Source organism: Uloborus diversus, chromosome 6 (assembly GCF_026930045.1).
Source record: "Uloborus diversus isolate 005 chromosome 6, Udiv.v.3.1, whole genome shotgun sequence".
Lineage (NCBI taxonomy): Eukaryota > Metazoa > Arthropoda > Arachnida > Araneae > Uloboridae > Uloborus > Uloborus diversus.
Window position 1 is genome coordinate 92,362,263 of NC_072736.1, and position 539,795 is coordinate 92,902,057.

The following is a 539,795-nucleotide window of genomic DNA, read 5'->3' on the forward strand; positions in this document are numbered from 1 at the left end:
GGTGACAAAAAGTAACATAACGCAGTTATAACAATACGTTTATAAAAAATATGACGTGACGAGAGGAGGAGTAAGATGAAGTGTGACACTTTGTGACAGAGGGGGAAGGTTGTCAGAAATCTTGAAAATAAAGTGCGACATCATTGAAGGACAGCCGGATAGTACTCCTTCAAAATCTCATTTTACTCCTTCAAAACTCCTTCATTTTATTTCTGAAATTGAGTACAAACCCTCTAACCCAAAAACTTACAAAATTGATATTTAAACAAAATCAAAATAAACCAAGTGAATAATTTTTGCCAAGGCCAGTACTCGGATAAAATATCGCAAATGAGGAAATTTTTGGACACAGTGACTTTCCATCGGGGTGCCTATGTCGTTACTTGAAGATGCTACCTCGCACTTGTTTTGAAAATAATTTTGTCAATTGAATCTCAATCTGATTGAAATTTTAATATACCGCGCAGAAAAAATTCACAAAATAAATAAATAAATAAATAGCTTAAAAAAAGAATGCATAAAAACAGTTTTGGGTGTATTGCATTAATTTAATATTTTCCCCCATGTCTATTTGGATTGAAATTTTCCGAAACTCGAATTCCGACTGCACTGTATTTTTTTGAGTTTGTTTTCCAGCGATCTTTAATCAACAGTAGAACTGGGAGACAGAAAACATTTTTCCTCATATTACTAGTGAAAAACCATTCAAGTCTTGTGAGTTGTGTAGCTCAAGAAAAACTTTATGTACAAGGATTACATTTTATAGCAATTTCATCCATTAAAAAACTGACTGGAAGAGGGGCTTTGATGAAAAGTGAAAATGCTTCCTGAGTTTTTCTTTCCAGTCAATCGGTAGCAGTTTTTTTTTTTTTTGTGTGTGTTCTACAAGTTTGTTTTTTAGCCTACTTTCCCAGTAAAAATCAGAAAAAGAAGAAAAAAGCATGAAAGAAGGCTTAATGCATCTTAAAAATATCCCGAAAAACAAAAAAAACTCAAAAATAAATAAATAAATATCGAAAAATTAAAAATTGGAAAGTAGGGTATTGAGATGGGGAAAAATGTCTGTCGGTCTGTCTGTCTGTCCCCCCCTAATAACTTTTGAATGAATAGTCCGATTCGAACAAACTTTTTTTTGTTCGAAAGATCTCGGCGAGGACACCTCATTCCCATATTTCACTTTTTGATTTGAACTATTTTTTGTTCAATTTTGAACAGTTCAAAAAAACTTAACATTAGCGCCTACGGGGAAATTCAAGGCAATTCCGAACTGTGAGGCGAATTTGCTTCAAACAAACTTTGTAGGAAAAAGCTTTTGATGAAAATCTTGTATATAAAATATCTTTTTGATTTGAACAATTTTCCGTTCAATTTTGAACTGTTCAAATCCCTTAACATTAGCGCCTACGGGGAAACTGAAAGTCAATGTAGATTCCGTACTTGAAGGCGGATTTACTACTTCAAACAAATTTTGTTAGAAATAGCTCTTGACGCCAAATTCCAGACTCCGACTCCGAGAATTTAGAGGCACCTGACTCCGACTCCGATTCCTGTGCCCGACAATTAATTGGACTCCGACTCCCCGACTTCAACTCTGACTTCGTAGCTTTGACAAAAATTTATGGACAAATGACTAACTCCGATTCTTGGATATTCGACTCCGACTCCTTTATCTCAAAATGAAATTGACTCCGACTCCGCAGCTATGGTTTTAACTGTGAAATACTTATTGTTGATATGACTTGTTTTTATTTTCACGCTAAAGTTTAAACTTAGGTATTCAGTTACCGGCGAATAAACTCAAAGTCATTTACGTTTCTACATAAGATATGCGCAGACGATTTTTTTTTTGACAAAGAAAATTATTTCTTTAAGTTGACATTTTATTGTTTTTTTTTGTTTTTTTTTTTGTTTTGTTTTAGTAATTGCATTAATTCATTTTAAAAAATGTTTTTGGCAACAGGGCAAAAAGAAACGATTTTTTTTTTTGATATGATGTATTTATTTTAATGAGCTTATTAATTTTACTTATTAGTTTTTCATTTTGAAAGCTATTAAAGATTTTTTTTAATCTAAAAAAGTGTATTAGCTGCTTTGTTTAAAAGTTGCTGCTATTTTATTTGCTCGTTTTTTTTTTTTTTTTTTTTGATGAGTGAGGAATATTTTATTCCTAGAAATCAGCTTAAAGTATTTTTAAAGTATGTTTGAAAAAATTTGCAATTTTAGCTATTTTTGAGAATATTGATCAGGTACTAGAAAGTAGTATGGGTATACGGGAAAGTAGGCTCGTCTAGTTCTAGACAGAACTTCTTGTTAAATATTTAAATTGTTTCGATTAAAGAAAAAGTAAATCACAATGTTTTGGATTAAAATATTTAGAAGATAATTTTTATCCTTTATGTATTAACTTGCTAATCAATACAATCATTAAAATTCGTAAAACGAGTCATTAAAACGTATCATATTGTAAAATGTTGAACAATATCATTGCAAAAGAATATATTAACTCTTCGACTTTTTTCCAATTGCTTATTTTATAACTTTTATCAATACCTCTGCATCTTGAATTTTTCTTCTGTCTCATGAAGTTTGAGCCAGACAGGTTTGACTGTACTTTGTTTTTAATAAATTGTTTTTCACTGTTAATCAAGTAGTTAAAAAAATATTAAAAAAACATTCTTTTTTAGAAAACTTAATCGTTTACCTCCCGATGTGTCCGTAAATTTCACATATGATTGGAAGATGTAAAATCCAATTAATGCAAGCTAACCAGCAAAGCTTTAAAGATAAATTACTGTGTAATAAATTTGCAAACTTTTTTTAAAAAATGTTACGCAAATTTTCTAGATGTTTTTTCTTTTTTTCTTAAATCAATGCAACTTTTCTTATTAGGTACATAAATATAAGGCAGACCAACTATGTTTTTCTAAAATTAGAAAGAGAAAAATCCCAGTAGTTTGTCGTCTTAATCTATTTATTTTTCTTTCTCTGTTTTATATTTCGCTTATTTACTCTCACTCTTTTACATTTCAAAATAGCTATAAAAGCATATTTCAGCCAAAACATCATTTTACTACTTAATTTGCTTAATTACTTAAGATTTATACAGATAAATCAAATATCATTGAAGCAATCTCTCTGTAGAATATTTAAATATTAAGGGGGGGGGGGTGGACTGCACACACTTTTTGGCATCTACAATAGACGATGCAGTCAGAGCAAGAAAAAAAAAAGATGTTAAAAAAAAAAAAAAAACAGAAAATTTCCATGTAACTCTGTGCTTTTATAACAAAATTAATATCAAATTTTCACCATTTTAAAGAACTATTTTAATCCCAATATGATAAAAAAGAAATATGTAGGAATGGTAGATAAATGAATGAACATTAATTTTTAACAGTACAATATCTTTATTATTGAGATGTGTTAAAAGAATAGTTTTATTATTTGGATTTGTGTTGTAAAAAATAAGGAATACACTAGGATTGGAAGAAAAAAAACCCCTTCAGAACTTGTCTTTTTATTTGTGGCTTTTAATTAAAATGGTGTTTTTAAAAAGAAATTGTGCTCCTTAAATGCATTAAACCAGGAGAAATAATGTCTACAATGAAGAACAAAATGATTTTCTTAAAGCCTATTTGTCCTATTTGTATAAGTCTTCTCGATGGTACATAACATAAATTATTACATGATCTGTAACTTTTTTTTATTTTTAAATGAAACATATGTTGCTCTTTTGATTTTTAAAATTGTGTAATGTAGATCAGACTTATGATTCATTTGTAGGTACTGCAAAATACTTTCCATGCTTAGATTTTAATTTCATTTTTATGTATATTTTTAAAAGTAGAAAGCTCTGTAATTATTAGGAAATTGACTTATAAGATTTTATTCTTGGTTACTTATAATTATGTCTTAGCTCTCACAGTAAATTATTTCTTTGATTATTCATTTCTGCTAAAATCTATTTATAAAATTTATAATACGTTTTTAGTAGTTAAGGATTTTCAAACAATATTTCCCCTCTACTAGGAAATGAAATTACGAGATTTTACTTTTAATTATTTAATTAATCATCAAGTAATTACGTAAAAATGTGAACATCAAACATTTAATAACAATTAATTCATTAAATATTCATGGCTTTCCAAAAATAAAACGGTTCTTCTTAGAAATAGTGTTTAAACCAAATAAACCTGGTTTAAACCAAAAAAAAAACAGGTTTTTTACCAACCATATTTGCCCATCTATACTAGAAGAGCTTTTTCCCATGTATTAGTTTCTTGTGTATCTAGTTAGTACTACATCTATGATTTAGACCGGTCCAACATACCCCAACAAGAGCTGCTATATATACAAGCTGATGCATCAGCTTAAGTTTAGCCATTTTGAATCAGATTTTTCATTGTTGGGGAGCTAGGGTTACCAGAACAACGTTTGGGGTTTTGACAAATTGGCCAAAAAATAATATTTTATTTAATAAACATTCATGTGCCATTAATATTTCTTGCAGTGAAAAATTACCTAACGCGATAACTTGCCAGAAAAGACAACCACTCAAACATGCGTTCGAATTCAAAATGGCTGATCTTAAAGTGATGCATCTGCTCATATAAGGGCCTTAACCCCAAACCCCTACCCTATGTATTGCATCATTATTAACCTTTTTCCCTCTGATGAATCAAGGCTGAACTCGACTCACAAAGGAAGCAGAAGTTACAAGATCTAGTTTAGCCTTTGATAAAATGTAGGGTATCTGCACTATAAAATTAAATTTAAATCAAACATTTAAAAATTCTTGATAGAAATCAATGTTTTATTTTTTGGAAATACCTACCAACCTACCTTCCATTGAGCAGCTATATCTCTTACCAACTGCAATGTACAAATGTGATAAAACATTTTGTGCTCTAAATAGAGGTCTGTTTTAAAAGGGTTTAAAAAGTTAAATAGATTTTAAAGATTTTGAGCTGGTTCTATACTGATTTGACATGAGACCTGAATACCACCAAGTGCTGTTTCATTCTTGTCATTACAATTTAAGGTTTTTTAAGCTTTCATAAAATATTAATTTGTCTTATTGCTTGAACTTGTTCATAATGCAATTACTGGTACAATTGCATTGCATCAATTTATTTAAATGATTTAAAATCTTCTGAAAAATTACATCACGTATAAAATTTGCCTTTTTCTCAGTATAAGATAAGATTTTTACAGTATTAACTTGGATTTTTAACAGTTTAAACCAGTTTTGGACCATTTATACCAATTTTTGATGCTTATCATGTCAAAAGCCAATTTTTTGGCATAAAAATGCCGTACCTGGGGCTAACTTCTTGTTTAACTTGTATTTTACCTTGTAATTTCTTCAAACAATGTAAAAATATTGAGATGACTTGTTTTCTAACAGAAAAAAGGCAGCTGAAATCTGTACAAGCAGCAAAATATGAGAAGCCACCCAGAAAAGGAACGTTGAAGCACAGAAGATGGAAATTAAACAAATTACAAACAGATGCAAGTTATGAAGATGATCTTTTCGACTCTGCACAGTTGAATAATAGCATTGAACTGTGGGAGGTAATAAAATACTATGTATTATTCATTGAAGTTTGTAATATAAAACGTTTAAAGAAAGAAAAAAAATCATTTTCTGATTTTTTAGTATTAAGAAAGGATCTTTTTTAAGAATCGCAATAGATTTTTCCATCTTCAACACTTTTTTCATGAATACTTTTACCCATCAGGGTTTAATTGATTTAAAAATGTTTGCTTCATTTATATTATGTTCTCAGTTTCTTAGTTTTTCTATTGAATTGCCTTAGATCTATCATGTATTGATGGAGAAGCTTGGTTTTGCCTTAGCTGATAGTAATTTTTATTGTGGAATAAAATTGTCTCAGGATCTAAATTTTAATTTAAAAATACAAAAAATCCCAAAATTTTGGGTTGCCGTTTCCAAAAACTTTGTACTGACAACACATTCTTAAGTTTAAAAAAAAAAAGTTTTTAAAGTTTTTTTTTCAATTATTTTTGTGCGCATATTTGAAGAGTTTTTACACGGGGGGGGGGGAGCTTTCTTAAGAGTTTCCAAAAATTTAACCGTCTTTAGAACCCCTGAAATTCATATATTGTTTCAAATTTTAAATATAGTTATTTTTGTATGCTTAATTTGATGTAACCTTTTTGAATTTGACCTTTATTCCATTATTAACTCAAAATTACCCTAGTTCTTAAACTATACATGTTAATTTTCCCCTGCTATGCACCATTTAACATTGTGCCAAGAGTATTGGTGAATAATTTAAGAACTATCCCCAAGTAGCCATCATTTTTGGCGAATTAATTTTGACCAAATATTCGTTATGTCATCAAGCTTTGTGAGACATTGAATCTAACCAGTAGTTTTAGTATTTCAGCAGACAACAGAGAGATAAAGCCTATGGATTAAGTACAAAAACCTTGAATGTAGTAGAATATTTACAAATAGAAAATATGCTAGAATGGTTATGAAACTTCTACCAAGATTATATAAAGAACTGCCCCTAAGTCAGCCTCGTTTGTTTCTCCTCTTTAAGTGTACTAAGCTCTGGTGCTTATTAGAGCTGTAAATATATGTTTATCGTTTTGTTTATGGTGGTCTATGATATTTGCTTTGCCATGATTTTTTGCTACGCCAAAGGAAAAAAAACAGCAAGCATCATGTTCTCATGTTTCCAATCTCCCATCCTTCTTGGAGTAGAAACTGAGCCCAGCATCTCTTGCTAAGATAACTATAAAAAAAAAACCAGTCCATTATCCACTAGTCCAATTTTAAGAGATTAGCGAGTGAAAAACATCTAATAAAATTTGAAGTGAAGTTCAAAAAATCATAGCCAGTCTGGACCAAATCATTTGTTCAACATCTTAAATGGTTGATTTGGCCCTGGTTTTGTTACAAACTGTCAACTTTTGACCATTTTCTTTAGCCATGTACTGTACTTTTGCATTATTGATCAATAGTTGAATTGTTACTTAGCAATTTGCATTCAGGTCATCTACAAATGATGTCATGCTAAAAGGGGGAGGGGAATTGGCGAATTTGTGTGACAAGAGAGAGTAATTAAAGCAGTGGTTTCCAAACTTTTAAAATCTAAGGGAAACAATACCTTAATATGTATGAAATAGTTTTTATACAGCAAAGCATATTTATTTTTTATTATATTTAACATAAGTATTGATAATATTGCTTGCTTTTGAGTGCAAAGTTTTCTCAAACGAGGTGTCATTGAAAAGATATCCATGTTTTTAGTGTGAGTACTCAAACATGATGACCACAGCAATGACACTTTACCTCCTCTTATTTCCCAACACCTCTTTTTCTTCTTGTGAAAAAATGTTATGTTGACAATAGGTGTGTGCCTCGTCCCCACCCCCTTACAATTATTGTATACCACCTTAAAGAGGCACACCCTACAGATTTGAAACCACTGGGTTAACAAGAAGTGTGACATCACACATTTTGATTGGACTAAAAGCACTTTATAATAATATGTTTATGTAATACAGCTTCACATGTGACAGGTGGGGGAGATAATGTGAAGTGTAACACTTTGTGATTAAAAAAAAGGGAAGAGGGTCAAATATTTTTTTTTTTTAATGACAGGGTTAGTACACTCCTTCAAAACTCCTTCATTTTGGTTTTAACTCCTTCAAAACTCCTTTTTTAGTTCAGGACTACATTATTTTCCTCTATAACAGAAACTTAAAATACTTCGATTGAATACTAACTTCGTAGGTAAGGCGATTTTAATGTAGTAATTTCGTGCATTTATTTTATTTTATTTTTTTAATTTACAAATTGATTATGGTTAATTCATAAAAGTTGAAGGTGAAAATTTTATTAGAAGACTAAGACATTTCATAAGTGAAGTAAAACATGCTTAAATGGTGCTTGGCTATTTTTTCAAGTTTTATGATTATTGTTTTTTCCTCCATTACACTCTCAGCAGCAAAAGTCAAGTTGTCTAAGTATTATTTAAATATTTAAAACTACATAAGTAAATGTACTACATTAAGTGATTGCGTTAAAAAAAAACAATTGTTTAGTTGATTGCAGTTATGATATTGTAAAAAGGGTCATCCACAAATGATGTCATGCTTTGAGGAGGAGATGGGCTCATGAAATTGTCACAAGGGGACGAAAGAGGGTGACAAAAAGCGACACACAGTTATATTAACTATATGTTTGTAAAAAATATGACGTGACAAGAGGAGAAATTTGGGGTGAAGTGTGACACTTCGATAAAGGGTGCTGATGGTCAAATATATTGAAAAAAAAGTGGGACATCATTTAATGACACTCCATTAGTACTCCTTCAAAATCTCATTTTACTGCTTCAAAACTCCTTCATTTTATTTCTGAAACTGGGTACGAACTTTGAATGACATCATTTATGGGCAGCCCCTGAAAGCATTCCATGAGTGAGGTGATTTTTGGGTATTAGAGTCGGGAGTCCAGGGTTTAAAATTTCAAAAGTTGAAGTCAGTCATTTTCTCTCAAAGTCTGCAACTCTGCCAGGGCTTGCAAAGTCAGAGTCAGACTGATTTTGGGGTGAAGGAGTCGAAGGCTTTAAAATTCCCGTAGTCAGTCATTTTTCCTCCAACTCCGCAGTCTTGGATAAAATCATTAAAAATTGCAAACATGTTTCTCAATATGTGTAATCCTGTAGTCATTTTTTATTTAAAAAATAATTTATCTTCCAGAGCGATTCTGACAGCTGTGATAAATACAAAAACGCACCCACCCCAAAGATGAACTTCAGTTTATCTCCTAGAGAGAGTGCTGAATCATCTGAGATAGAAGACTGCTTCAGCCCAGAAGATTTTCAAAGGAACCGGTAGGAATATCATTTCTTAACTTTTAATGTGTTGCATCTAAATATTATGAAATATTGGGCTAAGTTTTGCTTTTATATTCAGGAAAGTTGCTGAAGAATATCAGTTCCGATTAAAACAAAAAAGAAAAAAGCCTCTAAAGGTAAGCCAGTTGATCTGCATTTTTTAAAAATCATTTTATTTACTTTGTTAGTTAACACTTGAGATAGTTTCTTCTGTTAGGAACTTTTCTTCTTTCCAGTTGCATTTCGTTATTTTATGTAAACTCTGCTTTTCTTAAAAGTTCTCTTTGCTACTCTTTTTATGAATGCAGTTAAATTTTGAAAAAACTTCATGGATCAGTAAAAACAAAGAGATTTGTTGAAGAAACTTTATAATTTGAGATAAATATTCCTTCCAAAGGACCACCAGGCAAAAAAATTTGGATGTAATTTATAGCTTTGATTTTCCGAAGTACGGAAAATAATACGTCCAGCTTTTTTTAAGCTGAAAAAATCTGCCCTTTTGTCATACTTTCCCCTTTATATTGAAAATAGGGACCATCTGTGTAGCTGACCTGCAGTAACTCCTCAACCCTCACACAGAATTCTGTGCATTTCTTTCGGTATTTTAAGGTTGCATAACTTTCGGAAATGTATGTCAGTCATTTATACCAATAGCACAGCAACCTTGTCAGGTCTCTGCCCGTTACTTTCTTTCAGCGTACACTGTAAATATTGTTCTTCATTGCATACGTTTGCATAGTAAATGGTGTCAATTCTATTAGCTGAAGCAAATGCTGAATGAAATCATTCAAAATTCTTTTTCGTCTCGCGGATCGCTAGGGCAGGGAAAAGATGCGACTGCACCCAGGTTAATGTTGGAAGGTTCCGTTCTGCTAACTTTTTCAAGAGTCTGGCCAGAGGAAATTTGGGTCTGTTAACGTATCCTCCACAAAAATCTGATCAGCCAAAACGGACCTTTCACAAAATCACGATCAACCAAAACGGACCCTTCACAAAATTCTGATAAACAAAAACGGATCTTTCACAAATTGTTTATTGAAAGAGCAAAGCTCAAATCAAAATAACGCAGCATAGCAGCATATTTCCGGGTATAAAAAGGATAATGTTTCGAACCTTTTTTAAAGTTAAATTAGAGGGATCAACTTATACAACATCTTCTAATTTTTGCAAAAGAAAAAAAAATCTGCACTCTTGTGATGCTCCTGCAAGCAATAAATAACTACTACCTACTACCACCAAATAAATATAATGCTTGTTGTTGGTTTCTGTGAAGGGAAATTAACAGCTGAAAGCCAGTTCGGTTTGTAATTTTGCTCATGATTTAATAAACAATAATTTACAGCGAAATGAAATTAGAACTGCGAAGGATAGTAGGGGTGAGGGGGGGGGATGTGATCGCTTCAGATAGGGTTACCAACTTCAAACTTATTGCCACTTAGCGTCTGGCCGTGCGATGTTTAACTTATTTTGGGAGAAAGTTATATGGGTTAGATTTTTTGATTCTAAAAAGGCTTATTAACTTTAAGTAAAATCTTTTATATACCGTTTTTTTTTCTTTAGATGCCTAAATTTTGAGAAACGCAATCTTTTTCCATTCGATATGAGAATCACATTTTATTCTTTTTTCAAGCTAACTTCGCTTTATTAGGATGCAAATAAATGGAAAGTTTCTTTATTTTTGTAACAACGTGAATTTCAATTTTTCAAAGCGAAATTCCATTTTCTTTTATGAGTCAAAAACTAAAAGCTAAATCGAAAGTTTATTTTTTATTATTATTTTTTTTTTGCTTCAACTGTGTCCAGATATTAATGATATGTTTATCATAGACTCTAAAATGCAGTTCTAAAATAATTTAATCAAAAATATTTATTTTACAAGCCGTTTTTATACTTTTGATTCCTTCACTTTGAGGATTGCGACCTCTTTGCATCCGCTATGGGAATGTTTTTTTCAAATTTTCAATGTTTAGTACACTTTGGTAAGAGGCAAACAAATAAAATATTTTTTTATTTTTGTAAAAATCACTAAGTTTATAAGTTTTAAACAAAATTCCATGCTCTTTAACAGTGTCTCGCTCTTAGTTCAAAAAGCTAAATGCTGAACCCCTGCCTGAATTTCTTTGTTACAATTATTTTAAATACAATGTATACAACATTACTAGTATAATTTAACATAATGTAGAATGGTAAATAAATATTGATACTTGAAGGGTGCCCATCTCCCAGAGAGCAATGCCGCCCCCCTCCCTCTGAATACTCGAAAAACGCTCAAGAATGATCTTCTCACCTGAAAAGAGAGAAAACACTTTAAGTGTCGATGCAGTTTGCCCTATCTTAAAATTCTAAAATTTCGTTTTTACAATTTTTTTTTTTTTGCAAAATTATTTGATTTTTTGCAAAATTAATTGACTTTTCACAAAAAAAAAATTTCCCGTGTGAAAAATCCCCTGTGAAAAATCCTAGACAGACCTCTGTATACATACCTGCCAACTATACTGTTTTTTTTTCTGGGAGAGTTCTCCATTTTGAGCATTTTCCCCCAATCGTGTACATGATGAAGGGAACTTACATTTGATTATGCTCTAAAAGATAGTAAAAACAATCCGATTCTCCCCTAAATAACAACGAAAAAAGTTATATTGCTGTGTGTCGCAATCATCAACTGGAATTTTTCAAGTAGATGCTGACATGTATGCTGTTTCTTCTTATTTCATTCCTTGTTTCAATATTTTTTTTTTTTTGAATCTATATTATAAAAAAAAATGCAAAAGTCAATCAAAAAGAAAGAAAAAAAATGTGATCATTCTCCCTTGAGCTTGCATTTTAATAAAATTTGGCATAGTTACTTTTTTTATGTGTTCAAGAAATGATGTAAAATATTTATGGTGATGCGCAAGTAGTTTAGGCTTTACAGCCTGTTAAAACTTTTTGGAAAACAGGATTAAATGAGGCAACTGCAAGTTGTTCTTTTGATCCTGAAATAACATTATGAAGTTTTTTAAATCAAATTTTGAGTTCTAATACAAGGAACCATTGATTTATATATTTATTTATTTATTTATTTTCAGTTCTTGCTAGAAAAATATGTTCTACCACATAAGAAAAACTCTGTTCTTTACTCGGTTGTAATTTTTTATTTTACTAACCAACTTAATTTTACAATTTCCATTCTTGATTTCAACACCATAAATTCCACAAAGGTATTTTTCTGTAAAAAATATGAAAAATTGACTTTATTGAGTGATGCAGCTAAAATTGAACTCTGACGCCCTCAACTCTTTGTTGGAGTACTCAGGGATTAGAAATTGCTGCCTCTCTTTCAAAATTTGAATTTGTTTTGAAAGAAAAAAAAATTGCAAGAAATAGTGCAATGCTGCAAATTTATACAAAACTAGAGGACCCGACAGACGTTGTTCTGTTCAAACTTTGTAAATTGAAAAGTTTTTAAATTTCAATAAACTATCAAGTGTTTGAACTGTTTTTTTGAAAAAAAAAATAAGTAAAAAGAAAATGATTTAAGCTGCTTGGTGTCATAATGCGTATATTTATTACAACTTGATTTATCTAATGCCCACTGAGCTGTTGTTTTATTAACTATTTTACCCCCGTACTTAATAGTTTGTTCCTTCAGCCATACTCAAATGATAAAAAGCATCCACAAATATTAAGTGTAAAAAACTACCCATCTAGAGCAAACGGGAAATCCCGCTGTAACATCCCCCATATGAAAAAGAATAAAACAATCGAAAAGATATCGTTTAAAAGATTTATAAAGGTAAAAACAGTTCACTGAATAAGCGAAAATCACTCATCCCCTCCCCCCCTCCCGTTGTAAAATAAACACATTCTTCAACTAAAATGACTAAAAACCCTTTAAAAATGAAAAGCAATTCTTTGCAATTTGAAATATTTTGCCAAATAAACAAAAAATACAATAAATGACATTAACAATAGCTTTAAAATGTAAACAAATGATCATGCAACTCTATTGTTCATAGCCAAAGTCGCCAAGCCACCACGTTACTGTAATCCAGCCGATCAGTGAGGGAAGCCAACTCTTACAGATTAGCAGTCTGATCTTTTGAATGAAAACTTTTAAATCTTCATATATTGCCTAATTTGTTCTTTCCACCAAAGATAAAGATCTTTCGGGGATATTTCTATAATTGGGAATCTGGCGATCTTTTTTCATTGGCGTCAATTTTTGTCTCCAGCGCCTGCGCGAGAGGTATTTTTCGTTGCAAAGCTAAACAAAGAGAACAGAAACATCTATTTACACAGGGCTACTATAAATCAGCAGGGTTACCAAAATAAAGTTATTAACGCCAAAAATGAGACGACCGCACCAGATTCCCAATTATCGAAATATCCCCGATCTTCCACTGCACTGATCTTTTGTGTCCAGAACTACCCCGTTGTAATTTATCTGGACAAAAATAAAATTTGTTTAGTCTTTAAATTCCATCATCTTTTCCTTTAATAATGTACTGATTAGTTTGATAATCCTTAAAGTAATCTTGACATCGGTGTCAAAACTCAGATGGATTTGAGCCGAGAAACAAATGTTGCTAGGTATGGTACTTTCTGATCATTTGGTTAGGAAAACCTGAAGCACTGATCCGGTCACATGGTTCAACCTTGACGACAGAACACACGTTTTGCGTGAACCTTCCAGTACTTGACTTTAAAATATATCTCGGGACCTAAAATCGTTGCTTTTACGAAATGTAGGCTTCACTCTCTCTACGTTTTATCTGTTATCAATTGACATATCACAGCAGGAAATTTCATTGCAAAAAGCAGAGCTGGCTTTCGTACTGTCCTTTGGCAATAGGTTAAATATTTATTTTAATTCTTGCTCAACAATAGGTTAAAATAAATATTTAATCATTTGGGAGATATAACCATCCAATGTTTAAATCAATTGATCAATTAACTAAAACGTTTCCGATTCGATCCATCGCACTTCAAAACCATGCTTGCCACAACTTAATTACACACAAAAAATTTCATCAAAATCGGTTCAGCGGTTAAAAAACCTTATGGTGACAAACGTCCGCACAGAAGATTTTTATATATTAAGCTGGGATTTTGGTGACAAATGAAAAGCAATTAACATAACCATAGTTAATTATCTTGATGAAAAGATATTTAGATTTTTTCCTTCACTTTGCCTCCTACTCCAATAATGTATGCTAAAAAGTTTATAACTGAATGCTTCAATCTACAACTAATTTTCTAACCACAGCTATCTCCATTTTTCCTGATCTGTTTCAAGATCCCTGATCACTATATCAAAAAGTGATAAAGAATGTTGACGGTGCATCCTTAGGAATATCAATATTTATATTAATGCTACACTTTATAAGCATATGTGAGTTAAATAATACTGGAAGGTTCTTTACTGAAGATCTGCGATGCGACTTGAACATTGCAAAATGCTGATGCTTCCAATATTTTTCTTCTTATTTTTTTTTACAACGTGAAAATCTTTTTGGGCTTAGGGGTTCATAGGAGTGATCCTATACTCTGGTGTTATGCAGAAAAATAAGTAAAAAAATTAAAAAAAGAAACTCTAGGAAAAAAAAGATCAGTCTTGGTGATTTTTTGAACATTTAAGGAGAGGATACTCCCATGACTCTCCCAAATTGCTCCAAATGCTCATGCATTTGAGCCTCTCTAGCCCCCAGAAGAATGTTAATGGCTATGTCGAAAACTGGAAGAAAAAGGGGAGGATACATTTTCAAACAGTGAGAAAGAGGAGAAAACAGTGGCACTATTTGGATTCAGAGGATCATTTTACATAAGAATCAGCAAAAATTATGTCAGAAGCTTTTTTTTTTTTTTTTGCCGCACAGAGTAATTTTATCTAATTATTGGATTTGAACCACAACTAAAATCACTGGTTTAAACCTTTGGCACCCTGCTTTTAAAAAAAGGTTCTTCGATTATTTTGTGTGTTTTTACAATCTCTTTTGCTTTTTTTTGCCAACAACATTTGATAAAATGTTTTGCTCTTATTCTAGGCTGAAAGACATTCACCTTATTCATGTGCTTCAAAACTAGATCCTGCTAGAACATTACAAAATGCTGCCAGAGTGCTTAAGGAATGGGAATCTCTTCAAGAAGACAGTGATGAAGAAAGCAGCCAATCTTCAGATGTTTCTGATCTTTGTTAAAACCATCAAATTCTGTCAGGCTGCATACAGACTGTTCAGAAACTCCTTAGAATTAAAAGTATGATTCCCTACAGGATTAAATCTTAAATTCCAAAATTACTCACATTTCAATTGAAAAATATTTTTCAGTTTTCTAGCAGAAAGAGAAGAAAAGACAGGGTTCGTACGGGTCATGGAAATCCTGGAAAGTCATGGAAAAAAACTAAACAAATTTCAGACCTGGAAAAGTCATGGAAAATTAATATTTTCATTATAAGTCATGGAAATTTATTTTAAGTCATGGAAAAATGTCTTGTGCAGTAAACAAGTAACAATAGCTAAAAGAGCGCTAGAAATATTGAGTGATTTAGTAATATTGCATACAAATTGAACGATCTCTAAAACAAATCCGAGTTTTGGAATCCAATTTCATCTGCTTCTGTAACAGCCGCTCACCTTTTCTTGTAATGTGATATTACTTCTGGGGCGTCACTAATTGTGAATTCACCATTATTTTAAGCACTTCTTATATTTTGTATTCTGTAGTAGTGGACTTGCACATTCTTGATTTTGCCACGCCCCCTCAAAAAATGTATTTCAATTGCATCCGAGTTCGTTTCAACTACTTGTAAAAAATTCATTATTAAATTTACCAAAGTTTATCTTAATGTGTTGAAGGCTTTAGAAAATGAAGACTTTAGTCAGCAATAAAAAATTGAAATAGGGGAATTCTAATACTCTAAAACAGTATTGCCTTACATACAGCTCGCAAAACTGATCCTTGTGGCCAACTGAAATATCTGGTTTAGAAAAAGGAATTACTGAAAAACGTAGCTTTATTTTAATGAACGCGTATACTGTCAAGTTACGTGGATGATTAGATGCACTATTGACACCAAAGGACAATGTTATTATGAATTAAATTTATTATTGGAAACTTAGCAATGACTCATTCAATTTTTGTCCCATGCATTCGGTTCTATTTATTAAATATTTGTTAGACATTTAAACATCAGTGTATTGCATTCACTGTATTTTTATTTTGTTTGAATTTGTATGTTAAAGACAAATAAGAATAATTTTTATTAGTTTCTGCAGTGTGCACTGTTTTTGTTTCAGTCATAAGTAAGTGCTCCAACGAGGTAGTGGCACTCACATAACAATTTTTCTAATGCCCATTTCCGGAAATTGTCAAGTTTTACATTAAACAGTATAATTATCTTCGTATAACAAGGTCATGAAAAATTTTATTGAAGTCCTGAAAAAGTCTTGGAAAAGTCATGGAAATTTTTTATCCAAATTAAGTATGAACCCTGAAAAGAAAAATTAAGAATATTAAAAAAAAAAAAAATGTCCAAAGGACAAACACACAACTTTCTAAGATTTATTTTTTGCTCTACCTTCTGATTTATTATATTTATTCTGATAAAAGAATGGAAAAGAGTTGAGTCTATAAATATGTAGGGGACTGACATTTACCTTTCTCAGAAGTATTTCTTCTGACATGCTGCAAATAAAAATAATGATTTCGAAAAAGCAAATAATGAACTTAAATTGCTGCAAATTTTTTTTGTGAATGTTACATAGTTCCATCCAGTCCCATAATGTGTATAGTCTGGCTCTTATAAGTTAAGGTATGACCTTGAAAATATTTACTACTTTTTGGGGAGTTCAAATAAAAACTTGTTTTTGGAGTGGATTTGAGCTGGGTTACTGTCGTAGTAATTTGGTGAAAGTAACTCAACTCAGTGCCAATTGCCCTCATCTATTACCCCCAATAGAAGTAAACATTATCATGGCTGCCATTGAGTTCTACTACTAAAAATTGTAGCTTTAGTAGCTGTTTAGTTTCCGAGCTGAAAATTTTGCAAATTTTATCTGAACAGAAACAAAAGTTAAAAGAAAAAATTCATAAGGCTTAAATTTTAACGATTAGGACGGGCTGTCAAAACTAAGTGCTTTTACAGTAATCGCCCTTTTTATTTTTATGATCGATTTCAAAATAGTCATTTTTCGCTACAATAGTCTTCCTAGTTGCTTTTGCATGAAAATAGTAGCAATAAGCGTTTTAGTTGCTAGTGGCAGCTCTGTCAAGGTCATGAACATAGCTAATACATAGATAATGTAGATGTGCACGCTGTGCACAGATACATTTGCTGCAGGTATGTACATGGCCCAATAATTTTAATACTTTATTTTACTATAGTCATGGGTTAACTAATCAGAGCCAGACTATACTTTGAAATTGATACTAAGAATGTTTCACAAGCATTATTTAAAACTGATGGGAAGTTACAGACCTTTTTATATGAGATTCTGCATAAAATTAGTCACTGGCTATCTTTTAATTTGATTTATAAACAATGTTTAATCACACAATGTAGAGATCCACCAAATATTGAGTTGGTATTCGGTATACTGCTTATTGGGCGGATAAACCAAATATTTGGTTTAGCCGCATGCTTTTAATATTCAGCAATCGAATAGCAAACAAATTGAAATGTAATTGGTAAATAAAAATATTTTTTTATACGTTTGATGAAACTTACAATATTGTACCACAGTACAAAATCAACTCAAACTAAATACTTTAGACAAAATAATGTATTCATCTTAATTTTGAAGTTTGGGCATAAAATTCTCAACGGCATTAAATTATAAGGTATCATGCCTGTCCAGGTTATTTCTTGTCACCCTGTATTGCTACTTAACATTAACTGCTTATCTTTTACATTAAATATGCAGCTAAAAAAATGGCAATGGAATTTTGCACTGCTTTAATTTCTAAAAATTTTAATTTCTAAAGTTTTTAATTTCTAAAGTTTTACACCATATGAAATATTGATTATTGTTTAAAAACAACTTGATTAAAATTAATCATTGTTATTAAAGTTTAATAATCCTTGCACTTAAAGAGAAAAAATAAAAATGTCTGACAATGTTTGATAATACAATTGTTTATCAGTTACCAAAAAGATTAACATATCAGAAAATCATTTGAATAAATTGTAATTTCTAATGATATTTTAAGCAACTTAGGTTTGTATTTGTGTATAAGGTAAATGCATGGATTCTTTACTTGTGACAAAAAAATGTTACCATGATTATCAGTTATCAAATCATATCTGAAATGAAATTATTTATCGATTTATGAAACACCATATTCAGATAAAAATGTACCAACTTAGCTGTTTGCTACATTAATTTGGTTTTGCCTTTAGAATGATTTATTTTAAATTAATAATTATACTTAATGTGGGTAAATTTATGATGTGAAATGAAAATGTATTTTCCTTTTCCAAAATAGATTAATATTATCTATTTTAAATTGGCATAAAATTTAAACTTTTCAGATAAAATTTTTTGAACAAATATTCGGCAAAATATGGTATTCGGTGTATCTCTAACACAATGTGCAGTCAAACTCACTTATGAGCCCTGATTTAACGAGAACCCAGGCTTAACAAGGAAATCAGAATTACTTTAAATCAGAATTAATTACCTTTAGGTTGGTACAATGTTAAGTCTACGAGAGCATAACTTGCTTTTAACAAGCAAACCCTGCTTAATGTGAGCAATATTTTGTGATGCATAAAATTTCTACTGTAAACTCCCGATTATCTGCAAATTAGGCCGGCACGGTAACCGTGGATAAGCGAAACCGCGAATAATCCAAGTTATAGTTAAAAAACGATGCTGGTGTTTACAATAGCTAAAAATAGCAATAGAACTCACACATGCATTTAAGTTATAGCTAAAAAGAATAACTTTGATTGTAAAAAATATATATAAAAGCTAAAATTAAACAATAATATAGTCATAAATCACCACCATTGAAGAAAACTGTTGGGAAAAGACCCACGGATAATCCGACCACCGATAATCGAGAGTTTACCTTATTGACTTCCAGTTCAGTTTATCCGTTCTTGCAAAAATTCCTTGAACTTTCCAATTGTTAGGGATGAGTTAGAAATCTTGGAACAAGTGATTATTGCACTTTTCTTTAAATAATGGAGAAGAGATGCAGTTGAAAAATATTTGTCGAGTAATTGCTGCCAATGTTATCACTTCCAAGGTTATTGTAGCTCTAATTCACATAAAGCAGATGAAAACAGTTATGAAAGCAACAATGATAATGACAAATGTGAAAAATTTCAAGCTGAACCTTGTGCAACATAGTCGATGGCTTTTGATGTGCAGAAAAGCTTCAAACTATTTTGAAAGTCAGGTGCAAATGACGATGATTTCCAAGCCATAAACATTTCTCTAAAAACAGTAAAACAACAGAGAGACTGTAAAAGCAGATCAAAGCTTGTTAACTAACTTCTGCACAGAAATAAGAATTAATATTCTTTTTTCTGTGCAGAATAAGAATAGTAATCTACGCATAAATAATAGAAACATCAAATAAAGCAAATGTGTTTGAATTCCTATGATTTTTTTCACAGAGCCATTTTTTAAACACTCAGTTATAGCGAGTAAATATCGCGGTCCCTTCTCGCTCTTTACAAGTGTGTTTGACTGTATTGTGCAATTTAAAGAATTATAATGAATTTTTGTGTTATCTATTTTTATTTCAAATGAAGTTATAAAACATTTGTTTTCGTATGTAATGCAAGGTGATGGCCTATGTGACAGCATTTTTTTTTTACTATTTTGTAAATTGTCAACGCTTGATTGAATGAGATACCCTTAACTACCATTCTATAATTCTGTTAAGATAAATGGATTCATATCTTACAAAAAGTTACTGTTGAGTTGTTGGTGTACAATTTTCTCCTGCACGCTCTATGTGCTTATTTGTTTTATTTACAATAGATTTTTCTGTAATTCTTGGATTTTTCCTATCCCAGTCTGTATGAACCCTGACTTATGTAAATATTCAAGTTTTTATATCATATTTTATGCATTTTTTATCATTTGTATATAGTTGCAAATCACAAGAAATTTTTTTAAAGGTATTTTTCAGATTATGAAACATTTTCTGTGTAACTTTCATCTTTACATAATATTTATTATGTACAGTAGAACCTTGATTATCCAAGCTAATTGGGACCGCAAGGGCCTCGAAATTCATAAATCTCAGTTGTAATAGAAAGTTAGTAGAAAAATTTGCCAGGATCAAAAATTTTTAAAATGTATAAATTAAAAATACAATGGAAGATTTTTATAAGATAAAAATGGACATGTAAAATTGATATTTTACAGTTAAACAAGTAACTAAAATTAAAAATTTAACAAAACCCCGACTGAGTCACAAATGTAGAATCAAGAGCAAAATATGAAAATCCTTTTAAAAGCCTTACACTTTTAACCCCTTGAGGACCAGCGCTCGGAAAACGAAGCGCAGCTACCGGACCGAACGTTCTAAAATGGAACGCCGCCATCGGCTCGAGCATTTACAGCAATTAAGCCTAACTGAACAAAAATATTCATATAAAATCAGCATCTCTAAATAATGGCTTGAAATTTTAATTTTGCTTAAACAATGTACTGCTGATTACTAATTATTAATATAAAGACTATTACATTATTAGAAGGAAGTGAAATAAGTAGAATACTAAAACTTTAACCATGTGCATAAAATTAAATGATATGTGCACAAAAACAAAGTTAGAGTTTGACATCAAGAGTGTAGAATCAAAGAAAAAGAAATGCAGCAAAAAAATATGTTCCTTATGTAATTTTGATTCAAACAACTTAGGTCAACGAATTTAAACTAGTTATATTTCCCACGCGACAAGTCTCAAAACTGCTTCATAATTCACTCGAAAACATTCCCTTTCACTCACTTCGCTAACCATTTTTATTGCAGTTTTCCATTCTCCAAATGAAAAAGAATAAATACAGAAGAACAATATCAGAAAGGATTCAAAAATAATCATAAACTTCAGGCCTCTTGAAATCATTCCTGTACTCTCGTTGAACGGGGAATCCCAAAAGTCTGGAACACATACGCAAAAATATTTTAATCTTCCTTCCCTCCCCCATAATTTATTCAGCTAGATGTATATCTCTTTCAATTACTCGTAAAAAGAAAAAAGAGAAGCAAAGATATAAACAAGAGCAAATGAGACCTCATAAATCATATGCGCACTGTTGTTTAGATAAAAAAAAAAAAAATCTATCCCATTGAGAGGCCCAAATAAGAAACTAAAGCGTGTACATGAAGGTCAAATACCATGTGACTCGAATATGATCAAAGTTATAGCCATTTAGCGCCATCTATTATCGTTTAAATATTCAATTCAATTGTTCCATTTCGAGAACGCATATACATGACGCTGGGACGTAAGCGTCGATCAGAGCGCGTAGCGGAGAAGTGACGCTGGGCTGATATTAGAGGAATCGTTGCGTAGCGTCCGCGTGACGCTGGGTGCGAACGGGTTAAAAATCAATTTCAAGTACTTTATTTGTTAAGTTAGCAAAACTAACAACAGATTAACATTTTAAATCGTTGCATTTTTTTCTCCTTTTTGGCCAACAATGAATTCGGTTACCAATCACGTGAATACAGGCTTTGCTGTATTTAAAATCAACTTAAAAAATGTTATAATTAGAATTCTAAATAACATGGAAGTTCCAAACATATTCTATCTGATGTCGAAAAAATTACTCTTTATTTTGGCACTAAATTTTTAGTTTTTAAATATGTTTTCATTGCAAAAATGGCTAAAGACCTTTAAGAGATTTTTAATTAATATCTTCGTTGATTAATGTCATCCGAAGATGCAACCTAGCTAAGATCACTCTTGATAAAATCTTTTTTTCCAAAATTGGTCTTCCCGTTTAGGCGCTAGAGTGCCATAGACAGATGCACAGACATGTGAAACTTATAACCCTTTTTTTTCTGCAACGTGAGTTAAAAACTAAAAAGGAAAATAACTTGTAGTAAAATTTAAAAAGTCAGTTTAATTTTTTTTAGAATGCCAAGTTAAAATAAAAAGACACATTTCAAAAACAAATTTCCAGAAATATTTTTATTTCCAAATTGAAAATTCATTATTTCATTAAATTTACTTAATTTTTTTAAAAGTAGACTTCATTATTAGCTTGGTTAACAGAAACCTTGATTATTCAAGGTTCTACTGTAGTTATTTAATTATGAGCCACATTTCCATAAGTGTCCTTTCATTTATTCAAAAATATGGTGCAAAGTATTTTATTTATAATCAATATTTTATCTTTGTAATGCACCTCATAGATTATTTACCTCATGGTTTTACTCTAGATGTAATTAAAAATTGGAAACATTTATCGGAGAAAATGTAACTAAAATGGAATCTCCAAGTTAAAAGTGATGAAAGTCTATGCAAAAAAATTTGATTTATCTTGATGCAATATTGTAAAATGTTATTAATTTTCAAGAATTTTGTATAATTTTGTAGTTCTGAATATCATAATAAAAGTAAGTTTTTCATATTTATATATCTTTTGCTCTATTGTTGAGAATAGTTTGGACTTTATATTTTACTTTTAGAACCTTGAAGTTAGAATTAATATCAGCAAAAAAAGATATTTTGGGTTTTATAGCACATATTTTGTTTGTGCATGAGTCGGCTACAGCAACTACATGGTTCCCCAATTTTTAACCCCCAACACACACAAAGGAAGGGGGTTATAAGTTTAACGCGTCTGTGTGTCTGTCTGTGGCACTCTAGCGCCTAAACGGATGGCCCGATTTTGAAAAAAAATAATAATTTGTCCGAAAAGAGAGTTGATCAAGAGTGTTCTTGGCTATAGGTTGCATCTTTGGATGACATTCATTAAGAAGTTATGAATTAAAAACCTCTAAAAGGTTTTTTGCCATTTTTGCAGTAAAAACATAGTTAAAATGTTTAAAATTTAATACCAAAATGAAGAGTATTTTTCCCCGCGTCTGTTGGAATGTGTTTGGAATTTCCATGTTTCATAGAATTTGAATTGTAACATTTTTTAAAGCTGATTTGATTAAGGCTAAGCTTTCATTCACGTGATTGATAAACAAGTTCATTTTGGTCAAGTAGGAAATAAAATGCAATGATTTAAAATTTTTATCTGTTGCCAGTTTCTATTTAATAACAAATAAAATAGTTTGATTTATTTTTAATAAAATAGGCCTTTTAAAAGGATTTTCAATTTTACTGTTGTGTACTAAAAGCAATGTACTATGACTAAAAATGTCAACAATTCGACTAACCTGACAGCTGTAGTTCAATAGAAACTGATTTTGAATGACAAAAATTAAATGTAAATAGTGATACAGTCAAACTCTGCAATAAAACTCAATTGACTGGGTTAGGAGATTGCTGTAACCAAGGGTTCGCAACATCCAAATTTTTTAAAAATAAGTCCTAACTTTCTGAGATACTGCTACAGGTCGAGGAGTCGGTCACCTTTCTCACCTTTAGTCACCTTTTGAAAATTTGTTACTTTTAGTCACCTTTTGCAACTTTTGTCACCTTTCTCGAAATGCATCTTAGGATTTTTTAAAAATAATTAAATCTTTGAAAAGTATCTGAATGATAGCTTTAACAGTGAAATTTATTAAAAAATAGCCTTAAATATGCCCCCCCCCCCCACCTCCGCCTCTGTCGTAAAGTGAGTTGATTTTTTAAACGTAGACACGGATGAACTGTTTGCAGTTGGTAACAGCCTACCTCTTGAAGATCTCGTTGTTAGTGGAGAGGTGACAGATGAACTGTCAAAACTGAAAGAAAATGAAAAGGTTATGTTTTTAAAAGCTGTTAAAAAGCATTGTGTGACTGCATGCAAGTATGTAATAGAAAAAAGTTGCACATCAAACGGGTTACTGAAAAGTTTTAAATTTTTGGATCCAAAAGAGAGAAGTAAATCTAGAAGCTGTAAGGATTTGATAAAGGTTGCCAAAATCATGCTTTTAAATGTTCCACTCGATAAGTTGCAAGATGAATGGAAACTTTTGCAGCTGGAAAAAGATGATGAAGCATCCGAAAACAAAACCATTGATATCTACTGGCAGCAGCACATTTCAAAGAACGACTCAACTTCCAATAATCTAATGTTTCTAAGGTGATAAAAACTTCACTTCAGGGTTGGGTTTTGGACTGTCCAAAACTGGTTTAGGACAGGACAGGTGTTTTTACCTGTCTATTTACTTAAAAAAAATTGCCAATAACTTTTTCACAAAAACTTATTTAACAGTTGTTAGAGTTTTGAAAGGAAATTCACAACACTACCAAGACAACTAATCTCAGTTCCATTCATAACGCAAAGGAATATTATTAAATGTACAATATTTAGGTGCAAGAAAAGAGCTAAATTTTTTAAATGGTTTTTGCAAATAAGTTTTACATGATTTTTTAACAAAAATCATTCTTAAATCTTAGATTAAAGAACAAGAAATTGATGATTAAACATTTATATTATAAAACTTGGGCTATTCTTTTTTTAGTTTACGTTTTCAATATACATTCTGTAACAAGAAAAAATCGTAATTTATTGCATTTAAGTCAATTATTGCACTATATTTTGAACACTTTCTTTTGCACACATGCATAAATGTCAAAAAATTTAGTTTATGCAAAAAAAAACTCCTGCATACAAATTGAAATTTTTAATGAAGAATTTAATAATTTCTACTTAACTAGATTAAAATTAGCTGCATAAATAAGTTACATATATATTTATACCTGAATGTTCACATTGAATAAATATATTAAATAGTCAATAAAATAATTTTGACACTTTTTTGTTCTGTTTTTGATATTTTCTCACAAAATAGTTTTGGACATTTTCGGACACAAGGGTTTTGAACAGGATGGTAAAAACCTTGCCAACCCTGCCTTCATTTGCACACATGCATAAACATAGGGAAATTTTGTTCCTATTATCAAAAATAAATAAACTTATGCTAACAATTGAAATTTTTATCAAGAATTCAACTCCTATGCGACTAGATTAAAATCAGCTGCATAAGTAAGTTGAATGTTCTCATTGAATAAATGTTCAATATAAAACATTACTTTGATACATTTTATTCTGTTTTTTGATGTTTTCTCACACAATACTACTTTTCATAAAATACAGTTTTGGACACTAGGGTTTTGGACAGGATGGTAAAAACCATGGTTTTTACCATAGTGTCCAAAACCTTGCCAACCCTGCTTCACTTGCATTATCACACGGTAATGCTGACATTGAAAGACTATTTTCTATTTCAAAGCACCTTTTTGGTGAAAATAAGACAGCAAGGACTGAAAGATTTTTAAACAGCATACTTATAGTTAAAGACGCTGTAAAAAGAATATCCTCATTTGCTTTCTTTACCAATTGGTCCAGAAATAATTAAATGTGCACAACAAGCACACGTAAATTACGCAACATACATGGATGAATGTGAAAGGAAAAAGGATTTGGAATTGAAACAGAAGCAAAAAGAAGAGCAAAAAAGAAAGGATTGTGAAGAAGAAACTAAGAAAATAGAAAAAATTAAAACATATATTGAAAGAGAAACTGTAGAAATCTTTACAAAAAGCATATAGGGCTATTTTGGTAAAAGTCAGTAAAAAGGGATAATCCTTTTCTGTTTTTTGAGTTCTTAACAAATTGCTTTTGGTCACCTTTTAGTTACCTTTTAGTCACCTTTGTTTTCAAATTTGTCACCTTTCTCACTTTTTTCAAAGGTCATCAGCAGTCCTTGGCCTGTGCTACAATGAACATCGTTATTATACGATATTTCAATTATCAATTAGAGTAAAATATTATTCTTAATTAGCCTTAACATTTTTAACACAGTCGCCCAGACCCTCTTTAAGAGTTAACTTACCCTGCCATCTATTAGGAATTCATAGAACTAAACTTACCCCGCCATCTATTAAGAATTCATGGAACTAAATTGGAATTTAATTTGCAATTACAAATATTTCGGTCAATCCGATTTAAAAGAAAAAAAGGAGCCTATAGCCTTCCTTAATAAATGGACTCTTTAACACAAAAATAATTTTTCAATTCGAACCTTTTGTTCCTTAGATTAGCATGTTCAAACAAACTCTTTAGCTTTATATAATTAGTATAGATGAAGAAAGTCAATACTAGTTTATTATTTATTTTGAAGAATGAACTTTTTTGCCATGTAAAAACAAAATCACAATGTCTTTAAAACTTTTAAGCTCATTGGGGGAAAGAATCAAACATTAAAAACTATAAATAAATTTGCAAGTGTGCAATAATTTTTACTAGTTATGGCATATGTTGTACAATGCCATGGCTAACAAAAATGAAAAAAAATCTTGTAAACAATGACATGAAAATAATTTAAACTATCACTTTGAAAGTTTTTGAATGTTTTTATCCCAAAGGTTTTCCAATTTGCTTTACACCATAAATAAAACCTTTTTTCTAAAAAAGTGAAATTTTCCTTTGTTTTCTTGAGTTTTACTTCTTTCCTCAAAACAAAAATAATTTAGACTTTATTTAAAACATCTTGAATTACGTTTATACTCTGAAGTTTTTGTTTATTGATGATAAAAAAGGATAAAAAACCTTGAACACATATACATCACAAAATATAATTGCATGTCTAAATTCATTTCAACTTTTTTCAAATTAGATGTTTCACAATGGAATAAGGTCACAAAAGTTGGGAATTAAAAGAGATTAGATCTAGAATCTTTTTGATTTTTTTTAAAACTTAATCTTAAAAAAATGAAATCATGTGATATTACCTTTGTAATCATGTGTAAATAGTAGGACAATTTTTATTGCTGTTGAAGATGTTAAGTTGATGCAAAGAAATAAAAATGTAAGTGATGCAGAATCTGATATTATAGCAAAACAAATTGTCACCTGAGAGCAACAGTAAGATATACTTTATATATATATATATATATATATATATATATATATATATATATATATACACACATATATATCAATTCAAGTATTATTTTGTATCTCTATGATGCATAATTTTCATAGCGTCAGCAACCAAATATTTAGAAATGGCATTCATGCATTTTATTAATACTTTTAATGTATTGATGTAAGTTTCACAATAGATCTTGAGTTTACTTTGAAAACGGATTATTTCCAGTTTTATATATTTTTTTCACATAACGAAAAAAACGTTTTACTCACCAACACTGTTAGAATTTCGAATTTCTCACAATATTTTGGTAGAATAACAAATAACTATTGGCATAGGTCTAGGAAATTTTCCTCAATTTTACTGGACTTAAACTCCCAATTTTATTTTGGATATAGGTATTCCCTTTTGGTATAGAACAGTGGATATCCTCCTTTTTGCAAAAAAAAAAAAAAAAAAACATGCATTTTCTTCAGAAATAAACTTCATTAGATTGAAAAAAATATTTAACTTTTTTTTACTCTACTTTATTCCTTCCTCCTTAATTTATTCCTTTCATTGAACGTTTTTTAAAAAAAAAGGACCTTATATCCAATTAAGTATGAACAAGGAAACCACCCAAGCTGATCATAACCACATTTTATATATATATATAGGTACCAATAGAACACAATTTTTATCACAACTAATCACAATTTAATAGTACTAATATTAGTTATTTAATATTAAATTAGTAATCAATTTGAGGTCAAGCTTGCCTAACTGATAACAGACTTGCACAAGGCGTAAGGTGCTGCGATCTCTTTATTTGGACGGGTATCATGCTTGATTGGAAATGCTCAGCCAGTGCTTCGCTCCGCTATTTTATTTGTAAACTACTTTTGAGTTAGAAGTGACAAATTCAAATTCGGATGTGTGCCGTTTTGATATGAAAGTAAACGAGTGGGTACCAGCAAATAAGGGATAAGTTCCACTTTGCTGTAAAAGACCTGGAGAGAAATAAGAGGAAAGGGGATGGATGTACTAGGGCTTGAATGATGCATCGGCGCTGATGGCTCAAAAATTTAGCCATTGGCAACGGTTGCCGATGCTAACTTGGAGAAAACATCGGCCCAGAAAAACATCTAAATGCCAATGTTCTTCGGAAAGAAATCTGAATCATATTTATCTTTTTTCTGCTGCGTGATTAAAAGTAAGAATAGCATAGGGCCCAAAATCGGGCAACAACATGACCAATACCAGTTTTGGACTTCAGAAATATGTCAAGTTTTGAATCACTACCCATATTTTCATAATGTGATAGACACTAACCAAACACTCACTTTGATGAGAGTTTTGAGAATTTTATGCTCTAAAATTGAAATAATTAGTATTTTTGCATGTTAATCGAGCAATTCAGTTCGAAAAAGAGGCTCAAATTTGGGGGATCAACTAATGTCGTGGAACAAAACCTCAGAATTTTTTTTTTCTTAAACAGAAAACGATAGCCTCAATAGCTTCCTGATTTTAGCAACACTAAACAAATAAACACTCACATATTCTGACATTTTATTTGGGTCCTTAATTGCAGTAAAAGCTCAATCATTAGAATAGTGCGGGAAACGTCGAATTCAGTGTTTACATGGTGATTAAAATCCCTAAAAGTCATTTTCTTTCTTGCTTTTAAGACCTAAAAAGAAGGCTAGTTTTTTTCTCTGAAATACTTATTTATAATTTTATAACTCGTTGCCTGAAAAAAATGGTTGCATGTTGAAATTTTACTTTTTGGGTAGTTTATTTATTTTTGAAGTTTTTTCTTTAGGAATGAAAACTGAAGAAAAAAAATTACATTTCCTAAAATTGTATACTCAACTTTCCCTCTGATTATAATGATATGAACTAAGAAAATCATTTCTGAACAGCCATTAAAATGAGCGTTTAAAGAAAAGGAAATTTTATTATAGAAAATTCTAATATTATTGAATGTTGAAATTTTTTTAAAACAATTATCTAAATACTTTTATTTTTTCAAGTCCATTATATCTCTAAGATAACTCTAATTCATTTAACCAAAATTTAACTATCGGCTATTAATGATGTTTAACAATATATAGTGTACCCAATAAGTATATTCACATTCAGTATACTTACTGCTTAAAAAAGCTCTGTGTTTGGTGTAGAAGCTGTTGTGTTATAGTGTGTATATAGAACTGGTTTTTGTGCTGTGATGAATTTTAGTTATAGAATTATTCATATATGAAAGTTTTATTTGTACTTTTGATTTATTACTGTTATTATCATTATTTAATTTCCAGTTTGTCTTTCAAACACAATTGCAAACCATCTTTGGAAACGTTAGGGAGGGATAGGTTTTCACTTTTCTGTTGCGATTTTTCGATAATATTTCAATGCAATTTCAGGCGATATTTGATGAGAAATTAAGGGAACCTTCAACAGTCCTGAAAATAATTTTAAGAAGACCTTCAGTGATGTTGGTGGAAAAAGAGGCTCAGGGGATGCCCCTTCCCCGCAAAGCCTTCAAAATTGAAGTCTTATAAAAATGCAATTGTAGGCCCCAGCTTTGGTAGTGAAAGCAGAGGGAGAGGGTGAGGCTCAGGGACTTGTGCAGAGCAATTTTCGGAAACTGAAGTAATAAAAACGCAGTGTTCAAAGATCTTCGATGATGTTAGTAGGGCTCGCTCTACATAGGAAGTCTTTCAAAATAGAAGTTTTAAAAACGCAATTGCAAGTTTTTTTAGCAATGTTAAAGGAAAGGTTTGGATGCATTGTCGGGAACACGAGACATTAAAAAAGAGTTATTGAAAATGACTTAAAATGTACAACATAAATATGTTTATTGTCGATAAAAATAAGGCAAGTGCAATGGGAAGGGCCTGTAACCCCTGGACCCTCCATTTTGTGTGCGCCACTGACTATGCAGTTAGCAGAACATCGAATTATCTTTTTTTCTGCATCAAATATACTAACAAAAACCCATTCAGGTGTCTTATTCTTACAAAAATCTCATGGGTTCGCAAAATGTTTACAAATTTATAGCAGTTGGTGTGTCAAAGAAGGTTGACAAAAGTTGTTCCTTCCAAATTGTAAGCTTATAGCCTCAAAACCAAAAAGAAAGGAGGGAAATAAGGGTTAGCTTAGAATCTAAACAAACCTTACATGGTAGGATTTTTTTTTCTTTTTTTTTTTTGTTTATTTCCCACCATTTTGTGCATTTAGATTAGGGTAAATTCATCTTAGACGCAAGATCAGTTTGTTTCAATTGAAAAATTGAAGTTATTAGTCGAAGGTAGGTAATAAGGGTTTCAAGCTTTTAATGTTAAATTTTGAGTGATCCAAAGGACCAATCAGTAACTTTTTTTTTTGAGATTTTTAATGCTGATAATAAATGCAGGAACATTTTAAGCAAATTTAGGTTGTAAATAAATCAAGAGAGACATTGAGTAGGTAAAAAAAATATTTTATTGTTTATATCAGAACAAAATTCAAGAAGTGCTGCTAACTGTACTAAAATATACAAATATAATTAAGTACATTGCTGCATTTTAATCTCATTGGTTTTGCCAACAATGACAGTATCAAACATCTATAAATTCCATTTTTTCAGGAACAATACAACCAGATTGTTTAATAACTTGCGTTGCTGCATATATACCACATAATACACATGAATGTGCTGATTTCTTTTGTATATACTGAGCAAGGAAACCTGAAATAGAATTAATTGAAAATAAGTATTGCCATAAAGTAATTTTATGGGACATTGAGTTGGGGGAAAATAAACATATAAATATAATTTGAAAATTAAAAAAAAATATTTTGAACTAAAGCATTTTTTGAAATTTTTTTTAAAGCTGTCATTTAACAAGCATTATGCAGAGTCAACTAGTCGGACCTCCATATATGGAAGTAGTAAAATACCGGAAAAAATCTGATACATAGAAGAAATCAGTTTATCATTAATTGCTACTAAAACATTAAAATGAGCTAATTTTCGTACATGAAACTCAGTTTCTAAATAATATAAGAATCGAATTAAATGTAAGACAACAGTTAAAAAGTAAATTTATATTTCAGCACTTTCTGAGCGTTAAATAGCTTTTAAAAAACCTACTGTACTGCAGTTGCATGTTTTTCAGTAAAAGTTTTCTGTAAGTTTCAACACTGCTTTTCAATTTCTTACAATAGTAGATACTCTGTTTGCGGAAATAAAAAATTTACCAGAAACGACATTTTTAGACCTTCAAATATGTCATTCTTTGGCAATTCAACTTCATCTGCAACATTAAGGGACTTTTGTTTTGACAATGTAATTAAGAGAAGAGTAAAAAATCAAAAAGAATACACACAACACTACGTAATTTGAATTATTTTCACTGAAGCTAAAGAGACTAGGATTGATAATAAACAGACAAAAGAGATAGCTTGAAACTGATTTCACTGTATTGCTGGTTACAACAAAAATTTTAAATAAATTTGAAGGAATTTAAGAACTCCAGAACGGAATATCAACCTATCTGCACACCCCTCAACCCTAACTTCCTCCAGAGTTTCGCAGCAACTTTTACAGAACATTTTCCCCTCTACCCTTCATTTTTTCTGAAGCAAACAGTCTAAAGTGGAAATAAATCTCTGAATTGTCTGCGGAAAAAAAATCAATACTCAGTAAACTCCCGATTATCCGCGGAATAGGGTTGCACAGTAGCCACGCGCACAGTAAATTCGTGGATAATCTGCAAACTATGAAAACGATACTAGTTTTGTGCAATAACCTAAAAATATCAAAAACAATTGCATACATTAAAACTAGCTAAAATGATAACAGCCATGCCTAAAAAATGAAGCTAAAAAATGAAAGTAATTAACAATGTTTAAATTATCACAATAGTTCAAAAAAATATGCCCATGTCCTCCTCCCCCCACACACAGATTTTTTTTTAGCCTTGTCATCAAACAATGCAAAAACATATACATGTGAACAAAAAAGATAAAGAAAGCCTTAATTCATTTCAAACATGGCCAGAATTACCTCCAACAAAAGCATCTCCAGCTCCATTTGTGTCCACTATTTCTTCCGGTTTGACTATATCTACAGGATACTTAATTATCATAGTGTCTAAAATATTTTTTAAATGAAATAAATTAGATTTGTGTACTTCGACTGAGGTGACATATAAACATATAGAATAAACAATCATAGATAATAAAAAAAAGTCATTACAAAAACTGCAAGCAAAATATAAATTTTCCTTCCATATTTGACTGTGATGAAAAAAAAAAATGAAAAAAAAAAAAACATACTTTTCTATGAGTTGCAAGCTGCAAAGAAGTTATACAATGAAATTCTTTCAATACCAAATGAAAAAGAATTGAGCCCCTTTAAATAATTGATAAAATTGAGTAAAAAATACAACCACGAGTATACATGCTCAAATAAAAGCAATCAAATATAGTTAAAAAACTCTTTAATTGCTTTTATTTCTACATGTATACATGTTGTCATATTTTTACTCATTTTATTGCACAAAGTTTTCAACTGCTTCTTTTACATAATTAATGAAAATAGTAGATTTATTGCTTCTAGGCTTTCTAGTTCAAAACTTTCGATGTACCAGTCCATGGGCGTCCATATGCAAAATTTTAAGGGGGGGGGGGGGGGGCTCAGAGATTTTCTTTATGGTTTAGCAAGATATTTTCCCATAGACACCGATTTCGGTACAGATTAGAGTAATTAAAGTTCGTTATTTTAAATAAATTATTCATAAATAGCTGGAGAAGAAATGTTTTTACATTTTTGCAAAGAAAAAAGTACTAAAACAGGGTGGTGACAGGAACTGTGAAAAAAAGTTCCCTGACTTTTCCCTGATATCCCTGATTAAGTTCAAATTTCCCTGATTTACATTACCAATGATAATGGTTTGCTTTCTTTGTTCCACTTGAAATCCATTGTATGTTAGTAAAAAATGCAGTATTTTAAACGTTTTAAGTTGTGTAAAGTGTTGAACTAAAGATATATTTTAAAAAGATGCTACATTTTTAATAAAATGTTTTTTTTAAAAAAAAGCAGACCAAGTCAATTTTTTTGGAGGGGGGAAAAACCTACAAAACTGTATATTAAATTTTTCTACAAAAGGAAAGATTACAGGAAATTAAAAAAAAAAAAAGAAAAAAAAACTTTACTTCCAGGCAGAAACCGCGTAGCATAAGAACTTTCAGAAACTATTAAAATCCCTCTTAAAAACATGTGTATTTCTGATAGAACTAAAAAGTAATTGAAATTATTTAACTAAATTTTCAAACAGTATAATAATTGTTGCAAGAATAACAAGTAGTAGTGAAAGAATAGAAGTAATGTAGTTATTCTTATGTAACGAATTGACATATTTATGCAAAACAGATGAAATCATTTGACATCCATTCATAGGGAGCTTTTTGGAGGGAGGGAAATAGGTTTCAATGAGTGAATACAGCATTTTAACAATAACAAAATAAAGATATTTACTTAAGTACACAAGTTCTCTATTTCAAATGATTTCAGTATGTAACGAGAAAAAATCTTGATTGCTTTTGCAACAAACAACTTTGAAATTCAAGGAAAAAAAAAGCAATCAGTTAATTTCAAATACAATACAAATACAAATGTGACGACCAGCAACAGGCTCTGGGCCCAGCTAGACTGGTCCTAGTCAATTTATAATCCCCAGTGAAGATCAATGGCCCTCTTAAAACTATCTACTCCCTTGCTCATTACCACCTCTTCCGGTAAACTGTTCCAAGGTTCCACTACCCTGCTATAATAATAATTTTTCCTAATATCCATGTTATCCTGGGATTTAAATAGCTTAAAACAATGACCCCTTGTCCTGTTTTCAGTGCTAAACTTCAGCCTCGTAACATCTTTCATTTTAATAAATTTAAACAACTGAATCATGTCCCCTCGGTCTCTTCTTTGCTCAAGACTGTACATTTTTAACCTTCTAAGCCTGGAATCATAGTCTAAGTGAGAAAGTCCATTTATTAGCCTTGTAGCTCGCCTTTGAACTCTTTCCAATACATTAATGTCTTTCTTAAGATAAGGAGACCAAAACTGAACAGCATACTCCAAATGAGGTCTTACCAAACTTCTATATAAGGGCAGAAGAACTTCTTTAGATTTGTTTGAAATAGATCTATTGATAAACCCAAGCATCTTATTGGCCTTGTTACTAGCAATGCAGCACTGTTGGCTAAACTTTAAATCCTGACTTATTAAGACCTCCAGATCAGTAACTTTGTCTGCCTGACTAATGACTGAAACTTGCAAATAATAACTTGCACATTTATTTCCATGCCCTAAATGTAGCACTTGACATTTCGCAACATTAACAGCCATACCCCATTTATCAGCCCACTCCGTAAAGTTCAATTTTAGCAATTAAATTAAAAACGCGAAGAATTAGTAACTTTTAAGCTTTTATAAGTATTAATTCAAAAACCAAAGATTTCTTCTTGAAATCGTGATTACAGTACGCTAATTACTTCGAGACAATGGAATAAAGGCAAAGGAGCTAAGGCATTAATGTATTCTTCCTCTTTGCCTGTATGTTTGTTTATTTTACGTAGCATTGATAGCGTGAAAGGAAATTTCAAGCTAGGTAAAATAAACAACCTAACAGACACAGAAGCAATCTTAGGAAGTTCATCCTGTGTTTAATAAGCAAGATTTAATGTTTTGACATTGAGGAAAAAGGATGCCCAAATATGTGACAGTGTATAATCGCACCTCATTAATTTTCCTTTTTTCTTTTTTGAACAGATAATTGGCGGAAAATGCGTAGGGAATTAGTACTAAATTTTGTAAAGCAAAAAAAAAAAAAAAAAATAAATAAATAAATAAATAAATAAAATAAATAAATAAATAAATAATAAGAAATAAAAAAAAAATTGATTAAAATCAATTTTCCCTGATTTTTTGTTATTTTTTCAAAATTCCCTGATATTTCCCTGACTTTTCCCTGATTAATAAAGTTCCCTGACTTTTCCCTGATCTGTCGCCACCCTGTAAAAGCAAGAAAGTTCTAATTTCTAAGGGGGGGGATTTGAGCCCTCCTTACCAGGGGCGGCAAATAGGGGGAGCGAGAAGGGGCAGTTGCACCCTCAAATTTTTGGCTCAGAATGATAAGAAACGGGCAAATGTAATTCATGTAAATCGCAAATCACTGATCATATGCAAAAGGAAATTACAACCAAAAAAGAAAAAACGCCAGCTGATTCTCCATAATAGTTGATCAATCTTGAAACATTTCCGGACACAAGCAAGTATTATTCACTATTTGAATGATGACTTGGAAAATTTTGAATCATTTGTAGTCTTTTTCGAAAAACTGGTGGAGGATCCAAGTTTTTTTCAACTAAAGAGGTACTCTCCTCATGCAGGCAGAATATTTCATACTTGTGTGCCCAGTGCTATGATAACGCATTCAGAGAGGGCTGCACGATTTTACTGGAATTTTGCATAAGTTGTTACGTTCATATTTCGAATGTATGTCAAGTTAGTGAGTGAACACCAATTTCTTCTATTAGAAACACATTTCACCAACTCAATACATTGTATACTTTCATAGAAAACTCTTTCAAAAGACATGCTTTTTTTTGAAAAAAGTCGCACATCAATAAATTCATTTTCTGGGTGCTCTTTAACTTGGTCATCTCTGAGTGACACAAGATGGTCTCTAGAGTTAAAGCTGTAAAAGCCCTCCTTGTTATATCTGAACATTTGAAAGCGGTTCTTTCAATGGTGGTAAACTTGATGCCCTTTTATATGTATATGTATGACTTTGTTTGAGTTTTTATTCGCTTTGTTTGTACTGTGAAGATTTTTTGAAAAATGCTTTACTCTATCAAAACATCTTTAACCCTCTAGCCTGAATTTTCGGACTGTCCAAGCAATTTGGAATTTTTGCGCTGATGTATATTTTAACCAAGAGTGAAATGAAAAAAAAAAATCTTACTGCGGCCCAATCTTTAAAAAATATCCAAATGAATTTAGAAGAGGTGTCAAAAATCTACATGATGATATAAAGTCATAAAAGTGAATTAATATTTTGTATAAGATAATAGATTCAGTTTCTGACGAAATTAAAACAAGATCTTATGATAAATTTTATATCTGTGTTGCTGTCCAATAAGTTCAATATTTATATTGATATTTTATTGAAAAAGAGAAATAAAATATTACAATTATAAGTAAAAGTTATAGCACAAAAGCGAGAGGAATTGTTTTGCAAATAGCGACTATACTATTCAATGATGAAAAACGAAGACTAGCATAATTTTCAAAGTGGCTGGCGTTGTTTTAAGGAGAAAAATCTTGGCGATGTGTTTTCTATCATAACTTTGTTGCTTGAACTGTGCTTGAACTTGTTTTTTGTGTGTTATGAGGTTAGAAAATTACCTTCCGAGCACAATGGAATAAAAAAACTTTCATCTTCAATTGTATTGGCAAAAAAGTACCTCACTGCACATTAATGGAATCAAGTAACAAGATTTCCGGATTCTGAAAACCATACATTAAAACTTTCTAAAAGGTAAAAACTCTAGTATTAAAATATTTTGTGATATAATTTATTACAAAATAAGTTAAAACTGTAGTAATTTAAATTTGAATTCTTTGAATAACCTTCTATTTTATCCTGTACATCAATATGCATTTTATTTCATTCTCAAGGGAACTCAGATTCAAAAAAACTCGAACTCCCAAATGAAATGTTGAAATGCCGCCTCTGCTCCTTACCCCCCTTACAAGGGTGCTCTTGTACCAGTCAGAGCAGGCCCATACAGCTCCAGGGCCTTGTTGGGAACAATTTTTGTGGGCACACAATTCTGACTAAATGGAATTTTGTTTCCTTCCTCGATATTCCACAACATGTCATCAAAATCTGTACAGGGAGGGTATCCCCGCACCTGGAAATTGGGGGAAAATCATGGAAAGTCATGGTTTGGGAACATGACCAAAAATAGTCATGGAAAGTCATGAATTTCAGCAAAAGAAGCTCAAAAAAATCATGGAAATTGTCAATTGATCATGGATTTTGAGATTCGGAATAAATAAGAGCTTTGTATGTTTTTTTTAATGGTAAATTGTTGTTGAATAATTTATCAGATTTTTTTTGAAACTATAGTCTTTTTTCTAATGTATAATTATTTTGTTTTTGCCAAAGGTTGGAAAAACAAATCAAAGGATTTTTAAAGAGTAAGAGAAATATTTTTAAACAACAGTTTCAGGAAGGAATATATGAAACACTCTTTCTCCTGTAACCAGATTAATTACTAAGATTTTTTTTATTATCACTAGAGGAAATGTCTACAAATTAAACAATATGATTCTGATCAGTTTTATATCTCCTTCTTAGGAAAAGATGTTATTCTCTCGTCATTGCTTCCAGGATGAGATACAGACAGAGTAACACCTTCCTTTTGAAAAGCAGTCGCGATTTCTGAGAACTCTTCTCTTTTACACAAAGTTTGCTCTTTTTTTCCCCTTGGGTACATTTAGAGCCGAAGTCCATCCTCTTTCTTTTTTTTTTCAAGAGAATGAATTAAATTAAATTTGTTTTAACGAGCAGTTAAGTTCATGATATTGACATGACATTTCAGCACATGTTAAATGGTAATAATGATTATTTCTGAGTAATCCCCCATTAAATGACCACTTCTCTTAATCATAGATTTTTGCCTGAACAAGAGATCCTCTCATATGAGAGGTTTCACTTATGCATAATTAAATAAATATATTGAATTATCATTTCTTACAAAACTGAAAAGTTTGTAAAAGACTTTAAAAAAAACATAAAAAGGCGGCCTTGCATTGAGTTAGTTCATGCTTGCCAACATACTACAGTGGACGCCGGTTAATTGAATCAGAGCTTAATTGAATCAATGGCTTTAATGAATCAAAGTGTCAAAAACAGAACAAAATCCAGCTTTATTGAATTAGCCACTTCATTAAATCAGCCGCTTTATGGAATCTAAACTGTTTAGATCACATGTGATTCATATAAGTGGCGGCCACTATATCAGCAGTGATTTTTTTTCTTTTGATTTTAATTCATTACTATATATGAAAAATCACTTTTGAAAAGGTATCATGAAATTAATAACAAAATATTCTCAATGTGAAACTAAAATAACTGATGTCTTAAAAGCTTTGGATTATTTACATAAAGCTATATCTATCTGAATGTTCTTCAACATCACAAAACTATGCTTGAAAGGTATGTGTTCCTGCATGCCTTATTAAGAGTAGACTTATCTGAATTTTCATGGTGCATGCCATAACTATATTCTCCAACATTGGCCACCCAATCATCCATATCACTCACTGCAGTAGCAGATTTTAGGAGGGGCACAGGGGGCCTGTGCCCCCCCCCCCCCATAAATAAATTAATTTAATTACTTTTTAAATTATTTTTAATTGACTTCTCTATAGAATTTTTTTGTATAGGTAGTTATTTGAAAAGAACACAAAACACACACAGGATATTTTGAATAAAAGTAGTTTTGTTTGCTAAAGCAGTAACACTGGAGTCAAAGGCCAGAGTGGCAGAATACATTTAACTCGCTGGTTTCAAATTCAAGGCAACGTAATATCACGTTTCGTCCATTAAATCTATGATGGAACAAATAATTAACATTTTTATTAAAAATGTTAATTATTGGTTAACTAGGATTTTCTTTATCACATAATATTAAAATGTAAATTAAATAAAAAAACTCAAATAACGCCTGGGTTTATTTAATAACCTAGCCCTCGTGCTATAATCATAATGACAATGTTTCTAATAAAAACCACTCATTGTATAGCATCTTGGTAACATTATACAGGGTTTAGTTTTTTGTTAGCTTGTAACGTTTAAAATGTTTTACGTCCACATTCAAAGTATATTAGGGCATAATATTTATGTACTTAGAAGAGTATATTCATTGGCCTGAATTGATCAAAAAAAAAATTCGAAAAATAAAGTCATGCAAACTTTCTTATGAAACATTGTACATGGGGGGGGGGGGGACTGCTCATTTTCCTGTGCCCCTTCCAAAACATTTTTCTGTATCCACCCCTGACTCATTGTACTCTGACCAACATAACATAAACACAACCGAAATTTAAAAAAAAAAAAAAAACTAATAAATTAATTTGAATTCTGACATTTTGAATTTAAATTATGTATTTCGCAATCACAAGTTGCGACAGGGCCCTACTCATTAGAGTTATTGTTTCTAGAAACGGTTCCTGTCACCCCCAAATCTTGCCTCTCCTCCAGGGCGGTTACGTGTGTACAGTTGTGTGTGTAGGCTTGTGTGTGTGCGGAGACCAGTGTGTATGCACGTAGGCGTGTGTGTATATGTGAGTGTGTATGTGTGTGAGCATGTGTGTGTACAGGACATGGACGCCTCCGACCAGGAAAAGCGGATTCCAATGTGCCTGCAGAGGTCGGTGGGCGGTGGTGCTGCAGAGGACCCTGGTCGAAGCTGAAAAAGGAACCACAATGCCAAGGACGGTCAAGTGAGAACAATAAGCAATCGTGATTGCTCAAAAAACTTTTACAAAAAGTGCTAATAAGCACGAAACTGCAGTCCTCAGTTGGAAATGACTGAGCTGGCGGTGTATTTCACGTATTTCTGCTTTAGCCCTGGCTAATTGGGTGGTAATTTACTAAATATACCTTGCCTCGCGTTCAGCCTTCGAGTTGAACCGAACCATTGCTTCGGTCACTCGTCTGGTCTGCTAATTCTATATAAGCTACCAGTTTGTTTCGCACTCTTGGCTTCCTTAAGAGGTTTTCCATCTCCAGCTCAGTCACTTTCCTATGTCGGGCTGATGAGTGCTAATAAGCACGAAACTGCAGTCCTCGGCTGGAAATGACTGAGCTGGCGGTGTATTTCACGTATTTCTGCTTTAGCCCTGGCTAATTGGGCGGTAATTTACTGAATCTACTTTTGACGTGTTAAAGATGTATGAGAAAGGGCATTAATGTAGACATAGCTTTAGATTTATTTTCAGGGCAGCAGCAGTGTTGGAGAGAAAATGAGACCCTGACTTCAACTCCTCTAATTTTAGGATCTTTGACTGACTCGTTTACCCAGGGCCGCCAAGAAGGACTCCATGTCAGTTTGCTCTCTGGGCCCCCCTATCCCCATAAAACTTATACTACTTTTCTCCCGTACCAGGCTCCAGCTAGTTTCAGACTAGGTTGTCATGGCCTCTCGGCGGCCCTGCTTTTACTCCGAAATCAATCCGACTCCGTAACTGCAGCCCAGTTTATAATACGTACACAGTACACACATTTCACTCAACATATAATGTGTAATTTATAAATTTACCCGCAGCATAAAGAACATCATCATTTCCTTGTGTAACGATGACTCTTCTTTTCCTTTCTTCATTTTTTTTCGGTAAATTTGCTATATGCAATATTATTTTCTCCATATCATCAGACTGAAACAACATTTTTTTTTTTAAATTATGATTCATGTCAAACATACTTAATAACATGAATGATAAACTTAGAAAGATGTTTTCAAAACTAATAAAAACACTTTCAAATTTTCATATTAAAAATAGAACATAAGAAAGCCAATCTTTTAATTTTGAATTAAAATTTATACTGAAAACCAATGCTGAAATTTAATTGATGCAGTGAAATCCTCTTACATCCGACTTCAAGGAATTGCAAAGTTTGTTGTAATGGATTTCAAGCAAGTTAATGAAAATTTAAAAGGGAACTGAACATTTAACTGGGAACTTCATTGAAAGAGATATTTCATCATACTTGCATTTGCCGTAATGAGATTTCAGTGCATTACATGCAAAGTACAATTATCAAGGTGATTATAAGTATTGGTGATTCCGCAAGCAAATTCCAATTGAAATCATACATCATGCAGCAGCTTCTGGGGGGGGGGGGGGGGGGGGGATACCTACCATATAGAGCAAAAAAAAATTAAATAAAAAATGCACAATGCACACACATTATATATATAAAAAAAGATTATATTATGACGGAAAACAAAAAATAAATACTCTAAGAAAAAAAATAAATAAAAGCACCTGAAAATTGAGTGATGGATAGAATTTACATTGTGTGTGTGGAATGCACAAACAAACACATAAAAATCTAGACAAAATTTGTAATGAGAACATAGCTGAAAATAGTAAGACATAAAACCACGAAAATTTTGGCTTTTTCAAGTACAGCGCAACATCTGATGCACATTTTGGAGGTAACAACTATTTTAATTTCCTAACGTTGTGTTGTGTACATAAACATTTTGGAGGCATTATGGTCACCTACTTTAGCTACAAGATGCCATATACAGGAGAAATTCACACAAAAGCACCTTGTAGATGAGGAAAAAAGCATTAACTTTTAAATGCTAAACAATAAAAAATTGTATGCAAGAGTTGCTTGAAAAAAATATAGACAAAATAATGGTTTATGTTAGATTTTTTCGATCAGCACTACAAGTACATATAAAAACTCTTATGTTTTAGCCATTAAGAAACTTCCTTTTATGTTTTTCTAAGGAATTCTTAGCTCATAACATGTAATTACTGCAGAAAAATTCTGCTTTCTGCAAAAGCTAAATCAAGAACAAAAATTAAAAATAATTTCCAAGGCCTCGCTTGATTTAATTACAAGTATTTTATTTATTTACAAATAGAAGATGGCAACAGATAAATGCTAACAATATGTATTACAAGCTTTTAATTTAGCAATTGTTTCTTACTTTTTTTCCAAAAAAGTGAACTAGGGTAACGGCACCAGAAACAGACATGCTTAAGACATTGCTCTCAGGTTAACTCAATTTTCTGAGCCTTTTAATGTATTTAGACTTTTTTTTAAACTATGTTTCTCTCATGCAACTACATCTCATCTAATGTTTGGTTGCTTTTTGATCCTATGAATTAGTTAATTCTATTTTTATTTGCACAATTTTGAAAAAAGGTTCGACCCCCAGTAAAGGACACCGAAAAATCTGATGATATCCAGTAACAGATAGGATGAGGAAATTATAAGTAATGGGCGAAATTCTTCTTTTCTCTTCAAAATGTCCAAAAGATCTTTATTTTTAGATCTAAAACCTTTTTAAATTTAAATGAACTGTTCATGTTCAGAACATGAAACACCAGCTGACATTGTGGCGGCTGTTCATAACCTTCCACCAAAGCCTTGTAAATACCAACTGTTTCATAAATTCATTCTGATAACACAAGTTGGTTGCACCATATTCATGGCCCACAGCAACATCAGTTTTACTTCCTAAAATTCTTATTATTTAAATCTAAACTTATAGCTGTCTGTTACTGGACCCTTGTCTGTTACTGGTGGCGTTACCCTAATCAATTCAGGCTGCTAAACATGTTGATCATAAAAAAATATAATTTTAGAAAATGCATTGATGAAGAGGGGCTGTAATTGTTTTGACAACATTAACAATAATTACTGAAAGTGAAGGCTACTGTAATTAGCTAATAAAATACAAAAACCTACCTTAAAACCTAGTTCAGCAGCTAAAGTGGTAATTTCCTACGAGAAAAAGGGAAAAATTTCAATTGTTTTACTAAAAAATCAGAAGACAAATAGATTTAAAATTATGTTAAATATCAAACATATTTGTGGAAACTAAATTTAGGGAAAAATATTATTTTGCTTTAAAAGGTTTTTTTTTTTTTTTTTTTTAAATTCAGAGTCCATCAGAAAAATGTATAATACACTATACACACTTTATCACGAGAAAGACGGAAGGGACCTGTGTAGCCCCTTGTATAGTTTGTTGTTCAATAAATCAAATAATAACTACTTGAAAGTAATGAAACTTTTTAAATTTTCATAATTTGACCCTATTTGATTGCTTATTTAATCAAAAGTTTCATAGAAGTGTAGTTATTGAACCTTACACCTAGAAAGAGAAGTCGCAGCGGCTCCTAAGGTATTTTGCACTACAAATTAGGGCTTGACCGATGGCATGTTTTGGCCGATGGGCCGATGCCGATTGTTGGCCGATTGTTCAAAGATGGCCGATGGCCGATTGTTTTCCTCCAAATGGCCGATTGCCGATGGCCGATGGCAAAAAAAAAAAAAAAAAAAAAAAATCAAACAGAAATAAATTGATAAAATTGTCAGAGATTTAAAGGGTGATTGATTCATTTCACTTTACTTCCTTTCTACGAATAAGGAATTGCAATCACAAAAAATAAGAAAAAAAATCAGATTTTCACCTAAATTTTTATTTTACGATCACCCAATTTAAACATCACAAGTTTTTTCGGCACATCTGTACATGCATATGTACCTAAGAACATGTAGATGACCGAAATATCCATTTTGAACGCTTCCTCAGTTAATTATCGCAAATTCTCTTGTGATGTCTTCATGCGCGTAAACTTACGTCACTCAAAAACGTTATGAAATAGTAAGTTGAAAACTCATACGTACATAGTATGATCTAAAGGTTAGAGGACAAGTTGTATAAAACCTTACCCTGAATAGTTCACATTACCGAAGCAAATCTATCTACAAAATAGTCACCTTGAACGACTATGCACTTCTGCCAATGTTCGTACAGCTTTTAGAAGCGCTCCTGGAAGACATTTTCGCAACCTCCTGTAAGGTCTCTTGCGCTGCTGCTTTAACTTCATCGTAGGGAAGAAGGCGACTTTCATGTTGAGGATGCACGGTTCGATTGGTCAATACTCTGATATGACAAACAAATAACATAACGTTTCGTCGGACTTAGCTCCGTGTGACTTTTACCTGTTCCCAGCAAAAAAACATTTGCATGGACGATGCTTTCCTCCGTCAGGAGAAGATAAAGCTGCATCATAGAAGGTAGCGAAAAATGGCTTTCAGAAGTGTTTCCAAAAGTTATATGAACACTGGCAAAAGTACATAGTCCCTCAAGGTAACCTTTTGAAGGTGGATGTGCTTCTGTAATGTGAACTATTCTGGGTAAGGTTTTATACAGCTTGTCTCGAACTTTTGGATCGTACTACGTACAATCTATATAGGGTGTAGTTATGCTTCTCCTTTTTTGACTGCTGTACAATGAAAGATAAAGAACAACAGCCAAAAAAAAAAAAAAAAAAAGAAAGAAAGAAAGAAAAAAGGAAGAAAAACAAAAAGACTGTTTAATAAACAATTGATTTTTTTTTTTTTAATTGAACATATAACTAAGATTTCAGTAATATTGTAATGATGTATGGATTTAAGTTCACTAAACATAGTTAAAAAACATTAAATTATGTTGTTAAATCATTCAAAAAAAAATAAGAATAAAACTATGAAACCGTCAACAAATTACGCAATTAAATTGGAAAGATTGCACGTAGACATTTTTTAGTCATCAAATTAAAAAAAAAGATAACAGATAAATTACAATACTAAATCATAAAAGAAAATTTTTTTTCTTATTTAAAACTTATGAATAGAAAATTTTGCATTTTTCAAAAAACTAAAACAGTGACATAAATTTTGCTGGAAAAAAAATTGCCATGAAAAGAGCGAGGTTCTTAAAACGCAGCTATAAACAAAATCAATATTTACACAAAGTTAATAACTGAATACATATGACTACTTGATCTGATGTTTGCATACATTATATTGAACAATTAGATTGTTTAATCTTTTATGAAGCTTTACAAACAAGTTCAAATTAAATTGTTCATTTTAACAGTAATTTTCTGAAATTTAAAAAATTGCATAATAGAAAATCCTTGAAACTTTTCTATAAAAAACGAAAATAACTTAATCATTGATTTTATATAAATACATAAAAATAGTTACTTACAACAGAAAAAAAAATCGATCGCTATTAATGATACAAAAAAGATGGCGCATTACGAAATGGAGGGGTGGGTCACCCTCTGATTTTGCAGTAACTCACACTTCGGCCCCAACCTCGGTCTAATATTTGTAGTACAGAACCGCTAAAACCAACACCTCGGAAGAGTTTCTGAATCTATTTCAGCACTTCCGAAGAAAAAATTCAAAAGTCCCTTCGATTTCCGAATTGTGTCACCATTCAAAACGTCTTTCTTTAATCAATTTCTTAAATTAATGCTCTAAATTCTTTCTAAACAATAGATAAAGTTTGAAAAAAAAAATCTCTAATTTTATGAATGGTGTTAGTTTTAAACAACTCAGGAGTATAACTAGAGTTTAATTTCAGAAATTGAGGGAGTGGGAGGAGGGTCACACAAGTGTTCTCGGAAATTCAAAATAGTCGTAAAAAATACAGTTCAAAATAATCATAAACATTGAGCAAAAAACCCTTCCGAAACTTGCACCCGAGTTTGTATTGACTTGCAGTGGCGGATTTAAAATACAGAGTGTTTTAAAATGAATAGCGGGGTTTTGCCATCTCATATTTGTTCCCATGGTCTCCAATTCGGCAATATATCACCAAATGACCGTCAGTCTGAGACGCTATCTTAGTTTTGCATTGAAATAAGTAATTAATAGCCACAAAAAATGAGTAAACAGGCTTTTCAGAACACCCGATCGAAAACAAAAAGGGAAGTGCACAACTGGAATGTACGCACACCCCACACGCGAAAACTTATCCTTCTACAGTTTACCATTTTGGAGTTATGACTTATGAGAGATACTACGTACATCCAGCAGCAAGAAACAACGCAATAATTAACTTGTTTGGTACCTGAATGCAGTATTAAAAACTCTTTCAGGGGTGACTCAAATAAAAATTCATACTGAAATTTAGTAAACAATTTTATATGAAAACAACTTTTACTTTGTATTAAAAGGTAAAACATCAAAGTTCTTTTTTTTTTTCAAAAACATCGGCCAATTCCATCGGCTTTTCGAAGTTTTTAAGGCCGATGGGCCGATGTTTCTTGCAATTTAGCATCGGCCGCCGATGCCGATGGCTAAATTGTTGAACCATCGGCGCCGATGCATCGGTCGAGTCCTACTACAAATGGGAAAAAATTTTCATTCTCCTACTTACTTATAGCATGAAAAGTACTGTTCAACCTAGTTTCACCTTGATCTTCCAATTTTTGCAAACAGATGGAATTTCAAATGTAAAATACTGATGACTGTCCCCCAGCCAAGCCTGAAAGATTTGTTTCAGCCAAAAAAAAAAACAAGCCCCAGCCTTGCAGCGATTGCTCTTCAAAAGAGAAACTAACACGTTACATTTTGTTGTGCAGAGACAACGTCTTAGAAATTAATATGCATTCAGTTAATATTTAGTCATTATAGGAGATGTGTGGGGCAATGGACTCAATTCAGGAAGAAATTTACTAGGAATTTACTCAAAAATGCCCCTTCAGTCTTTCTAGGTATGCAGCAATTTTCAGTCTTTCTAGTATTAAGGAATAAAAAGTATTACTTATGTGTTTAGTTTATTTTTAAATACTGCATTGCAGAAGCTTAAACGAAAATAAATCTAAAATGACAAATGATCTTTTGGCTTAAAATCATGAAAACGTGGCATTAGTGTTGCAAAGAGGAATGTCATCAAAATCAAATGTCTAAAGAATTTCAAGTTTTATGTATTTCTGCTTAAATTAATTATTGAATAAATCAATAAGATGTGGGGAAAAAATAACTTTTTTGTAACAAAAAAAAAAAAAAAAAAAAGAGCCAGCTGCTGGCAAAAGGAGAAAAAAATGTTTAAATGTTCAGAAAAGAAAAAGAGCTAGTTAATGATTCTATTGGGAGAAGCTTTTCAAAGTTAAGCGGAAAGACTTATATTTACATTTCTTCATTTTAGAAGCTCCAAACAAATGAAATCTTGGGCAGAAAAACCTGTTCTTTCGATTGGGATAAAAATTTTAATGTATAAGCCTGTTTACTCCACCAAATCTGTGACAGGATGTTAATGGACATTTTAAATAATTACCACATTATCCATTAATCACAGGTCTATAAAGACAAAATCAGGCTGATTGATTTGGAAATTTTTGAATTTCTTGATATCTGGATTGACTTATAACTCTAGACTGTTCGATGAAATAGCAATGGAGATAACATTCGAATTAGTATTTATTTATTTCTGTACTTCAGAGCCAGAAGGATACAAGTCCAAAAATTGCGATTTTCCATTTATTAGTGCATTGTATATAAAAGTCTATTTCGCATCGAGCCATGTGAACTTAATTCTTTTTAAAAATCCTTTTCAATTTTTTACCAGGGTCAAAAGAGCATGCGTCCCATCCTTTACATGCCCCAGAGAAAAGTTTTTTTTCTCTCCTGTAAAATTATCATGATGTGACTTTCGTCCTTCTGGCTCTGAGATACAGATTTATCAACTATGATTACATGAGTAAAACAAAACCACATCAAAAAAACTATACTTTGTTTTTGTAACCTTTAGAGCATTTTAAAGTAAAAGCATTTTAGGACTCGATAAGCAAAAAAATTTCAGCTGTTTCGAGAATGCTTCAGATATTGTTAAGTAAATATTCCAACATTTGACCGAAATGTGATGAATAACAACACGCATAACATTCTTATGCATATTTACATCTAACACTAACAATTTATAAAAACAACAACACATACTTACTGTCTCATTACCAAAAAGTACATCAATGTAAGGAAATACTTCCATCAATGGTTCCTTGAAGAGCGTACAGAGAAATGGAGCACTCAAATTCATTAAAAGTGTTTTTTTATTTTCATGGGCATGTTTAGCTATATACATTATTGAAGGTGGACTCACAGTTAAGAAATATGCCTGGAAATTAAATAAAATTCATTTTTTAGTTTCTGACAGTTAAAATGTATAAATACCAAATCAACACATAAATACAAATTTTAATGGTTTTCATAAATCTCCCAGTCAAATATTCCCAACAAGAAGGAAAAGAACTGAAGAAGCAATATAAAATTATATTGTCTTCAGGCTCATATCTGCGTACCTGCAAACCTTGCAGTGCGGGGATGGGGGGGGGGGGGGTCCTTAAATGGCCCAAGGGGAAAAAAAAGCACTAACACTGGATAATGTTGTAAATATACGCTGCTGACCTCTGGGGAGGGGGCCGACAGATTTTGTTGCAGGGGGTCCCAAAATTTATAGATCCAGGCCTGATTGTCTTGGCAAATATTTTCCTTAAATTTCCATTAAACTCCTTGAAAGCTAATATTTAAATTTTTTTATTCATTATTTAAAAAAGAAACGTAACTTCGATAACTCTTTTAAATTAAGAAAGGATTATTGTAAAGGTCCTTCTTTTTATTTCTGAATGGAAAGATAAACTACTTCACTTATTGTCTTGTATATTACAAATTACATTAAAAAATGGCTTTGTCTAAGAGACGACTAATACTGCACTTATGTTTTAATTTCTTCACTCATTTATGTAGTGCAGGGGTTATCAACCTTGGGGGAGGGAGGGGCACCCCCTGAAGTAGGGCATTGCAACTCGTTTTAACATAAATCTTTTCGAAATCATATTTTTTGTCGTGTCATAAGCGTTAACAAAACTCTCTAAATTGCATCTTTTTATTTATAAACCTCAATCCCAATTTGTTAAACTTCTTTTCACACGTCTCCAAAATGATCCAGGCTAAGTCAACTTAGCAGTCCTTTGTTTTAGATATTTTAAGAAGGAAGAAATTTTTGAAATACAGTAAAATCCTGTTACAACAAATTATCCATTACAATGAACAAAACATTCGCTCCCATTTTAAAGCCCATTAACATGCATAAAAAATCTCATTTTAAGGAAACAATTTTTTTTCAAAAATTCATTGCAACAAAATGTTTTTTTCAACTTCAGTTAGAATAATTTTTTCAATGCTATTTTTGGAAACTAAAAACTACTTTTACAAGTTGCAACGTGAAAATTACTTTTGTACTTTCAGAACAGAGCCATTCAATTTGGAAATCCGTCCATGCTAAACGTAAGTAACATGCTGTGTGACAACAAAAGCCAGTGTTTAGCCAAGCTGATTTAATTTCTGTGCAATAAAAGTAAAGCACCTTACGAATTCGAAAGGGGGTCAGCAAGTTTTCATCTTTACTTGTGGTGTATGTGCCGTTCGCAAATTAGAATATTTTATAATGTCCTCTGAAACCAAATCTCTCATACAAAATAAAACTTTTTGTGAAGATGGACCAATGAATTAAAAGTTCAGTGCAAAGGCGCCCATATGCAAAATTTTAAGGGGGGGGGGGGGGCTCAAAAATGTCCCCCATGGAAACCGATTTCAGTACAGATTAGAGATATTAAAACTTGGCATTTTTAATAACTTATTCATTAATGGCTGGAAAAGAAATTTTTATACATTTTTGCAACGAAAAAAGCACTAAAAGCAAGGAAATTCTCATTTCTAAAATGGGCGCCCTTGGTTCAGTGCTAAATATTTTTCTCTTTGTTTTTTCAGAATAAATGTTATTCCTTATATTTTAGATCATTAGTAACGGTAAAAGTTGGAGATTTAATTATATTAGAGTGCAGATTTTCAAAATTAACTTTTTTGTAAAAATAAAGAAAGTTTAAAGACTATTCGGTTACAACGAATATTCTGTTACAACAAAAAAATATTTCGGTCTTTTTGAGTTCATTGTAACGGGATTCCACTGTATATACAGAGCCAGAAAACATTTTTTTACATTGTTCCCACACTGGGGGAATAAGAGTATATTCTCGTATTTTCTTGACAGTGACGTTTTTTTAACAATTGAAAACTATTTATAATTAAAGTAAATTGGCTGGGACAAATAATGTCATATTTTAAAACTTAAAATACTTACAGTTATGTAAAAATATTTGGCATTGTTTATGATCGACTGACTTGTTGGAGTATCAAGATGTTCTCTGCTAAAATGGTTGGCAGCAGATAAATTGGCACACAGAGACCTAAGGTAAAAATTAAAAATTTTGTAGAATCTCAAACACTTTTTTCAAAAAATAAGATAACTTCAGCAAAAATTGCTGAGTTTACACTTCAGTTTGTTTGCACTTTTTTCTTCGTTGCATCTGTTATCGGATAAATATGAATTTTGATTTAGAGAAGCATCTTGCATCCAATTCTAATTTTAAAAACACAATTGGGAAGGGTTCAGCATTTTTTGCAAAATATGGAAATACTATATTAATTACAAAAATGAAGTAAGACATATTTGCTTTTTTGCTCAAATAAAAAAAGAAAAAGAAATGATGCAGAAAAGAAGAGTTTGGGAAATTCAACTTAATATTTTTAGAAATTTCAGTTAAGATGATTAAATTACTTACTATAAAATTCAGCAATTCTTAAGTCTTCATGGGCACTAAATCCCTCCAATAAATGCATTAGTGGAGTGGCGGGAGGGCGAACTTGTACCGTTTTAAAAAGGAAAAATGTACTATCTCAGAGGTAAGTAAAATTCTAAATTTTGACTTTCAAATAAAATTTAGAATTTTTAATTTTGTTTTCACACATTGAAGCAATTAGAAAAATGTGTGAACCTATTCATTAACTTTGATCATTTTTGCATTATGCTAAAGCTTCTCTTTTTTTTTACAATTTTAGCTCTTTCACTAAACTTTTGAACTTGGTTTAAAACCTGTCATACAGAAAAAGCAATGAACAGAACAAAAAAAGGGGTAGAGCAGACACTCAGAAATAAATAATTTTCAATATTTCATGACATAATAATTGGTCATTAGTACTTAGTATAGGAAGATTTTCTAAAGATAAATTTTCAATAAAGGTATCATCAAGCAGGAGAAAAAAATTCTTTACTTAGAAATGATTAGAAACCTGTTTTAGGCATGTGCTTGAGACATGTAGGGGAAAGTGGGGCAAAGTGAAATAGTTAAGATAACTTACTTTTTTCAAAATGATCAACTTGGAATTTTGCTTTGAAAATTACGGTACATAAAGAAAGAACAATATATTTTATTATAAAACTTGCATTGAAACATTATTTTTAGCCTATTTTCCCAGTAAAAGTCAGAGAAAGAAGAAAAAAGCATGAAAGAAGGCTTAATGCATCTTAAAAAGATCCTGAAAAACAAAAAAAAAGGTCAAAAATAAATAAAATAGTTAGGTAAATATTGAAAAATTAAAAATTGGAAAATAGGGTATTGAGATGGGGAAAAAGTCTGTCGGTCCGTCAGTCTGTCAGTCCGTCTGTCTGTCGGTCCGTCTGCTGGTCTGCCCCCCTAATAACTTTTGAACAAATAGTTCGATTCAAACAATTTTTTTTTTTGTTAGAAAGATTTCGGCGAAGACATCTCATTCCCATGATTCAGTTTTTGATTTGAACAATTTTTCGTTCAATTTTGAACAGTTCAAAAAACTTAACATTAGCGCCTACGGGGAAACTCAAATCAAAAATAAATCTTGAACTTAGAGGCGAAGTGGCTCCAAACAAACTTTGTAGGGAAAAGCTTTTGATGAAAAACATGTATCGAAAATATCTTTTTGATTTGAACAAATTTTCGTTCAATTTTGAACAGTTCCAATCTCTTAACATTAGCGCCTACGGGGAAACTGAAAGTCAATATTGATTCCTAACTTAAAGGCAGATTTACTTCAAACAATCTTTGAAATGCTCTTGACAACCTATTCTCGACTCCGACAATTTTATCACTCCTGAATCCGACTCCTGTGCCCGAAAATTACTCGGACTCCGATTTCCCGACTTTGATTCTGACTTCGTAGCTTTGGCAAAAATTTATGCACGGAGGAAAAATGGCTGAATCCGACTCTTGGATATTCAACTCTGACTCCGGTATCAAATAATAAGTCCGTCTCTGCAAATATTGGTAGACTTGCGGACTTTTTGGGGAAATGACCAATAGAGAAATTTTCGATTTTTCAATTTTATTTTTATATGATAGAGTAACATGTATGAACATCATAGGTGAAAAAATTTTTGCGATACGATAAGTAGCTTTTTTTAAATTAATTTTTAAAGTTCAAGCGCCTGTGACGTCAGATGGCATAGGAAGTGACGTCCGATAGGAGAGAAACGCTAGCGAACCGGTTCCCATGTCATGGGAGAAATCGAAGAACGTGCATTCGACTTCGAAGATGAAACGTAAAAGGCTTATCTCCTCGCGTTTCTGGAACATTAAACCTCTCATCCTCTCGGAAATATTCGAATATCACCATTGATATTATTTGAGGAAGATTATTTAGATTGTGCTTTAACGAATCCGGCCTCCATAGTGTGTTCAAAAGGATTATTGAACTTCTAAAAAATAAAAATATCAGCGCGCTCAAAATGTCCCTAGCGAAAACAAGGGATCTTCGGCGGAAGGCTGCCTATTCGCGCCCTGTGACGTAGGATAGTGACGTTTCAGAAGAGCGCACTTTTGCGCGTGGATTTTTAAAAATTCATTAAAAATCAACCACAGTGTTTTAAAACTCGGCGATGGTGAATTTTTTAGTTTTGAGGGTCAATTAACAATATGCAATAGCCAAAATATGAACATTTAATAGGTTGCAACTTCCCTATTTCAACTCTGATTTTTTGAATTTAAAACTTTCAGCTCTCGAATCTAACTCTTTTGTCCCAAGATCAGATGGACTCCAACTCTGACTCCACAGCCATGGTTTTTACTGTGAAATAGTTGTTTTAAATATGTTTTGATTTTATTTTCAAGTTAAAGTTTTAATTTATGTATTCAATTTTTTGCGGAGAAATTCGGAGTCATTTATGTTCCTACATAAAGATATGCGCAGACGATTTTTTTTTCCGACAATAAAAATTATTTCTTTAAGTTGACAGTTGATTGTTTTTATTTATTTTTGAAAGAACATTAATTCATTCTTAAATTCTTTTGATAACAGGGGAAAACAAATAATTTGTTTTTTTGATATGATTTTAATGAGATTTTAATTTTAATTTTTTTTTCCTTTTTGAAAGTGGTTGAAGATTTTTTTTTTTTTTTTTTTTTGATAGAAAAAATGTATTTAGCTGCTTTGTTTAAAAGGTGCTGCTATTTTATTTGTTCTTTTATTTATTTTTACGTATCTACCCCTTTAGATGAGCGAGGCATACTTTATTTCTTTACAATTTTAGCTAATTTTGAGAATACTGATCAGATGCTAGAAAGTCGATATTGGTATACGGGAAAGGAGGCTCATTTAGTTCTAGACAGAACTTCTTGTTGGCAGTAAATTTGTAACTCGAAAAAAGGTGGAAATTTTTCACTTTTTTCATAGGGCAAAGTGAAAAATAAAATCTTTTTCTAATTCTCCCTGTTGAATATTTTCTATTCAACAGGGCTCCCAACACATTTTAGCTTTAGAAAAAGAGCAAAAGAGGACCATTTTCAATCAAAAAGGGAACTAAAGATCCCTCCAGTTAGGATTAGAAAGAGGACCTTGGGAGGACCACTCATAGTTAAGCAAAGAGAAGCATCGAAAGGCAAATTAACTGCCTGCTGCTAAATCCGTGAAGATAATTCGTTAATAAACCATCATATAGATAGATATTCTGTACACCTGGTCTTTTTATTCATTGAATAATATTATTTACACAAACATTTGGATGGGGGGGGGGGGGGGGGGCACTTAGTTCAGCACTTAAGGCAGCCTTCTTAGAACTAAATAGGCATAATGATACATTTTGACTTGAACCAGGGATGCTGGTAGTCTCCCTGAAGGATAAATGAAGCTGTGCTTCATCTTTCTTTAGTTTAAATTATTTGTGTCTTTTTTGCCTTGTAATGCATTACATCTTTTATCAACCGATATGAATCTACTAGCTCCGTCGCACGACATTGAATCCCCAACCCGAAAATAAAATTTATGTCTAGTGGCGCATGTTCAACAATCAGGCTTGAACAAAAAGAAAAAAAAATCAGTAAAATTTTGTGGCAGATTGCGGAAAAATAACCAAAAAAAAAAGGCCTCAAAACAAAACCCAGAATTTTATTTGTTCATATTCGAGAAAAAAATGGCAACAGATCTTTCTTCTTAATGATTTTCTTCACGCCACACATTTTTAATTAAAGCACTGTTATGGAAAGTTTAGATGAAGCACTGAATAATAATTTGAATGGAGGAAAGCCTTGGAAAAATAGGGATTTTATGTCGAAATGAAAGTATTCTAATTAATAGAGTTTAATCGATATCTCTGCTAATTATTATTCGCAACTCCAACGAACTATAGGTGGCACTGCAGTCACTGTCTAATGGCGGAATTAAAAACTAAAACAAACGCATGTGGTAATGAAGAAAATGCTAAGTGTTGTGATTTTTGTTGTTATGTATGAGTTTTTCGCTTTATTCATTTGAAAAGATTTTTCAGTCTTTTGGTTATTCTGACCCATATAGAAAGAGATTAGAAACCAAAAAGTATTACGAAAGTAAACAATTAATGCAGAACACACAGTAAGTTGTTCTGAAGCAGCCATTTTCACGATGTTGAATTCGGAATTCATAAATTTTTGGTTTTGCTTCGAACGGCATTTTCATTTTGCACCGTTTTTTCTATACATTAGTACATATTAAGTTCAGTTTCGTGACATTTCCGGCATTTGTTGACATTTTTGTCACATAGTGCACATACGTGGCAGACTGTCAAGAGTAACGTTTAACACTAGATAATTTATTTCTATGACTATATGATTGGATATCTAAAGAAATCATGCATTTAATTCATTCAGGGTTCATACCCTTTTGGTTAAAAAAAATTCCCTGACTTTTCCAGGTTTTCCAGGTTGTTTTTTTAGAAAATTCCAGGTTACTCGCTTTATTCAAAATTTATGTTTAAATAGTAATATTTTCAAAATAATTAAAATTGTTTAAAGTAGCAATGCAGAAGAACTGAAACTTCTCCCCTTAGATTTAAAAAAAAACCTTGGAATTTTTTTTCCCTTTGTTTTTTCTGTCAAAATTTTAAGTTTTAAATATTTTGTTCAAAATTGTTTTAATTTGTTTACTATTTGTTGAAAACAGAATACTTTCAACTTATTTTAGCGTTTCATTGATGTCACGCGTAATATTATAGCGTTTTGCTGTAGTCCTGCAGCAACCTTTTAGCATCCGCTTTTGGTTTACAATACTTCTTTTTATTTTCTTATTAGTAGGTTACACAAAACATATTGAGCAAAATGCAAAGCTAAATTTCAGTATAAATATGATTAACTTGTTACATCGATCGGCATACCATGTAATGCAGAGTAACAAAAATCAACATCCGCCAATCATAGGCCAATGCCAATAATTTTTTTTTTTTTTTTTTTTCACATATTAAAGGACGCTTACATTAAAATTTCAAATTTTCTTTTCCAGAAAGTAATAGTTAATTTTCAAAAATTCATAACTTATTGCACATTTTAATGTTATTTTCAATAGTTCACATTGATATAAACATCCAATTCTGTTTCTGGAAGTTTAAGTCTACTTCCATTGTGCAAACGATCAAATATGACGACAAAGTGAAAAATTTAAAATAAGTAGATTTTTGGATTTGTAGTATAAAAGTAGTAATAAATAATCCTTAAAAAACTACAATAAAAGCAAAATAGTCAGTATTTAGCACATAAGAGTCTAAATCAATTAAAACAAAAAAATGTTATGAAGATTAAATTTTGCACTTATCCAGAAAATAATTACAAATTATCTGGAAAAAAAGGCACAATTTGTGTTGTTTTCAATAGTTTGCACTGCAATTAACATCCAGTGCCGTTTTCGGGAACTTAGGCACTTAAAAAGTCTTGTGAACTTCCATCTTAGGAATGACCAAATATGGCGGCTTTGCCAAAAATAATAAATAACTTTTTTAATTTGTCGTATGAAGACAATTAAAAAAATAATAAATCTTCATGAAACTACAATTCACTGAAAAGTTTTTATCATATTTGCGTCCAAGGCAGTGAGGATATAATCTTACACTTCTGTTTTAAGAACAAAATTTCATTTCTCAAGAAAATTATTTTAAATAATAATAATAATAGAAAAACAATTTGCAGACCATTTTCTGTTATTTTCATCAGTTTTCAATTAAAGAAAACATCCAATTCTGCTTTGTTTTTAGAAACTTAGACATTTTAGGATCGTATCTACTTCCATCTTGTGAATGACCAAAGATGGCGACTACGTTTCACACGTAGCTGAAATGATTTTCCGATCAAAAAAAAAAAAAAAAAAAAGGATTTTCCCCGATCGACCCTCCCATCTACAGGTTGTGCTTCCGAAGCAGTAAATTGTCTTCTCTCCTGCTGAGTTTGTGCATAATTCCTGTTCACCTGATTTTTTTTTCCCTTGGGAACTACTGAGAGCCAAAAATGGCGGCTGATGATGATTTTTCTGGTCGCCACTTTTTTTATTGCCTTAAAATAGTTACAATTTTTTTTAAATACATCGATAAAAATGAAGATTAGACCTCATAAAACAAAATTCCCTGGGAAAAAAATGGGAAAAGAAAAATTTTGGGGACACATTTGGAAAATTCCCTGACATTTTTGACTATGTCATTTTCCCTGATAATTCCAGATTTTCCCGGAGCGTACGAACCCTGAAACGATTAGAATGTTGTGGCAACCCATCTAAAACTTTAGGCAGTAAAAAGAAATGCGTTCCCCTCACTGACTCCATGCAAGAAAATCTTCGCTCTTTTGGAGCATTTTTCGTTGTAAAAAAAAAAACGTTCATTTTTCGATTGCAGTTTTTAAGTGCCAGCGTCGGTTTAGATAAAAACTTACAATTTTTTTCGTGAAATCACAATAAAAACGAAGACTACATCTCATGGTACTTAATTCCTTGGGGGGAAAAAAAATGGAAAAAAAAATTTTGGAGGACAAAATTTGAAAACTCCCTGACTTTTCCCTGACATTTTTGACAGTGTCATTTTCCCTCACAATTCCCGGAATTCCCGGAGCGTACGAACCCTGTTCATTCGTCATGGAAATGATTTACCTGATATGCGAAATCTTGCCAAGATACATTATTCTTTCACACAATTTTAAAACCATAACCTTATAAACAGATTTTTGGCGAACTTTTATTTTTTATTGTTCAAATTCTTAACGTTCTTTCTGGATTTTTCAATCTGTTCTGCGATAAATATTTTCAAGAAAATTTATTTGCATACTTTCTATTTCAGTAGGATACTGTAGTAACAAAGGTTATTTAAATCATTTATGTGGAATTAGGTTAAGGAAAAGTGTCCATAGTCAATGTTGTTAAGTTCGTTTTTTTTTTTCATCGAATTGAAAAACTGATATTTATTCAAATTCACTCAGAACAAAATAAATAAAATGTGTACTCACAGTTTATATATGGTGGTAGTTTTTTTTTTTCAGTTGATTCACCATTATTTCTTTTTACTTATCGAATTCTGTAATCTTACTATCATTTTATTCCACTCATGATAAAAATTAAAAATGGTTTAACTAAAAACGCGAAATCTCGCCAAGGCTACTTTGCTCGCACAATTCCAAAACTATAACCCTAAACAAATTTGGAGAAACCTTTCAGCTGAGAATAAAAGGAATAAAGTAAATTCTTTCTCGGTTAAACATTTTTCATTTTGTTCTACGATAATAAATTCAAGAAAATATTTTGCATACTGTCCATTCCAACTAAATGCTGCTGTAAAATATGATTAGTTAAATTAATTTAAGATTAAAAAAAACTCATATTCTTACAAATTCATACAAAACAATAAAAAATTTTACCTGGTATAACGTTATCCAATTTTGTTAATCCAGAGTTTTCTCGTTTACGCTTCCACCATTTAATACTTTTTTGAAAGAAATAAGGAAAACTAACATTATTTTGAGAAGCTCGAGAATACTACTAAGGGACGAATTAATTTCTGTTGTTGAAGGCGTTCTTAGACATGTTGAATGCGTTACTCAGAACAAACTGACTGCGTTTACGTCAACAGATACACGTGAAGCGCAACGTGGCAATGTTTTAGTTGCATTCGCAGTTTTATAAATCACCGCAAGGTAGCGTATTCGAGCGCTGGAGTTCCGAATTGGAGGATTGTGTTAAATAGTGAAACATAAAGGCAGGAAAATTACGAATCTATCAATATCTGGTTTGAAGGTCAGTTTACTGGTGTTTGGGAAGAGTAACTTGGACATACATACATACATAGCTAGATACATAAGCTCAGTTTTTAATTATATAAGTTCACACACTAAACAGATTACAGTCGAGTCCCGACTTACGCGAGGGATGCGTTCCAAGACCCCTCGCGTAAGTCGAAATTTCGCGTTGTAGAAAAGGGTATGCGTAAAAACTTTTATAAACATATCCAATTATTTTAGACACTTGTAAACATCACCTCAAATTGTTAAAAAGCATTTCTTAACTATACAGTACTTTTTCTTACATAAAAAACTGAATTTTTATTTGTATTTTAAATTTAAAAAGAACGTTTTATTCAACATAAAATGCTGCTACGATGCACAAAATCAATAATCAATGGACAAGAAAGACATACAATAAACCAGTACGGTGCGTACAGTATGTAGTAAGAAAAACAAATGCACTATAGTTTTACTGTACACTTGATCCAGTAATGATGTTTGTATTTTAAAAAAGTGAATATGATGATTTTGCTGCACGATCAAAATGCTATTCTTATATATTTTTAAATACATAATACAGTTGCTGTACTAGTTCTTTTATAACCTTTCCATCTATGGCAAAGCAACACCCCTCTTCCTGGTTTCTTAAATTCACAATACAATAACAGCTTCCATTTTCATAATTTTTACATTTTGCTTAGATACTACTCGATGAACTTCCTTTTTCTTGACTTTTAATTGCCCTTATGGAAGATTCACTCATACCTAATTGTCGTGCTACCTTTGACGCATTTGTTTAAGCACATAATCTAAAGCTTTTGTCAGAAACTTTCGCTTTTTCTTTCTCTATATTCACAAGTTGAAATAGCGCTCTTAGGTGTCATTATATTTCAACAACTTTCACATTTAGAATGAAAAAAAAGGGAAATGAGGAGTAATTCAGGGTTCATACTCCATTTGGATGAAAAAATTCCATGACTTTTCGAAGACTTTTTCATGACTTCAATGAAAATTTTCATGACCTCGTTACACACTATTTAATATCAAATTTGCTAATTTTTGGAAATGAGTATAAGCAAAACTTCTGCATGAATGCCACACCCTCACTGAAGCACTTACTCGTAAAGGACAAAATGTAAGTGTACACTTAAAAAACTAAACTATTCTTATATGTCTTCATCAAATAAATTTAAGTAAAGTAAAAATGCAGTGAAACAAATATGATGATGCTTAAATGTCTGATATTTGTTTTATAAACAGGCAGAATGATATTGAATGGGACAAAGGTTGAATGAATCATCACTACATTTCAATAAATTTGCTTCAAAAGTTGCCTATTTTATGTCAACAGTGCATTTAATCATCCACGTAACTTGACTGTATTTTGGTTGTTTAAAGTAAAGCCACATAGTTTAATTTTTTATGTTTCTAAACCATATATTTTTTGATAGAACCATTCAGTAATGAATCAATCTTCCAATGCAGAAGTAAACTTGTTTTGTTTACTTATTTGCACATTTTCAAATGCATATAAATTGATAGGTTCAGAAATTCCAGAACATGTTTGATTCCTGACAAGGAAGTAGCAGTGGGTCTCATGGATTAGTTTTGCGGGCCGTATGTTGGGCACTACTGTTTGAGAGTATTAGAATTCCTCTTTCTGTATTCTTTCGCGCGTGCGGCTGGCTAAAGATCTTTATTGTCTAAAACCTTCAACAAATTAAGATAAACTCTGATAAATTTAAAATTAAAGTTCTTACGAGTGATGGAATCGAACTCGGACGAAATTGGACTGCTTTTTAAGTGATGTCCAAGCAGTAAAATCTCATCATAAAAAAGGCAAGCGGCTGCAAAAGAAGTAGAAGCAATGAGATTTCTAAATTCGGATTTGATTTTGGGCTCAGCTTTTATGTGCTATACTCTTAAATCACTCAAGATTTCTAATGCTCCTTTAGTTACTGTTACTTTCTCTTTGTCCGGGACATTTTTCCATGACTTGAAAGAAATTTCCATGACTTTCAATGAAAGTTTCAATTTTCCATGACTTTTCCAGGTCTGAACGCTTATTTTTTTTCCGTGACTTTCCAGGATTTACATAACCCGTACGAACCCTGGTAATTATTTGTATACGCGATGTATCAGACTTGTACAGTGTGGGAACTTCTGCTCTCAGGCATGCTAAAGAGATGAAAGTCCATTAACGAAAAAACATTTTTAGTAGTCATTAACAAAGTCAATACGGCCACCGTGATTCCCTTCCGAAAATTTTTGTAATGCTGGCGAGGAACTCGCGTTGTCTAAAATTCTCTACTGGTGAAAAAAACTCGCGTTATAGCCATTTCGCGCAAGTTGGATCTCGTTGTAGCGGGAGTCGACTGTACTATATTGAAAGCTTTCCTAAAAATGTCTGAAATGCTCAATCACAAAGAGAAGCAGATCACACGAGGCTTAGTTTTGCAATTTTCGTATTCAAAGTACATCTTTAAGAATTATGAAGCTTAGATTTAAAAAAAAAACTCCATGATTGTAGGGCCATGAGTGCTTTGAACTTTTATGGGGGAAAAAAACAAATTCTCCCCTTTAGCAGGCATCATGATAATGAAATGATGTACGTAAATTCAACTTTATATTCAACTTTGTTTCAAATAAAGTGAAACCTGTGTAAGTTGACCACTTGCGGTGCTCTTCTTTAGTGGTCAACTTAAACAGGTGGTCAACTTACAGAGGATGATTTTTATGATAAGAACTAATTCCGTGATTAAAAAAAGCGGTCAACTTAGACAGGTGGCCAACTTACAAGGGTGGTCAACTTCAAAGGTTTCTCTGTACAAATGCTACGTTCAAGGTTCATACTCTTCCAGACAAAATGAATTTCAGGAGTTTTTAGGAGTCAAAAGCAAAATTTTCATGAGTAATAACACGAGAGGTTTTAACAAGAAAATTAGTTTCAGTAACATTTAGTCTACTTTGCTGTGAAATTTTTAATCGATTAGTAATTTTTTTTTCACACACTATTCAATCAAAAAAAATAAAAAAATAAAAATTAGATTCAAAATATTTGAAAATAACAGGAATACACAAAATATTAGATACATTGGCATATTATCAGTACTAAATATACTACAAAATAGCAATAGCACTACTAATTAGCAATATAGAAAATATGCTTAATAGCTGTTGCTGTTAACACAAAACTAGCACATGCTCTTGGTTCGTTCTCTAATGGCAATTACAATCAGTAACTGTAATGGGCATGTTTGAACAGAGTAACAGGTCAGTCGGGTTGAACACACCATGTGTTTGCGAAAAGCACTGATTGATCTGTATAATAGGATAATTTTGATTGGTTTCCAGCGATTCAATATGGCTGCCTAAATGGAGATGACATGGAATTAAAATTAGCAATAGTTGTTGAAAATTATTTTCAGGAGGAGAGGAGAAAAATCAGAAAGTCAAAACAAAAATTTAGGAGTTGTAAGGGCCCTAAGAAAAAAAATTTAATTTCAGGAGTTTTTCAGGATTTTCAGGAGGCGTACGAACCCTGTACGTTAAAATGTTATGTGCTCAATTGTTTTCAATTTAAAATCCCCCTCCCCTCAAAAAAACCAGTAATAGAGAATTTAATAATAATTAAAATTAAGTTTGCAAAACTAAAAAAACTTGAATTAAACACGAGAATTATTAATTTTTTAGCTATTTAAATAAAAATTAAAACAAGTTAGTCTAATGTAGCAAGTCAAAATAACTTCTAATTGCCACAAATATAAAAATATTTATAAGATGCAAACCGATGGAAATCTCAGAGAAGCAAAGTTTCACGAACCAAGTTCAATCTTGGCATGTTTCCCATAAAATAAATTTATTTATTTTCTACTTAATTAAATGTAAAACATGCTAATCTAAGGTAGCATATGGGAAAATAACATTCTATTGGGAAAAATATTTTAACATTTACATGATGTAAAAAGATTGAAATTTCAGGCACTAAAAGCAATTTTCCGCAATGTCCGAGAAAGTTCAATGTTGTTATGGTTTCCAAAATAATTCCTTCGTTAATTATTGAAATTAAACGAAAAATAAGCTAAACTAAGGTAGCATATGTCAAAATAACTTCTAATTGTGGGAAACATCAAAACATTAACAAGTTGCAAAAGGATTGAAACCTTAAACACGAAAGCAATTTTTCGCGATACTGCATATCAAATATATATGTTTTGAAAATTGCACTGATGAAATATATTTAAAAGAATTACAACACAATCCAATGATTTTTTAAAGAATTCAAGCAATAAAGAAACTTTTCACTTTTTCAAAGCTTTCAAGCACTTAAAAATGACCTCTTTTCTTTTTTCAAGGTTTTTCAAGGGCGTAGGAACCTTGTTTAACTTGGGTGTACAAATCTTGTTTAACACACGCCGTGGCCGCATGTTTGGGTGTACAGTATCCAGGACCGGCTCTAGTAGTTCTGCCACCCTAGACGATATTGACAAGTACCCCCCCCCCCCCCCATTGAATAATAATAATATAAAATAATAAGCTTTATCTTTACTAATAATAAAGCTGAAAGTCTCTATGTCTGGATCTCTGTGACCCTCATAGCGCCTAGACCATTCGGCCTATTTTTATGAAATTTGGTACAAAATTAGTTTGTAGCATGGGGGTGTGCACCTTGAAGCGATTTTTCAAAAATTTGATTTTGTTCTTTTTACATTTCAATTTCAAGAAAATTTTACTGATTAAATTATCACAACGTGGACAAATAAATTACGAAAGTATCATAATGTGGAACTGTAACATGGGCAAGCAAATAAATATATAGCAAATTGGCGAGAAATTCATTGTCCATTATTTGTAAACATACAGGTGAACCAAATGACCTTTTAATTTTCTACTATGGGCAAAGCTGTGTGGGTACCACTAGTATATTAATAAAATAGAAATGCTAGTAAAGTGCTTAAAATTTTACGAGTTTCTAGTTAAATTCCAAACTGGATTTTTCATATCCAAGCGCTGGTACACACTTTAAATTATCTTTTTTGACATTAAAGTAGTGCATCTTATGGCACTGAAACAAATAGTAATATTTTAAAAAGACTTTTGAATCCTGCTATTTTCCGCCTCTAAAATTAAATTAAATTTCTAGTTAAATTCCGACTTATGCTTTGCATGTCCAAGCACACTCTATAAGCCAAAATAATTTAAAAAAAATTTCCATCAAAGCAGTGAACTTTGTGGTGCTGAAAGAGATATTCATACTAAAAAAAAAGAAAAAAAAAAACCTCAACTGCAAAATTTGCTGCCCTAAAATATGCCACCCTAGGCAGCTGCCTAGGTCGCCTACCCCCGGAGCCGGGCCTGACAGTATCTTTTAACAAAATGAAAACTTTTAAAATCTGATTGTTAAGTAAAAACAATATAAAAGCAGACTAATTGGACCAAAATGTTAAAAAGCGGTCTAAAGTGAACTTTACCATTAAAAACAGGGAATTGGGCGGGGAAAGCGGACCATTTGGGAGCCCTGATTCAATTACCAAAGACATTTTTGATGAAATAAATGAATAAATAAAAGAAAGAATGAAAAAATGAAAAGGAAATAAAACGGCAAACGAATAAATAAGTTAATAAATGAGAAAAAATAAATTATTTCATAAAATAGCGAATGGATAAGAAAATAGGTTAATGAAAAAAATGTAAATGAAATAATTAATAACTGAATGTGTAAGTGATTTGACAGGATTGAATAAGAAAATAAAATGATTTATTTCACTTTGCCCTGCATGCACTTGACTAACTGTACAAAGCATTTAAAAAACAAATGAGCTTAAATATAAAAGAAATAAATACTACACTGAATATTAGTAGCTTTCAATTAATACTTAAAATGTTAATAACAAGAACTTCATCATTTGATAACAAAGTAAATAAATAAATAAATAAACAATTTTTGACACAGAACAAAATATTACAATATGAGTAACAATTTTTGAAAATTTCTTGCATTATTATATTCTTGATTTTCAGAGATAATTTTTCTTGATTGCAGTAGACTATATGTGTTACTACATAGTTAAAATATTACTAGATAGGTGGCGTCAAGAGCAGAATAAATATTTCGCCATTTCATTTTGCCTCACACATTCCCCTACATGATCATATTATTTTTCAAAATGAAATTCAATCATAAAATGAAACTCATGAGAGCAATTTTACCTGTTAGCACCATTATCAGTTATAACAACAGCACAAGTACCAGTTGGAGCAGTATCATGGAGTTGATAATTAACAAGCACCCCTGCCTCCTTAGCTTTGGTCTCTAAAATCTTTCCAAATTCATCTTTACCAATACAACCCATAAATGCAAATACATTAGGCTTCTTAGCTACCCACTGAAAAGACAAGAACAAAAAACACTTAGCATTTGTCTTATTTTTTTTTTTTTTTATTCTGTATAACATAAGTAGATTATAAAATAGTTAACTTTTATTTGTTTTCTTTTTCATTCATTTATTTTCCAATGTCTGTGTGGGAATACAGGGCATAACAGGATACCTAACATTTAGAGAAGTTTATTCAATGCAAATTAATAGCAAACTGAACACTTTTATTATACAGAGCTCAAATGGCTTTTAAAATATATTAGAGAATTATTTTAGAGTTCTCACTCAAATCTTTCAGAGAAGTTCAAAAAAAAAATGCTAATGTTTTTTTACAACAATATCCAAAGCATGATGAGTAAATTCCCAATTTTTTATCCATGCAACACTTTGTAAAATCGAAACAAGTCTAACAAAAAAATAACAATAACAAAAGAGCAGTAACAATAAGTTTAGAATTTATAGCATGCACCTGGTTAAAAAATAAATTTAGAATAAAAGAATAAAATTTCACTATCATATAAGCAATTGTAGAAAAAAAAATTGCTTCAGAAATTTTAAGTGAAACATGAAATCAGATTTTCTAAATGAGTTTGACACACAAAAATCAGATCCTTTTGTAAATCACACTTCACACACAAGAATCTTCTTGAAAAAACTCTAAAAATCATTAAATTTTTTTACTTTAATGGGAACCCTCTGTTCATCTATGCCAGTGTGTCCAGAGTTCATTTTGGCAGAGTTAGACTGTATAATGTTTAAAGAAATTGCAAGCTTAAACAATCATTGATTACCTGAGCAACCCTCATGGTGTTTTGACAGGAGCCCCCAGCAATATATTCCGCATTGTATTTTTCTACCATCTCGGAATAGCTAAAAAAAAAATCATCTGCTCATTACAGAAAGGATAAGTTCATAGATTTCAATTTGTGTAATATCAATAACAAATTCCAACTGTAAAGTAAGATTTGTTGTACTATTTTCACGAAATGTCGGGAACATTACAAACAATATTCAAGAAACGAAAAAAGATTGTGACAGTGGAAGTTGAAGATCAAATGATGACTCACTTTTTTTTAAAACATTGTAATTTAATTTTCATGTAAAGTCTCCATACAGTTGCTAATTTATCCATATATTAAGCCAATCACACTAAACACTATAAATATATGTTTACTTCCAAAATATGATAAAATACTGACAAAATCACAGCATAATTCACAGCTGACTGATTACTACTTTAAAGGTCTGAGCAACTCTTTTTTTATACTCTTGGAAGGGAAACACTAAGAAATTCTAGAAAATTTTACAAATATTTAAACTGAGATCATAAAATCATCAAACTTGACCATATTTGGCACCAAAAATTATGCGAACACAGCAATATCTCGTGAAATCCAGACTTCATGTCTACTGTTGCAAAATGAAGAGAAAGCAAGTTGCAATTCAAGCTTCAATAAGTATCAGAATTTTGAATAAAAATTAGTGAATAAATGAAAATTTTTTGTAAGATTACAACAAATTAAGGGCGATTCTCAAAAAAATGTCCCATGCTTAACGTTAAGTTTAATTTTTTCCAGCTAACCAAAGCCTTTAAAAAATAATGCTGTTGGGGAATAATACATGCTTTAATATACTATCAAAGCATAACAGTTAATCCCATATTTAACTGATAGTTACTTCAATAAAATAAAAAAATAGCGTCACGCACGGGACATTTCTTTAAGAATCGCCCTTAAGCACATTACATAAAATTCACATCTATTTACAAAATTTGTAACAATGTATTGTTTAAAAAATATCAGCACGTAAGTACATTGTAGAATCTAGTAAAGAATTAAGCATTATACACCATACGATTTACAATATAAGATCACGACTTTTTCCAATATCTGAATTTCCCGGATGTTAAAGTGGTTACAACTCTTTTTTGGGGCAAGATTTGCCAAATTTTTCCAAATTTTGTTTTAACATTCGCGTCAAATTTTTTTTTAAATCAATCAATCTTGATGAAAGCATAATTTGATATGCTGAAAAAATAAAAAAAATGGAGACAATTGTCATTGGTGTAGAATCCAGGGATGTTGTTTTTTGTTATGCATTGCAATCTATGTCGATCGTTACAATAAATAAATCATGTTAAAACTAAAATACCGCTTTGTATTTTTGCCCAATACACTCCATTTTATATGCTAATGGTACAATAATAAGAAATATCGCAAACCGAAAGCGGATGCTAAAAGATTGCAGCACAATTACAGCCAAACGTTAATACAGTCGAACCTGTCTATCTCGAATTTCACGGGATGGAAAAAAATTTCGAGATAAAGAGGTTTCGAGATACAAAAGTTTTCAGAAACTTATTGAAATTTAGAATCTGATGATGAAAATTTTTGAATTTTTTACCAAAGACTAAACATGCGAAATATTAAAATTTTTCCGTAATAGTTTTGATAGGTATTTATTCTACTATTTTATACTAAGCACTTTATTGCAAGTTTAAGGAATCATTTTGGCAGTAATGAATTTTTAAGCATACCTTTTGCAAGCAAAATATGTAGTCTTTCATTATTTTTCTGTGCCTGATTTTTTTTAGATTCAAATATCCTCTCTTGAGGTTAGCAATGGCTGAAAACCCATCTTGCCCTATTGTACATACTTAACTTGGCGGCAATTTCATTTTTCTTCATTAATGGATTGCAGTCCAAAAATTCTAGAAATTTCACTTTTTCATCATTTGAAAAAATCTTTAGCATTCTTTTCAGGCCTATCATTTCGGTTTTCTACGCAATCACAACTTCAAGCAAGAGATCACTCACGAATCAGTACCTAAACCAGATAACAGATAATGAAACGAGTTTTAATTTGAATGACCTTAAACCATGAACTTGAAAAAGTCACCAAACATGTCAAATCTGTCAAGCCCAGGCCTCTCCTCATTGTCCCATTCTCTGCCCTCTGCTCTGCTTCCGAGAAAGTGCTTGAAATGACTGTCCCTTTCGTTAGTCTTCCTGACAAAAATAATACCTAGGTGCATTTCTCCTTTTCTTCCCCTGCCCTTAAGAATAGTGCTACTGTTTCTGTGTTTAAGGAAAGTTGTTTGCTGTTTTGAAGGTTGCTGGGCTTCGAATTCGAAAATGTCAGCATTGCTGGAATTCGAGATATAGAGGTATTCGGGATTTTTTTTCGAGATGAACATAGAAAATACATTAAATTTTTACTGAAAATGTAGGGAAATTAAAAAATTTCGAGATAGACAGGTTTTCGAGATAAGCAGGTTCGAGATAGACAGGTTCGACTGTATTACGCATGACACATGGCATCGAGGAAACTGAAAAATAAGTTGCAAGTACAATGTTATCAACAAGTAATTAACAAATGATAAAATTTTAAACATTTGAAATGAAAAAAAAAATTTTAAAGTTTCAAATAAATATTTTTTTTCAAATTTACAAAAAAATGTTGCGCGTTTCGGGATTTCGAAATTGGGTCGCCTATTGTATTTCATCTCTTATTATAGGGTAGCTGTGATATAAAGAGTTATCTTTTTGTTCCTATAGTTTCAGTTCAATGTATTATATCTTCACAAGATTATTTTAGCAACAAATAGAGCTGTAGTTAAAATATGTTTCTCTGATGTAAAATAATTAAAATGAACATACTTCTCAACAGTAATATAAACTTACATCGGTAGATGTCGCTCTTCGGCAAGGATTGCATCGTTGTGTTTCAAACCATATCTAAGAAAAAAGCAGATCATTAATGTCGGTATTTTTGTGAGAATTCATAAAAACTTCGAAGAAAAAATAATTCATGATACATTATTCATTTTATACTCCAGGGGTTACTGCAGATTCATTTTGAAGCAAGGGAGCAGCATTGAAATTTCTGTTTTGGAATAAGAACAAATTCGTTAGTTTGGAGCAGAAACTCATGGTTTTGGAAGAGAAAACCTAAAGTTGGAAAAGTAAAAAAGAGCCCCCCCCCCCCCCTCATGCTTCAACGTGCTTTTCATAAATAAAAAAACTGAAATTTCATTGCTAAAAAATATTTTAATAAAAGTTTAATATTACGCGTGTTTTAATGAAAACTTCTGAAAAAAGCACATGATGAGCACTTACCCGAACATATGCATCCAGTATTATCATTACAATACGAGAGTACGAGAAATTTACGATTTTTTTTCTTTTTCATGAAACATTTGCTTAAACTGGTTTCATTCCAAGCATAACTCCGAAAACTTCATTTTCATTTCAATAACTGCATAATTTTCAAAATGAACCTTATCTGCACGAATACAAACTATCCACAAAATATTTACTAAGCAAGCACCTAAATATTGCTGGCAATCACGAAAACACTGAATTCTTTTTCGACGATAAGAGTGAAAAAACAGCACTTATTAAACGCTCCCTTCCTTCGTGATAAGTTGAAATCAATGGGATTGTTTCCTTCAGTGAAAAGTAGTACTTTTTGTCACTGAATAGGGAAGTTTTCGATTTTTCAATTTTATTTTTATATGATAGAGTAACATGTATGAACATCATAGCTGAAAAAATTTTTGCGATACGATAAGTAGTTTTTTTTCAAATTATTTTTTAAAGTTCAAGCGCTTGTGACGTCAAATGGCACAGGAAGTGACGTAATGCACTCTTCCGCCGCGGAAGAAGTTGAAGGACACACAGTTGGCTTCGAAGACGAAACGTAAGTCTTACCTCCTCGCGTTTCTGGAACATTAAACCTCTCATCCTCTCGGAAATATTCAAATACCATCATTGATGTTACTTGAGGAAGATTATTAGATTGTGCTTTAATGAATCCAGCCTCGATAGTGTGTTCAAAAGGATTATTGAATTTCTAAAAAATAAAAATATCAGCGCGCTCAAAATGTCCGTAGTGAAAACAAGGGATCTTCGGCGGAAGGCTGCCCATTAGTGCCCCGTGACGTAAGCTCGTGACGTTTCAGAAGAGCTCACTTTTGCGCGTGGATTTTTAAAAATTCATTAAAAATCAACGACGGTGTTTTAAAATTCGGCGATTGTGATTTTTTTAGTTTTGAGGGTCAATTAACAATATCCAATAGTCAAAATATGAACATTTAACAGGTTGCAACTTCCCTATTGATAGAATAAGCAAAAAAAAAAAAATAATAATAATAACATGGACCCAGAAAATACTTTCATTTTCCCAACAGTTATTTTTTAATTAATTTTTTTAAATGTCCAATTTTAAAAACAAGGCAAGGTCTTGATGACGTAACAACTGATGCTCTTTGGCGCATCTTTCTACAGCGTTTCCACGTTATGATAATCAAGAAGCGAATTAAAATTTCACTTGACTCTTGCTATCAACCATATCGTTGCCAATACACGTGAGTAAAGATGCGAATTAAATACTTTGCTCTGTGAATGGCAACACCGAATGGCATTCCATCACTTGTGATGTCATCGAAAGCAGCCCAACAATAAAAGCGCACCAATTTAAGTAATTTTTTAAAAATATGAAACTTTATCAAATTATTTAAAAAATGGTCATATCCTATGCTTTTCAGCATGCTCTTTCAGAAAAAAATACTTTTAAAATTTTGGAAACGACCCCATTTGGTAAAAGCTCATCTATTTCTCTTTCCGCAATTCTTTCTGATAGCAGAAGCGTCGCTACGAGGGGGGGGGGTCCCGGGAGTCATCTGTCTGTGGGGATACACCCAAAGTGGAATAGCAAGTTTTTGAAAATCAGACTACAGATTTGAAAATTTTCCCTGGGGGGGGAGCCAATGGACCCCCCTCCCCACATCATGGAGAGAGTATTTTACTCATGAGAAGGGTCCCATTGTCAAAACCTAGTAGTGACTTCCTCTTAAACCAAAAACCTGAATCCCATTAAATTTCCTTGTGCTTGAGATGCTTTTGAAATAATTAAGAGGCCATTAATTTATTACACCCCTTACTTTTGAGACCTCACAATAGCTCTGAACATAACGTGGCTAGAGCAAGTTCTTAAAAAGGGTTCATAGTTTTTATTAGTTCATTGACCTACTGAAAATTTTGTAACAATTCAATTGTAGTTGTTTTTGAAAATTATGAATTTCGTGTTTTCAAAGAACATTAAAACCTTTTTTTTTTGCGTTTGTGTGGGAGGGAGGGGGGGACACCACAAAATATCACCCCAGGTGTCAATCATGTTAGGTACACCCAGAGTCAGATAAAAATATAAAGTATCTGCGCATACAACTCAAAAGTATCTGCAAGCCAAGTGTAAAGTATTTGCAAGCTTCCGTGATAGACAATTATTTATTGTCCGTGATAGACAATAAATAATTGTCTATCATGGGAAAAAAACAACGGGGGGGGGGGGGTCAGATAAAAAAAAAAAAACATGTTTAACCATAAGAAATAAATACATTTGGTAAATGTTCGTTGCCTAAAACAACGTTATAAAGCACAAAATTACAAATATTTACAGGTATATATGCTTTGAGGTTACAAGGAACTAATTTTCATGCCAATTATGTGAGCCTATGGATGCGAAGATCTAAGTTAAATTTCAAAATTTTAAAACTAAGCTTCTTTTAGCCAATATCTTTGCATTCGTGGGCTCACATATTTTTGGAAATCATATCTCCACTGCAGATCATACATTGGTGGGTGGGACCTTTCTCTTCTTAAGCTGTCAAGTCAAGAAATCATTAGGATACCCAAATTTCTGAGAACAAAGGAAAAACTAGCAATTTTCTGCTTCTTGGAAATTCTCTGTTGAGGGAGGGGGAGGGGGACAAAAACAAGTGCAATAAATCTAGTAGCAAGAGTGGAATTTATGAAGATGAGAGATACCACAAGAAGCAAGTCCCTCATCTGCATTTGGTCCCTTAATAGGCTAAGGCACACAAGGATTCCAAAACTATACCGTATTTTCGGGCCTAAGCGCGGCGGCGCTTACGAGAAAAAAAAAGTTTATAAATTGCCGATGTGGCGGATATAGCAGTTGCGGCGCATACTTTTTTTTTTTTGCAGTTTACAATATTTTACAGGAAATAAACTATTTTGAAAAGAAGGAAAATAAAATGTTTGGAACCAACTTTCTACGAAATGATTGGAATTTTGTTCAAAATGTGTTTTGAATAAAAAATAACAAATTTCCTTTTTGAGTTTCTGGTAGCATTTTTAACACGCTTTTTTCCCCCAAACGATTAACTATGTAAAAATTGATGAATTCACAATCGGCGTGTCCCACCTTCTTCGCCCAGTTTAGCTTCTACTGTAATTTGAGCCTGTAATTAACGGGAAGATAATATTAAATAATGCCAGAATGTGTTTTACTGCTTTAGCTTTTAGTTAAAAGGGTTGAGCTTAAATCGGAAAAAATGTCCAAATTTCGAGTATAGATCGGGAAAATTTGCCGATTTTTTATTTAACGGTAAAGTTCGAATCTTGCTTTAAGCATCGTTGTTTGGATTAAAGTGCTGAAATTTAAGCGAGTTTATCCAGTAATTATTTCAAAGTAAGTTCATAACTTTTTTAAACATCCGTAAAGGTGATGGTTCAAAGTTTCTTTTCATGCGCTCAGAAGAAAGACATGAAAAGAATTGCTCAGTTGTCACCATTTGATGAATAGGAGAAAAGAAGGGAGGGTTGACGTTTTAGTAATTTTGAATAGAAGGAAAAAAGGAGAGGTGGGAAACTAGAACATTACTCGCGATTATGGCGAGATGCGCATGTCCGCAATGAATGTATCCGCACAGCACCAAATATTTTCTTTAAGCAGCGAATGCTGTATCTTCGTCCTCTATGTTATCTAGCTATGATTACTGCGTTTTACATTAGCAATATTAATTTTAAACAAATTAGAAGTAAAGAAGGAGAACTTGAACGATTATCGCGACATGCGCGTGCCCGCAACGAATGTATCCATCTTACGCGCTTACGTATATACTATCCATTTATAACTTTCACAAATGAATGAAATAATATCAGTTTATAACAAATTAGAAGTAAGAATTTGAACGATTATCGCGAGATGCGCGTGCCCGCAGCGAATACATCCACTGAACGCGCGGGTGTATATACCATCTGGTAATAATTTTTACAATCTAAATAAACAATATCAATGTCAATTTAAGACGAATTAGAAGTAAAGAGTACGAACTTTTACGATTATCGGACGACGTGCAACTCCGCGGCAATGTATCCGCACGTCAGCGGATGTATCCGCGCACTACGTACGTCAACATTATCTAGCTTTGGGTATGCCACTGCTGATAGTCATTGCCTTTTACATTCTTCTCTTCAATAACATATTATTGCATTAGTGGCTATACATAAATGATGTCACGCTTTTTTCATCATTTTTGACCCTCTCCCCCCTTTTGTGTTGTGTCACACTTCACCTAACTGTGGCGCAGGGTGCGCCATAAAACCAAATAGAATGAACCAACCTAACCTCCACCCTCCACTTTTATTTTCACACGTCATGCTTTTTATATAATTTTTTCATAACCGTATTCCTATAAAAAAAAATGCGTAACGTCAAACTTGTTATTCCTTTCCCCTTTGACAAAGTGTCAATTTCACGAAACCCCCTTTCCTCCTCTCCTCAAAGCGACGTCATTTACGGACAGTTCCTTGTATCATATGTTCCCAAACTTCAGACCTCCACGGTCCCACTCCGGAAAAATTACCGAACTTCGCGGACCCCCCCCCCCCCCCCCTCCAAACAGGCGCGAGCAAAAAAATAATAATAATAATAACTTGACATTTAAATCTATTTTTAACCGACTTCAAAAAGGAGGCGGTTATCAATTCATACCGTATGTATGTTTTTTTTTTTGTTTGTCCACTCATAGCGTCTCACCTAGTGAACCGATTTTGATGATTCTTTTTTTAATGTATAGGGGATGGCTCAACTTAGGTCCCATTACTTTGTTTGACCATATTTGTTCTTTAGAAAAAAGTTATGGGCAAAAAACAGTAAATTTTATGCAATTTCCCTATTAAATGATTTTGTAGCGAAGTTCGCAATTGTCATCTGTGGATAACGGTGGCTCAGTGGTAGAATTCTCGCCTCCCACACGAGCGACCCGGGTTCAAATCCCGACTAGGACAAAGTTAATGTTATTAAAATTTCGTTTCTACTGTTTCCCGTATTTTCTCGAATCTTCTATTAATTTCTGTATCTTTCCAAGTCTGGAAAGTTCCAGCAATTTATCAAGTTGTATATAAGGAGATGTAACGTTCATTTGTGGTTCTGAATAAAGATCTCTAGTTGAGACTAACGAGTATTCGCTTCATTTGACTTTCACATTGTCTTCGCTATCTTCATCTACGTGACAATAGGAAACTCATTGTTATAAAAGTTTGGTGCCATATAACAGTAACATTAATAGTAATTGTAATGATAATTTTGAATGAAGGCTTCGCTGAAGCAAGCATCAAATTTCTTCAAGGGATATTTCGATAATGGGGAATCTGGCGCTGTCGTCTCATTTTTGGCGTAAATAATTTTATTTTAGTAATACTGCTGATTTATAGTAACCCTATGTGAATTATCAAAATCTTCCTTTCTTCAGTGCTATTGCTGCATAGTAAGGGTAAACCTAACCTGGAAGCGAGGTGATACAGTGATTAGGATCTGTTTAGCCTTCACAAGCTACCATTAGGTTTGACTCAACTACTCTGTAGTATTTTTATCGTTATCATCTATGCCGATAACAGATGATCGAGGCTAAGTAAGAAAATACAGGATTGCATCATGAGCAACTTAGATGCTGTGGAATGTAAATTAGTTAGGGAAAACGTAATACTTAAATCGTTATAATTAAATTAACTACGCATGATTTCCAGAGAGGAACAAAGATAAGTTTTTAGTGCCAATCGCTTAAAGTTTAACGCGTGACAATAGTTTTTTTTATAGTATGGAGCATTTTTAAGAAAAAAATGTGAAGTTTCGTGATGGTAACTTCTTATTATTTCTGAAATACGTACATTTACACTAAAAAGAATGAAATAAAAAAATTTTGAAAAAAAAATAGAACCGACTTCAAAATTGCTCTAAAAAGTGAAAAATAATTTTATTCTTTAAACACCATCGATAATGCTTTTAAACATAATTTTTGAAGTTGGCGCAAAAACGATAGATAAAATCATTCACTGCCATAACTCAAATACAAACATAAATTTAACCAGGACCAGTTTTTTCACTATCACATACATTATGCATTGATGACAGCATATTTGAATAGCGATATAAATGTTTCTTTCGTAACTTTGGATGCTTTTCTGAAAAAAAATATGAACGAAGCATGGTTACACTGGATTTTACGTTTTGTTTTTGCGCCAACTTCAAAAATTATGTTTAAAAGCATTATCGATGGTGTTTAAAGAATAAAATTATTTTTCACTTTTTAGAGCAATTTTGAAGTCGGTTCTATTTTTTTTCAAAATTTTTTTATTTCTGATATATTTTTACTCTTTTTTTCCTTTAAATTTATTTATTCATTGTTCTGCATATTTTTCAGAGATTATCATGGAAGTAAAATTCTATTTGAAATTCAATTGGGAATAAAAATGTTTTATCTGAAGCATAATATATCAACTGTTTTTAAATCTAGTAGCTGTAACTGTAAAAATGTGCCTCAACGTTAGCATTTTACCATAGACTAATAATAAGAGTAGACCGAGCTTTCTCATTCTTGCTGATAAAGAAAATTGGTTCATAGATGTATCATGTGACTAGTGGAAGGGCTTGGCGAAGACTTTGGCAGCATGGTTGCTAGATGGCAGCATTATCTATAGTTTGGCACTCGACATGTATTTTAAGACAATGTGTTTTCATTAAAAAAAACTTCCAGGTGCAGAGATTGAACTGTTTTTCTTTTAGTTATGCATTATTTTGACATTAGTAATAGTTTTTTATCAGTTTTCGGTAACTTTTATTTCATTTGGAGCTGTCAGCGTTGGCGTGAACGAAATGGCGTAAACGTTTTGCATTAACGCAAAAATGTACTAATCGGTATCTTAAATTGAAACTGTAGGTAAAAATCTTACCGTTTGCTGATTCCTCTTGGTCGCTTGCATCTTTTATTGCTTAGAGAGTTATTGAAATTGACTAAAGAAAATGCACAATATTATCTAAACGAAAAACTCACTATATTAGCAAAATATTTACAACTTAAAATAACAAATTTACAAATCGGACTCCATAAAAGATCATTCTTCCGTGTTCCATCAATTATATTTATTTTATTTCGCGCTGGCGTTGATCGTCTGCTACGATTAACGCCTGCTGTTGCTAGGATATCCACCAGTCACATGGTTTGGTTTATGAGCAGCAAAAGGGTTGCCATAGCTCGGTCTACTCTTATTATTAGTCTATGCATTTTACTTATTATAGTTTTGTAACAATAAGAACTTCGTCATGTACACATAATTAATGTGTAGTGTGTTTACTTCCGATAGTTACGGAGAGAGGGCTGCTGCGTACTGCATGTACTTAAGCAAGAACTTTTTTATTCCTCATTAATTTATTTTGAAGCTTTCTTTTTGAATTAAAATATCGTTACTCGTCCTTCAATCTCACTTATATTTAACGTTTTAGGTGGATAGTACCGCGGACACCTGCCGGTGGATAGCACCGCGGCAAGGACTCGCGGACCACAGTTTGTTAAACTCGCATATGGCGACCAGGCGAGCCCCCCCCCCCCCCCATAGAACGCTAGTCTCAGCAGAAAGGAAAGACGAAAGAGAGAGAACTTTTATTTTTGAAACAATATTTATAATTTCAAACAAAAAAATTTTTTTTCAAATTATTGCTTTTTTTTTCGCTCAAGATGATTTATGAATTTTGCATGTCTGAATCGAAGTGGCATTAGAGTTTCGAACAAAAATAATGCAATAGATAGTTGGGTTCGCCGAACCGCATATGAGAGGAAGTCAAGAGAATCGATAAAATTCAAAATGGGTCGTTTCCAAAATTTTAAAAATATTTTTTTCTGAAAGAGCATGTTTAAAAACATAGGATCTGACTATTTTTTTTAAATTATTTGTTTAAGTTTAATATTTTTTAAAAATTACTTAAATCGGAGCGTTTTCAATGTTTGTGCTTCTGTCATCTGACATCACAAATGATGAAATGCTATTCTATGTTGCCATTCACAGAGCAAAATATTTAATTCGCATATTTACTCACGTGTATTGGCAACGATATGGTTGATAGCAAGCACAAAGCGCAATTTTAATTCGCTTCTCGATTATCATAACGTGGAATCACGGTAGAAAGATACGGCAAAGTGCATCATTTGTGACGTCATCAAGACCACGCCTTGTTTCAAAAATCGGACATTTAAAAAAAATTGATTAAAAAATAACTGTTGGGAAAATGACAGTATTTGTTAGGTACATGTTTTTTTTTTTGCTTATTCTATCAATTTCAGTGACAAAAAGTACTAATTTTGACTGAAGGAAACAACACCATTGGGGCGGGTATGGCGCAAAATTTTCAGAAAGGTGCCTAAGAAATGCGGTTCCAGGGCCGCAGAGAGCCAAGGCGGGTCCCTTGTCAGTTATGTCGCCGGGTCCCCTCCCACCCCCTAAAAAACAGGGAAAAGAAGAAAAATAAAAGAAAAGGGCAGTGTTCGCGCTCAACTATCCGTAACTTGGGTCCCAAGGACCCATTAATGAAATAGATTTGGGTCCTTTGGCGGAAAAAATGAGTCCCTTAAATTTTAAACAGAAATTCTTAGCACATAATTGAATAATACAACTATTTATACTTAGGGAAAAGAAACTATCCACATAGTTATTTGAAAAAGGTATGAAATAAACTAAATTGGTTAATTTTGCCCTTTTTTTCTGTGATTATCGTATGTTCAAATAATACACTTGCAAGATTTAGTTATTTGAGAAACTATTTAGTCAGTTACAATGAGGTAAACTCAAAATTTACTTTAAAGTTAGATTTTACCATGAAATAAAAAATAAATGCCTTTGATTGATCAAGTAGAAAGCACTCCCTTAACCTTTGCTTTCATGAACATTTTTCTAGGTGAAAAAAAGCAAACAGCCTCCCCCCCCCCCTCCATCAATTATCAATGGCAATTTCATAGAAATAGAAAAAAAATCGCAAGCGAATTAACCCAACGCAAAAATCGCGGTCGCAAAAACGAAACATTTTCTCACATGAGTATGAAAATTGCTCATTTGCAATCTAAAATTAGAAAATTTGACTTCATTTTGATTCTTTTAAAATATCTGTGTTGGCTTTGGTGTTACTTTAAAAATTTCGCCATTTTCAAAATGGCGCGATCGATTAATACGTGACTTTTACAAGTCCAAATAAAAATAGCCCCTCAGAAATAGGTGAATTACTAGAAAATGAACAAGGTTAAAGTGCTTTTGTATAAAATTCATATTCATAAGTAATTTAACAAGAAAAATGTTAAGTTCAGAACTTTGTGTTTTGCGCGATCGGGAAAATGTTCGCCATTTTTTTTTTTCACCCATCCTTTTATTGAGGATGCAAGATAATAATTTTCAAAAGTAATTCTGGTTAGGTGAATGCAAAATAGATAAGCTTTTACTATTCAGTTGTCCTGTATCAATCCTGAAGATTGCATTGAAACCACTCTTACTTTTGATCTTTATTGTTGTTTTCAGGAATTTCCCCAAGATAAAAGTTGAGGGAGAACTTATTCTTAGAATACAGTACAATGGGCTAGTTATGAACTTGCAATATTTTGCTCCTTGAGCTCTGCCCAGGAGGTCACTGTAAGCTCCAGTCTTATCACTAAAATTCCATTGACTGGTCAACAGTAGAGGTGTGTTTGAATAGCTGATAAAGAGATAGGGTCATTTTAATCCTTTTCTGTTGATTCTCCTGGTCATTGAAGCTTAAAAGCATTCACTAGATAGATCTTCAGCATTTTCCACAATTTTTTTTCTGGATTTTATCTTTTGGGTGTTCTGGGTCCCTAGGACCCGAATTTTCGCGGAAGTTGCGTCCCTTTTCCGCGAATTTGCGTAAAAAACCCGCTATAGCGCGTAAACGCGAACCCTGAAAGGGGGAAAAGAAGAAAAAAGGGGAAAAGAAAAGGGATAAAAGAAAAAACGGGGGGGGGGGGGCTGCTTGCAAGAACACAATTAACTTTTTAGTGCCACTACAGCAAATGTACTCTTTGTACATTTTACTTAATCTTAACTTTTTCTCTTATTCGGAGTTTTTCTTTTTTTTTTTTAACTTTCTTTCTCTTTTTTTATTCACGTCAGTGTCACCCCCCCCCCCCCCCAAAGCCCGGGTCCCTAGTTTCCGACTAGACTGACATGGCCTCTCGTCGGGCCTGTGAGTTTCAGTTGCTGCACTCCTGAATTATGTCAGAAGTTACACACAAAAAGCTAACTTTAATGTACCAAAATTTGATGAACAAATACATTTCCAGATATTATTCTTTCTTTTAATTCAGATTACTCAGACAAAAAACTGATAGGAGATAAGTTTTATTTCGGAAAAAAATAATAACAACAAAATAAATAAAAATCCACTTTTTACACGAAATTCCCCCAACATTTTAATTTTAGTTGTTGATGAGAAACTTTCTCTACGACGTAAAACCTTGATTTCTTTTAAAATAAGATGGCATGTACGTCACATTTCCTTAAAAAATATTTTTTAAGCAAAAAAAAAAACTACTACGCTGCATTTCTTCGCACATAATTTAGCAGAAATATTTTCGTAGAACGTCATTTTCACTTTCCCCCACTATTTATGACGCGAAGAATTTTCCCAAAGATCATTCCAAACAACAGCATCAAGGACACCGAAATAGGCATGAAAGATCAATTTGTTCTGTCGTTTAGCACAGCTTACACAAGAATTCCGAAAATTGATCCCTCAGATAAGTGAAGGAAAAATAAGTCATATTTAAACAAAGAAAATAAAAACTTTCACAAAGAGTCACAAGTAAGGAACTAAACATTTTTGAAATTAAGAACTAAATATCAAATTTAAATGACCCCCCCCCCCTATCCCCCCCCCCCCATCACTCAAATTATCAAAGATAAGCACAGTCGTCTTTCCCCCAACCGTTTTTACCTGAGGGCCGCAACTCATTAAAACGAATCGTGGGGTAAAATACACAAAATTTAAATTTAAGTTTTTTTCTGACTTGTCACAATGAATCAGCTTTGAGTGTCCCATATGGGCTGGATGTTGGGTCCAACTGGCCGAGAACATTTTTTATCAAGTCACCTTTAAAAAATAAAATCAAAATTGGTTCAATCGTTTAGGACAGTGGTGCATAACCTTTTTTTACATGAAAGGCATTTCCGCATATACTATTAACAGGGCCGCTTCAGCTAATACCGAAAATACCGGTATTTTACCTCAGCAAATACCGGTATTACGAAATTGAAAAATTGCTCGAAATACCGGTTATTCGGTGTACCGGTATTGCAATCACTACAAGTGCTGGTTCACACTTTCAGCCGTTGTTCAAATTACATGAAACTCTTTCTACAATTCCTTTGACGTAAAAGAAAAAATATAAGAGAGTGTGCAACTTGAAAAATCAACTTTCGTTTTGGGACACCCTAATAACCCAATACACACACAGTGTTTCTTTCGGACTTTTTGCTCTTGTGGGGGGGGGGGCACTTTGAAAGTTGAGGGGGGAACTGCGTAATGGGGGGGGGGCAGAAAGCTGTCAAGCTAAGAAAACTTGGAGAATGACTTCTTGACACATTTGAAAATTAAATATTGGAGTTCATTCTTTTTTCATACAATTTTTAGTCACATTCATCAATTTTTAGTCATACAATTTTTAGTTATTGAAACCAATTTTATCAATATGAATACAATATTATCACGAGTGGTTATTGTAAATAAAATTTTGAACTAAAGAAAAAAATATATTTAAAAACATTTCCCTCAAAATATTTTGTTTTTGACTCTGATTGCAAAGATGATCGCTAAAGACAGTTAAGACTTCTGTAGGGATAACAAGTTCATGCGTTAGAGGGCTTCAAGTTCTAGAATAATTACAAAATAAATCTGTTCTTCAAAAAAAAAAAAAAAAAAAATCCGCGTAAATTTTAAAAAGTTTTCTAATTGGCTAAAAGTCTTGTCGGCATAAAAACTGTGGAATGACATGGGGGGGGGGGGGGGTAAAATATACCAAATTTTCAGACATTTCTTTCGAAAAGAAGAAAGAAGACGTTAATGACACCATGTTATTAGTTATTTAAAAGAGGAACGAACATAGCCATTATAGGCATTTCCATTACATCCCACCAAAGATAACTCGCAGCCCAATATTCCTATCCCTCCATAAAATGATCCTTATCCAGGAAGCTTTTAATTTCCAACGAGATATACCATGACTCCAGACTCCACGAGTGCCCACAGAGTGACAGAGTACATGTCCTAAGGTTCCGATACGAACCTCACCAATGTATTGCGTGAGTTAACAACTTGATAGATAATCGATAGCATAGCTCCAACCACCTCATACCTACAACAACAGACATGAGCGGCCAACAAACGAAAGAGGGTAAGTAATAAAAAGGGGGAAACATATCTTGTTCGTTAATTAATTGCAAGTATATTTCCAGGGGGAAAAAATATGCTTTTGGCAGTTTTTTGATAGCAAGGGACTTTTCATCGATAGTGACAAAACGGAGGCCACCTGAGGCCGATACTCCCCCCCCCCCCCCCCCCCCCCCCGACGAATGATAAAGTTCCGAATTTTCTAAAATTTCCTTTTTTTATTTTTTTAAATCTTTACATAGTAATACGAGTGTAATCGGATTTTTTTTTTCCCGGAGGGAGGGGGGGCAGTTGGTCTCCTCCGGGGCGGGTGCCCATCCCCCCAGAGAGATGCCTGAAAGAAACACTGCACACATCTTTTGAGGATTGATATAAAAAGGTTTAGATTGATAAATTAGCTCATCTGAACATGAAACATTACTAAGAATTATCTATTTCTTTTTTTTCCCAAAAATTTCTCTTATGATACTCTTATGTAACACACTGTAGCACTCGTATTTATTGTAAGCCGGTCTGGGCCAGGGCAGTTCAACATGATTCTCTTCTATAACTTTTACAGTAGCTACTTTGTTTGGTGAATGTTGTAAAAGCACTTATGTACAGTAAAACCTCACAATAAGGGACACTAAGGGGACCAGACATTTTGTCCCTTAAATAGAGGAGTCCCTTCTTTGGTAACTATTAACACTTAAGATTAAATGCTGAAAATGTCTCATTATGTTAAATAAAATTCAAAATTATTCAAATTTCTATGTTTATATTATTTTATTAATTAAAATTTAATAAAAAAATTTGTAATGGCCAAGTTTTGTAGCATACAGAAATAATTTTGAAGTAATTCATGACATGTATTTGCTTTATGTTATGTAATTTACAATGTAATACTATGTGAATTACAATTAATATTCAAATTTTTTAAGTTTTATATACAAAGCTAATTAGTTGCTGTGTATTATTCGTCGGCCCTGAACCTACATGAATTAATTGTTGAAAGGAAAAATTATGCATGTTAATTTCAGCAAGGTTTTTTTTTTTTTTTTTTTTTTTTTTTTTTTTTTTTTAAACGATCACGATTGCTTATTGCTTTCATTTCACCGTCCTTGATGTTGTGGTTCCTTTTTTAGCTTGGACCAAGGACACCAGCACCACCCGCCCACCGGCCTCTGCAGGCGCGGCTCCGAGTACTACCTCCTGGAATCCGTTTCTCCAGGTCGATGGCGGCCATGTCCTACACACACACACAAACACACACACACACACGCTCATACATACAAATTTTTACACACATACACACATGCCTACGTGCATACACACAGGTCTACGCACACACACACGCCTGCACACACACACACAACTATACACACTAACCGCCCAGGAGGAGGGGCAGGCTTGGAAGGACAGGAGCTGTTTCTATGATATCTATGCCCCCAATGAGTAGGGTCCTGTCGCAACTCGTGATTGCGAAAAACATAATTTGAATTCAAAATTTCAGAATTCAAATTAATTATGTTTTTTTTTACAGTACATTACTTGTTTCCTTCACATATGTTTGTTTAAACAACTTACCTCAATTATTTTTTAGAGGAAAAGGGAAACTTGAATTTCAGTAAATTCCCCATTTTTTATGTGCTTATACATTATTTCTTGCTTTTTTTTTGTTTTGTGACTGTCCCTTAAACAGAGTGTCCCCTTATTAGAGATAAATACATGGAAGTCCCTATTCATAGGGATTGGGACCAGAAAGAATGTCCCTTAAATAGAGGTGTCCCTTAATGGAAGTTTTACTGTATTTTCGCTTGCCTGTCGTTATCACGAAAATTTAAGCTTCACGATTTCTTTTTTTTTTTTTTTTCAATTTTCGGTCTGTTCAGATAAAATTCACAAAATTTTCAACTCTCGAAATCACTCATATCTTCCTTTTTCGCGAAAATAAGTGCTTTTACAGTATTGAAACACTAATACGTTCTAAAACGTTCATCCACGGGACATTCTCAGTAGCCAGAAAAAAAAAAAAATGTTACTGAATTGGTGGTTATTGCCAATTTATGTACTTTTTAAACGTAGGGCGCTACACTACAAACTAATAAAAAATGAAGCTACTATAGTAGTGTAGCGTCGTTACATGTAGCGCGCTACTTCCAACCACTGATCTAAAGATATTGAACCCTGCGTTTAAAATAAAAAAACCGCAATGCGCATACAAACAAAGAATCGTAAAAGAAACAATAACACCGAGAAGCAATTCACAAAATGTGCTGAACCAATACTCTCGAATGAATAAATACACTAAAGGAAATTTTCTACTTTTGACGATAAATAATTGCTAAAAAAACTAAATCACACAAACTTAAAAAGAACTGTAAAATGTCCCTATCTCTTTCAAATGAATAATTTATCATGTTGTTCTAAGCTAAAATTAATATTTTTCATATAATTACACCTTCCTTGACGTAAGAACGCAAAATAGCTTATAATTTAATGATCTCTTTAACTATGCATCTAAGTAATATTTAAATATATTTCTTAAGCAAATACGTGAAATAAAATGTAAATGAGTAATTAAATACGAAAATAACCTGTTTTTACAATGAGTATTTTTAAAACTTTATGGTTGTAATACAACGGCACTGAGTTTATGTGTCATATGACCTTTATTTTTTCTTTTTGAGTTATACTATTTTTGAAAAGCTTTCCTTCTTTAAACTGTTCGTTCTGTTCACCTTTTTTCTTAATGTCTGAAATGGAAACTATTTCTAAAATTTTCTTCGAAGTACATATTTCTTTTTTCTGCTCGTGAAATTTTTGTTTGTTGTTTTCGCGTCCCATAACCTCAGTTCTAGCTAGTGGCGAATACTAGTGTGGGGGGGGGGAGTCATGCCCCCCCCCCCCAACCCGCAACAGTATTTGAATGTTCGCTCGAAAAAATAAAAAACTTGGATACAAAGTTTGGATACAAAAGTGGATACAAAGAGGGGGGATCATGGGGGTCATGAGCCTCATGATCCCCCCTCCCCCATCAAAATCTGCAACAATACTTTGTAAGGGGCCATTCATTAATTACGTAAGGGTTCCGAGGGGGAGGGGGTTGAAAAACTCTCTACATACACTTACTTTAGGGGGGGGTACTAACACCCATTCTTACGTAATATTTTCCAAGTCGATAGTTTACATTAGAAATCGCGCAGTCAAGTGGATTGGCAGGGATCCTATTTTATTTGCGTCAGGAAGGTAAAAAACGCATTAGGACGAGCTGTTTTTTATTTGTTTTACAAATAACGATATTGTAAAATATAATAGAAGAATCGCACTATGTATGGCATGTTTTATTTTTAATTAGTATCACAACCCGAAGAAAAAAATTCGAAAAAGCATTCAGTCTAGGTTCCAACTTTTTAGTAAATAGGGTCTGGTGGGGTAAAGTGGTATTAAAATCGTAGGTTTTCAACTTAGATGGATAATAAATGCAACAAATTCTTTAAAAACTTCAACTTTTTTTGTTGTTATTTTACATTACATTATTAAAGAACACGGTACATTAAATTTGAGGAAGAAAAATATTGATTTTAGTAGTTTTATAGAACTTTCTTTTCCCTATGTTTTTATGACCACTTTACCCCATGGGGCGGGGGAAAGTGGTCATAGCATGGGGTAAAGTGGTCATAGTTAAAAATAGTAGCAAAATCATTATAAAGAACCCTAATACTTGTATATTTCAGTTGTTTTTATAATTACAAGTATATTCACGAGTACATGCGTGTGTACACGAATATATACGTGTCGTGTTATACACGAGTAAACACGTTCCTATATGAGTAGATACATGTATACATCAGATACATGCATGCACGTGCCTACTCAAGTATATACGTGTATATACCAGTATATAAGCATGTATACTTGATTACCTAAAAGAGTTTATGGGTCTACATGAGTACATACGTGTCACGTGTATATACGAGTATATACGCGTATAAACGAACATCATATGCGCGCATGCACTTGTATCTCGAGAAAATACGTGCATACATGATTATATATGTGTATAGTAGACGTATATACGCATATATAAGTGTACATGCATACATATACGGGTATACACGAGTTAATTAGTGGATACATCCAGTGCGTCTTTGTACGTGTCTACTCACGTATATATAATATGGAAGCACGAGTATATACACAGGTACACGTGTACACATGATTATATACCAGTATAGACGTATATACGTACATTAACGTGTACACGAGAATATACGCTTATATGCATGTCGGCCTACAGAGTGAATCTAAGCTCTTGGGCAAAAATCAAAGGGGTGTGAGAGGGAGGATAGAAAGATAAGAAGCAAAGAATCATAAGGAAGTTATAATCACTGACGGACTACATGCACACAAAGCCAGGAGGCAAAGCAGGGCACAAATTTGTTGCACACAGATGATTTTACCTAACATTTCAGTTTTTAAGAAATATTTAGAGCAGTTGTTGAAAGTTACGGTCCGTAGTAGCTCTAATACACGCATCGCAACAAAGGCGCAGCGGCTGATGAAAAATTTTCAAAAGTCTCGTTTTTGCAACAGAGAGGGATCTGTAAATGCGACGCATGATGTTTTTCAGCTAAAGGCCGCAAATTTCATCAATCGGTTTTAAAACTAACACGAGTATATATGCGTATATATACGCATATACTCGTATATTTGACCCCGTTTATTGTAAAAACAATACATATTGAGTAAAATTAATATTTAATTTGTATCTGCCTTATACCTAAAGATTAAGTGACATTAGAAGAACACTATTCGTTAAGCCTAATATTATGACCACTTTATCCCATTTTACTTAAATTGTTCTAAAAAATTATCTAAAATAGATTCAGCTAACTGCTAATGAGTAAGAGTTCTTGAGAAATGTAGGAAGCTTCCTGTACATTCAATCTGTTCCTAATTCTAACAAACAAAATTTCCCAAGGATGTTAAAATAGGTGTTTAGATTTTAAAATTTTTCATGTTCACGCAAAATATTTTTTTTACCAAATAAAATTTTTCCAGTTGTAAAATTTTGTATTCAAAATGTAGTTTCTAACTGCTTTACTCTAAAATAAAAGTTCCACATTCATTCGAACGTTTATTTCCAAGCTATAGCCATTTATTTGACGTATGACCACTTTACAACATTGACCACTTTCCCCCACCAGACCCTACTATTTCTTTACAGAAAAAGGTTTAATTTAATATTAGTGAGTTTAATAATGATTCCAGAGATGCACCGATTCGTTATTTTATTATTTTGAAAAACGAATTGGAATATTACGTAAGATTGGGTGGGGGGGGAGAGTCAAAAACAGCTAAAATCATCCTTACGTAATTAATGAAAGGCCCTTAATCTGTTTTAAGGTTCATTGCATTTGAGTAGTGAAATGATTGCTTGAAGAAAAAAAAAAAAGAAAGAAAAGCCGGACCGAAACCTTAATATGATACAGTAAATAATTTTCGATTTTTTTTTTTGGGGGGGGGGTATTAACTGCCACTTTTCTATTTATAATCTAGGTATTTAAAATATGTAGACAGTAAAATAGCTTTTCTTGAGACAGATTACAGCGCTGTGTTCAAAAGCCAGTATTATGAACAGTAACAAAGAAGTGTCTGACGCCCGGTCGCATTTTATGCAACTAATTTCATCAACGATAGTTGTTGTAAAACTATATCCAAAGCTGCAGGCATCGCTTATACCATTTAAGTGTGTAAATGTTTTTTTTTTTCGTTTTTAGTCGTGCTGCGTTTATTTTTAAATGTGCTGTAAATAGTTAATTAGTTTAAATCAGTGTTTTGGATTTAGAATCGTGCAAGAAATGTATAATTTGAGTGTTGTGTTACCGCAAAACCTCATTATACAAAGGCTCTCGTAAAATAGCCCAACGTATTAGACGGAAACCCTGTTGAAAAAAGCCGCGTTTGTTAGAAAAGAACTACATATAACAGGGTTCCCAATTTTTTCCAACTCACGGCACCCTTTGACGAATTACAATTTTTTCACGGCTCCCTAATTTTAATTATACATGCATATTGAAAATATGGACAGCTCGCGGCATCCCTCGCCCCTCCATGCGGCAACCCAGGGTGTCGCGGCACCCACTTTGGGAACCCCTGACCTATAACAAAAACAATGAAGCGTTCGGATGATAAAGCAGTGTAGTCTCATTTTTTGGACTGTTGAATAAACTGATGAACTCCCCCCCCCCCCTCCGATGGAAACATTTCTGGAGTTCCTGTATCAGACTCTGAGACTACGACGTCTTTGTCAACCTCCGATTTTCTTACAACTGGAATTAATAAGTCGGTGAGTAATTTGTCAAGTCCGAATCATATTTGGGCAGTTCTCAAAAGGTGGGAGCAAACACAGACCTCAACTTTGAAGCTTCAACACCAAATAACTTTCATTTTAATTAACTCAAAAATTTGAGTTAAATTATAATACTGTATAGAGACAAGAATTGACATAAATTATGGAAAAATTGCTCTTCAAATGCCGTTAAAAAATACTTTCTTTGCTAAAAGGCACAATTTTGGACATATCAAAACGTTAACTGAGCAAATGTACCATTAAAAAAAAAATTTTTTTTTTAAATTATTTCCATACATTTCAAAAAAATAAAAAATAAATAAAAGTATGAATCTTACACTGAATAATCTTTTGTTAATATTTTACACAAATAACAAAAGTAAAGACAGATTATTTACTTCGTAAACGATTTTAGAAAAATGTAAGTTTGAAATTTGATGCATGTCCAAAAGTTACGATCTTTACAATGCTATTATTTGAGAACTAAGTATATAATGTTTTCGTTTTAAAGGTATTTATCGATCCTGAAAATCAATTTTTAATTGTTGAAAAGTGTTATGCAGTATCTTAGAAGATAAATAATTTTTCTTAAACATACATGTGAGATGTCCAAATGGCGTTACGATCTTGACGCCGATAATTCTGTCCGTTTATTCATAATTTTTGATCATCCACTGTCTTCTAACCTCAATAAAAAAGGTTATTATAATGTTATCTTCTTCAATCCATTGGTATTTTGCATAATTAATACGTTACACATTGAACAATACATAAATTTACAGTAGAAACATGGCTGGTTATGATCGAACGAAAGCCATTTTGCGCTAAAATCGCCAAGCAAACTCCGTTGGCGACAACACAGTGTACGATAAGCTAAAGGTTACCAGAGGGGAATTCCAGTTTGACAAATGTAGTTTTTCGTCAGCTGCACCAGTTTTGGCGACTTTATCACCTGCGCTAGCAATTTTTTTCCCCCGCTTTTATTATTTTAGAATTTTTTTTTCTCTTTCTTTTCGAAACATAATTTAACGATCTCCAAATAGAAATACGAATTTCTTTTTTCAATAATTATTTTTAGACATCGTTTTAATTTTTATGACATTAAAAAAAATATTCATTTATAAAACTGATGTCACTTTTTACATTTGTATTATTTTTAATTTGAAGCTTTTTTTTTACCTTTCATCAACTTTTTCAAAATCATTCCAAAACTTATATTTAACTTTATTTATCATTATATGTAAAGAGCAGTATGTATAGCCATTCAAGTACTTGATTAATATCCTCTTTATTATTAAATTGCAAAATTCAAAAAGTAGTAAATAAAATTTTCATTGGAAAAGTTAAAAATCAGATTAACAATTGTCAAAAATGGTGAAACTTACATTAAGATGATGTCCAAAATCCGTTACCTACAGGACAACAATGTCCAAAATCTGTTACCTACAGACTGCTGATTTAATTTGCTAATTAACAATTTTTAAATACCTGCTGTCTTTTCATGTTCATATTATTGTGTTCTAGGTATGCATACTATAGAATAAAAGCAAAATTGATGTCAAATTTGAAAATTTTTGAAATTGCTCAAAGTTAACTTTTTTGTTCCTACCTTTTGAGAACTGCCCATTTATAGAATATTTAATTTTTAATTAGGTTTTCGCCGCATTTTTTAAATATTATTTTAAGTGATGGTATTTTTCTGCATACAAGATGGATGTGTCGAGTATCATGCAAATTTATAATCTAAGATGGATATCTGTGGAGTATTATGCAAATATTTAACCAACAAGAGGTTTTGTAATTCGAAATTTTCGAAAACTGAGTTATCGTTTCCAAAAATCTTTGGCTCACATTCTAAAACTGAAAAATTATTTTCGAAGACAACTTTTAAAACGATTTTCATCAATGATTTCGATGATCTTTATAAGCATATATGAAAAGGTTTTATGGTGGGGGGGGGGGGAGTTTGTTCGTAGAAAAAAAATTTTGAACGAAAGACTACGTTCTTGAGCATGACCCCCCCCCCCTAAAATTAAAATAAAATCCTGTATCCGCCCCTGGTTCTAGTTGAATCAGATTTAGTTGAAAGGGCGTAAGTCTACTTACGAACAACGCTGATTTTAGCCTTTTTAACAAAAAGTGATTAAGTTGCATGAAACAACGAGAATTCGATACTTAATTTCTCATCGGTACAGCTAAAGCATTTAAAATAATGCAAGCTTTGCTTTTCACGCTTGGAACTAAACACTAAATTATTGCTTCCAAGGGCGGATCCGAACTTCTGGGTTTTGAGGGATTGATTATCAAGGGGGGGGGGGCGAATCACAATTTCCGGGGGGGGGCACATTTTTCGAAACCAGAGCCCCCAAAATGTAGCTTTTTCTGCAAAGAGCGGGAATCAGAAAATGGAGGGAGCTAGTCCAATCAACGGCTTAGAAAAAGCTTAGGCAAAGAACTCAAGTCACGTAACTTAACAACGACAAATGGTTGATACGTTTTGCGTGAAACTGGAGAAAGAAACCTGTTCTCTTCCAATGCTTCGCTTTAAAATCTGTCACGTGACTTGGTGTCTTCGGTTTAAGAATGAAAGTCTTCATTCCCTCCATTTTATCCCTTCTCGATGTTTATACGCTGTAATTGGTCGCTAAAGAGAGGGCGGCGGTCCATGAACCCATGAACCTCCTCCTCTAGAACCACGTTTGATTGCTGCGATGAAAGTACATAAAGAAATACTGTTGAGATAAAGAGTACATAAATATAAAACAAAATCTGTGTGTATCAAAAATAAAAAATAAAACTGAGGAGATAATGAAAGAAAGTAAAGTGAGCACTTAACGATAAGATATTGCAACAGATAAAATGACAGAATTTTAAAGATAGGAGGGAAAGAGACGTTGCGTCAAGATCTGAAGAAAAACTTTTAGTCCAGTAAAATGAGCATTTTACTTGGGAAAAAATTAAAACCTAAGGTTTTTCTTTACAAAAAGCTTTGTTAAGTCTTTTTCAAGGACATCTCAAAAGTCCCCGACTTTTTGCTGTACGCTCCGCCGGGGGGGGGGATTTCAACTTTGCTATCTATGGCACTGGGGTATCACTTCTAACGTATTTTTTTCAATACTGAGTCAAATAAAACCATAACATAACCGATATCACAAATATTTAAAGAGATTTTTCGCATAAAAACCAATTTTAAAAACAAATCAGGAAATACTTGTTTTATTGGAATTTTAGATTTTTTTTTTTAAATTCATAACTTAGATTTCTAATCACACAAAAGTTTGTTCTGTCTTCTTAGATAATAGCCGAAAAGCAACCAGTTTTTTTGCACGCATCTCTTTCTTGGGGGGGGGGGGGATTTGAACGGAAATCAATAGCCATGTGGCGTATTGTTTTATACATATTTGTTGCTCTGAATCGAATAAAACTATAACCTAATACTTATTTCAAACAATTTAACACCTTCTTGCTCAAAACGTTCAGAATTTGAAACATATTATGAACATAGTTATATTGTAAATGTAAAATATTATTGAAAATAATAGTAGAAAAATTCTACATTACGAAATAATCCTCATGGCTTTATAAAAACATCACGATGGGTTAACATTTACGGTAAAACAACCAATTAAGAGAAATAAAATTATTATTCGACTCGGCGTACAAAAATACGCTAGAAATGATAGCTGCTTTTCCTGGATAGCAAAGTTGAAACTTCCCCTCTCCTCTCCCTCAAAAAAAGGGAGAAGCCTACAGCAGGTAGTCGGGGACTTACGAGATGTCGTTGAGGCAGTGGCGGCTCGTGCCTTGAAAAAGTGTGGGGACCAGATCATGAGTGCCATGGGCGAACCCAGGGAGGGCCATGGCCCCCTCCCAGAAAATTTCAAGAATAATTAAAATCCCCTTTTTTGAGCAAAAATGCAAGAAAAATCCCTAATAATACATACTAAGTCTAACAATAAGGAAAACAATGAGAAGCATGGCCACCCTGATAAAGTTTTAAAAAATGTTAAAAACCTTTTTTAGAACTAAATATAAAAAAAAATCCTTTTATTCCTCGAAGTCCCTTAACAAGAATATAAAAACAACGCCGGGGAGCAATAAAACCACACTGAGGAAGTTTCAAGTACAGTTTTTTAAACCCTCTTTAATTGCTTAAATTGAAAAAAAAAAAAATTGTAATTCATGTGAAGTCTAACAAGAATGGAAACAATGCCAAAAGTAGGGCATGGCCATGCCACGGAAATTTCAAAAATCAAGTATATACCAAATATTTGGGTTCATTTAGCATAATCGGCTCGTCTTGTTAGATGTGTTTACTTCCCCCATGGAAGAAAGAAAAGGGATACGTGTTAGTAAGTGTCCGATAAAAAGTTATACATTTAATGATCGTGCATTAAGCTAAAGTTAGATTTAAGTTTTAACCAGACTTTATTGTAGTGCTATGTAATTATTCTTCATTCCCTTTTCAATATGGGACCCCCCAAACCACTCCTCTTATTAATATTACCAAAGATCGTCTACAAACCACGTTTTAAAAAATAACTTGTAAAAGTTTCCAGGGGAGTATCTCCCACCTCTCATTTTCGTCAACATCGTTCAAGATCGGCCTACATTTTGTTTTAGCGTTTAAGTGTCAAAATGTTTCCGGGGGAGAACTCCTCTCTCCCTAACATCATTGAAAGTCTTCAAGAATTACGTTTCGGGAGCTTCAACTTCTGGTCCTCAAAAAGTTACCCATGAATCATGGATTGCCTACATTTGCAATTTAAAGAGTTCAATTTTGAAAAAATTTTGGGAGTGGACCTCAGAATCTCTTCAACCCCTAACCTTTCTTAAGATAGTCTAGAATGCGTTTTTAAGTCTAGAAATTAGTAAAATATCCTGGGATAAGTCTTTTGATCTCTCCTTTCCTTAACACCACCAAAAATCGTCTAAAACAGCCTTTTCAGAGCTACAATTTTGGGGGGAACGCTTCAAACCTCTTTTCCCCTTACCATTACCAAAGATAATTAGAATGCATCTTTAAGACAGCAAATTAGAAAAATTTCTTGGTGTGGGTTCTCGAATTCCTCCTCCACATATCATCACGAGAAGATTGTATTAAACTGCGTTTTTGTCTCTATAATGGCAAAAAAAATCCGCCGGAGAAACCCGAAACCCTGAACCTCCCTCTTCTTAATTGGAGATAATGTTTGCGTTTTTAAGATTTCAATCTCGAATAATGGGCGGGGGGGGGGGTCGCACCCGAGCACTTAATATTGCGAAAGACAGTTAAAATGCAGATTACAAATCAGGGCCCTCAAATCTCTCCTCGCTCTAACGGCATCAAAGATCGTTTAAAACTGCATTTTTACAGCTACTATTTCGAAAATTAAACAGGGGAGCGCCACCGATACTCTTCTCCCCTAACATTATCAAAGATCGTCTAAAATGCGTTTTAAAGACTACAAATTCAAAAACTTTCCGGGGGAGAAACCCCCGGGTCCCCTTTATTCGTAGTTAATATTATACTTACGATTGGTTCATATATCGGCTACCTCTAAAATCAGAAGTCCTATACAATCGCCTCAGGACACAGTACTGATTACAGGAATACCACTTTGAGGCGACGATATATGCACATATTGATATTTGTAAAATTCAAAATTTTTTCAACGCATCGTATTTTTCCAAATGGCCCCCTCCGAGAATTCTGTCTGGATCCGCCCCTGATAAGTGCACTCTCACTCCTCATTTTTGAAAAAAAAAAAAAAGGGGGGGGGGAGGCACTTTCATCCCCTGGCTTTTCAAAATAAACAAAAAAATTTTAAAAAGCAGTATCAATCTAATATTTTTAATAGTAATGCTATTTTTAATCTTTTAATGATTAATTATTTTGAATGAGTAAAATTTATTTCATTTTAAACAAGACCAAATTACAAAAGTGCAAAAATCTTGTGATCAGAGAAATATATAAAAATAATAAATTAACTTTAACAAAGATGAAAATGCATCTCAGTTTTCACTTTAAAATAAATAAAATAAAAATTGATAAGCTAAATTTAAAAAAAATAATAAAAATAAATAAATTAAAAAACATAGTAGAAAAAAAAATCTTAGAGCGATTTACATGCGAGTGTACCCTTCTGCATTTGCATCCATGAGAGAGAGTCAAAATTTTTATGCAGACAAAGAAAAAAAAAACTCTTTATTTTCTTCAAATTATTGATAACTTGTCACATTTTCTTTGAAACTACATAAGCAGTAATTTAAAACAAGTAATAATTTCTGTTTAACAATGGGGAGACATATTTTGAATAAAAAAAATAATCTTGTAACGATATATGCAAACACGTACGTACAACACATCAAAAAACAGTGGCGCAACTAGAAAATAATTTTTAACGGGGAGGGGGGAGGGGTGTATAGTAGGAAAAAAATCTCATCAATTTGATTGATTTGATTTGCTCGTCATCATAACTCTCAATTTTGAAACTTTTAATTTTGAAAACGAAATTTTAAATAATCTTTGTAGTCCAGTCAATAGATACATTTTACCTTGCAAAAAATGGGGTCAAAGGTTTTATTTTTTTAATTTGTACACATTGGTGCCGACATGGAAAAACCAAGTTATCCAACACGAAAGACCCCGGGAAAACTTTTGGGGGCCGAAAAACCACAAAAATTTATGACTTTTTTTGTTTTTTCCAAAATATCTCCGAAATGGTTCAACTTAGAAAAAAGTTTTAAATGTAAAGTTTAAAGAACATAAAATTTCCTACAACTTTTGTATTTACAACTTTTTTGTAGCACAAATAACAAGCTTGCTACAGCTCTTTGAAAAGAGGCAGTTTTCCTCCACTCCGAAAAAAAAAAGCTTTCACACGGAAAGCAAGGCGTCATAATTATTAGAACTTGAATAGAAACTTTAGTTTCAGAGAGTTTATCGACAGTTACAGTAGTTTGAGTTTCTTGCTCACCTCCCCCCCCCCCCGCTGGACACAGAGTAGCAATTCTGGCTGACAGATTAGTTCCCACTAGACTTCAAAAACAAACGATGTATTATGAAACTGAAATACATATATACACATTCATTTAAAGCACATACGACGATGCAATAATTAAAAAAAAAACCTTCCCCACTGCTCACGAACTAACTTTTCTGATCTGACAGAGGTAGTCTTCATCAGACTCCAATAATAGATAATATATTGCTGTTTGTAACTGGATTACGCAATATATACATTCATTTGAGGGATATAATTCGTGCATTCTAGTCTAATTATTGCAAATAAAGATACGATTTTTAAATATTAATGTGAAGGAATGAATATTAGGCAGCTAATAAGCAAACAATTAACACAAACTTGCATCCTATGCTCTGATACAATAATAATGATAAACCCTCCCCCACCTTTCACGAACTAATATTTCTAGTCTGACAGAGATAATCTTCAGTCAGTCTCCAATAACATATGATTTATATTGCAGTTTGTAATTGAATTACATAATCTTCTCATTCATTTAAAGCACTTAATTCGTACCATCAATTCTATTACAAGCGAAAATGCAATATTCGAATATAAATATGAATGAATAAACATTAGGGTGATAATAAGCAAACAATAGACATAATAATGCATAAATAAAGGTACAATAGTAATACGTAATGAACACTTTGAAAAAATTCTGCAGAAACTGACTTTCTGAGGCATGAAAAACCCAAGAGAATTACCTTTCAAAATGAAAATCCAACTGTAGAAGCTTAATACATACATTTAAATTACAGAGAGATTCATTCAACCTTAAAGCAAATAGAGAAAGGACAACAAAATACGTTGTTTATAAGCAGTTTTGAAGGTCCAGGTTCTCCCGGTTCAGAATCTGTAGGGGTAGAAAGAAGCTTTGGTCCTTTAATTGTTCATCTCCTTGTTGCGGTAATTCCAAAAGCTCCTGGAACAAATCATCTTCTTCAGCAGTCTCATCCAAAGATTAAATTTCTGCAATATTTTCACAATTTGTGCCACAGCAGTGTTTGCACGTGCTGGAGCATTTTAAACCTGCCTTGTGACAAGAACAGGCTCCAGTACAATTTTTCTTGCAGTTACAAGGTACAATCTTCAAAAGATTCTGAGTGACTGAATCTCTTTTCGTGTCAACATGCATCAGACCTTGTGTTCTGCGTTCCCAACCCCATTTCTCTGGATCAATTATGTTGCCCAACCAACTTTGAATTTGGTGGTAGAACCGATATGAGTGATAACGTCCAGCATCCCCCCTCCCCGCACGTTGGAGGTAGCCCTTCAAGATTTATCTTAGCCCTGTATACTAGTTTTATAAAAAGATTAAATTGCAAAGTATCCAAAGATAGGTTCAAATACTTTACGTCACCTGTGTATAATATTTGCAAAATGTTTTCTCCAGCTGCAGCTAAGGCATCATGATGACAGATTGGGTCCATAAATACTTCAATAGCTTCCTCAATTTCAGGAGTTTTTTTTTTTTTTTTTTTTTTGACTATTTTGTAGAACTTAATTTTGCCTTGACCAAAGATTGTCGAAGTCGTATCACACCTACTAAACGCATGGATGAAAAGAATATTGCTGGGGTCAAACTTAAAAGATTTAGTGAGGAAAAGAACAAATCACAAGCATTCCCTCTTCCAGGTTTTAAAAAGAACAAGTTGCTGAAAGGCTGTCCTAAAGTTGTCATCAGCACCAACAGATCTATGTCCTCTCGCCCACTATAACAACCTTTTCAATTTCTTTTGCCTTTGAAAGAGCAGTAAGTAAGTCGGCATCTACTTGAGTCTGCCTGACTTCAATGCCACACTCTTCGAAATATGTCTCAAGAAGTTGAATAAGACAATTCTTGTTGTTATAATTTGCCAGAAATCTTTCTTGAGGAATTTAGTTAACATGTTAGGTTCAACCATTACTTCAAGGGAAGAGATTGATTGCTCATTGATATAGCATTTGTGACAGGCAGTGTGAATTGTCACTTCTTTTATGAACTTCAAAAAATGCTGATGTTCTTCATTTTGCCGTTTTGCGCTGCATCTTTGAAGATTTTCTATTCCCTTCTCCTTCACAATCGGTATTTCGCATTCATGCAAACTGATTTCGCAAATAATAATAATAATAATAAAAAAACACCTTGGTCAGGCGTAATCATTTCTAGGGAAAAAAAATTGTAATACAGAACACACAAATTGATAAAACATACTCTAGCTCAAATCCTGAAATGACCAACATGAGTAGCTATTGAGTCGATTCATCTCATTTGGAGAAAAAAAAAGGGGGGATGGAATGGGGGTGTTTTGTTTAAGTTAAAGGGAACGGAGACATTTACCCTCTGCTGTGAAAGACAAATGATTTCCCAGGTCAAACTGCCGGCGTTTCTCCTTTTTTCCTCCGTTATCCGATGCGCTTTCACGCACTTCGCTGAGGGGGTTCAGAAAAAGTGTGACTTTCAAGAAGCTGTAACTCGCTTTCTTTTCATACTACAAAAATGTTGTAATGACAAAAGTTGAAGAAAATTTAATCCTCTTTAACATTTGCATTGGAAGTTTTTTGGTAATTTTAACCATTTTTGAGATATTTTGAAAATACTACAAAAAGTCACAAATTTTTGGGGGTTTTCGGCGCCCAAAACTTCTCCCGAGGTCTTTCGTGTTGGATAACTTGGTTTTTTCATATTGGCACTAGTATACACAAATTTAAAAAATAAAATCTTTGACCCCATTTTTTGTAAGGCAAGCCCGTTTTTTTCTACCTATTGACTGGACTATTGGTGAGGTTTGTGGTAAGAACAGTACAACCGACTCCGCGAAGATTTGTAGAAATTGAAGCATTAAAATGCGGTTATTGGCCATATGTATTGACACTAGGGTAAGAGATAGAGCTCCGTGACGATAAATAGAAATCAATTCCCACCCCCCCTCTCGAATTTTTCGAAATTGGCAGTTCCAAAAACGCAATTGTAGATAAACTTTGAAGAGTTTCCCGAGAAGGGGTTCTGGAGCTCTCCCCTGGATTTTTTTTTCAAAATTGAAGTCTTAAAAGCTTAAGCACAATATTCTATGATATTATGAGGAGGTAGGTGTTCAGAGACTATTCCATTACTTCAATTTTTCATAAGTGGCTGTTTAAAAAATCTATTTTTTGATGATATTAAAGGAAGATGGTTCGGGGGCCCTAGCCCGAATATTTTCTGAAAATGAAGTCTTAAAAACGCGATTGTAGGAACATGTTTGGTAACATTAGGGACAGCAATCTTTCGAAACTGAAGCTGCGAAAACGCAATTATAAGCGATTTTCGAACGCAATTTTAAGCAAAATTGAAAGGTATTTGGAGACTTTCCTGAAAATCTTGCGAAATTGAAGGTCTGGAAAAGAAAGTTGAGACGTTCCATAATGTTTTTAGACGGGGGGGGGGGGCAACTAGCTGACTAATTAGCTGTAACTATTAAAATTTTAGCAACTAAATTAAAATCGTAAAGAAGTAATAATTTTTAAGGTATATTCAAAACTAAAAATAATAATAATAATATAAAGAACTAGCAAAAATACCCGGCGTTGCCTTGGTCAGTAATAATTATGAGAAAAAATCGTTACTTGCTTTTGTTTTCTGGTTTAAGTGAAAGAATTTAAAACACATCTTTTTGACGTGATTAAAAATCGAGTTTCTTCCTTACCCATAAAAATAAAATAGCAATAAGTATAAAGAACAAAATAGTATTGATTTAGAAACGAAAGCACTATATTTAAGCATATACAAATTTCCAAAACATGAAATTATTCTTCTCATGTTTAAACAGATTAATCTGTTGATACTTTTTTTTTAACATGGAGTAAAACCTTCTTCTGTATTGCTATTGAAGTTGCTCGTAATCCGCTTATACTTGCTTTAGTTATTTTGGGAAATTTCAATCATTGTGGGCTCTTGGTGCGATTTTACCGAATTTGCGAAAATCGTTTTGGGACACCTTCGATGATGCTTCCTCCTTCTTTCCTTACTTTGTAAAACGATATGATATTAATTTTCGTTACAAAGATATTATCGTCAGGTGCTGAGATACTTTTGGTCACCATAAAATGGCGCTAAAGAGTTTCATACGAAATGTTTCCAAAATAAGTAGTAAAATTTGGCGATTGTTTAAAATTGTGCAAAAAGGAAAATTAATGGAAGTTTTTGTGCTGTTTATGGATTTGCCTAATTTAGTTGCTGGATTATTTAACACAGTAAAAAAAGTTTTTTAAAAGATTCTTTGATTGGCGATATTTTGTTTACATGGTGAAAGCTGAGAAACATTATGACGTAGTCTTCGGCTTCAAAAACAGCGACGTTGAAAAAAACTGCCAAACGCATCATCTACGGAAATCTTTCTGCAAAAATCTGGCGATCTGCTGGTTGATTGCATAATGAGTAAGTGTTCAATCAGCATAAATAATAAAAACCATTAATTACATTAAAGTTCCGTTTAAATGGAAAAAGATCATCCAAATCATGTATTATTTGCCAATCTTGTGCAAAAATCTTACTTCAAGATTTGACTTGAGAAAAGCCTTGAACAATCACGAAAAGCAAAGAAAGTCAACAATAGAACAATTGTCGCTATCGACAGGGAGTTGAGATGATACACTAAATACTGTATTGAGTTTAGGAAAGCCTTCGAAGATGGAACTAAAAAGCTCATAACTCGTTTTTTATTCTACTTAGAAATTTCGAATAGGTGCCATCTTCAGCAGAAAAATCAGAGCTCTCGATGGACATATAATGTAAATATGTGCAAGTATTTTTTCATCCCTATATTAGAGAACTTATACGAAAATTGTATTTTATTGCTCCCCTAAGGGGTTTTGCCCCCCATAACGGGACGAAAACTACCCTATGTGTTATTCTGATGCATAAGCTATATTATTGTAAAGTTTCATCAAAATCCGTTCAGTAGTTTTTGCGTGAAAGAGTAACAAACCTCCATACAAACTTTCGCATATATAGTAGTAGTAAGATTTATGATTTCATCTCGAAATTGTCACTGTAGTACGCTAATTAGTTGAAGACAAAGAGTCAAGAAAAGAGCAAACGGTCAGATGTGCAAATGAAGACTTCTTTTTTTACTGTATGTTGTTTATTTTAGAAAACCTGAATTGCGTAAGAACATTCAAGCTATGAAAATAAACAACACACAGATTGAGGTTCAATACGTTAGTGTTGGGGGGGGGGGAGGGTCCCAATTTTACTAAACTACAATAATTTTTATATTTGTATATGAAAGTGTCTTTCTATTCTAACTTCTTCTTCCATCACTATACTATACTGCTATGATAAGACGATGCTATGATTTAGATTGTAATGTGGGAATTCCGGGTTAAAACTAGTAAGATCCAAATTTGTCCAACCCAAAAGTTGAAGTAAGTTAATTAAGAAGGAATCCAATGTCATTGAAGATGATCAAAACTTTTGAATTATTGGAGCTTTAATTTCGAAAAAATGGCCAGAATCGAAAACTTTTTCGAAAATGTCGTTAATGACGGTCTTTAATTACGTTTTTAGAACTTCAATTCCAAAAAAATTCCGGGGGAGAGCCTTCGATCTCGAATCCTTCCCCTAACGTCAACGAAGACCCACTAACATTACGTTTTTAAAGTTTCAATATTGAAAAGTTGAGGGATGATAACTCCTGACTGCATCCCTTCCCTTAACACTACCAATGATGGCTAACCATCACCTTTCAAAGCTCCAATTTCCAACAGTTTCTGATGGGGAGTTCCAAACCCCGTTCCTTCCTCTTACGTCATAAAAGATGGCATACAACTGTGTTTTTGAGACTTCAATTTCGAAAAATTGCCGGGGAGGAGATCCTATGTCCTTCTTTCCTCATTTTTCAACATCATTTAAAAATCGTCTAAAACAGCGTTTTTGGAACTCTTACATTGAAAAGTTTCTGGAAAAAGTTCTGAACCCCATGTCTTCTGCTACGTCATCAAAGATGGACTACAATTGCGTTTTTAGGACTTCAATTCCAAAAAATTCTCCGGGGAAAACCCCCAAACCTCCTGGTTTTTAGCATTACTTAAGCTATATAAAATTGCTTTTTTGAAGTAATATCATAAAACGACTGGGAAGAATTCCTGAATCTCATCCTTTCCCTTTAAAAACACAAAGATAGTAACCAGAGTCAGATAAAAACATAAAGTATCTGCAAGCTAATCATTGTCTATCACGTAAAAAAAAATAATAATCTATACATATAATAAAATAAGATGTTTGTGTGTGTGTGTGTGTGTGTGGCGCGCTTCCCGGGAAAACTGTAAGGCCTAGAAAGATGAAATTTGGTATACTGGTGCAGTTTTTGCTGAAGATGTGCACCTCGGGCTTCAATTTTTGATATTTTTAATAGAAAAAAGTTATTTAATGTTTTATGCGTTTTTTTTGCACTTTTCAGTACTTTTTACCTCACAGACCCCAAACCAATCGCACCACACAAATATTTTTTGTACTATAGTGTAGGAAATTTAATTTTAAATATGATGAATGAAAAAATTTTGAAGATAGAGCAATTTTTGTATTTTTTTTAAATTTTTGAAAAAACCTTTATTTCGCATTTTTTTCTGGGTTTAGTTTTCTTCGAAACCCATCCTGCAAAAAGTATTGAGCCCTCAATTCCAAAATTTTAGTTGGTAATAGTAAAAACATTCCGCCCCCTTCAGAAGAAAAAAGTTTTTAAAAATACGCAAAAGTTTTTTTTTTTTTTACAATTTTTTAAATGCAGAGCACGACGCGACCTGTAAGCATTGCCGGCTGAGTTCCGCACTTCCTCATCACGTGACCATCAGACATTTCATTTCTTTATTTTTCCAACTTTTTTTTTTCTTTTCTGGACTGTTTTCTATATTTATTATTGGTCAAATATTTTTGCGCATTTTAATTCAATAAAAGCGGTGATTTTTTTTTAATTTTTTGCAAGCGCTGCTTTTTGCACACTACAGGGAACATAGAGCCTTTTTTTTTTGCGTGTAATTTTAAGTAAATAAATAAAGCCCGCGGTTTTTTGCATGATTTTTGTAGGGATTGATGGTTATGTTTGATAGATAGAGAGATGATATTAAGTGGGCAAAAAATGTTTTTTGTTTACATAGAACGGATTGTTGATTACTATCAGAGGTAGATATGCATGGATCGTATAGATAGATAGTTAGAGAGAACGAAAGGTGGACAAATATAGAGGTGGATACAGTAGATGGACAGTAAGAAATAGAGAAACTTCAACGGGGGATCAATAGCCCCCCACCCACACACAAACACACACCATGACTTTGAAAAAACAATTCTTTCACATAAAAGTGGAAATGCTTTTTGTTTCTTTCCGACAAAATTTGCATGAAGAGTACGCCCTTTGTGCCTCCCCTCCCCCCCTTAAATTTTAAATAAATAAATAAAGCCCGCGGTTTTTTGCATGATTTTTGTAGGGATTAGTGGTTATGTTTGATAGATAGAGAGATGATATTAAGTGGGCAAAAAATGTTTTTTTTTTACATAGAAAAGATTGTTAATTACTATCAGAGGTAGATATGCATGGATCGTATAGATAGATAGTTAGAGAACGAAAGGTAGACAAATATAGAGGTGGATACAGTAGATGGACACAGTAAGAAATAGAGGAACTTCAACCCCCGGGGGATCAATCCCCCACCCCACCTCCCCCCACCCACACACAAACACACACCATGACTTTGAAAAAACAATGCTTTCACATAAAATAGGAAATGCTTTTTGTTATTTTCCGACAAAACTTGCATGACGAGTATGCTCTTTGTGCCTCCCCTCCCCCTTAAAAATATGCCAAAGGACATAACGGTAGATTGATCTAGAAAATACTTTATTCAACACAAAATTTATTTAAGCAGCCGCCGATGGCGGCAACCTTGGCGTAAAAAGGCGAATGATAATATTGATGTATAGAGAAAAAGATTGATTAATACCATCGACAATTTTTTTTAAGCAACCACCGAAAAAGTCAACATTGGCGTAAAAAGGTGAATGATAATATTGATATATAGAGAAAATCATTGATTAATACCGTCGCTAAATTGTGTAAGCAGCCGCCGAAGGCGGCAATTCTGGCGCAAAAGGCGAATTGCGTAAAAAGGCGGACCAGCTGGTCGCCGAAGGCGGCTAGTGATAATAATAAAAAATAAATAAATAAAAAACGGGGGTGGGAGGGAGGAATTGTCTGGATTAAAAAAATAATAATAACAATTTGAAGTTTGACATTTTGAATTCAAATTATGTTTTTCGCAATCATTAGTGTGTGTGTGTATGTAGGCGTGTGTGGGGGATATGTGTATGTGTGTAGGCATGTGTGTTTGTGTCTGCGTGCAGGTATGAGTGTGTGGGTAGTTGTGTGTATGAGTGTTTGTTTGGGAGGGGGGTCGGGAATGTGTATGTGTGTGTAGGCTTATGTATTTGTGTCTGTGTGCAGGCATGAGTCTGTGGGTAGTTGTGTGTATGTGTTTGAGTGTATGTATGTGTTTGTGTAGGTGCGTGTGTGTGTACGTGCATGTATGTATGCGTGCAAGTGTAGGATATTGCTGCAGAGGATGCTGGTGGGAAAATAAAATCATAGCACATCAAAACAGTCAAATAAAAGCAATAAGCAATCGTGATTGCTCAAAAAAAAAAAAAAAAAATTTAATCATAAGAAATAAATACTTGCAGGTATATGCTTTGAGGTTATGAGGAACTAATTTTCATGCCAATTATGTGAGCCTATGGATGCAAAGACCTAAGCTAAATTTCAAAAATTTAAAACTAAGCTTCTTTTAGCAGATATCTTTGCATTCGTAGGCACACATATTTTTGGGAATTATATCTCCACTGCAGATCATACATTGCTAAGACCTTTCTTTTCTTAAGCTGTCAAGTCAAGGAATCAATAGGATACCCAAATTTCTGAGAATGAAGGAAAAACTAGCAATTCGCTGTTTCTTGGAAATGCTCTGTTGAGAGAGTGAACAAAACCAAGTGCAATAAATCTAGTAACAAAAGTGTTATTTATGAAGATGAGAGATACTACTAGGAGCAAGTCCCCATCTGCCTTTGATCCCTTAATAGCCAGATGCGCACAAGGATTCCAAAACTATACCGTATTTTCGGACGTAAGCGCCGCGGTACTTACGAGAAAAAAAGTTAAAAATTGCCGATGCGGCGGATACAGCAGGTGTGGCGCATATTGTGTTTTTTTTTTTTTTTTTAAGTTTACAACATTTTACAGAAAATAAACTACTTTGAAAAGAAGGAAAATGAAATGTTTAGAACTTTCTTCGAAATGATCGGAAATGTGTTCAAAATTTTGAATAAAAAATAACAAAATTTTGCTTTGGAATTTCTGGTAGCATTATTAAATACTTTTTTCCCCAAGCGATCAACTATGCAAAATATTGATGAATTAATAATCGACGTGTCCCGCCTTTTTCGCAAGGTTTAGCTTCTACTGTAAGTTAAGTCTTTTTTGATTAACGAGAAGATAGTATAAAATATTGGCAGAATGTGTTTTATGTCTTTAGTTTTTAGTTAAAAGAATTGAGCTAAAATAGGAAAAATGTCCAATTTTTCCAGTAAAGATCGGGAAAATTTGCGAAAATCGTATTTCGCGGTAAAGTGCGAATTTCCTGCTTTAAGCATCGTTTTTTGAACTAAGGTGCTGAAATTTAAAGAGTTTATCCCGTAATTATTTCAAAGTAAGTTCATAACGTTTTTCAACACCATAAAGGCAAGCGTCCAAAGTTTTTTTCTTGCTCAATGTAAAAATTTTCAGCAGCGATTCGAAATTCGGCAAAGTCCGTGGTTGTCGGATTTAGGATAATTAACTATCGGTAAGTAATTAAGATTTTTTTTTTTTAAACATTTAATCTATTGAAATTGTGTTCAGATATCTTCAAAAAAAAAAAAAAAAGAAAAGAAAAGAAAAGAAAACAGAAACGACTTTTCTTTCACATTGTTTGTTAAACTTAAAGCGCTGCGCTTACGCCGGGTGCGGTGCAAACTTCCAAAAATACGGCAAGTGCGATCTTGCTGGCTCCATACGATAAGATTTAAAGCCACAGAGGTGCTTTTATGACTTCATATGGGCACAAAAAAAAAGAGAGAGAAAACAAGGAAATACAAAGCCACATGAAAAGAATTGCTCAGTTGTCACCACTTGTGTTGCATAGGAGAAAAGGGAGGATTAACATCTTAGTATAGCAGAAGGGAAAAAAGGACAGGTGGAAAACGAGAACATAACTCGCGATTATAGCGAGATGCAATTGTCCGCAATGAATATATCCGCAAACATTTTCTTACAGCAGCGAATGTATCTGCGTCTATTTATATTATCTAGTTATGATTACTACGTTTTACATTAGGAATATTAATTTTAAACAAATTAGAAGTAAAGACGGAGAAACTGAATGATTGCCGCGAGATGCGCTTGCTCGCAACGAATGTATCCGCAGAGGCGGAAATACATTCGCCTTACGCCCTTGCGCATATACTATCGATTAATAATTTTTACAAATTAATTACATAATATCAGTTTAAAACAAATTAAAAGTGAAAAGTAAGAACTTGAACCATTATAGCGAGATGTGTGTGCCCATAGCGAATGTATCCGCACAGCGGCGAATGTATCCATCTTACGCACTTGCGTATATGTACTATCTAATTATATTTAATAATATCAGTTTAAAAGAAATTAGAAATAAGCAGTAAGAATTTGAACGATTATCGCGAGATTCGCGTTCCCGCAGGGAATGTATCCGCACAGCAGCGAATAAGTCCACCGAACGCGCGGATGTATATACTATCTTGTAATAATTTTTACAATCTAAATAATTAATATCAATATCAATTTAAAACTAATTATAAGTAAAGATATTATCTTTACTTCTTATTCGTTTCAAATTGATCTAATCTTTATCTTTTATTTAAGAACTTTTACGATTGTCGAACGACGTGCAATTCCGCGGCGAATGTATCCGCACGTCAGCGGATGTATCCGCGCTCGGCGTGCGTCTACATTATCTAGCTTTGATAGTAACCAGTTGTGTTTTCGAAAATATACCCTTAAATTTCAAAATTCCGAAAAGGGAACCACCAAATTTCCCTTCCTCTTATTAACCACCAAATAGTCTAAAAATGGCATTTCTAACAAACATTTTCGGGAGAGAGCCTGCAAACAGTCCCACTTATGCCGGAATAGGAAACAACTGAACAACAAACAAATCCATAACTATATTCAAATTTTATTTACAAAAGCAATTTTAGTACTTCATTATGTTTGGTACGAAAACTGGTAAAAAGAGATGCAATTTTAATACTGCAACCTTTCTTTTATAAGGAAAAAAGTACAATTGAGGACATGAATAGCTTCACGAAAAACTTCACGAGTCCTCAAACGAATCAAAGGTTAAAAGGTTTTAGATTAGATAATAAATCCAGAATACTAGTATAGAAACTCTTTTTTTTTTCCAATTTTTCATTTTTGTGTGTGTGTGGTACTCGATACACTTATAACTTTCATTCAAACTCTTTGAAAGATACACATTATTCCAAAAAATATTAAAAAACATGCTTCAGTTCTTAAACATTTTTCTAAATTTTATTTTCATTAGCCCCCTCTCCCGCCCCCCCCCCCCCCCACTCCCCTTGATGCATTACTCAATCGTCTGGGTTTACTCCCAACAGGATCGTCTGGATCCGCCACTGTCTGTGGATAAGGTGCACAAAGTAATATGGGTAAAAAGGCGGAAACAAGATTACGCATTGAAAAAAATAGGAATAAATAGGAAAAAACAGGAAAATTTCTGAAAATTTTATAAAAGTAGGAAAACAGGAAAAAATAGGAGGTCTGCGAACCCTGTCAAACTTCACGACAATTTCAAAATCTGTCAGTGGCAATGCTCTAACATGGATCGCAGACTTTCTACAACGCAGATCTGTCAAGGTGAAGGTTAACAAGTCTCTCTCAGGACTATTTAGGCTTAGCCAAGGTGTTCCTCAGGGTTCAGTGCTTTGCCCTGCTCTTTTCTCAAAGTTTATATCTGTTATTGAAAAACTGAACTCTGCCACAGTTAAGGTGTGGGACTATTTGCAGATGATATTGTACTCTGAAGCTCAGGTAACGATATTAAAGATATTGATTCGAGAATTAATAATTCTCTTGTTGCTGTGTCCAGTTTTGTCAAGAATCACAAAATCACATTTTAATCCTCGTAAATTAATTGCCACCTTCTTTCTCTTCAACCAATAAGTGTTTATATAGTTACCAACCACAACTAAAGCTGTATAGGCGGATTTAGGCCGAAAATTTTGGGGGGCAACAATAACAGGGATCTGAGGGGGTCCCCCCCCCCCCCAATAAGGCAGTGGCGAAATCAGAAAATAATTTTGGGGCGGGGCGTACTTTTAAGTCTAAAAAACGCGATGTAAACCATATTTAGTAACATTAAGGGTTTGGCAATTCTTAACATTTCAAACTGCAGAAAAAGTCTTAAACAAAAGTTGATGTTGTTAGAAGCAATGGGTGAATCCGGCTTCTGGTTTGGAAGGGGATTCACGTAGCAGAAAAAATTTGCAATAGTAGTTTTGAAAACGCTGTTTTAAAGTTCTTGGTGATATTTTAGAGGCAAGAAAGGCATGTGGGGCTCCAAGCCTATTTTTAGAAATTTAAGTCTCATAAATGTGATTATAGTCCATATTTATAGTTTGGGTTAGGAATGAGACTCATGAACTGTCTCCAATCGATTTTTTGAAAAGAAGATAAAAATACGTACCCCCCTTACCTCTTTAATTTTTCATAATTGAAGTTTAAAAAACGCTATGGTGGACAATTTTTGATGCTGTTACCAGACGGGGTGTTCTGGAACTCTAAAATTTTCGAAATTGAAGCCCTAAAAATGAAGTTCTTATGCAATACTCTATGCTGTTAAAAAAAAGGATTCTCCCACTAAATATTACGAAACAGCAGTTTTCAAAACCAAAATATTAACAATCTTTGATGATATTAGAGAAAGGGGGTCGGAGGCCCTTGTTCGAATATTTTCCAAAATTAATTTCTTAAACACATGAGTGTAAGACCATATTTGGTAACGTTAGGGATACTGCAGTTTTTCATAACTGAAGCTCTAAAAAGGCAATTTTAAACCATTTTTGATGTTTCTAGGTGATTAGAGGATCTTCCTAGGTAATTTTGCAAAAGTGAAGCCCAAGAAACGAAATTTGAGATATTCTGTAATAACTTTGGCTAGAGAGAAGGCTTTGGAGAAGAAAAATTGAGAATTAGAAAAAATGAAGACGAAATAGAAAAAAAAGGAGGGGGGGAGCTATGAAAGAAAGAGGATTGTGAGATGAGGGGGGGGGGGAGTCACACAATTCGTCACCAATAGTCTGAAGCTGTTGAAAAACTTAAATGTCAATATTTCTTTTTAGAAGAAATAAAGATTTTTTCCCAACATTCTTTTTTTTTTCCTTAAAATAAATGCGTTTTCTCAAAGTGAGATCTTTTCTTCCTTTCAATAATGAAGAATATTTTTTTAAAAACATCAACTCAGCATTTTGTGAGGAGGGTCACCAGTCTTGTGCACCCTCCCCCCTGGATGCACCACTGCAGCAAAATGTGCAGGCGTCCTCCTTCAAAAATTTTTGAAAATTTACCTTAAAAATGTTGGTTTTTAGTTGATTTCGGAGTAGATTTTATTGATAAAAGTTTGTTGCAATAGTCATGTTTTTATTATTATTATTATTATTGACCTTATTAGCCTTAGTTGTTTTATAATGGAAGAATTGGTATTGATATACGAATAAATACCCAATCACAGAACATGCAATTATTCTAAACAATGACACAGCACTGAACACAATAAATTGTTTGAGAAATTTCTTTATTTGCATGAAATTATTTATTAGGTTTTTTGTTTTTTCAAATGGATAAAATTACTTTAATTCTTAATATGAGCGCAGTTTTGTTTTTCTTGCACTAGCGACATATGTTAGTGCGTTTTTGTTATTTTATTATTTGTGCGTTTTTGTGGTCATACACTGGATTCAATAAATTTATCAGTATAGCAGCTATGAATTTTTTCCCCCCAACTGCATTCCTGGGTGAAATATACTAAAATATTTTTTTTCAAAACCCAACAAAAAATTTTGGGGGTGCAGCGCACCCCCTGGCACCCTTTCCTTCCAAATCCACCGATGTGAAGCTGGAAGGACAGAATCTCACTTACGAGAAGCACCCCAAATATCTGGGATTTATTCTTGATCAAGAGTACATCAGTAACAAACATATTGAATACATTGTTTCGAAAAGTAGAAAACGATGTAACATTTTTAAATACAGGGTGTCTATAAATGATGGGCCCGATTTTAAAAAATCATATTTTCAAAAGTTCTCGACGGAATAAAATAATTAATGCGTAAAATTAAGGAGAAAAGTGTCAAGTCTTTTTTGTTACCAACAGATGTTAATCGTCACAATGTAAGAGTGTGGGGAAGTCAAAATCCTCATGAATTTCAACAGTTTATGAGAGATTCACAAAAGTGAACGTTTTCTGTGCAATGTCACATGAAAAAAATTATGGACCTGTTTTTCTTCGCAGAACAAACTGTAAAAGGTGACAATTATCTCGACATGCTGGAAATTTGGTTATTTCCGCAACTGCTTGATAACAGTCCTGATCTTATCTTCCAACAAGATGGAGTATCTAATCATTGGTCTTTGTCAGTTCGTAGTTACTTAAACAATGTGCTTCCACACAGATGGATAGGCCGTGCGGGAGACGATGATTTAACGTTATTCACATGGCCACCAAGATCTCTAGACTTAACTCCATGCGATTTCTTTCTATGGGGTTACGTGAAAGACCGTGTTTTTGTACAGCCAATGCTGAAAATGCTCCCAGAATTGAAACAACGCATTTAATTTCTGCAGCATTACAAACCATTAACAAAGACATATTAGAAAATGTGTGGAATGAACTAGATTATCGAATGGACATATGCCGTGTGACAGGAGGGTCCCATATCGAACATTTATAAGATAAAAAAAAACTTGGTACTTTTCTCCTTAATTTTTCGCATTAATTATTTTATTCCGTCGAGAACTTTTGAAAATGCGATTTTTAAAAATCGGGTTCATCATTTATAGACACATAAGTTTGAAAATAATAACTATATAGATTTTTCCTATTCCAGTAATATTTTAATTGAAAAAAATAACATACATAAATATGTACATAAACAATTGATGAAAAAATATTTTAAAGTGAAAATGAAAAAAATTAAGAAGTTCAGTTGAAGTTAATGTAAGTGTGTACATAAACCAAATGAGTAGAAATAAGTTATAATGCATGTAATAGCATTTATAAAAATAAACACGTTAGCTGTACATTTTAAGATGTTTATCTGTAATGTGGAGGTTTATTGCCCATAATGAATCTTTACTAATAATAAAGCTGAAAGTCTGTCTGGATCTCTGGATGTCTGTTACGCACATAAGCGCTTAGACAGTTCGGCTTATTTTCATGAAATGTGGCATAAAATTAGTTCGTAGCATAGGGGTGAGCACCTCAAAGCGATTTTTCGGCAATTCTATTTTGTTCTTTTTATCTTGCAGATTTAAGAACATTTTACCGAGGAAATTATCATAATGTGGACGAGCAATAGCAAATTGGCGAAATCCGATTTTTTGCACAAAATTGAAATATTTTTCTCGCAAATGAGGCGATAACTTTTTAAGCATGGCATCCCTGGCGAAATTAAAACGTGTTTCGCAACCCGAAGGCAATCTTGTTCAAACTTATTTACTCGGTTGTTAGCAGGAGAGATAGGTGTTGTTTCGTGCAATATACCTTACAGGAAAGCTTATTTTGTTGTTAGTTTAAATTCAGTAGTTGTGTTTTGAAGTAAAAACATTAGAAAATGCCAGTTTCTTTGAAGAAGAAAAATAACATTAAATTAACGTTTAATTAACGTTCAAGTTTGAACTTGAACGTTAATTAATAGTTATTTCCAACGTGGTGTATCTGTAACGTGCCACTGTCATATAATGTATTGTTTTAGACTGAGTGTGAGGATTTATACCATACAAAGGTAAGTTCTTAATTTCAGAATTCAAAAAAAAACTCTCACTTTCGAAATTCTTTGTTTTTACAAATCCTTGAGGGGTTCTTGTAGTTTTTAATTTTATTTTTACTGTATGTAAATTAATTTTACAAAAATAGTACGGTTATTTTGTTCTAAAAGTTAATTCTTATCGATGCCACGAATTATTTAGACATTCTATGAACATGCCTCCTTTAGGTGCTGAATTTCTGAAAATAAGTTGACAGCATTTTATAATAATATAAAGGTATTATTTTATGTAAAATATAATAGGTATTTTGAAAGCATGTCTGGATAGCAATAAATGTATGGTATTTTTGTATTGTTTATGTTTAGGATGGTTCTGTTGAGACATTTTTACTTTTCATACATCATACATTTGAGTAGCTAAGCGATTTTTTGGCTGAAATAGTTATCGATTTTTGGGATGTTTTCCGCTTTAAACATCGCAATTTGAATCACTTTGCTCTTTTTTAGCAGAGTATGAGAAAAGTTTTTGTTCGATGAAATGCATGTTGGAAAATAGCTTTTATTCATTGGTGAGCTGTTATAGTTATTTGTCAATTTAAGCATTTTAAATACTTTCTAGTAATTGTTCTTTGTGTACAAAAACTTTCTGGTTTCTGGTATTTTTGAAGCGTATATTCGTGATGTTTTTTGTTGTTTTTATATATATTGTGTTCTGAAGTGCTTTGATCATGTTTTTTTATCTGATTTCTTCCTGTTGGCGCTAAAAAGGCATCGCTAAGAACGATGTATGACATATGTCGTCATACATCGTTTTCTTGGCGATGCTTTCTTGGCGCCAACAGGAAAAAGTCGCCAAGGGTGGGGTATATCACATCAGTTCCAAACCGTGCAGGTACCACTAGTGCATTTATAAAATAAGTAGAAATAAAACGTTTTTAAAAGTTGGAGTCTCAAAACATTAAAAATCATGTTTAAAAAAAAGAGAGAGAGAAACTACTTGATATAAAGGAAATGTTCCATGAAGTAAAATCTGTTCTTGTAATACAAACATGATGATCAGCAACAGGCTCTGTACCCAACTAGGCTGTTCCTAGTCAATTTATTAGTCCCTAGTGAAAATTAATGACCATTTTTAAGCTCTCTACCCCCTTGCTCATTATAGTCTCTTCCGGTACACTGTTCTGAGTACCCACCAGCCACAACTCTACTGAAGTAGTAATTTATATGACATTAACATATCCATAAAAACATGTTTTCACACAAACCTTCGTTTGTATGTATATTTCCAAGCATTTCATTTGACTTTTCTATTGAGTTTTAATTTCTACTATTGTAATATATAATAGTGCAATCACGCCCACCAGCTTATTTAAATTGTGAAATTTTATTACTTTTAAGTAAATTATGATCAAAAATTAGTTGCACCAATGTGAAATTAAAATTTTTTTGGATTTATTAAACTCTAAAGTTAACAATCATTCTATTTAAATTAAATGATTAATTCATAATAGATAATGTATTAGAATTATATACTAATTTTATTACACCATAACAATAAATTTATGTATGGATATTCAGTTGATTTTTCATTTTATCCAATGTTGTCCAATTTCTTCCGGCGTCCAAGACTTTTTACAAAAGAGTGGACAAAATAACAACCCTGAAGGTAAGAGGATTCATAATTTTGTTTCCTTGAGAAGGGATGTGAAAATCTTATCTGAAATATATTTTAATAATTCTAAAAGTAAATTGATACAGAGTATGATTCAATTATAAAGTAAAGAAATTTTTATTAAGTTATTTATTAATGATTTACGTTGAAAAGTTTTGATATTGATACTAAAATTTATTCAAGAAATTAGTAGTACTAATGTCTAAACGTTAGAGGGGGCTTAAGCCAACCTCTGCCCCATCATAAGCACCCATGACAGCAGCCGTATAATTTTCAATGCAAATTTCAACATGGTCAAGTTTTTTTTTTTTTAAATTAACTTCAAACTAGGCAGAATGGCAATCATTTAAAACTAATTATGTTCTTAAACACTTACTTTTCAAGAAAGTCATTACCAGTATTTGCCGAGATATCAAGCAATGGATTACCAAGGCCAAGGACTGTGCCTTCCCTAGAAATAAAGGAGAGAATAAGAATAGCAAATTAGTGCATTCAAAGTTCCAAAATAAAAAAAGTGCAGTATGATTAATTTAGGTAAAGCTTGACAGTTATAGAGCATCAAGTTGTCTAAATTTTAGTTCAAACATTTAGTTCGGAGGAGAAAGGGTTCCAAACACAGAGGCATAACTTTGAGTAAGACAGATTGACTTTATCTGCTTGAGCAAAAATAAATTCTCCAAAATTAACTCCATTGATTGGGAACAAAGGTTTTCTCTTTATGTCTGCAAAAGGTCTTAAAAATAAGTCAAAGTGAAATGAAGTATGTGAAACGTTACATATGCTTTTTGTGCATGTAATTTAGTGGTCAAATTGCGTTCTAGATTCTTGTAACTTTTGGAGGTAGATGAATTTATGCATGCTGAGTATTTAAATCAGCAAATTCTATAATAAATGTAAACTAATAAAATGTAAGATTAAGTATTGAAAATATTTTGTATATACACTGAAATTCAGAACCATTCAAATTGTAAAAAATAATAAAATAAATAAATAATTAAAATTTTATCAAAACTTTTGCAACTGAATTTCACTAATTACAAACCTGAAGTAACGAGTTACATGGATTTGTATATGGTTCATGTAATTTACAATACAATACAAAGCAAAAAAGTGATCACATTTCAAATTGTCTATACAAAGCATGTCATGGGTGGCGGACTTTCAGTCTGGGCCAAGTTTTTATGAAGAACTTAATAAAAGGGAAAAGCATTGAATGTAGGTTTCAGCAAGTATTGGAGTTTGTTTTTTTTTCCGCATGTTAATATCAAGACAAATTTTTACCAGTTATTTTTTTGACAAAAAGTGACACTTGAATAACAATAAAGTCATTATCAATGCATTTATGCATTAATTTCTGTAACTTTTCTCTGTAACTGTCCATTAATGAGAGGTAAATATATATTTTATAACAAAAAAAAACGAAGCGCCAAGATCGGAAAACTTCTTGGTGCGTCGTTTTTTTTTTTTTTTTTTGTTATCGAGCGAAAATGGGGGTCCCTATTCAAAGGGGCTGGGACCAGAAAAAATGTCCCTTAAAAGAGGTACTACTGTACTTACAAGCACTCAAGACTGTTTGAGAAAAGCAACACTGCACCTGCAAGCTTAGATGACCCCTAACCCCTGTTTCAAAGGATAAATTCCTCCTCCATTTCTCATTGGCTTCAATCCCCAGCATGGTGTAACAACTAACGCAACTTTCCTGGGAAAACCAAAAACGCACGACATAAACTATCCTACGATTGAATCCTACGACAGAAACTATATCATGACGTGCAGAATCACGATAGTTTTAACCAAACTTTAATAGATAGAAGTCACTGAATATGAACACTTCCGAAATACGCAAAATTCTAACAAAAATTAATGTGACATGCAATCAGTTTTGTTTAAAAGATCCCAAGGAAATGCGAAGTTTAATACTTAGCAAATATTTTGACTTTAATGTGTTCATCAGAGTTTTTTTTTAAAAAAAAAGTAGATAATTCACCTAAAACAAGAATCTGAATCTCCCATGTTCCTTTCGCACGTGCCGTCCTGTTGCGAGAAATTTTCAACTGGAGGGGAAAAATTACTAGACAACAACTTTTGTTTACTTTCTCATTCATTTCTGTTGCCAAGTTTTATGTACTTTTATAATTTTTAGAAAATGAAATGGAAAAATAAGATGGAAAATAATATTAAAACCAAACAAAAAAAATATTTAAGGAATATTTATTCAATGAGTGGGGGGAAAATAATTTCATTTTTAGGTTCTAATAAAATTAATTTTATTTCTGAAACTGGCAATAGTTGTCAGATGAGCTACGAGCGAACTTGCCTGATTGGATGATTCTGGAAACAGCTGTAAATAATACTGCATTTCAATTGGCCCGTTTACATCGCAAGTTCGTCTGGGAGCATTGGAAGGTTGGAAGAAATGCTTGAGTGGCGTGTTTATGGTGTGAGTTTTGACAACTGGGTTAGATATAGCTGGCTACCTGAACTCACTTGTGTGAAAAACATTAATTCTTTAATGTTCAGCTTCTTTATGTAATCCTGCAGATTATCTGATCCTCACCTGTAATTTTGATTCACCTATCAACTCGTAAGCTACAATTATTAATTTTTTTAAAATCTGTGTTACCAAAATTTTTCGGCATGTTATGTATTGTTTCTGTACACTTCGAGATGCATAAAATGCTTCAGTTCAGATACTAGAAATTTAAGTTGTTTTTTTTCTTTTATTTATGCTAAGTTTTAATCTTTTGTTCACATAAAATTGATTTTGATTGACCATACTTGTCATTAGTCTTTTTTTTTTTCTTCTATAGCAGGGTTTAAGCTGGGTTCAAAAGTTCTTTAGCATAAAAGCTAAAATTGATGGAAAAATGTTAGCAAATTGCTAAAATGTTACACATTCACATATATTTATATATGCCTCAGTGTTTCATCTCCAGTTGAAAAAAAAATTCATATTTCATTTGTGACATCCTTGAAGAAATAAGTACAACAGCAGTTCTTTTAAAACATAAAATAAAAAAAGAAAACATGATTGGTGTTTAGAACGTTGCAGTTACCTCCTCCTAATAAAGCAGTTTTTGAGGGGACATAATGCTGGATAAGACTAATAGTTATTGAACTTAATTGTAGTTTAAACATCTTAGCTAAGATTTAAAAAAGATTAAGTTGATTATCGCCATGCACGCTTCCTCTCTAGGATCATACATTTCTTCTTTATTTAAAAAAACTAATTTATTTTTTATTTGAGCAAAAAAGCGAAAATGCATTGCTGTATTTTCGCAATTCAGATAGTGTTTTCGCATTATGCGAAAAATGCGACCGTAGCGGAAACCCTGTTCTATAGTAGTAAGTGGCATGGCTGAAATAGAGAAGAGTGGTAATGAATAGACCAATTTTTGGTTTTAAATTTTTGTATTTTTTTTTCTAATACTTTTTTTAGTACACATTTTAGCCACGTAAATGAATTCAATGAAGACGCGCGGAATTAATCTTTTCGAAAATTCTCATGGATAAATAAAAGCACGACAAAAAAAGTTTATTTATTTCACTTCGCACTTTTAATTTTTATTTATTTTTTTAATAATTAAAACTTTAATTGCTTCTAAAATTCAATATTAGTACTTTAAAATTCAATGGTAAAATTCAGTATTATGATTTACGATGTGTTAATAATAAATAAGAATTATTACCTAGATTTAAATATTTTTTTAATGTTTGATTTAAAAATACACCAGTCTACAAAAGCAAACAATACGACATTTTAAAAAAAACATATGAAATCAACAAATCAAAAGCACACTATTCTACTCCAACCTATTTATTAAATACTGGATGGAATCACTCATATCAAATTCAAATGGTGAAATACTGGCAGGTGGGATCAATAACTGGACAGTTCATCTTAATCATTTATAGAATTTAATAGCTAATCTTTCCTAGGGTTAAAATGTGTAAATTTTAGAAATTACTATAAACCTATTCTAACAAAACAGTAATCGAAATCTATGACAGCCAGTTATGTTTTATATTAAAGAAAAAATCAGAAAAAAAAGAAAGAAAAACCCTTTTTTTAGTGGCCAATCCATAACCATAATATAGTGGCCCATTCAGCCCCACCTATACTTCTGGAATTATATTCAGGTATTTTTAATACATAAAATTCAAATAGCATCAAAATACATCTTAAAATTAGTTTACAGACATGGAAAGACTTGCTTATACCTGCAGTGAAATAATATATTTTTTAGCTAGTATTTATTTTACTGGACAGGGAAAAAAAAACTTTTTAATCAGATTCTTGACCATCATACTCTAGTGGAAAAATGACTTTTCTCAAACAATGGAAAATTGCATGAATTTAGTAGAACAAATAGCTCTATCTATTAGTGGCATCTAAATTAATTTTATGCGAATACTTTTTCATATTTTGTTACTGGCCCATTCATTACCACTCGCCCCTACTTTTTTTAAAGAATATTTCTTTCAAAGGAATTCCTTCTCCTTTCATGATTAGTTTTCTTCTTTTCAGGAAAAACATGGGGAATTTAGCACAATTATTTTGCAGAGGAGTGATTTTATTTCTTACGGGAGCTTTATTTACTGTTGTACTAAGCTTACTTCAAGCCCAAAGAAATCATACTCATCTACATCCTAAAAATACTACTTGGAATATACTATGCTCAAAGTGGTGGTTACCTGTTGTTTGTGGAGTAGGGTCTGGTATGTTTTTTCCTATTTTCATTAATTTTATGAAACTGTTGAGTCATTATCGTTGAAATTTAAGAATTAATGATTAATTTTTCAACAAAAACAATTAAGGAGGATTAAAACTTTCATTAAATCAGGCCAAATCATTAAATAATCATCCAAATATTAGAAAACAAGCAGGCCCAATCTATAAATTTTGGGTCCCCTGCAACAAAAATCTGTAGGGCTCCCGAAGCCAGAAGTGTATATTTGCGACATTAATAAGTCTTAGTGCTAGTTGTTTTCAATTTCTTAGGCCATTGGCCCCTTAGGGACGTAGTTTGAACTAATTTTGGAGTAAAAGCAATATTGCTAGCGTATGAAAATCTGTTGCACACACAGAAAATGGAATCTATGTAGTTTTCCCTGTTGAAATGAAGATTGTGTAATGCAGTGTAGTAGTGTAGTTAAATTTAAAGCAACACAATCTAAGACTTATTTATAAATAAAATGATTTTAATCAATGATTTTGTTTAAAATAATCACTTGATTTAAATCAATGATTTTTTTTTTAATCACTTGATTTAAATCAAACTGACTTAAATCAATGAACCCTAAATATTATTATTTCGCAAATTATAGGCCTCATATGGTAATGCTTTTATTGCCAACAGTCATAAATTTAATAACAGGAGCTAGAAGCATCTTGCTTACCACGAAAACGTGTCATAGCATCAAGTCTAATTCATGTCATAGTGTTTCTTCACAGCGGAAGTTATTGTGTACAGAATTTATCGAAATCTTGAAAAACGTGAGTAATAAGCTGTTAGATTTGCATCAATTGCGACTCATAAGCTCTCAAAACAAGCCTTAGCAAAATTTTGTACTTTTGTTTCTCTTTTTTTTTATCGTTAATTTTTTTTTGCTGCTGCTAAACAACCTATGGCTTTTAGTTTTTTTTTTTTTTTTTTTTTGCCCCTCCCCCTTACTTATCTGTCCCAATCCCCGCCTCTGTTTTATAGAATGTATTTTTTACCCGAACATGAAAGTTTTATTCAAAGAAAATATTTATTGATAAAAAAATTTTTTAGATTTTAATTTGCTTATTAACTGCAGTCAATTAGAACTAAAAACTGTCTTTTAGAAATGTTTAGTGTGCTTTATACAAAATGAAGTATTGCTGTAATACTGTATATATAACGTAACATGATTATATTAATTTTTTAGTTGTGGTTGGCTTGATCTACCCATTTCTAAAAGAGAAGGAAAGTACTACAAGGCAGATATCTCAAGAATGGTCTCATGTCTTACGATGTATAGCAATGTTTGTCGGCATCAATGAAGCTTGCACTGTATCCTTAAAAAACTAACTGCAAAATAACTAGATTTCAAATAACATTCCTTTGAAGTTTCTTTAACAGCATAGCGTTAAGAGACGATAGAAACCCAAAAGTTGTGCTCGTCTGGAGATAGCAAAAAGCAGAATACAGTCAATTCGCAATAACTTGATTTTGAAAGGACCGATGAAAAACTTCGACTTATTGGAAGTTCGACTTACTGCTAGTTTTGGTTTTTGCCTTTTTAATATGAAAAACCGTCAAATGTTTTAATTAATGTGTACATATAACAGACAAAATTACAGAACTTTAAAATTTTAAAGCACAATAAGCACAGTTTAATCGAAAATATTGAGAGAAATAAATCAAAAGCGTGATTTTGATTTCCATACTGCTGGAACCATTTAATTAGAGCTGATTCTGCTTCAGGAAAGGTGCACATCTTCATTCGTTTCAAATTCAGTTTCATGGATTCTACCGCTTTAGAAATTTCACTTTTTCTTTTAATGTCATTGATAGATTACTTCCTTAAGACATCTTTAATAGTAAAGAAAGCTCACTCTTTCTCTCAGGAACTTATCAGCAAATGATCGAATTAAAGAATGAAGGGGAATGCATCTTAACTTTGGTCAGCCTTTGAATAAAGGTACAATCAGTTGACTTGACAGCTTAGAAGCAAATTCATAGTCCAACAACATGGCAAAGTGTAAACAGTACAGTACAACAAAAGAAAACAAGCTAACTCATTTCCGCACGTGAAACTCCTTTATCACACAATGGCTCAACCGGTGCTCTTCTTGCTTTAGAGGTCTACTGCACAGGAATTGCAAGTGAAGGTGAATAAATTTTTCTCTCATAGTCTTTCGTTTCTTCCTTTTTTTATCGTTCTTTCGAAATAAATTTCGAGTCGTCTTTGAAAAAACTTCGAGTTAAAAGAAGTTAACTTCAAGATATTAAGAATAATTAGCATGGAATTAAAGACAAGGGAATCAGGACTTGATAAAAATTTCGAGTTATTGGACTTTGCAGGGCTGGATTTAGAAGTGTGGAGGCCCCGGGGCAACAAAGGAGTGGAGGCCCCTAATCAGGGTTCAAAAAGATCATCATTTTTTCGATCAGCACTTTAATAGTAAATACATCCTCAAATTACTGCTATTTATTTTTTATATTATTATTATTATAATTTATAGGGGAGAGAAAAATTGAAATTTGCTGAGCCGTGAAAGTTAGGATATTTTGTAAAAATTTTATTGTGGAGGCCCTGGGGCAATAGCCCTGCCTGCCCTCCTCAAAATCCAGCCCTGGGACTTTGAGTTATTGTGAATTGACTGTATATTCAACAGTGATCTCGCCAATGTCATCAAAAATAACTTTTTTTATATAATGTAGAAGCAGATAATCATGTGCACCTATAACAAGCTTACAAAATGTATAGCATAAATGCTATCACTTAAAGCAAAAGTAAGAACCTGATTCAGAAATTTAAGTATACTCTAATCTGAATTTGGAATGTTTTGAACATTTAATGTAAGAATATTTTATGCACATTAAAAAAAAATTACCGAATTTCTTGCTTGATTTATGCACGCAATATTTTTCCCTTGATTTCATTTAAGTACTTTTTATTTAGAAACTAAAGTTAAAAAATCTGCCTCTGGATCCTCCCCCCCCCCCTACCCTCACAACTTGAAAAGTTGAAATGCTGGACTAATCATAGGGAAAATGGCAAGAACACCCTGTTCTACAGCATTAAAAAAAACTAGAAATAATCTAGATAAAACAGAGAATATATGTGTGTACAAGGTATGATTCAGAAGTTTCAAGACTGATTTTTTTCCGAGAAAGGGATCCTGCGTGGACGGGCTTTAGAAGTAGTGGGGTGTGTTTGAACAAACTGAAGCTGCAGCAGTTGGTTTTTTAATCCTGGATAGTGCTCATCGCTTGCTGTGTGAGTGCGTGTCATTCACCTTGGTTGAAAAGTGGGAGATGCGAAAATAAGGCAGTTTGCTGAAGTGCTCCGCAACTTAAGGGATCGAGTCCTCCGTGTTCACCCAGAGATTAAGGGCGATTAGATTCTGCACCACGAGAACGAGCTTGCTCACACGTCGCGCCCCGCCGATAAATTTTTGGTCAAGTTCAATTTCACAACACTTCTGCATCCACCTTACAACCCCGACTTGGCTCCAAGCGACTTTTTTTTTCGCCGAATCAAGATAGGCCTAAAAGGGAAGCAATTCGACTCCATCAACGCCATCCAGCTGGCTTGGACGAGAATGCTTGACAGCATGTCGCCTGAGGACTTCCCGAAGAGCTACGAAGAATGGAAGACATGCTGTGTTGATGCTGAAGGATCATATTTTAGTCCGCTGTACTTAAATGTCCAATAAATTTCTAGTTCTGAGATCAGTCTTGAAACTTTTGAATCTCACCCTGTATGTTCCCTATACAAATCCAGTTTATATTGGACCTTGACCAAATTTGGCAAAGAGGTACTTGGGCACCCAAGAAGGAACAAAGAGGGGTTTTCAAATGCCATAAAAGAACCAAACCATTCGAATTTTAATTTTAGGACCCAAAAATGGCGTTTTTCTGTAATATGATGCGAAAAATACTTGCAAAAATATCCATAGAATCCCTTGATTTTTCTGCATCATATAAAATTTGTCCCAATGTTCCAAGGTAATTAGAATGTGAATTTTAACTGATTTTATCTAATTTCATGCTAAGACTTAAATTAGAAATTCATTGTTGATCACGGTCATTGGGTAACAATGCTTTTATTAAATTTGAAGTGTGAAGAAAATCATTGAGAAAAAAGATCTTGTGCCATTTTTTTTTCTCGAATAAGAACAAATAAAAATCTGGCTTTTGTTTTGAGGCTTCCAGTAATCGGGTGATTTAAAAGTTTTCTTTTTTGGTTATTTTTCTGCAATTAGTCAGAAAATTTTACAGGTTTTTCGTTCAAGCCTGAAGTCCGGTAGCAGAAACTGGAAGACGCGAGACGTGCGTTGCAGGTTTTTCAGCGGCCTGCAGATAATTTTACCAAAAAAAAGAAAAAGAAAGAGAAAAATTAATAAATAAAAGACAAAAAAAGAAATACAACTTGGCAAAAAGATCGTTCGGAGTTCGTTTTTTCACCGGAAAAGCAATGGATGCTTCAGCATTTCAGCTAGAAACCTAGTCGCCATATTTGGTCATTCATAAGATCGAAGTAGATAAGATGCTTAAGTGCCTACATTTTCCAAAACACAGGAGAATTGGGTGTTTCATTTAACTGCAAACTATAAAAAATGACTTAAAATGTGCAGCAAATCTTTTTTTTTTTTTTTTTTTGAGCAATCACGATTGCTTATTGCTTTCATTTGACTGTTTTTGGCGTCCTATCTTTTTATTTTCCCACCGCCACCCTCCGCACCATCACCCGTCGACCGGCTCCTCACGATGCTGCTCCTATAGCGAAAGCTGTCTCCAGGCTGCATCCATGTCCTACACACACGCGCATACATACACAACTACACACACACACACACATACACAAACACACACATACACAAACACATACACACACAAACACATACACACACGCCTACATACAGACACCTACATGTACACAGACACAAAAAAAAACACACGCACATACACACAACTACCCACACATTCATGCCTGCACACAAACACATGGGCCTACACACACACATACACATTCCCCCCCCCACACACACACAACCACTCATACACACAACTACCCACACACACATGCCAGCAAACAGACACAAACACACATGCCTACACACACATACCCCCTACACACACGCCTACATACACACACTCGTGATTGCGAAAAACATAATTTGAATTCAAAATGTCAAAATTCAAATTAATTTTTTTTAAATATTTTTTGATTTTTTAAAGTAGTTTTCTTGAGAAATGAAAAATTTTATACTTAAAATTTCACCTTATCCTCATTGCTTTGGACGCAAAAGCGCTAAAAACTTTTCAACTTTAGTGTAGTCTCAAGATGATTTTTATTTTTAAATTATTTTTAGCAACAAATTCAGAAATTAAGATCTTAATTTTTGGCGTAGTCGCCATGTTTGGTCATTCCCAAGATGTTGGTACGCAAGACTCTTTAAGTGCCTACGTTTTCATAAACGGAATTGGATGTTCATTGCAATTCATGCTGTTGAAAATTGTGAAAAATGTGCCATTTTTTTCGGGTAATTCTTAATTATTGTCTTGAAAAATGCAAAACTTTATCTTTACAATATTATCCTATATTCATTGTTTTAGAGGCTAATGTCCAAAAAACTGACTATTTCAAGGATTTTGAATCTCTCTCTATTACTACTTTACAAATTAAAAAATCTATTTTTAATCATTGAATTTTTCGCGGAGCCGCCATGTTTGGTCATTCGTAAGATGGAAATAGACAAGACTATTACTTGCCTTAGTTCCCAAAAAAAGAATTGGATCAAGTTTTGATCAGTTTACTTCAATACAAACTATTGAAGGTAACTTAAAATGTACAATAAACCATGTTTTTTTTTTTTTTTTTTAATCATTTTCATGAAAAATGAATTATTATCTGCACAATTGTATTTGATCCTCATTGCTCTGAAGCTCTGCTATAAACTAAAACATTCATCTAAAATGCAGTTTCCTGCCAACTTCTCATTCACTAATTTATTTATTTATTCATTTTTTGAAAAAGAAAATTCAAAAACCTATTTTAACTTGAGTTTTCCACATTTAAATAAATATGAATTGAATATTTGTTTTTCATAGTGTGCAGAGTTCTATTTATTTTTATGAAAGTAGTGACCCTCCCCCCTTTTTATACTTTAAAACTCGGCGACGGTGGGGGCCCAGTGTGGGGGCCACTAAGTTTTTCGGGTCTAGTGGCTACTGGCCTGTTGGAACATATCTGAATCTTGACCTTTCAAAGGACTTGTGTATTTTATGAAAACTTAAAATAAAACTAATAATAATGCCGCAGATTATTTTCAACTGCCCAAAATAGTGTCACAGACTGGCTAGAAAGTTTCTGCTACTGGGGCCTGAAGTTGAATACGCATCTTTTGACATAATTTTTAGTTTCGAGGTAGACCCTGCAAAGCCGGGCGATGCAGCTATTAATAGTAATAAAAGAAATAAATATTAATGCTTATTTTCATGATACTCTGGAATCATATTTTATGCAAGATTGTTCTTTAACACTTTTCTAGAAAGTGGACTTTCCAAGTAACCTGCAGCTGTCTTTATCTTTAGCTGTATTATCTGTTGGATTATGGTGGTATTTTGACAGAACAAGAATTGGTCTGGGAATGGGCATTTTAATTGCTTTGTTAGCAACTGTGATTAGTCAGATGCTTGTTGCTCACAAAATATGCATGTAAGTATGCGAGACATCTGTTCTTTTAATACTTCATTTTCTAAAATAATTATCGTTTTCTTCATAGCTACATTATGTGGTTTATTAGAAAGTAATGATTGAATGATGTTTTCCAAAGCTCTTGCTCATCTTTGTAAAAAATAGAAGTATGACAATTTGACAATGCATGGTCAGTTTTAAAATTTCCCAATATTTTTGGAGTTAATTTTTCTGTATTAAAAATATTTAACAGTTGTAAAAAGTTTAATTTATTTCACAACAAACTTAAATCACATCTGATTTTCATTATGAATTAAATTTTCTTTGCAGTGTTTCCCATGCATGTCAATTTAAAGTATGAGCAATATTTAGTTTGTTTGCTTATTGGTTAGGAAATTATTTTATTTATCACAACGAAAAATAATTTTTATTTTCTATGTTTTATTTTTATTGTTATCTACGTTTTTATTTTCATTGTTTTCTGTTATGCGTTTAAGGCCTTTAACTAAGTTGAGTCTTTACAGTTACAGTGAACGAGAATTTTTATACATGAGATCCTGGTTACCCTGTGTTGTATTTTCTGGTGGTATTACTGTTGGAAATATAGGAAAACAATTGGCCCTGGTAAGTTGTATTAACGTTTTCAGTCCGTGCTTGAATGCATTTTGAAAATATTCTGAAAATTTGTTATTTCCTCTACAAAGTATGAGTGATTAAAATATAAAGGTATTTTAAAATGATATAAAGCAATATCAGAGTAAATTGGTCATTAGTATTGATTTATAATGTTTTACAAGAAAATGTAGATTTACTTCTTCTTTTCCTGCATTAAATACTAAATCAGTATCAAAGATTTAAAACTTGGATTGCAGTGTTTTTTGATATAACAACAGTAACTAATAGAGAAGAAATTCTTTAAATATTGACAACACAAAAATAAATTTTTTTACCTTCCTATGGAATAAACATAGGATAAAGAAGATATCAATCAAAGTGCGGAACTAAAATGGTTGCAATTGTGTTTTGGGTCATCCTTGGGATTTCCTTGCTCTTAGGGGTTGGACACTGCTGCTTCTATCCTTCAATATCACTTTCAACACCACATTCCCCCCCCCCCCCCCAGTGTGGTTCAAAAATACATGTAAAAAAAAGTTTCTCCTAGATACCAGGACACCCCTTCAATTTTTGTGCTTCCTTTTACAAAAAAGGAAGTATTGTATTCGCGGAAAAAATTTCACCCAAAAATCGGCCTTAATTTCACTTTTGCTCACCCCCAAATGAATGTTGAGTTTTTTTTCAACCCGACCACACGTAGATATGTGCCTAGGAATGTACAGACACTCGAAATATCCATTCCGATGATCCCTGATTTAATTACAACGAGTTTTCTCGTGACGTCTGTATGTGCATATGTGTGTATGTATGTCGTATAACTCAAGAACAGAATGTCCTAGAAAGTTTAAATTTGGTACATAGACTTCTAGTGGGGTCTAGTTGGTCACCTTCCATTTTGGTTGCATTCGTATGCTCCAAAGGGGGGTCTTTTGCCCCTTTTTGGGGGTAAACCATTGTTAATTTCGATGTAAACTCGAATGGTGTTATAATTTGGCAGACACTTGGCGATATATCGCCAGTCTTTTGGTCGCCAAGTTTTGTCGCCAACTTGGCGACAAATTTGGGGATTAAAAAAAAAAAAAATTAATCTGGTTTCAATTTGGCCACTGTTTGTGATATTTAGAGAGTAAACTATTGAATCATATTAAAACTGCCAGTAATGAGAAAATGACATTAAATTCGAGTAAAAGGAAGTCATGTGATGCACACATCAGCTCGTTTAGACTTGTGGATAGCTATATACTGTAAGAATTTTAGCTTCCTATTTCAACTGAAAGAGGGTGCTCAACCCCCTCTTCCAAACTTCATCAGTATGGGGAGAGGGGTTGAAAAATACATTGAACTAAATACATTGCTACATATTATAATATATACGAGTAATATGCATATACATTGCAATAAAATAATTATTTACAAAAAACAGCTGGAAATATTTCTAAATTTGTGACATTTTCTATGCTACGACTAATGTTAAATTGAGGGGTCATTGAGCACTGTCTTAAAATTTGAGTAAGAAGCTAAATTTTTTACAGTATAATACTATTAGTAAGTCTAAAAAAATTAGGGGGTGTCTTGGACTCTAGCTGGAAAAAAGTTTTTTTGAACCACCCTAATCCCCCCCCCCCACTCACATAGCGCCCTCTCTAAATACAAGAAGTTGATATGCAGCACCCTGCATTAGTTAATCATTATTATTCTTTGACTTTATAATTGGATTTAGATCTTATGTTATTTGTATCGTATTAATGTGTTCTGAGAGCGGCAACACTAGTTTCAACATTTTCTGTTGCATGTATGAATCAAGTTATATTCATTGTTTTCACTCTGTATTCTAATTTAAGGCTATTCACTTCAGTTGTTTTAAAATTTATGCTTTTCTTTTTCTAGAATGATTTCAAAAATGAAAATAAATCACATGCTGAATGAGCCCAGAAATATTCAAATAAAAGACATTTCTTTCGAACTTCATATTTAAGAATGAAGACTTTCATTATGGAGACTTACAGTTATGGTTCGTTATGTTAAGGAACTTATATTTTCCATCCTGTTAAGCATTTTCATACTTGTTCATTGCATTTACATTAGTAAAAGTGATAGTTTAGTTTATTATATGACTGCTCGTTTTGTTACCTAGATTGCATTAGAAGAGGTATGCAGATGTGAAGTTATTAGTATTATACAGTGGTTCTAATCATTGTTAGGCGATAATCTAATGATTAGGTGTGACCATTTGTTTTTTATGTATGTATAAATGTTATCATTAGAAGTTCAGGAAGCTATTTATTTCATCTTTCTTTCTTTGTCTATAGACATAGTGGGAATAATGGGGTTTGTAAATAGCAATAGTTCAACATAATTTAGCAATAAATAATTAAAAGTTTGTCGCATAGCGCTTCGAATTTTAAGTAACATGAATAAGTGAAGAACCTGGCTAAATACCATGGTACTGATAACAGGGCAATCCTGCAGTTCCGAGAGGTTCTTGAAACTCCTGTATTTAAAAGGATCTCTACACCATTATTTTTAAGAAGTGACCATCATTATTTTAGACACTTTGTGTAAGTTTTCTGCTGAAAAAAATTAAAAATAAAGTACCATAAAATGTAGTTTCTAGTTGCTTTTATTTATATTCTAAAATGTTAGAGCTTACTATTCTTATTCTGCACTCCCCCTTGAAACATTTCTTGGAAGATGTTACGCTAAATTATGTATCGAAATTATTGAACTATTGTTGAAGGTTATTAATGGTTATGAAATGCAAAATACCGTGCAAGGGAAAACGGTACGCATGTAATACTTTATTGTAGACATGTTACTGTGAAAGATCGAAATTGGTGAATGTCAATATTCACTGGTCAATGCAGTGGTTTCTCATCAGTGAAGAACGCCTCCCTAAAGAGGTGTATGGAATAATTGCAAGGAGGACACACAGCTGTTACCAACCTATCATTTTTAATGCACAAAAAAGAATATATATATATACATATATGTATAAATCGCCGTTGGGAAATAAAAATGGAAGAAATGTCAGCGTTATTGCAGTTTGGTTTAAGTGCCCACATTAAAAGCATAGATTTCTTTTCAATGTCAACAGTTTGAAAAAATTTGCTCTGAAAAGCTAACCTTCCAGTATCTTTAATATTGTATTAATATTCCACTAAGGTTCTATTATAATCATCTATTTTTGTGTAATTTTGTTTAAGTTATTAAAGTCGTAAAATTATCAATACTCATTAAAATTTTATAAGAAATGTGGTTTGATGCATTAAAAACGAGATTGTATAAAATATGGTACGATTTCTGTAATCAATTTAATAAACTGTAATGTAAAGGCAAAAATTCATGGAATTGTTTCATTGAGAAATTTGAAGGGGTGCATAGCAATTTCTTTATGATAAAAAAGTGGGGTGGATGAAAAAAATTTGGAAACTGCAGGATTAATGTATGATAATGTAACAAAATATTTGATCTTTCGCCGATGTATTTGCTCTGGGATTGTTGAGATTTTCTGAGCTTCACCAGATTTCGGTCTTTTACGGTCACATATACACATTAAAAATATGAAACATTTCCTCATACTGTGTGTAAATAAAACCTAATTATCAAATCAGATCAACATATATACAGTGGTGTTCCCATAGGGTATACTCCATATACGCCCTATACTCTCAAACATGTTTTAGACACATAGCACATACCCTCAAAGTTCAAAAAATTTCATATTATAACATATTATGTATTGAACGCATACACATATTGTCTGGGAGTATACCCTCAGAAAAATTGATGGGAACATCACTGCATATATAATGTTGTATGCTTTTAGTGTAAAAGTTGTTTTTCTTATACAAAAAACAGTTTCCTAATTAATATTGTTCATTGAATTATTTTGTTTACTTGCACTGTTGATGAGTTTTAATAACAATCTGTTTGATCCTGTACCATGTTTTTGCTATTTAATATTTATCTGTGATAAGTTGTAATGACTTTGTGTATTAAATTTTGGTTGCATTTTCTTATTTATTGATCTTTTATTTGAGACACATTGATAATATTTTTTTAAAAATTTATATTTGCATTTAACTGTTATGGCAATATATGTCAACACAGGGATTACATTTTTTGACAGAATGAGTCTTAATTTTTTCCAGAATGATAATGTAACTTCCCCAGAAGACTTAGGCAAAAAATGTTTTTGAAGTTGGATATGGTTTGCTTTAGACATTTTCTATGGTGAAAAAAGGAAAAATTCTGCTTTTTTTTGGGGGGGGGGGTGGAGGTATCCCCCCCCACACACATACACACTGGGTATGCTATTGCTATGTAGTAATTTAATAGAACTATTTTGGTTTTTCAACATTAAATGTAATAGATATGTTGCCCTCTTTAGCTAGAAGGTGGTACATACATTTCTTTCTCTTTTAAGATAATTTATTGTCTTACAATATTGCTGTAATTTAAAAAAAATAGCAATAGATTGTCGCGTGAGAGCAACAGCAGGTAATCATATTTTTAATCCCGAGTTTCAATGTTTTAACTGTTGCTCTGAGGCAACAGTATCTTAAAGTAAAAGAAATTATTTGAAAATTTTGCATTCGTTGCAAGATTATGACATTCCAGTTGTTAATTAAAAGCATCATTGAATTTTTGTTATTAAACATGCAGATTTATTCTGTGTTGTAAAAAAATACAATATGTAATTTCATAAAATATATAAAAGAATTGTAAAATCTAATTAGAAAATTCAAGTTAAAGGCCCTATCATCTTACTACTATTATATATGCGAAAGTTTGTCTGTATAGATGTATGGATGTTTGTTACTCTTTCACGCAAAAACTACTGAATGGATTTTGATGAAACTTTACAATAATATAGCTTATGCATCAGAATAACACATAGGGTAGTTTTCGTCCCATTATGGGGGGCAAAACCCCCTTAGGGGGGCAATAAAACACAATTTTCGTATAAATTCTTTAATATGGGGATGAAAAAATACTTGCACATATTAACATTATATGTCCATCGAAAGCTCTGATTTTTCTGCTGAAGGTGGTACCTGTTTGAAATTTCTAAGTGGAGTAAAGAACGAGTTATGAGCTTTTTAGTTCCATGTTCAAAGGCATTAACCATTAAATTAAGGCTTAACTCAATACAATATTTAGTGTATCATCTCAACCCCCTGTCGATAGCGACTATTGTTGTATTGTTAACTATCTTTACTTTTCGTGACTGTTCAAGGCTTTTCTCAAATCAAATCTTGAAGTAAGATTTTTGCACTAGATTGGCAAATAATACATGGATTTGGCTGATTTTTTTCCATTTTAATGCAACTTTGAGGCAATTAATAGTTTTTTTTATTTATTTGTATTGACTAGGTATTTAATCGATCAGCTGGAATCAAGCCAAACTTTTTTTGTGGAATCATTTCAATAGCTAAGGCATTTGGCATTTTTTTCATCTGTCACTGTTTTTGAAGCTAAAGACTACGCAATACTGTTTCTCGGTTTTCACCATGTAACCAAATCTCGCAATTTCTTTAATATTTCTTTCTTTAAACTTGTTAACACGTAAAATAATTCGCCAACTAATTCGCAAATTCATAAACAGCGCAAAAACTTCCATTACTTTGTCTTTGCACACAATTTCAAACAATCGCCAAATTTTTACTATTTATTGGAAACATTTCGGGTAGCATCATTGTTGGCCCTACTTTGGGATGATTTCTACGGTAAGAAGTTACACATTACACAATAATTTAGATTGCCGGTGTAGCACTGGATATTATATATTTGATGGAGATCAGGATTATAAGGGAACTGTTTCACTTTATTTAAGAATAGTTGACCTCACTCGAATTGGATTTTTTGGGAATTACCCAAACTGACTTCTTTACAACTCCTGAACGTTTTCGTGATTTATTTTTTGTGATTTTTGGGTTTCTTCTCAGTTTTGCCAACATTTCATTTACTCCCTTTCCCCCTAATTTTCAGTTTTAATCATACCTTTTGATACATTTAAGGGGGCAGGCAATTTGAAATGTCGGCGAAACTAGAGACAAACGATGTTTTGGTAACTATTTGACCTCTGCCTGTAATGGCCATTAACTTGAATCAATTGAAAAAAAACTACATCAACGTGAGCGAAGCTGCAGGGAAAAGCTAGTTAAAAAATATGTATAGACACTTTTAGAGTCAGCAATATTGATAATGCTAAAATTGAACAGTCATTTCTAATGGGTATATACTTTGCCCCAGTTTACTACAAATTCTAAAATTCTATCTTATATGAATTCAAGTACTTCAACATTTTGTGGCTGCACAAATTTTTATAAAGATTCCTGATATGACATTATCAATTAATTTAGTTATTGTTCATGAATATGTATGCTACTTTCTATGCTAAATTTTGAAAAGTTTGAAATTTAATAGTTGCATTCTTATTTATTTTCATATGTTTAAAAGACATAATCTCATTTTAAATTGTTGAATTGGTTATAAAATAACCTGTAGTGTCAAAATGTATGTATTTGTATTTTTTCATGTCAAATGTGATGTTTCATGATAAAATATGTTTTTCTTCAAAATTGTATTGTCATTTTTATAGCAAACACAACACTTAGAAGACTTTGCATTAAAATTTTACAAACATAGTTGATATTATAATTTTACCCATAGTACTCATTCATGTATGAAATTATTTAAAATTCAGTTTTTAGTTTTTTTTTTCTCAAAACTATTTTTTTAATGAATAAACTTGTAAAACCTTATTATTAAAAAGAGTAAAATATAAAATGCATCAATTTTTTTTAAATGAATTAGTAGTAAAATTTATATGCATTTTTTTTTCATGTGCTGTTTAGGATTTTACTGACTGTAAAGTGGATTTCAGTGTATCTGTTCTCTAAAAGTACATAGTGTATCAGAAAATATCTTGTTTTCTTTATTTTCCACTAATATTACATGTATATATATATTTCAAATAAATTAAATGTAAAAAAGATTAAAAGTTAAATGGGATAGCCAAAAACCATTCGATTTACACGTGCCATTTGCACAATGAGCATTAAAGAGTTTGAATTCGTAAAACAAAGCAGTCTTCGGAAAGTTTAAATGCATATCATTCCACTCAATAAATCCGATACACAATTGGTTTTAATGGTAGTGGAACATTGAACTAAAAAAGTAAAATGTTCCAATGGGAGACATAAGTTCCCCACCCATGAACTGCATCGAAATATGGGAGTAGTATCTGATTCATAAATTTGGCAATTGAAAACTTTTTGCCAACTTTTTTGTCGTCTTTTAGCAAACGAAGCTTAATTTGATGTTGCAAAAGGCATCTTTTCACAGAAGTAGTAATGAACTTTTCTTTATGTTGAGAAATTGGGGTGTTTGGGAAAAGAACATCCAGACTGCTTAATTACTTCAGTAGCTGCATAGATACCACATCGTATGCATATGTCCAACCCTTTGCCTTGAATGAACTGAGCCAGAAAACCTAGAAATTGTCAAAAAGATTCATTACAACATAGATATGATTAATTAATTTTATGTAGGGTGAGGGAAAAAAAAGTTTTAATAAACTCCAAAATGCATTTCTTCAGTTGTCTAGAGGCTGATGTTAGAAAATTTATGTTGACGTACGCAAAAGTAAATTTCTCCAGTTCTGGATGAACTGGTTTAAGCCAGTAAATGATCTTCTCTACATAATGCAAAATGAAGTCTTCAGAAAGCGTGTTTGTTTGAACATGCAAAGCTGTAGTACTGCTATACCGGCCTGATTTCGCTGAAAAGGTTTTTTTTTTTTTCTTTTTAACATTTTGGTTTGAAGACCGTTTTTGTTTAAATAAAAAGTTCTTTTTTTATTCCAATTTAATACACATATTTCACTTAAAATTCTAGAATATGGGAATGAAAAATTACTTGTACACACACTAATATTATTTATCATTCGAAACAACGAATTTTTCTGCGTCAGATGAAATTTGTTTTAATTCTTTAACTTTATTGGAATTATTAACTCAGGAGTTATTTGCACTTTTAAGGTGATTTTTTCAAATCTTGCTCAGTTAAAGTTACTAATTTCTTCAACAAAGTTGTAAAAAAAAGTGAACAAATTGTTCTAAAGTTTTTATTTTCATATCATTCGAAAGAGGGACTTGTTAATTATAATCGAATCAACATACCTCCTACAAAAGCATCACCAGCTCCATTGGTATCGACTATTTCTTCCTGCGTTAAATTGACGACAGGATAGTGCATTATTCCGTTTTCTGTAAAAAGTTGGAAATATCCATAAAAATCTATCATTAATATGAAAACAACAATAATAATGACATTTTCAAACGACTGGTCTGATGTTAATAAGTTCTCCCTTAGGATTTCGAATTTGGGCAATCATCTCCTTTCTGCTCTGGCAATCATCTCAAATCCTGGTTTCTTCCAGTTTACCATTCTATTTTACTAGTTGTAATTACCTTTAGTTAGCTTAAATTTTCTGAAATTGCATGATGTTAAATTTCAGAGAATATTTCTAGATAGAAAGTCGCCCATCAACAAGGTATGAGGGATGAAAATTGCTTCTATACATTTGAACGAAGCCATTGCCTGTCTGATGATACTTTGATGGTTGAAATTGTGACCCTAACTCCAGTGAATTAACCCTAAACTCCAGTAGGTAGCGTTCATTGTTGACTATTTTTTCGTTTCTTCATTCCCCTAAATTGACACAGTCTTACCAATGAAACAATTAAGTGACCAGATCGAGTTCAGCCTTGTCACGATAAAGTCTTTCCCTGCATGTTAAACATTACCAATACATATGAAGGGATTGGGGCAGGAACGTGATAAGCCACACTTTTGAAATTGAACATTTTTTGTTATAAATGTTACTTTGATAACTGAAATAAACATGACAATGGATTATGTCACTGTCAGAAAAACCCATCTGGTTTTAATATTGCAGAATATAGAATGTATAACAATCTATAAAAAATACTTGTAGAATATTTCAAAAGTTGGAAATTGGCCTACCAGAAAAAAAACTGATGTGGCATATCACATTCTTGCCCCGAGCCCTTCACATTATCAAATTATCATGTCGTGGAGCAAGTTTCATTGTTGAAACTCTTGGGATACTTGATCATCGGCTATTATTTATATGAGGGTGTTAGATCATGTTTTAAATTTTAAACTTAATTTTTATATGTCTGAAGTTGTTACATAAATTTGTTTACATTTCCAAGCATATGTAGACTTTTTTTTTATGTCAGTCAGTCTAGGATGACTTGCATTGCACTCCCAGATCTATAAATTTTGGGCCCCTTGACACAAAATCTGTAGGGCCTCTCCCCAGAGGCCAGCAATGTAAATTTGCAACGTTAATAAGTCTTAGGTTTTTTTTTCTTTTCAGTTTCATGAACCCTTTAAGGTCGCCCCCCCCCACACACACTGCGGGGTCTGCGGGTATGCAGATTCGAGCCTGATGTCTCGGTTTTTTCAGATTATGTTTTTAGATTAAAGACAACGTTTCTAGGTTTTTTACATTATACTTGCAGCAGTAGGAAGAAGTTTTTGATTTCTAGACTATGTTTAGCTGTTGGAAAATATTTCTGTGTTTCATATTATAGCATTCTAAAACGTTAGATAATGCTTTCTGTTCTTGGAAAAAGTGTCCTGAAGGAAACCCAAGATAAATTACGAATAAATATTGAAAATGTCTGTGTCTAATTAATAAAAACAGAAGAACCGTATTCTGAAATTAATCAGCACAACTAATAAGATAAAATGAAATAAATTAGCGATCCACCTAAACATGTATTAATAAGATAAAGTGTTTGTGTTTGCAACGCTGTGCACAGAAATTTTGGAGTCCGTCACAAATGATTTTTTTGGGGCCTTCTTCTATTCCCTACACACATATTTCACCTCTTTGTCAATTTGAATTATTCGCCCGTCTTTTTTGCTGGAATAGATTAGGCTTCGAATAGTTATATGAAAATTATAGAAACTTGTTCAAACCATGCAAAGTTTTAAAAATTGTTGCTTTTGTGGAAACATGTTAGAGATGTTACCCCAGGAATAGAATTCCAAGTTTTCAATGTCAGCCATTTGGTTTACGAGGTTTTAGTTTCATAATTAGGGGGTAAATCGAAACAAATGCATACATACGCTATTGTGTAAACAAATAAAACGATTCATTAAAAAAATTTTAAGGGTTAGTGTTATGAAAATGAAAGTAATGTGATTTTAAAGTTAATAATTCTAAAAATATGTCAATTTAAACTTAAAAAAAAGAGTAGCAAAAACACAAATTACATTTAAATTAATGCTTCTTCAATTTTCCGAGGCGGGGAAAAATTCGATATTTCCGCCCAACTCTAAATTAATTTTTAATTAAGAAAAAAGGGGGAAAGAAATAGAGTGAATTTATAGCATATTTAGTTTATTTCTCAAAAAAATTCTTTTCGTATAATGTTGCTAGGAAAGACAGATACCAAAGATTATGAGTCCTAAAAATACAATTTCAGACTCTGCCTTTAGTCTCAAGAAAGATCGGCGGATCTACTCTGAAATTTTTTCGAAATTGAAGTCTGTAAACGTAATTTTACTCAATCTCTTTTAGTGTTAAGGAGAAGATAGTAGAGAGAGATGACGTGTATAGGGTGCGGAGGCATGGTTCTAAATTTACTTCAAAAATCGCCATTTTTGGTAACGTGAGGAAGAGTGAGAAAGTTAGTGTTCTGTCTCGAATTTTTTTCCAAAGTCGAAGTATAATTTAGACTATCTCTGAGTACATTGGGGACTGGTTCTCATTAACCACACTTGGTTTTAAAACAAAATCTACCTTCCTGTTTTTCAGCAAAAATCTCGCAACTTCTTTATGGCTGAAAACAAAAAAAGGGAGCTCCCTTGTATCATGGGAAATAAAATTTGATATCCTTACCACCATTTGTTAATGAGAAATGGCATTTTGTGTTTGGGTAACGGAGGTGAAAATTTATTGTGGGACGTTATTCCTTATCCTACTAAAACGAACTAAACACACTATCAAAAAATTAAATATCCTTAAGCAATTAGTATTTGGGGCACTTGTGAAAGAAATAATTAATGAATAAAGAAATATATATTTTTAATTAAACAAGTTATTAAACATCATAAATAGTCACACCAGAGGTGTGTGACATGCCATGCAGATGAGAATTCACCTGTTGTGAACCAAAAATATATTAAAATAAAAATTATTTTTAAAAAATTGTTGGGAGGTTTAAACAGATATATTTTTGATGAAATTAAAAAACATTATTAAATGAATTGTTCCTTAAAGTTTCTTACTGTAAAAAGCGTGTGACAGAAAAGTTACACTTTTTGAAGAATGACCCATATATAAATAGTAATATATTTATACAAGCGGCCCGTCCCGACATTGTTCGGGTTAAACTATCTATTTCAAATAAATATTACGCAGGTAGTTTTTAATTTAAAATTAAATAGTCAGCAGCATTTTTTGTTTCGCTTTTATGAAGTTTGAAGAAGAACCGAGTTATTCACATGCTGCTTAACAGGTTGTCAGGACCTTTGACTGTCGAAAGACTTTGGAAAAATGTTGGACCATAAAAATGTGAATTAATTCTTAAGTAACTAAATTCCAATTGACTCTTGCTTGTATCCATTTTCTTCGGAAAACTTGCTTTTTTCACATGCCCCTACTATTTCTTTTATTTTGGCAATTTCTTTCTGATAGGATATTTGTGAGCTATATTATTTCATTATATTGTTTTTAAATGCTTAAATATGGTCATCATGAAGAATAGTTCTCTAAACAATTTTTTTTTTAAATCTTCTTTGTCAAATTCTTGCCTGTCGAATGTTCTTTGTTATTGTTTTAACTCTTAACTTTGATTGTACGGTAGTTATTTGCAATTACTCTTTGAGTTGAGAATTTTCTTAACCAAATGTACTTAAGTGAATCCTTTAGCAAATGTTTTTTTATTTCGGTTTTAGTATGAATAAAAAGCTTTAAAGGATACCCCAAAATGCATGCAAAATTACAACTTTTAGAAACACTTAATATCGTCAATCTGAACTACTTGAATTCAGAAACTAATTTGCCCAAAGCCAATCTCAGTGACAATTCGTTTGAATAAATTTTGAAGCGTAATGTCCAAGCCTAAAGGAGTGTAATATATCTTAATATCTGCAGCCTCAAATACATGTAAAGAATTTGGCGGTTTTTATGCTGATATCGTGAACTTCATTTCTTCCACGCGTTTCGTCCCTCAGCAAGAGAACTTAGGACCAAGGGAAGCGAAAAATCTTCTATTCCCCCCTTTGGACTATTTTTCGTTGTAGAAGCGGTTGGTTTTTACGTTTATAAGAATAAAACGGTACGAAACATAAAGCATGGTGGCAAAGACAAACTATTATATATGCACCTTTCATATACAGTGAAAGAATTTTTCAAACAGTTGCAATGGTTCCGGAGATTACCTCGAACATACACCCCTGTTTGTGAAAATTGCAACACCACGAAGGACTTACGTGAGTAAGTTGAAAATTTCAGGAAATGTAAAGCAAGGCATGATATGCAAACGATTAGAATTGCAGACCGGTAGCGTATGCGTATGCTGAGCAGCGCCCTCTGAACGGCGGATCGAACGGAATATAAACAGACGGCTGTAGCGATGCGTGTATGATTATCGGTGGTTATATGCTAGAGTAAACGTTAACTGAATCTTTACCTATGCCTCTTCGACTAAAGAAAGCGAAATTTGAGCAAATTTCGGAGTTTGAACGGTGCAGAATCGTCGACCTTCGTGAAGATTGTCTTATCGTGCAGTAGCCGCTCGTTTGCAGCGTAACAGCAGCACAATCATGCGTGTTTGGAAGCGGTGAACGGACGAGGGTCGGACAGCTCGGAAATCCGGGAGTGGACCCCGAAATGTGACGTCAGCTCGCGATGACTGACACCTGGTGCGTATGGTGCTGACGGACCGCACAGCTTCTTCTGGACGATTGGCAGCACAGTGGTCAACAGCTACAGCTGTTTCATTGTGTGCTTTATCAATTCGGAGACGTGTGCTGCAGCGTGGACAACGCGCAAGGATTCCTTTATACAGGATTCCTCTCACGCAAAACCATCGCTGCCTGCGGCTACAATGGGGCAATGTGCATAGGAGCTGGCGTGCTGATTGACAACAGGTCGTCTTTTCTGATGGATCCCGCTTCAATTTGTAGAACCATGATGGCCGAATTCGTGTCAGGCGCTATGCCGGTGAACGGCACATTCCGGAGTGCATTATCTAACTCCACAGTTTACGAACACCTGGAGTTATGGTCTGCGGTGCCATAGCATGTCATGGACGATCCCAATTGCTACAAATTGTGGGCAATTTGAACAGTACCCGATACATAAACGAAGTTTTGCAGCCCCAATCTTTTCCTTTCCTGCAAGCATTGCCAGGGGCTGTATTCCAGCAGGATAATGCCCGTCCACATGTCGCCAGGACTGCCAAATCCTGCCTTGATTCGCAGCAGGTACAGCTTCTTCCTTGGCCTGCATATTCCCCGGATATGTCACCGATTGAACATGTGTGGGATTTCTTTGGGCGGCGTCTCGCTCGTGATCTTCGTCCTGTTGCTTCAACAGACGAACTTTGGTTGCGCATACGAACAATATGGAATACTCCTCCGCAGGCAGATATTCAAACTTTGTTTCACTCCATGCCGAGTCGTGTAGCAGCTCTTATTGCGGCGCGTGGTGGCCACACAAAATACTAATTTCTATCTCTTTTTATTGTTTGTTTGGTTTGAAAACACAATCATTTATTTGTACTATTACCACTCAACTGTGTATTAAATTTTTTTTCAACTATGATGCTTCCTTCATGGTGTTGCAATTTTCACAAACAGGAGTTTATAAACATACAAATATTCACTCTCTCTCTCTTTATAATATTAGTATAGATATAAAGCTTATCTTAAAAAAAAAATGTCCTTACCTGTCGCACAAATCACTGGGCCTCTGCCTTGTGTTACTATTACTATTCTACTCCTCGATTTGTTTTCTTTAGGAAAATTTTTAATGCGTAAGGCTATATCTTCAATGTCATCTGTCTAAAAATAAAAATATGAAAAAATTAAAATACTTTTTTAAAATAAACTAGTTAAATATGTTTAAAAGATACTGAAATAATAGAATTTTTTAAAAAATATGAAGCACTTTTCATAATGCACTCAAAAGGACAAAATAACTTTTCTGGGTCAGAAAGGACAATATTTAAGTATTCCTGTTTTAGAGCAATCACGATTGCTAACTGTTTTCACTTGACCATCCCTGGCATTGTGGTGCCTTTTTCAACGCCACCATCCTCTGCAGGCGCGGGTCCTCCGGCCCTTAGCAATCCGCTTCTCCTGGTCGGTGGCGTCCTACACACACGCACGCTGGCACGCTCATACACGTACACACATCGTACACAGTCACACTCACACATACGTGCCTTCACACACATACATACACCACTGATGCCATCTTTAAGGTTACTAATTTTGTGAAAGAAAGTTTAACTAACAATTTACAGGTTCTTGGTATTGCTTTGGACGTCAAGGGGGCGTTTGATGCTGCTTGGTGGCCCGCTATTTTGAATCAACTTAGAGAGTTTAACTGCCCCAAAAATTTGTATCTTCTTACAGAAAGTTATTTTTCAGATCGTTCAGCTTGCCTTCGCACCTTAACAAGTTGTATAAGAAAAATTGTCACTATGGGCTGCCCTCAAGGCTCTTGTGGTCAGGGCCTGATTAACGCACGGTCCGGCGGGTCCGCGGACCTGGGCACCACAAATTTAGGGGCACTAAAATAGCCTAAATTAACTTCCTTCCTTTTTTTTCTGTTAAAGTGAACGTTCCTTTTCAGCTTTTAAAAGAATCAAAAATTGTTTGAGAAGCTGCGTTTCTCAGGATAATTTACAGGCGTTTTTCTTATTGACCATTGAAAATTCTGTGACATCAAAATTAGATTTCGATGATGTGATCGACACATTTGCCTCTGTTAAAGCCAAAGTCTTTTTAAAGCTTAATATCAGAATTATTATTATTATTATTTTTTTTTTTTTGCTATTTTTGCAGTTTTAAAATGTTTTTTAATACATTTTCACCTTAAGCTAAGGCAATTTTAACTATGATTAGTATGGTGACTATCAAGTGTTTGGTATTCAAATCCCAGGTTTTTTGTAGTAATGTTTAGGTTTCTAGTGTATTAGGTTTCTAGTACAAAACATTGACTTTGAAATTGTGCTGATTTTCTCATGGGGGGGGGGGGGGGGGTACCAATTTTTACTCAGGACCTGGGCACCAATTTGTCTTGATCGGGCCCTGCTTGTGGTGGTCCGGGTTACTGGACAATTTTCTATGATTCGTTGCTTAGATTGGACTTTCCAAAGTGTGCTGAAGTTGTGGCATTTGCAGATGACCTTTTCTTGTTGATTAGTGCCAAGACAGAAACAGAACTGGAGGCCAGGGACGTGGCGAGAGGGGGGTGAGTGGGGTGCGACACCCCCCCCCCAGATTTTTTCGACAGTCGGCATTTTGGACAAATCAGTCGGCAAATGTTGCAATTGTATATGAGCAGATAATATTTTTTTCTGCATATCGACTTTTGAGGGGAAAAATATACCGAGTTATAAAAGGAACATGAAATGTAACACTTGGCATTATATAACGATTTTGCTCGAGTCGGCATTTGTGTAAAATAGGAAGAGCAGCAGAATTTAAAGAGGAAGGTAATGTTTACAGCACGGGGCAGCACTGGACTAACTATTGTCTTTTTTACTGAACTCAGAATGAGACACGAAAAAGGGCCTTGAGGGTAAGCCCTGCTTGAGGGGGTCGGGCATCCGATCATTGTCTAAGAAGACGAAACCGCATAATAAGGTGTGTATTGGCGTAGCCTACTAGGATGCAACGCTGTTTTAGGCAATGGCATTGGGCTTCGAAACAGATGATTCCTCGAATGAATGTGCAGATACAGATCTTTTTACTTGAGGGGTTGAGGGCTTTTATTATGGCCCTTTTTTGAGGCTGACCTTCGTTTCTCCTTTGCAAATAGAAAATGGTGTACATGAGCAAGCATACTTTTTCCTTTTATTTCACTGACCGTGTTTTCTTTCGTTCTCCCCCCCCCCCCCCCCCCCGCCATCTTTCCTTCCAGTTTGTACGTAGTTGTTCCATAACGTTTTCAGCCAATTAGGTAATTTTAGAAAGCTTGTGATTTTTTTTTATCGAGAAAGAACTAACCATATAAAACATTCGATATACTACATCATGTTTTTCTTCCCAACTCTTGAAGTCTTGAGTTCTCGTCTTCAATCAATGAGGAAAACATTATTTGTGAGTATAATATGCTTTTAATGATTATTTATTTGTTAGAATTATTTAGCGTTCATTGTTTCAAATAATACAAGCTTGAAATAGCAATTTTGTACGATTTTTGTGTATTTATTAGTCAAAAGTTAAAATACGTAAGTCAAAAAAATATAGTCCTGAAAAGAGAGAGAGGAAGGTACTCCTTTTCATTCAAGTAATTACAGAGACGGAAAATTTGTTAATTCATTAGAAACTGTCTTTATAAAATTATCCTTCATAAATGCTTGTAACTTTGCTTTTTGATACTAAAATGAATATATTGCTGATGCAATTTTGATGAATCAGTACATAAACTAAAGAAAATTCATTTCATTTTTTTTTACTTTAACATTTGCATATTGTATCTGAACTAGCACTCATACAGCACTAATTGTTTTTATATACGAACTGTCGATTAAATCTAAACCTAATACAGGAGTTTACTAAGGTAATTGACAATATTAAAATCATCAGCTTGAATAACTATTCAAAAAATAAGAATTGTCCCGTAAAGTCATGCTCTTACTTTTAATGAAAGGAAAAAAAAAGGGGGGGGGGATTTTTTTTAAAGAGTTCAGTAAATTTCCGCTTTAAATATTCATTATTGCTGTTGTTGTTGTTATCATGTATATTATTTCTCAAAGGTGTTTTTTGTTAGAACTTAGAACACATTAACTCCCTCAATACTTTATTAACTTCATAAGTAAGGCACCGTTTTAAAGGTTTGTTCACCACTTTCGACGAAAAATAAAGAAGCAATTAACACAGTTTCGTTGTTGGTTTGAAAAACCTGACACATTTTGTCTTTTATTACGCATTGCTTCAATGCATATCATCCTGAAATGGAGAACCAATAGCTCAGTTGGTTAGAGCGTCGTGCGAAAAATGCGAAGATAGTGAATTCGAATCTTTATGGGTGGAAAAATATCGTTTTAAAAACTTATTTTCTTCAGCCGAATTCTATATTCATTTTTATTGATTCTAATCACTAATTGAAAATTTAGGTTTTTTGCAAAGAAATTTCAAATTAGGTACTGATAAAAACTTGCGTTATGCACAAAAAAAAAAAGAAAAAAAAATCCATACAGTAATTCTAACCTTAACTTGGTGATATTTTGTAGAAAATTTAAAGCTTTTTGTCCTGGATATTTTTTTTTTCACGCAACGTTCATGATAGTTGAAAGAAAACTTTGAAATTGAACCACTTTAAGAAATTTTTACTATTTAGGTACAGATAAATTACTCTACATTACAGTAACATCAGAGTCACATACAGATTTTTTCCACTTGAAGTCCACCGTTAAAAAAAATCCTGAAATTTTACGGTAAAAGTTACTGGCATCCATGCTGCCATTAACTTTTACCGTAAAATCCTATTTTACTGTAAAATTTTACGGTAGAATGAACGAGAGTAAAAAATGCAACACGCGAGCAGCAGGTTCGATTTCGGGACCGTCGTATTGGCCGGCGACTTCGATGACCACCATACCAGTTGGGACTCATCGAGTCAGGGAAAATACGGTGTTATGTGCTTCGCACTGTAGGTTACGTGGTGTATCAATTGGCGATGCAGTCGTTAATTTTTTCGGTACAATTTTCTGTAAATTTTCTTCTGTAATGTAAACATCCCATTTTACAGTAATATTTACCACAAAAGTTTCCAGAATTTTAATATTGTACATGGAATGCATGCTCATGGAATTGCACACAAATCCTTTTCTTTATTTTTTAAATTAATTAATTTTTTTTTCGTGGAAAACGGTAGTCATCGTAATCCTGAAAAACTTGTCTGCATTTCTTATTTCTACTTGCGTAAACCGGTAGCAGAAGCAGCGTGACGTTACAACACGCAGTATTGTAACAATCTCGTCGCAGATATATGAGTAGGCCTGCAGACTTTTTCTGAATTAGAAAAAGAAAAAATCCGCTTTTTGCAAAATTTTCTCAAATTTTAAGCAGAAAAATATAATGAAAAAGGCGCCTAAATCTTTGTAGGTATCCTCAGTTGCGTATAAGACGTCAAAAGCACTTGCTTCCTCAACTACCTGTGCCTCAGGTTTCTATATTATTTTGAACCTTTTTGGTCTTCGTTTCGTAATTTTTTAATTTAGCTTTTTATTTCAAGCATTCCTTTTAGCTTATTCAATCATTTTAAGTGTTACGACTAATCTCAGTAGCTGGTCTACGTTGCAGATTACTTATGGGTTTTTTTAATCTCCGTAGCAGACTACTGAAAAAAAATTCTGGTACCGCATTGCGTAATACTAATGCTTTTTTTAAATCTAAATTAATTGTTGTAATTTTGCAAGCTAGTCTTGTTATCCCGAAACAAGTGGAAAGGAATGTATTAAAATTCAAAAACCATTTCTAATACATTACCAAAATGAAAAAAAATTTATCCCTCATCCTTTATTTGCGATCGCCCTTTTGGAAGGTTAAAACAGAACTAGAAAAGTTTAAAACTTTAATCAATCGAAAAATAAGAACATAATCAGAAATAACCCAATATTTTTTAATTTTAGACAAGACAAAAAATTCTTAGGCGGGAAATATAAAAATACTGAACATTTTAAAAGGGTAAAATTAATATTATGGAAATTGGAACAAATTTTGGAATATATATATATATATATATATATATATATATATATATATATATATATATATATATATATATATATATATAAATATATATATATATATATATATATATATTAACAGTGCCGAATTTGCCTATAAGATAAGCAAGGTATAAGCTAAGCTTAGGGTCCCCAAACTACCAAAAAAATTGCATGATGAAAAGAATACTTAAAAAAATGATTTTAATTTCTAGTGCTTTAAAGTCTTAAAAGTAGCAGCAAACCTTGTATTTTAAAGTTTTAACAAATGGGAGGGGGGATGCCAAAATATGCCAAATTCACATCCTTACTGAATCCTGCAGCAAAAATGTACAAATCATGGTTCTCACTTTTCTGAAACATATTGATTGAGACAAATTTTCGTAACTCATATGCATCATATTTTTCTATTTATTTAATTCCGAATTCAGGATTTTGGAAGTTTTTTTTGTTGTTATTTGCTTTTATCGTTATTCTACTGCATTCAGTTTACCAGTTTAGCACGCAAAAAAATATATATATATAAATATATATATACAACGCCGAGGTGGACTGATCGGTGAAGCGCCAGACTCGTAACTGGAGAGTTCCGAGTTCAATGCCAGCCGGTCGGAGATTCTCCGTGTTCACTGATGATATTTGGGGCACGTTAAATATATCGCAGTCATAAAAGTCCTCCACATGAGTCAATACTTAAGAGTCAATACCTCTGGGGATGCTGAACCAGGAATTATTCGTCTTCAGGTTTGGTTCTAAATTTCGAATTGTGTATAGACATTGCTTCCATCTATCGTTTGCTGTCTGAGCTTATTCAGACTTCCACCTAAATGGTTCTCGTTAAAACGGAAGCCGTCCCTCACTGCCTTAAATCGACTAGCACTTGCTACTCGAGCTCGGTGGTCCGAGTGGCATTAGCATTAGTAACAACAAAATTATTGCTCTACCTCTTTTCTTTTTCATTCTCTGCCCTACTTGTAATAGAAAAAAAAATTTTTTTGAAAAGAGAAATCGATACTTTTTAAACTTAAAATGGGTGATTCTTACAAAGTTAAAACAATTCTATAAAGCTATACAATCAAATATTAAAATGTAAGAGACTGAAAGGTACAAATTTAGTGTTTTCAATAATTTTAATTGTTCTCGACTTTTTGAAAATAATTAATTGAGTCTCTAAAACTTCTTGGAAAGTGCTGCAGTTTTGTTTCTTATCAAGTGACTATGAATTGCCCTAATTGCGAATTATCAGGATATTACGTTCTTGTTGCATGTTCTCTAAATCTGTACACCATTTCTTTTAAAGTATTTAACACATTTTTTACTATTGATCTTATTATACTTAATTCAACGTTGTGTTTGTCGGTGGTTTGGTGGGATGCTCAAAAATTAACTATACCGAAAGCCGATCTGAGCATGTTACAGTGCATTATCTTTTCTTCTTCCTCGGTCTTCTTCTCTGTCGATTAATGTCAACGATTTGTAGTATCAAAAACAGTTTTTATTTTGAATTATCTTTCGTTGCTAAATAGTGAAAACTTTTAAAAAGCGTATTTTGCTTATTTTTTTCTGATATTTTTGTAGCCTCAAATACCCCTTATAAGGCCTCAAAATGTAGAATCTCCGGTGGAGGAACCACCGGACCCCCTAAAATTGGGGATATCCCTGCCTCATTCTCCTGATATCCTTCCTCTGACAACATCATTCGGGAAAAGACAGAAGGGGGGAAAAAAAAAAACACATGTACCAGTGGAAAGAAAAGCATTGATTGAGAGAAGAAAAACTTTAAAAATGCCTGCCTTTTCCACCTTTATAAAAAATTTCTAAACTACAAAAAGCACCTCCCATGCCTAAAACAGTTTTGGATGTGGGGTTAAGTCTGAATCCGGCCCTGTATATAAATATATATACACAGTCGACAAATCTCATCATTCGAGTCGGCAATTTCAGAATTCTGCACCCCCCCCCCCAAAGGTGAGGGGCTCGACACGTCCCTGCTGGAGGCGTATGGTAATATATGTGTATCAAAAGTTGTGGACTGGTCAAACAAAAACAAGGTTACATTTAATTCTGAAAAATCAAATATTATTATTTTCTCTAAGAAAAGAAGAATAAATAACATAAATATTTACATGGACGGCAACTTCTTAAAAAGTGTTAGCGAAATGCGTTACCTTGGTGTGATCATCGATAGAAAACTTCGCTGGAAAGCACATATCACTGACTTGTTTAAAAAAGTTAGTGTTGTTATGAATTCGCTATCAAGAATGGCTAGGGTAACCTGGGGTATTGGTTCAAAGGCTCTGAAAATCATATACGAAGGAGCAATAATACCTTTGATGACCTACGCATCGCCGGTTTGGGTCGATGCCTTGTCCTTCGATTACAACAAACGAAGGTTAAAGACGGCACAAAGATTAATTGCCTTGAGAATAATCAAGGGATTTCGTACAATTTCTTATGAGGCTTCTTGCGTGATCGCGGGCATTATACCAATTTGTTTGAGGATTCAGGAGAACACTGAAATTTACTATAGCATTAAACTGAATCCTCAGAAGGCAATTGAACCGGAACTCACCCCTGATCACTGGACTCACCCTGCTAAATTTAATACTCTCAACCAGGTTGTTAATGGGGAGCATTGCATTAATATTTTTACTGATGGTAGCAAAATAAATAACAGCACAGGTTGTGCTTTTGTGATCTACCATTGTAATACCGAAATTAAAAACAAGCAACTTAAATTACATTCTAATTGTTCTAATAATCAAGCTGAGGCTTTTGCTATCCTACAGGCTTTAAATTGGATTTCATCTTTTGATAATTCTTTATATAGGAATTTTAATATTATTACTGACAGTCAAATTCTAATTTTTAACCTCCATAATAAAAAATGCCATTCGGAGATAATTGAAAAAATTCGTCATGTTCTTTTAAGTTTATATGAGAAAAATTTTACTATAGACATTCAGTGGATCAGGGGTCATGCAGGAAATCGTGGAAATGAAAAAGCAGACGAGCTTACCAAGTTAGCGGCTCAATCAGAACTTCCAATTAGTTATAAAAAGGCTCCTAAGAGTTTCGTTTCAAGACAGATACACGAAAAAATTATCGACTTGTGGCAAAAAGACTGGCCTATTACTCAACATGGGAAAATAACTAAAAGATTTTTTCCATCTGTTCATGAGAGATTGGACCAAAATCTTAATCCCTCATTTATACTCACCCAAATTTTATCTGGACATTGCAGAACTAGAGAATATTTATTTAGATTCAATCACGCGACCTCCCCTCTGTGCTCTTGCGACCTGAATGAAGTTCAGACTGTTGATCATGTTTTATTCTTTTGTCCTCAGTATGACTTTCTTCGATATGAACTTTATAAACAAGTGATAACAAGTGGACTAACGTGGCCTCCAAAACTGAAAAATTTGCTTGCACCTGAGTACATTGTGCAATTCCTGGAATTTATTCACAGTATTCCTTTTCTTTGTCTTTGAATTTTGCAATCTGTTATTCATCTTTGTCTGTCGCTGTAAGGACACCTGATTTACGTTTTGTTTTCTATGCATCTTTAGCTGAATGTAATAGATTGTGGATGCATGTGGTATGACTCGCGTCATGGAGCATGCTGTAAATAAATTATTTAATTAAAAAAAAAACACATACATACACGCCAACTTGCATACACACAGGTCTACGCACACATACACAACAATACACACGTCACCGCCCAAGAGGAGGGGCAGGCTTGGGGAGGGGGGACAGGAGCCGTTTCTACAGGGGTACCCATCTAGTGGGAGGGTGGTCATGGCGCAGACTGCGGCATTGAAATTTTTAGGGGGTGTTTTGAGGGGTATTTTTCTTATTGGGGGGGGGTCTCCGCGATATATAGGTGGGTGCCTTAGGGGGCACCCATAGTTTCTAGCAACAATATCTCCAATGAATAGGGTCCTTTCGCAGCTCGTGATTGCGAAAAACATAATTTGAATTCAAAATTTCAGAATTTAAATTAATTTTTTTTATATCTAGCAAATGACTCCACAAACGAGGAAAAGTGCGGCTCAAGTCAGGTAGAAATTTTTTTTTATCATTATCGAACTTTCTGTCATAAATTTGTTTGTTGAAACATGCATATTTTTCTGGAAAAGTTTGGTTTGAAATGACTTGACACCTCTTTTTTTCATATAAATGTTTCATACTAAAAGGAAAGAAAAATCTCCATACGTGTCTGAAACTTTAAGCAGTTGGCACTAAAAGTTAATCTTTGTTCCCCTCTAGAATTTGTTTGCGTCCTAATTAAATTAGAACCATTTAAATGTTAAAGGTTCACGAAACTAATTTATATTCACAACATACAAATTACTCGTGATAAAGATCCTAATACGTGCCTTTACTCAGCTCCTTTTTCGATTATTGGCATAGATGAGGATAAAAATCCTCAATACTATGATACAATCAAAACAATGATAGTGGATAAATTTCATGCTTGCTACAAAGAAGCCTTGATTCAAAATATTTTATTATAATTACTATTAATACTTCTGTTATAAAGCAACAAAATTTGTAACAATGGGTTTTATATTTAAACATTTAATGGGGAAATTACATGAAATTTGCTGTTTTTCTATCCTAACCGAAATAATAATTAATTTTAGAATTGAATTTTTTAATTGAACCTTAAGATTAAGGCAATCATTTAGTGAAATCTCGAAGTTTCTAAGTGATCTAGTAGCTGATATATAAGCAAAAGCGCAGGCCTCAGATTTTTCCGTGACAATCAGGCCAAGTATAACAAAAGTGCTTTAAAAACTTTAATTTTAGCTGATCAAAACTTTGATTGCAAATTGCATAGTAACATGAACTCAAATCTTAATTAATTAAAACCTGAAATTGAAATTTATTAGACATGTTATAGTAATTGACATAATTCTAGTGGGAGCAGCAGAAATAAAAGGAAGCAGAATTTCTAAGCTTCAACTTCAGATCCTTTCCTTTTTTCTGAATAAATTGGGAGATAAAATTTTGGGCATTGCGTCCAAGCTGTGTCTCTGAGTGATTGGATATGAATAGATTCATTTTATGACTGTTGAAGGCTGTAAGTGCTATGGGATCTCATGGACGCAGGCCCACCACAGACACCCCATCACAATTTCTTTGACGTTATTTGTTTAAAATATAGAGACAAAGAAAGGAAAGATTTAAAAGAAAAATCTTCACAAAGAACAAAAAATCGGGCGACCTATTGTTTTCTCTGGGGGTCTTCCAACTTTTTGTGCATAATATTAATGCGCATATTATCGCTAAAAGTACTTAAAAAAATGCAAGTGTAGAAAGCTCGATCGTGTTTGTATTCAGGTGCAAAAACTTTTATTTGAGTGAAAAAAAAAAAAAAAAATCAACGCATATTTTTTGAATATTAAGTGCATATTTTTTAAATTTTTAGTGAATATTTGCATGATTATTTCTTGAATTTTAAGTACACATATTTTGTGTTTGCATGCATATTTTGATGACTTTATTATGCATATAATCCGGGCTCTACTTATAAATATTATAACAGCGAAGCAGGGAGTTGGTTGTTCTTCGATAACACAGTGCTAGCGGCGAAACACGTTTTACAGAGTACATTAGTTGATAAACGTACGATAATACAAGACGGACATGGAATTAATATATTGACGCGGTATACGTATAAGTTGAAAGTTTCTGACTCTATTTTTTGGTTCTGAGTGTCGTCTGAGCTTAGTGCGCTGTCTGAGCCGCTACTAGGTGAATTAGTGAGCGTTATAGAAGACACACAAAAACATGAAAATGATATTAACTTACTCCAAATAAATGTTCATCAGCAAATGCAAGAGCTTCCTAAAATCGAAAGAGGGAAAAAATGTTGTAAATAAACTAAATGTTTCAAAACTATATCAACAAAAGCATTGTTTAATAAATTCATTCGAAGTTTTAAAACTGCGCTGGATCTTTTTAAATGATAGATGTGATTCAAACTGTTGATTCAATAGATAATAGCTTCAATGAAACAACTTTCCCAAAGACTGAAGCCAAAGTCTCTTCACGAAAGAAAAAGAAAGGGGGAAAAAAAACCATCTGGTAAAATTGGGTGAAAAAACCGAACAAAAATTGATATATGTCGTTGATTTCGAGGAATAATTCATTTCGATTTGAACATGACGTAAGGACAAATGCTTCACGTTACTGTCGTTTAGAGGCCAAGACCATCACAGTAGTTGATATCAACTCTTTGTGTGTGTGGGGGGGGGGGAGGGGTCTATCTGATATGGGGTTCGATGTGCATCTAAGCTAACCAATCACTTATTTAATAAAAACATTGCAATTAATACCTGTTTCTGTTGGAACCTGTTTTTAGTTTTGAGTTCCATGATACGAGCAAAACAAATTTTTAATAATTGAACTATGATTGAACTTTGAACGAAAATAAAGATAACAAGATTTTATTACGTTGTATTTATCTTTTTAACTACGTCCCCAAGCTTGCATATGTCTGAATTCGTCTTCAGTCACGTTAATTTTATTTTAAGAAAGCGGAAGAATAAATTGAATGTAGAAAACTGACAAATTTCGAAATTAGTGCAGATCGTGAAAGAGTCGTAAAGCACCGATGTTCTTTTCATGGAATGAAGTAAAAACTTGATTTTGTCCAAAGTAAAAGAAACCTCATAAATAATTAAAAGTTTTTTTCTAACTTTTTTTTTGGGGGGGGGGGGGGGTGCTGATAAGAGAATCAGCAAACATTCGGGGTCAGTCATCAAAACGTTTGACGATCCCTGATTTAGAGAGACGAATGCCATTTAAGATCGGGAGGAGCAATTGTACATTTTCGGGTTTTGTAGTATTTCAGATACCCCCTCCATTCCAAACTAGCCCCCCTCCTGATTTTAAACTTGCCCCCTCCCCCGGATTTTAAGAAAGAATCCTGCGTTTACAGTTTTTTTTTTTTTAGAGCAATATTCCTTAGTAGGTACAACTTAAGTAGGAAGCAGTGTCTGACCACGTCTGCCATGAAATTGGCAAACGGCCAGTGAAGACGAGTCTATCTGAATGAGGGGGAAAGAAAAATTTTGAGCGCATTTTTTTTTTTTTTTAATTTTTTATTTCAATAAAACTCAGCTCAAATTAGAGACTGTAAAGGTGAATTGTCTTCCCTGCAAGCTAACGGATGCGTCCATTTCCGCTTGTGAGCTAGATGTTTGCTTCTCACTGCTTCATTTGGTACATTTTGCCGTATACTTTTTTTTTGATAATCTATTATGTTATAAATAAGATTACCATAGTTGTTTAACTAAAATATAATTTACCGCACAACAAAATTTAATTTACTGTTTTTGAAATTACGAAAGGTCGAAGGATATTAAAAGATTAAAATTGTAAGGTAAAAGGTTAGGAATGCAAATAAAAGACATATAGTATTTTGTTCTGTTTAAAATATCAGTAAAAACACAAGGGGAGGGAAATATGAAGTATCCATACCTGATTATTGCTGAATAATATGTCTACGAAAGGCAATGCTTTCAGCATCGGTTCTTTGTAAAAATGGCAGAGATAAGGCGCGCTCAGATTCATACAGAAATACTTGTCGTTTCTGCAAGCATGTTTTGCTATGTACATAACTGACTCTGGACTTACTGGCAGAAAGAAACCCTAAAATTTATGCAAAAGTGGAATCATGTACTGAATTTAAATACACTTACGAAAAAACAGTTTAAGTTTTTCATATGAAATGACAGAAGAAAAATCATGCTTACAGAAATGTAAAAAAATCTGGCATTGTTAATTAATTTCTGACTTTCGGGTTGAAGAAAAAAATCTACAGTGAAGTGTTTGCTTGCACATAAATGTGCACAAAGTGATCTGAAAGAAAAAAGTTAATTATTTACATAGATGCTCATTTACATATGCATTTTACTTGTTACAGCACAACTAGCAATGACCGAAATGGCATTGAAATTTTGAAATGAAATCAAAATAAAAAGAATTCATATTCCACGAGTAAGACATTGAGTTTAAGTCAATACTGATTACAATGGGCTCCGGTTAATTGAATCGATGGTTAATTGAATTAACCGCTTTATTGAACCAAATCGTCAAAAACAGAGCAAATCGACATTTTTTAACTAGCCGCTATACATTGAATTAGCCACTTTACTGAATTAAAACTGTTCAGAACAAAAGTGATTCATTTTAGCGGCAGCCACTGTATAAATAAACGATAGGCATTTATTTCAGTACTTCAAAAACAAGAGGTAAATAAGTGAATAAATCAAATACACGAACCCTTAAACATTTTAGTACCGTAAATTAAAATGAAACTCTAATAGCGTTGCATTATCCAAAGAAAAAACGAGCTGATGTGTGCATCACATGACTTCCTTTTACTCCAATTTAATGTCATTTCCCCATTATTCGCTATTTTAATGTGATTCAATATTTATTCTCTAAATATCACCAACAATGGCCAAATTGAAACCAAAAAAAAAAAAAAAACTCCGCCAAATTTGTCGCCAAGTTGGCGACAAAACTTGGCGACCAAAAGACTGGCGATATATCGCCAAGTGTCCGACAAATTATAACGCCACTTGAGTTTACATCGAAATTAACAATGATTTCCCCCCAAAAAGGTGCAAAAGACCCCCTTAGGAACATCCGAAAGCAACCAAAAGGGGAGGTGCACAACTAGACCCCACTACGAGTCTATGTACCAAATTTCAACTTTCTAGGACATACCATTTTTGAGTTATGCGAGATACATACGCACATACGCACATACACACATACGCACATACATACAGACGTCACGAGAAAAGTCGTTGTAATTACCTCGGTGATGGTCAAAATGGATATTTCGCGTGTCTATACATTCTTAGGCACTTTTCCGCATGTGGTCGAATCGAAAAAAAAACTCAACATTCATTTGGGGGTGAGCAAAATGGAAATTAAGGGCGATTTTTGAGTGAAAATTTTTTCGCGAATACAATACTTCCTTTTTTGTAAAAGGAAGTAAAAATCCCCCAATATCATGGGATACACATAGGTAGACAGTTACTTTCTTAAAGATGACTGTATCGCCGAATTAGAAATATTGCAGATGGAGACACAATTGTGGCACAATGGAAGGATCATAGATAAAGAAGTAGATGCATCTTAATGAAATTACCTGTTGTGTCCATTATCTGTGATGACCACAGCGCATGTTCCAGTCGGTACCGTGTCATGTATCTGGTACGCCACTAACACCCCAGCTTCTTTTGCTTTATTTTCCAGGATTTTTCCAAATTTGTCTTTTCCGACGCTGCCCATGAAGGCAACTGTATTTTGTCTCTTTACGATCCACTAAAAAAAATTCTACCCATTATATTATATATAAATAAAAAAACATGCAGACAGAATAAATAGATACCGCGAAGGAATAGTCTAAATAATTTTAAACGGAAAGTTTCTAGTTTTTTTATCAGCTGAGTGACGTCTAAATTTAAGTTTTTTGTTGAAAATTTTGAAGTGAGGAAAGTTTCCAGGTTCAAAGCAGGGCCGGCTTTTGGAGTAGGCGACCTAGTCGGCCGCCTACGGAGGCAAATTTTGAAATTCAAGCATTTTTTTTAAAAGTAAGAATATCTGTATCAGCGCCATAAGATTCATTGCTAAGATTCATTGCTTCAATGTTTAAAAACATAATTTAGAGTGTGTAACAGTGCTTGGATATGCAAAACATAGTTCGGGATTTAACTAGAAATTCAATTCAATTTTAGAGGCAGCAAATTGCGTGATTTAAAGGTCTGTTGAAAATATTAATATCTGTTTTAATGAAATAAGATGCACTACCGTAAACGCAGGCTACTTTGGCCCACATTTTGAAACTTTTCCAATCTTTTCTCAATAATTTTGTAACTATTCATATTTTCAAGCTGTAGAAACTTTTTTACACATCTAGAGCTCTCTTAATTTAATTTTTGAATAATGATCATATTATTTCCAAGTATATTGTAATTTGTTTTTTATTTGAGTCAATTTTACCCTTGCGACTGGGTTACATTGGCCCAAAGTAGTTTTCCCTATTTAAAGTCATTGTAGAACTAACTAGAGTCATAGAAAGACGTGTGTTCGCACAAAAAACTGTTTATTTGAAAGAAAAATACATTTTAAAAGAAGTTTAAGTCCACATATTTGATTTAAGGAAAGTTTTTTTTTTTTTTTTTTTTATGTGTGTGTGTGTGTGTGTGCATACCTAGTTATTGTTTCGGAAACTGCCAATAGAGAACAATCATCTTTTCATTGGTTTTGGAGGTTGATTAATTTTATAAACAGAACACATTCGTAAAACAAAGGATCCTCTTTCTAAACTTGCTGGTGCATTCCATGCTCTCCACATTAGCTCCTTCTTCTCTCACATCAACAGCTATCCCTGGAAATTTGAGCCCATTCCATTCTACAACATCGAAATTCCGTCAACTTTCCAACAAATTTCACAAAATTTGTAAGAAGCAGATGCAACTTAGTCAACTTTTTCTAAGTCTGCTACAACTTTCAGTTCCTCTTCATCTTTCGTAATAAACGCCATATGTTCGGATGAATTCTGTCATCGTTTTCTATTTCCGTTGGTGAGAATTCCAGGTTTTTAATTTTTTGTTTTTGTTTTGTTTTTCCTGTTTAGAGGTTTACCTTTAGCTTTTCTTTTCGTTTACAAATCTCTCTGACGGATTTTTTCAAGTTTTTATGGTCGGTTAGGAGATATGTTGTTATTGCGAAGTTTTTAGGTAAAAACCTTAACAGAAATGAGAAGTGCAACTATACTACTACATAAAGTATTAGTGTTCAGATATAAGTTTACAAACTCTTTGCTGATGTAGAATTGCTTCTACATGTAAAATTTTGGACGGTTATGAAGACATAGGTTAGCACAAGAAACGCAGAACCACTAGTATTGCTTCTCGAGCTATCGAACTACTTGGTATACCTAACTGAGTGCCTGGGGGTGCTCTTTAGCGGATTCGATCACAATATTTACAAAATTGCTTCCTGAAGGTGGACAGAGAATGCTGTATCTTTTTTCTAAATTTAGGCCAAAGAAAGACTCTAGGACCAAAGTAGCTCGCGTTTACGGTACTTTAATATTAAAAAAGATAACTTAAAGTGTGCACCAGTGCTTGGATATGCAAAACCCGGTTTGGAACTTAACTAGAAACTCACTTTAATTTAAAGCATTTTACTATTATTTTTATTTTATTTTATATAATTATTATATATCATCATTATTATTATTCAATGAAGGGGGAGGGGGACTTGTCAATATCGAATAGGGTGGCAGAACTACTAGAGTCGGCCCTGGTTCAAAGCAGCACAAATGCACTTTTTTCGCTTTCACTAGTTTTAAATAAAAAAGTTTTTGTTCACTAAAATTTCAGTAAAAAAAAAAAAAAAAAACTCTACTTCGTATGAAAAGATTAGGAAAGTTTCGTTTCTAAAAATGGCTGTAGTGTTGCTCAAAAACAAAAGAGTTGATTCAAGGCAGGACGGGAATTTAAACAAACTCTGAGGTTTCGTTTAAAAAGAAAATGCTATGAGTTGACTTCAGGCAAGTTTTTTTTTTTTTTTTTTTTTTCAGGGAAATTGGATAAAACATGTTTACATTGAAACCTGCAACTGACCAACTTGGACAACTTTTCGACCCTGTAAATCCCCGCTCTGCTGGCTCCACAAAAAAAAAAAAAAAAAAAAAAAAAAAAAAAAAATAAAAATAAAAAAAAAAAATAAAAAAAAATAACGATTGAAAAGTTCCCCATTTTTATGTAAAAGGAGGTTTTTCACTGTACCACAGAAAGCGATTTTTACCCAGCATCCTTAGCGGCTAGTAGACGAACTTGTTTCGCGTAATGCATTTTGAGTAAAATTCCGCTTTACTCCCAGAAGCGAGCAGGAGGGAAAAAAATCCACATATATCCCGCAAAACAACCGGAATGCGATGAAAAGCAGGTTTTTTTCGGGGTCAAAAGTGTCCATGGAAACGGCCCTAGTGAGTAAAAAAATCTCCCCGCAATGATACTCTTTTTCTCCTACCGAAGGGAATTTTCTTAGACGGGCTTATAAATATCTCAAATGAACTGGTTTTTCGGTCAGTGAAAACGTGGTCTGAATGACATGAATGGATTGCTTATTATTTTTCTCCCAATACGACACCTGAGTTTTGTTATAGAGTTTCTTATGAATGACAATATGGCCTTGAATTAAATTTCAAGATTCATATCCAGCTTTTTATTCCAAATTTCATTTAAAGTTTGATGTATGAGACTTGAGGTTTTTTTTTTTTTTTTTATTTATTTTTATTTTTTATTTTTTTTCTCTTTTTTTTTCTTTTCAATAATAAAGCTATAAATACTAATTAATTTTAAAAACAGAAAGTTTGGTTTCTTTCATCAACTACATCTTTATCTTAATAAGTACACTTTTTATTGTTGTTAGGGATTGCAATACCGGTTCAAATATGCGATGCCGGTATTCGGTATTTTAAAAATGTGATACCGGTATTGATACCGGTATTAGGATTTTCTCAAAAAATTAACAAAGAAAAAAAAAGTAAGAAAACGAAAAGGATACTGTTTCTTTGCCATATTTCATAATATTGTGCATAAAGTACATTATTTATGAAAACTTAGTTTGAGCAAATACTAAATGAAGGAACGATTGTAATAATAAGAAGTCAATTATAGGAAGAAACATAATGTATCTATTGAACTTTCACTAAGCCTGTAACTCGTTTTAGAAAACCAATTTTCTGCAGTTGAAAATACTCTTTCTGCATTGACGCTGGTCAGTGGTACTGTTAATAATGAGAGATACACCTCCTTTAAGTGCCTCAAAGTCCTTCATCTTCAATTAACCCGGTCCCTTGCTTACTGGTTTTGAGAGGAATTATTTTGTGTGTGTGTGTTTCTTTGTATTGTGTGTAGATAGTTTCGTTTCCTTTACAAAATTCTTTAAAACTATGTAAATAGCTAAAAATTTGTTTCAGTTTATTATACTTTTCTTCTATGTAAATTTTCAAGGCACTTCATAATTGCTAAGTGTTACTACGTCAAATATACAGAATAGCATTTTTTATAATAACAAGAAAAGGTTTTTTTTTTTTTTTTTTTTTCAAAATTCAGTACAATTGAATCAAACCTTAATGTCATAAAATATTGTCGTAGTTGATGGTTGGAATAAATAATTCATTGCACAAATATATATGCGTAATTACACTTGAAAATAACTTTTACAAAAAGGCAAATGAGTAATCAAGGATGTTTAAAATATAAAAACATGGCAGACATAAATACACGGAAAAGCAAATCATCTAAAGTGGTGTAAGTATCATTTTGTAATCTTTCTGCTACTTGTATTCATTGATATTCCATCAATTCGTGCTTTTGAAGCCACATTTTTACGCTAATAGATAGAATGATTTTGGAACTGTCTCATCGAAAAAGATATTTACCTGTAAAGTAACAGTAGATATCTAATAAGGTAATTGAAAACTTTTTAACTAAAAGATATTTTGAAAAGCGATAGCTTTGTGCAAGGTAAATTAGATAAAAATGGAACAACGTTTAAAGCAGAAAAAGGATAAAAAGTTTTTAAAAACGGAGGCATGTTTCGGAGGCAATAGCCTCCTTCCTCAGTGCGAAATGAACAAATGGATGAATCAAGGTCAAGGGAGAGTTTAAATGCGTAACCGGAAAAACATTGACCAATCAGCTATCAGCGAGTGCTGAGGCAAAATATGACGTATTCTAACATGTAAGATTGAATAAGATTGGAGAAAAATGCGGAACAGCAAAAGACTCATCGCAAAGATTATTTAAGTTTTTATGAATGTAAAAGGATTCTAGAAAATCTAATTCACCTACTGTTGTAGGTCTGCAAATGATCTTGGCCTCCGCAAGGCAAAATTTTGCCCTGTGTCCCAACAATGTTTAGCAATTGAAGATTTGTTCAGTTCCTATTTTTTAACGTGGTTTTCATGTTCTTTCAAACGAAATTTAAGTGAACGCTTTGTCTGTCCCACTTAACCAATATTACTTTGACAAGGAATGTGATATATGCCCCACTGATCAAGTGGTTGGATTGGGTCCTTCAGTTTGGAAAAAGAAAGTTTATTTATGGGTCTGTAAATTACGCGAAAGTCAAATTTACTGAGAATTCTAGAAATACGAAAAGAAATGTGTGGATAAAACGGTAAAACCACAAAATTTGTAGAAAAAAAACTACGTGTGTTGGAGGTTTTATTCCGGGTTGAAAGTAACACAGTTGGTACAAGTATAAAAACAAGTAAGCTTTTTTATAACTGCTTTAATTTAATCCCTTCGGTATCGCACTGTGCTAGATTTTACGATCTGCCTAAAGTCCATAATATCGGAGTACCTTAAGACCTATTGTTTCCAACATAGGCACCGCTTCTTATGGACTGGCCAAATTTCTCACTTCTAGGTTTGCCCCATTGCTGGACTCCAACACACATTCTGTCAAAAATTCTGTTGATTTTGTTAATATTCTTTGCAGGTTCAAACCCAATAATTTACTTATGGTTTCTTTTGATGTTAAATCTCTTTTTACCAATGTACCTGTTATTGGAGCCTTACGGTGTTTTGAAACAAGACTCCGGGAATTCCATCACACCCAACACGAAATTTCCGAACTTGTGAATTTGACTGAAATTTGTCTTAAAAATTCAACCTTTATTTTTGAGAGTACTTTTTGCCAACAAACTGACAGCCTTGCTATGGGCAACCCTTTGAGTCCCATCCTCAGTGAAATCTACATGGACTTTTTTCAACAGAAATTGTTTCAAATAGTTTTAGATATGTTTATGACACTTTCACCCTCTTGGATTGCACTGTTGATTTTGTTCCGACTATCATTAATCTAATTAACTCCGTCGATTTTAATATTCAGTTTACTGCTGCGATTGAAAACAATAATTCTTTGCCCTTTTTGGACGCTTTAATCTCGAAGAACAATAAGTTTTCTACTACTGTTTACCGAAAACCATTTGCTGTCTGTCTTCCCCCACACTCTCGTTCATGCCACCCGAAGAAACAAAAAATGTCTGCTTTTTATACGTTTGTCAACCGAGCCATCTCCATGTGTTCTGATCAGACCCTTCTCAATAATGAACTCAATTTTTTGAAAGGCGTGGCTCTGGACAGGAGTTATCCTCTTCATGTCATCGACAGGGCTTTTTGCAAACTTTCAACCCGGAATAAAACCACCAACACACGTAGTTTTTCTTCTACAAATTTTGTGGTTTTAACGTTTTATCCACACATTTCTTTTCGTATTTCTAGAATTCTCAGTAAATTTGACTTTCTCGTAATTTACAGACCCATAAATAAACTTTCTTTTTCCAAACTGAACGACCCACTCCAACCACTTGATCAGTGGGGCATATATCACATTCCTTGTCAATGTAATATTGGTTACGTGGGACAGACAAGGCGTTCACTTAAATTTCGTTTGAAAGAACATGAAAACCACATTAAAAAACAGGAACTGAACAAATCTTCAATTGCTAAACATTGTTGGGACACAGGGCACAATTTTGTCTTTTCGGAGGCTAAGATCATTTGCAGACCTACAACAGTAGGTGAATTAGATTTTCTAGAATCCTTTTACATTCATAAAAACTTAAATAATCTTTGCAATGAGTCTTTTGCTGTTCCGCATTTTTCTCCACTCTTATTCAATCTTACATGTTAGAATACGTCATATTTTGCCTCAGCACTCGCTGATAGCTGATTGGTCAATGTTTTTCCGGTTACGCATTTAAACTCTCCCTTGACCTTGATTCATCCATTTGTTCATTTCGCACTGAGGAAGGAGGCTATTGCCTCCGAAACATGCCTCCGTTTTTAAAAACTTTTTATCCTTTTTGTGCTTTTAAACGTTGTTCCATTTTTATCTAATTTAAAATATATTTATTATTTTCAGCTAATACCGAAAATACCGGTATTTGACCTCAGCAAATACCGGTATTAAGAAATTGAAAAATAGCTCCAAATACCGGTATTCGGTATACCGGTATGGAAATCCCTAATTGTTGTATTACTGCTTTTTTTTTGTATTGTTGCGTAACGCATTCAGTAACAAAATACAGCATTAAATAAACACTCTCAAAGAAACTCAGTAGTCTTAGTTCGAAAAAATAAAATGAATAAATAATAATAGTAATAATGAAATTGATTTCTAATGCTTACCTGAGCAACTCGCATTGTATTTTGACACGATCCACCAACAATGTAAGTGACATCAGGACTATTTGCCAGTTCCTCATACCTAGCAAAGAATCCAATTAGTGCAAAAGATTATTATTGAGCTGTCCTTCTTTTTGCTCAAAGTGGGGGAAAATTTCAACATCTACAACGAACCCCTCAACCATAGCAGTTAGGTCAAACCGCTTTATCTGGGTTCCTTTCTAGCGCGGATTGTCCTAAATCCAGAATTTCGTCCAGATCTGTGACCCTGAAGGTAGTGCCGTTTGGTAGCTAGGCTTTTAGATATGGGAGAAAGCTTTTTGTATAGATAAGAAAAGAACTCTCGGAGGGAGGTTTCTTATTATTTCGGAAACCTTTCGGTTACAGCAAAAAAGGTTTCTGATTTTTTTTAGTGCTGACAGAGTTGCGGACTGGGAAGAAAAATGAACGACACCGACTCTTGGAATATGAAAGCCTTCGCCTCCCAACATTTCAAATCCAACTCTGTTACCTTAAAAATCATCAGACTCCACAACTCCATATTTTTCAACGGGAAAAATTATTTCTGAAGCTATTCTGGCAGCTCCATATTTGCGTACATAGTTTCTTAGAAAACTTTGAACTTTTCCATTAAGCAGCATTATGAATGTTACAGCATGTATCACTACACACTCCCTTTTCCCCCCTTTTATTTATTTATTTTTTTTTTTTTTAAGTTCAACGACAACAAGGTCAGCGCTGTTCAGGTTTCGAATCAAATATCGTAAACCACATGTGATTAAGTGAATGCTGGGTGACTTGCCCCGCTATTTCAGTAATTTTGGGAAATGAAATGAAATGGGAGACACATCGAAAAAAATTCAATGAAAGTATTTCTTTATTTGAAATATTGGAAAACGAAGCGAAATGTAAAAAAAAGTTCAACATTAAATGTGACAAACAGTTTTGCTTTATTGCAAATGTAATATATATGTATATGTAAATGTTTTACATATATACGTAACTATACGGAATTTCACAATCACCAGAACAGAATTTTAAAAAAGTATACATTGAAAAGTATAGAAAATTAGTAAAGCTAATTAGTAAAACTCATAATTAGTAAAGCTAATTATAAGTTTTCAAGATGAAAAAAAAAGAAAATAAAATAAAAAGAAGTATTAAAGATGGTAGAAAGCTCTCTAGTAGGAAACTTTTTAAATTTATTTAAATACGGATTTGATAAGTGTATATTTTTGTCAAAAGAAGGTGGCCAAAGAAAAGAAAATCAAAATGAAATTCAGTGAATACTTACATTGGTAAGTGCTTTTCTTCAGCTAAAATAGCATCGTTAGCTTTAAGATCATATCTGTTAAAAAACAAACCAATAATTAACAACAATATTTCATCAAAATTTATTCGTCTTCCATTTGCAATGAGTAGACCAATTACTTTTTAGTTACAATCAGCGATAACATACATAAAAACTCAAATGATCAGTTGAGCTAAAAGAAAACATAGGGTAAAGAGAAATAAACTCTATTACCACACTTTGTAGTAACTTTTGAAACTAAACTGTTGGTGAGTGAAGACTGGGGAGCATATTAAGAAGATTCTGACATATAAGCATCAGCATTGTTTGAAGATGACGCTGTGAAAAGAGCTGTTTTTGTTATTTTTTAACTTTAGTACTTTTGTATTTTCCTCTGCAGCACGTTTAAAAATGCGAAATAACCGGCTTCAAGTTTTACGTGTCATTTGGAAGGTTACTAAAAACATTTAAATAGTAAAGAATTTCACATTTTCAGCTATATTTCATGTGAAGTTTAGGTGCTTTCGTTTACCTTGTAAATGCTGCACTCTGCACTTAGGTGCTAAATGGAAACAAATAAGTTTTTTCATTCTTCCTCTTTTATGAGATTAAACTTTTATGCAAATTACCATTTGCGTGTATTTTACATAAATGAAGCTTAAGTTTGAATACGATTATGTGTTTTAAATTATTTCATATTAAATTTGAAGAATTTAGTGGGTCGCATGCAGCCTATGGGCGTGGGCGGCTGATTGAATATTGTTGATGTAAAACTTTACCAACCTCATGGGGAAATGAATATGGTGTGTCCAAGTAACCCATACTATTCGGGATAAAAGGGAACGTACCATTTGCTAATTTACAGCCATAAAGTCAAATCTTTCATCTCCAGTTACTTACAGAGATTGTATTCTTGGACACTATGCACAACATTTTATTTCTCAATCATCGAAGAGAAATGAAAGGATCTAAAGTTGAAGCATTTAAATATTCTTTCCTTTGCCTCAAACTGACCCTTTATAAATTGAAAATCAATTGAAAACGAAAAAATGACTAACTTCAATCTTTTTTTTTTTTTTTTGCAATATTTCTTCAGAAATAGTTATATACGATATTTTTCTTCCTTTTAAAACATCGTTGCAAATTCTAAACTAATTTTCACAAGATACAGAGATATGCCTTAGTGCATTTATCTGGTTGAAACTTTTTTTAAAACGCACACTATCAATGAATTTAAGAAAGTCTTACTTTAGCAAGAAATCTTCATCCATATTCGCAGATAAATCCAAAAGAGGACTACCAATTCCCAAGAGTAGCCCATCTCTGAAACATTCAAAATGCGTTAAGGAACAATAAGTGCCTTTTATATAAATAAAAATCTTACATTAATATTGTTTCGATCCTAAAAGGTAATTTCAGAACGAATATTCTGAATCATGTGTAAATAACAGTGTGGCAGCGGGTCCAGATCTATAAATTTTGGGCACCCTTGCAACAAAATCTCCCCAGAGGCCAGCAGAGTAAATTTGCAACGCAAAAAAGTCTAAGTGCTTTTTTTTTTCTTCAAGTTCTTGGCCCCCTTACAGACGTGCCCCCCCCCTCAGGGTCTGCGGGTACGCAGATCTGGACTTGCTTCGCAGCCATCCCAAAAGTTGACTGGGTTAGGGTAACATGGTCACTTAGTCAATTTGAGGATAAGTAATGAAATTGACGTGTTATTGTATATTTTAGTGGAACTTTTAATGTTATTAAATGACTTGTTTTCTTTATTAAAAAAATTAACTTTCAAATTAGTTATTTTTTATTGTTTTTGACACCAATTAAAAAGCAGAATAGGCAGGTATTATGACAGAGAAATTAATTTAAAAACATTTTTAAAACTAGAAGTTAAAATGAATGTTTATTAAAAATACCAGCAAAATATTATTTTAGAAATACAAATGTGACGACTAGCAACAGGTTCTTGACTCAGCTAAGCTGGTCCTAGTCAATTTATTAGTCCCCAATGAAGATCAATGGCCCTCTTAAAGCTATTCACCCCCTTGCTCATTACCACCTCTTCCGATAAGCTGTTCCAAGTGCCCACAACCCTACTAAAGTAGTAGTTTTTCCTTATTTCCAGGTTAACCTGAGATTTGAATAGCTTAAAACAATGACCCATCGTCCTGTTTTGGATGCAAAAATTTAATCCATTAACATCATCCATTTTGTTAAATTTAAACAACTGAATCATGTTCCCTCTGATCCTCCTTTGCTCAAGGCTATACATATTAAGCCTATTAAGTCTGGTATCAAAATCTAAATTTGAGAGTCCCCTTACTAGTCTAGTTACCTTTCTTTGAACCCTTTCCAATACACAAATATCTTTCCTCAGATATGGCGACCAAACGTGCACAGCATGACTAAACTTGAAGTCCTGATTTATTAAGATACCCAGATCAATAACATTCTGCCTGACTAATGATTGAACCCTGTAAACGAAAACTCGTACTCTTTTTTCTATGACCTAGTGCAGCACTTGACATTTCCTTCCATTAACTGCCATACCCCACTTATCCGCCCACTTAGTAATATAATGTAAATTCTCTTGAAGCTGTTTTACCTGTTCTTCATTTTCTACAATCCCCATAACTTTTTCATCATCAGCAAAACAATTCATGCTTCCGGAAATATTCTCATTCATGTCATTCATAAAAATAATAAACAAGAGAGGCCCTAAAAGTGAACCCTGAGGAGTCTCGCTTAAAACATCACTCCATTTAAAATGATTTCCCCTCATAACTGCTCTTTGTTTCCTTCTAGTTAGTCAATTCCTAACCCAAAGTAAAGTTTTTCCCCTATATCAGCTAATTTGCTAAGAAGAGCAACATGCGGTACCTTATCAAAGCTTTTTAAAAATCAATATAAACAACATCCACACTTTTGTTATCTAAAGCCAAGATAACCTTGTCGTAGAAACGCAATAAATTAGTAGCACACGATTTACCTTTCCTGAACCCATACTGCAAACTAGTCAACAGAATATTAGTCTCTAAGAAATTCGTAATATTACTTTGATCAAAGTTTCGAAAATCTTACAAATCAGTTAAATCAGACTTACAGGTCTATAATTCCCAGCATTACCTTTAAACCCTTTCTTGAAGATCGGCGTTATGTTAGCCAGTTTTCAGTCCTCTGGCACTGCCCCCGAGTTATAAGAAGCATTGAAAATATTTAAAATAACATCCACCAATTCCTCTGCACATTCAACTAAAATTTTTGGATAAATATTATCTGGTCCCGGAGCTTTAGTTGCTTTAATTTTTTTCTAATGAAATAGAACCTCCTCCCTAGAAAACACAATTTTGATGACATGTGATGGTATAATATATCACATGTTAAATGAACATTTCATCAAGCTTTGTAGTATCTCTAAGTGAGTAGTTTCTTATCATAATGTCGTAACGCTTATCTCATTCTCGATTTTCTTGTAAGAAGGACAATTTCAAATGATTTACGCGCTCCTTGAAGGAAAATACGCGAGTTCTGTTTCGTAAGCAAAAAAAGTAAGGATAGGAGAGTGAAATGTAATTTTACTCTCCAAACTTTTTTTTCTTATTTTGAAATTACAACTTTTTTCTTTGGATTCCTCATTTTTCGAGCTTTTAATTGTCTTTTGCGAAAAATGAACTGATTTGTCGAAAACACTAGCTTTTTTTTCTTCTTTTTTTGTGAAAACAATTGATGTTAGGTGATTCATTATGAAATTTTAAAGTGCAAAGAAAACATCATCCTGATAAATAAGGAGTTACATAAGGGGCTATCTGCAAATGATGTTATGCTTTGAGGAGGGTGGGGGCTTGGCAAATATGTGAGTTTGTTACAAGGGGGTGGAAGGGAGTAACAAGAAATTTTAGCATCACGCAATTTTTTTGAGAATATATGCCTATGAAAGCAGTATGACATGTTACAAAAAGAAGGGAAAGATAAAATGAAGGGTGACAAATGACTGGAGGGGGAGGGGAATGTTGAAAGAAAGCGTAACATCATTTATGGACAGTCCCTAGCAAGAAGCTCTTCTCGAACTAAACGAGCTACTTTCCCGAATAACAAAATTGATTTTGTAACAGTTATCACCAGGCTTCGTCTAAATTGTTTCAAATAGGTTTATTCATCGGTAAAAGAATTAGTTTAAAACGTGGAACATCTCACTTTTACGCAAAAAGAATATTAAATATTGTGAAAACAATATCAACTTCGGTCTCTCAAATTGCCGTAAATTATATTTGTCAAATCAACAAAAAAAATCCCCCACTTTTTACTTCAGATTCATGTCAAGTAATTCCACTAAAACTTACAGGTTTGAGTCTGCCCACGGGATGGAAAAAAAAAAAAAAACTTATCTCACGTTTTTTTTTTTAAATCGCTATTTTTTTTTTTTTTTTTAATGTGAGACCTCCCAAAGTACTCGTAAAATGGCAAAAAGTGACATTTTGGTTGTTACAAAAATTGCTTTTTCTAAGCTTCTACTGGAGCTGTAGAGTGTCCTACTAGGTGTCATTTTAAAGCTTTTTTAATAGGCTTCCATATGATATGTTACTTTGCAAGGCTTTATAACATTAATGCTTAAGGGTCATAAAAATCATTATTTGGCCTTGAATACTTTAAAAAGAAAATTTTTTAAAAATTTGATTTTCTTTTTTTTTTTTTTTTTTTGCTTCCTAATGTGTTCTACACGTGGTAAAAAATTTCAAAATGGGACAGCAATGGGATCATACTGAAAATTAATTATGAAATCATTCGATACTGCAGAATAATGTAATTTTTTCCACTGTGCGGTTAATCGATAAGTTATAATGAGAAGTCCATTCCTTTCACTATTAGAAATGTGAGAATAAATTCAGCATGAGACTGCAATTGGTTCATGATGTATAAATGACTTTTTGCCGCCCCAACCTTTAAATTATTGAAATTGAGGTGTTCTCTATAGACAATGATTGCATCTGAAGATAGTTACATAAAAAAATTGCAAACCGGGCCCATCTCTCATAACCTGGCCTGTAAAACAACCAGGCCTGACTTGAGTTGAAAAAGGAAAGAAAAGTCATCAAGTAAACTGTCGAGAGTTTAAATACAACCGGCAATTTACTTATTCTGTTATTTGATATGATTTTGTAGCGAGACTGAAAAAAACGAATGAGATTAAATCAAGGCAAATTAATCCTAGAAATACCTTTTAAAAAAATATTTAGCTCAATTCGTAACAATAAAAAATCTGATCAATTCCGCAGCTAAAATGATTTTTTTAATCAAAAAAATATACAGTGCTGGTCAAATTATTAGACTAAAGAGTTTTTGTTTTTTTGTTTTTTGAACACTATTTGTTCTAAAATACTATTTATTTTACTGTTAAAGTACAGTACATACTGTACACTGATTATTTCGTTATTTTAGCATAATTTAATGTTTGCAGGTGGCAGCACTGTCTGCTTTGTTTATGTTCTTTGTTTATCTACGAACCAGGAACATAACTTCAATCAGCTTAAACAATTCACTAGTTCTTTTTATTAGTGTGTTCTGTTATATTTAAAGTTAGTATCAGGTAATTAGTGAGTATGTGTATTGTGAGTATATCTAATAGTGAGTATAAACAATTTTTTACCTCCTTTTTAAAAAAGTTAAGAAATGGTGTAAACCTTGTGAAAAGTATGCCAAAAAGACTTAAAATGCTCATCAAGAACAAGGAAATGCATACTAAATATTAGATAATTATTTCACTGTTTATTAATGTGTTTATAGTTATGTCATCAATAAAGAATCTGCTTTTAAAAGTCTTAGTCTAATAATTTGGCCAGCACTGTAAATTTGGTAGTTGTACCTTAAAAGAGAAATATGTTGGATTAAAAGATGAAATGCAAATACACCGGGTTAATAGAAATTGTATTTTTTTTCTCAAGTATTAAATAAAAAATTCTCATATTTTTTTCTACATAAATAGAGTTCATATTTTCTATAAACGTAAAGATATTAGTGAAATAAAAGTGAATTTAAAGAGACTATAATATAAAGTTAGTTGGTCCTACCTTAAAAGTGGTTCCCCCATTGTAATTCGAAGATTTTAGTTGCGGTTTTTTACTCTACAAAAAACATTATGATTCTTTTTTCCTTCGTTCTTACTTATCTAAGGTTTTCTGATAAGATATACGTTAAAATATATGGTAACGATCGAAAGAACAGATTTGCTAAACTCCTGTTCATTGAGCTTTCCTAAGCAATACATATTTATCTGTTCATGACTTACAGAGGACTTTATGTTTTCGTGTTTAGGAAAATAAGAACGTTAGAAACCGTAAAAAAGTAAGCAAAATGACTAATAAATAAATGCTTTGAAGTAAATTTTAATAGATAAAAATTCATTGTGTAATTTAAGATTTTGCTCGAGAGGCAAGCTATTCAGATCTTATCAAGAAACAGTTGTAGGACAAGTAGGTAAACAAATTGCACGCTATCTACCGAAATAAATCGCTGATCCTTTAACTTTTTTTTTTCTGGACAGGACTGACGTTAAAAAACTTCAGTTAACTGTTTGTAAATGAGTAATACAACCCAAATTCAAAATAATAGAATATTTCCCACTTTTCGGAAACAAGTTTATTCTAACCAAATATAAGTGCAAATTAGGTATTTAAATGAACATGCCACATTTCTTAGACCTTAAGTGTACATTTCACTTCAAATATACTCAGTTAAAAATAATCTCAGACAGAATAATCCATAAGTTTGTAGTGATGAAGATTTACATTGATTCAAAAAATTAGAATATTCAAATTAAAGGGGAACAAATACTTTAAAAAAAAGCAATATCAATGCTAGAATGCATCATTTTTTACTGGATTCAATGCTTTAATCCTTTCTCACACGGAATCTACCACCTATTTACATAAATCGTTTCTGACACTGTTTCCATACCCTCTTCAATGCGGCAACGAGCTCAATTTTGTTGGCGGGCACCAGGTCTTGAACCGCTTTCTTTAGATTTGACTGTACCACAAATTCTTGATCGTATCTAGATTGGTAGCAGGGGCGTAGCTTCGGGGGGGGGACAAACCCCCCCCGAAAAGTTAGTCTCAAAAAAAAGAGAAAAAGAAGAGAGAAGAGAAAGAAAAAAAAAGAAGAAAAGGGAAAAATTCCAAGCGATTATACATACATACATACATATATATATATATATATATATATATATATATATATATATATATATATATATATATAAAAGAAGTAACCCCCCCCCCCCGAAAGTCGGGTCTAGCTACGCCACTGATTGGTAGAGTTTCTTGAACAGTTTAATACAAAAATTCTTCTTTCTGTTTAAAGTCTATGAGTCTATTTAGAAATGTAACACGGAGTAGAATCTTACTGAAAGATAAAATGTGTCACTAAATGTATAACTGCTGTGCCTCAGATAAAGTATCACGCAGTATTGTTGATAAACAGCGGAAGTCACGCATTGTTTTATTTTAAGATACATATAACTTCCCAATTCCAGCAGCCCTCATGCACCCACAAACCAAGAAGGGTGTGTCAGAGTGGAGAGAACGTCTTACACAAGATTTTACATACGCTTTTCTTTTTAAACGTCAAACCCGAACATCTTTTTTTGTTTACAAATATTTCAAAAAAAGATTCCTCATTAAATATAATGCTTTTCCAAACTTGTTGCCCCTGTTTGAGCTTCTCTTTGCTTCAGGAGATTCGAGCACGTTTCTGCTTCATGTTTATCTTTGTCTTACTTCGTAGATCCGCAATTAAAACTGCACTTTATGCAACCGTCCAAGTGTAGTTGGCGTGGATAAAACAACCATACATTCTGTTCAACACTTTTGGACGTAAGAAGCATTTTTCAACGATTATTTTGGAAAAATTACTTTAATTTGGTTTCATCTCTGCCAGGTGTTACAATTTTTCTACCTTGTTTTACTTTGGTTACTTTATAGTTGGTCAGTTCTTCTACATTCCTTTAAAATCTTACATACCACAGATTGTAAAACGTTCATTTGAATTGAGTTGGATAGTTTTTTTTCTAACTTTAAGAAATGATGCAATATGCAACTTTGTTTTTTTCCCATTTATCACCTTGGCTACCCATTTTGAGCAATAAAAGTAGTTAAAAAGAACATAAAATTATCCGGGCGCAAAGCACCATACTTGTGACAAACTATAGGGTAACAGGTATGCAAATATTTTTGGTACTTTTTATAATTCACATTGAATGAATAGATTATTCTAATTTTTTGACTCATATAAAAAATCTATCTACTTTTCCAATCTGTTAATGATCCATAAATTGTTAAAATAATAGCTGAAAAATTGTTTAAATTGATTTACCCATTCATGAATAACGAGTTTAGTCTTTTTAATTTGTATGCGTTCATTTTTTCCGACTCAGGAACAGGTTTTGTTCAAACAGTTCTGATATTCTATTATTTTGCATTTGTGTAGTAGAAGTCCAAGTGCTACGTCTGTATAATTCAAAATCTACAGTTACTTTGGATTGACACAGTAATGTCCCTTAGTCGATGAATCGGTTTTTGAAATACCAATTCGGAAATTAGAAAGAACTGAAAACGGGTAATTTACTTTCGATGGTTTCTAAAATAACACTGGAAAGCGATCTGCAGCACAATTTCTGTTGAGTTCAATTATTGAGCTGTTTCAGTGTTAAATATTCTTGTACATTTAAAAACTATAATTCGTTTTTCTACTACTACACCATGTTTTTAATCGACTTAGGTTAATATGATCCCTTTCTGCCATGACGCAGACAGGAATTTTTCAAGGGGAGGGTTCAAGGTCGAAAGCCCCCCACCCTCATTCTCATATCCTAGGTCCTACCCCAATACGCCGTCAAATGTATTGACTTAATTTTTTCGGTTCCCGAGAACGAAAAACAGTAAAAAAAAAAAAAAAAAAACCGGTTAAATAAAATATTAGCATTATTTAATACAATACACTTAAACAAAGAACGGAGAGCAAAATAATTTACTCTTTTACATTTATCATAATTAAAAAATTGTTCATAGAATCTCTTTTCACTCAGTAATTACAAAACTAAAAACATGGTTATTACAGTGTATTCATTTATAATCACCATTCTGTTTCTTATAAGGCAATTCGTTATTAGATAGGTGTACAATATTTTTGAAAATCATTTAACATGAGGATTTAAATTTTTTGTCTTATTAGAACTGAAATTATTGTTACTTTTGTTTGAAATTATTCCACGTACAAACATAGAATCGAAATCAATCGGGGGGGGGGGGGAGCAAGACCTATGGGAGGGGTCCGGACCCCTCCGTGGTGTGCCCCACTGCTTTGTGCGTATGTATACCAAGTTCATTTCTAAGTTTGGAAAGGATCAATCCAGAACTGAAGAAAACTTCTCAATTGATGCTGAAATACATGAGTTATATTGGTGTTTAAACCATATACTTACTCAGACATCCTCAGTAGCGTAACTTCAAAATTTCGCCCCCCCCCCCCCACTCAAAAATCTGATTTTGGGCCCCCGTACAAAAAATCGTATTAACCTTTACTATTAGTACAGTTTTTCAAATTTGTCGGCCCTAGAACTTTTTTTTTGAGCATATGTAGGGGTAAGTGGTATACCTCGGACATATGTGTACCTTAGACCTAGGCTGATTATAGCTCTGCTTATTAAAATATTTGAATAGCAACATGTGTAGTTGAAGTATTTGCCACTATAGACGTCTCAGGGCATACCTTTCTGTTTTGTTGAAAGCTCATCTGATTGAAGTATTATTAAATATATATATATATATATATATATATATATATATATATATATATATATATATATACCTTTCAAAAGTAAGTTTTTCCAGATACTTTTATGTATTTTTTATTATGAAACATATATTGTTTATTCTGAAATGAAGGTCATGCATTATACAGTCATGTTCTAGCTATAAAACCATGTGCTTGAAACAAAGTTAGGCTTAACTGTAACATAATGGTCAGCTATTTTGTTTTTTATAACCCAGTAGTGTACCTTGAACCCAATACAAGTGGTGTACCTCGGACTGATCCAAGGTACATACTTTTGCATAGTTATTACAACTCCTAAAATTTCACGTTCTCCAGTTTGTTGGAATAGTTGGATAAGCATTCCCATTTGCCTTCACATTATCAAATATAATCAATTGCTTTAAGGTCACTGGCTTACATATACTGAATGAAAATATTTCTCAAGATTTTGATTTCCCCCTATCAAATGTCACCGATCTCTCACTGCAAAAGCAACAAGAAAACAAGACACAAAATGATTTTACTGATGTGCAACATCTGAAGCTAGTATTTCTTTGCCAAGCCTTGCCACTCCTGAAGAAATAAGGCCATATCCAAAGGCACTACCGAGAAAAAAATTTCATTGGGGGAGATCTAAAAGAAAGTTTTGTATTTTGACCGACACACCCGAAAAAGAGCGTCTTGAAATAGAAAAGGTCAAAATGGCAATGAAAAAAGTAAAGCAAACTAAGACAGTAAAACCCCCTACCAAGCCAGCTGAAAGAAAACTTTATTGTTCCTCAGAGTCTGAACTTGAGAATATTGAAGATTTATATGAGGATACCGATATTTCATATCATCATTTTAATGAGCTAGAAGATCCAGATAACGTCAATATTCAGATTGTTTTTTTTTTTTTTTGTATTGGTGAAATTCGCTGGCAAGAAAACTATCAAATATTTTCTTGCAGAGATTATTTTTATTGCTGATGATGGATATGAAGCTAAATATCTGAAAAAAGATCCAAACTGTCAGTAGTTCACCAGAGAAGATCCTACCCTTTATGAAGTTGACAAAAAGGGTATCATATTCAAGCTACCACACCCAATACTAACTGGTGGATCTGAAAGGCAGCTTGAGAAGTTAACATTTGGAATTGACATATCCGATTACAATCTCAGTTAGAAATACGTGTAACTTAAAAAATAGTCTTTAGTGTGGTTTTCAGAATCTAGAGTGTCTTGTTATTTTATTTAAAAAAATTAACCGTAATAATATAATAAGATCTAAATATTTATTTATTTTTGAAACAAAGTAAAAAATGTATTTCTAAAATTATGTGTGGTTTACTGATTGATAAATAGTGATGTTCTTACTGAAAATCATGTTTTCTTTACCTGTTAATCATTGGTGCAAGGTACACCATCCCAAGACCCAAGGTACATCACCGGTGGTGTACCTCGGTACTAATTGCATTCTTCTGTTTTTTCTTTAAAATGTAATTAAAATAAGTTAAATAAATTTTTAAGATAATTATATGATGTGTAAAAAATCGTAAAGTTTTAACTAAAGGTATTTAGATTTGGCAAATAATTATGAAATTAAAAATAGAAAAGTGAAAATAAGGTCCGAGGTACCCACCTTCCCATATATATATATATATATATATATATATATATATATATATATATATATATATATATATATATATATATATATATATATATATATATATATATATATATATATATATATATATATATATATATATATATATATATATATATATATATATATATATATATATATATATAAGGGTGGTCCTTATTTTTGAAGTTGTAGATATTTTACGCAACGCCCCCTCAATATGTTACATTATACAAATAAATGATCCATGCAAAATTTTAAGCCAATCCATGAATATTAACCCGTGCCCCTAGGGCCCTCGTTTTTGAGTTTCGAAGAAAAAAATGCGGATTTTCTCATTTTTATGTAAAAATATTCTTACGTTTCATATTTAAAGTAATTTTAAACCTCAATAGATGTTGCTACTTCCAAACCAACCACTCTCTCACTTTCATTCTGCAAAATTTTACATATTACAGATGGTACATGTACACCAATGGCCGTGGGACAGGCATACTGCTATTCGCGTTCGTTTCAAACCAAGCGGCAAGGAAGCATTTCTTTCCACCAAGATGGACACAAGAGATTCTAAAGGCCATTAATGAATGATCTTTGACAACAACAAATTGCCTCCTCCAGGCTTTCGGGGTGTTGATTTAGAAAATTTTCTGTGTATGGTGTGTTCTAATAGGTGAGACAAATAGGGTCGCTAGGTTTGAATGCTATAAATATAAGTAATGGCATTTATATTTTAATCTGTTGTTTTTTAGTTATAAATATACTTGAATATTTATGCATTCTTAAAATATAAATTTTGAAAAATCCTCGATTACTCTACCATAAAAATGTACTGTTTTCCATATCTAAAATATAAATTTAAAAAATTACAGATCGGAATAATTTAAAAATCTATACTTTAAATTGTCGCTCTTTTAGTACATAGTCCTTTATTATCATCAAATTCTTCTTGCAATTCACAAGATTTAGAAATGGAAATGGGTATCTATCCTAACCTGTTGAACCTTTTTTCTATATCTAGTCTACCACAACGCAAAAAAGCTTGGCAACTATTAACATCTGCTCACATTTCATCAATGTTAGACAAATGCCATATTAGGGAAAAATATGCTGTTCATTTATTAACAGCCTATGTAGATGCAGTAAATTTAAATCCAAATGACCTTGTGATCAATCGTACATCCCTTAAGAGAGCAAGAGAAAATTTTCGAGAGGTAAAATCAAATTTCATGAATTTAAATTTAGATTTTGTAATTATTCCCTGGGATACAAAGCTACATCCAGATGTAACTGGAAAAAGAACGCCGACAGGATTACCGTGATAGATTCAGGTCCCAATGTTGAACAGCTACTCAGAATTTCTGAGATATTTCTTCAGTTGTATATGCTATCTTAGATGATTGTTTTTTATTGCTAACTGTTCAAGCTGCATTGTTTGATACAACGGCTTATAATATTGACCATATAAATTGTGCATGTAATTTTTTAGAGAAAAAGCTGAACGGTGATATATTACATTTGTATTGCCATCATCATGCTCTTGAAAACGTACTGCAAAGTGTTCTTAAATAAGTTCTTGCCTTTCTTAGTTCTAGACTCGATATTCCATTATTCAATCGCTTCAAAATTGTGCGGAAAGATCTCCATTATTCAAACCTTATAACATTTCAATCAAGTACACATACCACTTAAATTCTAAAAGACGAAGTTGATAAAATATTATTGTTCGTAGAAAGCGGAATTGAGAAGCATTCCAAAGAATTCTCATAACTTGTAATAATACTTCTTGGTGAAGTCCTACCTCTTACAGGGATATGTTTTCAGCTACCTGGAGCTTATGCCTGAGGCAGATGGATGGCAAAAGGAATTTATTGTTTGAATATTTATATATTTAGGAAACAATTCAAATTGATCTTACATGAAGAGAATGCCCGTAAATGCTGTTTTACATATAATGTCGTATGACGATATGGTTTTTCGCAGCAATCCAATCCAAGCCTTTAAATTAATGTGTATGAAAAACTAGCAGTGTACAAAATGATGACAAACATGCAGCAGAAGCAGTGATTGGAAAATTTATAAATCATTTATGATATTTAGTGAATGAACTAGTAGCTTTGTCCGTATTGGATGAAGGAATTAACTTTGAAGATAGGAAAAGACTACTCCAAAACAATGCTTGCTGAAAAGGAAGACGTGACAGATGATTGAATAAAAAATTTCACACAACAGTAGATGATTTGGAATACTTTCTTAGTAAAGATCTCCCTCTTTATAGAATCAATTGCAAGTCAATAAAACTGTCTGATAAGTTACAAATACCAAAAGATGTTTTCCTATTTGATCCTGATTCATGGCAAAATGAAGGAAACTATTAAAAGGGAATAGATATCGTTAAAACGCTGAAAATTGTGAGTGATACAACTGAAAGAGGAGCACAATATTAATCGAAGAATTTCCCACTCAATTTACCAAATATGAGTCACAAAAGCAATTTAGTATTTTACGAACAGTCCAAGGTTATCAGGAACAAAATGCACACGATTGAAATACATTGAGAAAAGCGTACAATTAAGGTAAAGTTTCTAAAGCACTCTTTCATTCTTATTCAATGTAAAATCTTTAGATGATATGAAGTAATTAAAAAGACTGATTTTAGTGCTACATCGTTGTAAAAGTGTTTTCGAAACCTAGGAGAAACGATGTAAGGGGTCTGAAGTAAAAACTCGAAGATTTGTGGGAAAATTATCAAAAGCCTTAAAGTTCAACGTTCTAGGGGCTCGTGTTATTATTGACTGATCGAGCTCAAATTTTGCACCGATTACTTTTTAGTATAGTGTCACAAAACTAGGGGGCGTCACTTGTTGAATTCCGAAAAAAAAAAAAAAATCCCATATAAATAAGGACCACCCTAATACATATACAGGGGCGGATCTAGAGGGGGGCCATGGGGGCCATGGCCCCTCCCAAACCCTTGTTGATTGTAGGAATTTTTTTAAGGGAAAAAAAAGAGAAAAAAAATATTATGAGAAGATAACAAAATTTAACAGATGTATTTTACTGAAAAAAAAGTATAGGCCTTAATTGGGAGATAAATTATATCCCAATCCTCAAAACAAAAGTTTTATTTCCAAATATTTTCTCCATCTTTTACATCATTTCTTGATTCCAACTACAGACACTTGGACGATTTCTAAATGCTGTGGATCTCAGAGTATACTTATTGTTCACAAGACCAAAGAAAGCCTAAATTTTCGTTTTTATGGCTTTAATTTCGAAACTAGGAGAATCCCCTTTTCCCATGCCCTTTCACAAATGCCTTGATATGTAACAAAATATTGCATTTTAAGTCTTTTATTTGGAAAAAATGTCAACGGAAACTTGTTTATCCAGCCCTTATCACTTAACTTGCTTAAAAGCAACTTAAATGAATTTTTTGGGACTTCAATTACAAACGAGTTTTGATAAGACCCCCTTCCTCCCTAGTTTATATCGTGATGATAGCTTTAAAAGGAGGTTTTTTGGAGGAGCTCACGATTCTTCCATCCCTTTTTAAAGTATGTATAAATATAGTTAAAAATCGAATTTTTAGAGCCTCAAAGGCAAAATATTTCCAGGAAGGAAAGATTCTAAGCACCTCCACACTTCCTTTAATGTAAGCAAACATTACCTAAAGGTGCATTTTTAGGCTGGACAGCTGAAGAGCACCCCTCCTCTTCTAACTTCTCAATGTATAATGACAGAATATTTTGTTTTCTAAGCTTTATTTTCAAAAAGTATTTTGGAACCAGCGCCCGAAACCTGAACTTTCTCTGTACATCATCAAAAATAGACAAAATGCGTTTTTAGTTTCCTAATTTTCAAAAATTACTCAGAAATTTAAATTTTGAAACATTCTCGAGGGAGATACCTAAATCCACCCCCTCACCTAATGTCTCGATACCCCGAAAATTGAGTTTTTAAAACTTCATTTTAATAAAATTTCTGGGGAGTTATCAGGGCCCAATTTCCCAATAGGCAGAGTAAGCAGCTGCCTAGGACGGCAAACTTTTCAGGGGCGGCAAATTTGCTATTATAATCCACATTTTTTGAATTAAATCGTAATTCTTGAAAGTAAAATATTAGCATTCTTTCATTTTCCACAGAGACAATTTTTTCTTGTAATTTAATAATGATTACTTTCACACATCTTATGAAAGTCAAATGTTTTTCAACCATGGTATTTGCCGAATCGGCAGCAAAGTTTGCCGAATAAAAAATTTTTTGGGAGATCACTGTGATCATTTCATCGGGGCGCCTCAGAATGTGAAACGCCATCATTTCTTCCTAAGTTTGACAGTATGAATCTGGGGAACACTTTTTTTTTTAGTTAAAGATATTTTGCTTCTTTTAGGGGGGGGGAGGGGCGGAAGATTTCAAATTTGCCTAGGGGCGGCATGGAGCTAAATTCGGCCCTAGGGAGTCTGTTCAAAAATTTCGGATGGCCCCTCCCAAAACAATCAGCTGGATCCGCCACTGTACATATATATATATATATATATATATATATATATATATATATATATATATATATATATATTTCCATTTCTCTAAAATATTGCTAAACTCCAAAACATGGCACGCCTCCTTTCTTCCTCTTCTACCTATTTTAAGGAATGGACTCGTTTTCTTAAATGATTGCCAAGGGTCATTTGTTCGTGGTCGGACTATATTCGCATTAGCTATCATGTCTATGGAAAATATTTTTTTCTTTCATTTTTAAACTCATACATCAGCTAATTGATGGTACTTAGCCTCCTCTTTGACTTATGCTAAAAACTTAAAGCTAAGACGAATTAAAATGTGGATATACATTTGTCATCGAAATATTCTCGATATTTCTTGACATTTTACCAACTTTAAAACATTTTATAGATAATTCATTCCCATTTTCTCTATTTCTTATATGTAATTGTTATAGTAAGATGCAACATGGCTCACTCGACAACAAACCAACAAATGATCTAAAACTTACGTATCATAAACTGATAATTTTCGTTTAAATGTCAGATTAATAAGTACAAAACATTTTTTGTAAATAAAAAAAAAAGAGGAAAAGAAGTAAAAAAAGAAAAGAAAAGCAGGGAAAATAAAGAAATACCTAGAGGTTTTCTTTCTATTCTGTGGGAGCACTTTGAAACATGAGGCATCGTTTTGAAATTTGGCACGCAAATAATTAATGTCTTTAGAACAGATATTTTTCAAATCAATGAATAAATTGAAAACCAATCTATAAGGGAGAGTGTTGTATCTTGGAACACGTTTCATATTTTAATTTTTAACGTCTATTATTTGAATAAAATTAAAAATCCAAAAGTCATATTAAAATACCCCCAACACATTTCTAAGAACTATTTTGTTAAAATTCAGACAGTTTGAAAATATAATATTGCCAGCCATTTAAAGTAAGAGTTCCAAGCTGTCCCAAGGTACAACATCCTATTGTATCTTGGGACATATCTTGTTGTACCATGGGAAAGTCCTCATGATTCAGGAAACAGCCATGTACTTGACCCAATTTTGCACCAAAAAAAAATAAATAAATAAATAAATAAATAAAATAAAATAAAATAAATAATAATAATAATGGTAATGAATAAATTATATGAATAACGAATAATAAATTAGGAATAATGAACTAATGAATTATTATCTGACATTAAATATGTTTAAAAGGCTACATACGATTGGAACGTTGTTCCATCTTCCTAAACATATCTTAATCATTAAGAACCATACGTATGTTGTACCTTAAAACGTGCCCTAAGGTACAATATGTTTGGCTGTCCCGAGGTACGAACACCACGTGGTTTAAGAAAAACCAAAGTAGTGGTCAATCTAGCTGCCCTGTTATTATTTTCTCATAAACAAAATATTTTAAGTACTTCTCTTTTATAACAAAATAAAATTCAACTGATTAGTTTTACAAATACAAAGACAGAAAATGAAATAAAAATGAAGAAAATATTTACTTTGGAGTCATGAAATTTTCCTTCTCTCACAAAATCGTCAATTTTACTCATTTGTCAATTTACTATGGCACCATTTAGTGGTGCAGGTTACTATTAGAGATTTTAAAAACGTGGCTGCTCAAAATAGATTCCTAGAAATTAGCAGTGTCCCAATGTACAAACGTCCTAAGGTACAACACTCTTCCCTACATGAGAAATGTTTTTACTTACAAGTTTTGTTTTAATTTAGGCCACCACGATATGTGTAATTTTGCAGTTTTACGCACTTGCAAATGTAAAACAATTTGACAAACTTCCGTAACCATTTCAGATTTCATACAGTCATTCAATAATAATATTTCTGGACTTAACGTTTAAAAAACAAAGACAGGATTCGATGTACAAAAATTTGTCAGAAGTAATGAATTATTGAATTATTATGCATTTTCATCTGCTAACATTCACAATAAAATGAAAATGAAGCTAAATGAAGTTTCATTTTCCTTCATTTAAGCGAGCTGAACTGTTACGTAATAGTTAGGATATTACCGTTATTACTGTCGTTTGAACGTTTTAGAGAATTTCAAATAAATAGTTATTTAGTTAGAACTTCACAAAACTTCCAAGTTACAGCTAATCCGTAATTTCAAAATTTCTTTAAACTTGCAGAAATGTGCAATAATGCTTTCGTTCCTAACCAAGTTGGAATAGCTCGACTGGAACGTTGAACTGGAAAATGTTGAGGTGCAACGAAAGTTAAAAATAGTAAAATGCTTTCCGAAAGTTTCAATTTAAAAAAATGGCAGTAAAAATTGAACTTATCCATTCTAGTAACCAAATCGGTTGAGAGATTGTTGGTCAACGGTGAAGCTTATGGTTGGCCAATGATAGGAAATGTCCGCTTTGGCAACCTTTACCCAACCAACCATTTGCAAGCGATCTGCTACACTTTTAGTTTATAGAAAAACTGTTCATAGCATTAAGGTGAAAGTTGAAAGAAAACTTGCTTTTAAAGCTCGTACATGAGATCACGCTTTTCTTTTAAAGTATTAAAAACCGATCATTTAATAAACGTAAAAAGAAGTTTTGGGGCAACGCCAAATGTTTTCTTCTTTCTTTTACTTTTATGAGAAAGTAGACTAAAAATTCCACCATGTGCTTTGATACCTTTGTTTATTATGCAAATAAATGACACGACAGCCAACTTACAATCACGATAGAAGATAGAGAACATAATAATTTTATTTATATGCCAGTTGTTATCTTGGAAAATGCACTTAAGAGCAAGATTGTTTTGTCAATTAAACAAAGAAAAACAAAAATATTTACTGGACGGAAGCCTCTCAGCCGCTGTCGATTGAACAATTGACAGCGTTGCCCAGGGAGTACCAAGTGGAGGTGGTACTCCCTGGAGGTGGGCTTCCGCAAGTTTTTTTCTGAACTTGTCACCACTGAGCTACGATGGAACTGGAATCATGAAATGTGATTTGTAGCGAGAAGTTCAAAACCTCAATGTCCTCCAAGTGAAACGATACCTCTGGGGGTGCTAGTACCAGGTAGCTATTAGCTCTTGGACTAGTTCTAAATTCTCACTAACTGCTCGATCCGGTGATGTTGCTGCCATCTATCGGTATATAAAAACAATGGAGGCAAGGCACTTAGTATGCAGTCCTCGACATAAATGCAGTTGAAGTCAGTTGTGACTCTTGAATAGTGAATAGTGAATAGTGAAGTACAAAACGCTGTCATTTTGTATGTGAAGAAGGGTATAAATCAGTATTGTAACTTGTTATTGTGTGACAATCTCGAAAATGTTAAGCAGAATAAAATAGTCTTCTAAAGTCGATTTTCAATCTTTAAAGCTATTGTTTAGAGGGACAAACTGATTCTGTTTTATGATATTTTTTCCGTCTACGGCCTCCTGTGAGTCGGAGGTCGCATCAAATTTCATCATTAATTTCCCTGTAAGAGCTTTACATTTAGGTCAGTCAAAAAGTCACAAACTAATTTTTGAAGTATAAAAGAAAATTTAAACAAAAATCTACATTATGTGTTAAATACATTACTCTTTAAAATGCTATGCAAATAAATGCATTTTTTTCTACAGGATATAGTAATTTAGACAGTAGAGCGTTAAATAAAGAATAAGTAAAATTCAGTGTTACGACTTGTAGGTTTTGTTAATGCGTTTCGCAATTAGTATTAAATTTGTGTATTTTCGATTTGAGGTGGTATTCAGTGCAACTTAATGTTCTGTATGTGAAAATGGTGAATGGCATGAGCACTCCCCCCCCCCCCCCCAATTCCGTTGAGACATCGTTCCAGTTAGCATTGTAGCTCAATGTAAAAATTACTAGTCATTCAAAACTGATACCATTTTACCGTCAGCAGCAAACCAATGAATTAAATTACATTTTACTGGCGATAAAATGATATCTTTTCGCAAACATATTCTTGCAGATCGCGTTCAGAAAAAAGCTATAATCCTGCCGTGCTAATCACAAAAGTCGTGTCCGCACTTTTTTAAGAAATAAAAATTCATTTGAGTTCAGCTGCAGACACCACTTTTGTGCTTAGCGAGGCAGAACTCCCCTTGTGGGGCCGCCCCAGCACCCCCTTTGCGGCGGCGGCCCCCAAGCTGATCATCCTAGATCTTATATGATCATGGGGGGTACATATGATCAGCTCTTCTCAGACGTTCTAAGAATTTAGCCATCATGAGATTATTTTCTACGGGGTAGTCATCTATTTGGATTTTTTAACAGCAGCAACCAATCTGAAATGAAACAAAGACAATTATAAATAATTTCTTTTAAAAGTGATTAAAAGAGCAAAAAATGTCAAGTGCAGTAATGTTTTAAGAGCATAATATTTTTCTGTGTGAATATTTTACGGGTGATTTATGATTAATACGTCTAGTACTTTTCATACCCAATGCTAACTTTTGTTGGAAAGGTTATAATGTACCCGGTTTCTGCTTTCTATTTTACAAAATGATATAATGATATTAATATCATATTTGATATTAATAAATACTATTTATTTAGTGTCAATAGGTACCACGAGAGTACTTGTTTTTGTTGAAATACATTTGGAAACAGATATATCTATAGCGAAGCATTAATTTACACATGAGAAAAGTGTAAGTCAAGGGTTCTCAAAGCGGGTGCCGCAGTGGAAACCAGGTCCGCCCCGATGGGAGGTAGCGGGAGGTCTCCAAAAAAATCTTTATTCGACAATTTCAGTCTAAAGATTGAGAAAAATCATTATCATTCGACAAAATTATCATCTTTCAGCAAAATTTGGAGTTCTATTCGGCAAATTGAGAATTTCCTTCCTCCCAAACATTAAGTTCGGGGCGCCCCTGGTGGGAGCAGAGGAGTATCGCGAAGTATCCACGATATCAATATGTGTAAAACAATAATTATATACTTGGATGCCGTGAGAATATGTTAATTCTTCAAAGGGTGCCGTGAATGGGAAAAGTTTGGGAACCCCTGGTGTTAGTAATATTACTGCATTAGTTCTACCGTCACATCAAAACAATTTTGCAACTGTGATTTAATTTAAAGAAAGAAATCAAACTTACCTTCTAAATGTTGCTGCAACTTTGGACGGTTAGCGTTTTGATTTTTTAGTATTTTCATGGGTTGAGCCGGAATTGTTGATATTTATGGAATTTAATTCATCCATTCTTGTAGCGAATTGGGATTCTAAATCCGCAAATTTAACAAGGTCTTTTAAGATGAGTTGAACGTCATCCATAATGATACTTTTTGTTTTGTTTTCCGTGATTTTGAGTATGAGTTTTGGTTTTTTGGTTTCCCGGCGGAATTCCGTGAGAGCAAAGGCAATATTTAGTTGATTGGGGTTGTTGTAGTTGACTTGTGTAATAACGTCCCCTTCCGCAAGATAGTCTGCAGCAGGAGATCCAGGAATAAGTTTTGTAACTTTTAATGCATTGAAGCTATAAAAAATTGATAGAAAAGAGAAAGGTTTAAACCCAAGTATGAGTTAAAATGCACGATTACATTTTTTTGAAACTTGGAAAATTTATTTGTGTCTCAGAATTTTTATGCTCTTATCACGTAGTGTTCTTAGTTTCCGTAAGTATCACATCGGTTTTCTTTTTGAAAGAGACTACGATTAACATATCTGATGAGTATAAGAACTTGAAGGCGTGATTTCCGCTTTTCGAAATTAATTAGAGTTAATCAACTGAAGGGTACGTTGCAAAAATGGAACAGCACCGTTTACAAAGTTTTTGAAAGGTCCTATTTAGAGCTGTAAAGACCAATCCACTTTTTTCTTTATGAGATCTTAATACACCCACAGGTCAATAAATTAGAAACCCAAGATCAATATTTTATTGGACCGCCTTTTGCACGGATAACTGCTCTGATTCGTTTGGCCATCGAGTCTACAAGCTTCTGGAGTCCATTAATATCCAGAGAACACCATGAATTGACTATGCAGCTTTTTAGATCTTGAAAATTAGGGGGCATTCATTAATTACGTAAGAATGATTTCGGCAATTTTTGAACCCCCCCCCCCCCCATGTAAGCGTAAGCAAGATTTTTCAAACCCCTCCCACTTCCTATCTGACGTAAGATACCATTTCGTTTTTCAAAATATAATAAAACAACGAATCTTAAATCACTGGAATCGTTAGTAAATTCACTGTTTTATTCTTATTTTTTTAAAAACTTTTTTGTGTAAAAAAATATTTACTAAAAAAAATCGAGACTGAATGTTTTTTCGACAAATATTTTTTGTATGTGATTCGATAATAATTAAAAATTAGACATGCCATGCACAGTGCGATTCTTTTATTACATTTTACACTATTCATTCTTTGAAAAACAAGTAAAAAACTACGTTTTTTTTAAACTTTCTATAAACAAATGAAATATGATTCCTATCAAACCACTTGACCGCGCGATTTCTAATATAAAATATCGACTTGGAAAATATTACGTAAGGATGGGTCTGACACCTCCCCCCCCCCCAAGTAAGGGTATGTGGACATTTTTCCAATCCCCCTCCCCCTCGGTACCCTTACGTAATTAATGAATGGCCCCTTAGGTGGAAGAAGAGAGTGCTATCGCGGATGAGTCTTTCCACCATATCCCACACATTTTCTATGGGGTTAAGATCCGGGGTATGCGGTGGCCAGGGAAGTGTTGGAAGTCAGACTGATGCTCAACAAACCAATTTTCAACACTTCTGGCACGATGTATAGTTGCATTATCGTCCATGAGAAGCTATCAGCGTCACTATCAGGATAAAAATGCATCATTGCAGTGTGCACTTGTCCTGCCAGTATATCTATGTAACGCATGGCTGTTTGTTTACCCTCAAGGAACTCCTGGGCACCACTTCCATGGCAGCAGAACATGCTCCATATCATGATACTCCATCCAGACCCTTGCATAGTGCGAGAAAGGCAAGAAGTTCCTCTTAAAGGTTTCTAATTGATTGGCCAGTAAGTGTAGCTCTCCGTATATGCTCCCAAGTACAGGAGAAGTTATGAAAAAAAAAATTGATGAGTTATTTAAACTTTAATTCGGACTTATTTTAAATTAAAAATTGGAGCTACTTTTTTTTTTTTTTTTTTTTTTTTTTTTTTGCAGTAAAGCTTTCTATTGCCAAAATGTAACGATGTTTCTGTTAAATTTTAGTTTCTCTCCCAAATCAGTTTCGGGATTTATTTATTTTTTTTCCCCCATGAAACTAATTTTTCCACCTAAATACAATAAAATTTACGAAACCATAAATATCGAAAAGATTATGTGTTACAACACTTTAAGAATTTAAGTTTTAAAAGTTTTTTTAAGCAACGTTTTTTTTCTGTGCTTTCATATTCATCTGTCTCCAAAATAAAAAGAACAAATTTTTTAAGCATTTATATTATTCCAAACTCGAGTTTGAAACTGGATAGAATACTCGTTGAACGGTATGAAAATGCTTGTTCAAGAATTCTGAGTCATTACAATCAGAAGCCAAACGGAACTACAGTTGCTATAGGCTCTCATAATTTGAACAGAGCTCCGATGAACGCAGAGATTCCATTTTTGTTAAAGTAATTGTGAGTGAAGCCGGTTCGCTTTGCCTACAACAGTTGTTGGGCGTTATGTAATATTGATATTCATCCTGTTTCAAACCTTTCATAAATAAACTCGTCCAAGACTCTTGTTACAGCTTGACCACGAAAAGAAGGCGGATGACCTTGAAGCAAAAACATAATTTCTACCATTTGTAATAGGTTTTTTGGTATTCTTTAGGAATAAATAGGATTAACGAGACCGTACTTCTTACTATTCGGTACTTTCTGGAAGGGGGCGGGGGAAGGGCCGTCGACAGGATTTATGGGCCCCTATGTAATTTTCTTCAGGGCCCCTAACTTTTTACTTGAATCTCCTCTTTCTTCGCTCTGTTTTTACATAAATATCCTAAATATTGTCAATGTGTCTAGGTCTAATAAAAAGGTTTTTTTTTTTAACTGAAAGTTTTTTTTTCTCAATTAAAATTGCTCTGCTGTGCTTCTTCTTAATCCAAACTTTGTAATGTTATTAAAAAGAGATTCTTGTATACAGGGCCAGGTTTCGACTTAATGGGGCCCTAGGCTATTTTAAGTATGGGGTACCTTTTTTGTACCTCGGACAACATTATATTAGGAGCAAAACGGGCTATTTTTTAATTTTTTTTCCCAATTACGTGTCTTTTCCTCTGGCACATACACTGGTGTGCAAAAATTAAGGACGAAGTCGAAAAATTAGCATATCAGCTGAACGAAGAGGCAGAGCGGACAGAAAGAACAATCAGGAGATTAAGTAAGGTGATGTACGGTAGTACATGCGCAGATATGCAGGCAGACCTAATGGGGGAGTGTCTGAGTAGTATAAAGCATGTTGTCGGTGGGTCATTCCATGCGAAATGAGCAAATCAGCTGTGGCTGACATGTCACAGATTTCAATGAAAATTTTTATTTAGGTAAACCATGCATATCTATGAGGAAATGCAAAGTATGAAAGTTTAAAAACTGTTTGTTGCTTTGTTATTAAAGTTAGAAGTTGATGCTTACGCTAAGCCTAAATTTTCAGAGTTCATTGCTGCCAGTTTGTGACTCAATAACTCCATAAGTTATAAACGTACACTTAAAAAATAAATATTTCCGCATTCTATAAACAAATCTCTATTGAGAAAGAGCAAAGTAAAATTTACTCGTATCTTTTTTTGAATCGGAGATGTTAACAAAGATTGAAATTTTGCCAATTTACTTCAGATTTTAAATCACTCTTCTAGCTCTTTTAATGAAAATATAACAGTAAAAATGATTCAGATTGAAAAACTATAAATAACTATCTGCTCTAATTTAGTAACTGTTTATGAATTTCTTGATGACGAAATTTCACTTTAAAAAATTGAAAATTTTCAAAAATTTCATTTTTTCCTCTATTTCAGATGTTTTTTTGAAGATGAAGGAATGCTCTAAATTTACTCAAATTTTTTTTACATAATATATTGAAGTGTCTTTTAGATGCTACTTAATTTTAATCATTGGTATCAGCGTATTTTTGTTATTAGAGTAACTTGAACTAAGGTAAAATTTCATTAGTTACTTCCTTTTATTTTGTAAGTTTTGCAAAACTAACTATTTTTTTCGTGTTTCATTTTCTCAAAAGCATGTTTATGAAGTACAGTCTGAAATGTAAATTTTTTTAAATTGAAATAAATGTTAGTTTTACTAGCTTTTGCATCATTTAGTCGTTTATCTAATTCTTTGAATTCTCGTAATTTCACATAAGGGTCGATCCATAAAAGTTCCATACAGTATAAACTACTCGTTCATTCAGTAAGTTACCGCCCTATAGCCAGGGCTAAAGCAGAAATACATGAAATACACCGCCAGCTCAGTCAATTCCACTCGTTCATGTTCAAATATTTCTGAGTTATCAAATTAAAATAATTATTTTGAAAATTACAATATGTTTTTTCAGTATAATGTATTATATAGGGCACAATATACGCAATTTAAGAAGGTGCCATGACGTTTTCACACTTTTTATTTGTTTTAGTGTATGAATTGACTAGCAAAATTGCTTAATTTCAAAGACCTGTATCTTTTTTACAAACCAAATAGAAAAAACAATATGTATAACATGTATAGTACTTGAACGGAATATTCAATTGGCCAGGAAATTTTATTTTTAATTCCATCCCCTTTTGGTTTATAAGGGTCTAAAAATGTCATTTTCGTCATTTTTCCGATTTTTGAGGGGCTGTAATCTATAAAGGGTGCACAAACACACAGCAACAGTTACATATTCTTTTTAGCATGGTTCCAGTGATTAGTTTTTGTCGTATTTCATTTTGTGTTTCCGTCCCCTACGTGAGTTATCCTCCTTTGAAATGAGTAAAATTTTTCATTTGGCCTTGAACTTTAACCTGTAGCCCTTATTTTAATTATTAACTTACAGCTACGTAACTCAGCATGTAAGACTATCAACTTATGCACTTTAACATCAAAGCGTTAAATTAACTGTCATAAATGTAATTCAAATAGATTTCGGCCAAAATGCAAAAGTCTAAAATCCCATTTTTGACTACGAAAATCACTTTTGATGACCTCTAAAAAATCAAAGGTCTAGTTGAGAGAAAAAATAAAAGTGGTTTTAAACATCTTTCATATGCAGCTTTTAGGAATATGAATTTCAAAAAATAAATAAATAAATAAATAAATAAAAATGGTCGAGCGCACCCATCCGTCGAACCTGTATGAATTGACCCATAAAACAAACAAAAAAAAAAAAAAAGGCTATTTTTCTGAATTTTATTTTACGTTTGGAAATCAAAAACCAATTTCAAGTTTCTTCAAGCAAATAGTAGAAACACAGCTCTATATTCTTGTAAAATTTGAAAGTTGTCTGAATTTTCCCTCATTTGAATTTTTGTGGGTATGTGAAGGGGAAAATCATCATTTTGCAAAATGTCACTAAGTTTAAAACTGATTTTGAAGAGGAGTTAAAATACAACTTCAAAAGTATGGTATTTCTTTTATGATACTTAGCACATTATTGGGTATTAATTTCATCAAAGCTAATGCATTCCTTAAAGATTGAGATTAAAAAATAAAATGCTTAATTATGAGAAAATTGAAATATTTTCAGTTTTTGAAACTCGGTTAAAAGTTAACTATGATAACTTTGAAAATTTTACTGATATCAGATTAATTACCTTACTCCATAGATTGCAACAACATATAACTTTTGTGTTTTCATTAACTAGTTAATAAGATACAAGCCTTCAAAAGTGCAACATTTAGCATTTATGAGAATGCTGTTCAATTTGACCAATTTTCAATCGCATGTAACTACTCAAATAAAAAAATTTAAGCAGAAATATTTTAGATATTTTTATGTAGGCATAAAAGGAACCTCTATACCAAATTTCATAAAAATCTGTTACCATGCGGCCACTATTTTGCGAATTTTGCTCATTTCGCATGGAATGACCCCGGTGTGTAAGATCAGTATTTCTGGCAAAGAGATTGCACGCCGTATAGCAGTTAAAATCACACCGAGTTGCTGCTTCAGCAAGAAATGGCGAATAATCAATCTGTTAGACGACATCTGGATGCTTTTACCCGAGATCGAATCATTGGGAAGTTGGAGGAAGGCCGCAGTGTGACAAGTGTGGCTGCAGAGTTCGGAATTGCTCACAGCATCGTTTCACGACTTTGGAGACAATTTCAAACTACAGGAACAGCTATCCGGGGGTTCAGTAGTGGTCGTCCACGAGGAACCACACCCGCAGATGACCGGTATATTGTCTTACAGGCCAGAAGAACCAGGCCGCAGACAGCGGGAGAAATCGCTAGACACAGGCAACTGGACGACCGATATCGCGTTTTACCGTGGCCAGAAGACTGCACGGTGGTGGTCTGTTTGCACGACGCCCTATACGGTGTGTACCTCTAACGCCTGCCCATAGGAGAAGGCGTTCTCTGTGGTGCCGGGAACACCGGAATTGGAGAGACAATGAATGGGGACGAGTACTCTTTACAGATGAGAGCAGATTCAGTCTGAGTAGCGATTCTCATCGCATACTCATCTGGAGAGAGCGGGGAAGCCGCAATCATCCCTCGAACATCATTGAAAGGGACAGGTATGGAGGTCGCAGTGTTCTCGTTTGGGGAGGCATCATGCTTGGTAGTTGTACAAACCTTCACATCTTCGACGCAGGTTCAGTCAACGGGACCCGTTATTGTAACGAGATTCTTCTTCCATATGTGCGTCTTTTTAAAGGCGCTATGGGTCCGCAGTTCCTTTTCATGGACGACAATGCACCATGCCATCGCACAGTAGCTGCCGAACAGCTCTTAGAGAGTGAGGATATTGAACGTATGGATTGGCCGGCACGATCTCCGGATCTCAATCCCATCGAGCATGTGTGGGATTTTCTAGGCAGACGCTTGGCAGCTCGTACCTTACCACCAGTAACGATTCGGGAGCTTCGATTGGCGCTGCAAGACGAATGAGCAGCAATGCCTTAACAACTCATTGACACCCTCATTCTCAGCATGGGCAGACGCTGTGAAACCTGCCTAGCAGTCGGGGGAGATCATATCCCCTACTAAAGACCGAATGTTTCTTGCTGGACACCCATCACAGGGATGTTTCGGCCTTCAGTCGCATTGCGCTCCATGCTACTTTTCCAATAAAGCTTCTTTTTATCCCTCTGATTTCTCTTTTAGTAAGTGTTGCTTACATTACACATGTCCTTACGTATTGGGGATCTTACGGTCTTCATATTAAATGTGTTGATTTGGAAAACTTTTGTACAAAGTTATATTGAAAAAATCGTCTCGTCCTTAATTTTTGCACACCAGTGTATAGCGACATAGCCATGAAAGTCTTTTTTTAAAAATGTTTTGTTATACTGTCTTTTTCTCTCTTTTTTTTTTTACCTTGAATGATTTATACAGGGACCAGAGTCGCGCCAAGCTTGATCGGCGCCGTCGTGCAAATGTCTTTTGAGCGCCTTCATGCAGTGACGCTCTAGCAAAATATAGTTACTTCCCAGGGTCAGGTTTTGTAGACAAATGCAACATGGAAAAAAATATATTTAGCATTTAATTTATTAAAATAAAAACAATCTGTAAATTTTCAATTTTGGAACACATTGTACGTGTTTACTTCTTATCTCTAAGTTATTTCGAGTATGGGCGGGTGTAACGTACGATTAAAACTGACTTTTGAAATCTGACTTTTTCTCTTGGAAACCTTGCATTGAGCAGCCGTTAAAAAAGAGATGGCCAGTTTCAGTTAATCAAAGCATTTTACCCCAACAATTTTAAAAAATCTTGGAATGTGATCGAAATAATTATTGCTTGCTAGTATGCAGCTTAAATTGCATTGCTAGCATGCAGCTACTGCAAGCTTGCCAGGATGCAACATAATAATCTGGACAGTATATCAAATATTATAATAATTATTATAATATTTGATTACCGTCCAGAAAGCAAGATGTCTATTTCTGGACATTATATTGATCGATATTTAGTTTGTTTCTGAAAAGTAGGTTTCGAAATATAGAAAATTCTGGAAAACTCTTTTACCGAGATAGCGGGTTTTTTTCAGGCTGGGCCCGATTTGACGAATCCGACCGAATCCGATATGCTAATGCGTTTTTGGAAAAAGAAAATATTTCGAACATCAAAGTTAACACCGCTCTAAATATCTCTCTAATTAATAAATTATTATTTAAAGTTTTATGCCGGTCAAAATATGACAACAGAGTACTGAATAAATTTCTAAATTGAAGTAGAGGATATTTCCCCTTAAAATCTGAAACTGAAATCTTTTCCGGTAAAATCAAAAATTTTAAAATACGGACCCGTTACAAAAGGCATTGAATTTAAGATCCAAAACAAATATATAGTCTCTCCAAAGTTTTTTTTTTTTTTTAAATTAAATGCACAAATAGTTAAAAAGATAAAAGGGGGAGGGGAGAGGAGAATCAAGTAATTATGGTCAACACTTTTTGGAACTAAAAATTTAACCTAAATTATTGTCTACAATGTATAAATATTACACACATCTAAGTAATATGCAAATGTGCTTACCGTATTTTTTTTCAATGTATGATAACATGAAGCAGTAGAATTGCAACGAACTAAAAATCACAAAACGACTATGTTTTCACAAATTATAATACAAGATATTGACCAAAATGGGGATAAGCAAATTTCTTGCTCCTCATATGCTCAACCTTGTGTAATAAAGACATAACGAAATAGCATTCATGGCTCCACATTAAGAAGGAAAATGCTAATGTATGCATTAATTAATATCACTTGTTTTCAGTGTAAAAGATAGCGCTTTTGAATCGCATGTTTAGACACAAGTCGATATTTTTTTCCTTTTAGATTCTCAGTGAGACGGATTAATTGTTTCAATGAGCAGTATAATTTCACTGCCTCCATTATATGTCATGAAGAATTCCATTTTATTTTTTGGTTAGAGTTTATTTTCCTTCATTTGAAGCATATTTGATCGGTAGAGTTCGGTGCCCTTTGGGCTCTCTGGCGCCGTCGTGCATCGCACGACCTTGCACATAGGGACTGCGCGGCCCTGACAGGGATCTCTTTTGAGTTGAGGGTAGAATACCTCAAATTTGAGGGAGGCCGGGAGTTTCTCCCCCGTAAATGTTTTTGAAAAATGCATTAAAAAATTCTGCATTTTGAGTTCTTAGAAGAGGTAATTCGAACTACAAAAACATCAGCAAAAATAGGAGAACAAAATACAGAAATTTTTTAAACTTATGCACTTTTTTGCAAATGAAGGCAATACAAAAGAAAAATTGCCCTTGGTTCACGAATCGTTGATATTTATCGACAGACAGGAAGAGCGAAGAGAGAAGAAACGATATGACACACAGTCTATCACTTGCTCACATCGACTTTCGGTTAACATATTTTATTTTCCGACCCGTTAGTTTTGATTATCCCTTCTACCCACCGACAAACACAACGCTAAATCAATTGAAAAATTATCTAGATTAAACAATGCATAAAATTCTTTAAAATAAATAGTGGAAATATTTAAAAAATAGATACTAATGAGAAAGCAGAATTCACACACAGAAAGTTCACCTAAAGCTATAGCTTGTTTAGCTTATAGGTAAATTCAACACTGATTCTAATTAATACAGTGACACAGGGGAACCCATTCCTCTGCCCCCCCCCCCCCCAAGAGAAAAGGCACCTCCTCCCCCAAAAAAAGTTAATGGCCCTGACCCCCCTAGGTGGGCACCCTTGAGTGACATAACAGTGCCCCTTTTAGATATTTGATGAGAAGTGCTTCGTTCAAAATGTTTTCTCAAATTAGGCAACCGTTTTTACTATTGAAACAACGCCAGAATTAGTTTCATTTTGTATCACTAAACTTAAAACTCAGAACAATACATATTTTAAAATATTTCATCAAACTGAGCCGTTTGCCGATGTTTTAAGTTTCAAACGCTAAAAATGCAAGCGCTTTTTTTTTTTTTTTAAATTTTTTACCCTTTGTCTATTTTACTAAAGTTCTGGTAATCTTTCAGAAATAAGCTTTTTTTTTAGCCTTGCAATTTACGCAAAAAAAAAAAAAAAAAAAAAAAAAATCATATTTATTTTTGGTCGATAGAGGGCTCTGAAAATAAGGACAAAAAAAAAAAAAAAAAAAAACTCACTTTGAACTTGCACGATTGAAAACTTGTAATCTCTAGGAGAAAGAGTTTTTTCAAACTAAAAAGCTTTTTTTTTAAAGAAAAAAAAGTGGTGGGAGGGATTTTTTTCTTTTTCTTATGCCCGCTTCGCGGGCCCCCCAATCACTCACGGGCCCCTATGCAATGCATAGGCTTGCCCCCCCCCCCTTCTCGACGGCCCTGGGCTGGGGGGGGGGCTAATCCACAAGTCTAAAAAAATGCCATGAAAATTAAAATATGAAAAGAATACACACATACACCTGATTGTGTGTTGTGGCAAGTTTGGTATGAAGATCGAAGATTAAAACCATTTGATGTTGGTAACAGCCAGTGTCACATCTTCGACTTTTCTAAAGTGTGTCAAAGACTTTGAAACTACACCAATCTACCTTCAAATTTTTCCATCAAGTCTTTTTTAAGTACTAAAGAAAAGCTAGAAACTGAAATAGTCGTACTTTTTGCATTATATCAAGATTAAAATACTTCAAACCATGGCCGCCCATATGCAAAATTTTAAGGGGGGGGGCTCAGATGTTTCCCCCATGGTGTAGCAGGATATTTTCCCCATGGAAACCGATTTCAGTAAAGATTACAGTTATTAAAATTTGACATTTTTAATAACTTATTCATTGATGGCTGGAGACGAAATGTTTTTACATTTTCTCAAAGAAAAAAAGTACAAAAACCAAGAAAGTTTTAATTTCTAGGGGGGGAAGGCACTTATCCCCCCCCCGTATAGGCGCCTATGCTTCAAACCAGCGCATTCAAAAGCATAACTAGTTTTCATTATCACAAAATTTAATACGTGAATTCAATATATAAATGTTTTAATAAATATTAAAATTAAAACTAAAACAGTCTTGCATCGTTGCGTAGAACAAAAAAAAAAAAAAAAAGCTTATACTCACAATTTTTCGCAGATTTTCCACAAAAAGTTGAAATTTTATTCTCGTGAGTAGGAATTCAAACAGCAAGTTATCACATCCACTCAAAAGTGACGAGTTGAAATTTTTTTCACTCTGTTGTAGAAACCATGCATTGTTACAACAAACAAGCAACAGTTACCGATTTTTAGCCTACTTTCCCAGTAAAAGTCAGAAAAAGAAGAGAAAAGCATGAAAGAAGGCTTAATGCATCTTAAAAATATCGCAAAAAACAAAAAAAAGTCAAAAATAAATAAAATAATTTAATAAATATTGAAAAATTAAAAATTTGAAAGTAGGGTATTGAGATGGGGAAAAATGTCTGTCGGTCTGTCTGTCTGTCCCCCCCCTAATAACTTTTGAATGAATAGTCCGATTCGAACAAACTTTTTTTTGTTCGAAAGATCTCGGCGAGGACACCTCATTCCCAGGGATGCCCACAGGGGGGGGGGGGATTATGGCGCAAGTTGCGCCATCAAAATTTTGGGGGGGGGGGGGATTTTTTTCAGAAAGTTTTTTCAATTTAGAACATGAAAGTTTTGAATTTTGGAAAGAAAAAATATTTAAACTCATTCAACAAGAAATATAAGCATTAATTACACTTTTTTCCGCGTACTTTTTAGGTCCGTCACCGTAGCAAGCCCCCTCCCCTCCCCGTTTTTCAGAAGTGTGGCCGCCAATTTCATTTTTGCGATGCAACTAACGAAGAAAAAGGAAAACTCTTCGTTGTTTTAAAAAAATAAAACAAAATAGTAATTATAAATGAACAAGTGAAATAAGAGTGACAAAAAGTTTTTTTTCTGTCAAATTTGAACAGAAAATGTAATCTCAAAATACAATTTAGGAACATCCATGATTCTCTTTTATCAAGAGTAAATAAGGGCCGCGGAAATGTATACTTCAAACATTTTTATTAACACAAAAAAAAGTATTCAGTACAGTACACTCTTCACTAGGCCGCAGAGTGCGTATCTCTGCCAAGTCGGAAACTATGAGCTCAGCTCGAATTAAAAACATTGTGCATAGAGTAAAATTTGAATAATGGGAGGGAGGACAGGCGATCAAACTAACATGTTGCACCTCCTTGTCTCTCGGCCGCCATGGTTATACAAAACCATGCATCATGGTTCTGCAGTTTAAAAAATGAAAATAAAAATACATAAATAAATAGGACAACCCATAGGATAGGGGTCGCCGAAACATTCCCATATGTATATACTTTTTTTTGATGAAAAATGTTGTCCTGAAAATCATTGCTAAGTGGAGAAAACTGTATGGGTCATCGAAATAAATTTGAAATAGATAGAGGGGGGAAAAACCCAGTTAAATACAAAGAGAGATTCAAAGTATTCTATAATGAATACTCACACCAAAAGGTCTAAATATTTGAATGTAAAAATCGTAAGTAAATCAAAGCTTGATCAAGAGATGCAGGTGGCATATTTAAAATAAAATGAAGTGGAATAGAGACCTAAGGTATCGCAGAAAATTACCACATCCGCAGAGAATGCCCCCCCCCCCCTCTCTATTTCTCTCTCGCCGATATCATTGAAAGCTGTCTTAAATCTCGCTTTTAGTGCTTCAATTACGAAACATTTCTGGTCACGAGCCCCTTCAAAACTCCCCCTTCTCTCTTTCATCGAAGGCTGGCTTAAATTACATTTTCGGAGCTTTAATTTCAAGAAACTGGCGGTGCACTAAATTTTAACAAAAAAAGTCTACAATCGCGTTTTTAAGGCTTCAAAATTAAAAATTTTTTTTTGGGGGGGGGGGGGGGCATTTTTCTTCCCCTTAATATCACCATAGATCATCTAAAACTGCATTTTTTTTTCAAACCACAATTTTCCGATTTTTCCCTGGGGGAGAGCCCCCAGACTCCCCTTTACGTGTCAGAATCACAAATAATTCACAATTGGGAATGCGTACTTGAAGTTTGCATTTTGAAAAATTATAGAACGATGACCTCGAGTCTCTTCCTCCCTTAACATCACCGTATAGGTCGTCTAAAACTGTGTTTTTCAAATAACAATCTTGAAAATTCCCGGGGGATGAGTCCCAGAACCCCCTCTTCTGAACATAATTAAATATAACGTACTATTCTGTTGAGAACTTAAATTTGTAAAAATTATCGGAAGAGGCTATCCTGGACCTCTTCTCCCCCTTCCTCTCAAACTTAAAATATAGTCTAAAGCTGCGTTTTTATGTCTTCAATTTCGAAACAATGCAAGAAGGTAGCCCTCCGACACCTCCTAATTCTGATTGAATATTATCCTTACGATTAAACTTATATTACTAGTACTAAGGTCTAGTAATATGACTATCCCTGCTAAACCAGAAACTAAATCTTCTCTCTCTCTGCATCATATTGGAACATGCGTTTGAAACAATTAACGGACCGCCAAAAGCGTACCCCCTCCCCTCCCCAGTTTTTTTTTTTTTTTTTTTTGACCTAGCGACGGCCCTGGTACTCTTTCCAAAATTTAATGACCGTGTAGCTTTTAAGGGAACATCACAGACGGCATGTAGTTAGTGTCCGTTTCAAAGCTGGATCAGACGATTTGATTTCTTTTCAATTTTTTATAAATTTTCTGGAAGTAGCACAATTTTGCATGATGAATGCGTGTGTAAAAATGATGGGAGGGAGAGGGGTTAAAAATGTTTTATTATTTGTGATAATTCTGGCCAATATGCTCTTGTCTTCCATTGATTCATTTGCACCTCGACAATCGTTAAGAACTAGTTTTGAAGTTTGCGAATAACATATTTTTTATCCGTCTAATTGACAATTAATATATTTTCTTCATTAACGAGCTTAAGCTTGAGAAGAATTTCTCTCTCTCTCTCATTTCACTTTACTCCCCTTTTCTCTACCATTTTTAAACTGATTGTTTCAATTTATCATTAGATGATTTTTATTAAAACTTTCAGTGATGTTGGTTTTTGCTGATGGAGGTAGAACAGTTTGTTCTTAAGGTGTTTAAATTATGTTTCGTAAATCATATTTACTTTCTTCTATATCTGATATGTATAGAAGGATATTTGATTCATTAAAATTCTCGAGTTCTGATTTTCGGTGTGTACTGAATAGCTGGATCCATTTTTAGGGATTTCCGAAACATATCTGTCACGGTGTGTCTGATCCATCTTTTTTTGAACATGCAACTTTAATTTTGGAAAATTTCCAGGAGAGCGCCCCCCCCCCCCACTGTAACGCCAGAATAACACCCTCTTTATCATCAAGAGTCATCTAAAACTGCGTTTGTTGAACTGCAATTTTGAAAAATTTATAGGAGAGAGACCCTGATTCCTCCCTCTTTCCTTAACATGATCAAAAACAAGCCTAGAATTGCGTTTTTGCAGTATCAATTTCAAACAATTGCCGGGGGAATAGCACCGAAATTCACGTTCCACTAACATTATCCAGATCTATCAAAACTGCGGTTTTAAAGCTACAAGTTCGAACCGCCCCCCCCCCCCCATCCCATACTCTCGTCAACATTATTAAAAAACCGTGTTAAATTTGGTTTTCAGGGCTTCAATTTCGAGAAAATTCCGGGAGAGCTTCAAAAATCTCGTTTTCTTAACATCACAAAGGACGGCTACAATTGCGATTTTAGAGCTTCAATTTCAGAAAACTGCTTTTCCCCCAACCATGGATAGTGTTTTTAAGACTTTAATTTTTAAACTTTTCCTGGGGCAAGCCCTAGGATCTCTTCTTTCCCTAACTTTACCACATATAGTCTAAAACTGCGTTTTTAGATCTACAATTTTGAAAACAAAGGAAAAGCCCTCTTTCACACAACGTTAGACTATCTACAATTGCGTTTTTAAAGTTTCAATATTGAAAAATTACCGGGAAGGGCACACCAAACCTTTTATTCCCCAAACATCACCAGAGATCGTCTAAAACTGTTGTTTTAAAACTACAATTTGGAAAATTTTCCGGAGGAGAAATCCCAGGAACCCCTATCTAAGTGACAATAAAATAAGATTCATAGTTTATAGATTCATATTGTATACATCTAGTGATGACTCCATCCCAAGCCAGAAAGTTGAATCCACTCTTCCTGTATTTTTTTGGGGGGGGGGGGATTTGCGCCATTGAGCTTGGGGGGATGGGCACCCCTGACTCATTCCCATATTTCACTTTTTGATTTGAACTATTTTTTGTTCAATTTTGAACAGTTCAAAAAAACTTAACATTAGCGCCTACGGGGAAATTCAAGACAATTCCGAACTGTAAGACGAATTTGCTTCAAACAAACTTAGTAGGAAAAAGCTTTGGATGAAAAACTTCTTTATAAAATATCTTTTTGATTTGAACAATTTTCGTTCAATTTTGAACAGTTCAAATCCCTTAACATTAGCGCCTACGGGGAAACTGAAAGTCATTGTAGATTCCGTACTTGAAGACGGATTTTTTTCAAACAATTTTGTTGGAAATAACTCTTGACGCCAAACTAAAGACTTCGACTCCGAGAATTTAGGGGCACTTGACTCCGACTCCTATGCCCGACAATTAATCGGACTCCGACTCCCCGACTTTGACTCAGACTTCGTAGCTTTGGCAAAAATTTATACACGGAGGACAAATGACCGACTCCGATTCTTAGATATTCGACTCCGACTCCTTAACCCCAAAATGAAATTGACTCCGACTCCGACTCTGCAGCTTTGGTTTTGACTGTGAAATAATAATTGTTGATCTGACTTGTTTTTATTTTTACGCTAAAGTTTTAATTTAGGTATTCAGTTTTCGGCGAATAAACTCGAAGTCGGAACTCCAGCGCTCGAATACGCTACCTTGCGGTGATTTACAAAACTGCAAATGAAACTAAAACTTTGCCACGTTGCGTTCCATGTGTGTCTGTTGACGTAAACACAGGCAGTTTGTTCTGAGTATTTATTAACGCAATCGATGTGTCTTAGTTTGCTTTCAGCTACAGAAATTAATTCGTCCCTTAGTAGTATTCTCGAGCTCCTCAAAATAATGTTAGTTTTCATTATTTCCTTAATAATTGGTGAAAGCGAAAATACTGGATTAACAAACTTGGATAACGTTCTACAAGGTAAAATTTTTTATTGTTTTGTATGAATTTGTAAGAATATGGGAGTTTTTTTAATCTTAAATTAATTAAACTTACCATATTTTACAGCAGCATTTAGTTGGAATGGACAGTATGTGCAAAATATTTTCTTGAATATATTATCGTAGAAGAAAATGAATAACCGAGAAAGAATTTACTTTATTCCTTTTATTCTCAGCTGAAAGGTTTCGCCAAATTTGTTTAGGGTTATAGTTTTGGTATTGTGCGAGCAAAGTAGCCTTGGCGAGATTTCGCGTTTTTAGTTAAACCATTTTTAATTTTTATCATGAGTGGAATAAAATGGTAGTAAGATTACAGAATTCGATAAGTGAAAGGAAATAATGGTCAATCAACTGAAAAGAAAATTACCACCATATATCCGTGAGAATTTTGTTGATGATTTGCATAACATGACACAATTAAATCGTAGTTCAGAAATTAGAAAAATCGAAACAGAAAATTTTTAAATGAACCGATTCGGGAATTCGAGAGAAATAACTCGGCTACAAATGGAAAACAATAAGCGCTAGCCAAGCAAGGCAAAAAAGTATCATCTTCTTTCGATAACAATTTGTAATGTCATATTGAATTTTCTAGCATTAATTGTTATTCTTGTCAGGCCACAATTATTATTTAGTTTTATCAAGAATTGATAAATATCGAATTCAACATCGTGGAAATAGCTGCTTAGAACTACGGACTACGTAGTTTGCATTAATCTTTGACGTTTAGTAATGCTTCTTGAATTCTCATTTCTTTCTACGTGGGCCAGAATATCCACAAGACTTTGAAAATTAATTTAAAAAGAATAGAGCGAAAAAATGATACGTACGAACAAAAATCACAACACTTTTAGCATTTTCTTCGTTACCATGTGCGTTTGTTTTAGTTTTCAAGTCCGCCATTAGAGAGTGACTTCAGTGCCCCCTATAGTTCGTTGAAGTTGCGAAGTCATTTATGTTTCTACATAAAGATATGCGCAGACGATTTTTTTTTTTTTTTGACAATGAAAATTATTTCTTTAAGTTGACATTTTATTGTTTTTATTTATTTTGGTAAGCGCATTAATTCATTTAAAAAGTTGTTTTTGGCCACAGGGGAAAAAGAAACGATTTTTTTTTGATATGATGTATTTATTTTAATGAGCTTATTAATTTTAATTATTATTTTTTTCGTTTTGAAAGCTGTTGAAGATTGTTTTAATGGAAAAAGTGTATTAGCTGCTTTGTTTAAAAGTTGCTGCTATTTTTCTTTTTTTTTTTCTACGCATTTATTTTTTTTTAAATGAGTGAGGAATATTTTATTCCTAGAAATCAGCTTAAAGTATTTTTAAAATATGTTTGAAAAAAATTGCGATTTTAGCTATTTTTGAGAATATTGATCAGGTACTAGAAAGTAGTATGGGTATACGGGAAAGTAGGCTCGTCTAGTTCTAGACAGAACTTCTTGTTGAATTGTTGTGGTAAGTGTCAACAATCGTGCATTGTTGGTCTAGTTTCATGTATAACGACGATTGTTGATATCTTTTTGTGATTTTCTGGCTAATTTTTAAAATGAAAGATGCATACATGAACTGATAGGCGGGAGGGTATTCGAATCACTTTCCCAGGGCCCTCCAACTAGAAAGGAGCCCCTAAATTACGTATTACAGTCACTTAGTACAAATGTCTTGTTTCCCCGTAATTTTAATCACGCTTGTTCACAAATCTGTCAGTTTTATTTTAATATTACTTTTCTCTTAGTTTCAGCTAAATTAAATTATAGGGGAAAGTTGGCCAAAACCCAGTGCCGGATCTAAGGGGGGTGCAAGCATTGCCTTGGCCAGAGCGGAAATTTCTGAGGAAAGGGAAAACCACCCTAATTCTGGGTTTTTATCGCTGAAGCTTATTATAAAACTTGAAAAAAGGCTAAGTGAAAGCGGCAGGCATTGGAGCAGCCACGGGAGAGGTTTGGGTTTAAATCCCCTCCCAGAACCCCAGTGCATTAGTTCCCCTACAGATCAAAGAAGGAAAAACAGTATTTAAACTTTTCCAAGCTGATTAGGTTTCAACAAAACACCTTACTGCTTATAGTTTAGGAAGCATTTACAAAATACATTCAAATTCTGAAACATTTAAGTAATATTTCGTGATCGGACCCTTACTTTTAGCCCTAAGAGGGCTAGAATGGACTTTTTTTTTAGTGAAAAGGGGATCACGGTTTAGTCAGCACTTCCAACGCTGCACAAATCTTAGAGAGAAACCTAGAAAGAAAAATTCTGCCTTGGCTCCCTACGAATTCTCATAGAAAGATCGAAACAGTCACTAGCTAGCATTTGACATTCTTAAAGACATTCATGTATGTGAAGAGGATGTATTAAATTATCTCACGAAAAATTAATATAAGATTAAAATAAAGGTTATCATGAATATTTCATGCAGTAACTTTTGCCGTAGAGCGGCCAAAAAAAAAAAAAAAAAAAAACTGGTCACACACATACGTAACACACACACATTTTCCAAAAATGGTCGAAATGGACTCAGCACACCTCAAAACGTTCGAATCCATCAAAATTCGAAAATTTTCACGAATCCAATACTTTTTTCTATATATTAGACTAGTAGTACCCGCACAGCGATGCCCGTGCTAAAAATTTAATGGAAGTCCGTTGAATAAAGAAAAATGACGCTCCCTCCCCCTCTGATGTGAAATGATCATTTTTCTTTGTATAAAATGCGTACACACCTTTTCAGAAAAAAAAAAAAAAAAAAAAAAAACTATTAAAAGTTTCTTTGGAATTTAAAACTTTTCGTCAAATCATTAAATTAGATTTACAGTTGCTTTAAAACTCTATTTAGCGAGTGAAGCGGTTTTTACTACAATTTAAAAGATTTTGCCAAATAAACAAAAAAGACATCAAATAATATCTTTCAAATGTAAAAATAGTTCCGCAACTCTATTGTTTATCGCCAAACTCGTCCAGCAACCACGCTATCATAATCCATCCGTCTAACAAAAAAAAAAACAAAACATTCAGTGGAACATTCGAAAATCATCATCAGAAAAAAAGAAGAAAATATCGTACATTTCACTCGGATTGAAGCAAATCAAAAGTTTCTTTTCTTTCAAAACAAATCGCCAAAACAATGAATTACATTTACGGTTGCTTTAAAACAATAATCCTAGACTGAACTGCTCAGCGCCTAACGAGTCAAGAGACCACGCTACCGAAACCCAGTCCTTTTGCGAGTGAAGCGGATGTTTTTTCTTTGGCAATAATAAATGTTTCTCCAAACAAACAAAAAAGTATAAAATTACATTAACAGTAGCTTTCAAATCTTTACATATTAAGAGCTGCAGGGACGGAATGGCTATCTTTGGTCCAGTCGGCAAAAACATATTCTGACCCACCATTGCAAAATAAGAAATTTAAATTTTGTAGGATCCTCGATTTTTCCTACACAGAGAAAAGACATGGAGCTGCCACTATTGTCTATTTTTTCAAGTTTCTATACCAAGTTTTAATTTCAAAAAAAAAATTGAATTAATAAAGTGTAAGATAAGAAAAATACTGAGAATTTTTAAATGCTATTTATAACTTTGAAGGAAAGATGGACTTCTATAGTTACAACAAAGGAAAGAGGGGAGGAGGACGAAATTGTAAGCTATCTGTGGGGAATGAATTTCAGGAAATGGTGATGTCACGAGGACTCTCTCTGCAAAATTTTCATAGTTTAGTTCTTAAAAAATGCAATTTCAGTCAACCTTTAGTAACATTAATGAATTACGAAGAATTCTTGGGCTCTTTCTTTAAATTTTTCGACATTAAAGCTTGAAAAACAGAACTGCAGACTTGGGGGAAGTAACGCTGCCCCAAAAGTAAACACAAGGCTCAGGATTCTCTCTTTAGAAAATGTTTCAAATTTGAGGTGAGGCTTTCAAAAATGATCAAAAATGGGGCTTTCGGGCTCTCTCCAATGAACTTTTTAAAATTGGAAATGTAACTTTTGGGCTAGCTTTGAGACGCTAACTGAGAGGGAAAGGGAAGGATTTGAGGATATCCCTCGAAGTTTTTTGAAACCAGAATCTTAAAGATGCAATTTCAGGTCATCTTGAGTAGTAACATTGATGGGCAGAGGGTTCGGGGACACGGACACGTTCCTTAAAATAATCGTAACTGAAAGGCAAAAAACGCATCTCAGACTATCCTGAAGGACGTTAGGAGAAAGGTCCGGATTCGGAGGCTGTGCCTAGAAATTTTTTAATATTGCAGTTTTGAAAACGCAAATTTAGGTAACTTTCAAAAATCTATTGTTTAAAAAAATGGAAAGGAAAAAAATATCCCTTGAATAAACGATAACTCAACCCTTGGTGTAAAATAATCATTTTCTTTGACTGAAATGCTTAAATACCATTAAAAAAAAAAACCTGTAAACAATTCTTTGCAATTTAGAATTTTTCGCCAAATAAACAAAAAATACATTGAAGTATGTTAACAGTAGCTTTGAATATAATAATCCCGCAACTCTATTGTTTATCGCCAAACGACTATGTAACCGTAACGCAGTTGAATAGCGAGCGAAACGAACTCCGATCGATTAGCGATTCGATCTTTTGAACGAAAACGTTTAAACGATAATTTCGTTCTCTAGTTAAGCATTGGTTTCATTGACTATTTTTCCACGCGTACCCTTTAATGACCTTTATATACTGCATGATTTGTTCTTTCAGCCAAGGATAACAATCATCCACTGATCTTTGGTGTACATCCTGTTGTGATTTATCTAGACGGAGATAAGATATGTCTTTTACAAATTCGACCATCTTTTCCTTTAATAGTTTACTGATTAGTTTGATAATCCTCAACGTATTCTTGCCAGTGGCGTAAAGACTCAGATGATTTGAGCCGGGATCAAATGTTGTTATGTACGGTACTTTCAGATTCAACTTCGACGAAAGAAAGACACGTTTTACGTGAATTTAGCAAGAAACCAGATTTTTTTCAACACTTCACTTTCAAATATTTCAAGCGAATTGAGATCTTGGCTGCAAGAAATGAAAGCTTTACTCTCTTGCCTTTTATCCCTTCGCAATTAATACATCAAAGCAGGAAATTTTCATCACAGAAAGCAGAGTTGAATTTCATATTGCCCTTGGACATTGGGTTAAATATTTTTTTCAGTTCTCGCTTTAACAGTGGGGTAAAACACTAAATAACTTTTTTGGGCTAAGTTTTTTAGAAATAAATTATAGCCTATATTATTTCCTGATAATGTAGCTTTCTATAGTGAAAAAATGGAGGTCCAGTAGTTTTAGAGCCTATTTTATACAAAAAAAAAAAAAAAAAATCTTTCATCTTTATAACAGTAGTATAGATAACTTGAGAAAAATATAAAATTCACTCTTATTAAATCAATTTTTTGTTCAATAAACATGTGAATCAATCAATTTTATGATTTTTTGATCTATCGTTAATTTTGAACTTAAAAAAGTGGAGGGACAAAGCCCAGTTCATGTAGCATTTCAACACTTCTTCAGCTGGGGTCTCTAATTGTAGATTTCAGTTCATTTCCCCCTTTTGTTTATATGAATTTGGCTGTTTGACGAAAGTTCATAGAGAGCAGGGAGAGAAGCTTTGCTCATTTCAGGGAGTTTTTTGATATTCAAAGGAGTCTCATGTACATGGGCGTGCATAGAAATTTTGGGGCCCGTCACAAATTACTTTTACGGCCCCCCCTCCATATTGTTAACCCCTACGTCCCTACATATATTTCACCCCTCATTTAAAAATCTTGGGCCCCCTTCAGGCTCGAAACCGGGCCAACAAGTGTCCCTCCCCCTCCCCCCTTGTGCATGTCCTTGCTCATGTATAAACACCCCAAAGCATGGTTCGTGAATTTATAGCAGGGCCGGAGCCGCTTTGTCTGATAGTGCAGGCCCATTAAATTTTTGCTAATATGCGTACAAATATAATTTTTTAACGCTCTTTTTTCCCGTACCCTTTTTCAGGCCGCGTCCGACCCCAATTTCTCTGGCCCCTTCCCGTTTCCTCAATGTGGGAGCCATGGCCCCCAGGGCTCTAAAAACTAGGTAGAAAGTTGATAAGAGAGGAAAACATTCGCACGTGTGGACTTCGGTTCTTTACTTTTTCCCTGCTCAGGATGGAAAAAAAGTAAACCTGTTTCCAAACGCTTTTTTACATCGAGTAAGCAAATTGCATGCTTTCTTTAAATCAATTTAACACTTTGAAAAATGTTAGACTTGAATTTAAATGTATTAAGTTCAATAAAAAAAATTGTTTGAAGTGGCCCACTCGGCAGTTGGTCCAGTCGGGGATCCCCGACTAGCCGACCTGGCCAGTTCGCCCCTGAAGAGCTGTGTTGCCCGGTCTACCTTGAGCATAAAAATTGTGTCAAGTGACATATATTCAACAATTAGACTTAAATAAAAGAAAAAAAAACCATGCAAAATTACCCTTCCAAATAATGACGACAGACAAGGGCGCAATGCAAAAATGCGCAAGGGGCATATGCAAAATTTTAAGGGGGGGGGGGGCTCAAAAAATTTTCCCATGCTTTAGCAGAGTATTTTCCCTATTCAGTCCCCCTCTCTATCCCCCCGATTTCAGTACGGATTAGAGATATTAAAATTTGAATATTTTTAATAACTTATTCATTAATGGGTTGTAAAGAAATTTTTATACATTTTTTCAATAAAAAAAGCACTAAATGCAAGGAAGTTCTAATTTCACGGGGGGGGGGGGGGGGGGGCTCGAACCCCCTCTTGCGCCCCTATATGGGCGCCCTTGACGACAGATATTGAAATACTTTTAAGAAATTAGCAAAGTATCAACAGCTTGGCACCCCTGCATTGTAGATTATTTTCCTGATACGGGGTTGACTTTTTCTGTTCAAAAATTTTGTGTGCTTCCCCCTTATAATAATTCTGTGCCTCTATTGCCTCCTGATGAAGAACCACCCCACAAATTGAAAGCCAATGCCTTTAGTGCATTTTTTGAAATTTTAAGAGTATTTTTAAGGTTCTTTTTTAGATTATGAATTTCAAGGCCTGGTAATAATAAATTAAAGAAGAAAATTTTTAAATATACTTAAAGAGTGACTTAAATTTGACGAGAGTTTAAATAAAATATGTATTTACCCTTAAAGGTAAAAGTCAAAAGCATTGAAAACCTAATGACCTGTTAAGAATAAAAACCAAAAAAAATTTCCCTTCTATGCTATTAAAAAACCATATTTATATTTTCAAATTGTCACCAATGTATAAAGAAACTAACCATTTTTATATACACTCAAGAACATTCAAAATAGTGCCCCAAGGAAACATTGGATTGAAGTGAAATTTAATATACAAAATTATATAGGCGAGAGATACACTTGATCCCAAAATCTAGACAATTAAACAAATACAGGGTAAGAAATGAGATAAATACAGTGCTACTTCAGCAGCGCCTTGGACCCCATTTTTCTACAATACAAGCCGCAACACGGTCTGGCATTGAGCTAATTAAACGTCTGACGTTGTCCTGAGGTAGATGGACCCACAAACTTTGATCAGCCATTTCCAAATCTTGCGTTTCAGCTGATCCCATGCATGCTCTATAGGGGACAAGTTGGGCGAGCGGGCTGGCCATGGAAGAGTCTCAAAAGGACCTAAGAAGTCTGGAGCAACTCTAGCTGTATGCGGCTGAGCATTATCTTGCTCAAAAATTGTCTCTGGGAGACCATTTAGGAACGGTCCTACATGCGGTTGCAGAATTTCATTAACATAACGTTGACCCTTGTAAGGTTCCACGTACCACTACCAGAGTGGACCAGCTCTCATAGACTATGGCCCCCTAGAATATTATATTCCTTGTACGGGCAGTACATCGTGCAATTGAATGGGTGGAATGGTACCTTTTTCCAGGGCTCCTCCACACCCGTGCGAGGTTATCATCTGACCCTAAAACAAACCGGGATTCATCACTGAACCACCTTTTGCCGGTCAATGACATCCCACATTGCTCTGGCTTCGCATCATTGTAGACGGAGTTGCCTATGTTTTGGCGTTAAAAGGAGTACACAAAAAGGATGCGTGGACTGCATAGTCACTTCCGCTAGACATCTAGAAATGGTTGAGGGAATAACCGCTACTCCCCTACGCCTGCTTGTAAGGTGGCCTCTTGTCATCTATCCTTTGATCCTCTCTGCTTGTTGTCTTCCTGATCGCTGCAGATTAGGTTTTTTGCACGTAAGTACCATTTCGTGTCCACTGCCTCCAACGGTTTCTAGCGGAACACTATGAATGATCCACCTGGGAGCAACACTGCTCCTGGAACAGCCCACAGTTTTCATGTCGATGACCATCGAACCTCTCTCAAACTCGCTTAACTGTGAGAAAGGTTTTCTAACAGGCCTACCCGACATCCATCACTCATTAAGGTTCTCCAACAATCGGGACGTAATCTTAACATTTATAAATCGTAAATAATGCACTGGTTTATATTGCACCTTTTTCCCGATTGCACCGATACTGTGGGTAAACTGTCATGCGCATTGACACCAAACTTGGATCATTTGCGTAACAGATGTCACTCTTCTTATATGCAAAGTTTCGTGATTGTACCTTTCTTCTTTCTTGGGGCGCTATTTTCAATGTTCCTGAGTGTATGTGATTTGAATAATAATAAGAAATACATTTCATTTTTATTGTACTTTATTCAATTAAGAAAATTCTAGAATGTTATACAAACCATTGCTAATAGCTCTAATTACAAAATACAATATACAAAACTTTCTCAAGCAATTGAGAGGCACTACACAGTAGTAGAGCAACAAAACTGAACAACTTTCGCAAAAAACATCGAATCACATATGGCAAATAAGAAAATTAACTTGGCACAGTGGGGGTAAAGTATAAAAATTTACAATTTTCACAAAAGGAAGCAAATTTACAGCTTTTACAAAGAAACTAGCATTTTGTCCACAATTTTTTACACTTGATCTTAGATGCAATGTTTGAGAAATATCCTGAATTAAAAATAAAAAATTAAAATTTTATATTAAAACATTAGAGCTAAAAAAATAATGAAATGAGTAGCAATGAAATGTTATTTCTGTGATTGTGATTGAAGGGGATAAAATATCTTCAAAAAAGTGAAAATGTTTAGATCATAAATTTTAAATTAGAACAAATCAAAACTTCAGATACATACCCCTGAACTCCTATGGAATTCTGTAGTTGCTAAAGAAGCAAGTCACATTCAAATATATTTCTTTTAATAACTGTGAGCACTGACACTAAAATGATTTGAAATTTTATGACATCTGCACTTGTAAAAATTTTTTTTTTAAAAAGATGTCTGTCATGTTTAGGTTACATTGGTCATAGTACAGTAACTGGATGGCAGATGTTGACATGTAACACAATTTTAAGTTATGTCCTTCCTTTAAGTCAAACTCCCGCATTAGTTTCAGATGAAATCTGAATAATTTAGTAGTAGAACCACACAATTTAAGGATTAGCTACAAAAACAGTTGCCTTCATTAAAATAAAGCAAGTTTCTTTTAAGTCAATAGAAGATACAACATTTAGTATCAAGAGATTCCAGGAAAACCTCTTTGCTAGAGTAAAAGAAAAAGGATTTCATTGGTACTGAATGCTGTAAGAAAAAAAAGAAGCACCCATCAAATATGTTTTGTGGCAATAAAATAAATTACTAGTTGTATCATAATTTAAAGCAAAAGAAGGAACATTGTTTTGCAGTGAAAAAGAAAAAAAAAGATACATTTTTTTGAACAGGGGGAAAATAATTACATAAGAAAAGAATGTTCAGTGTTCAAATCCTTCATTTTAGTAAATAAGAATATAATATGGAGAGAAAACGTTTCCGGGCTTACTGACGCCGGCTGTGAAAGCCTTAAGCAGTTTTTAAGAATATAATCTTTTATTAAGAAAGTTAAATAGAAAAATACTTCATTCAAAGCATCCAGATGTTAAAATTAATAGAATATGCTTTGAAGAAGCATTCATTACTAGTTTTAAATGACCGATCGTTGTCCAATATACTCTATTTTCAAATAGAGTTGGAAACGACTTAAGTAAAAAAAAAGAGAAAAAATATTTTTCAGTTATATATATAAATATATATAAAGAATAGACAAAGTGGTTTAAAAGTAGAACCGAGGAAAAAACTGAATAGTAAAATTATTTTGAATATATCTTTATATCATAGCTTAAAAAAAGTTGCCCAAGATGGCAACAGCATATATAAAAACTTGATAATAATGAGAAAAACTTTTTAATTTAAAGCTGCAGTCATGAAATATCTGACACATTAAACCATATAAATCCTCAGTGATTAAATTGCAAAAAGCACTTTATAATAATCCTTGATACCTCAGGAGAAAAAATGGACGGAATGAAAAAATGTATAAGTGGTTTATGAAAATACCATATACCTGAAGTAAATCTTTTGCAAAGCTCTACATTGAATTTATTAAGGCAGTTAACAACTTCGATAAATGACAACTCCCTAAAAATAATGAAATGTCAACCCAGTAGGGCAAAATATGATAGTAAAAGGTTTTCAAAATTTGAACTGTTAATGAACTGACATTGCTGGAAATATCATGTTAACCATTTTGACATTAGATATATTTAAAAAACGTTTCGACACCATTGCTCTTTTTAAAAACAACATCTGGTCCAAGCAACATCCGTATTTGACTGTTAATAATCAAATACAATAATTTTGTGAAATAGCAGAAAACATTCTAAAAGTGGCTTGCATGTATCATACTGTTTAAAGTTCAGAAAAATATTTTTCTTCAAAAGATGAATACTATTTTTTTAGGAGTATTATTCAAGCTGTTAATCTACATTTTATATGGAGAGGTAAAATATCGTTTATTCTCAACAGAATAAATGAATAAAAAACTTTCATTCACCCATTGTTAATTACCTACTTTAGTATAACTTCAATTTTCCAAAAACTGACAGTGATAAGTGTGATATCTATTAAACAAACTATCTTTTCAAAGTCATAGTTTTAAGAGTTTTGATAAGTTTTAATCTAATCAAAATCTTTTGAAGTTATTTTTTTTCAAAACATTAAGTATCACATCTTAAAACAAGCAAAAACATTTATTTACAATAGTTTACATAAAATTGCAATAAAATTTACATCACTTCTCTTTATGTCAAATTAATGATTTTTAATGACAGTTAAAAAGAGCAAACCTGATTTAAATGCTTGAACAATGAATTTTATTACATTAACTCCCGATTTTCGGCGGAGTTGGGTGGCACAAGTGCTGTGGATAATAAAAATCGCGGATAAGCAGCAAAAAGGTTAAAACGAACGAGTAAGGGAACGAGTCAGGTAAAAATTGTCCTTTCTCAAAAATGTAGCTGTATTGATGCATATTACTTTCTTCAAACAGTGAAATATATACAGTACAGTACGATGTTTTGGATTTTTGCACAACAGAACTTATGAAAAAAGAACGAGCTGATGTGTGCATCACATGACTTCCTTTTACTCCAATTTAGAGATAATAGTGCCTCGGAGTAAGCAAAGAAACCCTTTAAATACTTTCATTTCAAGTCTGTTGCGAACCAAAGAAAAGAAAACGTTTTATACAGATAAATTTTCCCAATATTGGCAGTTTTAATGTGATTCAATGGTTAACTCTCTAAATGTGGCCAAATGAAAACCAGATTAAAAAAAAAATAATAATAAAAAAAAAAAAAAAAAAAAAAAAAACTGCCAAAGTTGTTGCCAAGTTTTCGACAAAACTTGGCGACCGTTTTCGACAAAACTTGGCGACCAAAAGCTTGGCGATATTCTGCCAAGAGTTTGCCAAATTATAGCACCGCTTGAGTTTACATTGAAATTAACAATGATTTTACCCCAAAAAGGTGTAAAAGACCCCCTTTGGAACACCCGAATGCAACCAAAAGAGAAAGTGCACAACTAGACCCCACTTGGAATCTATGTGCCAAATTTCAATTTTCTAGGACATAGCATTTTTGAGTTATGCGAGATACATACACACATACATATGTACATACGGACGTCACGAGAAAACTAGTTGTAATTTACTCGGGGATCGTCAAAATGGTTTCTTCAGGTGTCTATACGTTCTTAGGCATGTAAACAGGTGTGGTCAGGTTGAAAAAAAATCAATATTCATTCGGGGGTGGGCAAAATGGAAATTAAGGCCGATTTTTGAGTGAAAATATTTTTGCGAATACAATACTTCTTTTTTTGTAAAAGGAAGTAACAAGTGTATTAACGATGAAAAAAAGCAAAGAAAACCCCAACTGAGTTTAAATTTAAAATTTATAGACAAAACAGACATTGGTATTTACTTTTTAATGCAAAAATACATGTTCCTGATTGTCCAACGACTCGCAGATAATCGGGAATTTACTGTGCTACTTTTGTTTTTCAAATACTTTTCTGATTACAAAAAATTGAATATGATTCAAAGAAATCAACTAAATTCTGATCAAATGATTTTATCACTACATATATTCTGTTGATTACAATATCATCTCAGTTTGATATAAACACCAAAAAACTGCAGATATGAAACAAGCAATGCACTATATTTTTGATTAATGACGAATTTCTAAGTGAAACAAAAACTTGCTGGGTTCAAAACTGAAAATATAAGACTTTCTTTCAACGCTTCAGAGTAACTGATTCAATACTATAATGCAACTTTCAAATTTTCACTAATTTTTTTAAAACGTTAGACGAAGTTATAGAAACAAGTAGTACACATACACATACATACTAAGGCACAACTAGCAAATAGATCACATATGCAAGCATGTTTACAACGTCTTCGAAGTTTCAGCTGCACAATATTGTGTAACATACACTTAGACTTCTTTTTTTGAACTCTAAACATTGTCAGAATATTGAATTACTCTTAGTCTGTCAAGGTCACAAAAACAATCACTCTCATCTGCATAAATATAGAAGTCAAAAGTCATCAAAGTTCCGTGGTCATCACAGTGCGACGTATCGTAGTAGGTTTTTCTTGGGTGGTTATTCCGTTAGGGGTATCAACGTGCCAGGGCGAAAGCTGTGCAGACGCATTGGAAGGAACTCTCATCACTGCTTGGACGGAAATATCACGATTGCTGGCTGAAGACACAGATCGTGTTATCGGGTGTGCTCCAGCAAACGACGTTTCCTGCAAGAATTGAAACAATTAAATGTAACCGAGAACAATTGGACAGCTGTTACTAATGACAATTAGGTCAACTCTTTCAATTAACTAAAATAGTACTTCTGCCAAGCTCATCATTGTTTCAAAGTAGAGATAATCTTGATGCTAAATTATATGAGTGTTTTATATGGTAACTTTTGAATTGCAATATGAAAATAATTAGACTTAGAAGAAAACTCAAAATATAATTTATAAACACTGAACTAGATGAGAATACATAACTTATCGTTGTTCCAATAAATGTAACTAAATGCAATATGTAATTTTACAACTTACAATTATTTTTACAGCTATGCATTTATTCATGTGAATAATGCTAATCAGAGTAAAAACATTTAATTCCTAAAACAAGATAATTGATAATTTTTTTTTTCCATCTGGAAAAGTACTTTATACAGCATAGAAAAAGTTCAAATATTAACTGATTATAATAAAATTAAACAGTTTCCATTTCAAAAGTCCAAAGCTGTTATAAAAAATTCTTCAAATGTATAAGTGGAATAAAAAGCTTCTGAATAATTTCTAAAATTATTTTCTTATATGTTACTTAGGGCCGTAACCAGATTTATGTTTGGGTGATGGTTTTACCAAACACATTTGCCGAGAAATCATTATGAACAAAAAGAATAATTCAAAATAGTTTTGAAACATTTCGGAGGGGATTTGAACCTCATATACCTCTTCCTTGTATGGCCCTGATGTTACTCATATTGAGTACTGTTATAGTTAAGTTGCAAAGCAGCACTAAATCAGTTATACAGTTGTATGGAAATAACAATTGTATTTTTTTTTTTTTTTTTTTTTTGATTCAGAAACTATAAGAGGTGTCTTGAAAAGTGATTTTTGGTAAAACTCTGCTATAAGAAAATCCTTTTTCACAAAAAATGTGCAACATAGGCAGTATAATATTTTTCAAAACTAAAAGTGAACAAAGTAACAAACAAAAATAAATGACATTAACCTAGATCAGCTGCAGAAATACAACGTCACATGCAACTGAATTAATGTAAAGAATAAATATTCCATCTGGGTTGATGTTGATTTGATGCACTATTCTGCAAAAATTAAGAAACTAATCTGCTAATATGGCATCTAGTTCTGTTAATACTGCGTAAACTTTGTATTTTCTTCTCGAAAGAGTAACTCCTTTTTTTTTTTTTGTTTTGAGCATGGATCAAAACGGAAATGAGTAAATTTTAGGACCAGTGCCAAAAGTCAGCAAGTAAGATACAAATATCAAGAATGTACAAAATTATACTCTTAAATACATACTTTAATAACACAGGGTATTTATAAAGTCTTGCACTAATAAAAAAAAAACTCATTTGAAAAAACTACTTCAAATTTAAACATAATTCCCTTTTTAGTTTGATTCTATCTCAAAACTTTTTTGCAAACTTCAATACACTTTTACGTGTGCACCTTTCGTAGTTTAGAAAAGATTTAGAGGATGTTCACAATTGTGCCAGGCCCAACTGCAGCCTAAATTTACCTTCTGTGAGTTGAGTGCTTAGTCATAAGCATTAGCTATCATACAAACTGACATATTAGAATTGAGGCAGTAAGAAGCAAAGGGACGTAAGTGGACATTTTCTAGTTTTGAAAAAAACACATTAAAAGATTAAGTCCTAGGTAGGCTTTTATTAAAAAGTTTTTGTAAATCATGCTGTACAACAGCACCTACTAGAGTTATTAGTACTATGTCTTGCCCCAAGACAGAGGTGAGATTCCTCTACCATTTGTACTGGTTATCTCTAAATTTTAATTTTGCCATTTACATCCACTTGCTTAACAATTGGCAATATGAGTTAAAAACAAAGAACTAAAGAGAAAAATTATGTCAGACTGCAAAAAGACTCATAACCAGCTTCTTTATTTAACACTAAGTTATTTTTTTCTTTATACACATTGTACATATGTATCGGAATAATTACACATTAAACTTATCATAGATTAATCTATCACTAGAACAAAGTATTTTTTTAGTCTATGGAATCGAAACCCCATTTTAACATTACTATTAAGTGTTTATTTATGTGGTTTTGGTTTAAGCGGACTTTTCGTGGAACCTAATCCCGTGTAAAACAAGGGTCTACTGTACTTAATTTTCTCTCATGCAGTTTTGTATTTCATTTTTTGAATTCAAAATACAGTCTTAGAAGTGTACTGTACTTTGTTTATGCAGCTTGGCTCAATTTACTGGTTATATTGTTTAAAGCATACTTTCATTAACTCAGACTATCTGGATCCTTTATCAGATCAGATTAATAGGGTTCTAGTACATTGTCTATCTCAATAGAGTAGTTTATACACATATAAGAACTGTTTTGATCAAAGAAAAAAATCCCTTCAGAAGGTAGTTCTGGCTGCGATAGTGCGCACACATATTCATATACACATGATTATCAATGGGGTTAGCATAAATGGTTAGTAGAAATAATAATCTTCATCCTTACGGTCACAACACGTGGCTTCTCCTTTTCATCTTGTTTCTCCGACTCTTCTACAATGGCAACTTTGCATGACGCAAGAGTTCCAGTTAGTGGAACAGTTAGAGTAGGAGAGTTATCAGTAGAAATTACACCATTGCTAATACCATTGTTAGTATCAGGGATAGTAGAGAGGTGCATGAATTTCATTTGCTGAACAGCATCCTCAAGAAGTTTAGTGAGTTCAGCAGATTTGTGAGGCGTTAGTTTAGGAGGACTAGGCATGTTAATGAGAGTGGTGCCATTTAAGTGTGGAGTTGATTCAGTAGCTGCGGCGGCAGAAATAGATGAAGGAGAAAAGGTAGATGTAGAGATAGGTAAGAGAGAGGGAGTTGTATCTTCAATTTGGAAATCAGATTTTAAGGGTTCTAAAGGCAAAGCAACTCTTCTAGGAGGTGGTGTTGGTTTTGCTGGTAATTTGTTTGGAATGGACACCTAAGAAGAGGGTAGGGGAGGAAAAACAATAATTAAAGAATCTTTACATTTTTTACATCTAGATTTACAAGGAAACAAGTAAATATTAAACTGCTAAGAACTAATTTAATTACTAAGAACTAACTTAAATTGCAATTAACAACAAATGTTTTTCAAAATCTAGGATTTTTAAATAAATCTACATGAACTAACATTTTGAAAAAGTAATTACACAGCTAATCTAAAATTCTACAATATATATTAAAATATATTTTCTAACTTCATGGAAATTTATACTTTCATTTTTATTTATCACCAGATCAAGTAATTTTTGGATACTGATCATTAACTGAATCCAAAGAATTTAAAACTATTTTCCAACATCAGACAAATTATATAATTAATAGAGAAGCTAATTTCAATATTTTTTAAAAAATAAATTAAATTTTTTCAACTCTTTTCCAAGTGCATTATTTAAATTAAACAACTTTCAAAACTGACATCATTAACACTTCCAATAAATTTTTCTTATGTGTTTCTCTGCTAAAATATAAATAAATAAATAAATATAAAAAGAATAAAAATAAATAAATTAAACAAACCCATTTAATAACTTTTTAATTTGTTATCATTGTAGCACGAAAAAAAAAAGCTTCCTGAGAGAGTACTGTATTGTATCAAAGCAATTTGGTTCAGCTGTGTACTTTTTAGCAGTTTTTCAAACATCTTAATTGCAATTATTACTTGAAACAATACAACTTTAACAAGAAGTAGGCTACTTTTAATAAATCAATAGTGCAGGGTGTTCCAAAAAAGACTGACAGTTTTCAAAATGGAATTACAAGAGATCAGTAATAATATCAAATTCACTCTTGAGGAATACGAATCTGCTTGGAATTTTTTGCAATTCATTTTTGTTGGTAGTACACAATTGAATCGTTTAAAAATCCATCAAATGCACTTTGTAAAATTTTTGGAAAACTTAAAAAAAAAAAAAAAAAAAAAAAATCCTAATTTACAAATTAGTAAAGGTTTTGCCATGCAAAATATTTTTGGTGGTTGTTATTGTATTGCAAAAACAAATAATGGCTGGCGTTAATTCTAAAAAATTTATTTCTTTTGCAATAATTTGTTAAAAATTTTGCACTTGACGGGTCTCTGCTACAAAATAAAACTTTTTACTTGGAAAAAAAAGTTTTTGACAATAGTATTTCTTTGGAAAAGCTGTTGTAGGTTGTAAACATAAAAGCATATCCTATTTATGTTTAAATTTATTAAACATCAAAGAAAAAAATGAAATATCAGTTAATGAGGAACCCAAAATAAAGAAATAATTAAAGACAAACAAGACAACATAAAACATATCGTCTATGCATATAGGCCAAATCTAATGTGAGTTTTTATTCCATTCATCTTCATACACTGCATTAATGTTGCAGGCGGCTCGGATTGAAGGCCGCTGGAGGATTACATTAAAAAATAATCATAGCCAGTAGTATACTTTGCCAACTTCTTCAGGTCATTGATTTTTTTTGCGTTGATCTTTATCTTTCCAGATGGACATGTGGTCCCTGGGTGGAGCTCCAGAACTGCAGAATACTTTTTGAGTGTGAATGTTGAGGAAACTAAACCATCAATAAACTACTTAGTAACCACTTTTCGGCGGTCACTGTTGTTGTAACAAAACTCTTTGCAAGTGAATACTTTAAAGAGATTCCTATCTTCATTTCAAATTCCTCTCTCCGTTTGTTCAAGCTTTGTAACTTGAAGTTTAACTGTAGGTGGCGCAGTTGGGACACCGATATATATTGCATGTCTGTTTAATTTATCTTGCTTGTTATTTTGTTTCTTCTGAGTTCTTGTGCTTAGTTTATTTAGCCTTGTTTGAACTTTATCTCTTGACTCTTGGAATCTTGAATTGATATAATTAACTTTAGTTTCATTAGTATTATTTACAAAAGTTTTAGTTGCTTTTAATGTTTTAAGTAAAATAAAGAACGTTTTTATGAACTTTTTTGAGTTGTGGACTGAACTGCAAATTTTCTGAAAATAGCACATGTAGTTACGATACACCATTAGAAAAACAAAACTCGACGAACACCGAAATTGCTGCAGAAAGCTGCCACATGATTTTATTTGACGGTTTCTGCAATAAACAGAGATTTCAAGACAAAATACAGCCCATTGAAAGGCTTGATATTCGACATGTTTCTGTGTCAGGCAGTGTGCCTGAAGTTGGCCATTCATAATCTACAGCAATTTCATTTTTGAAAAAAAATGTCAGTTGACGGGTTTCTTAAATAAACGATTCAATTTTGGTGATAGGTGGTACTGCAGCTTAATATTATTGGGCAAGATGCATGGGCAGGAAAATTCATTAGTGCTTTAGTCAGTGGAAACGAGTACAGTGATTTCAACAGTCACAAAGCCTAAAATGGTGTATTTTTTTGGTGCAAAAGAGTAGTCTGTGATTAATGTGAAAATTATTCTAATAAAGGCTTTGAATAATATCACCAGCAAATTTTATGCTTCTGTGGTTGCAGTGGAAGTTTTTCCCCACATAAAAATAAAATTAAATGGAAAGAAATCCCTGACTTTGCAGATTCATAATCTAGAAGAATGAATTTAATCCTTGTCATCAATCTCTTGTAACTTCATTTTGAAAACTATAAGCCCATTTTGGATCAGCCAGTAAAATGTACAAAGATAATTTGAAATATTGCAAAATAGTAGAAACAAAAGTACGTACAACAACTGGAGAAGAAGGTTCATTTTCACTACCATCACTGAATGATACTTTCCTCGTCAAATCCCTGTGAAAGTAAAATTACAGAAATTACATAATTGTGGGAAATATTTTTATAATACTGATATTACAAGTGTGAACGTCATTCCTCTACAATTAGAGTTAGGGATTACCAAAGATCAAATGAGGCAGTAGTAAGAAGCAAAGGGATGTAAGTGGCAAAATTAAAAATTTGGAGATAACCAGTACAAATAGTAGGGGAACTACTCCTCTGTCTTGGGGCAAGAGATAGTACAAGTAGTCCTGGTAGCTGTTGCTGTACAGCATGATTTAGAAAAAAAAATCAATGAAAGCCTACTAGGACGTTATCTTTAAACACATTTTACTTGAAACTTGAAAATATCCACTTACATCCCTTTGCTGACACTGCCTCAAACGAACAAAATTGATGACTAGTCACAAAATTATGCAAATGCATGCATGAATTTTTCCTTAAACATAATTTATTTTTAAATTATTAACTACAAAATAAAATGTATAAATAACTAAAAAAAATAAATACAGCAACATCATCATTAAAAAATTGGAACCTTTTGAACAAAACGTACCCATTTAAATGTAGTGTAGCAGGCTTTAACTTCTCCCGACTGTCTTCAATTATTACTTTTTCATTTTGCAAATCAACAAGTAATGGAACTGGTGCTTTTTCACTTGGAACTAGAATGAAAAATGACAAAATAAATAACAATTAAAAAATAAAACAAATAAACATCCTTATTTTACTAAACATTGCTCCCACCAGAACCTTCTGTAAAAAATTCATTTAAAAATTCATAAGTATTTAATGCCTTGATAATGCAATTGCAAAAGTGTTAAGCCATTAGGCTATCTAAAGATGGAATAACAGGGTTATTTGTTGCAAGTTGAATTTTTCTAATCTGATAATTTTCTCAGTTAAGAGTTTATTTTAATAGACAAAATAAACAAATAAATAATAGCAGAAAAGAAGAACACTAGATTTTCAAGTTGAACTAAACATAAAATAAAAAACCCATTCAAATTTCATCTTAAACTTTACACTTTTTTTTAAAAATATAATTGTGAGCAAAACAAGTATTGCTTTTAAAATACATGTCTGATTAAGCACATAAAAAATTGTAGTCGCAGTGCTTGCGCTTTTATTGAGCACCCCCTTTTCACTTCATTTCTTCACTCATTCATTCAAGCACAGAAATAGAATACAAAAAATGTGACTTATACAGGGTGGCGACAGGAAATGTGAAAAAAAGTTCCCTGACTTTTCCCTGATTTCCCTGATTAAGTTCACCAAGTTTCCCTGATTTACGTTACCAATGATAATGGTTTCCTTTCTTTGCTCCACTTGAAATCCACTGTATGTTTGTATAAAATGCAGTATTTTAAACGTTTTAAGTTGTGTAATGTTGGTGAACTAAAGATATATTTTTAAAAAATGCTACTAACTTTTTTAATAAAATGGTAAAAAATATATATCAAGTCAATTTTTTAGGGGAAAAAAACCCTACAAAACAGTATATTAAATTTTTCTACGTGGAAAGATTATAGAAAATTTAAAAAAAAAAATACTTTGCTTCCAGAAACCGTTTAGCATAAAAATTTTAAGAAACTATTAAAATCACTCTTAAGTTCTTTTGATAGAACTAAAAAGTAATTGAAATTATTTTGAACAAAATTTTCAAACAGTATAATACATTGTTGCAAGAACAACAAGTAATAGTGAAAGAATAGAAGTAATGTAGTTATTCTTATATAACTAATTAACATATTTATGCAAAACAGATGAAACCATTTGACATCCATTCATAGGGAGCTTTTTTCTAATCAAGAACATAGGTTTTAATCAATTAATTACTTGAGTAAACAAGTTAACTCCATTTCAAATGATTTCAGTATGTAACGAAGAAAAAAACTTAGATTGCTGTTGTAACAAACAACTTTAAAATGAAAAAAAAAACAGCAATTAGTTAATTTCAAAATATATAAAAGAGGAATAAAGCTTGGTTATAAAATAAAAGAATCATTTAAGTCTAAAGAAAAGAAAACCTTTATAATTTGCGGCAACAACAAATAGTATAACGGCAAAAACAAAGTTTTTTTGATTGAAGTTCAATTTTAGCAATTAAAGTAAAAATGCGAAGAAGTAATAACTTATAAACTTTCATAAGTATGAATTCAAAAACAAAAGATTTCTTCGTGAAATCGTGATTACAGTATGCTAATTTTTTTCGAGACAATGGAATAAAGGCAAAGGAGCTAAGGCATTAATGAAGGCTTCCTCTTTGCGTGTATGGTTTTTTATTTTACGTAGCATTGAAAGCGTTAAAGGAAACTTCAAGCTAGGTAAAATAAACATCCTAACAGACACAGATGCAATCTTAGGAAGTTCATCCTGTGGTTAATAAGATTCAATACTTTGATGTTGAGGAAAAAAGATGCACAAATATGCGGTGGTGTATAATCGCATCTCATTAATTTTACTTTTTTTTGAACAGATAATTGGTGGAAAATGCATAAGGAATTAGAGTACTTAATTTGTAAAGCAAAAGAAATTTTTTTTTCATCATAAAATCAATTTTCCCTGATTTTTTGTTATTTTTTCGGAATTCCCTGATATTTCCCTGACTTTTCCCTGATTATTAAAGTTCCCTGACTTTTCCCTGATCTCCCTGATCTGTCGCCACCCTGTTATATAAATGCCTCTTCAATAAAATTTAAAATGGCTGAACTTTTTGTTTCTCTGGTAGAATTGTCTAAAAAATTAAATAAATAAAGATAAGTAAACAAATAAAGAATAAATACATAAAAAATGAAATAATAATACTAATAATGAGGAAAATCTTTAAAACAGCTGTCCAATCTAATTAAAACTCCATGCATCTATAACTTTTATAGTTAAAAATATGATATAACATTTAAGGTCTGATTACTGAATAGGCAAACTAGGCGGCGGTATAGGGGCCACCAAATGGCTAAAATTGTTCCAGCCAATGGTTAACGTTGTAAATTTAAAATTGTAAATTTGGACCACAGGAGGCCATGAAAAAGTGCTCGGCGTAGTGCCTCCCGCGATACCTTAATTGGGCCCTGAACACAGTAGCTATCAGGATAGGGTAAAATAAAATCCTCCAACTTTTCCCTGACCAAGTTCACCAAATTTTCCCGATTTATATTAAGAATGTTAATTGTTTCCTTTCCAATATTTGCCCCAACTTGAAAAGCATTGTATGTTTGAAAAAAATTGCAGTATTAAAAATGCTTTCAACTGTTATTAAAAATGGGGAAAAAAAACACTGCCTTGAAATTAAAGTAACTGTAAAAACATACAAAAAGAATTCCATTACTTAAAAAAGCTACTAAAACTGCTCGAAAAATTTGCTTCCAGCAACCTTTCAGAAATTTTAGAGCAAAGTTAGAGATTACTGAGTGAATCGTCAAATGTGGTCCACCATTTATATTAAAGCATTTGGATCTACTAGTTTTTTTTTTTTTCAGAATTAATAATTTCGCCCTTTTTTTGCTTATTGGCTACAAAAGAATAAAATTTGAAATCAACTCAATTCATCTTTCTTTTTTCGCCAGAGGGGTTGCTATTGAACAAAGAAATCACGCAAGTTGCAAGATAAGGTACTAGGTAGAGATATGTTTCACTGTATGCAGAGACGTGCACAGAAATTTTGGAGCCCGGCACAAATGATTTTTACGCCCCCCCCCCCCATATTGCTTCCCTACGCCTCGACACATATTTCAACCCTCATTTTAAAAATCCCGGACCCCCTGCAGGTTCAGGTACGGGCCAAAAGGTGTGTGCACAATCGATTGTAAGTACCCACTTAAAACAAACAAACAAAACATATCCTCATTAGGGTGCGTCTTATTTTTGAAGATGTTATTTTTTCATGAGGCACCCTCTCATTTTGTTCCTTTGGATGAAAAAAAAATTCACATATCTTAAAAATGAAAATTGAATAAAATTTAGAGGTTGCTACCATTGCTGCAAAATTTAAAAATCTAACTTTTTTTTTGCATCGATTATTATAATATTTATTTATGTTATCTTTTTGTCATTAATTGTAATTAGTAATAAAGTAGATTGTTACTGACTTTGAAATTATTTCATATTTTATTAAATCATGTTAATTAACTGTAGCTACAATCAACTCTCAACCTCTTAACTAAATGTTGGTTAGCAACTCAAAGAAACACAAGTTGTCAGTTAAGAACTCAAAAAGGAAATTAAAAGTGTTCTATTTCAATAATCAAAAACAAAAATATTGGAATCCATCATTAGATTATTTGCTTGACCTGGCTCTTGCTGATGATCTGTTACGAAAGATTTCACTTCCAGGTGAGAAATTATTTCTAACTGAAAGAAAACTAGGAGGACAAGGCAAAATTGGTAACAAATAAATCTCTATTTAAAAAGGCAACAGAACTTGCGTGAAAAGGAGAAATTTTGAAAGAAAGAAAATCATGAAGAATTTGAATCAACTGTTGTGAAAGTATTTTTTTTTTTTATTTTTAGCCTCTGTTGTAACTGAATGTACTTTGACTGATTCTGAAGAACAAGAATTTGCAATAAAGTTTATCTGGATTTGGTCTTTTGTTCTTGAAAAGTATTTTCACTTACAAAAAGGAAACTGTTGCTTCAAGTAATTTTATTTGACATCTACGTGTCATTTCTAAAGAGACAAACTCCAAATTGATCTCTTTCTTAAAAAAACCTATAAGAACATTTCTTCCAATGAAACACTGCACAGCAGATGTTGTAGAATTAAAATCAAAGGAAAAAAATAGAGGATTTTATTACCAACATTCAGATTTTTCACCATAAAGATCTTTTCATCAAGTTTTTTTTTGAAGATATATCATCAAATAGGTTGGATGATGAGTAGCAATCAGAAAAAGACTTGTATATTTCACATTACTATAAACAAAGGGGAAAAAAAATTACAATATTGATGAATGTAAAAGACTGAAATTGTAAACCAATGATATGAATGGCGTAGTAGAACTGTTGGATGATTTTTGTTTGACATTATTACACAGCATAACCACCATGAAATGCTTATTATTTTTTTGTATGTACAGGAAATACGTATTTGAATTATGTTTCTACCCTAACCAACCCAAATTCATGTTGATATTAAATATTGCAACAGAAAATTGGGAATATATTTTTACTCTATTTTTTCACAATGAACGTAATTTTAATCGCTGGTTGTACCCTCTAAACTTTGTTCAAATTCTACAAAACTTTTAAGTGGATGTTGTTTCATCAAAAGGAAGCAAATAAAGGGATGCCTTATAAAAAATTCATAAAATTTTCAAAAAGTGCATTATAAGACGCACCCTAATCCTCATATATATAATAGGAAATAATTGGGTAACGCGTGTGATTCAACATTGAAACTTGCGCAAAGGCATGATAATTTGATAATACGTTTCGGTTATGTTTAACATTCAGTGAAAGGCTTTATTGTGACAAGGCTGAACTCAATCCGGTAGCTTAACTGTTTCACTGGTAAGACTGTGTCCTTTCAGGCGAATGAAGAAACAAAAAAGAAATAGTCAACGATAAATGCTACCTATTGGAGTTTAGGGTTAAGCCACTGGAGTTAGGGTTACCATTTCAACTATCAAAATATCACGAAACAGGCAATATCTTCATTCAAATGTAGAAGCAGTTTCCCCCGCGTGATACCTTGACGGGCAATTTTCTAGTAAATTCAGAAACAGTTAAAGAAAGCTTTACCATAATCATTTAATTTGACTAAAGAATGAAAGAGAGAAAATTAACATAAAGTTTATGAACAACTTAACTTCTGTATGATTTAATTTGTTAGGGGGAAAAAAAAGAGAAATAATTTTCAACTCAAAAATAAGGAAAAACTATAACTATGTATCAAGGATCACCATAGCATTGCATGCCCTTAAAAGAAAACTAAACATTTTGTTAAACTCACGCTTTTTGTTTTCTTCTTCCATTTTGGCTTTCAAAATGTTGCACTTCATCTGATCAGCTGGAATCGGTTTTGCACCACCAGAGATTTTCATTTGGTTATTTTTCAAAGTATTGGTATCTTTATTCATACCACTTACTCCCAGTGATAAGGTAGTAGATGGTATGGGCTCGACATTCTTTTTGAGCAGAGAAACTTCATCAACTTCTGAAATTAAACAATGAGTACATTAACTTCTTTAATCCATCCGTTTTAATTCAAAAATTTGAAGTTATTAAAATATTTTTTTTAAAGATGCCTTTTTTTTTTAAAAAAATCTTTCTGACTAAGCAAATTTAACACTACAATTATGGGAGGAGTGATTTTGACTCCAAGCTTATACTACCTATTTTGCTAGCTGCTTCTATTTTCATAAAAAGCTTACTCCTCTCTCGACTCTCCCTAAATCATCATGCTTTTTTAATAATACAAAGTTTTCAAGAAAATTGTAATTTTTTTGAAACCTAAAAGGGGTTATATCCAGAAGTGTGGATAAGTGTCATTTTGACCCTCTAGAGATAAAAATAAATGCAAATGCATTTACCAATGCTGAAACAGCAAAAACTTAAAAATGCCTTCAACATATCATTGCAAGAACATGAAGCATTTATAATGTTTCTGTACATAAAAGGAAGCATACGTTGCTAGTATCCGAAATGCAACTGAAACAGCGTTGGTTATTTTAAGGCTTTATTTGAATTTTTTTTAAATGCTTCATTCCACATCCTGAAAATCTCTGCATCCTTTAAATAAACTGCATTCATTCTAAATATCATTATTTTTAACTAATTTTAAAAACATACAATGTTATGTAGGGAACTATGTTGAAAGAAAAACTATATAGAGCCATTCCATTTCAGATCAGGCAGGGTCTGTCACATGACCATCACCGATTTTTTTGAAAAAATTACAGTAGTTACAACTAAGGGACATATGAAATATCCCAAAAGGATTTTGCAAGAAAATTTTTTTTTCTTCAGTTACAGCCTATTAAAATTCTGCACAAAATCCGCCATTTTGGAAAAAACCGGCAAAACACTCCATTTGAAATTGACACTATTTCAAAAGTATTTAACCTATTCGAATAATTCTTTTTTCTAAAAATAAATAAGGACTCATATATCCTCTAGACATCATTTTTGAAAGTTTAGTTAGATTTTTTGATAAAGAAAAAAATTAATTTTTGCCGCGAAAAAACTGCATTTTTACCGAATTCATGATTTTTTTTCTCCATGAAAAAAAAGTTTTTTTTACTAAACGGAGATGGCAGTCTAAAGCCCTTATATGATAGTTTCATAATATATTTTATTAGAATCCTTGGATGCATACAGCCTCGGAAATAAAATTTGAAATTTTGAAAATTTTCAAAAATTAGCGATTTTTGAAGTGATTTTACTCAAAAAACCCATTTTTTAAAAATCTAAAAATTGGCTCATTTGAACCCCATATAATGCTTAACAAGTGGATAGACACCGCATCCAGTATTTTTTCCCATAAAATGTTTTATGATTTTTTTGAAAGTGTCCTTATCACCCATGGCATGCATGTAAAATAAAAATTTCTAATAATTTTAGTCACTGAAAATCTGATCATATTAATGGATTAATGTCTAATAGCTACAATGATGGTGCACTTTATCAGCAACAAATAAAATTTTACTGACTTTTAATAATATAGCGATATCAAACCGCTTTTGATGACCCAGTCAATTCGTCTTTTTGTAAGACTCTGTGTGTAGCCTTTAGATAGAAGAGCCTTTGGTGAATATATTAATGACTAATTCAGTGGCTCCCAAAAGCGTTCGTACACCTTGAAATTTTGTAGTAAAACCAAAATAACGCAAAACTGAATTCGAATATGAAGTCCAATTTTTTTTTTTCACATCATTCCTATGCCATTCTGAATAAAAGCCAGCAGTTTTTTTCAAAATATCTGATGACCCAGCCAATTCGCCTTTTTGTATTTCATTATATAAATATATTTTTCTGCTGATCAGCGCCTAATTGTTATGGGAGCTGAGCTCCCATACATCCTTATTTGTTTTACTCGAATTTTTGTATTTTTGACCGAATTCAGGCCACTTAAGCATTAAAACATGTTCTGAAGACTATAGGGATCCTGCACTTCTTTTGTTAGAAATTGGATCCCTGGCTATAATAGTCACCTTTAGTGAGATCTGTTTGGTTACCTCAACTTACAACCATGTTCAATTGATTACTTCTCTCATAAAACAGGTGAGCTTTTTAAATTCTTAAACTACAAGTGAGTTTTACGGTTTGAATTTAGTATAAATATTCTTACGTATATAAGTAATCATAAGAGGTACGATCCAAAAATTATGTGACAACATTCGCCAATGACAACCAAAGCACGAAATTAAAATTAATCGTTTTAAATGCATTGTATTGTTCTTCCCTTTGATGATTTCCCCTGTCGTGTAATTGAGTTGAAGAGAATGACTATTGAAAGAGAAAATATATGATTTGTTGCTGCATATGAAAGTAACGGTGAATGCATAGCTTTGGAGACAAATCAACTAATATTTATTAAAAAAAAGGAAAGATTTTAACTGTTACTGATAAAGTACATCATTATCATAGCTAGTCATTAATATAATCACCAAAGGCTCTTCTACCTATAAACTACACACAGAGTCTTACAAAAAGACGAATTGACTGGATCATCCAAAGCAGTTTGTTACTGATATATTATTAAAAGTCAGTAAGATTTTAGTTGTTCCTGATAAAGTGCACCGTTTTTGTAGCTATTAGGCATTAATATAATCAGATTTTCAGTGACTGAAATTATTAGACATTTTTATTTTACATGCATGCCATGGGCGATAAGGTCACTTTCAAAAAATCATAAAACATTTTATAGGAAAAAATACCGGATGCGGTGTCTATCCACTAGTTAAGCATTATATGGGGTACAAGTGAGCCAACTTTTAGATTTTTAAAAAATGGGTTTTTTGAGTAAAATCACTTCAAAAATCGCTAATTTTTGAAAATTTTCAAAATTTCAAATTTTATTTACGAGGCTGTATGCACTCAATGATTCTAATAAAATATGTTATGAAACTATCATATAAGGGCTTTAGACTGCCATCTCCGTTTAGTAAAAAAAACTTTTTTTTCATGGAGAAAAAAAATCATAAAATTGGTAAAAATGCAGTTTTTTGGCGGCAAAAATGAATTTTTTTCTTTATCAAAAACCTAACTAAACTTTCAAAAACAATGTTTAGAGGATATATGGGTCCTTATTTATTTTTAGAAAAAAAGAATTATTCGAATAGGTTAAATACTTTTGAAATAGTGTCCATTTCAAATGGAGTGTTTTGCCGGTTTTTTCCAAAATGGCGGATTTTGTGCAGAATTTTAATAGGCTGTAACTGAAGAAAAAAATTTTTTCTTGCAAAATCCTTCTGGGATAGTTCATATGTACCTTAGTTGTAACTACTGTATTTTTTTTCAAAAAAATCGGTGATGGTCATATGACACTTTTCATACCTGCCTGCCTGATTTGAAATGGAATGACTCCATATACTATTTCTTGAGGGTCAAAATGACCCCTGCCTTTTTCCTAGGTGTACAAAGCCTGCCGTAAATCTAGTGTTAACAGTGTTCTGCTATAAAATAAATAGCATAGTGAAAAATTAAAGTTACAAAAAGATAACAAAATCTTTACTATCGATGAAGTACTAGTCATCACCAGAATAGACAGAACTTGCTCCTGGTTCATGAAAGTTCTTAAATGCATAGATATTAACATACTAGAACTGGTAATATATGTATAACAACCAAGGGGCTTATTTAGATTTTTTTGTAGCATAAAATAATGTAGTTGAAATTAAAAAATACATGAAGAAATATTGGTCAGGAGAAAAAAAATCAATATTTTCACTAAATAAATTACATGGATTAAAAATTGAAATCAATTAACTTTTTTAAAACATAAATATAGAATGCATAACTTTTCCATTTGAAGGATTTAATATCCAAACCCAAAAATGTGTCCTGCTCTTAGACTATAATCATTTCCTACAGAAAAGCTAGTATTTGTCAGTCTTACCTCTTATTCTAAAATTAGAAAGGAAAAAAAGAAAATTAACAAGCTTCAAAAAAATATTTAACTCTGCTAGACTGAACTCATGAAAAACAGAATGTGAAAATAAAACCTAAAAAGAAAAGCCTTAAACAAACAATTAGCTGACCACTGTAACTGGGAATCACAATTGGGAATTGACTCAAATTGTGAACATATGGTGTCTAAACCATGTGATCAAGATACTAAATCTGCAAAAAAGAATTTCCTAAAAAAATTATGAAGTGCAACCGATAAATTATAAAACAACTTTTGGAAAATTAAGAATACCTGCGGAATCTACGGAATCAACATCTTTCTTTTTGATAGTTAAAGAAGTCAGTTCATTATTCACTTCGGTACTTTCAATGGACGGCTTATTTTTACTCAAGGATTTAATTAAATTGTCTAAGCGGTCTTCCGCCGTTTCTTTCACACTTCCATTAGGTAATGCGATGAACGGCTTAGAAACATCCGAAGAGGTGGACGGTTGTGGTGAAACAGTAACTTCTGTCAGTGTATCAGCTGAAGCAACTGCGGCTGGAGCTGTCTTGGCTACTACAGTTGTAGATGCCCCTGCTGATGTGACTGGTGAAAGGGGAAGAGCACTAAAAAGTGAAAGGAACATAATAAGTATGGCCGAAAAGTAAAATATCAAAAAATGAGTAATTTACAATAGTAAAAACACTGATGTATTGCAAATGTATTAATTGTTTAACGATAAAATGATAGAGATTTTTGAAAAAAAAAGGTTATTAGAGCCATTCAATGGAAAAGTCGTCATTTTGTGCTGCACAAAACAGCTAATATATTTCACTAAAAACTGATATAAAAGTTTTTGCAAGTGGAGTAGTCACACATATGTTTCTGATTTCTCAAGTAAAAAAATGTTCATTTCAATTTTAATTATTAGTTTTAATTAAATGTATCAGTTGTCAGTTGCATTTTCTGTGTTCAAGAATTTTTTTTGATCAATTAACATTAAGTTTAGAAAAAGATTCCAAATGCATGAGCCAGTCAAAATCAACTTTCTTGATTCAAATATGAAGAGAATGGCAACAGATGTTGCCGAAGCTTAACAAAAACTCGGACACAATTTGATTATCACTAAACTAATATTCTGAGGGGCGCAAAAGCATATATAAACTATAAAGAAAAAGGAAAGAAATGGGACATGTATGATCAAAACTTCTATACCACTGAAGTCATTCAAATGCTCAGAACCTTGAAATGTGCCACAAATTTTGCTTATCATTTACAACCGTCTTCAATATATCCCAATTTGATTATTTCATTTGAAATGCAGAATGGTTAATTTTTCAAGAAGGGTAAAATTTCAACGCACATATCAAAAATTAAGATCAGATTTTTCTTTTCACTTACTGAGGTTCACTACCCAAGGCCTTGATTTAACATATTACATGCAAAAAGTTCTTTATAAATATACATACATATACACTATATGACCAAAAGTATTGGGACACTTTCAATATACAGTCAAACCTCCATATATCGAACTTCCACATATCGAAATTTTCTATATATCGAAATCCCAGCAAATTTCTATGTTCATTATATAGAAAAATTGTTTCTATATATCGAAAAAAATTTTATATATCGAAATTTTTTCGAGACATTTGTAGATTTTGATTCAACTTCAGGCTGTTTGTCTCATGAAAAATGAAAATTAAGGGAGAAAATTATGTTCACTAAAAGGTTGCAGCGAAACTCATAAGGAATCTGGGGTTAAGGGCTGTGTAAATAGGTCGTTGTTCCGTTCTGGAGTTCTACAATTCCCATAAGTTTTTTCAAATTTTAGTTGTAACCAGTAATACTGTAAAATCGGTTTCAAGTTATTCCTTTTGTCTGTTGATTATCATTCCTAGTCTTTTTAGCTTCAGTAAAAATTATTCAAGTTAAGTAGATTGATTTTTTACTTTTCTCTCGATTACACTGTCAAAACGAAACAACCCTAATGATGCGAATCAGGTTAATTGCCGAAAAATGAAGATGTATTTTTGTTAATATTTTAATTATCAACTTTCATTTAATCCGATGCTCGTATAAATTAGAAAATTAGGTTTCATAACACGAAAATTAGCTTTAATTTTAGTGTTTTAGGACATTTGTACGATAAAATAAGATCGTTTCTATGTATCGAAATTTCTATATATCGAATTTTTTTCCGGCAATTTACTACTTCGATGTATGGAGGTCCGACTGTATCACACTTTTACGGATTTCTCGAGAAATAAAAGACCAATTGCTTTGTAATTTTTTTCATATAAAAAGTATACTCTAGCTGTCATTTTTCAACAACAATTAAGTCTGCTATTCATTTAGGGGACCAGAAACAAACTGAGGAAACAAAAAAAGGTTTTCGATCATTTTTTATTTTAAATAGCTGGGAATGAGCTATAAATTTCAGAAATAAATTAAAAATAATTAAAAAATTTATTTTTATATTTTTGTGAAAGAATCTCTTATACTTACGGAGATATAAGCATTTCATTCAAAAATTCAAATTTGTTTTTGAAGGTTTTCGGCTTATATCACGCAGAGTTTTTTGTCAAACATTACTACACTTTCACAATATTTGACAACATATTAGAGAAATATAATAATAAAATTTCAAGTTTAAATATTGAAAATTTAATGAAATATAAACGTTTAAAGCAATTAATTTTTCATTGCACACGCACGAAAGAGAGCAATTAACAATCTAATGAGCAGAATTTCTATAATTCTTGGACAGGCGACGAATGGTAAGGGGTCGTTTGCAAACTGGCAACACTTTCCTGCTATCGTTGCAGAGTCCTTCACGATAAGAATAGATTATTTGCGAACGGTCCCTCACAATTCGTCGTCTAGCCAAGAATTATTAAAATTCAGCTCATTAGATCGTTGATAACTTTTTAGATTTTAAAGATATCAAGGTGGAACTTTTTTAATGAGATGTAGGATATATCTGGGCTTCTGATTATGAAGGTTATAAATTGCTATCGTTCGCATGTGAAAAATTAATTGCTTTAAACGTTTATATTTCATTAAATTTTCAATACTTTAATTTAAAATTTTATTATTATGTTTCTCTAATATGCTGTTAAATATTCTGAGAGTTTAGTAAGGTTTGACGGAAAACTCTGCGTGATATGAGCCAAAAACCTTTAAAAAAAAATTTGAATTTTTGAAAAAAATGCTTATATCTCCGTGGGTATAAAAGATACTTTCACGAAAATATAAAACTAAATTTTAGATAGGTTTTTAACTGATTTCTGAAATTTATAGCTTATTCCCAACTATTTACATTGAAAAATGATCAAAAAGCTGTTTTTGTTTCCTCAATTTGTTGTTTGTCCCCTAAATGAATAGTAGACTTAATTTTGTTGGAAAATGGCAGCTGGAATACCTTTATTATGTGAAAAAAATTACAGAGCAATTGGTCTTTTATCTATAGAGAAATCCGTAAGATGCGAAATTTTGAAAGTGTCCCAATACTTTTGGTCACATAGGGTATATAAAGTATGTTTTATATACTTATTCTAAAAGTATTACTTCCATTGAACAAAGTTTGTATTTTACAACATGTTGATCAATAACACATCATGATTTTAAACATCACATTAACATTTATAACATAATTACGATGTGATATATGATAAACACATAACTTTTTAAGTAAAAATTACATCTTAAAATTAGAAATACACCTTTTAATGACACTTGATATCAATACAATGTACAATGGTCAGAATATAAATATATTTTCCATAAATTTAAAGCTCTGTTTATTTAAGGTCTTATAGAAAGAAAAATTTAGAAAGTATGGAAAAAACCCTAATGCCATTGCAAAGCAATGCTTTTGTTTCAAAGAAAGCAATATGTTTAATGTACAACTTTACAACTTTAAAATTAAAAAAAGTAAACATGCACTTAAAGATTTTAAGAAATATTTTTTGCATAGAAGAACAAGAATTTATAAAAAATTAAAAGAGCTTCAAATGAATCACAAATAAAATCCTAAGTAGTGGGAGCGTAACACCACTGCTCTTCTCACCTCAATGCTCTGTCCTCATTTCTTCTGGCCTCAGCCAGCTCATCTGTTATCTCTCTGTCTCTCTCCCGGTCTCTTCTTCGATCATGTGTTGGCCTGCGAGAATAGCGCTGACTGGGACGGCGATCAAACTGGACAGTTCTTCTGGCTCTGTTCTGTGTAGTCTGGTATTCAGTTTTTCCACTGAAAAGACAAAGTGTTATTCAAGCAAATACATAAAACGTAGGATTTTTAAATATGACAACAGCTAAGCAAAATAACTCTCTATAAAACAAAGTGGAAAATATCCATTATTAAGAAACAGAAATGTAATGATGATAATAAGAATTAAAAAAAAAATAAAATAGACAATACTTGAGCAAAAATTTAAATATAACCACACGAAGTGGCATTAAGGGGGGTGTCATGTTAAAACTACCATTCTTTCAGAACAAATTTCCTTGATGAAATTTACTGATGACACTGTACTTAGATAACCTTCAGAAGTTTATATTTATTATTTTTTTAAAAAATATTTGTTTTAGTAATCACTTTTAAAAATATATAATCTCATCAATAACATAAAACGCAGGAAAATGGAAGTTCTGTTTCCATTGTAAAAAAGTTGTGAGATCTCATGTAAAACGAGGTCAGTTTTTCTAGTTAGTACTTTAAGAAGCACCTACTAAATAACTTTGTCATAAACAGTTTCCTATTAAGTTACCTTGCAACATTTATAGTGAATGTATCAATATTCGACATCTTTATTTCTATAACAAATATAGATTTGGCAATTGCATGCTATTTTAATAGCATCTGTCCAAAAATGGCAATAGGAGAGTTTTATTCAAGCTTGTTTACATAACTTAGGCCTGCTAGCACTACATACTACATTATATTAAGAGTACTTTAAAAAGTAGGTTATTCGGCACTTATCTATTAAAAGTGCAAAAAAATCTACTCAAGTAGACGTAATCGGCGACAACACTTCAGATACGTTAAGGCTCTTGACTAGGATTTTCTGAATAGTAGCCACTGGCTACCACAGTCTCAAAAAATGGCAGCCACTTTTGCACTTTTGGTAGCTATTTTTTTCTAAAAGTAAGTTGTTTAAAAAAAGTAAAATGCTTTATAATGCTTTCAGGATTAGCAATGTTAATTTCAATTTTAAGTCGCCTCACAGTTCTAAACATTCAGTTTACTTCCCAACTTAGTTAAAATAGAATTGACTTCACTGAAGCCAATTAAACAATATACAAGCTTGGAAAATGTAGTTTAAAAAAAAAAGGAATTTCTGCCAAAAGTAGTTTTTATTTTATTGCTATTAATTAAACTGAGTAACATTAGTATTCATCAACGTTCAACTTGATCGGCACTTAATTATATTATATCCACCATCAGGGGTCAATATTGGCTATTGGCTTAGGCTTAAAGGTGGCTCTAATCATCATTACAGGGTGGCTTCAAATGCAGATACATTACAGACAGAAGTAAATTTACATAACAGAAGTAAATATTTTAAGATTTAACCGTTTTATATGAAGAGCAGAGGAATTAGAGTCAAAATTTAAAATTATCACCATAGAAAATTCTGATATTAAATCCTGTGCAGAATAAAAGGAAAACAATGAATAAACAACTGAAAGACAGGCTGAAAACATTTACAAAGTGTGGTACCAGGTACTAAAAGGAACAAGCTGAGTTGTGTCTAAACCTGTTTGATTTGATATCTTATAAAATTATCGCATGTTGAGATGCAACACACTAGCTTTCAGCTTTGTTTGTTTGCTGCGTGAATTTCAAGGGAAATCTCAAAAGAAACTACATTAGGTTTCGTTTTAGCAACAATAGATTATAAAGAGTTACCTGTAACGGAATCTTGAACCCATTCGGAAGAAATTCTGTCGCCCAGAAGGCTGTTTTTGGCCGCCTTTTAGTCGGAAAAATGCATGGTGCTCTACTGCACACTTCCATAGATGTTTACAGGCCTTTTGGTTATGCAATCTAAACACAAAAGTGTGCTCCTGCTCTCTTCCCTATTTTAAAAAGATCATTATGTTTTAAAGATTTTAAATAATACAAAATTTATACCATTGTATAGAATGAGTAATATTAACATGTAAATTTTCAGAACATGAAAACAGAAAAAAAAGGATGACAATATTAAATTTATGTGTTCAATAAACAAATAAATTTATTTTCCAATAGTCTGAGATAATGGTTCTTCAAAACTGTTCCAGATGGGACTTTGCAGTAGTAATAATAATAAATACAGTAGCATCCAGTCAAACCAGACCCTGCATATCCAAAATTCTCATTTATCTGAACTGGAGACATTTTTGAAAATTATAATTTAGAAGGTTACCTGAGCTGATTTCAATATACTAAAACCAAAAAAAAAGAAAAAAGACCAGCATGCAGAATTGAGTACATTGAAAAAATTAGTGCAATAGTTCAAGAATCACACTTACATTAAATAAAAACTTCATTGAAAAAATATGTATATACACACATATATATATTTCTAATCTAAAAAAATTAGAAATACATTTTTCAGCAGTAGAAAGAAAATTTTCAGCCATGTCTGACAAAGTCCCGTAGCTCTTAACGAGGAAGCAATATTATGCTATTATAATCACAGAATTTCGGTATGAAAAATTATCTATTGATTGCCAATAACAGAACAGGTTACATAAAAGAATATTTTCATTGTTTATATCCATTATCATCATTCACATCTAATGCAGAAAATATTTGTTATGAGATCTTAAAAAAAAGGAACATCACATTTATAACAAAATGTTAAAATGCAAGAATGCTATTGACAAAATGATAACACAAACCTTTTTTTAATTTAACAAAAAAACCCCAGGATTTTGTACAACAAAATTAGTCAAGTTATTTTCTTGCTAATTAAATGTTATTACATAGCTTAATTTAAGTTCTATTCACTGGACAATAGAACTTAATTAATTTTAACAAAGCAAAAATGCCCTTTTTTCAATACGTATTAGAGTATAATTTAGCAAGGAAGAATGGATTGAATCACTATCTGAAAAATGAACTCTGAATCAAAATAAAATCTCTACTTACGTTTCTTTTTAAAAAAAGAGTACTTACATCATCATCATCTTCAACTACTACAAGGGTGAGTTTTTTTGATTTGAAGTCTAATCTAGTAATTTTGGGCCAAAAGAATAAACCAATTTTTGTTGTGTTTTCAAAGACTAGAATACCAGTTGGTGTAAGGCCCAAAGAATACTCTTGGCTATCTTTACCCTAAAAAGAAACACAGAAAATTACTAAATGAATAAACATATAATACATATCAGACATAGGACCAAAAAAATACTGAAATTGCATGGCTGTGTGGGCAAATACAGCATTTAGCAGTAAGTTACCACCCCCTAAGCCAGGGCTAAGGCCAAAACTGCATGCAACATACCAGACAGTCAGGTTATCACATCCAGACTGCAGTTTCGTTCTTATTAGAACACTTCAGTCAGGAATAGTGAATAACCAAGCTGGAAGCAGATGTCCTCCCATTGAAGCTGAGAGTGGCAATAAACTGGTACATAAGGTAAATTTATCTCACCAGCGAGTGTCCATAGCATGGTGCGGTTCGACAAGTGAATTGAAGGCAAAGAATTGAATTGAAGCTATGCTTTCAATTCCCGAGTCGGACCGCATCATGCTGCGGACACTCGCTGGTGAGATAAATTTACTTTATGTACAGTTTGTTGACACTCTCAGTTTCAATGAGATAACACCAGCAGGGGCGCATCCCTCCTAAATATCTCAAAGACTCCCTCTCTCCCAAAAAAGTGAAAATACCCCTCAAAACAACTCCCCTAAAAATTTCAATGGCACATTCTGCGCCTTGACACCCCCCCCCCCCAGGTGGACATCCCTGATGTCTTCCTCCAGCTCATTTAGTTACTAATCGAAACAGATGAGTTCTAATAAGAATGAAATTCCAGTCTCAGGAATTGAGTACCCCGGGCTGTCTGGAATATTGCACGTAAATACAGCATTGTTAGTATGTTGTACTACACCTGTGAAGAGAAGGGGGGTGTCTCTACCCATGGATTCTTATCTCGAAATAGCTGGATATTTTAATTGGATGCATGAAATTAACTGGGGAAGTTCAATTAAGCCTCCGATGTCCCTTCCTTTTCTCTACATTCAATATTGAAAATCACATGTCTGATATATATATAATAAGCATTTCACTTACAAGATTAAAAAGTATTATGAGGAATGATCCGAAAGACGCAAAAAGACAAAATTCTTTGATATAAAAAATCGAAAATTAATAATATACATTAAACAAACAAATTATAAACAATTGCCAAACAGAAAAAAAAACAATTTTTGTTGTTTCCTCCTTTATTTAAATGATAATTAAACAATGTATAAAATGCAAAAATAAAAGGCAAATACATATTTCAAAAGAATAGAACTTATGATGAAAAATTCAATTCTTTATAATGAAAAAATGGTTTCTTGTAATCCTGAAAGAAATTCGGTAGTCATTCTCATCTCAATTTTCATATCAAAACTGGTTTTGAAACTCTTAAGGATCTTTACAACACCAAATTGTGTGCATAATATTTAAATTTTGCCATAATCACTTTAGAGATGGACTGCAATTTAAGCAATATGCTAGGGCTAAAACACACTAACTATAATGGCTTTTAAAGTCTGGTACCTCAAGAGGTAGTCAACTAGCAGAAAACGTTTTCAATGTCTTGATGTTCTTGGCTTTAATCAGTCTTACAAGTAAATTTTATCATATCTACACGAAGTTGAGCAGTGATACATTGTCAAACTGTTTTGTTTCTTTCAAACTGTTTTCTTCCAACCTCAATTAAGTATTGAGGATGGATAACTTAACTTTCTTTTTAAGGAAGAAATTGAGTAAACAAGCTTTAAAGCCTCATTTGGGCACAAGAACACATGAAGCATATTCCAAGAATTGTTACTTTTTACTTTGCTTCTCACATATTTTTTATTTCCAACAACCTTTTGCCAGAAATGGTATAACACCATGACATCAGTAGCAAGAATATTTTACTTTGTTATAAATAATAGGTTAATAGCAGACTCTTCTATTAAAGACAAGGGGGGATAAATATGATTATTATAAGTTGAAAATTCACAATATATGACTTTAGGCAGGAATGTATTTCTTTTAGCTACTATCAAAGCCTAATTACGGCTACGACACAAGCAGTTTGTGCTAAGTAATATTAAGTGAAGTTTACAACATAAAAGCTACTTACTAAAACAATGTGCATATCCACACCATACATTTCAAGCCATTTTGCTTTATTCAAATAATTTAATTCTGCTTGAGCTGGTGTTAAACCCCTAGAAATGTAAAAAGCAATAGATAACAAAATAAATAAATATACTCAAAAAGTCTAATTAAGTAAAAAATTAAAAAGTGAAAATGGCTAATCTCTGATAAAATTTGAAAATAATTCAATTTTAAAGTTATACGGTCAACTCTCAATAACTCAAAGTCCCAAGGGACTGGCTAAAAGGTTCGAGTTATGAGATGTTTCCACAACAGTCTCAAGAGTTTAGGATCCAATGAAAACTTAGAGATAAAGGAATATTTGAGTTATAAGATTGGAGTAATCGAGATTTGACTGTACTATGTTGCTTAATACAGATTTTGTTGCATTCTCATTATGTCAGTTTGGCAAGACATTTACAATCACATTCAGTTATAATTATCAAACAATTTATTAACTTCCCAGTAAAGTTAGGATAACAATTTTTACACCTTAATACATTACAAGAGCAAGGTTTTTGTACACAACTAAATGAGTATACCAACATTGTTGGAATAGAAAAATTTACAATATTCAAGCACAGTGCTTCAATATGTAAATGCAAAAATGCAGGAAAGGTAAATGTGGAGTTGAACTACAAAAAATAAATAAATAAAAAACAAAGAAATTTATTCAACACTTTTTATGGACAAAATCAATTGTGTTTTATTCTACAAGACAAGGGTCTCCAACCTACGTCCCGGATTAGGCCCGTGAGCAGATTTTTAATGGCTTGTGGGAAGCTTACAGTTTTTTTTCCTATTTGATAATTTTTTACTTTTCAGAAAACTAAGCTCAGAAAATCTCAAAAACCCTGACTGAGCATGGTAGCCGGGGGAGGGGGGGGGGCAACTACCTCTCCCTAGTGAAGAGTCTCCGGTATTCATTTTTCTCCCTAAAGTCACCAAAGATAGTTTAAAATTGAATTTTGCACTTCAATTTCAAAAATTCTCGAAGAAAGCTGCTTATTTGCTATTTTTCCCTCATTTGACCAAAAATTGCCTTAAATAGTGGTTTAGGGATTTTAATTTCATACAGTTTCTGGGGAGAGATTCCGAGGGGCCCTTTCCGAGCGTCTCAACTACTTAGCTTAAAATTGCGTTTTATGAAACGTCAATATCAAAAAAATTCTGGAGCAGCTGCCTGAATCCCGACCATTCTTTCAATATGAAAAAGATCCTGAAATGCGTGTCTCGGATTGTTTCCCATAAAGTTTCTGAAGAGAACACCTGAACCTTTCTCATTTCCTTAACATCATGAATTCTGAAAATTTCCACCGCGGTGGACTCTCAGACCTGTCCCCTGACCATATCTTACATCATTAAAAATTGACAAAAACTGCGTTTATAAGACTTCAATTTGGAAAATTTTGTGGGGGAAATCCCCCCTACCTCCATCCTTCCAATTCAAAGACACCCAAAATAAAATTTTTAAGGTCTTATAACTAATGATATAGATCTTTTTTTAAAGCAATAAAGAATTTCTCAGTGTTAAACTTATCTTACATTTTATTAATTCACTTATTTTACTGAAAATTAAATTTTAATGTAGGAATTTGAAGCAAGATGGATAAGAGCGGCAGAGTCAAGTCTTTGCCTCTCCTCAAAAAAAAAAAAAAAAAAAAAAAGGCACTGGGAGAAGAAAGAGGCACCTAAAAGATGCCATCTTGTTGTACTTTGGTTTGCCTCTCCCTAACGTGAATCCTGGCTCGCTTAAGCAACTGAGTGCAGGTTCAAAAAAAAAAAAAAAAAAGGTTGTTGAGGAGAGTTAGCGCTAACTAAACCATCTGAACTGAAACATTGTTGGATTGTTGACTCGCCTAGCCTCAAAAAATTTACAATATGACCTTTGAGCAAAAAAGGTTGGAGAACCCTGCTATAGCCAAAAACTTATGTTAGGTTTTAATCCTTGCCATACAAAGCAAGTTACATCAAAAATTAAGATGGGGAAGGGGGGGGGGGATATGTTTAAAAAATCATTTGCATTGTAAAAAAAAATCAAAATGTTTAAAAAAATTTCACAGCTCTTACTTAAATATTGAATAAATGGATCAGTTTTAGAATGATTATTCAATGCTGTTTTCTTCATATCTTAACCCTTTTAATTTTCTTCATTTTAAATTATTAATTGAATTTATTTATTTTAAGTTATCTCTAATTTTAGCAAAAATCACTGATGCTAGACATTTATTTTAGTAGCTAAAAATTATTAATTTTGTAAAATAAAATGTAAATTTTCTAAATAAGCAGACAATTCCTTTTGACGGAATGAAAATCTTTACACAAGTTACTGGTAAAAACAAATATTATTGTTCTTAAATGCTAGAAGTTTGAAGTCACATGTTTATATTGAGGATCAGCATTCACTCAGCTTTGCCTATTTTGTTTTGGAAAATAGAAACCATAAAAATATATTCCAAAACAAATTAAAGAATATTAACTCAAATAAATTTTTACTAGGTACATCGGTTAAAGTGAGCTAATGGAAACAAGATGAAGTGAAGAAAGTTTAAGAAGATAATTATCTTTACCAATAATAAAGCTAAAAAAGTCTGGATCTCTGGATATCTGTCTCTCTGGATTTCTGTTACGCGCATAGCAACTTGACTGTTCGGCTGATTTTCATGAAATTTGGCACAAAATTAGTTTGTAGCATAGGGGTGAGCACCAGGGCTGTGGAGTCGGAGTCGGACTGATTTCGGAATAAAGGAGTCGGAGTCGGAGTCGGAGTCGTTGGAAAACATGCCGACTCCGACTCCGGGCTTCTTTTTTTCTTTCCTTTTCACTGACTCTCCTTGCATTTTTTAAAAATTGATTACCAATTGATTCGATTACATGTATAAAAAGATACTAATGAGAAAATAACTGCCATTATGGCAATCAGCTAGCTTGAATGCTTACCGAACTTTCTGTAGCCGTCCATTAGTTTGCTTGCTTTTTAACTTAACTAATAGCAACTGTCAGCAAACGGTTTTGTTGAATAACATTTTCAAGTAATCACTTTCAAATAAAAATAGAAATATAGTGTTTTGTTCTATCTCAGTTTAAAATAGTAAAAGAAACGTAACAAATTAGTAAGTCGACGCCTGTAGCTAAGGTTGAAACGTTTAAGTGTGATCGGCAAATTCAAAGAAGTTCTGGCTCGAAAGCACGAATCCAAAAGATTCGATGAAATAATCTAATGTTTTTTTCTTTATTAAGACTATTTCTGTAAGCTTATGTAACAAAATAAGTGTAAAAAATTTCTTGATTACAACACTCAAGAATTGCAGTTAATCTTAAAATCTTCATATTTAGGTTAATTCTAAAGCAGCCAATAAAATTTAAATTAAAAATTTAGCGAAGAAGAAATATAGGTATAGTAAAAGCTATTCGTACAAATTTGTATACCGCCGCGTTTTGTGTAAAATTAGCTCCTGACGCATATGTGCCCTATTTTCGTTGAAATTTTATTGATGAAATATAATTTAAAATATATTCGTGAAAATTTTCAGAATTAAAGTATTTATATTTTTTATAAACTCTGAAATTAACTTTGGGTGTCATCTACTAGATGGATGTCACCAGGGGCAAACCACTCCCTCTCAAGAACTTGGATTTAGAAAAAAAGTTTTTTTTCTCTCAAGTTACAGCTTTCAAAAATTGAAAGCACACGATTTGTTCAATATATATTTGTTAAACATTAAAGGGGGGCAAATTACAGATAATCATTTTCAAAATTTTTAAAAGAGGTTTTTAAGTCATCTCACTTTTTAACTCGTAACTATTGGAAAGTTTGATTTTTAAATTGAATTTCTAACGTTGTATGACGTCTTGGGTTTACAATAAAAAACAAAATGCTAAATTTTCATAAAAAGGAATTAATATTTCAATCTCTGTTAAGAGGTTTTCCCCCTTCCCTTGAATGGAGAGAGGGAGTTTAAAAAATACAATTAAAAAAATTAAAAAAAAATCCGGAGTCGGAGTCGGAGTCGGGCGTTTCAAAATCCAGGAGTCGGAGTCGGGGTCGGAGTCGGCCATTTTCCTTCCGACTCCGCAGCCCTGGTGAGCACCTCGAAGCAATTTTTCGAAAATTCGATTTTTTTCTCTTTTTCTGTCCCAATTTTAAGAACATTTTATGGAGCAAATTATAACGTGGACAAACAAATCACCATAACGTGGACTAGCTAATTACCATAATGTGGGCGAGCAAACTGCCATATGTGACTATGGGCGAGCAAACTACCATTTGCGACAATGGGCGAGCAAATTAACATAGCAAATTGGTGAGAAATTCATCATCCATTATTTGTAAATATACAGGCAAACCAAATGACCTTTAAATTTTCTACTACAGGCAAAGCAGTGTGGGTAACCCCAGTAGTTTTTAATACAAGAAAAATATCTGTTCCAAAATCATTTTCATAAACCACTAAGATAAATATTGCACATACTTGCAAGTTTTGTATGCATTTAAGATATCAACTTCCATTTCTTCTGTCTGATCAGGAACAAAATGAAACTCAGACACAAAACCAGGTGTGTGTTGTGCTGGATCATAATCCCCAAGCTCAGCTGTAAAAATTAAATATTCAATGAAGCATTTGTATCAAATTAGTAAACTAGCAACAATTATTTCAAACTAAATATTACATTAAAAAATATTAAAAAATCTTTCACTTCTCCCCCACCCTTCCTGGATTTGTTAAATCCTATAAATACATTTTTTAGTAGTTTTAATTATGCTACAAAAAACTGAATGGATTTTGTTGAACATAGTTAAATACGTTCAACAAAAAACCATTAGGGCGATTCTCGAAAAAATGTCCTGTGTGTAATGCTAAGTTTTTTTTTATTTTTTCCACCTAACCAAAGCCTTCAAAAAATAATGCTGTTGGGGAATAATACATGCTTTAATATACTATCCAAAGCATAACAGTTAATCCCATATTTAACTAATAGTTACTTGAATAAAATAAAAAACTTAGCGTTACGCACGGGACATTTTTTCGAAAATCGCCCATTAACATGAAATATTGAGTAACACAAAATGATATAATGATCAGCAGTGGCGGATTTACATTTTTGGAGATGCCCTTAGCTACACACAGAATTAGTAAAACATTTTTATGTGCATTTTTGAACCCCTTTTGGAGTTTCTATGGTTGTGAGGGCCACTTGCAATTGCGAAATGGTGCATCCGACATTGTTAGTCAGAACGATATATTAAGTAAGTTAATAAATCTTTTAAAACAAAATTTTTTGAACACGGAAAAATATTTTGGATCCTTTTGTTTTGTGTGAAACATGAGTCACGATAATTTTCTAAATTGGTTAAAATCAACCAACTCTGTGTGTAAGGTTTGCACTTTTATGGTTGAACAATGATGAAGTAAAAAACCAATACAAAACTATTAAGAGGTGCCCTTTTGCACATCCTTCATTACACCAGCAAAAAAAAAAAAAAAAAGACAGTTTGCTTTCATAGAAAATAAAAAAAAAATCTTCCAGCAACTAAAAGCAACAGATTTCTTTGAAAGAGTGGTTCAATTTTCTTACAATAAAATACTCATCAATAAAATTATTATTGCAACATGCTCTTTCAATTTTACTTAGTGCACTATTCTGTTCCTTGATGCATGCTTTCAGTGCAAGCTAAATAACTAACCTGATAACCCTGATTACATTTGCATTATTAATAACAGGCAATTGCAATCAGGGGCAGAACCTGTGCGCCTTTTTTTTTCTTCTTGCACCTGTGTGCTTTTGTTTATTTTTCTCTTTTATGCCCTCAAAACCTGTGAGTCCACCCTCCCTTTTTTTTTTGTTGCACCCTCAAACCTTTGAGTTGGTTTTTCTTCTTTTTTTTTTTGAACACTAAATCTGTGAGCCAGTTTTTTTTTTTTTTTTTTGTGAATTTGAACAAGTGCACCCTTTGGTAGTCATTGTTGACAACCTCTCGTGGGGCCCAATTCGCCTCTGTTTGCAATGAATCGAACATTTAACAAATCAAAACTTTCTCAGAATTGATTGGATTTAGACTCATGGAGAAATTACTGTGATTTTTTGGTCATTCTCCAGAAAACGTAACTTTTGAACGCAAATATTTTTCAAATTTCAACACCTTTTGTTTTCTTTTTTTTCATTTTCACACGAAAGTGTTATCTTCTAGAAGTAACCATAAACAAAGGTCCAGCAAAGTTCCAATTATTTTACTTATAAATAAGAAAAAAAAATGCCTTGTGTTCACAGAAATAAAAAAAAGGAAAAAAAAAAACTTTTAATATTTAAAAATCAAGGCCAATTTAATGTCAAAGCATTAATTTTGTTAATTGTGCAAACAACCAGCAATGTAATGATTAGTGGGAATATAATATTAAGCTCTCTTAATTAATGTACGGCTTAATTAGTAGTTTCAAATGTATGTTAAAAAAATAGCATTTAATAAATTTGAGGATATACTGGCAATTTATAATTTTGGTGAATACCTATTATTGATGTATTTCCCCTTCATCATTTATTTTCACTTCAGAAATAATGACATTGATAAGGTCTGTCACAGAGGTGAGGATCTTTCCATTAATATAGGCCTAATAGATACATTTGTCATGGAAAAAAAAAATTTCTTCGTTGCTACAATCTGCACATGTGAAGCGTATGAAAACATGTTCACTTCTGTTTTTACATTAATTTAAATCCCTGAAATTCAAGTACACGGAGGTGAGAAGTCTGAATAACAACACTAAGTTTTTAAAGCAAAAGCTATCTTCTTGTTTTGCGACAAAAATCTCACAATTACAATTATAGCTGAAAATAAACAAGAGGACTCCCTTGTATCATGGAAAATAAAATTTGATGTCATTACTGCCACATGTTAATGAGGAATGGCATTTTGTGTTTAGGTAACGGAGGTGAGAGCTTTTGTGTGACATGACTCCTTGTCCTTCTAAAACGAACTAAAACACAATATTAAAAAATTAAATATACTTAAACAATTTGTATTTGAGACACTTGTGAAAGGAATAATAAATAAATATATACTTTTAATTAAACATGTTATTAAGCAACATAAACAGTCACACAAGATGTGTGACATGCCACGGAGATGAGAATTCACATGTTGTGAACCAAAAATATACTTAAATAAAAATTATTAAAAAAATGTTGGCAGGTTTAAATAGATATATTTTTGTTGAAATGAAAAATCATTGTTAAATGAATTGTTCCTTAAAACTTTTACTGTAAAAGGCGTGTGACAGAAAAGTTACACTTTTTGAAGAACGACCCATATATATATATTGTTTAGAGTGAACATTCTATTTTCCAGTAAGAGGAATTTTAGAATACTTACATTGTAAAGAAAAAGCAGCAAGCTCTACAGCAGTTTGATATGGAACAGGTAATCTTTCAGAAATAATATCCTGTTTCAATTGTAGGAAAAATAAATACCTGAAAAAGATTAAGAAAATATTTATAGTTCCTTCCATGATGCAAAATTAATTTTTGGTTATTACATACCTAAAAATTTAATGAACTTTTTTCAATAACAGCAAACTAGTACAATACAATATATTTAAAAAATTAGGTTTATTTTATAATATTAAAAAAAGAGAAGTTGAATAATTGATTTAAATAAATGGTACAAAAAAAAAAAAAAAAAAAAAAAAAAAAAAAAAAAAAAAAAAGAAAAAAAAAAAAAGAAAAAAAAACATTCAAAGAAGCAGAAGATTTATAGAGCCTGGAATTTAACTGAACTGTATTTGCATTATGTTCAAAGTTGAAATCATTATTGAGTATGGCAACTTAGCAATCCCACATGTTGTGCAACATTGTTTGATATGCTGAATCAGTGTCAACTGTCAAATTTTTTATATAAGAAGCAGTGATGTTCCTATCAATTTTCTGAGGGTATACTCCTAGTAATCCATTACGCACAATATGTGTATGCAATCATATACATAATATGTTATAATATGAACATTTGTGAAGCTTATAAGTCTAAATGTCTAAAACGCTATATGTCTAAAAAATGTTTTGAGAGTATACAGCGTTTATGGACCTTACCCTATGGTAGCGGTCAGCAACCTAAATTGACTGAAGACCTACTTTTCAAGTTTGGTAAATACAAAGACTTGGGGGGAGGGGGTAAACGTTCGTGTTGCTGCATTCGCGATTAAGTTCAGATTATGCTGACTTCAAATTATAGGCAAAATCTTGTCAAAATAGACTTTAGCACTTATTAAGTAGTTGCTTTAATTTGATAAAATAATGTAATGTAAACACTGTCAACTCATATAGAAATATTTTCACCCATAAGTACCATTGCCTGTTTTACAACTGATAAAATAATGACCATAAAAAGTTCCGCTGAACATAAAAAGTTTGGGAAATTTTTGAATAATTTGGACATTAAACCTAATTTTGTTTCAAAAAAGGGTATTCAATAGAAACCAAGGGGAAACTGGTTTATAATATTATTAGGAATGAAATAAAAAAGGAATTCTCCGGTAACATAATTAATTTTTGAGCTGTAGGCGTATAATCATAGTACTGCTCTTGCAATGTTTCGGAAGCAAGAGGGGTGAGGTTGGGACTTTGTATTTTTTAGTGTATACTTTGAGTACTAACATCCAGAAAAAAAACAGCTTTCCCCTTATCATTTGCGACACGAAAAGCGAATAATCATAGTACAGCTCTTGCAATGTTTCGGAAGGTGTGGGGGAGGAAGCAAGAGGTGGGGGGGGGGGGGGGGTCGGGACTTTGTGTTGCTTTTTTAGTGTATACTTGGTGTGCTAACATCCTGCAAAAATTCAGCTTTCCCTAAATTAATTGCGACAAAGCCCATTTTTTTTACCTTCATTGACTGGGCTAATAGTGGCAAATTCGTAGAAAGGAAATTTTTTTTGCCTCTATGTAAAATTTATGTAATTGTAGTTTCAGAATCAATTTGTTTTGGCAAAACAGATCAATTACAAAAATTTTTGACCATTCCTACAAGGGTGCCCACCTAGGGGGGGGGGAGGTCATGACGTAGACTGCGCCAGAGAAATTTTTAGGGTGGTTGTTTTGAAGGGGCATTTTTTACTTATTTGGGGGGCTCTTGCTTTGGGGGTGCACCTTTGCTCTTAGGGGGGGTCACCCCTGCATTTTACTTGTCCTATTCAATATGTAACAACTTGTATTTTGTTTTAAATTCTACTTTTGCTTTATGGACACAAAACACTTATACAGGTCATACCGGGAACCCAAAACAAAACAATGAGAAGAAAATAGCATTTCTAACTTTTGAAAACTATACACAAAAAGAAAACAGTGCAAAGGTAAAAAATATGTAAAATGTATAATTTGCGGCTACTATTCTTTACCAAAATGTGTGACACTTTTTACGATCCCCTTTCCCTCTCGTTACAAACTGACAATTTTATGAATTTGTCTCCTCCCAAAACATGACATCACTTGTAGATGAGCCCAAAGTGTGCCATATATATATATATATATATATATATATATATATATATATATATATATATATTTGCTTGATACTGATTGTAGTACAGTTGATAAACTAATACCTTAATATTATACAATGTGTACTTACCTTGTTAACTCTTCCCTTAATGAATTTGGTTCAGATGAATAAAATTTAACCCTAATTCGAAATGTGTATGGAGGACCAACTGAAAAAAAAAAAAAAAGAAAATACAATGAAAGTTTTAATTTATAAACTATATTATGTGTCAAGTCAAAAATAGTTAAATGCAGTAAAATCATTTTACATTAAATTAAAGGGATCAACATTTTTTCTGTGAAAATAATTTCATGTTAAAAGATTTGTATTCAACTGCAGTATTTTTTCTGGACTTCCATGTCATATTGTGTTAATCCATTTCTCGTGTGTTGAACCTATTTCACTCAACTGTATGAAAATGGAATGATAATTTCATGCCTTAAGGACTTCTCTTTTTTTTGGTATGGACACATTTATGTGAATCATAAGGAAATTTTGAGGGCAAAAGGAATCACTTTGTAAAAGCCTTGCTTTGTTGTAGAAGATTTTATGAGTCTGTTTTTGGATTCAAAAATAGCATTGAACAGACGATCCCCACCTTTTGTCCACTACTGATGTTTGACTAGTCTGTATCTAGTCTGTGGCTTGTGAATGGTAAATTAAGCAGGCAATGGGTATCATTGGACCAAGTCCTATACCTGAATTCACGGGGTGTAAAATTGTGGTTTATGAACTGTTCGGATAAAACCTTAGTGATAAAGGGGTGTTCCTACAGCATCATCATGGAGTAAATCTGTGAAACCCTAAAAGGCACAGACCAGAGATGGGGAACCTTTTTAGTTTGGGAGACTGCATTTTAATTTGGAAGCAGTAAAAGGCCACACATAAACATGTAAAAGCAACTTTAATGTGTCATATCTTTTCATAGATTTATTTATTTTGTAGTTTATTGTAGTAGTATGCTATTACTTTTTCACAGTACAGTAAAACCCCTCTTAACGGACACCCCTCTCATGCGGACAATTTTCAGTTCCCCGATTCCAAGGGAAATAACATTATTTAACCCCTGTCCTACGGACACCCCTCTATTGTGGACAAAAAACTTTGTCCCGTTAGTGTCCGCATTTGAGAGGTTTTACTGTATTTATTTTGTAGTATATGATTGTATTACACGCATTGAAATAATAGAGAAATCAAATATGATAGAATTTTGATAGAAGACAAAATATATAAATAATAAAAAAATATTTCTCACTTACTTTTAACTTGCTTTTTGATAAGTTTAGTAGGATCTAGCCAGTGCTGTAAAAAGTGTTCAATGTTATAAATTCATAGTTTTTCAAAAATTACATTAAAGTCAAAAATATTTTCATGGAAAACATGACAAAGTATGGGGGGGGGGGGAAAAAACACTACAATTTCTACTGAGAAAAAATGGATGAATTCTATTGCAATTAGGGGTGAGCCTATATGCAAATTAGCAAATTACGACAGATCAATCGGTATGTTGACAATAGGCCTATTAAAAACCATGATGTTTTTTAATACTACAATTTCTCCGTATTTTTCTTTCAAAATAATATTTCATTTAATTTCTGAGAGCAAATTTTCATATTATTCTTAATTAAGTTACATTATGTTAACTAGACATGAAAATTCAATTATTTAGTCAGTCAGTTGCTTTTGGACCATTCCACGAAAAAGTCAACCGCTTGTCCCGCACGTGACGGTTCATATATTTCATTAAAAATAATAATTTTAAAGGGAAATGACGAAACTTTTTGCTTAAGATGTCACACATAAGTTTGTAATTTGTTAACCAGAAAAAAATTAAGTCATTAATATTTTAAAGTATTATTTTTAATGATATATATGAGGTGCGGGACAAAATGACTGTTTTCCGTGGAATGGCCCTTTTAACTTAGTAGCAACCCTTTTTGTAATTAGTAACCTCTTAATACAAGACTTTTATTCCTTATTATAAGGTAATCTTAAAGTACCGAACTAAAGATAGGGTGTAGAGAAAAGTATTGACTTATGAAGCATGTTGTATGCATATTTATTCAAAATAGAAAAATTAAATTAATAAAATTAACCAAAATTGCAATCATTTTTTAATAAAAATAATTTTAAGCATATTATGTACAATATTTAGGCCTCCTTCAACTTAGTTGAATCAGCTATTGAATGAGCAATTATTAGGAAGTGTCAGCAGGTAGATAAGTCAAGAAATCGCATGGCATCCTTCACATGGCAGTCAATACTTCTGGTAGGGCAGGCACATGTGCCGCTACCATTCTCATCCCAATAAACAATTAACTAAAAGGACATTGCCAAGTGTGCGCTCTGCATACAAGTAAACTAGTTGAGTCAACTAGGCTCAGTTTTAACAGTGTTCTGGAGCAGCTGCTCGAATAAAATCGGCTAAGTCCAGTGGTGGGATGTATGAAATTATTTTTTTATGTACCCTTTTTTTTTTCAACAAGATAAGTTAATTCCACTAAGGTGCCTCATGTAAATACTACAAAAAGTGCCAGAAACTAGTTCACATGCAAATTTCTCGAAAAGTTGATTCAACTAACCACTTTGTGTGTAGGAGGCCTTTACTCTCCTGTCTCTTCACTTGATAAACCTTCATATTTTATTACTAAATATATAAAAGTGAAATTAGCTACAATCTTATAATAGAATTGTTAATAGAATTTAGAATAATAGAAGAACTGGAAGACATTTAATGTCTACTAATAATTCTTGCTTTATCCACAATTTTATCATAATTCATTTTCTTTTAAATAACTTTTTGAGCAATCTTTACATGCAACAACAACTTAAATGCATATTAGAGCAGTAAATTTGGTAAATATAATTCATAGCTAAATAATATGTACAAAAAGTATTCAGTTTACCCTAGTATTTAAGTTTAAAAAATATATGTCACAAAATGTTACCAATTTTAGGAAATCATAGCTACAGATTATACATACACTACCTGGCCATTCGTCAACGGACATCCCTCGAAAAGGATAATGGTGTGGTCGTGTTTTTTGTGGTATGGGCTTGGTCTACTTGTTCCAGTGGATGGAATTATGAATGCCGAGAGATACCAAGCAGTTCTGGACAACCACACGCAATACCTACCTTGTGGCAATTTTCTCTTTCTCTCACCATACCATACGGCACATGTTATTACCACCTGGTTCAAAAGCATGGATGTGGAAAAACTTGATTGGTCTGCCCAGAGTCTAGACCTTAACCCCATCCAGCATCTTTGGGATGTGTTGGAGCGGCGGCTGAGAGCCAGGCCAACCTGGCCCCGAAACAAGACTGAGCTCTATGCCATGTTGAAGGAGGAATGGAGCCTGATTCCTGTTGCAACATATCGTCACTTGGTGGAAAGTCTTCCTCAAAGAGTTGCAGCTGTCATTGCAGCAAATGGTGACCCTAAATGCTATTGATGTTGTGTGAGCCTGCTTTGCGTGACTTGTACGAAGTTTCTGGTGATGAATGGCAAGGTAGTGTTGATGCAAACTACAGAGACTGGCAGGAGATACTATTGCCAGCTTTATGAGTCATCAATAATACCTCTTTCAGTTTTTTTCCAAGATGCACAAGTAGATTTTTCATGAAATACACATAAATACACAAAGACATGTATATATATACACTAGAGGATCCGACAGACGTTGTTCTGTTCAAACTTTGTAAATTGAAAAGTTTGAGTGTGTGAACCTTTTTGTTGAAAAAATTATGAAAAAAGAAAATGTTTTTAAGATGCTTGGTGTCTGAAAGCGTATATCACAACTTGATTTATCTAATGCCCACAAAGCAGTTGTTTCATTAACAGTTTTTTCTCGCATACTTGAAAGATCTTCATAGAGTACATGGTTTGTTCCTTCAGTCATACTCAAGGGATAAAAATTGCACTCAGATATGAAGTGTAAAAAATTAACTACCCGTTTAGAACAAACAGAAAATCCCGCTGCAAACATCCTCCATATGGGAAGGAGTAAAACAATCGAAAAGCTATCATTTAAAAAAATGGTAAAGGTAAAAACAGTTCCCTGAATAAGGGAAAGTCACTCATTTCCCCGCTCCCCTTCTGATGTAAAATATATTATTCAATTAAACAATAGGTTAAAATAAATATTAATTATCTAGGAGTTATAACCATCCAATATTTAAATAATTCAATTAATTGATAAAAACGTTTCCGCTTCCATCAATTGCGAAGAATTCTTGTATCAATTTAATTACACACAAAAAATTTGACCAAAATCGGTTCAGCTGTTTAAAAGCCTTATGATTTCAAACACATGCACAGAAGAAATATATATATTAAGATCAGAGGCGGATACAAGGGGAGGGTCATGGGGGTCATGACTCCTCCCAGACCGTCGATTATATGATCTGCCCGCATAGTGTTCAAACACTTTCTTTTTTGTAAAATGTAAACGATTTCATAATATTTTCAACTCATTAATGTAAATATTTGAAATATTACTTTTCATTGCTAATGAAATTAATTAGTGCCCTTTATGTCATATTAGGGGCCTTGTTCCTGGCCAATTTGATGCTTTTTATTGACACCCAAGCAGTTTCAGAAACTTTCTGCAGCCAAAACCGCAGCTTCGCTCATAAGGGGTCATTCTTCAACATACCCCACCCCCCCACTAAAATGATAGTCTGTATCCGCCCCTGATTAAGATAGATTAGATATGTATACATATTTGACAAACGGAGGGGGAGGGGACCATTGCCCACATAGTCTACACTTTTAATTACTTAAGGGTCTATTCAAAAAAGAAAAAAAAAAGGACAAGCAAATAATTTTAGACTTAATGAGCAGCAACTTCTGCTTCTGAGTTTCAAAACACTGATTAACATAGAAATATTGAAATACCTTGGGGTAGGAAAGTAAAAGAAAAAATATCGTTTAATCGCACAAATTTGCAGAGCGTTTCGACGTCAAGGGACCCCTTTTTCAATGCAAAAAAAGTGAGCTTTTGGATGTAAAGACATTTGTACAACAGAACGTAATTTCTTTTTTCTTTTACAGATCAATTAAATTTGAGCATTAAAATATTCTATGGAAAAAATTGCAAACAGGAAAAAAAAAATGTAGAAATATTCATATAGCCTACCTGAACATGATTGGCATCTGTAAATTGCAAACCAAAATAATCTTTCTCTGTCAGATCTATGTGATAGAACACTTGTTCATACAAGGCACTACCTAGGTCTTTCTTCTGTAAAAAGTAAAGAAATATTTCCATTAGAATCCACATGACACGCATAATAAAACAAATGAAAAAAAAAAAAGAAAAAATAAAGATATTTAAGTTACTGAATACGATGGAGGTGAGGGGGGGGGCGTCATTTCAAATTCTTTCAGGGAGGGGGGAAGGGGCAAAGGATGTACACTCAATACAAATTTTATCGAAAAGCAGCAAAGACCATGCCTACTTATAAACATTAATTTTTCAAACTCAGGGCGGGGGGGGGGGGGGGGGCTTGAACTCCCGGAGCCCCCAAATGACAGGCCAGGGGAGTGGGCAATATTAATGTAACTTCAAAATTTGATACGATGTCATTTGTTGTTAATATTATTTGCCTGTATAGTTGTTTAAAAAAATGTCTTTTATCAAAGAGTCGCATAAACTTGTAAAGAATCGTCGAGTACCAGATGTTACACATAAATTAACATAACATTTATTCTGTCCAGTCGACATTCTGACATTTGAGAAGGAGATCAAGCATAGATTGGTTACCGATCGAGTTAAAGTAAAAATACGAACAAACAATTCATATGCATATTCAATTGCAGTTCACAAAAGTTTGACTTTTACAATATACTAGTGGTACCCGGACGGCTTTGCCCGTAGTAGAAAATTAAAAGGTCTTTTGGTTCCCCTGTATATTTACAAATTTTGCATGATGAATTTCTCGCCAGTTGGCTTGATCACGTTTCGGTTCCATGTTATGATAACTTGGTAATTTACTCGTCCATCTTATGATAATTTTGCTCAGGAAAATGTTCTTAAAATTGGAATAGAAAAAGAACAAAATCGAATTTTCTAAAAATTGTTTAAAGGTGCACACCCCCAAGCTACAAACTAATTCTTTGCCATATTTCATGGAAATCGGCCGAACGGTCTAAGCGCTACGCGCGTCACAGAGATCCTGACGATGTGCAGACAGAGAGACTTTCAGCTTTATTATTAGTAAAGATAAAAAAAAAAAGTTAAAGATAAAGAAGACAAGAAAAAAAAAAGCGAAAATGGGATGAAAAAAAAAGTCGGGGAATTTTATAAGAAAATTTATCTAATTGGGGGGAAAAAATTTTTTTTCAAGAGACAAAAATATTAGAGGGAGTCGATTCATTTTATGAAAATATTAGTGGAAAAATAATTTTTGAATTTGGGGGATTTTGATAGAAAACATCGCTTTTTGGAGAAAAGTTGAAATGGAATTGGGGGAAATCTGGATTTGACCATCTGGCAACACTGCCACAGAGCAGTTGTTTTTATCAACTATTTTTTCTCGTGTACTTCAAAGATTTTCAGAGATTGTATGGTTTGTTCCTTTAGCCATACTCAAAGGATAAAAATCATCCTCAGATATTAAGCATAAAAAAATAACTTTCCCATTTAGTAAAACCGGGAAATCCCGCTGCAACGTCCCCCATATGAAAAAAATACATAAATAAAACAATCGAATGGATATCGTTTAAAAAATGAAAAATGTTAAAACAGTTCCATGAATAAGCGAAAATTACTCCCCTCCCCCTCCCGATGTAAAATAAACACTTTTTTCAATTGTAGACTAAACACTCTTTAAAAACCAAAAAGAATTCTTTGCAATTTAAATTTCTTTGCAATTATTTCACCAAATGAACAAAAGATGCAATAAATTACATTAACAATAATAAACAAATAATCACGCAAACATATTGTTATGGCCAAGGTCAGCAAGCTACCAAGTTCCTGTAATCCGGCCGATCAGTAAGCGAAACGAACTCCGACCGATTAGCGGTCCCATCTTTGGAACGAAAACTTCATATATTTGCCTAATTTGTTCTTTTCATCAAAGGTAAAAAATCTTCCACTGCACTGATCTTGTGTGTACAGAACTACCCTGTTGTAATTTATCTGAATGAAAATAAAATTTATTTCGTCTTCACACTCCACCATCTTTTCCTTTAATAATATACTGATTAGTTTAATAATTCTTAAAGTATTTTTGCCCTTAATGCAAAAACTCAGATGGATTTGAAGGGAGAAACAAATGTTGTTATGTAGGGTACTATCCGATCAGTTAGTTAGGAAAACCTAAAGCACCGACCAGGTCACATGGTTTAACTACGACGAAAAATACGCGTTTTGCGTGAACCTAGTGAAAGAAATGCGATTTCTTCCAGTACTTTACTTTAAAATATATCACTGGACCTAAAATCGTTGCTTTCAAGAAATGAAGGCTTCACTCTCTCTCTCTCTCTCTCTCTACGTTATATCTGTTCACAATTGACATATCACAGAAGGAAATTTCATTATAAAAAGCAGAGCTGACTTTCTTATTGTCCTTTGGCAACGGGTAAAATTTTTATTTCACTTTTCGCTCAACAATAGTTTAAAATAAATATTAATCATTTGGGAGATATAACGATCCGATGTTTACATTAATTAATTAATTAACAAAAACGTTTCCGATTCGATTCATCGCATTTCAAAACCATGCTTGCTACAACTTAATTACACACAAAAAATTTGATCAAAATCGGTCCAGCCGTTTAAAAGCCTTATGGTGACAAACGTCTGCACCGAAGATTTTTATATATTAAGATTTTAATTCATAGAATAGATTGTTTTTCATTGATGGCAGAAAAATAAGCATTTTAGTTTAACTATTTTTCTTTTTCGAGCGTGTACTTCGCTTTACACATACAAACGTGGTCTATTCAATACTTTGTGTAGCACATATTTTTATTAGCTGGGATGTCAGCACTCCCTTTTTTAGAAATAATGATAACCAGGAAATGAATACAAATACGACTACAGCTATCAAAAAAGAACAAGGTTAATGAAGAGTTGCAGATGCAAGGCGTTTTACCTCCCGCTATCAGCATGAGTTAGAAATGTTGTAATTGCAAATTCGGTAAATGAAACTTTCATATTTTTTTTTACAAAATGAAAATTTAATTTCTTCTGATTAATTTTTAAACTTATTAAGCTCTTTCAGGAAAATGCCAAGTTCAGCTCTTCATCACAGTTTTACGCCATATACGGTCGAACTTATACACATCAAGTTTTGTGACATGTACCATCTTTTATAGTGAATCTGTTATAACGCCAAAAAATTCCAATTCCTTCATTCACTTACAAACAGAAATGATGATCGTCTGTAATATCACCCAGAGCTATTTGCGTCCTATATATATATATACTGGCCTTTGAATGACCTCCTAACAGTTTCACTGTATACGTTTCTACTACTCGTCATATGACTAAAGTTACTGTTGATAGGATAATAACAGTTGTAATTTTGTAACATATTACGATATTTTTTACAATATTTGGATTTCAACACACGTGCTGAAATTCCAATTAAAGGGTTATCCACAAATGATGTCACGTTTTGAGGGGGGAAGGGGAAACTTTGTGCCAAGTGGGGGAGAGGGGGTCAAACTTGCTAAAAAAGTGTGACATCATTTATGGACAACCTCTAAGTAAGATGCAGGAATAAAACCTAATAATTTTCCAAAATCAAAAACAAGATGAAACCTCCAAATTAACAAGAAGTTCCGTCTAGAACTATACGACCCTACTTTCCCGTATACCCATACTACTTTCTAGTATCTGATCAATATTCTCAAAAATAGCTAAAATCGCAAATTGTTTCAAACATATTTTTGCTAATTTCTAGGAATAAAGTATTCCTCACACCATCTAAAAAAATTAAAAAAAAAAGCAGCACCTTTTAAACAAAGCAGCTAATACACTTTTTTCCCTTAAAAAAATTTCTTTAACAGCTTTCAAAACGAAAAAATAATAATTAAAATTAATACGCTTATTAAAATAAATACATCATATCCAAAAAAAATCGTTTCTTTTTCCCCTGTTGCCAAAAATAATTTTTTAAATGAATTAATGCACTTACCAAAATAAATAAAAACAATAAAATGTCAACTTAAAAAAATACTTTTCATTGTCAAAAAAAAAAAAAAAAAAAAAAAAAAAAAAAAAAAAAAAAATCGTCTGCGCATATCGTTATGTAGAAACATAAATGACTTCGAGTTTTTTCGCCGAAAACTGAATACCTAAATTAAAACTTCAGCGTGAAAATAAAAACAAATCATATCAAAAATAATTATTTCACAGTGAAAACCATAGCTGCGGAGTTGGAGTCAATCTCATTTTGGGATAAAGGAGTCGGAGACGAATATCCAAGAATCGGAGTCAGTCATTTGTCCTCCGTGTATAAATTTTTGCCAAAGCTACGAAGTCAGAGTCGAAGTCGGGGAGTCGGAGTCCGATTAATTGTCGGGCACAGGAGTCGGAGTCAGGTGCCTCTAAATTCTCAGAGTCGGAGTCTGGCGTCAATAGCTATTTCCAACAAAATTTGTTTGAAAGAAATCCGCCTTCAAGTACGGAATCTACATTGACTTTCAGTTTCCCCGTAGGCGCTAATGTTAAGTTTTTTTGAACTGTTCAAAATTGAACAAAAAATAATTCAAATCAAAAAGTGAAATATGGGAATGAGGTGTCCTCGCCGAGATCTTTCGAACAAAAAAAAGTTTGTTCGAATCGGACTATTCATTCAAAAGTTATTCGGGGGGGGGGGGGGGGGGGGGGGGGGACAGACGCATATTGACCGTTCCCAAGCGGTAATTCTGTAATCCACGCTATGGCTTGATTTCATCCATACTCAATAGATGGCGCAACTACTTTTTCATGATTGTTTTTTGCTTTATTTTCAAAAATGTCTTGTGTCTTTTGAAGTTTTAACCATGGATAGCTTATCATCCGACTTTACTTATTCAAATATTAATATTACAAACGATCAAAACGAAAATTTAACTTACAGAGTAAAAGAAATCACTGATGAAAATGCTGCAAATGCAAGTTTTAAATTTTTTTTCTTAATTTAATTGCGGATTATCCCGGAAAAAAAATGTTATTAAAGTGACAGAACAGCCGATTTAAATTATTGGAATTTAAGAAAAAATGTGAAAATTCATGTGCCTAAAGGTTTAACGTTGTAATTATTAATTTAATCAACGGTCTAATTGATACAACTATATCAATTAGATAACATTATATGCAGTATTCGGGGGGGGGGGGGAGTACATATATATAGTGTGAAATGTAAGTCAGAACAGCTCTTTTACAAAAGTACTCCAATAGGCTTTCTAGTTTTTTTTATTTATTTATTTGTTTATTTATTGAAAAACACAAAGACACACATATATAATATATGCCAATGATTTTTTTTTTGGTGGGGGGGGGGGGGGACACATTCACCCTTAGTTTTATTTACCCATGTTTCGTAGCATTTTTTAAAATTAATTTTCTGTTTAGTTTGTTCTTTAACTTTTGTTCTTTTTTCCACCAGTACTTACATGTTCTTAACTTAATTGCTATGTTGGGCCTTTTTTGGTTAAAGATTTTTTAGATTGTATTTGTGTTTTAATAAAAGTTGAATTAACTTCTCTTTTGATTGGCTTATACAGATTTAACTTAAATATGCTTGTTAATTTTATACACGGAACTGGTTACAGCAACACAGTGAAAATACAAAAAGTACTTGACGTGTTGCAACAACATATCCGAAATCAGGGAGATTTAATAAATACAAAATCAGCTATCGCTGTGTGCATGACAGACAGAATAGTTTCTGGGGATGGTCCTTCAAAGCATACAGGATGCACTGCTAAATTGACAATCACAATACAAAGGCAAGTTACTTTCAATTAAATGTATATATAACAGGGTTTGAAATAAGGTTCAATTTCGAGAAGGGGAATGTCCCCCGTTACTTCAGATTCCAGGGGGGATTTTTTGAATTTCGGGGAGAATTTTTATAAGTTCTGAAAATTTGTTTACAATTTTTTTTTTTTTTTATAATTCATTTTTATTTCATTTTTCTATTTATTCATTTTTAAATTATAATTTTTTTGGTGTAATATCAGTCCCATTTTCAAATAATTATTCCTTAATTTTGCAATTTTACTTTATTATTTCATTTTCAATAAAATATTTTACAACTAAGTAACATCACATACACTCAATTATTTTTTTTCAATAGAACATTTTCTGGTTCTAATTATCCGAATGGGGTTCAGTCCCGATTGTTTAGAAAAATATTTCTACTGAAAAAAGACTTTTTTTCTGGCAATCAAAAAGTTCAAGTAAAAAATTGCCTATGATTTTCCAAAACGGACTGTCGTTTCCAGCAGTTTTCGGATCGCATTTCGACCGGCGGATCGGAATTAGTTGATATTGGCGGATCGGAATCGGTTGATGTAACCAGTTCTGTGTATAAAATTAACAAGAATATTTAAGTTAAATCTGTATAAGCCATTCAAAAGAGAAATTAATTCAATTTTTATTGAAACACAATACAATCTAAAAAATCTTTAACCAAAAAAGGCCCAACATAGCAATTTAGTAAAGAACATGTAAGTACTGGTGGAAAGAACAACAAAAGTTAAAGAACAAACTAAACAGAAAATTAATTTTAAAAAATGCTACGAAACATGGGTAAATAAAACTAAGGGTGAATGTGTCCCCCCCAAAGGAAGCGATCACACCCCCCCCCCCACCAAAAAAAAATCATTGGCATATATTATATATGTGTGTCTTTGTGTTTTTCAATAAATAAATAAATAAATAAATAAAAAACTAGAAAGCCTATTGGAGTACATTTGTAAAAGAGCTGTTCTGACTTACATTTCACACTATACATATGTACTCCCCCCCCCCGAATACTGCATATAATGTTATCTAATTGATATAGTTGTATCAATTAGACCGTTGATTAAATTATTAATTACAACGTTAAACCTTTAGGCACATGAATTTTCACATTTTTTCTTAAATTCCAATAATTTAAATCGGCTGTTCTGTCACTTTAATAACATTTTTTTTTCCGGGATTATCCGCAATTAAATTAAGAAAAAAAAATTTAAAACATACATTTGCAGCATTTTCATCAGTGATTTCTTTTACTCTGTAAGTTAAATTTTCGTTTTGATCGTTAAGACATTTTTGAAAAGAAAACAAAAAAAAAATTCATGGAAAAGTAGTGGCGCCATCTATCGAGCATAGAAGAAACCAAGCCATAGCGTGGATTACAGAATTACCGCTTGGGATCGGTAGATATGCGGGAGGGCAGTTCTCAAAAGGTGGGAACAAACACAGACCTCAACTTTGAAGCTTCAACACCAAATAACTTTCATTTTAATTAACTCAAAAATTTTTGAGTTAAACTATAATACTGTATAGAGACAAGAATTGACATAAATTATGGAAAAAATGCTCTTCAAATGCCCTTTAAAAAATATTTTCTTTGCTAAAAGGCACAATTTTGGACATACCAAAACGTTAACTGAGCAAATGTACCATTAAAAAAAAATTTTTTTTAATTATTTCCATACGTTTCAAAAAAAAATTAAAGGTATGAATCTTACACTGAATAACTTTTTGTTAATATTTTACACAGATAACAAAAATAAAGATAGATTATTTACTTTGTAAACGATTTAAAAAAAACGTAACTTTGAAATTTGATGTATGTCCAAAAGTTGCGATCTTTAAAATGCTATTATTTGAGAACTAAGTATATGATGTTTTTGTTTTAAAGGTATTTATCGATCCTCAGAATCAATTTTTAATTGTTTAAAAGTGTTTTCATAAGCTTTTATGCAGTATCTTAGAAGAAAAATGATTTTTCTTAAACATACATGTGAGATGTCCAAATGGCGTTACGATCTTGATGCCGATAATTCTGTCCGTTTATTCATAATTTTTGATGATCCACTGTCTTCTAACCTCAATAAAAAAGGTTATTATAATGTTATCTTTTTTAATCCATTGGTATTTTGCATAATTAATACGTTACACATTGAACAATGCATAAATTACAGTAGCAACATGGCTTTCTATGATCGAACGAAAGCCATTTTGCGCTAACATCGCCAAGCAAACTTCCGCTGGCGACATTAGGGACAACACAGTATACGATACGCTAAAGGTTACCAGAGGGGAATTCCAGTCTGACAAATGTAGTTTATCGTCAGCTGTACCACTTTTGGCGACTTTATCACCTGCGCTAGCATTTTTTTTTTTTTTTCCGCTTTTATTATTTTAGAATTCTTTTTCTCTTCTGTCTTTTGGAAACATAATTTAACGATCTCCAAATAGAAATACGAATTTCTTTCTTCAATAATTTTTTTAGACATCATTTTAATTCTTATGACATTAGAAAAAATATTCATTTTTAAAACTGATGTCACTTTTTACAATTGTATTATTTTTAATTTGAAGCTTTTTTTTAACTTTGCATCAATTTCTTCAAAATCATTCCAAAACTTTATTAAATGTAAGGAGCAGCATGTATAGCCATTCAAGTATTTCATTAATATCCTCTTTATTATTAAATTGCAAAATTTAAAAAGTAATAAATAAAATTTTCATTGGAAAAGTTAAAAATCAGATTAACAATTGTCAAAAATGATGAAACTTACATTATGATGATGTCCAAAATCCGTTACCTACAGGAAAGCAATGTCCAAAATCTGTTACCTACAGATTGCTGATTTAATTTGCTAATTAACAATTTTTACAAATACCTGCTGTCTTTTCATGTTCATATATTGTGTTCTAGGTATGCATACTATAGAATAAAATCAAAATTGATGTCAAATTCGAAAATTTTTGAAATTGCTCAAAGTTAACTTTTTTGTTCCCACCTTTTGAGAACTGCCCGGGACAGACAGACAGACAGACCGACGGACCGACAGACATTTTTCCCCATCTCAATACCCTACTTTCCAATTTTTAATTTTTCGATATTTATTTAATTATTTTATTTATTTTTGATTTTTTTTTTTTTTTTGTTTTTCGCGACATTTTTAAGATGCATTAAGCCTTCTTTCATGCTTTCTTCTTCTTTTTCTGACTTTTACTGGGAAAGTATGCTAAAAAATGAAGAAAATAAAATTTTTGTAGGCATATTTGCATTAAATCATATGTTTCAGGAGCGACAGTAAAACTTAAAAGCACAACTAAATTAAATCTGATGAAAATCTGAAAAAACAGAAGTTTCTCATACCTTTCTTTTGAAACAAGCGACTTTTCCTTTAAAACAAATGGTGCTTGATCAGGGGCGAATACAAGGGAGGGTCAGTGGATTCTGACCTCCCCCCCCTTAAAAAGTCGAATATTGTATTAGTCCACATTGTATTCAAACACTTTATGAATAAAATGGGAACGATTTCAGTAGTCTTTTTTAATTCATTAATTATATTTTTGAAAGCAAATATCTGAAGTAGTATTACTTCTTTTCATTGCCATTTAATTAATTTGTAACGTTTATGCCCATAGGTGTCTTATTCCAGGCCGATTCTGTGCTTTTTATTGACATCAAAGCAGTTTAAGAAAATTTTTGCACGAAAAACCGTCAAAGGGGGGGGGGGGGGGGATGTAGCATTCTTCAGTGTGGCACCCTCCCCCTCCAAAATAGTAGTCTAAATCCGCCTCTGTGATTGATCGATTATAACGTATTAAGCATCATCCCACCAGAGATTAACAAAGGTTAATCGTTTCGGCAAATCAAGCTGAAAAATTTAGCAAAGCCTACCAGGAAACTTTTTCCGATTGTCCTTTGTTACCCGTGAAGGTTAAAACAGCTTTCAAATTAAAAAATTTATTTTTAGAATGTGGTGATTCATTTCAATTCCATTAAAGAAAAAACACAAACAAACTCTGATCAACTAGCAAATTTTATTTTCCTGACTGTTCCAAGTTTTCAAGGTTGCTGGCCACCCTTAGTCTGACCACACGTGAATAGTTGAAGCTATTTACCATCCACGTTCTAAGCATAAAAAACAAGGAAACTTCTTCCCATAAAGAGATCGGTGGAAAGAAACTCCACTGAAACATCTCTTTTTCGCATCATCAGCCGAGTATGTCCAAAGAAAACAGATTCCGAAATGGTCATGTAGTCGTTCACACCGTTTCCAGCCACTGATAAGGGGACGGGACAATATCTTGGCATCAAAGAAAAGTGGCACGAGTCAAGTTACTTGATGAGGCAGTTCCGTGGTTAAAAAAAAGGATTTACCGTTTGAGAACAAACACGAAACATGCTTGCGATAATATACCGGGATAGATTAAACAACGTCTAAAAATTTCGCAAAACACATGATAACAAAAATGAAATTTTATGCGTAAGTAACTCAATATCAGATTTAAAAAAAAAAAAAAAAAAAAAAAAAAAAAAAAAAAAAAAAAAAAAAAAAAAACAAGACAAGACGAATCGTAACTGATAACGATTACTGACTATCCGGAGCAGGACGTGCCGTAGGATGTGTTTTAACATATACCCTTAGCCCCCTTTGGAAACTTTGAAATGACGGCTCTGCTAACTATTCTCCATTAAAAGGTAACCTTGAGTTAGTTTGGAAGGAACATAGTAAGTAATCAGAGTAAATGAGTTAGGTAGTATAACTGTATATACTGAGCCATTTGTTGAGCTGCTGCAAAAAAACTAATAGACTATATACATTTGTTTTAATGAAAAAAGCCAACATTCTGCCAAACATTTGCTTTCCCTAGTAGCACAATCGGTTGGAAGAAGGTTGGTAAACGGTGGAGCTTATGGCTGGCCAACAGTAGGCAATGTCTGCTTTGGCAACCGTTACCCAACCAACAACCATTTGCCAACGATCGGCAAACGATCTTCCACAGTGCCCAACAATGGCTATCAAAAACATTCACGCTTGTCCCAACGATACAGAGAAACTATAGGGCAGGGGTTCCCAACATGTGGGTCGCAATCCCCAAGGGGATCGCGACATTATCTCTATCATATACTTATCTCTATCATCATAGTTGAAAAATTGAAATACATAAGGGAAAAGTAGCATGATTTTAGAGTAGCATTAATTCTAAAGCACAATGGCGAATCCAGAAGACAGGGCTCCCAACACATTTTAGCCATAGAAAAGGGTAAAAGAGGACCACTTTGAATCAAAAAGGGGACCAAAGAGGACCAGTTAGGATTAAAAAGAGGACCTTGAGAGGACCATTCATAGTTAAACCCACACTGTTATAACCAGAGTTTCCAGACGAGTGAATATATTCTCCCTAAGGTGAAAGCATGGTGACCAAGGGTGCCATACTGGCCAGGAAGTAAAGCAGAGGTGCGAAAGTAGCAGACAATCGTAGACAGGGGTGCCAAAACAGCAAGCAATCGCTAAATGACTTGCTGGCGCATGCGCTTCCGGCATACATTCACCATTCAACCACTTCAATATGGCGGACGAATGATAGGTTGCACTACGCGTGGCTTCTACGTCTTTCACATTGAATGAAGTACACTATTGGATTAAATCTCAACTTTTTTAGGATAATTCTTTAAAATAACAAGTAAGTACAGCTTTCGATCACTTTGTAGCTTTTAGGGCTTTCAAACATAGTTAAAAGTACGTTTAATGCTTTTCAGTTACGTTAGTCCGTTACGATACCGTAGTACCGTTAGTTGTTTATTTTCAGGTTACCGTTACTGTCGTGAAAATTCCATCATTGAAAACGCTACTAAATATATCTATCATTATTTTCTTGAGTACTCGATAAGCAACATTTAATCACCGAAATAGTAACCGCAATGATATTTTCAATAATCAACAAGTGAGAACCTAAATAAAAATGATTCTTGTGCTTCGTGTAGCGAGCGCAAAAAATAAAAAAGAAATCTCTCTCCGTCTATCTTTTTCTTTTGCTTTTTCGTTCAAGTGTTTGAATCATTTCCTGTTAGCGGTTATTCGATAGTGTTAGGAATCTCTTTAAATTTTTAACTGTCGAAAAATTTTATGCGCATTTTATTTTATTGTTATTTTGATTGAAATTTTGAACGTTTGAGAAACGATTTTGTTTTTCCGTAACTTTAATATCCCAGAATATTTTTGGCTCTTCATGTAAATAATTCATAAGTACATCTACACTTTACTTTCGGTGCGGTTATTTCTCACAAATGATCATTAACTTAACTATGATTATTCAAATAATTACTCGTCTTTAACTTTAAATATATTTGTGACAACTCTTTGATACCAAATAAAGTCTGTAGATATTTATTGTTTTATTCATTTTTAATATTACTTTGTAAAACAAAAAAAAAAAAAAAACTCATCAGTACGCAGAATTTTTTTGCAAGTTTTTACCGCCCCGAGAGTTATTATAATTATTACTATTTATTTTATTTATTTTTAACAAAAGGATAAAAATTTCACAGGTCCGCAATGTTTTTCATTTGTTTTTACCGACCCGAGGGTAAAAAGAGGTTGAGAAACACTAATGTAGAGAACGATCAGATGAATTAAAGCAATGAGCACTTCTTAACTATGTTGAAAACTCTGAAATATGGTCAAATGCTGTAATTACAAGTTTTAATCATTTCCAGTACTGAATTCATGCAATGTGAAAAGTGTGCAAAACGTAGACTATCATGAATCAAAACAAAACTATTAAAAAAAGAAAAATACACAACTGTATTCAAAAACGCACACAATACGGGGGAGGGGGGAGGATCTACAGTAAGGGTGCCATTTCTCTCTCCGAAGGTTCATTCTTTTCACCCCGGCTACCTATTTTTTAAAAGGTGCCTGTTTTTCACCCTAGTTAGAGGTGCAATTTCGGCTCCGTATTAGGTGCCGCTGGTGAACAAGCGTTTCACCCCTGAAAGGTGCCGAATGCAACCTGTAGTTTTAACAGTGCAGGGAAGCACCAAAAGGCAAATTAGCTGCCTGGCACTAAATACGTGAAGATAATTCGTTAATTAACCATAATAATGATTTTTAATGATAAATCCTTATCACCTTCTGCACAACTGAATTTTTTATCCATTGATTTATATTATTTACACAAATATTTTAATGGGGGGGGAGGTGACAAGCAAGCATGTAACTGACCATCTTACAGAGTAACTTTAATTGTAAAATAAATTTTCTACTACTTAACAGGTAAAAACTGGCGAGTTAAAAATAATCACCCAAGTGAGCGATGAATTAGTGCATACTTTTCATCTCATAAAGACTTTTTAGATACAGTTATTACAGTAAACACCTTAGCACATAGTAGTTTACAAATTCTTTCACATAACCAGTTTAAAGAGAATTTATTTTGATATAATGTACCGCAAGACAAGAAGCTATAGTTTAGAGGCCAGGAGGTCCCCTCCCCCTCCACAGCCCTTGGCTTTTACACATATTTCCAGCCTACATATGGTACGTTTATATACATATGAGAGTTTATGATCAAACACCAAAGTAGGAGGTAATTTCTGGCTACCCCTACTGATTGATGAGGATTTGCAATCCTCAAAAATATTAGAGGATTGCAAATCATTTATTAGTACGCTAAGTATCCAAATCATTTCTTCATATGTATGTGTTAGTTGTTCGGGCACCAAAAAATATTGTAACTGTCTTCATGTATACATAAAAATTAGTGAGAAAGAAATTTTTTTATTAAAGCTCCCACACCCAAAAATATACAAATGCGCTCAAGCGATAAATACACTGAATGTAAATTTGAGGCAGCTTTTACTGGATAACTTAATGTAATAAATAAATGTGTAATTTCAGATTCATAGAGCTATATTTTCAAATTGAAAATACTCATTTTGAGTATTTTTAAAAAAAATAATGATACAAAGTTTTAGTTTTTAAAAATAAAATTAAATAACATAATTTGAGGTAGTACATGTCAAAACAGCTTCCAATTTTCAAAAATATTAAACTAATTACAAGATGCAAAAGCATTGAAATCTTGAACACGAGAATCAAATTTTCGCGAAGTATGTTCACTGTTGGCATAATTCCCAAAAAAAAAAAAAAAAATATTCTCTAAAACTAAACATGACTAAAATTGAACATAAAATATGCTAGTCTAGGATAGCATATGTGAAAATAACATTAGATTGCGCAAAATATCAAAATATTTACAAGATGCAAAAAGATTGAAATCTCAAACACAAGAAACAATTCTTCGCGAAGTTCGAGTAAGTGCAATGGTTCCAAAAATAAGAAAGTTTATTATGTATTAAAATTAAACAAAAAATAAGCCAATCTACGATGGCGTATATCAAAATAACTTCCGATTGCCAAAAATATCAAAATATTAACAAGATGCAAAAAGATTGAAATCTCAAACACGACAAGCAATTTTCCGCGAAGTGAGAGTAAGTACAATGTTGCCATGGTTTCGAAAAAAACGTAGTTTATTATCTATTAAAATTAAACAAAAAATAAGCTAATCTATGGTGGAATGTGTCAAAATAACTTCTGATTGACAAAAATATCAAATTATTTACAAGATGCAAAAAGATTGAAATCTCAAACACGACAAGCACTTTCTGCGAAGTGCGAGAAAGTTCAATGTTGCTATGGTTCCAAAAATAAAAAAGTTAATTGTCTATTAAAATTAACCAAAAAATAAGCTAATCTAAGGAGGTGTTATGTCAAAATAACTTCCGATTGCCAAAAATATCAAAATATTTACAAGATGCAAAGAGATTGAAATATCAAAACCCAGCAAGCAATTTTCGGCGAAGTCCAAAAAAGTTTGATGTTACCTGGTTCCAAAAAAAAAAAAAAAAAAAAAAAAAAAAAAATAGTTCATTATCTATCGGAATTAAACATAAAATAAGCTAATCTAAGTTAATGAATGTTAAAATAACTTTCGATTGTCAAAAATATTAAAATATTAACAAAATGCAAAAAGATTGAACTTGCAAACGCAGGAAGTAATTTTTCACGATGCTACATATCGAACACAAGTTCAGAAAATTGCACTGATGAAACATTCTTGATTTTTTTCAAAGTTTTTCAGGTGGGGGTACGAATTTTTAAGAAATTTCGGTAGCAAAATGCTTTGATTTGAAGTCATAACTCCTCCCCCAAACCTCTCCATTTGCTAGATTTCCATGTTACAGTTGTTGAAGGAGGAGTAATGACGTCAATCTGAAGTGAAATAATACCAGAAAGTTAGGTTCAATAGAAAAATGGCGCCGCGGCCGCGGGTTCGGGCGTAACAAACGTCAGCACACAGTATCTTTTAATGTAATGAAAATTTTTAAAATCTGATTTTTGAGTAAAAACAATATAAAAGCTGACTAAACGGACCAAAATGTTAAAAAGCGGTCTAAAGCGGACTTTACTTTAAAAAACGGACTTTGGCGGGAAAAGCGGACCATTTGGGAGCCCTGAGAAGAGCCATGGGGCTACAACCTCCCCCCTCAATCATGCTAGAGAACCTGATTCCATAACGTCCTCTAAGATTATCTTAAACTTTGCTTTAAGGACTTGAATCTCAACAAATTCCGCGAAACTAGTCCCGAATTTACGCCCTCTAACATCATCCAAAATCGTTTTTGAAACTTCAATTTCAAACAATTTCTGTGGGAGATTCTTTAAACATCGAAGAGTCCTGAGCCCCATCACGTCCCTTAACTTCGTCAGAAAAAGCCAAGAAATGCGGTTTTAGCATTTTAATTTCGAAAACAAATCCAGAGGGGGGACTGCTGTTCCTCTTGACATAATTAAAGGTCATATAAAATTTCGTTTTTAGGGATTAAATTTCAAAAAAAAAAAAAAAAAAATCAGCATGAGGGTCTTTGAACATATCTACTTCTCATAAAAAATAACCTACTATTTTGCTTTTGGACATCAAATTTAGAAAAATTTCCTTACGAGTACTCAAAATCCTTTCTCCCACCACATCCTTTAAACACGTCTAAAACTTTGATTTTAGAAATTAAATTCCAAAAAAATTCTGGGAGAGGCTCCGAATCCAAATCGTTTTGCAAATGTTTACAAATATGCTTATAATTGCATTTTCATAATCTCAAATTCAAAAATTTTCCGGAGGAAAGGTGCCCCAAACACCTTTTCTTCCCTTAACTGTAATAAAGGTAGGCTACAACTAAGCTTATTTGGGACACATCCTTTTCCTTTTCGAAAAATTAGAGAGCATCTCCGATCCATCTCCCTCTTTCCTATCGTTAAAAATAGTCTAAAAATTTATTTTTAGGACTTCAACTTGAAGAAAAGTCAAAGACCAGTTTTGAGCAAAAACCGTTCATAAAAGTCCCTCCCTAAACCTCTCATCCTCCGAATATCACCAGAGATCAGTGGCGGATTCAGACTATGGATTTGGGAGGGGAACTTTTTTTGGCAGTTATGTTTATGGTTTTATATAAAACTACTCATTTAAAAAAAACACCATAAAAATTTAGTTTTACAACTCATCCTCTGCTTGTTCACGATTTCTATCAAAAATGTTTATGTATTTCAAATTCTGCTACTATAATTCTCAGATAATAATTTAAAAAAGCGTTTTGTTCATTGTTGTATTTTTAAGTGCTTAAAGAAAATAATTTTAGAAGGGGCACTCTTAAAATTTCCGCCATCTGACCCCTTCGGCGGGCTTTCTGCGGAAATTTTTAAAAATTGAAGTTTTGAAAAAACTATTATAGGCGATATTTGTTGACGGCAGAGAAAGAGATGGGACTTTTTGGGGCAGCAGCCCGAGATCGATTGTTTGATAAAATGGATCTAAATAGATCATCCCTCTGCCCAATTTTTTTGAAATTGAAGTTCCAAAAATGCAGTTACAGACAAACTTTGATGATGTTACGAGCAGTGAGGTTCTGGGGCTCTCCCCAAAAATATTTTGAAACTGAAGTCCTAGAAAACGAAGTTTTTAAGTGATATTCAATGATGGAGGATTTAAATACTCTCCCCTTTAAATTTTCGAAATTGGAATTTTTTCATTTTCAGACTTCCTACGGGAGCAATCGGGAACTCGTCCGGAAATTTTTCGTAATTGACGTCTTAAAAACGTGAGCAGACCAAATGATTTTTGTTAGCATCAGGTGTTCGGCAATTCTTCGAAATTGAAGCCCCCCCCCCCCCAAAAAAAAAAAAAAAAAAAAAACTATCTTAAACGATTCTCGATGTTGTTGGAATGCGAGGTGCTACGTAGTTTCCCTGGAAAATTTTCGCAATTGAAGCCCTAAATACGAGATTTGAGACGCTCTTTAAAGATTTTGGTGGGAGAAGTGGATTTCCGAAGCGTAGCATTAAAAGAAATAGGAGGTGTATTATGTAACTTTCTGATCAATTTTCCGCCATGATTGAAAATTTTTATTTCAAGGTTCTTTTCAAAAGAAATATAGACTTTTCCGCGACATTCTTTTTTTCCCTTTATTAATATATCTTTGATTTCCAAGGTACATTTTACTCTTCCCTTTAAGTGTAAGAAATGTTTTTGAACATGGAAACCCCTCCTATGAAAAACATGGGAGGGGAACGGGCAGTGTGCCTCCCCTCCCTGGGTTGCGCCACTGAATTGCAGAAGTTTTAAAAATAATGATCAACTCTACACAAAATATATACAAAACACAGTTTAAACAGGTTTGTGATCAAAAAGAATTATTTAAAAAGATTACTGGAAAACAAATAGTACTACAAAAAGCAAATAAAACAGTTAGGGAGATTAGAAATGGCTCTAAAGTGGATAAAGTGAATTAAGACTAGGAAGCTGTATTGTGCCATATCGATGAGCCTTTAAAATTAAGTACGATGAAAAATATTTACTGTCTGACCATCAATTACATGGAAAGGCTAATATCCGGTTTATAGGCGGAAATGGCCGTATCTATTAATTTACAGGGATGGTAGTTGGTTTGTTTCAGATGTGCACTTATACCTTTCTATTATTTAGCCTTAGTTTTGTAAAAATGAAAATTTGCTCACAGCAACATTTTTTAAATTTTAAGTATATTCGATGTTTATTCTCAAATTAATTCAAAAATTAATTGATTTATTTAGTCACAACAAAGTTTTGAGCTTATCATTTTGCTTTTACGTTCCTGAACAAAATGATTTTTTTTTTTTTTTTTTTGTTGCCATGGTAACTATTTTTGTTTTCCCTTATTTCATTTTTGAGAATGCAATAAATGAATAAGGCACTAGTGACATTATAAAACGCGTACATCAAAATCCCATCGTTATTTTCCTTTCTCCCCTGCTACATTTATTCAGATTGAAACGTCTTTAATTGGCACATTGTCAAATTACATACAATCCCGTGGTCAAACAGTAGTCAGACCCCGAACTCGAATTTACTTCTTGTAGCCTTATAACTTAGCATAACTTATAAAGGTCATTCCACAGAAAACGGTAATTTTGTTTCGCACGTGACGCTTCATATATTTCATAAAAAATAATAATTTTAAAGGATGATGAACAAAATTTTGTTGCTTAAGAAATCACAAGCGCATGTCTGACTTCTTAAGCAAAAACTTTCTTCAAAAATAATTTCTTTTTTATGAAATATAGGAACCGTCACGTGCGGGACAAAATTACCATTTTCAATGGAATGGGCAAATACTTTTTTCTTTTTTTTTTCAATTGTTTAAATAATTATTTCTATGAGATATATTTCCTTTACGTTGGAACCATAGCTTTCAAAATCTACAATTTGTTTCGTCATTGCTGTATTAATAGAGCAAAAATATTAACTTGTTCATAAGCAAGTTACCAGCGGTTGACTTTGGATGCTCCGCACGTGACGCATGTAAAAAAAAAAATTATTTTAAATAACAAAATTGTTTAATAAACATATAATTGTGTCAGTAGTATCTCTTTGTATCAAATGTAAAGATTAAAAAAAATGTTTACCCCTGTTTCATTAAAATATTAGGAGATATGACGAAATGTTAATGAAATTTAAGCGTATTTTTGTCCCGCATGTGACGTTGGAATGGCACATAACCATGACAGATGAATTTAGTTTTTGTATTTTTCCATAACTCCTAACCTCCTATCTTAACATTCCTGCAATACCATATCTTCATTTTCTCAGAATCGGATCAAAACCTAAAACCTGCCACCCTCACCCATCTTCCTTTAAATATTAGACCGAGGTCCAACAAAAAACAACAGAAATATAGTAAATTTGCCTCCCCTCCAGAAGTTGCTACCGAGGAAACTAGGGGGGGGGGGGGGGCAAACGGTATTAGCTATGTACAAAAGGTAAGCCATCGGTACCGGCTTGCTGCCGCCTGAATATTCCTGATTTAATATAGGCATGATTATGTTAACAGACAGAAAAAATTAATCCTTAAAGTGTCTACATCTAGTGGTTTTACCCTACTCTGTTTTCTAAGCAGTTTTAGGTTTACTTGGGATTTTGAGTTTTGGAGATGGACATTCCCCCAGTTCCCCTCTTTGAATCCGCTTTCCCTCTCTCCTCACTTTTCCCTGCACCTTTCTTCAAGTTCTATAAAGCAGAAGAATTTTCCTGCACTCTGTTCTAAAAATTTTTAGGGATACATATTTTTGGGGGAGGGGAACATTTCCCCAGTTCCCCTCCATGGGTCCTCCTTTGCTATTATCTGATCGTTTTTCATGAAGCATTTCTTCAAGTTCTATAAAACAGAATTTTCTTGCTCTCTTTTTTAAAAATGTTTAGCTACACATAAGATTTTGGGGTGAGGGGAACATTCACTCAGTTCCCCTCCGTAGATCTAACTGCTTCTGGTATTGTCTGATCGCTTCTCCAGGAGCTTTTCTTCAAGTTCAAGTTCTAAAAAACAGAATTTTCCTTGTCTCTGTTCTAAAAATTTTTAGGTACTCATGAGATCATGTTCCCCTCCCTCTAAAATCGGGGAGGGGAACATTCCTCCAGTTCCTCTACGTAGATCCCCTTTTGCTGTTGTCTAATTGCTTTTCCTGGTGCCTTAGTTCATGTCTTGAAAATCGGAAAAATTTGCCTATACTCTGTTTTCTGAACAATTTTGGGCACATTTGCGATTTTGTTTTCTGTGAACGGGGGGGGGGGAGGACATTTACGTGGTTCTTCTCTTTAGAACCGCTTTTTAATTCTCTCCTCGTTTTCCCTGAAACCTTTCCTCTAGTTCCCCGGGTAGTTTTAAAAAAAGGAAGAATTTTCCTGTATTCTGTTCTGAAAACTTTTAGGTACACTTGGGGTTTTGGAGGGGGAACGTTCCCCCAGTTCCCCTCCCGTGGATCCGCGCCTGCCAGAGATCGGGCAAACTGCAATTTTACCACTACAATTTCGAACTAATTTCCAGGGGAGGACCATCGCGAATGTTACACATGCTGTAGGTTCTTATTATTAATTCTCTTTCTCCGCTTCTATAATGCAATTCTCTCAATTTGATTATTCATATGCTAGTAATGACACGTCCCCCTCCTCACCTTCAAGTATAAATCTAAACACTCTCGCTACGTATACGTTTGAAAAAAAAATTGAGTGTCTTCCAAACGCCCTCCTCCCAATTTTTTGATCTCGCGACGGTTTTGTTAAAAGAAAATACATTCATTCACTTCAATGAAAGTTGGATAAAACCAAATCTTGTATTCGCCGCTGCTATGACGCATTAGTTTTAAAAGTAGAAAAATATATATTTAACATTATCGAGATTATCTTTTTTTTCTTCTTTCTGCAATTATTGTAGAAATTTAAAAAAAAAAAAAAAAACTCTAAGCTTAAATACAATATATTAAGCACCTTGAGCTGTTACGTTAAATATGCGCAATGTCTGTATCGAAGCAGAAACACATACTATATATATATATATATATATATATATATATATATATATATATATATATATATATATATATATATATATATATATATATATATATAAGGGACACATAGGGGGTCGCGGGATGTTTAGTTGTTGAAAAGGGTGTCGCGAAGTGAAAAAGGTTGGGTACAACTGCCTATAGGACCATCGGTGGCTCATCGTTCCACTGTTGGCCAACCATCTTCCCACCGTGCGTGCTACTTGGGTTTGCATTAATTCATTATTATTATTTAAACCATTTGACTGCTTAGGAAAAAGCCAGACAAGCATTCAGGCAAATGTGGAGAAAAAAACTAATACGTATGAATATCTTAATTTCTATGAGACTTGATAATAAACAAACAACACCCAGGAAAACTTACGAAACATCTTTTGTTTCATTTACATCTCCTAAGAAAGCTTTTGTTGTTTTGAAGAGTGAAATTACGGACCCGCTGGGAAAACGCGAGACTTGAATTCACGATGACGAGGGAGCAACTGCTCCAGGTAATTGCAGCACGTTTGAATAACTTAGTTTAATATGATTTGGGATAAAAATAGCCAACCCATAGGAAACATTTTCAAGACATTTTTTTTTTTTTTTTGTTTTGTTTAAGCTACAAAAATCCAAACGATTTTCTTCCTCAGGAAGAAAGGATTTTAGTATTTGTCCAGCCGAGTTACAAAGTAGATTAACTTCCAAGCGGGCAACTTCTATACTTAGAACAGAAAACGATCTACAACTTTCGCATGGGATCCAGCTGTCAACAGAAATTTTTGAGGTTTCTGCAACAAAATGCCGGTGGCTTATACAAAATTTGCCATTAGGAAAAAAAATAAGTATTTGTCCCCCCCCCCCCGAGCAGACAAAGTTAGATTCTTCTTTTCTTTGCTTTAGGACTGACATACATCGCTTTGGTTTGGAAACATTACTGGCAATTGACGAGGTCTTTTGTTTCGCTTTCCAATCGCGTAATTACCCTTAAAGAACGAAGTCAAGGTCCATATAACTTGACGTATTCCTCTTTTTAACACATAGGCTGCGACGCTGGTCCTCGGGATCTGATGTCACTGACTTGCACCACTGAGATTTTTTTCTTCCAAATTTCATTTACGTGGGCGTTGTTTGTGACTCTGATCAAAGGTTTTTTTTTTTTTTTTTGAATGAAATAAGAGCACTATGTACATTACAGAAAACATGTTAACTTTTTTTTTAAAATACAGTTCCTTTTCTTAAGTATTGCATAATTAGGCTGTTCGAGACTTGTACTATTACTATTATTATTATTATTTATTTATTTATTTTTTTTTTTTGAGAACATGTGGCTGACATACGTAGATTTTCAACATGCTCAAAATGGCGTCATCATGTGTGGAAAGCACAAAAACATCGAAACTCAGAAAACTCGGGAATTTCATTAAAAATGTTGATTTTGCATCATGTTTCAGAAAACTTGATTTTTGTTTTCATGAACATCAGAAATACCAGCAAAGCTCTGAATCAGGGTTCTTCTCGTAGGCTCCCTAAGAGAATCCACCTTTTTCTCTTTTTCAGACTTCACAGCAAAAGAATGGAAATTTAAGTCCGAATTTGAATGAGAAAAATATCATAAATTCTATATTTTTTAAATTTCGTACACGAAAACAAAAAAACATACTAATTGTTCTACCAAGGCTGCTCTGAAAAAGCGATGGATCCCCATCAAATTTTGCAAAGTCTCTTAACAACCCGAAAACGAGACCAATATCTGTACCCCTTTCCTCCTCTTTTCAAATTTATATTGCATAAGCACATATGCATTGGCATATAATCCGCGCTCTAGGTGTGACATTTTTTTAAGTGGACAAATAAAAACTTCTGAAGATCTGTCAAATTGAACCCGCGGTTGAGAATTCCTGATTGACACTACACGTTCTCAGAATACATTTCCCTAAGTACAAAACTAGAAACAAAACTTCAATTATTCCAGCTGAATGAAAACTTACCAGAAAAAAAAAAGTCCGAGCAAAGCAAGTAATGGTAAAGAAAAAGCCATCAAATGCATTCAAAAATCAATCCGTAGAATATAATGACAATAATAAGTTCATAATGATAGGATGCATGTCCTTAGCTTTCCCCTTTCTCAAAATAAATACCAGGATTTGAGATCTTAATCCGGAAAAAAAGCTGCATTTTCTGCGTCGGAAGTATTTGGTTAACTTTAATCGATAACACGCCTTTCAGATAGACTAAGTGGTAAAACAATAATGTACGACATAAAGAAGGAAAAAGCTGACGGAAGTAGGAATATAGCATCTGATCCTGAAATCGTATAAGTAATAGTGCATTGTAAGTGAGAAAATGCGCCCAGAATGACAATTCGGAGTTGTGTGTTTTTCTTATACAATTTTCGGCAGCTTTCAAAAATTCTAAAGAAATACATATATCTTTCTCTGCTTACTGGAATGGTTTGTACACAAAATTGGGGGGGGGGGTGGAATCGAGGAGTATCAAGCACTTTTCAAAGAGTAAAAAAGCTTTTTCATAGGCTTGAAATGCAGGGCTGTGGAGTCGCAGTCGGACTGATTTTGGAGTAAAGGATTCGGAGTCGTTGAAAAACGTGCCGACTCCCCCTCTGGGCTCCTTCTATTCTCTATTCTTTACTAACTCTCCTTGCATTTAAAAAAAAAAAACTGACTACAAATTAGTTCGATGAATGTGTGAAGAACTATTAATTAGAAAACAACTGAAATTGGCAACTAGCTGGCTACTTTATTTATCGAACTTTCACTTTCTGTAATAGCTATCTACGTCGACCTGCTAGTTTGTTTGTTTTTATAGCTTTATTTAACTAATAGCAACTCTCAGCAAAGATTTTGTTCCCTAATGTTTTCTTAAGTAGAAGCAGTTTTTTAATCGGAAGTAATCACTTTCAAATAATATTTATTTTACTTCGATTTCAGATATGAAATAGTAAAAGAAATGTATCACTGGGGCAAGTCGAGGCCCGTAGCCTATGTGGAAACTATGTAGAGCGGCAAATTCAAGTTTTGGAATGAAAGCACCAATCGAAAAAATCCAATAAAGTGTAAAAAATGTTTTTTTTTTTTTTTTAAATCTCAAGACTATTCTATAAACTTGGTTCTCATTAAATGATATGAAATAAACCAGTATATGATTTCTTAATTACAACGCTCAATAGAAATTAATCCTAAAAACCTTTATATTAAGATCAATTTTAAAGCAATCAATAAAATTAAAATTCAAAATTGAGAGAAAAAGAAACATTGGTTCATTTCAAGCAGTTTACATGCACGGAAAGGCTTTATTGTGACAAGGCTGCAAACTAGATCCGGTAAGTTAACTGTTTTACTGGTAAGACTGTGTTATTTCAAGAGAAAAAAGAAACGAAAAAGTTGTCAACAATGAACGTTATCTACTTGAGTTTAGGGTTAATCCGCTGGAGTTAGGGTTAAAATTTCAACTAATATCAAAATATCACCAAACAGGCCATTGCTTCGTTCAAATGTAGAAGTAATTTGCATCCGTCATATCTTGACGGGCGATTTTCTAGTAGGGTCTGTTGGGGTAATTTGGGATGTCGGGGTAATTTGGGTATAAGTCACATTTTCTTTACTAATAATAAAGCTCAAAGTCTCTCTGTCTGGAAATCTGTAGGATGACTATGACGCTCATAGCGCCTAGACCGTTCGGCCGATTTTCATGAAATTTGGCACAAAGTTAGTTTGTACATTGGGGGGTGTGCACCTCAAAGCGATTTTTCGAAAATTCGATTTTGTTCTTTTTCTATTTCAATTTTAAGAACATCTTCCGGAGCAAAATTATCATAAGATGGACGAGTAAATTACGAAATTAGTATGACGTGGAATGGCAGAGCGAATGAACATAGCCAACTGAGTGGTGAGAAATTCGTCATCCATTATTTGTAAATATACAGGCGAACCAAATGACCTTTTAATTTTCAACTACGGCAAAGCCGTGCGGGTACCACTAGTATTGAATAAAATGAAAATTATTTATTTGATAGACCAACAAAATTCACAGTGATAAATATCTTTCTCAAATAATAATATATATGCTAAAAAAATGTTTCCAACACTTTTTCAAATTGATAAAAAATAAATACAACTTTTTGGAGATGTCAATGCAATGCAAACCGACTACTTTCAAATAGTGCAACTAATTAACTTGCCACTCTATGTTTAATTAACGCTTACATGAGCAGATCATGGATTTTTGTGCTCATTTCCCGTCTGTCAATAGCTTCAGTCGCTGGATAACAGGGTTTAACCTAAGAACAAGAATTAGTAATTGGAGGGAGTAAATAAAATCATTGACTTGGGAAACTATGAGACAAAGATCTCAATTCACATGGTACAACATCGACGAATAGGAGACACGTTTTATGGGAAACGAGTGGAAGAAACCTGATTTCTTTCAAAAATTTACTTTCAGCTACATTATGTGACCTGGGATCTTTACTTCAAGGATTGAAGGTTTGACTTCCACCACCTTTTATTTCTTTTTAATGAGTTTAACTGAGTTAGTGCGTGGGGATTTCGTCGGATTTTCTAATTTCAAGAAAAATGACGGAACGACTGGAGTAGAGCTATTGCATTGAATTTCGCCAGAAGCTGGGAGACAGCCAAGTGCTAAGCTTGGGATACCATTCTAAAGATACGACGGCCTTCGGTAACGGTTTCTCAGCACATTTCTCGCACTTGATTTCGACATTTTTGGTGAAAAACCACTCCTGTATTTTAATAGGCTTCTTTCTCTCCTGATATGGTCCCCTGCGACTTCTGGCTCTTCCACAAACTCAAGAGGCAATTGAAAGGTTAGTACTGCTCCACTCGTTTTTTCATTTTACTAGAAATTAAAAACTCCGACGAAGGCTCTACACTTTACGTCAATCGAACTCTGTTTGCCAGTGACTGACGCTGTAGACAGGCGGGGGAAAAAATCTCATGCTCAGAAAAGTTCAAAGTTGGTTCATGCAAGCGTGTTTGATTCATATCCATCAGGTTTTCACAAAAAAAAAAAAAAAAAATATTTTTCTAACAGCCCTTATATAATTAAAAAACCTCGTGGACAATGACAAAAACTGCTATCCCAGATTTAGAAACATTTCTGAAATATTGCAATGCTCTGGCTGCCGGGTCACCCATATTCGTTGACAGCAAATATTTGAATCAGGTCGCATCACCCGTATTCACGTGATGTTTTTTTGAATAAACTGAGAGATATAGGTAGGAAAGTAGCGACTGGAAATATATTGTACAGGTTAGCATAAGATTGAAGAAAATTGCTTAAAAAATGTACAAAAAAAAAGAAAAAACATTTACAATTAGAACTAAAGTAGTATTCGATAAAAAGCTGGAAGTTGATTAAGGCAAAGGCGGACACAGTTTCTTGTTTTAGAGAGGATCATTGCTGAAACGAATCAGAAAGCGGGTGGGTGGGGGGTGGGGGGGGGGGGTCATAAGTATAATATTCAGACACGAATAAATAGTCGAGGGCCCTCTATCGGCTATTTCTCGAAGTTGAAGTTTTCAAAACACAATGTTGGGTCGCGTTCAAGGGGCTCATGATCCCAGCGACCGATCCCCCAGATACCACATACTCGTTACCATCTCTTGTGGAAGTCAACACATTCTAAGAATGAGAATGATTGAATATTTTCTAACAATTAAAGCAGGGGAAAAAAATGAAAGAAGTAAAAAGCAAAAATAAATTTTCAAGCAGACGAGATGGAATAATAGTTCTGAATACGAGAGGAGGACAAATACAAGACAAGAAAAAGGTGTTTATGAGGGTGAATGCCGATTTTTAAAAATCATTACGAACATTCTTAGAAATATAGTGATACAGAAATTCAACTTTTCAAAATGGGCGATGCCAGACACAATTTGTACTAAATAATGCCCCTTAAAAAAAAAAAAAAAAAAAAAAAAGTGAAGTAATAACAAGAAGTTCTGTCTAGAACTAGACGAGCCTACTTTCCCGTATACCCATACTACTTTCTAGTACCTGATCAATATTCTCAAAAATAGCTAAAATTGCAAATGTTCTCAAACATATTTTTAAAATACTTTAAGCTGATTTCTAGGATTGAAATATTCCTCACTCATCACTCATCTAAAAGAATTAGATGCGTAAAAAAAACTGAACAAATAAAATAGCAGCAACTTTTAAACAAAGCAGCTAATACACTTTTTTCCATTAAAAAAAACCTTAACAGCTTTCAAAACGAAAAAATAATAATTAAAATTAATAAGCTCATTAAAATAAATAAATACATCATAAAAAAAAATCGTTTCTTTTTCCCTGTTGCCAAAAACAATTTTTTAAATGAATTATTGCACTTACCAAAATAAATAAAAACAATAAAATGTCAACTTAAAGAAATAATTTCTATTGTCAAAAAAAAAAAAAAATCGTCTGCGCATAACTTTATATAGAAACATAAATGACTTCGAGTTGATTCGCCGAAAACTGAATTCGCAACTCCAACGAACTATAGGGGGCACTGCAGTCACTGTCTAATGGCCGACTTAAAAACTAAAACAAAGGCATGTGGTAACGAAGAAAATGCTAAAAGTGTTGTGATTTTTGTTCGTATGTGTGATATTTTTCGCTTTATTCTTTTTAAATTAAGTTTCAAAGTCTTGTGGATATTCTGGCCCACGTAGAAAGAAATGAGAATTCAAGAAGCATTACTAAACGTCAAACATTAATGCAAACTACGTAGTTCGTAGTTCTAAGCAGCCATTTTCACATGTTGAATTCGATATTTATCAATTCTTGATGAAACTAAATAATAATTGTGGCCTGACAAGAACAACAATTAATGCTAGAAAATTCAATATGACATTACAAATTATTATCGAAAGAAGATGATACTTCTTTGCCTTGCTTGGCTAGCGCTTATTGTTTTGCATTTGTTGCTGAGTTATTTCTCTCGAATTCCCGAGTCGGTTAATTTAAAATTTTTCTGTTTCGATTTTCTAATTTCTGAGTTACGATTTCATTATGTCAAGTTATGCAAATCATCTACAAAATTCTTACGGATATATGGTGGTAGTTTTCTTTTCAGTTGATTGACCATTATTTCTTTTTACTAATCGAATTCTGTAATCTTACTACCATTTTATTCCACTCATGATAAAAATTAAAAATGGTTTAACTAAAAACGTGAAATCTCGCCAAGGCTACTTTGCTCGCACAATACTAAAACTATAACCCTAAACAAATTTGGCGAAACCTTTCAGCTGAGAATAAAAGGAATAAAGTAAATTCTTTCTCGGTGAAACATTTTTCATTTTGTTCTACGATAATATATTCAAGAAAATATTTTGCATACCGTCCATTCCAGCTAAATGCTGCTGTAAAAGATGGTTAGTTAAATTAATTTAAGATTAAAAAAAACTCATATTCTTACAAATTCATAAAACAATAAAATTTTTTCCCTGTATAACGTTATCCAAGTTTGTTAATCCAGTTTTCGCTTTCACTATTTTCAATCAATTCATATTTTAGAAGGAAATAAGGAAAACTAACATTATTTTGAGAAGCTCGAGAATACTACTAAGGGACGAATTAATTTCTGTAGCTGAAAGCAAACTAAGACTCATCGATTGCGTTAATAAATACTCAGAACAAACTGTCTGTGTTTACGTCAACAGACACACGTGGAACGCAATGTGGCAATGTTTTAGTTTCATCAGCAGTTTTGTAAATCACCGCAAGGTAGCGTATTCGAGCGCTGGAGTTCCGAATACCTAAGTTAAAACTTTAGCGTAAAAAGACAGACATTTTTCCCCATCTCAATACCCTACTTTCCAATTTTTAATTTTTCGATATTTATTTAATTATTTTATTTATTTTTGACTTTTTTTTGTTTTTCGCGATGTTTTCAAGATCATTAAGCCTTTTTTCATGCTTTTTTCTTCTTTTTTTCTGACTTTTACTGGGAAAGTAGGCTAAAAAAGGGCTAGCCCGTCAACGTTACAAACCTGTTCCTGATCGCAATTGTTGAACATTAGTGCCTCCGAATCAAATACCAAAAATTAAAATTTATTTAAAATAAAAGTGAAAGAAAATAAGAGCGAGTGTAAAATAAGAAATAAACGGAAAACAAGCAAGCCTATTTTCCCAGACGACATTAATTTCGTGCTTTGGATTGGGGTTACCTTTACATTTCAATAAACTACAACAGGTGGGTAAACACCCTATGTCGGCTTACTCCAGTTTAGGCGAGAAATGCTTAATATTTAGAAAGCACTGCCATAGATTATCTTCATTGTTGACTTGGAAGACAGTAGAAAGATGGAAAATGGCATGAGTCCGCGACTATTATACGAAAATGAGTAACCGTTTCCCTCAACTCCTTGAGAATAGTTTGAGCACTGGAATTCAAAACAACTCCCTCTTTTACATCCAATGAAAAAACTGAATAAGTACACTAAAGATGAACTTTTTTGATGTCACATGAAAGTGACTTTTTGTCTTCTCTAAGGAAATTTTTTCCTTTAATTTATGACATTTAAATTGATCAAGGACTGCTTTAGAGAGAAACGATTCTTCACTTTATCTTCGGCACAAAACTTCGTAATTCTAATTTTACTCAAGTACACATGCACACAAACTGGTTTTCTGCATTATGAACGAATTTTCTGACCACCGAGGCAAATGTCAAAACTTAAATTGCATATGTGCTGAAGGTACGATTTGAAAGCGAATAATGAACTGGATATTTGTTATAATTGTTTTAACAAAAGAATATGTGCGTGATGTATGCACGTTTGTTGTACGTGAGTGCCTTGAATGATCAGAGTGACGACAAGCACACCCCCCACTAAGAAGCGGGGAAGCGCCTCTGTCCGCCGGAGGGCATCTTGACGAAAGTCTCGTAGACTTAACATAGGAAGATTGGATGGGTCTCAGAAAAACGCTTTTTTTGTGAATAATCAGTTTTGTCCTGACATTTCACCTTATGTCTCAAGTACATAAATGTATAGGCTAGAGGCGTAGGAACTTTTTAGAAGTAGGGGGAGCTGGGGCTAGCGACCCTTTATACTAAGAGATGCGACACAGGCTGAAATAGCGTTTCTGCGCATACTTCCGAGTCGAAAAAACCGTCCAACTCGAATTGGCGAGGGCGTCCGCGCCTGGCGCGTTATCGCTTGTTTGGCGCAGAGCAGCCAGTTTCATGCGGTCAAGAATGAATATTCCACGCTTAATTTTGCCGTTTATGTATCATATCGTGTTTTTTTTTTTATTATTATTATTTTATTTTCAAGGATTGATATATTTGGGACAAGTGGTATTTCACAATATCGCTCTTTAGTCCTTCGAAATAAATCTTCGGCTGGGCCGGATTTAAGCTAAACAAGCTATAGCTTAGCCCCCCCCCCCCCCGTTTTGTTGGGGCCCCTTACTCCCGACTCCCGATAAATTGCATGATTCGTTCCTTAAAAAAATTGAAAGGTACTTGAAAAGCCAGTAACCTAAGGCATTTAATTACAATAAACAAGCAATCTGCTCAATAAATTTAGTTAAGAGAGTAGTTAAATCTAAAACAGCTGAATTTTGATTTTTTTTCTTTTCTTTTTTTTTTTTTTTTGCCATACATTTTGCTTTGATACAGACTAATGAATGAAATATATTTTAAACACTACGCAAATCAAATCTTGTTAAAGGTTTATAAAAAATTTTAATAATAATATTGAGGCAAACCTAACACGGCAGCGCTGCGTATCCTTCACAATATTGCGAGGTTATGTTTACCACCCCAACACATTTAACACATTAAAAATTCATTAATATCTGTTTATGATATTTTAAATAAATTTCAATGATGAATTAAGTTTCAACTACTTAAGTTTCAACTTGTTTTTTACAAGAACATTTTGAATTCAAGCACATTAGCTTTTAATATCGTATGAGGAAGAAATCCGTAGAACTGAATTACGACCAAAAATCGTTTCTTCGCTCAATTAAAATTTCATTCTGAAAAAGAATAATTGAGTGCATTATTTGTGCAAGTAATTTCAAAAAATTTCTGTTTGAAAAAAAAAAAAACCCGTCGAACTGAATTACAACGAAAATCGTTTCTTCGCTCAATTGAAATTAAATTCTGTAAAAGAATAATTGAGTGCATTATTTGTGCAAGTCATTTCAAAATACTTCTACTTAAAAAAAAAATCTTTATTTTTTAAAATTTTTTTACAAATTTTTATTTAATAAAAAATTATTATAGGATTTTAATTGGTGATAAAACTAATTATGGCAGAGATAATACTAAAAGTTTAAAACGCGCTGACGAAAACGATGTGCTCCCATCGGGAATCGAACCGACGCCCTCCCTACCTCTAAACGCGTCCCTTATCCACCATGCTACATGGCCTCGAGAACTGAGGAACTAAGTAATGTTCATATAGGATACTGCACATCGTGTTTCCAAAAACAAATATCGAAATTATCAGATATCATGATAATTTTAAAACAAACGTCGGATTTATATGTACTAATATAGCAGCAAACCCTGCGAAAACAGGAGGAAATAAAAAGAACTAAAATGTTTTTAGAATGTAGAAGCCAATTGATTCAAAAGTTCACGCTATCAGATTTAAAAATTAAAAAAAATAAAAAGGCAAACGTACAGTTGCTAATGGTTTTAAAGCAACAACTTTATTATATAAATCACGTAAAAGAGAACCCTTCAATTATCCAGCTTTGTTTGTTTGTAAATACAAACTTTTTAACATTGAATACAGTAACCTGATTGGCGCGTGTTTAAATCCCGAATGTCGCCAAAGCATGCTTTTTTCATGAATCGGAAAATCCAGCATTAAAACTAATATTACAGGAAAGAAAACACTATGAATTTCGAAAGAAAGTAAGTTAACACATTAAAGTACATCCTAAATGTATTGGTTTGCCATCAAAGTCGAAAATATCGCTTAGGATACAAAAAACAAAACCTCGAACGTAAGCCTGGCAAAACAAAACAATTTTTCACAAATTCCTGGGGAAATGTTCTCCTTAGTGAACGCAAGATATAGGTAACCAACACGTCAAAGAATGTAAAACCAAAAATTAAATTGCATAGTTTTCCGTATTTTAAAAGGAATCCACCTTTTTTCTTTGAGCGCGTGTTGCGCGCAATGCAAATCCTATGGACGGGAACTTGAGCGTTGGACGGTTTTTGCCAGTGACCAATCAGCGCGCAGTACACCTGTGTCGCATCTCTCAGTATAAAGGGTCGCTAGCTGGGGCATATGATGAGAAGTGTCTGGTATGTAAGGGGCAGAAGCAGTGGCCCCTTAAAATAATAGGTGGGGGGGGGGACTTTAATTTTTTTTTTCTACACATGAAATTAGCTTCGAAGCTTCCATCTCTTTTTTATCTTGTATCAATTGTTTGTGGAGAGAATGAGGTGATAAAACTTCTGGTTTTGAAAGAAGGTCAGTCAGTACTCGATGATGAGCACGTAGAGATAGAGGAGTTTCGGGGATCCTCCCCCGGAAATTTTTTAGAATTCTTGTTCTTAAAACGAATTTTTAGGCAATCTTTGGTAATGTTAAGGGGAGAAAAGTTTTGAATACGTTCCTTGAAAATTTTTAGAAATTAATGTCTTAAAAACGCGATTGTATACCATATTTGTTGACTTTAGTGAAAATATGACTCGAAGGATTGTCCTCGATCGATTTTTCGAATCGATTTACATCTCCCGCCCAATATTTCGATCTTGAAGTCTTAAACGTAATTGTAGACAACCTTCAATGATGTCAGAGGAAAAGACTGTACTAGGGCTCTACTTTGGAAACTTTTAAACTTGAAGTCCTTCTAGAGAGCGTTTTTCTATGGTGTTATCAGAAAAGGTTCCAGAGGTTCCTTCTCGTTAATTTTTTCGAAATTGTAATGGCTAAAACACGCGACTGTGGATCATATTTGTTGGCGTTAGGGGCCCAGCAATTTTTTTTAAATTGAAGTCCCAAAAACGGAACATTACATAATCTCCCATGTTGTTGGATGGCAAGATATCCAGGGACTCTCTTCCGGTAATTTTCAGGCAATCGGAGCCTTGAAAACAAAATTTGAGGTGCTCTGTAATAATTTTGGAGGAAAGGGGAGGCTTCGACGGCGTAGCATTTAGAAGAATTTCTTATTTTCTGAGAACTAGAAAAAGGCGAATAGATGAAACAGGAGGGCGGAGAAACAGAACGTTGGAAATGTGTTAAAATGAAGTGTTCGTTATATATTATATTGTTCAGATAAGTTTTTGTAAAAGTCTTTGATAGAAACAATGAAATATTAATATAATAATATTGTTGGGTTTTTTTCTGCAATAGTAGATGAAAAGTAACAGTTTTGTAAAGAAAATATATCTGTAAGTGACGAAAAAACCGTAATTTAGAAAGCAAAAAAACAAGAATAATTGTAACTTCAAAAAATTATAATCTGAGGGGTCAGATAACTTAAAATGTGATAAGTTTTTGGAAAGTTGAAATTATTTGAACAAGTACAAACAACCTTAACAATCTTTTTTAGTTATGTCTGGAGCACCCATGCTATTCATATTTAAATGCCAAACTGGCTCATCACCCCCAGCTTGCTAGACACTTAATCTTTTGTTCCAGAATTATAGAGAAATTAGCCCAAAAATCAAAAATAGGATGTTTTTTCTAATTTGTGTGGTCTTAAAAATGTATTCTAGATGATCTTTGTTAATGATAGGGTGGAAAAGTGGCCTGGGAGCGTTTTCCTCGGCATTTTTCGAAATTGAAACTTGAAAAATTTTATATTTTTCCTCTAATTACGTTAAGGAGGTTGGTATTTTAGGGTTCTTCCTGGAAATTTTTCAAAATTGTTGTTCTGAAAACGCAGTTTTAGACATTATTTGGAGATGTTAATTAGAGGAGAAATCCAGGGCCCCCCTCCCAGAAATTTGTCGAAAATGAACAATCTAAGAAACGCAGCTGTGTGCCATCTTTCATATCTTTATGAAGACTGGAAATTTTTCCAAATTGGAGCTCCAAAAACAATTTTATTTGACTTTTAATGACGTTAGGGGTGAGTTTTCGGGTGCTTTACCCCAGTAATTATTTTAAACGAAATTTAAGATTATTTTAAATTATATTGGTGGAAGTATAGGGGCTGAAGCTCATTAATAAAATTTTCGAAGTTAGTTGTCAAAACTAACGTAGTTTTAGATTATAGTTGGCTATGTTACTGGGAGGAGCGGTTCGGGATCCGTCTTCAGCAATTTTCCGATAGTGAAATTCCAGAAACGCAATTTTAGATTACTAGTTGACCCGCGCGAAGCATTCGCGTTCAAAGGAAGAATTTTCTTATTTCAATGCAACCTCGAGATGCTATAGACCAAAGCAATGCGTAGTAAAGCAGCAAAATAAATTGAAATTTATCCTTCTGCAAAGTCAAACTTCGATTTACCCTCTTAAAATCAATGTTTCGTTTCCTGATTTTAACAACAACAGATATACAGCTTATAATTTTGCATATTAGTGGAAACTTGGATTAAAATTCTGCTATTCATTTCCAAAATTATTTGAGTGGTTTGGTTTCTCCATAATGAAATTTTCAATTTCTAGCCTTATATTTTTATTTGTTTGAAATACAAGCGTTTGCGGCCCCCGTCAATGAAAAAAAAACATTTTGAATTTTTTGGTAGTTCAGACTTATCTTAGTTTTTACACTTTCTTTTGTTTTAAATGTCATGTCTCCAGAACATCGCGATAAAATTTTCGTTTAATTTCACCTTTTGTATTTAAACACTTAGAACTAGCACACTAACAGTGGTGTGACTAGTCATGACATTTTTAAATCTCGCCTTACTCTGTTTCAACTTTTTCTCTAATTAAAATGTATTTTGGTGGCACATATATTTTTCTCTACTTAATCATTATTTTCATGATGATATTTTTACGAAAAAAAAAAAAAGAAAAAGAAAAAAAGAAATTTAAAAATGCCGGCAGCCCCTATGTAGTTATGTTTATTTACGTATTTATTTTTTACTTGACTGACGCTTGTCATAGATTTGTGCTAAACACTGAATACTTTCTTTTCGTTAAAAAATGTTCGAAACGTTCGTTTCAGCGCTCTTCAGAGGTAAATCATAATGCATAACCTTGCTGGGATGTTCCTAAATAATATTCAGAGATTGCATTTGCTTTCAAATTTTGCAGAAAAAACTCTTTTCGACACTTTTATTCTATTTGTTCACTTATCATTTCTATTACATGTTCTTAAAATCGTAAAGGTTTCCTTCCTGCTTTTTTTTCATTACTAATATGAAAATGGTGACGCCATTTCTGAAAAACTGGGGGGGGGGGGGGGTAGCAAAACCCTTCTTGGTGATGGCTCTGGTGCCCCCCCCCCCCAAAAAAAATGTTTGGTTATACTACGCCTCTGACTGGTACTGATTTTCGCAGGCCGCGGAGTAGAGTCCACTTTCCCGCATTTCCGTAATCAAGAATGTTTAAACAGTGAAAAAAAAGGTGAAGGTGAATTCAAGTGCACTGACCACTCCGTCTGCTCATTGCTTTTGTTGCTCATTGGGTAGAAATTCCGAAATTCCCAAAAAAGGCAGATCACATTTTTGAAATCAGGTTTGAGGTAAACAATGTACGGCAAAAAACAGCAGTGAAAGAATTTTCCGGGGGAGCTAAGCCGATCTGAAATACTCCAGGGGGAGCTCAAGCTCCCTCAGCTCCCCCCGTTCCGACGCCTATGGTATAGGCTATCACTTTTTACCATTTTTGCAACTCTAAGCGAAAATTGATTTAATTATAGAGCATTGATCTTGGGATTTTGGATTCGGATAGTATTGGCGGGCTTTTTGGCTTCACTAACGTTACGGCAACCATTCTCTGCTTCCAGGAGCGTTTGATTTTCGGGTTTTAGAAGTTAGTTTTGCTTGTAAATGGGTTTCAGCGTGTAATATTTTTACTCAAATGAAATAATAATCTTGAAATAAAAATAAAATGCATCGTTTGTAAGAAAAATAAAATTTAAGTTATTATATGAAGCTGCTTATTATTTATGATTCATTATGAAGAAAATTGATACTGAAGCACATTTTTATTGTTTAGACGCAGAAACCATAAAAAGGGGGGGGGGGGGGAATGTGAATCTAATTACCAATAACTCACAATGTGAATGTTCAAAATTAAATGCATTTAAAATTAATTTAAATAATTCTCATTCATAATGTGGGTAAATGCTATAAGTACGTAAATTCAACTCAGTATTTTTCATACTGTTTCGAAAAAACTCAAGAAATTAGTATCTTTTCACGAGATTAAAATATTATTAAACCACCACTTCGTAAAAAATTCAATTTCATGCAAATTTGCAGTTACCTTGTTGTAGCATTAACTATTCGAAGTGGATTGCTTATTTTGTTAAGAATTTGTCCGCATTTATGCAGTAAGAAACTATCATTGAATTATTTTATCGAGAATTCTCAATTCAAGCTTTTGAGCACAGTGCATTTCAGTTATCTAGTTTGTTTTGGTCTTTTCAATTCTTGTTTTCGTAAAGTTGGATATAGCAGAAATTAATTAAACTTATTCATATGCATATTTCTGTACCTGGGAGGCAAATGGAATTTAGTCACAAAAACAAAGCCAAGAGACGAGTTATCAATTTTTCTTTCCTGATAATTTTTATTATTCGATTGAATTGCCATTTATGAGCTTATAGAATGAAAAATTGTTCATTGAAACCTTCATATAAAATTCTTCTTATGCTTCTGAATAGAGTTTAAAATGTTGAGAAGTATGGTGCAAAAGTCTCGATTTTGAATCGGGTGACTTGCCCTGAACCGCCCAGCTACAAATATATTATGTTTCCTTATTTGCTTCAAGAGGAACTTTTTTTATTGCACGTTACAATAAGCAATGGAAGTTCATTATTTATTTTGAGAATTTTCTCTCGTTAAAAAACAATTATCATAGTTTTTTTTTTCATGAAAACTCATATTTTAAAGTAATGCTTCTTTCTCATTCGTTTCTCTTGAGAAAGTTAAAATTTGTCATTTACTTTGTTTTCATTCACGCACACATAATATGTAAAGAAAATGGTGAAGTCGCTTATCATTCTCAATTCGTTTTCTTAGAAATCTTATGTATGTATTTGTTTTTGCGGATAAGTGAAAAGAAAGAATAGAGAGAAACTCAATAACCTATACGAAATGCTTCAGAAACGTCAGAAAGTTACGTCTGCTGCCAAAACCGCGATAACGATTCACACTTGGTGGCAAATCGACTAATTTCAGCCAAACGGTCAAAATTTTCTCTCGTCGCATCTGGACGAAAGTTGCAGCCGAGCTTGTCCTGGGGGGGGGGGGGGGGGGACGCCGCTGTTGTCGCCACTCTGTTCTCAAGGCACTCTAGTTGTACGTACGTCGTATATACCGGGGTGTATACGACGATATATTTCTAAGAGGAGGGTTGTAGACCGGGCTCAAGAGGGAAGTGAGAATGCAAAATATAAAAAGCGAAATCTATCCATGGATTTTGGTTAGAAAATCTCAAGATTGACAATGCGGATCTTGCCGATCCCTTTCCTTTTTAAACCCAACAAGAAGTTCTGTCTAGAACTAAACGAGCCTAATTTCCCATATACCCATACTACTTTCTAGTACCTGATCAATATTCTGAAAATTAGCTAAAATCGCAAATTGTTTCAAAAATATTTTTTAAACATTTTAAGCTGATTTCCAGGAATAAAATATTCCTTACAAATCTTTAAAAAAAAAAGCACCTTTTAAACAAAGCAGCTAATACACTTTTTTCCATTAAAAAAAATTCTTTAACAGCTTTCAAAACGGAAAAATAATATTTAAAATTAATAAGCTTAATACGTCATCTCAAAAAAAAAAAAAAAAAAAAAAAAAAAAATCGTTTCTTTTTCCCCTGTTGCCAAAAATAATTTTTTAAATGAATTATTGCACTTACCAAAATAAATAAAAACAATAAAATGTCAACTTAAAGAAATAATTTTCATTGTCAAAAAAAAAAAAAAAAAAAAAAAAAAGTCGTCTGCGTAATCTTTATGTAGAAATATGAAAGACTTCGAGTTTATTCGCAACTCCAGCGCTCGAATACGCTACCTTGCGGAGATTTACAAAACTGCCGACAATACTAAAACATTGCGTTCCATGTGTTCATTTTGGGCAAAACAAATAGTTTGTTATGTGCATTTTTTTTTATTTGCGTAATTCATCATTTGGAATTGTCATCCGCAACAGCGTAACATCAAAAATATCTGATATAAACTGTGAGTACACATTTTATTTATCTTGTTCAGAGTGAATTTGAATAAATATCAGTTTTTCAATTCGATGAAAAAAAAACGAACTTAACATTGACTGGACACTTTTCTTTAACCTAATTCCACATAAATGATTTAAATAACCTTTGTTACTACAGTATCCTACTGAAATAGACAGTATGCAAATAAATTTGCTTGAAAATATTTATCGCAGAACAGATTGAAAAATCCAGAAAGAACGTTAAGAATTTGAACAATAAAAAATTAAAGTTCGCCAAAAATCTGTTTATAGGGTTATGGTTTTAAAATTGTGTGAAAGAATAATGTATCTTGAAATGATTTCGCATATCAGGTAAATCATTTAAATGACGAATGAATTAAATGCATGATTTCTTTTGATATCCAATCATATTCGGAACTCCAGCGTTCGAATACGCTACCTTGCGGTGATTTACAAAACTGCAAATGAAACTAAAACATTGCCACGTTGCGTTCCACGTGTGTTTGTTGACGTAAACACAGGCAGTTTGTTCTGAGTATTTATTAACGCAATCGATGTGTCTTAGTTTGCTTTCAGCTACAGAAATTAATTCGTCCCTTAGTAGTATTCTCGAGCTTCTCAAAATAATGTTAGTTTTCATTATTTCCTTAATAATTGGTGAAAGCGAAAATTCTGGATTAACAAACTTGGATAACGTTATACAAGGTAAAAAATTTTATTGTTTTGTATGAATTTGTAAGAATATGGGTTTTTTTTAACCTTAAATTAATTAAACTTACCATAGTTTACAGCAGCATTTAGTTGGAATGGACAGTATGCAAAATATTTTCTTGAATATATTATCGTAGAATAAAATGAATAACCGAGAAAGAATTTACTTTATTCCTTTTATTCTCAGCTGAAAGGTTTCGCCAAATTTGTTTAGGGTTATAGTTTTAGTATAGTGCGAGCAAAGTAGCCTTGGCGAGATTTCGCGTTTTTAGTTAAACCATTTTTAATTTTTATCATGAGTGGAATAAAATGGTACTAAGATTACAGAATTCGATAAGTGAAAAGAAATAATGGTCAATCAACTGAAAAGAAAACTACCACCATATATCCGTGAGAATTTTGTTGATGATTTGCATAACATGACACAATTAAATCGTAACTCAGAAATTAGAAAAATTGAAACAGAAAATTTTTAAATTAACCGATTCGGGAATTTGAGAGAAATAACTCAGCTACAAATGGAAACAATAAGCGCTAGCCAAGCAAGGCAAAAAGTATCATCTTCTTTCGATAACAATTTGTAATGTCATATTGAATTTTCTATCATTAATTGTTATTCTTGTCAGGCCACAATTATTATTTAGTTTTATCAAGAATTGATAAATATCGAATTCAACATCGTGGAAATAGCTGCTTAGAACTACGAACTACGTAGTTTGCATTAATCTTTGACGTTTAGTAATGCTTCTTGAATTCTCATTTCTTTCTACGTGGGCCAGAATATCCACAAGACTTTGAAAATAAATTAAAAAAGAATAAAGCGAAAAAATTATACATACGAACAAACATCACAATACTTTTAGCATTTTCTTCGTTACCATGTTCGTTTGTTTTAGTTTTTAAGTTCGCCATTAGACAGTGACTTCAGTGCCCCCTATAGTTCGTTGGAGTTGCGAATAGTCATAGAAATAAATTATCTAGTGTTAAACGTTACTCTTGACAGTCTGCCACGCATGTGCACTATGTGACAAAAATGTCAACAAATGCCGGAAATGTCACGAAACTGAACTTAATATGTACTAATGTATAAAAAAAAAACGGTACAAAATGAAAATGCCGTTCGAAGCGTACCAAAAATTTATGAATTTCGAATTCAACATCGTGAAAATGGCTGCTTCAGAACAACTTACTGTGTGTTCTGCATAATTTTTTACTTTCGTAATTCTTTCTGATTTCTAATCTCTTTCTACATGGGTCAGAATAACAAAAAGACTTTGAAAAATCTTTTCAAATGAATACAGAACAAAAAATCATACATGCGAACAAAAATATCTATCATTTCCTAAGTTTAGAAGCAATTTATATGTTACAGCGTGCGCTTGTTTTAGTTTTTTCATCGGCCATTAGACAGTGGCTGCAGCGCCCCCTATAGTTTGTTGGAGTTGCGAATTCGCCGAAAACTGAATGCCTAAATTAAAACTTTAGCGTGAAAATAAAAACAAGTCATATCAACAATAATTATTTCAGTTAAAACCGTAGCTGCGGAGTCGGAGTCAATCTCATTTTGGGATAAAGGAGTCGGAGTCGAATATCCAAAAATCAGAGTCAGTCATCTGTCCACCGTGTATAAATTTTTTCCAAAGCTACGAAGTCAGAGTCGAATTCGGGGAGTCGGAGTCCGATTAATTATCGAGCACAGAAGTCAAGTCGGAGTCAGGTGCCCCTAAATTGTCGGAGTCGGAGTCTGAAGTTTGTTGTCAAGAGCTGTTTCCAACAAAATTTGTTTGAAGTAAATCCGCCTTCAAGTACGGAATCTACATTGACTTTCAGTTTTCCCGTAGGCGCTAATGTTAAGGGATTTGAACTGTTCAAAATTGAACGGAAAACTGTTCAAATCAAAAAGATATTTTATATACAAGTTTTTCATCAAAAATTTTTTCCTACAAAGTTTGTTTGAAGCAAAATTCACCTCACAGTTCGGAATTGCCTTGAATTTCCCGGTAGGCGCTAACGTTAAGTTTTTTTGAACTGTTCAAAATTGAACAAAAATAGTTCAAATCAAAAAGTGAAATATAGGAATGACGTGTACTCGCCGAGATCTTTCTAACAAAAAAAAAAAAAAAAAATTGTTCGAATCGGACTATTCATTCAAAAATTATTGGGGGGGGGGGGGGACAGACAGACAGACTGACAGACATTTTTCCCCATCTCAGTACCCTACTTTCCAATTTTTAATTTTTCAATATTTATCTAACTATTTTATTTATTTTTGACTTTTTTTTGTTTTTCGGGATATTTTTAAGATGCATTAAGCCTTCTTTCATGCTTTTTTCTTCTTTTTTTGACTTTTACCGGGAAAGTAAGCTAAAAACGACAAAGACAACATTCAGTTGCTCAACTTTTTTCGTAGAAATTTCGGTTCGATTTTGATCCTTAACTTGTAATAGAAAATACGATTAACCTTCAACTATACGAAACTCTTTTAACCGAAACCTCGTTTAACCGAAGTCCATGTTGATCAAGTGGATATGTCTGTTTATTTTTGTTAAGTAAACAACATCACTTTTAGGTTATCGGAGACAGCCATTTCTACTGAAGACACAAATTATCCATGCACTTCCATTAATTGTGTTTTTTTTCTCCCTCAAATCCGTCAGTAAGTTTTTCGAACACAAAATAATTCCATTTTTTAAACTACCATTAAATTCGGAAGCGATCAGATGAGAAAATAAACTATTGTTTTAATAACTAATTATTTTTATTAACTTTATATTATGCTCACAGTCAACGAATTAAAAGTAGTTGACTGTAGGATTAACAAATATATATATACAAGTTTACTACGTTATGTTTTTTTTTTAAATTATTTACATTGCATTTTCTGACGTGTGCGCCATTTATTAACCAAATTTGTTCATAATTATTGCAATTTAGTTCAAGACATCATATGTAAATGTGAATACGTTTGATAATAAGGGTTAAAAGCTTCTCATGTATCCTAACGGTCATTTTTTAGAATGGGCCACTCCACGGAAAAGTCATTTTGTCCCCCGCACGTGAAGCCTCATATAGTTCATTAAAAATAATCCTCATAATAAACGTACTTACAATCCTCATATATGATCGAGAAACGCTCCTGAAGTCATCAGCAATGAAACTCGCGCCACGGCATGATAATTTGAGAATATGTTTTGGTAATGTTTAACATGAAGGGAAAGGCTTTATTGTGACAAGGCTGAATTTGATCCGGTAACTTAACTGTTTTACTGGTAAGACAAGTCATTTTAGGGGAATGAAGAAACGAAAATATTGTCAACAATGAAAGCTATCTACTTGTGTTTAGGGTTAATCCACTTGTCTTAGGGTTACAATTTCAACTATCAAAATATCACCGAACAGGCAATGGCTTTATTCAAATGTTCATACCTTGACGGGCAACTTTATAATACTTTAAAATATTAATGAACAAATTTTTCTGCCCAACAAATTTCAAATTTATGTGTGATTTCTTGAGCAAAAAACTTCGTCATTACCCAGTATTTTTTTTTCTTTTTTAATGAAATATATGAACCGTCACGTGCGTGACAAAGTGTTGACTTTTCGTGGAATGGCCCGTATTCTCTTATCCGGAATTTTCGATTCATCGAACAAGGTCCAGTCCTGAGAAGGACGGATCTAGAAAATAATCAGGGGGTGGGGCTAATCGATTACTTACCCCTTACTACGAATCCTGTTTTATAGATGCATAACATATTATGTGTGTGAAAACAGTCAACTCGTTTTAGAAATACAAACTGAAGAAGGGTTTTCCACAATATTTTCATTTAATATCAAAAAAAAAAAAAAGTCAAAGATGGAGGGGGTTCCTGGACTCAATTCCATCTTTTAACGGGGTGTTCTAAAATTGCTTTTTTTTCGGGGAAAAGCCCGAAAAAAGTTCCTAATACAACACAAAAAAGGTGGTCCAAAACAGCAACCTCCTAAAACTAAAAAATCCTAAAACTTAAGTACTTTTGACTGAAGGAAACAACCCCATTACATTCAGAATCTCGAAACGAGCTGAAAAGTGTCGCTCAACAACAGCACTGCACAGTTTTGCACGAGGCAAAATGCGTTCCAACCAGTGCCAATGGTAATTCGAACGCAACGTCTCAAGACAAACGACTGACCCCTGACCTCCACTAAAACTGATTTCCACTTGTGCTGCACCCACACACTACTTCGCATAGCAAAAAGTACATGTAGCGATTCTTTTTCAGTTGGAAAAAAAAAATGTAGAGGCTGCAGAGTTCTCTTCCGTGTCTTCCCATTGCGAAAGCCGAACAGTCCACGAGGTATGTCAATAGGGACAGATACACGGAGCGACCTGTCATACATGAGAGATAACAATGAAAAAGTGCGCCCGTTTTTTGATAAGGTATTGTTTTATATGATTTGCGAACCCAAAGTGCTACAGAATATAATTTTTTTTTCGATTCATGGCGCAATTTAAACAGTGGGGAAGCAAACATTAACAACAGAGGATTATGGTGCCGATTTAGCTGTTTAATTGAGTGAGTTTTGAAAGATTTTAAAATTTATGTTAAATACTTAAATTCCCAGTTCAAGTGACAAACAATCACTTATTGACAAATAGCCATCGAGAAATTGAAAAAAGAACTGAGAAATTTCAAAATTTCGCTGGTTTTAAAAACATTTAAGTTCTACGAGAAAACTGAATGGACAAAAAAAAAAAAGAAAGAAAGAAAGAAAGCATATACGGGAAGTTCACAAATGATGTCACAAGTTGAGGGGGCAAGAGAGATTTAAAATTTGTGACAAAGGAGCAGGGGTGTACATAGAAATTTTGGGGCCGGTCAGAAATGACTTTTCTGGGCCCACTTCCAGATTGTTTACCCTTACATTTCAAGCCTAGTTGAAAAAAATATTGGGCCCCCTTCAGGCTCGAGCCGGACCAACAGGTGTTGGCCTTCTTTCCCCCCACCCTTTCAAGGGAGTAACATGAAGTGTTATATCATGTATTTTTTTCGTCCTATTAGTATGCTCTCATAATATAGAGTGACATGCGACAAGCGGAAGGGATGGAGTAAGTTGAAGTGTGAAACTTCGTGACAAAGGGATGATGCTGAAAAAAATAATTATTATAATGACCATCCCGGAAGAGTATCCCCCCCCCCTTCTCCAATTAAAAAAAAAAAATCGGAGACTTAAGAACCTAATTCAGCCTTCCCTACATTCTTCTACAAAACATAACCCACCGAGGCAGTTCGGAAGAATTTATACCAGTGGAGCAGATAAAGCGACATTTATTTTTCGTCCTCCCCCTCCTCCAATCACGCAAGTTGGTCACGAGATCTTGCAAAATTGTTACCGCGCTTTTTAAACGCATCGGCAACCATGCCTGGTTTCTGAAAACCTTAAAATGTCTCTGGCGAGATCGGTTTCCGGCAATTCCCAAACATGTTTGTTACATATTCATAAAGCTGGCGAGCCACAATGCCGCAAATGTAGCGCGAAAGGGGAAGGAAGCTTGCGGACATGGAACTTGTGTGGGACAGAGATGCACCGAACGAGAGATGAAGTCATGAGTATTTATTGCGATATCTTTCCTGTTGGCTTCATGAATTGAGAAGGCGTTTTCGCACATGTTGACATCACTTTAAAGAAAAAAAAAAAAACCCTGCAGCGATATGACATTGTGCGGATGGTCTGAAAAATTTTCTCATACATCATGATTCTTAAAATTTATGGAACTTTTTTATCTTTACTAATAAGAAAGCTAAAAGTCGGTGTCTCTGGATCTCTGTATTTCTGTTACGCACATAGCGCCTAGACCGGTCGGCCGATTTTCATAAAATTTGGCACAAAACTAGTTCGTAGCATAGGGGTGACCTCGAAGACACTTTTCAAAAATTAGATTTTGTTCTTTTTCTATGATTTTATATTTACCATCATTGGTGGATTTAATTCCTCTGCACCGAGCGAATTACCATAACGTGGACGAGTAAATTATCATAACATGGAAGAGCAAATTACTATAACATGGACGAGCAAATTAACAGAGCAAATTGGTGAGAAATTCATCATCCATTATTTGCAAATTTACAGGCGAATAAAAATGACCTTTTAATTTTCTACCACGGGCAAAGCCGTGCGGGTACCGCTAGTTAAATATAAAGAGAATGAAAACAAATGATGAAAAGAATGAAATTACATGGTAAATTCAGTCTCAATGAGTTCGGTAGTACGAAATATCAGCTGTGGCATATGCAAGGTGACTCTGACCGTTTTTACTCTTAACTCAAGAGCCACATTGTATGTTTTTGGAGGCGAGGCGGACAAACAATACAGTACTTCAGATTAAATGGTCTTGTTTAGTGGTTCTCATTCTACGGCCCGTGGGCCATATTTGGCCCGCGAAGCCTATCTGTGTCGTACTTTGTTTTGTTTAATTCAAAGTACGATACAAATTTGGAGCTAAATATTCAAAAATTGGTTTTTGAAGAACAGGTGCATTTGAGAAGCACAGTATGATATCAACGATATTATTGATTTTAAATTTTCTTTCCTTTTCCATATCATTTCCGAAAAAATTAACAATTTTAAAGTTTTATATGTGTTCTGGCCCACGAGAATCATGTTAATATGAGGTGCGGCCCTCGGATAGAAAAAGGTTGGACACCACTGGTCTAGTTAGTGCTATCTTCTAAAGTCCCGTCCTTCCCGCCCCACCTCCACGATGTTTGTTTTTTTGATTAAGCGTTCAGTGGTGTTTGAGATTTTTTGGGCTTAGTTTTCTCCAAAAATGCTAAAAAGGAAATATATAGTCTTATTGAAAAATGTTTTTCTGTTTGCAAGCCATCCAGCGGGCCAGACTTTTTGCTTATTTCGTACAGCACATATTTCCATCGTCCAACAAATACCAGCGCCAGGTTGTCCGGGCGACTAAAAAAAAAATAATAATAATAATAATAAAAAAAAAACCACGTCGGCGATTGGTTTTTTCAGAACAAAAATATTTTAAAAGCCATCGTCTTGCACTGATTTTTTTTTTTTTGAAATCTGATAAAATATTGATTAGTTCCAATATTTTATCATTTTTGTGGATCTTTACATAATTCTATCAATCAAGAGAAAGAAAACCAACTTGATTTAAAAAATTAATATCAATGTTAAAAAAAAAAAGAATCCAATATTTTCAGGACTACCTTTCAGTTTTTTAATGTATTGTAATTGGCAGAGAAAAGAAGCTTTTCCTACTGCCAGAAAGATTTGTCAGTGCCTAGCTCCCAAATATTGTCAGATTTAGTGTGTTGAACAAATACATACATTCTTAAGCTAATATCGCAATAGTAATAAGCACAGTAATAACAAAAAGAGCACGAATTTTAATGGTCTTCCAATAATTTGGAATGCATTAAATATATAACTTTGATCGTTTCAATAGAATTCAACATTTTATTTTCATAAATAAACACATCTCAAGGCTTTTGAAAGTATAACCAGACTAAATGTTGTATCAATACGAAGGGTGTGCTTTCAATGTTCAGAACTCCTTTGAGGATGCAGCCCAACGACTCGAAATCATACAGTAATGCGGGGTCGGAAAAAAATTTGAGATATGCCAGGAGTATTCCAGACTGTTCGGAGTTCCATGCGCCGAAGATGTGACGTGTACATTGCAACCGGTTGAAAAAACTTCGTCCACTTACTTGAACTCATGCACTTTTTGCTTTTTTACGTGTATTATTAAAAGATTTTTCACTTGGGTCTCTTTTCTTTATGGTGCTTCTGTGCACATCACCGCTCCAGGAAAGCATTTCCAATCCTACATTGGATTATTTTGAGTCGTCAGGATGCCCCCTATCCCTCTGAGGAATTCTGAAAAGTTTAACTGAAGCACCCTGTGCTGTATATTGCTCCTCAGCGGAAGAGCCAAAAGCATCAAACTGGAGGGAAATAGGGAAGGCAGTAAAGATGATCGGTAAATCTAGACTTCCACAATCTGTTCCTCATCGGGGAGTTTGGAGCGAGTTTTGAGTTGAAATTAATATCTTACTGTGAACAAGCAACGACGTTTCACGGGAAAAACATTTTCACCAAAGCTTGATCATAGCAGCCTTCCCTTTTTTGCTTTCAACCTGTTTTAAATTGGACTCGTCCAAAAGGACGAACGCCAACGGTGTTGGGGTGAACACATGAAAAAGTCTCAATGATAGGTAGCATGAGAAAGACTTTTCTATCATATAAAATTATGTCGAGAACCTTATCCAATGGGTCTTTGCTAGCTACAATGCAACTTAATAAAAAATGTTAGCATTAGCCAGTTTAAAATACCATACAGCCTCAAACTCTCCCCCCCCCAAAAAAAAAATTATATTTATAATTTGACACAAACAATTCAAACCTCTTAACCTAATCCAAATAGCATTAACAGTCTAGTGAAAGTAACACCATCCAAGAAGCAAAACACTGTGATACATCAGATCAGTACCACAACTGTGCAGTCTCACCGCACTTGCACAGAACAAAAGGCTCGATAAGACATACGTCACCCTTTGAGACAATGCTCCAGTGAGGTCAATACCTTGCGCACCCTATTGTCTTGTTGGTGGCTGCAGTAAACGACCTACTGTCACATGACGGATACAACAGATTATTCTTCATTGAGAAATGATTCCACTACTCATTGTCCAGAACTGTGTTATGATCATTCAAGCATGATGGAAAATGCTCTGTAACGGACACCATGAGCAGCTAGATTGGGATGCAGGAGAGTTCCGGTGTGAGGTGTTCATAATAAAACAGTGATGCCAAACTTTTTTCTACCAGAGGACCGCATCTCATACTGAAACGATTCACGCGGACCAAAACACATAAAATTCCAAAAATATTTTTAATTTTTATGACTAACATGCGAAAATATGGAAAAGGAAAGAAAATTAAAAAGCAATAATTGTTTTTCTTCTTTACTAATAATAAAGCTGAAAGTCTCTCTGTCTGTCCGGATCTCTCTCTGTCTGTCAGGATCTCTGTGACGCGCATAGCGCCTAGACCGTTCGGCCGATTTTCATGAAATTTGGCACAAAGTTAGTTTGTAGCATGGGGGTGTGCACCTTGAAGCGATTTTTCGAAAATTCGATGTAGTTCTTTTTCTATTCCAATTTCAAGAACAAAATTATCATAAGATGAACGAGTAAATTACGAAATTATCATAACGTGGAACCGTAACATGGGCACAAGCCAATTGGCGAGATACGAAATTATCATAATGTGGAACCGTAACATGGGTACAAGCTAATTAGCGAGAAAATTCACCGTACATTATTTGTAAATATACAGGCGAACCAAAAGACCATTTAATTTTTCTATTACGGGCAAAGCCGTGCGGGTACCACTAGTACAATAATAAAATGTAGCACTGCAATCAGATACAGTAATTATACAGTAGAACCCCCTTTAAGGGACATCTCTATATCCGGGACATTCTTTCTGGTTCTAGTCCCTTTGAGTAGGAACCCCTATGTTTTTTCCTGTGATTAATAGACAGTCGCAGAGAAAAAAATTACAAAAAATAATGTGCATAAGATATAGTGAATTTACTGGAAAACAAGTTTCACTTTTCCTCTAAAAGTTAAATGATTTAAGTTTGACGATTCCTTTTTTGAAAATTTTCCATCAGCAATTTATTCAAGTAGGCTCAGAGCTGACGGAAAGTGCACACAGCACAATTAGCTTTTTATATGAAACTTGAAATGTAAACACTAATTGTAATTCACATTGTATTGCTTTGTAAATTACGTGATCTGAAGTAAAACCCATGTAATGAATTATTTCAAAATAATTTCCGTATGCTACAAAATTTTCCCATTACCGAATTTTTGATTAAATTTTAATTCATAAAATATAAACTAAGAAATTTGAATGATTGTGAGTTTCATTTAGTATACATAAAACATTTTCAGTATTTAACCTTAAATGTTAATAGTTCGCTTATTTTCAATTAAACTGAGTTAAGTACACACTGTGTACTACACAGCATGCATCAATTCATCTACTTCCAAAGAAGGGACTCCTCTATTTAAGGGACAAAGTGTCTGGTCCTATTAGTGTCTCTTATTGAGAGGTCCTACCGTGTTTATAACTCAAAAAAACGAAAATGATGATTTATGCTGTTCGATCATATTTTATCATTCCTCTGATAGTGCATGCACATCAGGCAACTTGTGAAAAGAAGAGGGAGAACAAAAGAAAGAGCGATTAATTAATCATCTGCTTGCTGCTGAAATTATTTTTTCCAAAGACTTTTTGTTATGGACAGGCAAGGCTCCTGGGGCAGGCGACCTTAAACGATCGCCTAGGGCGGCAGATTTTAGGGCGGCAAATTTCGGAACTGAAACTTTTTTTAAAAAGTTTTAATATCTGTTTCAGTGCCATGATACACAGCTTTAATGTTCAAAAATAATAATAATTTAGAGTTTTATACCAGTGTTTGAATATGCAAAACATAAGCACATGAACTACACCGCCAGCTCAGTCATTTCCAGCCGAGGACTGCAGTTTTGTGCTTATTAGCACTCATCAGCCCGGCATAGGAAAGTGACTGAGCTGGACATGGAAAACCTCTTATGGAAGCCAAGAGGGCCAAACAAACTGGTAGTTAATGTAAAATTAGCACAGACCAGACGAGTGACCGAAGCAATGGTTCGGTTCAACTCCAAAAATGTTCGGCACGAAACTGCAGTCCTCGGCTGGAAATGACTGAGCTGGCGTTGTGGTTCATGTGCTTCTGCTTTAGCCCTGGCTAATGGGCGGTAATTTACTGAATATGCAAAACATAGTTCGGAATTCAACTAGAAATTCAGTTTAATTTGAGAGGCGGCAAATTATGCGATTTAAAAGTCTTTGAAAAATATTAATACATGTTTCAGTGCCACGAGATGCGCTACTTTAATGTTAAAAAAGATAGCTTAAAGTGCGTGCCAGTGCTTGGATATGCAAAACCCAGTTTGGAATTTAAAACTAGAAAAAAAGATTATTAAATTTTGTTAACGATAACTCTTTAAGTCCTGGATAAATTAAACGCAACTCCCATAAATGCAACTGAAATCCTTGATTTTCTGCTGGTAGTACAAAAAAGGGGGGGGGGGGGAATATGCAAAAGGGGGAAATTTTTACCCCAAAGCAATAGCAAGAAGTTAACTTGCTTTAAAAACAACTTTTTGTTCAGACAGTCGAGAAAAAAAAATTACACAACAGATCCAAAATAATTTTATTCACTTTAATTTCAATTCAGCTCGTTGGCAAACTATAAATTTCCGACTTGACATGGATCAATGAATGTTCCATTAGGCTTCAAAATGCTCATAACTTTTTCGCCGGTAATTTTACAGCCTTTTTTTTTTTGAAATTCGAAGGAAGTAAATCAACTTGAGGCCGTATTTTTCGCGTGCTTTCGAATGAGACCTAAATCAAGAAAATCGGATAAATTATTTTGGGTAGAAGGAGCCATTTAATGCCATATTGCCCCATAAAATGTTTGTGAGATTCTAGGAAACACTGTTTCATATGTACATTTTTACGATTAAACGCGTTACTTTTTACTTATTATTGTAGAAAAAGGCATCAACAATGTTTTATTGTTTCCATCAAGCACTTTTACCAAAATGTATCTGAAAAAAACAATATCCAACATTTCATTTAAACACCTTTCAGGCGTACTGGTTCTTCGCCCTCCTGTTTCATTTACTCCCCTTTCCCTAGTTCTCAGAAAATAAGAAAGTCTTTTAACGACCCCCGAAACTCACCTCCCTGATATCCCAAAGGACGATGAAAATAGAATTTTTAGTTTTACAATTTCGAAAAATGTGGGGAGAAGGAATCTCTGAACTTCTTCCGATACCATCATTGAAGAACACTCTCTAGGCAGGGCCTGATTATTGAATATACCAACTAGGGAGTGGCCTAGGAACCCCAATATTTAGGGGCTTCTAAATGGCTGAAATTAATAGTCCATGGCTAAAATTGTTAAAGCCAATGGCTTAACTTTAGACATTGGCATTAACAACTTTAGTAAAGTTATAAAATTTGAATACAAGGGGTTCCAAAACAGTATTTGGCCTAGGGCCCCTTGATATCTTAATCGTGCTCTGTCTCTAGGATTTCAATTCCGAAACGTTTCCAGTGGAAAGCCCTAGTATCTCCTTGTTCCCTGACATCACTGACGATTGTCTACAATTGCGTTCTTGGAACTTCAATTTCGAAATGTTGTGAGGGAGATATAAATCAAATTGAAAAATCGATCGAGTACAATTTCTGACCTATATCATTTTCCCTAACGGCCACAAATATGTTAAGTAATCGCACTTTAAAGACATTAATTCCGAAAAATTTCCAGGGAGGTACTCAAAACCTTTTCTCCCTTTAACTTTACCAAAGATCATCTAAAACTCCGTTTTTAGGACTAGAATTTCGAAAATGTTTCCCGGGGAGAACCCCCGGAACCCTTTATTTCTACGTGCTCCATCTTCGAGTACTGACCGACCCCTTTCCAAAACCAAAAGTTTTAATCACCTCATTCACTCCATATACAATGTATACAATAGATATGATTGGAAAAATTGCTGGGGAAGAGAAAGAGAGTGATGGAATGGGATTGACGTTCATTTCAAATGAGAAAATCTTATTAAATGCCCCTCCCCTAAAATTATTTTCTAGTTGGGCCATTGCTTCTGCCTCTTGGATCCCAGAGACTTCCCAGTATGAGCTCCAGCTCCCCCTTGTTTTACAAAGTTCCTAAGCCACTGATTGCGACTTGTTTAGAGATTACAAATCCGTCCCGCCATTGTTTTAAAAAATAGTAGGTTTTTATTTAATTAGTTTTAAATTACAGATGGTAGAAAAGCAACAGTTTAAAGTTAAAGGGTTACTTTTAATGTACTAGTCTATCTGAAGTATTTGATCCCAGAAAACAGTAATACGGCTGGGATATGTCAGGATTTTATTTCTTTCTTTATTACCGATTTGCTTTTGAATAACTTTAGAAAGAGCAATAGGGGGGGGGGAGGGGTGGCGCTTGTCAACCTCACCGAGGGCGGCAGAACTATGAACGCCGGCCCTGGTTATGGGCAAGGAATTCGCGTTAGCTATAAAATTCGTTGCTCATGAAAAATTCGGCCTACAACCATTTCGCGTAAATCGAATCGCGTTGTAGCGCGAGTCGACTGCAATTAATTTTGACTCATATTTAGATCATTCTTTTTGAGTGTTCAGATATTTTTCTGAAAAATAATTATTTTCCTCTTTGCAGAGGCACGTCATGTTAAAAAACATGCAAGTGCGGGTCCATTTGCTAGTAAATAAATAAACAAATGAAATGAAACTAGTATTGAAAATATAAACGGAGTAAAATCATTCACAAAAAAATCCAGATGCAAAAAAAAATATTTCATATTAAAGTTTTTTCCCCACTGTCATCCCCCTCTTGATGAGAACAATAGGGTTTAGAAAAAATACGTACTAGTTCGGAGAGAATATAAGAAGAAAATGACAAAGCAAATAAACTGGGGCATTACTCTGGATCTCTCTAGAATGAAGCCGGTAGAGAGAAAACCAGTTTTTTCTCCCGCGTGACGTCACTACTCGTGAGCTAGAATTTTGCACTACGCTCTAAAGCACGTTTACGCGTCGGTACCTTGTTTGACTAGCGAGTAGTTCTAGACTGGTAAAAAGCCGGTGAGTTCGCCTTTTCGGCAGAGAGAATTGTTTGTTTACGCTGATTTCTCGCTTTGACTGACTCGCTTTTGATGAAAATTATTAAGGAAAGTACTCTGCGCCATGATTTTAAAAGCTTTTTAAAACTTGAACTTCAGTCTATAATTCCAAATAGTCAGTTATTTATAATTGACTTTTAACCCACAATAATTTTCTTTAGCTTTATATAACAAATATAAACAAATAGCTAAATAAAATACTATCAAATTCAAACCTTAATGGAAATAAAATTGGGTACCTTTTAAGCACTTTTACCACCTAAGTTATGTAATTGTAAATAGATTGAAAGCCACTGTTGTTCGTCTATAAAGTAGTTTAATAAATATATCCTGACTTAAGCTACAAATTTAAAACTGATAACATTAATTGACTCTTAGAAATTGAGTGCATTCAAAAACGGTAGTAATATTAAAAAATAATTTATCTTTTGCAAGGATTTCACTTTTTTTTTTTTTTTAACACCTCCTGCAGCGTTTAGTTTTTCAACTAATCGTGCCTAGTTTCTCTGTCGATCTAATGCTTAATATTTTGCAGTTAATTTATTCGCATTTAAGTAGTGGTTGTTTTCCATTTCTGACTATAATAACTTTAAACTGATGTTTCTTGATTCCCATGTCCGTAATTAAGCAGCGGGTTTTAGGGTTCCAGCCCCCTAAAAAAAATTTCAAAACAAAGCAAAAATATGGTTTTTATAAAACTGTTTTGCTGAAAACTTCTTTTATTGTTTTATTTTTTATTATTATTATTTTTTTAATTCCATTTAAAAAAAATATTTTTTAACGATACAAACTAAGTGCTTTTCCTGCAGTCTTTATTTTTATTATTATCATTGTGAATATCATTTCTTTTAAAACATTAGTTCTCTTCAGGTTTGAATACCTGACGCTAACAAAAACGTCAAAGCTTTTTTAATTTACAAGAGTCAAACTCTACATTTTACATTTTTTAAAAGTGTCAAACAGTATGAATTTAAGAAATATCAGTTTGAGTGCGTATACAGGAGTACACGAATCTATTTCATTTCTCCCCCCCCCCTTTTTTGAGTTTTTAAATAGACATCGAACATTTAATGGGGGTGGTTACATATTTTTTTTTTCATTTAATGGAAAAGTCCCCTTTTATATTTGCTTATACTGGTACCCTTACCCTCATTTAAATAACACATTGTAACAAAAACCAATATAATATGCGAACAAAATCAAATTTTATAAGTCTAGTATAGGTTTCACGAGAAATGTGTTGGTAAAACCCTCCCTGATACAAAAATCTGGTGACGGCATTGTTGATTCTGACATTTCTTTCAGTCCCTTTTTATGATAAAAGTGTAGCTGATTAACTGGGGGAGGTGATATACAAACATTTTTTTGAAGGGGCCCCCGGAAGTTGAAAAGTGCCTCCCCTCCTCCTCGTCCTTACACTGTTTCGCTAACAAGTTTTCATGACTTTACTTTTTAGATGATTTTGAAGATCCCCTTAAGACCGATTAATATACTACATAAATATTATTATTCACAGGCTTATTCACCCCCTGTTCAAAATATATTTTTGAACAGGGGCGTAAAATATCTTCAACATTTCGAAAAAATTAAATGCTAAACCCTGGATACTTTCGCCGAGATGCTATAAAATGAGCGGTTTTAATAAAGAACATTGTTTTAATGATTATAACATAAGGGCATGGTTATTAAATAGGCTTGCTAGACCTCCCGGTTTGCCCGGGACGGTTCCGGTTTTCAGACAAAATTCCGGCATTCCGGTCGGTTTACTTCACGTCCTGATAAAAGATAAATTTGTTTATAAATCACCAAAAAGGTTTAAAAATAATTGAGTGTGAAGGATTATTTAGAAAGATTACTTTATCATTTGTAACATTGACTTATAGAATTAGAGCCGGATTAGTTTGTGAAATTTTTTACAACATGATGTAAACCAAAAAAGTCTTATAAAATGAAAAGTATATCTAAATAATGTTCAATTTTTTATTTCTCATTCAAAGTGTTTTTCTAGCTCAAATAAATTGCAAATATTTACATCTCGGAAATGAAATGTTCAAAGTTTATCTGCTTATGTCATTTTTTATTACATCTGTTTTATGTTCATAGTTAGTAACCATTTATTCATAGCACTGAGAATAAAATGCCGTACACTCCGAAAATCATCCACAGGTGTGTACCCTTTTGAATACTTGACACGGGGGGGGGGGGCATCCATTTCGGTGTCCCGGTTGAACATTTCAGAAATCTGGAAAGATTATTATTAAATAAACTCATACCTCATTTGAGTTTTTTTAAATTAGTTTATATTTCAACTATAAAATATTATGAAACTATAAAAATCATAGCTGTATAACATATAAGCTTAATTGAAGAATTCAGAAACTATTTGTTTGCAAATTTCAAAGCAGTTGCTGATTTGTTCTTAAAGCCATGATACAGTTGAGATATTTTGATACTACATACCGTTTGCATTAACATTATGGTTTTTCCAAGAAATTACCATGTGATTTCTTTCATTTTGCATTTTTTATAAGCTGAGAAATAAATCAAGCATTTCGCAAATAGCTTCGGATTAATATGGCTCTTCTAGGTACTTCTACACATATTTTTAAAAATGTAAATTTTTGATCCCATCAACAAAAAATTACTGGACAAACCGCGATGTTACCTTTCCTTGAGTTCACAAACGGTGAATTAAGTATGTATTTTATTATTCCTAACGACTCCAGGATTACTTCTTTAGCAAAGAAAAATGCTTTCATGCGAATATGCTTTGTTTAGTGTGCTCTTTGTAAAAAACTAAAGAAAATTTTGCATGTCACAAAGGAGTCAACTAAAAAATAGTAAATGAAAAATTAATTTATCCCTGTGTAAGGGGTTATGCTCCCCCCCCCCCCCCGCTTTCTTATTAAAATGCGCCTTTGTGATTCACCCATTACAGAGAAATAAAGTCGAGTTAAACTAATAAAACACGTGTAGCTGTTTGGATAAACGCTAGTGAGGTGAGATATGGAGTCATTTGATTGGTCAATCGTTTCCCCGTCTCGAGTTGCAGGGCGAAGGGGAGAAATTCCTCACTAGGAGGTTTGAGCGTAGCACGAAATGTGGCAACCGACTATTTTCTCACCGATCCTCCCTTGTCGTGAGGGAGAAATAGACGTCACTTGAAGTTCTAGAGACATCCAGAGTAACGCTCCTGAAGCGAAAAAGTACCAGATATGTAGAAACGTTTAGTGAAATTCAAAAGAAAAAGTGGTAAAACGATTTCATTTCCACGACAAAAACAGGAAAGCGAAGTCAGTGGAGTAGAGAAGAAAAGCACTCGAGCCTGAACGACAGACGAGACAGGGTCGAAGCAATTCCTCCAACTCTAAACACACGGGCTATCTCTTTTATTTATTCAAACGCACGGAAAAAACAAATGACTGACAATTCAGTTTCGTCAGTACATCCTTGGTGGCAGCACAGCGAACAAGCTTTGCATGGAACTGGAAATGTGTTTATTTGATGTTTCCCTTCGTCGCCTTGTACATTGCTACACTGGGGGTCACTGCACGAGAAAAGGTTTTCCAATCAACATCCGTCTCCGAATGTAAATCATGCGGTCTAACTTCGTAAATGTTTATTTAATAATGTCAATCGTGGTGCTGACTCATTCGTAAATGTTTATTTAATATCTAGCGGTACCCGCACGGTTTTGCCCGTAGTAGAAAATTAAAAGGTCATTTGGTTCGCCTGTATATTTACAAATAATGGATGATGAATTTCTCGCCAATTTGCTATGCTCATTTGCATGGTCGCATATGATAGTTTGCTCGTCCACGTTACGGAAATTTGTTCGTCCACGCAATGATAATTTGCTCGGTAAAATGTTCTTAAAATTGGAATAGAAAAAGGACAAAATCGAATTTTCGAAAAATCGCTTCAAGGTGCACACCCCATGCTACAAATTAATTCTGTGACAAATTTCATGAAAATCGGCCCAACGGTCTAAGGACTATGCGCGTCACAGACATCCTGACAGATATCCGGAGAGAGCTTCAGACTTTCAGCTTTATTATTAGTGAAGAAGATAAAGATAAAGAAGATGTCACACATTCGTGGGTGCTGATTCATTCCTGATTGCGTCTCATACAAAAGATTTTTAATTTGTACCTAGGGAGAAAGGAACCATTATCTTAACCTTTGATGGTGAAAATTAGGGATCACAGATTAATCGGCAGTAATCGGTATTTAGCCACTTTGCCGATTGTCTATAATCAGCCAATTTCAGCCGATTAATCGGCTGCGAATAGTTTTTGTCAATCAAAATAAATCTGTCTTAGAACAAGTCTGCTGTGGGCGGCAGCAGTAGCTATGCAACTGTGCTATATGAATTTTAGCCAATAAAGCGGCTGTAAAATTATTATTTTTTATTAAAATAACTTTTGCTTGGAACAAATATAAGAATGAATGAGACAAACTTCTGAATGTTAATTTATTTCACTTGCCGATAGTTTCGAGCTCTTATCTGTCGTACCCCCATTTCATTCAAAATTTACAAATTATCATAGTAGGGTTATGAACAGCAAAATCATACTTTTTTTTTTATAGAAAAAAATAAAGAGGAATACGAAATGGATAAAAGAGGTTACATGGAAAATTCAAAATGAAACGGAAAGGAAAAAGAGACCAGATTTTGAACAAACGAACCTTTAGTGACCAGAAACTAAAAGTTGAGACTTTTAGGGGAAGAAAGGGATCAGCTGGAGCCCATTCATATTCTAAAGACTGTAGACACATGTCTCTAAAATAAAGGCCTTCAACCTGGGTTCCGTGGAATTCTAGGTCTGCCTGGAATCTGACAGGAATTTTGAAAGCTATTACATTTTGCCACATCAAAGCACCAAAATTAAATAGCCGCCAAAGGCAGCAAAAATAAATTTAGCGGAGACATAAAAAAATTTCAATCTATCAAAAAGTGAATGTCATAAAGAGTGAAGGGCGCTAAAAGACGAACCACTTAGGAGACTAGTTACACATATACCAGGAATATACCAAAGGGTAATATTAGAGGAATATACACAGTATTCTAAGACTTTTAGGAACACCTACCTAAAATAAATATCTCCATTGGCATATAGAATTAATTAACGAGATAGAAAAATGAATGGGCAAATTAGAAGAAAAATAAATGACTATTCTGCCGTGGGCAGGTAAAGAATAGTAACTGCAAATGTTCATTTTTCTTCTTTTTGTATTCTTGTCATCTATTGTGGGTGAACTTTGTTGTACAAGCTTGCTCATTAGGTTTTCACAAAAAAAAAAACCCTCCTCTTGTTAGTTTCGATTCCAGAATACGTTTCTTCAAATATATCTCGAAAATTCATGTCTACAGACACTGCCTTTTACATGCCATTCTCCATAGACTCGACGTTGCATAGACATTAACAATAATTCCGTCCTCTTCAATTCATTTCCTCGAAAATTTTGATTCCCTATTTTTCACTGCAACAGAAAAATTTCAACAACTTCATTAGTTCATCTTTTTTTTTCTATTAGCAGTTTGTCCAGAAATTGAGAAAAGGCGCATGCTGACAATATCAGCTGCTTTTGACAAGTGTATTGGACAAAAACCTCGTTGGCCTTTTTTTTTTCTCTCCCTCTCGCCCTCTTCCTTTTTTGTGTGTCAGCGACACCCCTTCAAGAGTGCACTTTATCCCAGGCAGATGCATTTCTCACGAAAGAAACAGCTGTCGCTGGCTCCGGAAAGCGGGAACTACCCCCGTCCCCACGTCTTCCATAACAGGTACTTTACTCTGTTTTCCTCCGTCGTACAAGATAAAATATAGGCGACTGGAGAAATAATGAAAGAAAAGGAAACGACTAAGTCAAGTAAATATTCAAAGAAAGAACTTATCCTACATTCGCCGGTGAAAAAATTAAAAGAATTATATACAGAAGTAATAAGTTGTTACCAGTATTCTACAAAATGTAGTGATGGGCATAATCGAGTTCTCAAAATCGAATCACTCGATTATTCAACATCATTCGAGAACTCGATTACCACGAGCTCTCGATTATCTTATCTCGAGTTCTTGATTATCATATCTCAAGTTCTCGATTATCACTTTTCGAGCTCTCGAGCAAATGGACTGCTCAAGTCCTCGATTTCAAAAGATCTCGATTATCGATCGCTCGAGTACTCGATTTCAAAAGATTTCGATTATCAGAAGAACTCGATTCCCGAGATCTCGATTATCAAAAGTTCTCGATTATGCCCATCACTAATAGAATGCCTAGGTATTGTATAGCGTTTCACCCATTTTTTGTCTTCGTCGTCGCTTCGGAAACGTTGGCCATCAAAAGTGTTCCTTAAACTTACACGAGTAGGAAACAAGTGGTAATCACTAGACTCGAGCTCTGGACTGTAAGGAGAGTGGGACATGACAGTCAACAAACCACTCCGTTCTCGATTGCAGTGACAATTCCTCAACGGTTTGGCGGTGGAATTCTGTGACACTCGATACAGAAGTTAAGGCGCCGTCGACAATAATGCACAAAAAAAGATGTCGATTATGTATAAAAATTGAAAAACGTTTTTTCTTTCCAATGATGTAAATTTTAATGAGAATAGACAAGGCAGTATATTTGTAAAATTGATGGGGACCTTACTTTTGGATCAACACTCGTATATTTCACGATCTTCCCAGACATTCTGTAAAATGTCAAATGAAAATCTAGCAAAGTATGAAATCCATATCCGATTAAAAAGTAAATTACCGCCCTTAAGCCATGGCTAAGGCAGAACTACATGCAACATACCAATAGCCCGGTAATGCAATCCAGAGACTGCAGTTTCGTCCTTGTTATGGACCTGTGGCGCACACAGGAATTTTGCAAGGGGAGGGGTCCAAGTTCCAAAGTCCCATTCTCATATCATACCACAATACACCGCCAAACATATTGACTTCATTTTATAGGTTTTTGAGAACGAAAAACAGTAAAAAATAAACTATTAAGTAACCAATTAGTATTATTTAATGGAAAAATATTAATAACAAGTACTGAACTAAATTATCATAAAGCAAAAAATTGACGCATTTACTTTTCTCAAAATTTCAAAGAAGGATCTAACAAAGCAAATTCATCTTTGTAGCAATACCATGTGGTTATAAAAGATCATAGAATTTCATTTTAATCAGTTCATCTACAAAACTAAAAACATGGTTATTACAGTGCATTCATTAAAAATCAACATTCTGCTTCTTATCTAGGCAATTCGTTATGGAAAATTGCACAATATTTTTGAAATTATTTTTACATGAGAATTTTATTGTTTCACTTGTTAGAACTGAAATTATTATTACCTTTGTTTGAAGTTAATTTACGTAAAAACTACACATAGAACCTTAATCAGTTGGGGAAAATAAATGCAAGACCTATGGGAAGGGTTCGGGCCCCTTGGACCCCTCCCTTGTGTGTGCCACTGTTATGGACTCATCAATCTCGAATAGACATTAACCGAGATGGAAGCAGATGTCACTCCATTGAAGCTGATAGTGTGAGCAAACTGGTAGCTAAAAACATTTAGCACACCAGCGAGAGTTCGCAGCAGTGGTACGGTTCAATTGGTCTAAGTCAAATATTGTCCGATTCAGTGGCGCAGCGAAGGAGGGGTTTTGGGGGTGAAAACACCTACAAGAGCCATTGGTTTTAAAATAAATGTAAATTCTAATACAGCAGTTTATGCATATGAAAGGGCTGTTTTGACCAAGACCCCACCCCCCTTCAGAAGGTATTTTTGATCAAAAACCCTCTTCAGAAGGGATTTTTCATCAACTCCCCCCCCCCCAGAAGATATTTCTGGCTGCGCTAGTGTGGTCCCATTGTGAAGGAAATACATTTCCTTCTCAAAAAGAGAAAAAAAAGTTTCAATGCGATGCAATGCCCCTCATAACTCAATAACTCATCGCTGGATTACCTAAAATAAAAAAATACAACAAAATACAAAAAAAAAAAAAAAAAGATTTCATTGGTTAACATGTTTCTGCAGGTAACTACATCGAGTTTGTTTTCTTTAATTGATTTTTTATTTTTTGCCAGAACTTAAAAGTCAACGTTCCGGTTTCTCATTAAAACATTTAAAACCTTGCTGTCTTAAAATTATGTAAAAAATAAAAATAAATAAATAAAATAATTAAGTTTATAATTAATTTAAATTCTGAAATTTTGAATTCAGGTTATGTTTTTCGCAATCACGAGTTGCGACAGAACCGTACTTATTGGTTACTACTCTACTCGCTTATTTCTGGAAACGGCTCCTGTACCTCCTCTTGGGCAGTTACGTGTGTACAGTTGTGTATACGTAGGCTCGTGTGTGTGCGTAGACCTGTGTATATGCACGTTGGCGTGTATGTGCGTAAATGTGCGTGTATGTAGGACATGGACGCCACCGACCTGGAGCAGCGGCTACCAGGAGGAGGTGCGCTTGCAGAGGACGGTGGGGTTGAAAAAGGAACCAAACATCAAGGACGGTCAAATAAACACAACTAGCAATCGTGATTGCTCAAAAATTTATCGACGTGTGACCTGCAGAAATTTAATAAAAAATAAAATCACTTTGGTTTTTTGATTTCGGATGATCCAGTAATGAGTTATGAAGTTGACTGCAATAAACTTTCTTCCTTTTTTTTGAGCAATCACGATTGCTTATTGTTCTCATTTGACAGTCCTTGACGTTGGGATTATTTTTCAGCTTGGACCAGCAGCACCACCGGCGCGGCGGCGGCGGCACGGCTGCTCTGTCCCTGAGCACTGTCCCCCGGAATCCACTTCTGCTGGGTGGTGGCGTCCATGTCCTTCACACGCATGCTCATACACACTCGCCAACGCGTGAGCGCCTTTACACACATACACAGGCCTATGTGCACACACTTAAGCCTGCACACACACAACTATACACACATAACCACCCAGGAGGAGGGACATGCTTGGGGGGGGGAGCCATTTCTAGAAACAATAACTCTAATGAGTAGGGTCTTGTCGCAACTCGTGACTGCGAAAAACATAATTTGAATTCAAAGATTCAGAATTCAAATTAGATTTTTTTTTTTTTTTTTTGGGTCTTGAGACATCTAATCGGAGAGCCTCTGTCAATGGCTCATTTCTTCAGAAAAATCTCATCTACAAGATTGAAAATGCTTTCAACTCTGGTTTGGTACACAGCAAATTAAAAAATCAAGTAGGTGCATAAAGACTGCCTAACTGGTATTCATGTTTTAAATCTTTAAATAAATAAATATTATTATTATTGCGCTCAATGGCATCCGTTCTGCAAATTTTTTTTAAACACATTTTAAAACATCTAAAGTAAGTCATTATATGGTCGGCCAATTCTGTTACGCTCAACAGTCATCCACTTGGAACAAAATATACTAAAAAATAGTTATTTGGATAATAAACAATTTTTTTTTCATTTACCGAATAATAAAATATTAACTGGAATTTACCATTCCTCTTTGAAAAAGTTTAACTTATTTCAAAACTTTGACTCGATTAGTTTTTTGAATCTTTTCTTTACTTTTACACCTTTATCTTTATACATAAAGGGCTAATCTCTGTCCGGATGTCCGGGGTAAACTTGAAAACTACTGGACGGATTTTAACCATTTTTTCACCATAGATAGCTACATTATCAGGGAACAACTTAGGCTATAATTTATTGCTAAAGAACTTAGGTTTGAAAAGTTATGGTGGAAAACAGTACATTTCATGTAATTTCCCCATTCAATGATTAAATATAAAAACCATTGTTAGGAAAATTCGTTGCCTAACAACGGCACTATTAAAAGTAATCACAATTAATATTTTTAATCAAGGCTTCTCTGGACAAGCATGACATTTATTGCTTTCTTAGGAGTTGTATCCTCATCTTTATACATAAAGGGCTAATCTCTGTCCGGATGTCCGGGGTAAACTTGAAAACTACTGGACGGATTTTAACCATTTGTTCACCATAGATAGCTACATTATCAGGGAACAACTTAGGCTATAATTTATTGCTAAAGAACTTAGGTTTAAAAAGTTATGGTGGAAAAATCGCAAAGCTACGTAGCCCATACTTATTCTCTCCCTTTGGGAGTTTAAGCAGCATGGACAAGCCATAATTGAACTAAAGCCGACACACCTTATAAGTACGCTCCGTTAATCTATAAACTGGGAGCTAAAAATACTTTTTGCAACAGAGATAAGTCTGCATTCGTGCAACTTCTAGCAATTCAGGAAATTTTTTGACAATGATACTTGATATTTCCAGGAAGTGGATAAAAACCATTGAAATCCTGAAACGTTACACGGAAATACTCAGCAACGTTTCAGAATTTTTTTACAGTGCTATCATATAAAAATAAAATTGAAAAATCGAAAACTTCCCTATTATATCAAAAGAAGTTGAAAAGTTATTTTCATCTTTAGAAATGACACACAAAATGACAAAAGGTCCTAATGCATCTAATAGGAGAAGCACCTTGTGAAGCATATTTTAATTTTTTGCAGTCAAAGTAAATAACGGGCATGCCATTTTCTTTATGCATATTTATTGCCTTAATAACAAAATGTAAAAACAGAAAGGTCAATTACATATTTATTTAAAGAATAGTGGTCCGTACCCTTCACGCATTACCACACACATAAAAATATAAAAAATTATGTAGCATACACATTTTTTATATACATACAGGGGGGGGGGGAATGAGCACATGTTTTTTCAATTTTCAGGGCACATCAAGTTTAGTTAGTGATGTAAAATACCCGGGTATTTATTTTTAGGGGTAAATATCCAGGGTATATACCCGGGTAAATACCCAAAATGGGTATTTACCCGGGTATTTATTTCAAAAATTTATATTCAATTAAAATACTTTTCTGTATGTATTCCACTATGTATATATATATGAACAACCATATACAAAACAATAAATTTTTGTTCAAAAGTTGTATTTTGATCACATATTTGTGTGAAACAATTTAGCAATCTAATATGATATCCATATTAGATGTGTCGGATATGCCTAATCAATGTTGATAGCCAAATTTCAGACATAAAAAGCCATTCTACAAAAAAAGCTTAACTGGTTACAAAAAAAAAGCAAACATCAATTTTTGAAGGTCCTAGTCTTTTATAACCCAGTCTACAATATGTCTCTGCATGACATCAAAATGTAACGAAATGTCGCTCAATTTATTATTACTATTTATTTACCTATATCTTTTGCAGAAATTTCCTCTAAACCTAGTTCAAGTGTTCAGGCGTATTCTGCATATATAATGGCAAGTAACAAAAAAGGAATTAAACATTTGAAAAAGGGGGAGGAATAAAAAAAAATTATAAACAAAGCCAAAGACAAAGAAAAACTGCTTTGAGATTGAACTCATCAGCATTGGAAATCTCAAAGTTTTTTTCGTACCAAGACTACAAAGCAACACAAATGGATAGTTAGGCAAATGCATTAAAAATTAAAAAAAAAATGCATACTTTGAAGCGGCAGCCAAATTTTGAAAAGATAAAAAATGGGGAGAGAATGTAATGAATATGTATACAAATGCCTGGTATGGAAATAATCATTTACCACCGGCAAAGACAAATTCAGGAAAACTATATCAAAATTCTCTTTTAAATTTTCCTGTCATCCTATTTAAGTTTTAGAATAGTTCATTTTAAATTCTGACAGTTTTTAGCCTACTTTCCCAGTAAAAGTCAGAAAAAGAAGAAAAAAGCATGAAAGAAGGCTTAATGCAGCTTAAAAATATCCCGAAAAACAAAAAAAAGTCAAAAATAAATAAAATAATTAAATAAATATCGAAAAATTAAAAATTGGAAAGTAGGGTATTGAGATGGGGAAAAATGTCTGTCGGTCTGTCTGTCTGTCCCCCCTAATAACTTTTGAATGAATAGTCCGATTCGAACAAACTTTTTTTTGTTCGAAAGATCTCGGCAAGGACACCTCATTCCCATATTTTGCTTTTTGGTTTGAACTATTTTTTGTTCAATTTTGCACAGTTCAAAAAAACTTAACATTATCTCCTACGGGGAAATTCAAGGCAATTCCGAACTGTGAGGCGAATTTGCTTCAAACAAACTTTGTAGGAAAAAGCTTTTGATGAAAAACTTGTATATAAAATATCTTTTTGATTTGAACAATTTTCTGTTCAATTTTAAACAGTTCAAATCCCTTAACATTAGCGCCTACGGGGAAACTGAAAGTCAATGTAGATTCCTTACTTGAAGGCGGATTTACTTCAAACAAATTTTGTTGGAAATAGCTCTTGACGCCAAACTCCAGACTCCGACTCCGAGAATTTAGGGGCACCTGAATCCGAATCCGACTCCTGTGCCCGACAATTAATCGGACTCCGACTCCCCGACTTCGACTGTGAGTTCCTAGCTTTGGCAAAAATTTATACACGGACAAATGACTGACTCCGATTCTTGGATATTCGACTCCGACTCCTTCATCCCAAAATTAGATTGACTCCGACTCCGACGCTATGGTTTTAACTGTGAAATAATTATTGTTGATGTGATTTGTTTTTATTTTAACGCTAAAGTTTTTATTTAGGTATTCAGTTTTCGGTGAATAAACTCGAAGTCATTTATGTTTCTACATAAAGATACGCGCAGACGATTTTTTTTTTGTTGACAATGAAAAGTATTTCTTTACGTTGACATTTTATTGCTTTTATTTATCTTGATAAGTGCATTTATTCATTTAAAAAATTATTTTTGGCAACAGGGGAAAAAGAAACGATTTTTTTTTGATAGGATGTATTTATTTTAATGAGCTTATTAATTTTTATTATTTTTTTTTTCGTTTTTAAAGCTGTTGAAGAATTTTTTTTTTAAATGGAAAAAAGTGAATTAGCTGCTTTGTTTAAAAGTTGCTGCTATTTTATTTGTTCGTTTTTTTCTTCTTTTTTTTACGCATCTAATTTTTTTTAGATGAGTGAGGTTCTTTATTCCTAGAAAGAAGCCTAAAATATTGGAAAAATATGTTTGAAACAATTTGCGATTTTAGCTATTTTGAGAACATTGATCAGGTACTAGAAAGTAGTATGGGTATACGGGAAAGTAGGCTCGTCTAGTTCTAGACAGAACTTCTTGTTTTTTTTTGATAAGATTTCGCTAAGCCTTTAACTAAAAAAAATTATAATATATAAATTTTTATATTTTTAATCTTCCATTTTATGGTTTATTTTTTAAAAAGAAATTCATCACCTTTTGATACCACCTTTTTTTTTTTTTTTGCAAAATGCGCAATTACTAAGGGATTTATTTACCCTGCCTTCGGATAAATACCCAAAAAAATATTTACCTTCCCACCTTACATCACTAATTGCGTGTATTAAAAATAGTTTGAATCATGAAGTACTGGGGAGCAAGTGCAAATGAGCAATGCTACAGAAAATATTTTGATTTGTTTTTGCTTATTAATGTGAAAACTGTTTCTATATTTGCCCATTATCACCTAAACAGCAATAAAATAAATAAATAATATCATAGTCTTAATAATTTCTCAGTTTATTCTTCCAAACATCCCTCCTGCTTCCTTTTTTTTTTCATTTTGGATATGACTAACCTAGATTGTGATTTTGAAATCCTGGAGTTCATCATTGAATTGCTTATACTCCTCCAATTATAACATTGAAAAGAAAGATTCTTTTCACACGCTATGTTTCTTTCATAATTTCATCAAGTCTTTCAATAAAAAATACTATAAACTGTGTAATACATATGTATGTTTCAGTTTTACCAATTATTTCATATTTAGATTTTTAAAAAAAAATCCCATTCACTTTTTGCATTTTTTTGAAAAATACCCAGTTTTTGGGTATTTACCCAGGCCTTGGGTAAATACCCAAAAAATATTTACCTACCCACTGGGTATTTACCCGATCCACATCACTAAGTTTAGTGGATATATTCAGGGCTAAACTATTCTAACAAAACTTGAAGAGCTCCCATTTTCACACGGAAAATGATAAAAACTAGAGATCCTTCAAGGAAAACCGAAAAAATTGTAAAATGAAGAATTGTTCATCGAAAAACAAAAATGATCATTGTTAAAGATTCGACATTCGTAAAGAGATTAGACATTAGACAACGTTCATAATTCACAAAATAATCGAAAACTTTAACCTCATGCTCACAAAAACCTAACAGCGCAATTTTACATATGCAAATTTTGCTGTTTCACCTAGAACACGGCGATTTTCATTTGTTTACTCGTTTCATTGGTATGAAAGACCCAAAAATGTATTGAACATACTTAAAATTAAGATGCATGTGATAAAAAGAAATTAAAAGGAAAACTATTAAAAGCAAATAAAATTGCAGAGAATCTCTCTTCAATGGTTTAACGACTGCTCATCCCTTAACAGGAAAACGAACGGTGAAAGTCATGCAAGACTTGCAACTAACCTTGACCACGAGAGGCTCCACGCACGTGACACTCATAAAGGAAGCGATTTTAGAACGACGGCAGAAACTCATTTCGTTTTGTGGAATTAGGAAATGGCCGCGATCTTAAAATGGAAGAATAAAAATGTAAATGCTCGTAAATTTAGCAAAATATGAAATAAAAATTCTCCTGTGCTTGATTTTATGAGCGACACAAACGAATGCCCCAACAAAAGATTTTTACATAATAAAATCTGGGGCTTAGCATTTAATAAGAATGCTGTTGAATTCTATTTCGCGAAATCGCTAATTGGTGTGATGATATCCACTGTTTTTACAGATTCTATCAGCAAGAATTTTCTTCAAAAAAGAAGTTCTTTTCAATTCCTTTGAAAGCTGCGGCAAGATTTTTCATAAAATTTGCTATCGTGAAAACGAATCCTTAACAAAATATGCGGTTCTAAAAACATTCTTTTTTCATCTTCATAAAACTTAATACAGAAATTTCCTCTAAATAACTGCTTTAATCGTGAATTACTTTTCCTCCAAACGATAGTAAAAATACAAATAATTATCAAAACTAATAATAAAATAAATGCATAAAATACAAAATTTTCCAAAGTGTAATTAAATAATTAGCACTTTCAAACATTGAAGCATCACAGAAATAGAATCCCCCCTCAAAAAAAAAATCAATAAATAAATTTAAAAAAAAAAAAATCAGGAAGTCATGTGGTTTGAATGGCAGAAAATAAAGTACTGTGCACTTCTGATTTTACAACGTCTTACTTTTCCAATGCACCTGTTTGCGCGCGCTGGTGCAAAACGAAAGAAATAAGAATCCTCTTATTTCTGATTTTGTGTACTCTAACTTTTAAAATTTGAACATTTTTTGAAGTGAACTTTCAAAGAATTTTCTCAAAATCAACCTCACTATATTCAAACTCAATGGCGTCGTTTCCAAAATTTTAAAAGTATTTTTTTCTGAAAGAACATGCTTAAAAACATAGGATCTAACTGTTTTTTAAATAATTTGTAATTTAGTTTAATATTTGAAAAAAAAAAAAAAACTTAAATCGGTGCGCTTTCATTGTTTACATTTCTTGCCGATGTCATCACAAATGATTAAATGCCATTCTGTGTTGCCATTCACAGAGCAAAATATTTAATTCGCATCTTTACTCACGTGTATTGGCAACGATATGGTTGAATTCGCTTCTTGATTATCATAACGTGGAAACGCAGTATAAAGATGAGCCAAAGAGCATCATATGTGACGTTATCAAGACCACGCCTTGTTTGAAAAATCGGACAGTTTAAAAAATGAATTAAAAAATAACTGTTGGAAAAATGAAAGAATTTTCTGGGTCCATGTTATTTTTTTTTTGCTTATTCTATCAATTTCAGTGACTAAAAGTACTACTTTTGACTGAAGGAAACAACCAAATTGTAACAAGCGCGGAAGGACCGCGATATTTTGCTCGTCATAACCGAGTGCTCGTAAAAAATGGGTTCGTAAAAATCGTAAAAATCGAAAGATATTTGCTTTGACTGTTTTTATCTCTGTACAGTAACAAAGAAATAGGTTCATTCGCTTTGAAATGTTCAATTGTTTTTTTCTTGCGTTATAGTAAGACTTATGGGAATTGCGTTGTACGAGAATTCAAGCAATGCTTATGGAAATCAAACCGGATTGAAAGTTTATTTCGCTGAAACGGATTTTTCGTTGCATTAGTATTCGTTGAAAAGATATTTCACTAGATCAAGGAAGCATGGGCGCCCATAGAGGGGGGTAAGGGGGGCTCGAGCCCCCCTTTGAAAATAGAACTTCCTTGCTTTTAGTAATTTTTTCTTTGCAAAAATGTAAAAACATTTCTTCTCAAGCCATTAATGAATAAGTTATTAAAAATGTCAAACTCTAATCTGTCATGAAATCGGTTTGTATGGAGAAAATATCCAGCTAAACCATGAGGAAAATATTTGAGCCCCCCCCACCCTTACAATTTTGCATATGGGCGCCCTTGCAAGGAAGTGATAACTTTAGCGGCCAAAGATATTTTTCAAATGTTTCTCTATTATACAAACTAAAAGAAAGGGCCGTTATCACTTGTTCTCAGGGTTTACGACTCATCAGTAACTATGGGTTGACTTCGGGAAGTAAAAGGAATTTTTCCAAGAAAGAACAAATTGAGCTGGAAGTCAGTAGAACGTTTCTGAACCACCAAGTATTGCTCCCTTTAACCGGGGTTTGCTCCCTTAAACCCATAGATTTAGCATTGTACCAACCAGTTAATTCTAATTTCCTTGCCAAATCCGTGTTGTTAAATCAGAGCTCATGAGCGAGTTCGACTGTACAGTACAACCTCGTTTATCCAGACTAAATGAGACCAAAAGCAACCCGATTAACGAAAATCCGGTTACCATGGAAAACAAGCGAAACACCTCCTTAAATAAACAGAAAACCTTTTATTATAGCAAAAAACAATGCTTTGTACCAAATTTACATATAATTGTTGTGCACAATACGCTCTTTATCATTTTAAAAAATAAAAAACTAAGCGTATGTATGTAACTATGAATGTATTTCTATATCTATGTCCAAGTTACTTTTCCCGAACGCCAGTGGACTGACCATATAGAACCAGGTATCGATAGATTTGTAATTTTCCCGTCTTTATGTTTGGCTATTTAACATAATCCTCCGATAACAATTAGAGGAGATATCAATTAAAAACTATTAATTATAATGCTTGGATTTCGACATAAAATCCCTAATATTCGAAGGCTATCCTCCATTTAAATTTTTATTCAGTGCTTCAACTCAACTTTCCGTAACAATGCTTTTATTAAAATTTGTAGCGGTGAAAAAAATCATTGAGAAGAGAGATCTGCTGCCATTTTTTTTTCTCGAATGTGAATAAATAAAATTCTGGGTTTTGTTTTGAGGCTTTTTCTGTAATCAGGGGATTTAAAAATTTTCCTTTCTGGTAATTTTCCCGCAATCTGCCGCTAAATTGAACTGATTTTGTTGTTGTTGTTCAAGCTTGATTGGTGAATACGCGTCACTTGACATAACTTTTATTTTTGAGGTAGACCGTGCAAAGCCGGGCGACGCAGTTTGTTTATATTATTCATGAAACTTTATCATTTACAGTTCAGCTGCAGTGGTGTCGGATTTACGTTTCAAAAGTACGCCATTCTATTTCTTAGACTTAATTAATTGTGCGATCTATGCAACAGAGAGATGAAGAGAGAGAGAGTTGTACATTTCATCAAAATAAAAAGCAAATGTTTGACGCACTGATATTTCAGGTATCATTATTTAAAGTGACTATTTGTGCGAATATAAAACTTTTCTTGGTACAAAGTCCGGATAAAAGATTCGGATAAAAGGGTGCCGGATAAACGAGGTTCAACTACATTAGTAAAATCGTATTAAAATGAATCATTAGCTCTCTAAAAAGATTTTTTTCGACGCAGATGTAGTCTGTTTTATTCATCGTCGAGGATAGAAGTTGTTACATGTAGGTGCTGATTGATTGCAATTAATTTCTGAAACCCGATTCCATCGAGCAATGCCCTTTGAAGGATAACTCAATGCCTGCTGGTTAATGAAGCAAGGTCGTCACACTTCTCTTACCTTTCCGTAGGTAGCCATTTCCATGATGCGTCGTGCAAATATACACACATTGCGATATTCACACGCAGAGGAGGAGTCCGAAATCATTTCTGGGTTTCATAAAGGTGTTTTTTTAGAAATTATTGCCACGCGAATGGAAGACATCGACGAAACACCAGACATTTGCATATTGGATTCATTAAACCGTAAATGAATTTCACAACATTATAGAGAACAGCAGCGCTCCAAAACACAGAAATAAGGGCGTAAAGCCAAATTAGATTCAGGAAAAATTAACGAAAGGACTTAATCATTAATAATTTTGGGAATAATAAATCAAAATTATGAATAACGCTTAAATTATTTTTACAAATGAATCAGAAAATTTAGGATGCCTTAGATTACTTCAAAAACTGAATATGACCTTGAACACGGCACCCTCCTATTGGAGGTCACTGTGACCGCCTAAAAATACTCCTTTTCGGCAATTTTGTCTGAATACGGTAAATTTGGAGTTAGTGCTGCATTTTCTTCTTTTTAATAATGTCTGATGTCTTTTCCCATTAGTGCGATAGTGGGCGAAAAAAATAGATATTTTCGAAAAGTAACTTCTAATAGCAAAAAAAAAAAGAAAAACATTGTACCTTTGGCATCCTAAATGTAGGAAAGTTAGTTTGAAAAATAAGAATTTATCTTTTTTAATCGCCTTTGAGCCCCAATATTGGGGGGGGGGGGAGGTGTCAAATTTCAACATTTTTATGAAATTACAAATATTATTATTATTTGCTTTAATACCATCAAAATGGGTCATTTTAAACCTATTTGATGCATCTTTGGAATAATTTAGTTTTCAGTTCTCGCATAAGAAGAAAAAATTTCTTGAAAATTATCAAAATTTGACTTTTTTAAAGCTTTTTAGAACTTGCAGAATTTCTTTTTCACCGTAAAGTGTACAGTTTCACATTTATCGCAACAAAAGTGTACAGTTTCAGCTACTCTTTGGTAAAACAATTCTGCTTTATTACATTAACAATCCAGAATAAACCAGAAGGTGGAGGCTGCACTGCGTTTTCCACTCTGCCCTTTCTACTCATCCAGTCGAAAAGGGTTGTTATTGTTTGACCACGGATTGTATGTAATTTGGCAATCGGCCAAGTAAAGAAGATTCCATCTAAATGAATCTGGCAGGGGAGAAGGGAAAATAGCAATGGGATATTGACACACGCATTTTCTAATGTCCAATTGTGCATATATTCATTTGTTGCATTCTCTAAAATAAAATGAGGGAAAACAAAAATAGTTACCATGGAAACAATAAAAACAGAACAAAATGCCTTCATTTCGTTCGAGAATGTAAAAGCAAAATGGTAAGCTCAAAAGAATGTTGTGAATAAATGAATCAATTAATTTTTGTAGAGAGAATGTAGATTGAATATACTTTACATTAAAACGATATTGCCGTGAGAAAATTTTCATTTTTACAAAACTGGGGCTAAATAATGGAGAGGCAAAAGTGCACATGTGTAAAAAACCAAATAACACCCCTATAAACTAATAGATACGTCCATTTCCGTCTATAAACCAGATAATAGCCTTTCTATCTAATCGACGGTCAAACAATATTTAGGGTTCTTTTGATTTATTTATTTGCAATTACTATTATATGACTTTAAACACGTTTCTACTTTTGAATAAAGGTTTAAAATTGGACTTTTTCCCCAGAAGATGCATTGTTGATCGCTATTTGAAAAAGTCCTTGCAAATCCATCTTCTGTCTTTTCCCAAATACCACTCCACCGATTCACTAACCATCGCATTCCTTTAACAACCTGAATGTGACAAGGAGACGTTTTTCGAAACAACCAGGGTTGGCCGGATTAGACCCAATTGGGTTGGACCCAAGGACAAGGTATATTTCTTAGAATCATCTTCTGTCTTTTCCCAAATACCACTCCACCGATTCACTAACCATCGCATTCCTTTAACAACCTGAATGTGACAAGGAGACGTTTTTCGAAACAACCAGGGTTGGCCGGATTAGACCATCGCCGCTAGTGCGGCGATGATTAGACCCAATTGGGTTGGACCCAAGGACAAGGTATATTTCTTAGAATCATCTTCTGTCTTTTCCCAAATACCACTCCACCGATTCACTAACCATCGCATTCCTTTAACAACAGAATGTGACAAGGAGACGTTTTTCGAAACAACCAGGGTTGGCCGGATTAGACCATCGCCGCTAGTGCGGCGATGATTAGACCCAATTGGGTTGGACCCAAGGACAAGGTATATTTCTTAGAAATTAACAGATTTTTCAAACGGTCGACAGAAAACAGAACAGGATGTACAGTATTTTCATTGTGTTACGAAAAAGTATAATATTTCTTACTCTGTATACAGAAATGGAAAAAGAGGCAACATAAAATTTAAAGAAATGTCTTGATTAAGCTGGAATTCAGTAAAAAGGGATTTTAACTACTTGAGGTTCTACAGTAGTTTCGCATAACAAAATGAAACACAATAAAGTAATATGAGGAAAAAAAAATAATAAAATAAAAACGAACAACAGATTTTATCACTCGAGAAGTAACTTTGCCTTAACTGTTGGTAATACTGAAAACTTAAGAATCTTAAACTTCGTCATTCTTGGATTTTGTCCTCTTTTATACTTTTCTTCAGATAGCGCTGAATTTTAAATAGTTTTCCAGCTTTTTTAAGCCGAAGACAATTTTTACAATTTGTCCATATACTTACGCTACAATATGCTACTAGTACCCCGTATTTTCTCTAATAAAAAACCACATTTCTTTTTAAAAAAAACCCAGCTTTAGTTGGGTTTTTTGGGTTTTATTTAAAAAAATCCAAAAAACCCTGGGTCCATGGGCTTTAAAAAAAAACCCGGGTTTTTGCCAACCCTGGAAACAACTGGAAAAACTTTTAACTACCTTTGAAAAACGAACTACTATTAGTTTTGAAAGACTTATCGGAAGAAATTGAAGTCTTAAAAATTGACTTAAACAACAACCAAAAGTATTTAATAGATACTATCAGAGAAATAGAGAAGAAATGTAATCCTGATCTCGCTGTAAAAATATCAGAAATTGAAATCTAACGAGCTTCTAACGTGTGCTAGTTGAGTCTCGCGACTGTGTATGTTTTTCTAACTGAAATAGTACTTAGTAGAATATACTATTTGTATGTTATGTTATAAAAAGAAGTAAGGTTCGGCATAAAACTAAAGCCTTGCTAGAAGCAAGGATCTGTACACTTAAAGTTACAGTCAAAAAGTCATTTGTCTGATGATCTCTTAAGCATTGTAGATCCAGTGATTCAAAGAAATGCCTATTTTGTCAACCCTGAAAACTTGTGATCGGTCATAGCTGTAACCGGCAGTCAGCACATAAAGGAGTGAGCTTACAGAAGAATACTCAAAACAAGATATCTTCAATCTGGAAAGACTTCTTTAGCTTTTATAAGAGCATTTCTTCCCACAATATTACGTTTTAAAGCTTCGATTGATAAGACTTGACTAACAGATCAACATGTTTATCTCTTCTCTTTTTAGTGATGCTGATGTGAAAAACAAGGGTGTCACTTTTGTCATTTCTACAAGTTAAACAATTGCTGAAGTTTGCATTCTTAAGATTCCCATATTACACTCAAGCTTTTGAAAGGCTTGTGAAACTGGGCAGAGAATTTGCAGAACAGGTATTTGGCGAAGACACAAGAGATGGATTAAAACGAACAAATTTTTCTTGCTGTCGGTCGTCAATAATGAAACTGGGTCAAACGTCCAACTTCAAATCTTGATCCAAAATCGTTAAAATCATGTAGCAATTATAAACCTTCCTCTTTGGCTGGGTGCTTGGAAATGTAGGGTGGAGCGAGAAGTTCAGTCACTTCCTCGTAGTGAATTCTGGGCTTTTGGTGAAATTAAGCGTAATTGCATTACCAGCAATTAGTTCACAGTGCACATTTATTGTGAAAATGCAAAGAACTGGACAAAACAAAACAAAAACAAAAAACCCCTGCTATGTTTTAAAAAAAAATCTAAAAAAGGTCAATTTGGGTTGAGTTGAAAACATTTTTACGACTCACGCGCAAACTATAACTGTAAAAGTAAATGATTTTGGAGAAATAAAAAGAATGTTAAAAGGAAGCATTTTAATGTTATTAAAACAAGTTTTGAATATTTGTATTTTCATAAAATTTTTGAAATTTGACCATTTTTAAAACTTTTTATTCAAACATTGAGACTCAAGTGCGATCTAAAGATTCATTCATAGGCACGTTATCTATCAAAGATATTTTCCTTTCATTAACACTTTTAGTTTTGATACAAGTAATATCGCAATGCTGCAAAGAAAATTAAATGAATAAATACATTAAATAAAAATTATTAAAAACGTAGTAACAAATAAATCAGTAAATATCTTTAAAAGTTCGCTGAATTTTCAAGCAACACAAAAATAAAAATTACAACAAAACTCGAAGGAAATTAATTTTTATTACACAGAAGCTACAATAATACGATCCGTCTAGTCTAGACGAAATTCAAATGATTTATTTATTTAACTTCCTTTCAATAACAATCGAAAAGCACTGGAGGATTTCATTAGCAGATTGTTTCTGAAATCACCTGCTCTCTTATTTGTCGCTTTATCGTAGTTGACACTATTTTCCTTTCTGTATGTAAAAGTGAATTTCTACCATACATAAGAATATTATCTCTGCATTCATAACTATGGCCGACGAGAGCCCATGTCAGCCTGGTCGGAAACTGGGGGTCGGCACAGAGTTAGAACAGAGTAAGTTTTACAATGGAAGAGAGAAGAGCCCGGCGACCTAACAGAAAAGGGCCCCACGTTGCTCTCGGTGGCCCTATTCATGTCTATTATGTGTTTCGAAATGAGAGACAAACAGCTAAACGTTTTTATCTTGGCCACTTACTTACCATTTTTATGTCTTAATTTCTCAAACCCGCGATCAAGATTTTCGAGCCGTAGGAGCTCCAGTCTCAAGGTAAGGGGGCGGGAACACTGTTTGCGGAGGGGACGTGTAAGGAGTTAGCTATTAGAGGCAAGGATAATAACAAAATCCGAAAAATTTGATTTCATAGGAAAGTTGCAAAATTATTCAAAAATGTTATTTCACCGGAAAAGAAAATACAGTTGACTTCAAAGATAGGTCATGCAAAACCAGGGCATGCACAGGGGAGGAGAAGGGACACCAGTTGGCCCGGGTCCGAGCCTGAAGGGGGTACAATAATTTTAAAACCATGCGTGAAATATAGGGGTAAACAATATGGAGGGGGGCCTGGAAAAGTCATTTTTGACGGGCCCCAAAACTTCTGTGCACGCCTCTGCGCAAAAACACAAGGAATCTCAAATTTTGCACGCTAAAAAAAACTTGGTTGCTCACAAGAAATTCATAGATTTAAGGGAAAAAAAAAACAAAATGCTAACGACACATCCGCCATCTTGGGTCTAAATGAAGCTCTTTCCTATGTCTGCTATAGAGATAGTAGCGTATTTTGCTTCTTGATTGCCTAACTCCATGTCAATCTACAATCAAGAAACACCACAATCAGGAAGCAAAAAACGCTACTCCATCATAGCAGACATAGGAACAAAGCTGCATTTAGCACCAAGATGGCGAACGTGTCGCTACTAAAGACTGCGATCTAAGGCTTTAGATGCTGCTATACAGCATGATTTAGAAAAAAATTCAATGAAAGCCTACCCACGGTTTGAATGTAGCACGCTTTTACTCAAAAGCTTAAGAACTCCACTTAAATCGCCCTTGAATCTTACTGCTTCACGTTATGCAATATTTATTCTGTTCAACCTATTTTTTAACGCTTTTTCTATCACTCTTCCAACCACCGACTGAAAACTTTCCAAAGAAGATCGAGACGCAATTGCCAACGGGTCAAATCGAACCTTCTGGCCGAGAAGTTGGTCACTCGTGATCTTTACAATCACTAATTAGCAGGGTGTTAGCAAGACACTTTTGAGAACAAGTCGTCAAAAACTCTTCCAAACCGACCTCCACTGGCTTTGGCAGATGGATGCCAATGTTAAAACCTCACGGCAGCAGCTGTGTCCATACACACAATATGGGAAACAGTAAAAAGGAATGCCGGTATTGTGATTACTCAGTCTGGGAAAAGTAGGGCGAAGCTGTAACGACTTGTTTTGCAACATTAAAATGCGGCAGGCAATCACGAACACTGTGGTCAATAACGCAGGTACATTGTCCACGCTTATTTAATCATGAAGGGGGAACATCACGATAAGTTTACAGCTCGAGTAAGATCGTGTATCTAATAGCATTCAAAATACTAATGCTTTCGTAGCCAATTAATTTGTAACGGGACCACGTAAGACACCTATGACGAAAGGCATGAAAGCATGTGGTATAATTAAAATACAATTTGCTATTAAAATAACAAATCTTAAACATGGTTGTCAAAAACTCGATTCCATCGACTCCCTTTCTGTAAGCTTAATTTTTTAAACGTGCAACTTCTTAACAAAAAAAAAAAGTTGTAAAAACATCGCATGGTTACATCAGCTATAGTAAAACAGTAAATTGATTGAAAATTTCCTTTTCGTTTTTAAATACATTACATGGCATTTTAAAAACCATTTTCCAGCGATTGTTTATGTATTCCAGTGATGTTCCCGTCATTTTTCTGAGGGTATACTTCCAGTAATCCATTACGCACAATATGTGTATGCGATCACATACACAATATGTCATAATATGAAAATTTTTGAAGCTTGAGAGTATACGCTATGGGAAACACCACTGATGTATTCATTTAAAAATTGATATTTGAAATAGTTTTTGTGCCAGATAGACTTGTGTTCACAGGGAAGCTATTTGGAGGGAGGGGGGGGGGGGGCGATTACCAAGAGAAAATGAAACTGAGTGGTTGAATGTCTGTACATGTACAAGAACGGGAACCTGAAGAAAAACATTTTGCAGCATGGCAAAAGCCATTCACTGGTGTGTTATGGCTATGGCGCGGCGTTCCAAAGAGCATCGATTCTATGAAAGCGTTATCTTGCGTTATTTCTGTACCTCAGAGCCAGATAAAAGCATTGGTTTCCTAGGAGCGAATCGCCAACTTTCGGCGTCGCTTATCGCCGAGAGGAAAAGTTGATTCTTCTGCGCATGCGCGCCCGAGCGAAATCGACGTCGTGAGTGGCCACGCCGGAATCACTTGACTTTGATTTCAGCGTCACGCTGAGTAGCGACACCAAAGCTCGGTGGTTTCGCTTCTCGGAAATCAGGGCTTAACGTAAGTCCAAACTGGCAATTTTCAGGTTTTTCTGCACTGTACGTTAGTCTTATTCCGCACTGAGTCGAAACAACGTAATTCCTTTGGAGAAATTCCTTCATAACTATTTACCAGTGTAATAACAGCGTGAGTCCCAACCTTTGTATGCACCAGACAAAGATTTTTCCTCTCTCCTGAAAAATAGTGACAATGTGACGAAAGTTGGTTTGGCTTTTAAGTACAGATTTATTCAGTTAATTTTCCCTTTCTCTCCAAATTTCCCTTTTTTTTTTTTTTTTTTTTTGAACTGTTCTATTTTTTTTTTTTTTTTTTTTTTTTTAGAAAAACTTAGTTTTAATGTCGATACATAGTGAACAACGGCTGGGTGTTCACAATAAGAGTAGCATAGTCCACAAAAAAAAAAAAAAAAATAAAAAAATAAATAAATAAATAAATAAAATACTGCCATAAACACTACTTAACGCCAAAAAAAAAAAAGATGTCCGAATCGAAAGTTGTGAGAGAGCACAAACCCAATAAATTCAAATGAGTTTGGCGAGAACTGAGTTAAAGCACGCCCCGATGGGAAGTCCCCGTGACCTTCCAAAAATTACCTTTTTGACAAATTTTGTCTGACGATTTTGCAAAACTCAATCATTATTCGACAAAATTTGACTCCTATTCGGTAAAAAATGGAGTCCCATCCGGAAAATTTAGAATTTCCGCCCTCCCAAAAAATAGAGTTCGGGGCGCCCCTGATTGAGTTTCACACAAATCACGAATGGGAAATTTTGAATCCAAGCACGATTGTGAAGGAAACAACTTTTCACTGGGAAATCAAAATCATTGTGCATGAAAGTGAACTGTGAGTACAAAGGACAGAAATAATTACATGCTAATACCGTTTAACGAAACCATCAGTGAACGAAATAACTATCTGAAGCATAATAAATCAAATCTCATCAGAGTGATAACAAAGTTGCGCTTCGCAGGAATCTCCGGACATGAGAAGGTTACTGCATCATGCTAATGATTAGTAATAATTTCATTTATTAGTGCCTGCTTTGTGAATCAAATATTTTTTTTAGAATCGCACATTTTTATCTTGCTTTAGATTCCCCCCTCCCCCGCCCCCCCCCCCCCCAACTCAAAAAAAAAAAAAAAACTTTTCCCAACAATGGGGTGGTTTCCTTCAGTCAAAAAGTACTTCTTTTAGTCATTGAAATGGATACAATGAGCAAAAAAAAAAATAACATGGACACAGAAAATACTTTAATTTTCCCAACAGTTTCTTTTTTTATATTATTTTTTTTAAATGCCCGATTTTCCAAACAAGGCGTGGTCTTGATGACGTCACAAATGATGCACTTTGCCGCATCTTTCTACTACGTTTCCACGTTATGATAATCAAGCAGCGAATTAAAATTGCGCTCTGCGCTTGCTATCAACCATATCGTTGCCAATACACGTGAGTAAAGATGCGAATTAAATATTTTGCTCTGCGAATGGCAACACAGAATGGCATTTCATCATTTGTGATGTCATTGGCAAGAAATGTAAACAATAAAAGGGCTCCGATTTAAATAATTTTTTCAAAATATTAAACTTAAACAAATTATTTTAAAAAATGGTCAGATCCTATGTTTTTAAGCATGCTCCTTTAGAAAAAAAAATACTTTTAAAATTTTGGAAACGACCTCCTTAGTGCAATCTACCATTCATGAAGGAAAAAAAAATCATTTTTACTACACAGATGCATTTAGTTAGACATCAGCTAGAAAATGCACAAAATAGACAAAGCAACTTGATAGAATAACTGCGTAACACTACTAAAATGAATGCAACTTGATCGCATTGTTTACGTGGCAAAAGCATGGGGAATGGCGCAACAGACAGTTGAAACGATTTATAGGCGATACACAAGCGAGAGTTATCCGTTGAATTCTTTTTTTAAATGGAAATTGAAACAAAAACTCCAAAAATCTTTCCCATACACTGCAAAAAATGATTGAGTATAAGTGAATCGATTTTTTTTTCTTTTTGAAATATCCAATTATGAAAAACGGGTTTTTCTATAAATTTTTACGAGCGCATTTCCTGGTTTACGCAAGGTCAGTGTTACGTTCCATCATCAAGGGGGAAAAAAAAAGAAAAAAAAAGAAAAAAGATGACGCCACGAACTACGAAATTTATGTAACGATCATTGATGCTTGAAAATGCTCTGGCAAATGCAATTAATTCCAGATTAATGCAGACTATGCCTCACAGATTATTTCCATTTCTTTGAATCTATTACAGAAGCCAATATTTACGAATTCATAATACTATTTATACAGCTGAACTGAATTATTTTCGAAAATAGCAACAACGTAGGTTCAGACCGTTCCGGTACAGTCACTCAGGATAAGTTAGCTATTCCGGATAACTTTGCACCACTTCAAATTTGTTGAAGTAATATTTGACTGAAAAAAAAAAGGACGCCCAGTGCTATACTTATGAGCGTAGCCAGAGGAGGGTAGGGAAGGGACAACTGCTCCTCCCTAGAAGATAACTTCGGACTTCCAAGCTCTTTCTAAATATGAAAGATAATTTAAAATTGCAATTTTAGGACTTCAATTTCGAAAATTTTCCGAGAAAGTGTCACATAACCGCTTTTCTGCCATTATCCTACCAAAAATAATATAAAATGTTATTTTTGGTTTGGTATTTAGTTTGTTTAAAAATAACATAAAATGTTATTTTAGGGGAATAGAAGAACTATAATTTCAAATAATTTCCGAGGTCCGCACTGAGGGGAGGGAGAACTAAAAACCGCTGTATTGACGTTGTGGGGAGGGGAGGGGGGGGGAATTTGGCTCGGAATTCTAGCCCGGATTTTTTTTTTTTTTTTTGAAATTGAGATTCCAAAAAAAAAAAGAAGAAGAAGCAATTTCAGACGATTTTTTATGAGAAAAGTGGATCGAGGCCCCCATCCACGTGAATGCTCTTCCCACAACTTTTCGATAGTGAATTCCAAAAAACCGCAATTTTAGACAACCTTCGAAGACATAAGAATAAGGGGGAAAGAATTCAGAGCTCAACTCCGGCAGTATTTCGGAATTAAAAACCGAAATATTCGCAATCAACGTATGTAAAAAAAGATATGTACTAAAAGGTAAGTAATAAAATCAAATCGACCCTCCCTTGAAAAGTTTCTGGATCCGTTCTTGGTTTTCAGATGGGTAAAATGTCCGTCCGTCGGTACGTCTGTTTGTCTGACCCCTCCTAATAACTTTTGAGTGAATAGTCCGATTCGAACGAACTTTTTTTTTTTTGCAACTGTAAAAGGAGGGGAAAAAATCCTGCTCTTGCCCTCGATGTCGTTTTCTTGAACAATAGACCTCATTTTTCTATACCTGGAGTGCGAGAGCAAAACAAATTATCTATGCATCCAGAAACATATTTTACAATGCCCTTTCGTTGCTACTTATTTTGCTCTTAAGCTCGGGGCTTGAATTGAGTTGAGCCTAAGATTTTCTGTTAAATTCGAAACCCTTAAAGTTTGTGAATAAAGGAACAAGCGAATCGAAAAGACGTAACTACGGCAACGCCAAATAAAACATCAATAATTTTAATGGAGATGAGATTATTTGAACTCGATTTTTAACGGCTTGTAACTTTTTTTCCTTTGGAGATAGAAGCTTAGTTTTTCGACTGTAGGTTGAGTTAGATCTGGAGTTAAAAAAAAGCCGCTCTTTCCAGTGATGTCAAAAAGAAAACTGAGACTTCCTTCGCTTTTTACTGATAGAATTAATGAAGAAAGTAGTGTCCAAATTTTAGCTAAGCCTAAAAAAGTGCGAGCTAAAAACGCAAATAACTCCCGCCGTATTTAAGTTAGAGCATTGAAACAAATTGCGTAGAACGTGAAAAATTCTACCCGTTCCAACGATATATAATATTAATATGTGCAAGTAATTTTTCTCTCCTTTAATACGCAATTTACGGGAAATTTGAGCTTAAAAAATTAATTCCAAGAAAGTAATTCAATTTTTAAAAAACAAAATCCCAAGTGCAAACCACCGGGGCTTGAAGTAATTTTGTACAAAATTTAAAGGCTGTAGGTCTATAGGGTCTCCTGGACGCCGGTCCGCCACAGACTTCCTTCCAAAATTTCTTTGAAACCTTACTTTTTTAACTAAAAAGGGATTTAGTGTGGTTTCTGGTGAGATTAATTCGATGCACAAAAGAAAAAAAAAATGCTTTGCTCTACTGCACAAGATTTATAGTTCTTTCCTCAAATTCTCCGGGTTTATTTGAAGCCTTTTCGCAAGGTTTCAGTTTACTTCCACAATCTCTGAAATCTGTAGGATGAGAATTGCAAAACTAAAGTTATTTGTAGGGAGTTCCTATCAGGGCCTGATTACTGAATAGGTCAACTAGGCTGTGATCTAGGTCCTTTGTTGATTATGTGCCCCCAATTTGCTAAAATTGCTTCAGCCAATAATCTAATAAGATTAAAATTGTAAGGTTTGATGCAGAGAAAAAGTTTGGCCTAGGGTCACCCAATATAATCAGGCCCTGATGGGTCATCATAGATGAACTTTTCTGTAACATTTAACGTAGCAAATAACACAGTGCAAACGTAAAACGTAGATCTGAAACTAATTAGCAACTAAATCCCTTAAAAAATGAACTGTAATTCGTTAAAAGTTCCGCAAAGATGGTTATGCTAATGCTCAGATAATCGCAAGAGATAGCTAAAAGTTTACAGATTAAAACGACGCACAGCTGTTCAATTACAAAGCTATGGGACAGGCTCAGCTTTTAGAAAAGATACAAAATAGATTTTGGACTTTACAACAAGAAAAATACTGAGAATTAGTTGCCTGTGTTTCCTTCAAAAATTTCGAAATACATACGAGTGAAGAACTAAACATGAGAGCCCAGTAACTCAGTTCAGTTTTCTGAACTGAGTTACTTCTTTTTTATTTTATTTATATTTTTTTAATCCAAATTTCGATCAAATTCTATTTTCTATGGGAGGGAAACGGAATTTTAACCTCGTCAATTGTTTACGCATTTTAAAACGGAATTTTTCCTGGCAGACGAATTTGATCAGCATTAATAGTCTGGCGGACTGGGTTCAGGGGGCCCCCCGAGATGACTCTCAAAGGGCGCAAGAAAAAAAAAACCCCGAAGGCGCACGGTTCGAGATCGCAAAAAAGTAAATAGATAATAGGAAGAAATAAAAATAAAAGCGCACTCGCTTGAGGACGAGAATGAGAGGGGGGGGGGGGGAGAAATCGAGGGTGCAAAAAAAAAAAGTTTCCATGCTAAAGACCGGGGGGGGGGGGGGGAATGACGCAGATTGCGGCATTGAAATTTTTAGGAGGGGTTGTTTTGAGGAGTACTTTTTTCTTTTTTAGGAAGGGGGCTCTTGTTTTTTTGCGGGGGGGGGGGGGGAGTGTCGCGATATTTAGGGGAGGGTGGGCACCCGTGCGAAAGACGGCTAGGTTTTGTGAAAGGTTCGATTTGACAACTACGAATTTTACTTCGTCGCGATATGCGATGTCAGTGAATATCCCAACGAAATTACGTTCTAATCAATGTGTTTTGGCAAATGATTTTTTTCATTTTTTTTTCTAGTGAAAAGGATTGTTTTGAGAAATATGCTATAAACTCACTAATGTATCCAACGATTACGTCTATTGATCATCTTAGCCTGTAGCATTTTCAACATTTCGGAAATGTCATTCAGGTACTGATGGCAGTTAGTAAACAAGCGTATTTGATACAAAGAAAAACAGACAAAATAATTTAATTTCTTAATGCTCCTGGATCTCTGTTGAATGAAGATACATTGCTGATTTTTATAGGCAGATCTATTTAAAATACTGGAGGAAATTCTTCGAATTCCTATCGAGCGAGTATTGTACGCAAAAAGAAGGGAGAATTGTCACAAGGGGGAAAAATGCCGGTCGAAAAAATGAATAACTAAACAATACGCATATGTTTTTGGAAAGGTACCTGGGCGTCGCGGCATAATTTACGGGTTGAGTCGCAGATAAACATGAAGAAGTCACGCAAGCAGTCGCCATGACGACGTCTGACGTCAGAATAGCATCCACAGAAAAGAAGCCATTCCAAAAAACTTTGTTGTCAAACATGGGAAGAGGGATTAACCTTAAAATCATGGAAACCTTCACAGCTACGCGGCGGACCAAAACTAATTTCCTTTCACTTTCTGAAGAATGGAACTTTCTTTTGTGATTCGAAATGCAAGATAAAGGAGGAAGAAAGTGGTTGCACAACTTTCCATCTGCATGTTCTACAATGATCACGAATGTAAGAGACAAAAAGAAGACGGAGAGACACAGATAAACCAGAGGAATTTGCAATACATCACCAAAGCTTTGGCGTTCTGTTTTAGCATCTTTTCTGTGAATGATCCAATTTTGAAAACTGTATTCAAAATGGACATCTCCAGAGCGTCTTCGAGGTCGAGGACGGGGGAAATGAAATTTTTACTGGGGTCTACTGAGGTTTTAATCTCATTTGGGGGCGGGAAGGGGGGGCACCCATGACATCTCTGACGGGCCAATTAATGAATACAAGAATTGACATCTCTGACGGGCCAACTAATGAATACAAGGATTTTAGGAGCTCGTATCCTGAACACCTACACTTAGACAGAACTTATAAATTCTATTTAAGAATTCCAAATTAGAGAGAGACATCTAATCAACGTTACTTTTTGAGAAGCTCAAAGGCGATAAGAAGTATAAGTTCACTTTTCTTTCCTTCTTTCTTTTTTTAAGGGAAACCAGGAAGAGTTTAAGGAATATAACCATCAAATTAAATGTGTGAATGTTTCAAGAATTTCAAAAACAAATAAAGGGGATTATTCCGTCTTCCCCCTTTTATAGGAAAAAAAAAGAGGGTTGGGTTTTTTGCCGGCAAAAAGGTATTTTTGCCGGGACAGTGGAAAAAACCATGGCAAAAATGGAAAAAACTGGCATAAATGGCAAAAACGTCAAAAACCTAATTACAAATAAAGTAGCATTATATTGTTAATCCAGAAATAGTGACAATATAATATAAATAATGCACTTTAATATTTTAATTATGTCTCTCCATGTTACTTCTAATTTATAAGGTGAAAAATAAATAAAAAAGAAATGTTGGGATTGCAAAACTTTAAATGTTTGCGAAAACAATTTTTTCAGAATGAGCCAATTCCTTCAATGCTAAAACAAAGAATGTTTACTTAAGCTTAGTAAATTAATAAAAAGATTGAATTCTAATTATATATATATATATATATATATATATAAAATTAAGCAAACAGAATTTCAAATATTAAACAAATTATAAATAATAAATGATGATAAAAAGGAAAAATGCAAACAGCTATTAAGTAGGAATAGAAAAAGAATGAATCCAGAGCTCATCAGCCGTGGAGAATTCATTAATTATGGTCAAAAGACCAAAATTTTAACTATGAACTAGAAGAGAATGTTTAAGCTCCAGTACATGTAATATAGAGTAACAATGGGCAAAAGTACCATTTGCTAAGCTAAAAACAATAAACTAGAGCTCAAACCTAAAACTAAAAGCAGGGGGTTTCGTCTCGACTAATTAGGAAAACAAGTCGGAACTTGTTTTCCTAATTAGGTGGCTGGAGCACCAAAAAGGTGAGGGCTGGTTAGGTGGGCAGCCCCTTTAAAGCTGACTTTGTTTAAAAAATTGGGCAATTGAATTTCAACATGGGAAAAATGGCAAAAATATAAATTATTCACTTTTTAAGTTAATTCTTTCTTTAAACACGTGAATCAATCAATCTGTATCATTTTTCGGTTGATTCTTAAGTTTGAACTTAGAAAAGTGAAGGGGTAAAGCACCTTTGCGTTTGAAAGCAAGAGGGCAGTTGCCCCCCTTGCCCTTCTGTACGAGATGTCTATGGTCAGGCTAGAATTGGTTTATCTATTGAGGAAGGTACATGCGTTTGTGTCCAAGTGCAAACAAACTGAAAGGGCACCAAGGGGGGGGGGGCACTGAGAGATTTAAAGAGCAGTACAGCACATCAAAAGGGACCTTTCAAAGGGGCTTGGGGAAACAATTTTATATTTTCTCTCTTTTAACTTCCAAACAAATTCATTAGACAACAAAAACATTGGTGCCAGCCCCTCAAGAGCAAGGGTGCACCACCTAAATATTAAAAAAAAAAAAATCCAAAAAAGGAAAAAATACCCCTCTAAGCAACCCCCCTTAAATGTCAATGCCATAGCCTGCGTTGTGGACCCCCCCCCATTGATAGATAACTGTGACAAAAATACTAAAAATATACCAAGTAAAATCTATCAGCTGTTTTGTACTTTAATGGCTCAAAAGCCTTGACAGATAGGCAGATGATAATATGTATCCAGTAGCGCTGGGTAATGCATTGATACATCACAGAGCATTGGTGCAGATCTCACATAATTAAAGTGTTTAAAATTCTTCTATAAATCAACGCATCGATAACGCACCAATCAATAATCATAGGCCATAATGTAGGGGACAGACATCGAGGTCCATAATTCCCTTAATCTTTATTACACCCATTAGCGCAGCCAGAAATACTTTCTGGCGTAGGTTTTTAATTAGAACAAATAACTTTTGGAGGGGATTTTGATTGAAAAATACCTGCTGGAGGAGGTTTTTTGATCAAAAAGGCCTTCTGAGGGGGATTTTTTGATCAAAAAACCATCTGAAGGGTTTTTTTTTTGATCAAAACAGCCCTTTCATATTGTTACAAATTCTGTAAATAGTAATTATTGTAGTAACGTAACCTGTAAATAGTTTCCCGTAATGAATATACAACCCCTTTTCATTTGGCTGAAGTATGCGACCCCCTATTTCCTTTTCTTTTCATTGATAAAATTTGATAACGGTCTACGCATTTCGAGAAGCAGTAAGAATGTTGTGGAAACTTCTTCGATGTTTATAAAAGCGTCCTGCGTGATAAAAAAGATAAAAAAGGAGAGTTTCGATTGAGAATTAGTACTGAGAGTGTGTATTAGCTCTGTTTATAGCGAGGCATTTCGCTGTGTTGTTTTCGTATTTGGAAGTAAATACGTGTGTAACCGTAGAGTTTACGGTGTTGAGTGATATTTGCTTAATCGCTGATGATTATTTTAGCAGTTGTTAACGATTTCTCCTGTACATAGTGTAAAAGAAGCTCCCTGCGTTTTTCTCAAGAACTGTGTCTTCATTTCAAGAAAGTGGAAGTTGCACCGAATCCATTACAATATGCATAAACTACTGTATTAGAATTCATTTATGTTAAAACCAATGCCTTGAGGGGTGTTTTCATTCTCAAAACTTCCCCTTTGCTGCGCCACTGATTACAATTATATTGAGCTTGTAATGAGCCAAACCCCCCATTTATAATTCATGTAGCTGGTTGTTTTGTTAAACGTTACAAATTGAAAAGCTCATTTAATGACTATGTTGCAAATTTAGTGCTGAATATTCGGAAATTGGTTTCTGAAAAAGCATTTAATAATGAAACATGGTAATGACAGCAACTATGACTTTTTAACTTTGTTTTCTTTTCCATATCTTTCCATGTTATTTACCTTAAAAAATGTTTCCAAATTTTGTAAATGTTCTGGCCTGTGAGAACAATTTTAATATCAGGCATGGTCCTCTGGAAGACAAAGGTTAGACGCCACCACTGCCTGTTAAGTATCATTGAAGGGCTCGAACCACCCTTAATAGAAACCCTCTTTTATTATTCTCGTAGCAGAAACATGCCTCAGATTCATGATAAAATACGCAGACCATTTTTCAATTGGGAGGAATGAAAACAAAACATTTAAAGAAAAAAGAATCTTTAACTTAGGCAAACGAACATTTGTACTGTGTTCCAAGCAGGTTTGATTTTGTGTTGGAACCCAATGGACAGGGTTCCCACTCTTCCAGCAGATTTAAAAAAAAGGCAGGCATAGAAGTGACATTTGACAATAAAAATATAGGAAATTATAGGAGTTTTTTGAAAAAAATATAGGAATTTTTAAAAAATATATAGGAATTACTCCAGAAAAATACAGGCATTTTTACAAATAGATAGAAATATCCAGAACAAAATAGTACAGGAAGTGCAGTACAAAGTCTGAAATTCAGAGTCCTTGGGGCTTCAGTATGTTAAAATCATGGATTTAATATTATATTGCCTTTTCAATTTCTACAAGGTAACAGCCGAGACATATGGGTGTGCGCCATAGATCAAGACGACTTCTAATGTCACTCAAAAAGTAAGTAATATCAAGTATAAAATGAAGGGAAAAATAAAAGAAACGGAAACATGTACGGGTACTTGTAAACTTTTTTAAAACTGATGTTTTTTTTATGCCTAATAAGTTATCCCCCTTTCACTCACATGATTCAGAAGCATCAATGAAAGAAAAGTGCAAATTCGGGAAGCTGCTTCAAATTAATAAGGTTTCAGTATTGAAACAAAATAAATAAAAGAATTTGAAAATAAAAATAAGCATTATTTTAGTCTAGAGTGCTATATATTTATCAGTTAAAAACTTTTTTTTAAATAATAAAATGTATATAACTGCCAATTATTTATTTATTAGTAAAATAGGAAAATTTAAAAAAGAAAATAATTAGGTAATTAAAATGCCATTCTAAGCTACAATACAGTAGAATTATTTCTGAAATTCACAAGAATTGAAAAATTTATGGCTTGCAGAAGGATCAAAATCTGAAACACTGCTAGTTTTTTTTATTTATTTATCTTTTTTTTTCTCTTTGTGAAGCATGTGCTTAATTACATTCTCTATTTTTAAATGTTTTAAATTTAACTTTTAAAACATATAAACTGCATCACTTCCTTCCAAATTCGGCAATTTACAAAAAAATAAATAAATAAATAAATAAATGAAATTTAAAAAAAAAGGTACTACCAATAATATATTCATGAAATTTAAAAATAATATTGCCTTTATTTTTTAATGCTTTATTTAAAATTCTTTTTCCAGTATTTGTAAAAATTTAAAGATAAATCAAAATATAAACAATTATATATTTTGTCCTTTTAAACTCCTACAGTTCCCACAAGAAAACGTAGGTTCTAACAACATTAACTAATCAGATAAGAAAACTTAAGATAAAAACAAATGATGAATAAAACAAGTCAGTATTTAAAACTTTCAAATTACGTAATTTCAATGAAAAATATGTAAATTACAACTAATAATAACATATTTATAGGTAAAATGAGAAAAGTTGATAAAATAAATAAATTTTAAAAGAACAAATTCAAACAAAACATCAAATTATGCTTGTAAAAACTCTCAATGCTGGTTTGTAATCAAAGAATCTTCTATACTTTCCATAATGCAACAAATTGCAGTTCTCTCATCTGAACGTGAGAAACATCCCAAAAAACCGAGTTGAAACGGGGGTGCTCAGGGAGGGGGGAGAACTGACACCTGATGGCCCGGCCCAAGAAGATTAATAAGAGGGGTGAAATACTTGGCACGTTTTTAAAGTAAGTATCGCTTTGAAGGAGCAAGTACAGATAGAGTTAAGAAATTTATTGGACAAAAATCTACTACCCTTGTCATCCTATTTTTGGACATTGTTCTTGGATTTTCCAAGCATTTGCCATAGCGTGGTACAGGTTTTTATATACCTATTCGTAGAAAGTCATCGTCTGTGTAAACAACCATGAGGACTCTCACAAAGCTTTGGCTGATATGTTTTTGCCCTTACAAAAATTTTAAATAGAATTCTATAAAAAAATATATAGAATCCCCCTATAGAATCCTTTAGAATTATGGCCCATTTTTCTATAGGCTCTATAAGAAGCTTTCTACAGAAAACCCTATAGAACATTCTTTAGAAATCCCTATAGAACATTCTTTAGAAATCCCTATAGAATATTCTTTAGAAATCCCTATGGAATATTCTTTAGAAATCCCTATAGAATATTCTTTAGAAAACCCTATAGAATATTCTTTAGAAAACCCTATAGAATATTCTTTAGAAAACGTCTTTTAGAGTCTTTAGAGAAACGGGCCATAATTCTATAGGACTCTATAGAAGGCCTTTAGAAACGAAATGAAATTCCTACAGAAACTCTATAGAGCATTTTACAGAAACCTTATTTTGTTTCTAAAGAAAACACATTTAACAACATTAAATGCTTCAACATATTGTACTTTATCAATGTACAAATGATTTGATTTTGTGATTTTAATTTATTCTTTTAAAAAGAAATTCATTGATATGTAATTCTTTAACTTAGAGAGGAATCCTTTTTCAAATGTTTAATTTTCGCCTTTTCATAGTTAACACAACCTTTCATAGTTTTTGTTTTATTCATCTCACTATTCTTACCTATAAAATATCTTTCTTCATTACTCAACCTGAAAATTTAAATTTTTTAATTAGTAGTTACTGTACATGTACAGCGCTTTTCAACAGTCGCCACTTATTCCAAGTTCACATGCTCATGGACACTATATCCATGCAGAGCTATTTCTTTTTAAATGAAGACAACAATGAGGCAAATCTTAAGGTGTTTTGCTGAAGTTGGTTTTGAAGAAAGTATTTACGAACAAGGCTTGTTATCAAACTCCATACATATTTTACTAAAACCCACAGAAATGATGTGAATTTGCTGCCAGGGCAAGAGCCCAGACATTCTCCCTCCAGAACCGGCACTGCTAAAATCAGTAATTCTGGTTAACAAAACAGCTTTCGAGAGCAAGTAGACATTAAAACATTTTTTAAAAACTATGTTAGATACTTAACAAAGGAAAAAGTTCAAGTCTTGAAATTTGCAAAATGTAAACTACAATTATGTTACAAACTGAATTACTGATACAGGAAAATGAGCAAAAGACATACCAAAACTGTTATAGTTCAACTTAATCTTTTAATAATTTCAGTTAAAACATCCAATTTCAAAAAATAATTTTTCTTTCCAATTTACTCTCATTTGATATTCATCTCTTACTAGCAAATTTTTATATTTTGACTTATTTATGTATTATTAAGCCATCCACAAAGAATTTTAGTTGGGTAGGATGAAATTGCATTAAATTTTATCTTAGATCTCACTATAATTTTTTTTTAAAAGTAAAATGCTTGATATATAATTTTGCAATTTTTAAAAGTCTCGACTTCAAGTTTACTTATAATTATCGATTTAAAGTAACTTAAGTTTCTGGAGTATTTAAAAAAAACTTTTTAACCAAATCATAACACACAAAAGAAATATAAACATTTCCAAATGACACTTTATTTATTTTAAAGAAAATAAAGAACAAAAACTTTCTAAATATATAGACATTAAAAATACTATAAAACCTTTCTTCCAAACAATTTACAAAAGAGAATATTCAGTATGGTGTAATGATACAAAATACATTAACATACTCAACAATGGCAGCTGGTCCACACATGGTAGAGTTGCAAGTTTAAATTAAAATTGACAGTTACATTTTCAGATAATAAAAGCATTAGAAAATAAAAAAGTAGCACCCCCTAACTTTTGAATATGAACAGTTCCTACATCATGAGCATGTTTTTCTTCAGTTAATTAGTGTGATATGGATGCCTCACTTGCCAATTCGATTAACTCTACTTTAAAAAAAAAATCTTTAATTCGGTATAAATTGTGTTTTATTAATGTGTAGTAAGTGAATTTATGTTAAAGTTTTGGTTTAGCATATCTCTCGTAATATGTCAACAGAAAAAAAAAACACGAAAGCCCATTTATTCTTGTAGATAACACTATTTTCTCTTCTTTTCGTTTTAGGGAGTAAATCGTTTTGGCAATTGAGACATTTATATATAAAACCTTATTGACAACATACTGAAAGAAGTAATTTACAACTGTTAAAAACATATGCGAGCAAAATTTTTAGTTACATTTTGAAACAAAATTTAACAATTGTTTTTTCTGATGAAAAATTTTTCAATATGATCAACTCAGGACTATTGCATTTTAACTGTTTCTTAATCAAATTTTTTTTTTTTATGATGAACAACAATTTGTTGTTATTGCTAGACATAGACACTATTTTATTTAGTTTGAGAATACAAAGAGAATTTACCTTTAATTTTTAAAATGTTTTTCTATATCATTGTCATTATGATACAATACAAAATTTTTTACTATGTATGGAATGCTAGCTTAATAAATAATGGTACATGTCATGAAATATGTGTTGATTATAATTTAGAACAGAACTGAAATCGGCATGCGACATAAATGAAGTAGTAATATAGAGTATGATACATAAAAATAAAACTTAAAAACCAAAATAAATTAAGTAGAACATGAAGAGCTCCTTTCTTCCTCCACCAATTAACAAGAAACAATCAAGTTTCTCCTTCTATTTCTTTTCTTCCCAACTATTTTGCACAGAAAATGAAAATTAATTTTGAACTACATTCTGGAGCACACACAATAAATTACCGAAAAATTTGAAATATGCCAATTCTTGTTACATCTTGTAATATGCGAGAGACAAATTGTAACATAAACCGTTTAAAAAACATGTACACTCAATTGATGAGCAACACACTTACTTCCATTTTTAAATCAGGGATCAAAGCGACCAGTTCGCAAAAGATAGGACTTTTTGAAAAAAAATATAGGACATTTTTGAAAAAAATATAGAACATCAAGAAAATATACATATAATTATTCAATTTGCATACATATCATATGAAAAAATATCTTTTTGTGCCACCAATGAAAAAAACAATATATATACCAGAGTATGAAAGAAAAAACGTTATTTTTTGAAGCCCAGCCTATCTGGGTTTCTGTTTTATATGCCTAGGTTTATTTGGGGTTTTGATGAAAACACTGGCTTTTGGGGTTTTTTTTTTCAAAAATCATTTAAATTTCAATTGCAAATCAAATTTGGCATTAAGATTAGTAGATATTCAGATTGAATAGGTTCAACTGTGCATAATTTTGAATCATGCATGCATTTTTACTCAAATATATTGTAAAAAATGTCAAAAAAAAAAAAAAAAAAAAATCTATGAATTTGAAAACTAATATTTATATGAAATATTAATTTTTTTTTTTTTTCAAAAACATGACCATTTGAGAAGAAAACTATATTCAGGAACAAATTGTATTAGTAACCTTTGAAAAAAGTGGTCTTTGTTTTCCTGAAATACATTATGTAGTCATTACGTTTTGCAGTTTTCTCATAAGATATAACTGTGTTTTAAGATAAAGGGAGCAGCATAAACCATAAACATAAGTAATATTAAATTAATTGACTTGAGAAGTTGTAAATTAAAATTTGATAAAAAATTAATAAGCCGATAATATGTAAATAATGATTAAAATAAAACTTGCAAAAAACAAAAGTAATTATTTTTTAGCAATTAAAATAAAAAATAAAACACGTTATTATGGAGTAACATATCAAAAAAATTTCCAATTGCCGAAAATTCAAAATATATACCAGATGCGGAAGGATTGAAATCTTATACGTGGGAAAGAAATTTCTGCAATGCATGTCCAATGTTGACATGTTTTCCATAAAATATTTATTAATTTATAAAATTAAACATTAAATATGCTAATCTAAGGTAGCGTGTATGAAACAACATCGGATTGTAAAAAAAAAATTTAATATTTACAAGATGAAATTGAAATATCTAACACGAGAAGCAATTTTTCATAGTCCGAATGAATTCAATGTTGCCATGTGATTCTAAAAATAAAATTCTTTATACTTTATTGAAATTTTAAAAAAATAAGCTGAGCTTAAGTAGCATAGGTGAAAACAACTTCCTCCAATTATCAAAAATATCAAAGTGTTTGTAAGATGCCCAAGGATTGAAATCTCAAATACGAGAGACAATATTTCGCAACAATACTTGTAGTACTTGTCACAAACTCAGTGTTGATTAAATAAGTAACACTGAAATTGAGTACAAGACACAAATAAGAGGAAATTTAGAGCAAAATTTGTACATAAAAACAAGCATATGAAGATTGTCTACCCCCTTTCCCAATAAAGAAGAAACAATCAAATTTTTCCCAGTCTAGTCTTGAATTATTTTGTTCAGAAAATTGAACATTAATCTTGTTCTAAAGATCCTGGAACACAGGCAATAAATTCTTTTCTGAAATTTAAAAACATTCCAATTTTTTTTATGTCTTTTAAATGCCACACAGTAAAATGTTTATCAATTGTATCAACAGCCAATATATTTGTAAACGTATAATTGGGATCTTTTAACCTAAAAAAAGGACACTGGGAGCATCGTATTATGTTAACAATGCAATATATATCTTCCAAAAAAGGGCTTTCCTTAAATGCTACAATATGAATCAAATTAGCAGAAATGTTTTTATCGTTAAAAATAATAAAATTGGCAGATTTTTTATTGTTTACATTCTCTTGACCTTTTGGGGTAAAATGAATACCTTTGTAAATTACTTTTTTGAAGGAATACATTTTGCTGTATTTCCTGCCTTTAAACAAGGGAAGCAAATCATTTGTCATATTTAATTTAGGTTTTCCTAAAATCATACCTTTATAGTTGTTATCAAAACGAAAGTTACGCACCAAGCTTTCTAGCAGCTTTCTTGAATCATGATGTTCAATACAATTCATAAAAAAAGAATTCCTAACATACTGGTACGAAAGAAAACGCTGAGCTATTTGGTAACCAGCTTTTTGAGATCCATACACAAATTTTTTTAAAGTACCATTAAAACTTTCAAACACAAAGTTGGAATAGTTCCATGGCATTCCCCAATTTCTTACACACTCTGGAATATGTAACAACATATGCATATTATATGTTACATTTTCTGGTCCATATAATTTGCTAGCATCAATAACAAATTTAGTTAAAAGGAACTCGACCAAGTTTAACTGTTCACTTGAAATATTATTATCCAACAAATGATTCATGCTACACACTAGAAGTAACCAATGATTATAAAACTTAAATGGTAAAATATTCATTAAAAACACAGGAGAATAAAATAAAAGCCAGTATAGAAATTCAGTTGCTTTCCAATACTTAATACAATTTAAGTTGCGAGGTTTTCGCCTAATTATTGATGGAGTTTTTACTGTAGATAATTTTTCATTAATTACTTTTTTCTGTAAATTATTTATATGAAAGGGTACTTGTTGAGTTGAATCAAGCCATAACATTGTTATTGAGCGAACAACGCCAAGGCAAATGCAGTGCATGTAATCCACCACAAAACTTTTTACAACATCAAAATGTTTCAGAGCACTGAAACAGCTGGGACCTTTAAGACCACAAACAGGTTTATTTTTTTCCAATGCTAGTTTTGCAGAATCATACATGTTTTCTAAAGTACGAAGGCTTGATAAGTTTGTAGAAGAATTATCTTCTGCATAAGACATCATTCTTCCTCTACCTTTTACCCGTGAAATTCCACTTTTCTCACACCATGAACAACCATTGTAACCATTAAATTGGACAATATTTTGCAACTTACATCTTGCCACAGAGTCACAAGTACATAATATGGTATATACATTTGATGTAACATTTTTACCATTAAAATTCCAATTAAAACCCTCATTTGAAATTAAATTAAAATTTTCAATAAACTGCTCAAAATATTCAAGCTCAGGTGAGTGAGCACCTAACCATAGCCCCCCTAATATGATATGTTTTTTTCGAATGGAATAAGGCAATTCATTAATGACTAACTGGATTGGCCATATGGTGGAAGACGATGATTTAAATAGAGGAACACCATCAGTGTTAAATGAAAAGGTAATATCATATTTATTTTTTTTTACAGATTTATAAAAATTCCCCGAAGTTATGTCATTGTACTGGTCAGTTTGAGAATCACTTTTGAATATATGTTTTTGCACTAGAGTGTCATTTAAAATATTCATGAGCTGAGTTTTAATATCAAATAGCAAAAAATATTTATTTCCAACATTAAATCTACCATATGAATCATTTTTTCCACAATTATTGCAGCTTATGTTTTTTGCTCTACTAGATTGAAAATCAATAGAATCTGACAGCATTTCTTCACAATTAGTGCAAGGCATATAAAGTTTAACTTGATCACTGAAACCTTTGAAATTTTGGAAAAAGCAGAATTTGGTTTTAGGAAAATTTTTTGAGTGAGGCATATGTAAATACAATAAATTTAGCAAATGGTCTAGTCCATCATTGGTTATATGAAATTTTAAGCAAAATGCCATTATCAACAATAAACTACTTTTCAAGGAAATCCTTGAATCTTCATATATAGAGTCATTCAGATAATCTGTTTGTTTTTCTGCAGAATAACTAGTCTCACCATTAAAACTATGGCTGAAATTCTCATTAAACACCGTATTTGTATCATTTGTTGGAGGAGATTTTTCCTTGTTAGAATTTTTTTTTCGATACCGAGTCCTTCTTGGTATGGACGCATTTGAATCCCACAAATATTTTTTACGTGTGAACATTTTATATAAATATAATAAAATTCAATTACTATTACTTATAAAATTTGCAAAACAATTTGCGATGTAAATACATAAATACTAGTTACTAAGAAAAACAATGCTCATGAAATGTAGGTAATGAAAAAAATAAAAACACACAGCTAAATAGAAATTGAAATCATGTACATACCTTGTTTAATTTACATATTTTTTAGAAAAAAAATTTGTTATCTCTTTCACTTTATTTGAAATGCTGCTTTTAACTTTGCCGATGTCTGTACTTGTTTCTCTTGAAACGTATCTTAAAATTGCAGAAAGTCTCTGCTGGTCTATAGGTGGCTTTGCTGAATTTTTAAAGGCGTTCGATGCCTTACCTGTAAGGCTATGATTGGCAAGTTCTGTTTCAGGATCAAACAGGCTAATTAACAAATTCCTGGCTAGTTTCTTGCCATCCCCAGCAGCATCCGATTTGACATTTTCTAGCTTCCGTTTCTCGATGAACACTCCAGAGTCTGGAAGAAGCTCAACTAATGCAGGCGAAGCTGTTACAGTAGGGCAAAGATCTGCTTCGAGAAAATTATGCGTTTGTGTATTAACATACACTTCTTCGATAGTAGGTTGTGAGGCTACTGGCACTGGAGCACTAACGTGCTGGCAACGCTTCAATATTGACTTTGCTTGTTTTTGTAGTTTCTCTACAGTGTCAAGCGCATTTTTCAACTGCTGGTGGGCATCGAGTTCAGCTTTTAAAGCAACAACCTCTGCTTGTAAGTTCGAAATCGTTGCTTTTGCTTCCAACAACTCTTTCTTCGAAGAGCAACACGGCTGAGATTGGGAGCTAATTTTGTTCTTCAAGTTTTTTAGAAGACTTTCTTGCTTTTCCAACCTTCTATTTTTTTTAGACACATGCTTCGGAGGAATATTCTCCTCATCGCTTTCACTCGAGGAGAGGAATCTTTTATTTGGCCGAGGAACTCTTTTCCTAGATGGGGTATTTGATCCGCTTTCTTCAAATTGCTTGACAAGCTGGTTACACTTTTTTTCCAACTGTCGCTGAGGGCCTGAAATTAAAGTTCAAATGAATAAAATAAAAAATTGAAAAACTTTTAAATGCACGAAAAACACTCTAAATCAACATTACACACAGTGCTAGAAATGTCACTCTGACTAAACATTGTTATAAATTAGTCATAAAATTATTGATAAAAAAAGTAAAGAAAAGTATAATTCATATTTTTTAAGCATTCTTAATAAATATAACCTTTAGTAGTTAATCCCGTTTCTGCACTGCTCTTATAATAACAACCTCCCATTACATAATGTACAGGGAAAAAAATTATGCATACAAATATGGGACCCCAATTTCTGAATTCTTGGAACACATTATTTCTTTTTACACTTGCATCTATAAAAGGTAGGGAAGTATCAAATACCAAATTCTGCCAATATTCAGCTATATTTGGCTGAATAGTTTAGTGTTCTAAGGAACTAATTTTTTTTTTCCAGCATTTGAATTCAGAATTAAGGATTCTAGAAGGTTCAAGGAAAAAGCGAGTTCAGATAAAAAGTTTTAAAACGGCTGTAGTTTTAGCAAATTTATTTTGCTGATAAAATTTATTTACACTTTAAAAAATTTGCACTTACATTAAAGTACTTAATTTATTGAATAAAATTGCAAAATGGGTGAATTCTTAAAAAATTTAAAAACTAAAACTGACCTGAAAATTGAAAAATATAAAGCCCCTATTACACTAACAAGGTTTCTGCTAAAGATAATACTTGAAATTCCTCCCAATTTTAAGATATTTGATAGCTTTCAGTATTTAAAATTACAAATCGTCTAGCAACTTTTGTGTACGATGCAGATTGTTGGGTATAATATTAAGCAAGCATAATGATTTAGTTTTCACACGATGTATAAATAAACGCTTGGAGGGAGAAATGTCAGCTAATATTGTAAATACATACGGCATTAAATCTTAAAAATAATTCAACTGTTTGCAGAATAGACAGAGTACTAACTTATTCTAATTTATTATACATGTAAATAAAATATTTTAACCATAGTAAGTACCCACAACATGAAGATGTGAGAAAGGCATTCAAGGAAGAGTGCTTTCTAATTTTTAGCAAAATAAAAACGATAAAAATTACGTAGGAAAAGGTAAAGCCCCCCCCCCTCCCACCACCACTAATAAGTTTTTGAAGGGTTTTAAAGTAAGTTGGAAATTCAAAATTGTAATTTTTACAGAATGCTAATTATAATTTTATTGCGAGACTGCTTAGTAAATAATTTTTAAATGTTTTTGGTACAAGACAAATTTTAACTATCACTCTCTGAAGAAATACACGGGAAAAAAAATCCTAAAATTACCTATTAATTTCTTGATGATTTTAATTTCAAATGAATAGAAATATTTAGTGCGTATTTAATGATGTGTACAACAAGCAAGCAATTCGTGAAATTCTCCTTAATATAGATTTCTATAGTTTAAACGCAGCAAATACCAGCATAAATATCGAAAATAATTTTTATTATTCAATGTAAAATGTCACTAAATTTAGCACGCAAACACCTGAAATAGGCATATAAAATAGCAATTGATTTTTACTATTGAAAACCCACGTGGCCAAGTAAAACTCTTATACAACCAAGAATTTCTCTAAAACATTATCGAATATCAAAAATAAATCTCATTCAGTTCGTGACAATTGAAATGCGTTGCGAGTACGTAATAAAAAGATCAAAGAAAACTTACCTATTTCAAGTATTGTAGCTGGAAATATTTCTCCATCAAACTCCACATTACACGACTGTCCAATAATGGCGTCAGCGTCTTCTACATCAGCGGCAGTCAAGCTAGCAGCAGCAGAAAGTGGCACGACGTCCCAACAATCCTCTTGATCCCATTTTATTAGTAAATATTGGTCGCCCATAGTTTAAGCTTAAAAACAAAAGATAACAAGCGAAAATGTCGGATGTTTTGCCGATATCACAAAGTAGAAGAAGCGGAAAACTATGTCGTTGTTTTCGCGCGCTGTTTGCTGCAAAGCAACTACGCACTACGCTACGAGACGACAGGAGATCGGAAAACATTTCTGGTGCATGGCGGCAAGCTTAAAAAAAAAAAAAAAATTCGCTGATGATATTTTTTCGTAAAAGGGAAGATAAAGAAATCGAGAAAGTTAATAAATATGTTTTTATGCGTTGATTAAAGGATCCACATCTTATTTATCAAACAAAGCTATATTTTTTATTGAACACATTCAGTTCTATGAATGTTTTCAATAAAAAATGAATAAATATTTTCGGTGTTTTAAAACACCGAAAATAAATTTACCTTGTCACAAAATTATTATTTAATATTAATAATTTGTTTGGAACACGTAATTGATTTCCAGGGAACACTTTTCTAAAAAATGATGCTTGAAAATTGTTTAGAGTTTTGTTGAAAATTTTTCTAAAGAACTTGTATAGATTTATATAGAAAACAATTCTAAAGATTCTTTTCTACAAAATTGTCAATAGATTTCTTTAGAAAATTTTTCTAAAGATTCTTTTCTACAAAATTGTCTATAGATTTCTTTAGAAATTTTTTCTAAAAAAGCTTTTTTCTTAGAAAATCTATAGAATTCTATAGAGTTCTGTAAAGCTCTATAAAACATTTTCGTAAGGGTGAACATCATCTGTACTGCCCTGACCATGTTGGCAGCAACTTTCATTTGTTTCAGCATCTAAAGTCTTTCCTTGGCTGTCAATAGTACAATATCAATGATGAGCTCAGAAAACATGTTACCTCATGGTTGACTACACAGGCAACAACTTTCTACGAATATGACAAATGCTTGGAAAATCTAAGAACAACATCAAAAAATGAGGTGGTAAGGGGTGGTAGATTTTTGTCCAGTAAATTTCTTTGCTCTATTTGTACCAGTTCTTCTTTTATTTTAAAACGGTACTTACTTAAAAAACATGCCTTGTATATGTAGGGACGTAAGGGTAAACAGTATGGAGGGGAGCCGGTAAAAGTCATTTGTCAGGGGCTCCAAAATTTCTGTGCACACCCCTGGGTTGAAACACCTAAACCATTTGAGATTCCTCAAAAATCTTCTGCATGCTTTCTTGAATACATAAGAACAAACACGCGAAGTATCATCAAAATAAAAGACTATGAGTGTTAAATCCTATTTTCTTGGTTGATTAGGCATAACTACTAAAATCAACTTAAGAAATAAATAAACAATTGAAATCCATGTGTGTAAAGGTAAAGAATAAAATATGCTGACTTAAGGTTGCTATGTTACTTTGCTAACCAACTTCAAAATAATTGAAACCTTCACAGAATGCAAAAGGATTGAAATCTCAAAACAAGGCATATAATTTTTGGCAAATCATGTATTTGGCGCTGGCATGTTCCCAAAAAATATTTTCCAGCAGAAATCATAATGTTTGAAGATTGAGGTTAAAAAAATAGGAGGAAGCATGGACTGGAAAATATAGGAGTTATAGAAAAATAGGAATGTTTTTCAGATTTATAGGAAAAGAGGAAAACTTCTATGCCCGAAAAGGGCCTATAATGACCTTTTTTAAGGCACATTTTTAACTACATAGGATCACTTCAAGCCAGTGTCGCAACAAGAAATTTTTCAAGGTGGAAAGAGTTTTTCCCTTATAAACACATAATACATAGAAACATACAGGTATACAGTTGGACCTTCATATAAGGTTATTTTTTAGGGCTTCTGATGACTAAATATGGCTTTCAATGGTGCCCCTGCAAACAATACTTGAAAATATGACCTTTATAGGGACTTTTGAGGGCCTGTGGGAACCCTGATGGAGCAATTTCAGTACTGCTTTTTCGAAAAATAAATTCTCCATAGCGTAAAATTGGTCACGACTTCACAATTCAATAATTGGCCCTTCCAATTCTGGAAAAATTATGAATTGCCACTGATTTTAAGGGATATTATCTACAGGTAGCATAAGCTTGTAGTCCTTAAGTCTGACACTTTATTTTTAAGCATTTCAGATTTAGTTTTTACAATTTATCTATTGCAGGCTATTTAGTAAAATATTTTTGGGTTTTTTAGTCTGCGTCACAGACATCGAAAGCAATTCTGCTGCTGCATTTATGATGAATTTGGCGTTCAATACCTATATACAGAGACAAATTAAGGAAAAATTCAAGAAAGAGATTTGATAAAATTTTTGCTACAACTTCAAACAGTCAAACACTCAAAAGCATGTGTATTTCTGAAAATAAATTTAATGTTATGTTCAATATGAAGAAAACCGAAAAGTAAATGAGTAATAAGAATAAAGGACTCACAAATTAAAAACAATCTTCACATACGGATCGCCGCAGATTCCCTGTCCTATGCTTGCTAATATCAATTTGATTTTATTTAGAAATGGGAGCAAAATATAGCATAGCAATCGTTTTATTCCCCGACTTACACCTCTAAAATGCAACACATTAATTTTTGAGGGATTTTTGCTGCTCGAAACTCAAAACAATCGGATTAATTTTAAACCTGGGATGAATAAAACATTTTAGGTACTTACATGTACATCGACTGATAAGTCTGATCCATCCAGTAAAATAATTTTACAAGGCAAAATGTTTTTCCCAGGCTTGGTAAGTGTTTTGCTGTCGTTACCCCGACTTTTGGCTCCTCGCGTGGAGCGGCTGAAACGTTTGCTGAGAAATCGTAGCATTTTCTAAACGTTCGAAAAAGCACAATTTCAAAAAAATCCCTTGTTCAACACATATATCACAACGTATTCACAACACTTGATGGGTAAAAAATTAAATACTCCATATTAGTGAAATAGAAGCTATCACAGGTGTAACAATGCGCCCATTACGCACAACACAGGCAACAAACCAACTCCCATAAGCTTTCTTTACACATCGCTTTCACCTGTTTGACGGCTTTTATTAAAAAAAGAAAAATAAAAATCTTAAGAAGCATGCGCGCGCATTTTAGTTTTTGAGTCACTTTTTTGATGTTTCCTAAAATGCTTGTGCTGCCATCTCTTGCTTAGTTTAAAAACGAATATGTATTGCTGTGTACCATTATTAAAGAGAAAAACCAACGTAAAAGCACAAATTCTCAAGAAAATACAGCATCTTTATTAAATCCTTTCAGGGGAAAAAGGGGGATATTTTCGACAAATTTATAAAACTATCGAATGGCACACACTCGATATTCTGTCTCACAATAAAATATTAATAAATTTAAAAATGAACACTTTCAGGGAACTCGAAGGTTTGACAAATTTGAAGAAAAAAATGTTTAGATTGACGCCAGGAATGGACCACCTTTGAATTTTAAGTATTTATTGAAAAAGGTAATCAGTGGCAAAGTGGCATCAACGAAAGGAAGGTACGCAACAGGCATACGCTTCCGCGAAATACTGAAATTTATTTTATTTTCACCAGGCCTGTCACATGTCATAGTTTTGATGAAAAAACAACTGTTTATTGGATTGCAAAAAATTTGAAGACTAAGTTTTCGTCGATTGACCCCCTGCTGAGCACAATGATACTCCCCGAGCCCGTGTTTAAAAGGGTTCCCAGATTTTGAATCTAAATTTTTCAACTTTTTGCTACCTTTTACATAGTAAAGGAAGTATTGTATTCGCAAAAAACATTTCCCTCAACTTTCGGCCTATTTTTCCATTTTACTTATCCCCGAATAAATGTTGAGTGCTTTTTTTTTTTCGCCCACCGCATGTGCATTTATGACTAAAAACTAAACTTTCCCAATAAGTCAGAGAAAGAAGAAACAGGAAGTTCCATCTAGAACTAAACGAGCCGACTTTCCCGTATGCCAATATTGACTTTCTAGTATCTGATCAATATTCTCAAAATTAGCTAAAATATCAAATTTTTTCAAAACATAATTTTTAAAATATTTTAGTTGATTTCTAGAAATAAAATGCCTTGCTCATTTAAAGAAATAGATGCTAAAAAAAATAAATAAATAAAAAAAATAAAATAAATAAACGAACAAATAAAGTAGCAGCACATTTTAAACAAAACAGCTAAATACATTTTTGCCCATTAAATAGAACCTCTTCAACCGCGCTTTCAAGAAGAAAAAAAAAAAAGAATAAAATTTAAAAGCTCATTAAAATAAATACATCATATAAAAAATATAAAAGAAAATTGTTCGTTTTTCCCCTGTTGCCTAAAATGATTTTAAAAATGAATTATCATTAATTCAAAAGTAAGTAAAAACCATAGACTAATAATAAGAGTAGACCAAGCTGCTGATGAAATGCTGATTGACTTGCTGATGAAAAAATTGGTTCATGGATACATCATGTGACTGGTGGAAGGCCTGGCGAAAACTTTGGCAGCATGGTTGCTAGATGGCAACATTATCAATAGTTTGGCACTCGACATTTTAAGAGGTAATGTGTTTTTATTATAATTTTTTTTCCAGGTGCAGAGATTGAACTGTTTTTCTTTTAGTTATGCATTATTTTGACATTAGTAATTAGTTTTTGATCACAGTTTTCAGTAACTTTTATTTCATTCGGAACTGCTACGTCAGCGTTGGCGTAAACGTAATGACGTCTTACCGTTTGCCGATTCTTTTTGGGCGCTTGCATCTTTAATTGCTTAGAGAGTTATTGAAATTGAATAAAGAAAATACACAGCACTATCTAAACGAAAACCTCACTATATCAACAAAATATTTACAACTTAGAATAACAAATTTACAAATCGGACTCCATAAAAGATCATTCTTCCGTCTTCCATCAATTCTATTTATTTTATTTCTCGCCGGCGTTGATCGTCAGCTATGATCAGTGGCGGCGCTAAGCGTCGGCGACGTCGGCAACTGCCGACGGCCTCGCGCAGATAGGGCCTCGCAAAATTCTCAGAAGTAAATTCTCAGAAGTTTTAAGATATTTCCATGTTTTCGATTGAAGCTCTCATTAAATATAACAGACGCAAAAGTAATCAAAATAGTGCGTGCAGGAGAGACTGCACAGAGTCAGCCTTAGCAAATGTTTAGCCCAATTCTGTCGGGGCCTGAATTAAAAATATTCACTGGCAACAGCTAATTGATCAGCTAACTCTCCCCCCCCCTTTCTTTTTTCTCTTCTTTTCAGTTCTTTTCTTTTTTCTTTTGTTTCCTAAGTTCATCTAAAAGTAAGAAAATATCCAAAATGCTGCTCCTCCGAACTCTTCCCCCTCCACACACACACACACACACCGAAAGCATTATGGAGCAACTGAAATTTTGTTTCCAGATCTTAAACTTCGCGAAATTTCCAGCTTAAAGCTCCCAAATGCTCAACAACGTCGAAAATCGCTTAAAATTGCGTTTTTTTAGCTTGAATTTCAAAAATTACCGAGCGTAATATTACAAAATATGGCAATACAATCGCATTTTTAAGGATTGAATTTCAGAAAATATTCGGGCAAGGGTCCCCATATCGCCTTTCTTTTATATCATAAGCAATTAGGCTTTTTAAACTTCATTAACAGAAAGTTCAAGTGGAATGGCTCCTGAATATAAAATATTCCTAAGTTTTTAGGACAATAATTTTCAAAAATTTTCGAGGGATCTCCCTTCTTTCCGGTAAAATCTTCAAAGTTTGCCTAAAATTCCGTTTTTGAAACTTCAATTACGAAAATTTGCAGGAAATTGATTTTGACTTTTTTTTTTTTTTTTTTAAGAATCGATCTGGGACAGTCTCTGACCCTAAAGTCAATAAATATGGCCTATAATTGCATTTTTAAAGCTTCAATTTCTAGAAATTTCCACCGAGACCCCCTGTACCTTTTTTACCTTAACATCAGCAAAGAAAGCCCAAAATGGCGTTTTTAAACTACAAATTTCGAAATTTTCCGGGGGAGAACCCCCAGACCCTCCTTGCTATCAGGTAATTTTTTCCACAGTCAAAGTGCCGGCTCCTCCCCCCACCACGAAAAAAACTTCTTTTTGACTGTGCTACTAATCACGAAATGTTTTTGTCCCAGCAATTAAGTGAATTGGGAACCCTAAGTGCCAATAGTTAGTACAAAAACTAATTCTATGAATTTAATTATTTGTCTCACAATATTTTATGATTAAAAGGGCCTCGCAAAACTGCATCGCCGACGTTTACTTTTGCTCTCGCGCCGCCACTGGCTATGATCAACGCCTACTGTTGCTAGGATATCCACCAGTCACATGGTTTGGTTTATGAGCAGCAAAAGGGTTGCCATAGCTCGGTCTATTCTTATTATTAGTCTATGGTAAAAACAATAAAATGTAAACTTGAAGAAATAATTTTCATTGTCGAAAAAAAAAATCGCCTGCGCTTACCTTATGTAGAAACATAAAGTACTTCGAAATTTTTCGCCAAAAACTGAATACATAAATTAAAACTTTAGAGTGAAAACAAAATCAAATCATTTTAAAAATAATTATTTCACGGTAAAAACCATGGTGGTGGAGTCAGAATCGGAATTAATCTGATTTTCGGAGAAAAGAGTCAGATTCAAGACCCGGAAGCTTTTAATTCAAAGACTCGGAGGTGGAATCGGTCATTTTCCCTTTAAGTCCACAACTCTGCCAATGCTTGCGCAGACTGAGTTGGAATTATTTTTTGATGCAAGAGTCGGAGTAGGAGTCAAATATCCAAGAGTCGGAGTCGGTCACTTTTCCTCCGTGTGTAAATTTTTGCCAAAGCAGAGAGTCAGAGTCCGGCAAATTTTCGGGCACAGGAGTCGCAGTCGGAGTTAAGTGCTCCAAAATTCGGAGTTAGAATAGGGAGTAGGTCGTCAAGAGCTATTTCCATCAAAGTTTGTTTGAAGTTAATCCGTCTTTAAGTTTGGAATCTATTGACTTTCTGTTTCCACGTAGGTGCTAATAATGTTAGGAGATTTTAACTGTTCAAAAACAGAACAGAAAATTGTTCATATGAAAAAGATATTTTCGATACATGTTTTTCATAAAAAGCATTTTCCTGCAAAGTTTGTTTGAAGTCATTTTGATTCTAGGTTCAAGATTTATATTTGCCTTGAATGTAGGCACTATTGTTAAGTTTTTTGAACTGTTCAAAATTGAACAAAAAATTATTCAAATCAAAAAATAAAGTAAGGGAATGATGTGTCCTTGCCGAGATCTTTCGAAGAAAACAAAGTTTGTTCGAATCGGACTATTTACTCAAAAGTTATTGGGGGGGGGGGGGGGGGGGGGGGGGGGGGAACCAGACAGACAGACAGACAGACCGGCAGACATTTTCCCCCATCTCAATACCCTACTTTCCAATTTTTAATTTTTCGATCTTTTTTACTATTTTATTTAGTTTTGACTTTTTTTTTGTTTTCTGCGATATTTTGAAGATGCATTAAGCCTTCTTTCATGCGTTTTTCTTCTTTCTCTGACTTTTACTAGGAAAGTAGGTTAAAAAAGCATGAAAGAAGGTTTTATGCATTTTGAAAATACCACGAAAAACAAGAACTAGTCAAAAATAAATAAAATAATTAAATAAGTATCGAAAAATTAAAAATTGCAAAGTAGGGTATTGAGATGGGGTAAAATGTTTGTCAGACTGTTTGTCTGTCCCCCCCCCCAATTATTTTTAAGTGATTATTCCGATTGAACAATTTCTTTTAGAAAGATCTCGGCGAGGACACCTCATTCCCATATTTCATTTTTTGATTTGAACAATTTTTCGTTCAATTTTGAACAGTTAAAAAAAAAAACCATTAGCTCCTACGAGGGAAATTCGAGGTAAAAATAAATCTTGAACAACGAGGCGTAGTGACTTCAAACAAACTTTGAAGGAAAAAGCTTTTGAGGAAGAACACCGTATCGAAAATATCTTTTTGATTTGAACATTTTCCGTTCAATTTTGACCATTTCAAATCTCTTAACATTAGCTTAGTCGCTTTTACTTACTAACTAAAGTGTGTCACAAGCGGTGTTAAAAGTATTTATCAATTTGTGTAATGAAAATTCGAGTATTTGCGGACATTTGAGTACTTTTTTCGCTTATCATTTTAAATTAATATTATTCATATTCTTTCAGTATTTCTGACAAGCAATCAATGAAATAATGCCGAATAAATAAAGACTAGTGTCTAGGAATACACCAATAAATCCGCAGTAATCAATATTCGGCCGGAATGGGCCGAATTTCGTCAATTAATCGGCGGTATAATACTTTTCGATTATTAAAATCACTTTAATATACTTGAACAAGAAACTACAAACTACATTAAAGGAATTTTTAAACAATAAGTAAATTTTTTAAAAATTGTCTAAAAATAGAAGTAGGTGCTTGTGAGATGATTTCATATATATATATATATATATATATATATATATATATATATAAACAGTGAAACCTCTCTGAGCGGTCGCCCCTCCGTTCCGCATTATTTCGGCCGTTGAAAGGATTTACGTTACAGTTGGAATACCATTTCTATAATACATAATAGTATACGCAAGTCTACCACATAAAATGAAGTTTGAGACCTTTCTAAAGAGGAAATAGTACATTATTTAATTAATGTTTACATCTTTGGAAAAAAGGAAATAATTTGTGACTTAAGTTTTTACTCTGCTCTAATAACTGTTTTCAAAATCGTTTTTCAATTAAAAATGTTAATCTCTAACCAATTTATTTGCCATTGCATCTGAATTTCTGGGGAATTTAATCCAAAATCATTTCAATCGGAAATATAGTTTGCTGATGATTACAAAATGTATTAGTAAATTGATCGCCAAAGGTAGAATTAGCGGATGAAAGGCATAAAAATGCTTTTGTTCAAAAAACGATAATGATGCATACAGGGAACTGATAAGTTAATTTAAATCAATCCCCCCCCCCAAAAAAAATAGTACATTTGATTTAAAAACGTTTATTTTCGCTGATGATTTCGCAGATGACGTTTTTCTCAGCATGGTTCTGTAATTATCAAAACACTCCATTGTTGTTCCATGCTGAAAATAATTCAAAATCGCACTCTATTAATTCTCTCGCCGATTTTCCGTGCTCTTCTTGCTCAGAGTTTCAATACGCTGTTCGAGATTTATAAAAATAATCTTCGACAGTGTAGTTTGTAACCCAGATTACACATTCACACTGACCAACTAATAAAATAAATATAAATGACATTTTTACTCCAAAATTATCGGAATTTGTTAACAGCCAATATGACTGCTACTCCTTGAACTGAAAAGTTGTACATTAGAAATAGGAAGTGAATAGATTTTCCTGAAAAATGGGATGGGTGCATCCAATCGGCGGCCGTTCAGAAGGGTTGTGTGGCCGTTGCTAGAGGTGTTTTTAACATTAAGTCTATGGGCTAAAAATCCGTGCCGCAAAAAATTGGCCGTTAGGAGAGGTGGTCGCTTATGATAGGTGGCCGCTCGAAGAGATTTCACTGAAGCATAAAAAAAGGGGGGGGGGATTCAATACAATCAAAACATTTGCAAAATTTCCTCAGAAATTCCCAGAGAGCTGTATGAAATCATTTTCCGAAAAAAATGTTTTACTAGTTTAGATAAACAAAAATAATTTAAATTTCGATTCACCGCAGAAAAGAGGCAAAAATCAATTCATGAAAAACTTCAAGCAATCTAGTGGGCGAAGAGAACTGATGATTTTTTGCAGGGGGCCCCAAAATTTATGTGCGTATCGAATGAAAATAAGACGTTCAGTGCTTTCTCTTACATAGAGATGAATCCCCCCCAGGGTGATGCCTTCCTCCAACATTACAGAGCAACCTCCCCATCCCCTCAAAACGAAAACATATCCCAAAAACAACCTCTAAGAACGTCAATGATGTATTCAGAGCCATGATCCCCCATGTGAGCAGCTTTAAATATTCATTTTAACGCACAGAGCTAGGTGACTACTTTTGTGCATTAACTTTTAGCCGAAGCTGTAGAGATGGAGCAAGTTGCTCTGTATGGAAATGAGGCATCCACAGATATCCTGCGACAGTATTCAGTTCCACCTAGACTTTCGTCAAAGTAGCATGTAAGGTGAGCCGTCTTTGTTAGCCTTCAACCAAAAGGGTAGTTTTAATTCATTCGTATCGCATGTACCGACAAGTAAACAAATGGTTAGCAGAGGAGAAGGATGCCTCAGAGGACACTGGTTGAAGACCAACATAAATTTTGAATGATTGGTTCTTCAACAATCATAACACTAAACGAACCAGCCTCGCCCGCCCTTTTCAGATTTCTCTCATGTTAGTGCAAGAAGGGAGCATGCTGTTGTTGAAGAGTTAGCTGATCTGAGCTGCTCAGCTTTGTGCAGTTTGGGATTTGAAAAGACTTCCCATATCATCTTTGCCATTCTAATCGAAAAAAAAGAAAAGAAAAAGAAAAAAAAAAAAAAAAAGAAAAATGAAAAAAAAAAAAAATCGATCTATATCACTACCTTCTTTTTTTCAGTTCGGGACTATGATCGTACCTATCAAGGACACCTTAAAAACCAAGACATTAAATGGTGTAGTTAAGTTTTAAGACACGTTTTAAAAAAACTAGCATGTAAACACAATTTCACCTTTTTGAAATCATTCTGTTTTTTTTTCTTCTGTCCAGATCTCTTTTATTCTAACTGGAAGTATTTTGTGTTTAAAGTCTTTTGTTCAAAAATATTAGCTATTCAAAATAAAATTCGGTTGGTGATTGTCCAGTCGAAAAACAGAATGCGGCCGAAAATTCATCAATGGGAAAGGTATAGATACGAAGGGGAAGGAATATTTGCGTTATCTACATACGGCTGTCACCTATTGGCTTTCTTTTTTTGTCCCTTCTTAACCGGCGTGTTTTCCCAACACATATAAATATAAACACACATAAAAGTCTTATTATATCATTCTTTGCCCCTTTTTTAGAATAGGATTGTCCATATTGCCATGAAAAGTGTTTTGTCTCATTTCTTCTAAAATCGAATTTCTCGATTATTTGTTTCCTTTGCGATTGTTAAAGAACTACTGAATCTACAGACTTCGTTTTTAGCTTAAGTGAAACCATGGGCGGATTTATGGGGGGCAGAGGGGGACAATGCCCCCCAAGTTTTGGGAGAACTTTATGTCGTAATAACACATTTTCCAAAAATAAAAAAAATCATTATTTTTTCTTTTTTGAATAGTTTAGAAGAGCATGGGTGGATTTATAGGGGGGGGGGGCATAAGGGCAATACCCCCCAGTTTTGAGAGGACTTTATATAGTAACAACACATCTTCCAAAATCTTAAAACAAAAAAATAATGACTTTTTTCTTTTTTGAATAGTTCAGTGAAAATAAAGAGAATAGCGAATGTCCTTTTCTGATGGGAGAAAAAAAAAAAAAAAAAAACGAACATTAAATACAAATGTGCAGCTGTCACTGGAGTGCTGAAAGTGTGTCTAAATTCACTATTTTGGACTGTTAACCATTTGGGCAAGTGTATGAAAATATAGGCTAAACAAGCTATACATTAAGCTGCAACACTCAATAATAGTTGACGATTATTTTAACAAATTAGAACCTAAAACAAATGGGGGAGGACCCCCTCCCATTCGCGCTAACAGAACGATTTACTCGTTATGATTTGTGTCCACATTTAAAGCAGATTTGTGCATAATATTTATGTTCTTAGTAGATTAATTGGCTTTTTGGGAGATTCCAAAAAATAGTCCCCCCCCCATTTTTTTTGAGAGAGAGAAATTTAATTCTAACACAAACTGAATAAATTTCAGTTATCTGAGTATTCTGATTAATTGAATCTTTTTACTTAGTGGGAAAGTAAAATTTTACTTACTTTATAAATACTGTTTAAAAAGTAAGGTAAGTCATAATTATCTAAGTCTAAGTGAGTCAGTCCTTTTCATTATTGAAATCTAAATAATTGAGTCATCAAAAGTTTTGGAAAATTTGTGTAAAATTTTATAAAAATCTATAAAAACCCTAACAAAGATTGGTAAAATCGTAAAAATCCTTTAATTGTGAAAATTGAGGAATTTTTGTAAAAATTACAAGAAAATCAAGCAAAAATCTGCAGGTAAGAGTGAATTACAAACAGGGCTGAATTTGCCTATAAGATAAACAAGCTGTTGCTTAGGGCCCATGCTTTGAAGAGGGTCCCTAACTCCCAAAAAGAAAAAAAAATTGCATGATTCGTCCCGTAAAAAATGAAAATTGGTTGAAAAAACTAATTTTATTTTCAAGTGCTTGAAAACTTTGAATATTTGGAAACATGTGGCTACAAATCTTAAATTTTAAAATTTCTAACAAATGGTAGAGGGAGAGGAATGCCAAAATTTGTCAAATTCAGCTCCTTGCCACATCCTGCATTAAAAATGTAAAAATCGTGGTTCTTGCGTTTGTAACATATTATTCGAAATACATTTTTGAGACTCACATGTTTCATATCTTGCTATATATTCAATCCCTAATGCAGTATTTTGGAAATTCTTTAGCATTGATCGCATTTACCTTATTTCTACTGCATATTGTTAATCTGTTTAGCCCTAAAAAAAAAAAAATCATACACTACCTCTATTCCTTTTCGTTTTCTGCACTTCTTATAATTAAAAAAAGGTTGTTGTAATGAGAAATCTATAGTTTATTTTTTCTTTCAAACTTAAAATGGCTGTTTCTTACAAAGTTTGTACAACTGTATAATCTAGTTATCACTTTCTTTGTCTGTCCCATTAACCTTTATAAGGCTTCAAAATGCAGAATTTTATATCCATTTTACAAAATTTCCTCCGGGGGAGAAACCCCCGGGACCCCTAAAATTAGAGATATTCTATTTCCCACTTAAAAGGAAGCCCTGTGTCACTCTCTTGATGGCCCCCTCTCTTAAGGTCATTTCAAAAAGGACGACATGAAAACACATTAATAAAAACAACACAAAAAAGTAAAGCATAGGCAAAAACCTTGGGAGTAGAGGGAGGGGGGCTATAAAAATGTTGCTCAAAAAAAAAAAAAAAAAAAAGAAAAAAGAAAAGAAATCTTGTCCCCCCCCAGGAAATCAGTCCTAAATCCGCCTATGAGTGAAAGCCAATTAAATTTACTGTAACAGTACATCTTTTTTTTTTCTTGTAGAGTAGGAATTTTTGTAGAGATTTGATTTGAAATGTGATCGAACCATATTTTTTTTCGCAAAAAATGGCCAATTTTTGAAGAATGATATCCCCTAAACTATTGGTCGTACAGTGCGCTACTTGAACTTAAATTGTTCATAATTTAATGGGCTTTAAAATTTGTATTCACATTTATCATCAAATGTTGCTTAGTTTAAAAAGGAAAAACTAAAAAAAATCCGAAAATTTCGCAGATCTTCGCAAGTTTTGCAACGAGCACAGGTTTTTGAAATTTAGATTTACACAATCCTAACTGATCCAAACAATATATCAAACTAGTACGTTGTAACCATTAAAAAAGTGCAACCAAATATCTGAATGCCATCCCGGAAGATGCGTTTAAAAAATGCTTTGAACAATGGAAGAATTGCTACCGTCGGTGTATCGAAGCCCAAGGGATGTATTTCGAAGAATATTACGTGCATTTTTCAAAAAGTTCAATAAAATCGTTGTTCCAGCAAAAAGTTCGGTTACTTTTCAATCGCACCCTGTATGCTGGAAAAGAATGACTTTATTTATTTTTAGTAACTTGGTTTTAGTTATTCCAAGTTAAATGGTATGGAATTTCTTTCTTCCATTTTTGTTTTTTTGTGAGAGGACTAACTTATAAAAAGACCACAAAACGTTTTGGTTCTTTATTTGCTTTTAAAGCAAAATATAAGTAAAATATACCTCCTAAATAAACAAAAAGTAGGGGGGGGGGGAGGGGGGATTGTTTTGGAAGAGTTGTAAAAAAAAAAAACCTATAATTCCCCTTTTTATGGATCCTTGTTTGTGAACGGAAGATTTGTAACAAGATATATTTTATATTATAAGTGATAATTTTTCCACCAGTAACGAGAGACTTCTGAGTGCATTAACAAGAATGTATTAACAAGGACGTAGGTCATGTCACAAAATTTGCAAAAAAATCTCTTATAACTTAGAAGGAGTGACTCAAGATAGATGTTTTATTCAGGCAGCTGGGGGTTGGATCAATTGTGACCTCTAATAATATTTTCGGTCATGGTACAGTCGAGTCCCGACTTGCGCGAGGGATGCGTTCCATGACTCCTCGCGTAAGTCGAAATTTCGCGTTGTGGAAAAATATATGCATGCAATTTTTTTAGAAGCACACGAAATTCTTTTAGTCACTTATAAACATTCCTCAAACAGCTTTAAAGCATTCCTCAATTATACATTACAGTTTCTTGCATAAAGAACTGAACTTTTACTGTATTTAAAAAATAAAAAACTGTTTTATTCAACATGAAATACTTTAAGATGCACAAAATGAATGATCGATGGGAGGGAAAGACATAAATGAAAACAACACTGTACGTACAATATGTAGTAGTAATAAAATGCTTCACTATAATAGTACTGCACAGTAGATATCCAGTGACAATATTTAAGAGTTAAAAAATGATCATAGTGATGATTTATGCTCCATAATCAAATATTTATTCTTATCTAATACATTTTTAAAGACGGTTGCTTCGCTTTTCTTTTATAACGTTTCAAATTGTGGCAACAGCCCTTCTTCCTGATCTCTTTATTAATCCACAACACAGGAACAGCTTCCATTTTTATAATATTTACTTTGCTAGACTGCTCTGAAAGCTTCAATATTGAAACTAAATTCTGAAATTTTACAGATATCTTTTTGTTTTGACTTTTAATTTTACGTAATGGAAAATTCACTCATACTTATTGTCGCGCTACCGTCGATGTTTTGCAGTTGTTCAAGCATACCGAGAATGTTGGCCTTTTTTTTAATCAGAAACGTTTTTTCTCTTCCCATCTTCACAAACTTAAGATACCACTAAGGTTCCATTATATTTCATCAATTTTAATATTTAGAATGAAAAAAATAAATAAATGACTGGAGCTGAGTAGTTATTTGATGCACTAACAACGCGATGCGTAGACTTGTTTGGTGTGGGAACTTTGGCTGTCAGTGATGCTTAATGTTATGTAATAAAATTCACAAAATCAATATTTAGTAGCCAATAACGAAGCCGATACTTCCTTTCAAAAAAAAAAAAAAAAAAAAAAACAAAAAAAAAACTCGTGTTGTGGACGAAAAATTCGCGTTAGCTCAAAAATTCGTTATTCCTGAATAATTCGCGTTATAACCATTTCGCGTAAGTCGAATCGCGTTGTAGCGGGAGTCGATTGTATACCTAAAAAACATGTCTTGGCTTTGAAAAAGTTGCAAAGAGATAAAAAGAGTAAACGATGGGTTAAGAAAGAGTTTTGAATGAAATAAAATGCTTCCAAAGAAAATGAAATAAATTTTCGCACAACGCAATTGCAGGGACGAAACAATAAATAAATAAATAAATAAATAAATAAATAAATAAATAAATATATATATATATATATATATATATATATATATATATATATATATATATATATATATATATATATATATATATATATATATATATATATATATATATATATATATATATATATATATATATATATATATATACAGTCGACTCCTGCTTGGTACGTTTCAAAAAAATTTGTATACAAACCCATTTTTACAACGCGAAATTTCGACTTACGCGAGGAGTCTTGGAACGCATCCCTCGCGTAAGTCGGGAGTCGACTGTATATTAATTTGAATTTTTGGCATCTTGAATTCAAATTATGTTTTTCGCAATCACGAGCGTCTGTGTGTATGTACAGTGGCTCCCAAAAGTGTTCGTACACTTTGAAATTTTTTAGTAAAACCAAAATAACTCAAAACTGAATTCGAATATGGAGTCCAATATTTTTTCACATCATTCCTATGTCATTCTAAATACAACCCATTGGTTTTTTCAAAATATTAACGGATCTACTTTTTGAAATGGGTCAGAAAACGAAGAGACAGAGAAATAACACGCCACAAAAGTCATCGTACACTCAAATATTTTCGAATAAATTCATGTTTAAAATTATCATATGCCGTTTTATTAATATTTTTGCATTGTGTTGACCCTTATAAGTCATTTGACTTTAATTTTTTGTTTATTTATTTCTTAATATTTGGCTTATTGCTATAAAATCGCTGGTATTCGTAAAAAAACGCAAACACCATTCAAAATTCGAATTTGTTTCCCACAGTTGCGGTAAATTGGTGTGAAATGACTCTAAATTAGTTAATTTATTTGTTTGTATAGTAGAGTGCTTGATAAAATGCTTTAAACAAAGGAATCGGATCGAAAACTTAATAAAAAAACGTCAACCGGCAAAGTTGACAAACGTGATCGGAGATTTAAAGTTGAAAAAATTATAAAAAATTCACATTTGAGTGCTGTAAAAGTTTCTACAGAGTTAAAAGAAAAGTTTTGCGTTTAATTTTCACCTAAAATTTTTCGTCAAGTTCACTGATTAGCTGGATTAAATGGGGCCTCTTCCCGCAGAAATTTTCTTGTTCGCACGAAAAACACAAAGCTTACGCTTTTCGTCGCAAAATCAAGGATAAATAAGCTAAAAACATTTTATAATTACGTCTTATTTACAGATAAAAATGAATTCAACATTTTTGATTAAATTGTTGCATAATTGTAAGTAGAAGAAAAAATTAGGAACTTAATCTTAAGAACTTAGTTGGATCAGTTAATCACGACGGTAGAGGTGTTCTAGTGTGAGGGTGCATATCAGCATCAGGACTAGGTAGTTCAGAATTTTTTGATGAAATAAAATCATACTGTTCCTTTAAATATTTTAAAAACCAATTTTGAACTCTTAACCAAAAATTTGGTTATTGGAAACAACTTTGTTTTTTATCAAGATAACGATATGAAGCACTCGGTTTTCAACGTGTGCGTCTAGTGCCTCAAAAATCGTCCTAAAATTCAGAAAATACCCCCTCAATCTCCAGATTTGAACTTAATGTAATGTTATCTATAGGCTAGATTACGAAAATACGGCTTTAAAACGAAAATAGAGCTAGAAACAGTAAGACTCGAAGTGTGGTTGAACACTAACTCAGAAATTACGCAAAAAAAAGAAAGAAAAAGAATGAAATCTATTCCCAGACGTTTAAAAGGTGTTATGAATACTGTATGATATTCTACTAATTAATAACTTAATAATAAGTTAGATTATTCAATAATATATAGACATTTTATAAAGTGTACGAAGACTTTTGTGACATAGAATTTCCGGCACTTTTTGGTTTTTGATTTTTTAAAAATTAAGTTTTAATATTTTTTAAAAACTTTTCATGTAGTTTTGTTAAAAATTAATCATAGATCTTATAATTAAATACCTATTCCGAAATATTAAATCTAACCAATAGATTGGGGCCTATTTCGTTGAAAGTCGTAGGTGTACGAAGACTTTTGGGAGCCACTGTATGTGCGTGTGTGTTTGTGTAGGCGCATGTGTGTATTTGTGTATGCGCATGTATGTGTTTGTGTTTGTGCATGTGTGTGGGTGCGTTTGTGTGTGAGTGTATGTATGCATGTGTGTGAGTGCTGTGTATGCAGTGCTGTGCGTGTAACGCGTGTGCGTGGTGGCGTTCGTGTGTGTGTGTGCGTGTGTGTGTTGGAGTTCGTGTGTGTAGGAGTTTGTGTGTGTGTGTGTATGTAGGCATGTGTGTTTGTCTGTGAGCAGGCATGAGTGTGTGTATGTGTAGGTGTGTGTGTGTGTGTGTGTGTGTGTGTGTATGTGTGTAGGATATGGACGCCACCTGGACATGGTTTTCGCAAGAGGAGCAGCATCGTGAGGAGCCGGTCGACGGTGATGCTGCAGAGGGTGCTGGCGGGAAAATAAAATCAGCGTAACGCGAAAAACAGTCAAATAAGAACAATAAGCAATCGTGATTGCTCAAAAAATAAAAATAAATAAATAAATAAATAAATAAATAAAAAAAATAAATAAATAAAAAAAATAAATTGCTGTTTTTTCAAAGCACTTGTAATGACTTATAGCATTTACTGAGTTCTCAATGTAATTTTTAAGTTAGTTTCAGTTTAACCCAAATTGTGATAACAATTATTTGTGATTTTTGGAAGCATTTTTTGGTTAATGAAGAAAGTTTATTTACAATAAAAAAATATGCACTATTAATAATAAATAGTGAAAGTCGACATCCGCTAACCAGGATTTTTTTCAAATCTGATCTGGAAAACCTGGAAATGTCATTCTTGAACCTTTAGGGCAACCCTGTTATAAATGTATTCATAGCTTTAAACTTCATAGCTTTAACGGATTTAAATATTAGGCAGAGGTGTAAAGACTACGAAAGAAATTCAAATCGTTGATGCTGCATCATCCTAAAACCCAAGGGAAAAAAAAGTTCCCATTCTTTCACCCATAATTCCGCCAAAAACGCAATGAACTTTCAGAAGTGTATTTTTTTCCTTCTTCCCTTTGATTTGATATCATATGAATATAACAAGTTCATTTAAAATTATAATTACTGTCTTTTTTATTCTTTTGGGCACCTCGGCTCTCACGAGGCGAAATTTCACTAGGAATTTAAAGTTTGACTGAACTTTTAATTTATCCTGTACAAGCAGACAACTTAAAAGCAAAAATAATAATTATTTTATTTTCTTTTCTTCTTAGTAAGTTTCAATTTTTCTTTTTTAACACAATAATACTTTTTGAAAATGAACGATATTTTTCACACCTGTTCTGTTCATGAAGAAAAATTATCTTCCCAAAATCCTTTACAAGTCTGACGCCTCAGAATTTCCAACAAAAGAAACAGAACAAGAATTTGATATTTAGACCGCCACAAAGTTGGAACTAAAATGTATTCGAGCTGATATGCATTTTTTATTTTGATATTAGTAAAGAATTAAGTGAAATTGCTAAAAAAATACCGTAGGTTCCAAGAAATATTATTCGATTAAGCGGGGAAATTTTGTTTACCTTTCCTGGTTGACAACTTTGGTCTTAAAGCGTAATAATAAATCAAAACCTAAGTAACAGAAGAAAAAACGTTCTTGATTAAAAAGCGTTTTAAATAAGCTAAGTAATCAACAAAATAGTATAATAATTAAGTACATACAAATACAAGTACGAATGAAAATTATAAATGTTAACTTACAACTTGAGGTACTAAATCTTTGTTTCGACTTTTCGACACCTTTTTCCGGTCCATATTTTTCGAAGAAAGTCCATGATAGTGGATTCCTTGCTCAAGGTATTTTGAGAATACTTTTCGAACGTTAATTACCGTGTTTTATGCAATTAATATTTATCAATTTCTTATCGTCTGCAATGTTTATATTTCGTTGTGTTTTTTAATTCGCAACTCCAATAAACTATAGGGGGCGCTACAGCTACTGTCTAATGGCGGATGAAAAAGGTAAAACAAACAAATGCCGTAACTTATAACTTGCTTTGACGCTTAGTGAATGACAGTAATTTTTCATCGTGTTTGTGGGAAGCTTTCTTTTCTATTCTTCTGAAATTACATTACACCTCAAACTGTCTGAAGACTATAATTTACCCCCCAAAAAAACACGTGAAATGGAATGTTTTACCTTTTTCTTTAGTATTATTAATCACTGCAAGGCAGCGTATTCGAGCTCTGGGATTGCGAAATTAATTATCGACTGTCTGTTGGTAATGGCAACTGTAAAAGAAACTAGACAGAATAGTGGAAATACTTTGATAGAATATGAATGTTGTTTTTCCTGTTGTTTGCCGAAAAATGCTATTTTAAATTTTTACACCAATAATTGCTCTTATTTAATTTATGTTTTAAGTATTCAAAATTTTTCTCAGCAAAAATGTATGCGAAAGCTGATTACTATTATTCAATTATCCGGGGAAATTATTCGATTAAGCAGGGATCTCTAACATTACACCTATGGGGAAATATTTGATTCTGGGAGATTTTATTCGTATAAGCGGGGTATTTGTTTATCCGTCACCCGATTAAGCGGGTTTTCAGTATATTAGTAACTTCACCATTGAATATCTCATTAAGATGCTTGTATTGTGATAAAATAAAGTGTGAGAGGTTGAACATCTCTTGTCTAGAACTACTCAAGCCTACTTTCTCCCGTCAGACCCACTCAGAAGTGTGAAATATAGTATTGACGAATTCCATACTCCGTGCCAGTGGAATAAACCAGAATCTTCCAGAGTAGTTTTAGAAAATATCAGCAGATGGCGCTCAACTTTACTCTTGCTCTTCTTTTTGAAACGCGCCGCAAGATTTTTACGAACTCATACGTTTAAGCAACTAAAACGAGACTAAGAGCTAACTCATGGAATGCAAGTCTTTAAAAATTCTTCTCTTACATCCGTTAAAAGAGACTCCGAAAATGTTCAAATAATCGTTATTGCCTACATTAAAAAAAAATATTTCTCGCCCTCATCACACTTACTTTTTTCTCCTTTTTTTTTTTTTACTGTGACGAATTCGAGACGAAATTGCCGCGCTGAATGGAATTTTTAATGTTGTGATGGGAGGACCTCGTGGAATATTCCGCTAAATCGATCCGTGCGCCAGCTTTACGCGCAGTAGTGATTTCAGACGATATCTTCTGCTTCCATTCGTTGACAAATACGCCTCTGGCTTCGGAAGAAACAGACGCTTCGAGAGCTATTCCGTTCGTTCCATACGCTTGTGTCCACATGAGTCGCAGTTTTAACATGCATTACTCAAAATTATTCTTACGTCAAGAAAAAAGAGCCCGCTTTCGTTGGATTTAAAAAAAAAGAACGTTCTGTGGAACTGAGGCCGTTTTTCAACATGTGTCTTGGCAGAAACGTGGACTTGTTTTCAACGAAACAAGTCGTTCTTTTTAATAAGAACGAATTTGTGATCATTTTTACGAATGTTTTGTAACAGTTTTAGTTTGATGCATTTTCTGCATGGAACATAAATTAACAAAATAAAATAAGCAAAATGAATACGGAAGCTTATTTTTCGAGACTGAAACCGTGTTGGCCTTCATTAAGAAACATTTCTAATCTATTTTTTAAGAAAGTTCATTCTGTGTAATGGATTGGAACAATTTTAAAATTTTGAGTTCTTTATAGGTAGCGATAAAAATTTTCAATTGCAATTCTATTTATATGTAAAAAATGCACTGCGAACTGTTTAGAATTATTGAAAATGCATTTTAGCTCACTCTATTAGAACTTCCGCACTAACGAAAAGATATAGGCAGTAAAAAAGGAATATTAGATCAAAAATTAGAGTGAAAAAAATAGTTGGAAACTTTAGAAAGCACAGCACAGTTGGTTTAACAAATGAGAGATAATTTTGATAACAGCACATGTTTAAATGAATATTTCAATGGCTAGAGAATTTTTTGACAGCTTGCGCTTTAGAAGATGCTACTTTCTATAGAGGAAAGAGTTTTAAATTTTCTATTTCATGCACCATTTCTGCCTTCTTTTGAAACCTTCTTGTATAAGTCAATCAGGATAAACAAACGAATTGTGAGCAGTTGAAAACCTTGCAGTTCTACTTCAATTAAAGTGAAACCAAAAGGATAACATGCCGATCAAAAGAGGTCACGTGGCACCACAGAATATCTTCATTGACAGCATTATTCGCAAGTTCGATGGTTTGAGTAAGTATTAGATTTTGTGCTTCTTTAACCGAAAATTTTTGGTTCTAGATTCAAAAATAATTCATTGTTTCATTTGATGTTTGCGAATGACCTAGCTTTTGAGTAGCTGAATTAAAGTATTTTCACTCTTTCTTTTTATAAAATTAGCGTACATCGTTTTAAAATGGTCGAATTTTGCACAAAATAATAATGTCGCTTAAATTAATTTTGATACATTTGTTTGACAATACGATTGATTTTTTTTTTATTCGATTGTTAATTCATTACATTTTTCGAAAGTTCGATGGTTTGAGTAAGTACATTTTAAAATTTGTGCTTTTTTTAACCGAACATTTCTGGTACCAGATTCAAGAGCGATTCATTACTTTACTTGATATTTGCGAATGACGTAGATTTTGATTAGCTGAACTAAAGTCTATTTATTTTTTTTATTTTGCAAAAATATCGTACATCGTTTTAAAATGGTAGAATTTTAAACAAAATAATAATGTCTCTTAAATTAATTTCGATCCATTTGTTTGACAATACATTTGACTTTTATTTAATTCGAATATTAATTAAATTCTTCAAACGTTCGATGGTTTGAGTTCGTACATTTTAGATTTTGTGCTTCTTTAATTGAACATTTCTGGTTCCATATTCAAAAATAATTCATTGTTTTATTCGACGTTTGAAAATGATTTAGCTTTTGGGTAGCTGAATTAAAGCATTTTCATTCTTTCATTAAAAAAATTAGCATACATCGTTTTAAAAAGATTGAGTTTTGCACGAAGTAATAATGTAGCTTAGATTGATTTTGATCCATCCAATACGATTGAAATTTTTTTAGAAACTTGAAGAAATCTATGAGCAAATAGCTCTTATATGTTCTTTCTGAGTAAAGTGCTCGAAGTTACAATCTTAGATGTCTTAGATGTTTCAGTTAGATGTTTAAAAAATCTAACTGAGACTAGATTAAGTGCTTTATTGACTGTAACGCATGGAAGTTCTTTTAGATATTTCAAATGAAATTCTTCTTCCTCGGAAATAAAACTTGCTTTTATAGTTGAAAATGCTTGAATTAACCTAATTAAACTAAACAATTTTATCATAACTCAGGTACATTTCTTCCGTGGGAAGGTAGAGCGCATTATCTGCAAATTTTTCATTTTTTTGTATCTTGTCTTGCATTGTACTTTTGCTTTATTGTGCAAGTTTGCTTCCTTGATTTCCGCTGAAAATCAAACATTAAATAAATGTTAGATTCCAACATTTCCCTATTGTTAATAATTGAATCCAAAATATACTGCAGATGCTGCGTGTTTTACCTTCCAACTACAGATTTGGTCGATCTGATTAAATTTTTAATGACATAAACTTTTAATAGATGAATTTTCAGGTTTTTGGACAACAAAAATTTAATATTTTCAACGTTTCATTTCAGATAATGTTGGTTGATTTGTTTAAAACTCGGAATGACATAATCTCTGAAAATACGAATTAAATTTATTTTGATCTTTCGTTTTTAAGAACAAAATATTTTCAACGTTTACTTTAAGTATTCGAATAATACATGATTAAACTGTGTTTAGTAGATTGATACACTCATAATCGTTTTATTCTCTTGCTATGACTCAGGAACGCGGTAGGGGAGCGTAGGTAGGGGTTATAAAACACTCCCGTTTTAAGCCATATACCCGATCTTTGTGTGTTCAAACTTAGTATGTTACATGTAAGGACTAAAGACTATTATGACACCCCCCCCCCCCAGTAACATTTTGATTACGCTCATGATTGCGAATGATATATCTTTTGGGAAGTGGAATGTAAAAAGTTTTTATTTTTTCGGTTTATTGAAATAAAAACAATTTTTGTTCTTAAAATGAGAAGTTTACTTTCAAAACGGATTGCATCCAGTTTTATATTTTTTTGGCAAAACGAAAAAAAAAAAAGTTTTAAGCACAAACACTAACTGTTAGAATTTTGAAATTCTCACGATGCTTTAGTAGGATAACAAGTGACTATTGGCATGAGTCTAGGAATTTTTCCCCAATTTTATCAGATCTAAATTGCCAATTTTATTTTGGATATACAGGTATCCTCGTATAACACGGTTGATTTGTTTCGTGTAGTATCGAAACCGTGTTATACGAGACTTTTTATTAATAGTTTTTTTTACTTATTTTTTAACCTAATTAATCACATACATATCATAAATCATGTCAATGTGTACCGTGTTGTATCGAAAACATTTCCGTGTTATATCGAAACCGTGTTATACGAGACCTTGAAATAATGTAAATCAAGGAATGTGTACCGTGTTATATCGAAAACACGGCATTAGGGGCAAATTTTATAATAGCTGAAATTTTGGCTCAATAGAACATACAAACGAAAACTGGCTTCCAGAACATACTATGACCCACTGATTTAAAAATAACAGTTGTTATAAACTATAAAACTTAAATATTTTACATACCTCAAATTAAAACTGTTATGCATAACAAGAAAAAACTATGTTTCTTTACCAACAACAAAGCGCATTCTATAAGGAAAAAAAAAAGGTTTGATGTTTTCAAAGGCAATCAAGTTTGTCTGAGCAAAAAAAAAAAAAAAAAAAAAAAAAAAAAAAAAAAAAATTGATGTTGTTTTCTTACAATGCATTGGAAACAAAATAATATTCATTTTTTTGCTTTTAGAACACTGATGAGAAAAATAAAGTATGTATTTAAAAGTTAGTGTTACACGGGGAAAGTCAACTTTGGAGCCGAACACAGACAATTTTTCTAGTTTCGTAAAGACAAATTTTAAAACTTATTGCAGTTATTAGTATACATTCTTTAATGGTGCATTGAACAAAAATAGAAATTCCTTCTTTTAAAATTTGTGTTAAATCAAAATCGTGTAGTATTTAAAATCAAGTTTGGTACCGTGTAATATCGAAACCGTGTTACAATAATCGCAAATTTGCTACCGTGTGTGTTTGGTTTTCGAAACCGTGTTGTAGAAGTACCGTATTATAGGAGGGACGCCTTATTCCTTTTTGGTGTGAAACAGTGGATATCAACCATTTTGCAATAAAACATATTTTCTTCAGAAATAAACTTTATCAGATTGAAATAAAATATTCAACATTGTTTAATATATAATTTTTTTTCGGTCTACTTTATTCATTCCTACTTGTCTTATTCTTTTATTGAACATTTCAGAAAGAAAAAAAAAAAAATTCACCCGTCATACTTTGACGGGCTATTTTCTAGCATTGACAATGAAAAAAGAAGGATTAGTGCTGCATTCACACAACGGTTGCGATATGTTTTCTACTCTTTTGACGAAAAAAAAGTTGACAATTCCGTACACAGTTTACTGCATCATTCAGTAATTTCAGTTTTTTTTTGAGCAATCACGATTGCTTATTATTCTCATTTGACTGTTTTTGGCGTTACGCTGATTTTTCCCACCGCCACCCTCCGCACCATCACCGTGGACCGGCTGGCTCCTCACAATGCTGCTCCTATAGCGAAAGCCGTCTCCAGATTGCATCCATGTCTTACCCACACGCGCATACATACACAACTACACACACACACGCGCGCACATACACAACTACACACACACGCGCGCGCACATACACACACACACACACAAACACATACACACATACACACACAAGCACATACACACACATACACAACTATCCATACATTCATGCATGCACACAGACACAAACACATATGCCTACACACACATACACATACCCCCCCCACACATTCATACACACACATACACATAACTCGTACACACAAACACACACGCCTACATACACACACTCGTGATTGCGAAAAACATAATTTGAATTCAAGATGTCAAAATTCAAATTAATTTTTTTTTCTTTTTTTTTTGGAGTTGTTGATAATTCTCTTCCTGCATTGTTTTGTTGAACGCAATATTTTAAATGACAGAAATCTTGTTCGGTGAAGTACAAAGTTTTTAAACATTTAGAAACATTAGTATGCTCCGCAAACATTTAACTTGCGCTACTTTTACTAAAATAATTTATTTTTCACCCAATTTCTGACGAGGCGCAAAGTTACAGTAGGATAGCTCGATTAAACAGGATAGTTTAAAAACAAGTCAACGATCCATTATAAATGGATTGAACAATGGAGTTGTTTCCTTCAGTCAAAAGTACTACAATTTTTTAGACCAGGAGTTCTCAAATATTTTCGACTTGCGACAGCCTTTGAAGAATTAGAATTTTCTCACGGCACTCTAGTCTTTCTCAATTATTTGAGGTAAGTTCGTCAGTGTGACAAAAAAGACTACGCTAAGTTTCAAAACCTAATATCTTGCATTTTTATTATTGAATTGCTCCAACTTTTGCATATATGCATCAAATGACGACTAAAAATTAAGAAAAAATCAACCAAGTGAAACTTTAAGTTTCAATTATGTTTTTCAGCAGTTTTAGCAAAGAAAAGCAAATTGGCCTTATTAAAAACACGGAACCCCCCAATAAGGAAAACTCTGGTCAAAAGATTATTTCAGGCAGAGTTGAAGACGAAAACGCCAAAAAGTACTATCAAACTAACACGAATTGAAAGAGGCTTTAATATCAATATGTATTAAACTACATTTGATAGTCTGAAAAACATTATCTAAAATTCCATGTTTACTTCTAAGGAAAGGAGGAAGTTCACTCGTCATATCAGGGGCAACTGATAATCGTTATTTAAAAAAAAATTTTTTTGCTACTCATGCGCACAATTTGTGCATACATGACACGTGCAGTATACAGCACATGATCACAGCCTCCATCCGATACTCCGGGGTCATGCGGTGTGCTAAGAAGGCTAACCGCAACCTTAACGTCCAAAAATCAACTTTTCTACGTTATCAAATTACAGGAAAGAATGAGGGTAAATTGCGACATTTATCTTTCTGAATTCGTCAACTACGCAAATTAAGCTACTAGAACAATAAACAAGGTTTTTTATATTAGTAATCTGCAGTGAACCATGTAGAAGCAAAACTTATAGCAAAATAAGATCAGGTAGTTTTTTCATCGCCCTTTTGTAATATCTTTTGTCTGGATATTAAAAACTGCTTGTTGATAACGCTTTACCATCAGTTAGGATTTCTGATGACGATGAAGTCACGACACGATCTTGCGAATTTTTACTATGCTACACCAAAAAATGAGGGGAAGGCCTTATTGGTTCAAATAACCTTATTTGGCCATCTCACCTAGGGCACTTCACGGCATCCCTTGCCTCTTTCTACGGCACCCAGTTTGAGAACCCCTGGACTAAGCAGTAAAAAAATAACATGGACCCAGAATATTTTTTTATTTTCTCAACAGTTATTTTTTATTTATTTTTTTTAAAATGTTCGATTTTGGCAATAAGGCGTAGTCTTTATGACGTCACAAGTGATGTACTTCAGCGCGCAATCGTATAGCAGAGCTAAAAATTTAATGCTTTGCTGTCAACCAGGTTCTGATAATTTGTCAGATTATGATAATTTGAGCAGTGGGCTAATGGCATCAGTGAAAGGCATTTCATCACTTGTGATGTCGTGTGCAAAAGTGTAAAAAATAAAATTGAATCTGCAAATCGATTAAAGTAATTTTTAGAAAATATTACACTTTGTCAAATCATTAAAAAAAATGGTCAAATCTTATGTTTAAGCGTGATTTTTCCAAAAAAAAAAAACTTTTAAAATTTCAGAAACGACCCCATTGCTATTTCTTAGATTCAGACAACTTTATCATAGTTTTTTGTTTCCAATAGTTACGCTCAGGGGTGCCCCGAGCTTAAATTTTTGGGACGGTAGACATTTGCGCAATTAGTTAAGTGCATTTCATGAAAAGGTACATTCGGGGTATTAAAAAAAATGAGAGTTTCAAATTCGTCGAATTATCAGACAAAATTTGTCAAAAAAGGATTTTTTTCGGAGGCCGTAGTGACCTCCCGTGACCTCTCTTCGAGATGCTGCTGGTTACCCTGAATTTTGAATGACTGTAAGGAAAGTTGTGAGGACTGAAAACATAAATGAACTGGAACATTGTTTTAATTTTAAATTTAGGTTTGTTACTGTGACCACAGGGCCTGATTTAAGTGTAAGCCCGAGAAGCACGAGCTTTGCGGCCCCCTATCTTGCGGGACCCCAAAAGTTAATTTTCTTTTCATAATGAATGTTTTCATTTGCTTTCCAATGTAAAGTTTTTCCAAATATTTTTTATTCTTGTGTGAGTTTAAAAATTAAATGTTATTGCTGGCTCTATTTTAGCAAAGTTTATGAGTTCAGCGGAGAACTAACTCTCGCCCATTTAGGTAAGAAAATTATCTGGGTATTTGGAGTTGATTTTTTGGGGGTAGGGGGGGGGATCAGGTTTTTGGATGGTACGCCATTAATGACTTTAGGGGGATCGGAACATCTGCAATGAGAAAAAGATGTGCAATGGAGCACGTTCTTCGATTTTGCAAGTTCAGGGGGCCCCACAGGTTTATTGTGCTTACAGTCCTAAAATTTCTAAATCGGGCCCTGACAGTGACTGTCGCATCATTTTTCTAATCTAAGATCATTTTAATTGAACGATCAGCGTTTCTGTATTAAAACTAATTTCGGTCACAGCAAACAGATTCGAGTTAAATATCTAGAAAGCACTGTTACGTGAGATGTACTAAATATGATTAGGAGATGCATGCTAAAAAAGAATATTATTGCTCTTTCAATCCCAAATTAGTTGTTACATTTAGATCGAAAATTTTGTTCCAAACTAATTGCATCGTTTGATTGAAACCGATGCTTTTATGATTATATTTGAACATTGTTTAGAGACTTCAGAGAGCTTTGCAATCTATCAACAACATCAACTTATCAAACATTCTCTCATTAAATCAGTACCAAAATAACTCCAAACACCCAGGGTTTGCACTCTTTAAGGCGCGTCTCAATTTGTAAGAATATTTAAAACAGTGGCGCCGACTCCATGGGGCCTGAGGGGGCCTGAGCCCCCTCAAAAATATTTTTGAGGGGGCAGAGCCCCCCCAATAAATAAAAAAAATTAATAGTTATATGTTGCTTTCTAAACTCACAAATTTATCTTTTATTTTCCTTGTTTGAAGATAGTTTTCCCTGCAAAATACATTCAGTAATGAGTTAAAATGAATAATTATTACGGTAGTAATCAGGTTAACTGAAAACGAGTGGTGTGAAAAATGATAGTGTTTCGGTGCTACAAGCACACTTAGAATTTGTTCCAGTGCGCGAAGATACAAATCAAGTCTGTCGCCTCTGGGCCGCGATGCGCCGCTCATCTAAGTGTTGCTGTTCTTGAAAAAATATATGAGGGTTTGATTTGTATATTAAATGGGAGGCGTGATAGTTTTGAATGCTTTTGGGAATTGTGTTTAAAAGAAAAACCTTCACAAAATGATGATCCTTCGCTTCCTCGAAATCGACATATACCAAAGAAGTATGAAAACAATGAAGTCAGCTCACCGCACACTTTCAAAATCCCAAAGGAGTACTACAAGGCACCCAAAGGCAATACATTGAGGTTTATGAAATGGTGCAATTTTGCATCATTGGGTGATTTGCATCAACTGGACTCACACAGGTCATTGTAGTTGAACAAGAGTGCTTGCTTTTATTAAGCAGAGGTGAAACAAATTTTGAAAAATTAACTAAGTTTTTCAAAAATGACTTAGACATTGAGAGACTGCGTTTATGCTTGAATATGTCAGTTGATATCACTAATGAAAAAACAACGGGTCTTTAAAAAACATGCGTAAATTAAATTACCTTTCTACGAAAATACTGTACGCGTTAATATTTATTTTTTCCTTTTTTCATTGCCAAAAAATATGTGTCAGGCCTGTGGAGTTTTTGGGTCTCTAATGTTGATTATAAAAAAAACTTTAAAACTCACTATTTTTCATCTCACATTTAGAAAATTTCCCGCGGCAAGACCCCGCTGTTCTCTCCCCCCCCCCCCCCAATTTTCTTTAAAGTCGGCGTTTCTGATAGTGCTCGTCCATGCAAGTCAAGTGTCCTATCTTATATCTATCAATGCCTAGCTACGGCACTGAAAGGATCCCCATAAAATAGAACAAAAAAAATATTTCTCTTACTAAGACAAGTGACATGATATAGTTGAACCAGAAAATTTGTAAACCAATTTTTAGATTGTTTTACTTCGAAAACGCCATGACACATACTGTTTGTTTGTTAAAATTATACACACCAGAAAATATGGCATTTTCAATGTACAAAAATATAACATTTTTTGGGGAGAGGGGGACCTCCGAGAGATTACATAACCCCTTAAAGCCCCGGTGATGTCCGGCCCCCCCAATAATTTTTGCAAGTCGGCGCCCCTGATTTAAAACAGTTAATCGTATTAAACTATCGTCTAGCTCAGTGATGCTCTACCCTTTTTTTACTCAAGGGCCGTACCTCATATTAAAATGAATCTCGCGGGCCAGAACACATCAAAATTTTAATATATTTGACTTATTTTTCTACATAACATGGGAAAACACGAAAAAGGTAGGAAGATTACGAAGGACTGTTATTATCATTATGACATGCTATTTTAAAAATGTGAAGTTTTCATCTGTTTTTTAGAAACCAATTTTTGACCTTTTGGCTCAAAATTTGCAGAATCATTCTTCATACCGAATGAAGAAGATTGTTTATTTTAGAAGTTTTCAAAACATAGTTTTCGATTGATAGAAATTTAGATATTGAGCAGAACCGGGGCCTGATTACTGAATAGGCCAACTAGGCCGTGGCCTAGGGACCCTGCCTTTTAAGCTTAAAATGTCTACAAAAATTAAGTTCTAGCTCATTATTTACGAAAAAAAGAAGGTCGAGATTTTCTACTTCATTTTTTTTCTTCTATTCTGTTTACTAAAGGTATGATATGCTATGCACCTCAACAAATATTTTGAGTTAGTGTTGAGCCCTGCAGCCCTTGAAGTCGGCATTCCTGCTTCTCAATGAATGTTTAAATTTATAAGGTTTGATTACAAGAATCCCCAAAAAAGATTTTGGCCTAGGACCCCCAATAGCTTAATCTGGCCCTGAGCAAAACAACGGATCTCAAGGATCAGCATTGCGGGCCACATATGGCCCATGAGCCGTAGGATGGTCAAAACTGGTCTCGCTAATAAATCATGAACTAAATAGAAAGCAGACTGATCCTCCTGATGTACTTACTGGTGGTGGACTGGGTGGTAGAGTCCTTACAAATTTGAATTCTCTCAAAATTAATTTGGTACTGATTTAAGAAGAGATTGCTTAGAAATGCTGTTAATTGAAGGTATTGGCATAATACCCTGAAATCTCCAAAAAATGTTCAAACAAAATCATAAAATTATCCGGATCAATAATCAGTTCAAAAATATTCAAATGTAGAAGCTGTTTTGGGACGGAGAAAGTTTTTATTTTTAATTTAGGTCAATGATCAAAAAGTAAATTAATTCTCCTCTGTAATAAAGACAGTAATTTCAATATAATCGGCTTAAAATAACGTGAAATTGAAAAGCAATTTAACAAATTGCTGCTTTTAATTAATTAATTAACTCCTACCTGTTGGGAGTCAAAATTCTGTGTTCGGTGAAAATACCGCGGCAGCTTATTTCTGTAACTTGTTTTTTGTACGTTTGTACGGTTATGTATTGAAAGAAATGTGCTTGAATCGAAAATGTTTCTCTTGAAAAACGTCTTAATAGTTAGAATTTACTTAAATATAATTAAAATTTATGAGAGTAACAATTTAATACACATGAATTTTATATCGTTTATTTTTATTAACTAATATTTTTCTTTTAAATAAACGAAGCTTGGTTTGTTTCTGAGAATTGTTTTGATTGTTAAGAAGGGATGTTTGGATATTTTGGAGCTTGCACCGATGGCGTAATACTTATACACTAAGGTGACAAAAGTCATGGGATTTTTCTTTATTTTAAAAGCTCCAAAAACTTTTGCAAATGAGTCTAACTAAATGTGACATCTGATGTATGGGGAAAAAATATTTGAATACTTCATTCTATATATTTCCATCATATGCTCTGAAATCTTGCACTTATGATGTTGCATCGACTACTACTGTAAGAAGGTAAAGTGCAGTATCTGCAAAAAAGACTTTTTGAGATATTTGAAGAAACATGTTTTGAATTCCATACTAACAGTAGTTTAATGTCAGAAGTTGACATTTGTTTTCGTACTTAATTTTAGCGGAAACCAAATAAGCATGATGCTTCTACAATAAAGCTAAAGTACAATAGATGACAAAAAAAAAAAAAAAAAAAAAAAAAAAAAAGAGCAGTTACGGCGTTTTACCTTCTCACGGCAGAATAGTGGTCTGTAGTATGCACATGAAAATAAAAATGGTAAAGAATTTTAACATGCATATAGAGACCTTTACACAAAATTTAAAAACAAAATACATATAAAGTTATCATTCATTATAAAGTTTCCAATATAGCTGTATTGCTAAAATAGGGGCAAATATCCAGTATTAAAATAAAAATTATAATGCTTAGCTTTGGAGCTCTACAATAAGGGAAAAAAAACCGTACCATTTAAGCGGGTAAAAGTAAATTAATACTCCTCTGTAATAAAAAGCTAGCTATGGCTAATCTAGCTATGGAATGAAATAATTGACATTGTTCCAATTCAAGCAGTCGAGTTGTAAGCAGACCATTCAAGCAAACGATATATTATAGTTTTACTTAAATACAATCACCCTATCTAGTTATTCTTTTAATTTGAGTTACCTAGATTTTGGACCTTTGTTTTTGAATAAATGATTCAATGATAGGGTAAACCATAACATAGGTCAGTGGTTTCCAACCTTTTGACTACAGCGGACCACCTGGTTCCCTTTCAAATCCTAAAGCGGATCACATACGATAGAAATAATGTTTCCAGAAACAATTACATCCGGTGAAATTAGATTAATCTAAAAGTTTTCTTTAATAAATGGAATCGCAACTACAATAAACTACTTTTCACTTGCTCTTCACGGACCACATGAAAATTGTTGTCGGACCACTCGTGATCTACGGACTATTAGTCGAGAATCACTGATTCTGGTTATCCTAACAGTAATTTTCTATGCTTCTTAGAAATCTTTTTTTCTGTATTTACTTAGAAAATAATCCTAGAAAAAAAGGTGTGCCCTTTTTCTGTTCGTTCTAAAAAAGCATTGTAATAAAAGATTAAATCTTCTATCATTTTAATTTGGTTCATTCAAATCAAAAGTTTGAATTAAAATTTAAAAATATGCTTCATACCAAGGAATTGGGGGAAGAGAGCAACGATTCCACATCCAATTTACACATAAAAACCATCTTTAAAGTAACAAAAAGAAAAAAAAAACCCCAACCTTGCGTTTGAAATAGTCCCAACTGCAAATTGAAAATTCAATTTAGTTTCAAGGTTTAAGTTTCACTAACCTTTCTTATCTCAAGTTGATCGAATTGTTAGAATTTAACAGTACAAATGTCAACTAATGTGAACATTTTAAAACCTAGGACTCCATTTTTACTTTTCCATCATTCAATTCATGAAATTAATTACTATGTATAAAAAAAATCCTCAGACTTTTTATTTCTTGACATTTTACTTATTTTATTCTTATGATTTTTACCTTCCATCAACATTTTTTGGAACAATTTAAACATACTTTATGCATATTCTGTAACAAGTAATCGTTTCAAACTTTAGCTTAATGAGATAAAAGAATTCATTTCTGGGAGAAATAATAAAAAAAACCGACTCGTTTTTTAGCAAACCGTATTTTCATCGCTGCTTAAATTGGGAAGCAGACATAAAAATGTACTTTTCAGACATAAAAGAGAAAACTCTTCTGGGGAAAAAAAATTCTGCTATTTCATCACAACTCTGATTACTTCAGTCGGCAATAAAATAATAGCGTAAAATGTAATTTACGTTCTTTCAGTCCTACTATTCGTTTCATTTTCCCATCTAGGGTTTTAAAATAACTCCGCTCTCGTTGCTATTTGGCATCTTGGTATTTGCCTGCTAAAATTCATTTTATCATGTTAAGTTCGTGCTTTCCTGGGGAAATTAATTTTATGAGAGGTAAATTTTCATCATGGCTTGAATTTGGAAGATTTATAATTAAGTCGATAGTTTTAAATACGACAAATTTACAGGAACATATGACAGTGAAAGTTAGAAATATACCGTATTAGCCGACATGCCGAAAAAAAAAGCGAGATTGACCAGCATAACAGAAAATTCGAACTTTCCGGCATGCCGGATAATTTGAGGTTTATTTTGCAACAAAACAAAAGTAAATTTCCTCATTCGGTTCCAATCAGAAAGCAAACCACTATAAGGAAAAAAAAAACATAACGAATCTTCTTTAAAAAAAATGTGTATTGCGTAATATGTACTTGTTATTCATGGTAGGTCATTATTAACGGATTTAATTATATGCCAATGAAGTAATCAATTCCGATGTAATTTTTGTTACTTCGATTTGTTTATATCTTTTTAAATAAATTATTTTAGATTCCTTTTAGAGAGGTAAGTTAAATTTTTATTGATTAAATAGCCATGGGGTAAATTCTTTAGCACTGGTTTAGGGGCAGTAACTTACTGCTTAAATGATTGCTTAATTGTAATTTAATCTTTATAAAATTACTCGTTATTAAACAATTTTTTTTGTTAAAATACCAAATGACATTGTTAGTAAATATTTTTTTAATATTAAACTGTTTATTAGTACTAACAAGATATGTTTCGAACTTATGTTAAGTTTTAAGCAGAATAAATAATTTTTATGCTATTTTTCTCCCCTAACCTCGTTTTTTTTTGACATCACGGAAAGGACCAGGCAAGTGTGATTGAAAATCTGGTGACCCTCGAATTTTGTAACATGCCGGCTGATGCGGGGTAATACGGTAACAGTAAATAACAGCTTTCGAGTAGGAAGGAGATAAGAAGAAGCCGTTTCTTTTGATTTCTCCTTGATAATTTTTCTTCATGGAAAAAACCATTAAATAAAAGTCTAGTTTTTCTGAGGTGCTGTTGGAAAACTTTAGATTAGCGGTCGCAATTTGCCAACGGGAGACGATTTTATTGAAAAAGGTGACCTGGAACTCAAATCTTAGTCGTCAAAAGTGGCGATCATATGCTTCCTTATTCGTTAAAAATCATATCGTATATCATGCTACTACAATACGCTTCCAATCCTGTGATGTTCAGAGTATCAGTCGACTCCACCTTAGTAATGTAATTCAGAGTAAACTATCTTAAGGTTATATTTTTTTTGGCGCTAAATATATTTAAAAAAAAAAGAAAAAGGTTAACAAAAGTCAAAGTAGCTACCATTTGTTGTGACTGGTAGATAAAGGTTAATATTTAGAATTCCTAGTCTAGAACTTTAACCAGAAGTTATTTATTATGTCAGTTTTTTTTTCTTTCTTTTTTTTGTAACAAAGTTGTGACTTACAACGTGACACGAAAGATATCTACTAGGCGATACTCCATTTCCACCCATACTCGCACCAACGTGTCTTTTGCAACGGCAGCAACTTCATTTTGTATGCCAATGTTTAATCAAGTTCCTGTCCGATGGATTGACCCCAAATAGTGGTCGAAAGATGCGTTGAACTGCGATAACAAACATTGTTTTTGAGTATTCCACAGCACAAAATGTCTTCTGTGGTTTGATGGGCCATCTTGAGAATTTTGTGCACACAAGAAAGGCGGATATTTCAATACTTGGAGTACGTAGAAGCTTTCAGGTCCACTTTCACCACTCTCTACCATGGAGGTAGGAGTAAAGGAGGGAACATATCGTATCTACTCCCATTGTCGCGTTTGAAATAACTGTAGGAAAGCGGCGGCTATGTTGGGTGGTGAGAGAGGAGGGAAAAAAAAAAAAAAAAAAAAAAAAAAAACACTTCGCGTAAACCACTTGCAGTAAAACACGCGAAAATTTCGCGTGTTTTACTCATCTCGTTTAAATTGATACTGAAAGTATTTATTGCCTACATACATGCTCTCTACAGACTAGGTATCGAAAAAAGACAGTGTATTGAAGAGTACTACATCTGGACTGCCAAATGGTTCCTTTCCCTCCCAAAGGTCCTTATCTTAGGCTTTTTGTCAAAAAAAAAAAAAAGTTAAAACATCGCCTTTGGACATTGATATTAATTGTTTCTAAATGTTTCAAGATATGCTCTAAAATTAGTCAAACAAATAATCCCTTAAAAATATGAGGAAGTAACATTGTGCAGTAAAGTAACAAAAAAGTATGGTAATGTTAAATCGCAGAAATTTCCCCCAAAAGCTTGTGTTTACTGTCTTTTCATCTATAAGCTCAACTCTTATGCAAGGAGAGAGGAAAAAAAAGTTCCTTGTTACCCCGAAATACGTGTCCACAGTCGTCTACAAATTTTCACCATTTAACGTTACAATATTTTCTCATAGTGTATTCTTTTTTTGCTCAGGTTTTGCGTCAAACAATCTTTTCGATAGAATTTGCTCCAAACAAATTCTGCTTTACTAGGACTTGCATTTAATTAAAAGTTCTTCATGCTGATAAATGCAAAGTTCTTTTAAAAACTGGTAGTGATAGAGGAATAAAACAGTTTAGATTAAAAATTAAGAATGGGAATGAGGTGCAGGTCTTCAGAACAAAACATATTTCGTTCGTATCAGATTATACTTTCAAAAGTTATTAGAGGCCAGAGAAAGGAAAACAGATGAGCAGAGCAACCGGCACCCCCCCCCTTTCATACCCCTAAATGTTTCAATAAAAAAATATTTTCCTTATAAACATTTCATTTTTATAAAATCAGTGAACTACTTTTTGTTTTGACTTAGTTTTGCTTTATCAAGTTTTCCTTAATGTCTTTATTTGCTTTTAATCTTTTAAAAAACTTTATCGAGAAAATAAAAGAATCAGGGAATGAATTTACCGAGTAAATTGATATCGCAACCTTCACAAAATATAAAAAATACACAGAAAGCCGTTTACAAGTAATAAAGCAAATAAATGAAAAGAATATAATTGAATAAAACATTGAAATAAAATAAATTTCAATTTTTCATAGGTAGTATTAAACACCGGAAAATATAAAAATTTGATGTCTTGTACAGAAAAGCAAAAAGTAAAAAATACTCTTTTCCAATTAAAAACTTGACTTCCCATTTTGAACTCGCAAAAGAATTTGTTGGAGGGAAACTCGAAACTATACTCGTTGTGAATTAGAAATTGAAGTAATTATTTTTGAAAATTGAGAGTAATTGAAATAGTTTCTTAGAACAGTTGTTCGAAAAAATATTTTGAAAAAATACAAAAAATTCTTTTTGATAGTTTTTGCCTGTTGAAATGCTAAAAACCCTATTGAATTACACATGTTTACCAAAGGCCTTTAGTAAATGAGAAAACAAGGCCCTTATTAAGTTTGATCAAAAGATTGCGTTTGGAATGTTTTTAAAAAGGTTTGAATGGCAAAGAGTAAATTAGTCAGTTCTGGAAATTTAGTCTTGTCTTCGTTAACCGTATTACATTTTATTTATGCTGTCCTGATATAGAAAATGACAGATGAATTACATTTAACCTGCACAGAGTATTTTACCAACGCCCAGAATTATATTACCGTATTACCCCGCTTTCTCCGGCATGTCCTAAAATTCGGGGGTCACCAGATTTTCAATCACACTTGCCTGGTCCTTTCCGGCATACCGGAAAAATCAAGGTAAGGAAAAAAAAAAGATTAATAAAAATTATATGTTCAGCCTAAAAATGAATATAAATTCTATACATACGTTATTAGTATTAATAAACAGTTTAATGTTGTAAAAATATTTACTAACAATGTCATTTGTTATTGTAACAATAAAAATATTGTTTAATAACGAATAATTTTATAAAAATTAAGTTAAAACTAAGTAAGCAAACATTTAGGCAGTAAGTTTCCGCCTCTAAACCAGTGCTAAAGAATTTAACATAGCTATTCAATAAATAAAAATTAAACTTGCCTCTCTAAAATGATCCAAAAATTATTTATTTATAAAAGATTATGAACAAATCGCAGTAGCGATGATTGCTTCTGAATTGATTACTTTATTGGCATATAATTAAATCTATCAGTAATGACCTACCATAAATAACAAGCACATATTATATGCAATAAACATTTTTTTTTTGAAAGAAGGTTACTTTCGGGATTTATTATTATTTTTCCTTACAGTGGTTAGCTTTCTGATTTGGAATTGAATGAAGAAACTGAGTTTTTTGTTGCAAAATAAGCCTCAAATTATCCAACATGCCGGAAAATTCGAATTTTCCGGGATGCTGGTCAACCTCGCTTTTTCGAGGCATGCCGGATAATGCGGGGTAATACGGTAAAGTTAAAAATTTTATTTTTTCATTCTTATTTCTAATTAAATTACGCGTAACAAAAACAAATATAAAAAAGAAACTTTTCTTATAAAACAGAAATGTCGTTCAGGAGAGTGACAGCAAAAATTTTACACACCTCAGTTTTGAACCTCTTCAAAATCGTAATGAGACCACCCGACCAATCAGAACTGCAAAATATTCTAGGAATTAAACAAAATGGTGAAAATAAGCAGTCGTTCTGTACAGCAGATTCAAAATTTCTTCCTTTTTACCTGTAATAATTGAATTCATTCCTAGGCCAGTAGAGTAACGCGAAAACTTTGAGACAATCTATGATGCACCTTGGTTGTTTAAATAATTTAGTAGCTTAAAATAATATTATTTCACACCTTCGGGTATGCATTAATTTTCGGTTAAAATTCTAATTTGTGGAATTTTGAAATAAAATTTGAAAACAATTTAAGCATATTTGAGAAAAAGATCCGGGCAGGCCAGAGGTGGTACTTTCTGGTAATTTTAAAAATTGTCTTATGAAAAAATAAATGAGTTATTGTTTCCGTACGACTGGAAATGGATTGGAAAAACAAAGTGTATGAACATACTTCGTATCTTTAATAGTTTATAACAGTTATTAATAGTTTAGTTAGCGATATTCCTAATTTCAATCGATTCCATCTTAAATCCTCCTCCCTCCTCCCCTCTTCCTTTCTCAAAAAGAAAAAAAAATCAAAGTTATTTCACTAATTCTACCTGTGTAACAGGCGCGCAGTTTCAACGTAAATTTTTTTTATACTGGCTTTAATCGAGTTAGTTCCTACGATTTCGAGCTTAAATTGGTGGTCCGATCATGGAAATAAAATTATAAATCGTTCGTTGATTGCATAATTCCGCCAAAAATAAATTAATGGCGTCATTTAGAAAACGTGACTTCCGAAATGGATATAGGTAATCATTTATTTCGAATAATTTTGCATTGATCCGAAAAGATTTTATGTTGTTCTATTTTGATTTGTAATAGTTTCAAAGTTGATTCGTTTATGTAGACGAAATTAATGTGCGTTGCCTTTACTTTTGTTGATTTTACTGGTATAGATACCAAGAAAATGGTTATTTATGTTCAAAGTACGTATAAGTTCAATTTGTGTTTTAATTTTAGAATCATTTGAGGTTTGTATAACTAAAATAGCAGTTATTCCTTATATTATCATATGAGCGTTTTCATCAATAAGGGTTCTCCACTTTTTTTTTTTTGCTGAAATTTGGAGCGCAAAACTGCTGATAGATATATAGATGAACTTGGTTACAGTGATAAATTTGTTATGAAGAAGGAAAGTTTCAGTCCCTTCATTTGCTAATAATTAGTAATTATGATAGTTTATAACGTCATTTTGAGAGTCATAAATATTCTGGGCCCTTAGATGACGCTATAACAAATTTTCACAGTATATTACAATCCTCAATCTGAATTTAACCAACAATTATATGGGTCATCCTTTAAAAGTAACTTTTCTGTCACACGCCTTTTACAGTAAAAACTTTAAGGAAGAATGCTTTTAACAATGCTTTTTAATTTCATCAGAAATTAACCTGCCAACTATTAACCTGCCTGCTATTTAAACCTACTAAAAAATTTTTAATAATAATTTTTATTTTAATATATTTTTGGTTCACAACATGTGAATTCTCACGTCCGTGGCATGGACACACACCTGGTGTGACTGTTTATGTTGCTTAATAACTTGTTTAATTAAAAGTATGTATATATTTATTTACTATTCCTTTCACAAGTGTCTCAAATACTAATAGTTTAAGTATATTTAATTTTTTAATATTGTGCTTTAGTTCGTTTTAGTAGGATAAGGAATAATGTCACACAATAAATTCTCACCTCCGTTACCTAAACACAAAATGTCATTTCTCTTTAACAGATGGCAGTAATGACATCACATTTTATTTTCCATTATACAAGGGAGCCTCCTGGTTTGTTTTCAACCATAAAGAAGTTGCGAGATTTTTGTTGAAAAACAAGACGATAGATTTTGTATTAAAAACAAAGTGTTGTTAATGTGGATTCTCACCTCCGCGAACTCGAATTTCAGGGATGTAAATGAATATAAAAAAAGAAGTGAACATATTTTCATATGTTTAACATGTGCAGATTGTAGTAACGAAGAAAAAAAAATCTTTCCTTGAAAAATGCCCATTAGGCCTCTATTAATGAAAATTCCTCACCTCCATAACAGACCTTATCAATGTCATTATTTCTGAGGTGAAAATAAATGATGGAGGGGAAATACATAAATTTTTGGCAGTCTACCAAAATTATTCCAAGACCCTTCGCGTAAGTTGAAATTTCGCGTTGTGGAAAAGAAAATGTGTAAAAACTTTTATAAACATACCCAATTAATTTAGACACTTGTAAACACCACCTCAAACTGTTAAAAAACATTTCTTAACTATACATTATTGTTTCTTACATAAAAGACTGAATTTTTATTTGTATTTAAAAAATTGTACATATGGAAGATTCACTCATACCTAGTTGTCGTGCTATCTTCGATGCATTTTATAGCTGTTCAAGCACATAATCTTTAGCTTTTCTTTAATTGCCAGAAACCTTCTCTTTTTCTTTCTATCTTCACAAACTTTAACGACACCTAATGCTTCATCTATATTTCATCAACTTTCACATTTAGAATGAAAATAATGAGAAGTATATAGAGTTATTTTTATAAGCGATGTTCAGAGTAGAACAGTGTGGGAACTTCCGCTGTCAGTAATGCTAAAGGTTCATTCACGAAAGAAAAAAAAAAAAATAGTAGCCAATGACAAAGCCGATATTTACACACTACGATTTCCTTCCAAAAATTTTCTTATTGCGGGTGAGGAATTCGCGTTAGGACTAAAATTCTTTACTGGTGAAAAAATCGCGTTATAGCCATTTCGCATAAGTCGGATCGCGTTGTAGCGAGAGTCGACTGTATTTCATTGACAGGTTTTCATTTATATATCTTGCTTGCAGTTATACATGCACTCACATCGGGAAAAACACCTGTTTTCAATTATTTTTACTGTAGAAATTATTAAACATGAAAATTAAACTAAATTATTAAAATATTGTGTGTTTTCATGTGAGATTATCAGTTTCCATTCTGATCTTCATTTTTCTGGTTTAGAAAATTATTTTTTTAGTGTCATATTGCCAGGAGGCAGACACAAATAATCTCAAAAATAAAAAATAAGATCTTCAGATTTTTTTTTTCTGTTCTTCCTATGTGTTTAGAACCAAGTAGTGATGTTCGTCGTCCGATCGGTGTTTTAAAATGTGCTTTTAGATGCAAAAAAAAAAAAAAAAAAAAAAAAGAAGGGGGGGGGGAGAGTTCTGAATCAAGTACAGCATTGCGTTATAGTTTGCAATATAAAAATATCAATCTGTTATAACCGCTCAAAGTTCCCTAGACAAGTACTTTACTTCAGAATAATCTAACTCACTGCCCCCTCCCCTTATTTTAACCAGTTTCCTTCCCTTATTAACAACGAAGGTGCAGATTTTATTTTCTGACAATGCCTCCTCAGCGGTAGCCGGATTTTTCGTTAAAAAAATTAAGTATTTATTATTAAACTTTCTTTAAAGTAAAAAAAAAGAAAAGAAAAGCATGTGAGAAACACTGTAACATGCAATTCTTTAAAAATTGGTCGTTTTATGCATTTATATGCACAGTTATCTAAAAAGGGAAAATACGCAACCGCGCATGCACATATTCATTTCTATATGATTGCGTTTTACCCATAAAATATCAAAGCTTCCAATTTGATCATAAATTATCATTTTGACGAAAACTGTATGACATTCGAATATTTTCCCTCTCACTTCAACGAGCGGGAAAGAAAGTTCTGAGACACCCTCTTTTTTTTCCTTCTTCATACTCGAGATGTCGAGAAAAAGTTGTTTAGATGTTTCTCTTACGGGGAAAAATCTCAGCGCTAACGTTTATCTAGACACCATTGAAGAAAGAAAAAAACAGGTCAATACCTCCAAAACTTTGCCAAGTTTTCGAAATTTTTATTTCCTTCTCCTAGTCGACTCCCCGTTTAGAAGGATTTTTCTATTTTCCTGCTACTTTGGAAACAAATGTGAGAAAATATGTTTGCACCTGGTTTATTCAATGATTTGTTCAAATAGTTGGCACTACTTACATGCAATATTGGATTGATTTTCTTTTCCGATAAAGATATATGAGGCAGTGAGAAGCAAAGGGATGCAAGTGGACTATTGTAAGTTTCAAGTAAAACGCGTTTAAAGATCAGACCCTAGGTGGGCTTTCATTGAAATTTTTTTCTAAATCATGCTATACAGCAGTACCTACCAGGTCTACTAGTACTACTGCCCCAAGACAGAGGAGAGGGTCACTTACCATTTGCACTTGTTATCTCCAAATTTTTAATTTTGCCACTTGCATCCCTTTGCTTCTCACTACCTCATATGGAAGTGATGAAATGTTTCTGAAGATAAACTTGCTTTCTGAGAATAAACCTTGACTGGTTCTCAGACTTTTAACTGTCAAAGTTTGAAAAGTATTTAAGAAAAAGAAAATGATGAAATGTTACCCAATATTTCTTACGTCAACGCTATAATTTTAAGATCTAGAACTCCTAATTTTGTTTTTGAAGTTTGTCAACATTGGCAGCATATTTATCAGTCTCCTATCTTATTGCCACGTACGTTAAAGGGACTTGTTTACTAAGGACTATAATAAAAGCTGAACTATATCACTACCGAATCCGTAATGTCATTTTATCCGAAGAATAATTAATATTATTGAGTTATATTTACTTTGAGAAGATTAGACCGGATTAAAATAAATTTACAAGTTTTCTGAGATTTTTTTCTCCATATTTTGTGGTTGTGGTTATAAAGTGTGTCAAACCAGTAGGTTCTTATTAGAATATAGTTTTACGATGGTCTAGTGAAAACTAATCTTCACTTTAGGATGTATTAAATGGGTTAATGTAACTCAAACAGAGTTTGATCAGATCGAATACGATCAACTGTGTCCACCAATCGCGCAACCGGAAATTTCATTTGCACCACCCAAAAGGAAATTTCTCGCTACGCTACTGGTAGAAAAAACTCTATTGAATCGAACAAAATCGAGTTGAATGAGCTCCTTACTCCAAAAAGCATAAAATAAAAGGGAATGCTGAAAAGCAGAAAATAAGCCGTAAAGTGAAACTTAATAATATTAAATGTCGGACACAATAAAGAAGTTTACCAACTCCATGACTTACTTATGAGAAAGAACAAAGAACTTTAAAGATAAATGAGTATGACTGGATCGTATGAGCTCCACTAAATAATGGAATTCGAGTAATGTTTCAATCGTTGAAGTAAATATAGTTTTCTTGCAAAAGGAACAAGACAAAAAGATGATATGTTTTGCAGTTAAGCACTCGTATTATAAATAAGAAATACGTTATTCTGAAGCTAATGTTAAAACCTAATTCTACATTGTTGGTTTTCTTGAGGCTTGGATATGGTACTTATTTTGCCTCCTTATGAAAGAAGAGCAAGAAAGACGATTCTTTCAGTTTTTACTTCCTTGTAAGAAGTAATGTATTCACGAATACACGTTTGCCTTCAAATTTCAACCTACCTTTCTATTTTAACTTGCCATGAATCAATTATGATTGCTTTTACTTACTTCTGTATCTAATACAAGGAAAAAGTACTGGATTCGAAAAATTTTTCGGATTTTGAACCTTGAAGGATTTACACATGTAGAGTTATGCAGAATCCATTCAACTCAGTTATAAGAAATATGTGTATGTGTAGGCGCGCGCGCCCGTGTGTGTGTATCTGTGTGTGTGTATCAGGGACGGATATAGGATTTCATTTTTTTGGGGGGGGGGGGGGGGGTCATGCTCAAGGGAACGTTGTCTTATGCACAACAATTTTCTTGTCATATTGTGTTATAACCTGATCCAGACCAGTATTCGCACCAGCCAACACATTACATAAATACTGTGAAAATCTAATAAAAATTAAATGTTTTATGAACATGATATATAGATATTGATTATAGGAGTGATAGTGGAATCAAGCAAAACTTTCTGAAACTATGCAGACGCTCGAACCTCCCCCCCCCCCTGTAATAACTCTTTAAATATACATACAAAATTAATTGAAATCATAAAAGCTCTTCAAATATGCTTACAAAAATTATAGAAATCATTGATAAAAATCATTTTAAAAGTTTTCTTTTAAAATAATTTTTTACTTTTAGAATGTAAGGCCGAAATTTTTGGAGACGACAACTCAAAGTTTTCGGAAATTTCGAATCATAAAACCCCTGGTTGATAAAATATTTGCATAATACCCGACACATATCTACCTTTGATTATAAATTTGCAATATAAACAATATAATACAAATAACATCACTTAATGCAATGTAAACAAAAATAACATCACTTAAAATAATATTAAAACAACATTTAAACACTTAAAATAATATTAAAATACTAGCTGAGTCGCCCGGTTTTGCACGGTAGACCTCAAAAATAAAAGTTATGTCAAGTGAAGTGTGATCAACAATCAGGCTTGAACCAAAAAAAAAAAAAAAAATGCTACAGATTGCGGAAAAATAACCAAAAAGTAAACATTTTAAATCCCCTGTTTCAGGGAAAGCCTTTAAAACAAAAGCCAGAATTTTATTTGTTCATATTCAAGAAAAAAATGGCAACAAATCTTTCGCGTCTCAACGATTTTCTTCACGCTATAAATTTTAATAAAAGCATTGTTGTGGAAATTTGAGATGAAGCATTGAATAATAATTTGAATGCAGACATCCCTATTTTGATTCGCAAAATAGGGATTTTATGTCAAAATCTGAGTGTCATAATAAATAGATTTCAATTGATATCTCCACTAATTATTATCGGAGGATTATGTTAAAGAGCCAAACATGAAGACTGAAAGATTACGAATCCATCGATACTTGATTCAATGACCAGTTCACTTATCGTTCGGGAGAAGTAACTTAGACGTAGATACATAGGTACATACATAGACACGCTCAGTTTTTAATTATATAAGATCACTTAAAATAACAGTAAAATATGCGGCGAAAATCTAATTACAGGTATCCTTCGTATAACACGGTTAATTCGTTCCCTGTAGTATCGAAAACGTGTTATACGAGACTTTTTTTATAAATAGTTTTTTTTACTTTTATTTAAACATAATTAATCATGTACATATCATAAATCATGTCGAGGTGTACCGTGTTGTATCGAAACCATGTTCCGTGTAGTACCGAAACCGTGCTATACGAGACCTTGAACTAATGTAAATCGAGGAATGTGTACCGTGTTATATCGAAACCAAGTCATAAGGTGCAAATTTTAGAATACAATTTCGGCTCAATAGAACATACAAATGAAAACTGGCTACCAGAACATTCAAAGACCCACTGTTTTAAAAATAAGTGTTGTTCCTAAACGATAAAACTGAATTATTTAAATACCTCAAATGAAGCTGTTTTGTACAACAAGAAAAAACTTTATCTACTTTCTTTACTAAGAACAAAACGCATTCTACAAGAAAAAGAAATCTGAGCTTTTCTATAGCAATTAAGTTCGTCTGAGCAACAACAACAAAACATAATCTTTTTTCTTTACCAATAATAAAGCTGAAAGTCTCTTTGTGTGTCAGGATCTCTTTCTGACTGTCGGGATCTCTGTGACGCGCATAGCGCCTAGACCGTTCGGCCAATTTTCATGAAAATTGGCACAAAGTTGGTTTGAAGCATGAGAGCGTTCACCTCGAAGCGATTTTTCGAAAATTCGATGTGATTCTTTTTCTATTCCAATTTTAAGAACATTTTCCCGAGTAAAATTATCATGAGATGGACGAGTAAATTACGAAATTATCATATCGTGGAACCGTAACATGGGCACAAGCCAATTGGCGAGAAAATTCACCATATGTTATATGTAAATATACTGAAGAACCAAAAGACCTTTTAATTTTTTATTACGGGCAAAGCCGAGCGGTTACCACTAGTATAAAATAAAATAAATAGAATTATTCTAGTTATTTTATTTCATGCTTTGTTCCAATTACATTTTTTATTTATCGTTTGCCAAATTTAGCTGACGTTTAATCCTAATGTTATTTTCTTACAATGCATTGGAATCAAAGTAAAATTCATCTTGCTGCTTTTAGATCATTAATGAGAAAAATTATGTATATATTTAAAAGTAAAATGTTAGTGTTATACGGGGAAAATAAACTCTTAAGCCTAAAACAGACATATTTTCGAAAAAGTTTTTTCATAAAAACAAAGTAAAAACTTAATACAGTTATTATCATACATTTTTTAACGGTGTATTGAACAAAATGAAATTCCTTCTTTTAAAATTCGTGTTCCATCAAAACCGTGTAGTTATATTTATTATTAAAGTTTTGTACCGTGTAATATCGAAACCGTGTTATAATATCTCAAAATTGGTACCGTGTAATATCGAAACTATGTTGTAGACGAGGGACGTCTGTATATATTTTATAAATAGAATTCGGTCTTGATAAATTACTCACCGACTGATTTATTTCAATTGCAGAAAAATCGGATTTTGACGAAGACGTCGAAGTCTCAGAGTCAGATACAGGAACTCCAGATATGTTTCAATCGGGGGGAACTGGGTTCACCAGTTTTTTCAGCTTTCCAAAAAAAGTGTTCCTTTGTCATCCAAACGCTTTTTTGTTTTTGTTATAGGTCAAGGATTCCCACCCTGGGTTGCCGCAAGGAGGGGCGAGAGGTGCCGCGAGCTGTCCATATTTTCAATATGCCTGTATAATAAAATAAATTAGGACGCCGTGAAAAAATTTTAAACATTTCGTGAAAAATTTCGTCACAGGATGCTGTGAGTCGGAAAAAATTGGGAACGCCTGTTATATGTAGTTCCAGGGTTGTCAACCTTGGAGGAACAATTTGAGGAGCATCTGTGGTGATTTTGAGGAGCAATTTCAAAGTTTGCGGAGCAGTTCGGTATTTTGTGTAAAAATCAATAAATATAACTAAAACCACTTATCTAAAATTGTTTTAGAGCTTTAATAATCACTTTAAGTACTAGTATAAAAATAATTATGATTAAATTAATAAAACAACTTTAAACACTACTTCAATCTTTGAGTATAAGCATCTTTAATGTCGCATATTTACATGTTTGACATGATAATAGCAAAATATAAACTTGAAAACGTTCGACCGGGAAATGAGGAGCAAAATAAATTTTTTGTGGAGCCGCGAAGTTTTCGTGATTTTTGCAAAGCAACTTCGCAAAATGCGGAGCAGTTGGCAGCCCTGGTAGTTCTTTTTTAACAAACGCAGCTTTCTTCAACAGGGTTTTCGTCTAATACGGTGATCAAATTTACGAGAACCTTTGTATAATGAGATTTTGCGCTGACACGATACTCAAGTTTTACATTTCTTGCACGATACTAAATCTAAAACACTAATTTAAACTAATTAACTATGTACCGCACACTTAAAAATAAACTCAGTACGTTTAAAAACGAAACTCTGTAAAATTTACATCAGAAAGAAATTACAATGTTCAGAGACTTTGCATAATAAAAAAGCATTTACACACTCAAATGTTTTATCATTTGAAGCGATGCCTGCAGCTCTGGATATATTTTTACAATAACTATATCCATATACTTATGCTAAGCTTAAGTATCAGCTTAACTATATGCTTTTTATGCAACAAATTTAATCAATAGCTTTATTAAATTGTTGCATAAAAAGCGATCGTTCGTCAAACACTTCTTCACTTTTCATTATATTGGCTCCTGAACGCAGCGCCGCAGACTAACTGTCTCAAGAAAAGCTATTTTACTGTCTCCATCTTTTAAATACATATACTATAAATAGAAAAGTGACAGTTAATACCCCGATAAAAAAAGAATTCGAAAATTATTTCTGTTTCTTATTATGGTTTCGAGGGGTCCGGCTTTTTTTTTTCAAGCAGTCATTTTCACTATTCAAATTCAATGAACCTTAAAACATATTACAAAATATTGTGGCAAATTCGGAATTGGGGGAGGGGGAGGAGGGGGTCATGAACCCATGATCCCACCTCCTTGTATCCATTTCTTACGGTTTTAATCAAGATTCTTATTTTTTTGAGCAAACATTCAAATACTGTTGCGGGTTTGGGGGGGGGGGGAGGGGTCATGACCCCCCTTGCATCCGCCATTGGTGTGTGTGTGTGTGTGTGTGTGTGTGTGTGTGTGTGTAGACATGTGTGAGTGTGCAGGATATGGATACAACCACCGAGGAGGAGCAGATTCCGGTGCACAGTGCTGCTGGTGGAGAACCAGCACCAGGGAGGAGCAGCACCTGACGGGGTCGTTCGACGGTGGTGCTCGCAGATGCGGTTCCAAAAATAAAAAAACGTCATTCAACGGTCAAGTGAAAACAATAAGTAATTCGTGATTGCTCCAAAAAAAAACTTTTAGTTTAGTTAGTCTATCTGTTATTATATTTTGAATCAAATGTATTGCTAATAAACAGATCTGACCATTCAATTTATAAAATTTCTTCTACCCACTATTCTCAATATAAAATCTATTAATCCTGTATTTCATTCTAAAGAAATATTTACTAATCTTGTTGTAGAATCATTGAGTTTGAAGTTATACCAGTTCAGAGAGACTTTTAATTTCCCGTTTCATTCAAGGATTAATATCTGATTATGTGATTACGCATAAATATTAAACTAGAATCCTTTATTATGGAGTAATTGTGCATTATTGCAATTTCAGTAGTTGTGCAACCCAGCTCCGGAACAGCTACCACGGAACTGCAAGACATGTATGAAAATTTTATTGGATATGTTGTACGTGAATCCATTAATTGCATCGTATTTTGATTGAGCACGTATCCGAATTGAATGGATCACATATTGTTCGGAAACCAACGCGCAGACAATAAATTCTTATTCCTATTGTGTTTTTCATTATGTATGATGTGATATATTTGGAATGTTTTGAAGCGGTAGTAGTTCTTTCCGTCGGTAGTCGTCGTTCGGTTTGCATAAATTAAAAATCTTTTCAACTAGAAATGTAGAGCATTCCGGACAGGTCAGTGAATATACCCAAGTAAATGAACAGCTGGTATTTTTTTTTATAACAAGACTACGCAAGTTTTTAAATGAATTCGCAACAGTCAGCTACTTCTATGTCAGTGTTCCAAATGGGAAATGACTACAGAGTGTTTCAAAAGTGGGGTTATCTCATTTTGTTTTTAACATTATGCTAGTTATGGGTGAATGTTTGTTATACACAGTTACCAATTACCATGGAGTCTTTCTTGTCATGAGCATCGGCAGAACGCCATCCATGTTGGAACACAGCTGAATTCTCCGTGATGGTCTTGCAGATATTTTGCAGTTTTGGAGATGCTTACCGTAAAACACTCTGTAGAACAGTTTAGGTTTTTTTATTTGTTAGACGTGTTTATTTACTGGGTTTCTGCACAATTTTTTATTCAAACTCCCAATAAAACCTTTAAGCAGAATCATTAAAGTTCTGCAAGTTGTTTTAACAGCTACAAACACCGATAAAGTATTCGCAGTGTCATACAAAAAATGATCTAGTTTATAACGACATTATAAACTTCTGGGAATTAAATTGTACTTAAATGTTCATTTACTGTTTCGACTACCCAACATTAAATGTCCAAAACTCGCCCCACCCCCGCGCCTCGAGCAAAATACTCACAACAAGACAAAATATATATATATATATATATATATATATATATATATATATATATATATAGTATTCTACGCTTTTGAGAAAGGTTCTGCCAGCTCCCTCTAGCTTGTAACCCTCTTTGTAACCGTATCTTGTTGGTTCGCGGTGTTTTGCTATGATTAGTCTTTGACTGACAGTCGCAAGGGGGCAGGAGTTTTAGTTAGTAGGAGTAATAAGAGTGTGAGTGTTTTTTTCATCGCATGTTCTGGAAGAACTTTTAGCGAAATGAGTGTTTTCTCATCAAGCGAGTGCTCGTGTGATTTGCCGAAAACATCTTTTTATTTCATTTCATCAAATATCAAACCAAGTTTGTATTCAAATTGATTGAAATGAATGAATGAATTAATTACATATCATAACTGTTGAATTTGAGTGAAATGTGGGTGGTGAGAGAAACATTCTTTCATGCTAGTTCTCATGTTACTCATTTGGACACGAGAACTAGAGGATTAAAATAATTTGAAAATATGTTTTCATGAATTCTAGCATCAATTACTCAATAGATATTCACACCCTTACACTAAAACTAAACCAGTGAAGTTAGATCAGTTATTTCAAAGAGGAAAAATTTAAAAAACCCCTCTAAATCAGAAAAGACTTTGCAATGAAAATTGCTATTTTTGAAGACAATCAATTTATGCTTAGTACAGCAACCTGTAAAAAGTAAATCGTAATAGAAAACATTAAACTACCTGTTTTTAATACGTATACATCTAAGAACAAAAATAAGCACTGAATACACACTTGCAATATGCTTAATGTAAAAAACCATCAATCTCTAATGATAAGAAGCGTTAATATAAAGTAAGAGTTTTCAAATAAAAAAATTCAACCAATAAATGTATTATTTGTGAAAAAATATTTTGGAAAATAATGTTTTTGCCCCAGTTAACAGATCAGTTGAGTAAATTTTTATTTTTAATTAGAAACTGTACAACAGTTCTAGGGTTGCTGATCAGGCCGGAAACCTCAAAAGAAGTGAACGGATTTTAATCGCCTGCTTTTTGTTGATCAACGCATTTTTTGGATTGTAACGCCTTAATTTTTCAAAGATAATACGGCAAATTTATATTTAAAATATAGAGATAGAGATTTCAAAAGCAAACTGTTTTTTGCAAGTTTCTATTTCAAAGTTCTCTTTTGTAATAAGTTTGTTCGTTAAGCAAATATTGCGATGGACGATGGCGAAAATAGAAGATACGAAATTAATCCTTAAATGGTCAACTAATTTATCAATCTTATAAAAAAAATGCTCTGTTTTGTTTACTATAAATTTTTCTCTTGAGAGCTGTGATTTATGTTGATTTTGTTAACAAGTTTCTCAGTATATTTACTTTATGATATAATGATACGTTCAAACAAAGCTCTGATATTTTCAATATAGCTAAAAAAATATTTTCTTCCTGCTTGTTAATCAGTTATTTCACTTGAAAGAAAATCAAGATTGCGATACCTAAAAGCAACGAACAAGGGTTGCTTTTAGGTATCGCAATCTTGTTTAGGGAAATGTGTTTTTCGTTGCTGAAAAACTTTTGTGTCTCATATTAACATTCAATGTATAATATTATTGAGCGCCTGGATTTTGAGCGCGAGAGAGCACCAATATACTGCCTTGGAAGCAACCAACCCCCCCTCCTGAAATCTGAAGCTAACAGGTTTCTCATTTCTTCTAGCTGAATGTGTGTGGAGAGGTGTGTATTCGAATACGATGGTCGGTATATCGAATAAGTTCGGCATTTTCCTCAAGAAACGAACAGAATCTCTACATAGTATAAAATCAAGTCTCCAAAATGCATCTGCGTGTTTGAACTCTCAAAATTCGAGAACTACCCGGCCGATTCCGCTGAAATTTTCAGTTTGCTCCTTTAAGTCCTGAAAAGGTTTGCAGGACCAGTTCGGAAAAAAAAAAAAATCGATGAATAGTTCGTTTTTTTATTCCAATTTAGACCCAATTTTCACATAAACTCCCGAATATGGGAGTGAAAAATTACTTGCACATATATTAATATTATATATCGTTGGAAAGAGTAGAACTTCCCGCGTTCTACGCAATTTGATTCAATGCTCTACCTTAATTACGACGGGAGTTATTTGCTTTTTTAACTCGAATTTGTTTAGGGTTAGCTGAAATTTAGGCATTACTTTCTTCAATAAATCTATCAATAAAAAGTGAAGAAATTGTTCCACAGTTTTTTTTTTTTGATACCATTGGAAAAAGCGACATTTTTTTACTCCGGATCTTTCTCGACCTTTCGTCGAAAAACTAAGCCTCGATCTCCAAAGGAAAAAAAGTTACAAGCCTTTTTAACTCAGTTCAAAAAATCTCATGTCCATTCAAATTGTTAACCATTTTCTTTCGCATTTTACTTCCTTAATCTTATTTTGTTTTGTGTTTCATGGTTACGCTTTTTAAATCCATCTTTCTGGATTTAATTTCTTAAAAGTATTTTAATATCTGTCGTCATTGTTTGGAAGGGAAATTTTGCATGATTATTTTATTTATTTATTCAAGCCTAATTGTTGAATATACGTTCACTTGACCCAATTTCAGACCCCATCAGTTCAAGGTGGACCGGGCAAAGCATCTAGTATACAATATAGTATAATATTACAGTTAAATTTGAAGGTATGCTTTTTTTAATGTTTCAATACATACAATTTATTTTTGGTGCATGTTTTATGGAAATATGTCTTAGTTTATAATTTTTTTCATTTTTATTAGCGTTAATTTCGTTAGGTATTTAGTGTAAATAAAATGTGTGGATTTATGAACAACTGAACAACTAACTTTTAGAAACTTAGACTAAACAACTTTCCGATAAAGTGCTATAGAGATTCGAAGTAAAAAAAAAAAAAAAAAAGAAAAATAAATAAATAAATGTAACAAAAATTTTGCAATGCTACTATTCTTAATCGTGAACAATTTATCAGAAACGCATTGAATTTGTGAACAAAAAAAAAAAAAAAAAAAGCATATTTTTGTAGCTATTAGGATCAGATATTAATCAGTTTTTTTATGTTTTTTTTCTGCAGAAGCGCTCCAATAGCGTCTTCATCTCTTGAACAGAAATCATATGTTTAGCTAATTCCCATAAAAGACGGTTCTGACTCGAACATTTAACATAAAAGGAGGTTATTCAACTTTTTTTTATTATATTTTGAGAACAAAATTATATAACTGCATTTAAATGCCACTTGTTTCTGCGGTTTAAACAGAAACAGCGCTTAACTGATTAGAGATCGAGTAGTTCACAAATTTGGGAATTTCATTTAAACGCATTCGAGGTATTGACCCTTTTCAATCCCACTTCGTCTCCTAAAAATTCACGTTTCTCGAACTTTGTCGGGCACTCAAATTACCCGGCGCTCATAGGAGAAGAAGACATAAAAATCTAAATATAGTCACAAGTGCAACTTAAGTGATATTCGCAAACTTGTAGTTTCCTACTTTCTTACATTAAAGCAATTCTGTGGATAAAAGGTCAAGGTTTACTTAATTTTCAGTCATTAAAAAAACCGCCATTAAGTACATTTTGAACATTAAGAATATAACTCGTTTCCAGCTTTAAAGCTGGGGATTTTATGGTGGTAGGAATGACCGGAGTTTATGGGATCGGATGTCTTAACGGAAACAACACATTTTTCTTTTCCGATGCTGCTTTACAAAATATGAAGAGGATGTAGTAAAAATAAATAATTTCATAAAGTTTCTGAAACTGAAATTACTTTTATTCTAATGAATAAGTGCTCATAAAGAATGTGCAAGGGTTGTCCAGTGACATTCTAGCTTAATAAAATGCTTTGGCTTCATATTATGGGGATGTTGGGTTAGAGTTGCGCTTAAAAGTTCAATTTATTAAAGTAGAGTCAGTGCCATATTTCTCTTAGTGATGGGAATACGATGATTTTACGTCCATTAAAAAAAAAATAAAAATGCCGACCCAATTACTGTTTTGCTGTTAGTTTGCTTGGATGAGGCAAGTTATTTAATTGTCACCAAAAACAAAAATAATAGTAGTAATTATTAAATTAATTTCTAAAAAGGGAATAAAATCTCAAAGCTCAGTTTAAGCTAGCAGAGAGTTGTGGATTATGAGCTTTTGAAACTTAGCAATTAATCTAGTTTTTCGAGATTTTCTTAAGAGTCAAACCATCAGTTTAAAAGCTTTTTTTGAAATTACCTTTATTATTCTCAATTCAATGGAAGGCGCTGCAATCTCTGGATGATGGCGGCTGAAAGAAGTAAAGCCAATACCGACCCAATTACGCAGGATTTGACCAGTAAATGTATTTGTCTTTTCCACGCAAGATCGAAATGTTTAACCTCTTAGGTTATTTTTTTAAATCACTTGAAGGTGGCGTGTTCAAGCTCAAAAACTGCGAATAAATAATTGCTCTGTCGCTGGTTGGTTGGTGGGATAAGCTTTTGTGAATCGATGGCAAAAACAACAATAAATGATAGTAATTATGGAGGCAACTGTTAGTGAAGGTAACAAATCTATTTCAAGGCTGAACTTGAGCAAGCATAGATTTGTGGATTTTGGGCTTTTGAAAATTTTCAAATTATAGTTTTTGGGTCTTTTCTTGGTTCAAGTCACAAGTTTGAAAGAGTTTTTAAAGGCTTTTTTTTTTTTACCATACACTTGTCATTTCCTCATATACAATAGAACTTTGTTTATCCGGACTAGCTGGACTTTTGGTAATTAGGACGATCGAAAATCCGGATAATCCGGCTTTTCGACCATCCGGATGTGGGTAATAAGCAAAACAATTCCTCAAATAAGTCGATTCACCGTTCATTGCAACGAAAGAGATATGTTTTGTGACACAATTACATTGAACTTTTTTCATGACATTCAAAATATTAGAAAATTTTCCCATCATTTCTTAACAAAGAATTGGCCCACAATCTTCTGATTCAAACACTCGTGGGGTCGGAATGAAGCAAGATCACGCTAAGGCATTACCATCAATAGATCAATATAAAAAGTCAATGTTTAGTGATTGGGGGGGAGGGGGGAGTTCTTGTTATCATAATTTACAATTATTTATGTGAACAAAAAAAATCTTAGGGGATACGAATCTGATCCGTATAATCTGGAGATCCAGATAATCGAGGGCCGAATAAACGATGTTCTACTGTACTCGTTTCTCTTCTAGTTTTATTTAACAAAGAAGTTGAGAGTTGTTGAGAAATCTTTTCGCAGAGAACATTCCGCCCATTGATTTTTTTTTTTAACTGAAAGAAATGGATTGAAATATTTGTGCACTGTCTGAAAAGTCAATTTGCACACTGAAATACGGATCACGGTTTTATCATTAAAGTTTTGTCTTTCACGATGTGCCTTTCACCGCGATTGATCAGAGATAATCTTTCAATGGTTATCTATCCACGCTAATCGATCACTGTACCATTTTACCCACAGCGTCTCTCGTTTCCTCAAAAATGAGACAATCTAGAAAAATGCGATCATGTTGAATTTCAACAACATAGGAAAGGAGTTTCAGCGAGTATTTTAGAAGCAGTATGGTGTTAATTATCCAAGTTTTTTTTCTAAGGAACGTAAGACCGTAAATTCATTTCCTCAAATATCGAGAAAAAGAGCAAACGAACAAAGACAACAGTTTTTGGAATCGGAAGGTGGAAAGAGAATGTAAATTTCTAATACAGATAGCCATGTACCTGGGTGAAGACTAAAAAAAAAGTTCATTATATTTTTGAATTAAACACGTTTTTGTGTCACACTTATATCCATTTTTTTTCTCGCATTCTCTCTATTCTTGTGAGTTCTATTCTGTCTCTCTACACTGTGTTGCATGTTTGCTATTTCTCGCGTTTTCTGCTTTATCCTTCTTTCGTATCTGTTACAGAAAACTAGACAAAAAGCTGTGTTATGTGTTTGTTAAAAAATAAATACGTACAGAGATTAAAGTAGTTCATCATCAGTATCTGAAAGATTTTCTGATTTGAATTTCTGACAACAACAAAAACGTTTAATGAAAAACTGTTGACTTCTATCTATATTGAGTTAAAATTTATGAAATTGAATATTCTTTCCAATTAAAACGAGAACTGATTTTAGTTTCTAAGCTATTTATCCCTAAAACAATTTCTCTAATGTCGTTTTTTTTTAATGAAATTATGTATTCTCAATCTTCTCTTATTACTGCAATAATTGAAAAAGAGTTTTTTGGATGTTCGTCAATAAAGCACAAAAATAGAGGAGGGAGAGCCGAAAGATAAACAAAACTGATTCCAATCAACTAAAACAAATCAATAACTTAAAATAAGTAGTTCGTTTAACTTCATTGCTTTATCAGTTGCTTCCGCCTGCACATTTGATAATATTAATTTAGAAATATGAAATAGCAAGAGAGAATTTTTTGTATTCTCAATCTTCTTTTATTGTTGCTATAACTGATTTTTTTTTTTTGAACACTTGGCAGCAAAACACTGAAATAGAGGAGGGAGAGAGCTAGAGAGATAAAAAAACTGATTCTTAACTTTTATTTCACTTGTAAACAAATTATTAACTTAAAATAAATAGTTCGTTAACTTCATAACTTTATCGGCTGCTTCAGCCCACAACTTGTCCTTCATTTGTTGGTTTCAACTTAGAAATATGAAATAGCCAGAGAGATTAATGAAGGGCAGCCTCCGAAAAATAATTCATCGTTCTCAGCCGATGCTAAGGAAGAAGAAAACTTTTATTCTTGTTTAAATGCTTGTTGGCAAAAATACAATCTGCATTCATTTGCCACCAAGCCATAAAGGCATTTGAAGCGTTTGATTTTAAAATCAGTTCAACCAAATTCTGTAAATTTTTACAGAAGACACAAAAATCGTCCACACAGTGCCCACTTAATTTTTCTAAACAATTTTGCTTTTCTTTTGGAAAATAAACAACCCGGTGTATTGCTTCATTCCCGTTTTTGTTTTTAAATTACCAGTATAATTTAATTATTTACGAAAAAAATTAATTAAATTTGTTTTGTAGTAAATCGATCATTGCCGGTTTAATTGGTGTTACGTTAGCAGATTATGCTTGTTCCAAGCGAAAATTTCTGCACAAAAGAATGTAATTTTTTTGACTGTGAAACGTGCTACTATCCCACAATTTTTGCTCTTGTAAAACAGTAAATGTTATTGTAATGTTACATAAAAACTAACAAAATGTACCTACATTGTAATTGATTGACTTATCCAAAAATTTATAAATAATTTTTCACACGGAACGAGACAGTCAAACTTCCATTTAACGACGATTCCTTTGAAAGTTTAATGTCATTTGAAGGGAGGAGGAAGATAGAAATAGAGAATGTCTAAAAATAGATTTTACAGTTATTAAGTTAAAATGTGTGCATTTCTTAGGAAACATGGCTGATTTTTTTTCTTTTTTTTTTTGTACTGTGAAAGGCTACGGATAATCTGCTCCGCGGAAAAGCCGTCCTCGGATAATCAAGAGTTCACCGTATTTATAAATGAATGAAAAATTTGAAATCCTTAATTTTGTTCGTGTGAAATAGGGTTTAACAGATTTGTTTAAAAACAAGTAGCAGTAAAACCGTAGGTTAAAAGCTGAAAAAGAAACCAAAAATCAATATTATTATCTAACTATTTTAATGATGAAAGCAAGATTATCAAAGGATGGCAAAATCCTTTAGCAAAGCCTAAACATAGTTCTATTACATGCTTAAGCTGCAAGCATTATTTTGCATATTTATGCTAAAAGTGGTCTGATGAGAGAAATTCCCTGTTTAAAGATAATTACACTTATGCTTAAAGCTTAATTTCGACTAATATTTACTATATTAAAAAAATACGTATAGAAGAACATTTTTAGTTAAGTAAGATGGTTTTAAGATGCGAGTCATGTACACATTTACTGCAACTGCTGCTTGTTGACATCTTCTGTTTTTGAAAAAAAAAAATCTTCTGTTTTTGAAACATTTCCGTTATGTCAATTGATGAAGAGAGATTGAGAGAAAGATGACAAAATCTTTGAAAAATATTTTTATATGAAGAAATCCATTCGGCTTACAGTTCTAACCTGATTTATATACCCTAAAACTAAAACTATCCGGTTTTAATTCATTTCAAATGTTATTTTTCTTATACTTAATCTTAGTTGAATTTTTTTTCATTCACCTTAAAAATGTTTCTTCTCACTATGGAAGCCTTAAGTGACACGAACATAAATACAAATTTAATCAATATCCAAGTTCATATCGATAGTAAATGCCACTTTACTCAGACGATGTGTGTCATGTTGGGATCTGGCAAGGTGTCATAAACCCGACCACCAGCGATTTCTCCGACGAAGCTAAAAAGTGTGACGTCACCTAGTATTCCACCCATTCCATCAAGCACGTGCGACACAAGACTTAGTAGTCGGGAGACGACATCGATTTTGTTAGTGGAGAAGGGATGGGATACGAAAAGGGGGACTGCAATCTGCAACAGTTCTTTACCAACTTATGTTTTTGATGGTAATCGAATTGTGCGATAGTGTGCTTTTGTAAAGATTAGTTTTGTGTTGTTTTTGGCAAAGGGTTGTATTTTTCCTCAGGATTTCCTTTCAAGTTTCTGCTGGATATACGCGTTGAAAGCACCAGGTGACGAAAAATCATCTCGCTCAGCTCGACATTTTTGACCTGAGTTGATTATGCTTTATTTTTGCAGGACGCATTTCTGTCTTTCAAATTTATATTATATTTAGGAGTTGCTTTTTGTAAGGCTTTTGTTATAACTTGCTTTGTCGTGAGTGGGGTGCAGGCCCGGATCTTTTAATTTTGGGCCCCCTGGAAAAAAGTCTGTTGGACCCCTCCCTAGAAGTCAGCAGTTTATATTTGCAACGTTAATAAGTCTTAGTGCTAGTTTTTTTTAAATCCCCCCTTCAATTTCTTGGGCCGTTTGGTCCCTTAAGAAGGGCCTGGTGGGGTGATAGGCAGGTAGTTCGCTGGTTAGTAGATTAAACGTTTAATCGGTGCCCAAAAACTAAAGAGGATAAAAAATTGCAAATTGTAAAAAAAAGTTGAGGTGTTGGCTGAATTTCAGCAAGAATAGAATTGTGGTTAACCAACTTAAGCTTTACAAACTTAAATAAATCAAATTTTCAATACTTTTCATGATTCCAGTCATCAATTAAAAACCATTACCTCACCATATTACTTTTAACCACTTACATGAACTATGTTTTGTTTTTCAAGTTGTTTTGGCCTAGTATTGCAAATTTCTTCTACTGTTCTGGAAATAAAACGCATCACTTATACGAAGTTTTCCTTTTCTTATCACTTACTTTGACTTTTAAGTTAAGTGGCCACTTTGTCAGACTATATCGAAAAAGTGACCTTTGAGTAATTTTTGCAAAATGAATTTTTCTGGCACTTAAAGGCATTAAAAACTATTATATTTCAGAATTTCCAATTCATCGCTTTTAATGTTTTTATGTTTAATATACAAGTGGTATTAAAAATCAGAAACATTTACTTTGCCACGAAAAGAGTAATATTTATCGATGGTGAACTAGAAGTCACATCACAAAGAAATTGAAATGTCGACCCGAAAAACATCATGCCGTTTTATAATGCGTTCCCACGCATTACATAAATTTAAGTTCTTAGTTTCCCTGATGTAGTATTCTTAAGGTTTGCTTTGTGGCGTTCACCGAAAATCGATAAGAGGGAAAGATTAAATGTATCAATATCTTCATTGACTGCTATCGATCGGTTACCTCCAAGGAAAACAAGAATATTAAATGCTGGTCAGAAGAGGTTTGAATGCATTTAGAGTGGATTTATTATGCATTTTTTTTTCGGTAGAAGAGATATAAAAGATTATTTCTTGTCGATGTCGTGTGTTCTTGTTGGGGCGCAGAAGATACTGCTGAAGCCTTTGTCTTTCCAGATACAATTTATCGTCTGGCAAAACTCAAAACTGAATACAGTCGTACCTCGTTAACGCAAAATCGCCTAAAGTGAAATATCGCTTAACATGAAACACGCGTTTGGTCCCGTAAGTAAACATTCAGAATAAGGTGGTAAACATGAAATAATTATTTTGGTCTTCAGAATTACCTGTTAGCAATGTTCGAATTTTTTATGTTTACTGATGATAAAACCAACTGTGTAATAACTACAACGCAAAAAAATATGTATGGAATAGGTAGAATTTCGTAATTTCTGAATTGTGCAGGAAAAGCTAAGAAAAAAAAGTGTTTGTGGTATGAAAGTTGGAAACTCAGCATGAAATATGAATGTACGGTACATTTTCGTGGATAAGCACACTATTTCATTATTTAATGCAAGGAAATTCGTTACGTCATATAATATGCTTTGGAAAGAATGTATCAAATCTTTAACTTTTATTTCAAGCTTTTCAAGATAATTTAATGCAGGTAGTAGAATTGATATTTCCAGAGGATTGCCCATAACTGATGATATGCGTCCATTCATAAGCAAAAGAAAAAAAAAATATTATTTAAACATTATTTCTGGAAACCTTCAAGATGTAATAGCATCATAAGTCTTGGTTCTTCAGAAAGATCATTTAATGAAAACAAGGATCAAACTTATTTGGAGTCTTTGTAAGATATTTTTTTTAACAACTGATTCGTCTTTCTCTGTGGTATAGGTACAAAAATAAAAATATCTATTGCAATTTAAAAAATACGTAACTTTCTGGCAAATGTATGTAACTTTCTGGAAAAACATGTCTTCAGATAGATTTTGGTCAGTATTACTTCAATGAAAATACGCCATTCTTCAATTTGCTGGCAGACAAGGGAAGATACAAAGCAATAGAACTGATTGGGAGTCTCAATCTACTAAAAAGGAATTAAATTCCACAGGGCTTTAAGTTTCGGAGCTCGATTCGCACATTTCCCTTCATCGTCATGTCAGAAAATTGATGGAATTGATACATTAAGTGAGATAATAACAGTTTTTTTTTATTTTGTCTTTTTCTCCGCAAAACGGGGATGTAGCTCAAAATGTAGCCATCAATCAATAAAAAACGTGACAGAAACAGACGCGTTCTATTTATTTTAGTACTTTTTTTAAAAGATCTAAATCTGGTTGAGAACTGTGAAAATGAAATGGTTTTCGAACAGCATCAAAGCTATAATAGCGAGGCTGTGGAGTCAGAGCGAAAATGACAGAATCCGACTCCTAAAATTTTAGTCTTCGACTCCGATTCTTTTATCCCAAAATCAAAGCGACTCCGACTTCGTAGTCATGGCAGTAATGCAGACTCGCAGAGAAAATTACACTAGTTAACAGAAAAGAACTTTTTGTCTACATCCTGGTTTTAAATAGTCAATTCCTACTAATTTTAGGTCGAGAAAAACGAATATGGTAGTGGATTTTTTTTTTATAAGCTCCTGTTTTAAAGATACATAAAAGCCACCTGGAGAAACATTGCATTGATTTAAAGGTAATGTTAAAAAGGAAAAGAATCCTGTGTGATAAATGTTCTTTAATTGGTATTGTTTTATTAAACAATGCTTGGTTTTTCAGAAAGCAGTTGTTGCTTTTGGCTTATTGCTGTAAACGCTTCATTTTCGATTGCTTTTTGTACATCAAAGAAAAACCATCTCTTGCAATAGTTCAGCAGCATTTGGTGAGCATTAACTCAGTCTAATGATCCTGATATCGACGTTCCATTGTAAAGATATTTCACTGAAATCTTTCCTCATGCTCACTGCTTGTAGCTTTAGTTTTTAAACAAAATATTTTGGCAGAAGTGAGCAAAATAGAGTTTCAGAGACACATTATTCATCAATGGTCACAGAACTTTCGTAGGGCTTGTTTGACTAGCTGTTTTTAGTTCTCGTCTTTGCTGCTTAGAAATACTTGTAATGCACCTTTAGAGGAATCCTGGGTGATTTTTTTTATCGCTCCTTGCGATTTTTTTCTTTCAAAACCAGTGACTCATAATTGGGCACATTTGAAGGGCCGTTAAAAATTTTCTCTTTAACCTTAGCTTCAATATAGCTTAGAAATTTCCGTCTAAGGTATTGAAAAATTGTCTTTGTTCACAGCTTTCACGAAGTTCTCTAACATTCACAGCAGAATGAGCATGGGTGGAAGCAGAAATGGGTGGATCTACTAGAGGCTTATTTTGGGCATTTCTCTTCCCAGAATTTACATTTCTTGAAGTCCATTTTGGTTTTCATGTAGTGAGATTTTCTATCCCAACCTGGGGTCGAAGTTTAGAAGACAGTCAGTCTCATGGGGGGCGTTTTTATCTGCCGAGAAAAAAGATCATTATAGAGAGTTCACTATCCTAGTTGGCTCTGTGTCTTAAAAACTACTAAACTCAACTTTTTATGGTTATTTTCGTGTTTAGCAAGGCTAAAGCTTTAGCCTAGGCTAAAGTTAGCAAGGCAAGGCTTTAGCAAAATACTTCAGAAATAGCTATTTTTGAGCCGGGTGCATTTTTGGTGTTGACTAGTGTTACCAATCCCTGCTCTTAGAATTTTATAGCCCTCGACTCCGTTACCCCAAAATCAGTCCAACCCCGATGCCATGGCCCTGACTCCGCCGCCTGGAATAAAAGATACGTTCATTTCATTATTATTTGTTTTAAAAACTTGTAAATTGCTCCCGAGATATCGAAGTATGTGTGTAGGTAAATGTGGGGCAAAGCGAAATAGTTCGAGCGAAATAGTTTTTCAAAATGAACAAATTGGAAATTTGTTTCAAAAATTACTGTTCATAAAGATAGAACATTGTATTTCAAAATAAAACTTGCATTGAAACAGTATTTTTTATTTTTGGCAGTGTCAACTACCAAAATATCACCAAATAGGCAATTGCTTCGTTCAAATGTTGAAGCAATTTTTACCAGTTATATCTTGACCGGGTGATTTTGTAGTTTTAAATAAGAGTAATTAAATTTCCCATGCTTTGGGAATCTCCCAAAAATTCTTATCGCCATACAAATGTTATGCTATAAAAATGCTCAAAAGCTGAGATAAGATATTGATTTGTACGGGATCTGAGAAATTATCCGATATTCATTTTAATAAAGGAGGAGAGAAACTATAAGAACACGTTCATTTTTTCGTTTGAGTTTTATATGATGCGGTAATTTATACCTTTTCACAAACATAACGTTGTGGTACGAAATTTCAATCAAATGAGGATTTTTTTGATGTCTAACTGTCCTAAAGAGAATTTCAGTGCTAGAGGAAAATGGTCAGAGATGTTAATTTTTGCTAGCAGGCGATGTCATAAAAATTAATTGGTTCCGCTTATCAACTGGTGCAATCTTGTTAAAGGGGAAAAAAAAAGGTTTCTATAATTAAAAGTTCGCCAATGCTTTTTAATAGTTAACCATATTCGGTTCATTTTTAGCATAGATTAAAATAAATGTGCGACTTTTACTTGCATCTGCTCAAAACCAATTCGTTAAAGCTCACCTAAAATGCTTAACAGATTTTTATGCTTGAACCTATCGGTATATTTTATGAAGCAATGATTGATTGTTTAATTACTTACTTTGTTCTCTGCCGTAAAATAATCGCAATGTGCCAAAAAAAAAAAAAAAAAACCCTTATTGTGCGAAAAATATTAAATGTTAATTTAATACTAGTTGATGAATACGCTCGTTCAATTTTTAAAATGCCTATTTTTGTTGAAATTCCTTTTGTAACTAAGATCTATGTTATTTTGGATTTCTTTCATCAATGTTTATTATTTTATCTAATGATGGATTTTGATTGCATTCAACAAATTTTCTCAATGCAAAATTAACATTTTGTACGTATTTTTTTTTCAAAATATGAGTATAACTAATACAGAAACGAATAAATATTTCTCAATTGAAACAGCGGGTTATACAAGAGTTGAGAAATGTATTCTATCTCAAATTAATTAACTGAAAAACGGCAATAAAATGACAATGATTTATTATAAAATCATTGAAACGTTCAATAGATGCTACATATTCCACTAAAATGTTTGGACATGTAATGCAAAAACATGTAAAGAAAATTATAAGAGCAGAATAAAGTCGTGGTTTGCTCACTAAGGGGTTCGTACGGGTCATGGAAATCCTGGAAAGTCATGGAGAAAAAATAATTAAGTTTCAGACTTGGAAAAGTCATGGAAAATTAATATTTTCATTAAAAGTCATGGAAATTTATTTAAAGTCATGGAAAAATGTCTTGGGCAGTAAAGAAGTATCAGTAGCTAAAAGAGGGCTAGAAATATTGAGTGGTTTAGTAATATTGCATGTAACTCGAACAATCTCAAAAACAAATCCGATATTTGGAATCCAATTTATTCCGCTTCTGTAACAGTCGCTCTCCTTTTTTTGCAATGTGATTTTAACACTGGGGCATCACTAATTTTGAATTCACCATTTTTTTCAGCACTTTTTATATTTTATATTCTGTAATAGCGAACTTGCACGTTTTTGATTTTGCCATGCACCTTCAAAAAGTGTAATTCAAGAGCACCCGATTAAGCACCCGAGTTCGTTTCAACTACTTGTAAAAAAATTCACTATTAATTAGAATTCACTAATTTATTAGAGTTTTTTTTGGAAGCATTAGAAAATGAAGATTTAAGTCAGGCAATAGAACATGGAAATAAAGGAATTCTAATACTCTTAAAACAGTGGTGCCCAATATATAACTCTCAAAACTGATTGTTGTGGCTGAATTTACTGAAAAACGTGGCTTTACTTTAATGAACGAATATATACTGGCAAGTTACATTGGTGGTTGGATGCACTATTGACACCAAAGGGCAATGATTTTATGAAGTGAATTTATAATTAGAAACTTAGTAATGACTCATTCAATTTTTTATCAATTCATGACCATTCTTCCCTATTTATTAAATATTTGTTAGACATTTAAACAAGTCTTTTGCATTCACTATATTTTTACTTTACTTGAATTTATATGATAAAGACAAATAAGAATAATTTATTAGTTTCTGCAGTGTGCACTGATATTTTTTCAATCACAAGTAAGTGCTCCAATGAGGTAGTGGCACTCACGTAAAAGTTTTTCTAATGCCCATTTCCGAAAGTTGGCAAGTTTTGCATTAAACAGTACAATTCTCTTCGTATAACAAGGTCATGAAAATGTTTATCAAGTAATGAAAAAGTCTTGAATAAGTCATGGAAATTTTTTATCCAAATTGAGTATCAACCCTGTCACTAGATTAATAGTTTACATGTTTCCATTATGGCACTCATCGATTTGATACTGCTCATTTTGATGACACCATTAAAGGAGGTAACGAAAAAACTGGAAAATTTTGATTTTATTAGTCTTTGTTTGATATCTATCCGTGAGTTGCCGCTATTTTGGAATTGGAGTTAAAAGGAAAAATGGAGAAAATCAGATTGCGGTGGACGTATATATGAGAAAACATCCCTTTTTTCAGTCGTAATATTGAGTGATAATCTTTTCAGCGTAAAAGCTATCACCAGCTTTTATTGCTATCATTTTCGTCTTGCCTGATGTCGCTGTTGTCAATCGCAAAAAAATCCCAACACTACACTTACAAAAGAACTATTGATGACTATTATGTGTACAATTACTCACACACACATACAATAGGTAGAGCAACGTTCAAAATACAACATCCTTTGAGATCAAAATAACCACTTTCGTTCTGATATTAGGAGGATTTTTCATTGTTTCTACTCCGTATGACATGTTACAGAAACGTTTATTAGGGTGACTCAAAAATATTTTTTTTCAGCCAGAGTCCAGGACACCTTCTATTGTTTTAGACTTACTAATAGAATTATGCTGTAAAAGTTTAAGCTTCTTACTCAAATTTTAAGAGGGTGTTCAATGACCCCTTAATTTAACATTAGCTGTAATATAAAAAATGCCACAAGTTTAGAAACATTTAATTTCCCCGGCTGTTTTTTTTTTTTTATAAATAATTACTTTATTGCAAAGTATATGCATATTGCTAGTATATATTATAATATATAGCATTGTTTTTTCAGTTCAACGTATTTTTTAACCCCCTCCCCATACTTATGAAGTTTTGGGGAGAGGTTGAGCACCCTCTTTCAGTTGAAATAGGAAGCTAAAATTCGTCCAGTATATTACTATCCACAAGTCCAAAAATATTGTGGGGTCTCGTTTTCTAGGAGAAACTTTTTTTTACATGTATTTTTTGAACCACCCTAACGCACTTACATGGAAAGCTACATGAGGGACTTGATATTTAAATCTTTTTTGAACCCGTTGTTGAACAGTCAGTATTTGACTCTATCTGTTTCGTGTTCGAGTGACTGATGTTTTGATGTGAGGCGAAGATTAAGTTACTGCTATGGTAAAATGGTTTGATAATCAAGTTACTTCATTGTTTAAAAAAAACCCTGAAATTTTACGATAAAAGTTAGTGGCATCCATGTTGCCAATAACATTTACCGTAAAATCTTATTATACTGTAAACTTTTAGGGTAGAATATACGACAGTTAAAAAACGCAACATGCAAGCAGCAGGTTTGATCTCAAGTCCTTCGTACACTGTATTTTAAAATTCCTTCAAAAAACGGAAAATGTACTGGCAGCAGAGTTGCCGACAATTTTCCTTTTTTTTACAGAAGTGGTGTTTTCCGTTTTTATCACGGATGGTTTCCGTTTTTTCATACTGACACTTTCAGTTTTTATCACGGACACTTTCCATTTTAAAACTGCTATTTTCCGTTCTCAATCGGAATATTTTCCGTTTTATGAACTGATGTTTTCAGTTTTTAACGTAGATATTTTCCGTTTCATGAACTGATGTTTTCAGTTTATAATATAAATATTTTCTGTTTTATGCACGTATATTTTCAGTTTAAAAAAACTATTATTTTGAAAATATAGCTGGGCAATTAAAGCATAATGAATTAACATTTGGAGATTTTAAAAGCCCATATATTTTTTTCTTTTTTTTTTTGAAAAACAGCAAAAAAAAAAAAAAAAAAGAAAAGCAGTTTTATTAGAGCATTTGCACAAATTTCTTCCTTAACTTTCAAAAATTTGTGAAACTTCCTAAAAGTGAAGAAACACATTTTTACTATGCAGAAACTGTGCATCTTTCTCTTTTGAAAGTACAGAGGGAAGATATAACAGCCATCTGGGAATGTATTTGCTTTGCATTTTATTGTATTAAAATCTTTTATCAACAAACAATTGCAAAACATATGAAATAAACGCAAATCATACCAACTGTTTTTATCTTTTTTAAATCAGTCTTCACAAAAATACCCTCCTCTCCCCCTCCCCCCGACAAAAAAAAGTTCCCGTAATTAACTGTGCGATGTTTTTTTTAACAATAACTGCCACAAAATTTAAATTTATCAAAATTATTGAAACTTATCAATTGTGCATAGTTAACATTGTTTTCAATAAAACAAAACATTTATTACAAGTACAAAATCATTTATTGCAGATCTTGTGCTACATAATTTTTAAAGTTTTTTGCTTGTGCCAATGTCGAATTAATAGTTTGCTTTGCTGTCATCATCAGTACCATTTTTATTTCTGCACTCATATATAGAGATTAAATAAGATTGATAGGTACAACTGGGCCATCTTTGGACGATTCCAATGTTTCACAATTAATGTCACAAACCTAAATTACAAGAATAAAAGTATTAATGAATGATATCAAAAATTTTTAACACATGAACATTTTATTGAATAAATTACCAAGTGTCATGTCATAAACATGCAGATGAAAACATCAATTACCTACGGTAAGATGTTTGACATTATTTTTCTTGACAATGAGGTAATACGCTGACAGCAAGCAAAAAAGTAGTCAACAGCACTGTCGAAATTTGGAGAGAAATTAGGCATCTTACTTCAGAAACAGTTAATTTGTAAACACCCATGCATTTTTTTTGCAACAATTTTTAAATTAATACTTTCAATTTTAAAAGTGGCAGTGTGGAGTAGTTTATATGTTAGAATTGAACGTGCCAACCAATAGCTCAAAAACAATTCTCGATCTCTTCTAATTCTCGCCTAGCTATAGTTGGGGCGAACCTAACTCTGCAACCAAGTAATACTGAGCTTCGGATATGCTTTGCTTTCACAATGCTTCCAGGTTAGGTTTGCCCTAACTATAGTAAGTGTAACATTTTATTTGCTAACTCAATTTTTGTTCCGAACATCATAACTTGACTCTTAAGAAACAAAACAAAACTTATCCATGAAAAAATAATATTTTAGCAGGTTATAAGAATTGTTTCGAGATTATTATTCAAAAACTTCAAAAGAACTGTTAGGAAAGGAATCATGAATTTGTGAATCACAATAAATATCACGGAGTTATACCTGGATGTTTTTCTACTATATTCTCCCCCCCCACAAAAAAAATCATTATTTTTTTATGTTTATGATTTGTCCTTGTACTGTGCTTTCAATCTCCTTTTGCATTTATTTGGAAGGATGCAAGAATGCACAATTCCACAAAATCGTATAAAATTGCAGCTGGTGCAGAATTATTTTTTTCAGTGTATATGTTATAGTTCAACTCAGGTCAACGAGAGCCAAGGTTACGCCTTCTTAGTTTGGTCTCCTTAACCCCTCCCCACATAAAACTGTAAAAATTATATTAATCCGATTCTAACTGATTATTATACATCTGAAAAACTTTTCATGGAAACTTTTTTTTTCATAAAAAATTTATTTTTAAAACAGTAAAATATTGTTAGACTTTATTTCTCAGGGCCAATCGGGTTTTTAAACTTAAAAAAGTATATCCTTCCGCAAGCGGAAAGACTTCTGTTTAACATCAGTTACTCTTTAAATTATCATTGAATTCGGTTTACAGACATTCTGCATTTTAGAACAAATTGTGAAGTGTGTTGGGTTTGGATAGGCTGTCTGCTTTATTAGTTTTATTTGCTAAAGCAGCTTTGTCGTTAAAACTAGATTACACTGCAATAATTAAAAATTACTTTTGTTAGACTTAAAGCAGAAAATTTTCATGTGTGTAAATTTTGTCGTCATAATTCATAATAATCTAGTAACTGATAAACAGCCAACCATTTGTGCTGAGTAGGGCAATGTGGGGCAAAGTGAAATAGTTAAGATGACTGAGCTTTTTCAAAATGAAAAAATTAGAAATTTATTTTGAAAATTATAGTAAGTAAAGAAAGAACATTCTATTTAAAATAAAACTAACATTGAAACTGTATTTTTTAATTTTGGCAGTAAATTTGCAGTTTCAAAAAAAAAAAAAAAAAAAAAAAAAAAGTGGAAATTTTCAACTTTTTTTTATGGAGCAAAGTGGAAAATGAAATATTTTATTCCATTAATAGTGGTATTCGCACGGCTTTCCCCATTATAAAAAAATTAAAAAGGTCTTTTGGTTCACCTGTTATATTTACAAATAATGTATAACGAATTTTCAACAACAACAGTCAACATGCAAGTCTAAGTTCCCTTCAAGCACTTTTAATAAATCAATGAATAAAAACACTGAAATATGATGTCGAAGAATATGATTGGCTTTGTATTGATATCCCGAGCCGGTAAATGTGATATTTGGTTTTATTTGCTTCAAATGTAATTTTTAGTTACAATCAGAGGCCTCGCAAAATTCAGTTACCCACACCACTTGATGTAGCTATGCCACTGCTCCTCAGTATTGAAAATCTCAAAGTAACAGGTCAGGCACCAGATCTACAAATATACTGGATCCAACAGGTCACCGAGGTGACTAAAAAAAAGAAAAAAAATGTCGACAAGTTGTTTTAGAGCAAGACTCTTTCAGAAGCTAAGATTTTCCTAATTAACTCGGATATGTAATTTGTCGGTAACCTACAATTTCTTTTTACCTCTCAAGAGTTCACATTTTTTGTCGAACTTCTGCATATGCATACTATATTCATTATACTTGCATATTTATGTTTCCAAATAGGGCTGGGCATTGTAGGGATTTCTACATTGTGATGCATCGCCAACCTTACATCACGATGTTATGATGCATCAAAATGTACATTTTTTTTTCTTCATTTCACTTATAAATGCTTGTTTAAATTTTAAAAAATACATATATTCTAAATGAAAAAATATAAATGCTACAAACACGTTCTAGCACCAGCAAAAAATTGTCAAAAATAAAAAAACTGTGTACAAGGTAGCAATAAATATTAGTCATCTGTTTTGAAACTACAATGAACCTATTTTTTCAATACAAACAGATGCAAGCTTGTGGAAGCAATATCATCTTGCATTTGGAAAGAGGTAACTCAAAGCAATAAAATTCGTGCATACAACCTTTGCTCCTATTTTGAGATTTAATTTTTCTTTGTTTTGTAGAGTTATTATCTGATCAACTTTGTTCATCAATATATTTTTTGCAAAAAGGTTTTTAAAAGCAATTGCATTTACTGCAAGTTTTGGGAAAAGTGAAAGTTGTTCGTTCACTTATGATACTTCTTTACAGACAACCCCGCTTTTAAATGTTCGGGAAGGATGATTTTTTAATTTGCCGAGCGATACTCTGAATTTTACCGAATGATAAAATACGAGCATGAACACAAACGTGCATCTAATGAGAAGAGACATTAAACATCACTATTTAAAAATTTCAAACAGTTTTGCAGTGAAGTGTCCAAATTTACAGAATCATCAGAAAAAATTGTCGACGTAGAACACTTTTGGTAGTTCACAGTGACCTCCTATCAGGGTGCCGCTTCCAGTGGCGTTTTGAAACAATAAAGATATTACAACGGCAATAATAGTAAACCGGTGTCCGTACATTGGCGCTTCGATGCGTAGTCAGTGTGGAACCAATGCATTTGTTAAGAGAAAAATTAGAAACCGATTTAACAATGCAGGGTTTACACTGGTTTTTCGCGATGTATCAATCCAACGCCCAGCCCTAATGCATATGTAAAACAACATGTTTTATACTTACAATTTGCATATTCGCGGCAAACTTCCCTTTTCTGTTCAAGGAGTTCTGTTCACTTAGTTGCACAGTTGAAACCGCATTCCATCAATAAATTCTCCGGCTCACTTTGGAAGGTTCCAGTGCTGAGAGGGTTCAAAGTGGACAGCATCTGGAATGTTAAAGTGCTTAGAATAATATGATTCAAAGTTCTCAAAATAATGCTTTTTTTAATGATTGATACATTTTTTTTTATATTCATTTCCTTAAAAAATTATGTATTATATTCATTAATGTAGATAACAAGCATTTAAAAGTTTGAAAGAGAGGGGGGGGGGGGGAAAGAATTGAAAACCCAAGTAGTTAACTAAAACTAGATGCTTCAACTTGTTAATTGAAATCTAATCAAGTGCAAGAAGCAAGTTTATACAGACATAGTTGTTATTCATAGAAATTAAAATAAATTAATAAAAAAAAATTAAAAAAACAGTAGTATTTTAAGTAATAAGCAATATCTTTACATTAACCTTACATATAGGCAGAAAATATTCTTCATTAACAATAAAACAATCAAGACTCAATGGTATCCCATCTAACAATTACCTAGTTATTCGAGACAATTTTGTAAAATATCCCCTTAGCAAACAAAAGTTTTTAAATATTATTAGAAGTTTTTTAATTTTAAAAACTTGTCCCGATGTTTTAATGTTTAAACAAAGATCTACGGGAAATTAAATGTTCAAACTAGATAAAAACTTAATTTTAAGCAGCAATCATCGTTAGAGAATTCAAAAAGTATTTATTTGTAGTAAAAATGGAAACACTTACCAGCAATCAATCCCGGATGAGAAGATACAAAAACTTCGTCTTCGGCGATAGCGATTTCTGACCGCTACGGCTTCCGCCATTGCTGCAAGATAAACAAACTATCCGTAGCCTACGAACAAACGCTCTAAGCGTTTCAGTTAATGCAGTAATCACTGCTGTTGTTCAAAACAATTTGATGTTGATTGAGAAGAGGAAAAAGTTCGAAAAATGTTCAGTATCAGCTATCTCCATGCACGAAATAAACAACGTGCTTCACCGCCATTACTCATTTGTTACTATCACTCAATACTTAAAAAATCTTCTACGCTGGAGATATTCCGTTTTTTCACGGATAAAGGCTCCCTCTAACGATCGCATACGGACATGTTCTGTTAGTGCGCTAAAGTAAAAGAAAATTTCCAGTAATTCCATGAAAAATTCCGTTATCAATCCAGAACGGAACTTTTCTATTTATAAGGGGAAATTGTACAGTAAATTTACGGAAAAGCATTAGTAAATTTAATGAAGCAATTTTACAGTGTACTGGCAGGAGGCTTTGCTGACCAGTTGGGACACATCGAATGAGGGGAAATACGGTGTTATTTGCTTCGCACTGTAAGTCACGTGGTGTATCACTTGGCGCTGCATTGGTTTATTTTTTTCGGTACAATTTATTGTGTTTCTTTTCTGTACTGTAAACACTCCATTTTACAGTAATATTTACCATAAAAGTTTCCTGAATTTTTAACTGTGTGTAACCGTAATTTTATAAAGTTTCCTGCATTTTTGCATGCAACTGTACATGCCAATTTTGTCAGTTTATGATCGGAGGATCACGGTTTGAATCCTTAAGTTACTGTTGTTGCTTTAAGCTCTTAAGGCATCAATTCCTGATATATTCGTATGATTTTGGGCAAACCTCGTTGAAAATACGTAGAAGCAGGAGTTACACCAATTCAATAACAGATAAGGTTCCAGTAACTGACATTCGTAAGTTTGGATTTAAATAATAAGAATTTTAGGCGGGTAACACCGATGTTGCTGCTACCCATGAATACGATGCAAACATCTAGTGTTATCAAAGTGAATTTTATGAGCCAGTTGGTATTTACGAGGCAGTGGTGGAAGGTTATGAGCAGCTACTACGAGGTCTGTCGGTGTTTCATGTTCATTTGAATTTTATAAGGTTTTAGATCTAAAAATAAAGAAATTTTGCACATTTTGAAGAGAATAGAGGAATTCTGTCCATTGCTCATCCTATCTGTTATTAGGTATCGTCAGAATTAACGGTGTCCGTTACTGGGGGTTAAACCTTTTTTCGAAATTGAGCAGATAAAAATAGAATTAACTAATTCAGAGGATCCAGAAGCAGCTCAACGTTAGATGAGGTGTAGTTGCATGAGAGAAAAATAGTTAGAAAAGTCTAAATACATTAAAAGGCTCAGAAAATTGAGTTAACATGAGAGCGATGTCTTAAGCATATCCGTTATTGGTGCCGTTACCCTACTACTTTCATGAAATCAGGACCTTTTTTACAGTTTTAATGCAGAAAAGTGGCATTTTGTGTTTTTGTTTGATCAAAGTGAAACATATAAAACTGCATGAGACTTTGATGAGTAACCATGGCACTATTTTTCTTTACTTTGCAACAAAGATTTGATATCGTGGACAGTACTTAGCACCCCTTGCCCATCTACAAGTTTAAGACACCCGCTTTGGGAACTCCTGCCTCAATGTACGAAGTTTTTTCAGAAAAACCCGCAAAAACTGATTATACTTTTTGGGGGGTAGTAGATGAATATTTTGAATATGTAGTAGATAGAGTGTAAGTTATTTTTCGCGATATCAGTTGCGTGGGAAGAAAGGTGAACTGGGGGGGGGGATAAGATAATAACTATTTTATAAAGAATTATTTAGAAAATGTTATAATAACGAATTGTAAACGATACACTTTCAGATTTATTTTGAATTTTAAATATTAAAATCAAATTAAATTAAAATGTCAGACGTACAACGATAGCAAAAAATCAATAAAAATGAATTACCTCTTGCATACCAAGTAACTGCTTTATAGCAAATAATTCCTAACAGATTTATGATTAATCATCAAAATACACGACGTGGTTTAGGCAAGAAGAATGCTGCATATTAGCGTCATTTATGGTAAATAACGGTACCCGCACGGCTTTGCCCGTAGTAGAAAATTAAAAAGTCATTTAGTTCGCCTGTATATTTACAAATATTGGATGATGAATTTCTCACCAATTTGCTATGTTCATTTGCTCTTCCATGTTAAAGTAGTTTGCTTGTCCACGTTATGGTAATTTGCTAGTCCATGTTATGCTAAATTTGCTCTGCAAAATTTTCTTAAAATTTGAATATAAAAAGAACAAAGTCGAACTTTCGAAAAATCCCTTTGCGCTTTTCACCCCTATACTACGAACTAGTTTTGTGCCAAATTTCATGAAAATCGGCCGAATGGTCTAGTTGCTTCTCGCGAAACGGATCCAGAGAATCAAACTATAATCTATTCTACCTATTTTTACTAGAACGATTCTCTGACGGGGATTAGAAATGAAATAACGTTTGATGTAAGACGACCAGGTAAAACATGGTAATATGCAAATTGGTCGGTAACATTCGTCCATGTCAGTCATGGGCAAATACGTCTTAAGTCCGCACCACATCATTTTGTATGACAATCTTTCCCCAACAAATGATAAATAGATACCCTTGCACTATTAAAAAAAATCCTGAAATTTTACGGTAAAAGTTACTGGCATCCATGTTTAAAGTAACTTTTACCGTAAAATCCTATTTTACTGCAAAATTTTAAGATTGGATAAACGATAGTTAAAAAACGCAAAATGCGAGCATCAGGTTCGATCTCAAAACCTTCGTGTTGACAGGCGGCTTCACTGACCACCATATCAATTGAATCACATCGAGTGAGAGGAAATATGGTCTTATGTGCCTCGCACTATAAGTCATGTGGTACATCAATTGGCGCTGCAGTCGTTTATTTTTTTTCGATACAATTTACGTAACTTTCTTCCATATTACTGTAAATACTCCATTTTACAATAGTATTTACCTTAAAAGTTTCTTGAATTTTTAACAGTGTGGAGGGTAGCTGTTTACAGTGTGGCTCAGACAAGTTGCCTTTTGGTGGGCTGATGCTTAAACGATTCCATTTGTTAAAATAGGGGAGAGGAAAGCCGGTTTGTGTTTCTAATAGCGGCTATTGTCAGTATGCCAGAACAAGAAATTCTCCTCTTTCAACCCAAACATAAACGAGTCAGCCCAAGGACAAGCGTTGTATCATTATTTCCAGACTATAACATGTTTTGTTCTTGCGAGTGTGAAGTAACTTCTGAAGTGACAGGAGGAGGGCAAATTAAAAACTGTTATACCTATTGATCAACCCAACTATGACCGTGCTCAAAAACTGAAGAAAAATGAAAATTGATCGAACCTTTTAAGAGATTTTTTTTTCTTTTTGTGGATGGAGAGCCGTTTTACGAAATAACTTTTTTTTTGGTCAAAGGATAAACAAACAAAAAAATAAACATGCATTAAATAAAAACTAGGCTGGAAATAATTAACTGAGATCAAGTTAATAATATGATAATGACATTGGATTCTTGCTTATAGTTTCAACCTTTATTAAGGTGTCTTTAAGGCCCAGAAAAGCCCATTATCAGAGCTCTGATAATGGAGTCAAAGCTAATTACTTTAGAGAAAAAAAACTATTTATTTAAAAATACTTGCATCTTTTGTTACTTCATATACTAAAAGCTTTGCTAAATTAAAATATAAACCTACACTTTTTTCCAAGAATTTCTCCTGCTTGAAACATTAAGTACAGTATTTTTATTTACACACTTTGAAATCATACCCTCTTATATTTTGTTCTTTCACATAATCTGAGCTCTTAAATGTCTAGTAGGGAAGTTTTCCCAAGTTTTTTTTCTTATTTCTAAATTTTAAATTATTTTTGTAAAGATCATTTAATTTTGCAAAATGTACGATTTTTGAAATACGTATAAAATGGAAAAATGTCAAGGAAATTAGTAATTAATTTTCTCAATTTCTATGAAAGTCCTATTTTTTGCAGTTGCTTTTTTTGTGATGAGGTTTCACACGATCAAGATTTTTAGGAAGGTGTGGTTTCTTGCGATCATTACTTTTGTTTGAATCACAAAAGTATGCTAAACAGAGCCTCGATACTGGAACTAAGAATATTTATTTGAGAATATATTTTACAAAGATTACATCTTTTCTTACTCTATGTGATATAAAATGCTTTTAACTTTTTCTTTTCTTCTTCATCTTAAAAAAAATACATATATTTTTTGCCTCAGAAGATTGGTTAAAAAAAATTAAAAAATATAATACAAAAATAAATGCTTTATTAAATAAAAGTTAATTTTATATTAAAACTTTTATAAAATAGAGGTGAGGTGTGTACTGGCCAGTGAACGAACACTTAAGAAGCTTAATTTTATTTTAAAAAATTCATAACAATTTTACAAACTGGTATTAGGCACGTGACAGAAGAAAAAACATTTTAGTACATATATGGTTATATATATTTTTTAAAAAATAGGAGTGCTTTTACGGTTTTCTATCAGGACGTTTTTAAGTTTCGAAACGAAGAAAATAGCACCAACATAGGGGATGAACTCCGTCAATACTTCAATATCTGTACGAAAATGCACGAATAAATAAAAACACAAAGCTGTATTATTGCATAAATGCCTCCAACACGACAGTTGAAAATTGAATTGTTAACCATAAAAAAGTAACGACAACTAAGAACAAAAATATTTACGACCACCGAATGTCATTGAAGAACAGAAAACATTTAAATGTGCTTTGGTTACTCCATTAAAAAGAAACCGTTTCAATTTCCAATTGTTTAAATAGTAATAAAAATACAATCAAACTAAATGTTGATTAAAAATATTTTTCATTCTAAATATGTTTTACAGTAAAAAATATAGCAATATTGATGATGCACGTACTTTCAATCCTTACGTTTTCATATTTTTTGCATGTTTAAAGGCAAGCAATAATGCGTCTCAACACTGCATATACAGGTAATAATGCATGGAACTAACCCGTAGACTTCGTTTAATAAACGTTTTAAAATAGTTGTCAACATATCGACAAATATTTTAAAACATTAATAAAACTTTTAAATGCTACGCGTGCTACCAGTGAACCTATTACTCTTTAAGAATTCATAAATTAGCTTTTTGAAGTATCCTCAATGATTTTAGCATATATATATAAATTCAAAATTTTAACTTTCGAAATTCCATATGTACACCAGGAAAGCATTCAAATTACGTGCGATTACGCTATTAAAGGTTTTTTTTCTCCAAATAAAAAATACTGTTGAATATATATGGCGTGCTTCAAATTTTATTTTATAATTAACAGATTAGATCGTGTTGGCTTAGCAACATAAAATGCATATTTACAGCTCAAAATTCCTATGTGAATAAACCCTAAAAATTCTTAACTGCAAAACTTTTAGCAAACACAAAAAATATTAAGTAATATTTTATGTATTTAATGATTTATTTATCATCTTAAATAGCAAAATAAGAATCTTTAAATGAAATTAAATTGAAACTAATTAAGTTTTCTAATTTATATAGCTTAAATATTTAATCAAAATAAAAAAAAAAATCACAGGAAAAAAATTAAGTACCATCATTGAAAAGAAAAAAAACAGAAAAAAAAAAAAACGATATTTTAAAATTATTTCTTAACAAAAAGAAAAGCTTGCTATGTTCATTTTGAATTTAAAACTCAAAGATAACAATTTTATTTTCAAAAAACGCTTTAGGTTCAACATGTTTAGTGTTTTTTCCCCTTTAGTAAATCATGTTTTGGATTACTTCGAGCTCTAATGTGTCTCGATATGTAAAATTTACATCTGAAAATCCATTAGAAAATTATTAAATTATTTGAAGCATGGCAGCTTTTTACACTCGATTCTCGAATCAGAAAAAAAGTGTTTCATTCGTTTTGCGTAAGTATTTAAACCAACGTCTAATTCACCAAATTTTCTGTGGGTGGTAGCTTTTTGATGTTATTATGCTTTTTGTTATGTTATTTCAAATTTTTATGCATCGGTTTGGACTTGATTGAATTGCATTAAGTTATCTGAAAATGCCCATGCATTATTATATGAGCTGCAGAAATTTTCTTTATAGAAAAGTTTTCACCATCTTAGAAAAATGTCTTGTGCTCTGAGATAAAGTTTGGAAAATACATTGAATGCAGAAATTGCCACCAGGTGATAGATAAGTGAAGCGATTTGTTGCATTAAAATTTAAACACAGAACAAGTGTTCGTGGAGGGGGAAAAGGTGGAATAATTATTTTAAGCCTTATATGGAGATTGAAACTAGCCTTACTACCTTGTGAGAGATGAAAACCTCAAATGTAGCATTTATAGTTATACAGGCATTCAGGTTATCCTTGGACTTTTATAGCGTCAAAGTTAAGGGATCTCAGAGTTCTTAAAAGATTAGCGCAACACGACAAATAACCATCATTTAATAGCTTGTACGTAATTTTCTTTTCAAGCAGGAATTAAAGATTTGATTTAAAATGAAATTTGAAAATCTGAGAAGAAGGGCATATGATATAAAGTACATTTAAACAGAACAGTTTTATTTTAAGAAAAAAATATTGTAAAATTTAATTTTTTCTCAAGTTCGAAAAATAACATGAAACAGTGTGCATGCACTCTCTCCGACTATAAAATGCGTGTTTTTTTTTAGCTTCTTTCCCAGTAAAAGTCAGAGAAAGAAGAAAAAAGTATGAAAGAAGGATTAATGCATCTTAAAAATATCGCGAAAAAAAAGTCAAAAAAAAAAAAAAAAAATCTAAATAAATGTCGAAAAATTAAAAATTGGAAAGTAGGGTATTGAGATGGGGAAAAATGTCTGTCGGTCTGTCTGTATGTGTCTCCCCCCCCCCTCCATTTACTTTTAATCGCCCGATTCGAACTTTTTTTTTGTTCGAAAGATCTCGACAAGGACACCTCATTCCCATTTTTCACTTTTTGGTTTAAACAATTTTGAACAATTAAAAAAAAAAAAAAAAAAAAAAAAAAACCTCAACATTAGCTCCTACGGGGAAATTCAAGGAAATCCCGAACTTAGAGGCGAATTTGTTTCAAAACCTTGATTGGAAAAAGCTTTTGATGAAGAACCATGTATTAGAAAATATCTTTTTGATTTGAACAGTTTCCCGTTCAATTTTGAACAGTTCAAATCCCTTAACATTAGCACCTACGGGAAAAATGGAAGTCAATATAGATTCTGAACTTAAAGGCGGATTTACTTCAAACAAATTTTGCTGGAAATAGCTCTCGAGGAACAACTCTCGAATCTAACTTCGAGAGTTTTGGAGTACCTGACTCCGACTCCTGTGCCCGAAAATTTGTTGGATTCCGACTTCCTGACTTCGTAGCTTTGACAAAAATTTATACACGGAGGAAAAATGACTGACTTTTACTCTCGAAAACTCGATTCCAACTCCTTTATCCCAAAATAACTCGGACTCCGACTCCACAAACATTGGCAGCATTGCGGTTTTTAAAGAAAAATAACCGATTCCAACTCCAAACCTTTGATTACAAAAATTTGGATCTTCCAATTCTGACTCTTTTATCCCAAAATGAGATTGACTCTGACTCCACAGCCATGGGTTTTGCATTGAAATAATTATTGTTGGTATGATTTGTTTTGATTTTCACCTTAAAGTTTTAATTTATGTATTCAGTGTTTAGCCAAGAAATGGAGAAATACGGAGTCCTTTATGTTTCTATATAAAGGTATGCGCAGCCGATTTTTATTTATTTATTTTTTGCTAATAAAAATTATTTCTTAATGTTGACATTTTGTCGTTTTTTATTTATTTTAAAAGTACATTAATGGTTTTTTTTGGCAACAGGGGAAAAACAAACGATTTTTTTAAATGATGTGTTTATTTTAATGAGCTTATTAATTATTTTTTGTAATTTTATTTATTTATTTATCTTTTTTTTTTGAAAAAGGTTTAATGTTTTTTTTTAATGGAAAATGTTCATTAGCTGCTTTGTTAAAAAGGTGCTATTTTATTTGTTCGTTTATTTTTTTAACGCATCATTTTTTTTAATTAGTAACGCATATTTTATTCCTAAAACTCAGCTTAAAATATTTAAAAAATATGTTTGAAATAATTTGCGATGTTATCTATTTTTGAGAATATTGATCAGATACTACTAGAAAGTCGATATTGGTATACGGGAAAGCAGGCTATTTTAGTTCTGGACGGAACTTCTTGTTCTAATATTAGTTGTTATGTTTTCCCATATCCTTCTCCAGCATCTTGAACTAAATTTAAATTTTAAAAATATTTTATTCATTCATTTCTTTATTGAAATTTAAAAAAATAAATATCAAAATTTACTAAAACTTTGTGAGAAAATTTTTTTTTCAAGAAATTAAATTTGATTTTTGAGTAAACTTTAGGTTTAAATCATACTGATAATCCAGCGAAATACATATATAAAATTTTTTGAAGACATATAAAAAAACTTTTTGACATGTGAGTTAATCAAAACGAAAAACAAACTTCTGAGTAAAATAGGTTTCAATAGCTCTTAGGGAGTAGTTTAACTTGTTTAACGATAACTCGAAAAGTTTATTGCATATGATAATTATGAAGGTATTAAACTGTTTAGAGTTAAATTATGAATAACACGCATTTTTTCCATAAAATCGAAAATTTTGAAGGTTAAAATTCTTAAAACTCCTTAATACGACTGATATAACTATACAAACTGTTGTAATAGAAAAAAACTGTCAATACAAAAAGCTCAATCTGAGTTGAAAAATCTTGGCGTTAGAGTACTGACTTTGCTTGTAAATCTGTTAAATGCTCAGGTTATTGTCAAAATGTATGGTAGGCGAGGCTGAATAGTGAATGAATACATCAAAATGAATGAAAAACTAATTTTTAATGAAGTTTCAAAAGCACATATAAACCTTCTGCCCGGGTATGATATCTGAAGAGTGCAATTTCGTCAATGTTATGGACTCATCAGTATGGAATAGTTTGGTCTATTCCAGACTGAAGAATTCCTAGAAAGGACGAAACTGCAGTCTCTGGATGTCATACCCGAGCAGACAATGTATGTTTATGCTCTTTAAACGCCATGAAAAGATTAAAAATAATCAAATAAACGTGCCTTTCATGCACTGGGATGCATTAATTCATTTGTTTTGAGTGTCATAACCATGTTGACGGTGTATGTTTATAGTTCTGCTTTCGCCCTGGCTTCCAGCCGGTAACTTACAACTTAAAGATTCAAAAGGTGAGTTGTCGGTCATAACTTCTTTCTCTACAATTCCAAAAAGGAAACATCTGGAAAATGATATGTTTGTGCACTGTTTAAGGGTGTTCATTAAATTTTTCATTTCAATCCCCAACTAAAACCTGACGCAGCACTTTAAAAGTTGTCCCAATTTTTTTGAAAACAATTTCATTGTCGTATGCCAAATGCTACAGTTTTTAAGGATTTTATGAATTTTTGAAAAAAAAAAAAACTGTATCATTTAAGGGTCATTCCACGAAAATGCCGCCATTGTGTTTCGTAGTTATATATATATATATATATATATATATATATATATATATATATATATATATATATATATATATATATATATATATATATATATATATATATATTAGGGTGGTCCTTATTTATATGGGGAAAATTTTTTTTCGGAATTCAACAAGTGACGCCCCCTAGTTTTGTGACACTATAATAAAAAGTAACGTGTGCAAAATTTGAACTCGATCGGTCAATAATAACACGTGCCCCTAGGCCGTTGAACTTTAACACTTTTGATAATTTTCCCAAAAATCGTCCGAGTTTTTACTTCAGACCCCTTACATCGTTTCTCCTAGGTTTGCAAAATATTTTTTACAGCGAGGTAGCACTAAAATTAACCTTTTTAATTACTTTATATCATCTAAAGATTTTACTTTGAATAGGAATGAAACAATGCTTTAGAAACTTTCCTTAATCGTACGCTTTTCTCAATGTATCTCGATAGTGTATATTTTTTCCCGATAGTCTTGGACGGTCTGTAAAATAAATTGCTTTGTGACTCATATTTGGTAAATTAGTTGTGAAATTCTTCGATTAATATTGTGCTCCTCCTTCAGTTCTATCATTCACACAGTTTTCAGTATTTTAACAATCTCTCTTCCCTTTAAACAGCTTAAACATTTTGACGTGAATCAGGATCAAATAGGAAAAAATCTTTTAGTATTTGAAACTTATCATACAATTTTATTGACCCGTAATTGATTCTATAAAGAGGAAGATCTTTACTAAGAAAGTATTCTAAATCATCTACTGTTATCTGAAATTTGTTAAACAGTCATCAGACACGTCTTCCTTATCACAAGCATTTTTTGAACTAGTCTTTTCCTATCTTCAAAGTTAATTCCTTCATCCAATACGGACAAAGCTACTAGTTTATCCCCTAAATATCATAAGTGATTTATGAATGTTCCAATCACTGCTTCTGCTGCATGTTTGTCGTCATTTTGTACGCTGCTAGTTTTTCAGACATATTATATTATTCAAAAGAGCCTCGATTGGGTTGCTGCAAAAAACTATATCTTCATGCAGCATTTAATTGTAAAAGAGCATTGAAGGGTTTTGTTTTCATGTAAGGTCAATTTAAATTTTTTCCTGTAAAAATTTTCAAACAAAAATTCCTTTTGCCACCCATGTGCCTCAGGGATAAGCTCCAGGTTGCGGAAAACGTATCCCTGTAGGAAGAAATTCACCAGGAAATATTATTACAAGTTATGAGAATTCTCTGTAATCTTCCTCAATTCCGCTTTTTACGAACAATAATAAGTCATCCACTTCGTCTTTTAGAATTTAAGTGGTATGTGTACTTGATTGAAATGTTATAAGTTCTGAATGATGGAGATCTTTCCACAAAATTTTGAAGCGCTTAAATAATTGAATATCTGATCTAGAACTAAGAAAGGCAAGAACTTCTTTTAGGACACACTCTGCAGTACCATTTCAAGTGCATGATGATGGCAATCCAAATGTAATATATCACCATTCAGTTCTTGCTCTAAAAAATTGCATGCACAATTTATACGTTTGGTATTACAAGTCGTTGTATCAAACACAACAGCTAGAACAGTTAGCAATAAAGAGCTATCATCTAAGATATCATATACAACTGAAGAAATATCTAAGGAATTCCGAGTAACTGTTCAATATTAGGACCTGAGCTATCACAGTAATCCTGTCGGCGTTCTTTTTCCAGTTACATCTGGATGTAGCTTTGTATCCCAGTGAATAACTACAAAATCTATATTTAAATTCATGAAATTTAATTTTACCTCTCGAAGATTTTCTTTTGCTCTCTTAAGGAATGCACGATTGACCACTAGGTCATTTGGATTTAAATTTACTGCATCTACATAGACTGTAAATAAATGAACAACATCTTTATCCCTAATATGGCATTTGTCTAACAGTGATGAAAGGCGAGCAGATATCAATAGTTCTCAAGCTTTTTTGCATTGTGGTAGACCAGCTGTAGAAAGCAAAAGTTCAGCAGGTAAGGATAGATACCCATTTCGGTTTCTAAATCTTATGAATCGCAAGAGTTTGATGATAATAAAGGACTATGTACTGAAATAGAAGAAAATTAATTAAAAATATAGATTTCTACATTGTTCCGATCTGGATTTGTTTTTAATTTATATTTTAGCTATGAAAAATACAGTCTATTTTTATGTCAGCAGTAATCGAGAATCTTTCGAAATTTATATTTTAAAAATTAAAAATTGCATAAGCATTTAGGTATGTTTATAACTAAAGAACAGCGAATTAAAATATAATTACAATTACTTATATTTATAGCATTGAAACCTTGCGACTCGCTTATTACATACACAGGGAATTTCGTAAATCAACACCCCCAAAGCCTGGAGGAGGCAATTTGTTGTTGTCAAAGATCGTTCATTAATGGCCTCCTAGGTCATTCATTAATGGACTATAGAATCCCTTGTGTCCATCTTGATGGAAAGAAACGTTCGCCTACCGCTTGGTTGGAACAAGCGCAGAAGAGCAGTACGCTTGACCCAAGGCCATTGGTGTACATTTTATTCCTTGTAACATGTTAAATTTTACAGAAAGAAAGTGAGAGAATGGTCGATCTGGAAGTAGCAGCACCTATTGAGGTTCAAAATTATTTTAAATGTAAAACGTTAGAATATTTTTACATAAAAATGAGAAAATCCGCAATTTTTTCTTCGAAACTCAAAGAAGGGGGCCCTAGGGGCACGTGTTAATATTCATGGATTGACTTTAAATTTTGCAAGGATCATTTATTCGTACAATGGAACAAATTGAGGGGGCGTCGCGTAAAATATCTGCAACTTCAAAAATAAGGACCACCCTAATATATATGTATATATATATGTATATATATATATATATATATATATATATATATATATATATATATATATATCTCGTCGCCTTAGAGCAACAAAGAAATCTAATCCCAGAACAACACTTAAATATCCTACTGTTGCTCTGAGGCGACGATGTTAAAAAACGTAACGTCAAAGAAATTGTGAAATTCTATCTGAGGAGGGTCTGCGTCTATTAGATCCCGTAGCACCTACGTCCTTGAAATTTTGCAAAAAATTACTTCGAGCCCCAGGGGATTTGCACATGGTTTTTTTTTATTTTACAATTCGAATTCGTTTTTTTGTAATTAGTATTTAAGCTAAAATTTCATATAAAATGCCCTTTATAGGGGTAGAAGACTCTACACACCGCTAAACATTCTATGTAATATATCTTCGATAAAAAATATGTTTTATCTCTATGTATCTTCTATACGAGATTTTTTTTCTGTATCTATATCTTGTTCCAATTTTCTCAATTAGTTAGATACAGCAGATATAAGGATTTCTATTTTAGCGAACAGTTCTTGGCTCAACTCAATTCAAGATCGGAGCTAAAGAGCAAAATATAATACTAGAGACAGCGAATTCGAAACCACTTTTCAAGCTACAAAACTGCCGTTTTGTATACCTCAGGAGCCCTTTAGCACTTATAGTTGTGCAAGTTAGTTTGGAACCCGTAAAAGTGGTGCTGTTCAAAGCCCTGTTTAAAAAAAAAAAAAAAAAAACAAATGTCTCGGTTATACCTAATTCTATTAAGTTCTTTTGCTTTCGTGTGGGAGTGGGAATGTGTTCTAATGGGGTCGTTTCCGAAATTTTAAAAGCATTGTTTTCTGAAAGAGCATGCTTAAAAACATAGGAACTGACCATTTTAAAAATGATTTGACAAAGTTTAAAGTATTAAAAAAAATATTTTAATCGGTGCGCAGATTCAATTTCATTTTTTTATGCTTCTGCACATGACATCACAAGTGATGAAATGCTATTCACTGATGCATACGTATGTGATTTCTTAAGCAACAAACTTTTGCTATTTAGCCTTTTAAATCATAATTTTTAAGGAAATATATGAGCTGTCTCCTGCGGGCTTTTCCGTCGAATATTCATTAATGCAATTTCTTGAATTATGGAACCTATTTCTAAGTAATAATTAGTTTATATAGTTATTTTAATTTATTAATTTATTAATTAACAGCCTCAAAACTTTCAAATTTGACACTCCTTTCTTGGCAAAATTTTTCATTCTGTGATGTTTAGACACATCTTTTGACACAAGAGCATAAAGAAACTACCTAAAGAATAGTTCTAGCTTACTACATGTAAAATATAAGGTAATTCAGTAAATTAGCATGTTCAATGCGTTACTTAAAATAAAATTCAAGAATTCTTAAATTGAATTACTTCGGCCCGAAAATGCGATAACTTCATCATTAATTAAATCAAAAGGATTCTTCGAAACATGAATATTGAATTTTCTGCTTTTCCACTTTGGGTAACATCGAACGATATTAATTTTGATAACAGTTTTCCTGTTAAAGTTTAATAGTTCTGTAAAAATGAAGTAGTAGATATCTTCCAGAGGAAACGAAAAAAGAAAAGCTAATTAAAATTGCATTTTATTTAACGATGCAGAGTATACGTGTCAAATTATAAATTTTCTTGGTTTTGATGTATTGCGTTTTCATTTCTATATGCGAACTGCTAAACGTGACAGGCTCGAAACCTTATAAATTTGTCAAAACTGAAAAGAATATTTTAATGCATATACTTTACTTTGATTGATGTGCGCTTTCGTGTATTTAAAAGGCTTTACCATCCCTTTTTTAAATTTACTTAACAAAATATAGAATACGATGAAACTTCAACGCTGCAGTTAAGTTAAACCATGGCCCCACTAGATTACGCTGACGCTTAACGGGCCTCGACAATTTATGACTTTTCTGTGTTACACCGATGTAGCTCATGCATCTAACAATCAATGTCAACGTTTCAAAGTTTGAAATACACCGCCAGCTCAGTCATTTCCACGAAACTGCAGTCCTCGGCTGGAAATGACTGAGCTGGCGGTGTATTTCATGTATTTCTGCTTTAGCCCTGGCTATTGGGCGGTAATTTACTGAATATATGTTTCAAAGTTTGTTTATTTTTGAATGGAAGTCGCCCATTCTGACCGCAAGAGGCGCTGACAGCAACCCCTGCATCCTCCAATCAATGGCAACGTAATGGAAACAGGGGTTCGCTGTAGCGCCTTCTTTGTTGCCATGAGTTTCACGGCCAATAAGAATTAAGTGGGGCCAATGGTTAAGCGTATAACATTTTCTTATCTTATTGGACCTTGCAACCAGGGCCGTGGAGGCAAAAGGAGAATGATCAACTCCAACTCCTGAAATTTTGGGGGCTTCGACTCCGACTCCTTTATCCGAAAGTCAGTCCGACTTCACTCTCTGGCTCTGCACACCCTCGATAATCTGCGAACTCGAAGGGAAATGACCTACGGCACCCTGGGGTGCCGTAGGAAGAGGTGGGGGTGCTGCGAAGTGTCCGTGGTATCAGTAAATATGTAAGGTGAGTGAGCCAAAAAATGCCCGGTTGACTAGTTAGGAACTCCTCCATTTTTTGATACAATATATCAAAAATTCAAAAGATCCTATTTCATCGTTTTTAACTACCAGGCAAATGTAGGAATATTTGTTGCAGACGAGTAATGTTAAAACTAACCGATCTTCTTTCATGGCAAATTAAACTTAATGAGTGCTGGTGTTGTTCGTAAGTGGTGCCGAAAATTTTAAGAGGGTAGAACTAATGTAGGATGATGGAAGGGGTCAGGGACGCAAGTCTGTGGCTACAGACGACCTTGTTCAACGAGTCCACAAAGCGGTTAAAGAAAATTGAAAATTCACGATAAGTGAACTATCGATGGAATTTCGAGAAGTTTCAAGATCGTCCCTACATTTCGTAGTTATAGAACGGTTGCACTGCAGAAAACTTTGTGCTCGCTGGGTCCCCATAATGTTGACTGATAATCACAAAACTCTCCGAATGGGTGCAGCTTTGTCATTTCTTGAGCCTTACAATGATGCTGGAAATAATTATTTTTGAAGTCTATTGTGATAGGTGATGAAACATGGGTTCAATATGATACTCCCGAAACAAAACGACAGTCGATGCAATGAATGCACACTAATTCACCGAATAAATCCATAAAATTCAAGCAAACCCTCAACAACCGTAAGATTACGGCAACTGTTTTTTGGGACCAAAAAAGGTGTGTTACTTCTGGAGTTTATGCAGCCCGGAACAACAATTGCGGCAAATGTTGAAACGCTTACGGCGAGCTATTGAAAACAAACGAAGAGGCATGATGACTTTAGGAATTGTTCTGATTCATGATCATGCTCTTCCTCACTGCGCACGTCTAACCCAACAGCTCCCTCAGAAATTTCATTGGGACATTTTTGAACACCCACCATACAGTTCTGACCTAGCGCCAAGTGACTCTTATCTTTTCCCTGAACTGAAGCAGTGGCTCGGGGGCAGCACTTCCAAATTGACGTGGAAGTCAAAGGCACCTTCAAAAATCACTTTCAGTGACTGGCGGCAACGTTCTATGAGGGGGGTATAGAAAAGCTTGTGCACAGGTACGACAAATGCCTACATCGTCAAAGTGATTATGTGGAGAGATCATATGCATTGTACCTTACTTTTGAGGGTAAAATCTTTTTTGTTTATTCACCCGTTTTTTTTAATAACCAAATAGAGCTTGAAAAAAAAAAAACTTGTATGTTTCATGATCCTTTTTAGATTCCCCTTCGAGGCGTTATTTCGTGAGGTGTCCTAGCAATTGCGACATCGTAAATCCGCCACTGGTCACTGTTATAAGCTAAATACAGTAAAGTCTCATTACAACGAACACCATTACAGCGAAATATCCGTTTCAGCGAAATTAATGCTCAGTCTCAACGAAAAAACGAATAAAACTAGCCGACCCTTGAAGTTTGCTCTAACAGTATTAAACTGTGCTAGTTAGGGCTGTGGAGTCGGAGTCGGGAGTCGAAGGTTTGAAGCTCCAAGAGTCAGAGTCTGAGTCGGTCATTTTCCCTCAAAACCCGCAGCTTTGCCAATGCTTGCGGAGTCGGGGTTGGACTGCTTTTGAGATAAAAGAGTCGGAGTCAGAGCTGGAATTGGTAATTTTCCCTCCGACTCCGCAGTTCTGGTACTTTGCTCGTAAGGGAATTATTATTGCAAACAATTTTGATTCCTTGAACCTACGTATCTTCAACTTGTCGTGGTCTTTTGTTATGAACGGTGTAGGTGCTATTGTGGGATCCGGAGCGACGAAAAAAACCCTCCTCCACCGGTTATGAAAACCTAAAAAAAGACGATCCTACAGACACTTGGCAGCATCGTTGGCGGGGGTCGGCAAATTCAGCTTGTGGGTGCAATTCTTCGGGAACAATAGGATTAAAGACAACTAACCATGCCAACAAGGCTTTTCACTTTGTAACCTCTGCTTATGGCGCCCGATGATTCCGTAATTCATCTTGCTTCCTTTTTTTTCGTTAACCCTTTTTACAGGCGTTGTATTTATGTACCTACATCAGCGGAAGAGTTGTAGTGAGTTTACCTTTTAACTAGGTCATTTGGTAGAAGCGAGTATTAGGGGAGCTGAAACATCGCCATTTTGGTTCTGAAAGAGAATACCTGATACCACTAGTGGGAGATTCCATAATGATAGAAATGTCATTCTTTGCACAAAATACTCTGATTGTTATGATCAGAAATATTTCAAATTCATTTTGATGATAAAATAACTTTTAAGAGGATACGAGAGAAAACTCAATTGCTATTAAAAAATTGTCAATGTTTTTTTTAATAGTTCTTCAGCAGTAGGTATACACTATATGACCAAAAGTATTGGGACACTTTCAAAAAGTCACATTTTTACGGATTTCTCAAGAAATATGACCAGTTGCCCTGCAGTTTTTTTTCACATAAAAGGTGTACTTCAATTGCCATTTTCCAGCAAAAGTTAAGTCTACTATTCATTTCTGGGACGAGCAACGAATTGAGGAAACAAAAAAAAAAAAAAAAAAAAAAAAAAAAAAAAAAAGGGTTTTGATCATTTTTTATTGTAAATAGCTGTGAATAAGCTATAAATTTCAGAAATAAGTTAAAAATTTATCTAAATTTATTTCTATATTTTCGTGAAAATATCTCTTCATCCCCCGGAGATATAAGCATTTCTTTTCAAAATGCAAAATTTTTTTTGAAAGTTTTCGGCTCATATCATGCAGAGTTTTCCGTCAAACGTTACAAAACTTTCATAATATTTGACAGCATATTAGAGAAACCTAATAATATAATTTGAAGTTAAAAACGTTTAAAGCAATTACTTTTTCACTGCGCATGCGCGAAAGATATCAATTTATAATCTTCATTATCGAAAGCCCAGATATATCTTTCATCTCATAAAAAGATTCCACCTTGATATCTTTAAAATTTAAAAAGTTTTCAGCGGTCTAATGAGCCGAATTTCTGTAATTCTTGGATAAGCGACGAATGGTAAGGGGTCGTTCGCAAACTGGAAACACTTTAATTCTATCGTTGCAGAGTGATTTATGATCAGAACGCAGTTTTGACGAACGACCCCTTACCATTCGTCGCCTATCCAAGAATTATAGAAATTCGGCTATTAGATCGCTGAAAACTTTTAAAATTTTAAGGATATTGAGGTGGAATTTTTTTAATGAATTGTAGAGTATATCTGAGCTTTGGATTATGAAAGTTATAAATTGCTATCTTTCGTGCATGCGCGGCGAAAAGTCAACTGCTTTAAACGTTCATATATCATTAAATTTTCAATATTTTAACTTCAAACTATATCACTATCTTTCTCTAATATGCTGTCAAATATCATGAAAGTTTGTAAAGTTTGACGGAAAACTCTGCATGATATGAGCCGAAAACCTTCAAAAAAATTTGCATTTTTGAAAGAAATGCTTGTCTCTCCGTGGGTATAAGAGATACTTTCTCGAAACTATAAAAATAATTTCTAGATAGTTTTTTTAACTAATTTCTGAAATGTATAGCTTATTCTTAGCTATTTACAATGAAAAATGATCAAAGACATTTTTTTGTTTCTTCAATTTGTTGCTCGTCCCCTAAAGAAATACTAGACTTAAAATTTTTGTTAGAAAATAGCAGCTGGATTATACGTTTTATGTGAAAAAAAAAATACTTCCAGATAAATCCGTAAAAATGTGAATTTTTGAAAGTGTTCCAATAACTTTTGGTCACATAGTGTACGTCTTCACATAACATTGGATCAAACTATATCGAATCTAGATGCATGTATTGCTGGTCTCATTGCCTTTTTACTCACAAAATATACTCACTGCTAGAATTTAAGCTCGGAAAGGAAAATGCCAATTTCCTAATTTAACTTATATTTTAAGAGTGAGTGACAAAGAAGTCTCCCATGGCCACCACAGTTTTACAGGCCACATTTTTGGCATGTTGAGGACCTCCTTTCTATTTTTGTGAAATCTACATTTAAAAATAAATTTTATCTCCCTTTGGTCATACTGGGCCACTTTCCCCTAATGCTGTGGTACCCCTAACGTCCCAACGTGGAATACGTTAGGAATCCCAAAATTCATTGCGACGGGTTTCCAAATCTGTAAGCCCGACACTGATGGAGGAGCTGTTTTTGCTCCAAATGAACAGTGCTGGCCAAATTATTAGACTAAGACTGTTTTATAAGCTAATTCTTTGTTGATTACATAACTATAGACACATTAACGAACAGTGAAATAATTATCTAATACTTAGTATGCATTTCCTTGTTCTTGATAAGCATTTTAAGTCTTTTTAGAATACTTTTCACAAGGTTTACACCTTTCTTAACACTTTTTAAAAGAGGAATTAAAAAATTGATTATACTCACTATTATATATACTGACATACACATACTCACTAATTACCTAAAACTAACTTTAAATGTAACAGAACACACTAATAAAAAGAACTAGTGAACTGTTTAAGCTCATTGAGGTTATGTTCCTGGTAGGTAGATAAACAAAGAACATAAAACAAGCAGACACTGCTGCCACCAGCAAACATTAAATTATGCTAAAATAACGTAATAATCAGTGTACAGTATGTACTGTACTTTAGCAGTAAAATAAATATTATTTTAGTACAAACAGTGTACGAAAAAAAAAACTCTTTAGGTTAATAATTTGGCCAGCACTGTAGAATGAGTGATATATTTACCGATTCGTGCTTAACTTTTGGAAGTGACCACATTTATTAATCGCAAACATAATACTTACGGAAATTAAGGTACCTCAATTCTTTAAATTTTTCCTCCCATAAGACTCAAATGAAAAAAAAAGAAACTTTATCATCTTCATTTATATAGAACTAAGTTCTTACTGTCAAAAAAGAACATCCGAGGTTTTCTACAGAAATGAAGTTCATTAGAGCAAACACAACGAAAAAACTTGTACTTAAAATAAATAAATAGAATTATTCTACAGCTAGTTTTTTTTTATTTATCTTTTGACAAATTTCAGTTTTTTAAAATCACGATATATGAAAGCCGTGTTATATTAAAGTCATCTTTTATGCCGTGTAATATCCAATCCGATATATAATACATAACCGCGATTTTTGTTCCGTGTAATATTGAAACCGTGTTGTGCAAGTCCCGTGCTATACAAGGAACGCCTGCAGTCGTATCTCCCTAGGGAGTATATCCAGAGAGTACAACCACCCGTGAAGAAGAGTCTCTGATCTGAGTTATAATTATAAAAAACAAAAACAATACCCTTCGTAAACACTCTACTTTGGCTCTGAGTTTTGTTTACCTTTAACTGTTCCTGCCTTTGGGTTCATTCCATCCGCGTGTATTTATTTCTTTTTTTCCCCCTCCTTCTCATCTTGCTTCTTTTTCCGCTTCCACCATGAGTAGTGAGCCTTAAATTTACGCATATAACATCATGAATGTTAAAACAATAAATGAAGCTTCCCCGTTTTATTTACATATTTATAACATCCAAGCAACATTTGCTATTTGATTAAGAAAAATTTTCTCGTGTTTGAATTGCATACTAATTGCTAATATTTTTATTTAAACGAACCAGAAATATTTATTTTTAGGTTCTAAAATATACATGTAAGTATTTTCCTATGTGAAATAGTGATTTTGGATGAACTGAAAAGTTCAGTTCAAAATTGCTTTTTAACGTATTTATATATTTAATGAGTTTATTTACATCATGTGTAGGGGGGGAAGGTGTGGTAAAATGAAATGAAAAAAAATATTTAGCTCATTTAGCAGCGCCATCGGTCTGATGATATTTTAATTGTGCTTTTGAGCACATAGTTGGTCCCTGTCAGAAAATTTTGACTTCTAAAGATTAACCAATCTACCCCATATATGGAGCGAAGTGATAATTTTTCACTTTTATATGAAACTAATTTTATTTAAAAAAAGACAAATAACATTTTAGCTCTCTCTATATGAGCTCTAGTGTAAAGTAAAGACCCTCGTTTTACGCGGATTTATTTTACTCGGTTAAGGATTTGATACCTTTATTTTACTTTACGCGGATGGTTTTCGGTTTTACGCGGATGCGGAAATGCAAACAGATAAAATTTCCTCCTCTTTCAATATCCAAACTCCTAAAGAGTTCAAATTACGCATAATAAACTGCATTTTGGCATGCTAATAATGGAACTTGGGCCACTGGAGACATTTTATGCGATTAGTTCCAGAGCGCTTTCCAGAAGTAAAGTTATGAAACTCAGGCAGTTCAGAACTCACTGGAAGAACTGCTTTTAGCAGTGACAAAGGAGGACAAAAGCGTGGTGGAATATTCTATCATGGAAATGATCACGGATGCGTTAATGCTCTGCAAAGAATTACGGAGAAAAATTCTCGACTGCCAAAAGACTATCATAGCCAGCTCCTTTTCATAAACACTAAACAAATTTGTATTTTCTTTATGATTGTTTGTATAGAAATTGATATAAAAACACTTTAAACTTATTATACGATTAGTCATCACTAGAATGAAGTATTTTTTTTATATCTGCGGAACCGAACCCCTATTTAAACACTAACTGTTAATTAACACTTCATTAACCGCGTAATTAACACAAATTAAGTCGTTTTTTACTCGGTTTTGATTTACGCGGCATTTTCGAAGAACGTAACCCCGCGTAAAACGAAGATCTACTGTACATTCTTGTCTCTATATGGACTTCAAATTTTCAGAATGACTTTCTGATTTGTTAATATTCAAAGATGAAAATTGTGTATATTTCTACTTTGCCTCACTTTCCACTACTTAGATTCCTTTTCATTTCTTTTTTTATTCATATGTACGAGGACAATCTTCTTCAGGAAAAATTGCTACACCGAAAAAAAAAAAGAAGTAATTTTCCCCTTAAGTAACGCTCAATGCCACAAGAAAAATCATGTTCTGAAACAATGATTTGCAATCAAAATCTCTCTACTAAAAACAGTCTGAAGAGTAAAAAAGTGGTTCTTTGAAACGTTTAAGGTGTGACAAATGTATTTTCTAAGATTTAATTCCTTCGTGAGATCGACAAATTCTGTTGTTCGAAATGTTCCATGTGTTGAAATGGTCAATTTCATTACATTGAATAGTTCAGTTCAAAAAGTATATTTAGTGAATTTAGTATTTTAGGGATTTAATACATTTCAAACACTAATACTTTTTTTTAAAAGTTATATACACGGGAAGGTTTTCTTCGCTAAAAGGAATGACTAGATTTAAAAATATAATTTATCCTCCAGTAAAACGTATTGCACAGTTGCAATCAGATTTCAAAATATTGACTAACCTTCAAATATCTCTATTAAAAAACTACATAAAGAGTTAAAAGTTGTCGAAAAATGTAATTTACCCTAAGTGAAGCTTAATGGCATAGTTGCAATCCGATTTAAAAATAATGACTGACATTCAAATCTTTCTATTAAAAACAATATAAAGAGTAAAAAGTGGTGCATCGAATAGATTCGAGATGAGAGAAATGTTATTTCTAAGAGCTATAATTCCCTCTCGATTAGTTTTTTTGCTGGAACCGTTAAATCCAGCAAAATAGTTGATTTTAATACATGGAACAATTCATTTCAAAAATAATTTTTTGAGCGTTTTTAATATCTTTAGAATTGTATGCATTTCATGCGCTAATGTATTTCTTTTTTTTTTAAATTTTTTTTTTAAAGTTATATGTGCGAGAACAGTTTTTCTACTCGATATAAAAAAATGACTACATTGAAAAATGAAATTTTTATTTTTTAAATCTTAAAGGCACATTTTAAATCCCATTTAAAAATAATAACTGGTATTCAAAGCTCTTTATCACAAACTATATATAGTGAAAAAAGTAGTGTATCAAATACATTTATGATAATGCTATTTCTAAGATTTATTTCCCTCTCAATTAGTTCTGCAGCTCGAGCTGTTCCATCAATCGAAGTAATTGATTTCAATAAATGGAACAGTTCAATTACAAAGTATTTTTTTTTTTTTTTTAGCTTTTTTAATATTTTAAGAACTTTTTGCGTTTCAAGCGCTAATACAGGGGTGCCCAAAAACTTTTTCAATTCGCATCACCCTTTGAAAAAAAAAAAGCATTTTCTTTTGGCACCCTAGCTATCTCTGTAACATTTTATACATTGATACTATGGACATTTCACTGCACCTCTCGCTTCTACCTGCAGCACCCCGAAATGCCGCGGCATCCACTTTGGGAGCCTCTGCGCTAATACATTTCTTTTCTTTCTTTTTTAAAGTTATATGTACGAGAACAGTTTTTCTTCTGGAAAAAAAAAATACCACATCGAATAATTTAATTTACGCTTTAGTAAAGCTGAATGGCACCGTTGCAATCCCATTTAAAAATAATGACTGACATTCAAATCTCTCTATGAAAAAATAATATGAAGAACAGTTTTTCCAACCACTCCGCATTTTTCGGAGTTGCTCCTCAAAAATGGCAAAACTCCGCGGCTCCGCAAAGCAGTTATTTTGCTTCGCGTTTCCCGCACGAACGTTTTCAAGCTTATATTTTGCTGTTTTATCATAACAAGCATGTAAATATGAGAAATTAAAGATGCTTATACTCAAAGATTGAAACATTGTTTAAGGCTGTTGTATTAATTTAAAAATTATTATTCCTTACTAGTGCTGAAAACGATTATTAAAGCTCAAAAACAATTTTAGATAAGAGGTTTTAAATTATCTTCATTGATTTTTATACAAAACACTGAACTGCTCCGCAAAATTTTAAATTGCTCCTTAAAATAACCACAGATGCTCCTCAAATTGTTCCTCCAATGTTGGCAACCCTGTAAAGAGTGAAAAGTGGTGCATTAAATAGATTTAAGGTACGGCAAATGTTATTTGTAAGAGCTACTTCCCTTTCGATTAGTCTTGTTGTTTGAACTGCACCATTTATCGGAGTAATTGATTTCGGTAAATGAAAGAATTTGTTTCAAAAATATTTTTTTTAACGTAAAAAAAAAAAAAAAGATTTCATGCATTACATGCGCTAATACGGTACTTTTTTTAGTAATACGTACAAGAACAGTTCTTCTTCTAGAAAAGAATGACTACATCGAAAAATGTTAACCCTTTTTTAAAAATTAATGGCACCGTTGCAATCCCTTTTTAAAATAGTGTCTGACATTTAAATCTCTCCATAAAAAACAATATAAAAGAGTGGAAAGTGGTGCATCGAATAGATTTAAGATATCGTCGCATCTGAGCAACTGTAAGATATCTTAGTGTTATTTCTGGGATTAGATATATTACTGTTGCTCTGAGGCGACGATATGGCAAATGTTAATTTTAAGAGCTATTTCTCTGTCGATTAGTTCTGTTGTTTGAACTGCACCATCTATCGAAAAACATTGGCTCGCTTATAACGACCGTAAAAGGACTGCGATTTTTGCTCGTTATAACCGAGTGCTCGCAAAAAACGAGTTCGTGAAAAAAATCATAAAAATTAATCACAGTTGCTTTTCTTTTCCATCTTTTTAATCTCTGAGCATTACCAAAGAAGTTGGTTAATTTGCTTTGAACTGTTTTGATTGACTCTTTCTTGTGTCTTTGTTTTTGAGGAGTACACATGTACACACATATATAATTTTTAGATATTTGTTTACTCCACAAATTAAAAAGAAGTGCTGTCATCGCTTGTTCTCAGGATTTATGATTTATCACCAACTTTCGTTTGACTTCGGAATGTGAAATAAATTTTTCTGAAAAAAAAAAAAAAGTATATATAATTTGATTTCTGACTTTTTAAATTCAAATTATGTTTTTCGCAATCACGAGTAGCGACAGGACCCTATTCACCGGAGACTGTTGTTTCTAGAAACGACTCCTGTTTTCCCAAGCCTGCCCCTCCTTCTGGGTGGTTACGTGTGTGCATGTGTGTAAGGACGTGTATGTGTGTAGACGTGTATATGTAAGTTTGTGTGTGAGAGGAGTGTGTGTGTGTAGGACATGGACGGCACCGCCCTGGAGGAGGGGATTGCGGTTGACAGTGCTGCTGGTGGAGGCTCAGGATCAGAGAAGCAGCTCCTGCATGAGCCGGTGGACTGCGGTGCTGCAGAGGCCGCTGGTCCATTCTGAAAAAGGAACCGTACATCAAGGACAGTCAAATAAAAACAATAAGCAATCGTGATTGCTCAAAAAAAAAAAAAAAAGATAAGCTGAGTTAGAAGTCAATAGAAATTTTGTGAATCACAAAAATATTGCTTACTTTAAACGGGGATTGCTCGTTAAAAGTGAGTTATATTCCCACAGGCTTGACATTGCACCAACCAAGTATTTCAGATTTTCTCGCTAAATCTGAGTTCTCTTTTAATCAGGGCTCGTTATGAAGGAGTTAGACTGTACTAATTAATTTCGTTATATGGAGGAATTCAGTTCAAAAATAATTTTTTTTAACGTAATTTTTTTTTTTGGATTTCATGCAATACATGCGCTAATACAGCTCTTTATTTTTAGTAATACGTACAAGAACAGTTTTCCGCCCCCCCTCAAATGGCTACATCAAAAAATGCAATTTACCCTCTACTAAAGATTAATGGCACAGCTGCAATCCCATTTAGAAACGAGGACTGCCACTCAAATCTCCCTGTTAAAAATAATCTGAAGAATAAAATAGAGGTGCATTGAAACATTTAAGATAAGGCGAATGTTATTTCGGAGAGTTAATTCCCTCTCGAGATAAGGCTTCTTTGCAATGCACAGGGTTTTTCTCCTATCAAGAAACAAGACACAAATGAGGCCCAAGGCTTAGATGACGTCCTTCCTTTTCAAACTATTTTCTTAATTAGTTTCGTCAAAGGAATGAGCAAATGTTGCTAAATAATGCACTATTTATCGCGAAACTGTTAAGATTTTTTCGGTTTCAGTTTCGATTTTTTCCCAACTGGGTACTTAAGCTTTTTTAGACTCATGTTGTTTGGTTAATGTTCAGCTTTAAAAAAAGTTTCTTTTAATTAGCAGTTTTTATTCCGTATTGGAGCACTGTTTTTAGGTTACGTTTTTATTTTCATGACTGATCTATTTATAGATATTTGAAGGTTCAAAAATGCGATTAAAAGAAATTTTATTTGGAAAGTTTTACTAAATAAAAAAATGTTGCTACGGTAACAGTTGTCATGCATATAGTGTGCATTTCTTACTGCTTTGCTAGAACTACCGATATTGCGACATTGAATTATTTTTGAGTCAACTGTACATTCAGGTGTATTGAAAAAAAAATTTTTTTGGAAATTCAAATTTTTAAAGTTGTTAAAAAGTTGCCTATACAAACTCAAACATACCACGAATCCTTTTCCCAATTTAAGCATGGGTATTTTTTCAAAAAAGGAAGGTTCTCTCGAACACTCCTTGCAATTTTTTACCATCTTTACCAAGTGGCAGTTGTCAAACCAAGAGTGGATTCATCTTCTGGTTTTGATGGATGCCTTATTAAAATATAGCGAAACAAATCAGAATGGGAAGAGGGAGATCAAGGGTCTGGGTCTCTCTCCAGGATTTTTTTTAGAAACTGAAGCCCCCAAAGTGCTTGAAGGATATTTTTATTCTAACTATAATGTACATTCATAATTAATCTCAAATTTACTGTGGTTCACAATTGATTGAATTACATTTCAGTGGTTCTCAACCATTACCCAACTTAGGACCACTTGGTACCCTTCTGCATTATAAGCGATTCACATACGATAAAAATAATATTTTCGTAGCAATTATATTCGATGAAATGAGAAGAATCTAAAAGCTTCATTTAGTAAATTTTATCACATATATAAAAATGATATAGGCAATTTCACTAGCTGTTTTCGGACCACATGAGAACTGTTCACGTACCGCTAGTGGTCCATGGACCACAGGTTGAGAACCACTGAGTCAACAGTTCCGTAATAACAAAATAAAAAAAGCAAAACGCATCACTTTCTATTCTTCTTACTCTGCTTCTGGCAAAATTCCATGAACAGATTGCATCGCGAGATTTAATTTTTCTCTTTGTTTCATTCTTTCTTAATTATCAAGCAATTTTTTAGGCAAATACTTTGAGAGCCATCACAAAATACTGCATCCAAAACTGTAACAATAAATGTGCACAAATTTATCCCTCTGACTGCTCAATTTGTGGTTCGAAATCGCTTCAAAAATTGTTTAATTATTCTTCCGATCTTCCAGGAAAACCGTTTTTATATCTACCAGAAATCCTTCAAATGCTGCAATTTACTGGAAAACTAACGACATTTGTTGGTCAAATCTTAGCCTAATCGTCTAATACTGAATATTGTTTATTTTTGTGGTTAAACCATAAATGTAGTATGACTAGATGCACAACTCTGTAGCGAAAGTCAATGGTCGTCATTCAACCGCCCGAAAGTTAGACAAGCAAAAGCGTATCCTACGGAGATGCAACTCTGTTTGCATCCCATTAAACTACGGCAAAAAGTACATGAAATACACCGCCAGCTCAGTCAATTCCAGCCGAGGACTGCAGTTTTGTGCTTATTAGCACTCATCAGCCCGGCATAGGAGTGACTGAGCTGGAGGTGGAAAACCTCTTAAGGAAACCAAGAGAGCCAAACAAACTGGTAACTAATACAGAATTAGCTCCGACCAGACGAGTGACCGAAGCAATGTTTCGGTTCAACTCGAATATTGAAGGCAAGGCAGGTATATTCAGTAAATTACCGCCCTTTAGCCAGGGCTAAGGCAGAAATAAACTCTTATGTCGGGCTGATGAGGAAAATCGGACATTTAAAAAAATTAATTCAAAATTAAACTTTTTGAAAATAAAAGTGTTTCCTCGCTCGAAGTTTTTTTTTTTTTTGCTCATTCTAGCAACTTTAGTGCCTAAAAGTATTACTTTTGACTGATGGAAACAACCCCCTTTGAACATAAAAAATGTTTTTAAACTATCCCAGAGGATTTCAATTTTAAAAACTAAAACCTCTGCACTGGAGTGGTTTAAAACTCTACGAATGTACCGTCAGTAAGACATCTAAACTAGGGAAATACAAAAGTAAGATATCCCACTGTTATTCTGAGGGAAAGATATATGCTTGCTTTGTGTTTACTACGCTTAAGATGAGCTAGACTTTTTCTACTTCATCCATAGTTCGTAAAATAAAGATAAATCCAGATTAACCTAGATTTTAAAATCTAAAGCATAATATTACAATTTATTAATAAACATATATCATATATTTAAAGAAAATGTATATACAGTACAATGTAGTTATTCGGATGGCCTCGGACCAAAGGCAACCTCGAAAATTGAAAATATGGATAACTCGTTTAGCATGGGTAGTTAGCAATAGAAATTCTTAAATATGTAGTCTTCCTGTTCATTGCAACAAAGAAACATATCCTCATATAAATACAGTGTGTGTCAAAATGATAGGTCCAACCGTAAAATCGAAAGTTATGTTGGTAAAAATAGATTTATTGTGTACAAGGTACTATTTTATGAACTAAATTGTTTCTTGTAAAATAATACACAAATAGTATACAAATAATAGGAATAATAAGTTAAACAGAATTTACATGAAACAGCGGTTCCAAAAAATAGGTGCATTGAGCCAAACATTAAATTAGTGTTGAATTAATGAGAAATTTTTGTACCTTTTTTTCTGAATAAGTTCATAAATCCTATTCGACATGGTTTCTACAAGTTTTTGCATACAACTTGTCTCGACTTTTGACTATTCGGTGGAAATATAATAGTCTGCAATACTGCTGTACTGCATTCCGCCTGTATACGCCGCTCTTGTGATTATACGCAACACGTTTTCTTCCGGATTCAGGTCGGGGCTGCAAAGTGGCCAATTGATAACAACGATCATTATCCAGAAACCATTCTAAAGTAGACAGTGTGTGCAGGAGCATTATCTTGTTGGAACATGAAGAATAGGTCCTCAATGTACTCTGATTGTAGAAGAAAATATTGTTCAAGCAATTGTTGATAGCCTACAGCATTCAAACGATTGTCTACAAATGCCGTATCAGTTTTTCCAGCACCTCTGAATCCGGCCCATACTATAACGGGACCATCACCAGCTTGCCTTCTTCGAGAATATTTGTCTATTGTTACGCAGATCTTGCCAGTAATACTGCCATTCATCTGGACTATCCAGGTTGAATTTCTTTTCATCACTGAATATCACACGATGCCAATCTTGTTTCCAGGCCATCACTTCCTTTGCGAAATTCAATCTCTTTTCTTTATGCTTTTTAGGTCATTTTGCGGTCTTCTTTGTCGGAGTGTCACTTTTGATGGGAGGATAGATGTTTACTGCCATAAGCATTTCTAAGTCGCAAAAAATTGTTTGCAACATTATGTGATCTATTTATATAAAAGCTTACCTATTTCTCTACTCAGTTTTGCCACACTTTTTAAAGGCTTCAATTTTTCCTTTCTGAACCATCGAAAGACTGCAACGGCGACCGATTTCACTTGCTTACAACGTGATGCTTAAATCTGTTTAAATACCTCCACAGCAGCCAGCATAATCTCGTAGTAAGACTGAGCAACGAGATTTATTAATTTTTTTTGGAAATAAACATGGTTACAGTAAAATTTCTGGAGGTGGACCTATCTTTTCGAAACGGTATAAAAATGAAAATTTGTATAAAACAGAAAGGAATTATATATTTAAAAAAAATTTCTTCATAAATAATTATAGCAGTTACTGATTAATTATCTGCACCAAAAAAGGGATTCTTAATCTCAATTAGGAATCAAAACTTTGAAAAATGCGGGTGGACCTATAATTTCGAAACGCACTGTAATAGCCGATGATCGAATAACCCACCCTTTTCAACAATGAAACTCGCTCGACGGCACAATTATTTGATATGTTTTGGTAATGTTTAACATGCAGGGAAAGGCTTTACCGGATCGAGTTCAGTCTTGTCACGATAACTAAACTGTTTTACTGGTAAGATTGTGTCATTTCAGGGGAACGAAGAAACGAAAAAATGGTCAACAATGAACTCTACTTACTGGAGTTTAGGGTTAATCCACTGAAGTGAGGGTTTCAATTTCAACTATCAAAATATCACCAATATCATCAGGCAATAGCTTCGTTCAAATGTAGAAGAGTAGAAGAAAGTTTCACCCGTCACATACCTTGACGAGTGATTTTCTACTTTTGTAATCAAGTTACATAAAATTGTTTACAAGACATCAAGGGCGCCCATATGCAAAATTTTAAGGAGGGATTCAGATATTTCCTCCATTGTTTAGCAGGACATTTCCCCCATAGAAACCGATTCCAATACCGATTAGAGTTATTAAAATTTGACATTTTTAATAACTTATTCATTAATTGCTGGAGAAGAAATGTTTTTACATTTTTTCAAAGAAAGAAGTACTAAAAGCAAGGAAGTTCTAATTTCAAATGGGGGGGGGGGGGTCGCTTGAGCCCCCACTTGCCCCTCATTAAGGCTCCCTTGAAAGACATTAAAAAAATATAAAGATAGCTTTCACATGATTTCCTAACAAGACATTGGTTCACTGTTTTCTTGTTCAAACACGTGTGGCGTGCAACTGCACTGCAGGAATTAAAAAATATTTGAATCCATATTTTAGAAGTAAAAAAAAAAAAGAAACGCAAACACTTGTTTTTAATGCCTTTAATTCTTTTACCTTACATGACCCTGTTTCACTGTTTTCAGCAACTGATACTCGTAATCTAAGAGTTGTTACAATTTGTGCCATTTTTTTTTCGAACTATTTGAGCATGTTCGAATTTTTCAAAAACTTTTTATTTAACCCCCACTTTGCTACAGTTTTAAATCGTGAACTATTCACACTTGAAAATGAATCCAGAAGTCTTTGTGATTCAAGTATCCTACTTAACAAGCTGAAAAGGGGTGGTTTTGAAGCAGCAATAAAGTTCGTTGCTAAGTTCGAATAAGGCCAGCGGCAACCGTTAAGCTTATGCAAATATTTGAATTAAGCAACGTTTAAATGTTTCTTCCTTCTTGAGAAGACGATTGTTTTAAATTGAATGTTGTTTCAGAATGCAGAATATACTATTTAGGCCAAAAGGTTTTCAAAGAATTTTAGAGGGGAACGATAAATGAGTTATGCTTTTTCTAACCATACTAAATAAGTGTATTTATGTTTCAGCATTTGAGCTGATGTAAAAGTACTTGAGGTGTAAAAAAGTGGTTAAATTTTGAATATTTAAAAGTAACCTTTTGAATGTGTATACTTTCCTAAAAATTCCAGATAGCTGCTTAAAATATTTTAAAAAATTAAAATATGATAAGAAGTTTGTCCAGAATTCGATGAGTCTACTTTTTCGTTTACCAACATCGAATTTCTAGCATCAGCTATATCTCCTTCTCAATTGACTCAAGCTGCAAATTGGTTCAAATACATATATCTCCTTAGCAAGAAAATATGTTTTCTAAAATAAAAACATGATCGTTTTATGTAAAAGAAACGCTTTTGTTAAAAAAAAAAAAAATAACGATTCATTCTTCTAACTGTCTGGAGTAGCTTTCTATGAAACAAATAATCATGAGCATTTTATTAAGTATATTATAGTAGTTCAAGCACGTTTTCCCCATATTACAAACATAGGTGGAACAAGTTGAAGAGCAAAATTAAAACTAACATTTACCCTTAAATGTAAAATTCAAAATTTAAATTTGTGGGAAAAAATAAATAAAGAGATAACATAGAAACGCATTTTACTATGAAGGGATTTCATAACCATTTAAAATAAATTAAAACTAATACATGGAGGATATAGTCTCCTTAGCTCCCACACTGCTAAGACATTGTCTAAAAAGACGTTTTTATTTCTTTTTACACTTGAATCAAATGCTTGTATATATTTCAGCATGTATACTGTTTTTTTTTACTTATTTGCTTATTTATGTTTGATCTAATTAATTTTGAGCTTTTACAAGAAATAGGTGAAAAATTTTACTATTTGGTGGTACACTCTTTGAGTATCAACATTTTAACATATTGTTTCCTCTGAGTTAATGAGCTTGCATATTGAAATGCATTGACATTGAAACATATGTATTTTCCTATTAAAAGAGAAAACAGTTAATTTGCTGAAACATTAGGTCTTTACAAATTGGGTATAGTGTAGCTCTGATAAGCGGTGGCTTGTCCTTGACAATGTTTATTTTTTGTTGTGATAATAAGAAAGGATGATTGGCCCTGAATTGAGTTGCATGATTTCAATAATAGTGTTGCGAAAGTTTTTCAAATCAAATACGTGCCAATAACCCGTCCTTTTTCACTAAACACTCCAAACAGAAGTAAATATTGCCAAGTTTATACTTCATCATCAACATCAACTCCAAGGATTGGGCAATATGCCTGTTAAGACCTCATTGATAAATCCACCTTTTTCTTCTGTCCTTAGGAGCATAATTGAAAGCAGCACTAAGGAATCTTGAACTCGGCATGCGCTGTATATGACTTTTCCACTTGGTGCGGTATTCCCTCATTCTATCTTACAAGCTAAATATAACTAATTTTTTTCTAATATCTTCATTGCGTATTTTGTCAGCAATTGTGTAGGTTATACTTCTGCTCAGCAAGGTTGCACTAAAAGCAAATTTGATATTTGTCTTCATAATAATCAATTACCTTCTTTTTACATAAAGATCTGATGTGAATCCCACACTACTTCCTTTAGCGAATAACCCTTTTGAAGCACCGAAGTTCAACCAAAAAGAGAGGCGCATATGTCGACCCCAATCAGAGCCTGCATGCAAAACTTCAACCTTCTACGGCATACCTTTTTTAGATATGTGAGATGCGTACGAACAAACAAATGGACGTACACACATACGTCACGCAGCAATTCGTCATAAATATTTGGGAATGGTCTTAACAGGGTTCGTACGGGTCATAGAAATCCTGGAAAGTCATGAAAAAAAAAAAAAAAAAACAGAATTTCAGACCTAGAAAAGTCATGGAAAATTGAAATTTTCATTGAAAGTCATGGAAATTTATTTCAAGTCATGGAAAAATTTCCTGGACAAAGAGAAAGGAACAGTAGCGAAAGGAGCATTAGAAATCTTTAGTGATTTAACAGTATAACACATAAAAGCTATTAAAAGTGAAAAATTCAACGATCCAAAAATCAAATTTGAATTTTGAAATCTAATTGCATCCACTTCTGTTGCAGCCGCTTGCCATTTTTTGCAATGTGATTTTACTGCCTGGACATCACTTATTTCGAATTTTCTGTTATTTTCAACACTTCTTATGTTATGTTTCATATTCTGTAGTAGCAAAATTTCACGTTCTTAGTTTTGCCACGCCCACTCAAAAAAAAAATCAATTCAATTGCATGCGAGTTTGATTCCATCATTCGTAAGGACTTTATTTTTAAATTTATCAGAGTTTATCTTAATTTGTTAAATGTTTTAGAAAATAAAGATCTTAAGTCAGGCGATAGAATACAGAAAAAGAGGAATTCTAATGCTCTAAAACAGTAGTGCCCATCATACTGCATGCAAAACTAATTCATGCGACCCTCTGCTACGTTCAATGTCCGGAATTAAACGTGTTCTGGAATTTCTGAACCTATTAATTTATATGCATTTGAAAATATGCACATTTGTAAACAAAACAAATATACTTTTAAATCAGAAGATTGATTCATTACTGAATGTTTTTTTTTTCAAAAAAAGATCTGGTTTAGAAATATAAAGAACTAAATTATGTGACTTTACTTCAAAGAACCAAAATACTGTCAAGTTACGTGGATGATTAAAGGCACTGTTGACACTAAAAGGTAACTTTTGAAGCAAATTTATTGAAACTTAGTGATGACTCATTCAACCTTTGTTCCATTCAATATCATTCTGCCTGTTTTTTAAAAAAATATCAGACATTTAAGCATCATCATATTCGCTTCACTGCATTTTTAATTTACTTAAATTTATATGATGAAGACAAATAAGAATAGTTTAGTTTTTTAAGTGTGCACTTATATTTTTTTTCATTACGAGTAAGTGCTTCAATGAGGCTGTGGCATTCATATAGACGTTTTGCTAATGCTCATTTCCAAATATTACCAAGTTTGAGATTAAAAAGTGCTATTCTCTTCGTATAACGAGGTCGTGAAAATTTTCATTGAAGTCATGAAAAAGTCTTGGAAAAGTCATGGAATTTTTTCATCCAAATAGAGTATGAACCCTGTCTTATTGGATATTTCGGTTGCCCTTACGTTCGTAGGTGGACGGGCCAAAAGCACTACTTGATATTAATTCGGTTGTAAGTGGAAATTTAGGCTGAAGTTGAAGTACAAAAGTTCTCGTGAATTCATTATTTCTTGTACTTTGAACAAGGAAGCAAAAATGACTCTTTCTAAGTTCTGAAAATATAACTTAAATTAGAGAAGAATTTGGAGCTTAAAATCTAATATTAATGTTACGTTTGGCGTATGGGAAAAAAAAAGTTAATTTAAGTCTGAACACATTTCTTGTTACAGTTTCGGATGTGGTACTTAATTATAGTTCTCAAAGCACTTGCATAAAAATTGCTCGACGTTTAAGAAAGAATGAAACAAAAATAAATGCTTAAGAGATGAAAATCGCGCAATGCAATTTGTTCGTGGGATTTTGCCAGAAGAAGGTTAAGAAGAATAGAAGGAGCTATGTTTTGCTTTTTGTTTTCTTATTACGGAACAGTTGGTCGAATATAATCCAGTCAATTGTGAACTGCAGCTGATTGGAGATCCATTCATCATGCACTTTATAATAGAGAGCAAAATATTGTAACAAAAGTATTTTCATTTCAATTTGCAGAAAAAAGTCATTGGTTAAAAATTCTTCGCCGTAATTAAAAGGGGACATTGTTAAACAGTATTTACTTTATTTTCAGGAAAGGTTTGCTCTGTTGTTTTTGTTTATTTTCTAAGAAAATGTAATTGCTAAAATGTTGCAGTCTTTTTTCACAACGAAGTGCTTTTTTGGGTTTATCTGAATTTGATGAAAGTGAAAGAAATGAACAAATCTTTCCCAATATTATAGTTTTTAACTTGTACGGACTTTGTTTATAATAGTCTGGTTATAAAACAATAATTCTGATTTCGTCAAAATTAATATATCGATGACACTCATTCGAAACATATAGATAGAAAGGTAAATAAAACAATCACTGAAAAAAAAAAAGAAAAAGACGTTGGTAGGCTGTTGTCATTACATAAGTTCATTTAAGATCAAATGCGTAGAAAATATGAATTGCAAGTTTGAAGAAAATTTTACGGTTGTAAAATCAGTAGGTCCAATATATGTAATAAGTTAAAGGAAAGATTGATCAAAAATGATTTGTGCTAGTATGTGATTAAAATGAAAAACAGCTTGAATAAAAGCATACAGTGCGAGCTATTTTTTTAAACACTTTGTGCTTCCTTCATTTTTATCAACCACACAATTGTCAAAGAAAAAAAAAGGAGAAAAGTATGGAAATCGAAAAGGAAAAAATTTATTTTTTGGAGCAAAAAATTACAGAGGTCGTGTCTATTATAAAAAATAGCAAAAGAAAAAAGAGACCTGTAGTATAGGACTTCCTGAAAAATATCCTGAGAGTTAAGACGTCCGGAATAACTATTGAATAACTGTGCTCATATCCTGTTCCGTTCTGCAGCCGAGTTTTTTCAGCCGATAATGTCAGAAAGTGAAATAAGTAATTACTCGATGGGAGAAGTTAGGTGGAATTTTTATTGGTTGGAAAAAAAAATATTTATAAATAAACTGAAACTTCAATAAGGACACTTCCTCTTTTTGCACGTTGCTTTGCCGTTCTTTTACGGGAGGCAGTTTTTACATTAGTTATTGAGTCTTAATCCCGTTAGTATAAAATAAGGGTATTTGTTTAATTTACGTGCAAAGTGGCAACTTTACATAAATTATCCCCTTCCTTTGCTTCGTGTTAATTTTTGCTATGCCAGAAAGGAAAATGATACTAGAAATGGAAAATTAAGTTGTTAAAACGTACAAGAAATGATGGAACGAATGACGAATGTCTAAAATCACATATTTTGTTTCTCAAAGGTGCCTTTTTGTGGGAATAGCATACCTTCCTCAATAATGCGGTCGTTTCCTTCAGTCAAAAGTAGGGTCACACAGAGGAATTATGGGTTTCCGGGGTAAATAATAGTCACCAACTTTTTACTGTTAAAAAGTGTTTAAAAAAAAAAAAAAAAACTAAATCATGCCAAGTCATTCTTACACATCCAATTTTCCTATACGAAGGTCAAAAGCAATGCAACAGTGAAGTAAATTAGAGAGAAAAAAAGAGTTTTCACACCTTTCTATAAAAACATCTTCAAACAAGATTGCCTCGGAAAATCATTATTTTTTTTTAAAGATTCGTGTCCGTGAAACACTTAAATTTTGTTGGTGCTGTTTTTAATAGCAAATGATCTAAGCTTCTCATACCTACACACATTTTGTCTTCTCTTTAAAAAAAGTTAGCATAAAAGTATGCTGATTTATACCCCAGTGTAGTGAGGTAATTCTGGGTCACCGGTGTAATTCTGGGTTAGTACATTTTCTGATGTTTTAGACGTTTTTCTTATTTATTTCTATATAAATAATATCAGTATTAATTTCAACTTATCCTTTTCTGTGCCAAACGCTCTCTTAAAAAGAAATGTTAATGCTCCAACTGCAACATTAATTAATGTATCATCTCCCATTGCTGCTGAAGTATCATGAGCTTTTGGGTAACAAATCAATTTTATCTTTGAAAATAAACTATGTCAGCATGCAATGGTGTCGTTTCCAAAATTTTAAAAGTATTTTTTTCTGAAAAGGCATGCTTAAAAACATAGGATCTGACCATTTTTTAAATAATTTGTTTAAGTTTAATATTTTAAAAAAATTACTTAAATCGGTGATCTTTCATTGTTTACATTTCTTGCCGATGACATCACAAATGATGAAATGCCATTCAGTGTTGCCATTCACAGTGCAAAATATTTAATTCGCATCTTTACTCACGTGCATTGGCAACGATATGGTTGATAGCAAGCGTAGAGCGCAATTTTAATTCGCTGCTTGATTATCATAACGTGGAAACGTAGTAGAAAGATGCGGCAAAGTTTATTATTTGTGACGTCAGGAAGACCACGCCTTGTTTGAAAAATCAGACATTTAAAAAAATTAATTAAAAAAAAAAAAAACTTGGGAAAATGAAAGTATTTTCTGGGTCCCTATTATTTTTACTTTCTTCTATATCTAATATATAGAAGAAAGTATTGGATTCGTGCAAATTTTCAAATTTTGACGGATTTGAACGTTTTGAGGTGTGCTGAGTCCATTTCGACTATTTTTGGAAAATGTCTGTCTGTCTGTGTGTGTGTCCGTGTGTGTGTCACGTCAGTGTGTGATCAGTTTTTTGTGGCCGCTCTACAGCAAAAACTACCGCATGAAATCAAAGGAAATTTGGTACACATATGTGCACCTATGTGAACTTGTGCCCATTGGTTTTTGGCGCGAATTCCTCCAAGGGGGGGGGGAGCAATGGGACGTTTTTTGAGTTACGCACGTGCTTGCTATTCTTCAGGAAGTAACTGGCGGAATCAAACAAAATTTGGTCCATATGTTGCCATTAACAGGAACAGGTGCTGAATTAATTTTGGTGTCAATAACTCAAACGGGGTTTGAGCTATAGAACGTTTTTTTGTCGTCAATTGTGACTGCTGTATCTCAAGAAATAATGAACGGAATGAAAGAAAAATTTATCGGTAAGTAGCCCTTAGTAGGTATAAGAGCTGATTTTATTTTGGTGTCAACAGCTAAAAAGGGGGTAGCGCAATCGCCCGTTCTTTTTTTCCATTGTGAGTGACCTATCTCAAGAAGTAATACTACGTTCTGGTTGAAATTTGGAATATATAGGAATCCATATGTAAACAGGCTTTGATTCAATTTTCAGGCCAATCGCTCCAAGAGGTGTTGATTTTTTTTTTTTTTTGCGAATAAAAATAGCTTTATTAATGCAACAATAAGAAAGAGAAATCGTAATAGATTGTTGTCTGCGTATTTCTCGTGATTTTAATTGTATGGAAATGATCGGAAATATTATCTCAATGATTTAAAAATTTTAACTGTTGCCATCTTATGCTTGTTAACAAATAAAATATTTGTAATTAATTCAAGCAAGGCTTTTAAAATCACTTTCAATTTTCGCTCTTTGCTTTGCTTTTGCAATAATTCAGGCATTGGGATGGTCATCAAGTTTTTGAATGTGTAATTTTGTTTTTGTTGGGAATATTGCTTTCTCATCAAGCATGGGAAGGGATCAGAAAAAAAAAAGAAAAATATAGAAGAAAGTTTCGTGATGGCCACAACATACTAGTTTTTTGCTCATTCTATCCATTTCAATGAGTAAAAGTAGTACTTTTGACTGAAGGAAACCACACTATTATGGCACACATCAAGAACCAAAAAATTAATACAATCCCTTAAGTACCAAATAAGGAGACAAATTCGATAGTTATAAAAAATCAAACTTGCTTGTTTTTCTTGTAACTGCAAGAGAAATCGAATTCACAAATGTAGTCAATGAGAAAAAACCTGCTTGCAAAAAATAAAAGTAGGGCCTTAACAAGCTGATAGAGACAGTCCCTAAATACAAAATGAAATTATTTTTAAACTGTTTATGACAACGACAAAAAAGGAAAGAATTTGCCATAATACAATTGCAAAACCAATCCTATTTCAAAAACGTTAAAATAGGGTGCTATAACCGAATTCATTCTGTACTTGAAAATCAGATATACTTTGGTGTGCACGATGATAGCGACATATTTTATAATGAGAAAGTAACTTAAATTTTGGACAAAGAAAAAGCAGAAATGAATTTTCTGGAACAAGGTGTCGGAAATTTTAGTTTGTTCAAGCGAGACATTTCTAGAAGTAATTTGAAATAAGTACATTTTTTTCAGTCTAGTTAACTGAAATGAAAAGAAAAATCCTTGCAATTATTATAGAATGAAAAGAAATGTCTTCACCGAATCGTGGACTTAGAGTAACGAGCAATAACCAATTGCAGTCGCCCTAGTAAGATAAACACCAAATTATTTCAATTATAATGCGTTATTTCTTAAACATAAAACTTTTTGTCATTAAAATTTTCTTTGTGGGCCAAGAAATGATAATTTAGAACCGTTAATTACTTTTGACATGGATTACTTTAAAAAAAGGGGGTGACTCATATTTACCCCGTAAGTGACCTATAATTGCCCCGATCCGGGGAAAATTCCTGGTCACTCATTTAATTTAAATAAAATAAATAATAATGTAATTTTAGGTAAATTATAACTATTAGAATAATTTCTAAATTGTGTAAGCTTACTCCATGCCAAATTAAATCATTTTATCTTTTTACTTTCTTCTATATCTAATATATAGAAGAAAGTATTGGATTCATGCAAATTTTCGAATTTCGAATTTTGACGGATTCGAACGTTTTGAGGTGTGTTGAGTCCATTTCGACTATTTTTGGTAAATGTCTGTCTGTCTGTGTGTATGTGTGTGTGTCACGTCTGTGTGTGACCAGTGTTTTGTGGCCGCTCTACAGCAAAACCTACCGCATGAAATCGAACGAAATTTGGTACTATGCCTCTATGTGATTCTCTGTGAACTTGTGCCCATTGGTTTTTGGCGCGAATTCCTCCAAGGGGGGTGGAGCAATGGGACGTTTTTTGAGTTACACGTGCTTGCTATTCCTCAGGAAGTAACTGGCGGAATCAAATAAAATTTGGTCCATATGTTGCCATTAACAGGAACAGGTGCTGAATCAATTTTGGTGTCAATAACTCAAACGGGGGTTGAGCTATAGAACGTTTTTTGTCATCAATTGTGACTGCTGTATCTCAAGAAATAATGAACGGAATGAAAGAAAAATTTATCGACAAGTAGCCCTTAGTGGGTATAAGAGCTGATTTTATTTTGGTGTCAACAGCTAAAAAGGGGGTAGCGCAATCGCCCGTTCTTTTTTTCCATTGTGAGTGCCCTATCTCAATAAGTAATGCTTCGTTCTGGTTGAAATTTGGATTATATGTGAATCCATATGTAAACAGGCTTTGGTTCAATTTTGACGCCAATCGCTCCAAGAGGTGTTGATTTTTTTTCGAATAAAAATAGCTTTGTTAATGCAACAATAAGAAAGATAAATCGTAATAGATTATCGTCTGCGTATTTCTCGTGATTTTAATTGTATGTAAATGATCGGAAATATTATCTCAATGATTTAAAGTTTTAACTGTTGCCATTTTATGTTTGTTAACAAATAAAATATTTGTAATTAATTCAAGCAAGGCTTTTAGAATAACTTTCAATTTTCGCTCTTTGCTTTGCTTTTGCAATAATTCAGACATTGGGATAGTCGTCAAGTTTTTGCATGTGTAATTTTGTTTTTGTTGGAAATATTGCTTCCTCGTCAAGCATGAGGAGGGATCAGAAAAAAAAAGAAATATATAGAAGAAAGTTTCGTGATGGCCACAACATACTAGTTTACTTCAGAAAATATTACGATGTTATGGCATTTTGACCCATAATTGCCCCTCTGAATCTACTACTTTTAGTCAAGTCGATAGAAAACTTTTATTTTCCCAACGCTCTCAATTTGTAATTAATTTTCTAAAATGTCCGATTTTGAAAATAAAGCATGTCTTTATGACGTCACAGCTGATGTACTTCTGTGAATGTGTCTACCGCGTTTCCACGCTATGATAATCAAGAAGCGAATTTAATATTGCGCTCTACGCTTGCTATCAACTATATCGTTGCCAACACTTGTGAGTGAAGAAGCGAATTAACTATTGTGCTCTGTGAATGGCATTTCATCATTTGTGACGTCATTGGCAGAAGAGTAAACAGTAAAAGCGCGCAGATTAAAATATTTTTATAAAAGTATTAAACTTAGCCAAATTATTTAAAAAAATGGTCAGATCCTATGTTTCTAAACATGCTTTTTCAGAAAAATATACTTTAAAATTTCGGAAACGATCTCATTCATCAAACTTTATACAGTGGCTCCCAAAAGTGTTCGTACACTTTGAAATTTTTTAGTAAAACAAAAACAACTCAAAACTGAATTCGAATATAAAGTCCAATACTTTTTTTCACATCATTCCTATGTCATTCTAAATAAAACCCATTGTTTTTTTGTTTTTTTTTCAAAATATTGACAGATCTTCTTTTTGAAATGTCTCAGAAAACGAAGAGACAGAGAACTAACACGCCACAAAAGTCATCGTACACTCAAATATTTTCGAATAAATTCATGATTAAAATTATCATATGCCGTTTTATTAATATTTTTGCATTGTGTTGACCCTTATAAGTCATTTGGCTTTAATTTTTTGTTTATTTATTCCTTAATATATTGCTTATTGCTGTAAAATGGCTGGTATTCGTAAAAAACCGCAAACGCCATTCAAAATTTGAATTTTTTTCCCACAGTAGTGGTAAATTGGTTTGAAATGTCTCTAAATTAGTTAATTTATTTGTTTGTATAGTAAAGTGCTTGATAAAATGCTTTAAATAAAGGAATTGGACCGAAAATAAGGTAAGCAAAGGTCAACCGGCAAAGTTGAAAAACGTGATCGTAGATTTAAAGTTAAAAAATTTATGAAAAATACACATTTGAATACTGTAAAAGTTTCTGCAGAGTTAAATGAAACATTTAATATTTAATTTTCACCTAAAACTGTTCGCCACGTTCTTTGATTAGCTGGATTAAATGGGACCTCTTTCCACAGAAATTTTCTTGATCGTGCGAAAAACAGAAAACTTACGCTTTTCGTCCCAAAATCAGTGATAAATAAGCTAAAAACAGTTTTGAATCATGTCTTACTTACAGATAAAAATTAATTTAACATTTTTGGTTAAATTGTTGTATATAACTGTAAGTAGAAGAAAAAAATAGGAACTTAATCTTAAGAACTTAGTTGAATCAGGTAATCAGGTCGGTGAAGGTGTTTTAGTGTGAGGGTGCATATCAGCATCAGGACTTGGTAGTTTGTAATTTTTTGATGAAATAATGAATCATGCTGTTCCTTTAAATATTTTAAAAACCAATTTTGAACTCTTAGCCAAAAATTTGGTTATTGGAAACAACTTTGTTTTTTTTTATCAAAATAACGATAAGAAGCACACGGTTTTCAACGTTTGCGTCTAGTGCCTCGAAAATTGTCCTAAAGTTTAGAAAATAACCCCTCAATCTCCAGATTGTAACTTAATGTAACCTATTTAGAGATATCTGGAGGCTAGATTACGAAAATAGGACTTTAAAATGAAAATAGAGCTAGAAATAGTAATACTCGAAGTGTGGTAGAACACTTACTCAGAAATTACGCTAAAAAAAAGAAAGAAAAAGAATGAAATCTATTCCCAGACGTTTAAAAGGTGTTATGAATACTGTATGATATTCTCTTAATTAATAACTTAATCAAAAGTTAGATTATTCAATAATATATAGACATTTTATAAAGTGTACGAAGACTTTTGTGAGATAAAATTTCCGGCACTTTTCGGTTTTTGATTTTTAAAAAATCAAGTTTTAATATTTTTAAAAATTTTTTCACGCAGTTTTGTTAAAAATTGATCATAGATCTTATAATTAAATACCTATTCCGAAATATTAATTCTAACCAATGATTTGGGGCCTATTTCGTTGAAAGTCGTAGGTGTACGAAGACTTTTGGGAGCCACTGTATTATCAAGCAAGATTTTATAAATTGTTTTCAAGCGCTAAAATTATTTTTAAAAAAAGTATTTCAGATTCACACATAAATATTTTAAAACCAGAAAAAACTCAGTTTGTTCTTTTTCCTGAAGGGTTTTAAATCTCACAGCGTCTTTATACACCCTTCCACGATACTGACTTGACGTGAGAAGGAGATTTTGGTTGATCAATTTAACTAAACTTTCGGTTTTAATACACATTGTCGATCCTATTGTTTATATCCATGCAAGGACTTTTATGACCAAATCCCCCCTCCTTCCCTGGAAGAAAAAAATTCTGGTGGCGGTAGTGCCTGCTGCGAAACTGAATATACATTAGTGTGTTCCAACGTAAGGCGCAAGCCCTATAAGGGAATTTTTTTGTTTTTACATGGGGGGGGGGGAGTCCAAGAATGAATTATTAATTGTTTCAAATTTCAGGAATTTCCTTTTCTACATTACCAATTATTTTTATTTTATTTTCCTTTTTACATGCTCTTTGAAGCCTTTTTTCAAAACGAAATCAATGATCTTTCAGGATTATGTTCAGTGATCGGGCATTCAGGTTGTCAGTAATATGAATTACAAACCATCACTGGCGGGCCATCCAAATTTATTGGTTGGGTCACAGCCAAAAACAGTTTGTAAACCACTATTTTAGAGTTTCGCGAAATTGCGATAAGTTCCCATGCAGAAATGCATAACGCTGCGGTAAAAAAAGGAGCTAAGGATTAAAAAATATATATATCTGAATGTGAGTTCATTTTTATATAACTTTTCTTTATCAGGTGCAAGCAGGGCTAGATTAAGGCATGGGCACATGGGGCACGGGCCCAGGGCATCAACATTTGGGGAGCACCAAATCTGTTGGTAACATTTTGATTTTGAACTCATTCCATATTGCACTATAAATATGTAATGTATATATATATATGTAAATATTAAATCTAAGAAAAAAAATCCATGTAAAATTTTAATCTCTATCTTAAATCCCGAAACCACTCCAAGTTTGTTCTGTATTTACAACACTATTAAAAGTTATACCATTGATAGTTTTGATATTAATGGCTTACTGCAACGGGCAAAGTTTGACGACATCTTTTATTATCATGTTTAGTTAGCATAATTCTATATTACTTCTATTTTTTATAATGTATATATTTCGTAACATAAGGTACCATCAAATTTGGTACAGATAAATTAGTGCGCATGTATCAAGATATTTTACTGCTTTTCCATACAAAATAAGCTCAGGGGAGGGAGGGAAGAACCAAATAAACTTCGCACCCACTGTCTTCAAAAACTTTAGCCGGGCCCTGGATGCACGACTTAATAAGCACACATTGTTCTATTAAAAGTAAAATCTGGTTTTTATTGGTAAGAAATTCCGTCCTAAAAACTACGCCCTCTAAGATTTTCCTATAAGCTGTGAGAAATAATTCGTCTAACGCCTAAACATTTTCTCTGTTCCTGAGATTTTACAAATTTTGTCGGTCTTTATATGCACCGATGGTACGAGAAAAAACGCTTTGTCTTAATTATATCTGTTCCTGAAATTAATTACGTCAAAATTTTTATTTCAGTCGCTTGTTCTTGTTTTTATTTCCTCATCCGTTGAAGTCGTTCGCTGATTGTTCTTTTGCGTGCTATAAAGTAAAGTTTCTGGATTGCTTTGATTTTTTTTCAATAACTGAGATTTAAAAATATTGAAACACGTATGACAAAATTAAATGATGACATGAAATGTTTTTGACCAGACTATGGAGTACGGAAACTGTTTTGCGCTGCTGTAAGATTTCTCTGTAAAAGGACACACACTCCACAACAGATTTTCGTTGAAATTATCTTGTGCTGTTGTTGTAGTAGCAAATGCTTTAAAAATTTATTCGCATACACTTATTCATCGGTATAGTTTTTTTTAAAAAACTCTACCGAAAGGTAGGCAACTTGTCTTAGTATTGTCTCTATCGGAAGAAATCGCTTTTGGCTATGCGAATGTTCCAGAATAATTACAGTATTTACAGTATATTACAGTTGGACAATCTCAAAAGATCCTCTTTGTAAGTGTTCTCGAATGGGAAATTTTTTCTTGGATCACAGTTGACGTCTGTCTTCTTCTATCTTCTATTCGATGAGCTATTCAGCTCATATATAGAAAGAGGACTGAGTACTTATGTGCCTAGCATCTATACTTTAAAGTTTTAATTTTCGTCAAAAGATGGAGCTGTATGGAGACGGAGGAGACAGAATACAGTTGACTTAATTGCAAGTTTTTTTTCCGTGGAATTATCGTAGATTATGCAATTTTCCAGGGTTGCCAACGGCTCCGCATTTTGCGGAGTAACTCCGCAAAAATAGTGGAACTCTTCAGCTCCGCAATGAAGTTATTTTGCTCTGCATTTTCCATTTGGATTTTATTCTGGCCTGGCTCATCAAAGATTTTATCAAAATTCAACTTATTATTAGATTTTGCTAGTTTATTATGACAAGCATGTAAGTTGGGGAAATTAAAGATGCTTAAACTCAAAGTATGATATAGTGTTTAAGAGCCATTGTGTGTAGGAATCAGGCAGTTTAAAGCATTTGTGATTGTTGACATTTTTAACTTTTTTTATTTTCACATATGTTGTTCCTTATCATAAATGTAATGTAAATCCGAAATTTGAGTTTTGTCTGACTCACCATTTTTGAGAAAACATTTTTTTTTGTTTAGGGGGCGTGGCACATTTTTGCCGGTTTTTCAAATTTGCAGATTTTAATGTGCTTGTTGCTTGAAGCGCCCTTATAATGACATGGATTTTTTAATTCCATATTACTATATGGTCTTGTTAGATACTGTTACAGCTGTCAAATCGGTGACACTACGAGGGCGACGCCCACAAACTCCGTTTAAAAATGACCGAAAATGAATTTTTTTCTATATTCAAGGCCAATTTTCTCAAAGCGCCTTCATGATGACACCAACATTTTTAGATCATTTTCTAGCCACACTTACATACATCAAAAATATGTATCAAAATCGGCGTCACTATAAGGGCGCCAGCAGATATTGGAACTTTTATTCAATAAATTTCACAAAAACACAAATATTTAGAATCTAATTACAACTGTCGCCCTCATAGCAGATATCTGATACTACATTAGGTTGATAACCAACATTTTTGTCTAACATTTGCACAAAAAAAATCGGTGTCACTCCTATTATTTTTGGAAATATAATCGTTCCAAGTTAGTACGTTATGACGTTTTTTTTATATTTATTTATTTAATATTTTCACACCCAGATTTTTTTTGTACATATTTATTTTTAATTTAATACAAAGAAGTGTACCTTATAACATAAACAGCTTTGGGCAGCAAGAGAGTCTTTTTCTTGAATGGAAAATGCCCGTTTTGATATAGGTACCAGGTGGATCTATTGTGCATAACATATCTAGACTATTATACCAATACTCGTCTTGTTTTTTCGGCCAAACAAATTTATTTATTCCAATTGTTCTTGACATGCATTTGACATAAACTTGCAAATGGTCAACTTCTACTCTTTTTCTGGGCTACTATGTTTTCCCATGCTTTAGTGCTACAAAATTAGCAGTTTTCAATAAGAGATGATCGTCTTTCTGAAATTGGTTTGACTTGATTCTTAATGTTTTCTTCGTTTTGGTCTACGTTATCCTCAAATTAAGTTTCAGATTTTGAATGTTCGCTTTCTTCAATATTCTCATTTGATGTATTGAGAATGCATTCGGTTTTTTGTTTCTTCCATCGAAAAAAAAGGATAGGATTTGTTTCATAGTACAATACTCTGAAGCAACGAACAGTTTTTTTTCCCCGTTACGAACTGCATTTCTCATCTAGTGTGCAACTTGACAGGAATGTTGTTTTTTCCCAGTATTTTCACCAATCGTAAATTGTTCTTATAAATACTCCTTCTGCTTTGAAGTGAATTTGAACTGAGCTCGTAAAGATAGGGACCATCCAATTTCATTAAATTAAACTTTTGGCAATGCAGGTGTATTTATTAGTTGAAAATTTGAAGCATTTATATAAGATGTTTGTAAGAGCTTCTCTCTATACATCTTTCGTATAAAATCCATTTGCAAGTTGAGGTATGTCAAGAACAATTGAAATAAATAGATTTGTTTGGCCGAAAAAACAAGATGAGTATTAGTATGATAATCTAGACATATTATGCACAATACATCTGCCTGTACCTATATCAAAACGGGCATTTTCTATTCAAGAAAAAGCCGCTCTTACTGCCCAAAGCTGTTTATGTTAAAAGATACACATTTTTGTATTAAATTAAAAATAAATATGTTCAAAAAAATCATCTGGGGGTGAAAAGATTAAATAAATAAATATAAAAAACCGCCATACCGTACTAACTTCGAACGATTATATTTCCAAAACTAATAGGAGTGACACCGATTTTTTTTGTGCAAATGTTAGACAAACATGTTGGTAATCAACCTAATTTAGTATCAGATCTCTGCTATGAGGGCGACAGTTGTGGTTAGATTTTAAATATTTGTGTTTTTGTGAAATTTATCGAATAAAAGTTCCAATATCTTCTGGTGTCCTTATAGTGACACCGATTTTGATACATATTTTTGATGTATGTAAGTGTGGCTAGAAAATGATATAAAAATGTTGGTGTCATCATGAAGGCGCTTTGAGAAAATTGGCCTTGAATATAGAAAAAAATTCATTTTTGGTCATTTTTAAACGGAGTTCGTGGCCGTCGCCCTCGTAGTGACACCGATTTGACAGCTGTAATAGTATCTAAGAAGACCATATAATAGTATAGAATTTAAAAATCCATGTCATTATAGGGGCGCTTAAAGCAACAAGAACTTTAAAATCTGAAAATTTGAAAAACACGCAAAAATGTGCCACGCCCCCTAAATTAAAAAATTTAATTTCCCAAAAACGGTAAGGCAGACAAAGCTCATATTTTGCACAAACATTACATTCATGATAAGGAACAACATTTGCAAAAATAAAGAAAATTAAAAATGTCAACAATCACAACCTGCCTGATCCTTACAGACAATGGCTCTTAAAGCTGTTTTATCAATTTAAAAATTATTTTCATGCTAATACTAAAAAGGATAATCAAAGCTCAGGAAAAAATTTAGATAAAAGAGTTAATTTTTAAGATAAGAGATTTAATTTTTTTTAAATTTAATTTTTTATACAAAATACCGAGCTGCTCCGCAAAATTTCAAAATGTCCTCAAAATCACCGCAGATGCTCCGCAAACAGTTTCTCCAAGGTTGGCACCTCTGAGTTATCACTTCGTACAATTAAATATTTTTCACGGACTTCGTCCACTAATTTCCTTAGAATATACGTCATTATTGACTGTAAGTGGGCTTAAAAAAGTAGAATTTCTTGTGGAAAATTACTGACGCTGCATAGAAAAAGATATGATGTCAAGACTAAAGACTTTTAATCCCTGAACATAAAAATTTGAAATGTAATAGGCGAAACTGGGGAGGTTTGACTCACTTTTTAAAAGGTTTTTTTTTTTTTTTAAAGTTTCCACAAGAATAATTTCCAGTTGATTTTTTTTGAAAGGAAATATATCTGAGCAACTTTTTACATTGCCGCTTTTTACTTAAATTAAAATTACTTTTTATTTACCATTTTTGAAGAGTGTCCAAACTGGGTCAAACCTCCCACCCCACTTGAGGAAGATTTGACCCACCATAAGGGAGATTTGACCAACAGAGGTTAAAAATTATAAAAACTATACTGAAATGTAAATATGTCTGATTTATTGCTCTTATATGACACAAGCAACAATTACATCAAAAGAAAAACCGTAATTTTTTTAATAACACGTTTCTACTCACTGTTTGAACACAAGTGTAATCTTTGTTTTACTGTTTGCTTTTAAAAATATTTTAAGACATTTTCTTACTCTTTTTCATATTATGCATTTTTCCATCTCAGATTTGACAGAGATGTCTGTCAATATTCAGATGTGATCCATTTTCTATCTCCTTCGACTTTTCTATGTCTTGCTTTGGCAAATGGGCGCAGCTGTTCAGGTTGTGAATTGGATTAGTAAGGGCCTGTGCGGGTTGCGTATCTTAATAAGTATATTAGGCAAAGTAGAAAAGCAAATTTCAGTTTTGCTTAGTTTGATCAGAATTATTCACAAACAGGAAACGTTTCAAATGGCTATTATCTATACTATGTAAAGAGACATTAATTACAAGTTAAGAACCACATTTATTTCATTTGAACTAAACACAATCTTACTTAAAACAAATAAAAGAAAATACATTGTTTTAAAAATGTTACACCATCACACGAAATTAAATGGGGAGTTTTGACCCGGGTCAAACCTCTCGCAGTTGAGGTATCAAACCTACCTTAATAGCCATTTTAGAAAATATAATAAATTATCAAAATAAATTGTGAATTTTACAAGTAAGTTATACAGGCTTCTATCACATTAATCAGAGTATATAAAAAATGCAACTTGCTGCTGTAAAAGTGGATTGCAAATCGTACAAAGGAACTTACAACGAAAAATTTTACTTTTTTGTGTGAAAAAGCTATTACACGTGATTTCTTCTTAACTGTACTTCAAATTGGTTAAAAAAGGGAAACAGCTTTCGATTTGACTTAATATCATGCTTCCCTCCGGTGCATACCAGTTACAAATGTGTTTCAATATGAAAATGACGGGGTGGGCCAAACCTCCCGTGTGGTCAAACCTCCCCAGTCTCCCCTATAATAGTCTCATGGTTTTACATTATTTTGTTTCAGAAGCGTTTAGAAAAAAGTTGTTGCTGCTAAACATATTCAACTGTATTCCTACAGTATAACATAATAATATACATTATAACACATGAATACTGTGATTGAAAGTAATGCCAATGGGATCGTTTCCGAAATTGTAAAAGTATTTTTTTCTGAAAGAGCTTGCTGAAAAATATTGGATCTGACCATTTTTTTTTAATTGACAAAGTTTAATATTTTGAAAAACATATTTTAATCGGTGCGAATTTATTGTTTACGCTTCTGTCAATGACATCACAAATGATGAAATACCATTCACTGATGCCATTCACAGAGCACAATATTTAATTCACTTCTTTAATCACATGTGTTGGAAACGATATGGTTATATGGTTGATAGCAAGCGTAGAGTGGAATATTTATTTGATTCTTGATTATCATAACGTGGGAACGTGGTAGACAGATGCGCCAAACTACATCATTTGTGACGTCATAAAGACCAAGCCTTATTTTCAAAATCAGAAATTTAAAATAATTAATTAACAATTAAGCGTTGGGAAAATGAAAGTTTTTTTCTCGCTCCATGTTTTTTTTTTTTGGTTCTATCAATTTTAGGGACTAAAAGTAGTTTTTTACTAAAGGAAACAACCCCATTAAATGTTCATATTTTTATCGGAACTACTTTTGAATGTCGCGAAATGTTTTTTTAGTTTGGTGGTTTCGGAATTCGATCAATGTACAAAAATTATAAAAGTGATAATTTCTAAACCATTCCGTTATTATGTCAACCTTAAGGTTTATGATAATAACTTTCTAAATCGATAAATTTGGGTCAATTACTTTTTATTAGGATGTATTACGCTTTAGTGTGTCATCGTCTTTTAACTTTTTTCAGAGTAATTCTGGATTTAAATGCATTAAACAATAAGCAACGCCCATTTTGAATTGTTCTCAAAAATCAATACTATCCTTCCAAAATTGTGTTTTCTAATAAACAGATTCAATGATTGTAATTAAAGACACAACATAGGTTAAAGTTTTGCGAAAAAGCAAAAGGAGTAATCGTACAAGATTTGTACCAATCGGTTTCGCTATCGCAGCTCCGTTACTTGCAAATTGTTTGCTATTAGATAAAATGATTTGGTTTGCAAATCATGAAATAATTTCCCTAAGAAAAGGAATCTGTTGGAACACTCATTTCAGTCTTCAAGTTCATTGCTATTCAACGTATTTTTAACTAACTTTGTTGACTTTAATATTTACTTTTCTATGATAGCTAATTGTAATTGGGAAAGTTAATAAGTGAGATAAAGCTGTTTCTAATTTTGATTTTAATTGATTGTTTTCCTGTTTTAGATTATTGTCATTTTTTATTGATTAAAAGTGAGACAGGTGCACCAATTGTGGATAGTTTATGGAGAGACAGGAGTTGTAAGGGACCAACCTCCACTGGTTAAAGTTTTATTACAATATAAGGTTATGTCAGACTGCTCAAAATAAAACTTGTTTAAGCATAAGTTAGCGTTATAAGTATTTTAATTTTAATGAATGGAATGAAAAAAATGTATATTTAACCGAATCTGCAATTTTCAGCATTTGTGGCTTTGATACGCTACTTGTGGCCACATTATGTTTTAATTGTTACCAAACCAAAATTTTTATCGCATAGTAAAAAGAATGCGAATACTAAACATGCAGTGCTGCAAAACATATAATAAAGAATAAAAATGTTTTGGGCTTTTTCAGTTATACTTTCGTGAATTAATAATAATATTGAAATAAGAACAGTAAATAATAAGTATTTTCCATATCGTCACAAAAAACGTATTAACCATGTTATTCCGAGTGACAAGGTGAAAGTTTCGGATTTTTTATGTCATGTTAGGTACCAAATCCAAAACATATTTCGAAATAGTTAACACAAGCTGTGGACTTAAGAAATAGATTCAAAAACTCGCACCCCACCCATAACCAAATATTTTATTGAACAATTTGCGCAAGGTTGGTGACTTTTTAAATCTTACCAAGAGCGCAAGCTTTGGTAGTTTCCCAAAATAGCTAAAGCAAGTTGGCGGGATTATGACCGGCAATAAAATACATGCGTTTTTTATATTTTTAATTTGTTCTGATTAAACATTTCGGAAAATAATATTTAAAATGACACAAATTATTCAACAATTTCTTGAGAGCAAATCCTTCACTTATTCCTCCTGTTCTTTAAATAATACATTTTATGCAACTGTGGCAGCACTTAATATACAAATTTATAGTCGTGATTGTAACTATAAAACTAATTGCGATCTATGCAAGCCAATTGCTTGCCACCACTTAAATTTCTTTTGTTGCGCATTCATTGCTTTGTTAATGCTGTGTACGCATAATATTTTGTTAGAAATTAAACTCACAATTCTAGTTCACATAGGAATCTATTTTGATTCAGCTTCTCACTTTAAGCTGTCCAAAATGGAATACTACACAACTAAGAAATCCAACGAATCCGCTCGTGTCATACCTATTGCTTTCTTTTCAACGGAAATTGCTTACATTACTTAGCAAAGTGCCTACATGTCGAACCATTTTTTTTTTTAATTATTTTTTATAACTGAGGCAGTGAGAAGTAAAGATATATTAGTGCCGAAATTAAAAATTTGTTGATAACCAGTGCAAAAGATAGGTGAACTTCTGTTTTGGGACAAGATATAGTAAGGGAACGTGGGGCAAAGTGAAATGCTCAAATACTTACTCTGCTTTTAGCACCACCTGCCTAGTAATACTTTAACTATGTAGTAAGATATGTAGTCTATTCCAGTCAAGAAAAATTATTTCTAAAAATCAAGAAATATGATAATGCAAGCAATTTTCAAAAATTGATACTCATATTGTAATATTGTGTCGTAAGTCAAAAATTATTTTTGTCATTAGTAAATGATAAAGTTATTGTTATTAATATTTTAAATATTAATTGAAAACTACTAATATACGGTGCAATATTTATATGATTAATATTAAGCTTATTTGTATTTAAAATGCTTTGACAGTTAGTCAAGTGCATGCGGGGCTAAGTGGATGGGGCAAAGAGAAATGTAGTCCATTTCATTTACTTATTCAATCTTTTATAAAATCATTTACGTATTAGTTAATAAGTTGATCAATTTTCATCCTTTCATTTAAAATCCCCTAATATATTTATTGATTCATTCACTTATTTTCTACTTCATTCGCTTTTTTATTCATTCACTTGATGTTTCTCATGTATTGACTTATTTTTATAATTATTTAATCGTTTATTGTTTCTTTTTATTTTAATTTTTTCATCATTTCTTTTTTACTTCCTTTTACAAAAAAGGAAGTATTGTATTCGCGAAAAAATTTTCACTCAAAAATCGCCCTTAATTTCCATTTTGCTCACCCCCAAATGAATGTTGAGTTTTTTTTTCGATTCGACCACATGCGGAAAAGTGCCTAAGAATGTATAGACACGCGAAATATCCATTTTGACCATCACCGAGGTAATTACAACGACTTTTCTCGTGACGTCTGTATGTATGTGCGTATGTGTGTATGTGCGTATGTGCGTATGTATCTCGCATAACTCAAAAATGGTATGTCCTAGAAAGTTGAAATTTGGTACATAGACTCGTAGTGGGGTCTAGTTGTGCACCTCCCCTTTTGGTTGCTTTCGGATGTTCCTAAGGGGGTCTTTTGCACCTTTTTGGGGGGAAATCATTGTTAATATCAATGCAAACTTAAGTGGTGTTACAATTTGGCGGACACTTGGCGATATATCGCCAGTCTTTTGGTCGCCAAGTTTTGTCGCCAACTTGGCGGAAAATTTGGCGATTTTTTTTATCTGGTTTTAATTTGGCCATCGTTTTTAATATTTAGAGATTAAACTATTGAATCACATTAAAATTGCCAATAATGGGAAAATGACATTAAAATGGAGTAAAAGGAAGTCATGTGAGGCACACATCAGCTCGTTATTTATTCATTTATTCTATCAAAAATATCTTTTAACAATCGAATAGAAAATATTTCATTAGAAAAAAATTTATTTTTCACTTTTCCCCATGAAAAGAAAAGGGAAAAATTTCCTCTTTTTTTTTTAAAGTTCAAATTTACTGTCAAAAATGAAAAATAATGTTTCAACGCATGTTTTATTATAAAACACGGTTCATTCTTTATGTATCGTAATTTTTGAAAACAAATTTCCAATTTGTTCATATTGAAAAAAGTAAGTGATCTTAACCATTTTACTTTGCCTCACGTTCCCCTGTTAGTATTTCTGGTAGGTGCTGCTTTTTCAGCATGATTAAAAAATACACTAAAATGAAAGCCTACCTACGACCGGAACTTTAAACGCGTTTTGATTAAAACTTGAAAATTGCCACCTTCATTCCTGTGCTACGCACTACCTCAACTAAGAAAAGTACCAAAGCGTCAAGTATATGCCTCGAAACAAAAAGTACTGATTTTCGGTTTAAAAATAAATAAATATAGCAAAATGCAAAATTCTTCTGTTATTATTTGTTGCCCTAATGAATATTTAGTTAAAATGTTTGTAGGGAGCCAAACAGACTTTTGTTTGAATGTATCAGTTTCGGCGAACATGTGGAAAGAGTGAGGAGTATTTTATAAACATTAATTTATCTTTCTCTCTATTATATAAAGCAGATTGAATGTATAAAAGTATGTATTTTCAGGCTCGTTAAGCAAAAACCACACCAATTAACGAATTGGAATGGAATATTTAGCAAAATTTATTTTGCTAAATCAACCCTATCGCGGAAGAGGAAATGCACGGAGCTCCATTCGAAACTTCGAATTAGTTATACACAGCAAACCCTTCTCGGGGGTTATGTTCCACGAAAACGTCGCGTAAATCAAATCGCATGAATTAAGGCCTAATTCGCAACTCCAGAGCTCGAATACGCTACCTTGCGGTGATAAACAATACTAAGAAAAGGGTAAAACATTCCAGTCCACGTGTTTTCTTTGGGGTAAATTACAGGCTTCAGGCAGTTTGCAATTTCAGAAGAATAGAAAAGAAAGCTTCCAACAAACACGATGAAAAATTACTGTCATTCACTTATAAGCGTCAAAGCAAGTTATAAGGTACGGCATTTGTTTGCTTTACCTTCTTCATCTTCCATTAGACAGTGGCTGCAGCGCCCCCTATAGTTTATTGGAGTTGCGAAATAATAGAGTGTAATAAAGCAGTCAAAAAACTTTGTCCTAACCATTTGACCGTTTGTTCGAACTTCGTGAAACATTCTTTCTTAAAAGCACTGATGAAGAGGTTTGTTTTTGATAGCCTCGAAGCAGCTCTTTGCTGAGATTTTAACTCTCTTTAATTGCTTTTACTTGTAATGGTACTATACACGGTGTCGTATTTTACTCACCTAATATTAGTGTTATCATAGGGGTTAGCTCCCAGAGGCTTAAAAAAAACCTCTTCATTCTCGTGATAGAAAAATATATACTAATAATATAAAGCTGAGAGGATTGTTTGTTTGAACGCGTTAATCACAGGAATTACTATTTCGAATTGAAATTTTTTTTTTGTGTTGAATAGTTCATTTATTGAGGAAGGCTATAAACTATTTTTTTAAAATCAAATTGACCGAAATATTTTTAATTGAAAATAAAATGTTTAATTAATTGTTTAGCTCAATGAATTCTTAATAGATGACTGGATAAGTTTAGTTCCACGAATTCCTAATAGATGGTGGGATAAGTTAATTCATCGAAAGGGCTCTGGCCAGCAGTGTCAATAGCTGCGAGGAACCATGCCGTGTGGCTCATTGTGGGACTGTTGTGGTCAGCGAACTGATTTTTTAATGTGTTTTCTTTTCGATTTTCAGGTACATAGCTTGATTTTGTTGGAATTTTCTTTTGGGTTTTGTTTTCCTTTTTTCTATGCCGTTTGTTTTTGTTCTTATAGGTGAAGATAGTTACTTATCTAAGTAAATAATTTGATTTGTCGTATTATTCTATTGTGATTGTTCTCTATATTGTTTTTACCATAGTATTGTTTATTTGGCGAAACATTTTAAATTGAAGAAAAAAAAAAAAAAAACCCGCTTCGCTCGCTAAAGGGCAGGTTTACGGTAGCGTGGTTGCTTGGCACGTTAAGCAATAAATTATATAGTTGAGGGATCATTATTTTAAAGCTACGGTTAATATTTTTATGTGTTTTGGCGAATAGTTTCAAATTTCAAAGAGAATTTAATAGATCTTTTGAAAAGGTGTGTACGCATTTTAGTTGAAGAAAAATGATCATTTCACATCAGAAGGGGAGGGGGGGGGGATATTCAACGGGCTTCCTGTCTTAGCACGGGCGTCGCCGTGCGGAAATTGCTAGTATGTAATGAACTGAATGTGCAATTATTTCGATATATATGCTAGATGCGCATGAATAAAACGTGGATAAACTTACTGTTTATAAAAGTAGTTGATTGCGATAGTCTTTTGGAGACAATTTATCATTTTTCAGTGTAGTTCTTTGTAGAGGATTAACAGATCCGTGATTTCTCATGTCATAACGGGATCTTCCTTCGCTTAAATCAGAAAGCTCATTCGTCACTGTCAAAGAATATCTCAAAACTTTGAATGTTCTGACTCAAGCTCTTCAAACTGACCCAAGCTCGCTTATTAGCACTTCAAAATACTATTTATTGCGGGATGTCAGTACTCTCAGAAGTTTGGGTATTGAAGGAAGGGGAAACTTTGTTTTGCAATTTCTTTTTCCGCACTATAACTAAAATTACGGAAAAGGTCGATTTGACCTCAAGATAACTTTGTCTGCTGACTACTCCTCTAAATTTTCATAAAAAGCATAATCCTTCCTTGACTCTTAATAAAACATCATGTTGTGTTATAGTATAAAGTTTTCAAGAAAATAATAGTATTTGTTTTTTTTAAATCCAAACTAAAGGGACCAACTAACTAAACTAAACGAACTAAAACCAAACTAAAACCTAGAAATGTGGGCAAGTTTCCTTTTGACACCTTTGGGAAAAAAGACATACGGCTACATTTATTAATGCTGAAACGTAGCAGAAATTCAAAAATGCATCTTGGAACATATCATTACAAGAACTTTAAGCATTTATAATAGTTTTGTACTTAAAAGGCAACTAGCCACTGGGGGGTGGGGGGCTCAAATGCAACTGATGCAGCGCTGGTTATTCTTAGGGCACTTCAAATATTCTTTATATACTTCACTACATATCTTTACAATCTCTAAAACCTTTAAAATAAACTGTAATTATTATAAGTAAGTTTATTTTAAACTAATTTTTACAAATATATAGCATTACGTACGGAATTCTGCAGATTTCATTTTTGAATAACTCTCGCCGTATTTCTAGGTATACAAAGACTGCCGTTATTCAAGTGTTAAATCAAAACTCATCCGCGTGAAACAAGATAGAGACAGTAAATCGTGAACTGTATATAATAGAGTTTTCAATTTCGAATCTTGTGGGATCCCGCGGGATTGAAAGCGAACTCCTGCAAACATTTTAGATGCAATTAATTTTTCAACTTTTGCCGTTTCTAAAACGAATATTTTCACAAGCATCCTCTGAAATTGCTATCACCTTTCTCGAATATTTCCAAGAAGAGCAGCAAAGTTTTTGTGTCTCACATGACGAAAGGTATATTTACCATCTAAGAACACAATATGAATATAGTTTTTACTTCCTTTTACAAAGGAAGGAAAAAAAGGAAGTATTGTATTAAATATTCACTCAAAAATCGACCTTAATTTCCATTTTACTCACCCTCGAATGAATATTAAGTTTTTATTTCGACTCGACCACACGGGGATAAGTGCCTAAGAACGTATAGACACGCGAAACATCCACAATGACGGTACCCGAGTTAATTACAACAAATTTTCTCGTGACGTCTGCATGTACGTACGTACGCATGTATGTATGTATGTATGTGCGTATGTATATCGCATGACTCAAGAACGGTAAGTCTTAGAAAGTCTTTTGGTCGCCAAGTTTTTTCGCCAACTTAGCGACAAATTTGGCGGATTTTTTAAAAATCTGTTTTAATTTGGCCACTGTTGGTGATATTTAGAGAGTAAACTATTGAATCACATTTGAATTGCCAGAAATGGGGAAATGACATTAAATTGGAGTAAAAGGAAGTCATGTGATGCACACATCAGCTCTTTTTTTGAGTATTAATTGCTATTATCATTAGAGGCTTCAGTTCTCATTTGTTCAATTGAGAAAATGAGTAAAAGTTATAACTTTTCGGAAAACCATCATTAAAATTTGAGACCTAGAAAATTGCGCTTTCAAAAAATTGAGGAAGTGTATTATATATTTCAAAACCTGCTGGAGTTGCCTGAATGCACTCAAAACCTTTAACTTACTAAAAGTGCACTATATTTCTCTCCTTTAAAGAAAGCAGTGAAAGCCTTACATTATTTATGCCTGTAGAATTTACTAGTAGAAATTGCCAGCAGATGGCATTGCACTGTGATTTGAATTATTATGTGAAGCCATTCAGAAACTAGTGTATTCTTCTTGTTTTGTTTAAAACTAGTGGCACCTGCATGGCTTTGCCCGTAGTAGAAAATTAAAAGGTCTTTTGGTTCGCCTGTATATTTACAAATTATGTATGATGAATTTCTCGCCAATTGGCTTGCCCATGTTACGGTTCCACGTTGTGATAACTTTGTAATTTACTCGTTCATCTTATGGTAATTTTGCTTGGGAAAATGCTCTTAAAATTGAAATGGAAAAAGAACAAAATCGAATTTTCGAAAAATCGCTTCCAGGTGCACACCCGCATGCTACAAACTAATTCTGTGCCAAATTTCATGAAAATCGGCCGAACGGTCTAGGCGCTATGCGCGTCACAGAAATCCTGACAGACAGAGACTTTCAGCTTTATTATTAGTAAAGATACCTCGGAGTATTAATGTCAAATTATCTGTGTCTATTACGAATTTTCCCCAACTCGCTTATTTTATCCATATTGCTCGCCAGCCTACCCATGAGTAGGCGATTTCGGCGAAGGGTCACAAAATATTATGTGAAATATAAACAAAGCATAGTAGTGTCGAAACAAAAATACCTTTTTATTGCTGTTAGTAATATACAATACACATTATCCAAGCAAACGAAGAAAGTTTTTCTACTTCATTTACAATCTTTAAAAAAATCAAGTTTAAAAAGGTTGCCAACATGCCACGATCTTCTTTTGTATTTTTTATGAGTAGATTTTTAATTTTGTAATACGAATTTAGATTACGTATTTCGTAGACAATTTTAGTTCATCTTACATTTTTCTCAAATTAAGAATCTTGTTAGCAATTTGCATACCTTCGCCGTCGACTAGTTTTTGTCTCATGCATAACCATGATCTTATTTATTTTTTTTTTTTTTATTTTAAACATTTGGAACTAGGCGTGTCAGTTATGTTTAATGTCTGACTGAAAATCATTTCAAAAAAATCCTCAGTGCTCGTGAAAAATGAATGAGCTGAATTATTGTTTAAGAGGTTACATCAATTTACATTATTAAAGAAAGACTGCTTGTGAAAAGCATTTCGCTTTCGAGAAATATGAAAAGAAAAACAAATCATAAAAGAATAAAATGCATTGAATTATTTATTAAGCTAGTTACAGGATAGATATTGGATTTTAATAATGCAGGCTTAAGTGTTCATGACAAATAAATGTTAGCTTTCAAAATTATTGAATTAAAAAAAGCTCAGTACGGTAAAAAAGGGAGAAAATGAAAATTTAAAAGATTGGAAATTTATCTGCGGGGCATTTAAAAAATGTGTGTGTTTTTTTAATATAAATTTATTTTAAAATGGATTATATTTCAGATATGCAGACGATGAGAATGATTCGCCGATCTTTAAAGCACTATGTATGAATAAATAATTACAATTTCAGGGTGGCGACAGGAACTGTGAAAAAAAGTTCCCTGACTTTTCCCTGATTTCCCTGATTAAGTTCACCAAATTTTCCTGATTTACGTTACCAATGATAATGGTTTTCTTTCTTTGCTCTACTTGAAATCCATTGCATGTTTGTATAAAATACAGTATTTTAAATGTTTTAAGTTGTGTAAAGTTGTTGAACTAAAGATATATTTTAAAAAGATGCTACTTTTTTAATAAACTGGTTTAAAAAAAAACATATCAAGTCAATTTTTTGAGGGGAAAAAAGCCTACAAAACAGCATATTAAATTTTTCTACATGGAAAGATTATAGAAAATTAAAAAAAAAAAAAATACTTTACTTCCAGAAACCGCTTAGCATAAGAATTTTAAGAAACTATTAAAATTACTCTTAAAAACATATGTGTATTTATGATAGAACTAAAAAGCAATTGAAATTATTTTGAACTAAGTTTTCAAACAGTATAATAATTGTTGCAAGAATAACAAGTAATAGTGAAATAATAGAAGTAATGTAGTTATTCTTATATAACTAATTGACCTATTTATGCAAAACAGATGAAACCATTTGACATTCATTCATAGGGAGCTTTTCTCTAATCAAGAACATAGGTTTAAATGAATGAATACAGCATTGTAACAATAAACAAATAAAGATATTTACCTAGGTGCACAAGTTAACTCTATTTCAAATGATTTCAGTATGTAACGAAAAAAAAAATCTTAGATTTCTTTTGTAACAAACAACTTTAAAATGCAAGGAAAAAAAACAATTAGTTAATTTCAAAATATATAAAAGAAGAATACAACTTGGTTATAAATTAAAGTATCACTTAAGTCTGAAGAAAAGAAAACCATTATAATCTGCGGTGACAACAAATAGTATAACGGCAAAAAACAAAGTTTTTTTAATTGAAAGTTCAATTTTAGGAATTAAATTAAAAACGCGAAGAAGTAATAACTTTCAAGCTTTTATAGTATTAATTCAAAAACCAAAGATTTCTTCTTGAAATCGTGATTACAGTACGCTAATTACTTTGAGACAATGGAATAAAGGCAAAGGAGCTAAGGCATTAATGAAGGCTTCCTCTTTGCCTGTATGGCTGTGTATTTTACGTAGCATTGAAAGCGTAAAAGGAAATTTCAAGCTAGGTAAAGTAAACAACCTAACAGACACAGAAGCAATCTTAGGAAGTTCATCCTGTGGTTAATAAGTAAGATTCAATACTTTGACGTAGAGGAAAAAAGATGCACAACTATGCGGCAGCGTATAATCGCACCTCATTAATTTTACTTTTTTTTTGAACAGATAATTGGCGGAAAATGCGTAGGGAATTAGAGTACTTAATTTTGTAAAGCAAAAAAAAAAAAAAAAATTCTTCATAAAATCAATTTTCCCTGATTTTTTGTTATTTTTTCAAAATTCCCTGATATTTCCCTGACTTTTCCCTGATTAATAAAGTTCCCTGACTTTTCCCTGATCTCCCTGATTTCCCTGATCTGTCGCCACCCTGAATTTGAATTTCAGTTTTGCGGTGAAATGGTAATGAAGTTAAAGTAGGTGTTTAAAGTCGGTTATAGTATAAAGCTATTCTGCCTAGCGGCAGTCAACAAAACTATTTGTTAGCTATGACGAATTGTAGACTATATTTCTATGAGTTCGATGAAGTGGTTACATAAAAAATTCATTTCAAAACATTGACTTGAAATTTCATTCATATGAAAAAACAATAGAACTCATATTTAGAGGAATGTGCATAACAGAAATATTTGCTGAGACAAATCTACAACGTTGTCTTTTGGATACATAAAACCTATTCCGATGGCATTTACATTTAATAGTGATCGTTAGTTCGAAAATTAATACTTTAAATGCTCATTCATCTGATCTGAAATACATGAAATTTTTTTAGGCTCCATGTCAAACGAGGATGAATGAAAGTTACGATTTTGAATATTTATGTGACTAGTTCTGAAAAAAAAAATGGTTTAATATTTATCAATTATTCTTAAAGGAAAAATAGTTACATCGAATATTTGTTACTCCGTTCGAATTCAAAATGCTTTCTATTTATGAATTAGAACCCATTGTTAAAAATAAGTCCATGTGCATGAAACATAGTTCAACCACGGATTGTATGGAATTTGGCAAACGACCAGTTAAAACGAGTCGATCTGTATCAGGGAGAAAAGTAAAAATTTGATTCGGTTGTTCCGCTAATTTGAACGTGACTCTGCTTAATTTAGAGGCTAACATACTTCTTCAAAAGCTGACATCCCTAAAAACTAACAGATGCATCCCTTTCTGCCTGTAAACCGGATATTTGCCTTTCCATACAATCCGTAGTCAGAAAGTGTACATATATGGACTAATATATAATAGATATTTTGTTGTCACTAAAAACAACAGGAAGGCGAGTCAAAGTAGTTCACCCTCTATGTTTTGATGTAGACATCGCTGTATCGCAAATTTATTGTCTTCCGAAAGCCTAACTGGTGATAAAGCGTTATCAATAAGCAGTTTTTTTATCACCCGGCAACAGTGTGACAAAAGTTATTTCAATAAAGTGTTGTCAAGAGTACTTGATTTTTATTTTAAAAAAGCGTTGCTTCTTCATGGTGGTTTACTAATACAAAAAAAGTTGTTTATTGTTCTTGAAGCCTAATTTATGTAGTTGATGATTTCAAAAAGAAATATGCCACTGTTTAACGTCATTTCATCCTGTGGTTTGATAGGGACGGATCGATATTAATGAAATTTTTAACTTTTTAAAAGTTTGATAATCCTTTTTTCTTTTATTTTTGTCTTCAACGTTGTGTGAGATGATCCTTGTCCAGGATGGGCTTTACTGAGAACCTATGTTCATGTAAGGCAAAATCACCTTCCTTTAGAAACTGCTAAGAAACGTAATTGAAAAAACTTAAATTTTCCCTTGGAATTATTTTCTTTCATTTTATTAGTAAAGTGATGAATGTGCCAAAATTGGAGCCAATTGAATCATAAACGAAGCGAAAAATGAGGCCATGAATCTTCGGGTGGCCTTATTTGACGTATTTCCTTTAGTTATTTCACCAAAAGTTTCGAAATTTAATTTCTGTTGTCTGACATAACAACTATTCTTGTAAGTCTTCGTTAATTCAACTCCAGTATTTAGTGATACATTTATCTTAAGGTGATATTTAACTTAAGGTGAGTCATTCAATTCGAGAGAGTGCCATATTTACTTGCTCCATTGCTTTACAGCTTAACAATTTACTTTGACAATTGTAGGAATATATCATAGAGTTGGTATGAACACTAGATTGCGTACTTCTTTATCTAGGAAATAGAACCATAGATGTAGCATAACTAAATGAACGACTCCCGAAGCGACAGCAACAGGCCGCCATTAAACGCTGGAAGCTTAAAGTAAACAAGCAAACGCGTATCCTACAAGGTTGGAACTCTGTTAGCATCCTATCTGGCTACGGAAAAAGTTGTTTGTGCGCGTTTGCATGAGCTTTTCGAACGCTTGCAAATCTGCTAGAAGGGTTCGGTTGCCCATGGAACCATTTTCTCGTTGTGTATCTAGTCCATATTAGTTCTATGCGGGTTGGAAATGGTTATCAAAATGAGATGAAATTAGCGTCAAATAACATGGGAGATTCTTTGTTTCGCAATTTGTAAATAATTTTCTTATTTATTAAATTCTCAATTTGCGAAATTGCTTCATTAAAATTGCTAATACTGTAAAACATCATGCAATAAAAAGTAATCTGAAAGTTTTTTTTATAATAACTGTCAAAAATCACGTTATACTTGAAGTGCTGGAGATTATAAAAATATTTGCCAATACCATTACAGAATGCCGTTCTAGTTCTTGTTCTTAGGCATGACCAGTTTTATTAAAGAGCCTTGAAATTCCTTAGGGAGGTTGGAGCACGCAAGGATTCGAATCTCTTGCTCTTTATGTTGGATTTATTAGAAATGAACTTGAAGGCAAAAGGGGGAAATAAGTTCGTGTCAGGTGGGAGGACTTAAGAAAAGACCATTTTATGAGCTAAAAATTTGTTTGAAATGTTTCTTACGACAAAATTTAATTAAATAAACAGCTTTTAGCCCGCCATTTAAAACAAAATATTGAAGAAAAATAGTATTAACTAACTCCAGCTGAGTTTATATGTGCTGAGGGAAAGTAAACTGTAGCAACTGCAAAATTTTCATTTTTTTTTTTTTTTGCATTTTTTTTATATATTGTATTTGAATATAATTATATGACTAGAATAGTATTTAATCAATTAACATAATTTCGGGTGTTTTCTTCCTCACATTACGAAATCTTTCGCTCATGTTTTGTTAAGTTTGAGAGGATCTTGAAGTCTATTTCTGTAAATTTACCCTAACTTGCGCAATAGTTTTCTCTGTAACTACGCAAAAAAAAAAAAAAAAAAAAAAAAAAAAAATACAATTTTACCTATGTTAATTTTTTTATGGTCTCTGTTTTTCATTTTCTTTTCTCCATTTTTAAACTCTCTGTAGATAGCTTACTTTAATTCTCGGTAATCACCGAGGAAAATTCGTGTAATTCATAGAGGGAAGAAAAACAGGATATAGACAATTTAACCATTTTTTTTACGACATCAGTCTCTTCATAAGAGATTTCCAGTAGATTCTCGTGTATTTTGGCTGAATTTTTTTTAACAGCGCTGAGAGTCAACAAGAGTTCGGTTGCAGTGATGATGTCCATTTGTGTTTTTTCAAGGTTTTATTTTTTACGTTAACAATAAATCAGGATGAAACTTCGCTATTGCATCAAAAAATAATAGAATCGAAAGAAAAATTGAGAACTAACGACTGAACATCGAAAAACATTGCATTACGTTCACAGTAAAAACTTTCACCACCATGATAATGACGAATGGACACTAATCAATAATAATACTTCTCTGTTATAGTTGTAATCGATCGCCAAATTTATAAGCTGAACTTCAGTTTTCTCTTTTTCAGTGATTGATCTCTTTTTGGGGAGATACTTTTTATGTCATTTAAGAGGAACAGGTGATCAAAATGACTTCGGAAAATCGATATTTTTTATCGTTTTTTCGAAAGATTCTTCACAACAAGCTGCTAGGGAGGAAAACATGAGATTTTCATTTAAAACGGGGAGTAGGGGGAGGGGGAGGAGCATTGATTACTTAGCATAATGATGTATTTATCTTTATTTTTTGACAGTTCAAATACTCAATTAAAAGAAAAACTTTGCTGCTAATGAGTTTGTTTTAGTTGTGCTAGTTTAACATTATTCATCTATGAATTTTTTTGTGTTTTAAATTGAATGATGCAAGTGACACAATAAGATTTCTTATGTGAAAATGCTTCTACGGACTGCAAAGGTATTTAAAGTTTGACTTAATTAATAAGAAAATTAAAAGTATTAATTTATAAATGTTCTATTAGAATTATTCTCGATTCAGAAACTTGGGCAATGACACCAAATAATTAAAATGCTCTCAGTGGGAGCGACAAATACTAAGCAGAGGACCACATGAAAAGTGTAGTAATGCAAAACAATAATAATCCTCATACATATAACAGCCAATGATCGAGTAACGCTCCTGACGTCATCAACAATGACACTCGCGACACGGCATGATCATTTGATATAATGCTTTGGTAATGTTTAACATGCAGGGAAAGGCTTTATTGTGACAAGGCTGAACTGGATCCGGTAACTTAACTGTTTTACTGAAAAGACAGTCATTTCAGGGGAATGAAGAAACGAAAAAGTGATCAACAATGAACGCTATCTACTGGAGTTTAATGCTAATCCACTAAAGTTAGGCTTAAAATGTCGACTGTCAAAATATCACCAAAAAAGGCAATTGCTTCGTTCTGATGTAGAAGCAATATTCACGGATCATATCTTGACGGGCGATTTTCTTATTAATTTTCTTAATAATAGTAAATAAGTATCAAACGGAACAGCGTATTGAGACATCTTTAATGCATAAATTGTTTGTCCTCGTCTCCCCATTATAGGGATATAAGGTCTTAAAGTCTGCCGAAATTTAAGAAAAGCCGCCAAATTTACGAATATGATTTAGGGAGCCATACGAAGAGCGTAGTAATGAAAAAATAAATAAGTAACAATGGGGTTGTTTCCTTCAGTTAAAAGCACTAATTTTTGTCACTGAAGTTGATAGAATGAGGAAAAACAATAACATGGACCCAGAAAAAAACTTTCATTTTCCAAACATTTCATTTTTAATTATTTTTTTAAGTGTCCGATTTTTTAAACAAGGCGTGGTCTTTATGACAACACAAGTGGTGTACTTCGGTGCGCAATCCACTGGTGCCCTGAATGTTTATGCTTGCTTGTCTACCGCTTTTCCAGGCTATGATAATTCAGAAGCGAATTAAATACTGCGCTCTACGCTTGCTAACAACCATATCATTTCCAGTTCATGTGAGTAAAGATGCGAATAAAATATTGCGCTAATGGCATCGGTGAATGGTATTCCATCACTTGTGATGTGATGTGCAGAAGCGTGAAAAATGCAATTGAATCTGCGCATCGATTAAAATAATCATTAAAAAAACTAAACTTTGTCAAGTTATTTAAAAAATGATGAAAACCTATGTTTTTAAGCATGCTCTTTCAGAAAAAAAATGCGTTTAAAATTTCGGAAAAGACCCCATTCTCGAATAAATTAAACGCAACATCTAAAATTCAAAAGAAAAATTATTGTGTGCCCTCGTCCAACCGACCATTATTGACGAATCTAGATCGTAAATCTAGACTATCTTCCTCGTGAATTAAGTATAGAAGACCATGGGGCCAAAAGAATAGAGATGCCTAAGGAGAATTCTTGTGAAGTTCAATTCTCACCTGGGGCTGCTGTGTCACTGAAGAAGTTTAATATTCTTCACCAATGAAATATTTAGTGCTTTACGATAAGAGAATTTTCAAGACAGTTTTCTATCTGAAATTAAGTTATGCGGTTTAACTATCTATGTTTATTAAAATTATGTTTATATTAAGGTCAACCGTTTTAATACGATGTAACACAGAGAAAAAGAAATTCGAGAAATCACAGCGTCCTTTTCATACTTTTATATTTGAATCTGTCACCAGTTATGAACTATTGAAATTAAGAAATATATGCACAAAACTCATAGCATGTTAGTTCTGCAGTTTCATTCTTTTGTATTTTTAAACCCCGACACACAAAGGAAAAGGATTTTAAGTTTGACGTGTCTGTGTGTCTATGTATCTGATTGTCTGTGTATCTGTCCATGGCAGCACTCTAGTGTCTAAACGGATGGAACGATTTTGGAAAACTTTTTTTGTTCCTAAGGAGAGTTGATCGAGAGTGTTGGCTTTGGAGAGCTAGGTTGCGTCTCTGGATGAAATTAACTCTAACGAAGATATTAAATAAAACCTCTAAAACGTTTTTCGCGATTTTTGCATTGAAAACGTATTTAAAAATTAAAAAAATTAGTACCAAAACCTAGAGTATTTTTTCTGCTTTTTACAGAATGAGTTTAGAATTTCCATGTTATATAGAATTCGAATTGTAACGTTTTTTAAAAGCAGATTTTGAATATTGCAAAGCCATTATTCACGCGATTGGAAACCGAATTCATTGTTGACCGACAAGGAAATTAAACGCAATGATTGAAAATTTTTAATCTGCTGCAGTTTCTATTTGTCAACAAATAAATTACTTTTAATTGATTTTTAATAGTACAAAGCTTTTAAAAGGATTTTCAATTTTCCTCTTGATTCAGCATTTGCGACCCAGTCGGGTTTTTGAATTTTTAGTTTTATTTGCTTGTTGTAGAACGATTCAGCCTAACATTTTCCTTTATGGTAGTTTCAAAATATATCTTCCTTCTAGTTGGAAATTTCTTCCGGTATTTGATTCTTGGATTTCACAAGCCTAAATGAGTTTTTAGGATACTCATGTGTGTACAGATGCTAAATAAAAACATGATGAACGTTGTTAATATTGAATGATCAACTGTAATGTTACTATTTTATAAAAAAAAATAGAATAAGCTATACCTTAAAATAATTTTATTCTGTCAACAAAAATCAACAGAAGTTATTTATTTATATCCCCATTTACGAGAGACAATAATTATCTCTGCAGTAGTCAACAGCTTTTTAGCATCTTCAAGCTAAAGCAGTCTCCTTTTTGGAGTAATTAATCACTTTTGTCAATTTCAACATATTCTTTTCTTGATTAAGCTTCTGCTATTTTTCAAGGAAGTTGACAAGATTTGAATGTAGTTAATGGAACGAAGAAAGAAAAAAGGATCTAGAAAATTAAACCTTTTTTTCATTCTTCTTTGTTACGATGATTATTTTTCAAGAGTAGGAAAAGTTTTTTTTTTTTTTTTAATTTTTTTATGCTTAAAGCATTACATAGTTACAAATGTATTGAAGGGTTTTTATAAAAGAACCATATTCTGTGCTTTTCTTTTGATTTTTTTTTATGAATTAAAATTTTATTTAATGAGTTCTGCTTTTCAGCAGTTTTACATTTTGTATTGTTTGTTTCTATTTTTACAATTTTAAATGCATTTAATTTTTATTTCTAGAATTGTTTGGCTAATGCATAAGCAAAAGTCTGAACAAGTAAACCATTTTTTATTTATTATTAGCAATATTACAAGCTGGCTCTAAAGACGAAATAAACATTTTCAACAAATCCAAAGAACTTTTTTTTTTTTTAGTTCTGGTGTTTTTTTTTTTTCTTTATCAATTGTTTCCTTAATGATATCAAAGAAATACGTTGCTAGTTTAGCTCTTACTAACTGTATTAAGAAAACTTTCTGGTTAGAAATTTCTGGATTTTGACAGCAAAAGTGTAATCAACTGAATCTTTCGTTGTCTAACATTAGCAATATTGCAACCTTACTTTATAGTCAAAACAAAAATTTCAAAAATCCCTAAAAAATGTTTCTTTTTAATTCTGATGTTTTTTTTTCAGTTATTTCTATGATGACGTCAAAGAAATATACTTTGCTAGTTTAGCTCATGCTAACAACATTATAAGAACTTTCTGGTTAGAATTTTCTGGCTTTTGAGAGCAAAAGTCTAAACAACTGAATCATTCCTTGTCTAACATTAGCAATATTGGAACCCAACTTCAATGTCAGAATTACAATTTTCAAAAAAATCCCCAAAACGGCCTTTTTTTTTGTTCTGATGTTGCTGTTTTTTCCCAATTGTTTTTATGATGATGTCAAATAAATACGTTGCTAGTTTATCTCTTACTAACTAACTATACTACGTAGCAAATTTTCAAAAAAGTTCTGTTACTGGTTTGACAATATTTTTTTTTTAAATTTTTAATTGAGCAAGGAAGAGTATAGAAAAAACGACAGTTATAGCCCTAAAATTTTATTTTTGTGAGTCTCACTATGGTCTTCACAGGGCTTTCAACTTAAATTTTTTTTTGTTACTACTCAATTTAATGATTTTTTTTCTAGTGTATTACAATCGTCATTTTGAATATACATTTTTTGTCTGTCGAATATCAGAGACATTAAAGCACACTATCACAAACGATATTTGCTTAGGTCATCAATGTATTAAGTTATAACCTATATGTGAAGCAAACCTAACCTGGCAGACTCGTAATTCTGTGATTAGGACCTGCGTAGCCTTCACAGTGCGGCCAGGATAGGTTTGCTCCAGCTATAGATAGGTACACAGAAGCTATTAGATGGTAGCCATTCGTATTACCTCGAAAGCTAGAACAGAAGGTTCTAACACATTTTTTAATAGAATTTTGATGAATAATATAAAAACTATTTATTTTCGTATCGAAAAATGTGTCAATAGTTTATAATTGAAAACATAAAATGTAGTCTGCTACATTTTAATTTTTCCTCTCAAAAAATGTGCTTTTAAAGAAGCTTTGGATAAAAAGATACATTTAAACCATTTCCAAGAAAAACTATTCTTATTCCATAATAGGGGAAACTAGGGAGGTTTGACCCATAGGGAGACTTGACCCATGAGGATTTTTTCCATGAAAAGGACCTTTAGGGAAAATTTTAGTCTTTTCTTTTTTTGAATGAGAGTCACACAACAGTATTTTTCAGGGACAATCCGTTTTGTAATTATCAATGGTTTTGGAGAAATTCAGTGTTTAATGATACTGCACCTTAAAAGTCAAGTTTGAAGATTTCGGAATTTTTTAGATTTTAACCTGCAGTTTTCAGTGACATGAATTTTAAAAATATACATGTTTTAGTCACTTTTCTATAGCTATCTACTGATATGCAGTAGTCTTATGTAACTTTAATCTAAGTTGCTAAAAATTCAAGATAAACAACAGAAAGCTAAATAAGGAGCTTTGACCCAAAGACTATTTTGTTGTGTTTCCTGTTTTATCGCTGAACTTTTATTTTTGAATCAACAAACTATTGTGATTTATGCCTAATAATTTTATTTTATTTTACGCAATAACTCTAATATTGTGAATATGAAGACCTGTTTTTTTTTCTTTTTTTTCTTTTTGAATTATTTTCATGAATAATATTATATGATGTTTCGGTTTAAAAAATGTCTCTATTTGACAAGCAACTAAAATACTAATAATCTTTGAGCCCAATGAGTTGTTACTTAGTAAAATGGCGGAAATATTGCTTAGGTCTGATCTGATTAAGTTTTGAATTCGACTTATGCTCTCCTGCTGATATGGAGTAAGATTAATAATAAAAATATACACTTGTGGACAATTGCTAAGAACGGACTCCAATGGGCTATGTAGCGCGTAAAAAAGTAAGTGTATTTCGATGCCAAGTGAAATAAACCAATGTCAAAACTCTAGAACATTGCAATGACGATAATTTATTCTGCTCTGAAACCCAGAAGGCGTTGAAAAGTGTTCAAAGGACGAAACGGTCAATTTGGGCTGAATACTTAAAAGTGAATAAATGTAATTTTCGCCCCCAGGTGTTCTGGCGTAAGATTTCAATGTGGGATATGGCTACCATGGAAGGGGTTGCAAGTTTCCACACGTCATGTGATGCTTTACACAACATTATCCAGCAGCTGTTGGGGTAATTCATTCCATTCTTCTGTCAGTCACGGATAAGGGTGTCCTTGCTTATTGGAGGGTGTTGTCGCCCAGCAAGCCTGCTCCCCAAAGCATCGCAAACATTTTCAGTGTGATTCAGATCTATAGAACGAGCTGGCTATTGGTACAACTCTCATGCCAAGTTAATTGTCATCCAGAATTAGACCACAGACTGAACCTGCTTTCATCTGCGAATAGTACACAAGCCCAGTCGATTTCTCTGCAAATGCGATGCTGAAGACATCATTACTAACGAGCAAAACACTGACTTGTAGACAGTGAGATGTACAAAACAAGCTAACGGGCGTATAGTCTTACTGCATTCAAACGTCTGACAAAAGTTTTTCGGGATATTTGTACGCTAGTAGCAGCAGGAAACTGCTTCGCTACCTCATTAGCTGTGTTGCGCTGGTTCCTTTTCGTTGCTAACACTAAGTATCAATCTTCTGCTGACATTGTGTACATGACCTCCCTCGTGACATTTACTACACATTCCATTTGTTTGAAATGATTTCCAAACTCTAGAAACTACCCAGTGATTGACGTCAAACTTCCTGGAAACAGCTAAATTTTTCTGCCCTTTTTCGATGTTTTCAAACCACACGGCCACCATAAAATCATCTAAGGGATGTCAAGAAGACATACCGAAGAATGCAAGTTCGTCAATTGATTCTTTCTCGTCAAACTTTGCTTTTAAACAGCAATGGTCATCACACGTTGAATCCTTTATATCGCGTACCAGCGCTATCACGTGACCAGCAACGTCGTGAGTCTAAAATTTGCATACTCATAACACGTCTTACTGTGTCCCGAACTTATACTAATTTCCATATTTCCTTGCCTTCCATTTTCTGCGTTTCTAACGCTGCTATTGCCATCCGTCCATAGCAATTCTCTACCAGAGTATATATATGTAACACTTCACCTAAAGAGTGAACTTTTTGTATATTTACTTCAAGTATCACTTACTAAAACAAAAAACACCATCAAACCTGCGTTTTTAATTTCAATATCTATGAGTCTTCCTGCTGATATGGAGTAAGATTAATTCAAAACATTTACAACAATTCGTTCAAGTAACATTTCACATAAAGAGTGAACAATTTGTTTTTTACTTCAACTGTCACTCAATTATACAAAAAACACCATCAAACCAGTGTTTCAGTGTTTTTTATTTCAGTATCGATGAGTCTTCTTACATTCATGAGGGGGGTCGTGTCTCCCTAAGTGTTGGGTCAAGTCTCCCTATTATTTTTAGCCATAATAATGTGCAAAATGGCAGACTATTTATAATGTTTTTTAATTTCATTCTAACTATTCTACATAAAAAATGGAAAACAAAAACCAAAAATTGGGTCAAGTCTCTCTAGTTTCCCCTATAGTGAAACCTCGTTTGTCTGGATGATATTTGTAGCCTTATAAAAAGTTTTATCATAGATAATTTTAAATGATGATTACAAGAATGTAACTATAAGTGCACAGGACATTCGCTTTTTCTCTTTCGATAATATGTACAGCTTCTGATTACAGTTATTACATTAGTTAGTTCATTAGATTGTACAATCTTACCAACACCACTGCATCTGAGCTAAAATGTTAAATCTTTTTGATGGTCGTGTTTTACTCAAAAAACGCAATAGTTTGAGCTAAAAGACTTTTTGTCGTTAAGAAATTATGTGAAAAATTGTTTTGAGATTTTTTAATGTCTTGTAAACAGTTCTATAAAATTTTACTACAAAATGTGTTTTTTTTCATAACGAAGGTAAGTCTACTTATTGCAGGATTTGCTTTGCTTAATACCTATACCACTCCTATCATTCCAATTTTTTATCACGAAAAAAAATATATAAATTACATTAACCTACCAAGAAACAATACAAAACAAATCAAAAGAGTCGTCCATAAGTGGCCGAACCTCTTTTTATTTTCAACAGTATGCTAATTTTGGATGAATTTTTTGTTATACAGTTACCTTGAAGTCATAAGAGTCATCAGTAGAATACTATCCATGTCTTAACACAGCTATATCGCAGATTTTTTTGCGGCAAAACACCTCCGAATCTCCAAAATGCCGCAAAATATTTGTAAGAAAATGACGCAGAAGTCAGCAGTGCTAAGACTTTGATGGTGTTCTACCGATTGGTACAACTCTTAAGACTTCGAAGTAACTAACTGTGTATAACAGACATTCAACGATAACTGACATGTTAATTATTAAACGGATGTACACCTTTTTTCAGACTGCTCTTTGTATCTTCGATTCCAAGTAGCGGATAAAACTTGGCAGCTGCTTCAGGGAAAATCTTAAATGTGGTAAGATTTAACTACTGGATCAATACTAAAAGTCGGATTTTAATGTAGTCCTATTCATCAAATCGCGTGCCGATATTTCACAAGAAAAATTATCCGAATTGGCGAGTGATTTGGGTAAATCAATTCCTTAAGAAAAAAAAACTTTTTTTCTGCAGCATTTTTCATGCTGGTCAGAGTCTTTTTTTTTTTTTTTGAATGTGTAAAAGGTACATTTTTTTCCTGCGACATTTGAAAATTAGAAAGAAAGTAGTAATTGTTTCTGTAATTTTTATCTCTATTTTTTCTCTTTTGGTCAAACGCCCGTACTAATAATAGCTTTAAAATTTCGGAATTTTGATACTTGCATAACATTTACTACAAAATGTTATGTATGTAACAAGTCATTGCAGTTACATCCAAAAATGTGTGTAACTACAGTACTTTACATATATTGGTACGTAAATTGTGCATTTCTAAGTTATATTATAATAAAGCTTAAAGAAAAAAAAAACTTCATGAATTTCGGTAAGTTACACCCTATTGCCAGGGTTAATGCAGAAATACATGAAATACACCGGTAGTACGTGTATAAACTGGTACCGCTGCATAAACTGGTAGCTAATATAAATTAGCTTATATTAGCTACCAGTTTGTTTGGCACTCTTGTCTTCCTTAAGAGGTTTTCCACCTCCAGCTCTGTCATTTCCTATGCCGGGCTGATGAGTGCTAGTAAGCACGAAACTGCAGTCCTCAGTTGGAATGACTGAGCTTGCGGCGAATTTCCTGTACTTCATGAATATTTAGAATTAAGTGGAGATAAAATATAACATAATTTTCACCTTTGGAAGAATTTAAGAACTTAATATTTCGACTTTTTTGGTAGAGTGTTTGTAAATTTTCAACCGTTTGTTTGTAGTTATCAAACTTTTAAAAATATATGATGAGCAAGAGGCGGCATGTTGCAGCGGTATGAAAAATAATTATTTTATAGTCAGTCTATCTTCAATCACTCGAAGGAACGTCAAATAACTTAGTTATTGGTAGTTCGATGCATGGAAAGTTGTCCCAGACTTCTCAAGAAATCGGAACTCAATACAAACTTCGAGAAAAATGAATATTCGAGTTTATAAGTCTTCGAGTTTTAGAGAGTTCTCTGCAAAAAATATGTATACTGAATGTAAGTGTTGATAATTAGTAAGCACCTTTTCGTTGACGACATAAATTTGACGTGGTTGTAATTAAGTCATCCTAACACAGTTTGAAGTAACTGAAGGTTTTGTCGCACGCCCTCCTTCAAGATTACTTAAAATTTTATTTCAAGTTTAATCGGAAGGATTTGCATTTAAACATAAGTACTTTTGTTTTTGATTCTATGCATTAACGTTTCTGAAAATTTGTTTGTTACTTGTTTTTAAGTAACTTAAAGTCACTTGTACCACTGCTATTTAAAAGTTTTTGTTAGGTTTACTGAAAAAAAAAGTCATATGTATAAAAGTACTGTTATGAATGAGTTACGTTCTTCTAGCGGAAAACTTAAGCTTTTGGTCCAATCAACTCCATGGAAGTTAAATCTCACACCACTCATTCCCACTGAAGCAGCAGTTTCAGTTAGATGACAATATAAGTGCGTTTTCACAGTGGGTCAAATAGTTTAGGGTTTTTTCGCGCAATTGCTAGACATGATGTGTAGTCAAACTCGCTTATAACGAACCCTGATTTAACGAAAATCCGAATTTAGCGAGGAAATTCGAAATATTTGATTGGTATAATATTAAGTCTATGTAAGTATAATTCGCTTTTAACGAGCAAACTCCGCTTAAAACGAGCAATAGTTTTGTGATTCATGAAACTTTTAGTGATTTGGCTTCCATATCAGCTTATCCTTTTCAAAAACAAAACATCCCTTTGACACTCTGAAGTCAACTGAAAGTTAGTGATAAATCATAGATCCTGAGAAAAGATGATTACAGTCTTTTTTTTAAATTTATTTATGGAGTAGAGAACAAAAATCATTGAAATCATAAAAACTCTTTAAGTATGCTTACAGAAATCATCGAAATCATTTAAAAAGTTTTCTTAAAAGTAATTTTGCAGTTTAAGAATGTAAGCCGAAATTTGCATGATACTCGAAACATTCATCATGTATGTAGAAAAATAACATCTATTAAAATATTTGCGAAACATCACTTTAAATAACAGTAAAAAATGCGGCGAAAATCTAAATAAAAATTAAATTGTGGACTTGAAAATTACTCCCCGACTAATTAATTTCAATTGTAGAAAATTGGAGGTTGACGAAGACAGTCACAGTTGCAGAGTCTGATACAAGAACTTTAAATATGTTTCTATCGGGGTTTTAGGTTCATCAGTTTTTTTCAACAGTCCATAAAAAGAGACCACACTGCTTTGTCACCCAAATTCTTCATTGTTTTTGTTATAGGTCAGGGGTTTCCAAAGTGGGTGCCGCGGCACCCTGGGTTGCCGCAAGGAGCTGCGAGAGGTGCCGCGAGCTATCCATATTTTCAATATGCATGTATAATTGAAATAGATTAGGGTGCCGTGAAAGAATTGTAATTCGTCAAAAGGTGCCGTGAGTCGAAAAAAAATTGGCAACATATGAAGTTCTTTTCTAACAAAGGCGGCTTTTTTCCAACAGGTTTTCCGTCTAATAGGATGGGCTAGTTTACGAGAACCTTTCTGGAATGAGATTTTGCGCTAACACGATACTCAAATTGAGCATTTCTTGCACAAATCCAAAACACCGACTTAAACTAATAAACTATTTACCGCACATTTAAAATTAAACTCAGCACGACTCAAAACGAAACTATCTAAAAATTACAACAGAAAGAAATTATAATCTACAAAGGATTTACATTAATATATATATATATATATATATATATATATATATATATATATATATATATATATATATATATATATATATATATATATATATATATATATATATATATATACAAACTCAAATGTTTTATTGGTTGAAGCGATGCCTGTAGCTTGGATATAGTTTTATAATAACTATCGTTGATTAATTTTTTGGCATAAAAAGCGATCGGGCGTGAAACACTTCTTTGTTACTATTCATTATACTGGCTTCTGAACCCAGCGCCGCAGACTAACTATCTCAAGAAAAGCTATTTTACTTTCTACATATTTTAAAGACACGTGGTATAAATAGAAAAGTGACCCCCCCCCCCTCCAAAAAAAAGCATTCGAGAACTATTTGTTGTTTCTTATTATGGTTCCGGTCCGGCTTTTCTTTCTTTCTTTTTTTTTTCAAAGCAGTCATTTTCACTACTCCATTGCAATAAACCTTAAGACAGATTACAAAGTATTGTCGTAGATTTTGATGGCGGAATGGGGGGGGGGGGGGTGTCATGACCCCCATGATTCCCCTTTCCTTATGTCTACTTCTTACGGTTTCGATCCAGTATTTTATTTTTCGAGCAAACATTCAAATACTGTTGCGGGTTTGGAGGAGGGGGTCATGACCCCCATGCTCCCCTCCTTGTATCCGCCACTGATCTGTTGACGCTAATATGTTATCACTTTTGAGGCATACTTTTGAGGATATTGTAGATCAAGTTCAAGTAAATGCAGATGGAATACAATGATAAAAGCAACGACGATAATGGCAAATGGTAAAAAATAGTCAATGGCTTCTGATATGGAAAAAAACTTTAACCTTTTTGAAGTCAAAGGTGCAAATGTCGATTTTTTTCGGGTGCACAAGATGCAATCAAACAGTAAGACAGTTCAGAGCAAATCAAGCAAACATAGGAAGCAAATGCGAAAGAATTTTTGTGAGTTTTTCACAAACTTATTTTTTACGAGCACTCGGTTATAACAAGCAAATATCACGGTCCCTTTGTCCTCGCTATAAGCGAGTTCTACTGTATAAACTGAAGCGGAATCCATTTCGGTGATTAAATCATTTTTTCTAAAATTTTTTACTTCCACCTCTATCTTTTCAACCCGGTCATTTGTATCTTTACTTTAAAATCAAATAATAATAGCCTAATGAGTTTTTGCAAGAATTTTTGAAACTACTGAAATCCTTTGTAACTGAAGTCCTGTTGTAAGCGAAGTTTATTTATTTTCTCCCATGGAAATTCACTAAAAACTACTCACGTTTGTGATGTTTTGTTTTTAACTTTTTTTCATCAGTAACGCTTTGTTAAGTGTTTCTTTTTTTTTGTTTAAGTCATATGATACGATTTATTTATTATCTTCTTTTCTTTCAACTTCAGCGAGATTTTGCGTATTTTCTCGTTATATAAAAACCAACAAGTTTTTTTTTACTTGCTTTGTTTCGAAACTAATTATAATTATTTTACTATTTATCTTTCTTTGTTAGTTTAGTTGTGGTTGCATTGTTTTCATTGATCGAAATTGCTTTTTCGTTCTTGATACATGAAATTTCTCACACTACTTGGTAAAGATAAAAATATGAAAATGAATAATTGTACTAGCTTTTAAACTTATATTTTTAAAATTTATAATTTCTTCACATGGGTTTTAAAATTTCAATAGGATTTTTTGTTAAGGACAAGGGTGTAGTTTTCCATACAATGAAAGAGGTGCACTATTTATTTATAAATAGGTTTGTATAATATAAATAAATAAAGATATATAAAATAAAATTTTCGTTCAGCTGTCCAGTTTAAAGTTTATTTTTGGAAATTTATAAATATGTATTTTATTGGATTATTGGAGTTTTCTAACAGAAAAAACAAAACAAAAGTACTTTATAATATAGTAGAACCTCGTTTATGTGGCTCCTATTTAACCGGATCTCTGGTTTATTAGGATCAAATTTGTGCAGTTAAAAAATGTTATTTTTAATTAAATAATAATCATAAATTATGATAACAATAGCAGAACTATAAACACCCCAAACATTCGGTTTTCATTTTGATTAAACGTACAGTTCCTGCATACAACGCACAATAAATTGTAAAACTAATCTAACACACAACATGGCGCACTTGAAGCGTCACACAGTGAGGCATAGTGGGCAAAAATCCACCGAACTCGCGCGTTTTGAGCTACGATCTTCTATTATGGCTCAAAATACGGCAAAATTCTTCGATTATTTCGTAGTGGTGCTACAATTTTGAATTTCTTAACGCCCTAAGCCCCGCGGAGCTCAGAATGGACCCAAGTCGCGATTTTGAAAACTAAAAAGTATGACCATATTTTTTCCCTGATATGTGGCTCAATGCTTAGTATAAATCGAGGAATTGGAAGATAAAACACAACTTTTGATCGCTGCCGGGTGTTTAGAAATGCTTTTTTCCACGTATAAGTCATTAAAAACATGATTTTTCAGGTTTTTCCGTTGAAAAATTGGGTTTTAACGGTCTTCACACATCTCCCGCTCAAGAACAAATATACATTTTAATTCTAATCTACAAGTCTTCAATCATTCTCCAAAGTTCAAAAGGTAAAAACCTCCCTAAAACACCGAAAAATTGCTCAAAGTCCGAATTTCAGCTCGAGAGCCTACCATTGTCCACGGGAATAAATCTGCAATAGCGGCAAACCGCTTATTTTATATGTATACATTTATGTATACACTAGCAAAAATACCCGGCGCTGCCTGGGTCAGTAACAATGGGGTCGTTTCCAAAATTTTTAAAGTATTTTTTTCTGAAAGAGCATGCTTAAAAACATAAGATCTGACCGTTTTTTAAATAATTTGTTTAAGTTTAATGTTTTAAAAAAATTACTTAAATCGGTGCGCTTTCATTGTTTATACTTCTGCCGGATGACATCACAAATGATGAAATGTCATTTAGTGTTGCCCCTCACAGAGCTAAATATTTAATTCGCATCTTTACTCACGTGTATTGGCAACGATATGGTTGATCGCAAGCGTAGAGCGCAATTTTAATTCGCTTCTTGATTATCATAACGTGGAAACGTGGTGAAAGATGCGGCAAAGTGCATCATTTGCGACGTCATCAAGACCACACCTTGTTTCAAAAATGTAACATTTGAAAAAATTAATGAAAAAATTACCGCTGGGAAAATGAAGTTATTTCTGGGTCCTAGTTATTATTATTATTTTTGCTTATTCTATCAATTTCAGTAACTAAAAGTACTACTTTTGACTGAAGGAAACCGCCCCATTGTAAAAAAAATCGCTACTTTCTTCCGTTTTCTGTTTTAACTGAAAGAACTCAAAACACACCGCTTTGACATGATTAAAAATCGAGCTTCTTCCTTACCCATAAAAGTGAAATAGCAATAAGTCTAAAGAACGAACGAATATTCATTTAGAAACGAAAGCACGAATTTAAGCACATAAAAATTTGAAGCATTTTCGAAATATGAACAAACAAAAACAAAGATCACTAAAACACCGTGCACTTTATTTAATTATATAGTACAAACACACAAAAGAAAAAAAGCTCTCTGCTATGTTTCTTTAAGGGTGCAAAAAGTAGTGTTTCCAAATGTTTAAGTGACTTTAAACTCATGTTTACTCCGGAGAAACCTTGATTCAAAATTTTCATTATGATTACTTTTAATATTGCTGTTGTTAGGCAACAAATTTTTGTAACAATGGGTATTATATTCGCAACTCAAGAGCTCGAATACGCTACCTTGCGGTGGTTACCAATACTAAAGAAAAAGGTAAAACATTCCATTCCACTTGTTTTATTTGGGGTAAATTACAGGCTTCAAGCAGTTTGTGATATTGTAATGTACTTTCAGAAGAATGGAAAAGAAAGCTCCTCACAAATACGATGAAAAATTACTGTTGTTACTGTGTAAAAATTTGTTTTACCTTTTTCATTCGCCATTAGACAGTGGCTGCTGCGCCCCCAATAGTTTATTAAAGTTGCGAATTTACTCATTTGATGGGGAAATTACATGAAATTTACTGTTTTCCATCACGACATTTTTAAAACTAAGCTCTTTAGCAATAAATTATAGCCTAAGTTGTTCCCCGATTATGTAGCTATCTATGGTAAAAAAATGGTTGAAATTCGTCTAGTAGTTTTGAAGTTTACCCCGGATATCCGGACAGAGATTAGCTCTTTATGTATAAAGATGAAGATACAGCTCCTAAGAAAGCAATAAATGTCATGCTTGTCCAGAGAAGCCTTGATTAACAATATTAATAGTAGTTACTTTTAATATTTCAGTTGTCAGGCAACGAATTTTCCTAACAGTGTTTTTCATATTTAATCATTGAATAGAGAAATTACATGAAATTTAATGTTTTCCACCATAACTTTTTAAAACTAAGTTCTTTAGCAATAAATTATAGCCTAAGTTGTTCCCCGATTATGTAGCTATCTATGGAAAAAAATGGTTGAAATTCGTCCAGTAGTTTTGAAGTTTACCCCGGACATCCGGACAGAGATTAGCTCTTTATGTATAAAGATTTTGAGAATAAATCGTCTGCGTTCGAATTAAGACCTTTACATTTAGAATTTCCGAATGCTTTTGATTTTTTTAAGAAAATTTAATGTATTAAAGTACCAGTTGAGCAAATGTGTAGACGCAATATTAGTATGTTTCTTTCCTTGGATTAATTGGAATATTTGAATTATGGCAGGTATGTTCACTCTTCTACATAAATATGCAAAATAGAAAACTTTGTCCTCTGTTACATAAATAAGTATTTAAACAAATTATGTAAATTACATTTTTTAAAAATCAGTTTCTGCGTGTAAGACCAACAAAACATCATAAATTTTAATATAAATTCAATAAATCTTTATAATAAAGTTAAAATAACATGTCTTTACTGTTTTTCATACTTCTAAAGTGAAAGCTAATGGACATATAATTGTAAATATTTGTTTTTTAAATTAAATAGAGTGAAGTAAAATCATATAATGTCATTAATCCTTTCATCCCTACCTTAAATTTAGCTGTATTGTAACCTATTAATGATGCTGTTAGGAACAAAATGGAGGCTAAAAAGGTTCATCTGAGTATTAATTGTTAAGTTTAAAACACATTAAAATTTTAACATGTGTTTTTGCATTTTAAGTTAGAATTCCAACAAAAACACTTACGAAAAAGAGTGAAAATAACAGTTACAATTCAAATATTACGATTATTCCGAGGAAACAGACAAACACACTAATTTTGCGTCTACAGATTTGCTCAACTGTTACTTTAATACATTCAATTTTCTTAAAAACATCAAAAGCATTTGGAAATTCTAAATGTAAAAGGTCTTTATTCGAACGCAGACGATTTAATCTCGAAATGCATACATATAAATGTATACATGTAAAATAAGCTGTTTGCCGCTATTGCACAGATGCACTCTCGTGGACAAGGGTAGGATCTCGGGCTGAAATTCGGACTTTGAGCGATTTTTCGGTGTTTTAGGGGGGATTTTACCTTTTGAACTTTGGAAAATGCTTGAAAACTTGTAGATTAGAATTAAAATATATATATGTTCTTGCGCAGGAGATGTGTGAAGACCGTTAAAACCCATTTTTTCAACGGAAAAACCTGAAAAATCATGTTTTTAATGACTTATACGGTGGAAAAAAAGCATTTCTAAACACCCGGCAGCGATCAAAAGTTGTGTTTTATCATCCAATTCATCGATTTATACTAAGCATTGAGCCACATATCAGGGAAAAAATATGGTCATACTTTTTAGTTTTCAAAATCACGACTTAGGTCCATTCTGAGCTCTGCGGGGCTTAGGGGGTTAAGAAATTCAAAATTGTAGCACCACTACAAAACAGTCGAAGAATTTTGCAGAATTTTGAGCCATAATAGAAGATCCTAGCTAAAAACCCGCGAGTTCGGTGGATTTTTGCCAACTATGCCACACTGTGCGTCAGTACGAAGGATTTGCTATAAACGATACTATTTCCTTTCTTTTTGTTAAGCATTGTTTATTGCTGCAATAAAATGTATCTGTTTATTTAAGAATGTTTTTCTTATTACTCTTTATTACCCGGATTTTCGCTTACCTTGATTACCTTTGGTCCGTGTAGTCCGGACGGACAGGGTTGTACTATAGAAGTCTATGGATAGTGGAAATTAATTCTCACATTTCTGATCGTACTGGCATGAAAATGGGAAATCATATGAATTTGATTGGAACTTGAAAGTAGAATTTAAAAATAAAAATAAAAACACCAATTTGCATCAAAACTAGCTCAACCCAAATCATTTTTATTCGTAAATAAATAGACAATTCAGCTAATTTAAGAAAGAAAACCAAGAACGAAGTCGCACATCGAAGGGTGTATTCGAATGAAAATCAATTCCTTTGAAAAAATAAAATGAGCAAAGCGTGAAATGTGTTGTTGTCTTGCCTGTAAATTTTTTTAAAGTCAATTGAGCTGGTTTTTATACCAAGCGCTTCAAGGAATGAAGCTGAAAAACAAAATATAGTAATCATCTTTGAATGGGTAAAATTTCCACAATTTGTTTTTATGTCAAGTAGTTGATTTAGTTTAAATCCAAAATTTCAATGGTTTCACCGTATTTGAATTATTTATGATTTATATGCTCTGCATTTAATGCACCATTAAAAAAATCACTAAACGTTGCTAGTGTAGCGCTTTTTGTAGTCGAAAAAATATTTTATAACTTTTCACAGTAAAAGCAAGTTGTACTGGAGGAGCGGGGGGGGGGGGGGAGAGGACGCTGTTTACTGAAATATTTGGTCTTTTATTTGGGAAGATAATGTAAATTTGTTTTCTCTGAGGTAAGTTCCCCCGAACTTTTCTTCCAACTACAGCACCCAGTACAAGTGGGCGCAATAAGCGACTAGATAAGCAAGTCGTTTTTGTGGCATTCAGTTCTTTAATGCCAAGATTGCCTCCTTCAGAAAGCTAAAATAAATGCTTAAAAATTTTTGATGTGGTGGTATAGAATATATTTCTATCAATATCTTTATCTTTGTACATCTACCTATCTATCTATCCATCTGTCTGTCTGTCTATCTGTCTGTGTGCCTATCTATCTATTAATTTCAAGAAGACATTTTCTATATTTCTCTATCTACGTACATCTATCTTTGTATCATTAAAATATTTTATAACTCATTAAATAGTTTGTTTGAATTGACGAAAATGTTACTGATCCTTTTTTGTGTGTTTTGAGTTTTTAACAATAAAAAGTTTTAGAGAACTAATTTTTAATGACACCCCCCCCCCCCTTAAAAGTAGACGGTTGAACACCAGTATCACAAAAATTCTTAAAAATGTTTTTTTAACTCCTTCGGAAATAGTAAAAGGTTGAGAACTGCTTATATCTATCTATCTATTAATTTACAGAACACTCTTTTCCTATTTATCCATCTAAATACATCGTTCTCTGTATCGGGAAAACATTTTATAATTTAATAGCAGTACCCGCACAGCGATGCCTGTGTTAAAAATTTAAAGAAAATCCTTTGAGTTAATGAAAAACAAATTGCATCAAAATTACATTTGCAGTACCGTAAACCGGGGTTACTTTGATACAGGTTTCGCATATTTTGTATTGTAGCACCCTCATTTTTCAAGACATTTCAACAACTCTTGAACCAAACGATAACTTAACATCTCAGCTTTATATTGCCGTTTGAAATTCTTCGATATATAGAATAGGGAGGGAGGGGGATAATTTCTTTTTTAAATTAATGTTACCCCATCATCCGGGGTTACTTTGTAACAACGTGTTTTCTCCATCTAAAAAGACTGTTTCGGTGGTTTGTAATAAAGTTATCCCATCTAAAAGATAACCTGAGTTTTTTTAATAACAAAATTCAATTTTTCCATTTTTTTTTTGAGTTTAAAAAGCTGGTTTTTAATGAAAAATGGTTCTTAAGTTACTTAGAGTGGTTTCTACCACTCTAAGCATGCTCATTTAGCAGGAATCAGGTTTGAATCAAACTAAAAAGAGAGAAATTCATAGGAAACTCTTTTTATTATAAAACATCAGTTGAAAAAAGCTTGAAATCACATCAAGCGTGTTTTTTAAATGTAAAACCACAGCCATCGTAATGTTTATCTTCATTTCGACAATAAAAAATATCAAGGTAACTACTTGATTAGAATAAAATAAAACTTGAACTAGAACTTGAAAAGAATAGATTCAAAAATTATAAACGCTCGAAAGGAAATTAAGAATAAGGCACAGAAATCACAAAATTTTTAAAATAAATGAGGCACATGAGATCTTTTTCATATCGTGAACATTATCCAAGGTGCACTCACAGCAGTCTTTGATCTATGGCTTCAAGTCAACTGAAAACAGTGCATTATCTCCAGGTATGATCCTTGGGATTCGAATCCTGCAGTAGATGCGGCGAGATTCAGAATTCCCCATGTACCAAAGTTACCCCTTCAACTTGTGTTGTTTTATGTTTTAATTCATAGTAAATCGTAGAATTGAGTTACAGAAATAAAAAAAGAACAAATCATCTTAAATAGTTGTGTAATCAGAAAATAACTCGCCCGAATTCAAAAGGTTGCTCAGTTGGTGGCACCAGAAGAGGTTAGGACAACAAACTAAAAACAGCTAATATCACGGATAACACATAAATCAGTGTTGCCAAAACCATTTTACTGTTTCAATCAATTGGCGATGTCAGCGTACTCTGGAAAGTGATTCTTGAAATCCTGAGACCACCAGGGGGTCGCCAATTGTAAAATTAAGCCCGCCAGAACGGTTCAAAAATAAAAAACAGGTTTTTATAAAGTTACCCCGTCAGTCTAAAGTATCCCCGGTTTACCGTAGCTTTCAAATGTAAAAAACTCCATAATTTATCGCCAAATTTGCCAAGCGACATTTTAATTAAAAAGAAAATCAATTAACATACGCACAATGAATTTAAAATAAAGTAATAACAGTAAAATATTCACAAGCAATAAAGGCAACTTCCCCCAAAATGTTTAAAAAGAAAGTAATTGAAAAATTGTCTGGAAAGTGAACCCAGTGTTAGAGGAATTTCTCGAAAGAGAAGCCTTGAAAATTGATTCAATTGGAATCGCTTATATCTCCTGTTCTAATTAATTGAGAAAAATAGAGAGCAAAAATCATCTTGTTTAGGAATTAAAACCCTTTCTTACGATATATAATGTTTGGGGGGGGGGGGATTTTTACCCCCTAATTAGCCGAAATTTGGCTTAATTAGTTAATTAGATAAAAACTAATTCGAAATTTAGAATTTCGGCTTTGAGGTGCACGGGCCCAGGGTACGTTCGAATTTTTGTGCCAATTTTCTGGGCTGTAGTTGTTATGGGGTCTTTTGGCCATCAGGGACAAGCAAAGAAACAAAGAAAGACCGTCACCTTTATATATATATATATATATATATATATATATATATATATATATATATATATATATATATATTATATATATATATATATATATATATATATATATATATATATATATATATATATATATATATATATATATATATATATATATATATAGATAGATAGGTAGAAGCATATATATTTGAACCAAGCAAACATTTTACTACTAACTCTTTTTGCCGACAACTGCAACGCAGAGGATCATTCCCATAAACCACCAAATCTTCCCGCCTTTTTAATAATGCTAACTATCACGCCGAACGTATTTGGTTATAGAAAGAAATCTCATCAAAAACTTAGTATAAACTAACTAACATAGTGCATGAGAACAATAAAAAGTAAGGATCTTAGAATAGAAAAAAAAGTATATATATATATATATATATATATATATATATATATATATATATATATATATATATATATATATATATATATATATATATATATATATATATATATATATATATTGTTACAAATCCTGTAAATAGTAATTATTGTAGTAACGTAACCTGTAAATAGTTTCCCGTAATGAATATACAACCCCTTAACATATGGCTAAAGTATACAACCCCCTATTCTTTTTTTTCTTATTTCATTCACTGATTTTATCAATGGAAGTGTAGTTGTAGAACGTTGTAGCATTTTCTGGAATATTTGAGAGATTTCTTTTCGGTGTATATAAGCCGTTAGCGATGGATAAACAGTGGAGTTTCGATTGAGGATTTCGAACTGAGAGTGTGTATTTGCTCTGTTTTTAACAGCGAGGCATTTCGCTGTGTTGTTTTCGTATTTGGAAGTAAATACGAGTGTAACCGTTGAGTTTACGGTGTTGTGTGATAATTGCTTAATTGCTGATGAATAATTTAGCAGTTGTTGACGATATCTCCTGTACATAGTGTAAATAAATCTCCTGTGTTTTTATTAAGAACTGTGTCTTCATTTCAAGAAAGTGGAAGTCGCACCGAATCCGTTACAATATATATATTTTTTTTTGATAAATATCCTCTGTAGTTTGTAGGTGGTAACGTTAAATTTCAGAATTTCAATGTGTCACTGGCATTTGATTTGTTTACGATCATTTTTGTTTATCATTTAGCAAAGCACTGGCTTGTTGGTTATTGGAATAATATGTAAATAGCTGATTGAATTTACAAAATGGTTTATAATTCATTTCTTTTCATCACTTTTTGTTTAGCATTCAGCAAACCATTGGCTTATTGGTTATTGAAATAACAAGCTGATTGAATTTACAAAATGGTTCATAATTCATTGAATAATTTATATTTGAGCAGACGAAAATTTTACTGCTCCTTCTCTTCGGCTACAACTAAAACACAAAAGAATCTTCCCATAAATCATCAAGCCTTCCTTCCTTTTTTTAACGACTCTAACTAGCACGATAAACCATTTTGATATTACGAAGAATATATATTCGAAAAATTATCATACAGACTCTGCAAAGTTATGCAAGACGTTAAAAAATAATCTCAACTCCCCGAAGCCCTATAGCTGCATGCGTAAGGATTATCTTAGAAGGGTCGGAATGACCAAAGATTAATGCTAGAGTGGTCGAATTTCTTCCGAGGCAGATTTATAATGCATCATATTTGAGTTCATTATGTGCGACATCGAAAGACATATTGGCACTTATAAATTTATAGAGATTGAATTATTACGCCAGGAGATGACTTATAAAGATGACGTCGCGTGATGGCTCGGTGATTGCTCTAAAAAGTTTTCTTGGAATTGGATATTGATGGCTATTACCAAGTGCTGGAACTGGTGCCGAAGGGAATTGAATACTGGTGAGAAAAACAAAAACCTAATATATATTCCTGAAATAGAACATTTTGTTGATATTAGAACAGGATTGACGATCTTGTTGATGAGTAACTATTTAGGGCAAGATCAAGAGTTTTGCAAGAAAAACCCGCGTTTAATCTACTCTATAGCACGTTTTTTCTCTATATAGTATTAGAAAAAATAACTTCATAGAAATTGCGAAAGGATGTCTGTGGTGGGCTTGCTTCCAGGACACCCCATAGTATCTACAGCCTTGAAATATTGTAAAAAATTACTTCGGGCGCCGCACTGTGTTGTGAAAACGGCAAAAAGAGCTTAAAAATGTTTAAAAACTACTCTTCGTTTGTTTGTTTACACAAGCATGTAATGGTGTTGTTTCCTTCAGTGAAAAGTACTACTTTTAGTCACTGAAATTGATATTAACAAAAATAACATGGACCTAGAAAATACTTTCATTCTACCAACAGTTATTTTTTAATTAATTTTTTGAAATGTCCGATTTTGAAAACAAGGCGTGGTCTTTATGACGTCACAAATGATGCAATTTGGCGCATCTTTCTACCACGGTTCCACGTTATGATAATCAAGATGTGAATTAAATATTACGCTCTAAGCTTGCTATCAACCATATCGTTGCCAATACACGTGAGCAAAGATGCGAATGAAATATTTTTCTCCGTGAATGGCAACACGGAATGGCATTTCATAATTTGTGATGTCACACGACAGAAACGCAAACAATAAAAGCGCACCGATTTAAGTATTTTTTTTTAAAAATATTAAACTTGAACAAATTATTTTAAAAAAATCCTATATTTTTAAGCATGCTCTTTCAGAAAAAAATACTTTTAAAGTTTTCGAAACGACCCCATTAACGAGTTTTTTCGATTTGTTTGGGCTTAGGCTCCAAAGTTCGCAGGTTTATGCAGCTAATTTCTTTTCAGGGTCTTTCTACAGACCATTCATGACTAATTAATATTAATTTCAAAGAGTACATTAGAGTACATTTTTTGTAGAGTGTTTTGAAAAAAGATGACCTTGAATTCCCTAGTTTTCGGTGCTGTTCAAAACCGACTTTCGGATTGAGTATTCAAATATTCATTTTGTTCGTCCTACTACTATCGTTGGACACGAGATAAATTAAATATACCCACCTTTAATACGAAAAAAATATAGACTGCTTAAAAGCATTTTTTTTTTAAGTTCCCGAACTCATGGTTCTTCACTGTCTAAAGGCTCCCTTTAGCTTTGTAGTGGACGAAGGGCTATAAAATTCCAGTTCTGATTGCCTAAGAGGTTGGCCTGTACAAATTTATTAATCCTCAATTAAAGCGCTTTTTGGCGTTTTCGCCCCACTGTGCGTCGGTGGTTTTCACCTAGGACTTTTTAGTCTTTTTGTAATTAATTTTTTTAAGCTGAAATTTCACATAAGGGTTTCTATTTTCGCCTGTCGAAGGCTCAACTCAATTCAAGCCCGGAACTAACAAGCAAAATATATTACTAGAGACCACGAATTTAAAAAGCGACTTTTCAAATGTGCAAATCTACCGTTTTGCAATGCGCAGCAGTCCCTTAGTACATATATTTTTTCAAGTAGATTCAAGCTAGTTTGAAATCCGGGAAAGGGGTGCTCTTCAAAGCCCTTTTTCTTTTTTAAGCATATTTCTATCAAGTTCTTTATGTCTTCGGGTGGGAGCTTCAGTTAATTATGAGATCTTTACTTTAATTCTATTTTCTACGGGAGAGAGAGAGAGAGGGGGAAATTTTAAATTTGTTCGAAGCTTTCTTAAAAAAAAAAAAAAAAAAAAAAAACCTAAAGCTCTATTATTTTAACTTTGTTATGATAATATTATAGTGTTGTTCTGATAAGTTGAGTTACGTCATTGAAAATGTTTTTCTCTTTTTGAGGTGATAGGGAAGGGTAATTGGAGTTAATTTGACATGGGTTAGTTGCGTATTATTTTTTCAAAATCGTTCTTACTCAAATCCACGGCAAAACACGACCCCTTACATTGAACTCCCCCAAAAGAGTTAAAGATTGACTAGCTCATAGCTTAACTTATCAGAGATATACTATATGTCTCTGTCTTACATACTAAGTAAACTTTGTATGGAAAATCTCTTTTAGGATCAAAATTTGAAAAAAAAAAAAAAATCGTTCAGGTACATACTATTTCAGTTACTACATTCGAGCTCGCTTATAGCAAGTGCAAATTGCTGTGATGTTTGCTCCTTATAATCGAATGCTCGTAAAAAAACCAGTTCGTGAAAAAATCATCAGAATTCACCATAGTTGCCATGTTTTTTCATCTTTTTGATCACTGTGCAGTTCCAAAGAAGTTGGTTAATTTGATTGGACTGTCTGAATGTCCCTTTCTTGTGTCATTGCTTTTGAGGATTACCCCCCCCCCCCCAAAAAAACCCCAAAAAACACATACATAATTTTTAAATGCTTTTTTACTCCACAAATTAAAAAAAGTTCTGTCACTGCTTGTCCTCAGGATATTTTGACATATCCCTTGCCTCCGGTTGACTTCGGAATCTCAAAGAAAAGTTACCAAACAAAGGACAAACTGAGTTGTTCATTATTGAAACTTGCGGGTTACTCGATCGTTGGCTATTATTTATATGAGGATTCCTCACTAAATCCGGGTTCTCGTTAAATCAGGGCTCGCTATAACCGAGTTCGACTGTAGTTACGTGCCACTGCTTTTGCTAAGCGTTCGCATTGTTTCATGGCTATTGATTCGGAAGTTTCTCGTTTTAGGTCCTTTATGAAATTTTCCCGTCTGCTCTTCAATTGTATGTTGCTTATTCAGTTCCATATTTCTAACATCTTCCATTCTTATAACTAATATTTCGATGAAACAATCAAATGTTTTTTAATTTCTTTGTTCGTTATTATTCCAATAGCTTGTTTCGAGGAAAACCTGGAAAGACAGAAGTACGAAAAGCGATATAATATCTTTTAAAATATTCTTTCTAAACCTCTCAACATACAATGAATCTTCAGAGTTTCATTGAGCAGAAAATTTCAATCTAGTTTTAATCCGATTTCATTTATTTTGAGAACGTCAAAGGAATCAATTTTTATGCAATCAGGAGGACATAAAAGCATTAACAAAAGTTCATTGTAATCTAAGGATGAATAGATTTTTCGGTACTCTTTTAAATAAAACAAGTAACTAAAACGAAAATTCATATTTAACTGAAAAGTAAATTCATATGCCTTATCTTTTCAAATCTAGTAGATATTGTTATAAATGCAGAGAAATATTTGGTATCTCAATTGTTTTCACAGCTTTTGATAGAATATTGAATTTAATTGAAAGAAATACATCCGTTTTGGTTAATTGAGTTTGAAAAATGATGTCAGTAAAAATTTATTATTTTTCCGGGGAAACAAATGCAAATGCAGCTGAGAGCGTTGATTTGTTTCACATTTTTACTCAAACATGAAGCACCGAGTTTTCTCAAAATATCCTGTGACGAGGGAATTTCTCGGCGAGAAAGGCTACTGTGGTAAACAAATAAGAATAAACGATGCAAAAAAAAAAAAGAAAGAAAGAAAAAAAAAATATATTTATCAGTGGTTTGTTTGTTTGTTTTTTTTTTTCGTGAAAAAGAAAAAAAAAAATATTTGAATTTTGAGGTCTTAAAATTCAAATTATGTTTTTGGCAATCACAGATTGCGATAGATTCCTACTAGTTGTATTTCTTGTTTCAACAAATGGCCTGGAAAATGAGGTAAAATTCGCACCCCATCACATTATGACTGGTGATTGTCAAAATTAGGTAATACGAGGCATAGCCGTAGAAAAAAGAAAAGGTAATTAGGATAAAGATATAGTTATTATCCCCAATTTGCAACCGAACACTTATAAATATTTACATTTTTAGCGTACTCCGTTATGGCATTTTTATTTCTTATCAATCTTAAATGATGGGAGTAGTTAGTAATCTGAAAATTGTTCACTAAGATTAAATTTTGCTATTCACGTTCGTCTCTTCAGGTGTTTTTCCAGAAAAAAAAGCGTAATTTTACATAAAGAAAATGTAAAATCTGCTTGAGCACTGAAAACAAAATGAAGCAAACTGCAGATGATTTGTAACACTGACGACGAAAATTACTCTCTCTAAAAATTAGTAAAACAAATGATATAAACTTATTCTCATCGTCATAATAATCTGAAAAATCAAATCAACAGCAACGATGATCAAGTAAAAACAATAAGCAATCATGAGATCTCAAAAAAAAAAAAAAAAAAAAATCGTGGTTGTCCTTTAGTATTTCCACACAACGCGCGTGGTTTCACTGGAATTTCCTCATAAACGCGCTTGGCATCTAACGTGTTAAAAAAAGAGCAATTGCAAAAATTTAACTGAGTTTGAAGTTGCGACAGTTTTCTCCTTCTTATTTCAAATTACGCCTCTTAAAACGCAGAAAATCAAGTCGATGGCTTGTTTCCAAGAAGAAAGGAGAAGGATGTTGACTGTTGCTCCGCCTTGCTAATGAAAGTTACAATAGCGTAACACGTTTCCTATCTTGAAGATAAATATCACTTAAGATATATTTTTAGCTCGCTTCAAACCGTAATTAATCTCTTACTTATGTCTTGAGGAATGGCAGCACTTTAACTTTCAAAGATTGGAACGAAAATTGCTCATTAATGAAGAGCAGTTTGGATTTTTTTCAAGTAATATACAATGTACTATCTGCGTCGCCCGGCTTTGCACGGTGCACCTGGAAAATAATTGTTATGTCTAGTAATGCGTGTTCAACAATCAGGCTTGAAAAAAAAAATCAGTAAAATTTTGCGGAAGATTGCGGAAAACTAACCAAAAAGTAAACATTTTAAATCCCCCTATTGCATGGAAAATCTCAAAACAAAAACTAAAATTTTATTTGTTTATATTCGAGAAAAAAATGACAACAGACCTTTCATTTAATGATTTTCTTCAAGCTATAAATTTTATGTACTGTATATTTGGACAACAGTTGTCTATGTTATTCGAACAACAGATAACTGCGCATGCGCCAAAATTGTTGTGCGATTTGCTATTCTGACAACTGTTGTCTGGTTGTACACAGCCGTCGTACTGTATTATTCAGACAACAGTTGTCTGACTTGTTATTCGAACAATAATAACTGTGCATGCGCCGAAACTGTTGTGCGAGTTGCTATTCTGACAACTGTTGTCTGGTTATACACGGCCGTCGTAGTGTCTGACTTGTTATTCGAACAACAGATAACTGCGTATGCGCCGAAACTGTGCTGTGTGAGTTGCTATTTTGACAACTGTTGTCAGGTTATACACGGCCTAAATTTTAACAAAAGCATTGTTACGAAAAGTTGAGATGAAGCAATGAATAATAATTTGAATGGTGGAAAGCCGTCGAAAAATAGGTATTTTATGTCGAAATCTAAGTGTCATAATTAATAATTTTTAATTGATATCTCTGCTAATTAGTATCGGAGGATTATGTTAAATAGCCAAACATAAAGACATGACCTGGTTCGATGGTCAGTTCACTGTCGTTTGGGAGAAGAAACTTGGACATAAATGCATAGATACATATATAGATACATACGCTCAGTTTTTAATTATATAAGATAATTGGAATAATGCGGAACTTAATATATGTTGAAGACTTGAACTGTACAAGTATAAGCATTTGTAACACCTAGTTGAGTTGAAATTACCATTTTTTCCCACAGAAAGCAAGCACTCAATTAAGATTACATGATTTGAAGTTTAAAATCAAGTTTTTTTCTGGTCTGTGACATAACATTTTGTCAATATATCAGTTGAAAATGTTACATATTAAATATAACACCTTCAAAGTAAAATATAGTGCTTGACTAAATATTTATAGTAACCCTAAAATATAATCTAGCTACGAAAAAACCGGAGAATTGAATAAATAACAATCTATATACCAGGGGTTCCAAAACTTTTTCGATTCACGGCACCCTTTGAAGAATTAGAATTTTCTCTCTTCACCCTTGTCTAGGCCGACGCATCAGCTTACTTTAAGCCATTTTGGATCGGATATTTCATTGTTGCACTGCTAGGGTTACCACAGCAAAGCTTCGGATTCCGCCAAATTTGCAGAAAATAATATTTTATGGCTAATCTTAAGTTGATGCTTCGGCTCGTATATATAGGGGCCTTACTCTAGTCTAATTCTATTATATATACATATATTGGTACTATGGACATTTCCTGGCATCCCTCACCTCTCAATGCGGAACCCTAGGGAGCTGCGCATCCACTATAGGGAACCCCTGCTATATACCATAAGATTTTCTAACATGCAGCAAAGATACTTAGTAAGTTGATTCCGGGCGTCCAAACAATCCTTGACACAATTTAAAAATTCATAGAAAAGCAAAAAATTCTTGTATCAATATGCGGTTTACACAAGAATGTTTGATAGGTTTTTGACATGGTAAAAAAAGGTGTATATATATATATATATATATATATATATATATATATATATATATATATATATATATATATATATATATATATATACTAGAGGACCCGACAGACGTTGTTCTGTTCAAACTTTGTAAATTGAAAAGTTGAAAAATTTCAATAAACTATCAAGTGTTTGAACCGTTTTGTTGAAAAAATTAAGTAAAAAGAAAATGTTTTAAGCTGCTTGGTGTCAGAAAGCGTATATTTATTACAACTTGATTTATCTAATGCCCATTGAGCAGTTGTTTTATTAACTATTTTTTCTCCCGTACTTGATGGTTTGTTCCTTCACCCATACTCTAAGGATAAAAAGCGTCCTCAGATATTAAGTGTAAAAAACTAACTACCCATCTAGAACAAACGGAAAATCCCGCTGCAACATCTCCCACATGAGAAAGAATAAAACAATAGAAAGGATATCGTTTAGAAAAATGATAAAGGTTAAAACAGTTCTCTGAATAAGCAAAAATCACTCATTCCCCCCCCCCCTCCCGATGTAAAATAAACACATTCTTCAACTAAAATGACTAAAATCTCTTTTAAAACGAAAAGCAATTCTTTGCAATTTGAAATATTTCGCCAAATAAATAAAATAATATTTAAAAAAACTAAAAAATCACGCTTTCGTAGCAAAATGAACTAAAAAGTAAAAAATAATTTTTGTATGATAGTAGTTGACCAATCACTTAATTTTAATGTAATACAAAAAAGCGTGGGGTGCTGTCTATTTACATTTTTGTTTGAACAACAAATGGAAAAAATTCAAGACAACTGATAAGAAGCCCCCCACGCTTTTTTGTATTACATTAAAATTAAGTGATTGGTCAACTACTATCATACAAAGATTATTTTTTACTTTTTAGTTCATTTTGCTACGAAAGCGTAATTTTTTAGTTTTTTAAACTATTATTTTATTTTTCTGTTTTTTAGTCTTATATTAATGAATTATCAGACGACGAAATTATTTATAAAACGAGTGCAAGGTAATATCTTAAAGTTAAGACAAGGGCACCCCGATGGGAAGCTACTGCGAGTCATCCTTGTATGTTTGCGGAAATCATATTTATATTACTTTGAAAATTTGAGATGCATTTGAATAAAAGTTTTGTTCAACAATGGTCTGATCGGCAATGAATTTCCAATTGTAGGCTGACCTAAATTTTGGCATGAAATTAGTTAAAAACAATTATATTTCTTGTTCTAATTACCTTGGAACATTGGAACAAATTTTGTCTGATGTAGAAAAATTAAAGGCTTTTGTAGATGTTTTAAAATAATTTTTGTGAGCATTTTTTAATGTATTTTTCAAAAATTTTCCTTTTTCACATTGTTGGATTTATGCCAAAATATTGATTAAAATGGGAGGAAACTAACAATTAAAAGAGTTAATTAATTAATTTGATTATAGAATATTGCATTTTCATCGGGTCTGAGGTCGCGTGCCAAATTTCAAAAGAATCCGATCGCAGGAAGTGGGCGAAATTTGAGCTGCAAGATTCCGTTACAAGATACATACATACATACCTACATACATACATACAGGTGAAGCTAATAAAAGCGTGTTTACAAAAAATACAATAAATTACATTAACAGTAGCTTTAAAATGTAAACAAATGATCACGCAACTCTATTGTTAACAGCCAAAGTCGCCATACCACCACGTTACTGTAATTCAGTCGATCAGTGAGCGAAGTCAACTTCAACCGATTAGCGGTCCGATCTTTTGAACGAAAACTTTTAAAACTTCATATATTGCCTAATTTGTTCTTTCCACCAAAGATAAAGATCTTCCACTGCACAGATCTTTTGTGTACAGAACTACCCTGTGGTAATTTATCTGGATGAATATAAAATTTGTTTCGTCTTCCTATTCCATCATCTTTTCCTTTAATAATGTACTGATTAGTTAGATAATCTTGAAAGTATTCTTTACATTGGTGCCAAAACTCAGATGGATTTCATCCGAGAAACAAATGTTGCTAAGTACGATAATTTCTGATCATTTGGACTAGGAAAACCTTAAGCACCGATCCGGTCACATGGTTCAACTCCGACGACAGAACACACGTTTTGCGTGAACTTCCCACAGTACTTTACTTTAAAATATATCACGGGTTCTAAAATCGTTGCTTTTAAGAAATGAAGGCTTCACTCTCTCACTCGCTACGTTTTATCTATTCTCAATTGACATATCACAGTAGGAAATTTCATTACAAAAAGCAGAGCTGGCTTTATTATTGTCCGTTGGCAAGGGGTTAAATATTTATTTCAGTTCTCGCTCAGCAATGGATTAAAATAAATATAAATCATTTGGGAGAAATAACCATCCAATGTTTAAATTAATTTATTAATTAACAAAAACGTTTCCGATTCGATCCATCGCGCTTCGAAACCATGCTTGCCACAACTTAATTACACACAAAAAAGTTGATCAAAATCGGTCCAGCCGTTTAAAAGCCTTATGGTGACAAAGGTTCGCACAGAAGATTATATATATATATATATATATATATATATATATATATATATATATATATATATATATATATATATATATATATATATATATATATATATATATATATATATATATATATATATAAATAGCAATAAGTAATTGCTGTATAATTGAAAATATGTTTTTCTTAGTGTGACGATACAGCCATTAGTGTATCGTTATGTTACTTATAACTACAACATTGTTTTCATTTTTTTAAAAGATGTCATAAAAACATTCCTGATCCTGTGAAGTATTATGGCACAAACTGCATGTTGATACGAGAATGTGCTGCTCTTCTATGAATTTTTAATATGTGTTAAGGATTTTTCGGACACCATCATCAACCGAAAGTTGTTTACCCATAAACAGAAACTGAATTTGATAATCGTAATCACGAAATAGTATTAATTAAGGAACACTTTCATACTGCAGCATTATGCCTCATTTAGAAAGTCTTTCCAGAAGAAAAATCTTCTAAATATTCGCCGTCTGTTTTGTAGAACAGTTCTTAGTAGTGTCATGCTCTCTTTTTTCAAGACATATGCAAAATATCCGTTTTTTGAGCTGCAATGTAATCTATATTTTTATGTAAATTAGACCAGTGAAAGGCAAAAGTTTCTAAAAAAAAAAAAAAATACACCATCATATTAAATTGCTTAATATCGATTACAACTTTTTTACAAACAGAAATATGTCTGTATGTGTACCATTTTCTGTTTACACCATTTTAATCCTTATCGAAACATTTTAATACGACGGTAAAAATGTTCGAATATTAGACATTGGGGCTTGACTAGTTTCTGAAATAAATAATTCAATTATGCATCCTGTGCTCTCATTAAGACATGTGATTGAATAAGACAAGAATTTCTAAAAAATGACTTCTGTACGCAATTAATAACTACTATTAATTGGAAAACTTAGCGTTTTTTTAAAAATAAAAATGACATGAAATATTCAGACCACCAAGCTTTATCTTATTTTTTATTTCATAGTCTCAAAATTTTTGATGACATAGTCAAGCGTTATCTTATTTGATATTTTTTTGCGAAAAATATAACGAATATGCGCATAAGGCAAAGAAAGTCAAAAAAAAAAAAGCATAGTGTTTTCATCAGAAAATTGGTCATGGGACATTGGGAATAACTTCAATTCCTTTAAACCTTGAATGGACTTACATTATGAATACGTAAACAGTTTCAATCAAAACTAGTCGTTAGTTTTTATTACTTTTTCTAGGCGAAATTCGTTATAGAGATGTTGTGGGTTGCTTTGCGTTTTAAATGATGTCACGGATGTTGATGATGTTATGGTTGTCACATACACACACACACACACACACACACACACACACACACCTAATTTTATTCCGCTTTTTGAACTACTTGATACAACTGCAGTTACAAATTGATGTCTCAAAGAGAGAGAGAGAGTAATATACAGTGAAATAACACTACAACAAACTTCAGGAGACTAAATTTTGTGTGTTGTAATAGAAATCTCATTGTAAAAGAATTCAAGCAATGTAATGGCAGTTAGAAGGAGTCTGAACATTGATTTCGTTAAAACAAATATTTCGTTGTATTGGTATTCGGTGTAGTAGGATTTCACTGTTACGTGTTTAAGAAAGCGTAATAATTTTCTTTTACGTTTCCGTTTTTTGTAATATTTTTTAATAGATATTTTGTAAGCCGCTGTAATCAATATTTTTGGTATTTGTAAAATTGTAATTGTAAAATATCAGAAAATAATGCTACTTTGAATATCTTGAAAGTATTTGAACGTGGTGTTGAAGAATACCTGATGGTGCAAGTAGATGCTTGCAATGAGAATGTTGTCATGCTCATCAATGCCTAAATTTCTCATCTATTGTAAAAACACATTTTTCGCTCGACTTTTCGCGATTTTCAAACTCATCACAATCGTGAAAATTTAAGCCTCTCGAAATATTTCAACCTTTTCATATAATCAACCTCTCTTTCATTTCATATAAAGTTTGCGAAACATTCAGCTCGTAAAAATAGCTTCATTTTCGCGAAAATAAGTGCTTTTACAGTGTACGCTAAAAGTCCCTAAACAAATGTGGCAATAGCAAATCCATTGAAATACGTTTTTTCAAAAAAAAAAAACACAGCGGGAATCAAGAGGAAGGGGGGATTTGGTGACATATCTCCCTCCCGAAAAGCATTTTTTTTTTTTTTTGACCATAGAAAATTATTAAAATTAACTATTTCCATCGAAATTTAACCCCAGTCCTACAGAATTTTTTATTTTGCTACGCCCCTAATAATATGTAACATCATTTTGAAATGGCAACAAATAAGAATAAATACTGGTTTTTCAAAAATGTTCTAAAAGGAAATATTTACACACAACTCTAATTGCCTTCGGTTTTTTCAGTGGTAAAATGTCAATTTAAAATATTTCTTTGATACAATTAATAGAAATATTAAATGTAATGAATCCCACACATAACAAATACTCGTTTCGTAAATTGTTATTTTAGCAATGAGGCACTCAATCAGTTTGTGATTACAGTCCCTAAACAACTTTGTACTTACAGCCAACTACTTTTTACTACAGCCCCTAAAACTTTGTACTTTTACAGCCAACTATTTCCCTGTCAAACCTTAATATTAAAACTATAGTTTCGTATGTATCGTTTTACTTGTGTGCTTTGTGCGTTTTTGTTTTGTTCAATTTCATGTCTTGTATTTTTGACTTGTAATATCAACACAACGTTTCGCTTTCCGGATTTGTATATTGAACCATTTTTCAGTTGTGACTTTTCAGCTTGATTCCTGCAGAATTTAACTATACCTGATAAAAACTCTGATTTCGAAATTTTGCGTGGGCCTATTTTTGTATGTTATGTATACTGTAAGCCGATATATTTTGTTGTAAGTTTTGTTTTTGTTGTAATAGTCACATGAGTTTGCTTTTTAAATACGTATTTCGGAGCTAAGATTAGAACGGTTTTTTAGAGTTTTTTCAGGTGTATTAGGTTTTTAATTGAATAATTTTTTTCTACTTAAGCGAGGAAGGGGGTAGTTTTGAACTAATTATAGTACGTGTTTAAAAGAACTATTTTCTTTTCCGAGGAACGAGGGCTCTTAGAAACGATTGTCGTTATTCTAATAGAAATTTTTATTACAACACGGAATACGTTTTAATCTTAAGTTAAAATATGTGTAAACATTTTAGAGAAAGCAAATTATTTTTTTTACTTGGAGGGGGTGGAGGGTGGTGTTAGATTTTTAATTATTCAGGGCATGTCTTTCAAATTTTTAACACGGGCATTGCCATACAGGTTCAGGTTGTATTTTATATTGCATGTTGTGTGTGTGGTTTTTTAATTTTATGAGCTTTATCTTATGTGTGTTTTACAGACTGTGTTTGTTTTTTATACTGTTTTTAGTTTACTTTTGTTATAGTCTGTTTGTCTCCCAAAACATTCAAATAAATTGTATACATGCTTTGAAAATTTTTTTTTTCAAGTTTGTTGACGTTTCTTTGCTTACCAATAAACCTTATAATATTTTCTGTACGTGTACAGACATTTCTTCCGAAAAATGGACAGAAACCTTATACCGAATAAATATTTAACGCTAATGTTTTCTGTACCCTTTTCTCATTTCCCACGAGAAACGTTTCAAATAAACTGCCACTACCAGCCTTGAAAAAATATCTCATTGAACAAAAAAGTAAATGTGCCGAGATAAACACAGTGGACTTCAAAATATCTTTCCTTGAAAGAATGCTTAAAATTAAATATTTTCTTTTTTCTGAACTGTCTGACTTTTTTTTTCATGAATCGTTCAGCTTTTCTTTGCAAAACTCTCTCAAAAACGGTTTCAAATATGGAAAAATCTCTCTTAAAAGGAAGTGCTGTATTCAGTTAGTTTTTCCTTTGGTACCAATATTTCATTTCTTTCTTCGAAGGTATTTTAGTTATAGTTAGGTTACGTTAAGTAAAATGAATAAAATTGAATTTTCTTCTGAAAATTTTAAATTTTTCGATTGCAGCTACATTTCGAAATGATTATTTACATGATTTTTTTTCTCTTGGATTTCTATGCAGTATTGTTTATTTTATCGTGTTTTTAAAGTTGATAATTTTGCATAAATTTCAGTCTATCTTTTAAGATTTTAGAATAAACCAAATATTAGGAACTTTCCATAAATGATGTCAGACCTTTTTTTCTATTTTGAACCCACCTCCCTTTTGTCCCAAAGTGTCAGACTTTACCTTACATCCATTTCTCCCGTTTGCTAAATGTCATGCTGTATTCGAAAACATATTCCCATAAAAATGCGCATTGTCACACTTATTTTTAACCCCTCCCTCTCCCTTGTCACAGTTTTACGAACCCTCTTCCCCTTTCAATGAGTGACATTTATTTTTAAATTGAAGGTGAGGTATGATTCTTTGTGATCAAAAGAAGGAAGGGTGTCAAATATGGTGCTAAAAAGTGTTACGTACATCATTTATGGACAGAACTTATATGTAATACCTAAGGGGCGGTCTATAAATGATGTCACGCCTTTTCCACTATTTTCGATCCCCCTTTGTCCCAAAGTGTCACACTTTATCTTGACCCTGCTATTTGTCACAAAGTCACACTTCACCTTTACCGCCCTTTGTCACATGGCACGCTATTCTTCCTAAACATATCCTTAAAAAATGGGTGATGTCACATTTTTTAGCTATGCTCTTGTCGTAAACTCGCAATTTTACGAAATCCTCTTCTCCTCAGTGAGCGACATCACTTGTAGACAGCACCTAAGTTTGTCTTCGGAACTAATAAAAAATAAAATTACAATATTAACTTGTTTTAGCCATTTTGTAAACACTATTTGAGGAAGTGAGAAACAAAGGGATGTAAGTGGACATTTTCAAGTTCTGAAAAAAAAACGCGTTTAAAGATAATTTCCCAGGTAGGCTTCCATTGATTTTTTTTTTCTAAATAATGCTATACAGTAGCACCTACCAGGGCTACTAGTACTATCGCTTGCCCCAAGATAGAGAAGAGGTTCACCTACCATTTGTACTGGTTATCTCCAAATTTTTAATTTTGCCACTTACATCCCTTTGCTTCAAACTGCCTCATTTGTAGAAAGCTCTTAAGTTTGTCTTCGGTACTAATAAAAATGAAATTACAGATGTGTACGATATTATCTTGTTTTTGCATTTTGTAAACACTATTAGTGCAATTCAGGGTTCATACTCTATTTGGAAGAAAAAATTCCATGACTTTTCCAAGACTTTTTCATGACTTCAATGAAAATTTTCATGACCTCATCACACAAAGAGAATAGCACTATTTAATCTCAAACTTGGTAATATTTGGAAATGAGCATTAGCAAAACGTCTACATGAATGCCACACCCTCATTGAAGCACTTACTTGTAATAGGAAAAAATATAAGTGCACACTTAAAAAACTAAACTTTTCTTATTTGTCTTCATTATATAAATTTAAGTAAAGTAAAAATGCAGTAAAACGAATATGATGATGCTTAAATGTCTGATATATTTTTTTTTTAAAAACAGGCAGAATGATATTGAATGGGACAAAGGTTGAATGAGTCGTCACTAAGTTTCAATAAATTTGCTTCAAAAGTTACCTTTTAGTGCCAACAGTGCCTTTAATCATCTAGGTAACTTGACAGTATTTTGGTTCTTTGAAGTAAAGCCACATAGTTTAGTTCTTTATGTTTCCAAACCAGATCTTTTTTGAAAAAAACATTCAGTAATGAATCAATCTTCTGATTCAAAAGTATATTTGTTTTGTTTACAAATTTGCATATTTTCAAATGCATAGAAATTAATAGGTTCAGAAATTCCAGAACACGTTTAATTCTCGACATTGATCATAGCAGTGGGTCGCATGGATTAGTTTTGCGTGCCGTATGTTGGGCATTACTTTTTTAGAGCATTAGAATTCCTCTTTTTCTGTATTCCATCGCCTGACTTAAGATCTTTATTTTCTAAAACATTCAACAATTTAAGATAAACTCTGGTAAATTTAATAATAAAGTCCTTACGAGTGATAGAATCGAACTCGAACGCAATTGAATTACTTTTTTTTTGAGTGGGCGTGACAAAACTAAGAACGTGAAATTTTGCTAGTACAGGATATGAAACATAAGAAGTGTTGAAAATAACATAAAATTCAAAATATAAGTGATGTCTAGGCAGTAAAATCACATCGCAAAAAATGGCAAGCGGCTGCGACAGAAGTGGATGCAATGAGATTTCAAAATTCAGATTTGCCTTTTGGATCGTTCAATTTTCCACTTTTAATAGCTTTTATGTGCTATACTGTTAAATCATTCAAGATTTCTAATGCTCCTTTAGCTACTGTTCCTTTCTCTTTGTCCAGGAACTTTTTCCATGACTTGAAATAATTTTCCATGACTTTCAATGAAAATTTCAATTTTCCATGACTTTTCCAGGTTTGAAATTCTGTTATTTTTTTTCCATGACTTTCCAGGATTTCCATGACCCGTACGAACCCTGGCAATTCCATAGCACATTTAATAACTTTCTTTCAAAACATTTCATCACAGTTCTTCCCCTGCAGAAATTAACATTAAAACAGCGTTAGAGCAAAAATCCTCTTCCTTTAACAACCTCACCAACCTTAAGTGCAGCTCTCTTCCTTTTTGTCCGACAACGGATGCATCTCATCTAGAATTGAAGAAAGTCTGTTTCTCGTCAACAGCTCGACATTAAACTCGGCAGGGACAAAGGAAGTTATAAATACTGAGATAAAAGCAGAGGAAGTCGCTGGGAAATGAAATCTTGGGAGGATTTAGGAAGATGGGGAGCTGAGGAGCGTTGTAGATGGATATCGTAGGATTTATGTCCTTCCTATAAAGAACAAAAGAATTGTCACTTGAGACGTATTTTATTCGAAGCAGAATGTAATTTAAGGTTAAGGTAATAATACATGTCTTAGGTATTGAGTTTACTTCGAGCAATTTGACGAGATATTAGGAGTATAGTGAGTTAAACTGTGAGTTTGTTTGAGAATTTATGATGGTATTTTTTGCTGCCATAGTTTAAATAAATAGGTGTATCATTAAGAGGTATTTTTAGACACGAAATAAGGCAAAAGTTTGTACTTTTCATACATACAGGGTTGCTACAAATGATTCGTTCGTTTTCGAAAGGCTATAAATTCAAAAGTATTGCCCGTACAACAATGAGGAATAAGTGAAAATAAACGCAAACTCATCAAGATTTGCAGTTGTGTTGTCTATGTGGTTATACGAGTGCAGTATTTTTAAAGTGGCGACAAAAGAAGAAAAGCGCTTTTTTTTGTTCTTGTGTTACAATATGCGGTATGCGTGAGGTTCATCTGTTCTCACAATACTTTGGGAGCACATTAATGACCTTGTTTATACACTCCCCACTCAGGGGCGGATACAAAGAGAGGATCATGGGGGTCATGCATTCCCTCTAAACCGTCGACAATTGTATCCGCCCACATTGCGTTCAAACATTACATTAGAAAAATGCAAACGATTTCAGTAGTTCAAAAAATCAGTAATCCAACGTCATTAAGCACAAAAATTGCAAAAAAATTGCAGACACGTGTTTCGGTGTTACAAGGAACACCTTTTTCAATGCAAAGAGGTGTGAGCTTCTGGATGAAAAGTCATCCGAGAAAAGCAACACGGTGGAACAGGAGATAGTATAAATATCAAAAAATCGAAATTAAACGAAACAAAAAAGATAAAATGACACTTGGAGGCAAAATTTATTACATAATTCCATCAGGAAAAAACCGTTAAGTAATAAATTTTCCAAGAAAACCCATAAACAATACGAAAATTCCAAAAATGAAACCATTCTGAATAAATTAGCAATAAATTTACCAGCGGGAAAAACTATGTATAGAAGCAATGTATGAAATGGAGAAATGCAGGAAAAAAACAAAGTGAAGGATAAACTTATTGGAATTAGTTAATCACAAAAACAAAATAGGAAAGCAAAAAATGAAAACAATAAAAATCGTGATTTCAGTAGCATTTTCAATTGTTAGCGTGTTGCGACGGTAAACTTTCAGTTGTTCATTGATTTTTTTTGAAAGCTATTTGAAATGCTATTTCTTTTCATTGATTATGAAATTAATTTGTAGCTTTTATATTTCCGATTTGGGGCTTTTTATTGACATCAAAGCAGTTTCAGAAACATTTTGCATCCAAAACCGTAGGTTTGCTCAGAGCAGGGGGAGGGGGGCATTCTTTAGCACGACTAACCTAAAATAGTAGTCTGTATTCGCCCCTTCCCCCATTTCCGAAAGCGTTTGAAGAACTCAAGAATAGTATCCATACAGTAGTTAGGACCATTACCAGGACTACGCTACAAAACGTGTAGAGCGAGTTACTCTACGAATGCACTGTTATAAATTCTGAGATAAAAGCGCAGGAAGTCGCTGGGAAATGAAATCTTGGGAGGATTTAGGAAACTGGGAAGCTGAAGAGCGTCGTCGATGGATACTGAAAGATTTGTGTAATTCTGATTTAGAACAACAGAATTGTCACTTGTTCGAAACAGAATGCAATTTAAGGTTAAGGTACACGTCTTAGCTAATGAGTTTGTTTCGTGGAAGTTGGCGAGGTATTATTAGTAAAGTGAGTTGAAATGTAACTTTGTTTGAGAATTATGTTGCTATAGTTTCTGAAAAAGTTTAAATAAATAAAAGTATCGTCAAGAGATATTTCTGAGCAGAAAATAGAACAAAGCTTTTTACATTTCATATACAACGTATTCCAGTTTAACCTGCAAACCCCCTCCATTTTCGCAGCCTTTAGTTCTAGATGCATGCTTCCAATTACAAATTGGTCAGAATAAGATATGGAGTAAAGATTTGAAAAGCCTGAAGCGGAAAAAAAATACGAAATCTAATTTTTCTAGGGTACCCAAAGACCCTGGATGTAGGGAAACCGCTAGCATAAAAAAGCAATTCAAAAGCAAAAGATTTTCAAGAAATGTGCGTAGCTGTAATATTAAATAAAAGAAATTGTTAGAAATTTGTGAAAAAATTATAAAAAATATAAGAAAGCTATTTTTTAAAAATATTTTCTAAATAACTTTCAATTAAATAAATTCTTAAGTTAGATGTGATTTATAGAATGATCTAGTGTAATTATCGTGCGTAAACGTTTACAGTTCAATACTACAGAGAATAACCCCGTTCAAAATACCAAGAGACGAATTTTACTCACTAATTTAACTTTCATGAAATTCATTGGTCATGCGCAATAGATTACGGGGCTTGATATTTACTTATCCCAAGTACTATAGATCTGAGAAACATCAAGTTCCTGAAAAATATATGAACAGGTGATCTTGATTGCTCAAAAAACCTAGAAGAAATTAAACTGCAAACAAGTATACTGATCACAAGCAACAATAACATTTTATATACTTTTTATTACACAAAGGGAGGAAAACGTCACTAGATAGCTAAAAATATACCATCCCTTGACATCTTACTTTACGAATCAATAAGCTTTTAGCTTTAAAAGTAAAATAAAACATCCCTTCTAAACTAATTTTCTTACTCGGTGAAAGAAACTCGAAATAAATGGTGACTTTGTTACCAAACAAATTTATTAGAAATCTGTTTTAAGCCTTTTATCGTAATTGACTTCGTTTTCTTGATAGAAATCTAAATAACGAATATATAAAGAAACGCTTCTTTCATATTTCCTTCGGTGAAGTTGACACCAAGTATTTTGTTTATTTCGTAAAAGCACTTAGTTTTGCAATGAAAATTTATAATGTAAAAGGAAGTCAGTCAGTACGAACATGAATATATCTCTTTGTTTCGATTTAAGTGATTAATTTAATCCTTTATTCCCAGACTAGCATTTAAAGGCCACACGCGTCAAGTTATTTATTAGTCTTTATTTGCGTTATAAAATGTTCTATGGGCATAGTGTTCAAAAAGAAACATTTATTCAATTGTTTTCTTATATTGGTATTACTTAAGTGGTGATTGGAATTCTGAATGTTGATCAACTTTGTTGGAGATGCTGTTTTCAGCTTTTTTGACAGTGTTGTTCACATGGACTATAGTGAAAGTGTAAGTAATAACTAATCCATACACACACACACACACACACGTGTAAAAACAAGGGATATTAATTATTGATACATATACTATTGATATACACAGATGCATCAATATATCAATAATTGTTGCATCAATAATTCTCGTATACAGTGGCTCCCAAAAGTGTTCGTACACTTTGAAATTTTTTAGTAAAACCAAAATAACTCGAAACTGAATTCGAATATGAGGTCTAATATTTTTTTACATCATTCCTATGTCATTCTAAATAAAACCCTGTAGTTTTTAAAAATATTGACGGATTTTCTTTTTGAAATGAGTCAAAAAGCGAAAAGACAGAGAAATAATACGCCACAAAAGTCATCGTACACTCAAATATTTTCGAATGAATTCGTGATTAAAACTATCATATGTCGTTTTTTTTATTATTATTTTTGCATTGTGTTGACCCTTAAATATCATATAGCTTGATTTTTTGTTTATTTATTTTTTAATATTGTGCTTATTACTTTAAAATGGCTGGTATTCGTAAAAAACCACAAACACAATTCGAAATTTGAATTTTTTCCTCACATAGCGCTAAATTGGTTTGAAATGTCTCTAAATTAGTTATTTTATTCCATTCTATAGTAAAGTGCTTGATAAAATGCTTTAAAGAAAAGAATCGGACCGAAAACAAGGTAAGAAAAGGTCAACCGGCAAAGTTGACAAAACGTGATCAGAGATTTACAGTTAAAAAATTTGTGAAAAATACACATTTGAATGCTGTAAAAGTTTCTGCACAGTTAAATGAAAGTTTTTACATTTAATTTTCCTCTAAAATTGTTCGCCACATCCTCTGATTAGCGGGATTAAATGAGACCTCATCCCGCAGAAATTTTCTTGGTCGTGCGAAAAACAGAAAGCTTACGCTTTTCGTTGCAAAATCAATGATAAATAAGCTCAAAACGTTTGGGAATTACGTCTTACTTTCAGATAAAAAAAAAAAAATTCAACATTTTTGGTTGAATTGTTGTATAATTGTAAGTAGAAGAAAAAATTAGGAACTTAATCTTAAGAACTTAGTTGGACCAGTGAATCAGGACGGCGAAGGTGTTCTAGTGCGAGGGTGCATATCAACATTAGGACTTGGTAGTTTGGAATTTTTGATGGAATAATGATTTATGCTGTTCGTTTAAATGTTTTAAAAACTAATTTTAAACTCTTAGCCAAAAATTTGATTATCGGAAACAACTTTGTTTTTTATCAAGATAACGATAAGAAGCACACGGTTTTCAACGTTTGCGTCTAGTGCCTCAAAAATTGTCCTAAAGTTTAGAAAATACCCCTTCAATCTCCAGATTTGAACTTAATGTAACATATTTAGAGATATCTGGAGGCTAGATTACGAAAATATGGCTTTGAAACGAAAATAGAGCTAGAAACAGTAAGACGCGAAGTGTGGTTGAACACTTGCACAGAAATTACGCAAAAAAAGACATAAAAAGATGAAATCTATTCCAAGACGTTTAAAAAGTGTTGTTGATACTGCATGATATTCTACTAAATAATAACTTCATAAAAAGTTAGATTATTCAATAATATATAGACATTTTTTAAAGTGTACGAAGACTTTTGTGACATAAAATTTCCGGCACTTTTTGGTTTTTAATTTTTAAAAAATAAAGTTTTAATATTTTTTTTAAAAAATTCATGTAGTTTTGTTGAAAATTGATCATAGATCTTATAATTCAATACCTATTCAGAAATATTAATTCGAAACAATGGAGAGGGTCCTATTTCAGTGAAAGTCGTAGGTGCTCGAACACTTTTGGGAGCCACTGTATATAATAGCGAATTCACTAATCGGGCAAAGCTTCTGACGTCGCCAACAATGAAACTCGCACCACGGCATGATAATTTAATAATATTTTTTGGTAATATTTGACGTGAAGGGAAATGCTTTATTTTTGACAAGGTTGAACTGGATTCGGTAACTTAACTGTTTTACTGGTAAAACTGTCATTTTAGGAGAGTGAAAAAACGAAAAAATGGTCAACAATGAACGCTATCAACTGGAGTTTAGGGTTGATCCACTGAAGTTAGGGTTAAAATTTCAACTATCAAAATATGTGAAAGCAGGCAATTGCTTCGTTTGAAAGTAGGAGCAATTTTCACCCGTCATACCTTGATGTGCGATTTTGTATTTGATATAGAAACATGCCAACAATAGATATACATCAATTATTATACGAAAATTCCTATAAATGTTGCTAAAATGCAGTCGAAAACTTTTTACAATGAAATGAGTAAAAATACGACAACGAGTATACATATACAAATACTCATCCTGCAGAGATTCTAAATATGCTAGATCATCGTTTGAAATTTGAAGAATATGAGCTTTAGTGCAGTTAAATTTGGAAAATTTTAAGCAATAATATTTAAATAACATCTTTTTGACACAGTAACGGCTGTATCTTATGGGATATACCCGTTACTAGGCAAAATATTTCAAAATTTTGTTACTCAAATTTTTAAAAATTTAGCTGAATTATCTCGAATTAAAGTCTGTGTTCTTAATGAATTTCATGCAATGAAAGGAAGGATCTAAAGTATTTGGAGTCTTTGTATGTTGTCTTGTGTAACAAATAATCTGTCGATTACAGTAGAATGGTCCACAAACGAACAATAATGATTGTAAAAACACGTTTCGAGTGCTTAGAAATCTTCTGTTTGCAATGCTTTGGGAAGAAGGAATTGCTGTCTATTTTTATTTAAGTATGGAAAATGTTTATTGTGAGTATAAAAAAGAATTGTAAAAAAAATAAACTGCAATTATGTAGGATAAAAGCTGCAGAATATTTTACTTGTTTTGTTAATAGCACCTTTAATGCAGATAAGCGGTAACTAAAAAATTGCAGTAAATGTTAGATATTGGGAGCTAAAGTCAGAGGCGTGCACAGAAATTTTGGAGTTCGTCACACATGACTTTTACGGGCCCTCCTGCACATCAGGGCTGCCCAGACCCCCTAAGAGCAAAGGCGCACCTCCCTAAATATTGCGAATACCCCCAAAAGCAAGAGCCCTCCCCCAAAAAAGGTGAAAAATATCCGTCAAAACAATCCCTTCAGAAAATTTCAATGTCGCAGTCTGCGCTATGCCCCCCCCCTCTCTCCTAGGGGAGCACCCCTGTGCATATTGTTTACCACTACGTCTCTACATTTACTTCACCCCTTATTTTAAAATTCTCGGTTCCCCTTCGGGCTCGGGCTACAAGATGTCCCTTCTCCCTCCCCCCTGCACGCCCCTGACTGCAATACGTTGCTTAGAGGAATTATAAAGCAGGGGTGCCCCTTCCAACAAAGAGGAAGGAATTAACTACTATGAAGCACCCCTCCCTTAAAATTTTTATGGTGCAATTTGTGCCATTACCTCTCTCCTCCTATGGACATCCCTGTTTTCTAAACTTCTTGCAATGAATCCAACACGCTTAATTTTTATTTCGTGACTTCACAAATGAAACGTGAGTTACAGAAGCAACCAAGAAACAATTGCTTTTATACAGAGTTTACTTCGCGAACAATGTTTGTACACGTTACTAATGAATTCCACCTTAAACACTGGTTGCTTGTCAAGTATTTCTTTCCCTCGTCTATCTTAAATGAGTCAAGCATTTTCATGCTTTGCAAATGCTCAACAAAAGAATTCGTCTTTTTGATGGATTAGCAGCAAGATGCAGTTTCAGAGCCAAGTTTTTGAGACAAGAATGCAGTATTGCCATTACTAAGGTAGTGTGAGAGGGTACTGCTTTTCTTTTCTTTACTTTTCCTTTTTTCTTTTGAATTGAAACTTTTTTTTTCTAACATCAGAGAAAGGTTTGTTTAGACCAAACGTTTTTACTTCGCGGAACCCTTGCGGGTTTTTCTGTTTCTCGTGGTTACTAGGGCTAGTTTCAAAATTGTTAAAGTGGTGTAATATTTACATTTAAGAGGGGTTTGAAAATTGAATCAGAAGGTTAAGTTTCAGACAAAGTATTTTATTTTCTGAAAAATCGATTTTGAATACAAGTAGCTCTTCCTTTTAAATACAGTGATACCTTAAACTTATGCGATAGTGGTACTGAGCGATAACCGCTTAAATCGAATTCGCGTAAATCAGGGTGTAATTTTGCATATAAATTATTTTTCGTTGGAGCTGGAGAACAAATACAATAATAATTTAGAAAAAAAAGACGAGTAAAATCTTAGATATCACAAATAAAAAATCGCAAACTAAAGTTATTTTATTCTAGACCAGTGATTTTCGACCCATGGTCCGATGAACTGGCACTGGCCGGCAGAAAAATTTGACCAGTCGTCGGAGATTTTTTTTCTCGTCCACATTAAAAAAAAATTTCTACTCGAAAACAAAGCAAAGACAAAAAGAATCGGACAAGTCTTTAAAGGAATTTCATAATTAATTTTCGCAACTTTCTATGATTATTACAAATATTTATTTACTTGTGCATAATTGTTACAATAAATACTTATCCTTGCATTTAAAGATTTCGTGTTTCTGTATTTAATTCAAACGGACCTTGATTGTAAAATAACTTTTTAACGTTAAAAGATATTTTCCATTAATTTTCTCAAAGAGCAAAATTTCAAGTTCATAGTCTTCCAAGGGTTTCAATGTATTTCTTTTAAATCGCTATTTTAATTTCTGAAATTTTTAGAACTTTTTTTTCTTTTTATTTAGTACCATAAGTTGGAAATTTCGCTTTCGTATGCTGTAAGTGACTGGTATAGCAATGCTTTTGAAATATTGAGTGGTTAATTTTGCTCGTACAATTTAGTGTTCTTAGAGTTGTATTTCACTTCCAACAGAAACGATTATTAGTTTTTTTTTTTTTTTTTTTGAACTCATTTTATTGCATGTTACATTGCCAAAAAAATAAACTAAAATATTCTTCTTTCTTCATTATTTAGTAACCTTATTTATTACTTACTGAGAAACCAAGTTAAAATTTTACCATCTTCCCTAAGCGGCTTAGAAAGTCATAAAAATGTATTCTTAGAGTTCTAAATTCGTGGAACGTTTTGATGTGACATGAAAAATAGAACATTGATGTTCTAGCGAACTTCTATTCCATTCTAAAAATTCAATATTCTTTGCAAACATTGAAGCTCTAAAGCATATAAAAATCATGTAAGCGATATGCTTTGTTGAGGCGAAAAATTGTGCCGATAGAACTGGGGAATATTTTTCGCCATTTTGCAAAATGGAGACTCTAAGTTGATAAAAATATTTCCATTTCTAAAGAAACTATATAAATGTTTGATTTTTCGCTGTTGCTAGGTTATAAAAAAGTAGAATGAACTAGAAAATGTAATGCAGTATAGCAACATACATCCAAATTAAAACGTTAAAAAAAAAAGAAAAAAAAAACGCATCTTTAAGATCTGTTCGCGCCTTCTTTCCAATCATCCTCGGTTTTTAGGAGCTCATATTCAGGATTTTTATGGACTCGTCAGTCTCAGACCAGACATTCGGTACATTTATGTCGTCACAATAGAGCGATACACTTGTTAAGGTATCGCCAAGTTGTCACCAAATGGTCTTTATGTTCGTCATCGAATGCCAAGCAGTCACCGAAAGCAGTTATAAGCAGGAATACAAAAAGCGAGATTTATTTATTTTACATTTTTACACTTAATGCCATATTTCTATTTGGCATTTCCTTTCAATATATTGTCCATCAAATAATGTGTTAACAGACAAATAGGTAGTATTCAATAATTCATCAAAAATAAAACAAATGCAGGGCAAAAACGTAAATCGTCAGCGTTGAAAGGAATATTAAAAAAAAAAAAAAAAAAAGCAAAGGTTAACTGGTTTAAATTGTTGTGGAAACTCTCATTTGTAACGAGGCAATAAATTATGCACTGGCAGGTAATACTACAGTTGGAGAAAAACCTAACCTGGCAGTGATATGAAGGCTACGCAGATCCTATTCACATCATTACGATGCTTCCAGGTTAGAATTTTCCCAAATATAGATATTTCCATTAGAGGTTTCCTTCGTTTTAAACTTTGTACCTCTTTTACTCGAAACTTGAAGTGAGTAACTCACACCCATTTGCCAAAACAGTCTGCCAAAGAAATCAGATACAATTTTGGACTAATCACTGAAAATTTTGAACTCATACAAACTCGTCAGGAGAGCTTTTCTGCCCACGCTGGTCTTATACAGGGTGTCCGTAAGTAAACGACACTACTTTAAAGTAGTCAAGCGTTGAAACTATTGTTCAGAAATTAATGAAGTGTAGAATATTTGAAGGAGGTTTCCTTCGTTTTAAACTTTGTACCTCTTTTACTCGAAACTTGAAGTGAGTAACTCACACCCATTTGCCAAAACAGTCTGCCAAAGAAATCAGATACAATTTTGGACTAATCACTAACTAACACTAATCACTTTGGACTAACAGTCTGCCTGTCAGGATTTAGAGGTTTCCTTCGTTTTAAACTTTGTACCTCTTTTACTCGAAACTTGAAGTGAGTAACTCACACCCATTTGCCAAAACAGTCTGCCAAAGAAATCAGATACAATTTTGGACTAATCACTGAAAATTTTGAACTCATACAAACTCGTCAGGAGAGCTTTTCTGCCCACGCTGGTCTTATACAGGGTGTCCGTAAGTAAACGACACTACTTTAAAGTAGTCAAGCGTTGAAACTATTGTTCAGAAATTAATGAAGTGTAGAATATTTGAAGAAACGGAAATCTGTTTGAGAGAATTAAAAAAAAAAAAAAGAAAATCAAAATTTCCACACTAGAGGAATGACATGCATTACTTCCTGATTATCAAATCTCGATCCATGTGACTTTTACCTTTGGAGGTATTTGAGCGACCTAGTAAATCCTGAGAATCCTAGATTTTTACTTGATCTAAAATACAAGGCATATCACAACAGGTTCGTAGCACTTCTCACTGCACACTGCGAACAACTGTATTAAAACATGCTAACCCACAATTCTAGAAATCTGCTGAAATTGAGGCCAGCATGTTGAACAAGTTTTGTAGCAAGATTTTTTTTTTTTTTTTGAAACCTGTCAAATGTATTGTAAACGTATAAAAAAGCATCCTTTGGGGACGAAATTTTGAACTATTTTTTCTTATTCAAACAAAGTTCCACTTCTTCATTATGCTGTGCATAAAATTTCGTCGATTTCTGGGCCTTACTTTCTACGCAAGCCAACTTTAAATTAAGGTCGTTTATTTATAGAAAATTGTGTAGTTTTTGAAGCAGAAATGACCACAATTGTACTTCATACGCTGATACAAAGTGGTTTGTTTAAACAAAACTGCAACCTTCCTTCGCTCCTTCAAAATTTTCTGATACTCAGTTTTACGTTCGCAAACTTATTTTCTGATACAAATTTATGAAATATATTTTATTTCAACGTTCTTAAACGTCAATCTTTTTGAGATTAAGAACGCGTGCATGCAAAACAATATCCCAAGAGGGGGAAAAGTGCAAAAGAATTACTTCTACAGTGATTAGTAATTCCGAAATGTGCAGTTCGAAAGGACCAACGCAATTACAGTAAAAGGCTCAGTGTGCACTACTTATAAATTTATACGACTTTTTTGGGAGTGGGTGCAACTTTTAGTCACGAAGTCTTTGAAAGACATAATTCTTTGAGAAAGAAGCATTTTGACTCACTTTTAGTATTGTTTTTCCATTAGTAGCTTCAGACCGTAAAGTGTGCCCCACTTTAATCGGACAGATTGTAGAAAAAAATGATGAAAAAGAAATTTAATTATTTCATCAAAGTAGATATGTATTAATAGATTTTTTCTAGAAGCTAAAAAAACCTTGTTGAGTGGGTACAAGCGGTTTTGTGAGAGGCAAAAAATTAAACTTTTTACTTTTTCACTGACGCGAAAAAGAGAGTTTTTATTTCCCGCTTTATTGGAGAAAGGCAAAATAAAAATGTATTTGCAAGTCATTACAGTCATTGAACTAAAAAAAAGGACATTGAACGCTTCTTATTTCCTATTAGCGTTGACACGAGACGGTCCTTTGATTTCCTGTGTTCTTTCGCACTAAAATTTTTATAAGAGACACTTCACCTAATTCTAAAATCATCTAAAATTAGCCTAGACGCAAAGAAAAAAGAAAGAAATGAAAAAAAAAAAGAAGAGGAGAAAGAGGAAGAAGAGGGGGGAAAACGTGTAAGTTTGAATTGTTTGCTCATTTGTCATGACTACAAAGTTCATTTTCAAAATGTAAGCTTTAATATTCGTGAGAGAAGCAACAGAGGAAGCAGCAAAAAAATAATCAAAATATTGAATCCATGAAATGTGACAAAAAGCATAAACTTTTAATAATGTTCGTCATTTTAATCATTCAAAGGGGTCTAAGACGATGTCTCTTTTTTGACACTTATCTCCCATCACCCTTGTCCATTTTTATCAAATTAAAGTTGTACACAGGAGAAATGAAAGACATGGATATGAAAATCTGTCTGTATATATCTATATTTTTTAAGGAAGTGATCAATACTTATGATTATATAGAGACAGGACCGACGAGAGGCCATGTCAGCCTAGTCGGAAACTAGGGGTGCAGGTCTTGTTTTTATTATTTACTGTTGTGGCACTCAAAATGGAATTGTTTTCTAAAAGCGTTTTTTTCTTCCCCCTCTTTATCTTTTTTCTCTTCCTTTTTTCTTATTTTTCGAGCGGGAGGGGGGGGGGAGGGAGAGAGGGGGCCAAGTGACATAACTGACAAGGGGTTCGCCTTGGCTGACTGCAGCCCTGTATAGACACAGATTAAATGTGAGTTGCTGGCGTTTTAAACAACATGCAATCATTTTCAAAATCCTTACTTATAAAGAAAATTTATTTTTCAACTTGAGGGTATTTGCGATTTTAGGGAAAAATTTGAAAATGCTGGGCAGGTATTTCCAATAAAAAAGGCCCAATCTTGAAAGGCCAAAAAAATCAAGAATCTGGGAAAGTACCACCTCTACTAGTAGAAAGTTCAAGAAATATACATTGAAAAAAATGTTTCTTCCGTCCCGACTTTACCCCACCAAAAACATAAAATAACTACAATTCGTATTATTAATAAAATCACGGCAAGTTGTTTTCAGACTACAACTGACTAGCAGTTATGATACTTTTTCTTGTTTATACCTTCCACACTGTAAAAAAAATCCGTAAAATTTACAGAAAAAAACTGTCAGCCAGGACGCCAGTTTTCTTCCGTTTATTTTGCAGAAATCTTCCGTATTTTTATTATTTATTCAAGCTGATTTATTATTTTATGAAGATTAAAAAATGAAACTATACTTTCATAAATCCATTTCAATATTTACTATACTACTACGAAATACATGTATACAAAGGTAAATTTCCGAATATGCCTCTGTAACAGATGACAAAAAACATAATAATAAAATATTGATTAGAATGCAATGAAATGGAAGTTGCAAACGATTTAAGACTTACTCGCTTTAAATAAATATGAGATCAAAAATTCGAGCACGAGAACGAAAATCCAAACACGCGGGCGAAATTTCGAAGATTCGAAGAAAAACAAAGTATAACCGATTACAGATTCAAAAAAACAGAGAAATCCTGTATTTTATTACGAACAGTTTTTTTCTGTAAAAAATACGGATAACTTCTTCAAAATTTTCAGTTTTTTTTTTTACAGTGCATAATAGAATGAAGGTCCAATGAGTCGGGCAGAAATTCTTTCCAAAACATTCTGGTTTCATGGAACTTTTTAACTGTTACAATTTATCATTTTAAACAGCAATTGCTAAAATGATAAATAGAAGATATGCTTTATGTGAAATAGAAAACCTGCTGAATGGTATCGTTTTAAAATAAACGTCTCCGCTCTCATGAACAAAAAGCATTGACACAAATAAAAGACAACACATTCTTTCTGCTCCCTCATACATTTATGTAAGCCCTCAAAAAACCCTTTATTCATTGCGTAACTATTTGGCGATTTCCCAACATTTCCGACATAGCTGGCACAAGGCGTTGTTTTCTGTATGCAGGTTTTTAAAATATGTTTTTTTAGTACCTGTTTTAAAAAAAGCTTCATTCATGAACTTTGAGATTTTTTTTCTTTTCCTTTACTTTACGTTGTTTCCACGTTTTTGGTGTTTGTGAATGTATACAGTTCCTCATGCACTAAAATATGAAATTTGTTTTTGTAGATGTTTTCTGCAGTAGCATTAATTTTTTTTTTTTTTTTTTTTTTTTTTTTTTTTTTTTTTTTACGTTGATAAATAATGAAGAAACCAGCAAGATGCCGGCAACTTTAAAATTGAATTATTTTTATTTAATTTTATGGCAGTCAGAAAGATTTCTTTTTTTTCTCTCTCGTTGTTCAATATTTTGGTTTTGACAATGCTTTATTACTTCTTTGAGAATTTATTTCAAAAAGCTTGAAGCATGAAACTAATTATGTATATAATCGACATAATATATTTTTATTCCAGTCGAATCAAGCCTGTATACCCCCGAAATATCGCTCAAGAAGCTCTTCAGAATCCACCCTGCTCACCCACATCAACTCCTCTATTCTTCGGAGGTTATTGATGTGGCTGGAGATGTTTTGCGTACTTTTGGACCAATTTGAATTCCACCGCACTGTTCCACTGGATAAGACAACAACAACAACAACATCGCTCAAGAAACCTAAATTTGTTCTCAGAAACATTTTCGGTGTCCCCCAGTTTCGCTGATACGAAATTTCTTTTCCCCTGTTTTTCAGTTTCAATCATACTTTTTGTTATGTTAAAAAAGAGAGTAAATGTGAAAAGTCGGAAAAATTGGGGGTAAAATACATGTTTAAATACAAATTTATAATGGTAATGGTAATAACAATTGATGTATTAACGCACATACACATATCTTTATTAATAACAAAGCTGAAAGTCTGTATGTCATGATATCTGGATCTCTGGATGTCTGTTACGCGCATAGCGCCTAGACCGTTCGGCCGATTTTCATAAAATTTGACACAAAATTAGTTCGTAGCATAAAAGTGAGCACCTCGAAGCGATTTTTTGAAAATTCGATTTTGTTCCCCTTCTATTAAAATTTTAAGAATATTTTACGGAGCAAATTATCACATCGTGGATAAACAAATTACCATAACTTGGACGAGCAAACAGCCATGTATGCGACCATGGGGCGAGAAAATTAACCTAGCAGATTGGTGAGAAATTCATCATCCATTATTTGTTAATATACAGGTGAACCAAATTACCTTTTAATTTTCTACTACGGCCAAAGCCGTGCGGGTACCGCTAGTATACAATGAAACAATATGATTGTGTCAAGTGAACGGTGAAGATGAACTTCGGTATGCAGACATAGTTTTTGTCAACGGTGTACTTCTCAAAGCCCGATGTTTTAATAAATTAATTGGAAAAGTTATTTAATGTTTCATGTGGCTTCCAGCACTTTTATTCAATGGAACTAGTGTTGTTATCTCTGGTGCATTGTTTCAAATAGCGAAACTCAATTTAACTGTTTCTAATTGTTAAAAATCTGTAACAATGAAAATTTTCCTTAAAATGCAGATCAAATTAGAAATAAACAAGTTAAAGAGAAGAAGAAAAAAAAAGAAGTTATTTTGCATTTTACACCCCTCTTGACTTTTAGTTCTTAATTTAAAGGCAGTGGTGTAGTAGGGGAGACCTGGGCAGATATTCTATAGGAGCACGTATTCCAATGCGCCACGGTTTAAGTGTTTCTTGCTAAGTAGCGACGCTTACCGGATAGTGTGAAACTGCAGCACGGCAAACGCCTTACACGCCTCAGTTCATCAGCTGGCTTTGTCTTGATGAGACGTCAACTTTTGCGGTTTTTCTTCTGGTGAGCAACTTTACAAGCATTTACTTTTCATTAAAAAAACATGTATGATACTGTTTTTGTTTCATTGTCCGGACCGAACTTTAAACTATATTTCATTACAGTTCTGATGGCGTGATTGCTTTGGCAAATAGTTTTCATTTTCATAGTTAAATATTACAAAAAAATCAAATATGGCGTTGGGGCACGTATTCCAATTCAATTCGGGGCACATTTTCTAATTGGAAAATGTGCCCCGGGCTCTCCATGAATGTTTTTTATGTATTTTTTCTTTTTTTTACCGTTTAACTTCGTATTTTTAGCCAATACAGTTTATAATTACTGCATAAAACCACAATTTTAAATATTTAAAATTAA

The 539,795-nt window shown here is 32.9% G+C and overlaps 5 protein-coding genes across 7 annotated transcripts in view; 2 read left to right on the forward strand and 3 right to left on the reverse strand.

The window, feature by feature from the left end:
- LOC129223884 (uncharacterized) overlaps positions 1–15,194 on the forward strand; it is a 61,208-nt gene extending 46,014 nt beyond the window's left edge. For both annotated transcript variants that reach the window (XM_054858255.1, XM_054858254.1), the window contains 4 exons: positions 5,408–5,574; positions 8,740–8,873; positions 8,956–9,013; positions 14,903–15,194. In XM_054858255.1, the coding sequence (XP_054714230.1) occupies positions 5,408–5,574; positions 8,740–8,873; positions 8,956–9,013; positions 14,903–15,055 (512 nt within the window). In that variant the 3' untranslated portion in view covers positions 15,056–15,194. The remainder of the gene's footprint in view (positions 1–5,407; positions 5,575–8,739; positions 8,874–8,955; positions 9,014–14,902) is intronic.
- A 15,117-nt stretch (positions 15,195–30,311) lies between these two features.
- Positions 30,312–113,957, reverse strand: LOC129225303 (uncharacterized). Its single transcript, XM_054859893.1, has 11 exons — positions 113,844–113,957; positions 112,233–112,307; positions 67,910–67,963; positions 65,018–65,096; positions 64,060–64,235; positions 49,620–49,725; positions 47,427–47,597; positions 42,386–42,421; positions 40,215–40,329; positions 31,885–31,971; positions 30,312–30,564 (listed from the first exon to the last, which is right to left on the reverse strand). Exons 1-11 carry the CDS (start codon positions 113,867–113,869, stop codon positions 30,434–30,436), a joined length of 1,056 nt encoding a protein of 351 aa, XP_054715868.1. The 5' UTR covers positions 113,870–113,957; the 3' UTR covers positions 30,312–30,433.
- Positions 113,958–114,288: 331 nt separating this feature from the next.
- LOC129225304 (insulin-induced gene 2 protein-like) lies at positions 114,289–130,407 on the forward strand. Its single transcript, XM_054859895.1, has 6 exons — positions 114,289–114,440; positions 116,385–116,575; positions 117,770–117,894; positions 123,105–123,271; positions 123,775–123,874; positions 125,753–130,407. The coding sequence occupies exons 2-6, from the start codon at positions 116,392–116,394 to the stop codon at positions 125,789–125,791; spliced, it is 615 nt and encodes a 204-aa protein (XP_054715870.1). The 5' UTR covers positions 114,289–114,440; positions 116,385–116,391; the 3' UTR covers positions 125,792–130,407.
- Positions 130,408–130,969: 562 nt separating this feature from the next.
- On the reverse strand, positions 130,970–166,501 carry LOC129224866 (uncharacterized). The gene is made up of 11 exons (XM_054859413.1): positions 166,482–166,501; positions 161,668–161,742; positions 160,423–160,476; positions 159,132–159,210; positions 152,063–152,238; positions 150,654–150,759; positions 150,379–150,549; positions 148,705–148,740; positions 137,866–137,980; positions 132,052–132,138; positions 130,970–131,363 (listed from the first exon to the last, which is right to left on the reverse strand). The coding sequence occupies exons 1-11, from the start codon at positions 166,499–166,501 to the stop codon at positions 131,236–131,238; spliced, it is 1,047 nt and encodes a 348-aa protein (XP_054715388.1). The 3' UTR covers positions 130,970–131,235.
- A 39,776-nt stretch (positions 166,502–206,277) lies between these two features.
- On the reverse strand, positions 206,278–352,833 carry LOC129225115 (band 4.1-like protein 5). 2 transcript variants are annotated; one of them, XM_054859674.1, is made up of 16 exons: positions 352,488–352,833; positions 250,594–250,698; positions 246,712–246,754; positions 245,543–245,621; positions 243,296–243,393; positions 240,399–240,519; positions 235,910–235,997; positions 233,745–233,903; positions 232,491–232,660; positions 230,649–230,828; positions 226,883–227,199; positions 222,473–222,676; positions 217,079–217,187; positions 216,474–216,537; positions 213,278–213,745; positions 206,278–210,785 (listed from the first exon to the last, which is right to left on the reverse strand). In XM_054859674.1, the coding sequence occupies exons 1-16, from the start codon at positions 352,638–352,640 to the stop codon at positions 210,582–210,584; spliced, it is 2,562 nt and encodes an 853-aa protein (XP_054715649.1). In that variant the 5' UTR covers positions 352,641–352,833; the 3' UTR covers positions 206,278–210,581. The 2 variants fall into 2 exon arrangements, with proteins under 2 accessions (XP_054715649.1, XP_054715650.1); XM_054859675.1 differs by lacking the exon at positions 213,278–213,745.
- Positions 352,834–539,795: the final 186,962 nt, after the last annotated feature.

Excerpts from the sequence above, each read along its gene's own strand:
- LOC129225303 (XM_054859893.1), bottom strand. The coding sequence starts at position 113,869 with ATGGGAGATTCAGATTCTTGTTTTAG. Across the intron at positions 67,964-112,232 it reads GGTAATGACTTTCTTGAAAA|ATATGGTTTGAAACACAACG; the intron begins GTAAGTGTTTAA and ends CTTTTTTCTTAG. Across the intron at positions 49,726-64,059 it reads ACTGATAATGGTGCTAACAG|GTCTCTGTGTGCCAATTTAT; the intron begins GTAAAATTGCTC and ends TTTTTACCTTAG.
- LOC129225304 (XM_054859895.1), top strand. The coding sequence starts at position 116,392 with ATGGGGAATTTAGCACAATTATTTTGCAGAGGAGTGATTTTATTTCTT. Across the intron at positions 116,576-117,769 it reads TGTTTGTGGAGTAGGGTCTG|TTGTGGTTGGCTTGATCTAC; the intron begins GTATGTTTTTTC and ends TTAATTTTTTAG. Across the intron at positions 123,875-125,752 it reads TAGGAAAACAATTGGCCCTG|AATGATTTCAAAAATGAAAA; the intron begins GTAAGTTGTATT and ends TTCTTTTTCTAG.
- LOC129224866 (XM_054859413.1), bottom strand. The coding sequence starts at position 166,501 with ATGGGGGAACCACTTTTAAG. Across the intron at positions 161,743-166,481 it reads ATGGGGGAACCACTTTTAAG|AGATGGGCTACTCTTGGGAA; the intron begins GTAGGACCAACT and ends TGAATGTTTCAG. Across the intron at positions 150,550-150,653 it reads CCAGATTTTTTTACATTTCT|GGTTTCTTTCTGCCAGTAAG; the intron begins GTAAGCATGATT and ends CATAAATTTTAG.
- LOC129225115 (XM_054859674.1), bottom strand. The coding sequence starts at position 352,640 with ATGCTACGATTTCTCAGCAAACGTTTCAGCCGCTCCACGCGAGGAGCC. Across the intron at positions 250,699-352,487 it reads ACTTATCAGTCGATGTACAT|AAGAAAGACCTAGGTAGTGC; the intron begins GTAAGTACCTAA and ends TACTTTTTACAG. Across the intron at positions 235,998-240,398 it reads AATGCATACAAAACTTGCAA|GGGTTTAACACCAGCTCAAG; the intron begins GTATGTGCAATA and ends TTACATTTCTAG.